At 52.1% G+C, this 576,716-nt stretch overlaps 2 protein-coding genes and 4 pseudogenes across 2 annotated transcripts; 3 read left to right on the top strand and 3 right to left on the bottom strand.

The window, feature by feature from the left end:
- Positions 1-7,343: 7,343 nt before the first annotated feature.
- Positions 7,344-8,220, bottom strand: LOC134154812 (olfactory receptor 5V1-like; annotated as a pseudogene).
- Positions 8,221-45,891: 37,671 nt separating this feature from the next.
- On the top strand, positions 45,892-50,202 carry LOC134154817 (leucine-rich repeat-containing protein 52-like; annotated as a pseudogene).
- Positions 50,203-59,354: 9,152 nt separating this feature from the next.
- On the bottom strand, positions 59,355-60,369 carry LOC134154811 (adenylate cyclase type 10-like). The gene is made up of 3 exons (XM_062601464.1): positions 60,292-60,369; positions 59,802-59,909; positions 59,355-59,537 (listed from the first exon to the last, which is right to left on the bottom strand). The coding sequence occupies exons 1-3, from the start codon at positions 60,367-60,369 to the stop codon at positions 59,355-59,357; spliced, it is 369 nt and encodes a 122-aa protein (XP_062457448.1).
- A 1,583-nt stretch (positions 60,370-61,952) lies between these two features.
- On the top strand, positions 61,953-87,829 carry LOC134154810 (DNA polymerase epsilon catalytic subunit A-like; annotated as a pseudogene).
- Positions 87,830-90,546: 2,717 nt separating this feature from the next.
- Positions 90,547-94,596, bottom strand: LOC134154809 (P2X purinoceptor 2-like). Its single transcript, XM_062601463.1, has 5 exons — positions 94,433-94,596; positions 92,707-92,830; positions 91,435-91,725; positions 90,973-91,038; positions 90,547-90,901 (listed from the first exon to the last, which is right to left on the bottom strand). Exons 1-5 carry the CDS (start codon positions 94,594-94,596, stop codon positions 90,812-90,814), a joined length of 735 nt encoding a protein of 244 aa, XP_062457447.1. The 3' UTR covers positions 90,547-90,811.
- A 7,469-nt stretch (positions 94,597-102,065) lies between these two features.
- LOC134154808 (DNA polymerase epsilon catalytic subunit A-like) lies at positions 102,066-430,960 on the top strand (annotated as a pseudogene).
- The last annotated feature ends 145,756 nt before the right edge of the window (positions 430,961-576,716 follow it).

Genomic DNA, 576,716 nt, shown 5'->3' with positions numbered 1-576,716 from the left:
ACTTCTCCCAGCACTGTCCAGCAGTCACAGTACAGTCGGCCTCGGATGGGTTTTCCTACACACTAGTCTTCCTATCTCTGTGTCAAGGCTCTCTACAAACGGCTTGAGCTCACTTTGAAGCAGAAGCAGCTCAGAAGAACTAGCAGCAGTGCTGCAGTTTGCCTTTACAAGGTCTGCTGTAGCAGAAACAGGGAACAAGAGTTTTAACTATATCAGATTAGAAGCAGCAGCCCCAAAACACATGATATGGAACCAGCTATTAAAGCAAGTCTGAGGCAGAGAGAGGCTCATTTAATTCTGCACTTTGATGTCATGATAATAAAAATGCCCTCAAGCTGTTCTCAGGACCCAGCAAAGGAATTCAGGATCTCTAACAGCCACGGCTAAACAGAAATTACCCACACCCCACAGATGTCACAAAGAGAAGCAAAAGCTTCAGTCCGCCTTCTTACTAGGAACATAGGTCTTACCATGGGTGAGGCCATGAAGCTCCGCAAGAGTCTTTGGAAGGCAAAACGTGGGTCTGCAAACAGTCAGAAGGCCATTCTTGACATCAACGACTTGCTCTCTAGCAGCACTGAAGGTCCCAAGTCGAATAATTCTCACATCCTGCAAACAGAAGAAAATTCTAAGCATGTGACATGGCAAACAGACAGAGGGCTTGTTGGAGCATGGCCACAGTGTTATGTGCCCTGCCTGCTCCTGGTGTGCAAAGGGGCAAGATGGAGCCCTCTGAAAAGTTTGGGAGAAGCCCTGGAGAGCTCCTTTGGGAGAATATTCCAGATGATTTCCTTCCCCTCCTCCTCTCAAAATCACCCCGAAATCATCCCTCTCATCCAGAAGATCCAAGAAGGGAGATAACCGCAGAAAAATACACCAGGCTCTCTCTTTGGTCTTACACTCTGCCAAGGGGCTCTAGAAAAGTTTCAGAAAGCCCCCAACCCTCCCTGCACCTGAAACTGAACTGCACATTTCTCATCTCACATTAGGGACAAGTTAATCCAGGGCACACCTGTCACTGGCAGCATCCTTCATCAGGGGGTTTCCTTTTGGGTTCAAAGGAGGGGCAGAACAATTGCACCCAATGGCACAGAGGTATCTGAGAGGACTGCTGAAACCGTAAGGCCTGGAGGGAAGGAACAGGATGGCAGACCCACCTTGTTCATTACCAGCTGCTCAAGAATGTAGTCTGACACACCTCTCCAGATACGCACAGCCACTGGAAAGCAAGGGAAAGACACATCATGCTCTGGCTTGGCCAGCTCACAGCTGTTCAGCACATGCCTAACCAAAGAGATGACAAAAGCAGGTGAAATCAAATAAATGGCACCCCACCCCAAACATACCCCATCCCTGACAGGGGCTCAGCAGCTGAGGAGGGGACTACCTTCAGGATAGAACCTGTCATCCCTGTGAGGAACGGTTGGGAGAGCTGGGCCTGTTTAACCTGGGAAAGAGAAGACTGGGGGGGTGGGAGGATCTTATCAATGTTTACAAGCACCTGAAAGGAGGGTGTCAAGGGGGCAGGGACAAACTCTTTTCAGTTGTCCTATGGAAAAGGACAAGAGGCAATGGGCAAAAATTGAACCACAGGAAGTTCCGCCTGAACATGAGGAGGAATTGCTTCACTGTGAGAGTGACAGAGCCCTGGACCAGGTTGCCCAGAGAGATTGTGGAGTCTCCTTCTCTGGAGATATTCAAATCCCACCTGGATGCAGCTCTGTCTAATGTGCTCCAGGTGGCCTTGCTGAGCAGGGTGGTTGGACTAGATGATCTCCAGAGCTCCTTTCCAACCTTACTGATTCTATGATCTGACCCCAGCAGCAGTCTGGAGCTGAAAGAGGCAGTAAAACATGGAGATCCTGCCACCTGACATCCACAACGTGTCTTCCAGCACAAAGCCTGCTCTGCTAGTCTGGAGGCACAAGGCAGTCCAGTGAGAAGGGCTAGGGGCACTGGTCAGGCTCCCAGATAACAAGCTGCACTGAGCTGAGGAAAACTCTAAGGATTAATTTCCAGCACATTTCCTGCAGGTTTCCCAGAGCCCAGCAGGGCCTTCACAGAAGGTCTCCTTTCCTTCCAGATGCAGGTCTCAAAGCACCTCCCCCTTCCTAGGGATATTGGCAATGGATTTTCACCCCACAGAAGACAGTGTTGTGCCTATGGGAGGCAGGGGCTCAGGGTATCCCCAGGGGGCTCCTCTGTGGGACCAGTTTTCCCCATACTAGATTCCACACGCACATGCTCTGCACTGTCACTGGAGTAGCTCCAGCTCCTTCCCCCAGCCAGGAGCAGCATCAGGGCCATGACCCAACAGTCCTGGCAGCCATATTGTCCCTGCGCCATGAGGGATCAGCCCTTGGGATTCTTGCTGCACCCACTAGCCCATCCAGCCACCTCCACAGCCCCATGGTTTTCACAGCCATACTCTCTTTTCCCAGTTCATACTCTCAACAGCCACAATGGTGAAAGAGGTCCTGAAAGCCTTACCCCGGGGGGATTACCGGCAACCCCTGAGCATATGGTGTCCCATGGCCAGTGTCCCAGAACTTCATCTTTGTCCTCCTTGCCCTGAGTCAACCCTGCCGCAAGAAGGTGATGAGGAAACACAGCCTCCTTCTCCACCTCCTCCTCCGCCACATGTCACCGCAGCCCTATGCTGCTCTGGGTTCTCCTCACTAGCTCCTGCTCAGGGTCAGCGGCTCCTCACAGCATAGTGCCAAGAGGAACCCCAGTGCCTGGGTTCCCCTGGCCTCACCAGATTATGTGGGGAGAGGCTGATGCTGTACGGGAGAGGGCAGCTGTCTCTGTGACACAGGATATCCCCTGTGACCACAGCCAGTGTCACAGAGGGGGCACGGATTCCCTAGCCCACAGGGCCTCTGGCCAAGGTTGGCCCTGAAATGAGCAGCGGCTGCACAGGGTGGTCAGGCAGCTGCCCTTCCCTAACACTGGCCATGCCGCATGGATAACACCCCCTGGGGTCCCGGCTGGGCTAGGCCTCGGCTAGGTCAGGCTGAGCTAGCACTGTGGCTGTGCTCACCCAGCCGTGGACCCACACGGGAGACCTGGCTGCAAGGAAAGGCAGTGGGCATTCCACAGAACTCACTTCACAGCCACACAGTCGAAGTGGCTGCTACAGCTGGACAAGAAAGTGATGACAAGTGATCACACAAAAATGTCCAGCAATGCCTTGGCAGTGACCAAACCCTTCTTCTGTACACCACTTCAATAAACATCTAGGTATCACGGATTGCTCTGACTGGACTGCTCTTCCACCTTCACCACTTATTGACCCTGTCAAACCTGTCCCACACAGAATTAAACCAGCAGAACTGAAGGAGCACAGGGATCCTGAAGCCCCAGGCATGGCTGACCCTCGCTTAAGGAGGGAGCAGCAGCAGGGACTTGGTGACTGGTGTTCTAGTTAGACTCCCGGGGGCCAAACATCTGGTTTGGTAAGCCAGCACAAACACACACACACACACACACACACACACACACACTCTCACACTCTTCAAGAGCAAGCAGTTTATTAGTAGATACTTACAAACAGACTGACCCGATGGCAATCTCAAGAAGGACCCCTCTAATGCTTGTCCCAATTGTCTACGTGATGAGAGAGAGAATCGGCAGGCACAATCTTTTCAGGCATCCCCAAGGAGGCAACGTGGTCCTCTGCTGTGTAGCAGCCTTTCTCTCCTTCTGAAACATTACAGTATTTATGGTTATTCGCGGTAGGCAGGAATCCTGGCACATGGGGCCAGCAAGTACAGGGAGTCTTAGTCCAAGTCCGCCCAGGTTGCATAACAGGGCTATGATACTGCGCACGCGTGCAGACTTATTTCGGGGGGCCACATTGACTTAGGGGGTCGCTATTTCATTACTCTTCAACTTCTGACCTTCATGCTGACTGCTTCTCACGGCTATTCTGTGGCTCGAAGCCACAGAATCTGTATGTAACCAACTGCTGGTCTTTCTCACACATTTCCAAGATCTTGTTAGTTCCTTATTTGTATTCCGCTTAACACAGCGGTATTGTTCTAGGCACTAAAAAGTTACAACACTAGACCATTCTCACCAAGTATCAGGTAGTACGGATACATGCCACTGCGTGATCCGTTGTGGTATATGTCTATATTCCACCACATGAGCAACGTGCTGTTGTAAAAAGGAGTCCATAGTAGAACGTAATAACGATACCATACAAGGGATACTACAGGAAATACAAAAGAAAATTACAAATAGTAAGCAGCAAAAAAGCAATAATTTCTGTAGCCAAGGCCATCCCCATGTCCACGTCCCAAAAGGATTCCACTCATCACTAGCTTGCAGTTGCTTTGTTAAGTGTTGTAGTTCTTGAATCTTTGCATGAATGGATTGTGAATGATCACTTAAATTCATACAACACATGCCTTTAACATCTTGACAGCCATGACCATGGACTAGCAATAGAAAATCAATGGCAGCACAATTCTGCAATGTAGCTTATCGTACAGAATCAATATAAGTCAGCAAGCCTGCTAAAGCACTACTGGTAGCAAGTAGTGCACCTGCGCAAGGAGGTGCCTTGCTGTCTGGAAATTAAACTAGACCATATCTTGGGTACAGTGGCTGGTATGCTCTGATGCAATCCTCAGTATACTTCAGAGATTTGTGACTGAAACGACATGAGAAGAAATATGACTAACTCATATTCAGACATCTACACTGTAGTCACAGATCCCACTGCTCCAGGAACTATTGGGCAAGGTTCCCATTCCCTTGGGAATGGCATTAGTTGGCATTAGTTTCTCTGTGCAGTGGGAAAGGAGATTACTTTTTAATTGAAGTCCTTTGAAAGCACATTTTCCTGCCAATGAGTTTCTTCATGGCAGATTTTATCTCATTGTTCTTGAGGGTATGAATGGGAGAGGAAGGGTCAGAGCAAATGTTATGACACTGTATGTATGTGTAGGAGTAAGTGTGGAGCTGGAAGGAAGCAGTGGTGCTACTGAGGAGGTTCAGACTGATCTAGTTCCTGTTTCAAGGTAGTCTCAATGAGGCTTTGATATTGTAAAAGTCATGCATGTGGCTGCAGCCAAAAGGTCATTACTGTGAGCTTCAGGACATACAGGAAGCCAGTGGCCCAAGTGGCTAGCTGCCAGCTGTGGAAAGCCGTATGGGCTACTTACTAAGATACAGAGCAAAAAAGTACAAAGGGACATATACTGGTTGCAGTACTTCCTAGGAAGTGAAAGAGGTCAAGTTGAACCAGGCAGACAGTATGAAAGAATTTCTGATACTTTGGGAGGAAGCCACAAAGCATCTCAGACACAGTAACTGTAGAGCAGAATATATCCTGGTAGGAAAAGTTGCAGAGGAAAAAGTACCCAGGCATGCGAAGCTGGGGTTTGTATATCCTGACAACCAAAACCCTGTTGCCAACACCAGTGGCACAGCCAGTTGTTAGCTTGGATAATTTGTCTACTTTCCTCCCATCCTTCCCCCTCATCGGCAGAACTGTACCCAGGCATGCAAAGCTGGGGTTTGTATATCCTGACAACCATGACGACTGCATTGCCCGGCAGACTGGAAAGGTATAGTGGCAGGAAGACTGTGAAGAAGACATGTAGCTGTCAGTGAAGACTAGTCAAGATGTGAAAGATGAACTTGTTCACCTCTGGTTTTCTGTCATCCTGGAAGAGTAGAAAGAAATTTCAGGCTTGAATTTTACTTATTCCTGTTGCAATCAATTTTCACTGAAATGGATCTTATCCTCCCTTTTAGAATAAGGCAGATTATGCCCTTATCTACTATGATTTGTTCCTAACTAACAGTAAAGGGAGCTTACACATTTTGGTCAAATAAATTGTATTCAATGAGTCACATGGTTTTTCACTTCTTTTTGAAGATATTTCTGAGATGGAGGAAAAGGAAAAGAGAGAAACAAGAAAACTTCTGATTTGTTTTAAATGTTTTCAATACAGGAACAATACACAATAAAGCCAGGGATGTAACTATTGTTACCTTGACACAGTAAAAATATACTTCTCATCAAACAACAAACACTCCAGTCAAAATGTGCATGAGAGTCATACACTAAACTAAGACAAGGTGTTTTATTTCCAAAACAGTCAAAATATGTCCACAGGCAAGCATTATTCATAACTAATAAAGAACAGTAGATACTGTTCAGGAACAGGAGAAACACTCTGAAAGTGTTGTCCCACAGGATCATAGAACCATAGAATCATGTAGGTTGGGAAAGGACCTCTAGAGCCCATGTAGTCAAACCCCTAAACAGCCTCTGATTCAAAGCAGGATCAATTCCATAGTTCAGGCTGGTCAGAGCCTTGTTTTGTAGTTTTCAGTATTTCCAGAGAAGATTTCAAAACCTCTTCAAGCAACCTGTTCCAGATCTCTTAAATTAATCTTAAATTAATTTTCATTAAATTAAAAACATCTTTAACTAGGTTTATTGCATCCTAGAAGAAATGTCTAAGAACACAGCAAACAGGGCAAGCCCCTTATTCTGTGTATGTGATCCTATGCAAAGTCCAGAGTTCTGTCTCCCTCTCTTCAGCTGGGTGACTGGAATACAAAGGTGCTCCAAAATGCTGCTTAAGAGGAGGAAATACTGCACTGAGACAAAACATCACTTTGTTTCATGGAACATTTTGTTTATGTAATTGACTCCAAGATATGATTCCTGGTCCCTAGAGAATTTGTTACACCGTGGCTCACATTCACATTGTTCATGGCTGGCCACTTAAAACAAACTGGATACATGGACACTGCACCATTATTTGAGGGACCATTATACCTTGTACCTGCTTCCCTGCAGAATACACCAGTGTTCTGCATAATACACATAAAACACTTTTTTTCTGCATCACTAGCAACCCTCCACATTTCTGATTTCATCTTGTAATGTTAAGTGACAACATTGTACAGAAAAATGTATAGGATAAAGCCACATGAAAATAAAAAGTCTCCAGGATATGGAGATCTGCAGGAGGATTCAGTGTGTGAAACCTAGAACAAACCTAATTAGCAGCTCCTGCTAATCTAAGCACAGGTTTCATCTGGCTTTCCTCCAGAAAGATCCCAATAGCAAAACAGTCGTAATGAAGTAAGGACAGGGGAATAAGAGCATGAAGTGAAAAAACAAGCTTCAGAATTGCACAAAATTTACTTTCTGAATTGCAGAACCAGTGCCTATAGGACATGTTTCTTTTCTATAGCTTCATATGTTAAATTGCATTTGTTTGAAATACATATCTTAGAGGTGGCTATACTAACTGTGAAACCTGAATTTTCCCTAACATTCTGCCCAAAGCTATTTTCACATCTTTTTCTCCTCAGGCTGTACTGTAGATAATTGGATTTAACATGGGGGTTAAAATGCTGCACTGGAAGGATAATACATCATCTAGAATGAGGGATGAGGCTGAGCTGGGTTTTGTGTACTGGAACAGAGCAGTTGTGTACAGCAAAGCCACTATGATGAGATGGGAACTGCAAGTGGAGAAAGCTTTGTGCCTCCCCTTTGCAGACTGTATCTTCAAGATGGAAGAGATGATATAGATGTAGGAGATGAGTGCGAGCAGGAAGTAGCTTGACCCAAAGATCACAGCAGAAGATAGAAGAACCAGTTTGTTGAGGAAGGTCCCACTGCAAGCAGCAGTTGAGGGAGGGGGAAGCTCACAGCCAAAATGCTTGATTTCCATGTACTTGCAGAACTGCATGTTTAACGTAGGCACTGTGTTTATAATGGAGTGTAAGATCCCCATTGCCCATGTGCCCCCCTACCAGCTGGCTACAGAAGACTTTGCTCATAGCCTGTTGTCAGTGCAGCGGCTTGCAAATAGCAACACATCAGTCATATGCCATTGCTGAGAGCATGAAAATTTCACTACCGGCTGAGAGAAGGATGAAGGACATTTGGGTAATACAGCCACTGAAATCAATGATTTTCTGCTTCACTAGAAAATTCACCAGCATCTTAGGAACAATGGTGGTGGCATAACAGATGTCAATGATGGCTAAGTGAAAGAGAAAGAAGTGCATAGGGGAGTGAAGGTGGGAATCAGTACTTATCACAACCATGATCACCATATTTCCAAACAGAGTAATGAAGTAAATAACTAAAAACCCAAGGAACAGGAACCTTTGAAGGTGTGGATCACTTGTAAGTCCCAAGAGAACAAACTCACTTGCAGTTGTTTGGTTTTCCATTCACACTAGGTGACTTGTAAGCTATACAAATTGTTTTGATGGTGAACGTTAACAGCTGATGAATAGAAAACTAACATTAGATTAAATTGATTCCACACATATCTTTAAATTTTAGCAAAAGTTCCTGAAAGTTTTTTTTTAACTTCAATTTTAAGTTGAAGGGTTTTTTTTTAACTTCATTTTTAAGGGCTTTATTTTCGTATTTTGTACAAAAGATAAGCAAAATCAGTCTATTAAATTGAAAGAAAATATCCAGAGCATCTTCAACAAACAAAAAGCCTCACAAAAATTAAAATAATGCATGTTTTTTATTAACCTATATTTCACCGGTATAACAGTGCTGCTCTTTGTTGCTGATGATCAACTGGAGAAAAGTCAGTTAGATAGTTCCTCCCCTGCTGCTCATCTCTTTTCATATTCCTAATTCTAAATTATTATTTTTAATTTTGGAGCCTAAATATTCTTTGACTACCGCTGGGATGTGTGTCTCTTGTGTATGAAAGAGTGAATGTTTTGGGCCAGGAAATAGTGAGCATTTTCCAGGAGACAGAATAACAGGTTATTTTTTAGTTTCTTACATACTCCCTCCCCTCTCCTTTCGTCCTCTCCTCTTCTCTTCCTTCCCCTCTCCTATACTGTCCTGTCCTTCCTGTCTGCTCTGGTTTTCCCAGAACCCTTGCTGCCCTCTGCAGCCTGTTCCATATCCGGGCTATACCACTAGGACTTCATAAAGTCTGTTCAGGCCTAGTAGGTTGGGGAGGGCAGGTCCACGACTGAATGGGCCTATGACTTTTCCATCACTCTGTGGTGAGAGGTACATCTAGGTTTCTTATGTAGGGCAAACCGAGATCCAGGGGCAAGAGGGGGAGATGTGGTATTGGGGGAGTGTTCTTCCATTAACTGCCATGAGGGCCTCCCCACAAATCGTAATTTCTGCTGGCATTCCTGGCCCTCAAGATGCCCCCTGATATTTGGGGATTTGTGTTGCCCTGTGTTGACAGGGAACAGTTCTATTCTAATTTTATCCATCTCATTCTTAGCTAACTGAAAAAAGTGCCTTCTGCAAATGATAATTTGCTGCATTTCTCTGCAAATAGGTAGCCTGAGAAACTGCTGAAGCTTTAGACTTAAGGTGAAATTGATCCCAGCTCGCATGTGGAATGGTTACAATTCCTTGTAATCCAATGTTATTCTATGCCTGCCTTTAAAATAGAACAATAACGTTTATGTGAAGTCAGGCAGTATCCCAAGTAGTTTCTTTGGAGTTATTACTTTTTGTTTTTATGGTAAGTTGTTTTTGTTTTGTAATTGTGGTTTCCCCCTCCTATTAGTAAGCTAGATAGAAGTTTTTCTTTTTACTCCTGTTGTGAAGATTACGACGAATTTCCCTCAGAAAAAAAATATAAAGTAAATTAAAAATACCTTTGGTTTCTACAGTACATCTAGACCTTTCATCCTATGAGAGAGAAACACTAGTGATAAACAAAGAAGTGTTACAAATGAATTTACTTGAGAGTCTCTTTTCGTTCTACCACTAACAATGAGAGATATAACTTCAGAGAGACTGGTGGATGTAGGATAATTAATGTAATAATTCTGTTCCTTGTTTCTTACTGAACACGAAGGCTACTTTTGAAATAGGATTTGCTTTTGAGAACTAGCTGACCTGCTGTGATTTCTCACAGTAAAGGAATCTAATTTGGAAATGTTCTTTTAACCGAGTACACAGCAACCAGTCTGCAAATAACCTTTTTTTCCATGACTTCGAATTATGAAGAATGTTATCTACGTAACTTACCTGCAGATGAAAGTCTAAAATGTATTAGATGCTTCAAAATTTGTTTATAGTTTCCCTTCGTGATGATGAATTTTGTCAGATGGGATAAAACTATTTGGGAGGTAAGAGAGCGCGGAATGCCATCCGTATTATTGTCTTTTTTACCAGTAACCAGTGGTTTACTTAGCTAAAATCAGGCATCTTTCCATAAACATGCATGACAAGAATGGAAGTCTGTACAGTGTAGGCATACACAGGGGTTTTTCTGCAGGTATTAGCATTCAAGATTTTTGAAAATGGCCATAATGGAATAAAGAGTGTGGACATCTTCATCTACTAACAACATCCCAGTTTAGAAGAAAAAAGGCTTCTGTGACACAGCTTAGGATTCAAAATAGCTGTCATAACCTGAAGGAAAAAGGAGTAATAATAGCGCAGACTAAATGAATATGTAATTCAAAAATTACAAAAGTGTAGCTAGGAACAATCAAGTACAGAAATACATGGAAAAGAAGAAGAAATTAAGAAACAGTTCTGATAGAATCTTAAGCTCTGTATAAGACAAAAAATTCACGTCTGTGACAAATATCATCAAAGTAGGCAGGAATATGTTTATTGCATGATTTGAAAGGAAAGATTGAATCGGTTGGAAATGTGTAGTTTAGAAAAGTCTGAGGCAAAACCACAGGGCTTAATAGCAGTTATTATGTACAAAATCCTGTCAAACAGAGGAAATAAATCATGTGCTTCATCACCCATGTGGAAGAATTATAAAATAACAGATTTATTCTGTGAGTGGAGTCCGATGTTAGATGTTACGAAAAACACCCTGACAGTAAAGATAATGAAGTAATTGAGTACTTTTTATAATTACATTGAAAAATTGTCATCAATTTTAAATACTTAAAAAAAACCCTACTAATGTGCACTTTCTCTTAGAAAGTTGAGTAAACAATTATTTCTGTGTTGCATTGGGGGTGCTACAGTAGATGACCTCTTAATGTTTCCTTTAAAGCCTTACTTTTTGTGGTTCTTTTAAGAAAACATATGTCATTAGATCACCTGTCACACTTTCAGGAAAACACTAAGAAGTAAAATAATGTTTCCAAGAGAAAGAAAAGTTAAAAAAAAGAAAGAAAGTGAAGAAAAAGCGTGCCTCCCTCCAACATCCAACATACATAGGTCCCAGGTAATAACACTGTCCCAAGATTGTGTGAGATGAGGGCTGCTCAGCTACAGAAAGAAGATGGAGGACACATTTTCAGCTAATGTGATTGCATCTGTCTCTTCACAGAGTACAAACCCCCAGTATCGGATCGAGACAGGAGAATATTCATGACTGATAGAAAGGTCATAGTCACCCCTAGGAAAATGGCAGAGCAATTTTGTGCTGAGAGACTTGAGAAATGTCACTTAAAATGAAAATATGGGCAATGTCCTACTGTGAGGCCCAGAATGAGAAACACTATAATATTATAACAAATGCAAAGCAGTCAGATTTTTGTGTGTGTGTGTGCATGTGTGGCATGCATGGATTACTAATGGGGCCTGTGCACAGGCACAAAAGACTTTAGGATGGTACTGAGGAATGGATTGTTCCAAGTGATAAGCAGGATAGACGTGGTGAGATAGGGCAAGCCATGGCTTGAGTATGAACTCAAAAGACTCTGCTCTTCTTGGCCAAGAAACAGCAATTCCTGCTTAGAGCAGATCCCAAAGACTGTGTAAATACAAATAATTGAGTAAACGCAAGAATTAATCAGTGTTACCGTAAATGCAGATATCATCATATGAGCAAGTCAGCCTAGGTTCACTTTATTCTCAGTGCAGAAAGGTGAGCAACTGAGGGATCCAATTTTTCTAACCAAATATGGGCATCTGCTTGTAAATAAGATGCATCAGGTTTTTGGTGTTTGCTATGTTAAACAGACCTCCAGAATTTACAAAGAAAACTTACGGTGACTAACCATAGTTAGATTACACCACATGAACCCCTTCCAATGACAGCTGTACATGATCAAGTCTGAAACCAATAGCTTTTAGTCTATTTATATTTCCATGTACTTTGTGTCTTTATAGATGATAGTTCTGAAGAGAGGTTTTTAGTGATACCTATACTCATTTTCAATACATACATCCTGGTGGAGTTTTTAAATGTTGCTGAGCTATAAACCCATCTCTTCCTACAGTTTCCAGTCATCAACTTGCCTACTCTTTTGTCAAATGCCCTTTGGTTGGAACCTTAACTAACCTTTGAATATACTTTAAGGTTTCAGTGGGCATTCTGTCCTACCAAGATCAAGAAAGAATCAGCATCTCTCTTAGAAAGAACCCGCACCTCTCTGGTTATCATTATTGTTCCTCTGTTGCAGTTTTACTTGCTTGCAAAACAATAAATTATCTCCATATGCTATGGAGATGTCCATGACTACCCTGCTGTTGTGCTTACAGTCCCTTTCATCATGCTGTTTCTCAAGCTGTTAAATAATGCAATTTAAAAAGGGAGTTACAGTTTTGTATCTTAAAGCCAGCAGTTTATGTGCCTTGAGTATAACTGGATTTGTGTCTTAAGTAAATCAGACTGCCACTTCTGTATTACAGCATCACGACAATGAGATAAGAAGAACTTGTGGAGAAAGTCTTAGATCTTCCCTCCGCAGAGAGTTTCTTGAGGACAGTAGAGATGATACAGATGTAGGACATCAAGATGAGATAAAATGGAGTGAATATGACCAATGCTGTAGTTGTCACTGGCTGTATTTCATACAGAGATTTGTTAGTGAAAGAAAGCATAATAAGAGGGGAGATAGAACAGAACTGCTAGTTAATCTCGTTGGGTTCCCAGCATGGCAGTGAGAACTAAACTGTATGCATCACAGGAACAACATTATCACTGAACGACAGCTAGAGAAAGAAAAAACTTTTCTTTATGTTCATGTATCTCAGTGGTTGGCCTATTGCCACAGGAAGGTAGAATTTACCAGCAGATGGGAAAAGCAGTAAGCAGAGGTGGTTCTTGTACTCTACGAGGTAGTTCACCAGACTTGTGGGTACAGTGACTCAAATGGTGGAAATACTCACAAGGAACAGAACCTCGAGAAAGAAAAAAACATAATTTGTGCTGAGCTGAGTGAACAGTGATAGGAGGACCATGAGGAGGACAAGATCTCCAGCCCAATGTATCCAGACAGATTTAAGAGGTCTCATTAACAGCTTGTTGTTCTTATGCCTATGGCTTCGGACTAGCCATGAGCTCCAAGAATTACAGAATCACAGAATACCGGAGTTTGGAAGGGGCCTTGAAAGACGAATCTGGTGCAACTCCACCTGCTCAAGCAGAGTCATCTACAGCAGGTTGCCCAGGACCCTGTTCAGACAGCTTTTTTAATATCTACAAAGATAGAAATTCTACCACCTCTCTGGGAAACCTCTTGCAGTGCTCAGTCATCCTCAGAATCACAGAATGGTTGAGGTTGGACGGGACCTCTGGAGATTATCTAGTCCAACCCCTCTGATCAAGCAGGATCACCTGGAGCATGTTAGACAGCATCACATCCAGGAGGATTTTGAATTTCTCTAGAGGAGATTCCACTGTCTCTCTGGGCAACCTGTTCCAGTGCCCTTGGAGGCTGGCCATCCTACCTTTGAGAATTTATTTGAAATTAAGTTGGAACGATGTATTTTTCTGCACATTGGTTACATTAAAAAAAAAAAAACAGCCAAAGTAGAATTATGTCAAACTCAAATTATGTACTATCCACTCTCCCCTTCTTCACTTCTTTGGCCTCTCATAAGTTAGCTATTTGAAATTAGATGAGTTGAATTTGAACTTTTACTCCATTAACTTTATATGTTTGTAACAGCATCCTTATCGTGTAATTTAGCTGCCTATAACTTCTGCCACAAGAGTGGTATATATCTGACCTTACTTCATCCTTCTTGGATGAAGGGCTTGGGGTTCACCTGCTAGAAAGCAGCTTTGCAGAGAAGGACCAGGCAGTTCTGATGGACAATAAGTTGACAGTGAGCCAGCAGTGTGCCCTTGTAGCCAAGAAGGCCAATGGTATCCTGGGTTGCCTTAGGAAGAAGACTGCCAGGAGGTTGAGGGAGATGTTTCTGCCACTCTCCTCAGCCCTGGTGAGGCCACATTTCGAGTACTGTGTCCAGTCCTGGGCTCCCCAATAAAAGAGAGAGATGTGGCATAACTAGAGAGTCTTTGAGCCTGAGGGAACTGGAGTCAACAGGCTCCATCTCTGGAGCCTATCCATCTCTGGATAGGCTTGAGAAGTATCAGGGAAACTGAGATAGTGAGGGCTGTATTTCAGGTCTGAGTCAACAGCCTGTGAGACCCTTGGGGGATTGGAGGAGGAGGGTAGCCCCAGGGTGATGTGTGGGCCAGACTGATACAAACTTGTGTACTTTCATGTGTCAGAGATGGAGGAAGAGTCACAGGGTGTGTTGTGGAGGTATCATCAGGCTACAGCAGCTAAGATGCTTAAGGGACTGGGGCATCTCTCATATGAGGAAAGACTGAGAATTGGGATTATTTGTCCTGGAGAAAGGAAGATTCAGAGGTCAATGTGTGTAGGTTTATGAAGGGAGGGTACAAAGAAGATGGGGCCAGACTTTATAGAGTGGTGCCCAGAGACAGGACGAGAGGCAATGGGCACAAACTGAAACACAGGAAGTTTCACCTAAATATAAGAAAAAAAAACGTCTTTACTGCGAGGGTGATAGAGCACTGGAACAGGTTGCCCGGAGAGGTCATAGAATTTCCAACTTTGGAGATATTCAGAAGCTGACCAGACTGCGTCCTGTGCAACGTGCATCCTATGTGACCCTTCTTGAGTAAGTGTTGGACTAAAAGGTTCCTTCCAACCTCAAACATTCTGTGAAATTGGCAGTGTTGGTTTCCTAGACCGAGTCACTTCCAGAGAGGAATTGAACATCCCGTAGGGAATGTTTTCAGGAAAGTGATGGTAGTTCAGGACTGAGAGGTATTAGGAGAGCTGGAGGAGTATTGGCGAGGTGATGGGGTCTAGGAGGCAGGATTTCTGCAGAGAACTTCCTAGGGCTTAGGAATAAGGGAGAATGTATGACACAAAAGAGTGGGAGTTGGAACACCCATTGAATGGTGCTAGACAGCAGGGCTGGGGTAACTTTTACATTAGAGCTGTCATTGAGAAATACCACATCACCTGGGGGAAGATGTTTTTCATGTCTGAAGATCACCCGCACATTTCTGGAAATGTAGGAGAACGGTGTTGAGGGAAGGGGGAAGTGGAAGCTCAGAGATAATAGGGGTAAGTGTTAAGTATTGCTGGCTGTGATTTATGACATAGAGGCACCACTCAAACAGTGGGGTCTGGTGGGGCAGGGAATATGTCTGGATCCGAAGTGGCTCTGTGTGGAGATGCTGGCTACCATTTAAACGGAGTTAGATTGCTGGGACCTACAGACTAGGCTTGAGAAGTATCAGGGAAACTGAGATAGTGAGGGCTGTATTTCAGGTCTGAGCAACAGCCTGTGAGCCTTGGGGGATTGGAGGAGGAGGGTAGCCCCAGGGTGATGTGTGGGCCAGACTGATATGAACTTGTGTACTTGCATGTGTCAGAGATGGAGGAAGAGTCACAGGGTGTGTTGTGGAGGTATCATCAGGCTGCATCAGGACAGGGCGGTCTGTCCTGTTCACAGCTCCTTGGCTGATTTCTGTCACAGCAAATTGGAGAGCAGGAAGAGATCTCTGTTCAGACAGCTTTGCTGTGCTGCCTCGGCTCCCCCCCAGGAGCCTCGATATGCAGAGGCATTATGTTACTGCAGCCCTTCTGCATGCCCCACATATCACACCAACCAGAGGGAAACCTCAGGCAGGTGAGGGCTGAAAGAATTTCCTTCAGATAGACTAGGGATCCATACCTGATCCCTGTATTTCATGGACATATCAAAGGAACTACTTGAAAAGAAAGTTTGTTACTTCCGTTGTTTTCCTTTCCTGTTCCTCATACCTCTGACTTTCTAGTCTAATCAGCCCCCCATGAGGGCCAGTTACATTTCCTGTAACAACTCGCTCTCAACAGCCCTCAGCAGGCCTCATTAAAACCCCAGGAAAGTTTACTCTTGTGTATTCCCTTCACACTGTTTAACTTTCACTCAAGGTCTTATCTGAGTGAGGAAACTGTAATAAATTTACTGTTATCTCCAACTTGTCATACAGTCAGCAAGTGGCTAGTAGGAAAAATTGTCTTTTAGGAGGAGTTTTGCTAGACTCGGCAACTTTAATGAGCATGTGATGTAGCAGGGTTTCTTTCGTTTCTCATTTTTAAAACTAGTGAAGTTAAATTAATATGTTTCAAATAAACTGATAAATATTATTTTTCCATCTGTACTGACACTGTCAAACAAAAAACAGTAACATTATCTTTGGAGTCAAGCATCTTGTGGATGGTTTCTGGCTATTTCTCTCATTAATTGCCAAGGACTGACGTGTCTCCTGTAAATTCTTCCTTCTCTACATCTCTTCCCACAGTAGAAATAAAACTACATTGTAGCCTGAGGCTTCCTCCACTCCCAGGCAGAGATTGTGGGTGTCAGCCAAGCCGCGTACCAACTGATTCAGATGCACACCAATCCTACACAAGTGCTGTCCCCCTGTACAACGGCTCAAAGGCAAGGGGCTCCACAGTCCTTTACATATTGGTGGGTCCTACATGGCCTGTGACATCTACCTGGCTACCCCATGCACCACACGGAGGTCTGGCTGTCGCTAGCATCGGCACAGCAGTCTGGGGTCGTCTTCTTCTTGGAGAAATGGGGTGGGGTCCCTCACAGCTCTTCCGAGACCTGGGGTCCTTGGCGAGTTCTGTGATGTCTTTTCTGGGGCTCCCTACAAGTTCCTTGACACCTTCTCCTCCTCCGCTGTGGTCCCCTGTGGCACCTCCTGCAACACTGACAGCCGTGTGCAGCACTCAGTACTGGAACGGGACCCTCACCCTGGTCCGCTGCTGAAATCCCCCCTGCGCCATCCACCCTGCAAAACCACTCCCCAGCTGAGGGCCTGCAGATGCCCCCCTTCCCCCAGCCAGCCCCCCAAAGCCCCTGAACCACCCAGAAATCCTGCCCCAAAGCCCCCACATCACACAATCGCAGAAGGGTTGAGTCGGGAAAGGCCCTTTAAAGATTCTCTAGTTCAAGCCCCCTGCTCGAGCAGGGTCACCTAGAGCCCATTGCCCAGGATCTTATCCAGACGGTTTTGGAACATGTCCAAGGATGGAGACTCCACAACCTCTCTGGGCAAGCTGCTCCAGTGCACAGTCACCCTCCCAGTAAAAAAAGGGGGGCTTTTCCCTATGTTCAGACAGAACCTGTTGTGTTTCAGTTTGTGCCCATTGCTCCTGTCACTGAGCACTGCTGAAGAGAGTCTGGGCCCGTGCTCTTTACACCCTCCCTTCAGATATTTCTGCAGCTTGATAGAAGGCCCCATGAGTCTTCTCTTCTCCAGCCTCAACAGGCCCAGTGCTCTCAGGCTTTCCTCAGATGAGAGATGCTCCAGTCCCTTCATCATCTTAGTGGCCCTTTGCTGGACTCACTCCAGTAGCTCCATGTCTCTCTCCTACTGTTGTCCAAAATCTGGGTTCTGTTACTCGGTGTGCAAGCAACCAACAGACACACAGGGTCGAGATATTTGTTTATTTCGTTTCTGCGCAGAGATGGGTGCTAGGTGGTAAATCCACAAAGCTAGCACACCTCCCTCTCTCATTCTTGATTTATACACACCTTTCAGGGAGTACTTTATGCAAATCTTTCTATTGGTTACAGTTTCATTACATCAGGTAATCGCTCTGCGCTTGCGCTTTCACATTCTTGTTAATCAGCACAGGAAGCGAAGAAGAGGCAGTAACATCATTATCATGCCATTTCCATCTCATTATTCATTTAGGGGTGTGTGGTTTAACATGTTAATAAGCCTTAACGAACCTAAGGTCACTTCTGGGTTATTCTGCCGTTTTTGTCTTTCCTACCCTTCACATTCTTCAAAGCGCTGTGGTTTCATCAAGGTTATTTAGCCGGAGTGGTTATCCTTTGCCGTACTGTTTTTCTCTCTCCCTTGTCCTTGAGTCTTGTTAACTATTTGCAAGGTTTTTTTTCTCACAGTATTTCTCTAACAATACTGGGGAGCCCAGAGCTGGATGCAGTACTCCAGGTGTGGCCTCCCCAGGGCTGAGTAGAGGGGAAGAAGCACCTACTTCAGTGCGCTGGCAACGCTCTTCCTAATGCAGCCCAGGCCGCCATTGTCCTTCTCTGGCACAAGGGCACCATGCTGGCTTACAGTCGGTTGGCTCTCCACCAGCACTCCCAGGTCCTTCTCCGCAGAGCTGCTTTCCAGCAGCTTTGTACTGTGCTGCTGCATGGGGTTATTGCTCCCGAGGTGCAGGAGTCGCTACCTCCCTTTCTTGAACTTCACGAGCTTCCTCTCTTGCCATCTCTCCAGCCTGTCGAGGTCCCTCTGAACGGCAGCACAGCCCTCTGCTGTGTCAGCCACTCCTCCCTATTTTGTACTGTCAGCAGACTTGCTGAGGGTGCACTCTGTCCCCTCACCCAGGTCACCGAAGAATAAGCTGAACACTACTGGGCCCAGGATCGATGCCCGGCAGACCCTGCTAGCTAACGGCCTCCAACTAGACCTTGAACCACGCATCATCACAGGCCTCCGAGCTCGGCCATTCACACAGTTTTCAATGCATCTCACTGCCTGCTCGTCCAGCCCCTGTACCTCCACAGACCCCCAAAGGCCTCCAAACCCTGCCCCAAGGTTGTCACCGTATCCACACCTTCCCCCCAGAACCTCTCCCAAAGCTCCAAATGACCCCCAATCCTGTTCTTTTCTTGGAAAAGAAGTCAGGAATGGAGCTGGAACAAGGAACGTGACACTGCTTCCACTAACTGAAAGAAGTGATTGTAAAATCTCCTGCCCTAAAACTCCCGGACAAGGAAGGCCACTGTTCAGTAAGGATTTCCACACCTGCTGATTCTGTGCGAGCAGCACTGCTACCAGTGGCGGTAAGGGGAAAGTGATCGCCTGGAGCATCGGCCTGGCCTCCCCTTTGGGGCTAGAGCAGAAATTCTACGGCTGTGAGAAAGACGCTTAGCAGCAGTCTGAGCAGTAACCGTCTTCAAGACTTTTACCTTTCAACGCACCGTTGCAACCCAGTCTGCTCAATTCCCCCTAAAGCCGCTAATGTCAGGGGAATGAACAGGCAGCAGAGTATCATCCATCCAAGTGGCAGAGTAGGCACCGATCTTAACGAGCAGGGGGTTACTGTGCCCATGTTACAAGAAGCAGATCTTCCTGTGCATGTCTGAATTGAAGGGCAGAGCACAGCTATGCCAAAAAAAGTGGGCGCAGGAGGCTTCTGCGAGATGACTATCTCGTGGCTCCCTTGTCTAACTTCCCTCTTGCAGCAAGCCCAAATGTCACCATAGCTTCAGAAGGGGGGGTCGGCGGAAGCGGTGTTTGTGGCTTGCGTATTCTCATGTACCTTGCTTGTGTTCGTCTTTGTGTTTTTTTTGTTTTGCCTCACGCTTTTGCAGGGCCGTGGCTTTGACTATGCCTCCATCAACAAGCACTGGCTGACAAAGTTATAATGCTACAACGGAGACTCTTAGGCACGACCGAGGAGCTCAGAGATGCAGCCCGCCAGAAGAACATGGCCCAGGAGTGGGGGCTAGCCTTGAGCTATAAGCACAGACGCATATGGCTCGTTCTGTCAGACACGCGGAGGCTTTCTCTGGTGGCAGAGCTTTTAGCTTGGCTTGACACCCTGTAGCGGTAGTATTTTTGTAATTATAAATTGAGTTAATCGTAGGCATTCAGAACATCAGGCAACAACTGCATGCTGCTGTGAAGAACTAGAGGCTACCACCCTCAGGCCTTTGTAAGTTCTCGTGGGTCAAGAGCGGCCAGCAGAGCCCAAGTGCCTCTGGAAAGGTTCTCTGCATGGTGCTGATGAGGAGCCTTCAGCCAAAGGCACGTTGGCAGCATCCTTACCGCACCTGTGAGGAGTAAGGCACAATTTGTGGGCCAGCAAAGGAGAGGGGGAGCAGTGACGGGTAGCCCAGGCAATACGGCCTTGCTATGGCTAGCAGGGCCACATGGACGGTGTGAGGCCTCTCCTGCCTGTTTGGAGCTTTGTTTTGGTCTGTTTGCCTGAAATAAGCAGTAATCCCTGAACAACAATTTTCATGCCCGGGTGACTAACTTGTCACTAACCCGTCTCTGCTCTGCTTCCCTTGGTCTAACTGCGTAATGCACTACCAATACGTTGGGACCCCAGCTTAAAATGACCTGCAGCAGTGCTTTGGAAAAATGCTTAGAAATGATCCTCAACCGGTGACCTGGGCAGTTGGCTTCCTTTGCAGATTAAACCTCTGAGGGCCAGCAACTCAAAGACAAGCAGCTCAACCCGTTTTGTTGATTCCCGTGATGCTGTTTCAAGGAAGAGAGCAAGTACAGAAGGGGTCTGGAAAGGGGAGCAAGCAGGAAAGAAACGAGCAGTGGAAAAGCTCAGCGTCATGACGACTGAAGTTGTTAAAGGCTGAGAAGATTGGGGATCGGAAAGGCGATAATGCACAGGCAGTAGTAAAATACTGTCACTGAACACAGCGTTCCTCCGCAGTCTGGGTCTCTGCATGCACCCTCGCTCTCACGGACGCAGACACAAGGGGAGCTGTGGGGATATGGGCACGCAGGCCCACAAGCAGACTTTGGGCATGTTGCTGGGGCAACAGCTCTGCGCGCTCAGCAGGTGAGTGGGGATGGAGTGTGGGGACGGTTGTTATGAGCTTTCTGCTCTGGGGCAAACAGGGACAGAAGGGAAAGGGAGGAAGGTCTGAGAGAATGCGGAGTGTGAGGTGTTTGTCCCCCCACAATGCTCCTGAGCTAAGGCTACCTCCTCCTCCTCCTCCTTCTCCTCCTCTGGGGGTTTCCACAGCGATGCCTACGCACTGTACCCATGGCACTGGTACCCCACTGGGATGGGAAGTTGCCATTTGGACTCTATTCTCCTTGCTGTAGGCAAGAGGAGTGCAGTGTTCTCTCAGACCAACACCAGATACCTGCAAACCTTGACCCAGGGCCCTCCAAACACTGCCCCAAAGTTCTCGCTGGCCCTCCAGTCCTGCTCAGGAGTCTCCAAAGATCCATGAACAACGGTGGTGTTGTTTTTGCTGTTTGGATCTCTGAAGTGACTTGTGCCTCGGTGCCTGATAGGGCAGTGCTGATTGCATGGCTGCTGTTGGTGGTTGTGAGGTCACTTTGACAGCAGCACCTGACAGAGCAGTTTTGATCATATGCTGCTTTTAGGGGTTGTGAGGTCACCTGTGCCTCAGTGCCTGATCAGACAATGCTATGTCCCAGCTACTTTCTGCGCTTGTGAGGTCCCTTTTGCCTGAGGCCCTATTACCAATGCTATGGCCATTGCTGCTGGTGGTACTTGAGTCTGATAGGCCAGTGCTGTAAGTAGGATTGTGAGGTCACTTGTGTCACAGTGCCTTCGTGTCAAATGCCAGAGCCCTGACTGCTGTTCGTGGTTGGGAGCTTACTTCTTCCTAAGGCCCTGATACATCATTGCCAGGTGCATGGCTGATGTTTGGGATCGTATGGTCACTTTTCATTGCCTTACAGACCTCTGCTCAGACCCTGGCTGCTGGGAGTGATTGTGAGGTCACTTGTACAGTGGTGCCTCCTAGGGCAGTGCTGGTGGTGGTCTTGCTGTTTGGATCTCCAAAGTGACTTGTGCCTCAGTGCACTGAAGGGATTGATTGCACGGACTCCTGATAGGTTCTGATCAGAAGACGTTTATCCCTATCAGAAGGCAAAATATATGTATCGATACAGCAAGCACGAGTTGTGCACGAGACATACACAGCGCAGTGATTGGATATACAGTGACAAGCACGTGCTCCAGCTACTAAAACGATTGGTTATATCCCTTGATACAATTTTCTCACAAGCAGACACCACGGTTATCTGCTTGGCTCATATTCTGCATTCTTGTTCTGTTTCTCACAGCACACCTGCTTCTAGTCTCAGTTGAAGGACAGGTCGCCTAGCTCAGTGTCTAACAAACCCCACAGTGCATGATAGGGCAGCGCTGATCGCATGGCTGCTGTTTGTGGTTGTGAGGTGAACTGTGCCTCTGTGGCAATGGAGGCACATACAGGGCAATGATAGGCCTCATGGCCTCAGGCTGGCACTGTTGGTATGATGGATGTTTTCCTTGGGCGGTCACTTCTGCCTTGGCCCTACTTCCCCGTGTTATTGGCATTCCTGCTGTTAGTATTTTTATGTCACTTGTGCCTCAGTGCTGAATATGCCAGTGGTGGTCATGTTGTTGCTGGCTGCATCTATAAGACACTTGTCCCTCAGTGCCTGATAGTACAGTGCTGGTTATGTGGTTGCTGCTTGTTACTGTGAGGTCACTTGTTCCTCAGTGCCTGATAGGCCACTGTGAGGTGCACAGCTGTTGTTTGTTCTTGTGAGGTCACTTCTGCCTGAGGACCTTGTAGGCCAGACCCTGACATATGGATGCTGTTTGTGGCTGTGAGGTCTCCTGTGCCTCAGTGCCTGATGGGCCAGTGCTGGTCACATGAGCGCTGTTTGTGCTTGTGAGGTCACTTTTGCCACAGTGCCTAATAGGTCAGTGCTAGGCCCATGGCTACTGGTGGTGGGTGTAAAGTCCCTTTTACGCTGGTGACTGATCGGCCAGTGCTAGTCATTTGGTTACTGTTTGTGCTTTGAGGTCACTTCTGCCTCTGTGCCTGGGAGGCCACTGGTGGTCACATGGCTGTTGTTTGTTCTTTTGAGATCACTTCCCGTGCCTCATAGGGCAGTGACTGTCATGTGGCTGCTGTTAGTGGTTGTGAGGTCACTTGTGCCTTTGTGCGTGATGGGCCAGTGCCAGGCACACATCTGGTGTTTGCGCTTCTAAGGTCACTCCTGCCTGATGACCTGATAGCCCCATGGTAGCCCCATGGCTGCTCTTTGTGGTTGCATGGTCACTTGTGCACCAGTACCAGATAGGCCAGTGGCAGGCCCATGGATGTCTTTCATGTTTTTGGATCACTTGTGCACCAGTGACTGATAGGCCAGTGCCAGGCACACAGCTGTAGTTTCTGCCTTTGAGGTCACTTCTGCCTGATGCCCTCATAGGCCAGTGATAGGCCTGTGGCTAGTATTTGTGGTATGAGGTCACTTGTGCAGCAGTGACTGACAGGCCAGTGTTAGGCCCTGGATGCTATTTGTATTTTTTTCCTTAGTGCCCGATACACTAGTGCTAGGTGCAGAGCTGCTGGTTTTGGATGTGATGTTGCTTATGCCTCTACCTGATAGGCTAGTGCTAGGCATGTGGCTGCTCTGTGTGCTGGGCGGTCACCTCTGTCTCAGTGTCTGATAGGCTTGTGTTAGGCTCATGGCTGATGTTTTTGCTTGCGAGGTCGTTTGTGTACCAGTAACTTCTATGAATGTGCTAGGCCGGTGGCTGCTGTTTCTGGGTATGTGTTCTCTTGTGCCTGACAGGGCAGCACTGGACAGCTAGTTGATTTCTGTAGTGGTGAGATCACTTGTGCCTCGATTCTTGATAAGGCCAGTGCTAGGTACTTGGCTGCCATTTTTGGTTGTGAGATCACTTGTGTTCCTTTGCCTGATAGGACAGTGCTGGTGACATAGTTGATGTTTCTGTTTGTGAGGTCAGTTCTACCTGAGGCCCTAATGGCCAGTGCTATGGCCGTGGCTGCTGGTTTTGATTGTGAGGTCACTTGTGCCTCAGTGCCTGACTAGCCAGTGCTGCTCAGGTGGCTGGTGTTTGTGGCTGTGATGTCAGTTGTTCACCAGTGCCGCATGGGCCCGTCGTGGGCCTATGGCTGCTGTTTGTGCTTGTGAGGTCACTTGTGCCTCAGTGCTTAATAGGCCAGTACTAGGCCGACGGCTGCTATTTGTTGCTGTGAGATCATTTCTGCCTGAGGCCATGCTAAGGCACTGCTGGTCTTGTGGCTGATGCTTGTGGCGGTGACGTCACGTCTGCCAGAGGCCCATGGATGTGTTTCTGCTTGTGAGATCTCTTCCTTCTCAGTGCCTGATGGGCATGTGGGTGCTGTTTGTGGTTGTGAGGTCACTTGTGCCCCACTGACTGGTAGCCAGTACTGTGAGGTCACTTGTGCCTTAGTGCGTGATTGGCCAGTGCCGGGCACACAGCTATAGTATGTGGTTCTAAGGTCACTTCTGCCTGAGGACCTGATAAGCCAGTGATGATTGTGTGACTGTTGTTTGTTGTTCTGAGGACACTTGAGCCACAATGCATCATAGGCCAGCACTGGTCACATGGATGATAAGTGTTGATGTGAGGTGCCTTGTGCCTCAGTGCCTGATAGGCCATAAGCAAGCACATGGCTTTTAAGCTGACTTCATAGAATCATAGAATCAGTAAGGTTGGAAGGGACCTCTTGGAGATCATCTAGTCCAACCACCCTGCTCAAGCAGGGTCACCTACAGCATGCTAGGCAGGGTTGCATCCAGGCAGGATTTGAATATCTCCAGAGAAGGAGACTCCACAACCTCTCTGGGCAACCTGATCTAGGGCTCTGTCACTCTCACAGTGAAGAAATTCCTCCTCACGTTCAGGTGGAACTTCCTGTGCTTCAATTTCTGCCCATTGCCTCTTGTCCTTTTGCATAGGACAACCGAAAAGAGTTTGTCCCCATCCCGTTGACACCTTCCCTTCAGGTTCTTGTAGACACTGATAAGCTTCCCCCCTCAGTCTTCTCTTCCCCAGGCTAAACAGGCCCAGCTCTCACAGCCTGTCCTCATAGGGCAGGTGCTCCAGTCCTCTGATCACCCTCGTAGCCCTACACTGGACTCTCTCCAGTAGCTCAATGTCTCTCTTGTAGTGAGGAGCCCAGAACTGGATGCTGTACTCGGGCTGAAGCCTCACCAGGGCTGAGTAGAGGGGCAGGATCACCTCCCTCCACCTGCTGGCAACACTCTTCCTAATGCACCCCAGGAGACCATTGGCCTTCCTGGCCACACGGGCACATTGCCGGCTCATGGTCAACATGTCATCCACCACAACTCCCAGGTCCTTCTCTGCAGGGCTGCTTTCCAGCAGGTCAGCCCCCAGCTTGTACTGGTGCATGTGGTTATTTTTCCCTCGGTGCAGGACTCTGCACTTGCCCTGGTTGCGCGTCAGGAGGTTCCTCTCCGCCCAGCTCTCCAGCCTGTCCAGGTCTCCCTGAATGGCAGCACAGCCCTCAGGTGCATCAGCCACTCCTCCCAGCTTGTTATCATCAGCAAACATGCTGAGAAGGCACTCTGGCCCTTCCTGCAGGTCATTGATGAATAAGTGGAACAGGATGGGAGCCAGTACTGAGCCCTGGGGGACTCCACTAGACACAGGCCTCCAACTGCACTCCGTGCCACTGATGACAACCCCCTGAGCTCTACCTTTCAGCCAGTTCTCAATCCACCTCACAGTCCACTTGTCTAACCCACACTTCCTGAGCTGGCCTAGGAGGATGTTGTGAGAGACAGCGTCGAAAGTCTTGCTGAAGTCAAGGTGCACAACGTCCACTGCTCTCCCCTCATCTACCCAGGCAGTCATTCCCTCATAGAAAGCTATCAAGATTGGTTAAGCAGGAGTTCCTCTTGGTGAATCCATGCTGACTACTCCTGATCCCCTTCTTTTCCTCCATAGGCCTGGAGATGACATCCAGAATGAGCTGTTCCATCACCTTTCCAGGGATGGAGGTGAGGCCAATGATGACTGACCTGGGCTTTCCGAGGGCAAGGTGAAGTAAGGAAAGAGCAGCCCTCCGTGAGCAAATGCTGCTAGCTGCAGTAGTTGTGTGCCAGGCACTACCTTGGCCTGCTTTGGCCTGTGCTGGGGGGAAATGGCTAGAGTGGGCTGAGCAATGCAGAGGAGGTTTCCCTGTTTGGCTGAGGACCAACAGTGCCTTCTTCCTTCTGCCAGACTGGTGAGGGGAACTCCCAAACACCTGTGTTGCTGGATCATCCAGCAGCTAGCAAGGCTGCTGAGGAGGGAGAATCAGTTTCAGCAGATGCCTGCCATGGCTTTCTTTGTCAAAGTGGCAAGCCAGCTCCAAACGGCCTCAGTTGTGGGAGCACTGTGCCCAGAGACCTGTTGGGAAAGGGACACTGAGGCAAGGCACAGGGCCAGGCTAATGCAGCTGGCTGCTGCTGGGCCTTCAGGCAGCAACCTTCCTCCATGCAGAGGCCCTAGCGTGCTCAGGGCCCCCTTGGAGATCTCTGCCCTGCACCGCAGCCTCTGTGCCCAAGTCTTGGATGTATGTAGAGCCCTGGCTCTGGCCACTGAACCCTGATGAGAAATCAGCACCCAAGGCCCTTCTGGCCAGGGGGTTTTGACCTTGCTTCACAACAAAAACGTTGTGTCTTTCCCACAGGCAAGGAAAATGCAGAGCCTCCTCCCAGAAGTCACGGACTGGCTGCAGGATGTTCGCAGGGACATGCACGTGCCTGCTGTTGCTGCGAAACATCCTCAGCTACCTGGAGCAACATTCTCAACTACCTGGAGCAGAAGGGCTCCAACCTGATTGCCCTGCAGCTGGCAGAGAAGCTTCTGCCACAGCTTGATGGCGTAAGGCTCATGGGAGGGCTGTCGCTTTCTGTCATCCTCATCTATATGGGGGCCCTGATGGAGCCACAGAAATTTCCCTCTGCCTAGAGGCAGAGGGACACAAGCCCAAGAAAGACTGTCTTGCTGCTGCTGCCAATCCTCATTCTCCAAGCTGCCTCTGCAGAGGCTTGTCACCAGCTCTGACCTTTGGCCAGAGAGGTGGGAAAGTTGTGCCTGGAGAGCATGAGGCCTTGCAATGGAAAACCCTCTCCTCATGCCCACTTCTGGGAGTTAGTGCTAAGGCCTCCCCTCCTCTCCAACCTCCCTCCCCCCACCCCCCAAAAGACAGCACAGTGTGAGAGCTCTCCATCTTCCTCTTCAAAGACTTGATGGAGATTGTGGTGGGGAAGAACAAAAGGTGGATGAAGCAGCATGTGTGGAGGAGCCTGGTCCCACTCTTCCTCCATATGAGTTAGCAGATCCAGAGAGTGGCCCAGGTATGGAGCAGTGATGTTGGGAAGCAATGTTGACATTCCTTGGGTGGGCATGAGCACCATGGCCAGGAGTGCTCCAAGTGTCCCCTTGAATGCATGTCAGCGTGCGGTCTAACTTCCTGTGTCCCGAAGGACACGGCAGAGCTGCCCCTGCTATCACTGAGGGACAGATGGGGATCTCTGCATCTTCTCATCCAAGCTGCATCTTCCCATTCTGGGCTGGGAAAATCTCCAAGCCTTGCCAAGATGAGGGCACGCAGGGTGTCCTTCCCCAGCTGTGGTGGTATCTTCCGGTCTCCGCTGCTTTGTAGGCCTCTCAGGAAGGCCTGTGTGGTCCCCAGGGTGCAGGATCCAGGCATGGGGTGAGAGACTGAAGAACCTTCTGTTAGCCCATCTGCATGGGCAAGGAGGGGACTGAAACTGGCTCACCAATGAACCTCTTGGCTGCCTCCCGCAACGATGCCTCGGGGTTCTCCAAGTGTGGCCAGCTCTGGTGCAGATACTGCTCTGGTCTGCTCCTGTCCCTCAGCAGCTGGAGACAGCACAGGGCAGCTCTGCCCTGTCCTTCGGGACACAGCCTTGCCCAAGGGGAGGAGACTGCATGGCCAGACTGGAAAGACCAGATGGGAACTCTGCTGCTGGGAGCTTGGTGGGGACTATGAGGAATGACAGGATGTGTTTGCCTAGGGCTCACTGGGCAGCAAATGATGCAGAAGAAGGAGAAGGTGCAGGAGATCTGCCATGGTGAGTGAAAGGACCTGGGAAGTGAGCTCTAGCTCTATGCCCTGCCCCAAGCAAGGAGGAAGACCTTGTATCCCTGCGTGGGGAGGCAAGGCAAGGATATCTGGGGGTCACCTGCAGCATTCCAGACTTGCAGCTTGCAGCTGATCCACTTCTGCCCCCTGCTCACTCTCCACCCTGGGGGGGGGGAGCTAGGTGGGCATGGCCCCATTTGTGGGTGGCTTCCTGGGATCTCTGTAAATATGGGAGCCTGCTATCTGCTCTGTTCCTTTCTCTCTCAGACCTCCAGCTCCTGGAAACTGACATGGAACCCTCAGTGCATTGCCTGGTGATACAGACCACCCTGAACCTAACAACTCCAAGGAAGGCAACTCCATCGAGGTTCAGCTTTGGAGCACTGGGTCCCTGGCTCCAGAGAGCATGGGAGAGGTGTCACCCTCCCACCAGGAGGTGACTCTATTTGAGCAGAGCCATTGATGCAGCTGTGCCAATGCCAGAGTGCTGCACACCACAGACAAGAAGGTGTGCTGGAAGGTCTGGGCCATTGCTGGCATCTCCCCCAGCCACAGGACAGCTTGACAACTCACGCACATCCTGCCCCGTTATTGTGCTACCAGTTCATCACTTTGTTGTGCTTTCTTCAAAGACAGAGCCCTGTTTCTTCATCCCAAGTGAGTGTTATTTCTGTAGGAAGACAAAGGTGAGGGGGAAAACTTCCTGCATGAATCAGGATTGTGGTGGATGTGGCAGGATGTCCTCTCTTTCCAGCATCCCAAGACAATGCAGAGCAGACTGACACACTCTGGTTTTGCTGTAAAGCGCCAGTTGCTCTGCTGGACTGGAAAACACAAGGGAAAAGGAAGAAAAGTTTGAGCCTCTGCTGCCTTCTCCAGTCACCCCACGGCAAGAGCAGCACCTGCTCTCCTCAGGGCCTGCACATCCTGTGGAAAGACAGGGGTGGCGTATGCCATGTGGCTCTCTTTCTATCACCACTCTCTACACTGCGCTCTCCCTGAAGCTGCACGTGTTTTGTCTGGAGCACTCTGCACTGAGCCTGACGGAAACAGGGGCAGAGCACAGTGGGAAGGTCCTGCAGTGAGGCTGGATCCTCTTTTAAAAAAACGTCCCATTATGCCATAGGGCACAAGAGGATCTTTCACCAACTGGCCTCTATCTCGGTGCTGTTGAGGAGACAGGAAGCTGTGAGAGATTCTGCTGTGAAAATTAATGGCTTCTTCTGCCACTTGCTGCACAAGAAAGGGCACAGGGCCTGCCTGCAGCCAGGACATTCTGGGATTTTTGCCTTTTCCTGAGGGCTTCTTTACATTTGCATGACCCCTCTGATGTAGGTGGTGCTCAATGCCTGAACCTCAGCCACTGAGAGGAGACTAAACAAATGGCTCCACAAGTTACAGTCATAAGCAAGACCCAAAGTTTCTTAGAGCATTCAAGGGTGCCACGGAGAGCCACTCTGGACAAAGCCAGGATGGGAGCCACAAGTCCAAGTGCCCCTGCCCAAGGATGGGCAAGAAGTTGCAAATGGCTATTTCATGCCATGAATCCCACTCTTTGCCTGCAGGTTATTGTGCAGCCAGGGGGTCATTCACCCCCTGCTGCTGCCCATTTTCCTCTCCAGTCTCAGAGGGACCACACCTGATAAGCTCATCTTGCCAATACGTACGTACTTCGCAAATAAATGAATATCCTCCAGCTTCCCGTGTTTTTCACAGATCCTCACACACCCTTGTCTATGCCTCTCGTCCCAGTGCAAAGCCGCCTGATATTTCCCCCCAGCCATCAGAGAGCCTATCTGAACTCTCTGGTCCAACCTCTCTCCCGAAGGCTCTCTGCCCCTGGTCCTCTGACTGCCTAAACTGCATGTTTCCTAAATCGATCACAGGATCCTTTCTGGACGCACAGAGCGAAGCTTCCTCTTTGTCCGCCTCTAAGTCTTCGCAGATAGAAGCGCAAGGGAGGCACTTGCTCTCAGTTTGCCCCACGCATGGGAAGCAGCACTCTGCGTGCCCAGAATGCTTCCCAGAGTATACTGCCTCATGCGGGGTGGCTTCTGAACACACAGGCATGCCCAACAACAAACTGCGAGGAGCCTTTGCCTAAGAGTGAGGGAAGTGGCTGCGTGTCTGCCCTCGGCAGGCAGAAGCACTCCTGCTGTGCCCACAGCGCTTGCCTTAGCGCCCTGCTTTCTTTGGAGGCTGGTTGCGTCCAGCAGCACACACAGCGGGAAGGTGCACACGAGCCAGCTCTAAGACTCGGTAGATAGAAGCGCAAGGGAGACACCTGCTCTCGCTTTGTCCCGGGCATGCAAACAAGCACGCTGCGTGCCCACAATACTTCCCGCTCTCTCCTGCCTGCCACGGGGCTGCTTCGGAGCACAATGGCACACCTACAAGCAAGCTGAGATGGGCTTTGCCTAAGAGTCAGGGAACTGGCGAGCGGAACAAGGGATGTGCTGCACATTTTCCCTCGGCAGGCATATTCACTCCTGGTACACTTAGTCTTCTTGCCTTAGCGCCCTACTTTCTTTGGAGGCTGGTTCTGTACAGCAGCACGCACAGCGGGAAGCTGTGTACTGGCCACCTCCAAGTCTCGGCAGATAGAAGCGCAAGTGAGGTACCTGCTCTCGGTTTGTCCCGGGCATGCAAACAAGCACGCTGCGTGCCCACAATACTTCCCGCTCTCTCCTGCCTGCCATGGGGCTGCTTCGGAGCACGGAGGCACGCCTACAAGCAAGCTGAGATGGGCTTTGCCTAAGAGTCAGGGAAGTGGCGAGCGGAACAAGGGATGTGCTGCACATCTTCCCTCGCAAGCAGATTCCCTCCTGGTGCGTTTAGTTGTCTTGCCTTAGCGCCCTGCTTTCTTTGGAGGCTGTTTGCAGACAGCAGCACGCACAGCGGGAAGCTTCCTGCTTGTCCGCCTCTAAGTCTCGGCAGATAGAAGCGCAAGGCAGGCACTTGCTCTCGGTTTGCCCCGCGCATGGGAAGCAGCAGTCTGCGTGCCCAGAATGCTTCCCGCTGCATGCTGCCTCTTGCGGGGTGGCTTCTGAACACACAGGCATGCCCAACAACAAACTGCGAGGAGCCTTTGCCTAAGAGTCAAGGAAGTGGCTGCGTGTCTGCCCTCGGCAGGCAGAAGCACTCCTGCTGTGCCCACAGCGCTTGCCTTAGCGCCCTGCTTTCTTTGGAGGCTGGTTGCGTCCAGCAGCACACACAGCGGGAAGGTGCACACGAGCCAGCTCTAAGACTCGGTAGATAGAAGCGCAAGGGAGACACCTGCTCTCGCTTTGTCCCGGGCATGCAAACAAGCACGCTGCGTGCCCACAATACTTCCCGCTCTCTCCTGCCTGCCACGGGGCTGCTTCGGAGCACAATGGCACACCTACAAGCAAGCTGAGATGGGCTTTGCCTAAGAGTCAGGGAACTGGCGAGCGGAACAAGGGATGTGCTGCACATTTTCCCTCGGCAGGCATATTCACTCCTGGTACACTTAGTCTTCTTGCCTTAGCGCCCTACTTTCTTTGGAGGCTGGTTCTGTACAGCAGCACGCACAGCGGGAAGCTGTGTACTGGCCACCTCCAAGTCTCGGCAGATAGAAGCGCAAGTGAGGTACCTGCTCTCGGTTTGTCCCGGGCATGCAAACAAGCACGCTGCGTGCCCACAATACTTCCCGCTCTCTCCTGCCTGCCATGGGGCTGCTTCGGAGCACGGAGGCACGCCTACAAGCAAGCTGAGATGGGCTTTGCCTAAGAGTCAGGGAAGTGGCGAGCGGAACAAGGGATGTGCTGCACATCTTCCCTCGCAAGCAGATTCCCTCCTGGTGCGTTTAGTTGTCTTGCCTTAGCGCCCTGCTTTCTTTGGAGGCTGTTTGCAGACAGCAGCACGCACAGCGGGAAGCTTCCTGCTTGTCCGCCTCTAAGTCTCGGCAGATAGAAGCGCAAGGCAGGCACTTGCTCTCGGTTTGCCCCGCGCATGGGAAGCAGCAGTCTGCGTGCCCAGAATGCTTCCCGCTGCATGCTGCCTCTTGCGGGGTGGCTTCTGAACACACAGGCATGCCCAACAACAAACTGCGAGGAGCCTTTGCCTAAGAGTCAAGGAAGTGGCTGCGTGTCTGCCCTCGGCAGGCAGAAGCACTCCTGCTGTGCCCAGAGCGCTTGCCTTAGCGCCCTGCTTTCTTTGGAGGCTGGTTGCGTCCAGCAGCACACACAGCGGGAAGCTTCCTGCTTGTCCAACTCCAAGCCTCGGCAGAGAGAAGCGCAAGGGAGACACCTGCTCTCGCTTTGTCCCGGGCATGCAAACAAGCACGCTGCGTGCCCACAATACTTCCCACTCTCTCCTGCCTGCCACGGGGCTGCTTCGAAGCACGGAGGCACACCAAAGGGAGGAGGACAAAGGGAGGAAGGAGGACAAAGGGAGGAAGGAGGACAAAAAGGGAAGAAGGAGGACAAAAAGGGAAGAAGGAGGACAGAGGGAGGGAGGAAGACAGAGGGAGGGAGGAAGACAAAGAGGAAAGAAAACCTCCACATAGTCACTGCCAAGTAACAGTGTCTCACCCTGGAGAGACACGTCCTAGGATTTGTCCAGAGGCTGCAAAACAAGGCCGTTGGAAAAATGCTCCCCGGACAGTGCCACCCAGAAGCCAGAACTGCTCCCTAAGCCTGCGCATTTCAGCTTAAAAACCTCTCCCTCTCAGGGCAAGGAAACGCAGCTGACCCTAAGGAGACAGCGCGCTGCGGCCACGTCAGGCGCCCCGCACGCAGGCCGCCTCTCGCGGCAGAGCTCAGGCCCGAGTCGCACAAACACGAACCCCTTGGCAAGAGGAGCTGCTCGGCTCCCCCCACAACACCACGAGTCCCAGCTCTTCCTCTGCTACATTTTGGCCCGCGAGCTGACTCACAGCTCTGCTCAACGGACGCCGAAGGCTGCCCTCGCTTCTGCCAGCAGACTGCCTCGAGCACCGCTCTGGGCTGGTCGCGCCGTAAGAGGACGACGACAATCAACGTGACAGCGCACGAACAGCTGAGCTGCCACGAGCACGTGCTATCCACAAATGCCCCGAGACTACCATTTCCCACGGGCTTCCAGGAATAACTTCCCGCGTGGCGAAGGCACAAGACGCGCTTGGCCTCACCTCAGCACGGCATCCGTTTGCTGAGGTCACCAGCCACAGCCGCCCTCGGACGCTGCGCGGCAAACGCACGGCTGCAGCAGGCCCAGCTCCGCAGGCAGCATTCACTGCCCTTCTCCACGGCGCCCACGGCCCCTCGGAGGTGGCACCCTCCTCCCACCGGGGCCAAAGGCAGAGGCCCGGACAGGGCAGGAAGCGAGGAGGAACCCTCACCCCACCCCACCCCCTAGAAGAAACCAGCCCCAAAAAACAAACTCATCAAAACAAAGATTTTTTTTTATTTAAGAAAAAAGAGCAACTCGGATGCAGCACACCCAAACCCCACTCTTTTGAGAAGCGCCTTGACCTCAACCAAACTCCCAGAAAACAGGGAGAATCTTCTTTGATTCTCAGGTGCAGTCAGCCGTGCCACAGCAACAGTCCGCACACACATCATACTCCTGCTTCAAAGAGGTCTCTAGCAAAGGACCTACTGCAAGGACTATGCCGCAATGCTTCACTCGCATCCCTGCCTACACACAAACAGCAGCCGCTTCCCTGGACACGCACACAGCAAATCCCCACGCTGCACAGTGCCTCCAATGCTCTGGGCTTTCTGCAGCACAGGCAGGATTTCCAAGCTCCTCCTCACTCTGTCAGCACGTGGAAAACCGTACCTTCCTGGCGGCGTCCTCCTGACCTCACGACATGCAAAGGAGAGCAACGCTTCAACATTTCATCTCTACAGCCAACATTTATTATCTGCCCCACGCGTTCCGCTGCACGCGAGCCAGGACATTGCACACGAACCACGTAGAAATGCTCCGGGCGGATCCCACACACCTTCTGCAGGATTCTCATGAAAATCATGTGTGAGACTTCAGGCTGCGAAAGCAAAGACACAAACCAACGTGTCACCCGCACCGCGCAGGGCTCCCGGGCCGCCCGGAAAAGCAGCCCCGCCGCTACCGCCCCGAGGTGAGGGAGCCGCGCGGCACCGCTCCGGCACGCTCCGCAACACGAGCGGCGGCACCGCACGCTCTGACAGCTGCGGGGCACCGGCCCCCCCCGCCCGCCCGCGCCACGGGGGGCCAAAGCCCGCGCGTCGCCTCAGCGTCCGCCCCGCCCCGCCGCGCCCCGTCTTCAGGCTGGGGAACAGGTCGCCCTTGGCCAGGCTGCGGGCTTCGGAGCCGGCCCGGCCGTGGCCGCGGAGGCAGGTAACGATGTCGGCGGGGCTGCAGCGCCGGAACGTCAGCACCTCCATGGCGGCGCCGCCAACCGCCGCCGCCCTTTGAACCCGGCGCCGGCCCCGCCCCGCCCACTCGTCACTTCCTCCACGCCCGGACCAATCCCCGCGCTCCGCCCCGCCCCCGCAGCCAATCAGTGGCAGCCGTGCGCGGCGGGACCGCCCCCCGGCCCCGGCCCCCTCCACGCGCTGCGAGGTCCCGGCAGCAGGAGGAGCAGCACGCCTGCCCGGCGATCCCGTGCTCTCCAGCGACCTGCTTCTCCAGCCTGGAGAGTGCTCCTGCACGCTCCGGGCACCTGGGGAGGCACGCAGGGAGCCCCAGGGAGCAGCTCCGCGCGGTGGGATTCAACTCGGCACCCTGGCACGCGTCCCACCCCGCTTCTCCTCACCCGTCTCTCCCCCTTCTGTGCTCCTCCTGGAGAACCTCCAGAGGAGTTCCCATCGCTCTTCTTTTCACCCACTCATCTTTTGGCAACAAGTCTCCGGGGAAAGGCTCCCATGACCCTGGCCCAAAGGATCTCCGGTGGCCCCCCGACACCGCACCGTGCCCAGCGGCAGCATTACCTCATCTGGAGAAAGATGATCCATGAAGAGCGTGCCTGGAAGCTCCCGGTCCAGGTCGGGCTTCTCCAGCTCCGTGCACTGCAGAGGGAAATAAATGAATGAGTGAATGAAGCCGACTCGCAGAGGCTCTCTCCGCGGAGATCTCCTCTCCCAGGGAGCTGGGGCAGCACCTACCGACGTCGACAGAGAGGGGCACATTTCCCAGGCTGAGGTGCAGACGGGACAGGGCCTGGGCCAGTTCTGCCGCGGTTAACGCCCCTCCTCCTCCAAAGGGCTCGACACCGGAGCTAAGCTGGACGGCCGCCCGCCCGCCCGCTCTCCAGCCGCTCCTCCTGGCGGCCCAGCTCCTGGCAGCACTGCACATATTCCAGGTAGGACGCGAGGATCTAGAAAGGTCCAGACAGCAGAATGCACAAGACTGGATCTCGCCAGGGTGACTCTCGGGCCTAGAGGGCCACAAACCCCACCGCCACTTTCGCTCTTCTCTTTCACTCGCACGCCTCCCACAGCCACAGCCTGCCCAAGGGTGACAGTCACGACACAAATCCAATGAGAGGAGCAGCCCAGAAGAACAGCAAGCCCCGTCTCCTGGGAGCTCGCAGAGAGAAGCCCCGGGACGGGGACGTCCCCGTCCTGTTTGGCCTCTCCTTGCCAGGGCAGACCCTGCGGCTGCTCTTGCCGGGCCGGGGGAAAGGAGCCGTGTCGGACGCGCGGCCACCTGCTGCGGCTGCTGCGGCACGGAGAAGGCACTCACGTGACTCGCGTCCTCGGACTCCTCGGCCGCGTTGACCCTCATGAGCGCTGCGAGGAGCGAGAGCCTCCGGCCGCTGGAAGTGTTCTCCAGGCTGAAGAGCTGCCGCAGCAAGGAAAGGCAGCGGCTCTGCTGGAACAGCCAGGGCAGCCTCTCCGTCCTGCCACGCAAGAGAAACTGCTGAGCCGCAGCCGCGAGCCGCGCGGGGCCGAGCCCGGCAGGGCCGGGGAGGCGCGGGGCCCACGAGGTGGCTGGGGCGGGCAGGGCTGCAGGGGCGGATGCAGGAGCACTGAGAAGCACCCCGGGGAAAGGTGACTGCTCGCAAGGACGCGACGGCACTACAGCCCGCGCCGCCCAGCAAAGCCGGGCACCGGCAGCAGAAGGGGTGCTGTGCGGCAGGCTGGCACCCGGCTGCGAGCCCTGAGCTCCCTCCTCCTCGCCCCTCGCCTCCGCTTCCCCCCGGGCCCACCGCCTGCTCCCTCCTGCACACTCCCTTTCCCTCTGCAGCCTGTGCTCCCCGCTAACACCCCTCTGCTCTCACCCGCGCCGTCCCCCTCGGGACGACACAGCCCGCCTCCCCCGACAGCAGCCCCCAGCACCCTGCGCAGCGTCGCCCTCGCCAGGACCTGACTCTAGCCCTAAGCCTAGGCAGCTGGCAGCCGAGGGGCTCAGCAGCAGCAAGGAAAGGGCTCTTTCTGCCCTTCTCTTTCCCCTCAGCTCCTTACCCCGCCTCTGCGGGAGGGCAGGAGCCTCTGCTCTTCTGGTGAGAGGCGTGCGCTGACTGCTCCAGAAGGAGCTGAAAGAAGGCGCCAGGCGAGGTGCCCGGGAATTTCCGGCCCAGCAGGCTCAGCGCCTTCCTGAGGGTCGTCTTGGCCAGCTCCACGCGTCCCACGTTGTAGCACACCTGCCCAGGAGAAGGCTTCTTCAGGCGGTGCCCGAGGGCTCCGACTGAGCTCCCACCACATTTCCCGCCCCTGCCCGACGCGAGGCCGAGGGCCTCGACCGGCTGGGGCCGGAGGACGCGGCGGTCGCAGGCAGGGCTGCTCACTGCGGCCGGGCCTCAAAGTGCCAGAGGTGTCCCCCCCCGCCGCCCCCGCCGGCTGCCCCGCGCCAACACGGCATCCCGCTCCTCCCGCCCCGAGAGCCCTCGCGGCCGCCCTGCCGCTTTACCTCCCCTTGCAGGCTCAGGAAGGTGGCTTCTTCAAAGCAGGCCGGCACTGAGGCTTTCTGAGCCGCCGAGCTCCTCAGAGCCTCTGCTTTGCGCAGGCTCGTGAAGGCCTTGGAGCAAGCGCACGGAGAGCGGGTGAGCGGCGCTGCGGAGCCCGCCTCCAGCCCCAGCACTCCCACCCGCCTGCACAGCTCCCCGCGGAGGCCGTGCCCCTGCCCCTGCCGATGCCACCCCAGCGCATGCTGCGGGCACGAGCGCTCCTCCGCACCGCCTCCCTGCTGGGGCGCCTCACGCGAAGGTCCCGCTCCCCTGCCCCGCGGCTCTTGCCCCGGGACAGGCAAGCGGGAGGAAAACCCTAGCTCCGACCCCAGCCCTTCGCCCCCAAGGGCCCACAGAGGCCGGCCCTAGTGCAGGGGCAAAATGGGCTTGACCTGGGCAAGGCCACCGAGAGGCCTCCACGTGCAGCGGCCTCTGGCACGCAGGACAACTCACCAGGTAGTTGTCGGAGACGTGCAAGCAGGCAGCCGCGCTCTCCAGCAGGTAGTAGAGGGCTCTGGCATCGTTGCCCATTGCCGTGTGGTGGTGAGCCAGGGGCACGAGCACCAGCTCCACGACGGCCTTGCACTCGCAGGAGCGCGCGGCCCCGGGCGTCCCTCTGCTCTGGCCGGGCACCGCAGGCACCTGCTCCGCCTGCGCTGGAAACCGCTCTGCCTCCCTACGCCGAGACGAGGGCACGGAGAAAGAAGAGACACGCTAGCACCCCCGCACTGCCCTGGCCGCCCGCACTAACACCGCACTCCAGCGCGGCACACGGCCGCGTGCACGGCTGCCTCGTGCGGCTGCGCTGCGTTTCACAGCCTCCCCAGGCGCGGAGAGCGCTGCCCAGCTATTCTCGCTGCCCCACGCGGCAGCAGCCGCGCTCTCGCCCGGCTCCAAGCAAAGCCTGTGCTACTCCTAACACAGGGCTTTGGGGCACAGCGCCTCTTCTTCCTCTGCAGCAACGTCCGGCCCTGCACCGCGCACCTTCCACCAGCCACCCTGCTCCCAGCAGCTGCTCTGCCCCTGCCCAGCTTGCAGCACTGCTCTCTCACAGCTACACAACCACAACGGCTCCACCCGAGCGCCACCATCACCACGGTGATCCCTCTGGCTTCCGCAAGGATACTCCTCTCCGGGGCCAGCGCAGACCACCTCCCACCCAACAGGCCGGCTCTTCCCCGGGCTACGCTCACAGCCGCCAGGACATGCTGGCAACTCCGCTCACCCCCCTCTGCACACCCTCAGCCCGCAGACTCCCCACAATACTCAAAACCCCCTCTCCTTACCCAGAGGTCTCCTCCGTGCAGCTCTCCTCTTCCTCCGCACCTTTTGCGGCATCTGCAAACAAAGCACAAGTTAACCCCCGCTCACCTCACCAGGGGCAAGAGCTGCACCTTGCAGGCAGGCTGCATCAGTAAGAGCACGGGAGCGGAGGGACGGGGAGGGGAGGAGAGGGGAGGGGGGTCAAGGCACTGGCAGCAGCTCTCTTGCTGGCCCCTTCCCCCAAGACCTGCCCTCGCTGCAGGGCTGCTAGGTTTGGGCAGGTGGAGCAGACCCACGCAGAGACGCCCCTCGGCCTGCGGGGCTGGGAGCTGCGCCCCCGGCTCCCGGAGCTCCAGGCAGAGGCAGGAGGGCGCTCGAGGGAACAGAGGCTCCACGCTGCATCCGCAGCGCGGCTCTGGGTGGGCCGCTGCGCTCGGCGCAGGGCTAAGCTAGTCTTGGGGAAGCGTCCGCCCTGCGCCGGAAGCATCCCGAGGCTTCGGGGAAACGCTTCTGCGGACGGGGCTTCGCACGGAGGAGCACGTCCGCTCGCTGGGCCACCGCGGCGGGCAGGGCCCGAGCCCCGGAGCACAGCACAGAGCATACCTGGAGTGGTGCGGAGTGCGGCCCTCTTCAGCTCCTCCTCTGTCGCCAAGGAGGCCTCCCGGCGGGGCGAGCAGCGCTCACTGGCGGTGCCGTCGCAGCTCTCTCCCTCCTGGCTGCTGCTGCTGCTGCTGACGGCCAAGCGGTGGAAGGGCACAAAGTCCCCCCCGCCGCAGCACCGGCACTTGTGCGCCCGCCTCTCCAGGAAGGCCGAGCACTTGCCGTGCATGGCCACCCTCTGCGCCTTGGGCCACAGCTCGTAGGCAGCCTCCCGCAGCAGCGGGGCGCAGAAGGCCAGGACGCCGCGCCGCAGCCTCGCGGTCTTGCTCTCGCCCGCAGACCCCTTCGGGGCATCTGAAAGGCAACGGGGCTTTGCAGCAGCCGGAGCTGGCGCCGGGCGCACCTCAGGGCTGCCACAGCCCGCACGCGAAGAAGCCGCCGGTGCTGCCGGTAGCAGGAGCAAGCCACGGGCAGCTCCTTCCTCCCACTCGGCGAGACGCGCCCAGCCTCCCACCACGCTCCCGGGGACGCCTTAGCAACACTTACCGCTCGCTTCCTGCAGAGAGCTGGAGGATCCCTTGGTGGCAACGCTGCCGTCCTCTGCCACCTCGTCAGCACTCAGCCACTTCAGGAGGTTGCCTTTCACCAGGACATCCAAGGTCTTGTACATCTTGGTCCTGGTCCACCTGGGAAAGACGTGGAAGAGCAGCTCGGGGGTGAACGTCCGCCCGATGATGGCTGCGCACTTCAACACCATCCGCTCGGAGGGCTTCATGCTGTCCAGCTCAGCCAGCGCAATCCCTGCCGAAAAACAAGGCACAGGTCTCTCTCTCGGCCCCGGCCAAGGCCGAGGCCGCAGAGGCTGCGTTAGCTGCAACGCTCGAGGCGGCAGGCCTTAGCCATGCTTCCCAGGCACCAAAGCCACTGGGCAGGGCACACGTCTCCAAGGTCGCCCTGCTCCTCCGGCAATCACGGGAAGCAAGGAGCGGGAAAAGCAGAAACGCTGCAGGGAACGACCCACCCCCCCCCTTCCTCCGAGGCGTGGGCAGGGCTCCATCACCAGCTTCACTCTGCAAGGACATGGCTAGAGGGCAGGGACGCTCGTTCACACCCTCCCAGGCAGCACCCCTGGAAATGGGAAGCTCCCAGCGGAGCCCCAGAGCTGGCAGGGGAAGCTGCAGCAGCCGGACACGCCGCCTCCCGCTAGACGAGGCCCCGGGAAAGACGGCCGGTGCGGCCAGCAGCCGCCCCGGCGGGGCTCGGCCCCTCACCTTTCAGGGTCGGGGGAAGCACGGTGTTCTGCAGGTCCACGCCAGGTCTCACGGCGCAGACCCTGCGCTCCTTCCCCGCCCCGGCGCGCCAGCACGCGGCCGCTGCTGAAGCCTCCGTCCCAGGAGCTGAGCACAGCAAGAGAGCAGCAGGAAGCGATTAGCCGCGGAGACCGTGCGAGCCCCGACTTCCCGCTCGCAAACGTCGCTGCTCCTCCCCTCCCTCCGTCCTCCACCCTCGAGCAGTCACCCCCCAGCACGTCCGGCAGCTCCTGGACCTGGCGGCAGCACAAATCCAGCCGCGGACAGGGAACACTGCGGCCACGCGGCTCCCGGCACAGCTCCGCAGTAACCCCCCACTCCATGCTCCTTCCCAGCTGCACCGGGGCTTAGCTCAGCGCCAGGGAGTGCCTCTTCTCCTCGACCGCCACTTCCCGCCACAGCGGCACCGCTGCTCCTCTCAAAGCCAACAAAACCCCCAGCCTCTGCTCCGCCCGTCCCAGCGGCCAGCGGCACGGGAACCCACACCCGAGCCAGACCTCGCTCTGCGCTGCTGCAACACGCGACCGTGCCAAAGGCGCGGGGCAACTCCAGGGCAAGAAAGGGCTGTGGGAGAGGCACCACAGCACCGAGGCAGCCAGCCACAAAGGTGCTTACTGAAGAGATTCTCCCACTTGGCCTCAGCTTTCTCCTGCTTCCGCTGCTGCTGGAAGAGGAGCAGGTCGTGCCGACGAAGGTAGCTCAGCAGCTCCTCGCAGTAATACGGGATCCCGTAGCTTCTCTGCATCAGGAACCTGCAAAGGAGCAGATCCAGCAGGGACTGGCGCAGGACAGACGCGCCGGAGGCCAGCGTCTTTGCCACAGCTGCGCCTCCCTTTTCGAGGGGCCGCGACTCCCACGGCATTTGACAGCCAAGCTGCCCTGAAGACGCAGCAGTTGCTGCAACCTGCAGGAAAGCGCTCGCGGACAGTGCCCAAGGCACACGGCAGCAAGCCGCCTCCTCCTTTCCTGTCCCCAGCAGCCTCCGTCCTCACCGGCACCAGTGAGAACCTGGGCCCCTCCAAATCACCCCCCGCGCCTTGCCACACCTCAGCCACCCCAGGGCCCAGCACCACCGCCTCCCTGCCTGGCAGTGCGACGCGGACGGGCCGACACCACCTACGCTCCGTGTCCGCCAGCACAGGCAGCTGCCCGCTCCCGGCTCACAACCGCCAGCCGACGGTCACAGACGCGGCGGTGCTCCGAGCAGCCACCCGCATCCTTTCCTGGGCGTCCGCTCCCTTCCGCCCTCGGCAGAGGCTCCACCCGTCGGAGAGAGCTCAGAGGCCCTGCCCGGCACTTACGTCTCCAGGTCCCGGGGCACGCTGACCACTCCGAGGTCGTGGCAGGCTTTCTGCACGACAGCTGCAGGCTGCAGCTCTTCCAGCTGGACGTAGGTCATTTGCTGCAGCTTCATGATGTCAGCAGCTGCTTTGCAAAGCCTCTCCCTTCCACAGCGCCCGGGAGCAAAGCCCACAACCAGGAAGATCGGGACGTCCCTGAGCACGTGCGACATCGCAGCCCAGGAGGTAGGATCGATGTACTGTGCGTTGTCGATGATGAACAGGGCAACGTCTTCTTCAACGGTCTGAAACAAACAGCTTGTTTGGGCTGGGGGAGTCGGAGCCGTTCTCTAGCACCTTGCGCGGCAGCAGCTTTGGCCGGCCTCTCTCCAGACACGGCGCGCTCCAAAGTCCCTCTCCTCTCCCCCGCTCAGAATCTCCCCGGCTCTTCCCGTCTCCGAGACTTCAAGGTCTCTCACGCAAGCTGGTGCACAAAGACACCGTCCCTCCACCTCCTCCTGCGCACGTGCCCTCCAACTTGGCAGGGGGACGGCAACCAGGGGGCACGGCACGGGCAGTCCAGCCTCTGAAGGGCAAGGGCTCCGGTACGCTGTCCTCTCGACACCTCCCACCGCTCTCCTGCACAGCCCTCAGCCTGCTTTCCTCCTCCGACCCAGGACGCAGAGAACTGCTCACCTTCTGCAGCACTTTCTTGAAGACCGACTCCAACTCCACTGTCCTCTGAGCACCGCTCATCTTGGACACCTGCTCCGACAGTGGGAACTGGCCAGAAAAGCACAGGCACAGAGAAAGAGCGTTTCAGGGCGTTTCAGCACACCTGCCCACCACACAAGTCCAACTGAGCCAAACGCCTCAGCTGCCCTCAGCACCTTACGCCTCTCCCCCACACAGTGCTGCGGGGGGGAGACAGCGTGGACGTCACCCTGAGCCTCGAACAGGGCTCCTCTGCTGGGGGTCTGCGGCAGAGCTGTTGGGGTATGGGAGGGAGGCGTTTGGGGTGGGGAGGGGGAAGAGCTTGTTCCCTCGCCACGGAGCAGACCGCTCACGCAGCAGCAAGCTCAGACGGGGCCCATGAGCTGGTGCTCAAAGCCTCTCCGCGATGCCCATTCGAGGCCACTGCGCAAGACCCCAGGAGCTGCCTGCAGCAGCCTGCCACCGGGACTCACCCCCAACAGGCAGCCCCCCGCTGCGCCCACAAACAGAAGCCTGTGCTGCCCCACTGCTCTCCCCACCAGCCAGCTAAGCCCACTCCCCACCAGAGCGGCTGCAGGGCAGCGCACAAGCGAGTCTTCGCCGGCGCCAGGCATGGCTCCCCCTCTCACCTTAACCAGGAAGGGCACGTTGAGCAGGCAGTAGCTGCTCTCTTCCATGAGCCCTCGGAGCTTTTCCTGCAGGACGAGCTGTCTGGCACTGCAGGATTTACAGGCCTGGAGGCCCATGGCCATGGCCAGCACCATGTGCACGGCTGAGAAGACCTGCCGCTGGTTTAGCTCCGTCAGCTCCACAGCCACTACCCTGCCAGGCAAAAGCAAAAGGCAGTGAGATCCAGAGAGCCGCCCAAACACCATTTGCCCGGCAGGCCACCTGGCTTTCTCTCTTTGCTCTGGAGCGGCACAACGAGCCCTCAGCACGGGCTCTACTTTGCTTTGTGCCCGGCCCCAAAGACGCCTCTCCCGCCCTCGACACCTCGGACAACAGCGCGCTGCTGCCCCTGAGCAGCGTCTCCACGAGGCTTTTCGGGGCTGCTGCAGCGCGAGAGCCGGGCGCGCTGGCAGAGGGGCTCCAGCACCCCACGAACATCAGGGGCTGGCCGGGGGAAGGCACCCACGGGTACCGCTCCGCAACGCTCACCTGTGCCCAGCGGCCTGCCCTAAGCAGGCCAGCTCGCTAAGGAGGTGGCTCTTCCCGGAGCCTATCGCGCCCTCAAACGCCAGGATGTGGCTTTCTTTCCTAGCCACGTAGGCGTTCAGGTGGCTTTCAAAGAGGGCGAGCTCCTTCTCCCGACCTGGGAAGGCAAACCAGAAAGCAAGCTCTTGCAGTGAGCCGAAAGGCAAAGAACCCTCCGCACCCTTCCCTCTCGCCGCCAAGTCGCCTTCCCTCCACCCCATCGACAAGCCCGCCCCCACCCAGCGCTCCTCCCTCCCACTTGGAAGCTCCCTCCGTGCAACCCACAGAGCACGGCAGCAAGCAGCCGCCGCTTCATCCCGATTCCCGGCCCCAGCTGTGGCCCAGCCCCAAATGCCGGCACCAGCCAGGAGCCGAGCTCTGCACCAACCCCTTACGGCCACTGCAGGCAGCGCCGCCCCAGAGCACGAAGCTGCTCCGTTCCCGGCGCAGCGCTAACAGGTACCGAGGGCAAGAAACGGGCTTCCAGGAGACCAAGGCGGTCTCCACCTACCGAGCAACGGGGAATACTCGGACCTCGCCTTCAGGACACCCGTGCCGAGTACCCTAGCAGGGGGAGAGAAACACGAGAGTCAGGCAGGGAGGCAGAAGCTGGAGGACGCAGAGTCGCGCTCCCAGGCTTTGCTCCCGGGGAGCAGTTCGCGGAGGCTGAGCCCTGCAACGGAACCTCTTCCGAAGTTCCCGGGGGACGGCAAAGTCGGCCTTGCAAAGGTCGTCCCGGGAGACCGCCAAAGGCCGGCCAGGGCAGCGGCTGCTCTCTGCCGACCCTGACCGGACCCCGAGTGCGGCCACCAGGCTGCCGGGCCCCAGCCAAGCAACCCTGCTCAACGAGCACACTCACGGCTTCTCCGAGATCCCCAGGTACTGGTAGACGGTGCCAGGATCGACAACCCCTTTCATCTTGGCCTCCGGCAGCTCCCTGAAGTAGGAGCGGGGCAGCCAGGAGGCGGCGTAGGTTGCGGCGTCACACGACACTACCCCGGGGTAGTGCTCCATCAGCCGAGCTGCCAAATTCACCTTCTGGCCCATGACTGCCGCAGACAGAGAGAGCACACGCTCACACGCCTCTGCGAGCGGCCCGCCGCACCCTCCGAGGCCGACGGCTGCGTCGCCTGCAGCTCGGACGAGCCCCGGACCCTCGCGAGCCAACACGGCTCGGAGCCCCTGGCCCTGCCCCGCGGCGGCACCCGCTCCGCCCCGGTCGTTGCCCGCGGGCCGCGGGCCGAGCCCTCGGCCGAGCGCGGCGCGCGCGGGCAGCGGCCTGTTCCCCGCCGCCCCGCCTCTGCCCTCGGCGCACGGCTCTGGTCGGACAGACCCGGCCCAGACGCCCGCTCCTCGCACACCCGCGCCGTACCTGTGTATTCGTGCCTCACGCGATGGCCGACGACTCCGCAGAACACGGTGCCGCTGGTGACCCCGACGGAGACCGCCCTGCCGCGCACGGAGAGCGGCGGGCGGTCAGCAGCGCCCGCGCGCAGCCCCGCCTGCCCGCCCACCGCCACCCCCCTCGCCCCTCGCCCTGCCAGCCCCCCGGCGGCCCAAACCCTGCGGGCGCGCGGAGCTGGCGAGCGTGAGCCCGCAGCAGGAACGGGCTGCGCGGAGCAGCCAGGCGGGGCCCAACCCTTCCCCTCGGGCCCAGCAGCTCCCGGGCCTCGTGCCCTCCTGCTGCCGCCCTCCGGACGGCTCCTGCCGGGGCCCCCGCTGGCCTGGGTGCGCTGGAGGAACCGCCCCGGCCGTGGCCGGCGAAGCCCCGCGGGCAGCTGCCATCGCTCAGGGCTCTGCCTCCATCCTCCTTTCCAAGCTCCTGCCCCACAGGAAGTCATTGCTCAGCCCAGCACAGTCTGTCCCTTCCCACGCTGCAAGAGGGCTCAGAGCACTGTGCTGCATCTCCCCAGGCATGCATGCTCCTCACTGGGCTCCAGCAGGATCTGGACAGCCAGGGGGAGAGGAGGTTTGCACCATCTGCCTAAGTTCAAGTGCTTGCTACCTTGTGAGCACTTGGTTCTGAAATCCTGAGATTCCTCACTTAACTGCCCCCAATGTTGCTTTACACCTGCATCCCCAGGTATTTTAAAGGCCATCAACAGATTGGCTCATTATGCTAAGCCCTGCCTGGCACAGAGCAAACACCTGGGTAAAACCACCTCTGAAAGAGCTTCCTTAGTTTTCTTCTCCCCAAAGGAGATAAAGCAAATACACGCCGTGTAGCATTGTGCAGAGCTCACTTATCCAGTTTATTCAGTGCAGATGACCACGCCTCGGCTTTTGACATTATTTGTGACAGCAACTGCATTTGCTCACACCCGCCCTGCACACACTTGGTGTCCTCATCCAGGGCGCACCTGCCTCGTAGGCCTACAGGCATGCGCTTTCACTCCGACGAAAGCAGCACGGGCTCAGCAAGGCCGGTCATGTCAGTGTCCCCCAAACTAGGTGGCTTTTGCAAGCTGCTGACATCACGGAGGTGTCAGCTGGCAACGAGCGTGACATGGAGACACTCTAGCCACCGCTCTGCACTTGCAGATCCAGAAAGTAGGTGAAACCCGGCTCCGCTTCCAGCCAGGCAGGCTGCCAAGGAGCCAGGTGAGCCACAGAAGCAGAGCGCTTCCCAACAGCCTTGCCGCTGGACATCTCGTCGGCATGGCTGTAATGACGAAACGACTTCCCTAGGTCCCCTCCTTTGCAGCTCCTCCGTGCCTGTCTGTCTGTACTCCCTAAGGGGCCGTGCACTCTGGGAGGTGTTAGATCATGTCTCTTCCAGGTGGACACCAGCCCCTGAGCCTCATGTTTCTTTTGGGGCTGGGGCTGGCATCAGAGACTATCAACTGCCCAAGCAGGTGCAGCTGTCAGTACCTGGAAGTGAACTGCACAGGGCAACAGCTGCAAGAGCTCCCTGTGACCATCCCACTGGATACCAGGCAGCTGATTCTGGCAGCAAACAAGATCTCATACCTGCCTGCAGTGGAACTGAGCTTCCTCGCTGACCTGGTCTATCTGGACTGCCGGGAGAACCTCTTGGGGGATGGTCTGGATTTCGCTTTCGTTGGTGGGGCCAAGCTCGTCTACCTGGACCTCAGCTTCAATAACCTCACACAGGTCACCTTCAGCACCTTCTCACAGCTCATCAGCCTGGTAGTGCTGAAGATGTCAGACAACCCCAACCTTGTGGAGATTGAGAAGGATGCCTTTGCCAACAACACCTGGCTGAGGTATCTGGACGTGAGCCAGACTGGCTTACTATTCCTGGACACCAGCACTGTTCGTGACCTGCCCAACCTGAGGGTTCTGGGGCTCAGTGACAACCTTTGGCACTGCAACTGCTCCTTCTTGGACTTCACTGCGTAGATGACAAAGAGCAACGTTCATTTTCCAGGTGAGGGCTGTGTAAGCAGGACCCCTCTCCTCCCTGCGCCTGCAGATCTGGGCGGAAGAGAGAGGGTATTCTGGTCTCTGTCCCAAAACTTTGGCACATTAAGGACTGGAGAGGTCAGACAGCACAAGCTCCTTTTAGCTCATGGGGCTGTGCCACTGCATGTCAACTGCAAGTCCAATCTTCTAGTTTTACCACTGAACACGGATCAGAGCAGCTCCGTGCACTCCGTCCCACAGAGAATCACACTTGCTCACACCCTCAGGACAGAGAGGGAAGCATCGGGAAGCGTAACCAGTAGCTAGGCTATTGCTACTTCTATAAAGTGCCTGCCCCAGCTGCAGGCGGTATCACTGCGAGCTTGTTATCATTTTTGTCACTGCGAGTCACAAGCACCTTACAGCTGCAGTGCCAAGAGTGAGGAGCCCGAGGAGGCTCTGGGGAGAGCTGCAGAGAAGGCTACTGCTCTGATTTTCCTGCCTTTTCTTCAGCTGCTCGATAGACTGTATCTTTTTGTTGCTGCTGCAGTATCGCTGCGTCCATAACAGTCCGTTAAAAACCCCTCTCTCCATGGAGATGCGTGAAGTACTCTGCTCCTGCCTCTGTTCTGTCCTGCTCTGCTCAGCCTCTCCAGCCCTGAGCTGCCCACCGTTCTGCCAGTGTCCCCTTCACCTCAAATGCCTCCTGCAATGCCTTTTTCCGAAAAAAATATGGCAGCTGTTGTGCTAAAGCAGATCGAAACGACAGTTCCTATAACCTCCAGCTATCACAGTGCTTCTAGCTGGCAAAGCAGGTACATTTGACAGGTTCTCAGGATCAAGCCGTGATCCAAATGCTCTGAACTCGGCAAAAGACTTTTGCTGTTCCCATGGCGGGTTCTGGTTTGGGTACCGGTGAAATGCGATTGACAGGGTGAAACAGAATGCAAGTTAAGACTGTGGTCAGAAAAGTGTCTCTGTATCCTGATGACTGACGGGCTTCATATGTTCCCACTCTTCCGCCAGCATCCCAGAGCAAATTGGCTCGCTTTTGTTTTAAGTTATCCAAAATAATCAATGTACATGCATTGCAGATGAGCGTCCGCTTGAGTTCCTCTGACTTCTGCAGCAGAAAGGCACTTACTCCTGAGTAAGAGCAGTTTATTGACGGCAGGAGCCTTCTTTCCTTACGCCATCTGGCTCACCAAAATCCAGCTCTTTTCCATCTTATTGAGAGAGTCTACAGCTGGACCACAGATATTGAATATTCATGAGGCAAAGTAATCACTGGTTCCCTTTTCCAGAGAAACACTAGTGCCGAGGGTAAAAAATTGTTATGCAGCTATGAAATTTGTATTTGATTTTCCAAATTGAAAAGGAACACATCACTGCACCAATGAAAAAAGCTTGATCCTCAGTAATTCACAATAAAATAATGAAGGAGAGCTGGGGGGAAAAAAAAGAAATTTGAGAAAACCTGTCCATCAAGTAAGAAAAAGGCAGAAAAGAACCATAAGGAAGGGCAAGGGAAGCTGGTGTTAGGACAGAACAGAATTAGGGATGTCTGAGTATCTTAATAGGCGTAGTAAATGCCTGTAAAGGTACTTATTGTCCTCATACAGATTACAGACAGTTATGGAACAGTGTAGAGAAGTCCTACCCCTAGCAGCCGCCAGGTAGTTTGGAGATAACACGTGGAAGCCCTGAACAGGAGAGTAAAGCTCACTGCAGGCGGTTTGGAAGGCTACGAGCAGAAAAGCAAGTGGCAGCAAGGACTGGACGTATTCATGTGGGTCCCTGCACAATCCCGGGAAGGATGGGAAAGAGACCAAGGCACCTACTGAAACCTTTCTGATGAGGCTGGGAGGAGATGGAATAGACTGCGCCAGGGCTGGGAAGAAACGACCCGTCTCCCTGCTTCCACGTGTCAGGGCAGGGGAGAAAGAGCGGAAAGACTCAGCAGCAGCCAGCGGAGGCAGCTCCAGTTTCCTCCTCTGTCAGACTTTGCTGCTATGTCCCAGCCAGGTGCTGCGGGTGAGTCAGCACGAGGTGTTGTATTTCCTGGAACTGGTGTGAGAACTGGGTAAACTTTAATGCTGCAGGTAAGTGTATCCACGCTGGGAACCCCAGATCACGTGCGCCTATCTGCATCCAGGCAGGGAAAAGCAACTCCCTGTTTGTCAGGCCTAGGCGGCCCTAAAACGAGGGTTGTCCCAGGAGCTGACAGCTCTAGCAGAGGGACGGTGGGACAGACGGAACTGAGGGGCAACGCAGAGCACTGAAATCTGCTGCAAGCAGATCCCTGTCCCGGCCTTTAGAGAGCCACTGCAGCTTCACAGACCACTTTGTGCCAGTGTTTTACGCTCAGCAGGAGCTGCGCACGGTCGAGGCGCAGGCGGGAAGTTCCCACAGCTCGACGGCTTGGGGTAAGGGTGAACGAGCCCCGCAGTTACGCTCCTGACAGCGAGCGATAACAGCACCAATGGTCTCTGCAGCTGTATCCACTCGTCAACAGATAACAAAATACAACATAACATAATACAGTATAAGTTGTTGCTCATCCTTCTCCCCTGCTCCCTTTCCCTAAGGACCACCCATCCAGCACTTCCAGCAGCGACTGACACGGTTCTGTCGCAGTAACCGAGTCTGTCACATGGATTTCAAAACCCCCACGGGAAGGAGGTGGCTGTGCTGGAGGCCACACTGTCCTTCTACAAACACCAGGAAGAGACATTGCTTCCTACTACGCCCAGCCTTCACTAGCTCCAGAGGGAAAAGCCAGCATCTGTTTTCTTACAGCCTAGACTACAATACGGCAGAGCACAGTCATTATTTCGGCGGAACTGAATTACTGAGGACTTTCCTCTTTTTCTTTCACACAAGAAGCTCGGTGACCCCTAACTGCAAACAACCCAAGTTTCACAGCTTGACTCTGTGGATGCAGACCTCACTATGCCAGCATAAAACAACCTCTTTCAGCTTAGCCTATGGCATGTCAGAAGATGTTTAAGGTTTTTTAAAAAAAATCACAAGAGCTTTTATATTAAAATGAAGGTGCTCAGTTAGCAGAACTCAACAGTGCAGGTACAGCAGCTTGCCACTGCGGTATAATCCAACCGGCAGTATTTTCCTATCGCGACAATAACACAGAAATCGTTCTGATCATTCTGGCTACCTGGTTTGGCAAGGGACGGACTACGTATTTTCACCCAGGCTCTTCAGGGAAAGGAGTGTGAAGTGCGGAGACATTTTTCAAAGGCTTTACAAAACTCCTCCACTGCTTTTCTAGCAGGACTCCTACCCACTATTGCTCAGGGCACGGACAAGTTAGTCTTGCATCTGCTTTTCCCTCTGCAGGTGCCGAGAACATCACCTGCTACATGCCAGAAGGTCTACGCGGCTTGAAAATGCCCGCAGTGGAGGCACAGCTCCAGCTGGACTGCCTGATCCAACTGCACAAGCAGGACTACATCTTTCTGTGTCTCGTTGGCTTCTGTATATTCTCAGCTGGCACTGTGGCAGCCTGGCTGGCTGGCATCTGTGCAGTGATAGATGAACTCCACACTGCAAAAGGGGAGGAGGATGAAGAGGAAGACACAACCACTTAGAACGGGCCCTAGAGAAGCTTCTGAATGCCTGTCCCGAGACCTGAAACCAGGTCCTTCCTGTCCAATTTTGCAAATTGTGCGTCCCACTCCAGAAGTGATTTTTGTGAACCAAAATAAAACTACAGGAGAACAAAGTCCCTGTGTTACAGTTTTGCTCACTCTGCGGCCTCCACATTTATTCTTCCACCGGGGCGCAGGACATCATTGGCAAAATAGCGAGTGGCCACTAGAACTGTGGACAGTGCCTATCTGCCAACCAGGAGCATTAGCACTCCTCCTGTACCATATGACACCCGCTGAAAAGCAGGATCAGCATGGGGCCTACCACGTCCCACAAACAGGCTTGAGCAATTATGTCCCATGCACAGGAAAGGCCCCAGAACTGTGCTGTAGCCAGGGAGTTTACCTTTACCAAGGTCTTTGGGCCACAAAACCCAGCAGAGCTTGCTGGGACCAGCCCCGAGAGCTCCCTGGTGCCCCAAAGAATCTGAGAATCTTCTGCTGTGCAAAGGCAGGTATATGAGCAAAGAGATTAATAACAGGGTTGTCAAGTCAGGATCTTATATTTACATCTAGGCTCTAAAGCAGGGTGCTCCTGTCACCAGAAGCCCAGGGCTCCAGTTGGTGAGCAGTAGTGGGGGCCAAAGGCTGCTGGAAACCAGGTCACCTGTTTCCAAGCCTTAATGCAAGCACAAGAGTTCAAGTTTAAGCTTTGAGTTTCTGAAAAGCTTCCATGTGCCCCCCCCCCCACCCTTAAACCTGGGCAGCTCAATAAGAAAGAAACAAATTTTCTCCCCAGAGAAACTATAAAGAAGAAGCATCCACATGTCGCAGTTAAATGCAGAGACTGACACTTTGGGGGAAAAATAATCTGGCATTTTTGTAACTGTTGAAAAAAAAGACGCCCCTCGGTTGGATCCAAAAAACGATTTAATGGCCTAAATGAGGATTTTGACCAGTCGCTAAAATTCCAGAGGCGTCTAATTCCTGTAGCAGGTACTTCTCGGATTCTCCTGAGCGCCCCACGAGCCCCTTGCAGGCCAGCGAGGGGCAATGCCAACACCTGCCCTGCGCAGACGAGCACCCAGATCCTTCATGCGCCACAACTGGCATCAGCAGGTAGGTTTGGTCCCGACCCTAAGGACTGCTCGGAGCGGGCCTCAATCATGCTGGATTAGCACGGGCTGAAGCGTTTTGCTCATTTAGGGCTTTCAGGAACCTGGGATCCCACCGGGTCCTGTTTTCTTCCTTTCTTACACCAGCAACGGTGAAAAGATGCCATCTGTCCTCCTGCAGTGGGACCCCACTACACCGCCACTGGTTTAGGAACATTTTGCATGTTTGTCCCCTTACAGACCTAGAAAATCCTCCTGAATTTTAAGGTTTGTATCATATATTGCTGAAGCTGGAATCTTTTAACATAAAACGTATTGTCTACGCATTATCAAAGTATTCTTGGAAATGACTTGTGTTTTGATACCAAAGTGTATATACAGACCAGAATAAAGGGAGGTGCAAAGAAGATCCTGTCATTTGCCTAACACTGCCATTTGCCTAGGGAGGTATCTGCTTGCACGAAAACACACAGCAACTCCACGTACCAGACGCTGGCACCTTCGTCCGACACCAGCTGGATCTGGTGAAATAAAAGGGAAAAGCATGATAAAATTCCATTAAGCATGCTAAACATGCTATCTTATAACCATTACACTGTGACCTGTCTGCAGACTGTGAATCAAAAGTGAAATTACCAAGAAGTGATCTTGCCTCTAATCCATAGGTCCCAAATAGGCAAGAGTGGACGCAGAGGCGCAGTCTAACGGGCGACAGACGGCTTACAGTAGCACCTCCAAAAAAAATACTAACCAGATTTTTATTTCTCTGAAGTGACAGAAAAGGTTACCTGCGAGACTCCCTACCAACACCACCTTGGCTTTTTTTTTTTTTTTTTTTTTTTTTTTTTTTTTTTGTTTAAGAGTCTTTCCTTGGGTAACCCTTCTTAGGCCTCAGTCTATTTCCCAACATAGTTCACCCTCAGTTCTGAGTAAACCCTTCATATTCTGTTCCTTTTAACAAGAAAAGAGGTGCCTCTCCATTCACCACAACAATGTATTTCAAAAGAAAAGACCCTAGCTCTGATTCCAAGCATGTTTCACATCACTTATGGGTAAACAAAGAGGTAAGGGGAGGGATTAAAAAGAATGCGGTGTTGTAATACCTTTTTTGTTTTAAATCAGAAAAGTCCTCTTTATCCTTCACAAAAGTAGGGGAAGGGGACAATACAAACAAAACCAACACAAAAATAAGGAACACCTGTGATCAGAAGCTACAGCAGCATTCCAGAGAAAGGGGTAAAGAGATCATACCGTTTTCCGACGATAGTCGTGGTTTAGCAGTTGCTGCAATTCCTGAATGTCATCAGACAGCTGCCTGAACTCTGCTTGCTCTTCTACAGGAACAGTGCTAAGCAAACGTAAATAAATAAATAACACAACCACACACTGAGATATTGACAGTGTCAGCATTATTAGCAAAATCAATAGATTAGTGAGGCTAGAACAACCACTCTAGAAAGAATTCATCCTTAAGAGCTTAGACGATCAAAATGATGGTTTCAAATTAAAGACCCACCACAGTCTCTGAGCTACAAAATACAGCAAAGCAACCATGCACTCCCAAAGTCTTATTCTTTGCTCACAACAGCTCTTCTGGCCTCTCACCAGACAAGCCCCTCCTCTAACAGGGCACAACCCAACAGAAACTGCTTTATGCTTCCGGGCTTGCTTCCCAAAGAGGCTAAACAGCAAAGTCAAGTGCCAGTGGAGAAGCTGAGTCTGCCCAGACTAAGCTAAACAGGCTTGGAGGAAAGCTCAAAAATATTACTTCGCTTTGAGAACCAAGCTACAAAGCATGGAGGTGCACGTGCTGAGAACGTGTGATGGGGTAAGGAAGAGGTAAGGGAGAGAAGGTGGACAGTTTGAAAGAAAACTCTCCTAGGAAAGCAAGATATGTTTCACTGCCAGGAAACAAAGCTAACTACTGTCTCAACTTACTGCCTCTACACCGTCTGCCCTTCACAGCAAGCTAGTCACACACACACACCAAAGCCCACACCCGTTACTCAAAGCAAGTACTTTTCTTCTAGTCCAAGAGGAACTACCACCTCAGCTGTCACAGACAAGCAGAAGGGAGGTAGAGGGGCCAAACTTCTGAGCACTGGTTGGGCTGTCCACTATCTACACCAGGTGCAGAGAAGCCTGTTGTTCTCGGTCTGCTCTATCAAACCACAAAGCTCAACTAGTAAGTTGCACACCCCACACATGCACTGGGAACAGGAGAGCTAGCCAAGAAGGTTAGTGCAACTCAGCTCCTACTCCTTATACTCACTTCAGCTTCTCCAGCTTCACTGCTGCCTCTTGATTTGCTGTCTCCAGCTGTTGTAGTTTCTCCATAGCTCATTTCTGCAAGTTAATTACGTGGAGATGTTTTTATTCTAGGGGAACACCGTTTACATTGTGGGTTCTCTCTGAGCTCTGCTAATCACGTATTTCACTTGAAACACACCATCTCTAAACCCACAGGAAAACCCCAGCGTGTTTCTAAAACATGCAATTAAGAAGTACAACCTCTATGTTCTCAAACTGAGGTTAACATTCCTTATGTTTTAGCAAGCATCAGGAGTAACACAGCCCCGAATCTTACATAGTTTGCCTGTAAATCCAAGTAGACTCCACGGCGTGATTCTCGAAAATGTATAAAGTTGAGAATGCCACTCAAGAAGCGAGCTGTCCTCTTTGCTTCTGAAATTAGAATTGCAAGTCATCACTGTTTTGGTCTCCATGCATACTGCAATCACTTAGGAAAAGGTGGGCCAAGCATAATTCACAGAGGAGGCAAGGGATCGCAGAAACAGGGCTTGTCTTCCTCTGCCCCCCCAGCAGGAACATCAGTAACGGGCAACACTCTCACAAGCTAGGACAGACCCAGAAGTGAAAGCGTTCTTCACAACAGCCTGTCCTAAGCTGTACAGCGCAGCAGAATCGCCGCAGCTGGGAACCGCAGAGACGGAAGAGCAGCTTTCACCATCTAACCGCTCCCTGCGGAGGTATTTGCCTAAGGACTCCAGAGAGAACTCCACAGAATTCAGGCTACTTTCCACGGCCACATATTCCCACACCATTTCAAGAGTGCCACAGCTTGATGGACAAACTACTAGCAGTCGAGTGCCAAGCGGGCAGGAAAGCAGCCTGCCTGTCAAGTGCCACCACCCCAATCCCCCTACACTCCCACACGGGACAGACAGCATCACAAGCACTTGCTTACTTGGACTTAGAACATCAGCAATCTCAAAGTCATTAACACGGCACACCGGGAGAAAGCGCTCCCTGCAAGGAAGCAAAACATAGATCTATCTGCAGCGACCATTGCAGTTTTTGTGCTATAGACGCTCACTCAAAAGAGATTTTCTCCTCTTACCCCAGAGCCCAGGTGCAGTAAGCACGCAACAACAACAAGTCCTCTCAGGAGACTAACACAGTACGATCGCCTGCACAGATTAGTGTTTAACGCTCCCATCCCTGCAGCAAAGGTATCTCGAATTCGGGGGGCAAGTTCACCTAACAAGGGCTTCAAACCCCTTTTTGGGTATGATGATGAACTTCTGGCCATTCGCGGTACCCGCAGGCGCTCCAGCCCGCCCTTTCACTCCCCCAACCTCTAAATCAAGTCACTAACGCAGCCTCCTAGTCCTCACAGTAAAGGTAACGCATCGATTTAGACAAAAGACAGCTGCCAAGGTTTTTCTTTTCTATCACAACCTTGCTGCCTCTTGCTCGCCTGCAAATTTCATTTTGCTCCAAACCAGAGAGCACAGAGAGCGCTGCAGCCACCACCAGCTCACAGGTGCTCAAAAAAAATAAAAAACAACCCACCCTCATCCCCCCCCCCCATTCCCTCTGAACTGAAGCCTTGGAAGAAGTAACAACCAAACGGATACAAACTTGTGTACTTACATGTGAATAAACAAGTTACAAACAGGGAGAAAGCCTTCAAATATTTGGGGATACACGATGTCAATGTTGACAGGCATCTAAAGAGGAAAGAGAGCAGAGTGAATACGCAGGCACAGCAGACTTCCAGGAAAAGAGGCAGGTTTTCTCCACAACAGAACATCATTCAGACAGACTGAAGACACACCTGATGGTCTCTGCACCCCTGGGGAACACAAGCTACTAAGGCTCCATCTGCGGGACATGCATCTTCTCTCTAGTAAACTCCAAGCATGAAACACCCTCCCCTCCAGAAACACACACATACAGAGGGGGAAGGAAAACAAGAGGGGGAAGGAAAACAAGAGGGGGAAGGAAGGAAAGAAAGCCTCCACATAGTCACTGCCAAGTAACAGAAACTCACCCTGGAGAGACACGTCCTAGGATTTGTCCAGAGGCTGCAAAACAAGGCCGTTGGAAAAATGCTCCCCGGACAGTGCCACCCAGAAGCCAGAACTGCTCCCTAAGCCTGCGCATTTCAGCTTAAAAACCTCTCCCTCTCAGGGCAAGGAAACGCAGCTGACCCTAAGGAGACAGCGCGCTGCGGCCACGTCAGGCGCCCCGCACGCAGGCCGCCTCTCGCGGCGGAGCTCAGGCCCGAGTCGCACAAACACGAACCCCTTGGCAAGAGGAGCTGCTCGGCTCCCCCCACAACACCACGAGTCCCAGCTCTTCCTCTGCTACGTTTTGGCCCGCGAGCTGACTCACAGCTCTGCTCAACGGACGCCGAAGGCTGCCCTCGCTTCTGCCAGCAGACTGCCTCGAGCACCGCTCTGGGCTGGTCACGCCGTAAGAGGACGACGACAATCAACGTGACAGCGCACGAACAGCTGAGCTGCCACGAGCACGTGCTATCCACAAATGCCCCGAGACTACCATTTCCCACGGGCTTCCAGGAATAACCTCCCGTGTGGCGGAGGCACAAGATGCGCTTGGCCTCACCTCAGCACGGCATCCGTTTGCCAAGGCCACCAGCCACAGCTGCCCTCGGACGCTGCACGGTAAACGCACGGCTGCAGCGGGCTGAGCTCCGCAGGCAGCATTCACTGCCCTTCTCCACGGCGCCCACGGCCCCTCGGAGCTGGCACCCTCCTCCCACCGGGGCCAAAGGCAGAGGCCCGGACAGGGCAGGAAGCGAGGAGGAACCCTCACCCCACCCCACCCCCTAGAAGAAACCAGCCCCAAAAAACAAACTCATCAAAACAAAGATTTTTTTTTATTTAAGAAAAAAGAGCAACTCGGATGCAGCACACCCAAACCCCACTCTTTTGAGAAGCGCCTTGACCTCAACCAAGCTCCCAGAAAACAGGGAGAATCTTCTTTGATTCTCAGGTGCAGTCAGCCGTGCCACAGCAACAGTCCGCACACACATCATGCTCCTCCTTCAAACAGGTCTCTAGCAAAGGACCTACTGCAAGGACTATGCCACAATACTGCACTCGCATCCCTGCCTACGCACACAAAGCAGCCGCTTCCCTGGACACGCGCACAGCAAATCCCCATGCTACACAGTGCCTCCAACGCTCTGGGCTTTCTGCAGCACAGGCAGGATTTCCAAGCTCCCCCTCACTCTGTCAGCACGTGGAAAACCGTACCTTCCTGGCAGCATCTTCCTGACCTCACGACATGCAAAGGAGAGCAACGCTTCAACGTTTCATCTCTACAGCCAACATTTATTATCTGCCCCACGCGTTCCGCTGCACGCGAGCCAGGACATTGCACGCGAACCATGTAGAAATGCTCCAGGCGGATCCCGTACACCTTCTGCAGGATTCTCATGAAAATCATGTGCAAGACTTCAGGCTGCAAAAGCAAAGACACAAACCAGCGTGTCACCCGCACCGCGCAGGGCTCCCGGGCCGCCCGGAAAAGCAGCCCCGCCGCTACTGCCCCGAGGCGAGGGAGCCGCGCGGCACCGCTCCGCCGCGCTCTGCAACACGAGCGGCGGCACCGCGCGCTCTGACAGCTGCGGGGCACCGGCCCCCCCCGCCCGCCCGCGCCGCGGGGGGCCAAAGCCCGCGCGTCGCCTCAGCGCCCGTCCCGCCGCACCTTCGGGCCGGGGAACAGGTCGGCCTTGGCCAGGCTGCGGGCTTCGGAGCCGGCCCGGACGCGGCCGTGGAGGCAGGTAACGATGTCGGCGGGGCTGCAGCGCCGGAACGTCAGCACCTCCATGGCGGCGCCGCCAACCGCGGCCGCCAACCGCCGCCGCCCTTTGAACCCGGCGCCGGCCCCGCCCCGCCCACTCGTCACTTCCTCCACGCCCGGACCAATCCCCGCGCTCCGCCCCGCCCCCGCAGCCAATCAGTGGCAGCCGTGCGCGGCGGGACCGCCCCCCGGCCCCGGCCCCGGCCCCCTCCACGCGCAGCGAGGTCCCGGCAGCAGGAGGAGCAGCACGCCTGCCCGGCGATCCCGGGCTCTCCAGCCAGCTGCTTCTCCAGCCTGGAGAGCGCTCCTGCACGCTCCGGGCACTGGGGAGGCACGCAGTGAGCCCCAGGGAGCAGCTCCGCGCGGTGGGATTCAACTCCGCACCCTGGCACGCGTCCCACCCCGCTTCTCCTCACCCGTCTCTCCCCCTTCTGTGCTCCTCCTGGAGAACCTCCAGGGGAGTTCCCATTGCTCTTCTTTTCACCCACTCATCTTTTGGCAACAAGTCTCCGGGGAAAGGCTCCCGTGACCCTGGCCCAAAGGATCTCCGGTGGCCCCCCGACACCGCACCGTGCCCAGCGGCAGCATTACCTCATCTGGAGAAAGAGCGCCGTGAAGAGCGTGCCTGGAAGCTCCCGGTCCAGGTCGGGCTTCTCCAGCTCCGTGCACTGCAGAGGGAAATAAATGAATGAGTGAATGAAGCCGACTCACAGAGGCTCTCTCCGCAGAGATCTCCTCTCCCAGGGAGCTGGGGCAGCACCTACCGACGTCGACAGAGAGGGGCAGATTTCCCAGGCTGAGGTGCAGACAGGACAGGGCCTGGGCCAGTTCTGCCGCAGTTAACGCCCCTCCTCCTCCAAAGGGCTCAACGCCAGAGCTAAGCTGGACGGCCGCCCGCCCGCCCGCTCTCCAGCCGCTCCTCCTGGCGGCCCAGCTCCTGGCAGCACTGCACATATTCCAGGTAGGACGCGAGGATCTAGAAAGGTCCAGACAGCAGAATGCACAAGACTGGATCTCGCCAGGGTGACTCTCGGGCCTAGAGGGCCACAAACCCCACCGCCACTTTCGCTCTTCTCTTTCACTCGCACGCCTCCCACAGCCACAGCCTGCCCAAGGGTGACAGTCACGACACAAATCCAATGAGAGGAGCAGCCCAGAAGAACAGCAAGCCCCGTCTCCTGGGAGCTCGCAGAGAGAAGCCCCGGGACGGGGACATCCCCGTCCTGTTTGGCCTCTCCTTGCCGGGGCAGACCCTGCGGCTGCTCTTGCCGGGCCGGGGGAAAGGAGCCGTGTCGGACGCGCGGCCACCTGCTGCGGCTGCTGCGGCACGGAGAAGGCACTCACGTGACTCGCGTCCTCGGACTCCTCGGCCGCGTTGACCCTCATGAGCGCTGCGAGGAGCGAGAGCCTCCGGCCGCTGGAAGTGTTCTCCAGGCTGAAGAGCTGCCGCAGCAAGGAAAGGCAGTGGCTCTGCTGGAACAGCCAGGGCAGCCTCTCCGTCCTGCCACGCAAGAGAAACTGCTGAGCCGCAGCCGCGAGCCGCGCGGGGCCGAGTCCGGCAGGGCTGGGGAGGCACGGGGTCCATGAGGCGGCTGGGGCGGGCAGGGCTGCAGGGGTGGACGCAGGAGCACCGAGAATAACCCCGGGGAAAGGTGACTGCTCGCAAGGACGCGACGGCACTACAGCCCGCGCCGCCCAGCAAAGCCGGGCACCGGCAGCAGAAGGGGTGCTGTGCGGCAGGCTGGCACCCGGCTGCGAGCCCTGAGCTCCCTCCTCCTCGCCCCTCGCCTCCGCTTCCCCCCGGGCCCACCGCCTGCTCCCTCCTGCACACTCCCTTTCCCTCTGCAGCCTGTGCTCCCCGCTAACACCCCTCTGCTCTCACCCGCGCCGTCCCCCTCGGGACGACACAGCCCGCCTCCCCCGACAGCAGCCCCCAGCGCCCTGCGCAGCGTCGCCCTCGCCAGGACCTGACTCTAGCCCTAAGCCTAGGCAGCTGGCGGCCGAGGGGCTCAGCAGCAGCAAGGAAAGGGCTCTTTCTGCCCTTCTCTTCCCCCTGAGCTCCTTACCCCGCCTCTGCGGGAGGGCAGGAGCCTCTGCTCTTCTGGTGAGAGGCGTGCGCCGACTGCTCCAGCAGGAGCTGAAAGAAGGCGCCAGCCGAGGTGCCCGGGAATTTCCGGCCCAGCAGGCTCAGCGCCTTCCTGAGGGTCGTCTTGGCCAGCTCCACGCGTCCCACGTTGTAGCACACCTGCCCAGGAGAAGGCTTCTTCAGGCGGTGCCCGAGGGCTCCGACTGAGCTCCCACCACATTTCCCGCCCCTGCCCGACGCGAGGCCGAGGGCCTCGACCGGCTGGGGCCGGAGGACGCGGCGGTCGCAGGCAGGGCTGCTCACTGCGGCCGGGCCTCAAAGTGCCAGAGGTGTCCCCCCGCCGCCCCCGCCGGCTGCCCCGCGCCAACACGGCATCCCGCTCCTCCCGCCCCGAGAGCCCTCGCGGCCGCCCTGCCGCTTTACCTCCCCTTGCAGGCTCAGGAAGGTGGCTTCTTCAAAGCAGGCCGGCACCGGGGCTTTCTGAGCCGCCGAGCTCCTCAGGGCCTCTGCTTTGCGCAGGCTCGTGAAGGCCTTGGAGCAAGCGCACGGAGAGCGGGTGAGCGGCGCTGCGGAGCCCGCCTCCAGCCCCAGCACTCCCACCCGCCTGCACAGCTCCCCGCGGAGGCCGTGCCCCTGCCCCTGCCGATGCCACCCCAGCGCACGCCGCGGGCACGAGCGCTCCTCCGCACCGCCTCCCTGCTGGGGCGCCTCGCGCGAAGGTCCCGCTCCCCTGCCCCGCGGCTCTTGCCCCGGGACAGGCAAGCGGGAGGAAAACCCCGGCTCCGACCCCAGCCCTTCGCCCCCAAGGGCCCACAGAGGCCGGTCCTAGTGCAGGGGGGAAATGGGCTTGCCCTGGGCAAGGCCACCGAGAGGCCTCCACGTGCAGCGGCCTCTGGCACGCAGGACAACTCACCAGGTAGTTGTCGGAGATGAGCAAGCAGGCAGCCGCGCTCTCCAGCAGGTAGTAGAGGGCTCTGGCATCGTTGCCCATTGCCGTGTGGTGGTGAGCCAGGGGCACGAGCACCAGCTCCACGACGACCTTGCACTCGCAGGAGCGCGCGGCCCTGGGCGTCCCTCTGCTCTGGCCGGGCACCGCAGGCACCCGTTCCGCCTGCGCTGGAAACCGCTCTGCCTCCCTACGCCGAGACGAGGGCACGGAGAAAGAAGAGACACGCTAGCACCCCCGCACTGCCCTGGCCGCCCGCACTAACACCGCGCTCCAGCGCGGCACACGGCCGCGTGCACGGCTGCCTCGTGCGGCTGCGCTGCGTTTCACAGCCTCCCCAGGCGCGGAGAGCGCTGCCCAGTTATTCTCGCTGCCCCACGCGGCAGCAGCCGCGCTCTCGCCCGGCTCCAAGCAAAGCCTGTGCTACTCCTAACACAGGGCTTTGGGGCACGGCGCCTCTTCTTCCTCTGTGTAATAAATTGTAACTATTTGTTCATTGTTTAGAAGGAGGAATAAGCCGATGGAGGGGGAGGAGGAGGTTTTACAACAATCAGGGTTGAGACATGGTGTCAGACAAATAAATTATGGTAAGCACAAAAGCTTATATGACCCCTTGTGGAACCGGTGTCGGGGCCCTAGCTATCTTGCAGGACTATGAAGAGCTGAAGTAAGCAACAAGCTGCTCAGAGGTTTTGAAGGTAAAAAGATAAAGAAAAGATAAGCAGGCGCCTGTAATTTTCTCACAGAACAGCATCCCAAAAGGGAGTCAACACAACAGATAAACAAACCCCTGTGATCACTCACAAGGAGACAAACCAAAATAAAGAGACAGAAGAAGACCACGGCCTTCCTCTCCACGACCACCAGAGAGCTTCAGACGACCCCCCCAGCAACTCACACATGAGCGGGACGCACCGGGAGATTACAACGCAGACTATAAGGGGGGGACTGTGTGTGAGGGAGGTGCGCGCCGTTGGCGGAGCTGAGACTCCCCGGCCGCCCAGCGCAGTTTTGCTTGTGGCTGCTTACTTAATTAAATAAATTGTTCACATGATTTAACAAACTCTCTGTATGAATTGACCTTCAAGAGAGTAACTTATGACACGCAACTGCCCCTGTGACGGCGCCGCTTCAGGAGCAGCAGCCGCTTCCCGCGCAGCGCCGCCGCCCCAGGACAGGCCGGGCCGCGCCGGGCCGGGCCGGGCCGGGTCGGGCCGCGCCGGGCGCCGCCGCGCAGGCGCGTGCGCAGCACCGGCAGCCGGGGCGGGGGCGGGGCCTGCCCGGGAAGGTGCCGCGAGGGGCGTGGCCAGCGCAGCCGCCCTGCTGCGGGGCAGAGGTCGAGGAAGAGAGCGACCATTGGCTGCGGTGCCGCTCTCTGATTGGTGCTCTCCCTGGGGAGGCGGGGCTGGCAGGCTTCCCGCTCGCGGGAGGTGGGGGCAGCGCGCGGGGCTGCTCCGGCCGCGGCGGGATGGTGCTGCGGGGCGGCGCGGAGCCGGGCGGCGGCGGCGGCAGCGGCGGCGGCTGGGGGGGGCAGTGAGCACTGGGGCCAGGCGGCAGCGGGAGGTGTGTGTGTGGGGGGGGTTGGGTCGCGGCGGGACTGGGCGGCGGCTGGCGGCGCGGCGTCCTGCAGGGACGATGGCTCCTCGCTGTCCTCCCTCAAGCGCCTGGAGCGCTCACAGCGCACGGAGCGGCTGGACACACTGTTCGGCTTCGAGCGGCCCACGGAGCCTGGCGAGCGCACGGGCTGGCTCATCAACATGCACCCAGTAGGACTGGGCCGGGGGGGGGATGTCACCGGCGGGGGGTGTCACCCACAGGCACCCGGTAGGACTAGGGGGGACAATGATGGGGGGGGTCACCGACATGCACCTTGTAGGACGGGGGGCGAATGTCACCGACGAGAGGGGGAGGTGTCACCGACAGGCACCCAGTAGGACCTGGGTGTGAGGGGAGGTGTCACCAATAGACACCCAGTAGGACTGGGGCAGGGGAGGTGTCACCGACAGGCACCCAGTAGGACTGGGGTGGGAGGGGGCAGGGGGGGTCGTGTGTCGTAACAGGCCATGTGCATGTGCAGACGGAGGTGCTGGGCGAGGACCGGCGGCTGGTGAGCGCTGTGGACTACTTCATCCCGGAGGATGGGACCTGCTTCGAGGTGCATCCCGTTCCTCCAGCGCAGCGCTGGTGCCCGGGCTGGGTGTCCTGCCTGCCCCCACCGGTTTGGCTGTTCTGGGCCCCAGGCATCACCCACAAGGCAGCAGCGCTGTCTGCCCTACGCTGGGTCCACCTGGGACCCTTGGGGGCCAATGTGGGTGCTGCAGAGATGCAGGGATGTGTGTGTGGCGCACAAATGCCAGCAACGCGCAGCAAGGGCAGCGCGGTGCCCGTTGCTTCCGTTGGGAACCGTTGGGTTGGTTTCTCTCCTTGGCTGCGGGGTCGCGCAATGTTCACCGGTTTTGATTTCTCCTGGGTGGCCCTGCCCTATAAGCCGTATTTCTACATCGCTACCCAGAAGGCGAGCATGGACTTGGAAGCTGTGCACTGGCAAGTGGGGTCTTGAGTAAACTAGTGGCCGAGGTCCCAGAGACAAGGGCAGGTTTGACTTGAAGGGTCCCCCAGTCAGCTGAGAGGCCTTGTGACCGACCATCTTCTTGGGTTGGTAGGAGAAAAATACAGCTCCAGTGCTCCTGTTGGTGGTTTTGTCAGAGCTGTTAGAGAAGACCTGAGATGGGAAGCAGCTGTATCAGTTTGGTGGCTCCACTAAGGTTTCTTAGAGGGAGGTTGGTTTGTTATGTGATGAATTATCCCTTCAAGGAGCTGTCATATTTTTCCTGTTCTTTTTTTGTCCTAAAATTGATCTCTGGAGCCTATTTCACTTCTTCTAAGCCCAAACAGGGGTAAATTTCCCCTCTCATCTCGTCTTGATCCTGCTCGTGCTGCAAAACTGGGTTTGTTCTGACTGTGCTGTGAACTGACAATCAAAGACAGCCCCAGTGTGAAGGAACAGATTTCCAGACGGCCAGGATTTCAGGACAGCCTCGTGTCCTCCCCTCACAATTGAGGACACTAGTGCCAGAACCTCTTGTGAGCTTGTCTTCTCCTCTGGAGAAGTGTCTGGCTTTGTTGCTCATTCTCCAGTTTCTTTGCAGGGCTGTGAACGAGAAGTGTCATCCTTCCTCTCCAGGAAGTTTCAAGGGAACATTTCAAAGCTGGAAACTGTCCCCAAAGAAGATTTGGATCTGGTCAGTATTCCTCTGCCTGCTGTACTATTGAATAACCCTAATCTTTCTTTGTTTGTTTGTTTCTTTCTTTCGAGCTCAAGTGGAGTAGAAAGGGGCTAAGCAGTAAAGGGAAGCAGTATGCTTACCTTTAATCTTCAAGCACTGTTTGCATGGCATGTCATGAATAGGCTAATTATTGCTTATTGATAGTAATTACTTCTTATAATAATAGTAAATAAAATATATGTTCTGCTCCAGCACATAGTCTTTTTCACAGGATGCTCAAGAAACTTCCTGAGCTAGAAATGGTTGGAGATTAAGAGTGTTGTGGCAGAGGGGGATACTATACATTTACTCTTTCTTGGGTGTGTACTGGTGATTGCGCTTGGAAACAGACAACAAGACAAGATGGCCCTTGGTGTGAACTGGCATAGCTCACATGTTCTTCACTGTCTTACGTGCTTGCTAGCATCTCTTCTCACTCCTAGTCTTTCCATCCAATTACTACCTCTTCTTTGGCCAGTTCTTCCACGTGTGCCAGTATAATTTGCATTTCCAATGCTTTCTTACTGTTAGCAGCCTTCCCCTTTCCCTCATTACTCTTTTCCACCCTTAGCTGGCACTGTCTTGTTGCTTTGTAGCCAAATCACTTGGTGGGTCTTAAGCAGAACTACATTAAGTTATCCTTCCACGTGGTGGATGACTTGGTGAAGGTGCGGAAAGAGATCTCTCCTGCTGTGAGGAAAAACAGAGAGCGAGACCAGGCGAGCGATGTCTATACGTCTATGCTGTCAAGGAAAGAGGTCTCCTTAGGATGGTTGGCCCATGGGCTTATTAGGATTCCCCTAGTCACACAGACTAAAAAGTACAAATGAGAATTCCAATCTTCTCTTTGGTTTCCTACACCTGATGTCTGATTTCAGTTGAACCATTTCAAAGGCAGAGGAATCTAGTGAAGTGAGCACTTCCTGCCCAACTGAGAGGTGTACATTATTTGTCCCAGGTGATTCCTGGGGTGCCCAACTATTCTTAAACTCGTTGTTATGCTTTATAAATCCAATGCCATAAGAAACCTCTCTTATAAAGGCATAGAGGTAATAAGTGTTTTTCGCCTGCGCAATGTTTCCTCACGTGCTGTCAATCCTGATGACTCTCTTTCTCGAAGGGGGTTGTTGCATTAAAGAGAAGCTTTTGTTATTCCGTTCTCTCCTGTTAATGAATTTTGCTGTTTGGTTATCAGTGGGTACCACTGTTGCTACCTTGTCTCCTACAGTCAAGCCCGCTGGGTCTGAGATGTGCATAAACCTACTTACGTAAATTAGTTGTTAATCTGATGAGAACTGCTCGTTAAATCATACTCTAAAGCTGATTTGAGTTTAATGTATTTGGTCATACTCAGGATCCGGTTGTTCTCGCCTTTGACATTGAAACTACCAAACTCCCTTTGAAGTTTCCTGATGCAGAGGCAGACCGGATCATGATGATCTCCTACGTGGTTGATGGGCAGGTAATGGAACAACAGTTATTTTCTTCATGCTTTGGAGCAAAATGCTAGACAGCAAACGAGCATGTCACCTTTGGCGGTCTGGTCCCTGGCTTGCTTTGTTGCTAGTTGCTTGGTCTATATGTAATGGCTGTGGAAATAAAATTGAAGTCTAGTCTGAATGATGCATAAGGATTTCCTCGTTTTGTATGTTGGAGAACCCAGCTAAGGCTACTGGTGCCCCTTTGAGGGGCAGTAGTAATTTGGAGAGTATAGTCCTTAAGTTGTCTCCCTTTTGGCATCCTTAGTTGATTGTAAGCAATTGTTCAGAAGGTGACCTCCAAAGAGTCGTTCCCACTTGACAAAAGCTCTACCTATCAAGCTGTGCAAGGATTATCGCATCGATGGAAGACTATTTCATCCTTTAGGCAGTGTGTTCTGGTTGTTCAGGAACCTGTCCCTGGTGTAGCAGGGATCTAAGTCCTCAGTAACTCTTCCTTTGTCAACTCTCTAGGGCTATCTGATCACAAACAAGGAGATTGTCTGTGAGGATATTGAGGACTTTGAATTTACTCCGAAGCCGGAGTATGAGGGTCCATCCTGTGTCTAATGAACCAGATGAGGTAAGTAGGTTCTACTTGGGAAATCAGGCTGCTTTTTATCTGCCTTGGTCTCTTGTAGGCCAAAGAGAGCTTATCACCCAATAGAGTGTATCTTTGGGGAGCACAGCGGACAGTCACGGTGCTGGTGATGCTTTCATTTCATGGTGTGATGATGAGGCAGATCGGGTTCTAGCTAGGTCAAGAGCAGAGGGGAAGGACTGCATCAATTGTATTATATCCAGTGCCTGCCTGCAGGAGGTGAATTTGCTGAGTGTTTGTGTTTGTGGGGGAGATGTTTTTTGTTTTGGGGTTTTTTTTTTTTTAATCCTCTGTTGCATACTAGGCTCATTTAATGCAGAGGTGGTTTGAACATGTCCAGGAGACCAAACCTACTATCATTGTCACATACGATGGAGACTTCTTTGACTGGTAAGATCAGGAATGAAAACTAACTTGGTTTCTAAAAGGAAATGTTGCCTAGGCCATGAGGTGAGATTGGGTACCAGCCTGTATGTCCTTTGTCTGGAGGTCACATAGCGGCCATATGCGTTCTTATCTACGCAGACTATCCAGCCAGTTTGGGAACCTGTTTACATCCTGATTATGTGCTCTTTATCTGGAGTGCTGGGCTGAGTCTTGGATTGCCAGCCTGCAGAGGACTGTCGAAGAGGGGGAGGTGGAATTCAGAACTTTTTTTTTTCCTGAGCAGAGCTATGTTTATTGGCTTTGAAATACGAACCTCTATAGAGTCCCATCAATTGGTCCAGGGATTGCTGAGCTACTTCTAGATTGTTGTTGATTTGGCAATGTTTGTACACTGATGACCTCAGTAACTGGAGAACAGGCAAAGTGTCAAAAGAGAACTGCAGAACAATAGGGAGACCAGAGCAGCCAAGCCTTTGGGGAGCGAGGGAAACTCGATCATAATGTTCTGCCTCCTGGTATAGGATGTAAGCAAGCAGCTTCCTTCTTGCAGTAGCTCTGCCCTACAGGGAGTTTTCCCTGTGGCCAGCTCTCACGGGTAAGGTCTGGAGCAAAGGAGAATTCACAAGAAAAATTCCTCATTAAGTAGCTTACAAGAAAGCAATTCTGAAACCCTTGGGGTGGGGATGGGATGGAGGAAAGGGACTGCTTTGTTTCTTCTCTTCTGCATTGTCTCTCTCCTCAGGCCTTTTGTGGAAGCAAGAGCAGCAGCTCATGGAATTAATATGTATCAGGAGATTGGATTTCAGAAGGGCAGCCAGGGAGAGTACAAAGCCCCGCAGTGCATCCACATGGATTGTCTGAGGTACCGAATGCTGCGTCTGTACCGTATAATGCATCTTTATCTGTTAAATTTGTATAAAATGCCTACAGTTGATGTATTTGAATGCTGTCCCTTTTCCATCTCTGTGCACTGCTATCATGAGTTACATCTTACTAGGAAAGGACTAGCACCCCCATCTTTGGTTGTGCTGCTTCTATTCGGAACTCCGTTGTGTGCCATTATGTACAGAAGTTACGTCTTGCCCACACTAGCCTGAACGACTAACTCTGTTTATACAGTCTGCTGGTGGCTGTCATTGGGAGTTTGAGAACTGTCCTGGATAGCAGGTAAAAGGACAGGATAAGACCAAACTGTTGTAGTGGGCACAGGGCCATTTTCTAACCCAACAGCCTGCCTCGCACAGAGAGGAAAAGAAAGGGTGCGTGTGTGTGTGTGTGTGTGTGTGTGTGTGTGTGCAGGAGAGGGCTGTCTGTCTTGGCAGTTGTGACTTGAATGTTTTTTCACATTGGACCAGTGTCCAGACTCTGGAAAACAACTGCCTCTCTTTACAGTCCTGCTGATACCTCCTCCTGTGTTTAAACGTTTATCTTTGAAGTCTCTGAAGTATGAGGGTTGAGAAAAATCTGAGCAATAGAAATGATTTGAATAGCAGAATTTGTACGAGTCAGGATTTAAGAGCATGGGTAGATATGCAGACTGTCTAAAGCTGTGCAGCTTCTTATTCCACTGCACTTGGATGTTCTGCTCTCACCTTTCCCTGTTAGAGTAATGCAGATCTTTTTGTACGTAGCAGCCCTTTCTGAAGTGCAGGGCTGTCTCTTCGTCGACTGGCATTTTCATTATTCTGTCTAGGTGGGTGAAGAGAGAGAGTTACCTGCCAGTGGGAAGTTACAACCTGAAAGCAGCAGCGAAAGCAAAACTGGGTTATGATGCAGTGGAGCTGGACCCTGAAGAGATGTGCCGGACAGCTACAGAGGAGCCTCAGGTATTCCCACCCGGTGCTGTATCTCTGGGCATCTGCAGTATTAGTGAACCTTTGAGTTAGAGCTTTGTGAAATCCTTTAAGTTAATGCAGTGTCTTTGAGAAGTTGTCAGTGTATCTTGCTGAATTTCAGAGACCTGAAAGCTTAGGGAAGAATAGAATTTCCTTGATGTGTTTCTGGCATTGGCGTTGCACTGTATATTTGTGTTATTTACACTTCTGCAAAACGGTAGTACTCGGGGCATTGCAACGGAGCAGTACTTTGCTAGTGTCCAGGAGACACCTTAATGAGGTTTCTGCCAAAGCCCTGCCGATCTCTGTAGGCCAAGAGTGGCCTCCTGACCACTCCGGAGTGGCATCTGTGCGGATATGTGGCAGTGAGCTCATCTTCCCCATTTCTGCTAATTCGGAGCTGGCTTATGTAATTCGGGTTAAAGCAGAATGTCGTCTTAAGCCGACTGATAACTCTTTACATGCTGGGATGTTTGTATGCAGAAATATACCTTTTGCATCTTCCTGCTGATTTCAACCTTTCCTTGTTTCCCGTTGTACGTGTTAACTGCTGTATTAAATGTGACTGGGATTGATTTGTCTTTCTCCTCAACAGACTCTGGCCACCTGTTCGGTGTCTGATGCAGTTGCTACCTATTACATGTATATGAAGTATGTGCACCCTTTCATTTTCGCGTTGTGCACCATCCTTCCCATGGAGCCTGATGAGGTGAGTGCATGCCTGAAACAATTTCTTTTCTGGGCAGAGAGCTGCATGCTTCACGCAACAGTGACACATTGGCAATAGAACTAATTTCTACAGTTTGGATAGTTTTTCCCAAGGAAAGGAGGGAAAGTAGTCTCCAAATGCGCTTCCTTTCTGCAGTACAGCAGTCATAGCTGTTTTTCCATAGACCAGTTATGGGTAGCCTAAGTGAAGGAGTTGGTTTTGTTTCCTTACTGTGCTCCTTCTTGCCTTGGGCTTCAATACTGCCTGAATAAACACATCATGTTGGGCACCAAATCAGACATTTAAGTTCAATGATGGGGTGGTAAGGCCAGCCTAATTCCAGCAGCACCCTTTACAGCGCTTCTTTCTAAGTCCAGTTTTTGATGTCTGTCTTTTACAGGTGTTAAGAAAAGGTTCTGGGACACTGTGTGAGGCATTGCTGATGGTTCAGGCCTGTCACGCCAACATCATCTTCCGCAACAAGCAGGAGCAGGAGTTCAGCAAACTTACAGATGATGGCCACGTGCTGGACTCGGAGACGTATGTAGGAGGCCAGGTGGAAGCTCTGGAACCTGGGGTTTTTCGCAGTGACATCCCTTGCCGCTTTAAAAAGGTAAGGACACAATCAAGGTGTTGTGACAGAGGCTTTAAAATGGTAATGCAATGATGCTCTTTCTCTTCTTTCTGGAGAACATGGCAGTAGGGAATAACCCTCCAACTGGAATTACCATCCTCTGTTCTTTTGGGGGATACCCAATAGCAATGCCTGTTATAAAACTGATACCTAATTTATGGCTTGAGTGTATGAACCTGCTTAGAGTTTAGGTGGGAAGGGTTGGAGAAGTTGCTCTTCATGACCTCAGACTGGCTTTTGGGTAAAGACAGTGTTACAGCAAAGAGAGTGGTTCATTGCTTTTGTGTGGGTTTGTTTACTTTGTTTATTGGTTGGTTGAGGGGTTTTTTTTGGTTTTGTGGTTGTTGGCAGAGATGACTCTGTTTTTGTCTCATCAGGATTATATCTTTGTCCTTCTCCCACTCAAGCCAAGCTTCTTTTGGCCTCTTTTACCTGTTTCTGGTTGGTGCTACTGTCTAGATTGTAAGTTTTAGAGGCAACTTCCATCTTTGCTCTGTGATACACCACACCTCAGTGCTGCTTATTTTAGTGGCCTTAATCTCGTGAATGATCTTAAGGGAACGTGCACTGTGAATTTAGAAGGACCTTAAATCTAAATCCTTGGCCCCTTAGAGCCTTAGATGTGTGAGCAGCTGACTGCTAGGTCAGCCCCATAAGTGTTGCACTCTGGAACATGCATGCAATCTTCTCTTCTTGTTAGCTGCCCTATATAGCCTCCTTTGCAGGAGAACTCCAAGGGCCAGGGAGCAGCCACCATCTCTTCTCTGCTTTGTGTTTTGCCTTAGTGCGAGTGGTGTAGACTTTTGTGAGTTGTAGGGTTCTTAGCAGAAAGCCACCGTCCTTCAGTTCTAGAGAGCTCTCAAGTTGGCTGTGGAGGTCAGGCCAGCTAATTGGCCAACATTATCTGCCTGCTCACATCGGAGCTGATCAGTGAACGAAGGGGCATTTCAAGATGCCATTCAGCTGACCTGTTTCAGCCATCTGCCCTTCAGATGAGATGAATTGCTCTCTACCCATACTGAGACATGCTCTGCTAAGTAGTGAGCCTGTTTTCAAAGATCGCCGAAGCTACGCTGGAGCATGGATAATCTTGCAGAAGCTGTCACCCCCTGCCCCCCTTCCCTGGGCAGTGTGCGAGGATGGGTGTCAGGGCTAGAAGAGGTCTCGGTATCATTCCTGTTTCCTTGCAGAATCTTTCTGCCTTTAACTTCCTGGTGCAGCATGTGGAGAAGACGCTCCGGCATGCTGTCGAAGAGGAAGAAGGTTTGCCGTTGGATCAAGTCACCAACTTCCAGGAGGTCTGTTGTCCTGCCTCAGCCTGCAGGGCCAGAGGCATGACTGGGCTTTCCAAGGAGAGCAGAACTGTGAGGGTGGAGTTGCAGCACATTTCTTTAGGCAAGCCTGGGTCCTGTGCACACATATTGGTGTTGTATAACAACTTTCTTCAGCTTTGAGTTCTGCCCCATGTCCATCTGTGCCTTATTTCCCATATTAATAAAGAACTGGCATAGGCTGGAGGCAAGGCTGATTTTTCTCATCCTGAATATGTCTGGTGAGACACCACATGTTAAAGATGCCTGTTTAGACTCATTTTATACTCCATGGAGAGAGACAGGAGAAACTTATCTGTAGACATTTGCAGTGTAGATGAAACCTACCTTGGAGGTCCAAAAGAAAACCTTAAAGATTGGTAGCTAAAGAAGACTCGCCGCTGCCACTCTTCTTAATCCTGTTCCTTTAGTTCTTCATACTCTTCCTGTGTTCCCCAGAATCAGTGGCAGGTGTCTCTGTGCATGTCGGAAGTAAAGGATCAAATATAGTGCGTATGTGACTGCATCATTAATTCCTTCTTGTTTGAATTTTACTTTTTTACATCTCCCCGCAGGCTTGTGATGAAATCAAAGTCAAGCTGAATTCCTTGAAGGATGTTCCTAACGGAATTGAATGCCCCCTTGTCTACCATTTAGATGTAGGGGCCATGTACCCCAACATCATTCTGACCAACAGGTTGCAGGTGGGTAACCTCAGTCCAGTCAGGAAGATGTTTTCTGTTTTGTCTTGCAGATGGTCTAGGAGGTCCCTCCGATTTGATCCCCTTAGCGGCAAACAATAAACTTCCTGCCCTGGACAGGGGGATAAAATAAGGCTCGGTTTGAAATCCAGTCAGGCTGTTACAGTTGTCAGGTGTGCAGAGCCGAAAGGTCTGTCCAAGGTAGAGCAATAGCTTTAGCTGGCTTCTTCCAAAGAATAGTCATTGTTTTTTCTGTAACTTGTGTTCTAAAAAGCTTCTAGAAAGGAGAACTTACTGAACATCACCTCTGTGATGTTCACATTTGTGTTCTTCTAGTACCCAACATCGATTCCTTCTGGCATATGTCACTGGAGACAGTTCTGTTTTCTCTAACATGGGTGTGTCTGACCTGTGTCCAGCCCTCAGCAATGGTGGATGAGGCCACATGTGCTGCCTGTGACTTCAACAAGCCAGGTGCTAATCGTCAGCGCCGGATGACTTGGCAGTGGAGAGAATTCAGTAAGTGTAATTCTGCTGTCTGCTTTGTCAAGTTCCCTGTTGCATTGCAGCATGGATAGAGCTTGCAGCGTGAGCTGAAGACACAGAGACCGCTTCCTGTTCCTCCCCTGGAAAGCTCCTAGTTGCTGTTCCTTTGCAGTGCCTGCAAGCCGCAGCGAGTATCACCGCATCCAGCAACGACTGGAACCTGAGAAGTTTCCTGCTCTGTATCCAGATGGAGCACCCTGGGCGTTCCATGAGCTTTCCCGTGAAGAGCAGGCCAAGTATGAGAAGAAGCAACTGGCAGGTGAAAATAAATGGCATTATCTGGAGCAGGTTTTTGGTGCCTAGACTACAAACACATCATTAATTACTTGTCTCTCAGGTCTGGGGCTACTTAGTTCTTGCTGGCTCAGACTGAATTTGATCTCGGTTTCATGCTGCAACAGTTTTCCCCTAGGATCCCAACCAATTCCTGTACGTTTTTTGAGGAGGAGGCAAGTGCTGTTTTTTGTCTCAGTGTTTCTCTTTTCTCACTGAGAGTCATGTATTTGAGCTGAGACATATGAAAGGTGATATTTTGTTTGGGGTTTTTTGTGTTGTTCTTTAATGAGCACTCATTAAGCATGTCAGTGAAACACATGTGTCGATATCCTTTCACTTTTTGCTCCTAAAGTGGTACTACTCAGCAGAAGCATCTAGGTAGTGGGGGCTCTGAGCAGAGCCTGAATTTGTGGATGAGCCCTCATGGGCAATTTATTTCCCACACACACCTCTGCATCTCTATAGAGAGGTGCTGTTTCTCCCCATATTAGTATCTTCCTCCCCTTGCCTTTGTAGCAGGTCTGCTTCCTTGCTTTCCTAGGTATGATGTTTATTTGCATTGATGGAATTTTTCTCAGACTGGTGCCTTGAAAGCTTCAGATCTGCGGATCTGTGTGGTTTGCCCGATGCCGTTGTGTTCATCCTTCCCATCCATAGTGGGGCACTGATCTCTGAGAAAGCTTTCTCTGTTTATTCCCTTTACTAGATTATTGCCGCAAGGCTTATGAGCAGATCCACGTCACCAAGGTGGAGGAGCGTGTCACCACCATCTGCCAGCGAGAGAACTCTTTCTATGTAGACACTGTACGAGCTTTCAGAGACCGTCGCTGTGAGTTCAAGGGGCAGCATGAGGTGCTGGGCTTGAATTTCTGTTTTATTTGTGCTGCCAAAGCTAGAAGGTCCTCACCTCTCACTGAAAACTTGAACCCTAAAGGATCATTTTGCTCAATCTGTATGGTCAGTAAGAAATATTAGCTTTCCTGACAGCTCTGGTGCAAGTGCAGGTTTTTCCCCTGCTGAATCCTAAACAGCTGCTGCCACAGTGGTTCCTAGCTCTCTGATGCAATCACTTTCAGTGCTAGGAAAGAAAACAGCTTGGTTTTTCTTGGCTTTTACTGGATCTAGAAAATCCTCAGATCAACTATTTTGTGATCTGGTTTGTGTTCACTGTAGGGTACTCTTCAAACAGAAGGATGAGACAAGCAGAGAAACAATTGATCTTAGGCTAAGAAGTGATTGATTCTAGGAGAAAGAAGCAGCATGTTCTAGTTCTCAAATGTTTGGAGTCTTGTGGCAGAGGGAGGAGCCTGAAATGTAGTTGCTAATATGTTGAAAGAAATGACAAGACGCTGGGACTCTGTCTCTGGAAGAGTTTAATAAAGAGCCATTTGCTTTGCAGTTATTGCTAGTTCTGTCGTGAATCACGGAGGTGTCTGGGAGGCCTTTTCTGCTGAAATGGTTCTGCTGTTAGTCTCGATCTAATCTCTTGCTGCAAGCATTTAGTTCTTGCCAGCACAATACGTGGTGTGACAGAATTGATGTAGGATGGCAGTTCTGCTGGGATTAGGTAATTCTAACTATGGGTGTGAGTTACAGTTGATGCTGCAAGACTCTTCCATAATATAGCATAATGCCTGTGCCCAACGCTTCCCCCTCAAATGCAAAAGAAAGAGCAGAAAGAAAGAGGAACTATCTTAATAACTGATATTGTTCTAGGATCACAGTGTCATATTAGGATTGAGGTGGGGGGAATATCTGGCTGTTGGTACTGCCTGTAGTGGAATGTAGGGTTGTCCTGACTCTGCCTCATGCCATCAGGTGTGGAAGAAAAAGCTGTCTGCGGCTGTGGAGACAGGCGATGCCTCTGAAGTGAAGCACTGCAAGAATATGGAAATCCTCTATGACTCCCTGCAGCTGGCACACAAGTGTGTCCTCAATTCTTTCTATGGCTATGTCATGCGTAAAGGGTGAGTCTCACCTGTGGTCATTGCTGGAGTCCTCCAGCAAGGAGCATTGTAAACCAGAGCTGTTCTAGTGAGGCTCTCACTTTCTTAACCTGCTTCCGAAGCATAAGGGGGATGATAGGTGATCCCTGTAACACTTTTTTTTGTTCCTATTAATGACTTCTTATTTATTAGTCCCCTTAGCAGGGACTTTTGCTAAACAAGGCCCTGTAGCATTGACGATGAATGGCAGGGTTTGTCTATAGGTGATTCTTCAGGTTGTGTGAAGTATCACAGGGAAGGAAAAGGAAAATGATCTCCTGAGGGCTGCTGTGATTGTCTTTTTTGCCCTAAGACTTTATTTTCTGTACGACCTGATGCGCTTCCCCGCAGCTGTACTTAAGAGGTAGCACTGCAGCCTTTTGACTGTCCCTCCTCCATTCACAGAGCTTGCTGGTACTCCATGGAAATGGCTGGGATTGTGTGCTTCACTGGAGCAAATATGATCACACAGGCTAGGGAGCTGATTGAGCAGATTGGGTGAGTATGTGCTGAGCTGAGGAAGAAAGGTTCTCCTGTATGTAGTGTGAGCAGATGGGTAAGGGCAGAATTTGACTGGCAGAGAAAAGGAGCAGTGGGATAGATGTGGGATTAATCAGTGGAAGCTCTGGTGTTCTGGAGATTCAGGTTTCTGACATTGCCATGGCTTATTAATGCAACTGGTGTTGTATGACTAGGACTTCCTTTGCAGAAAGGACACTGCCTCTGCCTGACTTGTGGACAGAGAACAGTTCTTTGGCATATTTTCCAATCTCTTCCTGATGGTGACTTTTTTTTCTTCCGTTCTTAGGAGACCTCTAGAACTGGATAGAGATGGGATTTGGTGCGTCCTTCCCAACAGCTTCCCGGAAAACTTTGTCATCGAGTCAACCAATGCAAAGAAGCCGAAGGTGACAATCTGCTACCCAGGTGCCATGCTGAACATCCCCGTGAAGGTGAGTCTGGCATCTGTACCAGCCAGCTGTACAGTCTGGTAAAAACAGTGAAAGGGAAGAAAATGTTTTAGCCTTCTGTAGGCCTGCAAGCCAATCAGGCAGTTCTTGTGAAGGGAGTAGCTCTACTGGCAGTGGAGTATGCATCTTTGTTCTCAGAGTTGGCTTCAGCCCAGAGGACAGCCTGTCTTTTGTCTCTGGTCCCCTGTGTAATGAGCAGGACGTTGGGGCTGACAGCTTTGCTTGCTACACAGCTACTCTCTGCCCTGCACAGCCCATAGTTCAAACTGGCGTTTGAGTGGAAGGAGAGACTCTGATATAGCAGAGAGGGTATAGTGTAAGAGACCAGCGTTGGTGTCTGCTTCTGTACATAGACTGCCAGAAGCAGTAGGAGTCAAGACAACAAGGTCCCATGCTCTGCTTGCTCAGATATTTATGGCTATGAGCCAAAAGAAGTGACTTCAGAGTCTCCTGCACTTTTCTTCAGGTCTCATGTTTGAGTCCTACCTGCTAAATTGTTCTGTAGGTTTCCAAGGAGTTGCTTGGTCACAAGGAATCAGGATACTTTATTCTCTGCTAAGATAGGGTAAGTTATGCTCCCTCAGGGGAGCAGGGATTGATCCTTCCCATCATCGGGAAGGAACAAAGGCCATCAGTGATCCCTTCAGACAGGATGATGTATCTGGGGGCTATCTGCTCGTATAATCAGCCGAGCTGTTGAGTGAGGCTATTCTGTTGGGGCTGTGCCGGCAGGAAGGCTTCACAAATGATGAGTACCAGGAGCTGGCGGACCCAGCCTCTCTCACCTATGTCACATGCTCAGAGAACAGCATCTTCTTTGAAGTGGATGGGCCCTACTTGGCCATGATCCTCTCAGCGTCCAAGGAGGAGGGCAAGAAGCTGAAGAAAAGGTAAGAGTTCAAAGCTTGAAAAATCACCACTTCCCAAGGGAAGGGATTGACGGTCCTTTTCCTTGACTACATTTGAGGCGTGTTAGTCCTTGCCCCATGTTGCCAGTCCTCTGGAGCTGGCAGCATGTTTGGTTTGCTTGTTGCTGCGTACCACCGAGATCATGCTGTCTTTAAACGGCAAGTTCCCTGCATGAGATCAGTCTTTGAATCCAGCTATGCCCTGGCCTTAATTGACACATCTGACAGTAAGTTTCTGAAGATAACAGTGAAGCAGCACTTCTCAAACTTTCTGATTAGTCATGGTCTCCCTGTTTGGTTCTGAGATGCGCAGGCAAACTTTGATTTTTCTTTCTATCTTTTCTCTTTAAATTCACTAATCTCTGTCTGTCCCTCTCTCAAGTTTACAGACCTCTAGTAATACTTTTCCCAGAGGTTTCCACTTTAATCCCCATCTAGGGGAAGGAGTGGATCTTGCCAGTGCCATCATGGTATAGAAAAGCAATTGCACTTGACTTCACTGACTTTCTCATGCAGCCTGCTTAAATACGAGCACGAGCAATCACGAGAGGACTGCCCACAGACCTGGGTCTGGGTTCAGAAAATACTGTCACTGTCCTCCAGCACTCTCTGTTCGTACAAGACTATGTTTGTTTCTGCTTGAATGTCTCTGTTGGATGAACTCCAGCATCCACTGTGAGTGCCTTTGCATGCCAAGGGAGTCTGTCGCAGAAGTCAAGAGGATGTCAAGCACTGAATGAACTCTGCTCATAGGAGTCTTATCTCAGGGGCCCTTGATTTTTTCCTGTGATTCTTGGGATGTCAGCAAGTGCACTTATTTCTTGCTCACTCTCCAAGTGGAAAGAGCAGTAGTGTGGAGCTGGCTGGCAGGTACCGCTGCCAGCTGAGGAAGAAAAGACTGCCTGGAGGAGGGGTGACAAAGCAATGTACGCTTGAGTCTCACCTCTGTTCCACTGAAGCTTCCTGTGATGGTTGTATTGAGCCATACAAATAATTGGCAGGTATGTGAAATCCAAGAAACACGACAGAAAAAAAGAGGGCAGTGTGTTGTCATAGTTGTTTCGATAGCGATGTCCAGTTTCCTCTGAGTCCATTTTGCCAGCGTCCCCTCCTGTTTTCCAAACAAAGCTTGATTCTCCTGTATAAGGCTTTTCCTAGTATTTCACTCCACTTCTCTGCTCCTCTCACCCTGACTCTCACTTCTTGCCCTTTATTTGTGTGCATTTAAGAACATTTTGCCAGTTAGAATTGGCAAGTTGGGGACAGAGGCTGATGTGCTTTTGCAGCTGGAGGTGAAGTAGTTCATGATGTTATTGTCTCTAGCTGTGTAAATATGCCTAGATCATGGTAGTACAGAGCCCCACAGCTTGGATTAATTTACCTGGTGGCTGCCTGGTTTGGCAATACTAGAAGTACTTTGGCAGGAGGGTAGTAAGCAGCATCCTGGGAGATGTGTTCCTTGGCACAGAGCTTGTGCAAAACCTGGTCTATATCCTAGGTATGCAGTCTTCAGTGAAGATGGATCGTTGGCTGAACTGAAAGGGTTTGAGGTGAAGCGATGGGGAGAGCTGCAGCTGGTGAAGATATTCCAGTCTTCTGTATTTGAGGCCTTTCTGAAAGGCACCACACTGGAGGAGGTCTCTGCCTCTGTAGCCAAGGTGGCTGATTACTGGTTGGATGTACTGTAGAGCAAGGTGAGTGTAGGGTTTGCAGGATATGCATCCGCTGCATGTTTGTCTTGCCAGGTTGGGGCCAGAGAAGGTCAAAGCTACCCTAACACTGTAGGGAGGATGGACTTTGTCGAGAATGGTTGGTCCGTTGTGCCTCTGATGGCTGTTTGTATGTAATTTCTGCCTCTTTGATTCTCTAGGGCTGCTCTTTAGGGTCTTTTAGCACCAGACCTGTTGTTACAGCACTTTTGTCAGCTGTTACCGCTTAATTGTGGGTAAGCGTTGTCCTCCAGTCACCTCTTTCACAGAGGTAGCGTGGTGGCCCTCTTGCACCAAGGACTTTCTCTAGAGCCACTCACTGAGACAGAGGATGGCAGAACCATTTGCCTGCAGAATCTTTTCTGAGGAGGCCAGAAGAGATTAGCTTTAAAATAACCAGCAAGAGCAGAGACAATGCCAGAAAACAGAGCCTCAAACCGGGGAGCAGGAGAGATGAAAAGCCGGAGCGACTGCTCTGCTTGGGAGTTTATTGGGAGCACTTCCCCTTTGTATTTTGCATCTGGCACTACAGAGCTGGGCCCACTAAGAGTTTGCCGTACAACATCATTTCAAAGTATTGCATTCACAGCAGGAGTTTTGATGCAGACCTCATGTCCGTGATCTCTATGTTCCATAGGTCGTGTTGGCAACTGGAGCAGAGATTGCTCACAAACTCCTCATAAAGACAGCCATATCAATCGGTTTAAATGTTCCATGTATATAATAGCAATGAGGTTTGATCATTAGGTTCCTGATAGTGTTTTCTTTTCCTTGTTCCTTTTTTCAGGCTGCCAACATGCCTGATTGAGAGCTGTTTGAGCTGATCTCAGAGAACTGTTCCATGTCTCACAAGCTAGAAGACTCCGGGGAGTGTACAGACAAAAGAAAATGAATGAGCTCTTCACTTCTAAAGACAAGAGACAGGTAATAAGAGTGAGAGAAAGGAGCTGGCTGTGCTGATGGGCCTCTCTTGCTGATACTGTGTCCTCAGCACCCAAAACTTCCTGCTGTCGTTTCTCTCAGGTCCTTGCTAACCAGCACCAGGGGGGAACACCGAGCTCCCAGATTGGAGACGTAGAGGATTTGGGGGCTGCTAAGCCCCTTCAGCCGTTGGTTCCAGTTGCAAATAAACGGAAGCGGGTCTGTACGGCAGAGGAAAGCCAGCAGATGTTCCAGTATCTGGAACTGTCGCAGTCCTGGCGAGAGATCCTGGACCCACCTGCTGCCATGGGCACTACTAAGGTAAGTGAAGTAGACTGGGCAGGAGGAATCCAGGAAACATCCTAGGAGTATGATCATCTGCCTAGCTAGCTAGGGAACAGGGCGTAGCAAGCTGTATGTTTATTGAAACCCTCTGCGCTTCTATGACTGAAAACTACAAAGGGAAGTGTTACCGGGAGAGTCCCACTAGCAGAGAAAGTCATGCCAATGGCAACTTCACAGCTATGCCAGTAACATGATCAGGATCTGAAGGTGGAAGGGCTTGGCTTTATGGTGCTTGATCCTCATGTGTAGGAGATGCATGCTAATTTCTGTGGTTCCTGTTCATGTACTCTCTCTCTGATTAGGAAGAACAACTGGTCTGGCTGTGCTACCACAAGAAGAAATGGGAGCTGCAGGCTCGGCAGCACCAGGAGCATCGGAAGAAGCAGCGCCTGGAGGATGGTGGAGTGATGACAGGCAGAGGCATAATCCGTGATACCCTCTCCAAAGGACTGAGCAGCTACGTGTACAGGACGGCACGCGGCATCCTGGACTTGCCCTGGCAGATTGTGCAGATACCAGGCAGCAAGGCAGGCCCACTCTTAACCCCTCACAGAGGCCTGTTCAGTGCCCTGTGCCTCATGTTTGCAATACCTGTAGTCAAACCTTGAACTTCAGGGACAGCTAACCTCAATCCTACTTTAGTTTTACCTCCTTGAAGGTCATGTGGGACTGCATAGCCTCAGGCTCAGAGAAGCTTTGTAAGGAAATGAGGTCCTCAAATGATCGTGCTTGATTGCAAATCTGGGACTTCTATGTAGACCCTGTGTGGGGCAAGCTCAGCTGAGGAGCTGGGCAAGTGTGCCTTGAATCCTAGATTTAGTCAATGCGAGCATGAAGAAGTTGATGGTACAATCCAAGCATTTTCTTAATTTCTTGTTATGCTTGGTTGCCTCTGCTATCTGAGACCCAGCCTCTTGTTGTGACACTTCTCATCTTCCAGAAAAGTCTTGTTTGGTTTAAGGTCACATGCAGCCTTTGACTCTGTGTGTAACCATGAGCTGGAGATGGGACACCTAATGCAGCATGTCCAAAAGCTTTGGCTAAAGTCAGACAATGGCATGAATTTGTTAGCTAATGCTAGCCCAAAGCTAAGAGATGTGTTTGAGCCTTTACCAGGTGTCCTCTTCCCTTCAGAAGCACAATGCAACGTGCTGCCTGCAGATCAGTCAGAGCTGTCTTCATTCATGCTCTGATGTTTCCTCTGGCAGAACAATTTTTTTCACTGTACCTGTAGGACAATAGCAGGACGTGGAGATGCCAGAGCTGAGAGCAATGAATCTTTGGGTCCACTGCTGTCTTTGTGGTCACCAGTTGCTCCTTATTTGGAGAACAAAGTCAGAGGTAGTAGAGCCTTTGAAGATTCCAGAAGTGCTCCATGGCGTGTATGTAAGAGCTAAGAATGGGTTGCATCTCTCCAGCAAAGCTAACTTAAATCACCCTGTCCTGCAGAGTGCTGAGAGCAGCCAGGCAGGCTTGTTGAGGCTGTGGGCAGTGATCGGAAGCGACCTGCACTGTATCAGACTGAGCATCCCAAGAGTGTTCTATGTCAATCAGCGCGTTGCAAAACCAGAGGAGGGAGCTGTCTACAGGAAGGTGGGGGTCATGTTTTTGACCCTGCTGCTTCTACAAGGGAAAACAGCTGGTTGAATTCATGTAAGTTGCTCCAGCCACTGCGGGCAGATACTACGGGCAGTTTGCCTCACAAGACCTCCCTGTCCAGCCCTGCTAATGCACCTTAATGCAGTCCCTTTTGCCTGCTGCTAATCTCAGCCTGACCAGAAAGCAGGTTGACAGTTACTGCAATGTGGACAAAGCATAAATCCCGCTAACTGTCTTAGGAATGACCAGCACCGGCAGCTAGATTGCTTCCTGAGTCAGCATGTTTCTGGAAACATAAGGCTGGCTCAAACTACAACTCCTTGCTGCCCTTTAAGATTCCCCTGTTGTTGGGAGGAGCACGGCCTGAAGCAAGGTGCCCTGCTGAGTGTGTCTGTTTTCCTGGCAGGTGAACTGGATCTTGCCCCGCTCAAAATTGGTTTACAATCTCTATGACTACTCAGTCCCTGAAGACATGTACCAAGAGCACATCAATGAAATCAATGCAGACCTGTCTGCTCCAGACGCTGAGGGAGTGTATGAGACTCAGGTAACCCTTCCAGGTGCTCGTTTTCCTTCCTCATCCTTTAAGGAGTGCTGAGTGGTAGCTGACTGGTCTGTGTACCAATGGCACAGGTAGAGGCATGGGAGCTCAAAATGAAACAAGTTAGTAAGACGCTAAAACGAAAGACCCTCTCGAGTAGCTTTCTCAGAAATGTGCCCAGTTTTATATGAGCAAAGATACTTGTTTGGTTTCCAACCCCTTAGGGGAAAGAGGTTTAGATTTATTTGAAATTAGGAGACTCTGGGAAAAGATGGCACTTGAATGGGAAGAGTGAGTTTCCTCTAAACCAAACCAGAACCATCTTGCTAGCAGTTGAACTGCAAAGGTATGGGAGTTCTTTCGAGTAAAGATGAGGAAAACCCCAGCATGTGGCATGTACATAGGCCAGGGTGCAGTGATAAAACCTCTGTATTCCAGAAAGAAGGATAGGATACCACTTTTTAAAGTTCAGAAAGAGCAAAGAAGAACCTAAACTGTATTCAGTAGTAGACATACGAAAGCAGTGAGACCAAGATTAAATGTACTAGTGCTTCTAATGCTGTAAGTCTGAAATGAAGATGGGCAGCTGGGATGCCTGCTTTTAATGAAGATATTGATTCGTTAAGCAGCTCAAAACTTGGTGGCTTGAGAATTATCTCAGTGTCCCTGTCACTACAGGTGCCGTTACTATTCTGAGCCCTGATCCAGCTGGGTTGCGTGTGCATGGTCAGCAGGCAGCTTGTCAGACACCTCACAGGGCGAGAGGCTGACACTTTTGACACTGAACACCTGGAAATGCGCTCTCTGGCTCAGTTTACTTAGCTGGAGCCAGGTAAGGCACCCTAGGAGAAGGCTTGTCAGTGTACCCAGGACCAAATAGCTTGAAGATACTATTGATGCTGCATGTTTGCTCTGTGTCTCTAGGAAGTATTCGCCACATCTACCTCTACCAGAGCTCCCAGGGCAACAAAGCTCTCTTTGGCCTTTTCATCCCCTCTCAGCACAAAGCTGCAGTGTTTGTGCTGGACACGGTAAGAGTAGGGCTTAAAGGCTTGGGAGGGAACACAAGGGGATCAGGCAGCGGTTTGGAGCTGAGCGGTTTCTTTGCACAGACACAGATGTCTACTGCTGTGCAGCAGGGATTCTCGTATTTTGAAGTGTACCAAGCAGGTCTGTTCCTCAACTGTCACGTGAAGCATTGTGATGTGTAGAGGAAAGAGCTTCCTTGAAATTTGCAGCCTGGAGCCTGTCTCTTTTGAACCCTGTTCCCTCTGATCACGTTTGCATTTGGTACAGGTACGCAGCAACCAGATGCCAAACCTCACCAACATGTACTCATCGGAGCGCAGTGCTGTGCTGGAAAAAGTGGGCGAAGAACTACTGCTTCCAGACAAGCACACCTTTGAAGTGCGTGCTGAGACCGACCTCAAGACAGTCTACAGAGCCATTCAGCGGCTCCTGCAGGGCTGCAAGGTATGAGCTGAGGGCATGAGGAAGGTCCCCACTGAGACCTTGTCAGCGCAGGTACCTGGGAGGAGGAAAACATTGCATGGTAAGCATTGGTCCAGCAGTTCAAACAGCCTCTAAGCGTAGCTCTCTGCACACAGCTAGTGCTCCAAAGTTGAAGGGTAAAAATGGATGTTGCCTGCGGGCTCTGGCTTGCCTGGGGTGAGCTTACATAGCGCAATGCAAGCAGTGAGGCTAGATCATACCCCCAAACCCCAGCTCTCAGTTGTGGAGCTGGTTATTCAGTGGGAGGTGCTTCAAGAGACTCTGAGTACACTGTCTCTACTGTGTGGAGGACCAGGGACCACTACAGGAATGGGGCATGTGAGCACTTATTCACATAGCTGGTTTCCTGCTGAGCAGAGGTGCCGGCTGAAGGGATGTACCAGGGCATGTCCTCTCCTCCTTTGTGTCGGATGAGCGCCAGGGCCCCACACTTCTTGCTGTGCAGTCTAACTGGGACCTGAAACGACTGGCAAGTGGGATTCCCATCATCGAGGAGTTTCCTTTGGTCCCTGTCCGAGTAACAGATGCCGTCAGCTATTCAGTCCTGGACTGGCAGCGCTGTGCAGCCTGCCGCGTGATCCGCCACTGCCTCAACTTGGACACATGCCTATCCCAGGCTTTTGAGGAGGGCAGGTGCCTGAGGTGACCACATTCCCCTAGAGAGGTTACTTTGTTCGTGCTTGGGTGGGAAAGGGAGACTGCGGGAGCCTGAGGCCAAGATGAGGCCAGATGCTTTCACCTTCTGTGCTTTTGCCCTTGTTGGAACAAGCAAATATGATGCTGGCACAGTTCTTCTGTTGATGTGTATACCCCGATGACTGTACCTCTTTCCTTTCCTCAGATATTACCACATCCCCATTGGGAATCTCCCTGATGACATGTCTACCTTTTGTTTCTGACCTGTTTTTCTCCCGCCACCTCCGTCGCCACAACCATTTGCTGTGGCTCTCACCCACGGCCCGCCCAGAGCTGGGGGGTAAAGAGGCTGATGATAACCATTTAGTTATGGAGTTTGACAAGAGAGCCTCAGTGGAGATAAGCAACCCTGGCTGCTACTCCACAGGTAGGATAGCACTGAGTGGGAGCCGAGCTAAGTGCTCTTCCATGAGCTCAGGAGAAGGATGGCTGCAGTGGCAGAAGAGTATCTGAGCAGTTCTGCAGTTTCTGACAGCTTCAGAAGTTGAGCAATGATGATCTGGACAGGATATATGCAATTGGCATCTCCTGGGGATAGAAGGTCCTGTATGCAATAGAAGAAAATGCATGTAGGCATTTAAATACAGATTATTTCCTAGTTTGTGGCCTCTCATAGCAGCATTCAGAAGATCACTTCTGGTGGTCGCTAGGATGAATCTTTCTGTGATGCAAAACAAGCTGACTGATAGTTCTTCTGAGCACCTCTGCTGCAGTTTCCAGAAAAAGCTGGTGGCCCCTGGAGCGGAAGTAGATCCAAGTTTTGTTGGAAGGTGCTATGCTGTTTAGCTGTGCAGTGAATGGGGCCATCCATACATAGCATCACAGCCAGAGAGGGGAGAGGTCTGGCCATGTGCCAAAAGTGTCCTTTAAAGCCTGTAATACAAGGTGTGTGGCAGTCTGGAGAGCAGCACAGTTTCCCATGCTGCTGCAGTACCATATAGGCTTTCACCATTTCTTGATATGAATATCTTGATGTTGCACTCGGTAGATGCAGCAAGACCTGTAAAGAGCTCTTACAACTTGTGGAAAGTCCTGGCAAGTCCCCCTCATACCTGGAGAGGGGATTGTGTCCTTGCAGGTTCTCTGCCCTGCTTGCCCGGTTTCAGGTTGTGTTTGTTCACAGTGTGTCTGGAGCCGGATATTCAGAGCTTGGCTGTAAACACAGTGTTAAAGTCCCATCACATCAATGACATGGAAGAAGGTTCCAGCGTGAGTATCAGTTTTGATATGATCCAGCAGGCATCTCTAGAATACTATGATGTGTAGGCTCCTAAGACAGGCATCTTGACACAAGAGGCAGTTGAAGCGTGGGTATGATTCCTCTGCAGCCCTTAGTTCTGCTAATGACTGCTCTGCAGCCTTCTGTACTGAGTCCATTTGCTGAAGCATGGTTGGATGTGAGAAGTGAACTGCTCTCTTGCTAACATCGCCTGCTCCTCATTGTCTCCCATGGAGAAGGTTATTAGCTAGGGAAAATGCCAACATTGTGTGTGACTGCAGTCTCTTGCCTCCAGCATCCACTCAAAGGAGATCTTTCACTCTCTGACTATTTCCTTCTGCCGCTGCTGGGAATTCCTGCTCTGGATGGATCCAGCAAATTACGAAGGTATCAAGGGAAGAGTGCGTTCTAGCGTCCACTCTGGTAAGAGGTGGGAAGTGCTCAGTCCTGCAGAGACAGGGGTGCAGTGGGTTGAGTTGAGCAGGGAGCTATTGGTTTGGATATAGGGAACTGCTACGACATCACCAACCGAAAGCCTGGGCATGGCTTGTGCTCCATTCCAGCAGGACACTAGCAAGAGTCAAGTATTGGATGAGGACAGTGAGGAAGAGGAGGACAAGGAAGAAGAGGAGGAGGATGGAGAAGCAAATGTGGAGGACTTGCTAGAGAATAGTTGGAACATCGTGCAGTTTCTCCGCCAGGCTGCCTCCTGTCAGAACTGCTTCCTCAGGATTGTGTTGGGTGAGTGCAGTCTGCTGCTCGCCTGGTCCTACTTTGAATGTTACCTCTGGTGATTAGAGCTATCCGCACCCTACTGCTGCCCAAGCCATATCCATAGCATTCCCCACAGCTTCTTGAAGCTCTCTGTGCTACTGAGAAGGTTCTGATGTTGATCCAAAGAACCCCTTACAGTCAAAGATTGCACTGTGCTGGATGTGATACAGAAGGAACCACCTCCATGTCTGTAAATATCATTGTTTGGGTGGTTTCAGCGCCAGTGTGAACTCTCTCAGAGAGGGGAAGAAGGTCACTAGTTCCTGATTAGTCATTTGTGCCCCAGGAGAGTCGACAAGCACAGTCGCGCTTGTGCCACTCTCCCATCGTGGACTGCATCTGGAGCTTTTCTTACGTGTCTCTGCAGCCTACATTGTGGCTGTGTACCACAGCATGAAGGAGGAGCGAGGAGCTGCAGCACAATGCCCCTGGGAGCGCTCCCATCAAGAGGAGGGCCACGAGCCAGGTGTCCCAGGAGGCATTGGGAGAGACGGGAGCCATGCCTGGTGAGTACGGTTAGCCACAGTTAGCCATGGGAGAGCTGTGTGCAGCACTGCTGGGCCAGTCCTGCAGCAGGAAGAGAGCTGCCCACCTTGCTGTCCCCATATGCTTCCGTATGGCTCAAGAGCTCTCTCTGCTCCTCCTCTCCAGGCGTGATCACTTTCTCACAGGATTATGTGACCAACGAGCTCACGCAGAGCTTCTTCACCGTCACTCAGAAGATCCAGAAGAAGATGGCTGGTTCCCATAATGCCACTGAGCCCTCAGACATGTTCTCAGTGCTACCTGGCTCCTACTTGCCACTCAACAACCCAGCTCTAGAGTTCATCAAATACGTCTACAAGGTTAGTGGGGTGAGCTATGCTTTCTTCTTTTTTTTTTTTTCTTCTTCTTTTTTTTTTTTAAGAATCTGTTGCAATTCTACAATCAGTTTGTTTTGCCCAGCTAGCACTCGCATCAGAGTGAGTCCCCGTGAGGACCGTCTTCTCTGCTGGTGGCCTTACCTAACACTTTCTCCTGTAGGTGTTGTCCCTGGATGCCAGTATAACTAACCAAGTAAACAAACTGTGCTTGGACCTGCTGCGCCTCATTGAGGTGGGTGAGTTCTCAGAAGAAGCCCAGTTTCGGGACCCTTGCTGCTCCTACATGCTCCCTGAAGTCATCTGCAGGAAGTACAATTTTTGCAGGGACTTGGACCTGTGCAAGGACCCTGCCCTCTCGCAGGTACAGCCTTCCTTTCCCAGGAAATCCCCTTTGCCCTGGCTGCATGCATTAAGTCCCTCTTGGGGACACCAGAGGCCCTAGCATGGTTGTGCTCTTGGCCTGTCATTCACTCACATGTTGTCCATCTTTCTCTCAGTTCTTTTGCTTTGAAGGTCTGCTTGGTTCCATGACAGCGATAAACCTCCCTTCAAGGTTATTTTCTGCTCATCCCCTTTCCTAGCTGCCTGTGACAGTTTGAGGTGTGCTGGTGCTTTGGCTGATGCTTTATCCCCTCCCGAAATTGGTTATGGCTTCCTGGCACTAGGGGCTCTCAGAATGCTCTTGTTAGGCTGCGAGGGCTGAGGCTGCACCATGCTTTCTCTTGGGAAGAGTCACACTTGTGTTCATCTCCCTTCTCTCTGCCCCTCGGATGGGTCAGTGCTGCCCAGTTGGGTATGCTCCAACTGCCAGGCCCAGTATGACTCGGATTCCATTGAAATGGCACTGGTGGAAGCGCTGCAGAAGAAGCTAATGGCTTACCTGCTGCAGGACTTGATGAGTGCTGGGCGGCCGTGCTGCGGGAGCCTGCCCTTGATGTGGCAGGCTGCAGCAGGAGGGCTGAAGCTGCTCTCTGCTCCTTGAAACCAGAGCAGCCCAACCTTACTTCTCTGACTGATGTGATGCAGTGGAGATATGATGAGGAGAGTTTGGCTCGAGCGCTCTCCACTTCTTCTCAGCACATAGCTGCAGCCTTTTGCTGGCTGGCTGAGGCTTGACCCATTGACCTGATGTCAGTGGTGTCTCCCCAGAGAGCCCTGTCAAAGGACTGAGCTGCTCAGCCTTGTCTGCTATCCCAGCTAAAACTCCTTTGCCTCTAGGTGTGCAAGAAGTGTCATGGTGTGAAGGAGACACCTATGCCTGTGTACTGCGGTTGTGCTGGAGATTTTGCCCTCACCATTTCTTCCCAGGTATGTGTGCATCCTGCCACCAGATCCAGCCTCCTGCCAGCAGCTCCTCTGTAATAGCCAGTGAAAAACCCAGTGATAACTTGTGCCTTTCGGTCCATCTGGCACAAGTTCATCTCTCTGTGCTTTCTGGCTGTTTATTCGTTGCTTTGTGCTCAACCCAGGCAGTCCTGCCTGACCAGCTTGCAGAACTTCTCCTGGCCTGGCCTTCTCCCCCCTGTCCCCTCCAGCTTCCATCTTCCCTGGCTCATGCATGAGGTGTGCTGGGCAGCCCTCCCTCACTGGTATCTTCCCCCTCAGATCTTCATGGAGCACATCAACATCTTCCAGAGCATTGCTTGGCACTAGAGCGTGGCCTGTCTGCTGGAAACTATTGAGTGGCTGCTCCGTACAAACCACCAGCTCCAGCAGTGATGTGATAAACTTGTCCTGCTGTCTTTTTTTGTTGCTGTGTCAGCTCTGGGTACTTGCTCTCACCTCTGCTGAAGAGCATTTGTGCTCTGTGATAGATCTCGGAGAAGCCACATATCCATCTTGCACTGTGTGGGGGCGCTAAGCGGTGTTGGGGCAGTCCTGGTCACAGCCTGGTGCTGTGCTGGGGGAATTAAGAAGGTGCCTAGGGCTGGAACTGCTCTCTATGGGGGAAGAGGGACTGCATTTGCCAGAGCCCTGCAGTAGCCCAGTTTGGGATGGGAGTTTGTGCTGTAGGCAGCACCCTGTGTGCATGAATCTCTGTGGTTTTAATGTGGAGTTTTATACAATTAAATGTGTCACAGACAATGCATCTGGTTCTTTGGGTAGAGGAGCACGTGCTATGGCCCACACACAGCAGGGAGCTGTAGGCACCCTGGAAACGAGCATTCTCTGAGCCATGGGCAGGATTCCTAGAGGGAGGAGAAAGCCAGACTCTTCTTGTTGGGCTGGAAGGGGAGCAAGGGAGCTGTCCCACTTGGGTGCTAAAGCTTCAAGTTGACAGCAGTGAGTCATAGGGTGGGGGGGCTGCTCACTGAAATCCCAGCACAGGTGTGATGAAACCCAGGAGGCCAGTGCTTAGCTGAAGCCTGGCCTCCTGGTCCTTTCCATCTACTCCTGCTTGCAGAAGCCTGAAAAAGCATGAGGGGAGCCAAGATTACTAGATTCCAGTTAATTTTCTGGGCATTTTGAAACCTGTGAAGCTGTGTGTTCAGCTACTTCTGACACTTCCTTTTCTATATGTGTGTGTGTGTGTGTGTGTGTATATACATATATATATATATATAAATTTGTATTCAATGCCCTCCACACATACCTGTATTGAAAATATTTTTCTGAGCTTTGTTTTTTCACTTCTATAGTATACCTGTTTCTATTAGCATTGGGTTTTGGGGCAAGTGGTCCTGTCCTTCGCTATGCCCTCCCTCCATCTAGTACTACTGAAAGGGGGGTTGAGGGGGCTGTACCTATGTGTTTGTTTTCTTGATATTAGAGTTGGAGGAAATGAGCTGGCCTGGAGGGGCAGAGAAACCTGGCCCTAATGCAATCACTGCGTTGTGCAATTGAGTTAAGGTTTGGTCCAGCGGAGCCTCCAGTGGCTTCAACCTGCGCCAGGCAGCTCCTCTCAGCCCTGCATCATTGCTCCTGCTCTCCTCAGGGCAATGAGCTGCTGGAGGTGGGGGCAGGCACTTGCCTTCATCCTGCTGCTCTACAGTGAGAGGCTGGCTCCTTCCCCCAAGCCCTTCCCATAGGTTTGCCTGCTCAGAGTTGCTCTTTGGTCCTAGAGAAGCCAGGTCCTCTTCTTGGAATGAGGACAAGGTAGACTCCTCTTGCAATGGTATTACCTTGTTCCTGTGAGCAATTGCACCCCAAGTCAAAGGGGGAAGATGCTCCCCAGCCCAGCAAGGGGAGCAAGATGAGGTTTTGGTGCACCAGAAGTCCCCTGCCTGTCCCCCTGGCATGTCCTCCATCTGCATCCCCACCCTCCAGCCTGTGGGAGAGCCTTCAAGACATGGCTTGGGGTCTTCCCTTGCCCGGTGTGACAAGACCCCTTTCCCCCAAACTTCTGCCCGGGCTGAGCTATGCTGGGGGAGGATGTGCTGAGCTGAGCTGCTGTAACCTGAGAACCAGAAAATAATCAGGTTATGCCTGGGTGAGTTACTGCCAGGTACCTGCTGTGAATTGCTTTTGGGCATAGGCTCAGAGAGCTGCAGCCTCAGGGCAGGGTTGGTGTTGGCAGAGGTCCATGCACCAGGCTGGCTGGGGTTGGGGGGGACTTGTCCTCCTCCCCTACTGCTGCAGTGCAGGGCAAGCAGGTGCTTGTACTCATGTTCCCTACCACCCGGGCTCCGGGGCAAGAGCATCCGTGCCCTGGCACTGCAGCAGGGTGCAGCTTTTGGGGTGGAGGGTGGAGCGATGCACATGTCCATCTCTCACCCCGCTAGCCATGACGCTGCACTGTCACCCTCCCCCTCCCCCCAGCACATGCTGCAGCAATCAGGCCCCAGGCAGCAAGGCTGGGTGGTTGCAGTTTATTGGGTACTGGCTGCTTGGCTAGTGCAGGACTTGCTCTAGTCCTCAGTACGGCTCCAGGGCCACCACCACTGCTGCAGCTCCATCTGTGGCAGCTTTGCAGGGGCACAGGGGATGAGCAGGGCAGGCCTACTCGAGATGTGCCCACCCCTGCCCCCAGGACCCTGGGTGCCCGCAGCCAGGAGCTGCTCCAGGATGGGGCTGCCAGCACTCCAAGCCAGCCAGAAAATGGTAATGCCCATTCCCGGTGTGCTGAAGCAGAGCCAGTAGTCAGGCACTGCCTTCTGCTCCAGAGCAAAAGCTCCTGAAAGCCCCCACAGGAGCCAGCCAGGGCACCACGGGTCTGCCCTGCCACTGGGGCTTTTCTTGACCCCCAGCCTCTCACAGCAGCTGGCAGCCATGGGGCAGGACCTGCCTGGAGCTGCTTGAAGCATGGCTGAGGGAAGGGAGGGGGCCGTGGCTCTTGGTGGCCAGCAGCAGCAGCCGGCAAGGTGCCCGGTGCATCCTGGCCAGGCACAGGGATCATCGCGTGGGAAAAGCAGGTAGCTCAGAGTCAAGCAGGGCCCGGACGGAGGAAGTGTTATTGCTGCCTGCAACAGTGGCTCCTTCCAGCTGTGGTTGTACGTGGTGGGGGAGGGACAAGCGGTCGGTCCCTGCGGGACAGACTCTCTGGAGGCTGGAGAGCCCTGAGGTGCTGTATGTCGTGGAGCAGCCTCTGAGGCACCTTCCGCCTGCCGCGGGGGTGAGAGATGGCTGGAGGGGCCAGATGCCCTGGCAGCCCCAGCCACATGCTGCTGCCCACCCTGCAGCCGTGCCCAGGCACCCTGCCCTGCCTTGCTGGCAGCGTGGCCACTGCTCTGTCCCAGAGGACCAAACCTCCAGGGCCAGGATCTAGGGTGGTGCCTGCTCAAATTTCCTGCTGCTGTACACCTGGTCCTTGTTCATGCAGCTCAGCAGGATCCAGTCCCAGAGGAAGGAGCCCTGGAAGGTGAGAGAGGGAGGTCAGTGCTGGGAGTGCGCAGCTGGGCCGAGCCCCCGGCACCAATACTCACCATTCCCAGCGAGGTCAGAGCCATGGCCAGGTTGATGACAGTGGGGATCAGGCTAAACTTCCCTGCCTGGCAGAAAGGATGGGATCAGCAATCGCTGCCCAGCCCGGGTTGCCTCCTGCCTGGGCCTGCATTCACTCTGGGTTGGGCACAAGGAATGAGACTGAGCAGAGACCTCCCTCTGCCCAAGCCACAGTGTGGACAACCTACCCAAGCAGCAGCACACACTATGAGGTCTTGCATTTCCTTCCAGCACACTTTGCACACTTTGCCAAAGGTTCTAATTTGAGGCACCTGGGATTCCCCCATTCCTCTGCAAGGCTGAGCAGAAGAGGCCTGGCTGTGTTCATCCCAGCTCTGAGGCATCAGTGGAGAAGAGCTGCTTTTCCAGGACGGTCCTAGCACCATGGCAGCATATTATGCACATATGCACCCCAGTAGCACATGGACCATGCAAAATCCTACCTGGCCCTGCACGATGACATCAATATGGATCCCACAGGCCTTGATCAACACTCGTGTGTGGGTCCCGTTCCATTTGTAATACTTCGCAGACCTCCTGGGGAGACAGGTAGAAGGGCCCAGTGATGGGGACCAGCCACAGCAGGACCAGGGAGGGCAGGAGGAGGATGCAGGACTGCAAGTGCCACTGCCTGGGACAGTGGTCTTGGGATCGGGGCAGTGGAAGGAGTAGTGGGGGTTGCAGTCGGTTTCAGGCAGGCCCAGGTTACAGTTCCAGTTAATGACCACCCCACCCTGCAGCAGAAACCAGCAGGCCTAGCACAGCACCAGCACACCATGGACACAGTGACCCCAGGGCACAGCACTACTGTGCACACAGCTTGGCCATGGGCATGATAAGCCAGCAAGCAAGCAGGGCATTTCCCCCCACTCAGGCGTTAGCACAGCTGTCATCCTCATCACCAGCTGGGAAGAGCCAGGAATGCCACCATACTGGGGCACACAGCCCTGCCAGGGAAGCCAGCAGCACTGCTTGCAAGGCTGCTGCACTCAGGCCTGAGTTGGGAGCATGGCTAGGCATCAGGGAGCATTCCCAGATGCAGAGTGGGGGGCCTCTAGGGTCTGGAGGGTGCTGGGGCTGAGCAGGGGATGCAGAACCTGGAGGGAGGATGGAACAGTGCTGAGTTCCTTCCCTGGATGGGAATTATCTACTCCCAAAAGGGCAGCAGAGGCAGCAGGGCTGGATGGGGCTGGAGACCAAATGCTGGGTGCACTGCCCTCCCCTGGCAATGTCATGGTATTTCCCAAAGTGTATGAATGAGTCCCCACCGCTGGGCGAGCAAACCTGCCAGTCCTGGCAGTGATACAGGCACACCTGCAGTCTATGCTTTGCTGCCAGCTGGCCTCCTGCTCTCCAGCCTCTGCACAGGGGCCTCGTAAGAGAGACCCTGGGCCTGGGAGCCTTGCAGGGCTCTGCATGCGCAAGGTGGGCAGAAAGGACTGCTCAGGGGCTGCAGTGGATGTGCTGTGCTCCGAGCTGTTGAGGCTGGCTAAGCTGCCACTGCCCTCAGCCCATCCCAGCTAGCCCCTGCAGCATACTGGCAGGGCAGCAGGGCCAGGGACCTGCCTCCAGCTGCCTCTGAGTCTCAACAGTGCCAGTGTATGAGTGATGATCCCGTGGAGCCAAGCACTAGAGCAGGTGCTGAAGGAACGCCCTGTGCCCAGCCAGCAAGACCTTGGGCCCTCTGGGAGGACCATCCTCCCAGGACATGACACCTTCTCTGCCAGCTCCCTTAAGTTCTCTCCCGCCTGCTCCATGAAGATGGGGCAGCAAAGGGCAGAGGTGGTGTTGAAGGTGCAGCTTTTCAAGTAACTGCTCTCAGCAGCTTGAATGTTGCCCCTGGGGAGACAAAGCCAGAGCCATGGCATAGAGCAGCACACCAATACGCCTCAATTTTCTTCCTAATATCGTGAAGCACCCAAACGAAACATTAAACCCCAGCTCTGCTCATTGGTATCCATGTCATCACTGATGGTCCCAGCTGATGAACGGTGAAGGGATTTCCTAGGAGAACTACATACCAGACGTGGATGTATGCAGGCACTCAGAAATGCACATGACTGACTAGGGGATGGCCTGCACAGCAGGAGGGTGGAGAGCAGGAAGAGGAGGAACCCTGGGGTAGTTACCTGGCGAGATGCTGGCATTTTCAAAGGGATTCTTGTTCCCAAAGACTTTAACCGCTCCCTTTGCAAGGCCACATGCCCCATATCTACCCACCAGTGTGAGCATTCCTGCTCCTTCTTGCTCAATAATTACCATCCTCATCATCACCACCTTCCTCAGTGGAGGCAGGGGCAAGCAAGAGTGAAGGACAGATGGATGGAGTAAGGGTTGAGAACTCCGTATCACAGAGACAGCAGCTGAGCACCAAAAAAACATCCTGTCCCAGCAGGTTGAGGGAGGTGATTACTGCCCTCTCCTCAGCACTGGTGAGGCCACAGCTGGAGTGCTGTGTGTGGGTGTGGTCTCACCAGTACAAGAAAGACATGGACCTACTGGAGCAAGTCCAGCAATAATGATGAAGGGACTAGAAGCACATCTCATGCAAGGAGAGGCTGAGAGAAATGGGACTGTTAAGTCTGGAGAAGAGAAGGCTCAGGGGCATCTTATCAATGTGTACAAATACCTGATGGGTAAGAGTAAAGAAGATGGAGCCAGGCTCTTCTCAGTGGTGCCCCGTGATCATATGAGAGGCAATGGGCATAAACTGAAATACAGTAATTGTGTCTGAACTTAAGAACAAACATTTTTTTTACAGTGAGGGTGATCAAACACTGCACCAGGTTGCCCAGAGAGGTTAGAGAGTCTCTATCCTCAGAGATACCAAAAACCCGAGTTGGCTTGGCCTAGAGCAACCTGTTTTAGGTGACCCCGCTTTAAGCAGCTGTTGAACTAGGCAATCTCCAGAGGTGCTTCCAACCTCCGTCATTCTGGGAGCAACTTAGGAACAGGGATCCCCTGTGAAAAGCTGGCATCTCCTCCAGCTGCCAAATGGCACTGCTCCTGCACAGCTCCACTCCTGCCTCTCCATCCTTCAGGCTTGTCCACGTATTTCAACCACATCTCCCTGCTGTCAGTGAACACTCATTCCTCTGGTACCTAATTGTTACGGGAAATGGCTGTGCTATCCACCATTGCACTTTCAGGAAGGCATCTGGCTGCACTCCACACACACACTCAGACAACACACATGCAAGTGCAGGGCCAGGGTGGCCCCCTTCTCCCCACTATGCCAAAGACCTGACTACAAAGCACTGCTGCTGCAGCAAGGCTGTCCTGGTCCCAGCAGCAGGGCCTGACCTGCACTCAGCTGCTTAGCATCACCTATATTGCTCTCCACTTTGTTCTATACCCTGTACACACATGGCAGCCTGGGTACCCACTGGTCTACTTGCTCCATCCCTAGGCCCCACATTGATCTCTTCCACATGGACATCCTTGGAGAAGCCGAAGCAGAGGAAGTGGATGTTCCTCTTGATAAGGATGGGGAACTGTGGTGCCATCTTCGCCAGGGACTCACTGTGGAAAGACCTAAGTACTATGGCTTCGGGAGCAAAATGGTCCCTGTTGGCATGGCCTGTGCAAGGCCATCCCTGTGCCATGGCACTGCCTCCCTAGGCCATGGCCTGTTGCTGAAGGGGCCAAACCTCTCAAGAGCACCCTCAGAGGTGTCCCGCCCAGAGCATCCCCTGGTGTCCAACGGGACCTCGAAGATGGGCCAGCCTTTTGGTGCCTGTTCCATCCTAGCAGAGGACTCTCCTCCCCAGTGCCACGACCCATCTTTGGGGCCCGTACCCGACACTCGCTTCCTCTGCTGCACACCAAGCCAGCATTTCAGAGCTCTTCTCGGTGCCGCCAGCACTGGGCACGCAGCGCCCTGTCTTCTGCCCTGTGAGGACAAACACACAACGCTGAACTTCCTGGCAAATGGGATCCTGCCCAGTGCGCAGTGCTGCACAGATCACTTGTCCCTGCACATGCCCAGCTCTCTGTGGCCCAACATGTCCATGTCGCCAGGGGTGCAGTCATGGTCGCAGCTGCATACAGCACTGCAAACTGTTAGCCCCTGCAGGGTCATGGGGGACATGATGAGAACAGGACATGCAGCTGGTAGTCCTATGCTGTGGCTGCAGAGGGGATGGGGCACCCCATGTGCTTCCCCATCTCTGCATAGGTGCCAGCCCTTGCAAGCTGCCTGGGGTAAGCAGCCGTTAAGCGTGCCTGCGGTGGCCCTACTCTAGCATGGCTTTCCTTGGTGTGTCCTCCGGAGTAGACAGTCAACCCTCTTCTCCATTTCCTTGCATGGGAACTGAGCCAGGGGCAGCTGTGCTCACTAGCATTCCCCACGTCTCTGCATCCGCCAGCAAGCTCCGCTCAGTCTCCACACATCTCCCCTCCCGTGATCCCTCACTCAGCAGCCCGCAAACAGTGCCCAAGCCAAGGCAGGCAGGGGGATCCCTGCCACAAACTGGTAGCAGCAGAGGAGAGCTACAGGCACCAACATCACGTGGATGTCAGAGCCTCCCCTGACCTGATCTGAGAGTGCCCTCTCCCGCCCTGAACATCCAAAACCACAGAGGCCTGACGCTACTTGTCAAGGCAGGCAGAGCATGGCGCACCTGCCTGGCTAAGGCCACAGGGCCCTGCCCGGTGCGACGTGCCAAGCTCCCCAAGCTCCGCTGAGCCTGCCGCACAGCACTGCAAAGGTGACCTAACATGCAGTCCCAATGTGTTTGGGACGCAGCCATGGTTGCCTCATCGGGAGCCAAGGACAGTACTGGGCCTGGAGGAGGGAATACAGGAGTCCCCATGCAGGCAGCGGGGACCACCACACACGACAGCTTCCTTTGCTGGGTCCATCTGGATGAAGGAGCAGTTGGGAAGCCCTTGCAGAAAGTCTGCTGCTCATCTACTGCTCCAAGAGGCCACCCAAAGCAAGCAAGACAAGAGAAGAGAAGGGAGAAAGGAGGGTCGGAGCCTCACCTCGGCTGTGTGGGTTGGGGGGGTGTAGAGCGGAGGCGGGGGGGGTGGTGGTTGTGGGCTATGTACACCGCAACATCGCACACCTTGCTTGGTGACTGTGTCACGCCCTTGACTTTAGTGAGGACAGAGCTCTGCGGGCTTGTCTCCCATTCCTGGTAGCCCTTCTGAAGGATGACAGGAAAAGGTGCTATCAGTGATCTCCTCGCCTCTGGGACCCAGAGTGCTGCATCTGTACTACGGGATACGTGGTGGGAACGGTCTGTGTTGCAACTTTTGTATCCATACTACATGATACTTGGTGGGAACGGTCCCTGCTGTAACTTTTGGGAGTCTAGAACACTACCGCTGTGTTAAGCAGAATACGAATAAGTAACTGGAAATCTGTGAGAAAGAACAGCGGTTGGTTACATAGAGATTTGGTGGCTTCCAGCCACAGAATAACTGTGAGAAACAGTCAACCAGAAGGTCTGAAGTTGAAGAGTAATGAAATAGCGAACCCCAAAGTCAATGTGGCCCCCAAAATAAATCTGCACACGCGCGCAGTGTCATAGCCCAGTTATGCAACCGGGGCGGAGTTGGGCTAAACTCCCTGCGGTGCAGAGCAACCTTCAAGCCCCACAACAGACCCTGCAGGCAGCAGGGTACCTGCGCTTCCTGGCAGCACAGCTGCACGACAAAGCTCTCAGGCCACAGCCACAACTCGCACGACACACACAGCAGAGCCAGCAGAGGTTACAAGCATTGCACTTTTATTACATGCAGAGAGAGCTGACAAGCGGCAGCTGCTTCCTGATGCAGCATCAAGCCCGGAGCCTTTGCAAACGCACATTGTTTTGCACAAGGCAGAACAGCCCAAGCATATGGAATGCATGGAAGTGCCTGAGCTTGCCCCAGGGCAGAGAGCGAGAGAGCTGCAGGGCACAGCTGGTGTCTTGGTGCTGCAAGAGCAGGCAATCAGTGGCCTGAAAGGGCTCCGAGGAGCCCTGGGAGTGGGCCGTGCTCAGTGCTGCAGAGGAAGGCGAAAACCCCCCAGGCACTGCTGCCAATCTGTGCTGGGGGAAAATTCCTTCCTGACCCCAAAGCTGGCGATCGGCTGTTCCCTGCGCATGTGAGCAAGGCCTGCGTCCCGGCCAGCCCTGGGACGCTTCTCACGCCCACCGGGGCACACCAGCGCTGCCCAGCTCCTTTCCTCTCTCTCTCAAACTGAAGCCACTTTAGGGGCTCCAGAGCATGGCAAAATTTAAGGAAAAAAAAAAAGAAAAGAAAAAAAAAAAAGGAAGAAAAAAAGAAAGGAAGAAAAAAAAGCAAAAGCCAGACCTGATAGAGCCTGGGGGAAAAACTCTTTCCTGGGCCCTGCAGGAGACCAGCTGGCCGGGTGCTCCAGAGTGTTGCCCGAGACCTATGACACTGATGATGAGCACTTGGAGCATCTTCGCATCGCATGGCCTGCATTTCCTGGGTGCTGCATGTGGCGCCAAAGCAGATAGGCATGGGGATCTTTGGAAGGGTCTCCGGCTCCGAGAATGGATGCCCTTGCTCTTTGCGGGCCATCGAGTTAACTTTCTCCACTGATCTCCAGCTGAAAAGGCCTGGAGCCCTTGCGGAGCTTGAGGGGCGTGTGAGGGGTCTTCTCCCGCTCCCAAGGGCTTGCTCCGGTCTCTGAAAGACCAAAGTTACATCCGGCTTTGAAGCCAAGCCTGCTCGGAGCACAGATTGGATCGGAGGGCCTCCAGCGAGCTCTTCCAACAGAAAACCTTCCACAATCGGATGGTGCACAAGGGCTGAATCAGCTGTGAGCTTTAGCGCGCTGCCTGCCCCTGAGGAAATGCCTAGGCACAGTCTGCGCTTGCACAAGAATGGCTGCTGACAGTGGTGGCAGGGGTCACTTCCATTTCCCACAGGAGGCATGCACAGGCCAGCTGTGCCCAGCAGTGCCACACGAGAACAGCAATAAAAGCAGAAAGCCTGCTTGCCTTGGCCCCTTTGCGTCAGCTCAGCTGAGGCAGCTTAGAAGAGACCTGGAGCTGGCAGATGCTGACCTCCCTCTGCTCTCCTGAGGGTGAAAACACTGTGAAAACCTTGCTGTCACTTGGTATTGCGCTGTGCATCTTTGGAGGAGTGCCAGGCGGAAGAGGAAGAGGATCCACAGTCTTTCTGAGGCTGAGGCAAGCCAAAGAGCCAGTCTTAGAGCCGGTGCTGGAAGGGGTCAAGGGCTGCAGGAGGAAGGGGTTGGTCGTGCCTATTTGTGTTGGGGAAGAGGCAGCCGGCACAGGAGGCAGCGTTAGGCAGTGTTAGGGAGTGAAGCAGCAGACATAGGCACTTTCCAAGCCTGCGAGGCACGGGGCACGGCCACGGCAGGGAGTGCTCTGAGCACCAAAGCAGGGCAGAGAAGGTGCAAAGCAAGAGCTGGCAGTGAGGTCAGAGGAAGGCCACAAAGAGGTCTCCATACCAAAGGGAGGTGCAGCTGCTGAGCGCGTCCATCGTTTGGCGGCCTGAGGTGCAGGCAGCCGTGCCCCCGCAAGTCCTGCGACAACGTCGCGCTGGGTGGCCGTCGAGAGCCCTGCTGCCCTCGTGGCGGTGGGTGCGCCTGCGCCCAAGGACAGCGTGCAGAGAGCCTCGGCCCTGGGCGGCAGCCAGCTGTGAGCCGGCTGCGGAGCCTGGCAGAGCGGCAGGGGCGCGGGCGCCTTCTAGCCCTGCTCGTGCCGCGAGCACTGTGACTGCGCTGCCGGGTCACAGTGCTGCGACATGGGGGCCCCGGGGCCGCGCTGCAGCCTCCCTGCCAGCCGTCTGCCGGCCCGGCGTCGGCGTGGCACAAGGCCCCGGGGCTGCCAGCCCTGCTGCTGCCCCTGTGCCCAGCACCCCAGGGCAGCTGCGCCTCCTGCTGCGGGGCCGTGCCCGGGCCATGGCCCAGGATGCCTGCTGGCCCCTTGCTCTGTGTCAACGCGCCCCACGCTGCCCTAGGCTTGTCCCAGGTCACTGCAGAAAGGGCAAGAGTCTGCTCCCATGCTGCCATTGGGAAGTGGCATCCCTGCGCCATGGCACCGCCTCCCTAGGCCATGGCCTGTTGCTGAAGGGGCCAAACCTTCAAGAGCACCCTCAGAGGTGTCCCGCCCAGAGCATCCCCTGGTGTCCAACGGGACCTCGAAGATGGGCCAGCCTTTTGGTGCCTGTTCCATCCTAGCAGAGGACTCTCCTCCCCAGTGCCACGACCCATCTTTGGGGCCCGTACCCGACACTCGCTTCCTCTGCTGCACACCAAGCCAGCATTTCAGAGCTCTTCTCGGTGCCGCCAGCACTGGGCACGCAGCGCCCTGTCTTCTGCCCTGTGAGGACAAACACACAATGCTGAACTTCCTGGCAAATGGGATCCTGCCCAGTGCGCAGTGCTGCACAGATCACTTGTCCCTGCACATGCCCAGCTCTCTGTGGCCCAACATGTCCATGTCACCAGGGGTGCAGTCATGGTCACAGCTGCATACAGCACTGCAAACTGTTAGCCCCTGCAGGGTCATGGGGGACATGGTGAGAACAGGACATGCACCTGGTAGTCCTACGCTGTGGCTGCAGAGGGGATGGGGCACCCCATGTGCTTCCCCATCTCTGCATAGGTGCCAGCCCTTGCAAGCTGCCTGAGGTAAGCAGCCGTTAAGCGTGCCTGCGGTGGCCCTACTCTAGCATGGCTTTCCTTGGTGTGTCCTCTGGAGTAGACAGTCAACCCTCTTCTCCATTTCCTTGCATGGGAACTGAGCCAGGGGCAGCTGTGCTCACTAGCATTCCCCACGTCTCTGCATCCGCCAGCAAGCTCCGCTCAGTCTCCACACATCTCCCCTCCCGTGATCCCTCACTCAGCAGCCCCCAAACAGTGCCCAGGCCAAAGCAGGCAGGGGGATCCCTGCCACAAACTGGTAGCAGCAGAGGAGAGCTACAGGCACCAACATCACGTCCACGTGCAGCTCCGCACTGTCTGTCCTGGGGTCTCTGCTGGCAGCTCCACACATCTCTGTAACCCGCCATCCTCTCCATTCCTCTTCCCAAGGCCCACCTCACCTCAGGGCAGGCCTCTGAGGTCCCAGGAGCCCTGAGACGCTTTTCATGCCCACCGGGGCACACCAGCGCTGCCCAGTTCATTTCCTCTGGAAAAGGTGCTGCAAGCCGTCAAGGACTTGTACCTACTGAAACCTATGAAGAAAAGGAAAGTTAATAACCAAAAAATAAGCATAAAGTATACACTCAAATGGATCAGGCCTGATGACATTTTGATCAAATTACCCAAAGCCATTTCAATAGCAACACACATTTTTCTTGCTATCAGCAAAACGTACTCTGTGGCATTTTGAAAGGGAGTGAGTTTTCAAAGAGCTAAGATCTTAAGTTTTCTGTGGGTCCAGAAATAAGTTTTTAAAATCTTGAGTTTTACGTGTTAGGAAAAAACACAGAGATTGTCACTGTAGAGATAGAAAAAGTCCAACTGTGAAGCCTCGAAAAAAAAAAAAAAAAAAAAGAAAGAAAAAAAAAAAGATTCCCAGACCACTCTTAGACAAACTTAGAAGCTATCACATCAAGAGTATTACAAAGTTGAAAGAGCTGTTATTTGTAAACCTACAGGTCTTTGAACTAAAGGCATAGCCTATTAGTATGTATTATTAACATAACTGAAAAAAGAAAAACAAAATCACAACAATGATTTTGGACAGTTTCAGAGGCCATTTTTAAACCAGAGTGAATGATTTCTACTCTCCTGTTACATAGGGCTCAATAAAACTATAAAGATTTGACAGGTTAAGAGAATAAACATTGCCATGAAGTGAGCTATCCCCAGCTTAGCTATAAACATTCAATATTTCCTCTGAGAAAGGATAATGTAAATTAAAAATAATACAAAACAAACAGGAATGGAGAATTTTTAAGATTTTTGATAATTTTGATCTTTTAACTTACTTTTTCCAGAGATACTATGTAACTCAATGTACTCATTCTCCAAGTCTTCAAGAATTTGAATTTGTCATAATCACTTATAGAAAACTGAGCTGTTTTCACAAACCAAGGTATACACTGACTCTTCCACGCTATTCATCTTTCTACTCCTGTGGTCAAGTACCTTGCAGTGATTATCGCTTATTTGTTCAAGCGGTGAGGAAATATTAACTATCACAAGTTCTCAGCAGAGACTGGACAATAATTATCAACAGATGGCTGGCAGTACAGTTTGGGGAGAGAGAAAGAAAGTGCCCTTCCTTCCAAAACATCCCCCACTGAGAAGTCCTCAGCAACTCAATGGTCATAGTTTTGGTTAAAATCAGATTTATGTTAACCACCTGTTTTCTCCCCACATTTTTCTTTAATATTTGCTTATTTAATTATGATGAGGAAGCACAAACCCTGTACATCCCATCTATCTTATAATGATGACATTCATATCTGGAAAAAAACAACTTTGGTAATTTACACTCTTATTAAAATAATACTAGTATTGGGTCATTAGAAAGGATCCAGTTCAAGAAGTTCAACTGAATACAAACAAGGAAATTCAAAAAAACAGTGTGCTCCTCCTAGTTTATTTACAAAAGCCGTAGCAACGGCCAACACAGAAGAGGCTTGCTTTAGTAGCAGGGGCTGTGCCCAAGGGGCCGCTGACAGAGCACAGCCTGGGCAAAAGGCAGCGGTGCTTCCTACGTGCTCCCAACACTGCCCGAGCACCACGGAAGGACAACGCAATCCGGGCTGCTCAAGCTGGCAGTGCCGGCTCGCAGCTGGCTGGGGCCCAGAAAGAAACTTCCCAGGAGCCTCCCAATTTCCACACTGCATATGCTTAAAACCCCAAACACACGGTTCGTACAGCCGTGCAGAAAGCGCTTCCTGTGCACTACCTCCACAGTGCAGTTTTCCGACGTCTGAGAGATTTTTTTTAGGGTCCCTGCAGAGCACCTGCCCCTCTTCTCTTCTCTCAGGCAGTGACTCCACAGACTGACCGCAGTGCTGCTTGCTGTTTCACTGCAAGCCAGCCAGCTTCAGCGGCCAGCTCCCTCCCGCGCCCTGAACGGCCGGACGGCACCTCAGCGAGACGGGGCGGGCCAGGCTCGCTGAGCCCATGCCAGGCCTGCTCCGCGCAGCCCGCCAGGGCTTCAGCCCGCCCCGCCAAAGCGCAGCAAGGACGGAGCTCGCACGCTGCGCCTCGGCCCCCGACGGCTCCCCGCAGCCCGTCCGGCCTCCAGGCAGGAAGACTCGCACGGCCCAAGGAGCCCAGCACGCGCCTCAAGGCCGGCCAGGGCTCCTCAGGGGCGCAGCCGGCTCCCAGCTCCCTCGCAGCCGGAGGGCTACCTGGAGAGGCGGCCAAGACGGCGGCGCCGGTCCGCAACTGCCCCCGTGACGGCGCCGCTTCGGGAGCAGCAGCCGCTTCCCGCGCAGCGCCGCCGCCCCACGACAGGCCGCACCGCGCCGGGCCGGGCCGGGTCGGGCCGCGCCGGGCGCCGCCGCGCAGGCGCGTGCGCGGCAGCGGCAGCCGGGGCGGGGGCGGGGCCTGCCCGGGAAGGTGCCGCGAGGGGCGTGGCCAGCGCAGCCGCCCTGCTGCGGGGCAGAGGTCGAGGAAGAGAGCGACCATTGGCTGCGGTGCCGCTCTCTGATTGGTGCTCTCCCTGGGGAGGCGGGGCTGGCAGGCTTCCCGCTCGCGGGAGGTGGGGGCAGCGCGCGGGGCTGCTCCGGCCGCGGCGGGATGGTGCTGCGGGGCGGCGCGGAGCCGGGCGGCGGCGGCGGCTGGGGGGGGCAGTGAGCACTGGGGCCAGGCGGCAACGGGAGGTGTGTGTGTGGGGGGGGGAGTTGGGTCGCGGCGGGGACTGGGCGGCGGCTGGCGGCGCGGCGTCCTGCAGGGACGATGGCTCCTCGCTGTCCTCCCTCAAGCGCCTGGAGCGCTCGCAGCGCACGGAGCGGCTGGACACACTGTTCGGCTTCGAGCGGCCCACGGAGCCTGGCGAGCGCACGGGCTGGCTCATCAACATGCACCCGGTAGGACTGGGCCGGGGGGGGATGTCACCGGCGGGGGGTGTCACCCACAGGCACCTGGTAGGACTAGGGGGGACAACGATGAGGGGGGTCACCGACATGCACCTTGTAGGACGGGGGGCGAATGTCACCGACGAGAGGGGGAGATGTCACCGACAGGCACCCGGTAGGACCTGGGTGTGAGGGGAGGTGTCACCAATAGACACCCAGTAGGACTGGGGCAGGGGAGGTGTCACCGACAGGCACCCGGTAGGACTGGGGTGGGAGGGGGCAGGGGGGGTCGTGTGTCGTAACAGGCCATGTGCATGTGCAGACGGAGGTGCTGGGCGAGGACCGGCGGCTGGTGAGCGCTGTGGACTACTTCATCCCGGAGGATGGGAGCCGCTTCGAGGTACATCCCGTTCCTCCAGCGCAGCGCTGGTGCCCGGGCTGGGCGTCCTGCCTGCCCCCACCGGTTTGGCTGTTCTGGGCCCCAGGCATCACCCACAAGGCAGCAGCGCTGTCTGCCCTACGCTGGGTCCACCTGGGACCCTTGGGGGCCAATGTGGGTGCTGCAGAGATGCAGGGATGTGTATGTGGCGCACAAATGCCAGCAACGCGCAGCAAGGGCAGCGCAGTGCCCGTTGCTTCCGTTGGGAACCGTTGGGTTGGTTTCTCTCCTTGGCTGCGGGGTCGCGCAATGTTCACCGGTTTTGATTTCTCCTGGGTGGCCCTGCCCTATAAGCCGTATTTCTACATCGCTACCCAGAAGGCGAGTATGGACTTGGAAGCTGCGCACTGGCAAGTGGGGTCTTGAGTAAACTAGTGGCCGAGGTCCCAGAGACAAGGGCAGGTTTGACTTGAAGGGTCCCCCAGTAAGCTGAGAGGCCTTGTGACCAACCATCTTCTAGGACACTAGTACCAGAACCTCTTGTGAGCCTGTCTTCTCTGGAAAAGTGTCTGGCTTTGTTGCTCATTCTCCAGTTTCTTTGCAGGGCTGTGAACAAGAAGTGTCATCCTTCCTCTCCAAGAAGTTTCAAGGGAACATTTCAGAGCTAGAAACTGTCCCCAAAGAAGATTTGGATCTGGTCAGTATTCCTCTGCCTGCTGTACTATTGAATAACCCTAATCTTTCTTTGTTTGTTTGTTTCTTTCTTTCTTTTGAGCTCAAGTGGAGTAGAAAGGGGCTAAGCAGTAAAGGGAAGCAGTATGCTTACCTTTAATCTTCAAGCACTGTTTGCATTGCATGTCATGAATAGGCTAATTATTGCTTATTGATAGTAATTGCTTATTATAGTAATAGTAAATAAAATATATGTTCTGCTCCAGCACATAGTCTTTTTCACAGGATGCTCAAGAAACTTCCTGAGCTAGAAATGGTTGGAGATTAAGAGTGTTGTGGCAGAGGGGGATACTATACATTTACTCTTTCTTGGGTGTGTACTGGTGATTGCGCTTGGAAACAGACAACAAGACAAGATGGCCCTTGGTGTGAACTGGCATAGCTCACATGTTCTTTGCTGGCTTACGTGCTTGCTAGCATCTCTTCTCACTCCTAGTCTTTCCATCCAATTACTACCTCTTCTTTGGCCAGTTCTTCCACGTGTGCCAGTATAATTTGCCTTCCCAACGCTTTCTTACTGTTAGAAGTCTTCCCTTTCCCTCATTACTCTTTTCCACCCTTAGCTGGCACTGTCTTGTTGCTTTGTAGCCAAATCACTTGGTGGGTCTTAAGCGGAGCTACATTAAGTTATCCTTCCACACGGTGGATGACTTGGTGAAGATGCGGAAAGAGATCTCTCCTGCTGTGAGGAAAAACAGTGAGCGAGACCAGGCGAGCGATGTCTGTACGTCTATGCTGTCAAGGAAAGAGGTCTCCTTAGGACGGTTGGCCCATGGGCTTATTAGGATTCCCCTAGTAACACAGACTAAAAAGTACAAATGAGAATTCCAATCTTCTCTTTGGTTTCCTACACCTGATGTCTGATTTCAGTTAAACCATTTCAAAGGCAGAGGAATCTAGTGAAGTGAGCACTTCCTGCCCAACTGAGAGGTGTACATTTTTTGTTCCAGGTGATTCCTGGGGTGCCCAACTATTCTTAAACTCGTTGCTATGCTTTATAAATCCAGTGCCATAAGAAACCTTTATTATAAAGGCATAGAGGTAATAAGTGTTTTTTGCCTGCGCAATATTTCCTCACGTGCTGTCAATCCTGATGACTCTCTTTCTCGAAGGGGGTTGTTGCATTAAAGAGAAGCTTTTGTTATTCCGTTCTCTCCTGTTAATGAATTTTGCTGTTTGGTTATCAGTGGGTACCACTGTTGCTACCTTGTCTCCTACAGTCAAGCCCGCTGGGTCTGAGATGTGCATAAACCTACTTACGTAAATTAGTTGTTAATCTGATGAGAACTGCTCGTTAAATCATACTCTAAAGCTGATTTGAGTTTGATGCATGTGGTCATATTCAGGATCCGGTTGTTCTTGCCTTTGACATTGAAACTACCAAACTCCCTTTGAAGTTTCCTGATGCAGAGACAGACTGGATCATGATGATCTCCTACAGGATTGATGGGCAGGTAATGGAACAACAGTTCTTTTCTTCATGCTTTGGAGCAAAATACTAGACAGCAAACGAGCATGTCACCTTTGGCCGTCTCGTCCCTGGCTTGCTTTGTTGCTAGTTGCTTGGTCTATATGTAATGTCTGTGGAAATAAAATTGAAGTCTAGTCTGAATGATGCATAAGGATTTCCTCATTTTGTATGTTGGAGAACCCAGCTAAGGCTACTGGTGCCCCTTTTGAGGGGCAGTAGTAATTTGGAGAGTATAGTCCTTAAGTTGTCTCCCTTTTGGCACCCTTAGTTGATTGTAAGCAATTGTTCAGAAGGTGACCTCCAAAGAGTCGTTCCCACTTCACAAAAGCTCTACCTATCAAGCTGTGCAAGGATTATCGCATCGATGGAAGACTATTTCATCCTTTAGGGATGAAATATCTATTTCATCCTTTAGTTAGGTTGTTCAGGAACGTGTCCCTGGTGTAGCAGGGATCTGAGTCCTCAGTAACTCTTCCTTTGTCAACTTTCTAGGGCTGTCTGATCACAAACAAGGAGATTGTCTCTGAGGATATTGAGGGCTTTGAATTTGCTCCGAAGCCGGAGTGTGAGGGTCCATTCTGTGTCTAATGAACCAGATGAGGTAAGTAGGTTCTACTTGGGAAATAAGGCTGCTTTTTATCTGCCTTGGTCTCTTGTAGGCCAAAGAGAGCTTATCACCCAATAGAGTGTATCTTTGGGGAGCACAGCGTACAGTCACAGTGCTGGTGATGCTTTCATTTCGTGGTGTGATGATGAGGCAGATCGGGCTCTAGCTAGGTCAAGAGCAGAGGGGAAGGACTGCATCAATTGTATTATATCCAGTGCCTGCCTGCAGGAGGTGAATTTGCTGAGTGTTTGTGTTTGTGGGGGAGATGTTTTTTGTTTTGGGTTTTTTTTTTTTTTTAATCCTCTGTTGCATACTAGGCTCATTTAATCCAGAGGTGGTTTGAACATGTCCAGGAGACCAAACCTACTATCATTGTCACATACGATGGAGACTTCTTTGACTGGTAAGATCAGGAATGAAAACTAACCTGGTTTCTAAAAGGAAATGTTGCCTAGGCCATGGGGTGCGTGCGATCGGATACCAGCCTGTATGTCCTTTGTCTGGAGGTCACATAGCGGCCACGTGTGTTCTTATCTACACAGACTATCCAACCAGTTTGGGAACCTGTTTACATCCTGATTATGTGCTCTTTATCTGGAGTGCTGGGCTGAGTCTTGGATCGCCAGCCTGCAGAGGACTGTCGAAGAGGGGGAGGTGGAATTCAGAACTTTTTTTTTTTCCCTGAGCAGAGCTATGTTTATTGGCTTTGAAATATGAACTTCTATAGAGTCTCCTCAGTAGGTCCTGGGATTGCGGAGCTACTTCTAGATTGTTGATTTGGCAATGTTTGTACACTGATGACCTCAGTAACTGGAGAACAGGCAAAGTGTCAAAAGAGAACTGCAGAACAATAGGGAGACCAGAGCAGCCAAGCCTTCGGGGAGTGAGGGAAACTCGATCATAATGTTCTGCCTCCTGGTATAGGATGTAAGCAAGCAGCTTCCTTCATGCAGTAGCTCTGCCCTACAGGGAGTTTTCCCTGTGGCCAGCTCTCACGGGTAAGGTCTGGAGCAAAGGAGACTTCACAAGAAAAATTCCTCATTAAGTAGCTTACAAGAAAGCAATTCTGAAACCCTTGGGATGGGGTTGGGGTGGAGGAGAGGGACTGCTTTGTTTCTTCTCTTCTGCATTGTCTCTCTCCTCAGGCCTTTTGTGGAAGCAAGAGCAGCAGCTCATGGAATTAATATGTATCAGGAGATTGGATTTTAGAAGGGCAGCCAGGGAGAGTACAAAGCCCCGCAGTGCATCCACATGGATTGTCTGAGGTACCGAATGCTGCGTCTGTACCGTATAACTGCATCTTTATCTGTTAATTTGTATAAAATGCCTACAGTTGATGTATTTGAATGCTGTCCCTTTTCCATCTCTGTGCACTGCTATCATGGGTTACATCTTATTAGGAAAGGACTAGCACCCCCATCTTTGGTTGTGCTGCTTCTACTCCGTACTCCGTTGTGTGCCATTAGCTACAGAAGTTACGTCTCACCCACACTAGCCTGAATGACTAACTCTGTTTATACAGTCTGCTGGTGGCTGTCATTGGGAGTTTGAGAACTGTCCTGGATAGCAGGTAAAAGGACAGGATAAGACCAAACTGTTGTAGTGGGCACAGGGCCATTTTCTAACCCAACAGCCTGCCTCGCACAGAGAGGAAAAGAAAGGGTGCGTGTGTGTGTGTGTGTGTGTGTGTGTGTGTGTGCAGGAGAGGGCTGTCTGTCTTGGCAGTTGTGACTTGAATGTTTTTTCACATTGGACCAGTGTCCAGACTCTGGAAAACAACTGCCTCTCTTTACAGTCCTGCTGATACCTCCTCCTGTGTTTAAACGTTTATCTCTGAAGTCTCTGAAGTTTGAGGGTTGAGAAAAATCTGAGCAATAGAAATGATCTGAATGGCAGAATTTGTACGAGTCAGGATTTAAGAGCATGGGTAGATATGCAGACTGTCTAAAGCTGTGCAGCTTCTTATTCCACTGCACTTGGATGTTCTGCTCTCACGTTTCCCTGTTACAGTAATCAAGATCTTTTTTGTACGTAGCAGCCCTTTCTGAAGTGCAGGGCTGTCTCTTCGTAGACTGGCATTTTCATTATTCTGTCTAGGTGGGTGAAGAGAGAGAGTTACCTGCCAGTGGGAAGTCACAACCTGAAAGCAGCAGCGAAAGCAAAACTGGGTTATGATGCAGTGGAGCTGGACCCTGAAGAGATGTGCCGGATGGCTACAGAGGAGCCTCAGGTATTCCCACCCGGTGCTGTATCTCTGGGCATCTGCAGTATTAGTGAACCTTTGAGTTAGAGCTTTGTGAAATCCTTTAAGTTAATGCAGTGTCTTTGAGAAGTTGTCAGTGTATCTTGCTGAATTTCAGACACCTGAAAGAATTTAAGCTTAGGGAAGAATAGAATTTCTTTGATGTGTTTCTGGCATTGGCGTTGCACTGTATATTTGTGTTATTTACACTTCTGCAAAACGGTAGTACTCGGGGCATTGCAACGGAGCAGTACTTTGCTAGTGTCCAGGAGACACCTTAATGAGGTTTCTGCTGAAGCCCTGGAGATCTCTGTAGGCCAAGAGTGGCCTCCTGACCACTCCAGAGTGGCATCTGTGCGGATATGTGGCAGTGAGCTCATCTTCCCCATTTCTGCTAATTCGGAGCTGGCTTATGTAATTCGGGTTAAAGCAGAATGCAGTCTTAAGCCAACTGATAACTCTTTACACGCTGGGATGTTTGTATGCAGAAATATACCTTTTGCATCTTCCTGCTGATTTCAACCTTTCCTTGTTTCCCGTTGTACGTGTTAACTGCTGTATTAAATGTGACTGGGATTGATTTGTCTTTCTCCTCAACAGACTCTGGCCACCTGTTCGGTGTCTGATGCAGTTGCTACCTATTACATGTATATGAAGTATGTGCACCCTTTCATTTTCGCGTTGTGCACCATCCTTCCCATGGAGCCTGATGAGGTGAGCGCATGCCTGAAACAATTTCTTTTCTGGGCAAAGAGCTGCATGCTTCACGCAACAGTGACACATTGGCAATAGAACTGATTTCTACTGTTTGGATAGTTTTTCCCAAGGAAAGGAGGGAAAGTAGTCTCCAAATGCGCTTCCTTTCTGCAGTACAGCAGTCATAGCTGTTTTTCCATAGACCAGTTATGGGTAGCCTAAGTGAAGGAGTTGGTTTTGTTTCCTTACTGTGCTCCTTGCCTTGGGCTTCAATACTACCTGAATAAACGCATCATGTTGGGCACCAAATCAAACATTTAAGTTCAATGATGCAGTGATAAGGCCAGCCTAATTCCAGCAGCACCCTTTACAGCTCTTCTTTCTAAGTCCAGTTTTTGATGTCTGTCTTTTTACAGGTGTTAAGAAAAGTTTCTAGGACACTGTGTGAGGCATTGCTGATGGTTCAGGCCTATCCCGCCAACATCATCTTCCGCAACAAGCAGGAGCAGGAGTTCAACAGACTTACAGATGATGGCCATGTGCTGGACTCGGAGATGTATGTAGGAGGCCACGTGGAAGCTCTGTAATCTGAGTTTTTTCGCAGTGACATCCCTTGCTGCTTTAAAATGGTAAGGACACAATCAAGGTGTTGCAACGGAGGCTTTAAAATGGTAATGCAATCATGCTCTTCTTTCTGGAGAACATGGCAGTAGGGAATAACCCTCCAACTGGAATTACCATCCTCTGTTCTTTTGGGGGTTACCCAATAGCAATACTTATTATAAAGCTTTGATATCTAATTCATGGCTTGAGTGCATGAACCTGCTTAGAGTTTAGGTGGGAAGGGTTGGAGAAGTTGCTCTTCATGACCTCAGGCTGGCTATTGGGTAAAGACAGTGTTACAGCAAGGAGAGTGGTTCATTGTTGTGTGGGTTTGTTTATTGGTTGGTTGAAGGGTTTTTTTTGGGGGGGGGAGGGTTGGTTTTCTTTGAGCCAGTGGTTGTTGGCAGAGATGACTCTGTTTTTGTCTCGTCAGGATTATATCTTTGTCCTTCTCCCACTCAAGCCAAGCTTCTTTTGCCCTCTTCATTTGGCCTCTTTTACCTGTTTCTGATTACTACTACTGTCTGAATTGTAAGTTTTAGAGGCAACTTCTCTCTCTGCTGTGTGATACACCACACCTCAGCGCTGCTTATTTTAGTGGCCTTAATCTCATAAATGATCTTAAGGGAACGTGCACTGTGAATTTAGAAGGATCTTAAATCTAACTCCTTGGCCCCTTAGAGCAGTGAGATGTGTGAGCAGCTGACTACTGGGTCAGCCCCGCCTCATAAGTGTTGCCCTGTGGAACATACATGCAATCATCTCTTCTTGTTAGCTGCCCTATATAGCCTCCTTTGCAGAAGAACTCCAAGGGCCGGGGAGCAGCCACCATCTCTTCTCTGCTTTGTGTTTTGCCCTAGTGCCAGTGGTGTAGACTTTTGTGAGTTGTAGAGTTCTTAGCAGAAAGCCACCGTCCTTCAGTTCTAGAGAGCTCAAGTTGGCTATGGAGGTCAGGCCAGCTAATTGGCCAACATTATCTGCCTGCTCACATCGGAGCTGATCAGTGAATGAAGGGGCATTTCAAGATGCCATTCAGCTGACCTGTTTCAGCCATCTGCCCTTCAGATGAGATGAACTGCTCTCTACCCATACTGAGACGTGCTCTGCTAAGTAGTAAGCCCGTTTTCAAATATCCCCGAAGTTACGCTGGAGCATGGATAATCTTGCAGAAGCTGTCACCCCCTGCCCCCCTTCCCTGGGCGGTGTGCGAGGATGGGTGTCGTGCCTAGAAGAGGTCTCAGTATCATTCCTGTATCCTTGCAGAATCCTGCTGGCTTTGACTTCCTGGTGCAGTATGTGGAGAAGACGCTCCGGCATGCTGTCGAAGAGGAAGCAGGTTTGCCATTGGATCAAGTCACCAACTTCCAGGAGGTCTGTTGTCTTGCCTCAGCCTGCAGGGCCAGAGGCATGACTGGGCTTTCCAGGGAGAGCAGAACTGTGAGGGTGGAGTTGCAGCACGTTTCTTTAGGCAAGCCTGGGTCCTGTGCACATATGTTGGTGTTGTATAACAACTTTCTTCAGCTTTGAGTTCTGCCCCATGTACATCTATGCCTGATTTCTCATATTAATGAAGAACTGGTGTAGGCTGGAGGCAAGGCTGATTTTTCTCGTCCTGAATATGTCTGGTGAGACAGCACATGTTAAAGATGCCTGTTTAGACTCATTTGATACTCCATGGAGAGAGACAGGAAAAACTTACCTGTAGACATTTGCAGTGTAGATGAAACTTACCTTGGAGGTCCAAAAGAAAACCTTAAAGATTGGTGGCTAAAGAAGACTCGCCGCTGCCACTCTTCTTAATCCTATTCGTTTAGTTCTTCATACTCTTCCTGTGTTCCCCAGAATCAGTGGCAGGTGTCTCTGTGCATGTCGGAAGTAAAGGACCAAATATAGTGCATATGTGACTGCATCATTAATTCCTTCTTGTTTGAATTTTACTTCTTTACATCTCCCCACAGGTTTGTGATGAAATCAAAGTCAAGCTGAATTCCTTGAAGGATGTTCCTAACGGAATTGAATGCCCCCTTGTCTACCATTTAGATGTAGGGGCCATGTACCCCAACATCATTCTGACCAACAGGTTGCAGGTGGGTAACCTCAGTCCAGTCAGGAAGGAGTCTTCTGTTTTGTCTTGCGGATGGTCTAGGTAGTCCCTCCGATTTGATCCCCTTAGCGGCAAACAATAAACTTTCTGCCCTGGACAGGGGGATAAAATAAGGCTCGGTTTCAAATCCAGTCGGTCTGTTACAGTTGTCAGGTGTGCAGAGCCGAAAGGTCTGTCCAAGGTAGAGCAATAGCTTTAGCTGGCTTCTTCCAAAGAATAGTCATTGTTCTTTCTGTAACTTGTGTTCTAAAAAGCTTCTAGAAAGGAGAACTTACTGAACATCACCTCTGTGATGTTCACATTTGTGTTCTTCTAGTACCCAACATCGATTCCTTCTGGCATATGTCACTGGAGGCAGTTCTGTTATCTCTAACATGGATGTGCCTGACCTGTGTCCAGCCCTCAGCAATGGTGGATGAGGCCACATGTGCTGCCTGTGACTTCAACAAGCCAGGTGCTAATCGTCAGTGCCGGATGACTTGGCAGTGGAGAGGAGAATTCAGTAAGTGTAATTCTGCTGTCTGCTTTGTCAAGTTCCCCTTTGCATGGCAGCATGGATAGAGCTTGCAGTATGAGCTGAAGACACAGAGACCACTTCCTGTTCCTCCCCTGGAAAGCTCCTAGTTGCTATTCCTTTGCAGTGCCTGCAAGCTGCAGCGAGTATCACCACATCCAGCAATGACTGGAGCCTGAGAAGTTTCGTCCTCTGTATCCAGATGGAGCACCCCGGGCGTTCCACGAGCTTTCCCGTGAAGAGCAGGCCAAGTATGAGAAGAAGCGACTGGCAGGTAAAAATAAATGGCGTTATGTGGAGCAGGTTTTTGCTGCCTAGACTATAAACACATCATTAATTACTTCTCTCTCAGGTCTGGGACTACTTAGTTCATGCTGGCTCAGACTGAATTTGATCTCAGTTTTGTGCTGCAACAGTTTTCCCCTAGGATCCCAACCAATTCCTGTACGTTTTTTGAGGAGGAGGCAAGTGCTGTTTTTTGTCTCAGTGTTTCTCTTTTCTCACTGAGAGTCATGTATTTGAGCTGAGAAACATGAAAGGTGGTTTTTGTTTGGTTTTGTTTTTGTTGTTGTTCTTTAATGAGCGCTAATTAAAGCATGTCAGTGAAACACATGCATCAATATCCTTTCACTTTTTGCTCCTAAAGTGATACTACTCAGCAGAAGCATCTAGGTAGTGGGGGCTCTGAGCAGAGGCTGAATTTGTGGGTGAGCCCTCATGGGCAATTTATTTCCCACACACACCTCTGCATCTCTATAGAGAGGTGCTGTTTCTCCCCATATTAGTATCTTCCTGCCCTTGCCTGTGTAGCAGGTCTGCTTCCTTGCTTTCCTAGGTATGGTGTTTATTTGCATTGATGGAATTTTTCTCAGACTGGTGCCTTGAAAGCTTCAGATCTGTGGATCTGTGTGGTTTGCCCGATGCCGTTGTGTTCATCCTTCCCATCCATAGTGGGGCACTGATCTCTGAGAAAGCTTTATTTATTCCCTTAACTAGATTATTGCCACAAGGCTTATGAGAAGATCCACGTCACCAAAGTGGAGGAGCATGTCACCACCATCTGCCAGCGAGAGAACTCTTTCTATGTAGACAGTGTACGAGCTTTCAGAGACTGTCGCTGTGAGTTCAAGGGGCTGCATAAGGTGCTGGGCTTGAATTTCTGTTTTATTTGTGCTGCCAAAGCTAGAAGGTCCTCACCTCTCACTGAAAACTTGAACCCTAAAGGATCGTTTTGCTCAATCTGTATGGTCAATAAGAAATATTAGCTTTCCTGACAGCTCTGGTGCAAGTGCAAGTTTTTCCCCTGCTGAATCCTAAACAACTGCTACCACAGTGGTTCCTAGCTCTCTGATGTCACAGCTCACTTTCAGTGCTAGGAAAAAAAACAACTAGGGTTTTTTTGGCATTTACTGGATCTAGAAAATCCTCAGCTCAACTATTTTGTGATCTGGTTTGTGTTCACTGTAGGGTACTCTTCAAACAGAAGGATGAGACAAGCAGAGAAACAAACTTGATCTTAGGTTAAGAAATGATTGATTCTAGGAGAAAGAAGCAGCATGTTCTAGTTCTCAAATGTTTGGAGTCTTGTGGCAGAGGGAGGAGACTGAAATGTAATTGCTAATATATTGAAAGAAATGACAAGACGCTGGGACTCTGTCTCTGGAAGAGTTTCATAAAGAGCCATTTGCTTTGCAGTTGTTGCTAGTTCTGTTGTGAATCACGGAGGTTGCTGGGAGGCCTTTTCTGCTGAAATGGTTCTGCTGTTAGTCTCAATATAATCTCTTGCTGCAAGCATTTAGTTCTTGCCAGCACAATACATGGTGTGGCAGAATTGATGTAGGATGGCAGTTCTGCTGGGATTAGGTAATTCTAACTATGGGTGTGAGTTACAGTTGATGCTGCAAGACTCTTCCATAATATAGCATAATGCCTGTGCCCAACGCTTCCCCCTCAAATGCAAAAGAAAGAGCAGAAAGAAAGAGGAACTATCTTAATAACTGATATTGTTCTAGGATCACAGTGTCATATTAGGATTGAGGTGGGGGGAATATCTGGCTGTTGGTACTGCCTGTAGTGGAATGTAGGGTTGTCCTGACTCTGCCTCATGCCATCAGGTGTGGAAGAAAAAGCTGTCTGCGGCTGTGGAGACAGGCGATGCCTCTGAAGTGAAGCACTGCAAGAATATGGAAATCCTCTATGACTCCCTGCAGCTGGCACACAAGTGTGTCCTCAATTCTTTCTATGGCTATGTCATGCGTAAAGGGTGAGTCTCACCTGTGGTCATTGCTGGAGTCCTCCAGCAAGGAGCATTGTAAACCAGAGCTGTTCTAGTGAGGCTCTCACCTTCTTAACCTGCTTCCGAAGCATAAGGGGGATGATAGGTAATCCCTGTAACACTTTTTTTTGTTCCTATTAATGACTTCTTATTTATTAGTCCCCTTAGCAGGGACTTTTGCTAAACAAGGCCCTGTAGCATTGACGATGAATGGCAGGGTTTGTCTATAGGTGATTCTTCAGGTTGTGTGAAGTATCACAGGGAAGGAAAAGGAAAATGATCTCCTGAGGGCTGCTGTGATTGTCTTTTTTGCCCTAAGACTTTATTTTCTGTACGACCTGATGCGCTTCCCCGCAGCTGTACTTAAGAGGTAGCACTGCAGCCTTTTGACTGTCCCTCCTCCATTCACAGAGCTTGCTGGTACTCCATGGAAATGGCTGGGATTGTGTGCTTCACTGGAGCAAATATGATCACACAGGCTAGGGAGCTGATTGAGCAGATTGGGTGAGTATGTGCTGAGCTGAGGAAGAAAGGTTCTCCTGTATGTAGTGTGAGCAGATGGGTAAGGGCAGAATTTGACCGGCAGAAAAGAGGAGCAGTGGGATAGATGTGGGATTAATCAGTGGAAGCTCTGGTGTTCTGGAGATGCAGATTTCTGACATTGCCATGGCTTATTAACGCAACTGCTGTTGTATGACTAGGACTTCCTTTGCAGAAAGGACACTGCCTCTGCCTGACTTGTGGACAGAGAACAGTTCTTCGGCATATTTTCCAATCTCTTCCTGATGGTGACTTTTTTTTCTTCCGTTCTTAGGAGACCTCTAGAACTGGATAGAGATGGGATTTGGTGCGTCCTTCCCAACAGCTTCCCGGAAAACTTTGTCATCAAGTCAACCAATGCAAAGAAGCCAAAGGTGACAATCTGCTACCCAGGTGCCATGCCGAACATCCTTGTAAAGGTGAGTCTGGCATCTGTACCAGCCAGCTGTACAGTCTGGTGAAAACAGTGAAAGGGAAGAAAATGTTTTAGCCTTCTGTAGGCCTGCAAGCCAATCAGGCAGTTCTTGTGAATGGAGTAGCTCTACTGGCAGCGGAGTATGCATCTTTGTTCTTGGAGTTGGCTTCAGCCGAGAGGACAGCCTCTCTTTTGTCTCTGGCCCCCTGTGTAATGAGCAGGATGTTGGGGCTGACAGCTTTGCTTGCTACACAGCTACTCTCTGCCCTGCACAGCTCATAGCTCAAACTGGCGTTTGAGTGGAAGGAGAGAGTCTGATATAGCAGGGAGGGTATAGTGTAAGAGACCAGGGTTGGTGTCTCCTTCTGTGCATAGACTGCCAGAAGCAGTAGGAGTCAAGACAAGAACAAGGTGCCATGCTCTGCTTGCTCAGCCATTTATGGCTATAAGCCGAAAGAAGTGACTTCAGAGTCTCCTGCACTTTTCTTCAAGTCACATGTTTGAGTCCTACCTGCTAAATTGTTCTGTAGCTTTCCAAGGAGTTGTTTGGTCACAACGGATCAAGCTAACTTACCCTATCTTAGCAGAGAATAAAGTATGTTCCCTCAGGAGAGCAGGGATTGATTTTTCCCATCATCCGTAAGAAACAAAGGCCGTCAGTGATCCCTTCAGACAGGATGATGTATCTGGGGGCTGTCTGCTCGTATAATCAGCTGAGCTGTTGAGTGAGGCTATTCTGTTGGGGCTGTGCCGGCAGGAAGGCTTCACAAATGATGAGTACCAGGAGCTGGCGGACCCAGCCTCTCTCACCTATGTCACACGCTCAGAGAACAGCATCTTCTTTGAAGTGGATGGGCGCTATTTGGCCATGATCCTCCCAGCGTCCAAGGAGGAGGGCAAGAAGCTGAAGAAAAGGTAAGAGTTCAAAGCTTGAAACATCACCACTTCCCCAAGGGAAGGGATTGAGGGTCCTCTTCCTTGACTACATTTGAGGCATGTTAGTCCTTGCCCCGTGTTGCCAGTCCTCTGGAGCTGGCAGCATGTTTGGTTTGCTTGTTGCTGCATTCCACCAAGATCATGCTGTCTTTAAACGGCAAGTTCCTTGCATGAGATCAGTCTTTGAATCCAGCTATGCCCTGGCCCTAATTGACATATCTGACAGTAAATTTCTGAAGATAACTGTGAAACAGCACTTCTCAAACTTTCTGATTAGTCATGGTCTGCATGTTTGGTTCTGAGATGCGCAGGCAAACTTTGATTTTTCTTTCTATCTTTTCTCTTTAAATTCACTAATCTGTCTGTCCCTCTCTCAAGTTTACAGACCTCTAGTAATACTTTTCCCAGAGGTTTCCACTTTAATCCCCATCTAGGGGAAGGAATGGATCTTGCCATTGCCGTCATGTTCTAGAAAAGCAATTGCACTTGACTTCACTGACTTTCTCCTGCCACCTCCTTAAATACGAGCACGAGCAATCACGAGAGGACTGCCCACAGACCTGGGTCTGGGTTCAAAATATACTGTCACTGTCCTCTAGCACTCCCTGCTCTTACAAGACTATGTTTGTTTCTGCTTGAATGTCTCTGTTGGATGAACTCCAGCATCCACTGTGAGTGCCTTTGCATGCCAAGGGAGTCTATCGCAGAAGTCAAGAGGATGTCAAGCACTGAATGAACTCTGCTCATGGAGTCTTATCTCCGGGGCCCTTGATTTTTTTCTGTGATTTTAGGGATGTCAGTAAGTGCACTTATTTCTTGCCCACTCTCAAAGTGGAAAGAGCAGTAGTGTGGAGCTGGCTGGCAGGTTCCGCTGCCAGCTGAGGAAGAAAAGACTGCCTGGAGGAGGGGTGACAAAGCAATGTACGCTTGAGTCTCACCTCTGTTCCACTGAAGCTTCCTGTGATGGTTATATTGAGCGATACAAATAATTGGCAGGCATATGAAATCCACGAAACACAATAGAAAAAAAGTGGACAGTGTATTGTCATAGGTGTTTCAATAGCGATGTCCAGTTTCCTCTGAGTCCATTTTGCCAGCATCCCTTCCTATTTTCCAAACAAAGCTTGATTCTCCTCTATAAGGCTTTTCCTAGTATCTCACTCCATTTCTCTACTCCTCTCACCCTTACTCTCACTTCTTGCCCTTTATTTGTGTGCATTTAAGAACATTTTGCCAGTTAGAATTGGCAAGTTGGGGGCAGAGGCTGATGTGCTTTTGCAGCTGGAGGTGAAGTAGTTCATGATGTTACTGTCTCTAGCTGTGTAAATATGCCTAGATCCTGCTAGTCCAGAGCCCCACAGCTTGGATTAACTTACCTGGTGGCTGCCTAGTTTGGCAATACTAGAAGTACTTTGGCAGGAGGGTAGTAAGTAGCATCCTGGGTGATGTGTTCCTTGGCATAGACCAGGTTTTGCACAAGCTCTATATCCTAGGTATGCAGTCTTCAGTGAAGATGGATCGTTGGCTGAACTGAAAGGGTTTGAGGTGAAGCAATGGGGAGAGCTGCAGCTGGTGAAGATATTCCAGTCTTCTGTATTTGAGGCCTTTCTGAAAGGCACCACACTGGAGGAGGTCTCTGCCTCTGTAGCCAAGGTGACTGATTACTGGTTGGATGTACTGCAGAGCAAGGTGAGTGTAGAGTTTGCAGGATATGCATCCCCTGCATGTTTGTCTTCTCAGGCTGGGGCCAAAGAAGAGATGTCAAAGCTGCCCCAACACTGTAGGGAGGATGGACTTTGTCTGAAGAGAATGGTTGGTCCGTTGTGCCTCTGATGGCTGTTTGCCTGTAATTTCTGCCACTTTGATTCTCTAGGGCTGCTCTTTAGGGTCTTTTAGCACCAGACCTGTTATTACAACACTTTTTTCAGCTGTTACCGCTTAACTGTGGGTAAGCGTTGTCCTCCAGTCACCTCTTTCACAGAGGTAGCCTGGTGGTCCTCTTCCACCAAGGACTTTCTCTGGAGCCACTCACTGAGACAGAGGATGGCAGAACCGTTTGCCTGCAGAATGTTTTCTGAGGAGGCCAGAAGAGATTAGCTTTAAAATAACCAGCAAGAGCAGAGACAATGCCAGAAAACAGAGCCTCAAACTGGGGAGCAGGAGAGATGAGAAACCGGAGCGACTGCTCTGCTTGGGAGTTTATTGGGAGCACTTCCCCTTTGTATTTTGCATCTGGCACTACAGAGCTGGGCCCACTAAGAGTTTGCCATACAACATCATTTCAAAGCATTGCATTCACATCAGGAGTTCTGATGCTGACCTCATGTCCATGATCTCTATATTCCATAGGTCATGTTGGCAACTGGAGCAGAGATTGCTCACAAACTCCTCATAAAGACAGCCGTGACAATCAGTTTAAATGTTCCATGTATGTAATAGCAATGAGGTTTGATCATGAGGTTCCTGATAGTGTTTTTTTCTCCTTGCTACTTTTTTCAGGCTGCCAACATGCCTGATGGAGAGCTGATCTCAGAGAACTGTTCCATGTCTCACAGGCTAGAAGACTCCGGGGAGCAGAAATCCACTTGCATCAGCACTTCCAAGCGTCTGGCAGAATTCTTGGGAGCCCAGATGGTGAAGGATGCAGGGTTAAGCTGCCGGTTTATCATTGCTAAGAAAGCAGAAGGGTCTCCAGTCACAGAAAGGTAAACCTGTCTTGAGGGGCCAGGACTTCTGGGACGATGTGAAGGGAATGGCAGGGTGAATTGATGTGGCATGACCAAGTGATTGCTGGTGTACTGGTTTAGACCATAAAAGAGACTGTAATGGTGAGTAATGCTGTGCAATTGCCTGCTGTTTGTTGGCATAGCAGAGGGGTGAGAGGAGAAGCCCAGAGAGGTGTGTGCAGGCTGAGAAGATGGGGTGCTGTGCTGCCAGTGACCTTGCTGCTGGTTGGTGCTTCCCTATCTTCTCCAGGGCCATCCCACTTGCTGTCTTCCAAGCAGAGCCCAGTGTACGGAAGCACTACCTCCGGAAATGGCTGGAGAGCCCCTCACTGCAGGACTTCAGCATGCGGGCGGTGAGTTGAACGCCCCTATGGAGCAGCACAGCCTTTGATTCTCCTGCACTAGGCTGCAGCTCCTCCCTCAGGAGGCACTATGTGGGCAGCAGTTACTTGTTGTCACAAAGTGAAGTGCTGTGGAGAGTGCTGCAAGCAAGGAGAAATGCTGGTCCCTGCATCACCCAGCAGAGCCCAGAGCAGCACCTTTCTACTCCATCTACTTCACTGTCTACTATTGTGCGTCTTGCCCAGATTCTGAACTGGGACTACTATATTGAGAGACTAGGCAGCACCATGCAGAAAATCATCACTCTTGCTGCAGCACTGCAGCAGGTGTGGAGGTGGGAAAGGACAGGAGGGCTGCAGGTCTGTGGTGACGGGAGGAAAGGCAGAGGGCATTGGCTCTGGGGACTGCTTATGTGTGATTTGACAATATTCCTCAGGTAAAGAATCCTGTCACATGGGTCCGGCATCCCGACTGGCTGCACAAGAAAATCCTAGAGAAGAATGATGTGTACAAACAAAAGAAAATTAATGAGCTCTTCACTTCTGAAGGCAAGAGACAGGTAATAAGAGTGAGAGAAAGGAGTTGGCTGTGCTGATGGGCATCTCTTGCTGATAGTGTGGCCTCAGCCCCCAAATCTTCCTGCTGTCATTTCTCTCAGGTCCTAGCTAACCAGCACCAGGGGGGAACACCCAGTTCCCAGACTGGAGACATAGAGGATTTGGGGGCTGCTAAGCCCTTCAGCCATTGGTTCCAGTCGCAAATAAAGGGAAGCAGGTCCCTATGGCAGAGGAAATCCAGCAGGTGTCCCAGTATCTGGAACTGTCCCAGTCCTGGTGAGAGATCCTGGGCCCACCTGCTGCCATGGCCACATTCCCCTAGGGAGGTTACTTTGTTCCTGGTTGGGTGGGAAAGGGAGACTGCAGGAGCCTGAGGCCAAGATTAGGCCAGATGCTGTCACCTTCTGTGCTCTTGCGCTTGTTGGGACAAGCAACTATGATGCTGGCACAGTTCTTCTATTGATGTGTTTACCCCGATGACTGTACCTCTTTCCTTTCCTCAGATATTACCACATCCCCATTGGGAATCTCCCTGATGACATGTCTACCTTTGGTTCTGACCTGTTTTTCTTCCACCACCTCCATCGCCACAACCATTTGGCGTGGCTCTCACCCACGGCCCGCCCAGAGCTGGGGGGTAAAGAGGCTGATGACAACCGTTTAGTTACGGAGTTTGACGAGAGAGCCTCAGTGGAGATAAGCAACCCTGGCTGCTACTCCACAGGTAGGATAGCACTGAGTGGGAGCCGAGCCAAGTGCTCTTCTATGAGCTCAGGAGAAGGATGGCTGCAGTGGCAGAAAAGTATCTGAGCAGTTCTGCAGTTTCTGACAGCTTCAGAAGTTGAGCAATGATCTGGACAGGATATATGCAATTGGCATCTCCTGGGGATAGAGTCCTGTATGCAATAGAAAAATGCATGTAGGCATTTAAGTACAGATTATTTTCTAGTTTGTGGCCTCTCATAGCAGCATTCAGAAGATCACTTCTGGTGGTCCCTAGGATGAATCTTTCTGTGATGCAAAACAAGCTGACTGATAGTTCTTCTGAGCACCTCTGCTGCAGTTTCCAGAAAAAGCTGGTGGCCCCTGGAGGGGAAGTAGATCCAAGTTCTGTTGGAAGGTGCTCTGCTGTTTAACTGTGCAGTGAATGGGGCCGTCCGTACATAGCATCATGGCCGTAGAGGGGAGAGGTCTGGCCATGTGCCAAAAGTGTCCTTTAAGGCCTGTAACACAAGGTGTGTGGCAGTCTGGAGAGCAGCACAGTTTCCCATGCTGCTGCAGTAGCATACAGACTTTCACCATTTCCTGATATGAATATCTTGATGTTGCACTCGGTAGATGCAGCAAGACCTGTAAAGAGCTCTTACAACTTGTGGAAAGTCCTGGCAAGTGGGTGCATTCATCATACCTGGAGAGGGGATTGTGTGCTTGCTGGTTCTCTGCCCTGCTTGCCCGTTGACAGGTTGTGTTTGTTCACAGTGTGTCTGGAGCCGGATATTCAGAGCTTGGCTGTAAACACAGTGTTAAAGTCCCATCACATCAATGACATGGAAGAAGGTTCCAGCGTGAGTATCAGTTTTGATGTGATCCAGCAGGCATCTCTAGAAGACATGGTGACAGGGAACCAAGGTGCCAACATTCCAGCCAGCTATGATGGGAGTGCCCTGTGCTCCAACCCCTTCAGGTATGTCTGTAAGGGTCAGCATGAGATGGAGCATCTGTTTCATCCTGCCTGATGCCCTCAGGGTCCTGCTTCCCAGGCTGTACCTGCGAGAGGGCAGGGTCCTCCTTCCCAGCTGACTGGCTGGCTTTAGCCTCTCCAGATTCTTACTAGCATGTGGTTTGTGGGGTGCCTTGAAGCACAATAGGCAGCTGGCTTGGCAGAGGGAAGGAGGCGAAGCCCAGCTTTGTCTGTTGACATCCTCCCTTTTAGGCTTGAGGATCAGCTCTCCCTAGTGGCTCAGCCAGCATATGTGAGGAGATGCTTTTGAAGAGTTTGCCCTTTCCTGTTTCTCTTTTCATCTCCACAAGGTCATAGAGGCACATAATTGCCCTGTGGCTTATGTGCTGAGAGCTAGTGCATCTCTGCTTTGGCAGAGTTGCCACTTGCTCTAGCATTATCTGAAAACATGTCAGTGTGTGAAAGGAGGAAGGGCTCATGTGCCTGGTGTGATGCTCATCTCTGCTCCGTGGCAGGATTCTGAAGAGCATGGTGGTGAGCTGGGTGAAGGAGATCACACAGTATCCCAACATCTGTGCAGAGAACCAGGTGATTCGTTTTTACCGCTGGCTCTGCTCTCCTTCCTCACTGCTTTATAACCCAGCTTTGCATCGCCCTCTGCACAACGTGATGAAGAAGCTTTTCCTACAGTAAGTGAAAATGGAGCTTGCCATGCCCTGTGCGTGGAGCAGACAGACGTAGCCATGGGTGGGACTCTATTGGCACCCATAGCTGCGTCTTTCTGAGCACCTGTGGCACAACCTCTGGAAAGGCCCAGTAACTTCCAGATGCATAGTTGGTCCAACTTTTGTTGGAGTGCCTGCCATCCTGTGGTTGGAGCTCCCTTAGATGGCGAGACCAACGCATTTGACTACTGGCTGTGCTGGAGCAGCACATCCTTCCTGAATTGTATGTTGTGCTGTGGTTTGCTGTTCCCTGTTTAATGGCAGCTAAATAGCAGCAGTTCCTCCAGCCTGCTGCCTCCAGATCCTGTGTTCTGCTTGACCGTTAGTGGCTGAGTTCAAGCGTCTGGGTTCTTCAGTGGTTTATGCCAACTTCAACCAGATCATCTTGTGCACCAAGAAACGGCAAACTGAGGATGCCATTGGCTACATGGAGTACATCATCAACAGGTGGGGCACACTTGGCTGCCAAAGGGTACGCTCAGCAAGCCAGGCCTGGAGATAATCTTCTGGAGGCTGAGCTAAGACATGGCTCAAGGTGTGGAAGGAGGATGCTGATTCTTGCCTCTTCTTGGTCCTCAGCACTGCATTTCTTGCAAAGTTAGCTTTGGAAGAAAGCGGACAAGGTCACCTGGTTCTTGCGCCATCATGCCCGGAGTAGGGATCTGTCCCTTAACTGTGCTGTATGGGGCAATATTCCAAAAATATCTGTATGATTCAATCTAAAGAGACCTTTAGGAGAATGTGAGCAGTTGCGCTCTACCCAGTCTCTTATACTCTGGTAGCTCTCAGCATCCCAGCTATGATGTGTGGGCTGCTAAGACAGGCGTCTTGACACAAGAGGCAGTTGAAGCGTGGGTATGATTCCTCTGCAGCCCTTAGTTCTGCTAATGACTGCTCTGCAGCCTTTTGTACTGAGTCCATTCGCTGAAGCATGGTTGGATGTGAGAAGTGAACTGCTCTCTTGCTAACATCGCCTGCTCCTCATTGCCTCCCATGGAGAAGGTTATTAGCTAGGGAAGATGCCAACACTGTGTGTGACTGCAGTCTCTTGCCTCCAGCATCCACTCAAAGGAGATCTTCCACTCTCTGACTATTTCCTTCTGCCACTGCTGGGGATTCCTGCTCTGGATGGATCCAGCAAATTACGAAGGTATCAAAGGAAGAGTGCATCCTAGCGTCCACTCTGGGCAGGTAAGAGATGGGAAGTGCTCAGTCCTGCAGAGACAGGGGTGCAGTGGGTTGAGTTGAGCAGGGAGCTATTGGTTTGGATATAGGGAATTGCTATGACATCACCAACCCAAAGCCTGGGCATGGCTTGTGCTCCATTCCAGCAGGACACTAGCAAGAGTCAAGTATTGGATGAGGACAGTGAGGAAGAAGAGGAGAATAAGGAAGAAGAGGAGGAGGATGGAGAAGCAAATGTGGAGGACTTGCTAGAGAATAGTTGGAACATTGTGCAGTTTCTCCCCCAGGCTGCTTCCTGTCAGAACTGCTTCCTCATGATTGTGTCTGGTGAGTGCAGTCTGCTGCTCACCTGGTCCTACTTTGAATGTTACCTCTGGTGAGTAGAGCTATCCCCACCCTGCTGCTGCCCAAGCCATATGCACAGCATTCCCCACAGCTTCTTGAAGCTCTCTGTGCTACTGAGGAGGTTCTGATGTTGATCCAAAGAACCCCTTACAGTCAAAGATTGCACTGTGCTGGATGTGATACAGAAGGAACCACCTCCGTGTCTGTAAATATCATTGTTTGGGTGGTTTCAGCGCCAGTGTGAACTCTCTCAGAGAGGGGAAGAAGGTCACTAGTTCCTGATTAGTCATTTGTGCCCCAGGAGAGTCGACAAGCACAGTCACGCTTGTGCCACTCTCCCATCGTGGACTGCATCTGGAGCTTTTCTTACGTGTCTCTGCAGCCTACATTGTGGCTGTGTACCACAGCATGAAGGAGGAGCTGCGGTGCAATGCCCCTGGGAGCGCTCCCATCAAGAGGAGGGCCACGAGCCAGGTGTCCCAGGAGGCATTGGGAGAGACGGGAGCCATGCCTGGTGAGTACGGTTAGCCACAGTTAGGCATGGGAGAGCTGTGAGCAGCACTGCTGGGCCAGTCCTGCAGCAGGAAGAGAGCTGCCCACCTTGCTGTCCCCGTATGCTTCCATATGGCTCAAGAGCTCTCTCTGCTCCTCCTCTCCAAGCATGATCACTTTCTCACAGGATTACGTTGCCAACGAGCTCACGCAGAGCTTCTTCACCGTCACTCAGAAGATCCAGAAGAAGATGGCTGGTTCCCGTAATGCCACTGAGCCCTCAGACATGTTCTCAGTGCTACCTGGCTCCTACTTGCCACTCAACAACCCAGCTCTAGAGTTCATCAAATACGTCTGCAAGGTTAGTGGGGTGGGCCGTGTTTTTTTTCTTTTTTTCTTTTTTAAAAAAGAATCTGTTGCAATTCTACAATCAGTTTGTTTTGCCCAGCTAGCACTCGCATCAGAGTGAGTCCCCATGAGGACTGTCTTCTCTGCTGGTGGCCTTCCCTAACACTTTCTCCTGTAGGTGTTGTCCCTGGATGCCAGAATAACTAACCAAGTAAACAAACTGTGCTTGGACCTGCTGCGCCTCATTGAGGTGGGTGAGTTCTCAGAAGAAGCCCAGTTTCGGGTCCCTTGCCGCTCCTATGTGCTCCCTGAAGTCACCCGCAGGAACTGCAATTTTTGCAGGGACTTGGACCTGTGCAAGGACCCTGCCCTCTCGCAGGTACAGCCTTCGTTTCCCAGGAAAACCCCTTTGCCCTTGCTGCATGCATGAAGTCCCTCTTGGGGACACCAGAGGCCCTAGCATGGTTGTGCTCTTGGCCTGTCGTGAACTCACATGTTGTCTGTCTTTCTCTCTCTCTCAATCCTTTTGCTTTGAAGGTTCCATGACAGTGATAAACCTCCCTTCAGGGTTATTTTCTGCTCATCCCCTTTCCTAGCTGCCTGTGACAGTTTGAGGTGTGCTGGTGCTTTGGCTGATGCTTTATCCCCTCCCGAAATTGGTTATGGCTTCCTGGCACTCGGGGCTCTCAGAATGCTCTTGTTAGGCTGCGAGGGCTGAGGCTGCACCATGCTTTCTCTTGGGAAGAGTCACACTTGTGTTCATCTCCCTTCTCTCTGCCCCTCGGATGGGTCAGTGCTGCCCAGTTGTGTATGCTCCAACTGCCAGGCCCAGTATGACTCGGATTCCATTGAAATGGCACTGGTGGAAGCGCTGCAGAAGAAGCTAATGGCCTTGCTGCTGCAGGACCTGGTGAGTGCTGGGCTGCTGCGCTGCAGGAGCCTGCCCTTGATGTGGCAGGCTGCAGCAGGAGGGCTGAGGCTGCTCTCTGCTCCTTGGAACCAGAGCAGCCCAACCTTACCTCTGTGACTGATGTGATGCAGTGGGGATATGATGAGGAGAGTTTGGCTCGAGCGCTCTCCACTTCTTCTCAGCACATAGCTGCAGCCTTTTGCTGGCTGGCTGAGGCTTGACCCATTGACCTTGTGTCAGTGGTGTCTCCCCAGAGAGCCCTGTCAAAGGACTGAGCTGCTCAGCCTTGTCTGCTATCCCAGCTAAAACCCCTTTGCCTCTAGGTGTGCAAGAAGTGTCATGGTGTGAAGGAGACACTAATGCCTATGTACTGCAGCTGTGCTGGAGATTTTGCCCTCACCATTTCCTCCCCGGTATGTGTGCATCCTGCCACGACATCTGGCCTCCTGCGAGCAGCTCCCCTGTAATAGCCAGTGAAAAACCCTGTGATAACTTGTGCCTTTCGGTCCATCTGGCACAAGTTCATCTCTCTGTGCTTTCTGGCTGTTTATTCATTGATTTGTGCCCAAGCCAGCCAGTCCTGCCTGAGCAGCTTGCAGAGCTTCTCCTGGCATGCACACCTGTGGATAGCACGGCTGCAGCGTAGCAATGCTGGATCCCAGGGATTTCTACGTCTGCAGGAGATGGGTAATGCTTGGCTGCTGAAGGAAGTGGGTGGCAGAGCTCTGCCTGTGCTTTCTGCCAACCGCGAAGGCCTGCCCTGCACGGGCAAGGTAGCCGTGAGGTGCAAACCTCAGTCCAGGGAGGCTGGCTCTCCTGAGACTGCCCTGCTGGGGCGCTCTGCTTGCCTGTGCAGATCAGCATGGCAAGGGCTGTTTGAGGTGGCTGCCGCGGCTCCCCTGTGGCACTGAGGACCTGACGCTGGCCTCATCCCATCCCTGCCTTTGGGATACTTTCACCTTTCCTGAGCTGTGCAAAGCCCAGATTAGCAGGTTCTGCTGGCAGCCAGAGAGAGCAGGGTGTTGGTGCTTGCCCTGGCACGACTCTCCACACACCACCTCCACCCTCTCCTGTGCCACAAAGCAGCTGTGCTGGAGCCTATGCTCTCCAGAAGCTGCTTGGGACCAGGTAACGGAGGGGCCGTACCTGCAGGCCGCGCGAGATACAGCAGAGACCGTGGGCATGTGTTGCTGTACAGGGCAAGGCAAGTGTGGCAGCTCTCTCTTAGTTGTCTGTCCACTCTGCCTGCCTTTGGTGGCTCTGAGATTACCTCCTTGCCCACATATTGCCCCATACCATGATCTCCTGGAAGTGTGAATGGAAGTGGAGCAGAGGGATAGGAAAGAGGAGGCGCAGCTGGAGCATTGCAATGCCAGATCCCAGGGACTTCCAGAGCTGCAGGAGATGGATGACAGGTGCCTGGTGAACAAAGTAGCCCAGCAGAGCCCTTCCCATCCTGCCTGCTGCCCTCAAATACCTCAAATAGCAGCAGGACCCAGTGATTCCTAGCCCCATGTGCTGGTGCCCACAGATGGTTTAGGGAGCACTTGTTCCACTCCGGTTCCCGGGGGCCGAGTGTCCGCTTTGGCAAGCCAGCACTAACACACACACACACACACACACACACACACACACTCACACATGCACTCTTCAGCAGCAAGCAGTTTATTAGTAAATACTTACAAAGAGACCGACCCGAGGGAAATCTTGAGAAGGACCACTCCAATGCTTGTCCCAATCATCTGCATGATGAAAGAAAGAGAGTTGGCAGGCACAATCCTTTCGGGTGTCCCCGAGGAGGCAACGTAGCCCTCTGTTGTGAAGCAGCCACCCTCTCCTTTGGAAAAATTCTGGTACTTATGGTTATTCATGGTAGGCGGAAGTCCCGGCACGTGGGCCCAGCAAGTGCAGGGAGTTTAGCCCAACTCCGCCCCAGTTGCATAACCGGGCTATGACACTGCGCACGTGTGCAGACTTATTTCGGGGGCCACATTGACTCTGGGGGTCACTATTTCATTACTCTTCAACTTGAGACCTTCATGTTGACTGCTTCTCATGGTTATTCTGTGGCTGGGAGCCACCGAATCTCTATGTAACCAACCGCTGTTCTTTCTCACAGATTTCCAAGACCTTCTTAGTTACTTATTTGTATCCTGCTTAACACAGCGGTAGTTTTCTAGACACACAAAAGTTACAGCACGGACCATTCCCACCAAGTATCACGTAGTACGGATACAAAAGTTGCAACAGGAACCATTCCCACCAAGTATCACCTAGTACGGATGCAGCACTCTGGATCCCAGAGGCGAGGAGATCACTGAGAGCTCCTTTTCCTGTCCTTTCCCTATACATCTGTGTTCATCCTTCAGAAGGGCTACCAGGAATGGGAGACAGCCGGAGAGCTCTGTCCTCACCAAAGTCAAGGGCGTGACACAGTCACCAAGCAAGGTGTGGGATGTTGGGGTGTACAGAGCCCACCACCCCCTCCCCCGCGTCTGCTCCCCCCCCGCCCCCAGCCCCAGCCGAGGTGAGGCTCCGACCCTCCTTTCTCCCTTCTCTTGTCTTGCTTGCTTTGGGTGGCCTCTTGGAGCAGTAGATGAGCAGCAGACTTTCTGCAAGGGCTTCCCAACTGCTCCTTCATCCAGATGGACCCAGCAAAGGAAGCTGTCCTGTGTGGTGGTCCCCGCTGCCTGCATGGGGACTCCTGTGTTCCCTCCTCCAGGCCCAGCACTGTCCTTGGTTCCCGATGAGGCAACCATAGCTCCGTCCCAACCACATTGGGACTGCATGTTAGGTCACCTTTGCAGTGCTGTGCGGCAGGCTCAGCGGAGCTTGGGGAGCTTGGCACGTAGCACCGGGCAGGGCCCTGTGGCCTTAGCCAGGCAGGTGCGCCATGCTCTGCCTGCCCTGACGAGCAGCGTCAGGCCTCTGTGGTTTTGGATGTTCAGGGCGGGAGAGGGCACTCTCAGATCAGGTCAGGGGAAGCTCTGACATTCACCTCCTTGTTTGCCAGGGCTATTATTGCCAGCTGCAGCTATTTGTACCAGAGGGCAGATCAGCTTTGTATTGCCCCGAAGCTTAGGGGAAACAGATTGGACCTTGCCAGACTCTGCAAGTGAGAAGTGGGAAGAAGAACGTGCCTTTGATGCTGGGCTCTGTCGCGGAGGAGAGGCACGCTCTCAGCCTTTCGTCTTTTGAGGCAACTGCATGACTTTGGTGGGGCACTTTCAGATGTGGCAGCTGCCCCAGGCCTGTTGTGTGGCCAGAGTGGAGATGGCCTGGTGCACTGGGGCAGGATCTTAGCTTTTTCAAGGGGTGGCATGAGAGAGAGGATGAGTTTGCAGTGGTTTTGGCAAAGTGCTTTTGAAATTAGCAAGCTGGTCTGTGGAAGAGCTTGGGCTGGCCTCGAGCATTGCCAGTGTGGACATGGCTTGCAGCCGCCACCCGGCATCACCTGGCCAGTGTGTCAGACCTGGCTGATGGCCTCTCTTGGACAGAGAGTCTCGGAGCCTTCCACTATTCCCAGAAGTCTTCTCACAGAGATGTTGAGCCAGATGAATCCCCCTAGGAGGCAACAGTGAGGCCACATCTGGAATGCAGTGCCCTGTGCAGGGACCATGAGAGCTGCCAGTAAGCTGGAGCAAGTGCAGCAGAGCCCATGAAGATGGTCAGGGCTGGAGAACACAACGTAGGAGGAAAGGCTGAAGGAGCTGCGTTTGTCCTGTCTTAGGAAGGGATAATGAAGGGGGATCTAAGACAGTGATCCAGCACCCGGAGGAGGCTATGGAGGCAGACTCTTCTTAGAGGTGCTCAGTGAAGGCATGAGAGGCATCTGGCCTGAGGTGCCCTTGGGGGAATTAGGACTGGTAGAAAGGAAACTATTCTTGTGCCTGAGAGTGGTGCAGCCCTGGGAGAGGCACCAGAGAGGCGGGAGACCTGTGTTCTTGGAGAGGTTCAAAACATAGCTGGACAAGGTCCTGAGCAGCCTGCTTTGCGTGGAGTTAGCGCTGCCTAGAGCAGAGGGGTGGACTAGAGGCCTGCAAACCTCCTGCCCACCTCAGGCTTTCAGCAATCTGTGATTAAAAGCAGCAAGAACCCGTGGAGAAATGACTTTGAAGGCAGAATGCTTCTTGCTGTTGCACTGAAGCAGATCGGAGCTTTCAGGAGGCAGGTGATTTGGGGATAGTGGTGAACCTGGTTTGAGGACACAATGCTGGAGTGTTTCCCTGCCACTGCCATTCTTGACAGTATTTGGCTGTTTCCAAAGAGCAAAGGTTGACTCGAGCCTGTTGGGTACGTGGGACAGCAGCTCTGCCCTGTGTGCTGCCTGCAGAACCAGCTCCAGATTGAGCAAAGTGCTGCCAGGGGGTGCTTTCCACAGCAGTGCAAAGTCACGGCTTGCATGTCCCTGTGTGAATAGGAATGCGTACGTGGTGGTATGAGCACAGGTGTGAACCTGTGTGCACTGTCCCAGTGTGTGTGTGTGTGCCCCTGTGTGCATGCATGTGCAAATGCATGTGTGCACACCTGCATGTAACTCTGCATGAGAATGCATGTGGTCTCATCTCCATGTGCGTACGCTTGTGTGACCCTTTGTCAAAGCATAGCTCTGCCTTCCTACAAACAGCATGATCTCTGCTGGTTGCTTCCTGCGGCGGGAGCACCTTCCGCATCCTTGCGTGGGTGGAGGTCAGCCCTGCGCAGACGATAGAGACCTGCCCTGAGGTGAGGTGGGCCCGGAAAGAGGAATGGAGAGGATGGTGTGTTACAGAGATGCGTGGAGATAACTGGAGCTGCCAGCAGGGACCCCGGGACAGAGTCAGCGCGGAGCTGCACGCACATGGACGTGATGTTGGTGCCTGTCGCTCTCCTCTGCTGCTACCAGTTTGTGGCAGGGATCTGCCTGCATCCCTTGACTTGGGCACTTTTGGGGGCTGCTGAGTGAGGGATCACGGGAGGGGAGATGTGTGGAGACTGAGCGGAGCTTGCTGGCGGATGCAGAGACCTGGGGAATCCTAGTGAGCACAGCTGACCCTGGCTCAGTTCCCATGCAGGGAAATGGAGAAGAGGGTTGACTGTCTACTCCAGAGGACACACCAAGGAAAGCCATGCTAGAGTAGGGCCACCGCAGGCACGCTTAACAGCTGCTGACTCCAGGCAGCTTGGAAGGGCTGGCACCTATGCAGAGATGGGGAAGCACATGGGGTGCCCCGTCCCCTCTGTAGCCACAGTGTAGGACTACCAGGTGCATGTCCTGTTCTCATCATGTCCCCCATGACCCTGCAGGGGCTAGCAGTTTGCAGTGCTGTGTTCAACTGCGACCATGACTGCACCCCTGGCGACATGGACATGTTGGGCCACAGAGAGCTGGGCATGTGCAGGGACAAGTGATCTGTGCAGCACTGCACACTGGGCAGGATCCCATTTGCCAGGAAGTTCAGCGTTGTGTGTTCATCCTCACAGGGCAGAAGGCAGGGTGCTGCGTGCCCAGTGCTGGTGGCACCGAGAAGAGCTGTGAGATGCTGGCTTGGTGTCTAGCAGAGGAAGCAAGTGTCAGGTGCGGGCCGGCAACGCAGTCACAGTGCCTGCGGCACAAGCAGGGCTAGAAGCCGCCCGCGCCCCTGCTGCTCTGCCACTTAGGTTCCCGGTGGCTGGGTGTCCGCTTTGGCAAGTCAGCACTAATGTTGGAGAAATCCTGTGAAAAAACCTTGCAAATAGTTAACAGGACTCAAGGACAAGGCGGAAAGAAAAACAGTACTGCAAAGGATAACGAGCTCTGGCTAAATAACCTTGATGAAACCACAGCGCTTTGAAGAATGTGAGGGGGAGGTAAGACAAAAACGTCAGAGTAACCCAGAATTCACCTTAGGTTCATTAAGGCTTATTAACATATTAAACTAGACACCCCTAAATGAATAATGAGATGGAAATGACAAGATAATGATGTTACAACCTCTTCTTCGCTTCCAATGCTAATTAACAGGAATGTGAAAGCACAAGCGCAGAGCGATTACCTGATGTAATGAAACTGTAACCAATAGAAAGATTTGCATAAAGTATTCCCTGAAAAGTGTGTATAAATCAAGAATAAGAGGGGGAGAAAGTGTGCCAGCGTTGTGGATTTATCACCTAGCACCCATCTCTGCGCAGAAATGAAATAAACAAACATCTTTACACCGTGTGTCTATTGGTTGCTTCCACACCGGGTAACAGAACCCAGATTTGGGACAACACATACAGTGTCTCATCTCCAGGACAGTGCTTTTTGATGTGTCCTGACTTCATGAGGAGACACCCTGGATCCATACCAATTGGAGAATGTTGCTCTCCCTTATTCTGCAAGCTGAAAAAGAAGCAGAAGCAGCAGCAGCAGAAGCTGCAGAAGCAGAAGGAGGAGAAGAAAGCACACTAGAAGCAGAAAGATGGGCGTATTAGGAAAGACTGTCTTTCAGCTGGGACACTCCCCAAACCTCTGCATTTAGCCGTACAAGCCTTGAAGAAAATTAAAGGGAGAGCGGTGGTTCATCAGGGCTTTCTGCATTATAATGAGCCCCATGGGGTTCTGGGATTGAACCAAATGGTCAAGAAGTCAAAGTCAGAAGCCCAGCCCAAAGGTTTGCAGAGCGTGAATGGGTCCCCCTGAAGGCCATTAGCAACAAGGGGGGCTGATGAGAGCAGAACATTGTGATCCCCAATCACAGGCAGGCAGAGGAAATGCGCAGGTGGCTCTGACACCACGTAACCTCTTCCTGTGTTTCATCAAGCAAAATGGCCAGGCACGGACACCCAGCCCCTGGGAAGGGAGTTCCTTTCCATTGCACATTGCTCAAGGCTCTTCATGGGGGCAGTGTGAGGGTGGGGGCGTGCAATGGCGAGTGCAGGGCAAGGACACAACACCTTGCAGGCTGCCCAGTGGGGCGAGGGAACGGCAAGGCCCCGGTGTCTCCTGGTTGGCCCTGGTGGCACACACAACAGCCCTAGCCGAGGGCACCAAGCCCTCAGTTCCGATGGAGGCTTTCAGCCTTGCCAGAGCCTCTGCTGTCTCCAGCACAGGCTGCCCTATGCTGTCCCATGCCTCTTGTGCGTGTGTCCCTGTAGATCGCTAGCCTGCTTTCCCACCTTGCTCTCACCCTGGCATCTCCCTGCCTTCACTGATGTCTCTTCCCTCTTACTGGCTGCTCCTTGAAACACAAAGCCACAGGATGATGACACACTCACTGCCTCAGGGGGACCTCTTACACCAAAGCACCACCCTTCAGGCGACGTTTCTTCATCCTCACAAACTAACTAAGCTGCACTTTGTGGCTCTCCTCTTCTCATGCTGTTTCCCACTGCCAAGGAAAGCTCCTGGGAGCCCCCAAATCAGACATGTTAGTGCTGAGTCAAGGGGCATAGCAACTCCCCTGGTCTGCACGGCCACCCTCCTCCCAGCACAGACCTGTGCATATCTGGCCTTATGCACCTCGGGTGCACACCACAGGCTCCCACAGCACCCTTGTAACACCCAGGCCCTTCTTGCCACACCTCAGCCTGTCAGGTCCCAGCCTGCCCAGACGTACAGCAGTCCTCTTCCCACGACTTGCCCCTTCTGCTTGTAAATCCTCATGAAGGTGCCGCTGGCTGAATCCCCGGGCTTCTCAGGATTCCACCAGACAGAAGCTCCTTGGCGTCAGCTGCTCATGTGTGTGTGCAGATGGCTCACCCACACTTTGTGGTGCCTCTGACAAGATAACAGCGGGCAGAACTAACTGCAGCACAGCACCACTACTAGCAGGAGCTGCTAGTGTAATGGCATTGCTGGCCAAGGTAGGAATTACCATCTCAAAGGCATCTCAAAAACACCAGAAGACGGTTCAAGACAAGCAAAACCTTTCCCTGTGGGGAAAGGGCAAACAGAGACGGGCTGTTTGGAGGCAAGGCTATGTGGATGGCAAGAGGGAAGAACTTAGACTGGGGAAAAGAGCGAGAAAGAGACTAAGAGGTGAAGCAAAGCAGAACCCAGGGCAGATCGTGCTTGTGTCTGATGTACTTCCATGGTCCCACGGAACCTCAGTGTTTTCTCCAACATCAGCAAGAGAAGAGCTGGAGTGGAAGGAATCACAGGCTTGCTGAGGCAAGGCAGGACCTCCGGCGGCCTCTAGCCCAACCTCTGGCTCCCAGCAGGGTCAGCTATGGTGGCAGAGTAGGTTTCCCAGGCCCTTAGGTGCTCTTGAAAGCTCTTCTCCAGGCTGAACAAGCCCCCTTGCCTCACCCAGCAAGCACTTCTGATCCCCAGCCATCTTGGGAGCAGTCCATCGAACTCACTCACCCGTTCCAGGTGTACCCGCTGACCCTTTCAACCTGCGATGAGTTTTAGCAGTTAGCTGTGGTCTGCAGAAAGGCCCCTGGGAGGAGGGAGGCAGTACCCCAGCTCATACTAGGCCTCAGCGACTTGTAGACCAGTTGGACAGGCATCAGTCTGCATGCTGAGGGAGCTGGCTGTTGTCATGGCGATGCTGGAGCGATGCTGAGAGGAAACCCCTGCAAATAGTTAACACGACTCAAGGCCAAGGCGGAGAGAAAAACAGCATTGCAAGGGATAACCAGCTGCAGCGGAATGACCTTGCTGAAACCACAGCACGTCAAAGAATGTGAGAGGTAGGCAACTCAAAAACAGCGGAATAACCCACAAGTGACTGTCGGTTCATGAAGGCTTATTAACATGTTATCCTAGACATCCCTAAATGAATAATGAGATGGAAATGCCATGATAATGATGTCACCGCCTCTTCTCCACTTCGTAAGCTAATTAACAGGAAGGTGAAAGTGCAAGCGCAGAGCGAATAATGAAATTGTAACCGGTAGGAAAATTGGTATGAAGTACTCCCTGAAAAGCGTATATAAAACTGGGGGAGGTTCCTGAGCTCTGGAAGAAAGTAAAAATCACTCCTACCCACAAGCACGGCAAGAAGGAGGATGCAGACCTGGCAGCCTGTCTGCATGTCAGCCTCAGCTTGATCCCTGAGAAGGTGATAGAGAAAATCCTCCCCGGAGCCCTTTCCACACATATTTTCCCCAGAAGGGGACTGGGAATACTCAGCATGGCATAAGAAAGGTAACTCTACAATGAATGGATGGGCTCAGTGCGTAAGGGCAGTAGGGCAGCAGGTGCTGTTTATGGGGCTTTCGTAAGCGGTTGATACACCAGAGAGTTGTGCAGCCATTCAGGAGGACCTCACTTTAATGAATGACTTCTACTCCAAAGTGCATGGGGAGCCCCGGGAACCGCGCAGAGCGGTCACAGCTGGGAAGCTGCTGGACACCCAGGTTGGATGGCCAGCCAGGAGTCACTCCGCGTCCCCTAAAGGCCCTTTTCACAGAACGGGTAAGGTTGGAAGGGACCTCTGGAGATCTTCTAGTCCAAACCCCCTGCTCAAGCAGGGTCACCTACAGCAGGTTAGACAGGGGTGCATCTGGGCGTGCTTTGAATAGCTCCAGAGAAGGAGATTCCACAACCTCTGTGGGCAACACGTTCCAGTGCTCTGTCACTCTCACAGTAGAGAACTCCCTCCTCATATTCAGGCAGAACTGCCTGTGTTTCGGGTTGTGCCCGTTGCCTCACGTCCTGCCGCATGGCACTACCGACAAGAGTCCGGCCCCATCCCCTTGACACTCTCCCTTCAGATCCTTATACACACTGAGGAGAGTTACACACTTGGTCAGACTAGAGCTATTTCTTCATCTCGACCATATGCAGCTGGAGTAGCAACTGGCTGCAAAGCAGCTAGACATCATTGACAAAGGGCAATATGCATGTCCGCCCTGACTGGATTGGTCAGTGGGTAGAGAGCACCCTTTGGGGCTGCTCTCACGTGCTCTGCCAGTTGCCTGAGTCCTCACCAGATCTTCCACAGGTGCTCTTACTACACATGGGCACATCTGAATGCATGCAAAAAGAGCCAGTGTGGGAAAAGGAACATCACAGACAACATTGCTGCTGCTGCCAAGACCCTAATGAGGTTCTAACCTCTTCCTAATGCACCCCAGGATACCTGTGGCTGCCTTGGCCACAGGGGCACGTTGCGGGCTCATAATTAACTTGTTGTCCACCAGCACTCCCAGGTCCTTCTCTGCAGAGCTGCTTTCTAGCAGGTCAGGCCCCAGCTAGTATTGGTGCCTCGCGTTATTCCTCCCTCAGTGCAGCACTCCGCACTTGCCCTTGTCAGACCTCAGGACATTCTTCTCTGCCCCAGTCCCCAGCCTGGCCAGGTCTCTCTGAATGGCAGCACAGCACTCAGCTGTATCAGCCACTCCTCCCAGCTTGGTATCGTCAGCAAACGTGCTGAGGAGATACTCTGTCCCTTCAACCAGGTCATTGATGAATAAGCTGAGCAGGATGGGACCAAGTCCTGAGCCCTGGGGAACTCCACTAGCCACAGGCCTCCAACTAGACTCTGCACAACGGACGACAACCGTCTGAGCTCTGCCGTTCAGCCAGTTCTCAATCCTCAATCAACCTCACAGTCCACCCTGTTTTCCTCCATATGCTTGGAGATGGCATCCAGAATGAGCTGTTCTATCACCTTTTGAGGGATGGAGGTGAGGCTGACTGGCCTGTAGTTACCTGGGACCTCTTTCTTGCCCCTTTTGAAGACTGGAGTGACATTGGCTTTCTTCCAGTCCTCAGGCACCTCTCCTGTTCTCCAGGACCTTTCAAAGATGATGGAGAGTGGTCTGGCAAGAGCATCTGCAGCTCAGTACTCGTGGGTGTATCCCATTAGGACCCATGGGTTTGTGAACATTAAGCTTGCCCAGAAGATCTCTAATCCAATCCTCCTGAAGCAAGGGAAAATCTTCCTTTCTACAGACTTTCTCCCTTGTCTTCAGCCTCTGGGATTCTTGAGGGCTGCCATTAGCAGTGGAGACTGAAGCAAAGAAGGCATTCAGTAATTCTGCCTTCTCTGCAGCCTTCGTCACCAGGGCTTTTGCCCCATTCAGCAGCACGCCCACATTTTCCCCAGCCTTCCTCTTGCTGCTGCGGTATAGGAGGAAGTCCTTCTTGTTGTCCTTAACATCCCTCGCTGGACTTAATTCCAGCTGGGCCTTAGGCTTCCTCGTCACATCTCTACATACTCTGACAGCATTCCTATAATCCTCCCAACTAGCCTCTTCCTGCTTCCACATTCTGTGTACTTTCTTCTTCTGTCTGAATTTGGCCAAGAGCTCTTTGCTTATCCATGCCAGTGTCCTGCCCCATCTGCTGGACTTCTTTCTCCTTGGGATGCCTCACTCGAGCTTGGAGGAAGTGATGCTTGAATACTAGCCAGCTCTCTTGGACCCCGCTTCCGTCTAGGGCCTTAACCCATGAGACTCCACCAATTAGGTCTCTGAAGAGCCTGAAGTCTGCTTTCCTGAAGTCCAGGGTTGCAGTCCTGCTTGTTGCCTTAGTTCTTTCCTGCAGGATCCTCAACTCCACCACCTCATGGTCACTGAAGCCAAGGCTGCCCCCAACCTTCATATCTACAACCAGTCCTTCTTTGTTGCTTAAGACAAGGTCCAGCAAGAAAACCTTCCTCGTAGGCTCCTCCACCACCTGTGTCAAGAAGTTACCATAGATGTACTGCAGGAGCCTCCTGGACTGTTTGTGCCTAGCTGTGCTGTCCTTCCAGCAGATGTCAGGGTGGTTGAAGTCTGCCATGGGAACCAGGGCCTGTGACTGGGAGGCTACTTCCAGCTGTCTGTGGAAGGCCTCATTGACTTCCTCTTCTTGGTCAGGTGACTTGTCTTAGACACCCACAACGGGGTCCCCATGCTAGCCTGCCCTTTGATCTTCACGCATAAGCTCTCGACTGCCTCCTCCTCCACTCCTAGGCAGAACTCGAGGCATTCCAATTGCTCTCTCACATAAAGAGGAACTCACCACCTCGCCTTCCTGGCCTGTCTTTCCTAGAACGCACGTAGCCATCCACGACCGCATTCCAGTCATGTGAGCTATCCCACCATGACTCTGTATTACCAGCTCCATTACATTTCGAGCTTTACAAATCTTTCTAGTTTTCCTATACCTCTGGCGTATTCAGTGTTGTCCAGCATCTGTCGTAGGTGTAGAACTGCTAAGCTCCAAGAAATTCTTCTCCTTAACAAATGATGAGTTCTTGAGTTCAGCGCAACCAGCCGGCACAGCCCAACACTCTTCAAAGCCTCAGGCTGGGAGCAGAGAGGCTGGGGAGCATCTGTGCTGAAAAAGACAAGAGGATTTTGGCACACCAAAGGCAAAAGAAGAATCACAGAATCGTTGAGGTTGGAAGGGACCACTGGAGATCATCTAGTTGAACCAGCCTGCACAAGCAAGGTCACCTACAGCACGTTAGATGGGATTGCATCTGGGCCGGGGGACCCAGCGCATCCCCTCAGGTGCAGGACAGAGGCTCCCAGAGGTGACTAGCCTCAAAAATGGGCAGAACCCCTTCTCAATGGTGCCCAGCCTTGGTCCTGGCTCTGCTCTATCTGCACCCCGTGGTGGGGGGTCACCACTCAACCACTGTCCCAGCCCATGCCATGGGAGATGCTGTCCTGGGCTGTTCCCTGCACAGGGATGGGGAGCTGCTACAGGTTTCACATGGGTTTGTGCTTCCCAAGGAACACCTTTTTTGCTTTAAAAATGCAGTTAGCCAAATTGTAATTAGAGAATACCTTCACCTGCTTTCTTGTTTGGATGCCAGAGGATTAATAGCTGAATTAAAAAACAACTACAAAAAAAATCCACTCCAAATTTTGTCTCTCTTGCCTCTACTAGCTAACTGGGCATTGAAAACTTCTCCATGATTGTTAATCATCAAGGAACAAATCTAGTACCTAAGCTTAAAGGAAATTAAAAGGAAAAAAAAAAAAAAGTCCCGAAAGGGGATATTCTACTTCAAAATGAAGCAACGTTTTTAAAGGTCAGGCAGGAGCTGTGAGCACAGAAGCGGTGCCTGCAGTTACCTTGTGATACACTCCAACATGCAATCCTTTCTGCTACAACTACAAAAAAGGGGTTCATGCCCGCGGAGCCCTTGGCTGAGCAGCTCTGCTCATGTGGACACACCAGCACTGCACAGCACTTGTATAAATCCACAGATCTGCATTTACCCCTCCAGCCTTTGCACTTCCTTGCCCACAGCCCTCTGCAGCCCATTACCCACAACAGGCACACACGAGTGCTGCCTGGTCCACATTTACTGCACAACCAGGCAGGTTGTGGCACCATGCAGAGGGCCATTGACAGGCTGGAGAAAGGGGCAGAGAGGAACCTCATGAAGTTTGGCAATGGGAAATCTCAAGTCCTGCACATGAGAAGAAAAATCCCCAGGCATCAGGACACGTTGGGGACTGACCAGCTGAGGAGCAGCTTTCCAGAGAAGGACCCAGGGATCCGGGTGGGCAAGTTGGCCATGAGCAAGCAACACGTCTGTGTGACAAAGGCGGCCGACAGTGTGGCTGTTGTGAGGAAAAGGAAGTGCAAGGGGTCTTGTATCTGGATGCACATCAACAGAAATGCCAGGAATAAGGAAAGTGCAGAACAGACTCATGGACACCCCTTCTGCCCACTCCTGGTCTAGCACTAGTCTTTACTTCTTCACATCAGGAAACTGTTTCCCCAAAAGAAACTAAACAATCCCTCAATACCTACAGTACTTGCACCAGACCAAGCGAGCACCCCCAGCACTTGGTGCTCAGACCTCAGCTGAGCGGCTGCTTTTCCCAGGCTCTCTGACTCAGGAGAGAGAGTGAAATGCTCCCACAAGGGCAGCCCGAGCAACAAGTACATGGGCAAATTCAGGTGCACAAGGTAGATGAGGCGGTTGCTGCACCCAGGCCCCTCTGCTGTAGTCCTTCAACCTCCTGTCAGCAGCATCACAGATGCCTCCATCCTGATATCCTGACTAGTGATTTCTTCTTCTTAATGCACATGGCATGAAAAGAACAGATCTGGAATTAAAACCTCTCTTTCTTTCCCTTCCACATCCACAGACACTGAAAACAACCTAGACAATCTAGCTGCTGCTAGCAACCCTCTGGTTTCTTCATTGTTTTCTCTGAACGGTTGTTTTGAGTGTGAGTTTTGTTGTTTTCACAGAATGACAAAATAGATGATATTGGCAGGGACCTCTGGAGATCCCCTGGTCTAACCCACCTGACCAAGCAGGGGGGCTTAGAGCAGGTTGTCCAGGACTGGGTCAGGCAGGTTTGGAGTATCTCATCAAGCCAAGACTCCAAAAACTTCTCGAGGAACCTCTTCCAGCGCTTACCTACCCTCAGAGTGAAAAAGTGTTTTTCTGCCCTCAGGTGGAAAGTCATGATTTGCCATTTTGTGCCCATTGCCTCTCTTCCTCTTGCTGGGTGCTAGAGAACCACTCAGAGTCATGGTCTCCATCTTCCTTAAACCCTCCCGTCAGATATTTAGATACCTGGAAAGGATCCCCACCAGCAGTCTGCTTTACAGCAGAAACAGTCCCAGCTTTCTCAGTGTCTCCTCCTATGGGAGATGCTCCAACCCTTCAGTCATCTTTGTGACCCCACAGCACCAACATCTCTGACACTCACAGCAACTATAGACATGACCCAGGGAAATGAGGAGGGCAAACAGGGACAGGTTTGCAGCTGCAGATACAGAACAAACCTCTCCTCAAGGACTGTTAGAAAGAGACAATCCACACAACCACAAGAAATGATCTTACAACCACAAACAGCAGCCATGGGCCTGGCACTGGCCAGACACTACTGCAAAAATGACCTCACTGGCAGGCACTGACCTGTCTGACTCTGCAGCGTAAGGGACCTCACAAGCGCAAACACCAGCCGTGTTACTAGCAGTGACCTATCTGGGCCTCAGGCAGAAGTAACCAAACAGCCTGATAGAGCAGACACGGCCATAGCACTGGCCTGTCAGGGCCTCAGGCAGAAGGGACCCCACTGCCACAAACCATAGCCATGCACCTATAAGAAACCCATGAGGCACTCAGGAAGAGGCGGCCTCACAAGCAGCCGTGGACCTAGCACGAGCCTCTGTGGCACGGAGGTCCAAGTGACCTCACAACCACAAGCAGCAGCCAGGGCCCAGCAGCGACCCGTCCGGCACTGAGGAAGAAGTGACCCCAGAAACACAAAGAGCAGCCATGTGAGCAACGCTGGCCTAACAGACACACTGCGGCAGAAGTGACCTCACAGCTACAAACAGCAGCCAGGGGCCTGCCAGTGACCCCTAACAGGGTCCCTGCTGCACAAGCCACCTCACAACCACGGACAGCAGCCATGCGCCTATCACTGGCCTACGAGGGCCTGAGGCAGAAGGGGCCTCACAAGCACAAAGAGCAGCCATGGGCCTGCCAGGGCCCTGTCAGGCAGAGAGGCTGAACTGACCTCACAGCCACAGAGAGTAATAATGTGTCTCCTTGTTGTCTGTCATTTACAGTTGCAGAAGCGTTTCAAATACGTATCAAAGGAATTTAATTGCAGCTTGCCTATCCCGTTCTCAGGAAGTGGTGACTTCACAGTCTCCATCAAAGCCATCTGCTGGCATATCTGACAGCACGGCAATAGCGACCTCACAAGCAAAAGCAGCAGCTAGGTGCCTACCCCTGGCCTCTCACATACTTAAACAAAAGTGTCCTCACACTCTGCATTGAAGCCATGCTCGTGCTGTGGCCTCTCATGGACAGAGGCACAAAAATCTCAGAAGCACAAACAGCACTAATGTCTGCACTGCGGCTCTGCCAGGTACTCATGCAGAACCAGAACTCAGAACCAGAAACAGCAGCAATGGGTCTGCTGATGGCCTGTCAGATTCTTCAGCAGCAATGATGCCCTAGTTAGATTCCCGGGGGCCAAATGTCCTGTTTGGCAAGCCAGCACAAACTCTCTCTCACACAAACACTCTTCAGCAGCAAGCAGTTTATCAGTAGATACTTACAAACAGACGGACTCGATGGTAGTCTCAAGAAGGACCACTCCAATGCTTGTCCCGATCATCTGCATGATGAGAGAGAGAGTCGACAGGCACAATCTTTTCAGGCATCCCCGAGGAGGCAACGTGGCCCTCTGCTGTGTAGCAGCCTCCCTCTCCTCTGGCAAAATTCCGGTATTTATGATTATTGGTGGTAGGTGGGAGTCCCGGCACATGGGGCCAACAAGTGCAGGGAGTCTAGCCCAACTCTGCCCTGCTTGCATAACTGGGCTATGATACTGCGCACACATGCAGACTTATTTCGGGGGCCACTTTGACTTTGGGGGTCACTATTTCATTACTCTTCAACTGGAGACCTTCATGTTGCCTGCTTCTCATGGTTATTCTGTGGCTTCCTGCCACGGAATCTATATGTAACCAAACGCTGTTCTTTCTCACAGATTTCCAAGACCTTCTTAGTTACTTATTTGTACTCTGCTTAACACAGTGGTACTATTCTAGGCACTAAAAAGTTACAATATTAGACCATTCTCACCAACTATCAGGTAGTATAGATACAAAAGTTACAACACGGACCATTCCCACCAACTATCACCTGGTACAGATACAAAGGACAACAGAATCTGCATCGAAGGAATGTGCTTCCGTGTTGCTGGACTACCAGGCCCTAAGCACAAGGGCAAAAGGAACCATGTGCTTGATGTTGTCTAATCAAGTACTGAAGCAGAAGTCACCTCACAAGTACAAAAAGGAGCACTGTGTCCACTAGTGGCCTAGCAGACACTGAGGCCAAATTTCATTACCAACACAAACATCAGCAATATGCATCAAGCGGGACTGGCAGCTCCTGAGGCCGAAGTGACGTCACAGGCATCCATGGAGCCATAGATCTGCCTGGCCTGTTAGGGACTCAGGCACAATTGCCCTAAACAAGTACAAACAGCAGCAAGGGGCCTGCTCCCCGTTCATGAAGCACTGAGACACAAGGGACCTCACCATCTGCACCAAAGCTAGCGGCATGCTGTTGGCCTACCAGGTTCAGAGGCACAACTCACCTCGCAAGCACAAAGGGCATCAAGGTGCCTGCTGCTGGTCTTTCTGGGACTGAGTCACAAGTGACCTGAAAGGTGCAAACCTTCACGGAGGAGAAGCTCACCTGCGCCACTCTCGTGGCCCTTCACTACACTGTTACCACTCCAAACATAACAGTCCCCTGCAGATGGGTTTCATCTCCTGGCAAGGCTCTCTCCAAGACATGGGACATCTTCACTCTGTCACCCTGGGCACAATCCATAAAAGGGAACAATTGGTTGTGCCTTTCCTTTATTACCATCAAGACTGAGCTGTGAGCCTTTGCCCTGGAGCACTTACACATTGCTCACTGCCTTCCCTTGCCTCCTTCTCCCAAATATACAGAGAATCTATTGCGCTAACACCAAAGGTGGCCAAGGACCTCTGGGCTCACAAGGTGTGTGCAAATGATCAGCACAAGATCAGGCACCAAGCTGGCTCCTTACATGATGCGGCTCTTTTCACTGGGCAGCATCCCGCTGTCTTTAGGCAGAGGAGGTTGCTGCTTTCCACCTCCCTCCCCTCAAGAACCTCCACCTAGGGCGGGGGGAAGGAGTTTAGTTTACTAATACAAAGTTAAATATACAATGTAGAAACATCAGAGAGTCCTAAAGGCCTCCTGAGCCCAAAGTAACCTTACAGTGCATATCCTTTATCAAAGCTATCCTGTTTAACGCCTTAGGAGCATAGTTTGGCTTGCAAAGCTGAAGTTGTTTTATGCAAATAACTCTGTGATTCTCTTCAGTATTATGGTCCCCATCTTTTCAGATACTCGTCTCTTACCTAAGGGAGTCATTTCTGACCTGGCAGTTCAGATGTCCATCTCAGCTGAGCATATTTTGCAATGTGTCACTAGGTTTTTGGAGGCCTGCAGTTTCTGCAATTCTTGCCAGGGTCCCCAGACAGAATGCTTACTAAACTCCCACTTTCAGCTGATCAAATACAAGTAACCTTCCCATCAAAAGCCAAGCCATGTGGCTACTGCTGGTCTGTCAGCTGCTAAGGCAGGAGTGACCTCACACACACATGCCTCAGCCATGACCTTGCTGCTAGCCTGTCCGAGGCTGAGGCAGACACAACTTCCCAAGCAAGAACATAAACCCTGTCCGTCATAGAAACTGCAAGGCCAGAAGCAACCACATGTGGGTCTGGTAGGTGATTGTTAGGACCTCTCTAGCTGAGCAGCTGACAGCTGCTCTGATGAGCCTTTGGCTCATGCCTGAGGTAATTGTTTGCAAGATCACTTCTGCCCAAGGACCTGGTAGGCCACCATGAGGCACAGGGCCAGGATGCTGATAGTGAGGTATTTAGAACTGAGTATCGGGCATACCAGAAACAGTTGCATGGCTCGGATGGTGACTGAGAGATCACTTGCACCTCAGCCTCTAAGAGGCCAGCTGCAAGCACGTGGCTGAGGGGATGGTTATGGTGTAATTTCTGCCTGAGCACCTGACTGGATGGAAGCCAAGACCATGCTAAGGTCGTTTCCATAAGGGAAGGGGAAAGATCATCAGCAGGCCCATTGGCTCGGTAGGCGATTAGGAGGTCAGTTGCATCTGGTCAGCTGATGCAGCTCCTGGTCACCAGGAGACTGGTGGCTGGAGACATTTTTATGAGATTTATTGTTTCTCAGAAGCCCATAGGGCAGTGAGAGGCACACAGCCATGAAGGTGCCGGTGAGGTCACTTCTGTGTCTGCAGGTGACGGACCATGAGCAGGCACATAGGTGGGAAAGTGACTGTGACGTCACTTCTGTGGGTGAAGCTGATAGGCCAGCACTTCCCTCCTGTCTGGGATGAGTGGTTGTGAGGTCACGTCTGCCTGAGTACCTGATAGGCTGCCGTCAGGCACAGGGCTGGGATGTTGGGTTCTGTGGTCATTCCTTTCCGCGGTGTGCACGACTTACTCTGTACAGAGAGTGAGGAGTGGCATGGACAGCCCTGGGCAGGGAGTGTTCGGGGGCCACTGAGCTCTGCGCAAGACTCACAAATATCTTTTTAATGGTGCAGGCATGACTGTAAAAGAAAGGCTACTGGATCTTTTGAGGGCGATTATTTTTTCTTTAAAGGAAAGTGATTTCCAGAACTGGGGCGGACTGCAGCCGCAGGAATACAGACAGCTGGTGCCATTGTAGGTGCCCTGTTCTCCTCTGCCCAGCCTCCATCTGCAGCTCCGAGGGGCTCCCACAGGTCCTCCATGAGAGCTGCCAGGCCCAAGCAGCTACCTCCGACACACTGGGGCCTCCCCAAGTGCCCCTGGGTGCCTGTGCTTAGACACCTGAGCTCTGCCTGGAAAGGTGAAGAATTGTTTTCAACATTTAAAGAAAAGATAGGAGCACCTTCTCCTCAGCTGAAATGGCTGAATAGTTTTAATAAAATGTCAACATTTTCCCATGAAGGAACACTGGAAATTTTCAGGAATGATATTAATCTCAGAAGAAGAAGTACTGCTCTGCCCCTTGCCTTGCATTACCACTGCTCGGGCTATAATGCTGTCGATGTAATCTCACTGATCTTTCACATATTTGCACCTGTCCTCATCAAAGTGGTCATGTGTAAAGTTCCCTTTATATCAGACTATCTGGACTATCTGGAAAACTTTCTGTAACTTTCCCGTTTTCCTCCTCCCCTTGCTCATTATCCATCAGATACCGCTCAGCTCTCCAGTTGCTGCTCTGAGCCTCAGGGAGCCTCAAACTTGCCTTGTCTTTTGAGGAGTCTGATTGTCTCCTTAGTCTACTCCGTAGCAGTGCTTCTGTCTATCCATTTCTACCTACCAGTCAAAAACAGTCCAAGGAAGGTAATTTCTTGTGGAAAGTGGCCCTCACTGGAGGCAGCTTGGACTTAACATACAGTAGAGGAGTGCATTTGACTGTGTATTAAGCTGTATCTTATTTTATTTTTGTTTGCAATTAAGAAAAACCCTCCTATGTCTGCAGCCAACTCTCTAAGGAGGGCAGGTGGGAATTGGTGCATAGGAGCTGCAACATTCAGCTACAGATTCGAATGGAAACAGGCTAGGTTTTAACAGGAGTGATGTAAGTCTCCAGTGGCTGATGAGAGAAATGGCAGGGTTGGGAGGTGAGGAGGAAGGTTGTCTGTAACAGGTCACATATTGAAAATACTGCTTTTTCCTCATGTTCAGGTTTTATTGTGGTAGAGACAGTCTGCCCATTGCCTCTTGTCCTGTCGCATGGCAGCACTGATCCGAGTTCGGCCCCATCCCCTTGACACTCCCCCCCGCACCCTCCCTTAAGGTATTTGTGGCGATTAATAAGATCCCCTCTCAGCCTTCTCTTCTCCTGGCTAACCCCCCCCAAAACTGCCTGCCCCCTGCCCACAGCCCCTACCAGCCCGATTTGCCCCATGGCTGCCGCTGCCTCAGCTGCCTCAGGAGCCCCAGCCCCTGGCTGCCCCTGGGCATGGAGACTCCCCACCAGCTTCCCTATTTCAGACCTACACGGGGAATCCCTGGCTCAGAGGTGGCCCTTCACGGGTCACCTTTGTGTAATTAGCTAATGAGCAGCCCCCCTCACCTCCTAGCCAGCCCCACGGAGGCCTCACTGCAGTGAGCTGTGGCAGAGACTGACCGGGGTGATGTCAGGGCCCTTTGTGACCTCCACTGTCCCCCCCACTGTGACTCCAATGGTCCCTCGTGGTGTCACGTAATGCCCCACAGCATCGCCTCAGTGTGAGGGGAGGGGGACGGCTAGGATCTCCCAGGGAGCTCCCTCAGCCAGCCCACGGTCCTGTGAAGGCCCCCCTTTCACCACTGCTCCTTCGTGTCCCGCCTGAGCCCCAGAGCTGGCATGGCAGGGAGACACCCCAGCCGCCCTGCGGCAGTGTGGGGTGAGGATGAGGACCATCCCCCCAGCCACCCCATGGAGGCCTGGGTCAAGGAGGAGGCCAGACCCCCCAGACGCCCAAAAGAGGCTTGGGTTGATGATATGGAGAGACGCCCTGACGTCTCCATGAGAACTGGGGTCAAGGAGGAGGATGGACCCCCGAGCTGCCCCATGGAGGCCTGTGAGGAGGCTGAGCAGGCAGATGTGGTCCTTATGGCCATCGAGGGCATGAAGGACAGCAGTGCCTACAACACCTCAGCGGCAACACACATGCTCGAGGATATGATGGGATACTGCGCTGCCAAGCCAGAACACGTAAGCCTCCAGCCCACTGGTGATGACCCCCAAGCACGGGGCTCTAGAGCACAATTTATCTGGCAAAGGGGTTTCCTGTGGCAGCAGGCTGGTGCCAACCCGTCTTTCTTCCAGTTGCAGCTGACTGTGGCACATATCTATGAGCACCTGCCAGGCATCAGTAAGGCCGCAGCCCAGGACATGTTGAAGACCTTCCTTCTCCGCCTGACATGCCACTACCCCAGCGAGGTGGTCACTGGCCTGCTGAGCTGCTCCCCGACCTGTGACAGGTACACTTCCCCTGGTGCCAGTCTGAGTGCAGCAGCCGCAGGGCTGCAGCTCTGCTCCCTCCAGGCCTCACAGATCTGCCGGGTGGGCCAGCGCTGGCAAGGGTCAGCAGGATGCCACAATGCTGACCTGACCCTTTCTGGCTTGGACTCACAGTGTTGCCGTGGCCATGTGGGAGGTGATGGTCTCCCAGTCTTTGACAGCGGAGAAGGTGCTGCAGGAGCTGCTCTGTGTGGTGCAGGAGCGGCCCTTCTGCAAACCGGGCACCACCATCAGGGACCTCAGCTGCATCCTTCCTCTGACTGTGAGTTGCCCCACAGGCTTGCTGGCTGAGCAAAGCCTCCCCGTGCATGCAGCTGTGGCACTAGTGAGGGCTGCCATTGGTGTCTTTGCAGGCAACCCGGGCACTGAACATCATCCTCCTGCAGCACACGTGCAAGCAGCAGGTGAAGGCACTCTTCCCCCGCCTCTACCTGGCGCTCTTCTTCCAGCTGTCCTTTACCATCATCTGTGCGCAAGAGGACATCCCTGCCTTCAGCCGCGAGGGCAAACTCATGCCTCACAGGCCTGTCAGGTACCCTGTCCACCCGGTCTGTCCCCCAGTGCCCATGCTGGAGAAGGGGATGACAGATCAGTGCTCTTCTCCCTGTGCAGGGTGGTGGTGCAAGCCATGCAGGCGTTGTTGTGCTGCAGTGGCTATAGGGAGCAGGTCACTGCCATGCAGCAGCGGGGTGGCTGGGACATGATCAGCCAGCCTGAGACTCACCTCACGGGGGTTACCTTGCTGGCCAGGTAAGCCCCTTCCGGTCCTTACTTCCCGTCCCACCACGGGGTCCCACTGCACTTTGCCCATCGGTCTCGGCCACCACGGTGACTCTCCTGCCCATTGCCAGGCAGATGCAGGGCAACCCCCTGGAGGAGCGTGCTGAGGTCTTCCTGAACCTGAGCGTGGCCCTGAGGGGCAAGGACAGGTGCCAGGAGATCCCTTCTATGGCCTTCTTCATCGAGGTAGGCTGTGAGGTGCTGGCATGAGTGGGAAGGGGTGGCTGGTGACAGCAGAACTAGGACTCTGCTGGTGCCTCTGTTAGTCCCCAGCTGTCCCCTGTGTCTCACGCACCCTCTGTGCTGGCCCTCAGCACTCCATGTGCTCTGAAGAAAGGCCAGAGGGCTGCAGATGGAGCCAGGCTGAGGGGATGGGGACATGGGGATGGTGCTGAGGGCACAGGGATGGGGTGGAGGGGTTGTGCACAAGGGGGCAATGATGAGGGGATCCAGCTGGAGCTGGGGCTGCCCCTGGGGCTGGGGCTAGGGCTGGGGCCAAGTGGGAGGTGGCAGTGGGAATGCCGTGCTACGTGCCGGGGTCCTGGTCCTAGCTGTGGCCACTGGTCCCTGTGCCACCCTGGCCCTGTGCCGTTGCAGCTGCTGCAGTGCCCTGATCTGTGCGCGGCAGATGACGAGGTGGCACTGAGCCTCTGCCAGGAGCAGCTGGGCAACGAGCGCAGAGTCATGCGCTGGCTGGCGCTCCGCGGCCTCCTCTTCCTCTCTGAGAGACCCGCCACAGTGAGTGAGCGCTTGCCGCCCGTGCCTCTGTACAGAGCATTTCCACCATCAGTGGTCTGAGGAAAATGCTGCATGTCTTGCTGCAGGCAAGGAAGATGCAGAAGCTGATCCCGGACGTGGTGAAGCAGCTGCAGGACGCTGATGGGGAGACAGATGCCAAAGCGCTGGTGGTGCTAAGTAACGTGCTGCACCACATCACCCCATCACAAAGCAGCCGCTTCGCTGTGCAGCTGACCCATGACCTTCTGTCCCTCTTCTCCAGTGTGAGGATGGCGGCAGGGAGCTGGTAGGGAGCCCTTTCTGGTTACTCTCCATCGCCCCTGCTGACGTTGCCGTGTTTGCCCCAACAGGAGGTCAGAGCGGTGCGGGAGCTGGCCATGCGGCTCTTTGGGGAGCTGCTGAGCCGGGCAGCAGGCAGCGAGAGGCAGCAGATGAAGCAGGTGGCACGCCAGGGACTGCTGCCCCTCTTCCTGCATCTGAGTGACCCACACCCCGGGGTGGCACAGGTACAGGGCACTGTGGCAGGCCGTACGGCCACCCGGGGGACACTCGGGGCGGCAGCTGTGGGGTGTCCCTGGCCTGGCCGTGGTGCCATCACCCATCTCCCCACTCCTCCCAAGGTGGCCCAGGCAGCTCTCGTGGACGCTGCAAAGCTCCTACACTGGAAGCAGCTCCGGAAGCTGGCCGAGAGAGCACAGATCTGGTACATTGGCGAGTACCTGGTAAGGAAGCCCCAGCAGCACCATGCCTGTCCCGGAGGTGCTGGCCCCTGTCCCGCTGTTGCCAGCACCTCTCGTGGGAGCCAGCCCCTGTCCCAGCAGTGCCAGCAGCTGTCCTGCAGGTGCCAGCCCTTGTCCTGGAGGTTGCTTCTCCTGGGACAATTTGCAATCTGACTGCTTGCAAAGCCAGTGCCAATCCCTGTCCCAGCTATGCCAGCAGCATCTTCCCTGGAGGTGCCGGCCCCTACTGAAGCAGGGCTAGCTCCTTTCCCAGAGGTGCCAACCACTGCCCCAAAGGTGTCAGCATCTCTCCTGGCAGTCCTAGCCCCTGTCCTGGCGGTGCCAGCCACTGCCCCTTCTCTGCCAACATCTTTTCCATCAGTGCCAACAGCTGTCCCGGCCGTGCTAGCCCCTGTCTTGGTTGTGCCCTCACCTGTCCTGGGAGGGGGGGTGGACCCAGTGTTGGCAACGCCTGTCCTAGAGAGGGGATAGGTGTCCCACAGAGGGGAGCAGGCTCGGCGGTGCCAGCACCTTTACTGGGGGTCCCTGCAGGTGCGGAATGCCGGGCCGGTAGCCAGCGAGTATGTGAGCTGCAGCTGCCGGTACCTGGAGGATCCCCGGACTCCCCTGCGTGAGCAGGCGGCATACTTCCTCGGTGAGACCCCCTCGGGCACCCAGGACCCTCTCGCCAGCCCCAAGATCCTTCTCCTCAGCCCTCTTCCAAGAGCCTGTGTTCCCCTCCTCAATGCCCGTGACCCTCTCCCCAGCACTCGGTTCCTCTCCCCACGCCTCACCCCTGAATGCCAAGGTCCCTCTCCCCAGCACATGGGACCCACTTCCCAGTCCCTAGGTCCTTTTCCATAACACCTGGGTGCTTCTCCCCAGCCCTCCTGGCCCTCTCCCAAGAGCCCATGTCCCTCTCCTCAGCGTCTGTGACCCTCTCCCCACCACCAGGTCCCTCTCCCAAGACTCTGGATCCCCCTCCCCAGCCCCCACAACCCCCTCCTTAATGCCTGGATCCCTCTCCCCAGCACTTGAGACCCTCTGAACAGTCCTTTGGTCTTTCTCCATAATGCCTGGGCCCATCTGACCAGACCCCAAGTCCCTCTCCCCAGCCCCTAGGTCCTTCTCCCCAGCACTAGATCTCTGCCCCAAAGGCCACGTCCCTCTACCCAGCCCCAGATCCCTCCCTCCTGGCCTGGCTCTCACCTTGTGATGGGCTGTGTGTGCTTAGGGCTTGCTGGGCGGCTCCTGGACTGGCACGGGGAGAACCTGGAGGAGATGTGCAGCTGTACGTAGGGCATGCAGGGCTGGCTGGGGTTGGTGCCTGGAGATGCAGGGAATTTCTGGGGCATTTGAGGGCCAATGCTTTTGGCCAGGCAGAGAGCACCCGTGCCCTGCACAAGGCTGGAGGGCTCTTGCCTACCTTCCTGAAGGGAATTTGGGGAACATTTGGAGTATCACTGAGCACAGGCAGGTTTCCTGGTGCCTGGCTTCCCCTTGGCCCTCCCTCCAGGAAGGGCCTGGGGGCTCTGCTGATACAGGCCATGATCACCACTCTTTCCTCCCACCACAGTACTTCAGCACTTGGAGCATGACAGCAGCCCCACAGTCCGCTTCCTGGCAACGTACACAACCTTTGCCCTCTGAGAGCCCAGGAAAGCATCCCCGTCAGGCTTCACCATCCGAGCCCTGCTCGCTCGCCTGCGGAGAGCCTGGCAGTGGTGGCACCAAGGCTGAAGAACCAGTGTGGGATGAGCTTCCCATAATTCAGCATCCCCGAGTTGCCGGTCTGCCTCCAGTGCAGAGCACATTCAGCAAAGCAGGTAGCTCCAGGCCACGTCTCATTGGACTTGCACAAGCATGAAGACGCCACAACTTGCCTGGGAAGCCCTGTTTCTGCATTTGCTCATGCCCATATTAAAACAAGGCTTTTTCTTGTGTACATTTGGAAAGCTGGGGCAGGTGGGACTGGTGGGGGCTGCAGGTGAGTGTGGGAGGAGGAGTGTGGATGCCATGGAGAGGAGGTGGATGCAGCTGGAGAGCAGGAGGTGATAGAGGGCATGGGAGCATGTGTGCCTTGTCAGGCCCTGTGGCGAATTCAAGGGTAAAGGAAGCAAGCTGGTGCACTCACAGCCACCTCTGGGGCATCTGAGGGTGTACGTGATCTGCCCTGCAGCCCCATTAGGACTCATCCATGTACCTTTCAGTGCACCTCAGGGCCTTCTGTGGGCCCTTGAGTGCACCCCAGGGCTCTCTGTGCGCCTTTCTGCATGTCCTATGCCCCTCCATGCAGCTTTTGGAAAACCCCAGTAGCCTCCATGTGCCTTTCTGTACACCCCTGGCCCTTCTGTGCACACTTCTGTGCAGCTCAGGCCCCTCTGAGTAGCCCTTTGGTGCTCCTCCGTACCCCGAGGACAGATGTACAAACCCTCACAGAGCCTCCCCAAGCCCTGCTCCCTCTGTACAGCTGCCCCTGAGCCACAGGCTCTGCAATCCTGCACGAGTCCCACGTCACCTCCAGCATCTCCCCAGACACCCATGTGCTGCACGCGGCTCTGGATGTCTCCCGCAGCACGACATCAGCCTGATTTTGCCACTCCTCTGGGCTGTGGGTGTCCCCCACAGCTCTTCTGGGATGAGGGTCTTGACAAGGTCAATGCTTCCACAATGCCTCTTCTGGTGTCCCCCACAAGTTGCTCCGTGCCTCCTCCTCTTCCGTTCCCCCAGGGCTCTTCCTTGCATGCCCAGAACCATGTGCAGCATCAGCATCCAGATGTATGCAGCACCCCTTGGGTATGGACCTCCTCCTCCTTCTCAGCAGGGCCTGCTGAGGGCCTGAACATGCCCTTTAGACCCTAAATGCCTCCAAACTTTGCTCCAGCACCCTCACCAACTCCAGAGACTCCCTGAAGCCTATCCCAGAGCCTTAAACACCCCCAAAGCTGCCCCCAAACCCTGCCCCAACAGCAGCAAGCTAGCCCTTCACTATGCTTTATTCTCAATAGACAGATATCACTGGAATGAAGTAGGGCAAAGAGCAGGGACCAGCCCCGCAGCTCCACCCCTTGCTTGTCTCTGACAACGGCATGGCTGGATGCCAACACACCTCCGGTTGACCTCACACTGCTCTAGGATCCTCCTTGTTGCCCAAGCAGGGACAGGAGGTGAGAAGAGGGAAGAGAGGCCTGGGAGCGCTGCAGGATGAGCAAGCAGATTGGACTGATCAGGAAGAGCCTTTACAGGTGGAGGAGCTGGAGGAAAACCCTCCTCGTGCATGACCTGGGTCAGACGTAGCCTCAGGAGACTCTTCACAGACAGAGATGTGCCACCAGAAGGTGCCCCGTTCGCCTGACATCAAGGCCAGAGATGTTGCCACGGAGGCAGCCAGCGACACAGAGAGCACGCCTCTCGACCCAGCAATGCCCGGAGGAGCCAAGCCAGTGGCATCTCCTTTGGCCAATGGCTTTCAGGATGCAGGGGACAGCATGTCCCTTGCCCCATCAGCAAGCACAGGAACAAAGCCAGAGGCCTCCCCTGCAGCTAGAGGTCCTCAGGAAACAGGGGGAAGCCCAGGCTTCCCCTGGGCTCACACCGGTGTGCCCCATCAGTCTGAAGCTTGGGACTCTAAACTGGACTCCATGTCCAGATGTGGTCTCTCCTGTGCCCTCTTACCTTATTCGAGTCTCCAGATCCCACAGGACACTCAAATGCCCAATTACCCCAAATATACCAGTAGTTCATATGCTGAGACTTCCGATCCTCCAAAAAATGAGGAAGAAATGTTCTTAATAGTGGAGTACCCAGGTTCTGCTAACAGTTTGAAACAACCAGACAAGAAAGGCATTTCTGCCCGTTGCCAAGTGGCTAGAGCCGGATGTACCTGGACTCGCTCCAGGGCGAGAGCTTCACGAAACTTCTGATTTATTCTGTCTCAGATAGTGTGGCTAGGACTGATTTTTTAGTGATAGAACATGTATTTGCAAGTTTAACTTGTTCATTAAAGCATTAGAACAAATGCTCAAGCACATCAAAGGAGGAAAAAAAAAAACCCTACGAAAATGACTCTTTCCATTGGCTTCAGTGGCTCTGGGGTGAAGCCTGAGTTTGGTTTGAAAGAGAAAAGAGTAAGGCCGGATGACCTGCGAGTGACTATAATCTGCTTGATGGCTTCTGTGCTTTTCAGGGATATTTCTTCTGATTGCTCCTCAGCCTACAATGCACTCTATTTTTCCCTTTGCTGGGCACTCGAACCAAGACTTCAATCTGGGACCTTAGAAGTCCTGGCTGGCTGAAGACTACAAGATGCCGCTAATGTTTGGCTCTCCCTTTTTTAGCCAGAGAGTCTCTTTGCTCTCTCAGAGCACCCAAACTGAGATGCCTTTCCACTGGGAATCGATACCTGCTCAGCCCAAGGTTTCAGCCCTATGGGACTCAGCCCCAGGCTGAAAAGCTGCACACGGGGCTCTGTAACTCCCCTGAGCACAAGGGACCGGAGTCACATCACAGCAACCATAGAAATGGCCCCAGAAGCCGATCCTGCGACATCTGACCTGAATGAAACCTCCTGTATTTCCCTGTCCATCTTAAATGTTCTTTCTGCTCCTTAGCCCTGCGGAGAAGTCTCAGCTCCTGGACCAGTGCGGAAGGCACCAGTACCTGCCGGTCCTATTGCTACACTCAGATTTTCACTCTGTTGAACTAAACCGAGTCTCCAAGTGACCAGCCCTGTGCTATAACTGCCCAGGTGTCCACACTTTTCTCCAGTGCAGAAAAATGGACTGCAGTCCTGCACCTTTTCAGTTCCAGGCTCTGGACACATGGAGTGGCAGAGCTATGGGAACAGTGGCCACATACCCCCTGAAGCCAGCTGGATGGGCACAGATGGGACCCGGCCCTTCCTGGCATGTGGAACGCCCAGAGGGCAGCACCAACTATCATTTATGTTCCATACATCCAAGGATGGTGGAAGGAGGCTGTTGGAGACTCCCTGGAAGCGCCGTTTACAACTTTCTTACAGACAGCTCCTTTCCATCATTTCAGAGGAGGCTTTTGGCCAGAACACAGAAAAAACGGGAAAGACAGAACTACCCTGCAGTGCCATCTTGAGTGTGAGTGATTCCTTCATTTTCTTCATCAGTTCTTTAAGTTTCTGTCTTGTTCTTTCCTCCTGGGGAGTTCCTATGCAGCTCATGATAAGAAACATGAAGGAGCAGTCATAAAAATGCCGAGAATCTGACACACACACGCTTGGTGCATATGCAGTAACTTTATGAAGGCTCTCCATATGCACAGAAGATTAGCATACAGTTGTCGTATTAGGCAGAAAGCAAGTAAGAATCACTGGAATGCTGCTACATAGTTGTCCTTGTTTTCAAAAGAGATACATTCTGGTTTTGGCCTGGATGCACGGATATAATGTGCACAAGCGGAAGGCCTGTCCTTTGAAACTTAGTTCACGGCCTACCTTGTCTCTCTCTGTTAACATGTTGATCCATGGCCCAGGACACGTCCAAAAAAAGGACGCAAGACATCCAGAGAGAATGCTGACGTGTACGAATCTATCTTTGCTCTTTATCCTAAAGCTCACCAAATCACATCATGGTTGAGCATGGAAGGGACCTCTGGAGATCATCTAGTCCCACCTCCCTGCTCAAGCAGCGTCACCTAGAGCACGTGTTGCCCAGGAACCTGTCCGCATGGCTTTGAATATCTCCAAGGGGACTCCACAACCTCTCTGGGAAACCTGTTCCAGTGCTCACTAACCCACATCGGAAAGAAGTTTCTCCTCATGTTCAGATGGAACTTCTGTGCTGCCGTTTGTGCCCGTTGCCTCTTATCATACCCCTGGGCACCACTAAAGAGAGCCTGGCCCCATCCTCTCTACCACCTCCCTTCAGCTACTTGCACACATTGATAAGATCCCCCACCAGCCTTCTCTTCTCCAGGATGAAGAGTCCCAGCTTGCTCAGCCTTGCCTCACATCAGACATGCTCCAGTCCCTTCAGCATCTCAGAAGGACCTCTGCTGCACTCGCGCCAGTAGCTCCCTGTCTCTCTTGTACTGGGCAGCCCACAACTGCCCATGCTACTCCAGATGTGGCCACAAACAACAGGGCTGTGGTACCTGCAGGCAGCACCCGGCAGGACAGAACAGCAACTCCATTCTGGCATGCAGGATTAACCACAAGGATTTCTCCTCTAAACCAGGCTTCAGGAAATGTGGACGTTGCTGCGAGTTCTTATCCACACACACAACTGAGTGCACCAGCTAACTACACAGTAGTGATCCACAGCTAGAATCGTGAAGAAAGGAACAGTTTCCCATTCCCAGCAGATAGGGAAGTATTCCTCCTGGCACTTGAGGCATATCACATGAAATACTGCGGGCAATTCTGAATTCTCATTTGAAAAAAAAAAAAGAGAGAGAGAGAGAGAGATTAAGAAAGAACAGAAAGAAAGGAACTGAGATTCCAACAAAAAGCTACAAAGGCAGCCTATGAAGATGCTCCTGAAATGAAGTGGCAGTCATTCAAAAGCGCACTAGGAGGATTCAATGTGACATAGCCAAACGAAGACAGAGGATGTAGGATTGTTACGTACAATCAAAGCTGCTCTAGCGACAGAAAGCCAGTTACACTCAGAGGCAATGCTGCCACAAGGACAAACACCCATAAAGACACAATCAGGAAATGCCACTTGGATTTGAAAAGGAAATTCTGCATGTGGCTCTCAGTCAAGGAAATCTCTCACAAGGGAGCTTCAGTCAATTTATAAAATCAGTTCTTGGACACTTCTGCCTATTACAGGTGATTGGACTACAGGACCCAGGAGACTCTATACAAGGGCATGAGAGGTCAAGGAAATACAGGCAAATAGGAACCCACACCTGAGTCACACGGACAGGCACAGGAAGCTAAGCAGTGCCCTTTTAGCCTGTAGCCTAACCCCACTGTCTGAGCACACATCACTCTTTTGTGCATAAGGAACAACAAGATTTAGTATCTGAGGAGCAAATCACAAGAGATTAAAAGCTGGTTGTACCCAGGTGATGGAAGGCACCAGGCAATCTTCTTGCCTATTTCAACCCTAGCCATCATTTCAATAGGATTCAGAGTGGAGAAACAAGTCCCAAAGCAGCTGATTCTTAACCATGTCCATTCACAAAAAACACAAGTAGGCAATTCAGAGAATGCAGCACAAGGTGCCTATACCAACTTCTCACTGCTATGTCACATTTTCTGAGGAATATGTATTCTCTAATCAGGGAGGACCTATCTAGTGCAGTCATACTTATCAGTATGTAGAGTATTAGAATGAGACACGAAAAATAAAGAGTTCTCTCAGATTGCCACACTTGTTCGGAGAAACTATTTCCATGAAATTAGCACTATTATTTGGCTGTGTGAAATATATTACTCGCACAAAAAGAGGAAGATAAATACTTACTTTCTCTGCATCACTGAACACCTCAAGATCTTTCATCATCTTTACATCATGTTCTGGTTTGCACTGTGTCCTCTTGATCAATATTTAAGAACAGATGTTGGAGAATTTGCAATCACACACTGCACTCGGGTTCATTTTTCACTCCTGCTGAATGCAGTGAAAAATCCACTGCTGCAGGAAAAAAAGAGAAATTCTAAAGACCACAGTCAGATATTAGAAAGAAATTATGGCAGATTTTAACAGTACTTCACTTGCACCGCATGACAGCAGTAAATCAGTTACAGCTAACAGCCTTCCCCAGGTCCCTCCTCCTTCTGCAGAACCAATACAAAGTGGCACATGGGAGAGCAAAGACAAGCAAGGGTGAAAAAAGCTTTGAAACACTTCTCTCCTGGCAAAACTGGGGCAGGCAGCTGCCTGAGAGAAAGACAGCTGCAGCTTTTGTGCCCAGACTGCTGTGCATGGCTACTTCTACAGTGTTTCCTAGAAACACCTGTCACCCACTCCAGTCAATTTGGACTTAAGTATGACTAACTCTGGGAAGAAGCACCAGACAAAAGGTACAGCTGCTTTCAGAAATGCCATGCCCTTCAAGGTGCAAAATCAGAGCCCAAACAAAGATATTTCCAAGAGCTGTGGCGGGGGAGTAGCAAAGACCTTGGAAAAGAAAGCTCATACACAGTCAAGGGGGACTTTTCCATATACACTGCATGAGAACGCACTGCAGCAAATGTTACCTCATCCTTCAATTAGCAAAGGTTCCTTCATGTATGGATGTCCTCAGGGGTAGCAGTGAGGTTAAAAGCACTGCTCATGATCTCCTCTGGCTTGCCTTCCTCCAGTGCAGCAGTGACCCCTCTCATCACGGACTAAAAAGACACAGCGAGGAGGAAAGGGCTCACAAGGGAGAGTACCGAGCACAAGAACCTGGACGCACCAGTCAGCTGAAACAAGGCCCATTAAAAAGGCTGCCCAGTCAGAGCCTGGAAACTGTCAGAGTGTTTCAGAGCAAAACATCACAGGCTTCCTCAGCTTGCCACTCAGGTAGCAACAGCAGCCTGGTTCTTTGTTTCACACTCCTAACTTGGAGGGGCATGGTTGTTTCAGGCTGTTCTCATTTCAGCAGTGAACAGGGGAAAGAGAGGAAGCTGACAGAAACCAGGAGGAGTGGCAAGCACAAGAGAGCAGCTCAGGAATGAACACAAGCTCAGCAAGCACCTCTTGTGCCACAGGATGCTGCAGCCCTCACAACACTGAGGATTTTTCAGTAAACCACAGCAGCCATTCCTCCCACCAAGGCACTGAAGACAAGAACCTGGAAGAACTTGAGGCTGGTGAGCTAAAGCCTCAAGCTGACAACACAAGTGGAAACAGATGACAACACTGCAGGCACGCAGTTGCAACAACATGGTGCATGTTGTGCGTTTGACCAGGTGCCAACAGCCATGTTGCAACCAAGCATACTTAAGGCAGGCAAACAGCCCATGGGCTTGTTGGGAGAAAACATCTGGATTTGCAATAGCATCTCCTTCTTGGCTGAGGCTGGCTTCACCAAATAACAAAAAAAAAGGGGGGGGGGTTTCCTTTTTTTCAGGGTGAAGGGTGACTCTGCAAGCTTCAGTAAACCCTTGAATTCCTAGCCTTTACCAAGCTGAGTGCTAGTAAGCAAGGAAAGACTGAGTAGCACACAGTGCAAAAAGCCTTCCTCACACATAGAAGTGCAAGAGGGATATTTTGGACACACAACCAATTCTTCCCTTTCCAAGCTTCCAAGGCCCTTTATAGGGATGACTGCTTTCAAACTGGGCCCCCAGGTACTACTGCTTCCACAGTTAGAGAGAGGCCAGAGAGACACAAAGTTGGATGGATTTCAACAAGCATGAAGAAGCTCTGCAAAGCCTCCCCATATTGCTATTAAACTGAGATTGAGATCCTGACTTCTCACTTCCACGGGTAACTTGCTATTTCGGATGTCATCCTCAGAGATGAAAGTCAACGAGATGTACCCCGTACCTCACAACAAACGTATGCAAAGACAAAATACATGCCACAGTCTTGTACTGTCAGTCAACTAAGCCCATGCACTGTGGGCTTTGAAGGGTTATCCGACATGGAAGATGGAAACAGCGCAGTGCAGACTGCCCAGAATGGCACAGAAACAAAATAAGCAGCAGCAGGCAACCCCTGGGAAAGTGCCCTTTCTTGAAGAGTGCTCCCTCTTCCCCCAGGAAAAAACTACTGGCAGCACAGCATTCTTTACTCAACAACACACAAGGAAGAGTGCAAACAGCTATGGCAGAATATACTCAATCACCATTCCCTAAAAAAGAAGTGATAAGCAACACAAGCTTACCTCTGCACCGACTTGCTTCACTCATTTGCCCTAGTCACGAGTATTTTCTGCTGGTCTGTAACGCCTGGGAGAAGCGGAGAAAGACAGAAATGAGCTGTTTCAGTGTCGTCCACATTCTGTTCTGATGATTCCACCTGTGGGTTACAGAAGGGCTTTTTGCTGTGCTCAGTCTGGCTAAAACCTCCCTTGCACGCATGAACAAGGGAAAACATCACAGCAGCTTCCAGCACTACTCTTTTGGAGCAGCAAGTGTGGGAGGGAAAGAAAAGCTCTGGTCCTTTCCCACTCTCTACCCTCAACGCATTGCCAGGAGCCCTTCTCTTTCTCTGGGCCAGTTTCACTAGCTGGAAAAGGGGGAAACCACCAGCACCTCCTCTGTAAAGTGCCTGGGGATCTGCTGGGGAGGATGACTGCAAAGCTGCATGTTATCCTGCAAGGGAAAACAGGAACACTTCCAACCACACTGGCATCCAAGCACAGTTAGATTGCTCAAACTAAGGACCAGCACGCTGAGTTACAAATGGACATCCTCAAGATGCTCACTTGCATTTTAGAGGCCAGTCAGCAGGGCGACTCTCTCCATTTGGAAAGGACTATCATTAAAACCACGCAGACTCTTAATACCAAGCAAATACACAGACATTGGGGATGACCCTGTACATGCCCCTACTCCCAAAACGAGTACTTTCACTGTCACCGGAGGTATGACTGTTCACTCCACATCAGCCTTTGGGCCTAACACATGCCTCACACTGCAGCCTGAGGTACGCTGGAGCAGCACCATTAGGCTACAGTGAGAGCAAACAAGTACGCCACATCCTCAGGGACAAAAAAAAAAAAAAAAAAAAAAAAGGAGGTCTGCTATCCTTGGGGGTTTTTCAGCATCTGCTTGTTTACACCTGAGAAGTCTGAAACTCTTAGGAATTAAGCAAATTCTTTCCCGTAACCAAAAGAATCAGTAGGGACAGCAGGGACCAAACTTCCCAGCTGGAAGGTGTAAGTACACCAGGTCCCCTAAAACAGCCTTTGAAGCGGAGCCAGTAGCAGCCAGCAAACTAGCAAATTAAATAACTAGAGAATTAATACTTTAGGTTAGTCTACAGGGAAAGGATTAACCCCTCCCTGGCTTTTTTGATTTTTTTTTACACCCACAGAGCTCCTAGAAATAGCCTTAGTTTCACAAAGAACCTCTACCATCATAAAACAAACACACAAACAAACAAACAAAAAAAGTAAAAAGACATACACACACACACAAAACTGTTACAAAGAGATTATTCAAGAGTCTATTCTAAACTGTACATTGATTGAAGCAAAGGGCTCCTGAGGGTGCACAAAGAGTTTATCATCTACCATGACTGCAAACAGCCAGACACTGCAGAGGTCACCTCTATGACAACAGAGTCCCGTCTACACCTAAAAATCCTCACTAGCACACTCAGGCCTCTTTTGCGCTTTTAACGTGCATTCTCCCTTTCATAAAATCCTGATAAAGCCACTTCAGCCAATAAACAGCCAGGTGCACTGCTTTTCTCCCATTTGTCCCTCCTCCCGCCTTTCCAGATGGAGCTTGTTTTATTCCGTACCATTTATTTAGCAGCAGAAGCTAAATTAGCACAAATGCTCTGGCTGGATTAGACTTCTTTGACCAAGACATTTGAACACTTTCAGGTGAAATGCTCTTGCTGCTGCTCATGTGTAGAGGCACACAACCAGCAAACAACGTTGTCCAAGTCACTCTACTGATTTTGGATCCCTCCTGCTGGCACTAGAAATAGCGTATCCTGCCCAGCAGCTCCCAGACGCAGCTCTGAGCACCTGGGGGCTGCGGGGACAGCAGCAGCTCCAGGAAATCCTTGAAAATGCATCTCAGACCCACAACATGGGCAAAGCTTCCTGCACCCAAACCCCACCAAGCCGCCCAGGCCCAGCGGCTCGGGGGCACACCGGCACGTCCAGCTCGCGGGCCGGTTCCCCTCGGTGACGGGGCGCTGTGCCCTGTGCTCGCAGCCCCGCCAGCCCCTGCGGGAGCTCCTGCATGAAAGCAGCCCCGTCGCTAGCACCGCTCCCCCGCCCCAGCGTGAGGGCACCCGCCAGCACTTGAACGCACCCACAGCCCCCACCAAGCCCACGCACACCCGCTCCCCCCTCACACCCCGCCTGCTTCGCTCCCTCGCCTCTTGCGCGTCGCTCTTTCCGTCTCCTTTTCACACGGCGGTCTCTGATTGCCTGACAGAGCCATCAGTCACATCCATCCCCGCCCTCTCCCTCATGCCAGCCAATAGGAGGGCTGCCCTGGGGTGACGCCCTAGGAACGCTGAGCCCTCCTGTCCCCGCCCCCAGCTCCGCTCCCCCCTCTCCCCTCGGGACGGCGCCATCTTGTGGGTGGCGGTGCGTGTCACGGAGCACGGCGGGGCACTGGGGCAGCCCGGCGCCCGGTGCCCAGGCAGTGCGGGGCCCTGAGGCCCGGCCAGGGCTCGTCAGGGGCTGGGCTCTGCCGCAAGGGCCCCGTGGGGCTCCTCGCTGCCCTCTGCCCTAGGGCTGTGCTGGGCATGAGGGGCAGCTCTGGGACCTGTGCTGGTACCAGCCTTGACGCTGTTGTGGGGGCCCTGGTGATGGCTGGGGTGCCAGAGCCCACGGGCAGTGTGCTGCTGCCCCTGGGGCAGGGCAGTGTGCTGTCACCTCTTCTGCCCCAGTCCCCTCCCCACAGCAGCCCTGGGGCTTGGCAGCCTTCCTGCTCCACCTGGCAGGGCTGGACCGTGGCTGGGCAGGGGCTGCTCCATGTGGGGCCGGGCTGTGCCCCGGGGGGTCGCTCCGGAGGGCTGAGGAGCCCCATGGTGGCATGGGGCAGCAATGGGGAGAGCAGCTCAGAGCCTGCCAGTGCCAGGGAGTGGAGCTGTAGGTCTGGCATGGGGCTAGAAGAAATGGCTGTGTCGGGCTGACTTCAGCACTGCTCACCACAGATAAGAAAAATCTTTGGGGTCAGCCAGGACTTTCTTGTTTGGGATGGCGCCCCTCACCTGCTTACAAGCTGCATCCCAAACATGCTGTCTTTTGGGTATAGATGTTTGAGCCCAGTTTGCGGGGGGGAGCAGGGGGGTAGGGGCAGTGGCCACCTGAAGATGGCATTTCTGAGCCCAGAGTGTGCTCTGCCAAGCTGGAGGCACAAGAGGATCCAGGGGGAAGGATCAGAAGTTCTCCCAAACAAGCAGACAACTTGGAGTTATTACAAAGTGGAGGATCCGTTTCCAGCAAAGGCATTTCCAGCAGGCTCTTGAGAGCCCCATGGAGCTGCAGTGCACCTCAGCCTCTGGGATGAAGGATCTCTTTCCTCTCAGAGCCAGATCCCAAAGGGGTCCCCCTTGTCATAAGTTACTCTCTTGAAGGTTAATTCATACAGAGAGTTTGTTAAATCATGTGAACAATTTATTTAATTAAGTAAGCAGCCACAAGCAAAACAGCGCTGGGCGGCCGGGGAGTCTCAGCTCCGCCAACGGCGCGCGCCTCCCTCACACACAGTCCCCCCCTTATAGTCTGCGTTGTAATCTCCCGGTGCGTCCCGCGCATGTGTGAGTTGCTGGGGGGGTCGTCTGAAGCTCTCTGGTGGTCGTGGAGAGGAAGGCCGTGGTCTTCTTCTGTCTCTTTATTTTGGTTTGTCTCCTTGTGAGTGATCACAGGGGTTTGCTTATCTGCTGTGTTGACTCCCTTTTGGGATGCTGTTCTGTGAGAAAATTACAGGCGCCTGCTTATCTTTTCTTTGTCCTTTTACCTTCAAAACCTCTGAGCAGCTTGTTGCTTACTTCAGCTCTTCATAGTCCTGCAAGATAGCTAGGGCCCCGACACCGGTTCCACAAGGGGTCATATAAGCTTTTGTGCTTACCATAATTTATTTGTCTGACACCATGTCTCAACCCTGATTGTTGTAAAACCTCCTCCTCCCCCTCCATCGGCTTATTCCTCCTTCTAAACAATGAACAAATAGTTACCATTTATTACAATCCCTCCTTTTTCTTTTTGGTTACTTATTTTGTTCATTGAATTCCTGGGACGCCTGGCGACTCAACGTTAATGCGTCCACGTACCAGCATTAGGTGTACAGCTTCTAGGCGGCTTTTTACAATTGCCGTTATTTTATTAAAAATACATGGTCCAAAAGTTAATGTTATTATTAACAGTAGTAAAGGCCCTGCTATGGTTGACAACAAGGTGGTGAGCCAAGGTGAATGATTAAACCAGGATTTATACCAGTTCTGTCGAGCCTCATTTTCTCTTTTTCGTTTTTCTAGACCCTCTCGGAGTTTCATCATGGTATCTCTTACCACTCCAGTGTGATCAGCATATACACAACACTCCTCTCGCAGGGCGACACAAAGCTCTCCTTGTTGTAGAAAGACCAAATCTAATCCCCTACGATTTTGTAGTACTACCTCTGAGAGGGATCTAACTGATTTTTCTAACGCCGAAATGGATTGCTTGATCCTGGCCAAATCTTCGTCAACTGCGATATGCAGAGAGGTGAACTCTTGGCTTTGTTTTACTAGCGAGGCAACTCCAGTACCAGCTCCTGCAACCCCTAAAACCATTAATGTGGCCAGGGTTACAGTTGTGACTGGTTCCCTCTTTTCGAGATGGTAATCTGCTACAGTGTGGTGACTGTATATATATTCCTCAGAGTGGTATAGAATCCTTGGTATAATTATTACCTGTACACAAAAATCATGAGACGAATTGAAGAGTTTTAATGATAAGCATGGAGTGACTCCTAATGATGAGCATGCCCAGCTTGTGTTGTTGGCCGGAATTAACCATTGGTGTGACTGGTCGCTATCCTCTATGATGTTACAAAGACTGCCCTTTCCTCTGGGGATGGTACCCACGCACCTACCGCTTCCAGATACCTGGGTTAGTGTTATCCCGATTTCTTGTCCCCAGTAGCATTGTGAGGGGTTACTTTCGTTCGAGTAGATGGGATCGCCTAAATCTCCGATGGCCTCGTAATATGGGGGTCTTATGCTAATACATAACCAGCAGCGTCTGGTTATATTTGGATTTGTTTGATTCAACACTCGATAACTAGCATCTATGACTTTCCATATGCTGTTCCCAGATGTGATTCTATGTTCCCCTGCAATGGTGGGGACTATATCTGTAGGGAATGATCCTATTGCACTATTGGGAGGTGTCGTTGTAGATAGGTCTGGCCCAAGGGTTTTTGTAGGTCGGGCCTCTAGGATTCCCTTTGACAGTACGCTATTTGGTCCGACTGGTTGGGAAATCTTGGCCTCCTCTTTTTTTATCAGTATGAGGCCTCCCCTATCAGGTCCGTGTGAATAGAATCTAACGCCCCACATTTTCCCTAGTAACCAGCTGATATCTTCCGGCTTGGTTACATTTAGATACAGAACCTTGCAAATCTCCTCGTTCCTATAATGTCCTGTGTATCCCAAATTTTGTCCTCGCCATCCTTGGCGGGGATCTGCTCGACGACTACATCCTAGCGGTCCATAGCCCACTTCTAAGAACTTGTCGCGACCTGCCCCAGGATTCCAGTCTGTAGCAATGGTTTCACAGCCCCAATATGCACAATAGTATTCATTTGGATAATTACAATACCCCCTTCCCGGGTTTGAGCTCGGACAGAAGTAAAGTCCTGATCGGTTGAAACACGTTGTTCCTGTAGTTAGGTTACATGGTGTAGTGCGGAAACTAGGGGCACCTGCTGTCGTTACTTGCTGTATAATCTGTTGATCTTCATATCTAATTAAACTCCACCGAAAAGGTCGATGGGGGTGGTGTGGTTGTAGGATACCGCAGCTGACCATGATAATAACACTAATTCCCATGTACCGTAAGAGATAGTCGGGGCCCATTTCTCCTAATGTTATATTTTACCTGGCCTCTTAACCTCCCCACCGTCTGCACTCCTCTGCCTCGCTTGTCAGTTCAGTTGCAGCGAACTACAAGGTATTGGTTCTTCTCGGCAGCAGTAGTGTTCTTCAGGGGAATCTGTTAGAGAGCCTTTGTCTAGGAGTGGGGCCCCTTCTCTCGTTACGGTACATGGACAGGGGAAATAATACTTATCGAGTCCGTTTAAGCGTTAATTTCAAGTCGTTGGAGCCTGGAACCGCCCTCCACTCTTCTCCCAGGATCGGTCCTTTCACACGGCTGGCATGAGTCCACCCTTTTTCTGCAGTCCGAACAGCTGTTTCTGTAGTAAGCAAAACAACGTAGGGGCCTTCCCACCGAGGTGCTAATGAAGTCTCTTTCCATGTTTTGATTAGAACTTTATCTCCGGGCTGTACTCGGTGTATGGCTATATCTAATGGGAGTCGCTGCACCACTAGGCCTCTTTTCTGTAACTCTCTACGTCGGCTCATTAACTGTGTTAGGTAGGGCTGTAATTGAGTATCTTGCGAATTGGGGTGGTCAAGAGGCATCTCTAAATCATATGGCATACCATAAAGAATTTCGAAAGGCGAAAGCCCCACGTCAGTTCGGGGCTGTGTTCGTATGTTTAATAAAGCAAGCGGTAAGCATTTTACCCAGGACGCTTTAGTTTCTAGCATAAGTTTTGTTAACTTGTTGTTTTTTTTAATTTCACCATTCATCCGTTCCACCTTTCCAGAGCTTTGAGGATGCCACGGAGTATGATATTCCCAGCTTACTCCTAAAGCTTTCATAGTTTCTCGGGACACCTTAGATATGAAATGGGGACCTCTATCAGAGTCAATTGTTTCTACAATTCCGTATCGGGGAATTATATTCTCAAGTAATATTTTTACCACGGTCTGAGCTGTAGCCCTTGCCGTAGGGAATGCTTCAACAAAATGTGTGAGATGGTCTACAATCACAAGCACATATTTGTACCGTCCTGTTTTTGGAAGTTCTGTAAAATCTAATTGGATTTTTGCAAAAGGTCGATGAGCCAGTTCTCGACCTCCCAACACCCTTTTTCTAACATGTTGAGCATTCACTTTTCGACAAGTTATACAGTCATTCACAACCCTCTTTGCTATATTGTAAATTCCTACACACATATACTTTGTGGCAAATTGATCTACCAATGCCTGAGTTCCCCAGTGCGTGTTCTCATGAAACTTCCGTAGCACCCCCAAGGCCACCGACTTTGGGAGTACTTCTCGCCCATCCGGCAGTACCCACTTTCCTTTGTCATCTTCTTTTATACCCATTTGTACCATCTTGTTCTTTTCTAGCGGCGTAAAGCAAAACAGTGAGTAAACTGGTCTGTGCAAATAACAGCGTTCACATTCAGGGGCCTCTTCCCCAGCCGCTTCCTCAAGGAAATTACACTGTATTCCTCCGACACTCCATTCCTTCCAACAATCATAACATGGTAACTTCTTTAAATCTTTTCCACAATTTGAACGGTCTTCCCTCATCTTTATAACCTGTAAACTCATCAGGGCCGCTCGTTTAGCTTCCTGATCTGCCAAATTATTTCCTCTAATTTGAGGAGTAAAACCTCGCTGATGTCCTTTCACATTGACTATAGCAATCTCTTTTGGTTCTCTAATAGCCTGCAGGACCTGAGTAATCAGTTCCTGGTGTATCAATCCCTTCCCCTGCGAGTTGACAAGTCCCCTCTCTTCCCAGATTTTACCGAAAGTATTATTACCCCATAAGCATATTTAGAATCTGTGTATATCGTGCCGCTTTTGCCTTTTAACAACTTTAAAGCTCGCAGCATAGCATATAGCTCACAAGCCTGAGCAGACCAGGTTGGACTCAAGGGTCCTGATTCTACCACCTCGAGTGTCTTCCCATTCACCAATGCATACCCTGATTTCCTTTTTCCTTTAACTATTCTCAAAGAGCCATCTATAAATATTCGCTCGCCCTCAGGTAACTCCATCTCTTCCAAGTCAGGTTGCAATTTTGTTTGCTCTTCTATATTTCGGAGGCAATTATGCTCTAAGGGTTTGCTTGGTTCTCCATAGAGGAACTGAGCAGGATTTTGTAAGGAAGTCATTTCTAAGGTTAACTTTGGAGAGGAGATTAAGATTCCTTCATACTTTAATAATCTAGCATCCATGATCCATTTTTCAGCTTTTTGTTGTAGTACCCCTCATATATTATGAGGGGATATTACTTTAATTTCTCCTCCAAATGTAATCTTCTGTGCTTCTTCTACTAATAAGGCGGCTGCCACCACTACCTGCAGACAGCTAGGCCAGCCCCGGCTAACCGGGTCCAGTAATTTGCATAAATAGGCAACTGGCTTTTTACTTCCCACCCATTCTTGGGCAAGTACTCCATAGGCAGTACCCTCAGTGCTGTTTACGAATAAAAAGAATGGCTTTCTTAAATCTGGAAAGCTTAATACTGGGGGATGCATTAGTTCCTCTTTTAATTTTTCTTAAATGCTCTTCATCTTCTTCTGTCCACTTAAGTAATCCATCCTTATTTAATTTATTGTAGAGGAATTTGACCTTTCCGCTATAATCCTCTATCCACTGCCGACAATACCCAGTTAATCCTAACAGTTGCCGTACTTGCCTCTTTGTTGTTGGGGCCTTCAGAGCCAGGATACCACTAATTCTCTCCGGATCCAGTCTCTTAGTCCCCCCACTTAATCGATGGCCCAGATATCTTACCTCCTTCTCTACAAACTGCAACTTTGATTTTGAAACTTTCAACCCTTGCAGGCTAAGAAAATTTAACAACTGGACGCTAGCCTGCCTTACCACTTCTTCATCCTTTCCTGCTATCAACAGGTCATCCACATACTGTACTAATGTCACTCCCGGCACTTTATTATAGTCCTGCAGAATCTATTCCAGGGCCTATCCGAATAAATTTGGGGATTCGGTAAATCCTTGAGGGAGGACAGTCCATCTTAGTTGCTGTTTTCTATGGGTATCCAGGTCCTCCCATTCAAAGGCAAAATAATCCCTACTGCTCTCATCCAAAGGACATGCCCAAAACGCATCCTTCAAATCTGTCACACTATACCATTGATCATCCGGGTGTAACTGATTTAATAGAGTATGTGGATTCGCTACTACTGGAAGCCTAGTCACAGTTCTCTTATTGATTTCCCTCAAATCATGCACCAATCTATATTTGCCATCCTTTTTCCTTACTGGTAATATTGGGGTATTAAAAGGGGACATACAAGGTTCCAATAGCCCCTGTTGTAGTAACCTCCGAATCTCAGGTTTTAATCCCCGCCTGCCCTCTTTGGACAGGGGATATTGCTTAATTCTCATTGGTACACCCGGGTTGGTTATAGTTGCCTTAAAAGGTTTAATATTCAATTTACCCACACTGTCTGGAGCGTACCAAACTTCCGGGTTTATGCTTTGTTCATCCTCTATTCAGAGAGGACACAATTTAATTTGTAGTCTATTATCTATCACTTCTAAACTTATGCCTTTTTCTATTATCAAATCTCTACCTAACAGGTTATACTCAGCTTCGGGTACCAAAAGTAAAGGTCCCACACCTATCTTGGAACCTGATTCGATTAATACTTCTTTTATAACGAGAACCCCAAATGGTTCTCCTTTTGCCACAATTACTTGTACCCTTTCTGCCGAGGCCTTACACCCTAAAGGTAAGGTTTGGACCGTAGATCTTTCAGCCCCTGTGTCTATGAGGAATTCCATTTCCTCACGCTGGGGACCCACTTTTAATTTTATCAAGGGCTCTTTTTTTTTTTTTTTTTTCGGGTCCCCAGCAAATAGAGCCCCTGACACCCCTACTCATCCTTGAACATCTTCTCATCCTCTTTTCTCTGTCGACATTCCCTCTTAATATGACCCTTTCTATTACAATAAAAACAGATCACATTTCTTTGTCCCTGACCATTTCTCCCTTCTTTTCTCTCAAGCTTCCCACGCACCATCCTAGGCCTTCCTCTTTGACCTTCCCGTACTGCTGCCACCATCATTCGTACTTGTTTCTTCTCTTTTTCGTCCTCTCTCCTAACATACACCTTCTGTGCCTCTCTCAGGAGTTCATCTAAACCCTTATCTTGCCAGTCCTCTATTTTCTCTAACTTTTTCCTAATGTCCGTCCAGGATTTGGCCACAAACTGAGTTTTAAGTAAGGCCCCTCCCACAGGAGTCCCTGGATCTAAGCCACTATACAACTGCAAGCTTTTTCGCAGCCTTTCTAACCATTCTGTCGGGGTCTCATCCCGCCTTTGCTGTTCATTAAAAGCCTTATTAATATTCTGTCCCCTTGGGACTGATTCCCTTATCCCCTGAATGATAATGGTTCTTAAGTCTTGCATATGACCGCGATGGATTGGGTCCTGGTTATTCCAATTAGGCGACTGCATCGGCCACTTAACATCTGCTGCCGGACCTTGCTGGTGTTGTTGGTCCCAGGTTCACATGCCAGCTCGCCTAATCATCCCTCTTTCCTCAAATGTGAACAGGATTCCCAGGATGGACTGTAGCTCCTCCCAAGTGTAAATATTTGGTCCTGGAAACTGGTCCACCTGCTCTGCCACTCCCAGTGGGTCTTCTAGTAGGTTTCCCATTTCCTTCTTAAAATCTCTCACGTCCCCAGAATTAATGGGGACGGCTACATATCCCGTCCCCGGTTGGGGTCCTCCCATAGCTATTTCCCGCAGTGGATATAATCCTCCTTCGAGACTTAACCCCTGTGCTCTAGTCTGACTCCTAGTTACTGGTCTCTGGGGACTAGGGTTAGCCTCGCCATCCGACTCCCCCGAGGACGGAAGTTCGGTCGGCCCGGGAAGAGAAGGGGCCGTAGGTATAGGAGGGAGTATATAAGGGGGTGGCGATAATGGGATCTCTAATTCTCGCTTCTTTTTTCCCCCGCCCTCCTTTTTCTTTTAATGGGTATAAAAGGGTTCTCGCCTCTGGATTTATCCAGAGGTGTGCATACTCGCTCTCTTCTAAGCTGAAGGGCTCCTTTGAATTTACGTAACTATTTGGGGCCTGGCATATCCAGTCCTCAGATGAACCAAAAGGGGGCCAGAAAACACTTTCTCCTTTTATAGGTTTGTTGCCCCAGACTTCAATACAATAATGGATCATCTTAACTTTACTTTTTCCCCGCCTAGAAGGGGAATCATCCCAATATTTAATCATCAATCCTAGTGGGCTATCCGGGGGAATGGGAGGTAAGCCTCCACTACAAACTCCCCCACCCATGGGACCAGAAGGCTTACTTTTCTTTTGTCCCATCTTCCGGAGTACCTTCATACACACACACACACCGCTTCCCCCTTTTCGTGGCCCAGTCCCTCGCAGGATGTGGGAACCACACTACCGAGGGGTCCGCACTCGCTTCGTCCTTACTGGACGTCTCTCACGTGTACTCCGGGATACCCAACCCCATCCGAATGGATCACCGGCCTATACTTACTCAATCCTGAGTCTTCATTCGGTCTTCGTGCACAAAGATTACTTGGGGTTGCCGGCTCCTTTTTGCTTGTGGCTAATTTAGGGTTCGTCGGTGAAGGGCTGACGTGTGAGAGTGAAAATCGCTCTCGACAGAGGCCGCCGAACTCGGCGAGGCGCCTCCCCTTCCGAAGAGCTTTTCAGTCCATTGCCTTCATCCGAGTCACGGCACCAAATTTGTCATAAGTTACTCTCTTGAAGGTTAATTCATACGGAGAGTTTGTTAAATCATGTGAACAATTTATTTAATTAAGTAAGCAGCCACAAGCAAAACAGCGCTGGGCGGCCGGGGAGTCTCAGCTCCGCCAACGGCGCGCGCCTCCCTCACACACAGTCCCCCCCTTATAGTCTGTGTTGTAATCTCCCGGTGTGTCCCGCGCATGTGTGAGTTGCTGGGGGGGTCGTCTGAAGCTCTCTGGTGGTCGTGGAGAGGAAGGCCATGGTCTTCTTTTGTCTCTTTATTTTGGTTTGTCTCCTTGTGAGTGATCACAGGGGTTTGCTTATCTGTTGTGTTGACTCCCTTTTGGGATGCTGTTCTGTGAGAAAATTACAGGCACCTGCTTATCTTTTCTTTGTCCTTTTACCTTCAAAACCTCTGAGCAGCTTGTTGCTTACTTCAGCTCTTCATAGTCCTGCAAGATAGCTAGGGCCCCGACACTAGTTCCACAAGGGGTCATATAAGCTTTTGTGCTTACCATAATTTATTTGCCTGACACCATGTCTCAACCCTGATTGTTGTAAAACCTCCTTCTAAACAATGAACAAATAGTTACAATTTATTACAGTGGCTGCAGCGCTCTCTGTGCTCTCTGGTTTGGAGCAAAATGAAATTTGCAGGCGAGCAAGAGGCAGCAAGGTTGTAATAGAAAAGAAAAACCTTGGCAGCTGTCTTTTGTCTAAATCGATGCGTTACCTTTACTGTGAGGGCTAGGAGGCTGCGTTAGTGACTTGATTTAGAGGGTGGGGGAGTGAAAGGGCGGGTTGGAGCGCCTGGGGGTACCGTGAATGGCCAGAAGTTCATCATCATACCCAAAAAGGGGTTTGAAGCCCTTGTTAGGTGAACTTGCCCCCCGAATTCGAGATACCTTTGCTGCAGGGATGGGAGCGTTAAACACTAATCTGTGCAGGCGATCGTACTGTGTTAGTCTCCTGAGAGGACTTGTTGTTGTTGCGTGCTTACTGCACCTGGGCTCTGGGGTAAGAGGAGAAAATCTCTTTTGAGTGAGCGTCTGTAGCACAAAAACTGCAATGGTCACTGCAGATAGATCTATGTTTTGCTTCCTTGCAGGGAGCGCTTTCTCCCGGTGTGCCGTGTTAATGACTTTGAGATTGCTGATGTTCTAAGTCCAAGTAAGCAAGTGCTTGTGATGCTGTCTGTCCTGTGTGGGAGTGTAGGGGGATTGGGGTGGTGGCACTTGACAGGCAGGCTGCTTTCCTGCCCGCTTGGCACTCGACTGCTAGTAGTTTGTCCATCAAGCTGTGGCACTCTTGAAATGGTGTAGGAATACGTGGCCGTGGAAAGTAGCCTGAACTCTGTGGAGTTCTCTCTGGAGTCCTTAGGCAAATACCTCCGCAGGGAGCGGTTAGATGGTGAAAGCTGCTCTTCCGTCTCCGCGGTTCCCAGCTGCGGCGATTCTGCTGCGCCGCAAAGCTTAGGACAGGCTGTTGTGAAGAACGCTTTCACTTCTGGGTCTGTCTTAGCTTGTGAGAGTGTTGCCCGTTACTGATGTTCCTGCTGGGGGGGCAGAGGAAGACAAGCCCTGTTTCTGCGATCCCTTGCCTCCTCTGTGAATTATGCTTGGCCCACCTTTTCCTAAGTGATTGCAATGTGCATGGAGACCAAAACAGTGATGACTTGCAATTCTAATTTCAGAAGCAAAGAGGACAGCTCGCTTCTTGAGTGGCATTCTCAACTTTATACATTTCCGAGAATCACGCCGTGGAGTCTACTTGGATTTACAGGCGAACTATGTAAGATTCGGGGCTGTGTTACTCCTGATGCTTGCTAAAACATAAGTAATGTTAACCTCAGTTTGAGAACATAGAGGTTGTACTTCTTAATTGCATGTTTTAGAAACACGCTGGGGTTTTCCTGTGGGTTTAGAGATGGTGCGTTTCAAATGAAATACGTGATTAGCAGAGCTCAGAGAGAACCCACAATGTAAACGGTGTTCCCCTAGAATAAAAACATCTCCACGTAATTAACTTGCAGAAATGAGCTATGGAGAAACTACAACAGCTGGAGACAGCAAATCAAGAGGCAGCAGTGAAGCTGGAGAAGCTGAAGTGAGTATAAGGAGTAGGAGCTGAGTTGCACTAACCTTCTTGGCTAGCTCTCCTGTTCCCAGTGCATGTGTGGGGTGTGCAACTGGGAACTTACTAGTTGAGCTTTGTGGTTTGATAGAGCAGACCGAGAACAACAGGCTTCTCTGCACCTGATGTAGATAGTGGACAGCCCAACCGGTGCTCAGAAGTTTGGCCCCTCTACCTCCCTTCTGCTTGTCTGTGACAGCTGAGGTGGTAGTTCCTCTTGGACTAGAAGAAAAGTACTTGCTTTGAGTAACGGGTGTGGGCTTTGGTGTGTGTGGGACTAGCTTGCTGTGAAGGGCAGACGGTGTAGAGGCAGTAAGTTGAGACAGTAGTTAGCTTTGTTTCCTGGCAGTGAAACATATCTTGCTTTCCTAGGAGAGTTTTCTTTCAAACTGTCCACCTTCTCTCCCTTACCCCATCACACGTTCTCAGCATGTGCACCTCCATGCTTTGTAGCTTGGTTCTCAAAGCGAAGTAATATTTTTGAGCTTTCCTCCAAGCCTGTTTAGCTTAGTCTGGGCAGACTCAGCTTCTCCACTGGCACTTGACTTTGCTGTTTAGCTTCTTTGGGAAGCAAGCCTGGAAGCATAAAGCAGTTTCTGTTGGGTTGTGCCCTGTTAGAGGAGGGGCTTGTCTGGTGAGAGGCCAGAAGAGCTGTTGTGAGCAAAGAATAAGACTTTGGGAGTGCATGGTTGCTGTGAGAGGAAAACTGTATTTTGTAGCTCAGAGACTGTGGTGGATCTTTAATTTGAAACCATCATTTTGATCGTCTAAGCTCTTAAGGATGAATTCTTTCTGGAGTGGTTGTTCTAGCCTCACTAATCTATCGATTTTGCTAATAATGCTGACACTGTCAATATCTCAGTGTGTGGTTGTGTTATTTATTTATTTACGTTTGCTTAGCACTGTTCAGGTAGAAGAGCAAGCAGAGTTCAGGCAGCTGTCTGATGACATTCAGGAATTGCAGCAACTGCTAAACCACGACTATCGTCGGAAAACGGTATGATCTCTTTACCCCTTTCTCTGGAATGCTGCTGTAGCTTCTGATCACAGGTGTTCCTTATTTTTGTGTTGGTTTTGTTTGTTTTGTCCCCTTCCCCTACTTTTGTGAAGGATAAAGAGGACTTTTCTGATTTAAAACAAAAAAGGTATTACAACACCACATTCTTTTTAATCCCTCCCCTTACCTCTTTGTTTACCCATAAAGGATGTGAAACATGCTTGGAATCAGAGCTAGGGTCTTTTCTTTTGAAATACATTGTTGTGGTGAATGGAGAGGCACCTCTTTTCTTGTTAAAAGTAATATGTATGTTTCGCCATGAAATTTTTGATTTGTCTTGCGATTGAATTTGAAGGGTTTACTCAGAACTGAGGGTGTACTCTGTTGGGAAATAGACTGAGGCCTAAGAAGGGTTACCCAAGGAAAGACTCTTAAAAAAAAAAAAAAAAGCCAAGGTGGTGTTGGTAGGGAAGAGTGCTACTTTCCAGCAAGGGCAGCTTTCTTCTAGGTCTTACAGGTAACCTTTTCTGTCACTTCAGAGAAATGAAAATCTGGTTAGTATTTTTTTTTTTTTTTTGGAGGTGCTACTGTAAGCCGTCTGTCTGCTTTTAATATTAACCATGTTTCACCTTCTTATTACTGGAGACCTGGTGTATTAATGTAGGCCTTCTCAAAGTAAAAACATGACCTCTGGCAAAGAAGATTGGGTGTGTGTAACAAACCACAAGGGCTGATGAGAACAGAGGAAGTAAAATGGCACCAGTATTTGCTGGTAGGGATGGAGCTGGGATGGCAAGTGAGACATGCAAGCATGCCGAAAAGGTTTTGGCGTGTTAGTACAGAGAAGGGTGCTGATAGCACTGCGTAGTACAGAGGTAGCTGTTTTGGCTCTTGGGAGCTATGGGCTGTGTTCTTGTTTTCTGCGCTGCCTGCCCACTCTGATGGAGAGAACCTTCCGAAGTTAGTGCCATCTGTCACCCCTACTCCAAGTCACCTACGGCTGCCTGCCTCCTCGATGCTCCCAGTGGCTTTTCAACAATGTTTTCCTTCCCTATATTTTAAGTTTCTACAGACTGCTATTTTATCTGCTAGTTGTGGCATTCCAAAGAAATTATCAGTGAGATTTAAATAGCAGTGAGGTGTACGACCTTAACTGTGGCTTGCATCTGGGAGATTAGCTTAGTATAAGGTAGCTCTTCCCCTGAAAGAGTCTTAACCCACACTAGGGCAATTGTCTGTTCTGTTGACAGATCTAAGCTGGAAGAGTAAAGGAGGTAGCAGTTGAAAAGATGTTCCTGTTGTAAGTTTGTTGCTTTGTTTCTTTTTTTGTTAGACAGCTTTGCAAGAAGTGATCTCACAAAAAAAGTCAGATATTGCAGAGAGGACCCGAAAATTGGTGAGTGTACCTTGATATAGGCTATAGTTTAAATTCCAGTTCAGCTAATTGATCATCTTTCTGCCTTTAAGATCAGGTTAGTCTTGGAGCTCGGTAACGTGATAGTTCAGGAGATGATTTTTAGCTTTTTAAAAACTGTTTCAGCTTTGCTTTTCCCACAGAAACTTTACTGCAACTAACTGGTGATTTTTTTTTTTTTTTTTTTTAGCCTTTACAGACTTCTCTGGTATACGCGTGAACAAACACACGTCTGTCGCCCGTTAGACTGCGCCTCTGTGTCCACTCTTGCCTATTTGGGGCCTATGGATTAGAGGCAAGATCACTTCTTGGTAATTTTACTTTTGATTCACAGTCTGCAGACAGGTCACAGTGTAATGGTTATAAGATAGCCTGTTTAGCATGCTTAATGGAATTTTATCATGCTTTTCCCTTTTATTTCACCAGATCCAGCTGTTGTCGGACGAAGAAGCCAGCATCTGGCACGTGGAGTTGCTGTGTGTTTTCATGCAAGCAGATACCTCCCTAGGCAAATGGCAGTGTTAGGCAAATGACAGGATCTTCTTTGCACCTCCCTTTATTCTGGTCTGTATATACACTTTGGTATCAAAACACAAGTCATTTCCAAGAATACTTTGATAATGTGTAGGCAATATGTTTTATGTTAAAAGATTCCAGCTTCAGCGATATATGATACAAAACTTAAAATTCAGGAGGATTTTCTAGGTCTGTAAGGGGACAAACATGCAAAATGTTCCTAAACCAGTGGCGGTGTAGTGGGGTCCCACTGCAGGAGGACAGATGGCATCTTTTCACCGTTGCTGGTGTAAGAAAGGAAGAAAACAGGACCCGGTGGGATCCCAGGTTCCTGAAAGCCCTAAATGAGCAAAACGCTTCAGCCCGTGCTAATCCAGCATGATTGAGGCCCGCTCCGAGCAGTCCTTAGGGTCGGGACCAAACCTACCTGCTGATGCCAGTTGTGGCGCATGAAGGATCTGGGTGCTCGTCTGCGCAGGGCAGGTGTTGGCATTGCCCCTCGCTGGCCTGCAAGGGGCTCGTGGGGCGCTCAGGAGAATCCGAGAAGTACCTGCTACAGGAATTAGATGCCTCTGGAATTTTAGCGACTGGTCAAAATCCTCATTTAGGCAATTAAATCGATTTTTGGATCCAACCGAGGGGCGTCTTTTTTTTCAACAGTTACAAAAATGCCAGATTATTTTTCCCCCAAAGTGTCAGTCTCTGCATTTAACTGCGACATGTGGATGCTTCTTCTTTATAGTTTCTCTGGGGAGAAAATTTGTTTCTTTCTTATTGAGCTGCCCAGGTTTAAGGGTGGGGGGGGGCACATGCAAGCTTTTCAGAAACTCAAAGCTTAAACTTAAACTCTTGTGCTTGCATTAAGGCTTGGAAACAGGTGACCTGGTTTCCAGCAGCCTTTGGCCCCCACTACTGCTCACCAACTGGAGCCCTGGGCTTCTGGTGACAGGAGCACCCTGCTTTAGAGCCTAGATGTAAATATAAGATCCTGACTTGACAACCCTGTTATTAATCTCTTGGCTCATATACCTGCCTTTGCACAGCAGAAGATTCTCAGATTCTTTGGGGCACCAGTGAGCTCTCGGGGCTGGTCCCAGCAAGCTCTGCTGGGTTTTGTGGCCCAAAGACCTTGGTAAAGGTAAACTCCCTGGCTACAGCACAGTTCTGGGGCCTTTCCTGTGCATGGGACATAATTGCTCAAGCCTGTTTGTGGGACGTGGTAGGCCCCATGCTGATCCTGCTTTTCAGCGGGTATCATATGGTACAGGAGGAGTGCTAATGCTCCTGGTTGGCAGATAGGCACTGTCCACAGTTCTAGTGGCCACTCGCTATTTTGCCAATGATGTCCTGCGCCCCGGTGGAAGAATAAATGTGGAGGCAGCAGAGTGAGCAAAACTGTAACACAGGGACTTTGTTCTCCTGTAGTTTTATTTTGGTTCACAAAAATCACTTCTGGAGTGGGACGCTCAATTTGCAAAATTGGACAGGAAGGACCTGGTTTCAGGTCTCGGGACAGGCATTCATAAGCTTCTCTAGGGCCTGTTCTAAGTAGTTGTGTCTTCCTCTTCATCCTCCTCCCCTTTTGCAGTGTGGAGTTCATCTATCACTGCACAGATGCCAGCCAGCCAGGCTGCCACAGTGCCAGCTGAGAATATACAGAAGCCAACGAGACACAGAAAGATGTAGTCCTGCTTGTGCAGTTGGATCAGGCAGTCCAGCTGGAGCTGTGCCTCCACTGCGGGCATTTTCAAGCCGCGTAGACCTTCTGGCATGTAGCAGGTGATGTTCTCGGCACCTGCAGAGGGAAAAGCAGAAGCAAGACTAACTTGTCCGTGCCCTGAGCAATATTGGGTAGGAGTCCTGCTAGAAAAGCAGTGGAGGAGTTTCCTAAAGCCTTTGAAAAATGTCTCCGCACTTCACACTCCTTTCCCTGAACAGCCTGGATGAAAATACATAGTCTGTCACTTTCCAAAGCAGGTTGCCAGAATGATCAGAACGATTTCTGTGTTATTGTCGCCATACGAAAATACTGCCGGTTGGATTATACCGCAGTGGCAAGCTTCTGTACCTGCATTGTTGAGTTCTGCTAACTGAGCACCTTCATTTTAATATAAAAGCTCTTGTGATTTTTTTGAAAAAACCTTAAACATCTTCTGACATGCCATAGGCTAAGCTGAAAGAGGTTGTTTTATGCTGGCATAGTGAGGTCTGCATCCACAGAGTCAAGCTGTGAAACTTGGGTTGTTTGCAGTTAGGGGTCACCAAGCTTGTTGTGTGAAAGAAAAAGAGGAAAGTCCTCAGTAATTCAGTTCCGCCAAAATAATGACTGTGCTCTGCAGTATTGTAGTCTAGGCTGTAAGAAAACAGGTGCTGGCTTTTCCCTCTGGAGCTAGTGAAGGCTGGGCGTAGTAGGAAGCAATGTCTCTTCCTGGTGTTTGTAGAAGGCCAGTGTGGCCTCCAACACAGCCGCCTCCTTCCCCTGGGGGTTTTGAAATCAGTGCGACAGACTCAGTTACTGCAACAGAACCGTGTCGGTCACTGCTGGAAGTGCTGGATGGGTGGTCCTTAGGGAAAGGGAGCAGGGGAGAGGGACGAGCAACAACTTATACTATATTTTGTTATGTTGTATTTTGTTATACGTTGACGAGTGGATACAGCTGCAGAGACCGTTGGTGCTGTTATCGCTCGCTGTCAGGAGCATAACTGCGGGGCTTGTTCACCCTTACCCCAAGCCGTCGAGCTGTGGGAACTTCCCGCCTGCGCCTCGACCGTGCGCAGCTCCAGCTGAGCGTAAAACACTGGCACAAAGTGGTCTGTGAAGCTGCAGTGGCTCTCTAAAGGCCGGGACAGGGATCTGCTTGCAGCAGATTTCAGTGCTCTGCGTTGCCCCTCAGTTCCGTCTGTCCCACCATCCCTCTGCTAGAGCTGTCAGCTCCTGGGACAACCCTCGTTTTAGGGCCGCCTAGGCCTGACAAACAGAGAGTTGCTTTTCCCTGCCTGGATGCAGATAGGCGCACGTGATCCGGGGTTCCCAGCGTGGATACACTTACCTGCAGCATTGAAGTTTACCCAGTTCTCACACCAGTTCCAGGAAATACAACACCTCGTGCTGACTCACCCGCAGCACCTGGCTGGGACATAGCAGCAAAGTCTGACAGAGGAGGAAACTGGAGCTGCCTCCGCTGGCTGCTGCTGAGTCTTTCCGCTCTTTCTCCCCTGCCCTGACACGTGGAAGCAGGGAGACGGGTCGTTTCTTCCCAGCCCTGGCGCAGTCTATTCCATCTCCTCCCAGCCTCATCAGAAAGGTTTCAGTAGGTGCCTTGGTCTCTTTCCCATCCTTCCCGGGATTGTGCAGGGACCCACACGAATACGTCCAGTCCTCGCTGCCACTTGCTTTTCTGCTCGTAGCCTTCCAAACCGCCTGCAGTGAGCTTTACTCTCCTGTTCAGGGCTTCCACGTGTTATCTCCAAACTACCTGGCGACTGCTAGGGGTAGGACTTCTCTACACTGTTCCATAACTGTCTGTAATCTGTATGAGGACAATAAGTACCTTTACAGGCATTTACTACGCCTATTAAGATACTCAGACATCCCTAATTCTGTTCTGTCCTGACACCAGCTTCCCTTGCCCTTCCTTATGGTTCTTTTCTACCTTTTTCTTACTTGATGGACAGGTTTTCTCAAATTTCTTTTTTTTTCCCCATCTCTCCTTCATTATTTTATTGTGAATTACTGAGGATCAAGCTTTTTTCATTGGTGCAGTGATGTGTTCTTTTTCAATTTGGAAAATCAAATACAAATTTCATAGCTGCATAACAATTTTTTACCCTCGGCACTAGTGTTTCTCTGGAAAAGGGAACCAGTGATTACTTTGCCTCATGAATATTCAATATCTGTGGTCCAGCTGTAGACTCTCTCAATAAGATGGAAAAGAGCTGGATTTTGGTGAGCCAGATGATGTAAGGAAAGAAGGCTCCTGCCTTCAGTAAACTGCTCTTATTCAGGAGTAAGTGCCTTTCTGCTGCAGAAGTCAGAGGAACTCAAGCGAACGCTCATCTGCAATGCATGTACATTGATTATTTTGGATAACTTAAAACAAAAGTGAGCCAATTTGCTCTGGGATGCTGGAGGAAGAGTGGGAACATATGAAGTCCGTCAGTCATAAGGATACAGAGACACTTTTCTGACCACAGTCTTAACTTGCATTCTGTTTCACCCTGTCAATCGCATTTCACCGGTACCCAAACCAGAACCCCCCATGGGAACAGCAAAAGTCTTTTGATGAGTTCGGAGCATTTGGATCACGGCGTGATCCTGAGAACCTGTCAAATGTACCTGCTTTGCCAGCTAGAAGCACTGTGATAGCTGGAGGTTATAGGAACTGTTGTTTCAATTGCTTTAGCACAACAGCTGCCATATTTTTTACGGAAAAAGGCATTGCAGGAGGCGTTTGAGGTGAAGGGGACACTGGCAGAACGGTGGGCAGCTCAGGGCTGGAGAGGCTGAGCAGAGCAGGACAGAACAGAGGCAGGAGCAGAGTACTGCACGCATCTCCACGGAGAGAGGGGTTTTTAACGGACTGTTATGGATGCAGCGATACTGCAGCAGCAACAAAAAGATACAGTCTATCGAGCAGCTGAAGAAAAGGCAGGAAAATAAGAGCAGTAGCCTTCTCTGCAGCTCTCCCCAGAGCCTCCTCAGGCTCCTCACTCTTGGCACTGCAGCTGTAAGGTGCTTGTGACTCGCAGTGACAAAAGTGATAACAAGCTCGCAGTGATACCGCCTGCAGCTGGGGCAGGCACTTTATAGAAGTAGCAATATCCTAGCTACTGGTTACGCTTCCCGATGTGTAGAGTGAAATCCAGACCATCCCCCAAGAGGTTCTCCCGGCAGTCCAGATAGACCAAGTCAGCGAGGAAGCTCAGTTCCACTGCAGGCAGGTATGAGATCTTGCTTGCTGCCAGAATCAGCTGCCTGGTATCCAGTGGGATGGTCACAGGGAGCTCTTGCAGCTGTTGCCCTGTGCAGTTCACTTCCAGGTACTGACAGCTGCACCTGCTTGGGCAGTTGATAGTCTCTGATGCCAGCCCCAGCCCCAAAGGAAACATGAGGCTCAGGGGCTGGTGTCCACCTGGAAGAGACATGATCTAACACCTCCCAGAATGCACGGCCCCTTAGGGAGTACAGACAGACAGGCACGGAGGAGCTGCAAAGGAGGGGACCTAGGGAAGTCGTTTCGTCATTACAGCCATGCCGACGAGATGTCCAGCGGCAAGTCTGTTGGGAAGCGCTCTGCTTCTGTGGCTCACCTGGCTCCTTGGCAGCCTGCCTGGCTGGAAGCGGAGCCGGGTTTCACCTACTTTCTGGATCTGCAAGTGCAGAGCGGTGGCTAGAGTGTCTCCATGTCACGCTCATTGCCAGCTGACACCTCTGTGATGTCAGCAGCTTGCAAAAGCCACCTAGTTTGGGGACACTGACATGACCGGCCTTGCTGAGCCCGTGCTGCTTTCATCGGAGTGAAAGCGCATGCCTGTAGGCCTACGAGGCAGGTGCGCCCTGGATGAGGACACCAAGTGTGTGCAGGGCGGGTGTGAGCAAATGCAGTTGCTGTCACAAATAATATCAAAAGCCGAGGCATGGTCATTTGTGTAATAAATTGTAACTATTTGTTCATTGTTTAGAAGGAGGAATAAGCTGATGGAGGGGGAGGAGGAGGTTTTACAACAATCAGGGTTGAGACATGGTGTCAGGCAAATAAATTATGGTAAGCACAAAAGCTTATATGACCCCTTGTGGAACCGGTGTCGGGGCCCTAGCTATCTTGCAGGACTATGAAGAGCTGAAGTAAGCAACAAGCTGCTCAGAGGTTTTGAAGGTAAAAGGATAAAGAAAGGATAAGCAGGCGCCTGTAATTTTCTCACAGAACAGCATCCCAAAAGGGAGTCAACACAGCAGATAAGCAAACCCCTGTGATCACTCACAAGGAGACAAACCAAAATAAAGAGACAGAAGAAGACCACAGCCTTCCTCTCCACGACCACCAGAGAGCTTCAGACGACCCCCCCAGCAACTCACACATGAGCGGGACGCACCGGGAGATTACAACGCAGACTATAAGGGGGGGACTGTGTGTGAGGGAGGCGCGCGCCGTTGGCGGAGCTGAGACTCCCCGGCCGCCCAGCGCTGTTTTGCTTGTGGCTGCTTACTTAATTAAATAAATTGTTCACATGATTTAACAAACTCTCCGTATGAATTAACCTTCAAGAGAGTAACTTATGACAAATTTGGTGCCATGACTCGGATGAAGGCAATGGACTGAAAAGCTCTTCGGAAGGGGAGGCGCCCCGCCGAGTTCGCCTCTGTCGAGAGCAATTTTCACTCAAGCCCTTCACCGACGAACCCTAAATTAGCCACAAGCAAAAAGGAGCCGGCAACCCCAAGTAATCTTTGTGCACGAAGACCGAATGAAGACTCCGGATAGCCCACTAGGATTGATGGGATGATTCCCCTTCTAGGCAGGGAAAAAGTAAAATTAAGATGATATATTATTGTATTGAAGTCTGGGGCAACAAACCTATAAAAGGAGAAAGTGTTTTCTGGCCCCTTTTGGTTCATCTGAGGACTGGATATGCCAGGCCCCAAATAGTTACGTAAATTCAAAGGAGCCCTTCAGCTTAGAAGAGAGCGAGTATGCACACCTCTGGATAAATCCAGAGGCGAGAACCCTTTTATACCCATTAAAAGAAAAAGGAGGGCGGGGGAAAAAAGAAGCGAGAATTAGAGATCCCATTATCGCCACCCCCTTATATACTCCCTCCTATACCTACGGCCCCTTCTCTTCCCGGGCCGACCGAACTTCCGTCCTCGGGGGAGTCGGATGGCGAGGCTAACCCTAGTCCCCAGAGACCAGTAACTAGGAGTCAGACTAGAGCACAGGGGTTAAGTCTCGAAGGAGGATTATATCCACTGCGGGAAATAGCTATGGGAGGACCCCAACCGGGGACAGGATATGTAGCCGTCCCCATTAATTCTGGGGACGTGAGAGATTTTAAGAAGGAAATGGGAAACCTACTAGAAGACCCACTGGGAGTGGCAGAGCAGGTGGACCAGTTTCCAGGACCAAATATTTACACTTGGGAGGAGCTACAGTCCATCCTGGGAATCCTGTTCACATTTGAGGAAAGAGGGATGATTAGGCGAGCTGGCATGTGAACCTGGGACCAACAACACCAGCAAGGTCCGGCAGCAGATGTTAAGTGGCCGATGCAGTCGCCTAATTGGAATAACCAGGACCCAATCCATCGCGGTCATATGCAAGACTTAAGAACCATTATCATTCAGGGGATAAGGGAATCAGTCCCAAGGGGACAGAATATTAATAAGGCTTTTAATGAACAGCAAAGGCGGGATGAGACCCCGACAGAATGGTTAGAAAGGCTGCGAAAAAGCTTGCAGTTGTATAGTGGCTTAGATCCAGGGACTCCTGTGGGAGGGGCCTTACTTAAAACTCAGTTTGTGGCCAAATCCTGGACGGACATTAGGAAAAAGTTAGAGAAAATAGAGGACTGGCAAGATAAGGGTTTAGATGAACTCCTGAGAGAGGCACAGAAGGTGTATGTTAGGAGAGAGGACGAAAAAGAGAAGAAACAAGTACGAATGATGGTGGCAGCAGTACGGGAAGGTCAAAGAGGAAGGCCTAGGATGGTGCGTGGGAAGCTTGAGAGAAAAGAAGGGAGAAATGGTCAGGGACAAAGAAATGTGATCTGTTTTTATTGTAATAGAAAGGGTCATATTAAGAGGGAATGTCGACAGAGAAAAGAGGATGAGAAGATGTTCAAGGATGAGTAGGGGTGTCAGGGGCTCTATTTGCTGGGGACCCGAGAAAAAAACGAGCCCTTGATAAAATTAAAAGTGGGTCCCCAGCGTGAGGAAATGGAATTCCTCATAGACACAGGGGCTGAAAGATCTACGGTCCAAACCTTACCTTTAGGGTGTAAGGCCTCGGCAGAAAGGGTACAAGTAATTGTGGCAAAAGGAGAACCATTTGGGGTTCTCGTTATAAAAGAAGTATTAATCAAATCAGGTTCCAAGATAGGTGTGGGACCTTTACTTTTGGTACCCAAAGCTGAGTATAACCTGTTAGGTAGAGATTTGATAATAGAATTAGGCATAAGTTTAGAAGTGATAGATAATAGACTACAAATTAAATTGTGTCCTCTCCGAATAGAGGATGAACAAAGCATAAACCCGGAAGTTTGGTACGCTCCAGACAGTGTGGGCAAATTGAATATTAAACCTTTTAAGGTAACTATAACTAACCCGGGTGTACCAACGAGAATTAAGCAATATCCCCTGTCCGAAGAGGGCAGGTGGGGATTAAAACCTGAAATTCAGAGGTTACTACGACAGGGGCTATTGGAACCTTGTATGTCCCCTTTTAATACCCCAATATTACCAGTAAGGAAAAAGGATGGCAAATATAGATTGGTGCATGATTTGAGGGAAATCAATAAGAGAACTGTGACTAGGTTCCCAGTAGTAGCAAATCCACATACTCTGTTAAATCAGTTACACCCGGATGATCAATGGTACAGTGTGATAGATTTAAAGGATGCGTTTTGGGCATGTCCTTTGGATGAGAGCAGCAGGGATTATTTTGCCTTTGAATGGGAGGACCCGGATACCCATAGAAAACAGAAACTAAGATAGACTGTCCTCCCTCAAGGATTTACTGCATCCCCAAATTTATTCGGACAGGCCCTGGAACAGATTCTGCAGGACTATAATAAAGTGCCGGGAGTGACGTTAGTACAGTATGTGGATGATCTGTTGATAGCAGGAAAGGATGAAGAAGTGGTAAGGCAGGCTAGCGTCCAGTTAGCCTGGAAAGCTCTGGAAAGCTCAAAGCTCTGGAAAGGTAGAACGAATGAACGGTGAAATTAAAAAACAGTTAACAAAACTTATGCTAGAAACTAAGGCGTCCTGGATAAAATGCTTACCGCTTGCTTTATTAAACATACGAACGCAGCCCCGAACTGACGTGGGGCTTTCGCCTTTCGAAATTCTTTATGGTATGCCACATGATTTAGAGATGCCTCTTGACCACCCCAATTCACAAGATGCTCAATTACAGCCCTACCTAACACAGTTAATGAGCCGACGTAGAGAGTTACAGAAAAGAGGCCTAGTGGTGCAGCGACCCCCATTAGATATAACCATACACCGAGTACAGCCCGGAGATAAAGTTCTAATCAAAACATGGAAAGAGACTTCATTAGCACCTCGGTGGGAAGGCCCCTACGTTGTTTTGCTTACTACAGAAACAGCTGTTCGGACTGCAGAAAAAGGGTGGACTCATGCCAGCCGTGTGAAAGGACCGATCCTGGGAGAAGAGTGGAGGGCGGTTCCAGGCTCCGCCGACTTAAAATTAACACTTAAACGGACTCGATAAGTGTTATTTCCCCTGTCCATGTACCGTAAGGAGAGAAGGAGCCCCACTCCTAGACAAAGGCTCTCTAACAGATTCCCCTGAAGAACACTACTGCTGCCGAGAAGAACCAATACCTTGTAGTTCGCTGCAACCGAACTGACAAGCGAGGCAGAGGAGTGCAGACGGTGGGGAGGTTAAGAGGCCAGGTAAAACATAACATTAGGAGAAATGGGCCCCGACTAGCTCTTGCGGTACATGGGAATTAGCGTTATTATCATGGTCAGCTGCGGTATCCTACAACCACACCACCCCCATCGACCTTTTCGGTGGAGTTTAATTAGATATGAAGATCAACAGATTATACAGCAAGTAACGACAGCAGGTGCCCCTAGTTTCCGCACTACACCGTGTAACCTAACTACAGGAACAATGTGTTTCAACCGATCAGGACTTTACTTCTGTCCGAGCTCAAACCCGGGAAGGGGGTATTGTAATTATCCAAATGAATACTATTGTGCGTATTGGGGCTGTGAAACCATTGCTACAGACTGGAATCCTGGGGCAGGTCGCGACAAGTTCTTAGAAGTGGGCTATGGACCGCTAGGATGTAGTCGTCGAGCAGATCCCCGCCAAGGATGGCGAGGACAAAATTTGGGATACACAGGACATTATAGGAACGAGGAGATTTGCAAGGTTCTGTATCTAAATGTAACCAAGCCGGAAGATATCAGCTGGTTACTAGGGAAAATGTGGGGCGTTAGATTCTATTCACACGGACCTGATAGAGGAGGCCTCATACTGATAAAAAAAGAGGAGGCCAAGATTTCCCAACCAGTCGGACCAAATAGCGTACTGTCAAAGGGAATCCTAGAGGCCCGACCTACAAAAACCCTTGGGCCAGACCTATCTACAACACCCTCCAATAGTGCAATAGGATCATTCCCTACAGATGTAGTCCCCACCATTGCAGGGGAACATAGAATCACATCTGGGAACAGCATATGGAAACTCATAGATGCTAGTTATCGAGTGTTGAATCAAACAAATCCAAATATAACCAGACGCTGCTGGTTATGTATTAACATAAGACCCCCATATTACGAGGCCATCGGAGATTTAGGCGATCCCATCTACTCGAACGAAAGTAACCCCTCACAATGCTACTGGGGACAAGAAATCGGGGTAACACTAACCCAGGTATCTGGAAGCGGTAGGTGCGTGGGTACCATCCCCAGAGGAAAGGGCAGTCTTTGTAACATCATAGAGGATAGCGACCAGTCACACCAATGGTTAATTCCGGCCAACAACACGAGGTGGGCATGCTCATCATTAGGAGTCACTCCATGCTTATCATTAAAACTCTTCAATTCGTCTCATGATTTTTGTGTACAGGTAATAATTATACCAAGGATTCTATACCACTCTGAGGAATATATATACAGTCACCACACTGTAGCAGATTACCATCTCGAAAAGAGGGAACCAGTCACAACTGTAACCCTGGCCACATTAATGGTTTTAGGGGTTGCAGGAGCTGGTACTGGAGTTGCCTCGCTAGTAAAACAAAGCCAAGAGTTCACCTCTCTGCGTATCGCAGTTGACGAAGATTTGGCCAGGATCAAGCAATCCATTTTGGCGTTAAAAAAATCAGTTAGATTCCTCTCAGAGGTAGTACTACAAAATTGTAGGGGATTAGATTTGGTCTTTTTACAACAAGGAGGGCTTTGTGTCACCCTGCGAGAGGAATGTTGTGTATATGCTGATCACACTGGAGTGGTAAGAGATACCATGATGAAACTCCGAGAGGGTCTAGAAAAACGAAAAAGAGAAAATGAGGCTCGACAGAACTGGTATAAATCCTGGTTTAATCATTCACCTTGGCTCACCACCTTGTTGTCAACCATAGCAGGGCCTTTACTACTGTTAATAATAACATTAACTTTTGGACCATGTATTTTTAATAAAATAATGGCAATTGTAAAAAGCCGCCTAGAAGCTGTACACCTAATGCTGGTACGTGCTAAGTATGAATCACTTGAATTAGACAATGATGCGGACGCATTAGCGTTGAGTCGCCGGGCGCTCCAGGAATTCAATGAACAAAATAAGTAACCAAAAAGAAAAAGGAGGGATTGTAATAAATGGTAACTATTTGTTCATTGTTTAGAAGGAGGAATAAGCTGATGGAGGGGGAGGAGGAGGTTTTACAACAATCAGGGTTGAGACATGGTGTCAGACAAATAAATTATGGTAAGCACAAAAGCTTATATGACCCCTTGTGGAACCGGTGTCGGGGCCCTAGCTATCTTGCAGGACTATGAAGAGCTGAAGAAAGCAACAAGCTGCTCAGAGGTTTTGAAGGTAAAAGGATAAAGAAAAGATAAGCAGGCGCCTGTAATTTTCTCACAGAACAGCATCCCAAAAGGGAGTCAACACAACAGATAAGTAAACCCCTGTGATCACTCACAAGGAGACAAACCAAAATAAAGAGACAGAAGAAGACCATGGCCTTCCTCTCCACGACCACCAGAGAGCTTCAGACGACCCCCCCAGCAACTCACACATGCGCGGGACGCACCGGGAGATTACAACGCAGACTATAAGACTATAAGGGGGGGACTGTGTGTGAGGGAGGCGCGCGCCGTTGGCGGAGCTGAGACTCCCCGGCCGCCCAGCGCTGTTTTGCTTGTGGCTGCTTACTTAATTAAATAAATTGTTCACATGATTTAACAAACTCTCTGTATGAATTAACCTTCAAGAGAGTAACTTATGACAACCACCACCTTCCCCACAATCCCCGCTCCAGCAGCATCACACTTTGGCATGCTCATACTGCTGTCCAGGCCAAAGGCTTCATCAGTGGCAAGGGTAGGAGGAGAAGCTGCTCTCTGTAGAGAGCCCTCAAAACCTGCACACCTGGACCCAATCCCAGGCTGGCACCCCGCCTCTTGCAGTTGGACTGCTAGGGTATGGCTCTGACGAGTTCCCGCTGGCATCTCTCTGCCATGCATGTCTCCACTCTGTCTGAACCCTGCTAGTACCTCCGCCACCTCCTGTGGAGCAACTCTCTCCAGTTCAGGGCCACCAGACAAGGAAGAGCTACCTTTTCCCTGCTTTAACCCATTCTGCCACCAGTTTCACTGCGTCACTCCAGTTCCCCTGCAACATTTGGTGAACAGGAGCTCGACACACAGCTCACCCACTACTTTCTTGGTCCTGTAGCCTGCATTGCCCCTTTCTCCTCTCCTCGAACCTGGCAACCAGATGTCCTACCTCTGCTCCCCAACCCTTCCTGCAGCCTCTGTCTGTCCCCTGCTGGCAGCCCTGTGCCTTGCCTGCCAGTCCCTTCCCTCGCCTCCAAGCCCTGTCCCTCATCTGCAGCCCCCGTCCCCTGCCTGCAGCCCCCATCCCTTGCCTGCAGCCTCTTTCCTCTGCCTGCTGCCCCACCCGTGGTGCTGTGCTGTGAGTGCCAGCTCCAGACTTCTCCACTTGCGTCCGTGCTGACCATGCCCATCCCTCACCGTGGTCCCCATGGCACAGCAGGGGTTGCGTCCGTGCTGGGCTGGGGCTGTGTGGCAGCTGTGGGGCATCGTTGGTGGTGGGGTGGGGGTGGGGGGTCAGTCCTTATCGCTCCAGTGGTTCCCCGAGCTGTGCCATGCCGTGCCGTGCCATGCCGTGCTGTGCCATGCTGATCACGCCAGCAATGGGTGCCCGGGATTGCCTGTGGGTGCTGTGCAGCTACTCCACCCCACAGGTGATGGTGGTGAGGAACGGGCACCTCGGCACCACGCACCGTGCGCTGCAGCTCCTCGTCCTGCTTTACTTGGTCAGGCGAGTGCGGGGCTGGGAGCTGCTGCCTCCCGGTGGGGCATCGCTGCCGCACGGTTTATCCCTGCTCCGCACACAGCCCTTGCGCAGCCCCACAAGTTGCCAGGGCAGCTTCTCTTGCCTCTGCTGGGAGAGGGGGAAGGCGATTTCAGCTAAAGCCATAGTGCTGCAAGAGGTGGGGGGCGCAGTGTCTCTGTCCTACCCTGATGGTGATCTCCCCGTGCCCTGTCCCATTGCTCCAGTCCCTTCACATCCTGCTCTAAGGGCCACTTTTCTTGTACGCCCCCGACTGGGACCCCTGCAGGGGTGCTGTCCCTGAGCCTTGTCCCATTTTTCCCACATGGCCTGCACACCTGTGGATAGCACGACTGCAGCTTGGCAATGCTGGATCCCAGGGATTTCTACGTCTGCAGGAGATGGGTAATGCTTGGCTGCTGAAGGAAGTGGGTGGCAGAGCTCTGCCTGTGCTTTCTGCCAACCGCAAAGGCCTGCCCTGCACGGGCAAGGTAGCCGTGAGGTGCAAATCCCAGGCCAGGGAGGCTGGCTCTCCTGAGACTGCCCTGCTGGGGCGCTCTGCTTGCCTGTGCAGAGCAGCTTGGCAAGGGCTGTTTGCAGGTGGTTGCCGCGGCTCCTCTGTGGTACTGAGGACCTGACGCTGGCATCATCCCATCCCTGCCTTTGGGATGCTTTCACCTTTCCTGAGCTGTGCAAAGCCCAGATTAGCAGGTACTGCTGGCAGCCAGAGAGAGCAGGGTGTTCGTGCTTGCCCTGGCACGACTCTCCATACACCACCTCCACCCTCTCCTGTGCCACAAAGCAGCTATGCTGGAGCCTATGCTCTCCAGAAGCTGCTTGGGACAAGGTGACGGAGGGGCCATGCCCGCAGGCTGCGGGAGATACCGCAGAGACCGTGGGCATGTGTTGCTGTACAGGGCAAGGCAAGTGTGGCAGCTCTCTCTTAGCTGTCTGTCCACTCTGCCTGCCTTTGGTGGCTCTGAGATTACCTCCTTGCCCACATATTGCCCCATACCATGATCTCCTGGAAGCGTGACTGGAAGTGGAGCAGAGGGATAGGAAAGAGAAGGCGCCGCTGGAGCATTGCAGTGCCAGATCCCAGGGACTTCCAGAGCTGCAGGAGATGGATGACACGTGCCTGGTGAACAAAGTAGCCGAGCAGAGCCCTTCCCATCCTGCCTGCTGCCCTCAAATACCTCAAACAGCAGCAGAGCCTGTGCCTCCTAGCCCCATGTGCTGGTGCCCACAGATGGTGCTAGGGAGCACCTGTTCCACTCCGGTTCCCGGGGGCCAAGTGTCTGCTTTGGCAAGGCAGCACTAACACACACACACACACACACACACACACACACACACGCACACTTCACCAGCAAGCAGTTTATTCATAAATACTTACAAAGAGACCGACCCAATGGAAATCTCGAGAAGGACCACTCCAACGCTTGTCCCAATCATCTACATGATGAGAGAGAGAGAGTTGGCAGGTACAATCCTTTTGGGCGTTCCCGAGGAGGCAACTTGGCCCTCTGTTGTGTAGCAACTTCCCTCTCCTTTGGAAAAATTCCGGTATTTATGGTTATTCGCGGTAGGTGGGAGTCCCGGCACATGGGGCCAGCAAGTGCAGGGAGTTTAGCCCAACTCCGTCCCGGTTGCATAACCGGGCTATGACACTGCGCACGTGTGCAGATTTATTTCGGGGGACACATTGACTTTGGAGTTACTCTTCAACTTCAGACCTTCTTGTTGACTGTTTCTCACAGTTATTCTGTGGCTGGAAGCCACCGGATCTGTTCGCTGTTCTTTCTCGCAGATTTCCAGGACCTTGTTAGTTACTTATTCGTATTCTGCTTAACACAGCGGTAGTGTTCTAGACACCCAAAAGTTACAGCAGGGACCGTTCCCACCAAGTATCATGTAGTATGGATACAAAAGTTGCAACACAGACCGTTCCCGCCAAGTATCCCGTAGTACAGATGCAGCACTCTGGGTCCCAGAGGCGAGGAGATCACTGATACCGCCTTTTCCTGTCATCCTTCAGAAGGCTACCAGGAATGGGAGACAAGCCCGCAGAGCTCTGTCCTCACCAAAGTCAAGGGCGTGACACAGTCACCAAGCAAGGTGTGCGATGTCGGGGTGTACATAGCCCACAACCACCACCCCCGCCTCCGCTCTACACCCCTCCAACCCACACAGCTGAGGTGAGGCTCTGACCTGCCTTTCTCCCTTCTCTTCTCTTGTCTTGCTTGCTTTTGGTGGCCTCTTGGAGTAGTAGATGAGCAGCAGACTTTCTGCAAGGGCTTCCCAACTGCTCCTTCATCCAGATGGACCCAGCAAAGGAAGCTGTCCTGTGTGGTGATCCCCGCTGCCTGCATGGGGACTCCCGTGTTCCCTCCTCCAGGCCCAGCACTGTCCTTGGCTCCCGATGAGGCCACCATAGCTGCGTCCCAGACACATTGGGACTGCATGTTAGGTCACCTTTGCAGTGCTGTGCGGCAGGCTCAGCGGAGCTTGGGGAGCTTGGCACGTAGCACCGGGCAGGGCCCTGTGGCCTTAGCCAGGCAGGTGCGCCATGCTCTGCCTGCCCTGACGAGCAGCGTCAGGCCTCTGTGGTTTTGGATGTTCAGGGCGGGAGAGGGCACTCTCAGATCAGGTCAGGGGAGGCTCTGACATTCACCTCCTTGTTTGCCAGGGCTATTATTGCCAGCTGCAGCTTTTTGTAGCAGAGGGCAGATCAGCTTTGTATTGCCCCAAAGCTTGCAGGAAACAGATTGAACCTTGCCAGACTCTGCAAGTGAGAAGCGGGAAGAAGAACGTGCCTTTGATGCTGGGCTCCGTGGCGGAGGAGAGGCACTCTCTCAGCTTTTCATCTTTCGAGGCAACCGCATGACTTTGGTGGGGCACTTTCAGATGTGGCAGCTGCCCCAGGCCTGTTGCGTGGCCAGAGTGGAGATGGCCTGGTGCACTGGGGCAGGATCTTAGCTTTTTCAAGGGGTGCCATGAGAGAGAGAGGATGAGTTTGCAGTGATTTTGGCCAAGTGCTTTTGAAATTACCAAGCTGGTCTGTGGAAGAGCTTGGGCTGGCCTCGAGCATTGCCAGTGTGGACATGGCTTGCAGCCGCCACCCAGCATCACCTGGCCAGTGTGTCAGACCTGCTTGATGGCCTCTCTCACACAGAGAGTCTCGCAGCATTCCACTATCCCCAGAAATCTTCTCACAGAGATGTTGAGCCAGATGAATCCCCTCTCGGTGGCAACAGTGAGGCCACATCTGGAATGCAGTGCCCTGTGCAGGGACCATGAGAGCTGCCAGTAAGCTGGAGCAAGTGCAGCAGAGCCCATGAAGGTGGTCAGGGCTGGAGAACACAACCTAGGAGGAAAGGCTGAAGGAGCTGCGTTTGTTCTGTCTCGGGAAAGGATAATGAAGGGGGATCTAAGACAGTGATCCAGCACCCGGAGGAGGCTATGGAGGCAGACTCTTCTTAGAGGTGCTCAGTGAAGGCACGAGAGGCAGCTGGCCTGAGGTGCCCCTGGGGCAATTAGGACTGGTAGAAAGGAAACTGTTCTTGTGCCTGAGAGTGGTGCAGCCCTGGGAGAGGCAGCAGAGAGGCGGGAGCCCTGTGTCCTTGGAGAGGTTCAAAACATAGCTGGACAAGGTCCTGAGCAGGCTGCTTTATGTGGAGTTAGCCCTGCCTAGAGCAGAGGGGTGGACTAGAGGCCTGCAAACCTCCTGCCCACCTCATGCTTTCAGCAGTCTGTGATCAAAAGCAGCAAGAACCCGTGGAGAAATGACTTTGAAGGCAGAATGCTTCTTGCTGTTGCACTGAAGCAGATCGGAGCTTTCAGGAGGCAGGTGATTTGGGGATAGTGGTGACCCTGGTGTGAGGACTCAGCGCTGGAGTTTTTCCCTGCCACTGCCATTCTCGACAGGATTTGGTCGTTTCCAAAGAGCAAAGGTTGGCTCAAGCCTGTTGGGTACGTGGGACAGCAGCTCTGCCCTGTGTGCTGCCTGCAGAACCAGCTCCAGATTCAGCCAAGTGCTGCCAGGGGGTGCTTTCCACAGCAGTGCAAAGTCACGGCTTGCATGTCCCTGTGTGAATAGGCATGTGTACGTGGTGGTACGAGCACAGGTGTGAACCTGTGTGCACTGTCCCAGTGTGTGTGTGCCCCCTGTGTGCGTGCATGTGCAAATGCATGTGTGCACAGCTACACGTGACTCTCCATGAGAATGCATGTGGTCTCATCTCCATGTGCGTACGCTTGCGTGTCCCTGTGTCAAAGCATAGCTCTGCCTTCCTACAAATAGCATCATCTCTGCTGGTTGATTCGTAGGGCGGGAGCAGCTTCCGCATCCTTGCGTGGGTGGAGGTCAGCCCTGCCCAGATGATAGAGCCCTGCCCTGAGGTGAGGTGGGCCTTGGGAAGAGGAATGGAGAGGATGGCGGGTTACAGAGATGTGTGGAGCTGCCAGCAGAGACCCCAGGACAGAGTCAGCGCGGAGCTGCACGTACATGGACGTGATGTTGGTGCCTGTCACTCTCCTCTGCTGCTACCAGTTTGTGGCAGGGATCCCCCTGCCTGCCTTGGCTTGGGCACTGTTTGGGGGCTGCTGAGTGAGGGATCACGGGAGGGGAGATGTGTGGAGACTGAGCGGAGCTTGCTGGCGGATGCAGAGACGTGGGGAATCCTAGTGAGCACAGCTGCCCCTGGCTCAGTTCCCATGCAAGGAAATGGAGAAGAGGGTTGACTGTCTACTCCGGAGGACACACCAAGGAAAGCCATGCTAGAGTAGGGCCACCGCAGGCACGCTTAATGGCTGCTTACCCCAGGCAGCTTGCAAGGGCTGGCACCTATGCAGAGATGGGGAAGCACATGGGGTGCCCCGTCCCCTCTGCAGCCACAGCGTAGGACTACGAGGTGCATGTCCTGTTCTCACCATGTCCCCCATGACCCTGCAGGGGCTAACAGTTTGCAGTGCTGTATGCAGCTGCGACCATGACTGCACCCCTGGCGACATGGACATGTTGGGCCACAGAGAGCTGGGCATGTGCAGGGACAAGTGATCTGTGCAGCACTGCACACTGGGCAGGACCCCATTTACCAGGAAGTTCAGCGTTGTGTGTTCGTGCTCACAGGGCAGAAGACAGGGTGCTGCATGCCCAATGCTGGCGGCACCGAGAAGAGCTCTGAAATGCTGGCTTGGTGTCCAGCAGAAGAAGTGAGTGTCAGGTACTGTAGAGAATTTGCTGGACGAGCATGGACATCAAACCATGCAAGTGTGCAACCCTGACTTGTTATGTGGAGTAACCTTGGAGACACCTTGAAGGACAAGTAATGAGGGAGTAAGTATGAATGCTATGTAAAATCAGGATGAAGAGATTAGCGAGACGGAACAGCGAATATGTGGACAGCCAATAGCAGAGGGCTTTGCGGCACGTGAACTATAGTAGTAAGCTAATTAGATACAGCCAGCAGGGTGCTTGAGCGCGCGGACAGCTATGACAGTATATAAGCAGTTGCTGAAATAACGGATCATATTGCTAGCTCATATTGGGTCGTCTTATGATTCCACAAGCCCGCCTCCAACAAGTGGCGCCCGAACAGGGTCCCCGAAGAGATACGTGAACCTGCTTTCCATGAGAGCTGGACGAAAGGCCGTGTGCGCACTAAAGAGGAGTCCGTGCAGCTGCCCTCCGAGTGTCCGTAAGACCGCTGATCCTTGCCATAGAGATGGAACGAGAAGCGGCGATACAATTATTGACGGAATTCCTCGCTAAGCGAGAGGCTCCTGTCTCTACTAAGAAGTTACTTGCCCTCTGTCAGTGGACTAGGGAGCATGGACATTTAAGCGACCCCACCTTGGTATTTAGTGTTGACGAATGGCGGGTTGGTTGGCAGCACCCTATGGGACAAGACTCTGGATGGTAGCAAAATTGCGAAGGAATTGGGTGCAACCTGGTGGGAAGCGATTAATGCCCTGCAGAAATATCAGGCAGAAAGAAAGGGTCGCATGTGCCGCATCGGCAATGCTGGGGGATCGCCCCTCGGAAACCTCCTCCGCAGTTACTCCCTCACGGCTTTTTGTGAGTCCGTCCTCCGCAGGAGGAATGGAGGTTCCTGTGGCTGTGAGCACAGCAGAGATTAGGACAAAGTCAGCTCAGAGACAGGCAGAGCAGGAAGGGTGGACTTCCCATTTGGACGAAGGCCAAGGGGGCCCCTGTTGCCGTCCCTCTGCACCACCTCTGCCAGAGAACGAGAATAGTGATAATGAAGGGGAAACAGCTGGGTCACAGAGTGCGCATGCGGAAACTGAGGAGAAGGACCGCTTCTTTGATCCTCCTCCTCCGCCGCGGTCGCGCCTCTCGGGGCCTCGACCTTCAGACCATCTGTTGGAGGAAGTTACTCGGCGCATGAGCAATTTGCAAGCCGGAGAAGTGGATGATGTGCTTGTTATCTCCTCTGGCGGAGTGCAATTACAGCCCTTGAATACACAACATCGGTGGTCGGGGTGATCCGCGATGCCCTTTTGGAGGGTGAGTGGCAGGCCGCCGCTGCCTGTCCTCCCTCCGCCTTCCCTGTGACTATTACGAATGCAGGTGGTCAGGCCACTGCTAGGTACCACCCTTTCGAGTGGAAGTTGATGCAACAAATTCTCAATACAGTTGCTACCTATGGATTACACGGAGAGACGTCATGACAAATGATTACGTATTTGTTTGCATCAAATGTCATGACACCGGATGACTGTGTTTCGGTGGCAAAACTGGTGTTGACCCCGGTGCAGTTTCTCCTGTGGGAACGATATTGGGAGGAGGGCTGTCGCAAGGTGGTCAACATGCCGAGGCCACAAACTGATCCCCTGCGAGATGTCACCTTGGACATGCTGATGGGCAAAGGAATTTACGCTGCCGCTGCTCAACAACTGCAGTTTCCGGCGGATTTCCACAACGCCTCTGCCGAAGCAGCTGAAAACGCGCTGTGGAGGGTGCCGATGGAAAAGAGGCCACCTAGTTGGGCTACATTGCGTCAAGGAGTCCAGGAGCCCTTTGACTCCTTTGTCAATAAGCTCATGGCGTCTATTGAGGCGCCTCACGAGATCGGAGAGGGGGTCAAGGATCAGCTGTTGCGTGCTTTTGCCTTTGAGAATGCGAATACGAAAACGAAAATGTTGCTAAGCACCTTGCCTAGGAGTGCCACGCTCTCTGAGATGCTGGAGAGAGTAGCTAATTCTGGCCTCCAGCAGCAAGCTGCGTCTGTGTCTGAGGCGGTCGCCCCTGCTGTTAAACAGCAAAGCAAATCGCTTGTGGGAGCAGTGGCACAGCAGACACGGGCGCTTGCCGCCGCCTTACAGGGCCCGACCCAGCAGAAGAGGCCTCGTAGCTTTGGGGCTTGCTTCCGCTGTGGGAAACCGGGCCACACCCGGAAACAGTGCAGGGAGGCACAAGTGTGGTGTGAGGACTGTCAAAGCGACACTCACGCCTCTGCTGCGTGTCGGCGGCTGGGAAACGGCTTGCGGAGCGCGAAGAGGGGTCGCACGCAGACAACCATAACCCCTCCTCCGGCTCCGGTGGTTGGGGGACTCCAGCCACTGCTGGGAGCTTGGGGTGCGACCTGGGAACAGCAGTAGAAATCACTCTGATTGATGCCATGCCACAGAAAATTCCAACAGGGTGGCACCAACCACCTGATTGAGTGGGGGGCCTTTTGTTAGGCCGCTCCTCAGCCGGTTTGAAGGGCATCATTGTATGCCCTGGGGTTCTTGATGCTGATTATACGCGTCAAGTTTGGATAGTAGCATATACTCTAACTCCTCCCATTTTTATACCAAAGGGAAGTAAAATTGCCCAGATAGTCCCATTTCCACAGTTATTAGCAGAATTGACCAATCCTGCTCAACTTTGAGAGTTGCCCCAGTGGGGGAATGCTGGGTTTGGAAGCACCAACCCGCTGGCTTGTCTAACTCTTAATATGAACCGTAGACCGACGGTCTCGGTGCAGGTGAATTATGCCGGTGAGCAACGGCACTTTCGCCTGCTGTTGTACACAGGAGCTGATGTTACGATCATGTCGGCCACGGTTTGGCCCAGACTCTGGCCGGTTCGTCCGTCTCCGGATGCAATTGCGGGTGTGGGGGGATCAGCTCAAGCCATGGTGACTTTGCAGCCTGCGGAGCTAGTCCTTGAGCAACGCAGGGCCTGGGTACTCCTTACTATCCTGCCACTACCTGAAGGGGTCAATGGGTTGGTGGGACGGGAGTGCCTCACACAATGGGGAGTTGTTTTAGCAACCCCTGACTCGTTTTTTTCTCAGCGGCCGCTGTGAAGCTGTCGACACCCCTGAAGCTCACTTGGCTCACTAATGAACCAGTGTGGGTGGAGTAGTGGCCGCTGACACAGGAACGGTTGCAACGGGCCATGAATTAGTTGCTGAACAGTTACGCGTCGGGCATATTCAACCTTCAACAAGTCCTTGGAACACACCTATATTTGTTATTCCGAAAAAATCAGGGAAGTGGTGCTTGTTACATGACCTAAGAAAGGTAAACGAGCAAATATTACCAATGGGGGCGCTGCAGCCAGGGCTGCCAACACCTACGATGATTCCACGTGAATGGCACGTTCTGATTGTAGACCTTAAGGATTGTTTTTTCACAATTCCACTTCACCTGGATGATACACCTCGATTTGCCTTTTCGCTTCCAGCGCTCAATAAGGCCGCCCCGAGTCAGAGATTTGAATGGGTCGTGCTCCCTCAAGGGATGCGTATCAGCCCCACCACGTGTCAGTTATTCGTAGCGGCCGCCTTGCAGCCCATCCGTCAAGCATGGCCGCAAGCAATCATTTATCATTATGTGGATGACATTTTAGTAGCCCAGGCTGCTCCCTTTTCACACGATCAAAGCAAATATTTGCATGATACATTACTGGCCAGAGGATTACAGGTTGCTCCAGAAAAGATACAGGTTACCAGTCCATGGAAATATTTGGGATGGCACATCAGTGACACTATGGTCAGACCACAAAAGGTTACATTGATGACCGCCGTCCACACCCTACGGGATGCACAGAAACTTATGGGAGATTTACAATGGGTCAGGGCCATAGCAGGCGTTCGAAACGAGGAGCTGGAGCCTCTTCGCCCCCTATTAAAGGGTTTGGATCCAGCTACTCCTGTCCGTTTGTCTACGGCACAACAGGCTTGTTTACAGCGCTTAACGGATTTAGTTACATCACGACGGGCATCTCGTTGGTTTGAAGATGAGCCGTATAGGCTTGTTGTATTGTTATCTGCGACCTCAGTGTGTGCAGTCATCATGCAGTGGCAAAAGAAAAAAGGGGAGATGTGATAGCGGTTTTGGAATGGATATTTCTCCCTCTCCAACCAAAGCGTAGTATTGTTACGCGCCTAGAGCAAGTAGGGGAAGTGATTAGAAAAGGATGGGATAGGCTGGTGGCCATCACTGGCCAGGAGCCCGATGCAATTCACATACCAATGGCACAAGCAGATTTGGAATGGGTGCTGTGCCACTCCACGGCGCTGCAACTGTCACTCCTAGGCTGGCCAGGATTACTGTCTACCCATGTGCCTAATGGGAAGGACAGCGGATTTCTGCAGTCACAAACATGGGCGGGCAAGCTGCTCTATTTGGAGCGGCCGCTTCAAAATGCCGTTACTGCCTTCACAGATGCAGGAAAAGCTAGCAAAAAAGTTGCCGTTGTGTGGCAGGACAAGGGGCGTTGGCAGCATCAGGTCCTCCCGGCAGTGGCGGGAGACAGTTTGCAGACATTGGAGTTAGCAGCAGTTTGCTGGACAGTGACTCACTGGATGCATGTACCACTGAATGTGGTTACGGATTCATTGTACGTAGCTGGTGTTGTTCAGCAGATTGAAGATGCTGTGCTCAAGCAGGTACATAACACTAGGTTGCTTGCCCTATTTATGCAGTTGCAACAAGCCTTACGGCAAAGATCGCAACCATATTGTAATATTCATGTACGGAGTCATCAGACGAAGGAAGGATTAGAGTTAGGTAATCACCTGGCAGATCGATTGGTTAGCGTGGCTGCTCAACCCCTAAATCAGTTTGAGGCGGCGCGGGCCTCACACAATCAGTTTCATCAGAATGCCAAAGGCCTTAGTAGGCAATTCTCTCTCACGATTATGGAGGCACAAGGCATTGTGCGTACCTGCCCACAATGTAGCCATCATGGACCGGGGTTAGGGGTAGGAGTCAATCCGAGAGGTTTGAAAGCACTGGAGCTTTGGCAAATGGATATTACCCATATTGTTAGCTTTGGGAGGTTAAAATATGTGCATGTTACAGTAGACACGTTCTCAAGATTCATTTGGGCCACAGCACAGCCCGGAGAAAAAACCTTACATGTCCGTAAACACCTGACACAGTGCATGGCGACCATGGGGGTTCCACAACATATAAAGACTGATAATGGTCCTGCCTATACCAGTAATAGCATGCGTCAATTTATGATGCACTGGGGAATTAGGCATACGACAGGGCTACCAAATTCACCAACAGGCCAAGCCATCATTGAACGGGCTAATAGAACCTTGAAAACCTATCTGCAAAAGTATTCTGACATAACAGATGCTAAAGAGAGGTTGGATAAGACCTTGTTTGTGTTGAATCACTTGTGCGTTTTTGGGGATTCTGAGGTCCCTCCTGTGGTGGTTCACAATCAACATGTACAACAAGCGGTGACACCACGGGTGCCCAAGGTGTTGTATCGAAATCCATGAACTGGAGTTTGGGAAGGACCTGCAGAGGTTGTGTATGTTGGAAGAGGTTACGCGTGTGTTTCTACCCCCTCAGGTCCACTCTGGGTGCCCAGCAAATGGACTAAGGCATCCACCACTGAAGGAAATCAAGTGGACATCTCCAACCAAGATGGGCTGGGTCAATTCGTTGATACTCTGGCTCATCTGCTTGGAGGCCCAGACGTTGCATGTTGAGGCACTAACAAGCATTGATGTGAGACAGAATCTATGGGTTACTTGGGCTAATCGTACCTGACAGTCTGCCTTTTGCCTTTCCATGGCGTCTGCTACAGACCCCTTTAGAACGTGTCTGGTAGGAGTTCCCACTTTTAGGATCGAGTATTTTGGGACATCTAGCATTCACAATTGTAGTCAATCCCCTAACGTCAGCCATTGTGCAGCACAATTGATAAAAGGGTTGAACGTGACATTGCCATGGGACCCTCAAGAGCTTGACCTTTTGGGTGCCATGCGCATTGGTAACACGTCGCTAAATTGGACACAGACATGCATATTTTTTGGAGGCCCCGGCACGCAGGGTCTCGTGCAATATTGACCTTCAAATTGGACTGGTTGGACAAATGTCACTCCCTCAGATAGAGGGTATGATTACCACAATGCAGATGACTTCTGTGGTACTAACGATACTGGCAGCCCCCGGGGCCTAGGTGCCTACGGCGCTGAATTCAAACACCCCGTTCCTCTTTGGAACAATGGGACGGCCAAGGCTTTGCCACCAGACACGTTCTTAATCTGTGGGAATCGCGCTTGGCAAGGCGTTCCTGCAAACATCATGGGTGGGCCATGCTACCTGGGTCAGCTAACCTTGTTAGCTCCAGACACGCGGTGGTGGAAAAATGTTACGCACACGACACGCAAGAAATGAAGTGTAACCGGGGATTCACCAGACTGTAACGATAATTTGACTCTAACGTCACCAACAGAGCGGGTTTTCCTATCCTTATTTGTGCCAGGAGGCGCTGCTGCTTTAGCTTTAAACCAAATTGGTAAGCTCGCTTGCTGGGCAGAGAAACAGGCAAATGTTACTACAGATGTACTCCAACAACTGTTGGAAGATCAGCAAAGCTTACGCCATGCAATATTACAGAATCGTGCAGCAATTGATTTTTCATTATTGGCACAAAGACATGGATGTGAGGACTTTGAGGGAATGTGTTGCTTGAACCTGTCAGATCACAGTGAATCTATCCGCAAGAAGATTCGGTGGCTACAAGTACAAGTACATACGAAGAAAATACAACAAGAGCATAGACTTTTGGACGGATGGCTGCAGGGTTTGTTTGGCCCTTTGCCTCGATGGCTGTTAGGTTTGATCCAAGAACTATTGCGGATAGCAGTTGTGCTGTGCTTACTGGGTGTATTCCTCTGTATTGCTTTTAGTTGTGTTAAGCGGATGTTCTCCAGGCCTCTTAAACAAGTTTGGGTTGCTCAAAAGAAAAACAAGGGAATTCTAGAGAATTGGCTGGACGAGCATGGACATCAGAACATGCAAATGTGCAACCCTGACTTGTTATGTGGAGTAACCTTGGAGACACCTTGAAGGACAAGTAATGAGGGAGTAAGTATGAATGCTATGTAAAAAAAGGATGAAGAGATTAGCGAGACGGGACAGCGAATATGTGGACAGCCAATAGCAGAGGGCTTTGCGGCGCGTGAACTATAGTAGTAAGCTAATTAGATACAGCCAGCAGGGTGCTTGAGCACGCGGACAGCTATGACAGTATATAAGCAGGCTAAGTTGCTGAAATAAACGGATCATATTGCTAGCTCATATTGGGTCGTCTTATGATTCCACAAGCCCGCCTCCAACAGGGTACGGGCCCCAAAGATGGGTCGTGGCACTGGGGAGGAGAGTCCTCTGCTAGGATGGAACAGGCACCAAAAAGCTGGCCCATCTTCGAGGTCCCGTTGGACACCAGGGGATGCTCTGGGCGGGACACCACTGAGGGTGCTCTTGAGAGGTTTGGCCCCTTCAGCAACAGGCCATGGCCTACGGAGGGGGTGTCATGGCACAGGGATGCCACTTCCCAATGGCAGCATGGGAGCGGACTCTTGCCCTTTCTGCAGTGACCTGGGACAAGCCTGGGGCAGCGTGGGGCACATTAACACAGAGCAAGGGGCCCGCAGGCATCCTGGGCCATGGCCCGGGCACGGCCCCGCAGCAGGAGGCGCAGCTGCCCTGGGGTGCTGGGCACAGGGGCTGCAGCAGGGCCGGCAGCCCCGGGGCCTTGTGCCACGCCGACGCCGGGCCGGCAGACGGCTGGCAGGGAGGCTGCAGCGCGGCCCCGGGGCCCCCATGTCGCAGCACTGTGACCCGGCAACGCAGTCACAGTGCTCGCGGCACGAGCAGGGCTAGAAGGCGCCCGCGCCCCTGCCGCTCTGCCAGGCTTAGCAGCCGGCTCGCAGCTGGCTGCCGCCCAGGGCCGAGGCTCTCTGCACGCTGTCCTTGGGCGCAGGCGCACCCACCGCCACGAGGGCAGCAGGGCTCTCGACGGCCACCCAGCGCGACGTTGTCGCAGGACATGCGGGGGCACGGCTGCCTGCACCTCAGGCCGCCAAACGATGGACGTGCTCAGCAGCTGCACCTCCCTTTGGTATGGAGAGCTCTTTGTGGCCTTCCTCTGACCTCACTGCCAGCTCTTGCTTTGCACCTTCTCTGCCCTGCTTTGGTGCTCAGAGCACTCCCTGCCGTGGCCGTGCCCCGTGCCTCGCAGGCTTGGAAAGTGCCTGTGTCTGCTGCTTCACTCCCTAACACTGCCTAACGCTGCCTCCTGTGCCGGCTGCCTCTTCCCCAACACAAATAGGCACGACCAACCCCTTCCTCCTGCAGCCCTTGACCCCTTCCAGCACCGGCTCTAAGACTGGCTCTTTGGCTTGCCTCAGCCTCAGAAAGACTGTGGATCCACTTCCTCTTCCGCCTGGCACTCCTCCAAAGATGCACAGCGCAATACCAAGTGACAGCAAGGTTTTCACAGTGTTTTCACTCTCAGGAAAGCAGAGGGAGGTCAGCATCTGCCAGCTCCAGGTCTCTTCTAAGCTGCCTCAGCTGAGCTGATGCAAAGGGGCCAAGGCAAGCAGGCTTTCTGCTTTTGTTGCTGTACTCGTGTGGCGCTGCTGGGCACAGCTGGCCTGTGCATGCCTCCTGTGGGAAATGGAAGTGACCCCTGCCACCACTGTCAGCAGCCATTCTTGTGCGAGCGCAGACTGTGCCCAGGCATTTGCTCACGGGCAGGCAGCGCGCTGAAGCTCACAGCTGATTCAGCCCTTGTGCACCATCCGATCGTGGAAGGTTTTCTGTTGGAAGAGCTCACTGGAGGCCCTCCGATCCAATCTGTGCTCCGAGCAGGCTCGGATTCAAAGCCGGATGTAACTTTGGTCTTTCAGAGACCGGAGCAAGCCCTTGGGAGCGGGAGAAGACCCCTCACACGCACCTCAAGCTCCGCAAAGGCTCCAGGCCTTTTCAGCTGGAGATCAGTGGAGAAAGTTAACTCGATGGCCCGCAAAGAGCAAGGGCATCCATTCTCGGAGCCGGAGACCCTTCCAAAGATCCCCATGCCTATCTGCTTTGGCGCCACATGCAGCACCCAGGAAATGCAGGCCATGCGACGCGAAGATGCTCCAAGTGCTCATCATCAGTGTCATAGGTCTCAGGCAACACTCTGGAGCACCCGGCCAGCTGGTCTCCTGCAGGGCCCAGGAAAGAGTTTTTTCCCCCAGGCTCTATCAGGTCTGGCTTTTGATTTTTAATTTCCATCTTTTTCCTTCTTTCTCTCTCTCTCTCTCTCTCTCTCTTTTTTTTCCTTAAATTTTGCCATGCTCTGGAGCCCCTAAAGTGGCTTCAGTTTGAGAGAGAGAGGAAAGGAGCTGGGCAGCGCTGGTGTGCCCCGGTGGGCGTGAGAAGCGTCCCAGGGCTGGCCGGGAGGCAGGCCTTGCTCACATGAGCAGGGAACAGCCGATCGCCAGCTTTGGGGTCAGGAAGGAATTTTCCCCCAGCACAGATTGGCAGCAGTGCCTGGGGGTTTTTCGCCTTCCTCTGCAGCACTGAGCACGGCCCACTCCCAGGGCTCCTCGGAGCCCTTTCAGGCCACTGATTGCCTGCTCTTGCAGCACCAAGACACCAGCTGTGCCCTGCAGCTCTCTCGCTCTCTGCCCTGGGGCAAGCTCAGGCACTTCCATGCATTCCATATGCTTGGGCTGTTCTGCCTTGTGCAAAACAATGTGCGTTTGCAAAGGCTCCGGGCTTGATGCTGCATCAGGAAGCAGCTGCCGCTTGTCAGCTCTCTCTGCATGTAATAAAAGTGCAATGCTTGTAACCTCTGCTGGCTCTGCTGTGTGTGTCGTGTGAGTTGTGGCTGTGGCCTGAGAGCTTTGTCGTGCAGCTGTGCTGCCAGGAAGCGCAGGTACCCTGCTGCCTGCAGGGTCTGTTGTGGGGCTTGCAGGGTTGCTCTGCACCGCAAGGAGTTTAGCCCAACTCCGCCCCGGTTGCATAACTGGGCTATGACACTGCGCGCATGTGCAGATTTATTTTGGGGGCCACATTGACTTTGGGGTTCGCTATTTCATTACTCTTCAACTTCAGACCTTCTTGTTGACTGTTTCTCACAGTTATTCTGTGGCTGGAAGCCACCAAATCTCTATGTAACCAACCGCTGCTCTTTCTCACAGATTTCCAGTTACTTATTCGTATTCTGTTTAACACAGCGGTAGTGTTCTAGACACCCAAAAGTTACAGCAGGGACCGTTCCCACCAAGTATCATGTAGTATGGATACAAAGGTTGCAACACAGACCGTTCCCACCACGTATGCCGTAGTACGGATGCAGCACTTTGGGTCCCAGAGGCGAGGAGATCACTGATAGCGCCTTTTCCTGTCATCCTTCAGAAGGGCTACCAGGAATGGGAGACAAGCCCGCAGAGCTCTGTCCTCACCAAAGTCAAGGGCGTGACACAGTCACCAAGCAAGGTGTGCGATGTTGCGGTGTACATAGCCCACAACCACCAGCCCCCCCCGCCTCCGCTCTACACCCCCCCAACCCACACAGCCGAGGTGAGGCTCTGACCTGCCTTTCTCCCTTCTCTTCTCTTGTCTTGCTTGCTTTCGGTGGCCTCTTGGAGCAGTAGATGAGCAGCAGACTTTCTGCAAGGGCTTCCCAACTGCTCCTTCATCCAGATGGACCCAGCAAAGGAAGCTGTCCTGTGTGGTGGTCCCCGCTGCCTGCATGGGGACTCCCGTGTTCCCTCCTCCAGGCCCAGCACTGTCCTTGGCTCCCGATGAGGCCACCATAGCTGCGTCCCAGACACATTGGGACTGCATGTTAGGTCACCTTTGCAGTGCTGTGCGGCAGGCTCAGCGGAGCTTGGGGAGCTTGGCACGTAGCACCGGGCAGGGCCCTGTGGCCTTAGCCAGGCAGGTGTGCCATGCTCTGCCTGCCCTGAATAGCAGCGTCAGGCCTCTGTGGTTTTGGATGTTCAGGGCGGGAGAGGGCACTCTCAGATCAGGTCAGGGGAGGCTCTGACATTCACGTGATGTTGGTGCCTGTAGCTCTCCTCTGCCGCTACCAGTTTGTGGCAGGGATCCCCCTGCCTGCCTTGGCCTGGGCACTGTTTGGGGGCTGCTGAGTGAGGGATCACGGGAGGGGAGATGTGTGGAGACTGAGCGGAGCTTGCTGGCGGATGCAGAGACGTGGGTAATCCTAGTGAGCACAGCTGCCCCTGGCTCAGTTCCCATGCAAGGAAATGGAGAAGAGGGTTGACTGTCTACTCCGGAGGACACACCAAGGAAAGCCATGCTAGAGTAGGGCCACTGCAGGCACGCTTAATGGCTGCTTACCCCAGGCAGCTTGCAAGGGCTGGCACCTATGCAGAGATGGGGAAGCACATGGGGTGCCCCGTCCCCTCTGCAGCCACAGCGTAGGACTACCAGCTGCATGTCCTGTTCTCACCATGTCCCCCATGACCCTGCAGGGGCTAACAGTTTGCAGTGCTGTATGCAGCTGCGACCATGACTGCACCCCTGGCGACATGAACATGTTGGGCCACAGAGAGCTGGGCATGTGCAGGGACAAGTGATCTGTGCAGCACTGCGCACTGGGCAGGATCCCATTTGCCAGGAAGTTCAGCGTTGTGTGTTCGTCCTCACAGGGCAGAAGACAGGGCGCTGCGTGCCCAGTGCTGGCGGCACCGAGAAGAGCTCTGAAATGCTGGCTTGGTGTGCAGCAGAGGAAGCGAGTGTCGGGTACGGGCCCCAAAGATGGGTCGTGGCACTGGGGAGGAGAGTCCTCTGCTAGGATGGAACAGGCACCAAAAGGCTGGCCCATCTTCGAGGTCCTGTCGGACACCAGGGGATGCTCTGGGCGGGACACCTCTGAGGGTGCTCTTGAGAGGTTTGGCCCCTTCAGCAACAGGCCATGGCCTAGGGAGGTGGTGCCATGGCACAGGGATGGCCTTGCACAGGCCATGCCAACAGGGACCATTTTGCTCCCGAAGCCATAGTACTTAGGTCTCTCCACAGTGAGTCCCTGGCGAAGATGGCACCACAGTTCCCCATCCTTATCAAGAGGAACATCCACTTCCCCCGCTTCGGCTTCTCCAAGGATGTCCATGTGGAAGAGATCAATGTGGGGCCTAGGGATGGAGCAAGTAGACCAGTGGGTACCCAGGCTGCCATGTGTGTACAGGGTATAGAACAAAGTGGAGAGCAATATAGGTGATGCTAAGCAGCTGAGTGCAGGTCAGGCCCTGCTGCTGGGACCAGGACAGCCTTGCTGCAGCAGCAGTGCTTTGTAGTCAGGTCTTTGGCATAGTGGGGAGAAGGGGGCCACCCTGGCCCTGCACTTGCATGTGTGTTGTCTGAGTGTGTGTGTGGAGTGCAGCCAGATGCCTTCCTGAAAGTGCAATGGTGGATAGCACAGCCATTTCCCGTAACAATTAGGTACCAGAGGAATGAGTGTTCACTGACAGCAGGAAGATGTGGTTGAAATACGTGGACAAGCCTGAAGGATGGAGAGGCAGGAGTGGAGCTGTGCAGGAGCAGTGCCATTTGGCAGCTGGAGGAGATGCCGGCTTTTCACAGGGGATCCCTGTTCCTAGGTTGCTCCCAGAATGACGGAGGCTGGAAGCACCTCTGGAGATTGCCTAGTTCAACAGCTGCTTAAAGTGGGGTCACCTACAACAGGTTGCTCAAGGCCAAGCCAACTCGGGTTTTTGGTATCTCCAAGGAGAGAGACTCTCTAACCTCTCTGGGCAACCTGGTGCAGTGTTTGATCACCCTCACTGTAAAAAAAATGTTTGTTCTTAAGTTCAGACACAATTACTGTATTTCAGTTTATGCCCATTGCCTCTCATATGATCACGGGGCACCACTGAGAAGAGCCTGGCTCCATCTTCTTTACTCTTACCCATCAGGTATTTGTACACATTGATAAGATGCCCCTGAGCCTTCTCTTCTCCAGACTTAACAGTCCCATTTCTCTCAGCCTCTCCTTGCATGAGAGATGCTTCTAGTCCCTTCATCATCATTGCTGGACTTGCTCCAGTAGGTCCATGTCTTTCTTGTACTGGTGAGACCACACCCACACACAGCACTCCAGCTGTGGCCTCACCAGTGCTGAGGAGAGGGCAGTAATCACCTCCCTCAACCTGCTGGGACAGGATGTTTTTTTGGTGCTCAGCTGCTGTCTCTGTGATACGGAGTTCTCAACCCTTACTCCATCCATCTATCCTTCACTCTTGCTTGCCCCTGCCTCCACTGAGGAAGGTGGTGATGATGAGGATGGTAATTATTGAGCAAGAAGGAGCAGGAATGCTCACACTGGTGGGTAGATATGGGGCATTTGGCCTTGCAAAGGGAGCGGTTAAAGTCTTTGGGAACAAGAATCCCTTTGATAATGCCAGCATCTCACCAGGTAACTACCTCAGGGTTCCTCCTCTTCCTGCTCTCCACCCTCCTGCTGCGCAGGCCATCCCTTAGTCAGTCATGTGCATTTCTGAGTGCCTGCATACATCCACGTCTGGTATGTAGTTCTCCTAGGAAATCCCTTCACCGTTCATCAGCTGGGACCATCAGTGATGACATGGATACCAATGAGCAGAGCTGGGGTTTAATGTTTCGTTTGGGTGCTTCACGATATTAGGAAGAAAACTGAGGCGTATTGGTGTGCTGCTCTATGCCATGGCTCTGGCTTTGTCTCCCCAGGGGCAACATTCAAGCTGCTGAGAGCAGTTACTTGAAAAGCTGCACCTTCAACACCACCTCTGCCCTTTACTGCCCCATCTTCAAGCGGAGCTTCATCGTGGAGCAGGCGGGAGAGAACTTAAGGGAGCTGGCAGAGAAGGTGTCATGTCCTGGGAGGATGGTCCTCCCAGAGGGCCCAAGGTCTTGCTGGCTGGGCACAGGGCGTTCCCTCAGCACCTGCTCTAGTGCTTGGCTCCACGGGATCATCACTCACACACTGACACTGTTGAGACTCAGAGGCAGCTGGAGGCAGGTCCCTGGCCCTGCTGCCCTGCCAGTATGCTGCAGGGGCTAGCTGGGATGGGCTGAGGGCAGTGGCAGCTTAGCCAGCCTCAACAGCTCGGAGCACAGCACATTCACTGCAGCCCCTGAGCAGTCCTTTCTGCCCACCTTGCGCATGCAGAGCCCTGCAAGGCTCCCAGGCCCAGGGTCTCTCTTACAAGGCCCCTGTGCAGAGGCTGGAGAGCAGGAGGCCAGCTGGCAGCAAAGCATAGATTGCAGGTGTGCCTGTATCACTGCCAGGACTGGCAGGTTTGCTCGCCCAGTGGTGGGGACACATTCACACACTTTGGGAAATACCATGACATTGCCAGGGGAGGGCAGTGCACCCAGCATTTGGTCTCCAGCCCCATCCGGCCCTGCTGCCTCTGCTGCCCTTTTGGGAGTAGATAATTCCCATCCAGGGAAGGAACTCAGCACTGTTCCATCCTCCCTCCAGGTTCTGCATCCCCTGCTCAGCCCCAGCACCCTCCAGACCCTAGAGCCCCCCCACTCTGCATCTCGGAATGCTCCCTGATGCCTAGCCATGCTCCCAACTCAGCTGGAAAGCCCACTGCTGGGGCAGAGCTCCCCTGGGTAAGCAGCCTTGCAAGCAGTGCTGCTGGCTTCCCTGGCAGGGCCGTGTGCCCCAGTATGGTGGCATTCCCAGCCTTTCCCAGCAGGTGATGAGGATGAAAGCTGTGCTAACGCCTGAGTGGGGGGAAATGCCGTGCCATGCTTGCTGGCTTATCATGCCCATGGCCAAGCTGTGTGCACAGTAGTGCTGTGCCCCGGGGTCAGCATGTCATGTAAATGAGTGCTCACATGCCCCATTCCTGTAGTGGTCCCTGGTCCTCCACACAGTAGAGACAGTGTACTCAGAGTCTCTTGAAGCACCTCCCACTGAATAACCAGCTCCACAACTGAGAGCTGGGGTTTGGGGGTATGATCTAGCCTCACTGCTTGCATTGCGCTATGTAAGCTCACCCCAGGCAAGCCAGAGCCCGCAGGCAACATCCATTTTTACCCTTCAACTTTGGAGCACTAGCTGTGTGCAGAGAGCTATGCTTAGAGGCTGTTTGAACTGCTGGACCAATGCCTTCCATGCAATGTTTTCCTCCTCCCAGGTACCTGCGCTGACAAGGTCTCAGTGGGGACCTTCCTCATGCCCTCAGCTCATACCTTGCAGCCCTGCAGGAGCCGCTGAATGGCTCTGTAGACTGTCTTGAGGTCGGTCTCAGCACGCACTTCAAAGGTGTGCTTGTCTGGAAGCAGTAGTTCTTCGCCCACTTTTTCCAGCACAGACTGCACTTCGATGAGTACATGTTGGTGAGGTTTCGCATCTGGTTGCTGCGTACCTGTACCAAATGCAAACGTGATCAGAGAGAACAGGGTTCAATAGAGACAGGCTCCAGGCTGCAAATTTCAAGGAAGCTCTTTCCTCTACACATCACAATGCTTCATGTGACAGTTGAGGAACAGACCTGCTTGGTACACTTCAAAATACGAGAATCCCTGCTGCACAGCAGTAGACATCTGTGTCTGTGCAAAGAAACCGCTCAGCTCCAAACCGCTGCCTGATCCCCTTGCGTTCCCTCCCAAGCCTTTAAGCCCTACTCTTACCGTGTCCAGCACAAACACTGCAGCTTTGCGCTGAGAGGGGATGAAAAGACCAAAGAGCGCTTTGTTGCCCTGGGAGCTCTGGTAGAGGTAGATGTGGCGAATACTTCCTAGAGACATAGAGCAAACATGCAGCATCAATAGTATCTTCAAGCTATTTGGTCCTGGGTACACTGACAAGCCTTCTCCTAGGATGCCTTACCTGGCTCCAGCTAAGTAAACTGAGCCAGAGAGCGCATTTCCAGGTGTTCAATGTCAAAAGTGTCAGCCTCTCGCCCTGTGAGGTGTCTGACAAGCTGCCTGCTGACCATGCACACGCAACCCAGCTGGATCAGGGCTCGGAATAGTAACGGCACCTGTAGTGACAGGGACACTCAGATAATCCTCAAGCCACCAAGTTTTGAGCTGCTTAACGAATCAATATCTTCATTAAAAGCAGGCATCCCAGCTGCCCATCTTCATTTCAGACTTACAGCATTAGAAGCGCTAGTACATTTAATCTTGGTCTCACTGCTTTCGTATGTCTACTACTGAATACAGTTTAGGTTCTTCTTTGCTCTTTCTGAACTTTAAAAAGTGGTATCGTATCCTTCTTCCTGGAATAAAGAGGTTTTATCACTGCACCCTGGCCTATGTACATGCCACATGCTGGGGTTTTCCTCATCTTTACTCAAAAGAACTCCCATACCTTTGCAGTGCAACTGCTAGCAAGACGGTTCTGGTTTGGTTTAGAGGAAACTCACTCTTCCCATTCAAGTGCCATCTTTTCCCAGAGTCTCCTAATTTCAAATAAATCTAAACCTCTTTCCCCTAAGGGGTTGGAAACCAAACAAGTATCTTTGCTCATATAAAACTGGGCACATTTCTGAGAAAGCTACTCGAGAGGGTCTTTCGTTTTAGCGTCTTACTAACATGTTTCATTTTGAGCTCCCATGCCTCTACCTGTGCCATTGGTACACAGACCAGTCAGCTACCACTCAGCACTCCTTAAAGGATGAGGAAGGAAAACGAGCACCTGGAAGGGTTACCTGAGTCTCATACACTCCCTCAGTGTCTGGAGCAGACAGGTCTGCATTGATTTCATTGATGTGCTCTTGGTACATGTCTTCAGGGACTGAGTAGTCGTAGAGATTGTAAACCAAGTTTGAGCGGGGCAAGATCCAGTTCACCTGCCAGGAAAACAGACACACTCAGCAGGGCACCTTGCTTCAGGCCATGCTCCTCCCAACAGCAGGGGAATCTTAAAGGGCAGCAAGGAGTTGTAGTTTGAGCCAGCCTTATGTTTCCAGAAACATGCTGACTCAGGAAGCAATCCAGCTGCCGGTGCTGGTCATTCCTAAGGCAGTTAGCGGGATTTATGCTTTGTCCACATTGCAGTAACTGTCAACCTGCCTTCTGGTCAGGCTGAGATTAGCAGCAGGCAAAAGGGACTGCATTAAGGTGCATTAGCAGGGCTAGACAGGGAGGTCTTGTGAGGCAAACTGCCTGTAATATCTGCCCGCAGTGGCTGGAGCAACTTACATGTATTCAACCAGCTGTCTTCCCTTGTAGAAGCAGCAGGGTCAAAAACATGACCCCCACCTTCCTGTAGACAGCTCCCTCCTCTGGTTTTGCAACGCGCTGATTGACATAGAACACTCTTGGGATGCTCAGTCTGATACAGTGCAGGTCGCTTCCGATCACTGCCCACAGCCTCAACAAGCCAGCCTGGCTGCTCTCAGCAATCTGCAGGACAGAGTGATTTCAGTTAGCTTTGCTGGAGAGATGCAACCCATTCTTAGCTCTTACATACACACCATGGAGCACTTCTGGGATCTTCAAAGGCTCTACTACCTATGTCTTCGTTCTCCAAATAAGGAGCAACTGGTGACCACAAAGACAGCAGTGGACCCAAAGATTCATTGCTCTCAGCTCTGGCATCTCCACATCCTGCTATTGTCCTACAGGTACAGTGAAAAAAATCATCCTGCCAGAGGAAACGTCAGAACATGAATGAAGACAGCTCTGACTGATCTGCAGGATCAGTCATTGTGCTTCTGAAGGGAAGAGGACACCTGGTAAAGGCTCAAACACATCTCTTAGCTTTGGGCTAGCATTAGCTAACAAATTCATGCCATTGTCTGACTTTAGCCAAAGCATTTGGACATGCTGGATTAGGTGTCCCATCTCCAGCTCATGGTTACACACAGAGTCAAAGGCTGCACGTGACCTTAAACCAAACAAGACTTTTCTGGAAGATGAGAAGTGTCACAACAAGAGGCTGGGTCTCAGATAGCAGAGGCAACCAAGCATAACAAGAAATTAAGAAAATGCTTGGATTGTACCATCAACTTCTTCATGCTCGCATTGACTAAATCTAGGATTCAAGGCACACTTGCCCAGCTCCTCAGCTGAGCTTGCCCCACACAGGCTCTACACAGAAGTCCCAGATTTGCAATCAAGCACAATCACTTGAGGACCTCACTTCCTTATAAAGCTTCTCTGAGCCTGAGGCTATGCAGTCCCACATGACCTTCAAGGAGGTAAAACTAAAGTAGGATTGAGGTTAGCTGTCCCTGAAGTTCAAGGTTTGACTACAAGTATTGCAAACATGAGGCACAGGGCACTGAACTGGCCTCTGTGAGGGGTTAAGAGTGGGCCTGCCTTGCTGCCTGGTACCTGCACAATCTGCCAGGGCAAGTCCAGGATGCCGCGTGCCGTCCTGTACACGTAGCTGCTCAGTCCTTTGGAGAGGGTATCACGGATTATGCCTCCGCCTGTCATCACTCCACCATCCTCCAGGCGCCGCTTCTTCCAACAGTCCTGGCGCCGCCGAGCCTGCAGCTCCCATTTCTTCTTGTGGTAGCACTGCCAGACCAGTTGTTCTTCCTAATCAGAGAGAGAGTGCATGAACAGGAACCATAGAAATTAGCACGCATCTCGTACACATGAGGATCAAGCACCATAAAGCCAAGCCCTTCCACCTTCAGACCCTGATCATGTTACTGGCATAGCTGTGAAGTTGCCATTGGCCTGACTTTCTCTGCTAGTGGGACTCTCCCGGTAACACTTCCCTTTGTAGTTTTCAGTCACAGAAGCACAGAGAGGGCACTCACCTTAGTAGTGCCCATGGCAGCAGGTGGGCCCAGGATCTCTCGCCAGGACTGCAACAGTTCCAGATACTGGGACATCTGCTGGCTTTCCTCTGCCGTACGGACCCGCTTCCGTTTATTTGCAACTGGAACCAATGGCTGAAGGGGCTTAGCAGCCCCCAAATCCTCTACGTCTCCAATCTGGTAGCTCGGTGTTCCCCCCTGGTGCTGGTTAGCAAGGACCTGAGAGAAATGACAGCAGGAAGTTTTGGGTGCTGAGGACACAGTATCAGCAAGAGAGGCCCATCAGCACAGCCAGCTACTTTCTCTCACTCTTATTACCTGTCTCTTGCCTTCAGAAGTGAAGAGCTCATTCATTTTCTTTTGTCTGTGCACTCCCCGGAGTCTTCTAGCTTGTGAGACATGGAACAGTTCTCTGAGATCACCTCAAACAGCTCTCAATCAGGCATGTTGGCAGCCTGAAAAAAGGAACAAGGGGAAAAAAATCACTATCAGGAACCTAATGATCAAACCTCATTGCTATTAATACATGGAACATTTAAACCGATTGATATGGCTGTCTTTATGAGGAGTTTGTGAGCAATCTCTGCTCCAGTTGCCAACACGACCTATGGAACATAGAGATCACGGGCATGAGGTCTGCATCAAAACTCCTGCTGTGAATGCAATACTTTGAAATGATGTTGTACGGCAAACTCTTAGTGGGCCCAGCTCTGTAGTGCCAGATGCAAAATACAAAGGGGAAGTGCTCCCAATAAACTCCCAAGCAGAGCAGTCGCTCCGGCTTTTCATCTCTCCTGCTCCCCGGTTTGAGGCTCTCTTTTCTGGCATTGTCTCTGCTCTTGCTGGTTATTTTAAAGCTAATCTCTTCTGGCCTCCTCAGAAAAGATTCTGCAGGCAAATGGTTCTGCCATCCTCTGTCTCAGTGAGTGGCTCTAGAGAAAGTCCTTGGTGCAAGAGGGCCACCACGCTACCTCTGTGAAAGAGGTGACTTGCGGACAACGCTTACCCACAATTAAGCGGTAACAGCTGACAAAAGTGCTGTAACAACAGGTCTGGTGCTAAAAGACCCTAAAGAGCAGCCCTAGAGAATCAAAGAGGCAGAAATTACATACAAACAGCCATCAGAGGCACAACGGACCAACCATTCTCGACAAAGTCCATCCTCCCTACAGTGTTAGGGTAGCTTTGACCTTCTCTGGCCCCAACCTGGCAAGACAAACATGCAGCGGATGCATATCCTGCAAACCCTACACTCACCTTGCTCTACAGTACATCCAACCAGTAATCAGCCACCTTGGCTACAGAGGCAGAGACCTCCTCCAGTGTGGTGCCTTTCAGAAAGGCCTCAAATACAGAAGACTGGAATATCTTCACCAGCTGCAGCTCTCCCCATTGCTTCACCTCAAACCCTTTCAGTTCAGCCAAGAATCCATCTTCATTGAAGACTGCATACCTAGGATATAGACCAGGTTTTGCACAAGCTCTGTGCCAAGGAACACATCTCCCAGGATGCTGCTTACTACCCTCCTGCCAAAGTACTTCTAGTATTGCCAAACCAGGCAGCCACCAGGTAAATTAATCCAAGCTGTGGGGCTCTGTACTACCATGATCTAGGCATATTTACACAGCTAGAGACAATAACATCATGAACTACTTCACCTCCAGCTGCAAAAGCACATCAGCCTCTGCCCCCAACTTGCCAATTCTAACTGGCAAAATGTTCTTAAATGCACGCAAATAAAGGGCAAGAAGTGAGAGTCAGGGTGAGAGGAGTAGAGAAGTGGAGTGAAATACTAGGAAAAGCCTTATACAGGAGAATGAAGCTTTGTTTGGAAAACAGGAGGGGACGCTGGCAAAATGGACTCAAAGGAAACCGGACATCGCTATCGAAACAACTATGACAACACACTGCCCTCTTTTCTTCTGTCGTTTTCTTGGATTTCACATGCCTGCCAATTATTTGTATGGCTCAATACAACCATCACAGGAAGCTTCAGTGGAACAGTGTGAGACTCAAGCGTACATACTTTGTCACCCCTCCTCCAGGCAGTCTTTTCTTCCTCAGCTGGCAGCGGAACCTGCCAGCCAGCTCCACACTACTGCTCTTTCCACTTGGAGAGTGAGCAAGAAATAAGTGCGCTTGCTGACATCTCAAGAATCACAGGAAAAAATCAAGGGCCCCTGAGATAAGACTCCTATGAGCAGAGTTCATTCAGTACTTGACATCCTCTTGACTTCTGCGATAGACTCCCTTGGCATGCAAAGGCACTCACAGTGGATGCTGGAGTTCATCCAACAGAGACATTCAAGCAGAAAAAAACATAGTCTTGTACGAACAGAGAGTGCTGGAGGACAGTGACAGTATTTTCTGAACCCAGACCCAGGTCTGTGGGCAGTCCTCTCGTGATTGCTTGTGCTCGTATTTAAGCAGGCTGCATGAGAAAGTCAGTGAAGTCAAGTGCAATTGCTTTTCTATGCCATGATGGCACTGGCAAGATCCACTCCTTCCCCTAGATGGGGATTAAAGTGGAAACCTCTGGGAAAAGTATTACTAGAGGTCTGTAAACTTGAGAGAGGGACAGACAGAGATTAGTGAATTTAAAGAGAAAAGATAGAAAGAAAAATCAAAGTTTGCCTCTGCATCTCAGAACCAAACAGGGAGACCATGACTAATCAGAAAATTTGAGAAGTGCTGTTTTACTGTTATCTTCACAAATTTACTGTCAGATGTGTCAATTAAGGCCAGGGCATAGCTGGATTCAAAGACTGATCTCATGCAGGGAACTTGCCGTTTAAAGACAGCATGATCTCGGTGGTACGCAGCAACAAGCAAACCAAACATGCTGCCAGCTCCAGAGGACTGGCAACATGGGGCAAGGACTAACACGCCTCAAATGTAGTCAAGGAAAAGGACCGTCAATCCCTTCCCTTGGGAAGTGGTGATTTTTCAAGCTTTGAACTCTTACCTTTTCTTCAGCTTCTTGCCCTCCTCCTTGGACGCTGAGAGGATCATGGCCAAGTAGGGCCCATCCACTTCAAAGAAGATGCTGTTCTCTGAGCGTGTGACATAGGTGAGAGAGGCTGGGTCCGCCAGCTCCTGGTACTCATCATTTGTGAAGCCTTCCTGCCGGCACAGCCCCAACAGAATAGCCTCACTCAATAGCTCGGCTGATTATACGAGCAGATAGCCCCCAGATACATCATCCTGTCTGAAGGGATCACTGATGGCCTTTGTTCCTTCCCGATGATGGGAAAGATCAATCCCTGCTCTCCTGAGGGAGCATAACTTACCCTATCTTAGCAGAGAATAAAGTATCCTGATTCCTTGTGACCAAGCAACTCCTTGGAAACCTACAGAACAATTTAGCAGGTAAGACTCAAACATGAGACCTGAAGAAAAGTGCAGGAGACTCTAAAGTCACTTCTTTTGGCTCATAGCTATAAATGTCTGAGCAAGCAGAGCACGGGACCTTGTTGTCTTGACTCCTACTGCTTCTGGCAGTCTATGTACAGAAGCAGACACCAGCCCTGGTCTTTTACATTATACCCTCTCTGCTATATCAGAGTCTCTCCTTCCACTCAAACGCCAGTTTGAGCTATGGGCTGTGCAGGGCAGAGAGTAGCTGTGTAGCAAGCAAAGCTGTCAGCCCCAACGTCCTGCTCATTACACAGGGGACCAGAGACAAAAGACAGGCTGTCCTCTGGGCTGAAGCCAACTCCGAGAACAAAGATGCATACTCCACTGCCAGTAGAGCTACTCCCTTCACAAGAACTGCCTGATTGGCTTGCAGGCCTACAGAAGGCTAAAACATTTTCTTCCCTTTCACTGTTTTTACCAGACTGTACAGCTGGCTGGTACAGATGCCAGACTCACCTTCACGGGGATGTTCAGCATGGCACCTGGGTAGCAGATTGTCACCTTCGGCTTCTTTGCATTGGTTGACTCGATGACAAAGTTTTCCGGGAAGCTGTTGGGAAGCACACACCAAATCCCATCTCTATCCAGTTCTAGAGGTCTCCTAAGAACGGAAGAAAAAAAAATCACCATCAGGAAGAGATTGGAAAATATGCCAAAGAACTGTTCTCTGTCCACAAGTCAGGCAGAGGCAGTGTCCTTTCTGCAAAGGAAGTCCTAGTCATACAACTCCAGTTGCATTAATAAGCCATGGCAATGTCAGAAACCTGAATCTCCAGAACACCAGAGCTTTTACTAATTAATCCCACATCTATCCCACTGCCCCTCTTCTCTGCCGGTCAAATTCTGCCCTTACCCATCTGCTCACACTACATACAGGAGAACCTTTCTTCCTCAGCTCAGCACATACTCACCCAATCTGCTCAATCAGCTCCCTAGCCTGTGTGATCATATTTGCTCCAGTGAAGCACACAATCCCAGCCATTTCCATGGAGTACCAGCAAGCTCTGTGAATGGAGGAGGGACAGTCAAAAGGCTGCAGTGCTACCTCTTAAGTACAGCTGCGGGGAAGCGCATCAGGTCGTACAGAAAATAAAGTCTCAGGGCAAAAAAGACAATCACAGCAGCCCTCAGGAGATCATTTTCCTTTCCTTCCCTGTGATACTTCAGGAAACCGCACACCCTGAAGAGTCACCTATAGACAAACCCTGCCATCCATTGCCAATGCTACAGGGCCTTGTTTAGCAAAAGTCCCTGCTAAGGGGACTAATAAATAAGAAGTCATTAATAGGAACAAAAAAAAAAGTGTTACAGGGATCACCTAGCATCCCCCTTGTGCTTTGGAAGCACGTTAACAAGGTGAGAGCCTCACTAGAACAGCTCTGGTTTACAACGCTCCTTGCTGGAGGACTCCAGCAACGACCACAGGTGAGACTCACCCTTTACGCATGACATAGCCATAGAAAGAATTGAGGACACACTTGTGTGCCAGCTGCAGGGAGTCATAGAGGATTTCCATATTCTTGTAGCGCTTCACTTCAGAGGCATCGCCTGTCTCCACAGCCGCAGACAGCTTTTTCTTCCACACCTGATGGCAAGAGGCAGAGTCAGGACAACCCTACATTCCACTACAGGCAGTACCAATAGCCAGATATTCCCCCCACCACAATCCTAATATGACACTGTGATCCTAGAACAATATCAGTTATTAAGATAATTCCTCTTTCTTTCTGCTCTTTCTTTTGCATTTGAGGGGGAAGCGTTGGGCACAGGCATTATGCTATATTATGGAAGAGTCTTGCAGCATCAACTGTAACTCACACCCATAGTTAGAATTACCTAATCCCAGCAGAACTGCCATCCTACATCAATTCTGTCACACCACGTATTGTGCTGGCAAGAACTAAATGCTTGCAGCAAGAGATTAGATCGAGACTAACAGCAGAACCATTTCAGCAGAAAAGGCCTCCCAGACACCTCCGTGATTCACGACAGAACTAGCAATAACTGCAAAGCAAATAGCTCTTTATTAAACTCTTCCAGAGACAGAGTCCCAGCGTCTTGTCATTTCTTTCAACATATTAGCAATTACATTTCAGTCTCCTCCCTCTGCCACAAGACTCCAAACATTTGAGAACTAGAACATGCTGCTTCTTTCTCCTAGAATCAATCACTTCTTAGCCTAAGATCAATTGTTTCTCTGCTTGTCTCATCTTTCTGTTTGAAAAGTACCCTACACTGAACACAAACCAGATCACAACATAGTTGAGCTGAGGATTTTCTAGATCCAGTAAAAACCAAGAAAAACCCAAACGATCCTTTAGGGTTCAAGTTTTCAGTGAGAGGTGAGGACCTTCTAGCTTTGGCAGCCCAAATAAAACAGAAATTCAAGCCCAGCACCTCATGCAGCCCCTTGAACTCACAGCGACAGTCTCTGAAAGCTCGTACAGTGTCTACATAGAAAGAGTTCTCTCGCTGGCAGATGGTGGTGACAGGCTCCTCCACCTTGGTGACGTGGATCTGCTCATAAGCCTTGCGGCAATAATCTAGTAAAGGGAATAAACAGAGAAAGCTTTCTCAGAGATCAGTGCCCCACTATGAATGGGAAGGATGAACACAATGGCATCGGGCAAACCACACAGATCCGCAGATCTGAAGCTTTCAAGGCACCAGTCTGAGAAAAATTCCATCAATGCAAATAAACATCATACCTAGGAAAGCAAGGAAGCAGACCTGCTACACAGGCAAGGGGAGGAAGATACTAATGTGGGGAGAAACAGCACCTCTCTAGAGAGATGCAGAGGTGTGTGTGGGAAATAAATTGCCCATGAGGGCTCATCCACAAATTCAGGCTCTGCTCAGAGCCCCCACTAGCTAGATGCTTCCGCTGAGTAGTATCACTTTAGGAGCACTTAATGAGCACTCATTAAAGAACAACAACAACAACAAAAAACAAATAAAAATATCACCTTCCATGTTTCTCAGCTCAAATACATGACTCTCAGTGAGAAAAGAGAAACACTGAGACAAAAAACAGCACTTGCCTCCTCCTCAAAAAACGTACAGGAATTGGTTGGGATCCTAGGGGAAAACTGTTGCAGCATGAAACTGAGATCAAATTCAGTCTGAGTCAGCATGAACTAAGTAGCCCCAGACCTGAGAGACAAGTAATTAATGATGTGTTTGTAGTCTAGGCACCAAAAACCTGCTCCAGATAATGCCATTTATTTTCACCTGCCAGTTGCTTCTTCTCATACTTGGCCTGCTCTTCACGGGAAAGCTCGTGGAACGCCCGGGGTGCTCCATCTGAATACAGAGGAGGAAACTTCTCAGGCTCCAGTCATTGCTGGATGCTGTGATACTCGCTGCGGCTTGCAGGCACTGCAAAGGAACAGCAACTAGGAGCTTTCCAGGGGAGGAACAGGAAGTGGTCTCTGTGTCTTCAGCTCACGCTGCAAGCTCTATCCATGCTGCAATGCAACAGGGAACTTGACAAAGCAGACAGCAGAATTACACTTACTGAATTCTCCTCTCCACTGCCAAGTCATCCGGCGCTGACGATTAGCACCTGGCTTGTTGAAGTCACAGGCAGCACCCATGGCCTCATCCACCATTGCTGAGGGCTGGACACAGGTCAGACACACCCATGTTAGAGAAAACAGAACTGTCTCCAGTGACATATGCCAGAAGGAATCGATGTTGGGTACTAGAAGAACACAAATGTGAACATCACAGAGGTGATGTTCAGTAAGTTTTCCTTTCTAGAAGCTTTTCAGAACACAAGGTACAGCAAAAACAATGACTATTCTTTGGAAGAAGCCAGCTAAAGCTATTGCTCTACCTTGGACAGACCTTTCGGCTCTGTACACCTGCCAACTGTAACAGCCTGACTGGATTTCAAACCGAGCCTTATTTTATTCCCCTGTCCAGGGCAGAAAGTTTATTGTTTGCCGTTAAGGGGATCAAATCGGAGGGACCTCCTAGACAATCTGTAAGACAAAACAGAAAACACCTTCCTGACTGGACTGAGGTTACCCACCTGCAACCTGTTGGTCAGAATGATGTTGGGGTACATGGCCCCTACATCTAAATGGTAGATAAGGGGGCATTCAATTCCGTTAAGAACATCCTTCAAGGAATTCAGCTTGACTTTGATTTCATCACAAGCCTGTGGGGAGATGTAAAAAAGTAAAATTCAAACAAGAAGGAATTAATGATGCAGTCACATACGCACTATATTTGGTCCTTTACTTCCGACATGCACAGAGACACCTGCCACTGATTCTGGGGAACACAGGAAGAGTATGAAGAACTAAAGGAACAGGATTAAGAAGAGTGGCAGCGGCGAGTCTTCTTTAGCCACCAATCTTTAAGGTTTTCTTTTGGACCTCCAAGGTAAGTTTCATCTACACTGCAAATGTCTACAGATAAGTTTCTCCTGTCTCTCTCCATGGAGTATCAAATGAGTCTAAACAGGCATCTTTAACATGTGGTGTCTCACCAGACATATTCAGGATGAGAAAAATCAGCCTTGCCTCCAGCCTATGCCAGTTCTTTATTAATATGGGAAATAAGGCACAGATGGACATGGGGCAGAACTCAAAGCTGAAGAAAGTTGTTATACAGCACCAATATGTGTGCACAGGACCCAGGCTTGCCTAAAGAAATGTGCTGCAACTCCACCCTCACAGTTCTGCTCTCCTTGGAAAGCCCAGTCATGCCTCTGACCCTGCAGGCTGAGGCAGGACAACAGACCTCCTGGAAGTTGGTGACTTGATCCAATGGCAAACCTTCTTCCTCTTCGACAGCATGCCGGAGCGTCTTCTCCACATGCTGCACTAGGAAGTTAAAGGCAGCAGGATTCTGCAAGGATACAGGAATGATACCGAGACCTCTTCTAGCCCTGACACCCATCCTCGCACACTGCCCAGGGAAGGGGGGCAGGGGGTGACAGCTTCTGCAAGATTATCCATGCTCCAGCGTAGCTTCGGCGATCTTTGAAAACAGGCTCACTACTTAGCAGAGCATGTCTCAGTATGGGTAGAGAGCAGTTCATCTCATCTGAAGGGCAGATGGCTGAAACAGGTCAGCTGAATGGCATCTTGAAATGCCCCTTCGTTCACTGATCAGCTCCGATGTGAGCAGGCAAATAATGTTGGCCAATTAGCTGGCCTGACCTCCACAGCCAACTTGAGCTCTCTAGAACTGAAGGACGGTGGCTTTCTGCTAAGAACCCTACAACTCACAAAAGCCTACACCACTCGCACTAAGGCAAAACACAAAGCAGAGAAGAGATGGTGGCTGCTCCCCGGCCCTTGGAGTTCTCCTGCAAAGGAGACTATATAGGGCAGCTAACAAGACGAGAAGATTACATGCATGTTCCAGAGTGCAACACTTATGGGGCTGACCTAGCAGTCAGCTGCTCTAACATCTAAGGCTCTAAGGGGCCAAGGATTTAGATTTAAGGTCCTTCTAAATTCACAGTGCACATTCCCTTAAGATCATTCACGAGATTAAGGCCACTAAAATAAGCAGCACTGAGGTGTGGTGTATCACACAGCAAAGATGGAAGTTGCCTCTAAAACTTACAATCTAGACAGTAGCACCAACCAGAAACAGGTAAAAGAGGCCAAAAGAAGCTTGGCTTGAGTGGGAGAAGGACAAAGATATAATCCTGACGAGACAAAAACAGAGTCATCTCTGCCAACAACCACTCGCTCAAAGAAAACTAAAAAACAAAAAAAAAAGAAAAAAAAGAAAAAAAACCTCAACCAACCAATAAACAAAGTAAACAAACCCACACAAAAGCAATGAACCACTCTCCTTGCTGTAACACTGTCTTTACCCAATAGCCAGTCTGAGGTCATGAAGAGCAACTTCTCCAACCCTTCCCACCTAAACTCTAAGCAGGTTCACACACTCAAGCCATAAATTAGGTATCAAAGTTTTATAACAGGTATTGCTATTGGGTATCCCCCAAAAGAACAGAGGATGGCAATTCTAGTTGGAGGGTTATTCCCTACTGCCATGTTCTCCAGAAAGAAGAGAAAGAGCATCATTGCATTACCATTTTAAAGCCTCTGTCACAACACCTTGATTGTGTCCTTACCTTTTTAAAGCGGCAAGGGATGTCACTGCGAAAAACCCCAGGTTCCAGAGCTTCCACCTGGCCTCCTACATACGTCTCCGAGTCCAGCACGTGGCCATCATCTGTAAGTTTGTTGAACTCCTGCTCCTGCTTGTTGCGGAAGATGATGTTGGCGTGACAGGCCTGAACCATCAGCAATGCCTCACACACTGTCCCAGAACCTTTTCTTAATACCTGTAAAAGACAGACATCAAAAACTGGACTTAGAAAGAAGCGCTGTAAAGGGTGCTGCTGGAATTAGGCTGGCCTTACCACCCCATCATTGAACTTAAATGTTTGATTTGGTGCCCAACATGATGTGTTTATTCAGGCAGTATTGAAGCCCAAGGCAAGAAGGAGCACAGTAAGGAAACAAAACCAACTCCTTCACTTAGGCTACCCATAACTGGTCTATGGAAAAACAGCTATGACTGCTGTACTGCAGAAAGGAAGCGCATTTGGAGACTACTTTCCCTCCTTTCCTTGTGTAAAACTATCCAAACAGTAGAAATTAGTTCTATTGCCAATGTGTCACTGTTGCGTGAAGCATGCAGCTCTCTGCCCAGAAAAGAAATTGTTTCAGGCATGCACTCACCTCATCAGGCTCCATAGGAAGGATGGTGCACAACGCAAAAATGAAAGGGTGCACATACTTCATATACATGTAATAGGTAGCAACTGCATCAGACACCGAACAGGTGGCCAGAGTCTGTTGAGGAGAAAGACAAATCAATCCCAGTCACATTTAATACAGCAGTTAACACGTACAACGGGAAAGAAGGAAAGGTTGAAATCAGCAGGAAGATGCAAAATGTATATTTCTGCATACAAACATCCCAGCATGTAAAGAGTTATCAGCTGGCTTAAGGCGACATTCTGCTTTAACCCAAATTACATAAGCCAGCTCCAAATTAGCAGAAATGGGGAAGATGAGCTCACTGCCACATATCCGCACAGATGCCACTCTGGAGTGGTCAGGAGGCCACTCTTGGCCTACAGAGATCTCCAGGACTTCGGCAGAAACCTCATTAAGGTGTCTCCTGGACACTAGCAAAGTACTGCTCCGTTGCAATGTCCCGAGTACTACCGTTTTGCAGAAGTGTAAATAACACAAATATACAGTGCAACGCCAATGCCAGAAACACATCAAGGAAATTCTATTCTTCCCTAAGCTTAAGTTCTTTCGGGTGTCTGAAATTCAGCAAGATACACTGACAACTTCTCAAAGACACTGCATTAACTTAAAGGATTTCACAAAGCTCTAACTCAAAGGTTCACTGATACTGCAGATGCCCAGAGATACAGCACCGGGTGGGAACACCTGAGGCTCCTCCGTAGCCATCCGGCACATCTCTTCAGGGTCCAGCTCCACTGCATCATAACCCAGTTTTGCTTTCGCTGCTGCTTTCAGGTTGTGACTTCCCACTGGCAGGTAACTCTCTCTCTTCACCCACCTAGACAGAATAATGAAAATGCCAGTCGACGAAGAGACAGCCCTGCACTTCAGAAAGGGCTGCTACGTACAAAAAGATCTGCATTACTCTAACAGGGAAAGGTGAGAGCAGAACATCCAAGTGCAGTGGAATAAGAAGCTGCACAGCTTTAGACAGTCTGCATATCTACCCATGCTCTTAAATCCTGACTCGTACAAATTCTGCTATTCAAATCATTTCTATTGCTCAGATTTTTCTCAACCCTCTTACTTCAGAGACTTCAAAGATAAACGTTTTAACACAGGAGGAGGTATCAGCAGGACTGCAAAGAGAGGCAGTTGTTTTCCAGAGTCTGGACACTGGTCCAATGTGAAAAAACATTCAAGTCACAACTGCCAAGACAGACAGCCCTCTCCTGTACACACACACACGCACACACACACACGCACGCACTCTTTCTTTTCCTCTCTGTGCTAGGCAGGCTGTTGGGTTAGAATATGGCCCTGTGCCCACTACAATGGTTTGGTCTTATCCTGTCCTTTTACCTGCTATCCAGGACAGTTCTCAAATCCCCAGTGACAGCCATCAGCTGACTGTATAAACAGAGTTAGTCGTTCAGGCTAGTGTGGGCAAGACGTAACTTCTGTACATAATGGCACACAACGGAGTACCGAGTAGAAGCAGCACAACCAAAGATGGGGGTGCTAGTCCTTTCCTAGTAAGATGTAACTCATGATAGCAGTGCACAGAGATGGAAAAGGGACAGTATTCAAATACATCAACTGTAGGCATTTTATACAAATTTAACAGATAAAGATGCAGTTATACGGTATAGACGCAGCATTCGGTACCTCAGACAATCCATGTGGATGCACTGCGGGGCTTTGTACTCTCCCTGGCTGCCCTTCTGAAATCCAATCTCCTGATACATATTAATTCCATGAGCTGCTGCTCTTGCTTCCACAAAAGGCCTGAGGAGAGAGACAATGCAGAAGAGAAGAAACAAAGCAGTCCCTTTCCTCCACCCCATCCCCATCCCAAGGGTTTCAGAATTGCTTTCTTGTAAGCTACTTAATGAGGAATTTTTCTTGTGAATTCTCCTTTGCTCCAGACCTTACCCGTGAGAGCTGGCCACAGTGAAAACTCCCTGTAGGGCAGAGCTACTGCAAGAAGGAAGCTGCTTGCTCACATCCTATACCAGGAGGCAGAACATTATGATCGAGTTTCCCTCGCTCCCCAAAGGCTTGGCTGCTCTGGTCTCCCTATTGTTCTGCAGTTCTCTTTTGACACTTTGCCTGTTCTCCAGTTACTGAGGTCATCAGTGTACAAACATTGCCAAATCAACAACAATCTAGAAGTAGCTCCGCAATCCCAGGACCAACTGAGGAGACTCTATAGAAGTTCATATTTCAAAGCCAATAAACATAGCTCTGCTCAGGAAAAAAAAAAAAAAAGTTCTGAATTCCACCTCCCCCTCTTCGACAGTCCTCTGCAGACTGGCGATCCAAGACTCAGCCCAGCACTTCAGATAAAGAGCACATAATCAGGATGTAAACAGGTTCCCAAACTGGCTGGATAGTCTGCGTAGATAAGAACGCATGTGGCCGCTATGTGACCTCCAGACAAAGGACATACAGGCTGGTACCCAATCTCACCTCATGGCCTAGACAACATTTCCTTTTAGAAACCAGGTTAGCTTTCATTCCTGATCTTACCAGTCAAAGAAGTCTCCATCGTATGTGACAATGATAGTAGGTTTGGTCTCCTGGACATGTTCAAACCGCCTCTGCATTAAATGAGCCTAGTATGCAACAGAGGATTAAAAAAAAAAAAAAAAAAAACCCAAAACAAAAAACATTTATCCCACAAACACAAACACTCAGCAAATTCACCTCCTGCAGGCAGGCACTGGATATAATACAATTGATGCAGTCCTTCCCCTTTCCCCTTGACAAAGGAAGAGTTACTGAGGACTCAGATCCCTGTTACACCAGGGACAGGTTCCTGAACAACCAGAACACACTGCCTAAAGGATGAAATAGTCTTCCATCGATGCGATAATCCTTGCACAGCTTGATAGCTAGAGCTTTTGTCAAGCGGGAACGGCTCTTTGGAGGTCACCTTCTGAACAATTGCTTACAATCAACTAAGGATGCCAAAAGGGAGACAACTTAAGAACTATACTCTCCAAATTACTACTGCCCCTCAAAGGGGCACCAGTAGCCTTAGCTGGGTTCTCCAACATACAAAACGAGGAAATCATTCAGACTAGACTTCAATTTTATTTCCACAGCCATTACATATAGACCAAGCAACTAGCAACAAAGCAAGCCAGGGACGAGACGGCCAAAGGTGACATGCTCATTTGCTGTCTAGCATTTTGCTCCAAAGCATGAAGAAAAGAACTGTTGTTCCATTACCTGCCCATCAACCACATAGGAGATCATCGTGATCTGGTCTGCCTCTGCATCAGGAAACTTCAAAGGGAGTTTGGTAGTTTCAATGTCAAAGGCGAGAACAACCGGATCCTGAATATGACCACATGCATCAAACTCAAATCAGCTTTAGAATATGATTTAACGAGCAGTTCTCATTAGATTAACAACTAATTTACGTAAGTAGGTTTATGCACATCTCAGACCCAGCAGGCTTGACTGTAGGAGACAAGGTAGCAACAGTGGTACCCACTGATAACCAAACAGCAAAATTCATTAACAGGAGAGAATGGAATAACAAAAGCTTCTCTTTAATGCAACAACCCCCTTCGAGAAAGAGAGTCATCAGGATTGACAGCACGTGAGGAAACACTGCGCAGGCAAAAAACACTTATTACCTCTATGCCTTTATAATAAAGGTTTCTTATGGCATTGGGTTTATAAAGCATAACAACGAGTTTAAGAATAGTTGGGCACCCCAGGAATCACCTGGAACAAATAATGTACACCTCTCAGTTGGGCAGGAAGTGCTCACTTCACTAGATTCCTCTTCCTTTGAAATGGTTCAACTGAAATCAGACATCAGGTGTAGGAAACCAAAGAGAAGATTGGAATTCTCATTTGTACTTTTTAGTCTGTGTGACTAGGGGAATCCTAATAAGCCTCTTCCTCTTCCTTTGAAATGGTTCAACTGAAATCAGACATCAGGTGTAGGAAACCAAAGAGAAGATTGGAATTCTCATTTGTACTTTTTAGTCTGTGTGACTAGGGGAATCCTAATAAGCCCATGGGCCAACCATCCTAAGGAGACCTCTTTCCTTGACAGCATAGACGTACAGACATCGCTCGCCTGGTCTCGCTCTCTGTTTTTCCTCACAGCAGGAGAGATCTCTTTCCGCACCTTCACCAAGTCCTCCACCACGTGGAAGGATAACTTAATGTAGTTCTGCTTAAGATCCACCAAGTGAGTTGGCTACAAAGCAGCAAGACAGTGCCAGCTAAGGGTGGAAAAGAGTAATGAGGGAAAGGGAAAGACTGCTAACAGTAAGAAAGCGTTGGGAAGGCAAATTATACTGGCACACATGGAAGAACTGGCCAAAGAAGAGGTAGTAATTGGATGGAAAGACTAGGAGTGAGAAGAGATGCTAGCAAGCACGTAAGACAGCGAAGAACATGTGAGCTATGCCAGTTCACACCAAGGGCCATCTTGTCTTGTTGTCTGTTTCCAAGCGCAATCACCAGTACACACCCAAGAAAGAGTAAATGTATAGTATCCCCCTCTGCCACAACACTCTTAATCTCCAGCCATTTCTAGCTCAGGAAGTTTCTTGAGCATCCTGTGAAAAAGACTATGTGCTGGAGCAGAACATATATTTTATTTACTATTACTATAATAAGCAATTACTATCAATAAGCAATAATTAGCCTATTCATGACATGCCATGCAAACAGTGCTTGAAGATTAAAGGTAAGCATACTGCTTCCCTTTACTGCTTAGCCCCTTTCTACTCCACTTGAGCTCAAAAGAAAGAAAGAAAGAAAGAAAGATTAGGGTTATTCAACAGTACAGCAGGCAGAGGAATACTGACCAGATCCAAATCTTCTTTGGGGACAGTTTCCAGCTTTGAAATGTTCCCTTGAAACTTCTTGGAGAGGAAGGATGACACTTCTCATTCACAGCCCTGCAAAGAAACTGGAGAACAAGCAACAAAGCCAGACACTTCTCCAGAGGAGAAGACAAGCTCACAAGAGGTTCTGGCACTAGTGTCCTCAGTTGTGAGGGGAGGACACGAGGCTGTCCTGAAATCCTGGCCACCTGGAAATCTGTTCCTTCACACTGGGGCTCTCTTTGATCGTCAATTCACAGCACCGTCAGAACAAACCCAGTTTTGCGGCACGAGCAGGATCAAGACGAGATGAGAGGGGAAATTTACCCCTGTTTGGTCTTAGAGGAAGTGAAATAGGCTCCAGAGATCAATTTTAGGACAAAAAAAGAACAGGAAAAATATGACAGCTCCTTGAAGGGATAATTCATCACATAACAAACCAACCTCCCTCTAAAAAACCTTAGTGGAGCCACCATACTGATACAGCTGCTTCCCATCTCAGGTCTTCTCTAACAGCTCTGACAAAACCACCAACAGAAGCACTGTAGCTGTATTTTTCTCCTACCAACTCAAGAAGATGGTCGGTCACAAGGCCTCTCAGCTTACTGGGGGACCCTTCAAGTCAAACCTGCCCTTGTCTCTGGGACCTCGGCCACTAGTTTACTCAAGACCCCACTTGCCAGTGCACAGCTTCCAAGTCCATGCTCGCCTTCTGGGTAGCGATGTAGAAATACGGCTTATAGGGCAGGGCCACCCAGGAGAAATCAAAACCGGTGAACATTGCGCGACCCCGCAGCCAAGGAGAGAAACCAACCCAACGGTTCCCAACGGAAGCAACGGGCACCGCGCTGCCCTTGCTGCGCGTTGCTGGCATTTGTGCGCCACATACACATCCCTGCATCTCTGCAGCACCCACATTGGCCCCCAAGGGTCCCAGGTGGACCCAGCGTAGGGCAGACAGCGCTGCTGCCTTGTGGGTGATGCCTGGGGCCCAGAACAGCCAAACCGGTGGGGGCAGGCAGGACGCCCAGCCCGGGCACCAGCGCTGCGCTGGAGGAACGGGATGCACCTCGAAGCAGGTCCCATCCTCCAGGATAAAGTAGTCCACAGCGCTCACCAGCCGCCGGTCCTCGCCCAGCACCTCCGTCTGCACATGCACATGGCCTGTTACGACACACGACCCCCCCTGCCCCCTCCCACCCCAGTCCTACTGGGTGCCTGTCAGTGACACCTCCCCTGCCCCAGTCCTACTGGGTGTCTATTGGTGACACCTCCCCTCACACCCAGGTCCTACTGGGTGCCTGTCGGTGACATCTCCCCCTCTTGTCGGTGACATTCGCCCCCCGTCCTACAAGGTGCATGTCGGTGACCCCCCCCATCGTTGTCCCCCCTAGTCCTACCAGGTGCCTGTGGGTGACACCCCCCGCCGGTGACATCCCCCCCGGCCCAGTCCTACCGGGTGCATGTTAATGAGCCAGCCCGTGCGCTCGCCAGGCTCCGTGGGCCGCTCGAAGCCGAACAGTGTGTCCAGCCGCTCCGTGCGCTGCGAGCGCTCCAGGCGCTTGAGGGAGGACAGCGAGGAATAATCGTCCCTGCAGGACGCCGCGCCGCCAGCCGCCGCCCAGTCCCCGCCGCGACCCAACTCCCCCCCCCACACACACACCTCCCGCTGCCGCCTGGCCCCAGTGCTCACTGCCCCCCCCAGCCGCCGCCGCCGCCGCCCGGCTCCGCGCCGCCCCGCAGCACCATCCCGCCCCGCGCGCTGCCCCCACCTCCCGCGAGCGGGAAGCCTGCCAGCCCCGCCTCCCCAGGGAGAGCACCAATCAGAGAGCGGCACCGCAGCCAATGGTCGCTCTCTTCCTCGACCTCTGCCCCGCAGCAGGGCGGCTGCGCTGGCCACGCCCCTCGCGGCACCTTCCCGGGCAGGCCCCGCCCCCGCCCCGGCTGCCCCTGCCGTGTACGCGCCTGCGCGGCGGCGCCCGGCGCGGCCCGACCCGGCCCGGCGCGGCCCGGCCTGTCGTGGGGCGGCGGCGCTGCGCGGGAAGCGGCTGCTGCTCCCGAAGCGGCGCCGTCACGGGGGCAGTTGCGGACCGGCGCCGCCGTCTTGGCCGCCTCTCCAGGTAGCCCTCCGGCTGCGAGGGAGCTGGGAGCCGGCTGCGCCCCTGAGGAGCCCTGGCCGGCCTTGAGGCGCGTGCCGGGCTCCTTGGGCCGTGCGAGTCTTCCTGCCTGGAGGCCGGACGGGCTGCGGGGAGCCGTCGGGGGCCGAGGCGCAGCGTGCGAGCTCCGTCCTTGCTGCGCTTTGGCGGGGTGGGCTGAAGCCCTGGCGAGCTGCGCGGAGCAGGCCTGGCATGGGCTCGGCGAGCCTGGCCCGCCCCGTCTCGCTGAGGTGCCGTCCGGCCGTTCAGGGCGCGGGAGGGAGCTGGCCGCTGAAGCTGGCTGGCTTGCAGTGAAACAGCAAGCAGCACTGCGGTCAGTCTGTGGAGTCACTGCCTGAGAGAAGAGAAGAGGGGCAGGTGCTCTGCAGGGACCCTAAAAAAAATCTCTCAGACGTCGGAAAACTGCACTGTGGAGGTAGTGCACAGGAAGCGCTTTCTGCACGGCTGTACGAACCGTGTGTTTGGGGTTTTAAGCATATGCAGTGTGGAAATTGGGAGGCTCCTGGGAAGTTTCTTTCTGGGCCCCAGCCAGCTGTGAGCCGGCACTGCCAGCTTGAGCAGCCCGGATTGCGTTGTCCTTCCGTGGTGCTCGGGCGGTGTTGGGAGCACGTAGGAAGCACCGCTGCCTCTTCTGTGTTGGCCGTTGCTAAGGCTTTTGTAAATAAACTAGGAGGAGCACACTGTTTTTTTGAATTTCCTTGTTTGTATTCAGTTGAACTTCTTGAACTGGATCCTTTCTAATGACCCAATACTAGTATTATTTTAATAAGAGTGTAAATTACCAAAGTTGTTTTTTTTTCCAGATATGAATGTCATCATTATAAGATAGATGGGATGTGCAGGGTTTGTGCTTCCTCATTATAGTTAAATAAGCAAATATTAAAGAAAAATGTGGGGAGAAAACAGGTAGTTAACATAAATCTGATTTTAACCAAAACTGTGACCATTGAGTTGCTGAGGACTTCTCAGTGGGGGATGTTTTGGAAGGAAGGGCACTTTCTTTCTCTCTCCCCAAACTGTACTGCCAGCCATCTGTTGATAATTATTGTCCAGTCTCTGCTGAGAACTTGTGATAGTTAATATTTCCTCACCGCTTGAACAAATAAGCGATAATAACTGCAAGGTACTTGACCACAGGAGTAGAAAGATGAATAGCGTGGAAGAGTCAATGTATACCTTGGTTTGTGAAAACAGCTCAGTTTTCTATTAGTGATTATGACAAATTCAAATTCTTGAGGACTTGGAGAATGAGTACATTGAGTTACATAGTATCTCTGGAAAACATAAGTTAAAAGATCAAAATTAGCAAAAATCTTAAAAATTCTCCATTCCTGTTTGTTTCGTATTATTTTTAGTTTACTTTATCCTTTCTCAGAGGAAATATTGAATGTTTATAGCTAAGCTGGGGATAGCTCACTTCATTGCAATGTTTATTCTCTTAACCTGTCAAATCTTTATAGTTTTATTGAGCCCTATGTAACAGGAGAGCAGAAATCATTAACTCTGGTTTAAAAATGGCCTCTGAAACTGTCCAAAATCATTGTTGTGATTTTGTTTTTCTTTTTTCAGTTATGTTAATAATACATACTAATAGGCTATGCCTTTAGTTCAAAGACCTGTAGGTTTACAAATAACAGCTCTTTCAACTTTGTAATACTCTTGATATGATAGCTTCTAAGTTTGTCTAAGAGTGGTCTGGGAATCTTTTTTTTTTTTTTTTTTTTTTTTGAGGCTTCACAGTTGGACTTTTTCTATCTCTACAGTGACAATCCCTGTGAACCTCATTGCTCAGTTTTTTCCCAACACGTAAAACTCAAGATTTTAAAAACTTATTTCTGGACCCACAGAAAACTTAGATCTTAGCTCTTTGAAAACCCACTCCCTTTCAAAATGCCACAGAGTACGTTTTGCTGATAGCAAGAAAAATGTGTGTTGCTATTGAAATGGCTTTGGGTAATTTGATCAAAATGTCATCAGGCCTGATCCATTTGAGTGTATACTTTATGCTTATTTTTTGGTTATTAACTTTCCTTTTCTTCATAGGTTTCAGTAGGTACAAGTCCTTGACGGCTTGCAGCACCTTTTCCAGAGGAAATGAACTGGGCAGCGCTGGTGTGCCCCGGTGGGCATGAGAAGCGTCTCAGGGCTCCTGGGACCTCAGAGGCCTGCCCTGAGGTGAGGTGGGCCTTGGGAAGAGGAATGGAGAGGATGGCGGGTTACAGAGATGTGTGGAGCTGCCAGCAGAGACCCCAGGACAGAGTCAGCGCGGAGCTGCACGTACATGGACGTGATGTTGGTGCCTGTCACTCTCCTCTGCTGCTACCAGTTTGTGGCAGGGATCTGCCTGCATCCCTTGGCTTGGGCACTTTTGAGGGCTGCTGAGTGAGGGATCACGGGAGGGGAGATGTGTGGAGACTGAGCGGAGCTTGCTGGCGGATGCAGAGACGTGGGGAATGCTAGTGAGCACAGCTGCCCCTGGCTCAGTTCCCATGCCAGGAAATGGAGAAGAGGGTTGACTGTCTACTCTGGAGGACACACCAAGGAAAGCCATGCTAGCGTAGGGCCACTGCAGGCACGCTTAACGGCTGCTTACCCCAGGCAGCTTGCAAGGGCTGGCACCCATGCAGAGATGGGGAAGCACATGGGGTGCCCCGTCCCCTCTGCAGCCACAGCGTAGGACTACCAGGTGCATGTCCTGTTCTCACCATGTCCCCCATGACCCTGCAGGGGCTAACAGTTTGTAGTACTGTATGCAGCTGCAACCATGACTGCACCCCTGGCGACATGGACATGTTGGGCCACAGAGAGCTGGGCATGTGCAGGGACAAGTGATCTGTGCAGCACTGCGCACTGGGCAGGATCCCATTTGCCAGGAAGTTCAGCGTTGTGTGTTCGTCCTCACAGGGCAGAAGACAGGGCGCTGCGTGCCCAGTGCTGACGGCACCAAGAAGAGCTCTGAAATGCTGGCTTGGTGTGCAGCAGAGGAAGCGAGTGTCGGGTACGGGCCCCAAAGATGGGTCGTGGCACTGGGGAGGAGAGTCCTCTGCTAGGATGGAACAGGCACCAAAAGGCTGGCCCATCTTCGAGGTCCTGTTGGACACCAGGGGATGCTCTGGGTAGGACACCTCTGAGGGTGCTCTTGAGAGGTTTGGCCCCTTCAGCAACAGGCCATGGCCTACGGAGGGGGTGTCATGGCACAGGGATGCCACTTCCCAATGGCAGCATGGGAGCGGACTCTTGCCCTTTCTGCAGTGACCTGGGACAAGCCTGGGGCAGCGTGGGGCACGTTGACACAGAGCAAGGGGCCCGCAGGCGTCCTGGGCCATGGCCCGGGCACGGCCCCGCAGCAGGAGGCGCAGCTGCCCTGGGGTGCTGGGCACAGGGGCTGCAGCAGGGCCGGCAGCCCCGGGGCCTTGTGCCACGCCGACGCCGGGCCGGCAGACGGCTGGCAGGGAGGCTGCAGCGCGGCCCCGGGGCCCCCATGTCGCAGCACTGTGACCCGGCAACGCAGTCACAATGCTCGCGGCACGAGCAGGGCTATAAGGCGCCCGCGCCCCTGCCGCTCTGCCAGGCTCCGCAGCCGGCTCGCAGCTGGCTGCCGCCCAGGGCCGAGGCTCTCTGCACGCTGTCCTTGGGCGCAGGCGCACCCACCGCCACGAGGGCAGCAGGGCTCTCGACGGCCACCCAGCGCGACGTTGTCGCAGGACATGCGGGGGCACGGCTGCCTGCACCTCAGGCCGCCAGACGATGGACGTGCTCAGCAGCTGCACCTCCCTTTGGTATGGAGAGCTCTTTGTGGCCTTCCTCTGACCTCACTGCCAGCTCTTGCTTTGCACCTTCTCTGCCCTGCTTTGGTGCTCAGAGCACTCCCTGCCGTGGCCGTGCCCCGTGCCTCGCAGGCTTGGAAAGTGCCTATGTCTGCTGCTTCACTCCCTAACACTGCCTAACGCTGCCTCCTGTGCCGGCTGCCTCTTCCCCAACACAAATAGGCATGACCAACCCCTTCCTCCTGCAGCCCTTGACCCCTTCCAGCACCGGCTCTAAGACTGGCTCTTTGGCTTGCCTCAGCCTCAGAAAGACTGTGGATCCTCTTCCTCTTCCGCCTGGCACTCCTCCAAAGACGCACAGAGCAATACCAAGTGACAGCAAGGTTTTCACAGTGTTTTCACCCTCAGGAGAGCAGAGGGAGGTCAGCATCTGCCAGCTCCAGGTCTCTTCTAAGCTGCCTCAGCTGAGCTGACGCAAAGGGGCCAAGGCAAGCAGGCTTTCTGCTTTTATTGCTGTACTCGTGTGGCGCTGCTGGGCACAGCTGGCCTGTGCATGCCTCCTGTGGGAAATGGAAGTGACCCCTGCCACCACTGTCAGCAGCCATTCTTGTGCGAGCGCAGACTGTGCCCAGGCATTTGCTCAGGGGCAGGCAGCACGCTGAAGCTCACAGCTGATTCAGCCCTTGCACCATCCGATCGTGGAAGGTTTTCTGTTGGAAGAGCTCGCTGGAGGCCCTGCGATCCAATCTGTGCTCCGAGCAGGCTCGGATTCAAAGCCGGATGTAACTTTGGTCTTTCAGAGACCGGAGCAAGCCCTTGGGAGCGGGAGAAGACCCCTCACACGCACCTCAAGCTCCGCAAGGGCTCCAGGCCTTTTCAGCTGGAGATCAGTGGAGAAAGTTAACTCGATGGCCCGCAAAGAGCAAGGGCATCCATTCTTGGAGCCGGAGACCCTTCCAAAGATCCCCATGCCTGTCTGCTTTGGCGCCACATGCAGCACCCAGGAAATGCAGGCCATGCGATGCGAAGATGCTCCAAGTGCTCATCATCAGTGTCATAGGTCTCAGGAAACACTCTGGAGCACCCAGCCAGCTGGTCTCCTGCAGCACCCAGGAAAGAGTTTTTTCCCCCAGGCTCTATCAGGTCTGGTTTTTGCTTTTCTTTCTTCCTTTCTTTTTTTTTTCTTTTTTTTTTTCTTAAATTTTGCCATGCTCTGGAGCCCCTAAAGTGGCTTCAGTTTGAGAGAGAGAGGAAAGGAGCTGGGCAGCGCTGGTGTGCCCCGGTGGGCGTGAGAAGCGTCCCAGGGCTGGCCGGGAGGCAGGCCTTGCTCACATGCGCAGGGAACAGCCGATCGCCAGCATTGGGGTCAGGAAGGAATTTTCCCCCAGCACAGATTGGCAGCAGTGCCTGGGGGTTTTTCGCCTTCCTCTGCAGCACTGAGCACAGCCCACTCCCAGGGCTCCTCGGAGCCCTTTCAGGCCACTGATTGCCTGCTCTTGCAGCACCAAGACACCAGCTGTGCCAAACAGCTCTCTCGCTCTCTGCCCTGGGGCAAGCTCAGGCACTTCCATGCATTCCATATGCTTGGGCTGTTCTGCCTTGTGCAAAACAATGTGCGTTTGCAAAGGCTCCGGGCTTGATGCTGCATCAGGAAGCAGCTGCCGCTTGTCAGCTCTCTCTGCATGTAATAAAAGTGCAATGCTTGTAACCTCTGCTGGCTCTGCTGTGTGTGTCGTGTGAGTCGTGGCTGTGGCCTGAGAGCTTTGTCGTGCAGCTGTGCTGCCAGGAAGCGCAGGTACCCTGCTGCCTGCAGGGTCTGTTGTGGGGCTTGCAGGGTTGCTCTGCACCGCAAGGAGTTTAGCCCAACTCCGCCCCGGTTGCATAACTGGGCTATGACACTGCGCGCGTGTGCAGATTTATTTTGGGGGCCACATTGACTTTGGGGTTCGCTATTTCATTACTCTTCAACTTCAGACCTTCTGGTTGACTGTTTCTCACAGTTATTCTGTGGCTGGAAGCCACCAAATCTCTATGTAACCAACCGCTGTTCTTTCTCACAGATTTCCAGTTACTTATTCGTATTCTGCTTAACACAGCGGTAGTGTTCTAGACTCCCAAAAGTTACAGCAGGGACCGTTCCCACCAAGTATCATGTAGTATGGATACAAAAGTTGCAACACAGACCGTTCCCACCACGTATCCCGTAGTACGGATGCAGCACTTTGGGTCCCAGAGGCGAGGAGATCACTGATAGCGCCTTTTCCTGTCATCCTTCAGAAGGGCTACCAGGAATGGGAGACAAGCCCGCAGAGCTCTGTCCTCACTAAAGTCAAGGGCGTGACACAGTCACCAAGCAAGGTGTGCGATGTCGGGGTGTACATAGCCCACAACCACCCCACTGCCTCCGCTCTCCCCACACACACACACAGCCGAGATGAGGCTCCGACCCGCCTTTCTCCCTTCTCTGCTCTTGTCTTGCTTGCTTTGGGTGGCCTCTTGGAGCAGTAGATGAGCAGCAGACTTTCTGCAAGGGCTTCCCAACTGCTCCTTCATCCAGATGGACCCAGCAAAGGAAGCTATCCTGTGTGGTGGTCCCCGCTGCCTGCATGGGGACTCCCGTGTTCCCTCCTCCAGGCCCAGCACTGTCCTTGGCTCCCGATGAGGCCACCATAGCTGCGTCCCAGACACATTGGGACTGCATGTTAGGTCACCTTTGCAGTGCTGTGCGGCAGGCTCAGCGGAGCTTGGGGAGCTTGGCACATAGCACCGGGCAGGGCCCTGTGGCCTTAGCCAGGCAGGTGCGCCATGCTCTGCCTGCCCTGACGAGCAGCGTCAGGCCTCTGTGGTTTTGGATGTTCAGGGCGGGAGAGGGCACTCTCAGATCAGGTCAGGGGAGGCTCTGACATTCACCTCCTTGTTTGCCAGGGCTATTATTGCCAGCTGCAGCTTTTTGTAGCAGAGGGCAGATCAGCTTTGTATTGCCCCAAAGCTTGCAGGAAACAGATTGAACCTTGCCAGACTCTGCAAGTGAGAAGCGGGAAGAAGAACGTGCCTTTGATGCTGGGCTCCGTGGCGGAGGAGAGGCACTCTCTCAGCTTTTCGTCTTTCGAGGCAACCGCATGACTTTGGTGGGGCACTTTCAAATGTGGCAGCTGCCCCAGGCCTGTTGCGTGGCCAGAGTGGAGATGGCCTGGTGCACTGGGGCAGGATCTTAGCTTTTTCAAGGGGTGCCATGAGAGAGAGGATGAGTTTGCAGTGGTTTTGGCCAAGTGCTTTTGAAATTACCAAGCTGGTCTGTGGAAGAGCTTGGGCTGGCCTCGAGCATTGCCAGTGTGGACATGGCTTGCAGCCACCACCCAGCATCACCTGGCCAGTGTGTCAGACCTGCTTGATGGCCTCTCTCGCACAGAGAGTCTCGGAGCCTTCCACTGTCCCCAGCAGTCTTCTCACAGAGATGTTGAGCCAAATGAATCCCCCCTAGGTGGCAACAGTGAGGCCACATCTGGAATGCAGTGCCCTGTGCAGGGACCATGAGAGCTGCCAGTAAGCTGGAGCAAGTGCAGCAGAGCCCATGAAGATGGTCAGGGCTGGAGAACACAACCTAGGAGGAAAGGCTGAAGGAGCTGCGTTTGTTCTGTCTCGGGAAAGGATAATGAAGGGGGATCTAAGACAGTGATCCAGCACCCGGAGGAGGCTATGGAGGCAGACTCTTCTTAGAGGTGCTCAGTGAAGGCACGAGAGGCAGCTGGCCTGAGGTGCCCCTGGGGCAATTAGGACTGGTAGAAAGGAAACTATTCTTGTGCCTGAGAGTGGTGCAGCCCTGGGAGAGGCAGCAGAGAGGCGGGAGCCCTGTGTCCTTGGAGAGGTTCAAAACATAGCTGGACAAGGTCCTGAGCAGCCTGCTTTACGTGGAGATAGCCCTGCCTAGAGCAGAGGGGTGGACTAGAGGCCTGCAAACCTCCTGCCCACCTCAGGCTTTCAGCAATCTGTGATTAAAAGCAGCAAGAACCCATGGAGAAATGACTTTGAAGGCAGAATGCTTCTTGCTGTTGCACTGAAGCAGATCGGAGCTTTCAGGAGGCAGGTGATTTGGGGATAGTGGTGACCCTGGTGTGAGGACTCAGCGCTGGAGTTTTTCCCTGCCACTGCCATTCTCGACAGGATTTGGCTGTTTCCAAAGAGCAAAGGTTGGCTCAAGCCTGTTGGGTACGTGGGACAGCAGCTCTGCCCTTTGTGCTGCCTGCAGAACCAGCTCCAGATTCAGCAAAGTGCTGCCAGGGGGTGCTTTCCACAGCAGTGCAAAGTCACGGCTTGCATGTCCCTGTGTGAATAGGCATGTGTACGTGGTGGTACGAGCACAGGTGTGAACCTGTGTGTACTGTCCCAGTGTGTGTGTGCCCCCTGTGTGCGTGCGTGTGCAAATGCATGTGTGCACAGCTGCACGTGACTCTCCATGAGAATGCATGTGGTCTCATCTCCATGTGCATACACTTGCGTGTCCCTGTGTCAAAGCATAGCTCTGCCTTCCTACAAATAGCGTCATCTCTGCTGGTTGCTTCGTAGGGCGGCAGCACCTTCCGCATCCTTGCGTGGGTGGAGGTCAGCCCTGCCCAGACGATAGAGCCCTGCCCTGAGGTGAGGTGGGCCTTGGGAAGAGGAATGGAGAGGATGGCGGGTTACAGAGATGTGTGGAGCTGCCAGCAGAGACCCCAGGACAGTCAGTGCGGAGCTGCACATGGACGTGATGTTGGTGCCGGTAGCTCTCCTCTGCCGCTACCAGTTTGTGGCAGGGATCCGCCTGCCTGCCTTGGCTTGGGCACTGTTTGGGGGCTGCTGAGTGAGGGATCACGGGAGGGGAGATGTGTGGAGACTGAGTGGAGCTTGCTGGCGGATGCAGAGACGTGGGGAATCCTAGTGAGCACAGCTGCCCCTGGCTCAGTTCCCATGCCAGGAAATGGAGAAGAGGGTTGACTGTCTACTCTGGAGGACACACCAAGGAAAGCCATGCTAGAGTAGGGCCACCGCAGGCACGCTTAACGGCTGCTTACCCCAGGCAGCTTGCAAGGGCTGGCACCCATGCAGAGATGGGGAAGCACATGGGGTGCCCCGTCCCCTCTGCAGCCACAGCGTAGGACTACCAGGTGCATGTCCTGTTCTCATCATGTCCCCCATGACCCTGCAGGGGCTAGCAGTTTGCAGTGCTGTGTTCAACTGCGACCATGACTGCACCCCTGGCGACATGGACATGTTGGGCCACAGAGAGCTGGGCATGTGCAGGGACAAGTGATCTGTGCAGCACTGCACACTGGGCAGGATCCCATTTGCCAGGAAGTTCAGCATTGTGTGTTCGTCCTCACAGGGCAGAAGACAGGGCGCTGCGTGCCCAGTGCTGGCGGCACCGAGAAGAGCTCTGAAATGCTGGCTTGGTGTGCAGCAGAGGAAGCGAGTGTCGGGCACGGGCACCAAAGACGGGTCAGATGCCTTCCTGAAAGTGCAATGGTGGATAGCACAGCCATTTCCCGTAACAATTAGGTACCAGAGGAATGAGTATTCACTGACAGCAGGAAGATGTGGTTGAAATACGTGGACAAGCCTGAAGGATGGAGAGGCAGGAGTGGAGCTGTGCAGGAGCAGTGCCATTTGGCAGCTGGAGGAGATGCCGGCTTTTCACAGGGGATCCCTGTTCCTAAGTTGCTCCCAGAATGACGGAGGCTGGAAGCACCTCTGGAGATTGCCTTGTTCAACAGCTGCTTAAAGTGGGGTCACCTACAACAGGTTGCTCAAGGCCAAGCCAACTCGGGTTTTTGGTATCTCCAAGGAGAGAGACTCTCTAACCTCTCTGGGCAACCTGGTGCAGTGTTTGATCACCCTCACTGTAAAAAAAATGTTTGTTCTTAAGTTCAGACACAATTACTGTATTTCAGTTTATGCCCATTGCCTCTCATATGATCACGGGGCACCACTGAGAAGAGCCTGGCTCCATCTTCTTTACTCTTACCCATCAGGTATTTGTACACATTGATAAGATGCCCCTGAGCCTTCTCTTCTCCAGACTTAACAGTCCCATTTCTCTCAGCCTCTCCTTGCATGAGAGATGCTTCTAGCCCCTTCATCATTATTGCTGGACTTGCTCCAGTAGGTCCATGTCTTTCTTGTACTGGTGAGACCACACCCACACACAGCACTCCAGTGCTGAGGAGAGGGCAGTAATCACCACCCTCAACCTGCTGGGACAGGACGTTTTTTTGGTGCTCAGCTGCTGTCTCTGTGATACGGCGTTCTCAACCCTTACTCCATCCATCTATCCTTCACTCTTGCTTGCCCCTGCCTCCACTGAGGAAGGTGGTGATGATGAGGATGGTAATTATTGAGCAAGAAGGAGCAGGAATGCTCACACTGGTGGGTAGATATGGGGCATGTGGCCTTGCAAAGGGAGCGGTTAAAGTCTTTGGGAACAAGAATCCCTTTGAAAATGCCAGCATCTCGCCAGGTAACTACCCCAGGGTTCCTCCTCTTCCTGCTCTCCACCCTCCTGCTGTGTAGGCCATCCCCTAGTCAGTCATGTGCATTTCTGAGTGCCTGCATACATCCACGTCTGGTATGTAGTTCTCCTAGGAAATCCCTTCACCGTTCATCAGCTGGGACCGTCAGTGATGGCATGGATACCAATGAGCAGAGCTGGGGTTTAATGTTTCGTTTGGGTGCTTCACGATATTAGGAAGAAAACTGAGGCGTATTGGTGTGCTGCTCTATGCCATGGCTCTGGCTTTGTCTCCCCAGGGGCAACATTCAAGCTGCTGAGAGCAGTTACTTGAAAAGCTGCACCTTCAACACCACCTCTGCCCTTTACTGCCCCATCTTCAAGCGGAGCTTCATCGTGGAGCAGGCGGGAGAGAACTTAAGGGAGCTGGCAGAGAAGGTGTCATGTCCTGGGAGGATGGTCCTCCCAGAGGGCCCAAGGTCTTGCTGGCTGGGCACAGGGCATTCCCTCAGCACCTGCTCTAGTGCTTGGCTCCACGGGATCATCACTCACTGACACTGTTGAGACTCAGAGGCAGCTGGAGGCAGGTCCCTGGCCCTGCTGCCCTGCCAGTATGCTGCAGGGGCTAGCTGGGATGGGCTGAGGGCAGTGGCAGCTTAGCCAGCCTCAACAGCTCGGAGCACAGCACATCCACTGCAGCCCCTGAGCAGTCCTTTCTGCCCACCTTGTGCATGCAGAGCCCTGCAAGGCTCCCAGGCCCAGGGTCTCTCTTACAAGGCCCCTGTGCAGAGGCTGGAGAGCAGGAGGCCAGCTGGCAGCAAAGCATAGACTGCAGGTGTGCCTGTATCACTGCCAGGACTGGCAGGTTTGCTCGCCCAGTGGTGGGGACACATTCACACACTTTGGGAAATACCATGACATTGCCAGGGGAGGGCAGTGCACCCAGCATTTGGTCTCCAGCCCCATCCGGCCCTGCTGCCTCTGCTGCCCTTTTGGGAGTAGATAATTCCCATCCAGGGAAGGAACTCAGCACTGTTCCATCCTCCCTCCAGGTTCTGCATCCCCTGCTCAGCCCCAGCACCCTCCAGACCCTAGAGCCCCCCCACTCTGCATCTCGGAATGCTCCCTGATGCCTAGCCATGCTCCCAACTCAGCTGGAAAGCCCACTGCTGGGGCAGAGCTCCGCTGGGTAAGCAGCCTTGCAAGCAGTGCTGCTGGCTTCCCTGGCAGGGCCGTGTGCCCCAGTATGGTGGCATTCCCAGCCTTTCCCAGCAGGTGATGAGGATGAAAGCTGTGCTAACGCCTGAGTGGGGGGAAATGCCGTGCCATGCTTGCTGGCTTATCATGCCCATGGCCAAGCTGTGTGCACAGTAGTGCTGTGCCCCGGGGTCAGCATGTCATGTAAATGAGTGCTCACATGCCCCATTCCCGTAGTGGTCCCTGGTCCTCCACACAGTAGAGACAGTGTACTCAGAGTCTCTTGAAGCACCTCCCACTGAATAACCAGCTCCACAACTGAGAGCTGGGGTTTGGGGGTATGATCTAGCCTCACTGCTTGCATTGCGCTATGTAAGCTCACCCAGGCAAGCCAGAGCCCGCAGGCAACATCCATTTTTACCCTTCAACTTTGGAGCACTAGCTGTGTGCATAGAGCTATGCTTAGAGGCTGTTTGAACTGCTGGACCAATGCCTTCCATGCAATGTTTTCCTCCTCCCAGGTACCTGCGCTGACAAGGTCTCAGTGGGGACCTTCCTCATGCCCTCAGCTCATACCTTGCAGCCCTGCAGGAGCCGCTGAATGGCTCTGTAGACTGTCTTGAGGTCGGTCTCAGCACGCACTTCAAAGGTGTGCTTGTCTGGAAGCAGTAGTTCTTCGCCCACTTTTTCCAGCACAGACTGCACTTCGATGAGTACATGTTGGTGAGGTTTCGCATCTGGTTGCTGCGTACCTGTACCAAATGCAAACGTGATCAGAGAGAACAGGGTTCAAAAGAGACAGGCTGCAGGCTGCAAATTTCAAGGAAGCTCTTTCCTCTACACATCACAATGCTTCATGTGACAGTTGAGGAACAGACCTGCTTGGTACACTTCAAAATACGAGAATCCCTGCTGCACAGCAGTAGACATCTGTGTCTGTGCAAAGAAACCGCTCAGCTCCAAACCGCTGCCTGATCCCCTTGCGTTCCCTCCCAAGCCTTTAAGCCCTACTCTTACCGTGTCCAGCACAAACACTGCAGCTTTGCGCTGAGAGGGGATGAAAAGACCAAAGAGCGCTTTGTTGCCCTGGGAGCTCTGGTAGAGGTAGACGTGGCGAATACTTCCTAGAGACACAGAGCAAACATGCAGCATCAATAGTATCTTCAAGCTATTTTGTCCTGGGTACACTGACAAGCCTTCTCCTAGCTGGAGCCAGGTAAGGCACCCTAAGTAAACTGAGCCAGAGAGCACATTTCCAGGTGTTCAATGTCAAAAGTGTCAGCCTCTCGCCCTGTGAGGTGTCTGACAAGCTGCCTGCTGACCATGCACACGCAACCCAGCTGGATCAGGGCTCGGAATAGTAACGGCACCTGTAGTGACAGGGACACTGAGATAATCCTCAAGCCACCAAGTTTTGAGCTGCTTAACGAATCAATATCTTCATTAAAAGCAGGCATCCCAGCTGCCCATCTTCATTTCAGACTTACAGCATTAGAAGCGCTAGTACATTTAATCTTGGTCTCACTGCTTTCGTATGTCTACTACTGAATACAGTTTAGGTTCTTCTTTGCTCTTTCTGAACTTTAAAAAGTGGTATCGTATCCTTCTTCCTGGAATAAAGAGGTTTTATCACTGCACCCTGGCCTATGTACATGCCACATGCTGGGGTTTTCCTCATCTTTACTCAAAAGAACTCCCATACCTTTGCAGTTCAACTGCTAGCAAGACGGTTCTGGTTTGGTTTAGAGGAAACTCACTCTTTCCGTTCAAGTGCCATCTTTTCCCAGAGTCTCCTAATTTCAAATAAATCTAAACCTCTTTCCCCTAAGGGGTTGGAAACCAAACAAGTATCTGCTCATATAAAACTGGGCACATTTCTGAGAAAGCTACTCGAGAGGGTCTTTCGTTTTAGCGTCTTACTAACTTGTTTCATTTTGAGCTCCCATGCCTCTACCTGTGCCATTGGTACACAGACCAGTCAGCTACCACTCAGCACTCCTTAAAGGATGAAGAAGGAAAACGAGCACCTGGAAGGGTTACCTGAGTCTCATACACTCCCTCAGTGTCTGGAGCAGACAGGTCTGCATTGATTTCATTGATGTGCTCTTGGTACATGTCTGTTGCCGTCGCAACAATACCCAGAGTTAGGGTGAGGTCAGGAGCCCGCAACCCCGCCCGCCCCTGGGCCACACCACACTGACTCCCTAGGGAGGATGCGGCAAATGGCGTTTATTGCGTCGTTACAATTCTTTATATACGCGCTCGCACTGTCTTTTCCTGTCTTAGCCCTGCCTCGTCGGGACGTCACATCCCGTGATCTTCCGCAGCGCCCCGTGTCGCCTACCACACATGTCTTCAGGGACTGAGTAGTCGTAGAGATTGTAAACCAAGTTTGAGTGGGGCAAGATCCAGTTCACCTGCCAGGAAAACAGACACACTCAGCAGGGCACCTTGCTTCAGGCCATGCTCCTCCCAACAACAGGGGAATCTTAAAGGGCAGCAAGGAGTTGTAGTTTGAGCCAGCCTTATGTTTCCAGAAACATGCTGACTCAGGAAGCAATCTAGCTGCCAGTGCTGGTCATTCCTAAGGCAGTTAGCGGGATTTATGCTTTGTCCACATTGCAGTAACTGTCAACCTGCTTTCTGGTCAGGCTGAGATTAGCAGCAGGCAAAAGGGACTGCATTAAGGTGCATTAGCAGGGCTGGACAGGGAGGTCTTGTGAGGCAAACTGCCCGTAGCATCTGCCCGCAGTGGCTGGAGCAACTTACATGAATTCAACCAGCTGTTTTCCCTTGTAGAAGCAGCAGGGTCAAAAACATGACCCCCACCTTCCTGTAGACAGCTCCCTCCTCTGGTTTTGCAACGCGCTGATTGACATAGAACACTCTTGGGATGCTCAGTCTGATACAGTGCAGGTCGCTTCCGATCACTGCCCACAGCCTCAACAAGCCAGCCTGGCTGCTCTCAGCACTCTGCAGGACAGGGTGATTTAAGTTAGCTTTGCTGGAGAGATGCAACCCATTCTTAGCTCTTACATACACGCCATGGAGCACTTCTGGGATCTTCAAAGGCTCTACTACCTGTGTCTTCGTTCTCCAAATAAGGAGCAACTGGTGACCACAAAGACAGCAGTGGACCCAAAGATTCATTGCTCTCAGCTCTGGCATCTCCACATCCTGCTATTGTCCTACCGGTACAGTGAAAAAAATCATCTTGCCAGAGGAAACGTCAGAACATGAATGAAGACAGCTCTGACTGATCTGCAGGCAGCACGTTGCATTGTGCTTCTGAAGGGAAGAGGACACCTGGTAAAGGCTCAAACACATCTCTTAGCTTTGGGCTAGCATTAGCTAACAAATTCATGCCATTGTCTGACTTTAGCCAAAGCATTTGGACATGCTGGATTAGGTGTCCCATCTCCAGCTCATGGTTACACAGAGTCAAAGGCTGCACGTGACCTTAAACCAAACAAGACTTTTCTGGAAGATGAGAAGTGTCACAACAAGAGGCTGGGTCTCAGATAGCAGAGGCAACCAAGCATAACAAGAAATTAAGAAAATGCTTGGATTGTACCATCAACTTCTTCATGCTCGCATTGACTAAATCTAGGATTCAAGGCACACTTGCCCAGCTCCTCAGCTGAGCTTGCCCCACACAGGCTCTACACAGAAGTCCCAGATTTGCAATCAAGCACAATCACTTGAGGACCTCACTTCCTTATAAAGCTTCTCTGAGCCTGAGGCTATGCAGTCCCACATGACCTTCAAGGAGGTAAAACTAAAGTAGGATTGAGGTTAGCTGTCCCTGAAGTTCAAGGTTTGACTACAGGTATTGCAAACATGAGGCACAGGGCACTGAACAGGCCTCTGTGAGGGGTTAAGAGTGGGCCTGCCTTGCTGCCTGGTACCTGCACAATCTGCCAGGGCAAGTCCAGGATGCCGCGTGCCGTCCTGTACACGTAGCTGCTCAGTCCTTTGGAGAGGGTATCACGGATTATGCCTCCGCCTATCATCACTCCACCATCCTCCAGGCGCCGCTTCTTCCAACAGTCCTGGCGCCGCCGAGCCTGCAGCTCCCATTTCTTCTTGTGGTAGCACTGCCAGACCAGTTGTTCTTCCTAATCAGAGAGAGAGTACATGAACAGGAACCACAGAAATTAGCACGCATCTCCTACACATGAGGATCAAGCACCATAAAGCCAAGCCCTTCCACCTTCAGATCCTGATCATGTTACTGGCATAGCTGTGAAGTTGCCATTGGCATGACTTTCTCTGCTAGTGGGACTCTCCCGGTAACATTTCCCTTTGTAGTTTTCAGTCATAGAAGCGCAGAGGGTTTCAATAAACATACAGCTTGCTACGCCCTGTTCCCTAGCTAGCTAGGCAGATGAACATACTCCTAGGATGTTTCCTGGATTCCTCCTGCCCAGTCTACTTCACTTACCTTAGTAGTGCCCATGGCAGCAGGTGGGTCCAGGATCTCTCGCCAGGACTGCAACAGTTCCAGATACTGGAACATCTGCTGGCTTTCCTCTGCCGTACGGACCCGCTTCCGTTTATTTGCAACTGGAACCAACGGCTGAAGGGGCTTAGCAGCCCCCAAATCCTCTACGTCTCCAATCTGGGAGCTCGGTGTTCCCCCCTGGTGCTGGTTAGCAAGGACCTGAGAGAAACGACAGCAGGAAGTTTTGGGTGCTGAGAACACAGTATCAGCAAGAGAGGCCCATCAGCACAGCCAGCTCCTTTCTCTCACTCTTATTACCTGTCTCTTGCCTTCAGAAGTGAAGAGCTCATTCATTTTCTTTTGTCTGTGCACTCCCCGGAGTCTTCTAGCTTGCGAGACATGGAACAGATCTCTGAGATCAGCTCAAACAGCTCTCAGTCAGGCATGTTGGCAGCCTGAAAAAAGGAACAAGGGGAAAAAAATCACTATCAGGAACCTAATGATCAAACCTCATTGCTATTATATACATGGAACATTTAAACCGATTGATATGGCTGTCTTTATGAGGAGTTTGTGAGCAATCTCTGCTCCAGTTGCCAACATGACCTATGGAACATAGAGATCATGGACATGAGGTCTGCATCAAAACTCCTGCTGTGAATGCAATACTTTGAAATGATGTTGTACGGCAAACTCTTAGTGGGCCCAGCTCTGTAGTGCCAGATGCAAAATACAAAGGGGAAGTGCTCCCAATAAACTCCCAAGCAGAGCAGTCGCTCCGGCTTTTCATCTCTCCTGCTCCCCGGTTTGAGGCTCTGTTTTCTGGCATTGTCTCTGCTCTTGCTGGTTATTTTAAAGCTAATCTCTTCTGGCCTCCTCAGAAAAGATTCTGCAGGCAAATGGTTCTGCCATCCTCTGTCTCAGTGAGTGGCTCTAGAGAAAGTCCTTGGTGCAAGAGGGCCACCATGCTACCTCTGTGAAAGAGGTGACTTGCGGACAACGCTTACCCACAATTAAGCGGTAATAGCTGACAAAAGTGCTGTAACAACAGGTCTGGTGCTAAAAGACCCTAAAGAGCAGCCCTAGAGAATCAAAGAGGCAGAAATTACATACAAACAGCCATCAGAGGCACAACGGACCAACCATTCTCGACAAAGTCCATCCTCCCTACAGTGTTAGGGTAGCTTTGACCTTCTCTGGCCCCAACCTGGCAAGACAAACATGCAGCAGATGCATATCCTGCAAACCCTACACTCACCTTGCTCTACAGTACATCCAACCAGTAATCAGCCACCTTGGCTACAGAGGCAGAGACCTCCTCCAGTGTGGTGCCTTTCAGAAAGGCCTCAAATACAGAAGACTGGAATATCTTCACCAACTGCAGCTCTCCCCATTGCTTCACCTCAAACCCTTTCAGTTCAGCCAAGGATCCATCTTCATTGAAGACTGCATACCTAGGATATAGACCAGGTTTTGCACAAGCTCTGTGCCAAGGAACTCATCTCCCAGGATGCTGCTTACTACCCTCCTGCCAAAGTACTTCTAGTATTGCCAAACCAGGCAGCCACCAGGTAAATTAATCCAAGCTGTGGGGCTCTGTACTACCATGATCTAGGCATATTTACACAGCTAGAGACAATAACATCATGAACTACTTCACCTCCAGCTGCAAAAGCACATCAGCCTCTGTCCCCAACTTGCCAATTCTAACTGGCAAAATGTTCTTAAATGCACGCAAATAAAGGGCAAGAAGTGAGAGTCAGGGTGAGAGGAGTAGAGAAGTGGAGTGAAATACTAGGAAAAGCCTTATACAGGAGAATGAAGCTTTGTTTGGAAAACAGGAGGGGACGCTGGCAAAATGGACTCAGAGGAAACTGGACATCGCTATCGAAACAACTATGACAACACACTGCCCTCTTTTTTTCTGTCGTGTTTCTTGGATTTCACATGCCTGCCAATTATTTGTATGGCTCAATACAACCATCACAGGAAGCTTCAGTGGAACAGAGGTGAGACTCAAGCGTACATTGCTTTGTCACCCCTCCTCCAGGCAGTCTTTTCTTCCTCAGCTGGCAGCGGTACCTGCCAGCCAGCTCCACACTACTGCTCTTTCCACTTGGAGAGTGAGCAAGAAATAAGTGCGCTTGCTGACATCTCAAGAATCACAGGAAAAAATCAAGGGCCCCTGAGATAAGACTCCTATGAGCAGAGTTCATTCAGTACTTGACATCCTCTTGACTTCTGCGATAGACTCCCTTGGCATGCAAAGGCACTCACAGTGGATGCTGGAGTTCATCCAACAGAGACATTCAAGCAGAAACAAACATAGTCTTGTACGAACAGAGAGTGCTGGAGGACAGTGACAGTATTTTCTGAACCCAGACCCAGGTCTGTGGGCAGTCCTCTCGTGATTGCTCGTGCTCGTATTTAAGCAGGCTGCATGAGAAAGTCAGTGAAGTCAAGTGCAATTGCTTTTCTATACCATGATGGCACTGGCAAGATCCACTCCTTCCCCTAGATGGGGATTAAAGTGGAAACCTCTGGGAAAAGTATTACTAGAGGTCTGTAAACTTGAGAGAGGGACAGACAGAGATTAGTGAATTTAAAGAGAAAAGATAGAAAGAAAAATCAAAGTTTGCCTGCGCATCTCAGAACCAAACAGGGAGACCATGACTAATCAGAAAGTTTGAGAAGTGCTGTTTTACTGTTATCTTCAGAAATTTACTGTCAGATGTGTCAATTAAGGCCAGGGCATAGCTGGATTCAAAGACTGATCTCATGCAAGGAACTTGCCGTTTAAAGACAGCATGATCTCGGTGGTATGCAGCAACAAGCAAACCAAACATGCTGCCAGCTCCAGAGGACTGGCAACACGGGGCAAGGACTAACACGCCTCAAATGTAGTCAAGGAAAAGGACCCTCAATCCCCTCCCTTGGGAAGTGGTGATTTTTCAAGCTTTGAACTCTTACCTTTTCTTCAGCTTCTTGCCCTCCTCCTTGGATGCTGAGAGGATCACGGCCAAGTAGGGCCAAATAGGGCCGAGTTTGAGCTATGGGCTGTGCAGGGCAGAGTATAGCTCTGTAGCAAGCAAAGCTGTCAGCCCCAACGTCCTGCTCATTACACAGGGGACCAGAGACAAAAGACAGGCTGTCCTCTGGGCTGAAGCCAACTCCGAGAACAAAGATGCATACTCCACTGCCAGTAGAGCTACTCCCTTCACAAGAATTGCCTGATTGGCTTGCAGGCCTACAGAAGGCTAAAACATTTTCTTCCCTTTCACTGTTTTTACCAGACTGTACAGCTGGCTGGTACAGATGCCAGACTCACCTTAATCCCACATCTATCCCACTGCTCCTCTTCTCTGCCAGTCAAATTCTGCCCTTACCCATCTGCTCACACTACATACAGGAGAACCTTTCTTCCTCAGCTCAGCACATACTCACCCAATCTGCTCAATCAGCTCCCTAGCCTGTGTGATCATATTTGCTCCAGTGAAGCACACAATCCCAGCCATTTCCATGGAATACCAGCAAGCTCTGTGAATGGAGGAGGGACAGTCAAAAGGCTGCAGTGCTACCTCTTAAGTACAGCTGCGGGGAAGCGCATCAGGTCGTACAGAAAATAAAGTCTCAGGGCAAAAAAGACAATCACAGCAGCCCTCAGGAGATCATTTTCCTTTTCCTTCCCTGTGATACTTCAGGAAACCGCACACCCTGAAGAATCACCTATAGACAAACCCTGCCATCCATTGCCAATGCTACAGGGCCTTGTTTAGCAAAAGTCCCTGCTAAGGGGACTAATAAATAAGAAGTCATTAGTAGGAACAAAAAAAAAGTGTTACAGGGATCACCTAGCATCCCCCTTGTGCTTTGGAAGCACGTTAACAAGGTGAGAGCCTCACTAGAACAGCTCTGGTTTACAACGCTCCTTGCTGGAGGACTCCAGCAACGACCACAGGTGAGACTCACCCTTTACGCATGACATAGCCATAGAAAGAATTGAGGACACACTTGTGTGCCAGCTGCAGGGAGTCATAGAGGATTTCCATATTCTTGCAGTGCTTCACTTCAGAGGCATCGCCTGTCTCCACAGCCGCAGACAGCTTTTTCTTCCACACCTGATGGCAAGAGGCAGAGTCAGGACAACCCTACATTCCACTACAGGCAGTACCAATAGCCAGATATTCCCCCCACCACAATCCTAATATGACACTGTGATCCTAGAACAATATCAGTTATTAAGATAATTCCTCTTTCTTTCTGCTCTTTCTTTTGCATTTGAGGGGGAAGCGTTGGGCACAGGCATTATGCTATATTATGGAAGAGTCTTGCAGCATCAACTGTAACTCACACCCATAGTTAGAATTACCTAATCCCAGCAGAACTGCCATCCTACATCAATTCTGTCACACCACGTATTGTGCTGGCAAGAACTAAATGCTTGCAGCAAGAGATTAGATCGAGACTAACAGCAGAACCATTTCAGCAGAAAAGGCCTCCCAGACACCTCCGTGATTCACGACAGAACTAGCAATAACTGCAAAGCAAATAGCTCTTTATTAAACTCTTCCAGAGACAGAGTCCCAGCGTCTTGTCATTTCTTTCAACATATTAGCAACTACATTTCAGGCTCCTCCCTCTGCCACAAGACTCCAAACATTTGAGAACTAGAACATGCTGCTTCTTTCTCCTAGAAGCAATCACTTCTTAGCCTAAGATCAACTGTTTCTCTGCTTGTCTCATCTTTCTCTTTGAAAAGTACCCTACACTGAACACAAACCAGATCACAAAATAGTTGAGCTGAGGATTTTCTAGATCCAGTAAAAGCCAAGAAAAACCCAGCTGTTTTCTTTCCTAGAACTGAAAGTGATTGCATCAGAGAGCTAGGAACCACTGTGGCAGCAGCTGTTTAGGATTCAGCAGGGGAAAAACCTTCACTTGCACCAGAGCTGTCAGGAAAGCTAATATTTCTTATTGACCATACAGATTGAGCAAAACGATCCTTTAGGGTTCAAGTTTTCAGTGAGAGGTGAGGACCTTCTAGCTTTGGCAGCCCAAATAAAACAGAAATTCAAGCCCAGCACCTCATGCAGCCCCTTGAACTCACAGCGACAGTCTCTGAAAGCTCGTACAGTGTCTACATAGAAAGAGTTCTCTTGCTGGCAGATGGTGGTGACAGGCTCCTCCACCTTGGTGACGTGGATCTGCTCATAAGCCTTGCGGCAATAATCTAGTAAAGGGAATAAACAGAGAAAGCTTTCTCAGAGATCAGTGTCCCACTATGAATGGGAAGGATGAACACAATGGCATCGGGCAAACCACACAGATCCACAGATCTGAAGCTTTCAAGGCACCAGTCTGAGAAAAATTCCATCAATGCAAATAAACATCATACCTAGGAAAGCAAGGAAGCAGACCTGCTACACAGGCAAGGGGAGGAAGATACTAATGTGGGGAGAAACAGCACCTCTCTAGAGAGATACAGAGGTGTGTGTGGGAAATAAATTGCCCATGAGGGCTCATCCACAAATTCAGGCTCTGCTCAGAGCTCGCACTAGCTAGATGCTTCTGCTGAGTAGTATCACTTTAGGAGCAAAAAGTGAAAGGATATCGAAACGTGTTTCACTGGCATGCTTAATGAGCGCTCATTAAAGAACAACAACAAAAAACCCCAAACAAAATATCACCTTCCATGTGTCTCAGCTCAAATACATGACTCTCAGTGAGAAAAGAGAAACACTGAGACAAAAAACAGCACTTGCCTCCTCCTCAAAAAACGTACAGGAATTGGTTGGGATCCTAGGGGAAAACTGTTGCAGCATGAAACTGAGATCAAATTCAGTCTGAGTCAGCATGAACTAAGTAGCCCCAGACCTGAGAGACAAGTAATTAATGATGTGTTTGTAGTCTAGGCACCAAAAACCTGCTCCAGATAATGCCATTTATTTTCACCTGCCAGTTGCTTCTTCTCATACTTGGCCTGCTCTTCACGGGAAAGCTCGTGGAACGCCCGGGGTGCTCCATCTGGATACAGAGGAGGAAACTTCTCAGGCTCCAGTCATTGCTGGATGCGGTGATACTCGCTGCGGCTTGCAGGCACTGCAAAGGAACAGCAACTAGGAGCTTTCCAGGGGAGGAACAGGAAGTGGTCTCTGTGTCTTCAGCTCACGCTGCAAGCTCTATCCATGCTGCAATGCAACAGGGAACTTGACAAAGCAGACAGCAGAATTACACTTACTGAATTCTCCTCTCCACTGCCAAGTCATCCGGCGCTGACGATTAGCACCTGGCTTGTTGAAGTCACAGGCAGCACCCATGGCCTCATCCACCATTGCTGAGGGCTGGACACAGGTCAGACACACCCATGTTAGAGAAAACAGAACCATCTCCAGTGACATATGCCAGAAGGAATCGATGTTGGGTACTAGAAGAACACAAATGTGAACATCACAGAGGTGATGTTCAGTAAGTTTTCCTTTCTAGAAGCTTTTCAGAACACAAGGTACAGCAAAAACAATGACTATTCTTTGGAAGAAGCCAGCTAAAGCTATTGCTCTACCTTGGACAGACCTTTCGGCTCTGTACACCTGCCAACTGTAACAGCCTGACTGGATTTCAAACCGAGCCTTATTTTATCCCCCTGTCCAGGGCAGGAAGTTTATTGTTTGCCTCTAAGGGGATCAAATTTGAGGGACCTCTTAGACCATCTGCAAGACAAAACAGAAAACACCTTCCTGACTGGGCTGAGGTTACCCACCTGCAACCTGTTGGTCAGAATGATGTTGGGGTACATGGCCCCTACATCTAAATGGTAGATAAGGGGGCATTCAATTCCGTTAGGAATATCCTTCAGGGAATTCAGCTTGACTTTGATTTCATCACAAGCCTGCGGGGAGATGTAAAAAAGTAAAATTCAAACAAGAAGGAATTAATGATGCAGTCACATACGCACTATATTTGGTCCTTTACTTCCGACATGCACAGAGACACCTGCCACTGATTCTGGGGAACAGAGGACGAGTATGAAAAACTAAAGGAACAGGATTAAGAAGAGTGGCAGTGGCGAGTCTTCTTTAGCCACCAATCTTTAAGGTTTTCTTTTGGACCTCCAAGGTAGGTTTCATCTACACTGCAAATGTCTACAGATAAGTTTCTCCTGTCTCTCTCCATGGAGTATAAAATGAGTCTAAACAGGCATCTTTAACATGTGGTGTCTCACCAGACATATTCAGGATGAGAAAAATCAGCCTTGCCTCCAGCCTATGCCAGTTCTTTATTAATATGGGAAATAAGGCACAGATGGACATGGGGCAGAACTCAAAGCTGAAGAAAGTTGTTATACAACACCAGGCTTGGACCTAAAGGACCCAGGCTTGCCTAAAGAAATGTGCTGCAACTCCACCCTCACAGTTCTGCTCTCCTTGGAAAGCCCAGTCATGCCTCTGGCCCTGCAGGCTGAGGCAGGACAACAGACCTCCTGGAAGTTGGTGACTTGATCCAATGGCAAACCTTCTTCCTCTTCGACAGCATGCCGGAGCGTCTTCTCCACATACTGCACCAGGAAGTTAAAGGCAGAAGGATTCTGCAAGGATACAGGAATGATACCGAGACCTCTTCTAGCCCTGACACCCATCCTCACACACTGCCCAGGGAAGGCGGTCAGGGGGTGACAGCTTCTGCAAGATTATCCATGCTCCAACGTAGCTTCGGCGATCTTTGAAAACAGGTTCACTACTTAGCAGAGCATGTCTCAGTATGGGTAGAGAGCAGTTCATCTCATCTGAAGGGCAGATGGCTGAAACAGGTCAGCTGAATGGCATTTTGAAATGCCCCTTCGTTCACTGATCAGCTCCAATGTCAGCAGGCAGATAATGTTGGCCAATTAGTTGGCCTGACCTCCACAGGCAGCTTGAGCTCTCTAGAACTGAAGGACGGTGGCTTTCTGCTAAGAACCCTAAAACTCACAAAAGCCTACACCACTCGCACTAGGGCAAAACACAAAGCAGAGAAGAGATGGTGGCTGCTCCCCGGCCCTTGGAGTTCTCCTGCAAAGGAGGCTATATAGGGCAGCTAACAAGAAGAGAAGATTGCATGCATGTTCCAGAGTGCAACACTTATGGGGCTGACCTAGCAGTCAGCTGCTCACACATCTAAGGCTCTAAGGGGCCAAGGATTTAGATTTAAGGTCCTTCTAAATTCACAGTGCACGTTCCCTTAAGATCATTCACGAGATTAAGGCCACTAAAATAAGCAGCACTGAGGTATGGTGTATCACACAGCAAAGATGGAAGTTGCCTCTAAAACTTACAATCTAGACAGTAGCACCAACCAGAAACAGGTAAAAGAGGCCAAAAGAAGCTTGGCTTGAGTGGGAGAAGGACAAAGATATAATCCTGATGAGACAAAAACAGAGTCATCTCTGCCAACAACCACTGGCTGAAAGAAAATTAAAACCCCCCCCAAAAAAGAAAAACCCTACAACCAACCAATAAAAAAGTAAACAAACCCACTCAACAGCAATGAACCACTCTCCTTGCTGTAACACTGTCTTTACCCAATAGCCAGTCTGAGGTCATGAAGAGCAACTTCTCCAACCCTTCCCACCTAAACTCTAAGCAGGTTCATGCACTCAAGCCATAAATTAGGTATCAGTTTTATAACAGGTATTGCTATTGGGTATCCCCCAAAAGAACAGAGGATGGCAATTCTAGTTGGAGGGTTATTCCCTACTGCCATGTTCTCCAGAAAGAAGAGAAAGAGCATCATTGCATTACCATTTTAAAGCCTCTGTCACAACACCTTGATTGTGTCCTTACCTTTTTAAAGCGACAAGGGATGTCACTGCGAAAAACCCCAGGTTCCAGAGCTTCCACCTGGCCTCCTACATGCGTCTCCGAGTCCAGCACGTGGCCATCATCTGTAAGTTTGTTGAACTCCTGCTCCTGCTTGTTGCGGAAGATGATGTTGGCGTGACAGGCCTGAACCATCAGCGATGCCTCACACACTGTCCCAGAACCTTTTCTTAACACCTGTAAAAGACAGACATCAAAAACTGGACTTAGAAAGAAGCGCTGTAAAGGGTGCTGCTGGAATTAGGCTGGCCTTATCACCACATCATTGAACTTAAATGTCTGATTTGGTGCCCAACATGATGTGTTTATTCAGGCAGTATTGAAGCCCAAGGCAAGAAGGAGCACAGTAAGGAAACAAAACCAACTCCTTCACTTAGGCTACCCATAACTGGTCTATGGAAAAACAGCTATGACTGCTGTACTGCAGAAAGGAAGCGCATTTGGAGACTACTTTCCCTCCTTTCCTTGTGTAAAACTATCCAAACTGTAGAAATTAGTTCTATTGCCAATGTGTCACTGTTGCGTGAAGCATGCAGCTCTCTGCCCAGAAAAGAAATTGTTTCAGGCATGCACTCACCTCATCAGGCTCCATGGGAAGGATGGTGCACAACGCGAAAATGAAAGGGTGCACATACTTCATATACATGTAATAGGTAGCAACTGCATCAGACACCGAACAGGTGGCCAGAGTCTGTTGAGGAGAAAGACAAATCAATCCCAGTCACATTTAATACAGCAGTTAACACGTACAACGGGAAAGAAGGAAAGGTTGAAATCAGCAGGAAGATGCAAAAGGTATATTTCTGCATACAAACATCCCAGCATGTAAAGAGTTATCAGTCGGCTTAAGACGACATTCTGCTTTAACCCGAATTACATAAGCCAGCTCCGAATTAGCAGAAATGGGGAAGATGAGCTCACTGCCACATATCCGCACAGATGCCACTCCGGAGTGGTCAGGAGGCCACTCTTGGCCTACAGAGATCTCCAGGGCTTTGGCAGAAACCTCATTAAGGTGTCTCCTGGACACTAGCAAAGTACTGCTCCGTTGCAATGCCCCGAGTACTACCGTTTTGCAGAAGTGTAAATAACACAAATATACAGTGCAACGCCAATGCCAGAAACACATCAAGGAAATTCTATTCTTCCCTAAGCTTAAGTTCTTTCGGGTGTCTGAAATTCAGCAAGATACACTGACAACTTCTCAAAGACACTGCATTAACTTAAAGGATTTCACAAAGCTCTAACTCAAAGGTTCACTGATACTGCAGATGCCCAGAGATACAGCACCGGGTGGGAACACCTGAGGCTCCTCCGTAGCCATCCGGCACATCTCTTCAGGGTCCAGCTCCACTGCATCATAACCCAGTTTTGCTTTCGCTGCTGCTTTCAGGTTGTGACTTCCCACTGGCAGGTAACTCTCTCTCTTCACCCACCTAGACAGAATAATGAAAATGCCAGTCGACGAAGAGACAGCCCTGCACTTCAGAAAGGGCTGCTACGTACAAAAAGATCTGCATTACTCTAACAGGGAAAGGTGAGAGCAGAACATCCAAGTGCAGTGGAATAAGAAGCTGCACAGCTTTAGACAGTCTGCATATCTACCCATGCTCTTAAATCCTGACTCGTACAAATTCTGCTATTCAAATCATTTCTATTGCTCAGATTTTTCTCAACCCTCATACTTCAGAGACTTCAAAGATAAACGTTTTAACACAGGAGGAGGTATCAGCAGGACTGCAAAGAGAGGCAGTTGTTTTCCAGAGTCTGGACACTGGTCCAATGTGAAAAAACATTCAAGTCACAACTGCCAAGACAGACAGCCCTCTCCTGTACACACACACACACACACACACACACACATGCACCCTTTCTTTTCCTCTCTGTGCTAGGCAGGCTGTTGGGTTAGAATATGGCCCTGTGCCCACTACAATGGTTTGGTCTTATCCTGTCCTTTTACCTGCTATCCAGGACAGTTCTCAAACTCCCAATGACAGCCACCAGCAGACTGTATAAACAGAGTTAGTCGTTCAGGCTAGTGTGGGCAAGACGTAACTTCTGTACATAATGGCACACAACGGAGTTCCGAATAGAAGCAGCACAACCAAAGATGGGGGTGCTAGTCCTTTCCTAGTAAGATGTAACTCATAATAGCAGTGCACAGAGATGGAAAAGGGACAGTATTCAAATACATCAACTGTAGGCATTTTATACAAATTTAACAGATAAAGATGCAGTTATACGGTACAGACGCAGTATTCGGTACCTCAGACAATCCATGTGGATGCACTGCAGTGCTTTGTACTCTCCCTGGCTGCCCTTCTGAAATCCAATCTCCTGATACATATTAATTCCATGAGCTGCTGCTCTTGCTTCCACAAAAGGCCTGAGGAGAGAGACAATGCAGAAGAGAAGAAACAAAGCGGTCCCTTTCCTCCACCCCATCCCCACCCCAAGGGTTTCAGGATTGCTTTCTTGTAAGCTACTTAATGAGGAATTTTTCTTGTGAATTCTCCTTTGCTCCAGACCTTACCGTGAGAGCTGGCCACAGTGAAAACTCCCTGTAGGGCAGAACTACTGCAAGAAGGAAGCTGCTTGCTCACATCCTATACCAGGAGGCAGAACATTATGATCGAGTTTCCCTCGCTCCCCGAAGGCTTGGCTGCTCTGGTCTCTGGTCTCACTGACGGTCCCAGCTGATGAACGGTGAAGGGATTTCCTAGGAGAACTACATACCAGACGTGGATGTATGCAGGCACTCAGAAATGCACATGACTGACTAAGGGATGGCCTGCGCAGCAGGAGGGTGGAGAGCAGGAAGAGGAGGAACCCTGAGGTAGTTACCTGGTGAGATGCTGGCATTATCAAAGGGATTCTTGTTCCCAAAGACTTTAACCGCTCCCTTTGCAAGGCCAAATGCCCCATATCTATTGTTGAGGGAGGTGATTACTGCCCTCTCCTCAGCACTGGTGAGGCCACAGCTGGAGTGCTGTGTGTGGGTGTGGTCTCACCAGTACAAGAAAGACATGGACCTACTGGAGCAAGTCCAGCAATGATGATGAAGGGACTAGAAGCATCTCTCATGCAAGGAGAGGCTGAGAGAAATGGGACTGTTAAGTCTGGAGAAGAGAAGGCTCAGGGGCATCTTATCAATGTGTACAAATACCTGATGGGTAAGAGTAAAGAAGATGGAGCCAGGCTCTTCTCAGTGGTGCCCCGTGATCATATGAGAGGCAATGGGCATAAACTGAAATACAGTAATTGTGTCTGAACTTAAGAACAAACATTTTTTTTACAGTGAGGGTGATCAAACACTGCACCAGGTTGCCCAGAGAGGTTAGAGAGTCTCTCTCCTTGGAGATACCAAAAACCCGAGTTGGCTTGGCCTTGAGCAACCTGTTGTAGGTGACCCCACTTTAAGCAGCTGTTGAACTAGGCAATCTCCAGAGGTGCTTCCAGCCTCCGTCATTCTGGGAGCAACCTAGGAACAGGGATCCCCTGTGAAAAGCCGGCATCTCCTCCAGCTGCCAAATGGCACTGCTCCTGCACAGCTCCACTCCTGCCTCTCCATCCTTCAGGCTTGTCCACGTATTTCAACCACATCTTCCTGCTGTCAGTGAACACTCATTCCTCTGGTACCTAATTGTTACGGGAAATGGCTGTGCTATCCACCATTGCACTTTCAGGAAGGCATCTGGCTGCACTCCACACACACACTCAGACAACACACATGCAAGTGCAGGGCCAGGGTGGCCCCCTTCTCCCCACTATGCCAAAGACCTGACTACAAAGCACTGCTGCTGCAGCAAGGCTGTCCTGGTCCCAGCAGCAGGGCCTGACCTGCACTCAGCTGCTTAGCATCACCTATATTGCTCTCCACTTTGTTCTATACCCTGTACACACATGGCAGCCTGGGTACCCACTGGTCTACTTGCTCCATCCCTAGGCCCCACATTGATCTCTTCCACATGGACATCCTTGGAGAAGCCGAAGCGGGGGAAGTGGATGTTCCTCTTGATAAGGATGGGGAACTGTGGTGCCATCTTCGCCAGGGACTCACTGTGGAGAGACCTAAGTACTATGGCTTCGGGAGCAAAATGGTCCCTGTTGGCATGGCCTGTGCAAGGCCATCCCTGTGCCATGGCACCGCCTCCGTAGGCCATGGCCTGTTGCTGAAGGGGCCAAACCTCTCAAGAGCACCCTCAGAGGTGTCCCGCCCAGAGCATCCCCTGGTGTCCGACAGGACTTCGAAGATGGGCCAGCCTTTTGGTGCCTGTTCCATCCTAGCAGAGGACTCTCCTCCCCAGTGCCACGACCCATCTTTGGGGCCCGTACCCGACACTCGCTTCCTCTGCTGCACACCAAGCCAGCATTTCAGAGCTCTTCTCGGTGCCGCCAGCACTGGGCACGCAGCGCCCTGTCTTCTGCCCTGTGAGGACGAACACACAACGCTGAACTTCCTGGCAAATGGGATCCTGCCCAGTGTGCAGTGCTGCACAGATCACTTGTCCCTGCACATGCCCAGCTCTCTGTGGCCCAACATGTCCATGTCGCCAGGGGTGCAGTCATGGTCGCAGCTGCATACAGCACTGCAAACTGTTAGCCCCTGCAGGGTCATGGGGGACATGGTGAGAACAGGACATGCACCTCGTAGTCCTACGCTGTGGCTGCAGAGGGGACGGGGCACCCCATGTGCTTCCCCATCTCTGCATAGGTGCCAGCCCTTGCAAGCTGCCTGGGGTAAGCAGCCATTAAGCGTGCCTGCGGTGGCCCTACTCTAGCATGGCTTTCCTTGGTGTGTCCTCCGGAGTAGACAGTCAACCCTCTTCTCCATTTCCTTGCATGGGAACTGAGCCAGGGGCAGCTGTGCTCACTAGGATTCCCCACGTCTCTGCATCCGCCAGCAAGCTCCGCTCAATCTCCACTCATCTCCCCTCCCGTGATCCCTCACTCAGCAGCCCCCAAACAGTGCCCAGGCCAAGGCAGGCAGGGGGATCCCTGCCACAAACTGGGAGCGGCAGAGGAGAGCTACAGGCACCAACATCACGTGAATGTCAGAGCCTCCCCTGACCTGATCTGAGAGTGCCCTCTCCCGCCCTGAACATCCAAAACCACAGAGGCCTGACGCTGCTATTCAGGGCAGGCAGAGCATGGTGCACCTGCCTGGCTAAGGCCACAGGGCCCTGCCCGGTGCTACGTGCCAAGCTCCCCAAGCTCCGCTGAGCCTGCCGCACAGCACTGCAAAGGTGACCTAACATCCAGTCCCAATGTGTCTGGGACGCAGCTATGGTGGCCTCATCGGGAGCCAAGGACAGTGCTGGGCCTGGAGGAGGGAACACGGGAGTCCCCATGCAGGCAGCGGGGACCACCACACAGGACAGCTTCCTTTGCTGGGTCCATCTGGATGAAGGAGCAGTTGGGAAGCCCTTGCAGAAAGTCTGCTGCTCATCTACTGCTCCAAGAGGCCACCCAAAGCAAGCAAGACAAGAGAAGAGAAGGGAGAAAGGCAGGTCAGAGCCTCACCTCGGCTGTGTGGGTTGGAGGGGTGTAGAGCGGAGGCGGGGGGGGCTGGTGGTTGTGGGCTATGTACACCGCAACATCGCACACCTTGCTTGGTGACTGTGTCACGCCCTTGACTTTGGTGAGGACAGAGCTCTGCGGGCTTGTCTCCCATTCCTGGTAGCCCTTCTGAAGGATGACAGGAAAAGGCGCTATCAGTGATCTCCTCGCCTCTGGGACCCAAAGTGCTGCATCCGTACTACGGGATACGTGGTGGGAACGGTCTGTGTTGCAACTTTTGTATCCATACTACATGATACTTGGTGGGAACGGTCCCTGCTGTAACTTTTGGGTGTCTAGAACACTACCGCTGTGTTAAACAGAATACGAATAAGTAACTGGAAATCTGTGAGAAAGAGCAGCGGTTGGTTACATAGAGATTTGGTGGCTTCCAGCCACAGAATAACTGTGAGAAACAGTCAACCAGAAGGTCTGAAGTTGAAGAGTAATGAAATAGCGAACCCCAAAGTCAATGTGGCCCCCAAAATAAATCTGCACATGCGCGCAGTGTCATAGCCCGGTTATGCAACCGGGGCGGAGTTGGGCTAAACTCCCTGCGGTGCAGAGCAACCCTGCAAGCCCCACAACAGACCCTGCAGGCAGCAGGGTACCTGCGCTTCCTGACAGCACAGCTGCACAACAAAGCTCTCAGGCCACAGCCACGACTCACACGACACACACAGCAGAGCCAGCAGAGGTTACAAGCATTGCACTTTTATTACATGCAGAGAGAGCTGACAAGCGGCAGCTGCTTCCTGATGCAGCATCAAGCCCGGAGCCTTTGCAAACGCACATTGTTTTGCACAAGGCAGAACAGCCCAAGCATATGGAATGCATGGAAGTGCCTGAGCTTGCCCCAGGGCAGAGAGCGAGAGAGCTGTTTGGCACAGCTGGTGTCTTGGTGCTGCAAGAGCAGGCAATCAGTGGCCTGAAAGGGCTCCGAGGAGCCCTGGGAGTGGGCTGTGCTCAGTGCTGCAGAGGAAGGCGAAAAACCCCCAGGCACTGCTGCCAATCTGTGCTGGGGGAAAATTCCTTCCTGACCCCAATGCTGGCGATCGGCTGTTCCCTGCGCATGTGAGCAAGGCCTGCCTCCCGGCCAGCCCTGGGACGCTTCTCACGCCCACCGGGGCACACCAGTGCTGCCCAGCTCCTTTCCTCTCTCTCTCAAACTGAAGCCACTTTAGGGGCTCCAGAGCATGGCAAAATTTAAGAAAAAAAAAAAAGAAAAGAAAAAAAAGAAAGAAAAAAAGAAAGGAAGAAAGAAAAGCAAAAACCAGACCTGATAGAGCCTGGGGGAAAAAACTCTTTCCTGGGTGCTGCAGGAGACCAGCTGGCTGGGTGCTCCAGAGTGTTTCCTGAGACCTATGACACTGATGATGAGCACTTGGAGCATCTTCGCATCGCATGGCCTGCATTTCCTGGGTGCTGCATGTGGCGCCAAAGCAGACAGGCATGGGGATCTTTGGAAGGGTCTCCGGCTCCGAGAATGGATGCCCTTGCTCTTTGCGGGCCATCGAGTTAACTTTCTCCACTGATCTCCAGCTGAAAAGGCCTGGAGCCCTTGCGGAGCTTGAGGTGCGTGTGAGGGGTCTTCTCCCGCTCCCAAGGGCTTGCTCCGGTCTCTGAAAGACCAAAGTTACATCCGGCTTTGAATCCGAGCCTGCTCGGAGCACAGATTGGATCGCAGGGCCTCCAGCGAGCTCTTCCAACAGAAAACCTTCCACGATCGGATGGTGCACAAGGGCTGAATCAGCTGTGAGCTTCAGCGCGCTGCCTGCCCCTGAGCAAATGCCTGGGCACAGTCTGCGCTCGCACAAGAATGGCTGCTGACAGTGGTGGCAGGGGTCACTTCCATTTCCCACAGGAGGCATGCACAGGCCAGCTGTGCCCAGCAGCGCCACACGAGTACAGCAATAAAAGCAGAAAGCCTGCTTGCCTTGGCCCCTTTGCGTCAGCTCAGCTGAGGCAGCTTAGAAGAGACCTGGAGCTGGCAGATGCTGACCTCCCTCTGCTCTCCTGAGGGTGAAAACACTGTGAAAACCTTGCTGTCACTTGGTATTGCTCTGTGCGTCTTTGGAGGAGTGCCAGGCGGAAGAGGAAGAGGATCCACAGTCTTTCTGAGGCTGAGGCAAGCCAAAGAGCCAGTCTTAGAGCCAGTGCTGGAAGGGGTCAAGGGCTGCAGGAGGAAGGGGTTGGTCATGCCTATTTGTGTTGGGGAAGAGGCAGCCGGCACAGGAGGCAGCGTTAGGCAGTGTTAGGGAGTGAAGCAGCAGACATAGGCACTTTCCAAGCCTGCGAGGCACGGGGCACGGCCACTGCAGGGAGTGCTCTGAGCACCAAAGCAGGGCAGAGAAGGTGCAAAGCAAGAGCTGGCAGTGAGGTCAGAGGAAGGCCACAAAGAGGTCTCCATACCAAAGGGAGGTGCAGCTGCTGAGCACGTCCATCGTTTGGCGGCCTGCGGTGCAGGCAGCCGTGCCCCCGCAAGTCCTGCGACAACGTCGCGCTGGGTGGTCGTCGAGAGCCCTGCTGCCCTCGTGGCGGTGGGTGCGCCTGCGCCCAAGGACAGCCTGCAGAGAGCCTCGGCCCTGGGCGGCAGCCAGCTGCGAGCCGGCTGCGGAGCCTGGCAGAGCGGCAGGGGCGCGGGCGCCTTATAGCCCTGCTCGTGCCGCGAGCATTGTGACTGCGTTGCCGGGTCACAGTGCTGCGACATGGGGGCCCCGGGGCCGCGCTGCAGCCTCCCTGCCAGCCGTCTGCCGGCCCGGCGTCGGTGTGGCATAAGGCCCCGGGGCTGCCGGCCCTGCTGCAGCCCCTGTGCCCAGCACCCCAGGGCACGCAGCGCCCTGTCTTCTGCCCTGTGAGGATGAACACACAACGCTGAACTTCCTGGCAAAACACACAACGCTGAACTTCCTGGCAAATGGGATCCTGCCCAGTGTGCAGTGCTGCACAGATCACTTGTCCCTGCACATGCCCAGCTCCCGTGGCCCAACATGTCCATGTCGCCAGGGGTGCAGTCATGGTCGCAGCTGCATACAGCACTGCAAACTGCTAGCCCCTGCAGGGTCATGGGGGACATGATGAGAACAGGACATGCACCTGGTAGTCCTACGCTGTGGCTGCAGAGGGGACGGGGCACCCCATGTGCTTCCCCATCTCTGCATAGGGGAGCGGGGACTGTCATAAGTTACTCTCTTGAAGGTTAATTCATACAGAGAGTTTGTTAAATCATGTGAACAATTTATTTAATTAAGTAAGCAGCCACAAGCAAAACAGCGCTGGGCGGCCGGGGAGTCTCAGCTCCGCCAACGCGCACGCCTCCTTCACATACAGTCCCCTTTTTATAATCTGCGTTGTAATCTCCTGGTGCGTCCCGCTCATGTGTGAGTTGCTGGGGGGTTCGTCTGAAGCTCTCTGGTGGTTTTGGAGAGGTAGCCCGCGGTCTTCTTCTGTCTCTTTATTTTGGTTTGTCTCCTTGTGAGTGATCACAGGGGTTTGCTTATCTGTTGTGTTGACTCCCTTTCAGGATGTTGTTCTGTGAGAAAATTACAGGCGCCTGCTTATCTTTTCTTTATCCTTTTACCTTCAAAACCTCTGAGCAGCTTGTTGCTTTCTTCAGCTCTTCATAGTCCTGCAAGATAGCTAGGGCCCCGACACCGGTTCCACAAGGGGTCATATAAGCTTTTGTGCTTACCATAATTTATTTGTCTGACACCATGTCTCAACCCTGATTGTTGTAAAACCTCCTCCTCCCCCTCCATCGGCTTATTCCTCCTTCTAAACAATGAACAAATAGTTACCATTTATTACAATCCCTCCTTTTTCTTTTTGGTTACTTATTTTGTTCATTGAATTCCTGGAGCGCCCGGCGACTCAACGCTAATGCGTCCGCATCATTGTCTAATTCAAGTGATTCATACTTAGCACGTACCAGCATTAGGTGTACAGCTTCTAGGCGGCTTTTTACAATTGCCATTATTTTATTAAAAATACATAGTCCAAAAGTTAATGTTATTATTAACAGTAGTAAAGGCCCTGCTATGGTTGACAACAAGGTGGTGAGCCAAGGTGAATGATTAAACCAGGATTCATACCAGTTCTGTCGAGCCTCATTTTCTCTTTTTCGTTTTTCTAGACCCTCTCGGAGTTTCATCATGGTATCTCTTACCACTCCAGTGTGATCAGCATATACACAACATTCCTCTCGCAGGGTGGCACAAAGCCCTCCTTGTTGTAAAAAGACCAAATCTAATCCCCTACGATTTTGTAGTACTACCTCTGAGAGGGATCTAACTGATTTTTCTAACGCCGAAATGGATTGCTCGATCCTGGCCAAATCTTCGTCAACTGCGATACGCAGAGAGGTGAACTCTTGGCTTTGTTTTACTAGCGAGGCAACTCCAGTACCAGCTCCTGCAACCCCTAAAACCATTAATGTGGCCAGGGTTACAGTTGTGACTGGTTCCCTCTTTTCGAGATGGTAATCTGCTACAGTGTGGTGACTGTATATATATTCCTCAGAGTGGTATAGAATCCTTGGTATAATTATTACCTGTACACAAAAATCATGAGACGAATTGAAGAGTTTTAATGATAAGCATGGAGTGACTCCTAATGATGAGCATGCCCACCTCGTGTTGTTGGCCGGAATTAACCATTGGTGTGACTGGTCGCTATCCTCTATGATGTTACAAAGACTGCCCTTTCCTCTGGGGACGGTACCCACGCACCTACCGCTTCCAGATACCTGGGTTAGTGTTACCCCGATTTCTTGTCCCCAGTGGCATTGTGAGGGGTTACTTTCATTTGAATAGACGGGATCGCCTAAATCTCCGATGGCCTCATAATATGGGGGTCTTATGCTAATACATAACCAGCAGCGTCTGGTTATATTTGGATTTGTTTGATTCAACACTCGATAACTAGCATCTATGAGTTTCCATATGCTGTTCCCAGATGTGATTCTATGTTCCCCTGCAATGGTGGGGACTACATCTGTAGGGAATGACTCTATTGCACTATTGGGAGGTGTTGTAGATAGGTCTGGCCCAAGGGTTTTTGTAGGTTGGGCTTCTAGGATTCCCTTTGACAGTACACTATTTGGTCCGACTGGTTGGGAAATCTTGGCCTCCTCTTTTTTTATCAGTATGAGGCCTCCCCTATCAGGTCCGTGTGAATAGAATCTAACGCCCCACATTTTCCCTAGTAACCAGCTGATATCTTCCGGCTTGGTTACATTTAGATACAGAACCTTGCAAATCTCCTCGTTCCTATAATGTCCTGTGTATCCCAAATTTTGTCCTCGCCATCCTTGGCGGGGATCTGCTCGACGACTACATCCTAGCGGTCCATAGCCCACTTCTAAGAACTTGTCGCGACCTGCCCCAGGATTCCAGTCTGTAGCAATGGTTTCACAGCCCCAATATGCACAATAGTATTCATTTGGATAATTACAATACCCCCTTCCTGGGTTTGAGCTCGGACAGAAGTAAAGTCCTGATCGGTTGAAACACATTGTTCCTGTAGTTAGGTTACACGGTGTAGTGCGGAAACTAGGGGCACCTGCTGTCGTTACTTGCTGTATAATCTGTTGATCTTCATATCTAATTAAACTCCACCGAAAAGGTCGATGGGGGTGGTGTGGTTGTAGGATACCGCAGCTGACCATGATAATAACGCTAATTCCCATGTACCGCAAGAGCTAGTCGGGGCCCATTTCTCCTAATGTTATGTTTTACCTGGCCTCTTAACCTCCCCACCGTCTGCACTCCTCTGCCTCGCTTGTCAGTTCGGTTGCAGCGAACTACAAGGTATTGGTTCTTCTCGGCAGCAGTAGTGTTCTTCAGGGGAATCTGTTAGAGAGCCTTTGTCTAGGAGTGGGGCCCCTTCTCTCGTTACGGTACATGGACAGGGGAAATAATACTTATCGAGTCCGTTTAAGCGTTAATTTTAAGTCAGCGGAGCCTGGAACCGCCCTCCACTCTTCTCCCAGGATCGGTCCTTTCACACGGCTGGCATGAGTCCACCCTTTTTCTGCAGTCCGAACAGCTGTTTCTGTAGTAAGCAAAACAACGTAGGGGCCTTCCCACCGAGGTGCTAATGAAGTCTCTTTCCATGTTTTGATTAGAACTTTATCTCCGGGCTGTACTCGGTGTATGGCTATATCTAATGGGAGTCGCTGCACCACTAGGCCTCTTTTCTGTAACTCTCTACGTCGGCTCATTAACTGTGTTAGGTAGGGCTGTAATTGAGTATCTTGCGAATTGGGGTGGTCAAGAGGCATCTCTAAATCATATGGCATACCATAAAGCATTTCGAAAGGCGAAAGCCCCACGTCAGTTCGGGGCTGCGTTCGTATGTTTAATAAAGCAAGCGGTAAGCATTTTACCCAGGACGCCTTAGTTTCTAGCATAAGTTTTGTTAACTGTTTTTTAATTTCACCATTAATTCGTTCCACCTTTCCAGAGCTTTGAGGATGCCACGGAGTATGATATTCCCAGCTTACTCCTAAAGCTTTCATAGTTTCTCGGGACACCTTAGATATAAAATGGGGACCTCTATCAGAGTCAATTGTTTCTACAATTCCGTATCTGGGAATTATATTCTCAAGCAATATTTTTACCACAGTCTGAGCTGTAGCCCTTGCCATAGGGAATGCTTCAACAAAATGTGTGAGATGGTCTACATCACAAGCACATATTTGTACCGTCCTGTTTTTGGAAGTTCTGTAAAATCTAATTGAATTTTTGCAAAAGGTCGATGAGCCAGTTCTCGACCTCCCAACACTCTTTTTCTGACATGTTGAGCATTCACCTTTCGACAAGTTATGCAGTCATTCACAACCCTCTTTGCTATATTGTAAATTCCTACACACATATACTTTATAGCAAATTGATCTATCAATGCTTGAGTTCCCCAGTGTGTGTTCTCATGAAACCTCCGTAGCACTCCCAAGGCTACCGACTTTGGGAGTACTTCTCGCCCATCCGGCAGTACCCACTTTCCCTTATCAGCTTCTTTTATACCCATTTGTACCATCTTGTTCTTTTCTAGCGGCGTAAAGCAAAATAAGTGAGTAAACTGGTCTGTGCAAATAACAGCGTTCATATTCAGGGGCCTCATCCCCAGCCGCTTCCTCGAGGAAATTACACTGTATTCCTCCGACACTCCTTTCCTTCCAACAATCATAACATGGTAACTCCTTTAAATCCTTTCCACAATTTGGACGGTCTTCCCTTATCTTTATAACCTGTAAACTCATCAGGGCCGCTCGTTTAGCTTCCTGATCTGCCAAATTATTTCCTCTAATTTGAGGAGTAAAACCTCGCTGATGTCCTTTCACATGGACTATAGCAATCTCTTTTGGTTCTCTAATAGCCTGCAGGACCTGAGTAATCAGTTCCTGGTGTATCAATACCTTCCCCTGCGAGTTGACAAGTCCCCTCTCTTCCCAGATTTTACCGAAAGTATTATTACCCCATAAGCATATTTAGAATCTGTGTATATCGTGCCGCTTTTGCCTTTTAACAACTTTAAAGCTCGCAGCATAGCATATAGCTCACAAGCCTGAGCAGACCAGGTTGGACTCAAGGGTCCTGATTCTACCACCTCGAGTGTCTTCCCATTCACCAATGCATACCCTGATTTCCTTTTTCCTTTAACTATTCTCAAAGAGCCATCTATAAATATTCGCTCGCCCTCAGGTAACTCCATCTCTTCCAAGTCAGGTTGCAATTTTGTTTGCTCTTCTATATTTCGGAGGCAATTATGCTCTAAGGGTTTGCTTGGTTCTCCATAAAGGAACTGAGCAGGATTTTGTAAGGAAGTCATTTCTAAGGTTAACTTTGGAGAGGAGATTAGGATTCCTTCATACTTTAATAATCTAGCATCCGTGATCCATTTTTCAGCTTTTTGTTGTAGTACCCCTCATATATTATGAGGGGATATTACTTTAATTTCTCCTCCAAATGTAATCTTCTGCGCTTCTTCTACTAATAAGGTGGCTGCCACCACTACCTGCAGACAGCTAGGCCAGCCCCGGCTAACCGGGTCCAGTAATATGGATAAATAGGCAACTGGCTTTTTACTTCCCACCCATTCTTGGGCAAGTACTCCATAGACAGTACCCTCAGTGCTGTTTACGAATAAAAAGAATGGCTTTCTTAAATCTGGAAAGCTTAATACTGGGGGATGCATTAGTTCCTCTTTTAATTTTTCTAAATGCTCTTCATCTTCTTCTGTCCACTTAAGTAATCCATCCTTATTTAATTTATTGTAGAGGAATTTGACCTTTCCGCTATAATCCTCTATCCACTGCCGACAATACCCAGTTAATCCTAACAGTTGCCGTACTTGCCTCTTTGTCATTGGGGCCTTCAGAGCCAGGATACCACTAATTCTCTCCGGATCCAGTCTCTTAGTCCCCCCACTTAATCAATGGCCCAGATATCTTACCTCCTTCTCTACAAACTGCAACTTTGATTTTGAAACATTCAACCCTTGCAGGCTAAGAAAATTTAACAACTGGACGCTAGCCTGCCTTACCACTTCTTCATCCTTTGCTGCTATCAACAGGTCATCCACATACTGTACTAATGTCACTCCCGGCACTTTATTATAGTCCTGCAGAATCTGTTCCAGGGCCTGTCCGAATAAATTTGGGGATTCGGTAAATCCTTGAGGGAGGACAGTCCATCTTAGTTGCTGTTTTCTATGGGTATCCGGGTCCTCCCATTCAAAGGCAAAATAATCCCTACTGCTCTCATCCAAAGGACATGCCCAAAACGCATCCTTCAAATCTATCACACTATACCATTGATCATCCGGGTGTAACTGATTTAATAGAGTATGTGGATTCGCTACTACTGGGAACCTAGTCACAGTTCTCTTATTGATTTCCCTCAAATCATGCACCAATCTATATTTGCCATCCTTTTTCCTTACTGGTAATATTGGGGTATTAAAAAGGGACATACAAGGTTCCAATAGCCCCCGTTGTAGTAACCTCCGAATCTCAGGTTTTAATCCCCGCCTGCCCTCTTCGGACAGGGGATATTGCTTAATTCTCGTTGGTACATCCGGGTTGGTTATAGTTACCTTAAAAGGTTTAATATTCAATTTACCCACACTGTCTGGAGTGTACCAAACTTACGGGTTTATGCTTTGTTCATCCTCTATTCGGAGAGGACACAATTTAATTTGTAGCCTATTATCTATCACTTCTAAACTTATGCCTAATTCTATTATCAAATCTCTACCTAACAGGTTATACTCAGCTTCGGGTACAAAAAGTAAAGGTCCAACACCTATCTTGGAACCTGGTTCGATTAATACTTCTTTTATAACGGGGACCCCAAATGGTTCTCCTTTTACCCCAATTATTTGTACCCTTTCTGCCGAGGCCTTACACCCTAAAGGTAAGGTTTGGACCGTAGATCTTTCAGCCCCTGTGTCTATGAGGAATTCCATTTCCTCACGCTGGGGACCCACTTTTAATTTTATCAAGGGCTCGTTTTTTTCTCGGGTCCCCAGCAAATAGAGCCCCTGACACCCCTACTCATCCTTGAACATCTTCTCATCCCCTTTTCTCTGTCAACATTCCCTCTTAATATGACCCTTTCTATTACAATAAAAACAGATCACATTTCTTTGTCCCTGACCATCTTTCCCTTCTTCTCTTTCAAGCTTCCCACGCACCATCCTAGGCCTTCCTCTTTGACCTTCCCGTACTGCTGCCACCATCATTCGTACTTGTTTCTTCTCTTTTTCATCCTCTCTTCTAACATACGCCTTCTGTGCCCCTCTCAGGAGTTCATCTAAGCCCTTATCTTGCCAGTCCTCTATTTTCTCTAACTTTTTCCTAATGTCCGTCCAGGATTTGGCCACAAACTGAGTTTTAAGTAAGGCCCCTCCCACAGGAGTCCCTGGATCTAAGCCACTATACAACTGCAAGCTTTTTCGCAGCCTTTCTAACCATTCTGTCGGGGTCTCATCCCGCCCTTGCTGTTCATTAAAAGCCTTATTAATATTCTGTCCCCTCGGGACTGATTACCTTATCCCCTGAATGATAATGGTTCTTAAGCCTTGCATATGACTGCGATGGATTGGGTCCTGGTTATTCCAATTAGGCAACTGCATCGGCCACTTAACATCTGCTGCCGGACCTTGCTGGTGTTGTTGGTCCCAGATTCGCATGCCAGCTTGCCTAATCATCCCTCTTTCCTCAGATGTGAACAGGATTCCCAGGATGGACTGTAGCTCCTCCCAAGTGTAAATATTTGGTCCTAGAAACTGGTCCACCCGCTCTGCCACTCCCAGTGGGTCCTCTAGTAGGTTTCCCATTTCCTTCTTAAAATCTCTCACGTCCCCGGAATTAATGGGGACGGTTACATATCCCGTCCCCGGTTGGGGTCCTCCCATAGCTATTTCCCGCAGTGGATATAGTCCTCCTTCGAGACTTAACCCCTGTGCTCTGGTCTGACTCCTAGTCACTGACTCCCCACACCCTGGGGACTAGGGTTAGCCTCGCCATCCGACTCCCCCGAGGACAGAAGTTCAGTCGGCCCGGGAAGAGAAGGGGCCGTAGGTATAGGAGGAAGCATATAAGGGGGTGGCGATACTGGGATCTCTAATTCTCGCTTCTTTTTTCCCCCGCCCTCCTTTTTCTTTTAATGGGTATAAAAGGGTTCTCGCCTCTGGATTTATCCAGAGGTGTGCATACTCGCTCTCTTCTAAGCTGAAGAGCTCCTTTGAATTTACGTAACTATTTGGGGCCTGGCATATCCAGTCCTCAAATGAACCAAAAGGGGCCCAGAAAACACTTTCTCCTTTTATAGGTTTGTTGCCCCAGACTTCAATACAATAATGGATCATCTTAACTTTTACTTTTTCCCTGCCTAGAAGGGGAATCATCCCAATATTTAATCATCAATCCTAGTGGGCTATCCGGGGGAATGGGAGGTAAGCCTCCGCTACGAACTCCCCCACCCATGGGACCAGGATGCTTACTTTTCTTTTGTCCCATCTTCCGGAGTACCTTCATACACACACACACACCGCTTCCCCCTTTTCGTGGCCCAGTCCCTCGCGGGATATGGGAACCGCACTACCGAGGGGTCCGCACTCGCTTCGTCCTTACTGGACGTCTCTCGCGTGCACTCCGGGATACCCAACCCCAACCGAATGGATCACCGGCCTATACTTACTCAATCCTGAGTCCTCATTCGGTCTTCGTGCACAAAGATTACTTGGGGTTGCCGGCTCCTTTTTGCTTGTGGCTAATTTAGGGTTCGTCGGTGAAGGGCTTGAGTGAAAATCGCTCTCGACAGAGGCCGCCGAACTCGGCGAGGCGCCTCCCCTTCCGAAGAGCTTTTCAGTCCATTGCCTTCATCCGAGTCACGGCACCATATTTGTCATAAGTTACTCTCTTGGAGGTTAATTCATACGGAGAGTTCGTTAAATCATGTCAGTAATTTATTTAGTTAAGTAAGCAGCCACAAGCAAAACAGCGCTGGGTGGCCGGGGAGTCTTAGCTCCGCCAACGGCGCGCGCCTCCTTCACATACAGTCCCCTTTTTATAGTCTGCTAGTTTTGGGACGCGTTGTAATCTCCTGGTGCGTTTTGCGCATGTGTGAGTTGCTGGGGGGTTCGTCTGAAGCTCTCTGGTGGTCGTGGAGAGGTAGGCCGCGGTCTTCTTCTGTCTCTTCATTTTGGCTTGTCTCCTTGTGAGTGATCACAGGTGTTTGCTTATCTGTTGTGTTGACTCCCTTTCGGGATGCTGTCCTGTGAGTGATTACAGGCGCCTGCTTATCTTTTCTTCTTTATCCTTTTGCTTTCAAAGGAATTCCTTCTTGGTGACCTTTGAGCAACTTGTTGCTTACTTCAGCTCTTCATAGTCCTGCAAGATAGCTAGGGCCCCGACACTGGTTCCACAAGGGGTCATATAAGCTTTTGTGCATACCATAATTTATTTGTCTGACACCATGTCTCAACCCTGATTGTTGTAAAACCTCCTCCTCCCCCTCCATCGTCTTATTCCTCCTTTTAAACAATGAACAAATAGTTACAATTTATTACATCCCATGGCACTATGCATGCTTAAGGCTCAGCATGGGCGGGGCCAAGACCCTCCGGCAGTACTGCACATGCGCGAGTCTCTGCGAGGGCGGGGGAGGCGCGGCTCTCGCTTACTACGCATGCGCATGGGGCCGCGCGGGCGGGGTGGAGCGCGGCTCCCGCGCACTGCGCACGCGTCACTCTCGGAGCCGGCGGGGCGCATGCGTAGACCGCGAGAAACCGCAGAGCCACGCTGGGGGGGGGGGAGTGGCAACTCCTGGAGGCTGCGCGTGTGCAATCGCGTGGAGGGGGCGTGCTGCAAATGCACACTGCCGCCCGAAGCAGCCGCGCATGCGCAGTATGCTCCTGGCCCCCTGAGGGACCGGCGTTTTGAGGGGGGGGTGTTAACAGCCCTATCCTCCCAATGGTGACACAGGCACCGGGACCCATTTGGTCTGCAGTGTTTATTGCCATGGGCCCAGTTTGCCCAGCTCAGTGGGGGGGAGGGGGCTGGTGACGTCGCTGGGGGGGTCACTCCAGGAGGCAGAGGTGAGAGGTCGAAGGTCACTTCCGGGGGGGGGAGGGAGATGGGGGGAGGCTCGAGGGGGTATTGAGGGGTTCGGGGGGGAATATCGGGGTCTTCAGAGGGCTCTGGGATTTGGGGAGATATTGGGGGCTTCGGGGGGGCTGGGAGGGACATTAGAGGCTTTGGGGCCGTCTGGGGAGGGTTTGGGGGGAAATAAGGGGCCTCGGGGGGGGCTGGGGGGATATTAGGGTCTTCAAGGGGGGCCTGGGGAGGGCTTAGGGGGATTCTTGGAGGTTTGGGGGGATACTGGGGGCTTCAAAGGGGTCTGGGAGGGCATTGGGGGGCTATTGGGGTCTTCGGGTGGGGTTGGGAGGGATTTGGGGGGATATTGGGGTCTTCAGGGGGTCTAGAAGGGATGTTAAGACCTTGTGAGTGGGGTCTGGGTAGGGTTTGGGGGTATTAGGGGCTTCGGGGGAAATTTGGGGGGATATTAGGGGCTTCAGGGGGGTCTAGGAGGGATATTAGGAGCTTGGGGGGGTCTGGGGAGGGCTTGGGGGATATTAGGGGCTTCAGGGGAAATTTGGGGATATTAGCGGCTTCGGGGGGGTCTAGGAGGGATATTAGGAGCTTGGGGGGCCCTGCGGAGGGTTTGGGGGATATTAGGAGCTTCGGGGGAAATGTGGGGTGATATTAGGAGCTGGGGGGGAGGGGGTCCGGCAGGAGAGAAGAGGCTTTTGGGGCGAATCGGCGGCGTTTTTGGGGGGCGGGCAGGGGGGGAACACGCAGCCTCAGCAGCCCCCCGGCGAGACCTCGCTGCCCCACGACTGGCTCCGTCCAAGGCACCGCTCGAGAGCGAAGCCATGCGCGACCGCGACAGCCGCGTCATGCAGGACGACGCCACTGCGAAAGGGGAGGGAAGGGCGGGGTGAGGCCACGCCCACCCCTGGCGTGGCCACGCCCACCACATGGCCACGCCCCCCCATGGCCACACCCTCCCCCTCCAAAAAATATAACAGAGCTCCTGCAGGGAGAAGGCTGGCTGCTGCTGCTGCTGGCCACACCCCCTACCTGCTGGCCACCCCCCCCCAACATGCATGTGCTCCTGCTTCGGGCACTGGTCACGCCCCCCTGCCACTGAGCCACGCCCCTCTCTGGCCTGGATTGGCTGGTTGGCCACGCCCCCTCCTCCGAGCTTGGCTCTGCCCCCATTGGACCTGCCCAGCGCTGGCCACGCCCCCTCCCTGCGTCTACCCTAGTAACGCCCCCCCCCCCAATCAGCCAGCAGCAACCCGATTGGCCATCTCCTGTGCTGGCAATGTCCCCTATTATCCACGCTTTACCCCCTGCTTAGCCATGCCCCCCACCCACGGCCACGCCCCCATTTGTCCAAGCGCCTCTGTTGGCCACGCCCCCCTCCTCCCCCAGCCACGCCCCTTGTCTATTATCTCCCCCTGCTGGCCACGCCCCCTCGCTGCTGACCACGCCCCCCCCAGAGGCAACCTGGTGGTGTGTGTGGGGGGGAGAACACACATGCCGCAGGGTTGGATGGGGGGGGGTGGGGAGGGAGGAACCGGGTGCACACGCGTGTGCAAGGGTGGGGGAGAGGAGGAACATGCATGACTGTGGCGGCCGGGGGTACAGCACACGTGACCTCCCCACCCCATCGCACACGCGTGTGGGCCCGGTACCTGCGGCTCTGCCCCCTCTTTGATCTGGCTCTGCCCCCTTCTGTGATGCAGCTCCACCCCCTCTTTAATACAGCTCTGCCCCCATGATGCAGCTCCGCCCCTTCTTTGATATGGCTCCACCCCCTCTGTGATGGAGCTCCGCCCCCTCTGTGATGTGGGTCCGCCCTCCTTTATGATGCAGCTCTGCCCCCCCACCGCAAATTGGCTCCGCCCCCCGTGACCTGTGCTCTATTCCAGCCCCTGCTGCGGCTCCGCCCCTTCTATGACATTGGCCCCGCCCCTTCTATGACGCGGCTCTGCCCTCCCGTGACATGCTCTCCTCCCTCCCCTGCTGCGGCTCCGCCCCCTCTATGACCCTGCCACCGCGTGAAGCAGCCCCGCCCCTTCTATGATGTGGCCCCGTCCCCCTCTGCGACGTGGCCCCACCTTCCCTCACGCTGTCCCCGCCCCCGGGCTTGAGGCCCACCCCCCCCGCACACCACCTCGCGTCCTCGTGGGGGGAGCCGTTGCCCACCACCAGCAGCACGGGGCACATGCAAGGGTGGGGGGGGTCAGGGGTCACGCCGGGGGTGGGGTCACGAGGTGCCCTAAGGGTTTTTTGGGGGGGAGGGGTCACGTGGGGTCAGGGGCAGGTCACCGTGTGGAGGGGGGGTCAAGGGTCACTGTGACGATCACAAGGAGCTCAAGGAGGGGAGGTCACAAGGGTCACCGGAGGGGGTCAGAAGGGCTGAGGGCCCGTTTTTTTTGGGGGGAGGGGGCAATTGCATGGGGTCAGAGGTCACCCCGGTGGGGGGGGTCATCAGGGGGTCACTGCCAGGGGTCAGGGGTCACTCACTTGAGAAGCCATCACTGCTGCGCTCCAGGCCCAGGTCCCGGTGGCTGGGGGGCGGGGGAGAGTCACTCCAGCCCCACTGAGCCCCCCACGTTGGCCCATTTTCCCCCCCCAAGTAGCTCCCATTGACCCCTCGTTGGCCCAGTTGACTCCCCACTGGCCCAGTTGCCCTGCAGTCAGCCCAGTTGCCCCCCAGTAGCCTCCACTGACCTTCTATTAGCCCTGTTGCCCCACCAACACCCTGGTTGCCCCCCCAAGTTGGCCCATTTGCCCCCCCCCAAGTAGCTCCCATTGACCCCTCATTGGCCCAGTTGACTCCTCACTGGCCAGTTGCTCTGCAGTCAGCCCAGTTGCCCCCCAGTAGCCTCCACTGACCTTCTGTTAGCCCTCTTGCCCCCCATTGACCCCCCCATTGACCCCTCACTGGCCCAGTTCACCCACAGTCTCCCCAGTTGCCCCCCAGTAGCCTCCACTGACCTTCTGTTAGCCCTCTTGCCCCACCAACACCCCTGTTGCCCCCTCATTGGCCCATTTGCCCCCCCAAGTATCTCCCGTTGACCCCTTGTTGGTCCAGTTGACCCCTCCCCCCACCGGCCCAGTTCCTCCCCCACTGGCCCCACCTGTTGTACATGGACCAGTAGAGGAGGGTGTTGGGGGCCGTCGCCAGGGACCGGCGCTGCTGCTGCACCAGGGCCGAGTTGGCCGCGAGCTCCTCCTGCGGGGACGGCACCCCGGGGCACCTCAAAATCCCCCTCCCCAATTAACCCCGAAACCCCCTAAATCCCTAAAAAACCCTCCGTACCCCAAAACACCCCCAAGTACCCCCAAAAACAACCTAATGCCCCCCCCCAGCAGGACGCAGGTGGGCCGCCAGGTCCTTCTGCAGCAACGTCACCTTTCAGACCCCCCAAATACTGCTCACCCCATGCCACCCCCCCCAAAAAAATCCCCCCCAAAAAAATCAAAATATCCCCCCAAACTCCCAAATATTCTCCAAAACACCTCCCATAGGGCACCCATAGGGCCAAGGGACCCTACTGGGGACCCATGGGACACCACAGGGACACGGTGACCCACAGGGACGTGGGGACCCACAGGAGACCCACGGGCACCCACAGGGCACCCATAGGGCCAAGGGACCCTACCGGGGACCCATGGGATACCACAGGGACACGGGGATCTACAGGGTCCCCGTAGGCCACAAGGACCCATCGGGACACCGGGACCCACAGGAGACCCATAGGGACAAGGGGACCCACTGGACACCCATAGGAGAACCCAAGGGACACCGGGACCCATAGGGACAAGGGGACCCACCAGACACCCATGGGAGACCCCAAGGGACATTGGGACCCAGAGGGACAAGGGACCCACTGGAGATTCTGAGGACCTTTTTGGTGACCCCACAGGAGACCCCTAGGCCCATGGGGCCCCACGGGGAACCCATCGGGACATGTAGACCCATAGGGCACCCACAGGGACCCACTGGGGACACGGAGACCAGAGGGATAAAGGGATCCGTAAAACACCCGTGGGGCCCAAGGACCCTTAGGAGACCCATAAGGATGTTTGGACCTAGAGGAGCCCTATAAGGACGTCTGGACCTAGAGGAGCCCCATAAGGATGTTTCGACCTAGAGGAGACCCATAGGGACCCATGGGCGATTCATGGGCACACGGAGACCCCCTAGGACACCCACGGGGACCTGGACGAGACCCAGAGGGACATGGTGACCCACAGGAGCCCCACAGGGCCGATAATACCCACGGAAGACCCACAGCAGAGGACAAGCTCCTACAGAGGCCCCATAGAGGACGGAGACCGCCCCCACCCCATAACACCCAGGCCTGGGGGCACAGGGAGACCCCTTCGGCCCCTCCCCCTACCTCCGCCAGGCTCCACCCCCCCCGCCACCCCATAGGCCCCACCCCTCTCACCTTGTGGGCGGCCCAGTCCATCCAGCCCTTGGCATGGGGGTCGATGTTGATGAGCACCAGCCCCTCCACGGCCTCGGGTTGCGTCAGCTGGAGGTGGGGGGGGGGCAAAGCAGGGGATGTGTCATGGGTGGGGGGCAGGGTGGCCTGACCCCCCCCTCCCCACAGGGACCCACCGCTCACCCCGAATTTCGCCAGGACGAAGGCGCCAGCTCCCACCCCGATGCCGATGATGCTGTGGATGCTGCGGGGACGCAGGAGAGGTCAGGTCGGCCCTGACCCCACCACCTGCCACTTCACCTGGCCCCCTCCATGGGGCACACCCACCCCTCCAGACCCCATAGGGCCCCCCTGCCCCCTATAGGGCCCCCCCCAACTCACTTGAAGTGCTCAAGGATGCAGGGGATGGTTTTGGCCAGTTGCTCCAGAGAGGGGTACTGGTACCTGGGGGCGGGCAGTCACGGTGGGTGCCAGGGTCAAGGAGGGCCACGAGAGGGTCAATGGGGCCAACAGGGGGGTCAACCGGGCCAAGGAGGGCCATGAGGGGGTCACTGGGGCCAATGGGGGGGTCAACGGTGCCAAGGAGGGCCACGAGGGGGTCAATGAGGCCAACAGGAGGGTCAACAGGGCCAAGGAGGGCCACAAGGGGGTCAATGGGGCCATCGAGGGGGGTCAACGGGGTCAAGGAGGGCCCTCTTTAGATAGGGGCCCAGGTGTCCAGGGTGTGTGTGGAGGGGCCCAGGCGTTCGGGAGGGGCCCAGGCGTCCGGGGAGGGGGGGCACTCATGCGTGTGCCCCACGTCGGGCCAGCCAAGCAGCGCTGGGTGCCCGAGCCAGCGGTTCCTGACCGCGACGGCGCCGACGGCCCTGAACAGCGTCTCCAGCCGCGCCCGGACCTGCCCGACGCTCGTTAACCCCCCGCTTAATTAACACCCCCCGCTTAATTACACCCCCCACCCGCTCCCATCCCTCATCACACCCTTAATTAACCCTCCTGTTCCCTATTAACCCCTTTATTAACCCCTTAATACCCCTTTATTAACACTATTAGCCCTTAATTAACCCTTCATTAAGCCTATTAGCCCTTCATTAACCCTTAATAATCCTATTAGCCCTCAATTAACCCTTCATTAAGCCTATTAACCTTTCATTAACCCCTTATTAATCCTACTAGCCCCACATTAGCCCCTTATTAATCGTAATATCCCTGTGTTAGCCAATTAGCCCTTGATTAACCCTTAATAACCCTCAATTAACCCTTTATCAACCCTTAAATCACCCTATTAACCCCTTATTAACCCTTATTAACCCTTTATTAAGGCTATTAACCCTTTATGACTCCTTAATTAACCCTTAAATCACCCTATTAACCCTTTATTAAGCCTATTAACCCTTAATGACTCCTTAATTAGCCTTTAAATCACCCTATTAACCCTTTATTAAGCCTATTAACACTTAATGATCCTTTAATTAGCCCTTAAATCACCCTATTAACCCTTTATTAAGCCCATTAACCCTTAATCACCCCTTAATTAGCCCTTAAATCACCCTATTCACCCCTCATAAACCCTTTATTAACCCTATTAACCCTTAATTGCCCCTTAATTAACCCTTAAATCACCCTATTCACCCTTCATTAATCCTTTATTAACCCCATTAACCCTTAATTAGCTCTTTAACCCTTAAATCACCCTACTAACCTGCTATTAACTCTTTATTAACCCTTTATTAAGCCTATTAACCCTTAATTACCCCTTAATTAACCCTTAAATATCAACCCATTAACCCCTTATTAATCTATTAACCCTTCATTACCCCTTAATTAACCCTTAAATCACTCCATTAACCCTTTTTTAACCCTATTAATCCCTTATCAGCCCCTTATTAACCTCCTTAACCCTTAATTAGCCCCTTATTAGCCCTTAATTAACCCCCATTAACCCTTTATTAACACGATTAACCCCAATTAATCCCATTAACCCTTCACTAAGCCTTTATTAGACCCAAATAGCCCTTTATTAACCCCTTATTAGCCATTAATTAACCCCATTAACCATTTATTAGCCCTTTAACAGCCCTAATTAACCTCTTAAGTAGCCCCCTCAAACTAACCTTTCATTAAACCCCCAATTAACCCTTTATTAACCCTTTATCAGCCCCCTAATTAACCCTTTAATTACTCCCGATCCCCCTTATTTAGCCCCAATTAATTGTTTATTAACCCCTATTAACTCTCTCATAAACCCTTTATTACCCACAATTAACCTTTTAATAACCCTTAATTAACACCCTAATTAGCCCTTAATCAACCCCCAATTAATCCTCTATCAACCCCGAATTAACCCCAATTAACCCCTTATCGAGCCCCGATTTACCCTTTATTAACCCCTAATTAACCTTTAATCAACCCCCAATTAATCCCTAATTAATCCCTAATTCACCACAATGAATACCCAACTAATCCCTTATTAACCTCCAATTAACCCTTAATCAAACCCCAATTAACCCCTAATCGACCCCCAATTAACCCCTAATTAACTGCAATGAACCCCCAATGAACCCTATATTAACCCAATCAAAAACCAATTAACCGCTAAACGACCCCCAATTAACCCCTAATTACCCCCAATTAAACCCGTATTAACCCCCAATTAACCCCTAATTAACTCTTAATCAAACCCCAATTAACCCCTAACCGACCCCCAATTAACCCTTTATTAACCTCCAATTAACCCCCAATTAACACCTTGTTAACCCCCAATTAAACCCTAATTAACCCCTAGTTAACCCTTAACCAACCCGTAATTAAACCATAATTAACCCTTAATTAGCTCTTAATTAACCCGTAATTAACCCGTAATTAACTCTTAATTAACCCTTAATTAACCCTCAATTAATCCTCAATTAACCCTTAACCCCCCTTGCCCCCTCGCTCTGAGGGGTCCCTGGACTCCTGGGCCCCGTCGGGGTCAGGGGCGGGGGTGGGGGAGAGGCCATTCACCTTTGCGGGGGCGTCGCCAGCTTCCTGCAGCTTTGCCATGTCCTGGGGGGGCGGGGTCAGAGGTCGTGACCTCCTACCCCCCCACCCCCAACCCCATCCCCAACCTGCTCTCCCACAATGCCCTGCGACTGGGTGGAGGAGAGCGGGGCGAAGGGGCCCAGGCGTCCGGGGAGGGGTCCAGGTGTTCTGGGGGGTGCAGGAGTCTGGGAGGGGCCCAGGAGTCCGGGGGGGGGGGCAGGAGTCCGTAGGGGGCCCAGGAGTCTGGCAGGGTCCCAGGAGTCCGGGGAGGGGCCCAGGAGTCCAGGAGGGGAGCAGGAGTCTGGGGAGGGGCCCAGGTGTCCCAGAGGGGCCCAGGTATCCGGGAGCGGCCCAGGCATTCGGGTGGGGCCCATGAAATTCGGGTGGGGCCCAGAAGTCTGGGAGGGGCCCTGGCGTCCGGGAGGGGCCCAGGTATCCGCGGAGGGGGCCCAGGTGTCTGGGAGGGTCCCAGGCGTCCCAGAGGGGCCCAGGTATCTAGGAGGGGCCCAGGCGTCCAGGTGGGGCCCAGGAGTCCAGGAGGGGCCCAGACATCTGGGAGGGGAGCAGGAGTCTGCGAGGGGCCTAGGCGTCTGGGAGAGGCCCAGGTATACAGGAGGGGCCCAGGTGCCCGGGTGGGGGGCAGGTGTCCGGGAGGGCCCAGGAGTCCCAGAAGGGCCCAGACATCTTGCGGGGGGGGGCAAGTGTCTCAGAGGGGCCCAGGAGTCCAGGAGGGGCCCAGGTTTCCGGGGAGGTGGTGGTGGGGGGCAGGAGTCCCAAGAGGCCCAGGAGTCCGGGAGGGGCCCAGGAGTCCCAAGGGGCCCAGGCATCCAAGAGGGGGCCAGGTGTCTGGGAGGGGCCCAGGTCTCCCAGAGGGGCCCAGGTGTCCGGGTGGGGCAGGAGTCCAGGAGGGGCCCAGGCGTCCCAGATGGGCCCAGGACTCTTGCATTGGGGGGGGGGGAATGGCTAAGGGTCCCAGAGGGGCCCAGGAGTCCTGGAGGGGCCCAGGTGTCCGGGGAGGTGGGGGGGGCAGGAGTCCCAAGGGGCCCAGAAGTCCGGGAGGGGCCCAGGCATCAGGGTGGGGAGCAGGAGTCTAGGGAGGGGCCCAGGTGCCCCAGGGGGGCCCAGGTGTCTAGGAGGGGGCAAAAGTCCGGGAGGGGCCCAGGTGTCTGGGAGAACTTTCATCCCGACTCTCCTGGATTCAGTCCTCCCCTTCCTGATCACGCTGGCCTCCTACGTGTCCATCATAATTGCCATCCTGAGGATCCCCTCCAGCATGGGCAGGCAGAAGGCCTTCTCCACCTTCTCCTCATGCCTCACTGTCGTCACTGTTTTCTACGGCTCCCTCATCATTGTCCACATGCTGCCCAGAACCCCCAAAGTCAGACAGCTCAACTAGGTGTTTTCTTCTTCCTACACAGTCCTCACGCCCCTGGTCAATTCCCCTCATCTACAATCTGCAGAGTAAGGAGCTCAGGGAGGCCCTGAGGAAAGGACTCAGGAAAGATTTGGGTGGCACCTAGAACTCATGCCAGTTGACATGGGCACAAACAACTTCCGACTGGTACAAAGCAAAGCGCTGCCTACTGCAGGACCTCTTTGGAAGCGTGTGGTCTAGAGACTGCCTGTGGAGTGGCCATGGCAGGAAAGGGAAAGCTCTGTGGAAAGAAATGATCTTATTTTAGAAAAAGAAAGGTAAAAGGGTCATGTGATAACTTTCTTTTGATAATAAAGAGCATGGTGTTCCTACACGTATCAACTACTGAGAAGTTTTCTTTCTCAGAGAATCTGGAAGGAATAAACTTGGGATGGCATACAAATTCTTTCCATTGGCATGCCCTGGGGGTAGGGGGAAGAGGGGATCCATCCTGCTTTTGGTCCCTGAGATGGGAGACATCTCCCTAAGCATTGCACATCCCTGGCGTATAAGATAACATGTGAGCAGGCAGGGAATGTCCCAATTCTCCACGCTTGTATGAAAAATGTGTCTTTTCTATCTGAGGGCTGAGGTGGGTTAAATGTAATATGTGATGCGATAATGTGACGTGATAGAATGTGACGCGACAGAATGTGACGCCATAGAATATGAAGCCAGAGAATGTTTCTGATGCGATAGAATGTGATGCCATAGATTGTGAAGTGATAGAATTTTTTGTCATGTGATAGATTGTGACGCGATAGATAGTGACGACATAGAATGTTTGTGATGCGATAGAATGTGAGGAGATAGAATGTGACACGATATAATCTTTGTGACGCGATAGAATGTATGTGACGCGATACAATATGACGCAATAGATTGAGACACAATCGAATATTTGTGATGCGATACAATGTGACGCGATAGAATGTTTGTGATGCGATAGAACATGACGCGATAGAATGAGACATAATCGAATTTTTGTGACGCGATAGAATGTTTGTGACGCCATAGAATGTGACGCCATAGAATGTGATGCATTAGAATGTTTTTACCGCGATAGAATGTGACGCGATAGAGTGTTTGTGACATGATAGAACGTGAAATTATAGAATGTGACGCGATACAGTGTGACATCATAGCATGTTTGTGACGCGATAGAATGTGACGCGATAGAATGTTTGTGCCGCGATTGAATATTTGTGACGCGATAGAATGTGATGTGATAGAATGTTTGTGACGCGATAGAATGTGATGTGATAGAATGTTTGTGACGCGATAGAATGTTTGTGATGTACAGAATGTGATGAGATAGAATGTGATGTGATAGAATATTTGTGACGCCATAGAATGTGACGCTGTAGAACGTGACGCGACAGAATGTTTGTGACGTGATAGAATGTGACGCAATACAATGTTTGTGATACGACAGAATGTGATGCGATACAATGTGAAACGATAAAATATTTGTGACGCGATAGAATGTGACGCAATAGAATGTTTGTGATGTGATAGAATGTGACGCGAAGGAATGTGATGCGATAGAATTTTTGTGAAGCCATAGAACGTGACCCGATAGAATGTTGGTGATGCAATAGATTGTGACGCGATAGATTATGACGCGATAGAATCTTTTTGACGCGATAGAAAGTGAGGCAATAGAATTTAACGCGATAGAATGCTTGTGACACCATAGAATGTGAAGCGATAGAATATGATGCGATAGAATGTTTGTGACGCGATAGAATATGATGCAATAGAATGTTTGTGTGGCGATAGAATGTGAAGCGATAGAATGTTTGTGACGCGATAGAATGTTTGTGACGCGATAGAATGTGATGCGATAAAATGTGACGCAATAGAATTTCTGTGACCCGATAGAATGCGACGGGACAGAATATTTGTGACGCGACAGACTGTGACGCGATAGAATGTGACGCAATAGAATGTGACGCCATAGAATGTTTGTGACGCGATAAAATGTGATGCGATAGAATGTGACGCGATAAAATGTGACGCCATAGAATGTTTGTGATGCGAGAGAATGTGACGAGATGGAATGTGACGTCATAGAATGTTTCTGATGCCATAGAATGGGATGAGATAGAATGTTTGTGATGCGACAGAATGTTTGTGATGCAACAGAATTTGACGCCATAGAATGTAACGCGATAGAATGTTTGTGATGCAATAGATTAAGATGCGATAGAATGTGATGCGATAAAATTTTTGTGACGCGATGGAATGTTTGTGACACAATAGAATGTTTTTGACGCAATAGAATGTGACGCGATAGAATGTGACGCAGTAGAACGTTTGTGACGCCACAGAATGTTTTTGACGCCATAGAACGTGACGGCATAGAATGTGACGCGATAGAATGTGACGAGATAGAATGTTTGTGACGTGATAGAATGTGACGCGATACAATGTTTGTGATGTGATACAATGTGACACGATAAAATTTTTGTCACGCCATGATGTGATGCAAAAGAATGTTTGTTACGCGATAGAATGTGACACGATAGAATGTGACGCAATAGAATGTGACGCGATAGAATGTTTGTGATGCGAAACAATGTGATCCGATTGAATTTTTGTGATATGACAGAATGTGACGTGATAGAATGTGATGTGATACAATTTTTGTGACGTGATAGAATGTTACGCCATACAATCTGACGAGATAGAATGTTTGTGTCACGATAGAGTATAAGGCGATAGAATATTTGTGACGCCATAGCATGTTACGTGATAGAATGTGATGTGATAGAACGTAACGCGATAGAATGTTTGCCACGCGATAGAATATAACGAGATGGAATGTGATGCGATAGAATGTGACCTGATAGAATGTTTGTGATGCAATAGACTGTAACGCAACAGAATGTGATGCGATAGAATATTTGTGATGCAATAGGATGTGACGCAAAAGAATGTGACACAATAGAATGTTTGTGACGCCATAGAATGTTTGTGATGTGATAGAATGTGACACGATAGAATGTTTGTGACGCGATAGGATGTTTTTGATGCAATAGAACGTGACGGCATAGAATGTGACGCGATAGAATGTGACACGATAGAATGTTTGTGATGTGATAGAATGAGAGGCGATACAATGTTTGTGATGCGATACAATGTGACGCGATAAAATGTTTGTCACGCCATAATGTGACGCAAAAGAATGTTTGTGACAAGATAAAATGTTTGTGATGCAATAAAATGTGACGCAAGAGAATGTGAGACGATAAAATGAGACGCGATAGAATGTTTGTGACGCGATACAATGTGACACTATTGAATGTTACGCTATTGAATGTTTGTGACGTTATAGAATGTGGCACAACATAATGTGAAGCGATAGAATGTTTGTGACGCGATAGAATGTGACACTATAGAATGTTACGCTATTGAATGTTTGTAATGTGATAAAAATGTGGCACAATATAATGTGACGTGATAGAATGTTTGTGATGCGATAGAATGTGACGCGATTGAATGTTTTTGACGCCACAGAATGTGACGCGATAGAATGTTTGTGACGGTATACAATATGATGCGCTATAATATTTGTGATGCGATAGAATGTGACGTGATATAATGTCTGTGATGCAATAGAATTTTATGTGACAAAATATGACGCAGAAGAATGTGACGCGATAGAATGTTTGTGATGCGAAACAATGTGATGCGATTGAATTTTTGTGATGTGACAGAATGTGACGTGATAGAATGTGATGTGATACAATGTTTGTGACATGATAGAATGTTACGCCATACAATGTGACGAGATAGAATGTTTGTGTCGCAATAGAATATGTGCGATAGAATGTTTGTGATGCCATAGCATGTTACGTGATAGAATGTGATGTGATAGAACGTAACGCGATAGAATGTTTGCCACGCGATAGAATATGACGAGATGGAATGTGATGCGATAGAATGTGACCTGATAGAATGTTTGTGATGCAATAGACTGTAACGCAACAGAATGTGGCGCGATAGAATGTGACACGATAGAATGTTTGCGACGCGATAGAATGTGACGCGATAGAATGTGATGCCATAGGATGTTTGTGATGCGATGGAATGTTTGTGGTGCAATAGACAGCGATGCGATAGAAAGCGACGCGATAGAATGTCTGTGACTCTATAGAATGTGTCGCATAGAATGTGACACGACAGAATGTTTGTGATGCGACGGACTGTGACGCGACAGACTGTTACACCATAGAATGTCTGTGACGCGATAGAATGTGACGCGATTGAATGTTAGTGAAGCGATAGAATCTTTGTGATGCAATAGAAAGAGACGCAATAGAACGTGACGCGATAGAATGTTTGTGACGCGCTAGAATGTGTGATGCCACAGAAAGTGACGGGATATAATGTTTGTGACGTGATAGAATGTGACGCGATAGAATGTGACGATATAGAATTTTTGTGACATGATAGAATGTTTGTGATGCAATAGAATGTGAAGCGATACAATGTGACACGATAAAATGTTTGTGACGCCATAGAATGTGATGCGAGAGAATGTGACGCTATAGAATATTTGTGAAACTACAGAATGTGACGCGAAGTAATGTGAAGCGAAAGAATGCTTGTGATGCGATAGAATGTTTGTGAAGCGATAAAATATGATGCCATAGAATGTGATGCAATAGAATATTTGTGAACGCGATAGAATGTGACACGATAGAATGTTCTTGATGCAAGAGAATCTGATGCCATAGAATGTTTGTGAAGTGATAGAATATGAGGCGATAGAATGTGATGCGATAGAATGTTTGTGAGGCCATAGAATGTGACGCGAGAGAATGTGACGCGATAGAATGTGACGCGATACAATGTTTGTGACGCGATACAATCTGACGCGATAGAATGTTTCTGATGCAATAGAATGTGACGCTATAGAATGTTACGCGAGAGAAAGTGACGCGATAGAATGTTTGTGACGCAATAGAATGTTTGTGATGCGTTAGAATGTGACGGGATAGAATGTTTGTGACGTGAAAGACGGTGACGCGATAGAATGTGACGCGATAGAATGTTTGTGACGTGATACAATGTGACGCGATAGAATTTTTCTGATGCAATAGAATGTGACACGAGAGAATGTGACGCGATAGAATGTTTGTGACGCGATAGAATGTGGCGCGATAGAATGTTTATGGCACCATAGAACGTGACGCGATGTAATCTGACACGATGGAATGTTTGTGACACGATAGAGTGTTTATGATGCAATAGGATGTGAAGCGACGCGATAGAATGTTTGTGATGCGTTAGAATGTGACGGGATAGAATGTTTGTGATGCGAAAGAATGTTTGTGATGCAATAGAATGTTTGTGACATGATAGAATGTGACGCAATACAATGTGACACGATAGAACGTTTGTGACGCGATAGATTGTTTGTGCTGGGATAGAATGAGACGCGATAGAATGTGACGTAATAGATTGTTTGTGACGCAATAGAATGTGACGTGAGAGAATGTGACGGGATAGAATGTTTGTGACGTGAAAGACTGTGATGCGATAGAATGTGACGCAATAGAATGTTTGTGACGCGATAGAAAGTGACACGGCTGAGTGTTTGTGATGCCATAGCATGTGACGCGATAGAATGCGACATGATAGAACGCGACGCCATAGAATGCTTGTGACGCGATAGAATCTGACACGAGAGAATGTGATGCGACAGAATGTGACGCAATAGAATGTTTGTGACGCGATAGAATGTTTGTGATGCAATAGAATGAGACGCGATAGAACGTGAAGCGATAGAATGTTTGTGTGGCGATAGAATGTGACGCGATTGAATGTGACGCGATAGAATGTGACTCGATAGAATGTTAGTGATGAAATAGAGTTTGATACAATAGAATGTGAAGCGAAAGAATGTTTGTGACGCGATTGAATGTGATACGATAGAATGTTTGTGATGCATGAAATGCGACACGATAGAACGTGATGCGATAGAACGTGAAGCGATAGAATGTTTGCCACGCGATAGAATGTGACGAGATGGAATGTATTGCGATAGAATGTGACGTAATAGAATGTTTGTGACAGGGTAGAATGTGCAGCGATAGATTGGTTGTGATGAAATAGACTGTAACGCGACAGAATGTGATGCAATAGAATATTTGTGATGCAATAGGATGTGATGCGAAAGAATGTGACACAATAGAATGTGACGCCATAGAACGTTAAGCGATAGAATGTTTGTGACGCAATAGAATGTTTGTGATGTGATAGAATGTGACACGATAGAATGTTTGTGACGCGATAGAATGTTTGTGATGCGATAGAATGTGACCCCATAGAATGTGACGGGATAGAAAGTTTGTGACGCGATGGAATGTGATGCGATAGAATGTTCGTGACGCAATAGAATGTGACGCGACAGAATGTTTGTGAGGCAATAGATTGTGACGCGATAGGATGTTTGTGACTTGATACAATGTGATGCGATAGAATGTTTGTGATGCAATAGAATGTGACACGAGAGAATGTGATGCGATAGAATGTTTTGTGACACGATAGAATGTTTGTGACACGATAGAATGTGACGCGATAGAATGTTTGTTATGCGATAGAATGTGACGGCATTGAATTACACGATAGAATGTTTTTGCCACGATAGAATGTGACGCGATAGAATGTTTGTGAAGGCATATAAGGTGACGCGATAGAATGTGACACCATAGAATGTTTGTGACGCGACAGAATGTGACGTGATTGATTGTGACGCGATAGAATTTGAATGCGATAGAATGTTTGTGACGCAAGAAACGTGATGCCATAGAATGTTTGTGATGCGATAGAATGTGACGCCATTGAATGTTCGTGACGTGATAGAGTGAACGCGATACAATGTTTGTGATGTGACAGAATGATTGTGATGCGATAGAATATGATGCCATGGAATGTTTGTGATGCCTTAGAATGTGATACGATAGAATATGACGTAATAGAATGTTTGTGAAGCGACAGAATGTGACGGTATAGAATGTGACGCGATAGAATGTTTGTCACGCGATAGAATGTTTGTGATGCGACTGATTGTGACGCCATAGAATGTTTCTGATGCGATAGAATGTGACGCGATACGATGTTTGTGACGCGATTGAATGTTTGTGATGCGATAGAATGTTTGTGATGCGATAGAATGTTTGTGACGTGATACAATGTGACGTGATAGAATGTTTGTGACATGATACAAATGGATGCGGGAGAATGTGACGCAATGGAATGTTTGTGACGCCATAGAATGTGACGCAATAGAATGTTTGTGATGCGATAGAATGTTCGTGACGCGATAGAATATTTGTGACGTGATACAATGTGACGTTATAGAATGTTTGTGACGTGATACAATGTGACGAGAGAATGTGACGTGATGGAATGTTTGTGACGACATAGAATGTGACGCCATAAAATTTGATGCGATAGAGTGTTTGTGACAACATAGAATGTGAAGAGATAGAATGTTTGCGACGCCATAGAATGTAACGCAATAGAATGCTTGTGATGTTATAGAATGTGACGCCACAGAATGTCACGCGAGAGAATGTTTTTGACGTGATAGAATCTGACGCCACAGATTGTGACGCGATACAATGTTTTTGACGTGATATCATGTCTGTGACGCGATAGAATGTTTGTGATGCGATAAATATGACATAATAGAATGTGACGCAATAGAATGTTTGTGACGCGATAGAATGTTTGTGATGCGATAGAATGTGACGCAATAGACTGTGATGCGATAGAATGTTTGTGACGCGATGGAATGTTTGTGACGCCATAGAATGTGATGCCATACAATTTGACGCGATAGAATGTTTGTGAAAACATAGAATGTGACGCGATAGAATGTGACGATACGATAGGATGTTACGCAATAGAATGTTCGTGACGCAATAGAATATTTATGACACGATAGAATGTGACGAGATAGAATGTTTGTGATGCGACAGAATGTGACACAAAAGAATGCTTGTTATGTGATAGAATTTGATGCCATAGAATATTTGTGACGCCATAGAATGTGACGCGATAGAATGTTTGTGACAGCATAGAATGTGACGCAATAGATTGTTTGTGATGCGATAGAGTGTGACGCCATAGAATGTTACGCGATAGAATGTTTTTGACCTGATATAATGTTTGTGACGCGATAGAATGTTTGTGATGCAATAAATGTGACGCTATAGAATGTTTGTGATGCGATAGAATGTGACGGGATAGAGTGTTTGTGACGCGATAGAATGTGACGCGATGGAATGTTGGTGACGTGATAGAATGTGACGCGAAAGAATGTGATGTGATACAATGTTTGTGAAGCGATAGAATGTGATGCAATAGAGTGTTTGTGATGCAATAGAATGCGATACGATAGCATGTTATGCAATAGAATGTTTGTGACGCGATAGAATGTGACGCAATAGAATGTGATGCAATAAAATGTGATACGATAGGATGTTACGCAATAGAATGTGTGACTCAATAGAATGTGACACCATAGAATGTGACACGATAGAATGTTTGTGAAGCGATAGAATGTGATGATATAGAATGTTTGTGACGGCAAAGAATGTGACGCGATAGAATGTTTCTGAAGCGATAGAATGTGATGCGATAGAATGTTTGTGACGGCATAGAATGTGATGCGATAGCATGTTTGTGACGTGATAGAATGTGACGTGATAGAATGTGACGCGATAGAATCTTTGTGACGCGACAGAATGTGACACGATAGAATGTTTGCGATGCATAGATTGTGACACAATAGAATGTTTGTGATGCGATAGAATGTGACACGATGGAAAGTGACGCAATGGAATGTTTCTGACGCCATAGAACGCAATGGGATACAATGTGATACAATCTTTGTGACGTGCTGGATTGTAACGCTATAGAAAGTTTGTGACACGAGAGATTGTTATGCGACAGAATTTTTGTGACGCGATAGAATGTGACGCAATAGAATGTGACGCGATACAATATTTGTGATGTAATAGAATGTTTGTGACGCGACAGAATGTGACGCCATAGAATGTGACGCGATAGTTCTTTGTGATGCGATAGAAATGTGACGCGATAGAATATTTGTGACGCGATAGAATGTGAGGCCATAGAATTTGACGTGATAGAATATTTGTGATGCATAAATTGTAACGCGACAGAATGTTTGTGATGCGACATAATATGACGCAATAGAATGTTTGTGGTGCAATAGAATGTGACGGAATAGAATGTGATGCGATATAATGTTTGTGATGCGATAGAATGTGACACCATAGAATGTGACGCAATAGAATGTGACACGATAGAATCTTCATGATGCGATGGAATGTGACGCGATAGAATGTGACGCAAAAGAATGTGACGCGATAAAATGTTTGTGATGCGATAGAATGTGACGCGATAGAATGTGATGCGATAGAATGTTTGTGACGGCATAGAATGTGAGGCAATAGAATGTTTGTGACGCCATAGAACTCAAAGGGATAGAGTGTGACGCGCTAAAATTTTTGTGACACAATAGAATTTGAAGCGATAGAATGTTCGTAATGCAACAGAATGTGACGCAATAGAGTGTGACGTAATAGAATGTGAAACGACAGAATGTTTGTGATGCATGGATTGTGACACGATGGAATGTTTGTGATGGCATACAATGTGACGCGATAGAATGTGACGCGATAGAATGTTTGTGACATAATAGAATGTGATGCGATAGAATGTGACACGATATAATGTGACGCGATACAATCTTTGTGACGTGATAGAATGTGACGTTATAGAATATTCGTGATGCGGTAGAATGTTTGTGACGCGATAGAATGTCACGTAATAGAATGCTTGTGATGTGATAGAAAGTGACGTCAAAGAATGTGACGCGATAGAATGTTTTTAGCGCGATAGAATGTGACGTGATAGAATGTTTGTGAGGCAATAGATTGTGACGCGACAGAATGTTTGTGACGCGATAGAATGTGACACGATAGAATGTAATGCAATAGAATGTGACGTGATAGAATGTTTGTGATGCATAGATTGTGATGCGATAGCATGTTTTTGACGCGATAGAATGTGATGCCAGAGAATGTGACGGGATAGAATGTTCGTGACGCGATAGAACGTGACGGGATAAAATATCTGTGAGGCAATACATTGTGACGCAACAGAATGTTTATGACGCGATAGAATGCGACACGTTAGAATGGAGTGCAATAGAATGTGACGTGATAGAATGCTTGTGATGCGATAGAATGTGATGCCAGAGAATGTGACGCGATAGAATGTTTGTGACATGTTAGAATGTGACGTGATAGAATGTTTGTGACGCCATAGAATGTAACGCCATAGAATGTGACGCAATAGAACATTTATTGACGTGATAGAATGTTTGTGACGCGATAGAATTTTTGTGACGCGATAGAATGTGACGCGATAGAATGTTTCTGATGGCATAGAACGTGACGTGATAGAATGTGACGCGACAGAATATTTATTGACGTGACAGAATGTTTGTGATGCGATAAAATGTGATGCGAAAGAATGTGACGTAATAGAATGTTTGTGATGCGAGAGAATGTGACGCAATAGAATGTGAAGCGGTAGAGTGTTTGTGACGCCATAGAATGTGACGCGATAGAATGTTTGTGACGGCACAGAATGTGACGCGATTCAATGTTTGTGATGCATAGATTGTGACGCGATGGAATGTTTGTGACGCAATAGAATGTGACGCAATAGAATGCTTGTGATGCGTTAGAATGTGACGCCAGAGAATGTGACGCGATAGAATGTTTTTGACGTGTTAGAATGTGACATGATAGAATGTTTGTGACGCGATAGAATATTTGTGATGCGATAGAATGTGATGGGATAGAATGTCTGTGATGCATAGATTGTGAGGCAATGGAATGTTTGTGACGCGATAGAATGTGACGCAATAGAATGTAACGCAATAGAACGTGACGTGATAGAATGTGACGCGATAGAATGTTTGTGAAGCGATAGAATGTGATACGATAGAATGTGATGTAATGCAATGTTTGTGATGTGACAGAATATGACGCGATAGAATATGACGCGATAGAATGTGACGTGATAGAATGTTTGCGAAGCCATAAAATGTGACGCGATGGAATGTTTGTGACAGCATAGATTGTGACGCGATGGAATGTTTGTGACGCGATAGAATGTGACGCCAGAGAATGTGACGCGATAGAATGTTTTTGACGTGATAGAATGTTTGTGACGCGATAGAATGTGATGTAATAGAATGTTTGTGCTACGATAGAATGTGACGCGATAGAATGTTTGTGACGCGATAGAATGTGATGCAATAGAATGTTTGTGACGGCATAGAATGTGACGCGATAGAATGTGACGCGATAGAATATTTATTGACGTGATAGAATGTTTGTGATGCGATAGAATGTGATGCGATAGAATGTTCGTGACGCGAGAGTATGTGACGCGATAAAATGTTTGTGAGGCAACAGATTGTGTCACGACAGAATGGTTGTGGAGCGATAGAATGTGACACGATAGAATGTAACGCGATAGAATGTGATGCGATAGAATGTGAGGAGAGAATGTTTGTGACGCGATAGAATGTGACACGATAGAATGTGACGTAATAGAATGTTTGTTATGCGATAGAATGTAACGTGATTGAATGTTTGTGGCGCGATAGAATGTGATGCGATAGAATGTGACGCGATATAATGTTTGTGACGCGATAGAATGTTTGTGATGCGATAGAATGTTTGTGACGCCATAGAATGTTTGTGACGCCATAGAATGCTTGTGACGCGATAGAAAATGACACGATAGAATGTGACGCGATAGAATGTGACGTGGTATAATGTGACGCGATGGAATGTGACGTAATGAAACGTTTGTGATGTTATAGAATGTGACACGATAGAATGTTTGTGATGGCATTGAATGTTACACGACAAAATATGACGCGATAGAATGTTTGTGACGCGATAGAATGAGACGCAATAGAATGCTTGTGATGCAATAGAATGTGACGCCATAGAATGTGATGCAATAGAATATTTATTGACGTGACAGAATGTTTGTGATGCGATAGAATGTTTGTGATTAGATAGAATGTGACGGGATAGAATGTTAGTGACGCGATAGAATGGGACATGATAAAATGTTTGTGAGGCAATAGATTATGACACGACAGAATGTTTGTGACGCGATAGAATGTGACACGATAGAATGTAATGCAATAGAATGTAACTGGATAGAATGTTTGTGACGGCATAGAACGTGACGCGATAGAATGTTTGTGACGCGATAGAATGTGACGCAATAGAATGCTTGTGATGCGATAGAATGTGACGCGAGAGAATGTGACGCGATAGAATATTTTTGACGTGTTAGAATGTGACGCGGTGAAATGCATGTGACGCGATAGAATGTGACGAGATAGAATGTGACGCGATAGAGTATTTATTGACGTGATAGAATATTTGTGATGCGATAGAATGTTTGTGAGGCAATAGATTGTTACGTGACAGAATGTTTGTGACGCGATAGAATGTGACGCGATAGAATGTTTGTGACACGATAGAATGTGACGCCATAGAATGTGACGCGATAGAATATTTATTGATGTGGTAGAATGTTTGTGATGCGATAGAATGTTCGTGACGCAATAGAATGTGATGCGATAAAATGTTTGTGAGGCAATAGATTGTGACGCAATAGAATGTAACGCACTAGAATGTGACGCGATAGAATGTGACGCGATAGAATATTTATTGACGCGATAGAATGTGACGTAATAGAATGTTTGTGATGCGATAGAATGTGAAGCAATAGAATGTGACGCAATAGAATGTAAAGCAACAGAATGTGACGCGATAGAATGTGACGCGATAGAATGTGGTGCGATAGAAGGTGACGTAATAGAATGCTTGTGATGCAATAGAATGTGACGCCATAGAATGTGATGCAATAGAATATTTATTGACGCGACAGAATGTTTGTGACGTAATAGAATGTTACACAATATAATGTAAGGTAATAGAATGTGACGCGATAGAATGTGACACCATAGAATGTTTGTGACGCCATAGAAATTGACGCCATAGAATGTTTGTGACGCAATAGAAGGTGACGCGATAGAATGTTTGTGATGGCATAGAATGTGACGTGATAGAATGTGACGCGATAGAGTGTTTGACGGCATAGAATGTGACAAGATAGAATGTTTGTGACGCGATAGAATGTGACGTAATAGAATGTTTGTGATGCGAAAGAATGTGAAGCGATACAATGTGATGCGATAGAATGTTTTTGACGCGATAGAATGTGAAGCGATAGAATGTGACGTAAAAGAATGTGATGCAATAGAATGTGACTCAATAGAATGTGACGCGATAGAATATTTATTGACGTGATAGAATGTTTGTGATTCGATAGAATGTGACGCGATAGAATGTTTCTGGCGCGATAGAATGTGACACGATAGAATGTAACGCAATAGAATGTGACGCGATAGAATGTGAGGCAATAGAATGTGAGGCGATAGAATATTTATTGACGTGATAGAATGTTTGTGACGCGATAGAATGTTTTTTGATGCGATAGAATGTGACGGGATAGAATGTTTGTGGCGCGATAGAATGTGACACGATAGAATGTAACGCAATAGAATGTGACGTTATACAATGTGATGTAATGGAATGTTTGTGATGGTATAGAATGTGACGTGATAGAATGTATGTGACGCGATAGAATGTGATGCCATAAAATGTTTGCGAGGCAATTGATTGTAACGCGACAGAATGTTCGTGATGCGATAGAATGTGACACGACAGAATGTAATGCAATAGAATGTGACGCGATAGAATGTTTGTGATGCATAGATTGTGACGGGATAGAATGTTTGTAATGCGATGGAATGTAACACGATAGAATGTAACGCAATAGAACGTGACGCGATAGAATGTGACGCGATAGAAGGTGAAGTAATAGAATGTTTGTGATGCGAAAGAATGTGACTCGATAGAATGTGACGCGATAGAATGTTTGTGACGCGATAGAATGTGATGCAAGAGAATGTGACACGACAGAATATTTATTGACGTGATAGAATGTTTGTGACGCGATAGAATGTTTGTGATGAGATAGAATGTGACGCGATAAAAAGTTTGTGAGGCAATAGATTGTGACGCGACAGAATGGTTGTGACGCGACAGAATGTGAAACGATAGAATGTTTGTGACGCGATAGAATGTGAAGCAGTAGAATGTGACGCGATAGAATATTTATTTACGCGATAGAATGTTTGTGATGCGATAGAATGTGACGGGATAGAATGTTTGTGGTATGATAGAATGTGAAACGAAAGAATGTAACGCAACAGAATGTGACGCGATACAATATGACGTAATGGAATGTTTGTGATGGCATAGAATGTGACGCGATACAATGTGACGCGATAGAGTGTTTGTGACGACATAGAATGTGACGCGATAGAATGTACGTGACGCGATAGAATGTGATGCCATAAAATATTTGCGAGGCGATTGTAACGCGCAGAATATTTGTGACGTGATAGAATGTGACACGATAGAATGTAATGCAATAGAATGTGAGCAATAGAATGTGACGCAATAGAATGTTTGTGATGCGATAGAATGTGACGCGACAGAGTGTGACGGGATAGAATGTTCATGATGCGATAGAATGTGACGTGATAGAATGTGAGGTAATGGAATGTTTGTGATGCGAAAGAATGTGACTCAATAGAATGTGACGCGATAGAATGTTTGTGACGCGATAGAATGTAATGCAATAGAATGTGACGCAATAGAATATTTATTGATGTCATAGATTGTTTGTGACACGATAGAATGTTTGTGATGAGATAGAATGTGACGCGATAAAATGTTTCTGAGGCAATAGATTGCGACGCGACAGAATGGTTGTGACGCGATAGAATGTGACACGATAGAATGTAACGCAATAGAATGTGACGCGATACAATGTGACATAATGGAATGTTTGTGATGCGATATAATGTGACGCGATAGAATGTGACGCGATAGAATGTTTGTGACGCGATAGAATGTGATGCAAGAGAATGTGACGCGACAGAATATTTATTGACGTGATAGAATGTTTGTGACGCGATAGAATGTTTGTGATGAGATAGAATGTGACGCGATAAAAAGTTTGTGAGGCAATAGATTGTGACGCGACAGAATGGTTGTGACGCGACAGAATGTGAAACGATAGAATGTTTGTGACGCGATAGAATGTGAAGCAGTAGAATGTGACGCGATAGAATATTTATTTACGCGATAGAATGTTTGTGATGCGATAGAATGTGACGGGATAGAATGTTTGTGGTATGATAGAATGTGAAACGAAAGAATGTAACGCAACAGAATGTGACGCGATACAATATGACGTAATGGAATGTTTGTGATGGCATAGAATGTGACGCGATACAATGTGACGCGATAGAGTGTTTGTGACGACATAGAATGTGACGCGATAGAATGTACGTGACGCGATAGAATGTGATGCCATAAAATATTTGCGAGGCGATTGTAACGCGCAGAATATTTGTGACGTGATAGAATGTGACACGATAGAATGTAATGCAATAGAATGTGAGCAATAGAATGTGACGCAATAGAATGTTTGTGATGCGATAGAATGTGACGCGACAGAGTGTGACGGGATAGAATGTTCATGATGCGATAGAATGTGACGCGATAGAATGTGAGGTAATGGAATGTTTGTGATGCGAAAGAATGTGACTCAATAGAATGTGACGCGATAGAATGTTTGTGACGCGATAGAATGTAATGCAATAGAATGTGACGCAATAGAATATTTATTGATGTCATAGATTGTTTGTGACACGATAGAATGTTTGTGATGAGATAGAATGTGACGCGATAAAATGTTTCTGAGGCAATAGATTGCGACGCGACAGAATGGTTGTGACGCGATAGAATGTGACACGATAGAATGTAACGCAATAGAATGTGACGCGATACAATGTGACATAATGGAATGTTTGTGATGCGATATAATGTGACGCGATAGAATGTGACGCGATAGAATGTTTGTGACGCAATAGAACGTGACGCGATAGAATATTTATTGACGTGATAGAATGTTTGTGATGCCATAGAATGTTTGAGATGCGATAGAATGTGACGGAATAGAATGTTTGTGATGCGATAGAATGTGACGCGAAAAAATGTTTGTGAGGCAATAGATTGTGACGCGACAGAATGGTTGTGACGCAATAGAATGTGACACGATAGAATGTAATGCAACAGAATGGTACGTGGTAGAATGTTTGTGACGCATCGATATTGATGTGATAGAATGTTTGTGATGCGATAGAATGTGACTCGATAGAATGTAATGCAATGGAATGTGACGCGATAGAATGTGATGCGCTGGAATGTGACGTAATAGAATGTTTGTGACGCGATAGAATGTGATGCGATAGAATGTGACGTAATAGAACGTTTGTGATGCGATAGAATGTGACGCGATAGAATATTTGTGACGCCATATGATGTGACGCCATAGAATGTTTGTGACGCGATAGAATGTGACACGATAGAATGTAGTGCAATAGAAAGTGACGCGATAGAATGTTTATGACGGCATAGAATGTGAAGCGATAGAATGTTTGTGACGCGATAGAATGTTTGTGACGCGATAGAATGTGACACGATAGAATGTAACTCAATAGAATGTGACGCGATAGAATGTGAGGAGATAGAATGTTTGTGACGCGATAGAATGTGACGCCATAGAACGTGACGCGATAGAATATTTATTGACGTGATAGAATGTTTGTGACGCCATAGAATGTTTGAGATGCGATAGAATGTGACGGAATACAATGTTTGTGACGCGATAGAATGTGACGCGAAAAAATGTTTGTGAGGCAATAGATTGTGACGCTACAGAATGGTTGTGACGCAATAGAATGTGACACGATAGAATGTAATGCAATAGAATGGTACGCGGTAGAATGTTTGTGATGCATAGATATTGATGTTATAGAATGTTTGTGATGAGATAGAATGTGACTCGATAGAATGTAACGCAATAGAATGTGACGCGATAGAATGTGACACGATAGAATGTTCGTGACGCGATACAATGTGACGTAATAGAATATTTGTGATGCGATAGAATGTGACGCGATAGAATGTTTGTGACGCCATAAGATGTGACGCCATAGAATGTTTGTGATGCGATAGAATGTGACGCGATAGAATGTTTTTGATGCATAGATTGTGACGCGATAAAATGTTTGTGACGCGATAGAATGTGACACGATTTAATGTAACGCAATAGAATGTGATGCGATAGAATGTGACGCGATAGAATGTTTGTGACGCGATAGAATGTAATGCAATAGAATGTTACGCGATAGAATGTTTGTGATGCATAGATATTGATGTGATAGAATGTTTGTGATGTGATAGAATGTGACTCAATTGAATGTAACGCAATAGAACGTAACGCGATAGAATGTGACGCAATAGAATGTTTGTGACGCGATAGAATGTGATGTGATAGAATGTGATGTGCTAGAATGTTTGTGACGCGATAGAATGTGACGCGATAGAATGTTTGTGACGCCGTAGAATGTGACGCGATAGAATGTTTGTGACGGCATAGAATGTGACGCTATGGAATGTTTGTGATTTACAGATTGTGACGTGATAGAGTGTTTGTGACGCGATAGAATGTTACGCAATAGAATGCTTGTGATGCGATAGAATGTGACGCCAGAGAATGTGACACGATAGAATTTTTATGACGTGTTAGAATGTGACGGGATAGAATGTTTGCGACGGGATAGAATGTGATGCCATAGAACGTGACGCGATAGAATGTTTGTGACGCGACAGAATGTGATGCGATAGAATGTGACGGAATAGAATATTCGTGACGCGATAGAATGTTTCTGATTAGATAGAATGGGAGGCGATAAAATGTTTGTGAGGCAATAGATTGTGACGCGACAGAATGGTTGTGACGTAATAGAATGTGACGCGATAGAATGTAATGCAATAGAATGTTACGCGATGGAATGTTTGTGATGCATAGATATTGATGTGATAGAATGTTTGTGATGCGATAGAATGTGACTCGATAGAATGTAACGCAATAGAATGTGACACGATAGAATGTGACGCGATAGAATGTTTGTGACGCGATAGAATGTGATGCGATGGAATGTGACGTAATAGAATGTCTGTGATGCGATAGAATGTGACGCGATAGAATGTGATGTAATAGAATGTTTGTGACGCGATAGAATGTGATGCGATAGAATGTGATGTAATAGAATGTTTGTGATGCGATAGAAAGTGACGCGATAGAATGTTTGTGACGCCATAGAATGTTACCCCATAGAATCTTTGTGACGGGATAGAATGTGACGCGATAAAATGTTTGTGAGGCAATAGATTGTGACGGTACAGAATGGTTGTGACGCAATAGAATGTGACGCGATAGAATGTGACACGATAGAATGTTTGTGACGCGATAGAATGTGATGCGATAGAATGTGACGTAATAGAATGTTTGTGACGCGATAGAATGTGATGCGATAGAATGTGACGCATAGAATTTTTGTGACATCATAGAATGTTACACCATAGAATGTTTGTGAAGCGATAGAATGTGACACGATAGAATGTAATGCAATAGAATGTAATGGGATAGAATGTTTTTGATGGCATACATTGTGACGCAATAAAATGTTTGTGACGCAATAGAATGTGACACAATAGAATGTAAAGCAATAGAAAGTGATGCGATAGAATGCGACGTGATAGAATGTTTGTGACGCCATAGACTGTGATGCAATAGAATGTTTGTGACACGATAGAATGTGACACAATAGAATGTAACGCAATAGAACGTGACGCGATAGAATGTTACGCGATACAATGTTTGTGACGCGATAGAATGTGATGCGATAGAATGTGACGTAATACAATGTTTGTGATGCGATAGAATGTGATGCGATAGAATGTTTGTGACGCCGTAGAATGTGACGCGATAGAATGTTTGCGACGGCATAGAATGTGACGCGATGGAATGTTTGTGATTTAAAGATTGTGACGTGATAGAATGTTTGTGACGGGATCGAAATTTACGCAATAGAATGCTTGTGATGCGATAGAATGTGACGCCAGGGAATGTGACAAGATAGAATTTTTTTGACGTGTGAGAATGTGACGGGATAGAATGTTTGCGACGGGATAGAATGTGATGCCATAGAACGTGACGCGATAGAATGTTTGTGACGAGACAGAATGTGATGTGATAGAATGTGACGGAATAGAACGTTCGTGACGCGATAGAATGTGACGCGATAAAATGTTTGTGAGGCAATAGATTGTGACGCGACAGAATGGTTGTGACGCAATAGAATGTGACGCGATAGAATGTAATGCAATAGAATGCTACGCGATAGAATGTTTGTGAGGCATAGATATTGATGTGATAGAATGTTTGTGATGCGATAGAATGTGACACGATAGAATGTTTGTGACGCGATAGAATGTGATGCGATGGAATGTGACGTAATAGAATGTTTGTGACGCGACAGAATGTGATGCGATAGAATGTGACGGAATATAATGTCTGTGATGCAATAGAATGTGACGTGATAGAATGTTTGTGACGCGACAGGATGTGAGGCGATAGAATGTGACGCGACAGAATGGTTGTGATGCCATAGAAAGTGACGCGATAGAATGTTTGTGATGGCATAGAATGTGACGCGATAGAATGTTTGTGACGCGATAGAATGTGATGGAATAGATTGTGACGCGACAGAATGTTTGTGACGCGATAGAATGTGACATGATAGAAAATAATGCAATAGAAAGTGACGCGATAGAATGTTTGTGACGGCATAGAATGTGAGGAGATAGAATGTTTGTGACGCGATAGAATGTGACGCGATAGAATGTGACACGATAGAATGTTTGTGACGCAATAGAATGTGATGCCTTGGAATGTGACGTAATAGAATGTTTGTGACGCGATATAATGTGACGCGACGAAATGCTTGTGAGGCAATAGATTGTGACGCGACAGAATGGTTGTGACGCGATAGAATGCGACACGATGGATTGTAATGCAATAGAATGTAACGGGATAGAATATTTGTGATGCCATAGACTGTGATGCGATAGAATGTTTGTGACACGATAGAATGTGACACAATAGAATGTAACGCAATAGAACGTGACGCGATATAATGTGACGCGATAGAATGTGATGTGATAGAATGTCACGTGTTAGAATGTTTGTGATGCGATAGAATGTGACGCGATAGAATGTTTGTGACGCCGTAGAATGTGACGCGATAGAATGAGACACTATAGAATGTAACGCAATAGAATGTTTGTGACGCGATAGAATGTTACGCAATAGAATGCTTGTGATGCGATAGAATGTGACGCCAGAGAATGTGACACGATAGAATTTTTATGACGTGTTAGAATGTGACGGGATAGAATGTTTGCGACGGGATAGAATGTGATGCCATAGAACGTGACGCGATAGAATGTTTGTGACGCGAAAGAATGTGATGCGATAGAATGTGACGGAATAGAATGTTCGTGACGCCATAGAATGTTTGTGATGAGATAGAATGTGACACGATAGAATGTAATGCAATAGAATGGTACGAGGTAGAATGTTTGTGATGCATAGATATTGATGTGATAGAATGTTTGTGATGCGATAGAATGTGACTCGATAGAATGTAACGCAATAGAACGTGACGCGATAGAATGTGACGCGATAGAATTTTTGTGACGCCATAGAATGTTACCCCATAGAATATTTTTGACGCGATAGAATGTGACGCGATAAAATGTTTCTGAGGCAATAGATTGTGACGCTACAGAATGGTTGTGATGCAATAGAATGTGACGCGAGAGAATGTGACACGATAGAATGTTTGTGACGCGATAGAATGTGTTGCGATAGAATGTGACGTAATAGAATGTTTGTGACGCGATAGAATGTGATGTGATAGAATGTTACGTGTTAGAATGTTTGTGATGCGATAGAATGTGACGCGATAGAATGTTTGTGACGCCGTAGAATGTGATTCGATAGAATGTTTGTGACGGCATAGAATGTGACGCGATGGAATGTTTGTGATTCACAGATTGTGACGTGATAGAATGTTTGTGACACGATACAATGTGACGCGATGGAATGTTTGTGAGGCAATAGATTGTGACACTATAGAATGGTTGTGCCGCAATAGAATGTGACACGATAGAATGTAATGCAATAGAATGTTACGCGATAGAATGTTTGTGATGCATAGATATTGATGTGATAGAATGTTTGTGATGTGATAGAATGTGACTCGATAGAATGTAACGCAATAGAACGTGACGCGATAGAATGTGAGGCGATAGAATGTTTGTGACGCGATAGAATGTGATGTGATAGAATGTGACGTGTTAGAATGTTTGTGATGCGATAGAATGTGATGCGATACAATGTGATGTAATAGAATGTTTGTGATGCGATAGAATCTGACGCGATAGAGTGTTTGTGACGCTATAGAATGACACGATAGAATGTAACGCAATAGAATGTGACGCGATAGAATGTGACACGATAGAATGTTTGTGATGCTATAGAATGTGACGCGATAGAATGCTTTTGACGTGTTAGAATGTGACTTGATAGAATGTTCGTGACGCGAGAGAATGTGACGAGATAAAATGCTTGTGAGGCAATAGATTGTGACGGGACAGAATGTTTCTGACGCGATAGAATGTGACGCGATAGAATGTGATGCGATAGTATGTTTGTGATGGCATAGCAGGTGACGTGATAGTTTGTAACGCGATAGAATGTTTGTGACGCGATAAAATGTGACACGATAGAATGTAATGCAATAGAATGTGACGCGATAGAATGTGATGCGATAGAATGTGACGTAATAGAATCTTTGTGATGCGATAGAATGTGACACGATAGAATGTTTCTGATGCGATAGAATGTGTCGCCATGGAATGTGACACGATAGAATGTTTTTGACGTGTTAGAATGTGATGTGATAGAACGTTCGTGACGCGATAGAATGTGACACGATAAAATGTTTGTGAGGCAATAGACTGTGACGCGATAGAATGTTTCTGACACGACAGAATGTGACATGATAGAATGTAACGCAATAGAATGTGACGCGAAAGAGTGTGAGGCGATAGAATTTTTGTGACGCGATAGAATGTGACGTAATAGAATGTTTTTGATAAGAAAGAATGTGAAGCAATAGAATGTGACGCGATATAATGATTCTGACACCAGGGAATGTGACGAGATTGAATCTTTGTGACTCGATAGAATGTTACGCGATAGATTGTTTCTGACGTAATAGAATGTGAGGCAATAGAATGTTACGCGATAGAATTTTTGTGACGCGATAAAATGTGAGGCAATAGAATGTTTGTGACGGCATAGATTGTGACGCGATAGAATGCTTGTGACACGATAAAATGTTACGCCATAGAATGTGACGCTATGGAATATTTATTGACGTGATAGAATGTTTGTGACGCCATAGAATGTGACACAATAGAATATAACGGAATAGAACGTGACGCGATAGAATGTGACGCGATGGAATGTTTGTGATGCATAGATTGTGACGCGATAGAATGTTTGTGGTGCGATGGAATGTGACACGATAGAATGCTTGCGATGCAATGAAGGTGACGCTATAGAATGTGACACCATAGAATGTTTTTGACATGTTATAATGTGACGTGATAGAATGTTTGTGACGCGATAGAATGTGACGCGATAGAATGTAATGCAATAGTATGTAACGGGACAGAATGTTTGTGACGGCATAGAATGTGACGCGATAGAATGCTTCTGTTGCATAGATTGTGACCCAATAAAATGTTTGTGTCGTGATAGAATGTGACACAATAGAATGTAACGCAATAGAACGTGACGCGATAGAATGTGATGCGATAGAATGTTTGTGACGCGATAGAATGTGATGCGATAGAATGTGACGTAATAGAATGTTTGTGATCCGACAGAACGTGACGTGATAGAATGTGACGCGATAGAATGTTTGTGACGCCATAGAATGTGAAGCGATAGAATGTTTCTGATGGCATAGAATGTGACGCGAAAGAGTGTTTGTGATGCATAGATTGTGATGTGATAGAATGTTTGTGATGCATAGATTGTGATGCAATAAAATGTTTGTGACGCCATAGAATGCTTGTGATGGGATAGAATGTGACGCCATAGAATGTGACGCGATGGAACATTTATTGATGTGATAGAATGTTTGTGATGCGATAGAGTGTTTGTGACGGCATAGAATGTGATGGGATAGAATGTTCGTGACGCGATAGAATGGGACACAATAGAATGTAATGCAATCGAATGTGACGCGATAGAATGTGACGCGATAGAATGTGACCTAATAGAATGTTTGTGACGGCATAGAATGTGACGCGATGGAATATTTGTCACGCGATAGAATGTGACGCGATAGAGTGTTTGTGACGGCATACATTGTGACGCGATAGAATGTTTTTGACGCGATAGAAAGTGATGCAATAGAATGCTTTTGATGCGATAAAAGGTGACGCTAGACAATTTGACGCGATAGAATGTTTTTGACGTGTTAGAATGTGACGTGACAGAATGTTCATGACGCGATAGAATCTGATGCCATAAAATGTTTGTCAGGCAATAGATTGTGACGCGACAGAATGTTTGTGACGCGATAGAATGTGACACGATAGAATGTAATGCAATAGAAAGTGACACGATAGAATGTTTGTGACGGCATAGAATGTGACGCGATAGAATGTTTTTGACGTGTTAGAATGTGACGGGATAGAATGTTTGTGACGCAATAGAATGTGACGCCATAGAATGTGACACGATAGAATATCTATTGACGTGGTAGAATGTTTGTGACGCGACAGAATGTTTGTGATGCGATAGAATGTGACGGGATAGAATGTTTGTGACGCGATACAATGTGACGCGATAGAATGTTTGTGATGGCATAGAATGTGACGTGATAGAGTGTTTGTGACGGCATAGAATGTGACTCGATAGAATATTTGTGATGCATAGATTGTGACGCGATAGAATGTTTTTGACGCGATAGAATGTGACGCAATAGAATACTTGTGACGTGACAGAATGTTTGTGACGCATTAGAATTTGACGTGATAGAATGTGATGCGATAGAATATTTATTTTCTGATAGAATGTTTGTGACTCGACAGAATGTTTGTGATGCGGGAGAATGTGACGGGATAGAATGTTCGTGACGCGATAGAATGTGACGTGATAAAATGTTTGTGAGGCAATAGATTGTGATGCGATAGAAAGTTTGTGACGCTATAAAATGACACGATAGAATGTAACGCAATAGATGGTGACACGATAGAATGTAACGCAATAAAATGTGACGCGATAGAATGTTTGTGACGTGATAGAATGTGATGCGATAGAATGTTTGTGATGGCATAGAATGTGACGTGATAGAATGTGACGCGATATAATGATTGTGATGCCAGGAAATGTGACGAGATTGAATCTTTGTGACGAGATAGAATGCGACACGATAGAATGTAACGCAATAGAATGTTACGCGATAGAATGTTTTGACACAATAGAATGCTTGTGATGCGATAGAATGTGACGCCAGAGAATGTGACACCATAGAATGTTTTTGACGTGTTAGAATGTGATGTGATAGAATGTTTGTGACGCGATAAAATGTGACACGATAAAATGTTTGTGAGGCAATAGACTGTGACGCGACAGAATGTTTGTGACGCTATAGAATGTGACACGATAGAATGTTTGTGATGAGATAGAATGTGACGGGATAGAATGTTTGTGACGTGATAGAATGGGACACGATTAAATGTTTGTGAGGCAATAGATTGTGACGCGACAGAATGGTTGTGACGCAATACAATGTGACACGATAGAATCTAATGCAATAGAATGGTACGCGGTAGAATGTTTGTGATGCATAGATATTGATGTGATGGAATGTTTGTGATGCGATAGAATGTGACTCGATAGAATGTAATGCAATAGAATGTGACGCGATAGAATGTGACACAATAGAGTGTAACGCAATAGAATGTGACGCGATACAATGTGACGCGATAGAATGTGACCCAATAGAATGTTTGTGACGGCATAGAATGTGACGCGATACAATGTGACGCGACAGAATGTTTGTGACGCCATAGAATGTGACGCGATTGAACGTTTGTGACGCGATAGAATGTGACGCGATAGAGTGTTTGTGATGGCATAGAATGTAACACGATAGAATATTTGTGATGCGATAGAATGTGACGCAATAGAATGGTTGTGATGCGATAGAATGTGATGCCAGAGAATGTGACGCGATAGGATGTTAGTGACGCGATGGAATCTGACGACATAAAATGTTTGTGAGGCAATAGATTGTGACGCGACAGAATGTTTGTGACGCAATAGAATGTGACGCGATAGAATGTAATGCAATAGAATGTGACAGGATAGAATGTTTGTGACGGCATAGAATGTGACGCGATAGAATGTTTGTGATGAGATAGAATGTGAAGCGATAGAATGTTCGTAACGCGATAGAATGTGACACGATAGAATATAATGTAATAGAATGTGACGCGATAGAATGTGATGCGATAGAATGTGACGTAATAAAATGTTTGTGATGCTATAGAATGTGACGTGATAGAATGTGACGCGATAGAATGTTAGTGACGGCATAGAATGTGACGCGATAGAATGTTTTTGACGTGTTAGAATGTGACATGATAGAATGTTTTTGACGCGATAGAATGTGACGCCATAGAATGTGACGCGATAGAATATCTATTGATGTGATAGAATGTTTGTGACGCGACAGAATGTTTGTGATGTGATAGAATGTGACGTGATAAAATGTTTGTGAGGCAATAGATTGTGACGCGACAGAATGGTTGTGATGCATATATTGTGACGCGATAGAACATTTGTGACGATATAGAATGACACGATAGAATGTAACGCAATAAAATGTGACGCGATAAAATGTGACGCGATAGAATGTGATGCGATAGAATGTTCGTGATGGCATAGAATGTGACGTGATAGAATGTGACGCAATAGAATGTTTGTGATGCGATAGAATGTTACGCGATAGAATGTTCGTGACGCAATAGAATGCTTGTGATGCGATAGAATGTGACTCCAGAGAATGTGACGCGATAGAATGTGACGGTATAGAATGTTACGGTATAGAATGTGACGCGATAGAATATTTGTGATGCATAGATTGTAACGCGATAGAATGTTTCTGACGCGATAGATTGTGAAGCGATAGAATGTAACGCAATAGAATGTGACGCGATAGAATGTTTGTGACGTGATAGAATGTGATGCGATAGAATGTTTGTGATGGCATAGAATGTGACGTGATAGAATGTGACGCGATATAATGATTGTGATGCCAGGGAATGTGACGAGATTGAATCTTTGTGACGAGATAGAATGCGACACGATAGAATGTAACGCAATAGAATGTTACGCGATAGAATGTTCTTGACGCAATAGAATGCTTGTGATGCGATAGAATGTGACGCCAGAGAATGTGACACCATAGAATGTTTTTGACGTGTTAGAATGTGATGTGATAGAATGTTTGTGACGCGATAAAATGTGACACGATAAAATGTTTGTGAGGCAATAGATTGTGACGCGACAGAATGTTTGTGACGCAATAGAATGTGACACGATAGAATGTAATGCAATAGAATGTGACAGGATAGAATGTTTGTGACGGCATAGAATGTGACGCGATAGAATGTTTGTGATGAGATAGAATGTGAAGCGATAGAATGTTCGTAACGCGATAGAATGTGACACGATAGAATATAATGTAATAGAATGTGACGCGATAGAATGTGATGCGATAGAATGTGACGTAATAGAATGTTTGTGATGCTATAGAATGTGACGTGATAGAATGTGACGCGATAGAATGTTAGTGACGGCATAGAATGTGACGCAATAGAATGTTTTTGACGTGTTAGAATGTGACATGATAGAATGTTTTTGACGCGATAGAATGTGACGCCATAGAATGTGACGCGATAGAATATCTATTGACGTGATAGAATGTTTGTGAAGCGACAGAATGTTTGTGATGCGATAGAATGTGACGGGATAGAATGTTTGTGACGCGATAGAATGTGACACGATAGAATGTTTGTGATGCATAGATTGTGATGCGATAGAATGTTTGTGATGCGATAGAATGTGACGGGATAGAATGTTCGTGACGCGATAGAATGTGACGTGATAAAATGTTTGTGAGGCAATAGATTGTGACGCGACAGAATGGTTGTGATGCATAGATTGTGACGCGATAGAACGTTTGTGACGCTATAGAATGACACGATAGAATGTAACGCAATAAAATGTGACGCGATAGAATGTGACGCGATAGAGTGTTTGTGACGCTATAGAATGACACGATAGAATGTAACACGATAGAATGTAACGCAATAGAATGTGACGCGATAGAATGTGATGCGATAGAATGTGACGTAATAGAATGTTAGTGATGCGATAGAATGTTTGTGACGGCATAGAATGTGAGGCGATAGAATGTTTTTGACGTGTTAGAATGTGACGTGATAGAATGTTTGTGACGCGATAGAATATTTTTGACGTGATAGTATTTTTGTGACGCGACAGAATGTTTGTGATGCGATAGAATGCCACTGGATAGAATGTTCGTGACGCGAGAGAATGTGACGCGACAAAATGTTTCTGAGGCAATAAAAATGGACGGGACAGAATGTTTGTTACACGATAGAATATCACACAATAGAATGTAACGCAATAGAATGTGACGCGATAGAATGTGACGCGATAGAATGTTTGTGATGGCATAGTATGTGACGTGATAGTTTATGACACGATAGAGTGTTTGTGACGGCATAGAACGTGACGAGGTAGAATGTTTGTGACGCAATAGAATGCGACGCAATAGAATGCTTGTGATGCGATAGAATGTGACGCCAGTGAATGTGACGCGATAGTATATTTATTGACGTAATAGAATGATTGAGACGCGATAGAATGTTTGTGATGCGATAGAATGTGACGGGATAGAATGGTTGTGAGGCAATAGACTGTGACGTGACAGAATGGTTGTGACGCGACAGATTGTGACGCGATAGAATGCTTTTGACGCGATAGAATGTGACACGATAGAATGTAACGCAATAGAATGTGACGCGATAGACTGTGAGGCGATAGAATGTTTGTGAGGCGATAGAATGTGACTCGATAGAATGTTACGTAATAGAATGTTTGTGATGCGAAGAAATGTGAAGCGATAGAATATGACGCGATATAATGATTTTGACGCCAGGGAATGTGACGAGATTGAATCTTTGTGACTCGATAGAATGTTACACGATAGAATGTGTCGCGATAGAATGTTTCTGACACAATAGAATGTGAGGCAATAGAATGTGACGCAATAGAATGTTTGTGACGCGATAAAATGTGAGGCAATAGAATGTTTGTGACGGTATAGAATGTGACGCAGTAGAATGCTTGAGATGCGATAGAATGTGACGCAAGAGAATGTGACACAATAGAATGTTTTTGACATGTTAGAATGTGACGTGATAGACTGTTTGTGACGCGATAAAATGTGACGCCATAGAATGTGACGCGATAGAATATTTATTGACGTAATAGAATGTTTGTGACGCGATAGAATATTTGTGACGCGATAGAGTGTGACAAGATAGAATGTTCGTGACACGATAGAATGTGACGCGATAAAATGTTTGTGAGGCAATAGATTGTGACGCGACAGAATGGTTGTGACGCGATAGAATGTGACACAATAGAATGTAACGAAATAGAACGTGACGCGGTAGAATGTTTGTGACGCCATCGAATGTGATGCGATAGAATGTTTGTGATGCATAGATTGTGACGCGATAGAATGTTTGTGATGCGATAGAATGTGACGGGATAGAATGTTCGTGACGCGATAGAATGTGACGTGATAAAATGTTTGTGAGGCAATAGATTGTGACGCGACAGAATGGTTGTGATGCATAGATTGTGACGCGATAGAACGTTTGTGACGCTATAGAATGACACGATAGAATGTGACGCGATAGAATTTGACGCGATAGAATGTGACGCGATAGAGTGTTTGTGACACTATAGAATGACACGATAGAATGTAACACGATAGAATGTAACGCAATAGAATGTGACGCGATAGAATGTGATGCGATAGAATGTGACGTAATAGAATGTTCGTGATGCGATAGAATGTGACGCGACAGATTGTGACGCGATAGAATGCTTTTGACGCGATAGAAGGTGACACGATAGAATGTAACGCAATAGAATGTGACGCGATAGAATATTTGTGACGGCATAGAATGTGACGAGATAGAATGTTTGAGAGGCAATAGATTATGACGCAATAGAATGCTTTTGACGCGATAGAATGTGACACGATAGAATGTAACGCAATAGAATGTGACGCGATAGAGTGTGAGGCGATAGAATGTTTGTGAGGCGATAGAATGTGACTCGATAGAATGTTACGTAATAGAATGTTTGTGATGCGAAGGAATGTGAAGCGATAGAATGTGACGCGATATAAAGATTTTGACGCCAGGGAATGTGACGTTTTTGAATCTTTGTAACTCGATAGAATGTTACACGATAGAATGTGTCGCGATAGAATGTTTCTGATGCAATAGAATGTGAGGCAATAGAATGTGACGCAATAGAATGTTTGTGACGCGATAAAATGTGAGGCAACAGAATGTTTGTGACGGTATAGAATGTGACGCAGTAGAATGCTTGAGATGCGATAGAATGTGACGCAAGAGAATGTGACACCATAGAATGTTTTTGACATGTTAGAATGTGACGTGATAGACTGTTTGTGACGCGATAAAATGTGACGCCATAGAATGTGACGCGATAGAATATTTATTGACGTAATAGAATGTTTGTGACGCGATAGAATATTTGTGACGCGATAGAGTGTGACAAGATAGAATGTTCGTGACGCGATAGAATGTGACGCGATAAAATGTTTGTGAGGTAATAGATTGTGACGCGACAGAATGGTTGTGACGCGATAGAATGTGACACAATAGAATGTAACGAAATAGAACGTGACGCGGTAGAATGTTTGTGACGCCATCGAATGTGATGCGATAGAATGTTTGTGATGCATAGATTGTGACGCGATAGAATGTTTGTTTCGCGATACAATGTGACACGATAGAATGTAACGCAGTAGAATGTGACGCCATCGAATGTGAGGAGATAGAATGTTTGTGACGCGACAGAATGTGATGCGGTAGAATGTGATGTGATAGAATGTTTGTGATGCGATAGAATGTGACGTGATAGAATGTGACGCGATAGAATATTTATTGACGTGATAGAATGTTTGTGACGCGACAGAATGTTTGTGACGCAATAGAATGTGACACGATAGAATGTAATGCAATAGAATGTGACAGGATAGAATGTTTGTGACGGCATAGAATGTGACGCGATAGAATGTTTGTGATGAGATAGAATGTGAAGCGATAGAATATAATGTAATAGAATGTGACGTGATAGAATGTGATGCGATAGAATGTGACGTAATAGAATGTTTGTGATGCTATAGAATGTGACGTGATAGAATGTGACGCGATAGAATGTTAGTGACGGCAAAGAATGTGACGCGATAGAATGTTTTTGACGTGTTAGAATGTGACATGATAGAATGTTTTTGACGCGATAGAATGTGACGCCATAGAATGTGACGCGATAGAATATCTATTGACGTGATAGAATGTTTGTGACGCGACAGAATGTTTGTGATGCGATAGAATGTGACGGGATAGAATGTTTGTGACGCGATAGAATGTGACGCGATAGAATGTGACGCGATAGAATGTTTGTGATGGCATAGAATGTGAGGCGATAGAATGTTTTTGACGTGTTAGAATGTGACGTGATAGAATGTTTGTGATGCGATGGAATATTTTTGACGTGATAGTATTTTTGTGACGCGACAGAATGTTTGTGATGCGATAGAATGCCACTGGATAGAATGTTCGTGACGCGAGAGAATGTGACGCGACAAAATGTTTCTGAGGCAATAAAAATGGACGGGACAGAATGTTTGTTACACGATAGAATGTCACACAATAGAATGTAACGCAATAGAATGTGACGCAATAGAACGTGACGCGGTAGAATGTTTGTGACGCAATAGAATGCGACGCAATAGAATGCTTGTGATGCGATAGAATGTGACGGGATAGAATGGTTGTGACGCGATAGAATGTGACGCGATAAAATGTTTGTGAGGCAATAGACTGTGACGTGACAGAATGGTTGTGACGCGACAGATTGTGACGCGATAGAATGTTTGTGACGCGATAGAATGTTACACGATACAATGTAACGCAATAGAATGTGACGCGATAGAATATTTGTGACGGCATAGAATGTGACGAGATAGAATGTTTGAGAGGCAATAGATTATGATGCAATAGAATGCTTTTGACATGATAGAATGTCACACGATAGAATGTAACGCAATAGAATGTGACGCGATAGAGTGTGAGGCGATAGAATGTTTGTGAGGCGATAGAATGTGACTCGATAGAATGTTACGTAATAGAATGTTTGTGATGCGAAGGAATGTGAAGCGATAGAATGTGACGCGATATAATGATTTTGACGCCAGGGAATGTGACGAGATTGAATCTTTGTGACTCGATAGAATGTTACACGATAGAATCTGTTGCGATAGAATGTTTCTGACGCAATAGAATGTGAGGCAATAGAATGTGACGCAAGAGAATGTGACACCATAGAATGTTTTTGACATGTTAGAATGTGACGTGATAGACTGTTTGTGACGCGATAAAATGTGACGCCATAGAATGTGACGCGATAGTATATTTATTGACGTAATAGAATGTTTGTGACACGATAGAATATTTGTGACGCGATAGAGTGTGACGGGATAGAATGTTCGTGACGCGATAGAATGTGACGCGATAAAATGTTTGTGAGGCAATAGATTGTGACGCGACAGAATGGTTGTGATGCTATAGAATGTGACACAATAGAATGTAACGAAATAGAATGTGACGCGGTAGAATGTTTGTGACAGCATCGAATGTGACGCGATAGAATGTTTGTGATGCATAGATTGTGACGCGATAGAACGTTTGTTTCGCGATAGAATGTGACACGATAGAATGTAACGCAGTAGAATGTGACGCCATCGAATGTGAGGAGATAGAATGTTTGTGACGCGACAGAATGTGATGCGGTAGAATGTGATGTGATAGAATGTTTGTGATGCGATAGAATGTGACGTGATAGAATGTGACGCGATAGAATATTTATTGACGTGATAGAATGTTTGTGACGCGATAGAATGTTTGTGACGCGATAGAATGTGACGGGATAGAATGTTCGTGACGCGGTAGAATGTGACGCGATAAAATATTTGTGAGGCAATAGATTGTGACGCGACAGAATGGTTCCGACACGATAGAATGTGACACAATAGAATGTAACGCAATAGAACGTGACGCGATAGAATGTTTGTGACGGCATAGATTGTGACGCAATAGAATGCTTGTGACGCGATAGAATGTGACACAGTAGAATGTAACGCAATGGAACGGGACGCGATAGAATGTGACAGATAGAATGTTTGTGATGCGATAGAATGTGATGCGATAGAATGTGACGTAATAGAATCTTTGTGATGCGATAGGATGTGACGCGATAGAATGTGACGCGATAGAATATTTCTGACGCCATAGAATGTGACGCGATAGAATGTTTGTGATGCATACATTGTGACGCGATAGAATGTTTCTGACGCGACAGATTGTTTGTGACACGATAGAATGTGACGGGATAGAGAGTTCATGGCATGTGACACGATAAAATGTTTGTGAGGCAATAGATTGTGACGCGACAGAATGATTGTGACGCGATAGAATGTGACACAATATAATGTAATGCAATAGAATGTGAAGCGATAGAATGTTTGTGATGCATAGATTGTGATGCGATAGAACGTTAGTGACGCGATAGAATGTGACACGATAGAATGTAACGCAATAGAATGTGACGCGATAGAATGTGAGGAGATAGAATGTTTGTGATGTGATAGAATGTAATGTGATAGAATGTGATGCGATAGAGTGTTTGTGATGGCATAGAACGTGGCGTAATAGAATGTTTGTGACACGATAGAATGTGACGCAATAGAATGCTTGTGATGCGATAGAATGTGACGCGATGGAATGTTTGTGACGCAATAGAATGTGACGCAATAGAATGCTTGTGATGCGATAGAATGTGACGCCATATAATGTGATGCGATAGAATATTTCTTGACGTGATAGAATGTTTGAGATGCGATAGAATGTTTGTGATGAGATAGAATGTGACGGGATAGAATGTTCGTGACGCGATAGAATGGAACGCAATAGAATGTGACGCGATAGAATGTTTTTGACGTGTTAGAATGTGATGTGATAGAATGTTCGTGACGCGATAGAATGGGACACGATAAAATGTTTATGAGGCAATAGATTGTGAGGCAATAGAATGCTTTTGACGCGATAGAATGTGACGCAATAGAATGTTTGCGATGGCATAGAATGTGACGTGATAGAATGTGACGAGATAGAGTGTTTGTGACGGAATAGAATGTGACACGATATAATGTTTGTGACGCGATAGAATGAAACGCAATAAAATGCTTGTGATGCGATAGAATGTGACGCCAGAGAATGTGATGCGATAAAATGTTTTTGAAGTGTTAGAATGTGACGTGATAGAATGTTTGTTACGCGACAGAATGTGACGCCATAGAATGTGACGCGATAGAATATTTATTGACGTGATAGAATGTTTGTGATGCGATAGAATGTTTGTGATGAGATAGAATGTGATGCATAGAAAGTTTGTGACGTGATAGAATGTGACGCGATAGAATGTGACGCGATAGAATGTTTGTGACGCGATAGAATGTTTTTTATGCGATAGAATTGTCGCAATAGAATGTCTGTGATGCGATGGAATGTGACGCGACAGAATTTTACGCAATAGAATGTTACGCGATAGAATGTTCGTGACGCGATAGAATGTGACGGCATAGAATGTTTCTGACGCAATAGAATGTGACACGATAGAATGTTTGTGTAGTGATAGAATGTGACGCGATGGAAGGGGACGCGATAGAATGTTTGTGATGCTATAAAATGTGATGCGATAGAATGTGAGGCAATGGAATGTGACGTGATAGAATGTTTGTGACGAAATAGATTGTGACGCGATAGAATGTTTCTGACACGATAGATTGTGATGCAATAGAATGTCTGTGATGCGATAGAATGTGACTTGATAGAATGTTTGTGACGCTATAGAATGTGACGCGATAGAATGTTTGTGATGTGAAAGAATGTGATGCGATAGACTGTGACGTAACAGAATGTTTGTGAAGCGATAGAATGTGACGCCATAGAATGTGACGCGATAGAATGTTTGTGATGCCATAGAATCTGACACGATAGAATGTTGGTGACGCGATAAAATGTGACGCGGTAGAACGTTTATGATGGCATAGAATGTGACGTGATAGAATGTGACGCGATAGAGTGCTTGTGATGGCATAGAATGTGACACGATAGAATGTTTGTGATGCATAGATTATGACGTGAGAGAATGTTTGTGACGCGATAGAATGTGATGCAATAGAATGCTTGTAGTGCGATAGAATGTGACACCAGAGAATGTGACACGACAGAATGTAAGGCAATAGAATGTGACGCGATAGAATGTTTGTGACGCCATAGAATGTGACGCTATAGAATCTTTGTGACGCGATAGAATATTACACGATAGAATGTTTGTGATGTCATAGAACGTAACGTGATAGTATGTGACGCAATAGAATGATTGTGACGCCAGGGAATGTGACGTGATTGAATCTTTGTGAGTCGATAGAGTGTGACGCGATAAAATGTGTCGCGATAGAATGTCTGTGACGCGATAGAATGTTACGCAATAGAATGTTCGTGACGCGATAGAATGTGACGCGATAGAATGTTTCTGACGCAATAGAATGTGAGGCGATAGAATATTTGTGACGCGATAGAATGTGACACAATAGAATTCTTGTGATGCGATAGAATGTGACGCCAGAGAATGTGACGCGATAGAATGCGATGTGATAGAATGTTTGTGACGCGATAGAATGTGACGCGATAAAATGTTTGTGACGTGATAGAATGTGACGCCATAGAATGTGACGCGATAGAATATTTATTGACGTGATAGAATGTTTGTGACGCGATAGAATGTTTGTGATGCGATAGAAAGTGACGGGATAGAATGTTCGTGACGCGACAGAATGTGATGCGACAGAATGTGACGTAATAGAATGTTTGTGAAGCGATAGAATGTGACGGGATAGAACGTGACGCAATACAATATTTGTGATGCCATAGAATCTGACGCGATAGAATGTTTGTGACGCGATAGAACGTGACGCGATAGAGTGTTTGCGCCGCCATAGAATGTGACACGATAGAATGTTTGTGATGCTTAGAATGTGACGCAATCGAATGTTTGTGATGCGATAGAATGTGACGCAATAGAATGCTTGTGACGGGATAGAATGTGACGCAATAGAATGCTTGTGATGCGATAGAATGTGACGCCAGTGAGTGTGAAGGGATAGAATGTTTTTGAAGTTTTAGAATGCGACGTCATGGAATGTTTGTGACGCGATAGAATGTAACGCCATAGAATGTGACGCGATAGAATATTTATAGACGTAATAGAATGATTGTGACGCAGTAGAATGTTTGTGATGCGATAGAATGTGACGCGATAAAATGTTTGTGAGGCAATAGATTGTGACGTGACAGAATGGTTGTGACGCAACAGATTGTGACGCGATAGAATGTTTGTGACGTGATAGAATATGACGCCACAGAATGTGACGCGATAGAATATTTATTGACGTGATAGAATGTTTGTGACGAAATAGAATGTTTGTGATGCGATAGAATGTGACGGGATAGAATGTTCGTGACGCGAGAGAATGTGACACAATAAAATATTTGTGAGGCAATAGATTGTGACGCGACAGAATGGTTGTGACGCGATAGAATGTGACACTATAGAATGTAATGAAATAGAACGTAACGGGATAGAATGTTTGTGATGGCATAGAATGTGACGCGATAGAATGTTTGTGATGCATAGATTGTGACGCAATAAAATCTTTGTGATGCGATAGAATGTGACACAATAGAATGTAACGCAATAGAACGTTACGCGATAGAATGTGACGCGATAGAATGTTTGTGACGCGATAGGATGTGATGCGATAGAATCTGATGTAATAGAATGTTTGTGATGCGACAGAATGTGACGCGATATAATCTTTGTGACGTCATAGAATGTGACGCGATAGAATGTTTGTGACATCATAGAATGTGACGCGATAGAATGTTTGTGATGCATAGATTCTGATGCAATAAAATGTTTGTGACGTCATACAATGTGACGCGATAAAATATTTGTTAGGCAATAGATTGTGACGCGACACAATGTTTGTGACGTGATAGAATCTGACACAATAGAATGTAATGCAATAGAATGTGACGCGATAGAATGTGATGTAATAGAATGTGATGCGATAGAATGTGACACAATAGAATGTAATGCAATAGAATGTGACGAGATAGAATGTTTGTGACGGCATAGAATGTGACGCGATAGAATGTGATGTAATAGAATGTTTGTGATGCGATAGAATGTGACACAATAGAATGTGATGCGATAGAATATATATTGAGGTAATAGAATGTTTGTGACGGATAGAATGTTTGTGACGCGATAATGTGACGCGATAGAATGTTCGTGATGCATAGATTGTGACGCGATAGAATGTTTGTGACGCGATAGAATGTGACGCAATAGAATGATTGTGATGCGATAGAATGTGACGCCAGAGAATGTGACACGATAGAATGTTTTTGACGTGTTACAATGTGACGTGATAGAATGTTTGTGACGCGATAGAATGTGACGCCATAGAATGTGACATGATAGAATGTGAGGAGATAGAATGTTTGTGATGCGATAGAATGTGACGCGAGAAAATGTTTGTGATGGCATAGAAAGTGACGTGACAGATTGTGACGCGATAGAGTGTTTGTGACGGCATAGAACGTGACGCGATAGAACGTTTGTGACGTGATAGAATGTGACGCAAGAGAATGCTTTTGATGCGATAGAATGTGACGCCAGAGAATGTTACGCGATAGAATGTTTTTGACGTTTTAGAATGTAACGTGATAGAAAGTTTGTGATGGCATAGGATATGACGCGATAGAATGTGACGCAATAGAATTCTTGTGATGCGATGGAATGTGACGCGACGGAATGTTTGTGACGCAATAGAATGTGACACAATAGAATGCTTGTGATGAGATAGAATGTGATGCCATAGAATGTGACGCGATAGAATATTTATTGACGTGATAGAATGTTTGAGATGCAATAGAATGTTTGTGATGAGATAGAATGTGACGGGATAGAATGTTCGTGACGCGATAGAATGGGACACGATAAAATGTTTGTGAGGCAATAGATTGTGAGGCAATAGAATGCTTTTGACGCGATAGAATGTGACGCGATAGAATGTTTGCGATGGCATAGAATGTGACGTGATAGAATGTGACGAGATAGAGTGTTTGTGACGGAATAGAATGTGACACGATATAATATTTGTGACGCGATAGAATGAGACGCAATAAAATGCTTGTGATGCGATAGAATGTGACGCCAGAGAATGTGATGCGATAAACTGTTTTTGAAGTGTTAGAATGTGACGTGATAGAATGTTTGTGACGCGACAGAATGTGACGGCATAGAATGTGACGCGATAGAATATTTAATGACGTGATAGAATGTTTGTGAGGCGATAGAATGTTTGTGATGAGATAGAATGTGACTGCATAGAAAGTTCGTGACGCGATAGAATGTGACGCGATAAAATGTTTCTGACGCAATAGAATGTGACACAATAGAATGTTTGTGATGCATAGATTGTGACGCGATAGAATGTTTGTGGAGTGATAGAATGTGACGCGATGGAAGGGGACGCGATAGAATGTTTGTGATGCTATAAAATGTGATGCGATAGAATGTGAGGCAATGGAATGTGACGCGATAGAATGTTTGTGACGAAATAGATTGTGACGCGATAGAATGTTTCTGACACGATAGATTGTGATGCAATAGAATGTCTGTGATGCGATAGAATGTGATTTGATAGAATGTTTGTGACGCTATAGAATGTGACGCGATAAAATGTTTGTGATGCGAAAGAATGTGATGCGATAGAATGTGACGTAACAGAATGTTTGTGAAGCGATAGAATGTGACGCCATAGAATGTGACGCGATAGAATGTTTGTGATGCCATAGAATCTGACGCGATAGAATGTTTGTGACGCGATAAAATGTGACACGGTAGAACGTTTATGATGGCATAGAATGTGACGTGATAGAATGTGACACGATAGAGTGCTTGTGATGGCATAGAATGTGACACGATAGAATGTTTGTGATGCATAGATTGTGACATGAGAGAATGTTTGTGACGCGATAGAATGTGACGCAATAGAATGCATGTAGTGCGATAGAATGTTACGCCAGAGAATGTGACACGATAGAATGTAAGGCAATAGAATGTGATGCGATAGAATGTTTGTGACGCCATAGAATATGACGCTATAGAATCTTTGTGACGCGATAGAATGTTACACGATAGAATGTTTGTGATGGCATAGAATGTGACGTGATAGGATGTGACGCAATAGAATGATTGTGACGCCAGGGAATGTGACGCGATTGAATCTTTGTGAGTCGATAGAGTGTGACGCTTTAGAATGTGTCGCGATAGAATGTCTGTGACGCGATAGAATGTTACGCAATAGAATGTTCGTGACGCGATAGAATGTGACGCGATAGAATGTTTCTGACGCAATAGAATGTGAGGCGATAGAATATTTGTGACGCGATAGAATGTGACACAATAGAATGCTTGTGATGCGATAGAATGTGACGCCAGAGAATGTGACGCGATAGAATATTTATTGACGTGATAGAATGTTTGTGACGCGATAGAATGTTTGTGATGCGATAGAATGTGACGGGATAGAATGTTCGTGACGCGACAGAATGTGATGCGACAGAATGTGACGTAATAGAATGTTTGTGAAGCGATAGACTGTGACGGGATAGAACGTGACGCAATAGTATGTTTGTGATGCCATAGAATCTGACGCGATAGAATGTTTGTGACGCGACAGAATGTGACGCGATAGAGTGTTTGCGACACCATAGAATGTGACACGATAGAATGTTTGTGATGCTTAGAATGTGACGCGATCGAATGTTTGTGATGCGATAGAATGTGACGCAATAGAATGCTTGTGATGCGATAGAATGTGACGCCAGTGAGTGTGACGGGATAGAATGTTTTTGAAGTGTTAGAATGCGACGTCATGGAATGTTTGTGACGCGATAGAATGTAACACCATAGAATGTGACGCGATAGAATATTTATAGACGTAATAGAATGATTGTGACGCGATAGAATGTTTGTGATGCGATAGAATGTGACGCGATAAAATGTTTGTGAGGCAATAGATTGTGACGTGACAGAATGCTTGTGACGCGACAGATTGTGACGCGATAGAATGTTTGAGACGCGATAGAATGTTACACGATAGAATGTAATGCAATAGAATGTGACGCGATAGAATGTGACGTGAAAGAATGTGACGCGATAGAATGTTTGTGATGCGATAGAATGTTACGCGATAGAATGTTCGTGACACAATAGAATGGTTGTGGCGCGATAGAATGTGACGCCAGAGAATGTGACACGATGGAATGTTTGTGACGGCATAGAATGTGACGAGATAGAATGTTTGAGAGGCAATAGATTGTGACGCAATAGAATGCTTTTGACGTGATAGAATGTGACACGATAGAATGTGACGCAATAGAATGTGACGCGATAGAGTGTGAGGCGATAGAATGTTTGTGAGGCGATAGAATGTTACGCGATAGAATGTTACGTAATAGAATGTTTGTGATGCGAAAGAATGTGAAGCGATAGAATGTGACGCGATATAATGATTTTGACGCCAGGGAATGTGACGAGATTGAATCTTTGTGACTCGATAGAATGTTACGCGATAGAATGTGTCGCGATAGAATGTCTGTGACGCGATAGAATGTTACGCGATAGAATGTTTCTGACGCAATAGAATGTGAGGCAATAGAATGTGAATCGATAGAATGTTTGTGTAGCGATAAAATGTGAGGCAATAGAATGTTTTTGACGGCATAGAAAGTGACGCAATAGAATGCTTGAGATGCGACACCATAGAATGTTTTTGACATGTTAGAATGTGACGTGATAGAATGTGACGCGATAAAATGTGACGCCATAGAATGTGACGCGATAGAATATTTATTGATGTAATAGAATGTTTGTGACGCGATAGAATGTTTGTGACGCGATAGAATGTGACGGGATAAAATGTTTGTGAGGCAATAGAATGTGACAAGGTAGAATGTTTGTGACGCCATCGAATGTGACGCGATAGAATGTTTGTGATGCATAGATTGTGACGCGATAGAACGTTTGTGACGCGAGAGAAAGTGACACGATAGAATGTAACGCAGTAGAATGTGACGCCATAGAATGTGAGGAGAAAGAATGTTTGTGACGCGACAGAATGTGATGCGATAGAATGTGATGTGATAGAATGTTTGTGATGAGATAGAATGTGACGCGATAGAATGTGACGCGATAGAATATTTATTGACGTAATAGAATGTTTGTGACGTGATAGAATGTGACAGGATAGAATGTTCGTGACGTGGTAGAATGTGACACGATAAAATGTTTGTGAGGCAATATATTGTGACGTGACAGAATGGTTCTGACGCGATAGAATGTAACACAATAGAATGTAACGCAATAGAACGTGACGCGATAGAATGTTTGTGACGGCATAGATTGTGACGCAATAGAATGTTTGTGATGCATAGATTGTGACGCAATAAAATGTTTGTGACGCGATAGAATGTGACACAGTAGAATGTAACGCAATGGAACGGGACGCGATAGAATGTGACAGATAGAATGTTTGTGACGCGATAGAACGTGATGCGATAGAATGTGACGTAATAGAATGTTTGTGATGCGATAGGATGTGACGCAATAGAATGTGACGCCATAGAATGTGACGCGATAGAATGTTTGTGACGCCATAGAATATGATGCGATAGAATGTTTGTGACGCGACAGATTGTTTGTGACACGATAGAATGTGACGGATAGAGAGTTCGTGGCGTGATAGAATGTGACACGATAAAATGTTTGTGAGGCAATAGATTGTGACGCGACAGAATGTTTGTGACGCGATACAATGTGACACAATATAATGTAATGCAATAGAATGCGACGCGATAGAATGTTTGTGATGGCATAGAATGTGAAGCGATAGAATGTTTGTGATGCATAGATTGTGACGCGATAGAACGTTAGTGACGCGATAGAATGTGACGCAATAGAATGCTTGTGATGTGATAGAATGTGACGCTAGAGAATGTCGCGCGATAGAATTTTTTTGATGTGTTAGAATGTGACGTAATAGAATGTTTGTGACGTGATAGAATGTTTGTGATGAGACAGAATGTGACGGCATAGAATGTTCGTGACGTAATAGAATGTGACGCGATAAAAGGTTTGTGAGGCAATAGATTGTGACGCGACAGAATGTTTGTGACGGCATAGAATGTGACGCGATAGAATGTAATGCAATAGAATGTTTTTGACGCGATAGAATGTGACGCGATAGAATGTGACGGGATAAAATGTTTGTGAGGCAATAGATTGTGAGGCAACAGAATGCTTTTGATGCGATAGAATGTGACGCGATAGAACGTTTGTGATGGCATAGAATGTGACGTGATAGAATGTTACGAGATAGTGTTTTTGACGGAATATAATGTGACGTGATAGAATGTGACGAGATAGAGTGTCTGTGACGGAATAGAATGTGACACGATATAATGTTTGTTACGCGATAGAACTTGACGCAATAGAATGCTTGTGACACGATAGAATGTGACGCCATAGAATGTGACGCGATAGAATATTTATTGACGTGATAGAATGTGACGCAATAAAATGTTTGTGAGGCAATAGATTGTGACGCGACAGAATGGTTGTGACGCGATAGAATGTGACGCGATAGAATGTGACGTAATAGAATGTTTGTGACGCGATAGAATGTTTTTTATGCGATAGAATGTGTCGCGATAGAATATCTGTGACGCGATGGCATGTGACGCGACAGAATTTTACGCGATAGAATGTTACGCGATAGAATGTTCGTGACGCGATAGAATGTGACGGCATAGAATGTTTCTGACGCAATAGAATGTGACACGATAGAATGTTTGTGATGCATAGATTGTGACGTGATAGAAAGTTTGTGGAGTGATAGAATGTGACGCGATGGACTGTGACGTGATAGAATGTTTGTGATGCTATAAAATGTGATGCAATAGAATGTGAGGCAATGGAATGTGACGCGATAGAATGTTTGTGACGCAATAGATTGTGACGCGATAGAATGTTTCTGACACGATAGATTGTGATGCAATAGAATGTCTGTGATGCGATAGAATGTGACTTGATAGAATGTTTGTGACTCTATAGAATGTGACGCGATAGAATGTTTGTGATGCGAAAGAATGTGATGCGATAGAATGTGACGCGATAGAATGTTTGTGATGCGATAAAATGTGACGCGATAGAACGTTTATGATGGCATAGAATGTGACGTGATAGAATGTGAGGCGATAGAGTGCTTTTTACGGCATAGAATGTGACACGATAGAATGTTTTTGATGCATAGATTGTGACGTGAGAGAATATTTGTGACGCGATAGAATGTGACGCAATAGAATGCTTGTGATGCGATAGAATGTGACGCCAGAGAATGTGACACGATAGAATGTAAGGCAATAGAATGTGACGCGATAGAATGTTTGTGACGCGATAGAATGTTACACGATAGAATGTGACGTAATAGAATGTTTGTGATGCCATAGAATATGACGCTATAGAATCTTTGTGACGCGATAGAATGTTACACGATAGAATGTTTGTGATGGCATAGAATGTGACGTGATAGAATGTGACGCAATAGAATGATTGTGACACCAGGGAATGTGACGCGATTGAATCTTTGTGACTCGATAGTGTGTGACGTGATAGAATGTGTCACGATAGAATGTCTGTGACGCGATAGAATGTTACGCAATAGAATGTTCGTGACGCGACAGAATGTGACGCGATAGAATGTTTGTGACGCGATAGAATGTGAGGCGATAGAATGTGATGAGATAGAATGTTTGTGACGTGATAGAATGTTTGTGACGCGATAGAATGTGATGAGATAGAAAGTTTGTGACGCCATAGAATGTGACGTGACAGAATGTTTGTGACGCCAGAGAATGTTATGCGATAGAATCTATGTGAGTCGATATAATGTGACGCGATAGAATGTTTGTGACGATAGAATGTGACGCGATAGAATGTTTGTGACTTGATAGAATGTGACGCGATAGTATTTTTCTGACATGATGGAATGTGACGTGATAGAGTGTTTGTTATGCATAGATTGTGACACGATAGAATGCTTGTGACACGATAGAATGTGACGCGATAGATGTGATGCGACAGAATGTTTGTGACACGATAGAATATATGTGACACGATATAAGATGTCGTGATAGAACAGGTCGATTCCGTGATAGAATAGGTCGCTATATAGTATATGTGACTCAATAGAATCCATTCTACCTCAACTATATTCCATCTTCTTGCCTGGTACAGCCTCAAGGACCAGCTAGGGTTGCAGAAGATGGTTGGATGGGGTGAGCCGTCATGCTTTGTCCAGCTTTAAGAGGAGATGGAGAAGCCTGGGTGAGGCAAGCAGTTCCTGTTGCTCAGGGCTAGCAAAAGAGATTCAAGCAACACCTGGGTCTCCCTCTTCCACACCCTCCCCTTCCCTGGCCACTGAGGGAACAGCAAAACCCACTCCAGCTGTTCTCTGGCTCCACCTGAAGCTCTGCTCCCCGCCCATCACCTGCTTGTAGGGAGATGACACTGTCATCCTCCCTCCTAGATCTTTTACTCTTGGAGGATCAGGCTTCCCTCCCCAGCCCTCCTTCCTATTGCAAAGCTTTTACCAGTCCTCCAGAGCCTAGGATGGGAGTAGGCTTGGGGGCCACATTCCCCACGCATCTCAATTCCTTTATCTCCCTGTGCTATGGGACCTCGGGAGTTACATCCTACCTGATGGTGTTTGCCACCAGGGAACATTCCTGAATCCTCTTCAGCTTTCTCACCAAGAGCCTCAGGTCCTCTTCTGCAAAGACGATCTCTCACCAGTCAGGCCTGTGCTTACCTTTTGCATAGGGCTACTGGGGTTATTCTACCCCAGGTTCAAGACTCCTTTCCTTGCCTGAATTTCAGGAGGCTCCTGCCAGCCCAAATCTGCAGTGCACTGAGGTTCCTCTGAATAGCAACCAGCCCTCTAGAGTACTGAGCAGCAGATGACAGAGACCAGAGCTCTCAAGTCACTGATGGATGGCAACTGAACAAACCTTCCCAGGACAGACCCACAGAGGATCAAGCAGTTCATTGATCACAAGGGCACAAAATTATCTGGGGTCTCCTGGAGATATTGCAGGGGGGTTGCGGGATGGTGTAGATTTTGGTCTGGCATGTTTTATGGGGATTATGGGAGTGTAGAAAGCTTATGCTGGGATGTTCAAACAGAGAGCCAAAAGCAGGGAAAGGAGGAGGTCCAGGGGAATCAAGAAGAGCAAAAATGGGAAAATGGAGGAGAGGGTAAAAGAAAGAGAGCAGTTCCATGTCGACAAGCTGCTGGTCAGTATGCTTGTCTGGCTGACATTAGGGTTTGACGAATGTGAGAGCATCTGCTTCATGAAGATTATCTGGTCTCAGACCATTTCAGTGCAAAAGGGATAGTAAGTAAAGAGAGAGCACTTAAAAAACCCACATAGACATAAACATGATAGACAAGGAGTAACAGAGATGATGCCGAGACCAACATTCCCCAGTCATTAATGGATGTGCCATGACGAAAGTACAAGCATAGCTTTGGAGAGGGCTAACCTAGACTTTGTAATAGATAAGAAGTGGGAAACAAGACACTAAGACTTTGGATATTCAAGAGGTGCTTGGGGGGCTGTGCAAAACTGACTAAGGAATGTCTAGGGAAGAGGATCAGGGTGGAAAAAGGATCTGAGGTAACATCTTTTCTCAACTGACTTGCTGACCACTGGCAGAAAAAGGAGCCAGTCTGATTCACTGGGCTTATTTCTATGTCTCCCTCAGAAGAAGATGAATCATCTTCCAGATTCTCCCGCTGTCTCTCTGATGATGACAAAGTGAGCCTCGACCACAATCTGAGATGTCCAGTTTATAGCATGATGTGACACTCACCTCCTCCTCTGGAGGATCACTGTACTGTGATGGCAGCACACTGGAGAGTATCCAAAACACCTTCCAGATGCCTGGATGCACCTGAAGAGTCCTTAGGCATCCATCAGATGATGTACAATAAAATCCTCCAGAATGTCTTTAATCTCAGTGTACAACTACTGCTTGATAAGTTTGTTGTTGTTTGAAACAGTTCTATTATCTGCCTGGCTTGCAGTTCCATCACTTTAATTCCTTTTAGCTCTTGGCTCTTAAATGTGTAACGCATCCTTTTGCAGGGGCGAGGGGAGGCACACAGAGGCTGAAAAGGTCTTAATAGGTCATGAAGTTAGATCTATGGATATTAAGGCCCCTATCAGGTATGATCAGTGCAAAGAAATGCAATACGGAGTTGATGTTCTCAGCATATTTGTCATGGTCAGGTGGGATGCCCATGGCCTGCTCAATTACACACATAACCTACATAGCATCTGACCTAACTCCTCACACTTCCCTAAGAAAGAAAGAGGAAGAACCAACATTTCTAGGACATGAATCACCCTGCTTTCAGAGAAATGATTAAAAATTACTAGGGAGAAACATTCATTCAGCTCCAGCTCCATACACCCAGTGGGCGTATTGGGAGCCTCCCAAGATAGCCATTGCAGACTGAGGAGGGCAGTTACTGCCTATGGGTGTATGAGAGTCATTCTGGGATGCTGGGATTGTGCAAGACTTACTATAGAGTGTTTGGGGAAGGATCAAAGGTAGGAAAGGGGCAGTATTAAAGTTGTTTGAGGAGCAACAAATATGAGAAAATAGAGGGAAAAGGACAGAAAAGGAAGGGATGTCATGTAAACAGACTGCTGGTCAGTACAATGGTCTGGTCATGCCCTGCTCCTTATCCCCCCAGTCTCTCCTGTCTTCTTAATAAACTCAGTTTTATGGGGTGAGGGGGCTCTCTACTCCGTACTCGTGTGTGTGAGGAGGTGTTGGGGCCAGACACCGGAGGGGGAACTACACATCCTAGGGGCCCACATGCCCGGGATGCCAGCATCTGGAGAGACTGGAGTGTGTGCGTTTGCGTGGGCATGTCAGTGCATGTAACTGCCAGTGCACATCAAGCCAGACTAGCTAGCAAGTAGGAAAAGAGGTTTGGGAGCAGGTTACCAGAGAGGCCTTAAGTCTGGGCTGGATACTGGAGAGCCCAGAGGGTCTGTGAGTTTGCTGCTGGAGGGACAAGGTGGTCCAAACCGGCTACTGGAGAAACTGTAGATCCTGGGGGTCTGCTACTGAAAGGGCCACAGGTCTGGAACAGGAAGGGAAGTTGCCCTTTATGTGACAGAGCTGTGGGAATGCATGGAGCTCTGCCTTGGGATGCATGATGAGAGTTGCTGGGTCAGGATTTAGGGGGCAGACCCACATGGGCGATGTGGTGGGTGTGATAGGTGCCGCAGAGGCAAGCATGGAACTCAGGATGGTGCAGCGCATAGAAGAGGGCTTTGCTCTGGGACACTCCCCAAGAGTTTAGGAGCCCCAGGTGCACCATGGCCAGAGCCACCACGCTGTGGGGTTGCTGCAGCCTAGTGGCACATCCTCGCATGACCCCATGACTGTTGAACAAATCTAGTCAGCAAAGGGGAAGTGACACCACAGACTCACAGGGTAGTCACCTAGATGCCATGGATTTCTCCACTGAATGACCTGTTCATGTACGTACTGTTGTCATCAACTGCACACTGATGTCTGTTGAACACACGTACTGTAGTCAACTGATCACCGGATTATCTCTTCCTGTGCCTGTTGTTATTGACTGCGGCCATACAGCTGTAGCATAAGGGTGGTCTGGTGTTGTTTGACTGAGTAACGAATTAAGCCCGAAAAGGATAAAGGAGTAAGCCATGTACCGCTGCGTGGACTCAGACTCGTTGCCAGCTAGCCTGCTGACCTGACAACCCGTCCATCAGTGGGGACAACCCTGAGGCCAGCTGTCAGGGAGGACATGAATCATTCCAGCACAGCTTGAGCATGATGAGAACATGGGGAAAACTGTTACTGGAGCGTAACATCTGTCATATGTATAGAACCACTTATCTCTGATAAACTCCTGTACTTGACACACAATTACTCTCAAGCTCAGTGTGACTAATCCTGGAACCTGAAAGACTCCCGAATGCCCCTCCATTGGTGCGTCACAGCCATGTGCCTCCTGCTGGCCTAGTAGGTACTGAGGTTGAAGTGACCTCACAAGCACAAACAGCAGCCATGGGCCTGGCTCTGACCTACCAGAGCCACAGGCACAAGTGACCTCACCGCCTGCATCAAAGCCATGTGACTGCTCCCAGTCCATCAGGGACCGAGGCAGAAGTGGCTTTACGAGCGTTAACCGCATCAGTATGTCTGTGCTGGCCAGTGAGGGGCTGAGGCAGAAAGGACCCCACAAGAACAAACAGCAGCAAGGTGCCAGCTCCTGGTCTAGCACGTCTTGAGACACAATGATCTCAGCATCATCACCAAAGCCACGTGCATGCGGCTGCTCTCTCAGGTTCTCAGGCACAACATCCTCACCAAGACAGCCAGCAGTGATGTGCCTGATGCTGGCCTACCAGGTATGGATTGAAAAGGGGCCTCACATTAAGCCCTGAAGCCGTGTCCTTGCAGCTGCCCTATCAGCTACTGAGTCACCATTGACCTAACAAAATGTCAGCAGCAGCAGTGTGCCTGCTACTGGCCTATCCCACACCGAGGCACCACTGAGCTCACACTAAGCCTCGAAGTCATGTGCCTGCTGTTGGCCAATCATGGACTGAGGCAGAAGCACCTCACAATCTGCACAAACAGCAGGTAGGTGCCTCCTCCCGGCCCATGAGGTGCTGAGGCAGAAGTCACCTCACAGTCAGCACCAAAGCCAGGTGCCAGCAGCTCACCTATCAGGTACTGAGGATAAAGGGACCACACAAGCACCCATCCTCCCCATGTGCCTGCTGCTGACCTATCAGGTACTCAGGCAGGAAGGACCTCAAAGTCCACACTGAAGCTATTGATCAGTTTCTTGCTTATTTGGAGAACACAAAGAGGTGAAATCACAGGAACCTGCACCAACCAAGAGCCTGCTGATGGTCGATCAACCCCAGAGAACAAAGTGACCTCACAAGCAGAATCCAAGGAACTTCTGCTGACCTGTTGTTAACATAGTCCCAAGTGACTTTACAGGCACACATATCATACATGTGCCTTTAACTGACCTATCAGGCACACCAGAGGAAAAAAGTCACTCTCATCATCCAAGCCATGTTCAGCCTGGCAGCTTTCATGGCCTGCCACCTTCTGCTGGTGTATGAAGTACTCCAGGAAGTCAGACATGCTAGAATGGCCAGATGCGACTGTATGTCTTAAACTCTTTATTTGTACTTCAGAGATAACAGTGGGACATCTGTGCTCCCACGTCTCCTGGGAACCGACTGCTTACAGCTGTGTGTCTTGGGTGGCATGTCTCTCACCACTTCTCCCCAGGTGTGGAAGGTGAGTAGCCCACTGATTGCTCTCATGTGAGACAAGTGAGGCTTTCCCCCACCTGCAGCCATATGGCTGTTGCTGTCTCTCTTCAGAGAGAGCAGGAGAGGGGGAACAGAGAAGCTCCCACAAGCTGTCAGTAACAAACTCTCTCCAGACACAAGAACCATGGGACAGGTCTATGCAGCAGGAGGGGACTAGCAGTTTCCCAGGGTTTGTTCTCAAGACAGGAAAAATCAACAGTAACTTAAAGACAATAGGTCATCCGTCAGAAACAGCCATGAGACTGCCTGTCTGCACAGCTCTTTGGATTACTACGTCAAAGCCACAGGCAGGACAGTTCCCAGAGCCATTCCCTTCAGGATGCAGGACACTCGCCACTTGCACACTCCCCAGGCACTGCTCTGCTCCTGCCTTCCCCTGGCTCCTCAGCCCAGACACACACGGAAGCTCTTGTGGTGACACCAGAAGGTGGCCAAAGCACTCTGGGCTCACAAGGCATGTGGAAAAACCTAAGCACAAGACCAGGGCCACAGCTGGCTCCTTGGGCAATGCTGCTGCTTTCAGAGGGAAGGAGGCTGCTCCCTGCAGGCACAGCAGGCTGCTGCCTCATCCCTGGACCCCATCATGCCATGAACAGATGAGGGGCATGTGTGAACACCGGGACAACGGTTAGGGGATTTGTTTTGTAACGCCGAAGTTACAGACTCAACTCAGAAATGCTTGGAGGTCCTGCAGGTCTCCTGAGCACAAAGCAACCTCTGTCCCTTTCCTTTCATTAGCTGGACAGGGAGGCTGTGTGAAGGGAGAAAGGGTGCAGAGGCTCTGAAACGAGGCTCCAGCAAGGAGACCACCCCAGACTGGAGCTCTGCTGAATGCCAGCTGCCCTGGGGGCACAGGCTCTGGAGCAAGAGACTTGACTCTGTACCTGGGTTCACGGGGCACTGGCTGATGCCTTGGTGCCACGTGCTGCCTGGCACTGGGCACATCTTCATCCCTTGCAGGGTGAGAAGCCCAAGCACTGTGAGACTTCCTCAGCTCACACACAGGAGGCTTTCAGGCACTTAGACACGGGCCTTCAAGACATGCTGCACTTCATGAGAAGAGTCTTTAATTCATCTTAATGGCCATTTTATAGCCCCATAGGAAAGAGGGGGCACAACAGCATTCGCTGAGCAGGCCAATAGTAATAGCATTTCTGATGTGAGGAAGCGGAAGTAGAGCAGAGGTACCAGGAGGTGAACTCACACCCTGTCACCCATGGAAGCCAGGTGCATTGAGGGGAGCCTTCGCATCCATATGTAGCCTCACCTCACTCACTTGCAGCTGCTTGCAGAGGGTCATGATCTTGGCAAACATGTTGACAGCTACAGGGATGCACCCTGGCATCCTCCCTCCATCCATGCGGGCACTAGAACTGAACCTGGAGCCTACATGAGTGGAGGAACATAGAAAGAAAGAATTGGAGGGTTATCATCAGTTCTGCTGACCTAACATAGTCACAGCTGCCCAGGGCAAAAGTCTCCCCTCTGTACTTAACCGAACAATCATCAGAGCACAGACAGCCGGGCCCTTGCAGAGACTCAGCTCCTGGTTTGGGCAAAACTAAGACCTTTTTTTGGATGCTTGGTCTTGTCTGAGCTTTCCAGTTCCCAAAAGGCACTGACACATAGGAGGAAGTCCAGCACAAGGACACCAAAACGGTCAGGGGCTGAAGCATGGGGCAGATGAGGAGAGGCTGGAAGAGCTGGGTATGTTCAGCCCAGGCAAGAGAAGGCCCAGAGAGATTGTGACTCTCCACCCTTGGAGATATTCAGAACTTGACGGGACAGGACTGGAGCATCCTCACCCTCTGGGCCATGCCTTGATCAGGCTGCTGGACCCCCACCTCCACAGGTCCTCACTGCAGGCTCAATGCATTTGCTATTTTGAGACTGCATTCCCAAGGGACCAGTGGCTTTGGAGCTGCCACCCTGAGTGCTGACCAAAGACAGGCACCTCAAAGGCACCCATCACCCCAAGAGGCCTGACTTCCTCTGAGGTGGCACCCCGCTATCTGTAAGGGTCTGGGCAGGCACAAAGAGGAGAAATGGCTCTGACTCATTTGAGTAACTCCCCACCTCTCTGAAGGACTCGAATGGCTTAGTGCCTGCAATGGGAAGATGGAATGAGTGTCCAGATTCAACAGAAAGTCATTAAGGTATCAGCAAACAGTGACCATCTCTGGGTCATATGGGGATGCTCCAAGGAGGGAACACGGTCACCAACAATCCCCACACCACATCCCCAGAAAGGACACCGTGATGGCACACTGGTCCCTGGGAGTGCAGTCAGGTCCTCACCTTACAGTGCTCCCTTCTCCCAGCCTGGCAGGGCTCCCATAGCACTGCTCCCTCCAGACACCTCCTCCTGCACACAGCACCAACACACTGGGGTCTCCATCCCCACCACAGGGTACCCACCACACTGTGACACACTGCCTCCCGACATGCCTCACAGAAGGTGTGGGAGAGCCAAGCTTGTTTTTACCCATTTTTGGTGCAAGACACTGTCCTCTAAACCGTCACGAGGGGGCAGGCTGGAGGAAGGACCATTTCTCTTTCCTCTCTTACAAAGTATTTGACCATCAGGGCTCCCCTCATGGGCACCCTGACTTCTCAGCATTGCAGGAAGACTATCCCCTCAGGCCTCAGCAGGGACGAGACCGAAAACAAGAGTGGTTACACTGCAAAAGCTCTGGGATTCTCCCCTCAAAAAAGGAGGGGCAACTCTAAAAGTACTCAGGTAGAAAACACCAACGGTCAAGGGCTTCAAGCACACAAGGTCCTCAGTGCCTGCCCAAAAGATGGCAGCCTCCTTGGACGACGGCTGTGCTCACCACCACTCCCTTGGCTCCAGCTACTTGCAGCAATGCATCTAGAGCTAAGTGGGGCTCCTCACACCCATCCAAGGCTCAGGAGAAAACACAGCGCCTTGCCCATGTCAGCAGTGGCAGCACCTAACAACACTACACCTAGCACACTCCTGCCTGCATGTGGGCTGCTCTCTTGTGTCCCTGCTGCAGCACAGACAGCAGAATGATGGGAGAATTCAGAGACTGCAGCTGGGAGGAGGAGAGGTGCAGTCCTCGCAGGGCACTCTTGCTTGGCTCGCCTACTCAAAGGGACTCCTTGCCTAGGGAGATCTGGCACAGCAAGGGAGCAGCACCTTCCAATTCATCTCCTAGGAACATACTTACCCGCATACAAAGACCCTATCTCTGCAAAGCTCTCACTCCTCCAAGGAGCTTCCAGCACACTAACACCCAGCCAGCAATGAGCAACACACATGGCCCTCTCCTCCCTGAGCAAACTCTGCTGCAAGGGAAAGCTCTCATGAAGAAAAGCAAGCGAGCAGAAAGGGAAAAAGCAGCCTTGGTTCACACTTCAGAGCAAGCAGAAACACTCCCTGCCCTTTAGACAGCATCCTGCCTGCACATCCTGGCAAGAGCTGAGGAAACTCAAGGCCTGAACCTCATCGCAGAGAAGACAGCAGGCTGCCACCATCCCTGCCTCACACCACCTGGGCAGCCTGGGCCCTGCAAGCCAAGCCACCTCCTCACCACACAGTGATCCTCACCCCCTCAGCCTATGGCAGTCCTCACAAAGAGCACTGCTCTCTCCAGACACCTCCTCCTGTGATGAGCACCAGGACACCGGGGTATCATCTGTCCCCACCACAAGGTACCCCACCACTCATACACACCACATGCCCGCTCCTCACCTCACAGAGGGCTGCCAGCCCAACTGCAGCTATACATCAGGGACACAGAGCACACAACCAGCCATGTCAGCAGCTAGGGGACCCTCAGGATACAACCCTCAGAGATCTCATCCAGATCTTGGAGAAAAAGCTCAGAAGCCCCATGGGGTTTTCATGGGGCAGGATTTTCTGCAGCACACAGACACAGGATAAAAGACATTCCCAGTGTCACTGCTCACTCCTGCTCTTAATTCTTTTAACAGCACAAATATTCTGGCTGGACTCCCTCAGAGACTGGTGCAGGGGTGCAAGTCTGTCCTGAGGAAGAAGCCCCAAGTCAGACTCCAGGTCTGTGTTTACAGTGGTGAGGCTGACGCTGGCCCATCAGGGACTCAGGAAGAGATCACAGTCACCACCACAGCCACGTGCCTGACACAGGAGCTGGGGAAAGGCCTGCAAGTGATTCTGGGGAGCATTTCCTGACAGGAACATCGCACGGGAGCAGTGACTACGGGGCTGAAGGCAGCAGGGCCTCACAGCCCAGGCAGAGGGAGAAGCCGCCCCACAGCGCAGGCACCTGGCTCCTTCCACAGGGCTGAGCCACAGGCTGCGCTCCGATTGGCTGGTAGAGCCGTCAGTCAGGCCCAGCCCTGCCCCCTGCCCTTGCAGCCCCAGGACACTGCCATGGCAACGCTACGCCCCACCCCCCCATGTGACCCCCGTGGCAGCCCCGCCCCTTCCCGCCCCTCCCCTCCCCTCCCCTCCCCTCCAGCCGTGGGATCGCGCCATCTTGTGGGCGGCAGCGCGGGGCGCGGTGGGGCCTCAGGGCAGCCCGGCGCTGGGTGCCCGGGCAGTGTGGGGCCCTGGGGCCCGGCCGCTGCCCTGCAGGGCTGGGCTCTGCTGCAGGGGCCCCACGGGGCTCCTTGCTGCCCTGCGCCCGGGGGCCGTGCCAGGCGTGGGGGGCAGCCCTGGGGCCTGTGCTGGTTCCAGCCCTGGTGCCAGCGTGGGGGCCCTGGTCATGGCCAGGGTGCTGGAGGCCACGGGCAGCGTGCTGCTGCCCCCAGGGCAGGGCAGGGCCGTGTCCTCTCGCCCCTTCTGCCCCGGCCCCCTCCCCACAGCAGCCCTGGGGCTTGACAGCGCTTGTGCTGGGCCCATCAGGGCTGGGCCATGGCCAGGCAGGGGCTGCTCTGTGTGGGGCTGGGCTGGGCCCCGGGGGGGGTCACTCCACAGAGCTGAGGAGCACAGGAGCCTTGGGGCTCAGGGCAGCCCCATTCCCAGGACCCAGCAGTCCTGGCTGCCACATTCTGCCCTGAACCAGGCAGCACCCTCAGGCAGGGCTCTTGTGGCAGCCCCCACACTGCGCAGTCACCCCACAGATCAGGGCCCACAGCCATTTTTGCAGTTAACAGTTTCTGTGCAACATGTCAGGAAGGAGCCCCTGCCGCCCTTACCCTTGGTGCAGAGCATAGGAGACTTGGGAATAAACAGCTGGAGTCCAAGCTGATAGTGTCAGTGCAGGAGGTCTCCGTCTGCCTTGCTCCCTTGCCCTCAGCTCACCTCTCGATGCAGGGAGGAAGGATGCTCTTCCTGTCTGGTAACCCAAAACTCCCCTCCAACATGACCCTGCTCCTCTGCCTGTTAGCGAGCAGTCCCAACATGCTCCCGCTGCTTCCTGTACCTGCTGCTTGCCATGAAGCAGCTCTGAAGGGCAGCAGTGGGGAGGGTGAGAGCAGTGCCCAGCAGCGCCTGGGCCTTGCAGGGAAGTGAGGACATCACCATGTCACCAGGGAGACCTTCTTGTGATGTGTCACATCCCACTGTGACCTCAGCTATTGTCATCTGGAGCTCAGTAGGTCATTCCCATGGAGACGGCACAGCGAGGGAGAGCACACAGAGATTTCCCCTCACTTCCTGGAAAGTAGTCACCTCTCCTCACCCCAGTTAAGTTCCAAATATTTCTAATAAACCCTTCAGGAACATCTCCAGATGGTTCCAAAGGCTGTGAAATATTTAAAATGAGGCACTAGAGAGGTCATGTCTGTGCCCCTGCACCGACAGGTCTCTGCACTGGGCAGACCTCTGCAGGAAGCTGGGGCTTTGGGGTTGATTTGGAGGTTGACATCCTTCAAAGACAGGATCAGAGTCATATGGCATCCACATGACAGCACAAAGTGTGACCAGGCACTGAGATGCTTTTAGTGAGCTTCATAACTGCTTTCCCCTGTGGGTTGCTTTGGTGAGCTTCAAAACTGATAGCTACTGTGGGTCACTCTCTTTGTAGAAGTAGGATGTAGAACAGTACAGGACAGGATGTAGTCTTCCTCCCTGAAGCACCAAAACAGATTTTTTAAAAACTGCTCAGCAAGCTTTCTTGGTCTGCAGTGCTTGAGATGGAGATGATACGCCACAAAAGAGCAAACGTGCCCTTAATACACACCATCCAGAGGACTTTGCCTGGGATGCTGGTCCTTGCCAGTCTCCAAGGCCATGGGGCAGACCAGGTAGTAAATATGAAGAAGTGTTCCCCCTTTTTCATGAATTTTGCCCAGCTTTCCTTCTGGCTGAGCCTGGGGAAAGCAGTTCTCATCTCTGGAACTCTGTTGGTCCTTAGGCTTTTCCACATCACCTTGGGGCAGTGCTTCTCCCCGGGTACAGCCCCTGACACCCTGCATAACCCCAGCACCCTGCCTATCTTGGGAGACTGTACAGCCCTGGCTCCCTGAATCCCCCACATTTTTGACCCTGGGCTTCTGAGGACATGCCCATGCAGTGCAGTGCTGCTTTCCAGGCTGTGGTGCAGAGCCTGTAAGGCAGTGCTGTGCCTCTGGACCTGCCTTTTGGCTCATTGAGGTGTTTGTGCAGTGACCAGCTCCCAGCTCTGCAGCTGCTGGAGTTTGAGAATGTCCCTGCACCCAGCCTTCCTGATTGTCCTAGTTTTGCACTGTCCTTGGGCGACTCCTGCAGAAGGGAAGCTCCATCCCCCTTGAATACTGTCAGAGATGGGGCTTTCCAAGTCACTGCAAAAGGAAGGACTCCTTTACTTCCTTGGGTTGCTTGTTCAGCCCTTGGCACTGCCTAGCTGATGCTGTGAGCCCCAGCCCTGCACCCTTAGCTCTTTACCTTGTCTATTGTATGTCTGCTCAAAGACTCCTCTAGGCACCTGGGGCATGGGAAGTGTTGCTTTAGAGAGCTCACTTGAAGATGTTTCACGTTGTGTAGCTGAAGGCCTGGTGGAGGCTAGTGTAGGACATGGCCATGCCCCTCTATCCTCTCCTGCTGCTGCTGTGAGGGTCCAGGAAGGTGTGTGGGGAGAGCAGTGGGTTTTGTGTGGGTGGGGTGGGTTTCCCTCCACGTGCCTGAGTTCTGCAGGAGTGGCTCAGAGTAACCAGGAAAAATCTCTTTTCTCTAGGGCCTCACATCAAGGCTTTTCCAGATGTTTGTACAGAAACACAGCCTGGTCCTAGAGGCCCAAGAGCAGCACAGCCCACATGGCCTGGGTCCTGTAGGAGCTGTGTTACTCTCTCTTCTTTTTCCACATGCTCCAATTAAATTGACGTTTTCTATCATCACCTTTACAGCACCCTAGCTGGACATTTTAAGTTTCCCTTTTTTCCATTTTTCCTCCTCTTACTCTTGATTCATAAAGATACTGAGCTGCTGATTTGCCCTTCAGGGAGTTTAAGGCTTATTCCATCTTCCGTAATCTGTCCATTTAGCCAAGTCTTTAATTCTGTTTCTATCTACAGTTTCCTATCCGTCCTCTAGCGAGGCTGTCTCTTGTGGAAAGTGAACCTCATTGAAGGCAACTTAGTATAGTGTTGAGGAGTGTAATTATTTTAATGAAACTATGTCATATTTTGTTTTTATCTTTTTATCCTCTGTTTATGATTTTTGAAAAAAAAAAGTCCTTGTCCATTTGCAGCTAGTTTTCTAGGTAAAGCAGGAGGGAATTGGAACCTATGAGCTGTAACACTCAGTTGCAGACTTGGGTGGAATAAGGTTAGCTTTTACCAAGAGTGATGTCAGTCCCAGGTGGCTGAGGAGAGCACTGGCTGTGTTGGGGACATGGGGAGGAAGATTGTCCTCCCAGGGTCTGACCTCCAGGACACTGCTTTTCCTAGATGTCCTGACTTCCCTAGGAGACACTCTGGATGGATCTCAACAGGAGACTGTTGCTGTCACTTCTTCTGAAAGCTATAAAATTATAATCTTAAAATAAACCTTTTAAGTAGGAATTCTTGTATATTATCGAAGTCTCCATCTTTCAGCTGCACTCTTGACACCTCTCCAATTAGACTACAGGACCTGAGGAAAATTATAGGGAGATGCTTTATCAGGGCATTATGCATCTTAATGAGCCCCACAGTACATGTGGTGCTGAGTTGATGGAACTCAGCTCCTGAGAGGAGACTGAAGAAAGTATTCCAGCAGTAGAAGTCAGAAGCAAAGCCCAAGTTTTATCAAGTGTTATTGGGTCCCACTGAGCACCATTATCCACAAAGACTCCCCAGGGGCTAATTAGAGCAGAAAATTGTACTCACGGATTATAGGCAGGCAAAGGAAATGTGCAGACAGCTCTGATTGCCAACCCTTGATATGTTTTATCAATCAAAATGCCCGAGCACAGACACCGGACACTGAATCCCTAGGAAGGGAGATCCTTTCCCTCTCACGTTGCCCATGCCTGTTTCTGGGGCAGCGTGCAGGTGGGGGTGTGCAGTACCAAGTGCAGGACAACCACATGACTCCTCCCAGGCTCCCTGAGGTGCCAGGAGACAACGAGGCCCCAGTGTCTCCTGGTGGGGCTCAGTGTCAGAGAGAACAACCATAGCCAAGGAGACACAGACGTCAGTTCTGTCAGGGCCCTTCAGCCTTGCCAGGGCCCTTGGCCATTTCCAACTCAGGCTGTTCTGTGCTGTCTCCTACCTGTTCCTGTGTCCCTGGAGACTGTAGACACACAGTCTGCTTCCCCACCTTGCTCTCACTCCGGGTTCTCCCTTGCTGATGTTTTTCTGTCCTCGCTGGCTGTTCCTTGAAACACAGAGCCATGGGCTGATCACAGACTGTTTCTGGTGACCTTTTGCACCACAGCACTACCCTTAGAGTGGTATTTCTTCAGCCTACTGTCCAGTCTGGACTTTCCAGGCTGTAGTGTATGGCTCTGTGTAGTGTAGTGTATTCCCCTTCCATGCTGCTTCCACTACCAAGACCAGCTCCTGAAAACCCCAAATGGGTCACACTCGAGGTGAGTTGAGGAGGATAATAACTCCCCTTGTCTGGGTGGCCATGCTCGTCCTAATGCAGCCCCGTAGGCTTTTGGTCTTATTCTGAGGGAGGGAGCATGCACCAATGTCTCCTAGGGCATCCCTCGTAACACTCAGGCCTTCTCCTGGATGAAACCACTCCTCAGCTGGTCAGGTCCCAAACTATCCTGATGCACAGGGTTTTTGGTTTTTCCTAGGTGCAGCACTTGCCACTTCTCTTTGTAAGACTTGATGAGGTTTCTGCTGGCTGAATCCTTCCGTTCCTAACGCCCCCCCCCCCAGACTGAGGCTGTCCTGTGGCACTGTTAATATGTGTATGTCAATGGCTCCCCCTGACCTATGGTGCCTCCAACAAGACAACAAGATATGCAATGCATTCAGGTGCTTGGACATCCTCTCAGCAGGGAGGTTTTCTGCTTCTCTTCAGCCTGTTTCTCTCTGGCTTCAACCTATAGCTGTTATGTCTCTTTATCCTGCCACACACTGTTATGCAGAACCTATCTTTATCTTCCTGATGACCTCCTCATAAAGGGAGATCCTTGTTCTGGGGAGCCCAAAATTGGATGCAATATTGCACATTCTGTCTAAAAAGTTCCAAGGAGAAGGAAATAATCACTTCCCTTGACCTCCTGGCCATGCTCCTATTCATACAGCCCAGGCTGCTGTTGGCCTTCTCTGCTGCCTGGGCACACACCTGTCTCATACTTTGCCTTCTGTCTGCCCAAATCCGCAGGTCCTTTTCTGCAGAGCTACTCCATGGACACTCAGTCCCCAGCCTGTATCTCTGCAGGATTTTCTTCTGTCCCAAGTGCAGGGCCATGGCCCTTGTCCTTGCTGGATTTCATGAGATTCCTGACCTGGCTTTCCTCCTGCCAATCTAGGGCCCTCTCAGTGGCAGCCCTCAAGCCTAAGACTGCTCCCCACTCAGGTTGGGATCATCTACAAGCGTGCTGAAAGTTACCCTCTCCAGGTCATTCATGAAGGTTTAAAACAGGACAGGTTCCAGGAAGGAGCCTGTGTTACTCCATTACTCTTGAACTCTTCAGGAAGAGTACCGTCCTTTCACGAGTATCTTCTGAGCCTCATCATCCAATTATGTGGCCATTTGGTTGTCTACCCATTCAGACCATGAAATCCTATTTGGTGTGCTAGTCTGCTGTGGGAGAAAGTGTCAGAAGCCTTCCTAAGCTCGAGTTAACTCACGTTCACTGCTCTCTGATGGTTCACCAATACAGTTTGTTCAACATAGAAGGCCATGCAGTTGGGGAGGCATGATTTACCCTTGGTAAACCTATATGGAATGTTCTCAGTCACCTTCTTCTCCTTTATGGGCCCAGAACTGTGATCAGAGAAGACTCACTCCATGACACTCGCCTGATCAAAGTGAGTCTGAACAGCCTATACTTCCCCAGTTTGTCCCTGTGACCTTTGTGGAAGATAGATGCCACTTTGCCTTTCTCCAGACATTGGGGCTTCCTCGAGTCTCCACACCTTTCCAAGATGATAGAAAGTGGCCTTGCAAGATAGCAGCCAGCTCTCTCAGCATTCTCAGCTGCAGCCCATCCAATGCCATAGACTTGTGTTCTTGCAAATAATTCCTGACTCACCTATCAAGCATTCCTGACCCTTCAGAGGTGCCTCCCATGGGACCCCTCTACCAGCCCCCCTAGTAGGCCCAAGTCTGCTCTCCTGACCGCCAGAGTCTGGAGTCTGCTTCTCCTCTTTACAAGCCTGACACTGAATATCACATCCCTGATCAGTTCTTCCCCATTGACAGGTTACAAGGTAAGGAAAATGGCACCTTTGTTGGTATATCTGGCTTAGCTGTGGTAGGAGGTGGTCCTCCACACCCTCCAGAATCCCCCTGGATAGTTTGAATCCTGCTGCACTGCTTTCCCAATGAGAGTCAGGGAGATTAAAGTCCCCCCATGAGAATCAGGCTCTGTGATCCATAGGCTTCCTCAGAGTGCTTCAGAATGTAGCACTTCTGTCACAGGTTGTGCATCTCTACTTCCTGCTGTTTGCGTGCCAGGCTTTGTGCATTTGTGTATATTTGGGATGTGGAACCTCAGCTGTGGCACCAGGGCTGAGCACAGACTTGTTGCTGTGAAATGTGGTCCCAGAGCCAAGGACACCGTGTATGCAAAGGCCCCGCTTCAGAGCAGAGACATGCTGGTGAAGATGGCAGCTGAGGATGTAATGCTGACATGAGGCTTCCGCTAAGAGAGTAAACGCTACAGTACCCAAGGCCAGAGAGAGACAGAACTGGGCCATGCAGTTGTGGCAGAAGAGGTGTTTTGTACCCAAGGTGACTCTGCAGTATCTTGGGGTCTGTGACAGAAGTGACCAGATCTCCAGGAAGGAGAAGGTGCCACTGAGAAAGTCACTGGGTCTGAACAGCCTGCAATGCAGTCACACTGTGGCTGTATCATTAGCACAGTCCCTGTTCATGTCTGTGGGAATCAGAAAAAGTTTGGAGACAGGAGAACAACTGGGCTTTGAGAGTGTAGGCAAATATGTGGGAACTTGGTGTGATATGCTGTCCATCTTTGCAGCATGCTTGGCTGTAAATGGGATAGACTTTGTGTGAAGACAGTGATGGGAACCCACTCTCTGGGGATACGCAGGAAATCCAAGATGCCCTGGAGTGTTTGACAGCAACCACTCCAGAAAGGCATGGAGTTCCTGGAGGTCCTGTGCTGGACCTGCTGGAAACGTGGTGGTTGTGCTGCACACCCCATGCATCTGGCATGGCCCTGAAGGCCTCTTGTCATTGCATTAAATCAAGTGTGAGCACTGAATCACAGGAGCTGTTTGCAATGTTGGGATCTGTATGTGTCCTGGCTTTGGAGTGAGTGGAGCTCTTGCAGTTGTCGGTAGCAAGTGTCATTGCAGATGGCCAAGGAGATTCTCCACTTGGCCCCCAGCTCGTGCTCTGGAAGGATTTGTGTCTCATAGTTACTCTGTCAGAGCAGGCAGACAGACACCGGCACATGTCCTGGATAACCTCTGTCTGTTCCAGTGCCACCAGGTGTTTGTGCGTGAACAACTTTCTCCCACCCTATTTCACCTTTGATTCCAATGGGAGCTTTGAGAAGGAGCTCCCATGCAGACACTCATTTTGTTTACCCCCAAATGTGAGCAAGGGGAATCCCACATCCTATGAGTTTGTGGGTGCACAGGAAGGAACTGAATGCCACTGCACCCTTGGGGCTTCTCAGTGGGCATTAGATGTATTGATGAACTCCTCTAAACAGGTCCCTGAAGCACAGGTAAATGAACTCCTTTCTTCTCCCTGTGTCTAGGTGTCCTGTCTTCCTATGAGATGGGAGCAGGGCCTTCTAGAGTGGGACGTTTCCACCTCTCTTAGATAACCATCCTCTGATGAGACTAACTGCAAGGCTGGACTCAGTCTCTCTCCACTCTTTCAGGAAGGACCGTTGCTGATTATTTTAGTCTTCTTCAGTGGACTTCATGTGAGCCTGCTGCCTTTCAGGAGCTGTCAATCCTGGAGTTCTGAGTGTGCACAGGGGACAGAGACAGTCATGCTTTCAGCTGGGACTCTGCCTCTGAGCTGCACTTGGCTCCTGTAACCATGGTAGCCCTTGGCAATCTGTCACGTGCTGCAGAGAGACAGCTCTGTCCAGGAGCAGCTCCTCTTAAAAGAGCAGCAAGGCTCAGAGCCAGGTTCTTTCCCTCTCTCTTTAACTGAGAAGTTAAAGACAATTGGGAGTGGGAGGATGACTGAGAGCTCCCTGCAGGGATAAACCTTCACAGATCCCGACACAGTAAGTCTCTGGCTGCAGGGCAATGCTGCTGTGGTTCCTGGTAGGTTCTTCTGCAGCTGGCACCTTCCATAGCTGAAAGGGTCTCTCAGGGTGGCTCTCCCAGCTCCTCCTGTTTGTAGCAGGTGGTGCTTTAGAGCAGGGATTCATTGCTATGTGGTCAGAGGGACAGGGCATCACAGAATGCTGCAGGGGAGTAAAGCCAGGGAATGCACCCATGTCTGCCCAGCGCTGTAGTTCAGAGCAGTGTCCCTGTGCCCCGTGGTGCTGTGTGCCTGGGGCAGTGACTGTGCTGCCTGTGAGGGTAACAGAGGTTACCTTAAAGACTGGGGACTCTCCTGAGTCTGTGCTTTCATTTTCCTGTTTGCAGAGTGCTCACAGGGAAGAAATAGGGCAGAGAGAAACAGCTCCCAGGAGGAAAAGCTCCGAGCAGTGAAGATATGCTCAGTGAAGGACAGGAAACTAGAACAAAAAATGCTCTGGGGGGGGGGGGGGAGGGGTAATTTGGAGACCTCCCTGTCATCCTCTTCAATTCAATCTCTAAGCAAGCACTGCTGGGTCTCCTCTCCCACCTAGTAGACGTCCGCCCTCACAGCCAGGGGGTCTAGGGCATGACAGTCCTCTTCGCAGCCTGAGCTCCAGCCGAGGAGAGAGGCATCTCTTATTGCAACATGCCCATTTCCCACTGTGTGGCAAAAGGGCTGAGAGCCACTGTCCTGCGATGTTGCCACCTGGGAGGTGGTGTGCACAGCTGGGTGAGGGGAAGTCTTTCCTGAGTGCCCGTCTCTCCCTTACTCTTTGCTTTTTCCTGTGGCAGGAGTGATAGAGCAACTACTCCTTGTTTCCTCACCTCTCTGTACTGGTCTGGTTTTGCTCTCCTGCTCTCTGGGGCTAAGGAGGGGGTTCAGCTGCAGCTGAGGCAACAACATCACACTCCCACTACGCTGCCTGGAGAAACATTGCAGTTAGTACAGTGATGGGAGGGCAGGGTCCTTCTCAGTTGGAAAGACATGCTTAAGAAGGACTGGGTCAACCCCTGCCTTCACTGCACTGTTTCCCTCCCTTGGCAGGGTGGGAGCTGGTGTGATTGATCCAGATACAGACACCCAGTTCAAGAGGGTAAAGCCTGGAGAGATGAACCCCTCAGAAGGACATTCTCTTTCAGGCACAGCTGCCATGAGTGCTAAGTTTTTCTCTCGTAAGGATAAAAAGAGAATATTCCCCCTGGGTCGCCAGAACAAATCCCCTTTCCTCAGCTCAGGGCATCTATTCCCAGGTATCTCCACCAAATACACGGGGAAGTCTGACACCTCCATTTACAAATCTCAGTGGCTGATTCTTCTGGAGCTCATGGTCAGAGGCCCCTGCGTTGCTGGGCACCCTCAGCACAAGCTGTGGGCCAGGAAAGGAGCTGAACAAGGTAAAAGAGAGAGGTAATGTGGGGATGCTTTGAAGAATGGAGAGGGTTTTGTTCAGAAAAGCCTGTTCTAACTTGTCAATGCCTTTTCCTCCTTGGACAGTGCCCTGAACCGAGACAGAGCAAATGTCCAACAGCAGCTCCCTCAGTGAGTTCCTCCTCCTGGCATTTGCAGACACACAGGACCTGCAGCTCTTGCACTTCTCGCTCTTCCTGGGCATCTACCTGGCTGCCCTCCTGGGCAACGGATTCATCATCACAGCTGTAGCCTGTGACCACCCCCTCCACACCCCCATGTACTTCTTCCTGCTGAACCTCTCCCTCCTCGACCTTGGCACCATCTCCACCACTGTCCCCAAATCCATGGCGATTTCCCTGTGGGACACCAGGGCCATTTCCTACTCAGGATGTGTTGCACAAATGTTTCTATTTCTCTTCTTGTTAGGAGAGAGTATTGTCTTCTCACAGTCATGGCTTATGAGCGCTACATTGCCATCTGCACACCCCTACACTATAGCACACTCATGGACAGCAGAGCCTGTGTCAAAATGGCAGCAGCTGCCTGGGCCAGTGATTTTCTCCATGCTCTCCTGTACACTGCCAACACATTTTCCATACCCCTCTGCCAAGGCAACACAGTGGACCAGTTCTTCTGTGAGATTCCCCAGATCCTCAAGCTCTCCTGCTCTGACTCCTACCTCAGGGAAGTTGGGCTTCTTGTGGTTAGTGCTTTTTTATTCTTTGGGTGTTTCATTTTCATTGTGGTGTCCTATGTGCAGATCTTCACCGCTGTGCTGAGGATCCCCTCTGAGCAGGGCCGGCATAAAGCCTTTTCCATGTGCCTCCCTCATCTGACCATGGTCTCCCTATTTGTCAGCACAGCATTTTTTGCCTACCTGAAGCCCCCCTCCCTCTCCTTCCCAGCTCTGGATCTGGTGGTGGCTGTCCTGTACTCAGTGGTTCCTCCAGCAGTGAAGCCCCTCATCTACAACATGAGGAACAAGGAGCTCAAGGATGCCCTGAGGAAACTGATCCAGTGGGTCCAATGTCAGCACCAATAACCATCTCATGTGCATCCACTCAATGGTCACATGGCATTTGGCATCAAGGATCTGTGAGATTCATTTTTTTTCCTTACTTTTTGCTGATACTTTCTTGTGAAAAGAAAGAAAAATGTTTTGATTTATGCCACTTCTCTCTCATTGGAATATGACTCACAGAGTACGCTGAAGTAGCGAGCTAGGCTTCCCCCTTCATCATCAGAGATGGGAGAATTTTGGAGCCTGCTAGTGTGAGCTCCCTCGGATGCCCCCCAGTGCAGTGAGGAGATTTTTCCCTTTGCAGTGTCTCTTTCAGCACTGACACCAAGGGAGCTTGGGGGACAGAGTCAGGCTCAGGTGAGTACAGACAAGGTGAGATCCTGAGTCCCCTGCCCTTTTGGAAAGCTCAGCTCCCCTGGCCGCTGTCAGGGTGTGATCTCACACCCACCTCCTGTGAGGGAGGATCCAGCAGATGGCTGGTCCCTTCCCTGTATAGAGCTCCAGCACTCACAGCAGAGCAGGAGTGGAGAGGAGGAGAGTTTAGATGCAGCCTGTTGGAACAGACCTTCTGCTCCTCGGGACCATCTCTACACTGCTGCAGCAGGCATTTACTTGCTGTGGTCTTCACTTGAGGCCTGCACATTTCCTGGACCTGCATCCACCATCAGCAGCAGCACCTTCTCTTCTCAGGCCTGCTCTTCTCATTTCTAGACTGCCCTGCTGTGCTCTCATGTATGTATATGGCCTAAGTGCTCTTTGTAACATGGTGCTTCCTTGTGCATTTCTGTGAGCTCAGGCAGGACCAGGCACTGGACACCCTTATGCCAGACTTGGCCTCCACAATAACATTTCCATATTAAAACATTTCCATAATAAAAGCGGATCTCCTCTTTGACCTGTTCAAATTCTGCCTTTCTTCAGAAGTTAGAGTCAAAAATAAGCCCAAGGGATTGCACAACAAAAGGGCCTGCTCTTCTGCTTGCCAACTCTATAGCCTCCAGGGGATGTGCTCAGATTCCCTGGCTGATCTGCTACAGACTGCAGGTCGGGTTCAGGGTTCACCTCTCAGTGACCATTGGAGATGGGGGATGGTCTCCAAATTGCCTGCCCAGGGCTGTCCCACAGGTGGCAGTTCTGATGAGAGATGGCCATCCTTCTAGAGGGGAATCTGAGCCCCAGGAGAGCTCAGGGGATCTCCAGGGAGAGTGTTTGCTTGGGGGTGGGCAGTGAGTGGAGCCTCACAAAACGAGGGATGCTCCATGGTGGAGTGACCAGAAAGTAAGGCACTAAATCCAGATATGCATGGGGAAATGAGGACTCTGCAATCCCCGGAGAGGCAGGGAGGACCAAGGAGGCCTTGGGAACAGTCACTGGAGAGCGATTCCTGCACCCTCAGTGAAACACCACAGGCTGGAGCTAGTGCCCACCCAAACACATCTCCTGACACTGCAGATGCCCTGGGGTCACTCTGAGCACAATCCATGAGCACAGACACACGCCAGTAATCGGCGGTGGTGATCCCTATCTGGCCAAATCTGCTTCCTGACCTGACCAGCATTACCAGAACTGAGGCAGGAGTCACTATGTGACCCCAAGGCCCCACAGCCTGCTTGCACTGCAGAGCAGCACTGCCAGCTTGGGTCTTGTCAGGAGCACAGAGCAGGGGTGTGGGAATGGCCAGGCCAGCATGGACATGCTGACCTGGGGAAAGGCTCTCTGGAGAGCAGGGATGTCATAGGAGAAGATCAAGGCAGCACTCAGAAATAGGAAATGAGAACAAGAACCAGGTTTCTCTGTGCACCTGCACAGGTGGCTGTGTCCCCAGGGCAGCAGGAGCTGCCGAGGGGCTGCAGGGCCAGCACTCTCATGCTGTGCTTGGTGGCAAGGTGGGGGGCATGGAGGGGCTGCAGGCAGACAGGAAGGAGGATCTGCTGGGCACCAGAACAGGGGAGACAGAGAGAGACCAGGCCTCACTGCAGGACCTCATCCTCCTTGGTGTGGAGCTGCTGTGATATGCCTGAGATATGCTGTGGACATGGCTGTACCTGGCCCTGCTCCTCTCACCTCTTGATCTGACACTGTCTTCCTTCTGCTGACCTAAATCCTCATCTGTACCTCGGAACTGTCCCCTGACTACAGCCAGGAAAGCCTTGGCCAGAAAAGCTGTGACCCAAGCTTGATCCCACTCTGTCATGGCTGGCAGAGGGAGGAGAGCACCCAGGGCAGAGCAGAATGAGCTCGACTGGGAGATGGTCATGGGGAAGATCCAAAGGTCCCTGGCTCAGCCCTGGGCGTGGCAAACTCCCTCATGCACCCTGAGAGGCTTTGGTTGCCTCTTTCACCCTCCCTGTGCTCCTCTCCCATCAGCGAAGGCCAAGTCCAGCATCGCCTGGGGACTCTCTTCCCTATGGGGAGGAAAGAGAGGGCCTTCTGCAGCCCCACGCTGTCCTTTCCACCCCTGGCCTTTGCATTTGTACGTGCCTGGGTCTGCCTACTTGCCTTCAACACAGTCACAGCTGCCCTGTAGCCCAAGAAAATCCTGGCACTCCTGCCCTCCAGCTGGCACCCACCCCACACCTGGAGCCTGGCCAGCCACAAACGCATCTCCCATCCAGTGCCCCAGCCATGCAGCCAAGGGCAGGAGTCTTCGCCCCAGTTTCCCTGCTCCTCCTCTGCTCTTGGCACTGCTGCTGCTGTGCCCATGTCAAACTCTCCTGCCACCAGAATGCCCCAGGGCCTGAGGCAGCTCAATCTCCCTCCAGGGCCGCACTGGAGACATTCAGGAGCAAGCTGAGGTGGGACTGGCACCACCAGGGTGGGTCAGGAGACAGCAGCTCCCCTCCCTCATACTGGAGCTGAGGCTGGGGCTGGGCACAGCATTTCCCTGGGGAGCTCCTGTAGAAACCACTGCAAGGGATGCTCCACCTCTGTCCTGGAAGCAGCTCCAGCACTGTGGATGCTGGCGTGGAAGGGAACAGAGAGGGTCAAGGGGGCCAGGCTGCCTGGGGGAACATCATGACCTTGTCTGTGCATTAAAGGAAGGGGTGCGGAAAGCCGGAACTCAGCTGGAGCTGACACCAGAGACCTCTGCTGTGCTGGGGCTCTCCAGGGCTGCCTGAGCAGACCTCAGGCTGTGCTGGGCAGGGCGCTCGTGCCAGGCTCCAGCTGCCATGGGTCTGGCCGAATGCCTGGACATGGAAAGGGCTGGAGTATTACTAAATGACTCTTAAATGATCTCTCAGTCTGGGGGAGTCTGAGCACCCAGTCCCTGACCAGCCCGGGCTGTGCCCCATGTGGTAGTCAGCAGACAGCTGTGCTCCAGGATGTGCTGGGACCTGGTGCAAAAGAGAGGCCATGCAAGGCTGGGATTTTCCCCTCTGACAGGACACAGAGACGTGTGAGGGGCTGCTCTGGGACGATGGCCCTCGTGTAGCTTCCCAATGTGTCTGTGCTATACAAGGAACACCCTGGGCTCTCCTCTCCTGCACCCTCCAAGTCCTGGTGCCTTTCTCAGGACACCTGCATTTGCCCTGCAAGCACACAGCTGTGTGCTCCAATGCTGCTGTTCAGACATAGTAGCTGAATGGCAGCATTTTCCTTCTCCCAGGGCCGTGTGTGCTTGTGCCAGGCTCAGGTATTTAGTGTGCATCTCCCAGGAAAAGGTACCAGGCTGGGGAGGCTGCTAGAGATGGTGAGGATCGAAAACAGTGGATTTAGTGGTATCTCCTACATTGAAACTTCCCCTTTCCAACCATCTACTTAGAGCTACTTTCACAGGGGCTGGCGTGTCCAAGTAACAGTGACTTTTGTTTCTTCAGATTTCCTTCTGCATCAGAGGCTGGATGAGGCAGTCTCCTTCAGTCTCAAGTCAGAAGGGTTTTCTTCCAAATACACTTTGCAGGTGAGGAAGTCCCAAGGGGCAAGCGTGACTAAAAAGGCAGGAGAAGGCAGACAGCTGAGCCTGTCACAGCCTGATCATCTCCTCCTGTGGTAACCAACACCAGTGACATCAGAGACCCTGACAAGCCTCCCAGCTTGGAATCAGGCACAGAGCACAAAGGGGAATTGTAGAGAATTGGCTGGACAAGCATGGATATCAGGCCGTGCAAATGAGCAACCCTGACTTGCTGATACGGAGTAACCTTGGAGACACCTTGAAGGACAAGTAATGAGGGAATAAGAATGAATGCTATATAAAAACAGGATGAAGGGGTTGGCGAGACGGGACAGTGAATATGTGGATAGCCAATAGCACAGAGCTTTGTGGCGTGAACTATAGTAGTAAGCCAATTAGATATAGCCAGCAGGATGCTTGAGTGTGTGAACAGCATACGATGGTATATAAGCAGGTTAAGTTGCTGAAATAAACGGATCATATTGCTAGCTCATATTGAGTCGTCTTATGATTCCGCAAGCCCGCCTCCGACAGGGAAGCAGTTGCCTGGCCGCTGGCAGAGCAGCAGCTCACCAGACCAAATACAGCCAATTTGCCACCACTACTCATGATTGTAAAGCATCAGAGCTGAAGGATGTGCAGGCGTTCTGCAGGTAGCAGCCCCATGAAGGGTTGATAGAGTGGCTGTTAAAACTGTGGGATGATGGGGCAGAGGCAGCTTATTCTGCTAGAGAGGAGCTCGGAAGGATGGGGTCTCCGCCCCAGGGTCCTACCCTCTGCAACACCCTCCACATCCTGCAACTGCAAAACCGAGGTAGTCTCTTTCTCTCAGTGTCCAAAAAGTTCCAGAAAGGCCAACTAAATCCCTGCTTGCAACTAAATCCCGGCTTGATGAGCCCATTCAGGGGACTCCATGCTGGACCCATGACAGTGGGCACCTGGCACAAGTCCCCTGCCCAGCACAGCCTGGGAGGTGGCTCAGGCCTCTCTGGAGAGCCCCAGCCCTGCAGGGAACAGCCCTTCTGGCCTGTTGTCTTCAGAGCCAGAAGCGTCCTCCCAAGCCATTCCACAGCCCTGTTGCTGCTGCTCAGCTGCTCAGGCTAAAGTGACCTCACAGCTGCTCTGCTGATGCTGTTCCTGCTGCTGGCCTATCCGATACTCGGGCAGCAGTGACCTCACGGTCTGCACTGAGGCCATGAACCTGCTTCTGGCCTGTCAGCAGCAGAGGTAGAGGGGACTTTACATGAAACCAACAGCAACCAAGGGCCTCCTGTTGGCGCATCAGCTGCAGAGCAGGAAGTGACCTCACAATCAGCATCAGAGCCATGTCCCTGCCTTTGACCTGTCAAGTACTCAGGCAGCAATGACCTCACAAAGAACATACAAGCCATGTGCCTGTTTCTGGCCTATCACCACCAGAGACTGAGGTGACATCACTAGAAGATACAAGAGCTTCCTGCTGGCCTATCAGGTACTGAGGCAGCAGTAACCTCACAATCAGAATGGAAGCCATGTGCCCACTGGTGGCCTATCAGCACTCAGGCAGAAGTGACCTCACAAGCACAAACTTCTGTCTTCTCTCTGCTTCTGGTGTATCAAGTACTGATGGAAAAACGATCTCAAAATCAGTGTCAAAGCCATAAGCCTGTTCCTGGCCTCTGAGCAGCAAATACAGAGGAAACAGAAAGTATTTCCATGAACCAAGAGTCTGCTGTAGCCCACCAGCTTCAGAGAGAAGTGACCTCACAACATGGATCTGAGCCATGTGCCTGCTGCTGGCCTATCAGGTGCTTGGGTGGTGGTGACCTCACAAGTACAAACTCCAGCCATGTCCCTGGTGCTGGCCTGTCATGGTCTCACACACAGGTCACCATGTCATTCACTCCCACGAACCCGAGGAATGGTGATCTCCAGGATTTGCTTGCTCCTGCAGTGGCTTCCCAGGAGCTGGGAGAGGGCTTAGGAGGGACCTGGCCCCAGGCACGTGTCAGCACCTTCACCTCACGAGAGGCGGGACCTGTCCCTCCTCCCCTCAGTCCTTGGAGCAGCCAGCTCCTCTCCAGCAGGGTGACAGGAGCCTGAGCTCTCCTTGCCCACCAGGAAGGCATGCTCCCATAAGCACAGCCAGCTGTTTGTCCCCAAGCACCAGGCCTAGGAAGCGTGTGCAGGGGTGTTAGCACAGCCCCAGGTAGTGCAGTGCCGTGAGGATCCTGCCAGGCCTGCTCTTCCAGCACTTCCTCAAAAAGCATGCTTGGGAGGAACAGAAAGGGCCAGGTCCCATCTGTGCCCTTCCAGCTGGGTGAAGGGAACACCTTGAGTGCTTATGGGAGTCCATCAGGAGCATGCCCTCAGGTGCTGCTGCTCATGGAAGAAATGGCCTTTCTGGAGAGGTGGTAAATGCACCCATAGCTAGAGATGTTTACTGGTGGGACCCCTGGCCTGAGTCTCCCTGTTTTGATTCATTTCTACTTTCTTCCTGCACCTCTCCCACAGAAATTTGTCTTACTCTGTGAGGTGAGTCAGGAGCCCCTGGCACGAGCAGAGGAGCCTGTATCCAGCCCTGTGGCTCAGGGCTTGGGATCCTTGGCACCTCGGGCGGGCCACTGCCACTTGGCTTTTCCAGACCGGTGCTGTGAGCTCTCACGCACATACTTACTCTTTCAAGGGCTCCACAGATCATCATAATTCTTCACAGTTTTGTTTATTATGCAAGGGAAAAGATAGAAGGTATTGTTGACTGAGGTGTGACCCTAGCAAGTATCACTGAAGAGGAGAGAGGGCATCAAGTAGTTTACAGCCACCGTCAGGACATTCAGTCCCAATCTTTTCTCTTTCAGACTAAACTCAGGCTTCATCCCACAGCCACTGAAGACAATAGAAAGAGTTTTTTTGGGTTTTTTTTGTTTGTTTTTTTTTCCCACATCAATGTTCTGGAGTATCAGTCATAGTGCTTCAATCTTAGTTTTAGTTAGATTTGCACAGATATATCACTGAATCATAATTCTGGCATGCTATCAGAGGTCAAATAAATCAGAAGTCCCCCTGGCACTCTCCCCTGTGAGCAAGTCTGGGCACATTTGGCTTGGGCCACTTGGCCCATGGCAAAAATACTTCTCTCCTCTCCTCTCCTCTCCTCTCCTCTCCTCTCCTCTCCTCTCCTCTCCTCTCCTCTCCTCTCCTCTCCTCTCCTCTCTTCTCCTCTCCTCCCCTCCCCTCCCCTCCCCTCCCCTCCCCTCCCCTCCCCTCCCCTCCCCTCTTCACTTTTCTATTTTCTTTTCTTTTTTCTTTTCTTTTTGGTCCTTTATTTATCATACCTCTCTCTCCAAGATGGGCAGTCTGCTAATTCAGCACTTTCTTTATTTTGCTTCTCTTTAGTTGACGCTGCCAGAGTGGTTCGTCTGTCCCACTGCACTCACCCTGCTGTCTGCACTCTTGCTAGTACAGCCCAGAGTAACGGTGGCCATCTTTGCTACAGGAGCACCCTGTTGACCTCTCGCCAATTTGATGTCCACCAAGACCTGCAGGTCATTGCCTAGATCCTCTTTCTTGTCCTTCTTGAAGATGGATGTAATGTCTTGTGGGGAGGTGGGGAGGGCCAGGGGCCAGGCAGCAGCTGCAGGGCTGTGTCAGCTCCTGCTGCACTGCTGGTCCCTGCGGTGTGGGGAGAGGGGACGGGAGATGGGACAATGCAAGGGCGGTAGCAGGTCAGCAGGACAGGGGCAAGGGGCAGTGGAGGCTGCAGTGAGGGGTTGTGGTCAGTGTTTTCGCAGCACAGCAGCTGTGGTGTTCATCTCACACGCAAAAATAGTGCCCTCTTTCTCTGGGGCTCACGTCACCTCCCATCAGGACAGGGACATAGGAGGAGGATTCTCTGCCTGTCCTGGTGCTCAGGGCAAGATTCCCAAGTCTGGCACAGTCTTGCTGAGGGACGTCTTGGTCCTCAGCCTCTGCCTGGCACAGCTGGAGCAGGGATAAGAGCTCATGGGGACGGGCAGGGAGAGCTCTCCTGGGAGGTTCTCTTTTGCAGTGGAGTGCTGAGGAGCATCATGGCTCCCATCTGTACCCCATCCCTGCACCCCACACAGTGCCATGGCCCTACTGTGTAGGCACCGCACAAGGTTCGGTGCATTCAGGGTTGGGAGAGCATCTCCCTGTCATGGGTCCCATAACAGCCCTCCGTGACTCATCCACCCACAGCCCTCCTGCTTTAGCCGCCTCCCCAGCATCGAGCCCCTGCGCAGCCCAGGCCTTCTCCCACACTGGAGATCATACATAGCCATCCTCTAGGGTCTGCCAGGGTCCGGGCTAGGAGAGGGGCCAGGATGGGCTGACTGTTCCCCTAAACACAGGCAGCAAGCCCAGGAGGAAGGAGCTGGCCACACGTCAGAATGCACCCAGAAACCAGGGATGCGTAAGGAGCACTAGAAATGGCCGGTGTGAGAGGCCGGTCTGTGACAAATGCCTGGGGGCACCATGCCATGGTCGCTCCATGCAACCAAGAGCACAGACCGACCTCCTCTCCTCTGCACCAGGCATGTCTTGGTTCCCCTCCATGAGACCTGGCTCTACATCACAACACCCCTAGCCTGTGTCCTCACCCTGCCAGCTCACACAGCTGAGCTGACATTGGCACTTTTCCTCTCTCAGGCCCTTTCCAGCCCAGCCCAGCCTCTCCCCGTCTCTCCCCATCTCCCCTACCCTCTCCACAGCCCACTCAGCAAAGTAGCCCAGGATGGTGGTGGCCCCACAGCTGTGCCTGCCACAGGGGGCTGCAGAGCTCTGGGCACTCACTCCACAGCCCCAGCCCCACAGCAGGCACTGCAGCTCCATGGGGAAGGAGATGTGTCAGCTCCATCAGCCTCCAAGCTGAGACTGGCCCCCGTGACACAAGGAGGCAGAGCACAGTGACACTCTGTGTCCCTTGTTCTGGTGACCAGGAGATTCCTGGGATGTTGGATGGGCATCATTGCACCTGACAATTCCCACCAAAGTGTCTGTGGCTCTGGAGGATGCTCTCAGCAAGTACAGGGCATTTCAAATGCCTCAGGCTCTGTCCCAGATCGCCTGAACGTGAAAGGCAATTTCTTCACTGTGAGAGTGATGGAGCACTGGAACAGGTTGCCCAGAGAGGTTGTGGAGTCTCCTTCTCTGGAGATATTCAAGGCCTGCCTGGATGCAACCCTATCTAACATGCTCTAGGTGACCCTGCTGAGCAGGGAGGTTGGACTAGATGATCTCCAGAGGTCCCTTCCAACCTTACTGATTCTAGCCCATGGTTTTTGATTGAAGATGGTATGAAAAACTCCCCAAGTTCCCTCTTCTGTGCTTGCTCAGTGCCCACTGCCTCTTCTGGGATTGTAGAGCTCTCACTAGCCTGGACATTCATCGGTTTTGCCCTCTACCTTTGGGTAACTCCACTTGACTTTGTGAAGCTCCCTTCACCTCAAGGCACATGGTGCCCTTGGAGGTGCCCTGTGCTCTCCTGGGGGCTCCAAACTCCCTTTGAGAAGGACAGGCATCAGTCTCCAGCCCTGTCATATGGGAGATGCTGCTTGACCATTCACCACCTGCAGGAGCACTGGGCATCCACAAGTCAGAATTGAATCCAGCCCTCATTCCCTAACACATCACCGATGTGCTCATTGGCTTGAGCCCAAGCAGTACCTGGAGAAACAAGTCTTTCAGCGTGAAAGTCCTTGAGACATTCTTGGCTCCAGTGTTAAAAGAAGAGCCCAATCTTCAAGCACTGCACTGCACTGCCTTTTATTAGAGAGAGGCCAGCTGTGACACAGGGACAGACACATTCACAGGAGGCCTCTGGGTCAGACAGACTGAGGTCATGCCTTTGGAGAAGTGGGATAAATTCAGACACTCCTATACAAACATGTCTATCACAGGGAGAATGCCCAGAGCACAACAGTTGTCTGAGACAAATGAGAAACCACTTGTGAGGGGGCATGGGCAGCTTATTGCTGCTGACCTAGGATGCGCAGAAGGTCTGTTCCAACAGGCTGCATCTAAACTCTCCTCCTCTCCACTCCTGCTCTGCTGTGAGTGCTGGAGCTCTATACAGGGAAGGGACCAGCCATCTGCTGGATCCTCCCTCACAGGAGGTGGGTGTGAGATCACACCCTGACAGCGGCCAGGGGAGCTGAGCTTTCCAAAAGGGCAGGGGACTCAGGATCTCACCTTGTCTGTACTCACCTGAGCCTGACTCTGTCCCCCAAGCTCCCTTGGTGTCAGTGCTGAAAGAGACACTGCAAAGGGAAAAATCTCCTCACTGCACTGGGGGGCATCCGAGGGAGCTCACACTAGCAGGCTCCAAAATTCTCCCATCTCTGATGATGAAGGGGGAAGCCTAGCTCGCTACTTCAGCGTACTCTGTGAGTCATATTCCAATGAGAGAGAAGTGGCATAAATCAAAACATTTTTCTTTCTTTTCACAAGAAAGTATCAGCAAAAAGTAAGGAAAAAAAATGAATCTCACAGATCCTTGATGCCAAATGCCATGTGACCATTGAGTGGATGCACATGAGATGGTTATTGGTGCTGACATTGGACCCACTGGATCAGTTTCCTCAGGGCATCCTTGAGCTCCTTGTTCCTCATGTTGTAGATGAGGGGCTTCACTGCTGGAGGAACCACTGAGTACAGGACAGCCACCACCAGATCCAGAGCTGGGAAGGAGAGGGAGGGGGGCTTCAGGTAGGCAAAAAATGCTGTGCTGACAAATAGGGAGACCATGGTCAGATGAGGGAGGCACATGGAAAAGGCTTTATGCCGGCCCTGCTCAGAGGGGATCCTCAGCACAGCGGTGAAGATCTGCACATAGGACACCACAATGAAAATGAAACACCCAAAGAATAAAAAAGCACTAACCACAAGAAGCCCAACTTCCCTGAGGTAGGAGTCAGAGCAGGAGAGCTTGAGGATCTGGGGAATCTCACAGAAGAACTGGTCCACTGTGTTGCCTTGGCAGAGGGGTATGGAAAATGTGTTGGCAGTGTACAGGAGAGCATGGAGAAAATCACTGGCCCAGGCAGCTGCTGCCATTTTGACACAGGCTCTGCTGTCCATGAGTGTGCTATAGTGTAGGGGTGTGCAGATGGCAATGTAGCGCTCATAAGCCATGACTGTGAGAAGACAATACTCTCTCCTAACAAGAAGAGAAATAGAAACATTTGTGCAACACATCCTGAGTAGGAAATGGCCCTGGTGTCCCACAGGGAAATCGCCATGGATTTGGGGACAGTGGTGGAGATGGTGCCAAGGTCGAGGAGGGAGAGGTTCAGCAGGAAGAAGTACATGGGGGTGTGGAGGGGGTGGTCACAGGCTACAGCTGTGATGATGAATCCGTTGCCCAGGAGGGCAGCCAGGTAGATGCCCAGGAAGAGCGAGAAGTGCAAGAGCTGCAGGTCCTGTGTGTCTGCAAATGCCAGGAGGAGGAACTCACTGAGGGAGCTGCTGTTGGACATTTGCTCTGTCTCGGTTCAGGGCACTGTCCAAGGAGGAAAAGGCATTGACAAGTTAGAACAGGCTTTTCTGAACAAAACCCTCTCCATTCTTCAAAGCATCCCCACATTACCTCTCTCTTTTACCTTGTTCAGCTCCTTTCCTGGCCCACAGCTTGTGCTGAGGGTGCCCAGCAACGCAGGGGCCTCTGACCATGAGCTCCAGAAGAATCAGCCACTGAGATTTGTAAATGGAGGTGTCAGACTTCCCCGTGTATTTGGTGGAGATACCTGGGAATAGATGCCCTGAGCTGAGGAAAGGGGATTTGTTCTGGCGACCCAGGGGGAATATTCTCTTTTTATCCTTACGAGAGAAAAACTTAGCACTCATGGCAGCTGTGCCTGAAAGAGAATATCCTTCTGAGGGGTTCATCTCTCCAGGCTTTACCCTCTTGAACTGGGTGTCTGTATCTGGATCAATCACACCAGCTCCCACCCTGCCAAGGGAGGGAAACAGTGCAGTGAAGGCAGGGGTTGACCCAGTCCTTCTTAAGCATGTCTTTCCAACTGAGAAGGACCCTGCCCTCCCATCACTGTACTAACTGCAATGTTTCTCCAGGCAGCGTAGTGGGAGTGTGATGTTGTTGCCTCAGCTGCAGCTGAACCCCCTCCTTAGCCCCAGAGAGCAGGAGAGCAAAACCAGACCAGTACAGAGAGGTGAGGAAACAAGGAGTAGTTGCTCTATCACTCCTGCCACAGGAAAAAGCAAAGAGTAAGGGAGAGACGGGCACTCAGGAAAGACTTCCCCTCACCCAGCTGTGCACACCACCTCCCAGGTGGCAACATCGCAGGACAGTGGCTCTCAGCCCTTTTGCCACACAGTGGGAAATGGGCATGTTGCAATAAGAGATGCCTCTCTCCTCGGCTGGAGCTCAGGCTGCGAAGAGGACTGTCATGCCCTAGACCCCCTGGCTGTGAGGGCGGACGTCTACTAGGTGGGAGAGGAGACCCAGCAGTGCTTGCTTAGAGATTGAATTGAAGAGGATGACAGGGAGGTCTCCAAATTACCCCTCCCCCCCCCCCCCAGAGCATTTTTTGTTCTAGTTTCCTGTCCTTCACTGAGCATATCTTCACTGCTCGGAGCTTTTCCTCCTGGGAGCTGTTTCTCTCTGCCCTATTTCTTCCCTGTGAGCACTCTGCAAACAGGAAAATGAAAGCACAGACTCAGGAGAGTCCCCAGTCTTTAAGGTAACCTCTGTTACCCTCACAGGCAGCACAGTCACTGCCCCAGGCACACAGCACCACGGGGCACAGGGACACTGCTCTGAACTACAGCGCTGGGCAGACATGGGTGCATTCCCTGGCTTTACTCCCCTGCAGCATTCTGTGATGCCCTGTCCCTCTGACCACATAGCAATGAATCCCTGCTCTAAAGCACCACCTGCTACAAACAGGAGGAGCTGGGAGAGCCACCCTGAGAGACCCTTTCAGCTATGGAAGGTGCCAGCTGCAGAAGAACCTACCAGGAACCACAGCAGCATTGCCCTGCAGCCAGAGACTTACTGTGTCGGGATCTGTGAAGGTTTATCCCTGCAGGGAGCTCTCAGTCATCCTCCCACTCCCAATTGTCTTTAACTTCTCAGTTAAAGAGAGAGGGAAAGAACCTGGCTCTGAGCCTTGCTGCTCTTTTAAGAGGAGCTGCTCCTGGACAGAGCTGTCTCTCTGCAGCACGTGACAGATTGCCAAGGGCTACCATGGTTACAGGAGCCAAGTGCAGCTCAGAGGCAGAGTCCCAGCTGAAAGCATGACTGTCTCTGTCCCCTGTGCAAACTCAGAACTCCAGGATTGACAGCTCCTGAAAGGCAGCAGGCTCACATGAAGTCCACTGAAGAAGACTAAAATAATCAGCAACGGTCCTTCCTGAAAGAGTGGAGAGAGACTGAGTCCAGCCTTGCAGTTAGTCTCATCAGAGGATGGTTATCTAAGAGAGGTGGAAACGTCCCACTCTAGAAGGCCCTGCTCCCATCTCATAGGAAGACAGGACACCTAGACACAGGGAGAAGAAAGGAGTTCATTTACCTGTGCTTCAGGGACCTGTTTAGTGGAGTTCATCAATACATCTAATGCCCACTGAGAAGCCCCAAGGGTGCAGTGGCATTCAGTTCCTTCCTGTGCACCCACAAACTCATAGGATGTGGGATTCCCCTTGCCCACATTTGGGGGTAAACAAAATGAGTGTCTGCATGGGAGCTCCTTCTCAAAGCTCCCATTGGAATCAAAGGTGAAATAGGGTGGGAGAAAGTTGTTCACGCACAAACACCTGGTGGCACTGGAACAGACAGAGGTCATCCAGGACATGTGCCGGTGTCTGTCTGCCTGCTCTGACAGAGTAACTATGAGACACAAATCCTTCCAGAGCACGAGCTGGGGGCCAAGTGGAGAATCTCCTTGGCCATCTGCAATGACACTTGCTACCGACAACTGCAAGAGCTCCACTCACTCCAAAGCCAGGACACATACAGATCCCAACATTGCAAACAGCTCCTGTGATTCAGTGCTCACACTTGATTTAATGCAATGACAAGAGGCCTTCAGGGCCATGCCAGATGCATGGGGTGTGCAGCACAACCACCACGTTTCCAGCAGGTCCAGCACAGGACCTCCAGGAACTCCATGCCTTTCTGGAGTGGTTGCTGTCAAACACTCCAGGGCATCTTGGATTTCCTGCGTATCCCCAGAGAGTGGGTTCCCATCACTGTCTTCACACAAAGTCTATCCCATTTACAGCCAAGCATGCTGCAAAGATGGACAGCATATCACACCAAGTTCCCACATATTTGCCTACACTCTCAAAGCCCAGTTGTTCTCCTGTCTCCAAACTTTTTCTGATTCCCACAGACATGAACAGGGACTGTGCTAATGATACAGCCACAGTGTGACTGCATTGCAGGCTGTTCAGACCCAGTGACTTTCTCAGTGGCACCTTCTCCTTCCTGGAGATCTGGTCACTTCTGTCACAGACCCCAAGATACTGCAGAGTCACCTTGGGTACAAAACACCTCTTCTGCCACAACTGCATGGCCCAGTTCTGTCTCTCTCTGGCCTTGGGTACTGTAGCGTTTACTCTCTTAGCGGAAGCCTCATGTCAGCATTACATCCTCAGCTGCCATCTTCACCAGCATGTCTCTGCTCTGAAGCGGGGCCTTTGCATACACGGTGTCCTTGGCTCTGGGACCACATTTCACAGCAACAAGTCTGTGCTCAGCCCTGGTGCCACAGCTGAGGTTCCACATCCCAAATATACACAAATGCACAAAGCCTGGCACGCAAACAGCAGGAAGTAGAGATGCACAACCTGTGACAGAAGTGCTACATTCTGAAGCACTCTGAGGAAGCCTATGGATCACAGAGCCTGATTCTCATGGGGGGACTTTAATCTCCCTGACTCTCATTGGGAAAGCAGTGCAGCAGGATTCAAACTATCCAGGGGGATTCTGGAGGGTGTGGAGGACCACCTCCTACCACAGCTAAGCCAGATATACCAACAAAGGTGCCATTTTCCTTACCTTGTAACCTGTCAATGGGGAAGAACTGATCAGGGATGTGATATTCAGTGTCAGGCTTGTAAAGAGGAGAAGCAGACTCCAGACTCTGGCGGTCAGGAGAGCAGACTTGGGCCTACTAGGGGGGCTGGTAGAGGGGTCCCATGGGAGGCACCTCTGAAGGGTCAGGAATGCTTGATAGGTGAGTCAGGAATTATTTGCAAGAACACAAGTCTATGGCATTGGATGGGCTGCAGCTGAGAATGCTGAGAGAGCTGGCTGCTATCTTGCAAGGCCACTTTCTATCATCTTGGAAAGGTGTGGAGACTCGAGGAAGCCCCAATGTCTGGAGAAAGGCAAAGTGGCATCTATCTTCCACAAAGGTCACAGGGACAAACTGGGGAAGTATAGGCTGTTCAGACTCACTTTGATCAGGCGAGTGTCATGGAGTGAGTCTTCTCTGATCACAGTTCTGGGCCCATAAAGGAGAAGAAGGTGACTGAGAACATTCCATATAGGTTTACCAAGGGTAAATCATGCCTCCCCAACTGCATGGCCTTCTATGTTGAACAAACTGTATTGGTGAACCATCAGAGAGCAGTGAACGTGAGTTAACTCGAGCTTAGGAAGGCTTCTGACACTTTCTCCCACAGCAGACTAGCACACCAAATAGGATTTCATGGTCTGAATGGGTAGACAACCAAATGGCCACATAATTGGATGATGAGGCTCAGAAGATACTCGTGAAAGGACGGTACTCTTCCTGAAGAGTTCAAGAGTAATGGAGTAACACAGGCTCCTTCCTGGAACCTGTCCTGTTTTAAACCTTCATGAATGACCCGGAGAGGGTAACTTTCAGCACGCTTGTAGATGACCCCAACCTGAGTGGGGAGCAGTCTTAGGCTTGAGGGCTGCCACTGAGAGGGCCCTAGATTGGCAGGAGGAAAGCCAGGTCAGGAATCTCATGAAATCCAGCAAGGACAAGGGCCATGGCCCTGCACTTGGGACAGAAGAAAATCCTGCAGAGATACAGGCTGGGGACTGAGTGTCCATGGAGTAGCTCTGCAGAAAAGGACCTGCGGATTTGGGCAGACAGAAGGCAAAGTATGAGACAGGTGTGTGCCCAGGCAGCAGAGAAGGCCAACAGCAGCCTGGGCTGTATGAATAGGAGCATGGCCAGGAGGTCAAGGGATGTGATTATTTCCTTCTCCTTGGAACCTTCTAGACAGAATGTGCAATATTGCATCCAATTTTGGGCCCCCCAGAACAACGACCTCCCTGTACAAGGAGGTCATCAAGAAGGTAAAGATAGGTTCTGCATAACAGTGTGTGGCAGGATAAAGAGAGACAACGGCTGTAAGTTGAAGCCAGACAGAAACAGGCTGAAGAGAAGCAGAAAACCTCTCTGCTGAGAGGATGTTCAAGCACCTGAATGCATTGCCCATCTTGTTATCTTGCTGGAGGCACCATAGGTCTAGGGGAGCCATCAACAGACACATATTAACAGTGCCACAGGACAGCCTCAGTCTGGGGGGAACTTGAGAAATGGAAGGATTCAGCCAGCAGAAACCTCATCAAGTCTTACAAAGAGAAGCGGCAAGTGCTGTGCATAGGAAAGAAAAACCCTGTGTATCAGGATAGTTTGGGACCTGACCAGCTGAGGAGTGGTTTCATCCAGGAGAAGGCCTGAGTGTTACGAGGGATGCCCTAGGAGCCATTGGTGCATGCTCCCTCCCTCAGAATAAGGCCAAAAGCCTACGGGGCTGCATTAGGACAAGCATGGCCACCCAGACAAGGGGAGTTATTATCCTCCTCAACTCAGCACGAGTGTGACCCATTTGGGGTTTTCAGAAGCAGTTCTTGGTAGTGGGAAGCAGCATGGAAGGGGAAAGAGCTACAAAACTATAGCTTGAGAAGTCCAGACTGGACAGTAGGCTGAAGAAATATCACTCCAAGGGTAGTGCTGTGGTGCAAAAGGTCACCAGAAGTCTGTGATCAGCCGATGGTTGTGCATTTCCAAGAACAGCCAGTGAGGACAGAGAGATATCAGTAAGGGAGGGGAGAATCTGGAGAGAAATCAAAGTGGAGAAGCAGGTTGGGAGTCTACAGTCTCCAGGGACACAGGAGTGGGACAGCACAGAATGGCCTGAGTTGGAAATGGCCAAGGGCCCTGGCAAGGCTGAAGGGCCCTGACAGAACTGACGTCTGTGTCTCCTTGGCTATGGCTGTTCTCTCTGACACTGAGCCCCACCAGGAGACACCGGGGCCTCATTGCCTCCTGGCAGCCCAGGGAGCCCAGGAGGAATCATGTGATTGTCCTGCACTTGGTACTGCACACCCCCACCTGCACGCTGCCCCAGAAACAGGCATGGGCAATGGGAAAGGGAAAGGATCTCCCTTCCTAGCGATTTGGTGTCCGGTGACTGTGCTTGGGCATTTTGCTTGATAAAACACATCAAGGGTTGGCAATCAGAGCTGTCTGCACATTTCCTTTGCCTGCCTATAATCCGTGAGTACAATTTTCTGCTATAATCAGCCCCCAGGGAGTCTTTCTGAATAACAGTCTTCAGTGGGACCCAATAACACTTGATAAAACTTGGGCTTTGCTTCTGACTTCTACTGCTGGAATATTTCTTCAGGTTCCTCTCAGGAGCTGAGTTCCATCAACTCAGCACCACATGTACTGTGGGGCTCATTAAAATGAAAAAAGCCCTGACGAACCATGCCCCTCACTGTAATTTTCTTCAGATCCTGTAGTCTAATTGGAGAGGTGTCAAGAGTGTAGCTGAAAGATGGAGACTTCAATAATACACAAGAATTCCTAGTTTTGAGGGTTTCTTTTAGGATTATTATTTTGGAGCTTTCAGAAGAAGTGACAGCAACAGTCTCCTGTTGAGATCCATCCAGAGTGTCTCCTAGGGAAGTCAGGACATCTAGGAAAAGCAGTGTCCTGGAGGTCAGACCCTGGGAGGACAATCTTCCTCCCCATGACCCCAACATAGCCAGTGCTCTCCTCAGCCACCTGGGACTGACATCACTCTTGGTAAAAGCTAACCTTATTCCACTCAAGTCTGCAACTGAGTGTTACAGCTCATAGGTCCCAATTCCCTCCTGCTTTACCTAGAGAACTAGCTGCAAATCATCAAGCAAGGACTTTTTTTTTATTGCAAAAACATAAAAAGAAAATAAAAAGACAGAAACAAAATATGATAGAGTTTCATTAAAATAATTACAGTTCTCAACACTATACTAAGTTACCTTCAATGAGGTTCACTTTCCAAAGGAGATAGCCTCTCTAGAAATCTTTCAGACAAATAGGAAACTGTAGATAGAAACAGAATTAAAGACTTGGCTAAATGGACAGATTTTGGAAGATGGAATAAGCCTTAAACTCCCTGAAGGGCAAATCAGCAGCTCTGTATCTTTATGAATCAAGGGTAAGAGGAGGAGGAAAACTGGAAAAGGGGGAAACTTAAAATGTCCAGCTAGGGTGCTGTAAAGGTGATGATAGAAAACGTCAATTTAATTGGAGCATGTGGAAAAAGAAGAGAGAGTAACACAGCTCCTACAGGTCCCAGGCCATGTGGGCTGTGCTGCTTTTGGGTCTCTAGGACCAGGCTGTGTTTCTGCACAAACGTCTGGAAAAGCCTTGATGTGAGGCCCTAGAGAAAAGAGATTTTTCCTGGTTACTCTGAGCCACTCCTGCAGAACTCAAGGCACATGGAGGGAAACCCCTCGCACCCACACAAAACCCATTGCTCTCCCCACACACCTTCCTGGACCCTCACAGCAGCAGCAGGAGAGGATAGAGGGGCATGGCCATGTCCTACACTAGCCTCCACCAGGCCTTCAGCTACACAACATGAAACATCTTCAAGTGAGCTCTCTAAAGCAACACTTCCCATGCCCCAGGTGCCTAGAGGAGTCTTTGAGCAGACATACAATAGACAAGGTAAAGAGCTAAGGGTGCAGGGCTGGGGCTCACAGCATCAGCTAGGCAGTGCCAAGGGCTGAACAAGCAACCCAAAGAAGTAAAGGAGTCCTTCCTTTTGCAGTGACTTGGAAAGCCCCATCTCTGACAGTATTCAAGGGGGATGGAGCCTCCCTTCCGCAGGAGTCACACCAGGCAGTGCAAAACTAGGACAATCAGGATGGCTGGGTGTAGGGACATTCTCAAACTCCAGCAGCTGCAGAGCTGGGAGCTGGTCACTGCACAAACACCTCAATGAGCCAAAAGGCAGGTCTGGAGGCACAGCACTGCCTTTCGGGCTCTGCACCACAGCCTGGAAAGCAGCACTGCACTGCATGGGCATGTCCTCAGAAGCCCAGGGTCAAAAATGTGGGGGATTCAGGGAGCCAGGGCTGTACAGTCTCCCAAGATAGGCAGGGTGCTGGGGTTATGCAGGGTGTCAGGGGCTGTACCCGGGGAGAAGCACTGCCCCAAGGTGACATGGAAAAGCCCAAGGACCAACAGAGTTCCAGAGATGAGAACTGCTTTCCCCAGGCTCAGCCAGACGGAAAGCTGGACAAAATTCATGGAAAAGGGGGAACACTTCTTCATATTTACTACCTGGTCTGCCCCATGGCCTTGGAGACTGGCAAGGACCAAAATCCCAGGCAAAGTCCTCTGGATGGTGTGTATTAAGGGCACATTTGCTCTTTTGTGGCATCTCATCTCCATCTCAAGCACTGCAGACCAGGAAATCTTGCTGAGAATTTTTTTTTAATCTGTTTTGGTGCTTCAGGGAGGAAGACTACATCCTGTCCTATGCTGTTCTGCATCCTACTTCTACAAAGAGAGTGACCCACAGTAGCTATCAGTTTTGAAGCTCACCAAAGCAACCCACAGGGGAAAGCAGTTATGAAGCTCACTAAAAGCATCTCAGTGCCTGGTCACACTTTGTGCTGTCATGTGGATGTCATATGACTCTGATCCTGTCTTTGAAAGATGTCAACCTCCAAATCAACCGCAAAGCCCTAGCTTCCTGCAGAGGTCTGCCCAGTGCAGAGACCTGTCGGTGCAGGGGCACAGACATGACCTCTCTAGTGCCTCATTTTAAATATTTCACAGCCCTTGGAACCATCTGGAGATGTTCCTGAAGAGTTTATTAGAAATATTTGGAACTTAACTGGGGTGAGGAGAGGTGACTACTTTCCAGGAAGTGAGGGGAAATCTCTGTGTGCTCTCCCTCGCTGTGCCGTCTCCATGGAAATGACCTACTGAGCTCCAGATGACAATAGCTGAGGTCACAGTGGGATGTGACACATCACAAGAAGGTCTCCCTGGTGACATGGTGATGTCCTCACTTCCCTGCAAGGCCCAGGCGCTGCTGGGCACTGCTCTCACCCTCCCCACTGCTGCCCTTCAGAGCTGCCTTCAGAGCACCAGGGACAGGAGGCAGCAGGCACATGTTGGGACTGTTCGCTAACGGGCAGAGGAGCAGGGACATGTTGGAGGGGAGTTTTGGGTGACCAGACAGGAAGAACATCCTTCCTCCCTGCATCGAGAGGTGAGCTGAGGGCAAGGGAGCAAGGCAGACGGAGACCTCCTGCACTGACACTATCAGCTTGGACTCCAGCTGTTTATTCCCAAGTCTCCTATGCTCTGCACCAAGGGTAAGGGCGGCAGGGGCTCCTTCCTGACATGTTGCACAGAAACTGTTAACTGCAAAAATGGCTGTGGGCCCTGATCTGTGGGGTGACTGCGCAGTGTGGGGGCTGCCACAAGAGCCCTGCCTGAGGGTGCTGCCTGGTTCAGGGCAGAATGTGGCAGCCAGGACTGCTGGGTCCTGGGAATGGGGCTGCCCTGAGCCCCAAGGCTCCTGTGCTCCTCAGCTCTGTGGAGTGACCCCCCCCGGGGCCCAGCCCAGCCCCACACAGAGCAGCCCCTGCCTGGCCATGGCCCAGCCCTGATGGGCCCAGCACAAGCGCTGTCAAGCCCCAGGGCTGCTGTGGGGAGGGGGCCGGGGCAGAAGGGGCGAGAGGACACAGCCCTGCCCTGCCCTGGGGGCAGCAGCATGCTGCCCGTGGCCTCCAGCACCCTGGCCATGACCAGGGCCCCCACGCTGGCACCAAGGCTGGCACCAGCACAGGCCCCAGGGCTGCCCCCCATGCCCGGCACGGCCCCCGGGCGCAGGGCAGCAAGGAGCCCCGTGGGGCCCCTGCAGCAGAGCCCAGCCCTGCGGGGCAGCGGCCAGGCCCCAGGGCCCCACACTGCCCGGGCACCCGGCACCGGCCTCCCTGAGGCCCCACCGTACCCCGTGCTGCCGCCCACAAGATGGCGAACTCCCACGGCTGGAGGGGAGGGGAGGGGAGGGGAGGGGCGGGAAGGGGCGGGGCTGCCACGGGGGTCACATGGGGGGGTGGGGCATAGCGTTGCCATGGCAGTGTCCTGGGGCTGCAAGGGCAGGGGGCAGGGCTGGGCCTGACTGACGGCTCTACCAGCCAATCGGAGCGCAGCCTATGGCTCAGCCCTGTGGAAGGAGCCAGGTGCCTGCGCTGTGGGGCGGCTTCTCCCTCTGCCTGGGCTGTGAGGCCCTGCTGCCTTCACCCTGTGGTTGCTGCTCCCGTGCGATGTTCCTGTCAGGAAATGCTCCCCAGAATCACTTGCAGGCCTTTCCCCAGCTCCTGTGTCAGGCACGTGGCTGTGGTGGTGACTGTGATCTCTTCCTGAGTCCCTGATGGGCCAGCGTCAGCCTCACCGCTGTAAACACAGACCTGGAGTCTGACTTGGGGCTTCTTCCTCAGGACAGACTTGCACCCCTGCACCAGTCTCTGAGGGAGTCCAGGTAGAATTTTTATGCTGCTAAATGGATTAAGAGAAGGTGCGAGCAGTGACATTGGTAATGTCTGATTTTCAGTGTCTGTGTGCTGCAGAAAACTCTGCCCCATCAAAACATGAGGGGGCTGCTGAGCTTTTTCTCCAAGATGTGGATGATATCTCTGAGGGTTGATGTGTCCTGAGGGTCCCCTAGCTGCAGCCATGGCTGGTTGTGTGCACTGTGTATCCCTGATGTATAGCTGCATGTTGGGTGGCAACCCTCTGTGAGGTGAGGAGCGGGCATGTGGTGTGTCAGAGTGGTGGGGTACCTTGTGGTGGGCACAGATGATACCCCAGTGTCCCGGTGCTCATCACAGGAGGAGGTGTCTGGAGAGAGCAGTGCTCTTTGTGAGGAGTGCCTTAGGCTGAGGGGATGAGGATCACTGTGTGGTGAGGAGGTGGCTTGGCTTGCAGCAGCCAGGTACCTTGATGGTGTGAGGCAGGGATGCTGGGAGCCTGCTGCCTTCTCTGCGATGAGGTTCAGGCCTTGTGTTTCTTCAGCTCTTGCCAGGATGTGCAGGCAGGATGCTGCCTAAAGGGCAGGGAGTGTTTCTGCTTGCTCTGAAGTGTGAACCAAGGCTGCTTTTTCCCTTTCTGCTTGCTTGCTTTTCTTCATGAGAGCTTTCCCTTGCAGCAGAGTTTGCTGAGGGAGGAAAGGGCCATGTGTGTTGCTCATTGCTGGCTGGGCGTTAGTGTGCTGGAAGCTCCTTGGAGGAGTGAAAGCTTTGCAGAGAGAGGGTAAGTATGTTCCTAGGAGATGAATTGGAAGGTGCTGCTCCCTTGCTGTGCCAGATCTCCCTAGGCAAGGAGTCCCTTTGAGTAGGCGAGCCAAGCAAGAGTGCCCTGCGAGGACTGCACCTCTCCTCCTCCCAGCTGCAGTCTCTGAATTCTCCCATCATCCTGCTGTCTGTGCTGCAGCAGGGACACAAGAGAGCAGCCCACATGCAGGCAGCAATGTACTAGGTGTGGTGTTGTTAGGTGCTGCCACTGCTGACATGGGCAAGGCGCTGTGTTTTCTCCTGAGCCTTGGATGGGTGTGAGGAGCCCCACTTAGCTCTAGATGCATTGCTGCAAGTTGCTGGAGCCAAGGGAGTGGTGGTGAGCACAGCTGTCGTCCAAGGAAGCTGCCATCTTTTGGGCAGGCGTTGAGGACCTTGTGTGCTTGAAGCCCTTGACACTTGGTGTTTTCTACCTGAGCACTTTTAGAGTTGCCCCCCCTTTTTTGAGGAAGAGTCCTAGAGCTTTTGCAGTGTGACCACTCTTGTTTTTGATCTCATCCCTGCTGAGGCCTGAGGGGATAGTCTCCCTGCAGTGCTGAGAAGTCAGGGTGCCCATGAGGGGAGCCCTGATGGTCAAATACTTTGTAAGAGAGGAAAGAGAAATGGTCCTTCCTCCAGCCTACCCCCTCGTGACGGTTTAGAGGACAGTGTCTTGCACCAAAAATGGGTAAAAACAAGCTTGGCTCTCCCACACCTTCTGTGAGGCATGTCGGGAGGCAGTGTGTCACAGTGTGGTGGGTACCCTGTGGTGGGGATGGAGACCCCAGTGTGTTGGTGCTGTGTGCAGGAGGAGGTGTCTGGAGGGAGCAGTGCTATGGGAGCCCTGCCAGGCTGGGAGAAGGGAGCACTGTAAGGTAAGGACTTGAGTTCACTCCCAGGGCTCAGTGTGCCATCACAGTGTCCTTCTTGGGGATGTGATGTGGGGATTGTTGCTGACCGTGTTCCCTCCTTGGAGCATCCCCGTATGACCCAGAGATGGTCACTGTTTGCTGATACCTTAATGACTTTCTGTTGAATCTGGACACTCATTCCATCTTCCCATTGCAGGCACTAAGCCATTCGAGTCCTTCAGAGAGATGAGGAGTTACTCAAATGAGTCAGAGCCATTTCTCCTCTTTGTGCCTGCCCAGACCCTTACAGATAGTGGTGTGCCACCTCAGAGGAAGTCAGGCCTCTTGGGGTGATGGGTGGCTTTGAGATGCCTGTCTTTGGTCAGCACTCAAGGTGGCAGCTCCAAAGCCACTGGTCCCTTGGGAATGCAGTCCTAAAGTAGCAAATGTATTGAGCCTGCAATGGTGGAGGACCTGTGGAGGTGGGGGTCCAGCAGCCTGATCAAGGCATGGCCCAGAGGGTGAGGATGCTCCAGTCCTTGTCCCGTCAAGTTCTGAATATCTCCCAGGATGGAGTCACAATCTCTCTGGGCCTTCTCTTGCCTGGGCTGAACATACCCAGCTCTTCCAGCCTCTCCTCATCTGCCCCATGCTTCAGCCCCTGACCGTTTTGGTGTCCTTGTGCTGGACTTTCTCCTGTGTGTCAGTGCCTTTTGGGAACTGGGAAGCTCAGACAAGACCAAGCATCCAAAAAAAGGTCTTAGTTTTGCCCAAACCAGGAGACCAGTGTCTCCAAGGGTCCGACTGTCTGTGCTCTGATGATTGTTCAGTTCAATACAGAGGGGAGACATTTGCCCCGGGCTGCTGTGACTATGTAAGGCCAGCAGAACTGATAATAACCCTCCAATTCTTTCTTTCTATGTTCCTCCACTCATGTAGGCTCCAAGTGCAGTTCTAGTGCCCGCACAGATGGAGGGAGGATGCCAGGGTATGTTGCTGTAGCTGTCAACATGTTTGCCAAGATCATGACCCTCTGCAAGCAGCTGCAAGTGAGTGAGGTGAGGCTACATATGGATGTGAAGGCTCCCCTCAATGCACCTGGCTGCCATGGGTTACAGGTATGAGTTCACCTCCTGGTACCTCTGCTCTCCTTCTGCTTCCTCATGCCACAAAAACTGTTACTACTGGCCTGCTCAGCAGGTGCTGTTGTGCCCCCTCCTTTCCTTTGGGGCCTATAAAATGGCCATTAAGATGAATTAAAGACTCTTCTCATGAAGTGCAGCATGTCTTGAAGGCCCGTGTCTAAGTGCCTGAAAGCCTCCTGTGTGTGAGCTGAGGAAGTCTCACAGTGCTTGGGCTTCTCACCCTGCAAGGGATGAAGATGTGCCCAGTGCCAGGCAGCACGTGGCACCAAGGCATCAGCCAGTGCCCCGTGAACCCAGGTACAGAGTCAAGTCTCTTGCTCCAGAGCCTGTGCCCCCAGGGCAGCTGGCATTCAGCAGAGCTCCAGTCTGGGGTGGTCTCCTTGCTTGGGTCTCAGTTCAAAGACTCTGCATCCTTTCTCCCTTCACAGAGCCTCCCTGCCCAACTGCTGAAAGGAAAGGGACAGAGGTTGCTTTGTGCTCAGGAGACCTGCAGGACCTCCAAGCGTTTCTGAATTGTGTCTGTAACTTCAGCATTACAAAACAAATCCCCTAACCATTGTCCCCAGGTGGAGGTTCATGGCATAGTGGGGTCCAGGGATGAAGCAGCAGTCTGCTGTGCCCACAGGGAGCAGCATCCTTCCCTCTGAAAGCAGCAGCATTACCCAAGGAGCCAGCTGTGGCCCCGGTCTTGTGCTCAGGTTTTTCCACATGCCTTGTGAGCCCAGAGTGCCTTGGCCACTTTCTGGTGTCACCACAAGAGCTTCTGTGTGTGTCTGGGCTGAGCAGCCAAGGGAAGGCAGTGAGCAGAGCAGTGCCTGGGGAGTGTGCAAGTGGCGAGTGTCCTGTATCCTGAAGGGAAAGACTCTGGGGATTTGTTGTGCCTGTGGCTTTGATGTGGTGATCCAGAGAGCTGTGCAGACAGGCAGACTCATGGCTGTTTCTGATGGATGACCAGTTGTCTCTAAGTTCCTGTTGTTTTTTCCTGCCTTGAGGACACACCCTGGGAAACTGCTAGTCCCCTGCTGCTGCATAGAACTGTCCCATGGCTCTTGTGTCTGGAGAGAGTCTGTTACTGGCAGCTTGTGGGAGCTTCTCTGTCCCCCCTCTCCTGCTCTCTCTGAAGAGAGGGAGAGGAAGCAACAGCCATATGGTTGCAGGTTGGGGAAAGCCTCACTTGTCTCCCGTGAGAGCAACCACTGAGCTGCTCACCTTCCGCACTGGGGAGAAGTGGTGAGAGTCATGAAACCCAAGACACATGATTGTAAGCAGTGGTTCCCAGGAGAGCTGGGAGCACAGATGTCCCACTGTTATCTCTGAAGTACAAATAAAGAGTTTAATACATGCAGTCACATTTGGCCATTCCAGCGTGTCTGAGTTCCCTGAGTACCTCATATGCCAGCAGAAGGTGGCAGGCCATGAAAACAGCCAGGCCGATCATGGCTTGGATGCTCAGAGTGACTTTTTTTCCCCTAGTGTGCCTGATAGGTCAGTTAAAGGCACATGTATGATACGTGTGCCTGTAAAGTCACTCGGGACTATGTGACTGACAGGTCAGTAGAAGGCACGTTCCTTGGATGCTGCTTGTGAGGTCACTTTGTTCTCTGGGGTTGATTGACCATCAGCAGGCTCTTGGTTGGTGCAGGTTCCTGTGCTGTCACCTCTGTGTATTCTCCAAATAAACAAGAAACTGATTAATAGCTTCAGTGTGGACTTTGAGGTCCTTTCTGCCTGAGTACCTGATAGGCCAGCAGCAGGCTCATGGGGAGGATGGGTGCTTGTGAGGTCCCTTTATCCTCAGTACCTGATAGGCAAGCTGCAGGCACCTGGCTTGGGTGCTGACTGTGAGGTGACTTCTGCCTCAGCACCTCATAGGCCAGGGAGAGGCACCCACCTGCTGTTTGTGCAGATTGGGAGGTGCTTCTGCCTCAGTCCGTGATAGGCCAGCAGTAGGCACATGGCTTCGAGGCTGAGTGTAAAGTCAATGTAGCCTTGGTATGCACATTGCTGCTGCTGCCACTTGCGAGGTCAATGGTGAGTCAGTAGCTGATAGGACAACTGCAGGGACATAGTTTCAGGGCTTAATGTGAGGCCCCTTTACAATCCATACCTGGTAGAGCAGTGTCGTGGAGATTACTGCTGGGTTGTCTTGGTTACTGCCCTTTTCCTACGTTTGATCCTTCCCTAAACACTCCATAGTAAGTCTTGCACCATCCCAGCATTCCAAAATGACTCTCATACACCCATAGGCAGTAACTCCCATCCTCAGTCTGCAAGGCCATCCTGGGAGGCTCTCCCATTGGGTGTATGTGAGTCTTACACACGGATATGTTGGATCTGCTCTGAACGAATGTTTCTCCTCAGTAATTTGTAATCATTTCTCTGAAAACACGGTGATTCATGTCCTAGAAATGCTGATTCTTCCTCTTTCTTTCTTAGGGAAGTATGAGGAGTTAGGTCAGATTAAAATGCTATGTGGGTTATGTGTGTAATCCCACCTGACCACGATAAATGTCCTGAGGACATCAACTCCATAGTGCATTTCCTTGCACTGATCATAACTGATAGGGGCCATAGCATCCATAGATCTAACTTACTAAGACCTTTTCAACCTCTGTGTGCCTCCGCTCCCCCCTGCAAAAGGATGTGTCAGACGTTCAAGAGCCAAGATCTAAAACAAATTAAAGTGATGGATGTGCAAGCCAGGCAGACAATAGCACTATTTAACAGTTTAAACGACAACAAACATATTGAGCAGCAATTGTGCACTGAAGTTAAAGGCATGCTGGAGGATTTTATTGAACACCATCTGAAGGATGCTTAGGGACTCTTTGGGTGCATCCAGGTATCTGGAAGGCGTTTTGGATGCTCTCCAGTGTGCTACCATCACAGTACAGTGATCCTCCAGAGCAGGATGTGAGTGTCACGTCATGCCAAACTGAGTATCTCAGATTGTGGTCTAGGCTCACTTTGTCATCATTAGAGAGACAGCGGAAGAATCTGGAAGATGATCTGTCTTCTTCTGAGGGAGACACAGAAATAAGCCCAGTGAATCAGTCTGGCTCCTTTTTCTGCCAGTGGTCAGCAAGTCAGTTTTGAAAAGATGTTACCTCAGATCCTTGTTCTACCCTGATTCCCTTCCCTAGACATTCCTTAGTCAGTTTTGCACATTCCTTCAAGCACTTCTCAAATATCCAAAGCCTTCATGTCTTCTTTCCCACTTCTTATCTATTATGAAGTCTAGGTTGGCCCTCTCCAAAGCTATGCTTGTACTTTCTTCATGGCCCATCAGTTAATGACTGGGGAATGTTGGTCTCAGCATCATCTCTGTTACTCCTTGTCTATCGTGTTTGTGTCTATGTGGTTTTCCTAAATGCTTTCTCTTTACTTATTATCCCTTTTGCACTGGAAAGGTCTGAGACCAGATAGTCTTCATGAAGCAGATGCTCTCACATTATGCATACCCTTACGTCAGCCAGACAAGCGTACTGACCAGCAGCTTGTTGACATGGAACTGCTCCCTTTCTTTGCCCCTCCCTTCCATTTCACCATTCTTCCTCTTCTTGATTCCCCTGGATCTCCTCTTTTCCCCACTTTTGGCCTTCTTCCTGGACATCCCAGCATAAGCTTTCTACACTCCCCTAATCCTCATACAACATGCCAGACCAAATTCTACGCAGTGTGACAGCCTCTCTCCAATATCCCCGGAAGAGTCTCCCCTTTCCCAGGAGACCCCGGATAATTTTGTGCCCTTGTGATCAGTTAATGGATCGGGGCTTGATCCTCTGCAGGTCCATCGTGGGAAGGTTTACTCAGTGCCCATCCATCAGTGACCTGAGAGCTCTGGTCTCTGTCATCTGCTGCTCAGTACTCTAGAGGGCTGGTTGCTATTCATAGGAACCTCAACGCACTGCAGATTTGGGCTGGCAGGAGCCTCCTGAAATTCAGACAAGGAAAGGAGAGAGTCTTGAACCTGGGGTGGGATAACCCCAGTAGCCCTGTGCAAAAGGTGAGCACATGCCTGACTGATGAGAGATCAGCTTTTCAGAAGAGGACTTGTGACTCTTGGTGAGAAAGCTGAAGAGGATTCAGGAGTGTTTCTTGGTGGCAAATACCATCAAGTAGGATGAGACTCCCAAGGTCCCATAGCACAGGGAGATAAAGGAGTTGAGATGCATGGGGAATGTGGTCCCCAGGCCCACCCCTGTCCTAGGCTCTGGAGGACTGGTAAAAGCTTTGCAATAGGAATGAGGGCTGGGGAGAGAAGCCTGATGCTCCAAGAGAATAGGAGTAGGGAGGAAGGATGATAGTGCCATCTCCCTACAAGAAGGTGATGGGTGAGGAGCAGAGCTGCAGCTGGAGTCAGAGAAGAACAGCTGGAGTGGGTTTTGCTGTTCCCCCAGTGGACAGGGACAGTGTGGAAGAGGGAGGCCCAGGTGTTGCTTGAATCTCTTTTGCTAACCCTCAGCAACAGGAACTGCCTGCCTCACTCAGGCTTTTCCATTTCCTCTTGCTGCTGGAGAAGGCATGACTGCTCACCCCATCCAACCACTTGTTGTAACCCTAGCTGGTCCTTGAGGTTGTGCCAAGCCAAAGGAGGGAATACAGTTGAGGTGGGTTTAACCCACCTAAGCCCCCAAACAGAAACGGCACATTTTTCCTTAGAAGTCCAGAGAGATGTAATATTCACTGCCGGCTGACATGCCAGCTTCTACCCTAGAAATGTGCAATGCTGAGGGAGATGTCTTCCAGCTCAGGGTCCAAAAGCAGAATGGATCCCCCCCAGGCATTCGCTTGGAAGGAATTTGTATGTCATCCCAAATTTATTCCTTCCAGATTCTCTGAGAAAGAAAACTTCTCAACAGTTGATTCGTGTAGGACCACCATGCTCTTTATTATCAAAAGAAAGTTAACACATGACCTTTTTACCTTTCTTTTTCTAAAATAAGAGCATTTCTTTCCACAGAGCTTTCCCTTTCCTCCCATTAGCACTCCACAGGCAATCTCAAGGCCGCACACTTCTAAAGAGATCTTGCAGTACACAGTACTTGGCTTTGTAGAAGTTAGAAGTTGTTTGTGCCCATGTCAACTGGCATGAGCCCTGGGTACCACCCAAATCTTTCCTGAGTGCTTTCCTCAGGGCCTTCCTGAGCTCCTTGCTCTGCAGACTGTAGGTGAGGAGATTGACCAGGGTGGTGAGGATGATGTAGAAGAAGGAGAACACCTTGTTGAGCTGTCTGAGTCTGGGGGTTCTGGGCAGCATGTGGACAATGATGAGGGAGCCATAGAAAACAGTGACGACAGTGAGGTTCGAGGAGCAGGTGGAGAAGGCCTTCTGCGTGCCCATGCTGGAGGAGATCCTCAGGATGGCAATTATGATGGACACGTAGGAGGCCAGCGTGATCAGGAAGGGGAAGACTGAATCCAGGAGAGTCAGGATGAAACTTACTATTTTAACTACACTGGTGTCACTGCAGGCGAGCTCCAGGAAAGGAGTAAAACCAGAGAAGTTGTCAGTTGCAGCAGGGCCACAGAACTTTAACCTTGATAAGAAGACAGTGGCTATAATAGAAAACACCAAATTCCTGGCCTGGACCCAGCTGCCATCAGGAGACAAACCTTCCAGGTTATGAGGCTTGCATAGAGCAGGGGCTGGCATATGGCCCAGTACCGATCACAGGACATGGATTCCAGCAGGAAACACTCACTAGCTGCAAAACCAATGAGAAAATAGAGCTGAGTCATATACCCTGAGCAGAGATAGTCCTGTCCCCAGTCTGGAAGTTGGCCAACAGCTGGGGCAGGATGGTGGAGCTGCAGCAGGTTGATTGCCTGATTGCCAAAGGACAGCTTGCCCAAGAAGAATTACATGGATGCTGGTCCATTACATGCAGATGCTGGTCTGCCACCACCAGCACAACAACGAGGCTGTTCCCAACCACGGTCACCAAGCAGATAGTTAGCAAGAGCAGAAAGGTGATATCTGGAGTGAGGGGGATGTTCCCCATTCCCAGCAGGAGGAACTCACTTGATGATGTGCAGTTATTCCCTTTCTCTTTCTTCATACGATGTTGTATGTGTACAACATCGGCAAGGGTGACTATGAACTACTTGACGCCTTCTGTGCTCTTCAGCCATGTTTCCTAGGGCCACACCTCAGTCTACCATGTCTCTATTCTTTCCCTCGCATAATAGAGCAGAACTGTGAAGAAAGAACTGAGTCTAAGGAAATGCCAGGCCAAAAATCTGGGCATCTGAGGGAAAGAGTAAGTATGTGCGTGAGAGCTCACAGCACAAGTCTGGAAAAGCCAAGTGGCGGTGACCCTGCTGAGGTGCCAAAGATCCCAAGCCCTGAGCCACAGGGCTGGATTCGGCCTCCTTTACTTGTGGTCTGGACTCCTGACATATTGTACAGAGTAAAATGAATTTCTGTGGGAGAAGTGGAGAAAGAAAGTAGAAATGAATCAAAAGAGGGAGATTCGGGTCAGGAGTTTCAGCACTAAACATCTCTAACTATAGGTACATTTGCCACTTCTCTGGAAAGGCCATTTCTTCCATGACCATCAGCACCTGAGGGCATGCTCCTGATGGACTCTCATAAGCACTCAGGGTGTTACGTGCAGCCAGCTGGAGGGGCACAGATGGGACCTAGCCCTTCCTGTTCCTCCCAAGCATGTTGTTTGAGGAAGTGCTGGAAGAACAGGCCTGACGGGATCCTCATGGCACTGCACTGCCTGGGGCTGTGAGAACAGCCCTGCACACACTTCCTGGACTAGGCACTTGGAGACAAGCAACCAACAGTGCTTATGGGAGTCCATCAGGAGCATGCCCTCAGGATGGGCAAAGAGACGTCAGGCTCAGGAGCCTCAGCAGCTCGCCACTCCAAGGACAGAGGAGAGGGGACAGAGGTTCCAGGCTATGGCCTGCAACTACCGCCTCCACACCCCTATGTACTCTTTCCTCCTCAACCTCTCCCTCCTCGACCTTGTCAGTGTCTCCACCACTATCCCCAAATCCATCGCCAATTCCCTGTGGGACATCAAGGCCATTTCTTACTGGGGATCTGCTGCACAAGTCTTTCTACTTGTCTTCTTGTTAGGAGGAGAGTATTGTCTTCTTACAGTCATGGCCTACGATCGCTATGTTGCCATCTGCAGACCACTGTGCTTTGGGACCCTCATGAGCAGCAGAGCTTGTGTCAAAATGGCAGCAGCTGCCTGGGTCACTGCTCTTCTCTATTCTGTGCTGCAAACTGCCAACACATTTTCAATACCATTGTGCCAAGGCAACAGATGGACCAGTTCTTCTGCAAGATTCCCCACATCCTCAAGCTCTCCTGCTCACACTCCTACCTCAGGGAAGCTGGGCTTATTGTGGTTAGTGCCTGTTTGTTTTTTGGGTTTGTTTTTTGGATCCCCTCTGAGCAGGGCTGGCACAAAGCCTTTTCCATGTGCCTCCCGCACCTGGCTGTGATCTCCCTATTTGTCAGCACTGCATTTTTTGCTTACATGAAGCCCCCCTCCATCTCCTCCCCAGCTCCGGCTCTGGTGGTGGCTGTTCTGAACTCAGTGATGCCTCCAGCAGTGAACTCCCTCATCTACAGCATGAGGAACAAGGAGCTCAAGGATGCACTGAGGAAACTGGTTCAATGGCTCCAATGGCAGCACCAATAACCATTCCATATGCATCCTCTCATCAGTCCCATGTCATCTGGCATCAAGGACCTGTGTGATTCATTTTTTTTCCTTACTTCTCACTGATACTTTCTTGTGAAAAGAAAGAAAAAAGTTTTTATTTGTGACATTTCTCTCTCATTTGAATATAACTCACAGACTGTGTTGAAGCAGGGAGCCGGGCTTCCCCCTTCACCATCAGAGATGGGAGAACCTCAGAGCCTACTCGTCTGAACTCCCTTGGATGCCTGCAGTGCAATGAGGAGATTCTCCTCTTCCAGGGTCTCTTTTGGCGCTGAGCCCAAGGGAGCTCAGGGGCACAGAGTCAGGTGCAGATGAGTACAGACAGGGTGAGACCATGGGTCCCATGTCCATTAGGAGAGCTCTGCTCCCCTGGCCACAGTCAGGGTGTGATCTTACAGCCCACTTCTGCAAGGGTGCAAGCAGCTGTCACCATCAGCTGGTCCCTTGCCTCTCAAGCTCTCCAACACTACAAGTGGAGGGGGACTAGGTTGGATGGGAGTCAGGCAGCAGCTTGTGAGAACAGATCCTGAGCTTGACAGTATCATCACACCACTGCCACAGCAGGACTGTCCTTGCTGCAGCTTTGAGTGGGGGCTACAGCTTTACTGGAGTCATATCCCTTCCCATCAGCGGGAATTTCCCTTTTTGGAGTTGTTCTCCTCATTCCTATGCTGGACTTCTCTGCTCCATTCTGTTACTATGGCACAGAAGTTCTCATAATGTGGTGGGGTTGGGTTGTGTTTCTAAGTTCATGTGTTCTGGAAGTACAGGCAGGATGAGGCAATGGGCACCCTTATGCCAGACCTGACCTCCATAATAATAATAATTTCCATAATAAAAGAGGATATCCCATATGATGTGCCTGAAGTCTGGCCTTCCTTCACAAGCTGCAGTCAAAAATACCCCCAAGGGCTTGCAGAACCAAGGATTTGGTGTTCTGCTTGTGAACTCCATGGGATCTGGGAGAGAAAACTCAGTGTCTCTGGGTGATCTGTTGGGGACTGAGGGCTGCACTCAGAGCTCATTACTTGGTGACCAGTGCCAGTGGAGATGGGGAATGGGCTCTGAATTGCCTGCCCAGGTCTATCGCACAGATGGCAGTGCTGATGAAAGATAGATACTCACCCTTCTGGAGGGGAATCTGAGTCCCAGGAGAGCTCAGAGGATCTCCAGGGACAACATGTGCCTGGGGGTGGGCACTGAGCGGAGCCTCACAAAGTGAGGGACAGTCCATGGTGGAGAAACGGAAGGTTAAGCATTAACTCCCGGTACATACGGCCAAAGGAGGACTCTGCAATCCCCGAAGAGGCAGTAGAGACTCAGGAGACCCCGGGAAGGGTCTCTGAGGGTGATTCCTGCACCTTCAGTGAAACAACACAGGCTGGAGCTGGTGCCCACCCAAACACATCTCCTGCCATTGCAGACACCTTGGGGCCATTCTGAGCACTGTGTAAGAGCACACACAGCAGCCAATAATATCAGCAGCGGTGATCCCTGTCCAGCTAGGTCTGCTTCCTGCCCCGACCAGCATGGCCCATGGCCCCACAGAAGGGCTGCTCCACGTGGGAAGCAGAGAGGGGAGCCAAGGGTTCTGGTAAGGTAGACATGGCAGTGACCCACTGATGGGAGGGGGCCATCCTGAAGTGCCCAGACAAGAGGAGCAGAGCAAGTAATGAGGGTCAAGCACAATCTGGCGATGGCCAGACAAGACTGGAGGCCTCCAACCAGCTCTATGTTGCCCAGGATCTTAGACTGGAGACCTCCAGAGGTCTCTTCCCACCAGAACTACTCTGCAATTCCATGAATTCTTGCTCCTCACCCTCTGCTCCAGCACAGCTGCCAGGGAAAGGTAAGTCCAACTGGGAGAGCCTCAGGGGAAAGAGCCAAAGATCCCTGGCTCACCCTTAGGTGTTGGAAAACTCCTTCTTGCATCTCGAGAAGTTCCATCTGCCTCTTCCACCCTGCCCCGTGCTCCCCTTCCACTGGCCAAAGCAGAGTTCAGCATCTCCTGGGGACTCTCTTCCCCATAGGGAGGAGAGAGAGGACCTTCACCAGCCCCACACTGCCTTTTCCACCCTCAGCCTTTGCAGCTGTGCGTGCCTGGGTCTGCCCACTTCCCTTCAGCATGATCAGGGCTGCACTGAAGCCCATGAAAATTCTGATGCTCCTAACCTCAAGCAAAGATCCACCCCACACCTGGAGCCTGGCCAGCCACAAAGTCGTCAGCCATCCAATGTCCCAGCTGTGCAACCAAGGGCAGGAGTCTTCACCTCAACTGCCTTGTTCATCCTCTGCTCTGGGCACCACTGCTGCTGTGCTAGATTGCCCAAGGCAGCTCCAACTCCCTCGAGGGCTGTGCTGGAGACATTCGGGAGCAGGCTTAGGTGCGGCTGGCACTTTGAGGGTGGGTTGAGAGAAGGCAGATCTCCTCTATCATGATGGGACTGTGGGGCTGGGCAGAACGTTTCCCTGGGGAGCTCCTCAAGGAACCGCTGTGGGAGATCCTCCACTTCCATCCTGGCAGCAGCACCAGAGCTACGGCTGCTTGGGTGGAAGTGCACACAGAGTAGAAGGGGCACGGGCTGCCTGGGGGAACATCGCAACCTTGTCCATGCAAGCAAGGAAGGGGTGAGGAATGCCAGAGTTCAGCTGGAGCTGGCACCAGGGACCTCGGATGCGGAAAGGGCTGGAGTATTATTAAATGACTCTTAAACAATCCCTCAGACTCTAGGGGTGGAGGCGGTCTGACCACTCAGCCCTTGCACATTCTGGGCTGTGCCCCATGTGGTGGTGAGAAAACAGCTGTACTCCAGGATTTGCTGGGATCTGGTGCAAAAGAGAGGCCATGCAAGACTGGGATTTTCCCCTCTGCCGGGATACACAGACCTGTGTGGGGCTGGTCTGGGATGATGGCCCCTCATGCAGCTTCCCCAGTGTGTCCATGCAACACAGCGAACACCCTAGGCTCTTCTCTCCTGCACCCTCCATGTTCTGGTGCCTTTCCCTTGAGACCTTCATTTACCCCACAAGCACACAGCTCTGTGCTCCCACACTGCGCGTTCACACACAGTAACTGAATGGCAGCATGTTCCCTCTTCCAGGGCCAGGTGTTCTTGTGCCAGGCTCAGGTACTTGGTGTGTGTCTCCCAGGGAAAGGTACCAGGCGGGGGAGGCTGCTACAGATGGTGAGGATCCAAAACAACGGATTCTGGAGCTGGAGGGATTATCTGCACCTGAGGAGTGCCTCAGCGAGGCCAAGAGTTATAAATACCATCCAAGGCCACCTCCTCCGCCAGCTTAGAGGTGCTGCTGGGTCAAAATGGAGCCACTCTAGGTTTCTAGGCAAGATTTATCTTCTGCAAAGACTGTGATGTTTCCAACACGAAAAGCATTACTGCCCCAAACTCTAGTCCCAGCGAATGTTTCCCAGGAGGACTCAGAAGAGAATTTCACCTTCCAAGCATGTTGAAAATATGAAAATGCCCTCCAGCATCGAAGAGCTACTGGTACTTCCTATGTCAAGACCATTGGTGCTACTCAGAGCTACATTCACAGGGGCTGACGTGTCCAAGCAGCAGAGACTTTGGTTTCTTCAGATTTCCTTCTGTACCAGAGTCTAGATGAGGCAATCATCTCCTTCAATTTCAAGTCAGATTTTTCTTTTCTTTTCCAAATACAGCTTCCAGGTTGGGAAGCCCCAAACGACAAGCCTGACTTGAAAGGTGGGAGAAGTCGGAAAACTGAGCCTGTAATAGCCTGATCATCTCCTCCTCTGGTCACCAGCATCTGTGACATCAGAGACCCCAATGAGCCTCCCAGCTTGGAATCAGGCACAGAGCATGAAGGGGAGGCAACTGCCTGGCCAGTGGCAGAGCAGCTGCTCACCTGACCAAATACAGCCAATTTGCAAGGGGCCACCACTACTCATGATTGTAAAGCATCAGAGCTGCAGGATGTACAGGGGTTCTGCAGGCAGCAGCCCCATGGAGGGTTGTTAGAGTGGTTTTTAAGACTGTGGAATGATGGGGCAGAGGCTGCTTATTCTGCTGGAGAGGAGCTCGGTAGGATGGGGTCTCCGCTCCAGGATCCCACCCTCAGCAACACCCTCCACATCCTGCAACTGCAAAACTGAGGTAGTCTCTTCCTTTCAGGGTCCAAAAAGTCCCAGAGAAGCCAGCCAAATCCCTGCTTGCAGGAACACAGGGATAAGCCCATCCAGTGGACTCCAGGCACCCTGTTGGATCCAAGGCAGCAGAAGCCCGGCACAAGCCCCCTGCCCAGTGTACCCTGGGGGGCGGCTCAGGCCTCTCTGGAGAGCCCCAGCCCTGCAGGGAACAGCCCTTCTGGCCTGTTGTCTTCAGAGCCAGAAGCATCCTCCCAAGCAATTTCACAGCCCTGTTGCTGCTGCTCAGCTGCTCAGGCTAAAGTGACCTCACAGCCGCTCTGCTGATGCTGTTCCTGCTGCTGGCCTATCCGATACTCGGGCAGCAGTGACCTCACGGTCTGCACTGAGGCCATGAACCTGCTTCTGGCCTGTCAGCAGCAGAGGTAGAGGGGACTTTACATGAACCAAAAGCATCGGAGAGCCTGCTGATGACATATAACCTATAGAGAAGGAAGTGACCTCACAGTCAGCATCAGAGCCCTGTCCCTGCCTTTGACCTGTCAAGTACTCAGGCAGCAATGACCTCACAAAGAACATACAAGCCATGTGCCTGTTTCTGGCCTATCACCACCAGAGACTGAGGTGACATCACTAGAAGATACAAGAGCTTCCTGCTGGCCTATCAGGTACTGAGGCAGCAGTAACCTCACAATCAGAATGGAAGCCATGTGCCCACTGGTGGCCTATCAGCACTCAGGCAGAAGTGACCTCACAAGCACAAACTTCTGTCTTCTCTCTGCTTCTGGTGTATCAAGTGCTGATGGAAAAATGATCTCAAAAACAGTATCAAAGCCATAAGCCTGTTCCTGGCCTCTGAGTAGCAGATACAGAGGAAACAGAAAGAATTTTCATGAACCAAGAGTCTGCTGTAGCCCACCAGCTTCAGAGAGAAGTGACTTCACAATATGGATCTAAGCCATGTGCCTGCTGCTGGCCTATCAGGTGCTTGGGTAGTGGTGACCTCACAAGCACAAACCCCAGCCATGTCCCTGGTGCTGGCCTGTCATGGTCTCACACACAGGTCACCATGTCATTCACTCCCACAAACCCGGGGAATGGTGTTCTCCAGGATTTCCTTGCTCCTGCAGTGGCTTTCCAGGATCTGGGAAAGGGCGTAGGAAGTAGCAGGGACCTGGCAAAATGCATGTCAGCACCATCACCTCATGAGCTATGGGACCTGTCCCTCCTCCCCTCAGTCCTTGGAGCTGCCAGCTCCTCTCCAGCAGGGTGACAAGAACCTGAGCTCTCCTTACCCATCAGGAAGGCATGCTCCCATAAGCACTGTTGGTTGCTTGTCTCCAAGTGCCTAGTCCAGGAAGTGTGTGCAGGGCTGTTGTCACAGCCCCAGGCAGTGCAGTGCCATGAGGATCCCGTCAGGCCTGTTCTTCCAGCACTTCCTCAAACAACATGCTTGGGAGGAACAGGAAGGGCTAGGTCCCATCTGTGCCCCTCCAGCTGGCTGCACGTAACACCCTGAGTGCTTATGAGAGTCCATCAGGAGCATGCCCTCAGGTGCTGATGGTCATGGAAGAAATGGCCTTTCCAGAGAAGTGGCAAATGTACCTATAGTTAGAGATGTTTAGTGCTGAAACTCCTGACCCGAATCTCCCTCTTTTGGTTCATTTCTACTTTCTTTCTCCACTTCTCCCACAGAAATTCATTTTACTCTGTGCAATATGTCAGGAGTCCACATCACAAGTAAAGGAGGCCGAATCCAGCCCTGTGGCTCAGGGCTTGGGATCTTTGGCACCTCAGCAGGGTCACCGCCACTTGGCTTTTCCAGACTTGTGCTGTGAGCTCTCACGCACATACTTACTCTTTCCCTCAGATGCCCAGATTTTTGGCCTGGCATTTCCTTAGACTCAGTTCTTTCTTCACAGTTCTGCTCTATTATGCGAGGGAAAGAATAGAGACATGGTAGACTGAGGTGTGGCCCTAGGAAACATGGCTGAAGAGCACAGAAGGCGTCAAGTAGTTCATAGTCACCCTTGCCGATGTTGTACACATACAACATCGTATGGAGAAAGAGAAAGGGAATAACTGCACATCATCAAGTGAGTTCCTCCTGCTGGGAATGGGGAACATCCCCCTCACTCCAGATATCACCCTTCTGCTCTTGCTAACTATCTGCTTGGTGACCGTGGTTGGGAACAGCCTCGTTGTTGTGCTGGTGGTGGCAGACCAGCATCTGCATGTAATGGACCAGCATCCATGTAATTCTTCTTGGGCAAGCTGTCCTTTGGCAATCAGGCAATCAACCTGCTGCAGCTCCACCATCCTGCCCCAGCTGTTGGCCAACTTCCAGACTGGGGACAGGACTATCTCTGCTCAGGGTATATGACTCAGCTCTATTTTCTCATTGGTTTTGCAGCTAGTGAGTGTTTCCTGCTGGAATCCATGTCCTGTGATCGGTACTGGGCCATATGCCAGCCCCTGCTCTATGCAAGCCTCATAACCTGGAAGGTTTGTCTCCTGATGGCAGCTGGGTCCAGGCCAGGAATTTGGTGTTTTCTATTATAGCCACTGTCTTCTTATCAAGGTTAAAGTTCTGTGGCCCTGCTGCAACTGACAACTTCTCTGGTTTTACTCCTTTCCTGGAGCTCGCCTGCAGTGACACCAGTGTAGTTAAAATAGTAAGTTTCATCCTGACTCTCCTGGATTCAGTCTTCCCCTTCCTGATCACGCTGGCCTCCTACGTGTCCATCATAATTGCCATCCTGAGGATCTCCTCCAGCATGGGCACGCAGAAGGCCTTCTCCACCTGCTCCTCGAACCTCACTGTCGTCACTGTTTTCTATGGCTCCCTCATCATTGTCCACATGCTGCCCAGAACCCCCAGACTCAGACAGCTCAACAAGGTGTTCTCCTTCTTCCTACCCTGTACTCACCACCCTGGTCAATCTCCTCACCTACAGTCTGCAGAGCAAGGAGCTCAGGAAGGCCCTGAGGAAAGCACTCAGGAAAGATTTGGGTGGTACCTAGAGGTCATGCCAGTTGAAATGGTCACAGACAACTTCCAACTTGTACAAAGCAAAGCGCTGCCTACTGCAGGACCTCTTTGGAAGTGTGCGGCCTTGAGATTGCCTGTGAAGTGCTAATGGGAGGAAAGGGAAAGCTCTGTGGAAAGAAATGCTCTTATTTTAGAAAAAGAAAGGTAAAAAGGTCATGTGTTAACTTTCTTTTGATAATAAAGAGCATGGTGGTCCTACACGAATCAACTGTTGAGAAGTTTTCTTTCTCAGAGAATCTGGAAGGAATAAATTTGGGATGACATACAAATTCCTTCCAAGCGAATGCCTGGGGGGGATCCATTCTGCTTTTGGACCCTGAGCTGGAAGACATCTCCCTCAGCATTGCATATCTCTAGATTATAAGCTAACATGTGAGCAGGCAGGGAATGTTCCACTTCTCTGGAATTCAATGGAAAAATGAGCCCTTTCTGCTTGGAGGCTTAGGTTGGTTAAATGCGATATGTGATGCGACAGAATGGATGTGATAGAATGTGAAGCGATAGAATGTTTGTGACACAATAGAATGTGAGGCGATAGAATGTGACGTAATAGAATGTGCCGTGATAGAATGTGACTTGATAGAACGTTTGTAATGCGATAGAATGTGACACAATAGCATGTTGCGCGATAGAATGTTTGTGAAGCGATAGAATTTGAGATGATAGAATGTGACGCGATAGAATGTTTGTGATGATAGAGAATGTGACACGGTAGAATGTTTGTGATGCAATAAAATGTTAAATGATAGAATGTGACGCGATAGCATGTGAAGCGATAGAATGTTTGTGATGCGATAGAACGTTTGTGACATAATAGAATGTGATGCGGTAGACTGTGACGCGATAGAATTTGTGTGATGCAATAGAATGTGACGCTATAGAATGTTTGTGATGCGACAGAATGTGATGTGATAGAATGTTTACACATGACAGAATGTGACGCGATAAAATGTTTTTGAAGTGATAGAATATGACACGATAGAATGTGATGTGATCGAATGTGACGCGATAGAATGTGACACGATAGAATATGAAGTGATAGAATGCTTGTGACACGATAGAATGTGATGCGATAGAATATGAAGTGATAGAATGTTTGTGATGCGATAGAATGTGACGCGATAGAATGTTTGTGACACGATAGAATGTGACTTGATAGAATGTTTGTGATGCGACAGAATGTGACACAATAGAATGTTTCTGACACGATGAATATTTGTGACTCGATAAAATGTGACGCGATACAATGCTTGTGACACCATAGAATGTGACGCAATAAAATGTGATGCGATAGAATGGCTGTGACGCGATAGAATCTTTGGGACGCGATAGAATGTGATGCGATAGAATTTAACACGATAGAATGTGAAGCGATAGAATGTTTGTGATGCAATAGAATGTTACGCGATAGAATGTTTGTGACGTGATAGAATGTTTGTGACTCGATAAAATGTGACGCGATACAATGTTTGTGACACCATAGAATGTGATGCAATAGAATGTAATGCGATAGAAAGACTGTGAAGCGATAAAAAATTTGTGACTCGATAGGATGTGACGTGATAGAATAGCTGTGAAGTGATATAATGTTTGTGACACGATAGAATATTTGTGACGCGATAGAATGTGACGCGATGTAATATTTGTGACATGATAGAATGTGACATGGTACAATGTTTGTGATGGCATAGAATATGACGCAGTAGAATGTGATGCAATAGAATGTGTGTGACGCCGTAGAATGTGACGTGATAGTGTTTGTTACGCTATAGAATGTGACGCCATAGAATGTTTGTGACGCCATAGAATGTGACGCGATAGAATGTCATGTGATAGAATGTTTCTGATGCGATAGAATGTTATACGATAGAATGTTTGTGACGCGATAGAATGTGAAGCGATAGAATGTTTGTGATGCGATAGAATGTGACGCGATAGAATGTGATGGGATAGAATGTTTCTGATGCGATAGAATGTTTGCGACGCGATAGAATGTGACACAATAGAATGTTTCTGATGCTATGGAATGTGATGCGATAGAATGTTTTTGACGTGATAGAATGTGGCGCAATAGAATGTTTCTGACACGATAGAATGTTTGTGACGCGATAGAATGTGACGCAATAGAATGTGATGCGATAGAAAGGCTGTGAAGCGATAGAATATTTGTGACTCGATAGAATGTGACGCAATAGAATGTGATGCGATAGAAAGGCTGTGGAGCGATAGAATGTTTGTGAAGTGACAGAATGTGACGTGATAGAATGTGATGCGATAGAATGTTTGTGATGCGATAGAATGTGACGTGACAGAATGTGATGCGATAGGATGGCTGTGACGCGATAGAGTGTGACATGAGAGAATGTGGCTCCAGTGAGCTTGCTCCCATTTGGTGCTTCCCTATCTTCTCCAGGGCCATCCCACTTGCCGTCTTCCAAGCAGAGCCCAGTGTACGGAAGCACTACCTCCGGAAATGACTGAAGAGCCCCTCACTGCAGGACTTCAGCATGCGGGCGGTGAGTTGAACGCCCCTATGGAGCAGCACAGCCTTTGATTCTCCAGCACTAGGCTGCAGCTCCTCCCTCAGGAGGCACTATGTTGGCAGCAGTTACTTGTTGTCACAAAGTGAAGTGCTGTGGAGAGTGCTGCAAGCAAGGAGAAATGCTGGTCCCTGCATCACCCAGCAGAGCCCAGAGCAGCACCTTTCTCCTCCATCTCCTTCACTGTCTACTATTGTGTGTCTTGCCCAGATTCTGGACTGGGACTACTGTATTGAGAGACTAGGCAGCACCATCCAGAAAATAATCACTCTTGCTGCAGCACTGCAGCAGGTATGGATGTGGGAAAGGACAGGAGGGCTGCAGGTCCGTGGTGATGGGAGGAAAGGCAGAGGGCATTGGCTTTGGGGACTGCTTATGTGTGATTTGACAACATTCCTCAGGTAAAGAACCTTGTCCCATGGGACTGGCATCCCGACTGGCTGCACAAGAAACTCCTAGAGAAGAATGATGTGTACAAACAAAAGAAAATTAATGAGCTCTTCGCTTCTGAAAGCAAGAGACAGGTAATAAGAGTGAGAGAAAGGAGTTGGCTGTACTGATGGCCATCTCTTGCTGATACTGTGGCCTCAGCACCCAAAACATCCTGCTGTCATTTCTCTCAAGTCCTTGCTAACCAGCACTGGGGGGGAACACCCAGCTCCCAGACTGGAGACATAGAGGATTTGAACCAACCCTTCAGCCGCTGGTTCCAGTTGCAAATAAATGGAAGCGGGTCCCTACGGCAGAGGAAAGCCAGCAGAGGTCCCAGTATCTGGAACTGTGCCAGTCCTGGCGAGAGATCCTGGGCCCACCTGCTGCCATGGGCACTACTAAGGTAAGTGAAGTAGACTGGGCAGGAGGAATGCAGGAAACATCCTAGGAGTATGATCAGCTGCCTAGCTAGCTAGGGAACAGGGCGTAGCAAGCTGCATGTTTACTGAAACCCTCTGCGCTTCTATGACTGAAAACTACAAAGGGAAATGTTACCGGGAGAGTCCCACTAGCAGAGAAAGTCAGGCCAATGGCAACTTCACAGCTATGCCAGTAACATGATCAGGATCTGAAGGTGGAAGGGCTTGGCTTTATAGTGCTTGATCCTCATGTATAGGAGATGCATGCTAATTTCTATGGTTCCTGTTCATGTACTCTCTCTCTGATTAGGAAGAACAACTGGTCTGGCTGTGCTACCACAATAAGAAATGGGAGCTGCAGGCTCGGCAGTGCCAGGAGCATCGGAAGAAGTGGCGCCTGGAGGATGGTGGAGTGATGACAGGCAGAGGCATAATCCGTGATACCCTCTCCAAAGGACTGAGCAGCTACGTGTACAGGACGGCACGCAGCATCCTGGACTTGCTCTGGCAGATTGTGCAGGTACCAGGCAGCAAGGCAGGCCCACTCTTAACCCCTCACAGAGGCCAGTTCAGTGCCCTGTGCCTCATGTTTGCAATACCTGTAGTCGAACCTTGAACTTCAGGGACAGCTAACCTCAATCCTACTTTAGTTTTACCTCCTTGACTGCATAGCCTCAGGCTCAGAGAAGCTTTATAAGGAAATGAGGTTCTCAAATGATTGTGCTTGATTGCAAATCTGGGACTTCTGTGTAGACCCTGTGTGGGGTAAGCTCAGCTGAGGAGCTGGGCAACTGTGCCTTGAATCCCAGATTTAGTCAATGCGAGCATGAAGAAGTTGGTGCTACAATCCAAGCATTTTCTTAATTTCTTGTTATGCTTGGTTGCCTCTGCTATCTGAGACCCAGCCTCTTGTTGTGACACTTCTCATCTTCCAGAAAAGTCTTGTTTGGTTTAAGGTCACGTGCAGCCTTTGACTCTGTGTGTAACCATGAACTGGAGATGGGACACCTAATCCAGCATGTCCAAATGCTTTGGCTAAAGTCAGACAATGGCATGAATTTGTTAGCTAATGCTAGCCCAAAGCTAAGAGATGTGTTTGAACCTTTACCAGGTGTCCTCTTCCCTTCAGAAGCACAACGCAACATGCTGCCTGCAGATCAGTCAGAGCTGTCTTCATTCATGCTCTGACGCTTCCTCTGACAGGACGATTTTTTTCACCGTACCTGTAGGACAATAGGAGGATGTGGAGCTGCCAGAGCTGAGAACAATGAATCTTTGGGTCTACTACTGTCTTTGTGGTCACCAATTGCTCCTTATTTGGAGAACAAAGACATAGGTAGTAGAGCCTTTGAAGATCCCAGAAGTGCTCCATGGCCCGTATGTAAGAGCTAAGAATGGGTTGCATCTCTCCAGCAAAGCTAACTTAAATCACCCTGTCCTGCAGATTGCTGAGAGCAGCCAGCCTGGCTTGTTGAGGCTGTGGGCAGTGATCAGAAGTGACCTGCACTGTATCAAGCTGAGCATCCCAAGAGTGTTCTATGTCAATCAGCGTGTTGCAAAACCAGAGGAGGGAGCTGTCTACAGGAAGGTGGGGGTCATGTTTTTGACCCTGCTGCTTCTACAAGGGAAAACAGCTGATTGAATTCATATAAGTTGCTCTAGCCACTGCGGGCAGACATTATGGGCAGTTTGCCTCACAAGACCTCCCTGTCCAGCCCTGCTAATGCACCTTAATGCAGTCCCTTTTGCCTGCTGCTAATCTCAGCCTGACCAGAAAGCAGGTTGACAGTTACTGCAATGTGGACAAAGCATAAATCCCGCTAACTGCCTTAGGAATGACCAGCACCGGCAGGTGGATTGCTTCCTGAGTCAGCATGTTTCTGGAAACATAAGGCTGGCTCAAAGTACAGCTCCTCGCTGCCCTTTAAGATTCCCCTGCTGTTGGGATGAGCACAGCCTGAAGTAAGGTGCCCTGCTAAGTGTATCTGTTTTCCTGGCAGGTGAACTGGATCTTGCCCCGCTCAAACTTGGTTTACAATCTCTATGACTACTCAGTCCCTGAAGACATGTACCAAGAGCACATCAATGAAATCAATGCAGCCCCATCTGCTCCAGACGTTGAGGGAGTGTATGAGACTCAGGTAACCCTTCCAGGTGCTCGTTTTCCTTCCTCATCCTTTAAGGAGTGCTGAGTGGTAGCTGACTGGTCTGTGTACCAATGGCACAGGTAGAGGCACGGGAGCTCAAAATGAAACAAGTTAGTAAGACGCTAAAATGAAAGACCCTCTCGAGTAGCTTTCTCAGAAATATGCCCAGTTTTATATGAGCAAAGATACTTGTTTGGTTTACAACCCCTTAGGAGAAAGAGGTTTAGATTTATTTGAAATTAGGAGACTCTAGGAAAAGATGGCACTTGAACAGGAAGAGTGAGTTTCCTCTAAACCAAACCAGAACCATCTTGCTAGCAGTTGAACTGCAAAGGTATGGGAGTTCTTTAGAGTAAAGATGGGGAAAACCCCAGCATGTGGCATGTGCATAGGCCAGGGTGCAGTGATAAAACCTCTGTATTCCAGAAAGAAGGATAGGATAGCACTTTTTAAAGCTCAGAAACAGCAAAGAAGAACCTAAACTGTATTCAGTAGTAGACGTATGAAAGCAATGAGACCAAGATTAAATGTACTAGTGCTTCTAAAGCTGTAAGTCTGAAATGAAGATGGGCAGCTGGGATGCCTGCTTTTAATGAAGATGTTGATTCATTAAGCAGCTCAAAGCTTGGTGTCTTGAGGATTATCTGAGTGTCCCTGTCACTACAGGTGCCGTTACTATTCCGAGCCCTGATCCAGCTGGGTTGCGTGTGCATGGTCAGCAGGCAGCTTGTCAGACACCTCACAGGGCGAGAGGCTGACACTTTTGACATTGAACACCTGGAAATGCGCTCGCTGGCTCAGTTTACTTAGCTGGAGCCAGGTAAAGGCACCCTAGGAGAAGGTTTGTCAGTGTACCCAGGACCAAATAGCTTGAAGATACTACTGATGCTGCATGTTTGCTCTGTGTCTCTAGGAATTATTCGCCACATCTACCTCTACCAGAGCTCCCAGGGCAGCAAAGCGCTCTTTGGCCTTTTCATCCCCTCTCAGCACAAAGCTGCAGTGTTTGTGTTGGACACGATAAGAGTAGGGCTTAAAGGCTTGGGAGGGAACGCAAGGGGATCAGGCAGCAGTTTGGAGCTGAGCAGTTTCTTTGCACAGACACAGAGCTCTACTGCTGTGCAGCAGGGATTCTCGGATTTTGAAGTGTACCAAGCAGGTCTGTTCCTCAACTATCACGTGAAGCATTGTGAAGTGTAGAGGAAAGAGCTTCCTTGAAATTTGCAGCCTGCAGCCTGTCTCTTTTGAACCCTGTTGCCTCTGATCAGGTTTGCATTTGGTACAGGTACGCAGCAAGCAGATGCCAAACCTCACCATCATGTATTCATCAGAGTGCAGTGCTGTGCTGGAAAAAGTGGGCGAAGAACTACTGCCTCCAGACAAGCACGCCTTTGAAGTGCGTGCTGAGACCAACCTCAAGACAGTCTACAGAGCCACTCAGCGGCTCCTGCAGGGCTGCAAGGTATGAGCTGAAGGCATGAGGAAGGTCCCCACTGAGACCTTGTCAGTGCAGGTACCTGGGAGGAGGAAAACACTGCATGGAAGGCTTTGGTCCAACAGTTCAAACAGCCTCTAAGCATAGCTCTCTGCACACAGCTAGTGCTCCAAAGTTCAAGGGTAAAAATGGATGTTGCCTGAGGGCTCTGGCTTGCCTGGGGTGAGCTTACATAGCACAATGCAAGCAGCGAGGCTAGATCATACCCCCAAACCCCAGCTCTCAACTGTGGAGCTGGTTATTCAGTGGGAGGTGCTTCAGGAGACTCCGAGTACACTGTCTCTACTATGTAGAGGACCAGGGACCACTACAGGAATGGGGCATGTGAGCACTCATTCACACAGCTGGTTTCCTGCTGAGCAGAGGTGCCGGCTGAAGGGATGTACCAGGGCATGTCCTCTCCTCCTTTGTGTCGGATGAGCACCGGGGCCCCACACTTCTTGCTGTGCAGTCTAACTGGAACCTGAAATGACTGGCAAGTGGGATTCCCATCATCGAGGAGTTCCCTTTGGTCCCTGTCCAAGTAACAGATGCCATCAGCTATTCAGTCCTGGACTGGCAGCGTCGTGCAGCCCGCCACATGATCCACCACTAGCTCAACTTGGACACATGCCTATCCCAGGCTTTTGAGGTGGGCAGGTGCGTGTGGTGGCCACAGTCCCCTAGAGAGGTTACTTTGTTCGTGCTTGGGTGGGAAAGGGAGACTGCAGGAGCCTGAGGCCAAGATGAGGCCAGAAGCTGTCACCTTCTGTGCTTTTGCCCGTGTTGGGACAAGCAAATATGATGCTGGCACAGTTCTTCTGTTGATGTGTTTACCCCGATGACTGTACCTCTTTCCTTTCCTCAGATATTACCACATCCCCATTGGGAATCTCCCTGATGACATGTCTACCTCTTGGTTCTGACCTGTTTTTCTCCCGCCCCCTCCGTCGCCACAACCATTTGGTGTGGCTCTCACCGACAGCCCACCCAGAGCTGGGGGGTAAAGAGGCTGATGACAACCGTTTAGTTATGGAGTTTGACGAGAGAGCCTCAGTGGAGATAAACAACCCTGGCTGCTACTCCACAGGTAGGATAGCACTGAGTGGGGGCAGAGCCAAGTGCTCTTTCATGAGCTCGGGAGAAGGATGGATGCAGTGGCAGAAGAGTATCTGAGCAGTTCTGCAGTTGCTGACAGCTTCAGAAGTTGAGCAATGATGATCTGGACAGGATATACGCAGTTTGCATCTCCTGGGGATAGAAGGTCCTGTATGCAATAGAAAAAATGCGTGTAGGCATTTAAATACAGATTATTTTCTAGTTTGTGGCCTCTCATAGCAGCATTCAGAAGATCACTTCTGGTGGTCCCTAGGATGAATCTTTCTGTGATGCAAAACAAGCTGACTGATAGTTCTTCTGAGCACCTCTGCTGCAGTTTCCAGAAAAAGCTGGTGGCCCCTGGAGGGGAAGTAGATCCAAGTTTTGTTGGAAGGTGCTCTACTGTTTAGCTGTGCAGTGAATGGGGCCATGCATACATAGCATCACATCCACAGAGGGAAGAGGTCTGGCCATGTGCCAAAAGTGTCCTTTAAAGCCTGTAATACAAGGTGTGTGGCAGTCTGGAGAGCAGCACAGTTTCCCATGCTGCTGCAGTACTATATAGGCTTTCACCATTTCCTGATATGAATATCTTGATGTTGCACTTGGTGGATGCAGCAACACCTGTAAAGAGCTCTTACAGCTTGTGGAAAGTCCTGGCAAGTGGGTGCATTCATCATACCTGGAGAGGGGATTGTGTGCTTGCTGTTTCTCTGCCCTGCTTGCCCGTTGACAGGTTGTGTTTGTTCACAGTGTGTCTGGAGCTGGATATTCAGAGCTTGGCTGTAAACACAGTGTTGCAGTCCCATCACATCAATGACATGGAAGAAGTTTCCAGCGTGAGTATCAGTTTTGATGTGATCCAGCAGGCATCTCTAGAAGACATGGTGACAGCGAACCAAGGTGCCAACATTCCAGCCAGCTATGATGAGAGTGCCCTGTGCTCCAACCCTTTCAGGTATGTCTGTAAGGGTCAGCATGAGATGGAGCATCTATTCCATCCTTCCTGATGCGCTCAGGGTCCTGCCTCTCCTTCCCAGCTGACTGGCTGGCTTTAGCCTCTCCAGATTCTTACTAGCATGTGGTTTGTGGGGTGCCTTGAAGCACAACAGGCAGCTGGCTTGGCAGAGGGAAGGAGGCGAAGCCCAGCTTTGTCTGTTGACATCCTCCCTTTTAGGCTTGCGGATCAGCTCTATCTAGTGGCTCAGCCAGCATATGTGAGGAGCTGCTTTTGAAGAGTTTGCCCTTTCCTGTTTCTCTTCTCTTCACCTCCACAAGGTCACGGAGGCACATATTTGCCCTGTGGCTTATGTGCTGAGAGCTAATGCATCTGGCTTTGGCAGAGTTCTCACTTGCTCTAGCGTTATCTGAAAACATGTCAGTGTGTGAAAGGAGGAAGGGCTCATGTGCCTGGTGTGATGCTCATCTCTGCTCCGTGGCAGGATTCTGAAGAGCATGGTGGTTGTAATAAATTGTAACTATTTGTTCATTGTTTAGAAGGAGGTTTTACAACAATCAGGGTTGAGACATGGTGTCAGACAAATAAATTATGGTAAGCACAAAAGCTTATATGACCCCTTGTGGAACCAGTGTCGGGGCCCTAGCTATCTTACAGGACTATGAAGAGCTGAAGTAAGCAACAAGCTGCTCAGAGGTTTTGAAGGTAAAAGGACAAAGAAAAGATAAGCAGGCGCCTGTAACTTTCTCACAGAACAGCATCCCAAAAAGGGAGTCAACACACCAGATAAGCAAACCCCTGTGATCACTCACAAGGAGACAAACCAAAATAAAGAGACAGAAGAAGACCACGGCCTTCCTCTCCACGACCACCAGAGAGCTTCAGACGACCCCCCCCCCAGCAACTCACACATGCGCGGGACGCACCGGGAGATTACAACGCAGACTATAAGGGGGGGACTGTGTGTGAGGGAGGCGCGCGCCGTTGGCGGAGCTGAGACTCCCCGGCCGCCCAGCGCTGTTTTGCTTGTGGCTGCTTACTTAATTAAATAAATTGTTCACATGATTTAACAAACTCTCTGTATGAATTAACCTTCAAGAGAGTAACTTATGACAAATTTGGTGCCGTGACTCGGATGAAGGCAATGGACTGAAAAGCTCTTCGGAAGGGGAGGCGCCCCGCCGAGTTCGGCGGCCTCTGCCGAGAGTGATTTTCACTCAAGCCCTTCACCGACGAACCCTAAATTAGCCACAAGCAAAAGAAGCCGGCAACCCCAAGTAATCTTTGTGCACGAAGACCGAATGAAGACTCAGGATTGAGTAAGTATAGGCCGGTGATCCATTCGGTTGGGGTTGGGTATCCCGGAGTACACGTGAGAGACGTCCAGTAAGGACGAAGCGAGTGCGGACCCCTCGGTAGTGCGTTTCCCATATCCCGCGAGGGACTGGGCCACGAAAAGGGGGAAGCGGTGTGTGTGTGTGTGTGAAGGTACTCCGGAAGATGGGACAGAAGAAAAGTAAGCCTTCTGGTCCCATGGGTGGGGGAGTTTGTAGTGGAGGCTTACCTCCCATTCCGCTGGATAGCCCACTAGGATTGATGATTAAATATTGGAATGATTCCCCTTCTAGGCGGGGAAAAAGTAAAGTTAAGATGATATATTATTGTATTGAAGTCTGGGGCAACAAACCTATAAAAGGAGAAAGTGTTTTCTGGCCCCCTTTTGGTTCATTTGAGGACTGGATATGCCAGGCCCTAAATAGTTACGTAAATTCAAAGGAGCCCTTCAGCTTAGAAGAGAGCGAGTATGCACACCTCTGGATAAATCCGGAGGCGAGAACCCTTTTATACCCATTAAAAGAAAAAGGAGGGCGGGGGAAAAAGAAGCGAGAATTAGAGATCCCATTATCGCCACCCCCTTATATACTCCCTCCTATACCTACGGCCCCTTCTCTTCCCAGGCCGACTGAACTTCCGTCCTCAGGGGAGTCGGATGGCGAGGCTAACCCTAGTCCCCAGAGACCAGTAAATAGGAGTCAGACTAGAGCACAGGGGTTAAGTCTCGAAGGAGGATTATATCCACTGCGGGAAATAGCTATGGAAGGACCCCAACCAGGGACGGGATATGTAGCCATCCCCATTAATTCTGGGGACGTGAGAGATTTTAAGAAGGAAATGGGAAACCTACTAGAAGACCCACTGGGAGTGGCAGAGCAGGTGGACCAGTTTCTAGGACCAAATATTTACACTTGGGAGGAGCTACAGTCCATCCTGGGAATCCTGTTCACAGTTGAGGAAAGAGGGATGATTAGGCGAGCTGGCATGCGAATCTGGGACCAACAACACCAGCAAGGTCCGGCAGCAGATGTTAAGTGGCCGATGCAGTCGCCTAATTGGAATAACCAGGACCCAATCCATCGCGGTCATATGCAAGACTTAAGAACCATTATCATTTAGGGGATAAGGGAATCAGTCCCAAGGGGACAGAATATTAATAAGGCTTTTAATGAACAGCAAAGGCGGGATGAGACCCCGACAGAATGGTTAGAAAAGCTGCGAAAAAGCTTGCAGTTGTATAGTGGCTTAGATCCAGGGACTCCTGTGGGAGGGGCCTTACTTAAAACTCAGTTTGTGGCCAAATCCTGGACGGACATTAGGAAAAAGTTAGAGAAAATAGAGGACTGGCAAGATAAGGGTTTAGATGAACTCCTGAGAGAGGCACAGAAGGTATATGTTAGGAGAGAGGACGAAAAAGAGAAGAAACAAGTACGAATGAATGGTGAAATTAAAAAACAGTTAACAAAACTTATGCTAGAAACTAAGGTGTCCTGGGTAAAATGCTTACCGCTTGCTTTATTAAACATACGAACGCAGCCCCGAACTGATGTGGGGCTTTCGCCTTTCAAAATGCTTTATGGTATGCCATATGATTTAGAGATGCCTCTTGACCACCCCAATTTGCAAGATGCTCAATTACAGCCCTACCAAACACAGTTAATGAGCCGACGTAGAGAGTTACAGAAAAGAGGCCTAGTGGTGCAGCGACCCCCATTAGATATAGCCATACACCGAGTACAGCCCGGAGATAAAGTCCTAATCAAAACATAGAAAGAGACTTCATTAGCACCTCGGTGGGAAGGCCCCTACGTTGTTTTGCTTACTACAGAAACAGCTGTTCGGACTGCAGAAAAAGGGTGGACTCATGCCAGCCGTGTGAAAGGACCGATCCTGGGAGAAGAGTGGAGGGCGGTTGCAGGCTCTGCCGACTTAAAATTAACGCTTAAACGGACTCGATAAGTGTTATTTCCCCTGTCCATGTACCGTAACGAGAGAAGGAGCCCCACTCCTAGACAAAGGCTCTCTAACAGATTCCCCTGAAGAACACTACTGCTGCCGAGAAGAACCAATACCTTGTAGTTCGCTGCAACAGAACTGACAAGCGAGGCAGAGGAGTGCAGACGGTGGGGAGGTTAAGAGGCCAGATAAAACATAACATTAGGAGAAATGGGCCCCGACTATCTCTTGCGGTACACGGGAATTAGCGTTATTATCATGGTCAGCTGTGGTATTCTACAACCACACCACCCCCATCGACCTTTTCGGTGGAGTTTAATTAGATATGAAGATCAACAGATTATACAGCAAGTAACGACAGCAGGTGCCCCTAGTTTCCACACTACACCGTGTAACCTAACTACAGGAACAATGTGTTTCAACCGATCAGGACTTTACTTCTGTCCGAGCTCAAACCCAGGAAGGGGGTATTGTAATTATCCAAATGAATACTATTGTGCATATTGGGGCTGTGAAACCATTGCTACAGACTGGAATCCTGGGGCAGGTCGCGACAAGTTCTTAGAAGTGGGCTATGGACCGCTAGGATGTAGTCGTCGAGCAGATCCCCGCCAAGGATGGCGAGGACAAAATTTGGGATACACAGGACATTATAGGAACGAGGAGATTTGCAAGGTTCTGTATCTAAATGTAACCAAGCCGGAAGATATCAGCTGGTTACTAGGGAAAATGTGGGGCGTTAGATTCTATTCACACGGACCTGATAGGGGAGGCCTCATACTGATAAAAAAAGAGGAGGCCAAGATTTCCCAACCAGTCGGACCAAATAGCGTACTGTCAAAGGGAATCCTAGAGGCCCAACCTACAAAAACCCTTGGGCCAGACCTATCTACAACACCTCCCAACAGCGCAATAGAATCATTCCCTACAGATATAGTCCCCACCATTGCAGGGGAACATAGAATCACATCTGGGAACAGCATATGGAAAGTCATAGATGCTAGTTATCGAGTGTTGAATCAAACAAATCCAAATATAACCAGACGCTGCTGGTTATGTATTAACATAAGACCCCCATATTATGAGGCCATCGGAGATTTAGGCGATCCCGTCTATTCAAATGAAAGTAACCCCTCACAATGCCACTGGGGACAAGAAATCGGGGTAACACTAACCCAGGTATCTGGAAGCGGTAGGTGCGTGGGTACCGTCCCCAGAGGAAAGGGCAGTCTTTGTAACATCATAGAGGATAGCGACCAGTCACACCAATGGTTAATTCCGGCCAACAACACGAGGTGGGCATGCTCATCATTAGGAGTCACTCCATGCTTATCATTAAAACTCTTCAATTCGTCTCATGATTTTTGTGTACAGGTAATAATTATACCAAGGATTCTATACCACTCTGAGGAATATATTTACAGTCACCACACTGTAGCAGATTACCATCTCGAAAAGAGGGAACCAGTCACAACTGTAACCCTGGCCACATTAATGGTTTTAGGGGTTGCAGGAGCTGGTACCGGAGTTGCCTCGCTAGTAAAACAAAGCCAAGAGTTCACCTCTCTGCGTATCGCAGTTGACGAAGATTTGGCCAGGATCGAGCAATCCATTTCGGCGTTAGAAAAATCAGTTAGATCCCTCTCAGAGGTAGTACTACAAAATCGTAGGGGATTAGATTTGGTCTTTTTACAACAAGGAGGGCTTTGTGCCACCCTGCGAGAGGAGTGTTGTGTATATGCTGATCACACTGGAGTGGTAAGAGATACCATGATGAAACTCCAAGAGGGTCTAGAAAAACGAAAAAGAGAAAATGAGGCTCGACAGAACTGGTATGAATCCTGGTTTAATCATTCACCTTGGCTCACCACCTTGTTGTCAACCATAGCAGGGCCTTTACTACTGTTAATAATAACATTAACTTTCAGACCATGTATTTTTAATAAAATAATGGCAATTGTAAAAAGCTGCCTAGAAGCTGTACACCTAATGCTGGTACGTGCTAAGTATGAATCACTTGAATTAGACGATGATGCGGACGCATTAGCATTGAGTCGCCGGGCGCTCCAGGAATTCAATGAACAAAATAAGTAACCAAAAAGAAAAAGGAGGGATTGTAATAAATTGTAACTATTTGTTCATTGTTTAGAAGGAGGTTTTACAACAATCAGGGTTGAGACATGGTGTCAGACAAATAAATTATGGTAAGCACAAAAGCTTATATGACCCCTTGTGGAACCAGTGTCGGGGCCCTAGCTATCTTACAGGACTATGAAGAGCTGAAGTAAGCAACAAGCTGCTCAGAGGTTTTGAAGGTAAAAGGACAAAGAAAAGATAAGCAGGCGCCTGTAACTTTCTCACAGAACAGCATCCCAAAAAGGGAGTCAACACACCAGATAAGCAAACCCCTGTGATCACTCACAAGGAGACAAACCAAAATAAAGAGACAGAAGAAGACCACGGCCTTCCTCTCCACGACCACCAGAGAGCTTCAGACGACCCCCCCCCCAGCAACTCACACATGCGCGGGACGCACCGGGAGATTACAACGCAGACTATAAGGGGGGACTGTGTGTGAGGGAGGCGCGCGCCGTTGGCGGAGCTGAGACTCCCCGGCCGCCCAGCGCTGTTTTGCTTGTGGCTGCTTACTTAATTAAATAAATTGTTCACATGATTTAACAAACTCTCTGTATGAATTAACCTTCGAGAGAGTAACTTATGACAGTGGTGAGCTGGGTGAAGGAGATCACACAGTATCCCAACATCTGTGCAGCCAACCAGGTGATTCGCTTTTACCGCTGGCTCCGCTCTCCTTCCTCACTGCTTTATGACCGAGCTTTGCATCGCCCTCTGCACAACATGATGAAGAAGCTTTTCCTACAGTAAGTGAAAATGGAGCTTGCCATGCCCTGTGCGTGGAGCAGACAGATGTAGCCATGGGTGGGACTCTACTGGCACCCATAGCTGGGTCTTTTTGAGCCCCTGTGGCACAACCTCTGGAAAGGCCCAGTAACTTCCGGATGCATAGCTGGTCCAACTTTTGTTGGAGTGCCTGCCATACTGTGGTTGGAGCTCCCTTAGATGGCAAGACCAACGCATTTGACTTCTGGTTGTGCTGGAGCAGTATATCATTGTATGTTGTGTTGTGGTTTGCTGTTCCCTGTTTAATGGCAGCTAAACAGCAGCAGTTCCTCCAGCCTACTGCCTCCAGCTCCTGTGTTCTGCTTGTAGGTTAGTGGCCGAGTTCAAGCATCTTGGCTCTTCAGTGGTTTATGCCAACTGCAACCAGATCATCTTGTGCACCAAGAAACAGCAAATTGAGGATGCCATCAGCTACATGGAGTGTATCATCAACAGGTGGGGCACACTTGGCTGCCAAAGGATACGCTCAGCAAGCCAGGCCTGGAGAAAATCTTCTGGAGGCTGAGCTAAGACATGGCTCAAGGTGTGGAAGGAGGATGCTGATTGTTTGCCTCTTCTTGGTCCTCAGCACTGCATTTCTTGCAAAGTTAGCTCTGGAAGAAAGGGGACAAGGTCACCTGGTTCTCTCACCATCATGCCCAGAGTAGGGATCTGTCCCTTAACTGTGCTGTATGGGGCAATATTCCAAAAATATCGGTACAATTCAATCTAAAGAGACCTTTAGGAGAATGTGAGCAGTTGCGCTCTGCCCAGTCTCTTATACTCTGGCAGCTCTCAGCATCCCAGCTATGATGTGTAGGCTCCTAAGAGAGGCATCTTGACACAAGAGGCAGTTGAAGCTTGGGTATGATTCCTCTGCAGCCCTTAGTTCTGCTAATGACTGCTCTGCAGCCTTTTGTACTGAGTCCATTTGCTGAAGCATGGTTGGATGTGAGAAGTGAACTGCTCTCTTGCTAACATCACCTGCTCCTCATTGCCTCCCATGGAGAAGGTTATTAGCTAGGGAAGATGCCAACATTGTGTGTGACTGCAGTCTCTTCCCTCCAGCATCCACTCAAAGGAGATCTTTCTGACTATTTCCTTCTGCCGCTGCTGGGAATTCCTGATCTGGATGGATCCAGCAAATTACGGAGGTATCAAGGGAAGAGTGCATTCTAGCATCCACTCTGGGGAGGTAAGAGATGGGAAGTGCTCAGTCCTGCAGAGACAGGGGTGCAGTGGGTTGAGTTGAGCAGGGAGCTATTGGTTTGGATATAGGGAATTGCTATGATATCACCAACCGAAAGCCTGGGCATGGCTTGTGCTCCATTCCAGCAGGACACTAGCAAGAGTTAAGTGTTGGATGAGGACAGTGAGGAAGAAGAGGAGAATAAGGAAGAAGAGGAGGAGGATGGAGAAGCAAATGTGGAGGACTTGCTAGAGAATAGTTGGAACATTGTGCAGTTTCTCCCCCAGGCTGCTTCCTGTCAGAACTGCTTCCTCATGATTGTGTCTGGTGAGTGCAGTCTGCTGCTCACCTGGTCCTACTTTGAATGTTACCTCTGGTGAGTAGAGCTATCCCCACCCTGCTGCTGCCCAAGCCATATGCACAGCATTCCCCACAGCTTCTTGAAGCTCTGTGTGCTACTGAGAAGGTTCTGATGTTGATCCAAAGAACCCCTTAGAGTCAAAGACTGCACTGTGCTAGATGTGGTACAGAAGGGACCACCTCCATGTCTGTAAATATCATTGTTTGGGTGGTTTCAGCACCAGTGTGAACTCTCAGAGAGGGGAAAAATGTCATTAGTTCCTGATTAGTCATTGGTGCCCCAGGAGGGTCAACAAGCACAGTAGCACTTGTGCCACTCTCCCATCGTGGACTGCATCTGGAGCTTTTCTTATGTGTCTCTGCAGCCTACATTGTGGCTGTGTACCACAGCATGAAGGAGGAGCTGCAGCACAATGCCCCTGGGAGCGCTCCCATCAAGAGGAGAGCCACGAGCCAGGTGTCCTGGGAGGCATTGGGAGAGACAGGAGCCATGCCTGGTGAGTACGGTTAGCCACAGTTAGCCATGGGAGAGCTGTGAGCAGCACTGCTGAGCCAGTCCTGCAGCAGGAAGAGAGCTGCCCACCTTGCTGCCCCCACATGCTTCCATATGGCTCAAGAGCTCTCTCTGCTCCTCCTCTCCAGGCATGATCACTTTCTCACAGGATTACGTGGCCAACGAGCTCACGCAGAGCTTCTTCACCGTCACTCAGAAGATCCAGAAGAAGATGGCCGGTTTCCGTAATGCCACTGAGCCCTCAGACATGTTCCCAGTGCTACCTGGCTCCTACTTGCCACTCAACAACCCAGCTCTAGAGTTCATCAAATATGTCTACAAGGTTAGTGGGGTGGGCCGTGTTTTGGGGTTTTTTTTATTTGTTTTTTGTTTTTTTGTAAATAATCTGTTAGAATTCTACAATCAATTTGTAGATGGGGGAGATGCGAGAGTCCCCGTGAGGACCATCTTCTCTGCTGGTGGCCTTACCTAACACTTTCTCCTGTAGGTGTTGTCCCTGGATGCCAGTATAACTAACCAAGTAAACAAATTGTGCTTGAACCTGCTGCACCTCATTGAGGTGGGTGAGTTCTCAGAAGAAGCCCAGTTTCAGGACCCTTGCCACTCCTACGTGCTCCCTGAAGTCATCTGCAGGAAGTGGAATTTTCGCAGGGACTTGGATATGTGCAAGGACCCTGTCCTCTCGCAGGTACAACCTTCCTTTCCCAGGAAATCCCTTTTGCCCTGGCTGCATGCATGAAGTCCCTTTTGGGGACACCAGAAGCCCTAGCATGGTTGTGCTCTCAGCCTGTCATTCACTCACATGTTGTCTGTCTTTCTCTCTCTCTCTCAATCCTTTTGCTTTGAAGGTCTGCTTGGTTCCATGACAATGGTAAACCTCCCTTCAGGGTTATTTTCTGCTCATCCCCTTTCCTAGCTGCCTGTTACAGTTTGAGGTGTCCTGGTGCTTTGGCTGATGCTTTATCCCCTCACGAAATTGGTTATGGCTTCCTGGCACTTGGGGCTCTCAGAATGCTCTTGTTAGGCTGCGAGGGCTGAGGCTGCACCATGCTTTCTCTTGGGAAGAGTCACACTTGTGTTCATCTTCCTTCTCTCTGCCCCTCGGATGGGTCAGTGCTGCCCAGTTGTGTATGCTCCAACTGCCAGGCCCAGTATGACTCGGATTCCATTGAAATGGCACTGGTGGAAGCGCTGCAGAAGAAGCTAATGTCCTTCCTGCTGCAGGACCTGGTGAGTGCTGGGCTGCCGCGCTGCAGGAGCCTGCCCTTGATGTGGCAGGCTGCAGCAGGAGGGCTGAGGCTGCTCTCTGCTCCTTGGAACCAGAGCAACCCAACTTTACCTCTGTGACTGATGTGATGCAGTGGGGATATGATGAGGAGAGTTTGGCTCGAGCACTCTCCACTTCTTCTCAGCACATAGCTGCAGCCTTTTGCTGGCTGGCTGAGGCTTGACCCATTGACCTTGTATCCGTGGTGTGTCCCCAGAGAGCCCTGTCAAAGGACTGAGCTGCTCAGCCTTGTCTGCTATCCCAGCTAAAACCCCTTTGCCTCTAGATGTGCAAGAAGTGTCATGGTGTGAAGGAGACACCTATGCCTGTGTACTGCAATTGTGCTGGATATTTTGCCCTCACCATTTCTTCCCAGGTATGTGTGCATCCTGCCACCAGGTCCAGCCTCCTGGCAGCAGCTCCTCTGTAACAGCCAGTGAAAAACCCAGTGATAACTTGTCTCTTTCGGCCCATCTGGCACAAGTTCATCTCTGTGTGCTTTCTGGACGTTTAGTCATTGCTTTGTGCCCAAGCCAGCCAGTCCTGCCTGAGCAGCTTGCAGAGCTTCTCTTGGCCTGCACACCTGTGGATAGCATGGCTGCAGGGTGGCAATGCTGGATCCCAGGGATTTCTACGTCTGCGTGAGATGGGTAATGCTTGGCTGCTGAAGGAAGTGGGTGGCAGAGCTCTGCCTGTGCTTTCTGCCAACCGTGAAGGCCTGCCCTGTGTGGGCAAGGTAGCCGTGAGGTGCAAACCTCAGGCCAGGGAGGCTGGCTCTCCTGAGACTGCCCTGCTGGGGTGCTCTGCTTGCCTGTGCAGAGCAGCATGGCAAGGGCTGTTTGCAGGTGGCTGCCGCGGCTCCAATGTGTCACTGAGGACCTGACGCTGTCCTCATCCCATCCCTGCCTTTGGGATGCTTTCAGCTTTCCTGAGCTGTGCAAAGCCCAGATTACCAGGTTCTGCTGGCACTCACAGAGAGCAGGGTGTTGGTGCTTGCCCTGGCATGACTCCCCGCCCACCACCTCCACCCTCTCCTGTGCCACAAAGCAGCTGTGCTGGAGCCTATGCTCTCCAGAAGCTGCATGGGACAAGGTGACGGAGGGGCCATGCCCGCAAGCCGGGGGAGATACAGCAGAGATGCTGGGCATGTGTTGCTGTACAGGGCAAGGCAAGTGTGGCAGCTCTCTCTTAACTGTCCATCCACTCTGCCTGCCTTTGGTGGCTCTGAGATTACCTCTTTGCCCACACATTGCTCCACACCATGATCTCCTGGAAGCATGATTGGAAGTGGAGCAGAAGGATAGGAAAGAGGAGGCCCAGCTGGAGCACTGCAGTGGCAGATCCCAGGGACTTCCAGAGCTGCAGGAGATGGATGACACGTGCCTGGTGAACAAAGTAGCCGAGCAGAGCCCTTCCCATCCTGCCTGCTGCCCTCAAATACCTCAAATGGCAACAGAGCCCTGTGTCTCCTAGCCCCATGTGCTGGTGCCCACAGATGGTGCTAGGGAGCACTTGTTCCACTCAGGTTCCCGGGGGCCAAGTGCTGGCTTGCCAAAGCGGACACAAACAAACACACACACACTCACACTCTTCAGCAGCAAGCAGTTTATTTGTAAGTATTTACAAAGAGACTGACCTGACGGAAATCTCAAGAAGGAACACTCCAATGCTTGTCCCGATCATCTGCATGATGAGAGAGAGACAGTCAACAGGCACAATCCTTTTGGGCGTCCCTGAGGAGGCAACGTGGCCCTCTGTTGTGTAGCAGCCTCCCTCTCCTTTGGAAAAGTTCCGGTGTTTATGGTTATTCGAGGTAGGCGGGAGTCCCGGCACATGGGCCCGGCAAGTGCAGGGAGTTTAGTCCAACTCCGCCCCAGTTGCTTAACCGGGCTATGATACTGCGCATATGTGCAGATTTATTTTGGGGGCCACATTGACTTTGGGGTTCGCTATTTCATTACTCTTCAACTTCAGACCTTCTTGCTGACTGTTTCTCACAGTTATTCTGTGGCTGGAAGCCACCGAATCTGTTCGCTGTTCTTTCTCACAGATTTCCAGGACCTTGTTAGTTACTTATTCGTATTCTGCTTAACACTGCAGTGTTGTTCTAGACACCCAAATTTCCCAACAGACCATTCCCACCAAGTATCACATAGTACGGTTACAAAAGTTACAGCACGGGCCATTCCCACCAAGTATCACCTAGTACGGATACAAAAGTTGCAACACAGACCATTCCCACCAAGTATCACTTAGTACGGATACGAAAGATGCAACACAGACCGTTCCCGCCAAGTATCACGTAGTACGGATACAGCACTCTGGGTCTGAGAGGCAAGGAGATCACTGATAGCTCCTTTTCCTGTCCTTTCCTTGTACATCTATGTTCATCCTTCAGAAGGGCTACCAGGAATGGGAGACAAGCCCGCAGAGCTCTGTCAGCACCAAAGTCAAGGGTGTGACACAGTCACCAAGCAAGCTGTGGGATGTTGGGGTGTACTTAGCCCACTACCCCCCCGCCTCCGCTCCACACCCACCCCTGGCCGAGTTGAGGCTCCGACCTTCCTTTCTCCCTTCTCTTCTCTTGTCTTGCTTGCTTTGGGTGGCCTGTTGCAGCAGTAGATGAACAGCAGACTTTCTGCAAGGGCTTCCCAACTGCTCCTTCACCCAGATGGACCCAGCAAAGGAAGCTATCCTGTGTGGTGGTCCACGCTGCCTGCATGGGGACTGCTGTGTTCCCTCCTCCAGGCCCAGCACTGTCCTTGGCTCCCGCTGAGGCAACCACAGCTGCATCCCAGCCACATTGGGACTGCATGTTAGGTCACCTTTGCAGTGCTGTGCGACAGGCTCAGCGGAGCTTGGGGAGCTTGGCACGTAGCACCGGGCAGGGCCCTGTGGCCTTAGCCAGGCAGGTGCGCCATGCTCTGCCTGCCCTGACAAGCAGCATCAGGCCTCTGTGGTTTTGGATGTTCAGGGCAGGAGAGGGCACTTTCAGATCAGGTCAGGGGAAGCTCTGACATTCACCTCCTTGTTTGCCAGGGCTATTATTGCCAGCTGAAGCTATTTGTAGCAGAGGGCAGATCAGCTTTGTATTGCCCCAAAGCTTGCAGGAAACAGATTGAACCTTGCCAGACTCTGCAAGTGAGAAGCGGGAAGAAGAACGTGCCTTTGATGCTGGGCTCTGTTGCGGAGGAGAGGCACTCTCTCAGCTTTTCGTCTTTCGAGGCAACCGCATGACTTTGGTGGGGCACTTTCAGATGTGGCAGCTGCCCCAGGCCTGTTGTGTTGCCAGAGTGGAGATGGCCTGGTGCACTGGGGCAGGATCTTAGCTTTTTCAAGGGGTGCCATGGGAGAGAGGATGAGTTTGCAGTGGTTTTGGCCAAGTGCTTTTGAAATTACCAAGCTGGTCTGTGGAAGAGCTTGGGCTGGCCTCAAGCATTGCCAGTGTGGACAAGGCTTGCAGCCGCCACCCAGCATCACCTGGCCAGTGTGTCAGACCTGCTTGATGGCCTCTCTCGGACAGAGAGTCTCGGAGCCTTCCACTACCCCCAAAAGTCTTGTCACAGAGATGTTGAGCCAGATGAATCCCCCCTAGGTGGCAACAGTGAGGCCACATCTGGAATGCAGTGCCCTGTGCAGGGACCATGAGAGCTGCCAGTAAGCTGGAGCAAGTGCAGCAGAGCCCATGAAGATGGTCAGGGCTGGAGAATACAACGTAGGAGGAAAGGCTGAAGGAGCTGCGTTTGTTCTCTCGGGAAAGGATAATGAAGGGGGATCTAAGACAGTGATCCAGCACCCGGAGCAGGATATGGAGGCAGACTCTTCTTAGAGGTGCTCAGTGAAGGCACAAGAGGCATCTGGCATGAGGTGCCCCTGGGGGAATTAGAACTGGTAGAAGGGAAACTATTCTTGTGCCTGAGAGTGGTGCAGCCCTGGGAGAGGCAGCAGAGAGGTGGGAGCCCTGTGTCCTTGGAGAGGTTCAAAACATAGCTGGACAAGGTCCTGAGCAGCCTGCTTTGCGTGGAGTTAGCCCTGCCTAGAGCAGAGGGGTGGACTAGAGGCCTGCAAACCTCCTGCCCACCTCAGGCTTTCAGCGATCTGTAATTAAAAGCAGCAAGAAGCCATGGAGAAATGACTTTGAAGGCAAAATGCTTCTTGCTGTTGCACTGCAGCAGATCGGAGCTTTCATGGGGCAAGTGATTTGGGGACAACGGTGACCCTGGTGTGAGGACACAGTGCTGGAGTGTGTCCCTGCCACTGCCATTCTCGACAGTATTTGTTTCCAAAGAGCAAAGGTTGACTCAAGCCTGATGGGTACATGGTACAGCAGCTCTGCCCTGTGTGCTGCCTGCAGAACCAGCTCCAGATTCAGCAAAGTGCTGCCAGGGGGTGCTTTCCACAGCAGTGCAAAGTCACGGCTTGCGTGTCCCTGTGTGAATAGGCATGCATAGGTGGTGGTATGAGCACAGGGGTGAACCTATGTTCACTGTCCCAGTGTGTGTGTGTGTGTGTGTGTGTGTGTGTGCCCCTGTGCGCGTGCATGTGCAAATGCATGTGTGCACAGCTGCACGTGACTCTACATGAGAATGCATGTGGTCTCATCTCCATGTGCATACGCTTGTGTGTGCCTGTGTCAAAGCATAGCTCTGCCTTCCTACAAATAGCATCATCTCAGCTGGTTGCTTCGTAGGTTGGGAGCACCTTCCGCATCCTTGCGTGGGTGGAGTTCAGCCCTGCCCTGATAATAGAGCCCTGCCCTGAGGTGAGGTGGGCCTGGGAAGAGGAATGGAGAGGATGGTGGGTTACAGAGATGCATGGAGCTGCCAGCAGGGACCCCAGGACAGTCAGTGTGGAGCTGCACGTGGACGTGATGTTGGTGCCTGTAGCTCTCCTCTGCCGCTACCACTTTGTGGCAGGAATCTGCATGCCTCCCTTGGCTTGGGCACTGTTTGGGGGCTGCTGAGTGAGGGATCACGGGAGGGGAGATGTGTGGAGACTGAGTGGAGCTTGCTGGCGGATGCAGAGACCTGGGGAATCCCTGTGAGCACAGCTACCCCTGGCTCAGTTCCCATGCAAGGAAATGGAGACGAGGGTTGACTGTCTACTCCGGAGGACACACCAAGGAAAGCCATGCTAGAGTAGGGCCACCGCAGGCACACTTAACAGCTGCTTACCCCAGGCAGCTTGCAAGGGCTGGCACCTGTGCAGAGATGGGGAAGCACATGGGGTACCCTGTCCCCTCTGCAGCCACAGCATAGGACTACCAGGTGCATGTCCTGTTCTCATCATGTCCCCCTTGACCCTGCAGGGGCTAACAGTTTGCAGTGCTGTATGCAACTGCGACCATGACTGCACCCCTGGCGACATGGACATGTTGGGCCACGGGGAGCTGGGCATGTGCAGGGACAAGTGATCTGTGCAGCACGGCACACTGGGCAGGATCCCATTTGCCAGGAAGTTCAGCATTGTGTGTTCATCCTCACAGGGCAGAAGACAGTGCGCTGCGTACCCAGTGCTGGCGGCACCGAGAAGAGCTGTGAGATGCTGGCTTGGTGTCCAGTGGAGGAAGCGAGTGTCGAGTGTGGGCCCCAAGGATGGGTTGTGACCCTGGGGAGGATATTCCTCGGCTAGGATGGAACAGGCACCAAAAGGCTGGCCCGTCTTCGAGGTCCTGTTGGACACCAGGGGATGCTCTGGTCGGGACACCTCTGGGGGTGCTCTTGAGAGGTTTGGCCCCTTCAGCAATAGGCCATGGCCTAGGGAGGGGGTGCCATGGCACAGGGATGCCACTTTCCAATGGCAGCATGGGAGCGAACTCTTGCCCTTTCTGCAGTGACCTGGGGCAAGCCTGGGGCAGCGTGGGGCATGTGGAAACAGAGCAAGGGGCAGGCAGCCATCCTGGGCCATGGCCCAGGCATGGCCGTGCAGCGGGAGGCACAGGTGCCCTGGGGTGCTGGGCACAGGGGCTGCAGCAGGGCTGGCAGCCCCGGGGCCTTATGCCATGCCGACGCCGGGCCGGCAGACGGCTGGCAGGGAGACTGCAGCGCGGCCCCGGGGCCCCCATGTTGCAGCACTATGACTCGGCAACACAGTCACAGTGCTCGCGGCACGAGCAGGGCTATAGGGCGCCCGCGCCCCTGCCGCTCTGCCAGGCTCCGCAGCCGGCTCGCAGCTGGCTGCCGCCCAGGGCCGAGGCTCTCTGCAGGCTGTCCTTGGGCGCAGGCGCACCCACCGCCACGAAGGCAGCAGGGCTCTCGACAGCCACCCAGCGCGATGTTGTCGCAAGACGTGCGGGGGCATGGCTGCCTGCACCTCAGGCTGCCAAACGATGGACGCGTTCAGCAGCTGCACCTCCCTTTGGTATGGAGACCTCTTTGTGGCCTTCCTCTGACCTTACTCCCAGCTCTTGCTTTGCACCTTCTCTGCCCTGCTTTGGTGCTCAGAGCACTCCCTGCCGTGGCCGTGCCCCGTGCCTCGCAGGCTTGGAAAGTGCCTGTGTCTGCTGCTTCACTCCCTAACACTGCCTAACGCTGCCTCCTGTGCTGGCTGCCTCTTCCCCAACACAAATAGGCACGACCAACCCCTTCCTCCTGCAGCCCTTGACCCCTTCCAGCACCGGCTCTAAGACTGGCTCTTTGGCTTGCCTGAGCCTCAGAAAGACTGTGGATCCTCTTCCTCTTCCGCCTGACACTCCTCCAAAGACGCACAGAGCAATACCAAGTGACAGCAAGGTTTTCACAGTGTTTTCACACTCAGGAAAGCAGAGGGAGGTCAGCACCTGCCAGCTCCAGGTCTCTTCTAAGCTGCCTCAGCTGAGCTGACGCAAAGGGGCCAAGGCAAGCAGGCTTTCTGCCTTTATTGTTGTACTCGTGTGGCGCTGCTGGGCACAGCTGGCCTGTGCATGCCTCCTGTGGGAAATGGAAGTGACCCCTGCCACCACTGTCAGCAGCCATTCTTGTGCGAGCGCAGACTGTGCCCAGGAATTTGCTCACAGGCAGGCAGCAGGCTGAAGCTCACAGCTGATTCAGCCCTCGTGTACCGTCTGATCGTGGAAGGTTTTCACTGGAAGAGCTTGCTGGAGGCCCTCCGATCCAATCTGTGCTCTGGGTAGGCTTGGATTCAAAGCCGGATGTAACTTTGGTCTTTCAGAGACTGGAGCAAGCCCTTGGGAGTGGGAGAAGACCCCTCACATGCACCTCGAGCTCCCCAAGGGCTCCAGGCCTTTTCAGCTGGAGATCAGTGGAGAAAGTTAACTCGATGGCCCACAAAGAGCAAGGGCATCCATTCTTGGAGCTGGAGACCATTCCAAAGCTCCACATGCCTATCTGCTTTGGTGCCACATGCAGCACCCAGGAAATGCAGGCCATGCGATGCGAAGATGCTCCAAGTGGTCATCGTCAGTGTCATACGTCTCGGGTAACACTCTGGAGCACCTGGCCAGGTGGTCTCCCGCAGGGCCCAGGAAAGAGTTTTTTTCCCCAGGCTCTATCAGGTCTGTGTGGGGGGATTGAGGTTTTTTTTGATTTTGCCATGCTCTGGAGCCCCTAAAGTGGCTTCAGTTTGAGAGAGAGAGGAAAGGAGCTGGGCAGCGCTAGTGCCCCCCGGTGGGCGTGAGAAGCATCCCAGGGCTGGCCGGGAGGCAGGCCTTGCTCACATGCGCAGGGAACAGCCGATCGCCAGCTTTGGGGTCAGGAAGGAATTTTCCCCCAGCACAGATTGGCAGCAGTGCCTGGGGGTTTTTCGCCTTCCTCTGCAGCACTGAGCATGGCCCACTCCCAGGGCTCCTCGGAGTGGAGTGCCTGCTCTTGCAGCACCAAGACACCAGCTGTGCCCTGCAGCTCTCTCGCTCTCTGCCCTGGGGCAAGCTCAGGCACTTCCATGCATTCCATATGCTTGGGCTGTTCTGCCTTGTGCAAAACAATGTGCGTTTGCAAAGGCTCCAGGCTTGATGCTGCATCAGGAAGCAGCTGCCACTTGTCAGCTCTCTCTGCATGTAATAAAAGTGCAATGTTTGTAGCCTCTGCTGGCTCTGCTGTGTGTGTCATGTGAGTCGTGGCTGTGGCCTGAGTGCTTTGTCGTGCAGCTGTGCTGTCAGGAAGCGCAGGTACCCTGCTGCCTGCAGGGCCTGTTGTGGGGCTTGCAGGGTTGCTCTGTACCACAGTGCTACCGCAAAGCATGCTCAGTTGCTGTCTCGTGAGCATTGAGTCAAGCCACTGGAACTGAGAAATGGATCCCTTGGGTGCCTTGCGGTCCACAGGTGTTTCTCTCCAGTAGACCACGTCTGTTCCTCTTGCTGTGGCCCAGGGCTATGTCTCGCCATCCCTGCCACTCATCGCCAGCACAGGAAGGCCAGGACTGGCCCCACAGCGCGTTCGGGCACACAATTGCCTGCAATGACTGTGAGCAACACACTCCACCCAGAGCCCTGCAGGAAACGCTAGCACCCCCTACCTTGCCTGGCAGAGTGTGCTCCCAAGACTCTTTCCCCACAGGCACGCATGTGACACAAGGCTCTTCCCAGAGCCCAGACCCTCCGCAGGGGGCTTCCCACCTTGCAGCCCCAGTGCCTGCCATACTGCCACACACCCTCTGGCTCCAGCAGCGCTCTCTGTCCCACTCTTGGAAGCCAAGCCAAGCCAAGGCTGCCAGGGAAGGTGACAGTGGGCTAAGCAGAGGCTGCAGGCAGGACAACACCTCTGTCACCACCACCTTCCCCACAATCCCCCCTCCAGCAGCATCACTCTTTGGCATGCTCAGACTGCTGTCCAGCCCAAAGGCTTCATCAGTGGCAAGGGTAGGAGGAGAAGCTGCTCCCTGCGGAGAGCCCTCAAACCTGCACACCTACACCCAGTCCCAGGCTGGCACCCCACATCTTGCAGTCGGCCTGCTAGGGTATGGCTCTGACAAGTTCCCGATGGCATCTCTCTGCCATGCATGTCTCTACTCTGTCTGAACCCTGCTGGTACCTCCACCACCTCCTGTGGAGCAACTCTCTCCAGTTCAGGGCCAAAAGACAAGGAAGAACTGCCTTTTACCTGCTTTAACCCAGTCTTCCGCCAGTTTCACTGTGCCACTCCAGTTCCCCCGCAACATTTGCTGAACGGGAGCTCGACACACAGCTAACCCACTACTTTCTTGGCCCTGTAGCCTGCATCGCCCCTTTCTCCTCCCCTCCAACCTGTAAACCAGCCGTCCTACCTCTGCTCCCCAACGCTTCCTGCAGCCCCTGTCTGTGCCCTGCTGGCAGCCCTGTGCCTTACCTGCCAGTCCCTTCCCTCGCCTCCAACCCCTGTCCCTCATCTGCAGCCCCCATGCCCTGCCTGCAGCCCCAATCCCTTGCCTGCAGCCTCTTTCCTCTCCCTCTGCCCCACCCGTGGTGCTGTGCTGCGAGTGCCAGCTCCAGGCTCCTCCACTCGTGTCCATGCCAGTCCCTCGCTGTGGTCCCCATGGCACAGCAGGGGTTGTGTCTGTGCCGGGTCGGGGCTGTGTGGCGGCTGTGGGGTGTCATTGGGGGTGGGCAGGTGGGGTCAGTGCTTCCTGCTCCAGTGGTTCCCTGAGCCATGCCGTGCCATGCCAATCCCGGCAGCAATGGGTGCCCGGCATTGCCTGTGGGCGCTATACAGCTACTCCAGCCCACAGATGATGGTGGTGAGGAACTGGCGCCTCGGCACCGTGCACCGTGCGCTACAGCTCCTCGTCCTGCTTGACTTGGTCAGGCGAGTGTGGGGCTGGGACCTGCTGCCTCCCGGTGTGGGCATCGCTGCGACGCGGTTTATCTGCGCTCCCCACACAGCCTCTGCGCAGCCCCACAAGTTGCCAGGGCAGCTTCTCTTGCCTCTGCCGGGAGAGGGGGGGAGGTGACTTCAGCTAAAGCCATAGTGCTCCAAGAGGGGGGTGCAGTGTCTCTGTCCTGCCCTGAGGGTGATCTCCCCATGCCCTGTCCCATTGCTCCAGTCCCTTCACACCCTGCTCTTAGGGCCACTTTTCTTGTACGCCTCTGACTGGGACCCCTGCAGGGGTGCTGTCCCTAAGCCTTGTCCCATTTTTCCCATGTGGCCTGCACACCTGTGGATAGCACGACTGCAGGGTGGCAATGCTGGATCCCAGGGATTTCTACGTCTGCATGAGATGGGTAATGCTTGGCTGCTGAAAGAAGTGGGTGGCAGAGCTCTGCCTGTGCTTTCTGCCAACCGTGAAGGCCTGCCCTGCGTGGGCAAGGTAGCCGTGAGGTGCAAACCTCAGGCCAGGGAGGCTGGCTCTCCTGAGACTGCCCTGCTGGGGCGCTCTGCTTGCCTGTGCAGAGCAGCTTGGCAAGGGCTGTTTGCAGGTGGCTGCCGCGGCTCCAATGTGTCACTGAGGACCTGACGCTGTCCTCATCCCATCCCTGCCTTTGGGATGCTTTCAGCTTTCCTGAGCTGTGCAAAGCCCAGATTAGCAGGTTCTGCTGGCACTCACAGAGAGCAGGGTGTTGGTGCTTGCCCTGGCATGACTCCCCGCCCACCACCTCCACCCTCTCCCATGCCACAAAGCAGATGTGCTGGAGCCTATGCTCTCCAGAAGCTGCATGGGACAAGGTGACGGAGGGGCCATGCCCGCAGGCTGTGGGAGATACCGCAGAGACCATGACCGTGGGCATGTGTTGCTGTACAGGGCAAGGCGAGTGTGGCAGCTCTCTCTTAACTGTCCATCCACTCTGCCTGCCTTTGGTGGCTCTGAGATTACCTCTTTGCCCACATATTGCCCCACACCATGATCTCCTGGGAGCATGATTGGAAGTGGAGCAGAGGGATAGGAAAGAGGAGGCCCAGCCGGAGCACTGCAGTGGCAGATCCCAGGGACTTCCAGAGCTGCAGGAGATGGATGACACGTGCCTGGTGAACAAAGTAGCCGAGCAGAGCCCTTCCCATCCTGCCTGCTGCCCTCAAATACCTCAAATGGCAGCAGAGCCCTGTGTCTCCCAGCCCCATGTGCTGGTGCCCACAGATGGTGCTAGGGAGCACTTGTTCCACTTAGGTTCCTGGGGGCCAAGTGTCCGCTTTTGCAAATCAGCACTAATGTTGGAGAAATACTGTGAGAAAAACCTTGCAAATAGTTAACAAGACTCAAGGGCAAGGTGGAGAGAAAAGCAGTACTGCAAAGGATAACCAGCTCCGGCTGAAGAACCTGGGTGAAAGCACAGCACCTTGAAGAATGTGAGGGGTAGGTAAGACAAAAACAGCAGAATAACCCAGAAGTGACCTTAGATTCAATAAGGCTTATTAACATATTAAACTTCACACTCCTAAATCAATAATGAGATGGAAATGACATGATAATGATGTTACCGCCTCTTCTTCGCTTCCTATGCTAATTAACAGGAATGTGAAAGCGTAAGCAGAGAGCGATTACCTGAGGTAATGAAATTGTAACCAATAGAAAGATTTGTATAAAGTACTCCCTGAAAAGTGTGTATAAATCAAGAACAAGAGGGGGAGAAGGTGTGCTAGCTTTGTGGATTTGCCACCTAGCACCCATCTCCATGCAGAAATGAAATAAACAAATATCTCGACCCTTCTTTCTAATATCCTGAGCTGACTGACCACTGAAGAGCACATTAAACAGTCTTTGATTCGTTTCCTCTTTTGGATCCAGCTCTGTCCATTTTCTGGCTGCTTCGCATAATCTTTCATAAAAGGCTGAGGGATTTTCTTCTTTGGTTTCGGAACCCCGTTCCAAACCCCGTATAAAATTAGCTGTTGATACTGCCTCAAGAGCGCCCTACTCCCACTCGGAATGGAAGGATAACCATTTTCCCTTCCCGAAAAGGAAACCTTAATGGCAGCCCCAATGAGGATATCTCCGGGAGACTGGGAGATCAACAGTGTTAGGACCAGCACAAGGCATACACTTTACTAGTGCTAAAATATAATCAGTCAGGGTTTATTGAAGGCTCTCTCTTCTGCCCTGTGTCATCTTCCAAGAAAGAGAAGAAAGAGCATCCTGAACAGCCCTAAATGAAACCCAAGTGTTTCCCAAAGCATCTCCTGGCTGTGTCTTCACTGGCCTCTTGATGTGCTGGGAACCTCCTGGCGCCTCCCCTGCTCTTGGGGAATGTGCTTTTCTGCTACCAGGAACTGACCCAGGAAACCCAGAGGGAAAAGGGAAAATCCCCCTCCCCACACCAGACGGGAGTGTGCAGGGTTGTTTGATTCAGCACTGCCTACAAGAACACAGGACATGTAGTTCAGATTTCTGCCTGCTGCTCAGTCCTGATGTTCAAAAAAAAAAAAAACCCCACAGTCCAGAAGCACCTACAATGGCTGGATTTGTTTTATTCAAAGTTCAAAAATACCAACTGCCAACAACAGCATGGCAATGAGGTGGCCAAGAAGTTACAGTGACGCACTGCTAATCTATTCTGCACTGTGCTCAATCAACATCCTCATCAAAGATGCTCCAGTTCCTGACTCCAGCCCAGCCCAGAAGGAGTCTTTGGGGGCAGTGGGTGGTCTGCAGTCACTGTCCCCACAGGCAAGCATTTTCAAGGTCGTTCTCAAAGCTGCCCAAGCAATCACCTGCTTCTCCCCACTCCTCTCACTTGAGCTCAGTCACAACAAAAGCCGAACATCTCTGGAGGGTACATCCCTTGGGAGCTGGCTCTGGGACAGCAGATCTGCTGGTGCCTGGGACATGTATTTTGCTATGGGACATCCTTTCTGGACCATATGGGACGGCCAGAGAAGCTGAAGAGCAGCACGGAGGACGCATGTGTGTCTTGCTGAAGCTGAGCTGAGCTGAGCTGTGCCATCCCCCTCCCTGATAGAAAGGACAGAAGAGGGACCAGCATGCATCCACACTGAGTGGTCACGTCTGTACATCTCCCTCCTGAATGGGGAGAAGGGAGGGTGCAGTGCCGGGGGGCAGCCAAAGAGGGCAGCTGAATCCCTGCTCCCGTGACTGTGTGGGAACATGAGAGTGCTTCAGAGCTCTGCCTGCTGTGCAGAAAGCTCTGCCAGAGACCCCTGTGGCAGCATTAGACCTTTATCTGCCCGGAGCACAACCTCAGCGGAGTGGGCAGCACCCTTCCTCCAGTCTGTGCTCGATCCTTGGCCTGACTTGTTGGTCGGAGAGAAGCTGAGACTGGAGACCTGGGGGGCGGGGGGATGCAGACATTTGTGCTGTGAGCTGGCACAGAGAACAAAAAGTTCAGGAGATGTAGAAAAACCCAGTAAATTTGTAGAGCAAAACTGAGTAGCAGTCTCTGATCTGGGGCTCCTGTGAAGCCAAGGTTTTACAGTCAGGTTTCACCCTGCCTGCTACAACCCAGGGGAGTCACTGCGATTCTGCTGTGCCTTGGGCCCTTTCAGCAGGAAGGAGCTGATGCAGAGGAACATTCGTTAGGGGTCCCAGGCAGATCTCTCTGTGCTCTTTCTCTTCCACAACACAGCCTGCTTTTTCTTTTCTTTTTACACCTCTGATTCCAAGCACCAGCTCCAAGAAATCTTTGGGGAATTAATCACAGCCAGGGATTCTGCATTTTTAACCATTTGCCCTTCCAGAAATGAAACCTTAATGGCAGCCTAAAGAGGACACCTCAGGTAGGCTGGGTCCAAAGAGATCCATCCCTTCATGGCCTCCAGCACCTCACCTCAAGTCTTCAGCAGCTCCCACTGGTGGGAGAACAAGCGTCTCTCCTGGTTTAAACAATGTCATACTTTATAAGAAACACCCAAGCAGAAACCTGAGCCCTTTGAAGGGACATCCCTAACAAGGAGAGGTGCCTGAGGAAATCCACATCGTGATACAGACCTCTGGAAAACATCCTCACAGGCTGATAACTGGAACCGCCCAACCAGTGGTCTAGGTGCCTTCAGGGTGTCCCCACACTGCTAAGGGCATTGCAGCATCAGCTGTGGCCCCTTGAAAAAACACAGTATGCAGTTATACCAAGATACACAGGCTTGGAGTGATCGGGTTCAGCTACTGTCAACAGAGGCTCTTTTTTCTGCAGAATCCAATGACATGCATGTACCCGAGAAAGAGTCATCACTAAGACTGGAGCTGCTCCAGCCTCTAGGCTGAGGCAAAAATATGAGATATCACCATTAGAACACAGGGTGTCCTAATGCACTAGCAGTGGACTGAAGCTATTCTTCAAGTACATATTTTCCACAGCAATGTGTCAGCCTCCTGCCTTCCTCTGCCTGAATTTGTTCTGTCCTCTTCCCTTTTACAGGCAGTGTTGGTGACAGGCCTAACTGGTTCCCTGAGAGAATAAAAGCAAGCTTCAGCACTGCGTATTTGTTGGTATGGAATTGCAGGGTATGAACCCTGCAGCTGCAACGTTTTCTAGGTTTCACGAGTAACAGCGGGAACTCCCAGCTCACTGCCAAGGAAGGCACTCCCAGCTCAGCACCCTAAGCCCAGCTCACAGAGGCAGGCTCTCTTGTGCTCCTGCTCTCTTGCTCAGGGACATTGGGGGCCCTGGCTGCAGAGAGGCGCAGCTGCCACTGGAACTGTACCAGCTGCACTCCCCAGCCCAGCAGTCACTGCGTGCTCTGGCTTCCCTAACACAGGCATCATCTCACCTTCCTCCTCTCACAGCTCTTCCAGGGAACACTTGAATGCATCCAGGTTCCAGGACTGCTCTCTGGAGACTTTTGCATCCCCTCACAGCACCAAAGGCATGCAGCTAAGTGCGGGAAGCCCAGAAATAATCGTTACATCTACAAGCTGGTCCTCTAGCCTTGGCCAACAGAAAAACGCCCTTTAGGTCTCAGAGGCTCCCCTGAAGATGTATGTGAGCATCAAGGGAGCTTTCACTGCCATCTTCCTCCTACAAGCAGCACCATTGCTGCACTCACAGAATCTTCCAAAATGTGCACACTACCTTTCCGTCAAGAGCAGGCTGCTCTACTAGACTCAGGAGAGAACTAGAATTCACACGGTGCTTTCCGAGGTTCGATTTGATGAGACCAAAGCGACACACCTGGGCTTCAGAATTAAAAGCACCAAACACACCAAGAGTCTTGCACAGGGTCTCCTTCTCCTGTCTCACTGCACATGAGGGTCCCCTTGCAGTTACACAGACTGCAACAACATCTGCCACAGTAAATCACAAACAGCAATAATCGCCACATACCAGAGATGAAAGGCCTCTCCAAAAAGCCACCGCTGACTGATCTTCCTATCTCCTAAGGAAGGAGCCCAGAGACACACAAGCAGTTAGAGGTATTACATCAGGTGACAAGGGACAGCAATTACCTGGCATCCCTCTTCCTTCCATATGCTTGGCTCCTCTATCGGAGTCAAGCAGTCTGTGACTGCCTCCTTCCCAAAACATCTTCCAAGATGTGTACAACATCTTCCAAGAAACTGGTGCAGACAGCAAAACCAGACAGGCTGGATGATGAGAAACTTGCATGTGCTCTTCCTGTTCACATGCCACTTTTTGGCATTTGGGGGGAGGGCAACTGTAAGAGGACATTGAAGGATTCACATCACAGAGGACAGGAAAAAGGGGCAGTCATTTCAGCTGGGGACAAAATCCTTCTGAGAAGCAAGTCCCATCACGCCAGGGAGTTTATCAGAAATTTCCGCTGTACTATTTTCCTCACAGCTTCTGAAAATCCCGCAGAATATCCAGCTGCTTTATCTGGGAAGCTTCTCTCCGAGGATCTTTAGAGAAAGTAGTAACTTACATTTCAAAGAATACAACACAAAAACAGAAAGGCTTCTTTGCACATGGAAATCCATAGAGACCATTAACCCGCAGGATCCCTCCCAGGCTTTGAATTCGGGAGCCACCTGAGAGGCAGGGTCACAAGTGTCTACAGGCACATCTACAATCAAATACAAATGAGAAGGTACCAGTGTGATTTTTCCGATATGATACAAACTGCAGGGAAGGCGAGTGGATCATGTCACTCCACAGGATGTACATGTGGGTCTAGATTCTCAAAGTTGCAGAGCAGGGCAGGTGCCCTTTCAACTGGAACCGGCACCTCCCCAAATCCTGCATTGATGCAGGATTTTACATCCCCCAAAGATCACCTGCACCAACAGCCTGGCCCTTGGTGCAATGTCCCTGACAAGGAAGTCTCTAATGGGACACCAAAGAAGTCACAGCTGGAGAGGCAGCATTTTGCCCCAGCACACAAAACAGACCCTTTACACTTGTCTTGTACAAGAGCCCACTGGACAGGCAAAGCTTGAGTCCTAACTACCCCTGACTTTTCCTCTGGGCTTCATACCAAAGATGTTTGCTGAGTAACCTGGATTCATCTGGAGGGCAGACAACTATTACAAGAGAAAAGCCGATTCGTGCCACTATTGAACAGCCACACCTCACCTGTGGGATTCAGACCTCTCTCCAAAACCTCAGCTAGCTGAGAATCTGCAGAAGCCTCCCTCCAGCCATATCTGCAACTGGAGAAGAGATTTCTTTCACTTATGTATTCAGATATATGGCTTTGGAGTCACAAAAGTGATCACCAGAGTGCAAAGAGAAATTGCATAACATCACAAGCTGCTTCATTCAGGGAAAAAAAAGTATTAACTACTTGCCTGTAGCGTTCTGCAGAGAGGTCAAGACCTCGTCCAGACGAAAGGCTGCGAAAGCTTCACCTACAGGCACATCTGCAATCAGAGAGGAGATTTGTTTTGCTTCTCTGTCATGACAGACGTCTTTTGAGCTACCATCCAGATTACAGCACGGAAAAAGATGTTTGTTTAAAAAATCCTGTCCCTGGTAGCAAATAAAAACTGACTCCTTACCCCTGGGGTCCTGCAGACGCTCCCAAACCTCGTCCAGCTGAGCAGCCAGATGTGCAGCATCCGAAGGTACATCTGTAAGCCCTGAGGCACTACCAGAGGCTGCTGAAGGGCTGCAGCAGAGCCAGCGACGGCCGTACCCGTCTATGGCACAGCTCGGGGCAGCAGCAGGTTTGCAGGCAAAGCCAGTGCTGGGCTTGGCCACGCTTTCCTCTTCCAGCCTCTTCAGGCTATCTCCTGCCCCACCAGCTCCCCAAAAGGCCCCGTGGGCCCCATGTCCCCTCGTGCCCCGCACCTCCACACTACCTTCCCACCGCCTGCCTGCTGCAGGGTCCTGTATTGGCTCCGGTACCAGCACCAGCACCAGCACCAGTGGTGCTGCCAGCCAGGTCAGTGGTGCTGCTGTCTCTGTGCTGTCTGTCCACCCTACCTGGGCCCAGTGCTCCCTGCGGTGCAGCCTGGGCATCCCGGGCACACAAAGACCCTTTCAAAGGTGAGAGAGTGCAGCCTTGCAAGGACATAGGTCAAAATGTTCAGCTCCCACAGACTCAATCTGTGAGGGCCCCACGCTCTTCTGTGGGCAGAGCTCTGGAAAGGAATCCCTCCCTTGACCCTTGCACGCTGCCTGTAGTTCATCTCCCCCACAACCCCCCTCCACTAAGCATAGGAGTTGGAGCGGGGGGATGTTGTTCTTGAAGACCAAGGCAAAGAAGGCACCGAGGACCTCACCTTTACCAGCCTCTGCTCTCTCTCTCCTACTGCTCATGCAGTGACAGAAGATTTTCTTATTGCCCTTGACACCCCTTGCAAGGCTCAGCTCCAGAGGAGCTTTCTCTTTCCTAAGGCCATGCCCATGTGCTTGGGCAACGCTTCTAAACTCTTTCTCTGTAGCCTTGTCCCTTCTCCCTGCTTCTGTCTCCCACGTGCTGCCTTTTTGCCTTCTAACTGCATCAGGAATTTGCTGTTTAGCAGCAGTGGTCTCCTGCTGTGCCTGTTCTCCTGAGCACGGGGCTGCACTCTTCTGGCACTTGGAGGCAGCTGCTTTTAAAGGCTTGCCAGCTTCCCTGCTCTCCTTCCCCCTTCAAAGCTGCCTCCCATGACATGCCCCCTACCAGCTGCCTCAAGGAGGTGAAGTCTGCTCTCTCAAAGGCTGCATCTGTCCATTTGATACTGTCCTTCCCCACTGCCCTCAGCATCTTGAACCTCCAGGACTGCATGGAGACTACAGGCAACAGTACCTGCCCACCAGCATCCTGGGCTGCATTAGGAGGGCAGTCACCTCCAGGTGATTCTTCTCCTCTCCTCAGACCCAGGTGAGGCCACACCTGGACTACTGTGTGCAGTTCTGCCCTCCCCACTACAAGAGAGACATGGCCATACTGCAGCAAGTCCAGCAAAGGGCCATGGAGATGATTACGGGACTGCAGCATCATATGCGGAGAGGCTGAGAGAGCTGGGAGTGGTCAGCATGGAGAAAAAAAGTCTTGCGGGGAATCTGATCAATGTGTTTCAATAGCCGACGGGTGGGAGAACAGCAGATGGAGGCCGACTCTTCACCCTGGGGCCAAGTGACAGGACAAGAGGCAATCAGCAGAAACTGGCATCTAGGAAATTCTCTTGAAACACAAGGGACAGGTTTTTAACTCAGAGGGGGTGGTCAAAAACTGCCTAGGTCACCCAGAGAGGCTGTGGGGTCTCCGCTGTTGGAGATATTGAAAACCTGGCTGAACGCGCCCCCAAGCAACCTGCTCTAGCTGACCCCCACCCTCTGCCGTTCCGTGGTTCCATGACCCTGAGGTTGTTGATGTTCAAATCTCGGAACAAGCCTGAGTTCTCCCAGGCAGAGAGGACGCCACGCAGCAAGCTAGAAAGCTTCCTGGTCTTCAGAAGTATACAGACAGTGTATTAAGAGAGAGCAAACAGGTAAATCTTCCTTTAAAAAGCAGAATCACCTAGAACTCACTGAGATCAAAGGGCAGGTCCTTGCCACATCCCTTTGCTCTGCATGAAGCATGTCTGCTTGCCCTTAGATTGCTCTCGGTAGTTCTGCGTATCCCGCTCCACTTTCATGCCTCAGCTATACGTTACCTGACACTCCCCCCACCCCCTGCCCCTGCCCCCTGCACAGGCAGCTCTGTCTGGCGAATGCTTCCCTTCCTCCTTCAGAAATGCTGAGCAATTCCACAGATTCATCCCTTATTTCTGCCTCTCCTCATGTTACCTCTGATGACTTCTCTGAATTCCAGATCAGTTGGGGCCTTATTTACACGGTTTGAGGTACCAAGCCACAGGTCGAATCTTCCCCTAACTGCAGCCTGTTCCCTTCACAGCCACACGCACATACACACAGGGCCCTCCAGCCTGACAGCACCGTGCGGAGAGCGCACCTGAACCCTTGGAGGAGCCGAGACGCACCTGCGTTCCCCACGCGCACTGCCCCCAGCAGAGAAGCCCATGGAGGTGGGTGCCATCCGCTCTCACTGAGCAGCCCACAACTGACGGGACACGCGGAGCGACGGGGCTTGCTCTTATCGTGCTGAGAGAGGCCATCACACTGCCGCCTGCTGCCAAAGCCCCCACCCTGCCCACTGTGAAGACACTGTCAGCTTGGGGAAGCTGCAGGGTCAGGAGAGGCCCCCGTCCTCTCCTCCAGCTCATCACCTCTCCACCCTGCCTTGAAAAGAGCAGGGTCCAGAGCTGCCAGGGACAGGGCGTGTTGCTGAATTCTGCTGCCTTTGGCTGGATGGCAGCGCTGAAGGGCCCTCTCTCTGCCCAAAGAAATAACATTGCTCCCTGACAGAGAACTCACGTGTCTGGGCCTGAACCTTCAACCAGACAGCTCAGGAAGCACCCTGAAATCTGTGGAAAAGCGCAAAGATCCAGGAAGGCTTGCCAAAGGTGTCCAAGCCCTGGCACCATGTCCTTTCCCAAAGGAACACTGGTCCTGTGGTCAGGGCATCCTCTCTGTGCAGCTCAGGGCACCCTTGTGATGGCACCTCTGAGCTTCTGGGACTGCTCTGCTCTCAGTGCAGCTCCCCAGGGGCAGAGTCCTGCCCAGCTTAGCTCACCCCCAGGCTGCTGATGAGCGTCTGTGAAAGACCCAGCAGGCGTGCCGCTCACGCATGCCACTCTCATGGGGGTTGGGATGATTTGGGGCTAGCAGTAGCCCAAGGTGCTCAATTCCAAAGGTGCCTTCTGTCTTTCCCATACTCCCACTGGGCTCACTGAGCTGACAGCGAGGCTGTGCATCTATGGCCAGTGCTCTGTGGGCACCAAGGGGCTGCAGGGGTCTCTGGAAACACTCAGGCACCTCGCTGCCTCTTCCTCAGTGCCCACCGGCAGCTCTGAGCTGCACCTGGCAATGTCCCGCAGGCTAGGCTAGGCAAGGAAGGGGTGATGGAGAGTGGGCTTTGGGGAAGTGCTGAGTCCCAAGCAGCACAGGAATGCTTTTGAAGAGGAGAAGCAGAAAGGGCTGCGCTGAGGCTGGGTACCCAAGAATGGCAAGGTTGCCCGTCGTCCCTGTAATAAATTGTAACTATTTGTTCATTGTTTAGAAGGAGGAATAAGCCGATGGAGGGGGGGGAGGAGGTTTTACAACAATCAGGGTTGAGACATGGTGTCAGACAAATAAATTATGGTAAGCACAAAAGCTTATATGACCCCTTGTGGAACCGGTGTCGGGGCCCTAGCTATCTTGCAGGACTATGAAGAGCTGAAGTAAGCAACAAGCTGCTCAGAGGTTTTGAAGGTAAAAGGATAAAGAAAAGATAAGCAGGCGCCTGTAATTTTCTCACAGAACAGCATCCCAAAAGGGAGTCAACACAACAGATAAGCAAACCCCTGTGATCACTCACAAGGAGACAAACCAAAATAAAGAGACAGAAGACCACGGCCTTCCTCTCCACGACCACCAGAGAGCTTCAGACGACCCCCCCCCAGCAACTCACAATGCGCAAAACGCACCAGGAGATTACAACGCAGATTATAAAAAGGGGACTGTATGTGAAGGAGATGCGCACCATTGGCGGAGCTGAGACTCCCTGGCCGCCCAGCGCTGTTTTGCTTGTGGCTGCTTACTTAATTAAATAAATTGTTCACATGATTTAACAAACTCTCTGTATGAATTAACCTTCAAGGGAGTAACTTATGACAGTCCCCAGGCACAGTATGTTGGTTCCCGAGGCATCTGGCTGCTCCCAGTTCATCAAGGAAGAGTTGCTCTGAGGCATGACTGAATGCACGTGCCCACAGCCTCCCGTGTTCGGCTGATGAAAGTGGTATTGGTGCAAACGGGGCCTCTCCTCTCTCTGAGCAAGGAGGCAGAGAGCTTCTGCACATCCTAGGCAGTTCCTGAGCCTGAACATTTTTCAATGCATTTCCTTGCTCTCTTCCTTTGTTGGCAGGAGCTTGACCCACAACACCTCCCCTTTTGAGGGCACCCAGGCCTTCCAGGTTATTAGCCCACCAGTGCCCACATTCTTTTGTCTCAGCCCCAAAGGTGCCTCCTCTGGGTTTCAGTGCCAGTGGTTCTTCTGCACCCCCGCCTGCACCCTAGTCCAGCCCCGACATCACCCTCACAGTCTTCCTGACAAAGGGAATGATCTTGGCCTCTCTTTCTTCAGCAGAGCACAGTGTCAGCAGTTGAGGCACCTGCCATGGATGGCAGCTCCTCATCCTCAGCTCTCCCCAGCCCTCTGCAGCACACCACACCAACACCAGCAGCTCCAGACGCTACGTGTCCCATCTGTCTGGACACCTTAGACGACATTGCCTACGTGAAACCCTGCTTCCATAAGTTCTGCTTTGGTTGTGTGCTCCGCTGGTCAAAAACAAAGGCCGAATGCCCCCTCCGCAAGCAGGTTTTCCAGTCTATTCTGCACACAGTGCTGGCAGAAGATGACTACCAGGAGTATGTCGTGAGGCCTCCCAAAGACAGCTCTGGTGCCAGGCGGCCGCGACAGAGAGCTCCTCGGCACCCTGCCACCAGGAGGCACCGTCGCCCTGCAGCTCACCCGCAGCAGCGATCCCCTGCTCCTCAGATGCCATCCTCTGCCCAGGACAGCAGCAGCCTGGAGGGGCCTCCAAGCCACAGCAGGCAGAGGCAGAGAGCCGGAGGGCTGCGGGAGCCGAGCCAGGGTCTGTCCCCGCACAGGCAGGCCAGTGCTGAGAGCAGACCTCAGAGACATGTGCCAGCGACAGAGGAGGAGATGCTGAACTTCCGCCGCACTCTGTACCGCACAGGGATGCGCGTGTAAAGGGTTCCCCATGGCGGCCACCCCCAAGACATCTCCGCAGAGTTCTTCTCCCGCAATCCGGACAGCATTCAGAGGTTGCTGCCCTGGCTCCAGCGTGAACTGAGAGTCCTCTTTGGAGTCCACCAGTCACTGATCACCATCACGGAGCTCATCGTCCTGACAAACCTCAGGAGGTATGACCTGGACAGTCAGGCCTTTGCTGACGACTTAGAGCTGCTGCTGCTGAGTCGCACCAGGCATTTCGTCCACGAGCTCATCAGCTTTGCTCAGTGCTCATGCACCATGCAGACCTACGACCAGCAGGCCATATATGATTGCCACTCTCACAGCCAGCACGAAGGAGGCCCCTCAGCGTCATTAAGCCCAGCAGCTGCTGCGGGTACAGCCACGACTCCAGGGCCAGCCCAGAGTCCATCCCCAACTGGCAGCCCTGGCTATATTACGCTTCCTGTCACCTTATATGTCAGCCCCTGTGACATTGCCACAGCCACACAATCTCCCCAACATCTACAGACAAACTCTGACAACAGGGCAGCTCAAGCAGGAGGAGAAGCCCAGAGACAGTTGCCGGCTCCTGCCAGCCCCCAGGACAGTGACTCCTCATCAGACAGCTGTGTCCTTGTGGGATATTGGAAGCCCTCGGCAGAGAGAAGCCCTGAATGCATTGTGCTCTCCTCAGACTTGGAGCACTCACCCCCAGCAGAGGAAGGTGACGCGGGGCAGAAAGAGCAGCCACTCCACACATCCAGCTCCAGCCACAGCAAAGCCAGGGCGGGCAGCTCGCTAGTCTCTGCCATGCCAAACCAAACTAGCTGGAGCCACCCCAGCTGCTGCCCTGCTGCCTCCAGGGAGGAGAGAGAGCTCCAGCAGGGGCACATGGAGGACATGGCTGCTTGCGCTGTGCAGGGCTGCAGCCACGTCCCCTTTGCTGATGGCAGGGACAGGCAGCGCTCACCTGGGAGGCCCTGGCTGCCCACCAAGAGGAAGGCAAGCAGCTCTGAGGCCTGTGCCCAGCCCAGCAAGAGGCACGCATGGCCTCGGCAGTAGGAGGGAGAGTGGGACTGCCCAACAGATGGTCAGGAAGCAGACATGAGAGCAGTCCAAGAAGCCTGGGTGATGAAGACTACAAAAGAACACCAAAGCAAGTGGAAAAGGGTCTGGAGTGCTGCACTCTGAGGGCTGTCTTCAGCACGATGAGCTCTGATAGTCAGTTGCTGAGTAGTGTCATCCTTGGTGGAGGGGGGACTGCAATGCTAGGGGCAAAGACTCTTCAAGGTCCTTCTCAATGAGCTGAAGAAGGGCATGAAGGGCTCCTGGGGAAAGCTTGGAGCACAAGCTGGGCTAGGCACTGGCAGGTGCAGAGCCCGCACACATGACCACGTCTGTCTGTCCCCACAGCTGTTAGTCGAGGAGCTGGCTGTCTAAAAGTACCTTTGGCAGGACACTGCAGCACCAGGTTTATAGAAAGACCAGTGCAATGCAGCTGGGTGCCATGACAAATGCTGAGCAGAGGGAAGGTATCAGAACATCCCCAAGCTGGGGATTCAGGGAGACCCTGAGGAGGCCCCAGTGAGAAAGCTCTCTCGTTGTCTGTGCCCTTTACGCTAGTCTAAGACATGAACGACAACACCACTCCAGGTAGAGCATCTGGGCCCTGCAACATGGGCTCTCTTACTACAGGATTTGTGTTTTCAATAGACACAGACCACTACTGTGCTGGCCAGGAGCCCCAGACGGACTCGTGAGGATCGATGGCAGAGAGCAGTAAAAGGCTGTTCCAAGAGAGCAGCTGAGCACTGACAGAACAGGTCCTGTCTGGAAGCAAAGTCCCACAGCTGTGCGATGTGCCCAACACCTCCCTCCTCCACACAGGAGCTGACTTCTAAGAGGTTCCTCAGCATGTCTCACTTGCCTCTTGTCACCCTCTGCTCTCCCTCAACAGGCGAAGGAATGACACCTTGACTCCTGTTCTTCCCTGCTTTGTCTGGTGTTCCTGCTGCTGCCTTGTTTGTAGGAGATTGTAGGAGCCATTGGAAGCTGGACAGAGGCAGGTAAGTGCGGTGGGAGAATTATGTCCACTGAGCTGCTTCAGGTAGGAATGGTTTGGATTGGGGTTTGGGTTTAGATTGCCTCCATGTTTCTGCTCCTTTCAGTCTCACTCCACCTGCCCATGGGATTTTATCTCCTTGTGTGTTTTAATTCTTCCCCTTTGTGCTGTTGCTGTGCAGTGCAAGCCACGGTGTTGGAGTGGGAGCTACCTTCCAGGTAAGAAGCTGGCACTGGCTCTCTTCAGCAGTGCTCTTGCTTTTGGTCATTTCAACTCCCTTAAGCCATGTGGCATGGCAGCTGCTGGAGAGCTGCAAGAGCTCAGGACACAAGAAGATTGCCTTCAATTGCCTCGCTCTTCTCTGCTTGGAGGCAGAGCTAGCCCCACCAGGACACAGTTTCCAGCTTGACAACCTCACTTTGAAGCTTCTTTTAAACAGGAGCAAGATCATCTCCAGGAGGTGCGTCACCTCAGCATGTCCAGCAGCTCCTGTGAACTGGGCTGCAGCCCTGGTGAGTATGGCTTTGGCTGTGGGAGTTGGCAGGGCTGAGCAATGCAGGCTCTGGCACTCTCTCCCCAGGGCCCCTGCAATGAGGTGAGGAAATGCATGGCATCTCTGTTGTCTCCTCCCAGGGCCACCCTGCAGATCTGCAAGAGCAGATCATGCTGCCTGACCCCTGCTCATCTTTCTGACAAGCACTTCCTCACCCCCATGCTCCCGGTGTCACCTCAGCACAAGGCTGGGGGGGCAGCTTCCAGCATGAGGCCTTGTGCTGTTATGATGGAGAGCAGGCAGGTTGCTGAGAGCAGTGGGCAGGAGAGAGGCTGGTGCCAGATCAGGTGCAGACAGGAGCGTGGGCAGCTGGGCTGTAGGAGGGGTGGCCTGGGGAAAGCAGAGTGAGCTGCTGGGGGATGAGCGCTTCGCGATGGCGTGCCTGGCTTCAGGTCGCGGGTGGACAATTCCAACTGTTTGCTTTCCTGTCTCCTGCCCAGCACCATCTTTCCATGCCATTTGCGTGGCTCCTCAGGGCTTCTGTCTCCCTTCTATGACTCACACGTGCTTTGCGCTGGGGGACGATGAAGCGTGTCCCATGTGAGCGAACGCTGACCTGTCCGGTTCTTCTCCCAGCCTGCATTGCATCACCCACCTCGCGCACGGTGAAGTCCAAGGTGCTCTTGAGGTGCGTGAACAAAAGGCCATGGGCTGATAGGATGCAGCTGGAGAGAACCTGCAGAATGAGTCCATATTTCCCACTGCCAGCGACATTCCTGCGCATTCCACACCACAAGTTTCATGGGCAGGTACTTTGCAGAGCCCTAACCTTCCCACACAAGGATTTGGGCATGACTACGTTGGGAAGGGGTACACCCATTTGTGATGTTGCACAGCTTTGGGGACCAGGCACTCTCCCCACATCGTCATGCAGTGCCCCACAGCCTGGCTCAGAGGAGCTCATCTCTTTGCCTTTAGGGTGGTGGAAACAGACGGCACTAGGAGACCAGGCCCAAGATGCTGTGGCTGAACTACTTGCTGGAATATTGTTCCCATTTACCATAGAAGGGAATAAGGGAGTGGCAGTATGTACCTTTACCGTCTCAGTAGGGTACTGGATTCTTGGTCTTCAGGGCCATCAGAGTTCAAAAGAGTAAGTGGTATGCAGAAAAGAGAGGGGGGCAGATGACAGCCTCTGTTTCCAGTCTGATGCGTGTACCACTGTTGGCTCGACCCAATTTACCTCTGAAAGTGGCCAGCTTACTGGTGGAAGTGCCAGCAGAATCAAACAACTTAGCTCCCTAGCTTTGGTGAATGAATTTAATTGAAGTTCCATTTCCAAAGGGGACGTGAGAAGCGTAAAACTCTCAGCCCCTTTGTACACCACTTGTGCTTGCAGGATGGGCAGCCTCACCTCAGTCTGACAGGCAGCGGGGTAAACTCTCCAGGGGGTCTGTCTCCCAGCAAGTTTTGGAGCCTCTGGAGAGCCCTGTGGATCTCAAGGTAGTCAAGGCCTAGTGCACCTTGTGTCTTCAGCTGTGGGCTTGTGGAGTAGGGGAACGACACTTTGACACCTGCTGCTTCTCTCCAGTGATGGTAAATGGAGCTCAAAGAGAGTCATCCACAGGCAGACATCTGCGTCGCAAGGGTCTAAGGCTGCACAGGATGAATGCAGCACTCGCTGGGGGGTGATGTTAGCTTTCCCAGGGAGATTTGTGCCCTTTTTCTCTTCTGCTCTCCCACCAGAAACGATGCCAAAGAGAAACCTTCAAGTGGCAGCCTCTGAGATTTTTCCTCCCTACAAACTGACCCCAGCCAAGAGCCTCACTGAGCCCAGCTCCATGTTTGTGCCTGCCGCATAACTCTTTGCGGCAAGTGGGGAAATGCAACCACCACAAGCATCTACAAAATGACAGCAGGATGCCACTTCCATTTCCAGGGCCTACATAAAGAGATCAGCCCAGGGAGCAATTGCACTGGAAAGGATGTCTGACACCAACAGAGCAACTCAGCACTGCAACAGCCATCAACCTCGTACCAGACCTCTGTTGTGCCTGCTAGTCTACAAACACATCGTCTCTGCCCCACACAGCTGCCTCGTCTGCCACATGCAACCAAGAGCCAGCAAGAAGATAGGTCTGCAGGACACTGGCCACTCACACTCCCCAGGCACTGCTCTGCTCACTGCCTTCCCATCCCTCCAAAACACAGGCACACATGGAAGCTCTTGTGCTAACATCACAAGGTGGCCAAGGCACTCTAGGCTCACAGGGCATGTGCAAATGATCAGCACAAGATCAGGCACAGGGCTGGCTCATTGGGCAATGCTGCTGTTTTCAGAGGGGAGGATTCTGCTTTCTTCAGGCAGAGCAGGCTGCTACTTTCCACCCCCACAATCTCAGGAACCTCCACCTACTCAGGGCAGGGATGGGGTTTTCCTTTAATAATACAAAGCTACAGATAAAATGTAGAAACATTTGAGAGTCCTTAAGGCCTCCTGAGATTGAGGCCTCCTGAGACCAAAGTAACCTCGCTTCCTTTCCTTTAGTTACTTGGACAAGAAGTCCCTGTGAAGGGAAAAAGTGTGCAGAGGCTTTGAAATGAGGCCCAAGCAAGCAGACAGCCCCAGCCTGGCGGTCTGCTGAAATGCCACCTGTCTGGCTGCACGGGCTTTGCAGCAGCACTCTGAGCTCCACAGCTGCATTCACAACCTGACCCTGGGCACATCTTCACCCCTCACAGAGACAGGAACCCAACAACTGTGAGACATCCTCAATTTCAAGCTACAGAGGCTTTGGGACACTCAGACAAATATGTGGCACCACAGCCTTCTTGGAAAAGGAGGGAACACAGTAGCATTTGCAGAGCAAGCTGGCACTAACAGCATTTGTGCGATGCAGAAGTTGCAGTACAGCGGACATGAACCTACACCCCAAGTTACCCATGGAAGCCAGGCGCACTTACAGAAGCCTTCACATCCACTCGTAGCAGCCTCACCTCATTCAGCACCTCACCTCTTGCAGCTGCTTTCACAGACAGATCACAATGGTGGCAAAGATGTTGACAGGTACAGGCACACACCCTGGCATCCTGCCTCCATCCTCAGCAGTTCTAGGACTACACCAGCAACGTATGGGACTGGAGTAACCTAGAAAGAAAGTGAAAATCAGAGTGTTACTGTCAGCTCTGCTGGCCTTCCACAGTCGCAACAGTCGGCAGCAAATATCTCCCCTCTACGCTGAGCTGTATTTGTGAGAGCACAGCCTGTGGGGCCATTTCTGACAGCTTCTACTCCTCTTTTTGGCACAGGTGAGACCATGTCTGTATATTGGGTCCCCTCTGGACACCCCAGTTCTGCAAAGGCACGAACACACAGCAGGGTGTCCAGGGGGCACCAAGACAGTCAAGGCCTGGAGCATGGGGCATACAGGTAGAGGCTGAGAGAGCTGGGATTCTTAAGCCTAGACAAGACAAGGCCAAAGGGGATACACATGCTGTGCACAGCTGGCTTATGGAGGGCACAGACAAGACAGAGATGGATTTTTTTGGAGGTGCACACTGAGAGCATGAGAGGCCACAGGGACAAATTGGACAATGGCAAATTCCTCTTACATATTAAGAACCCTTCTTTTCCAGGAGGGTGGCCAAACTGTGGCACAGGGATCCAGGCACATCCCCACATCTCCATCCAGGCAGATAATCAAAACTCTACTGAGAAAGGCCCAAATAGACCTGCTCCACTGGGACCTGCCTTCAGCAGGCCGTTAGATCCTTATCTCCAGATGTCTCCTCATTGCAGGCTCAAGGCATCTGCTATTCTGAGACTCCTTCCAAAGGCACCAGTGGCTTTGCAGATGCTGCCTCCACCACTGACCAAGGACAGAAAGCCTTGAAGGAGTGAGAAGATTGCTTTCTCCAGGGGAAACGGTAATATCTCAAAGACTCAGGAAAGCAGAAGACCTTCAAAAACTGCAAGCCTGAACCTCAGCTGACAGAAATCACCAAACTGTAAGCATCTCTGGCTCACACCAGGATGCTCTAAGGTCAGAGCACGGTCACCAAGAGTCCTCACCCACGTTTCCCAGAAGGACACAGTGATCGCAGGCTGGGCTCTAGGAGCGCAGCACTGCTCTGTCCAGACACCTCCTCCCATGCTGAGCACCAAACCACTGGGGCCACCACACAGCTCCAACACAGCCCCTTGACAGTCAGCTCCCAAGAACATACCTGCCTGCCTCCAACAACCATCTTGCCAGAAGGCCTTCACTCCTTCAAAGAGCTTACAGCATTCCCTTGCCCACTACCCAACAAGCATCTCCTGCCCACTCCTCCTCTCTCAGCAAACACTGCTGCAGATAAAAGATCTCATTAGGAAAAGCAAACAAGAGGCAAGGAAGGAAAAAGCAAGTTTTGTTTGCATCTCAGAACAAGGAGAAACACTCGGTGCCCTTTAGGCAGCATCCTACCTGCACATACTGGCAAGAGCTTAGCAAGCGCAAGGCCTGGACCTCAGCGCACTGAAGGTAGCAGTCTGCCAGCATCTCTGGCCCATGACACCACGGCAGCCTCGGTCCTTTGAGCAAACACCTCCTTACTTCACAGGGCTCCCCAGCTCCCCAACCTGGCAGCACTTCCCCTGCACTGTACTGCTCTCTCCAGCTACCTTCCTCCATGCTGAGCACCGAGACACTGCAGCTACCACCCAGCCCCACCACAGGCCATGCCTGCACAGGGATGCAAACTGCATTCATCGCCCCTCGCCTCTAAAAAGGGTTGTCAGCCAACATCCACAATTGCATCAGCGACACACACAGCACTACACAACATATGACAGCTGGCAGGGCACCCCTATGTGCCCCACAACACACAAAGCCCAATTCTACATCCTTCAACTCCCTTCTACTCCTCCAAGGCCTTGCAACAGGCACTACCTCTCAGCATCCACTCACAGCCCAGGGCCTGCTCACTTCCCACCTCCAGAAAGCACAGAGCAAGGGGCTCTCACAAGGGAAGAGCAGGCCAGCTCTTGCCTCTTGCTTGTGTCTCAGCTTCCATAAAAATGAAATCTCTTTGAAAATTTGGCCCATAACTTTGGGGGGATGACATGCCTTCGTTTTCCTCCAACACCCTTTACATTCCTTCTCCAGTGACTGCATACTCGGACAGAAACTCAGAGAGCTCTAATGTGTTACACTTCCAAGTGTGTCATAAAAGCAGGTGGACACCTGAAAGAAAGGCACAGCATTTAAATCTTCCAAGAACATCTCACAACTGTTTCCATAGGGGGAATTTCTAAAGCACACCCTGGGAATCAGAGATTACTAATATCATTGTGCACATCAGCACTAGATTCATTTAGCACCCTCAAAACTCTACTTGGACTCTAGCTGAGTAGGAGTAGGCTGCAAGACTCTACTCAGCAAGAAGTACAAAGTCAAACACCATGTCCACGTTCACCAGAGAACATCATCCGCATTTTAAATGTAGCAAGACTAACGCAGGAGTGCAACAGAATTTGTGTCAGATGATATGGACCATCTACTTCTGCTTGACTGAGCAGCTGCACTTCCATGTTGCAGTAGAGCTCTGCAGCGGTCAATCCCTCCTCTGGGCACACGGAACAAACCCAGGAGTCACCTCACCACCATCCAGGCTGTGTGTCTTCTCCTGACCTGTCGGCTGCTCACAGAGAGGGGACCTCACAAGTGCAAACCCCCATCACATGCCTGCTGCTGCTATGGCCTTCAGGGACAGAAATTTCCTCAAAGTAACTTCCCCAGCCATGAACCACTGCTGCCCTAGGAGGGACTCGGACAAAAGAGACCTCACACTCAACACCCAGGCCTAACTGCCTGCTGCCGGTCTATCAGGGACTCAGAGAGATGGGACCTTGCAGTCACCTGCACAACCACGTCGCTGTCTTTGCCCAAGAAGCCCCCAAGGCAGGAATTACCTCACTAGAACTTCCTCAGCCAGGAGACAAATCCTGGCTGATCCGCTGCTCAGGCAGAAACCATCTCAAAAACACACAGCCCATCGCGGACCTGCTGATGGCCGTGGTCACAGCCCCAACAGCCTCTTCAGGAGACCATGCAGGAAAGCAGCCCTCTGACCAGCACCACCGCCCCCACCCCAGCATGAGGGCACCCGCTGGTATTTGAACGCACCTGCAGCCCCCACCAGCCCCACTCGCACCCGCTCTCACTCCCGCTCCCTTCTCGCCTGCTTCGCTCCCTTGTCCCTCTTGCACCTCTCTCTTCTCTTGGCCTTTTCCCACTCTGGACTACGATTGGCTGACACAGCCATCATTCCAATCCATCTCCGCCCTCCTCCTCAGGACAGCCAATAGGAGGGCCACACTCAGGCGATGCCATGGCAACGCTGCGCCCTCCTGCCCTGGCAGCCAGCTCCGCCCCCTCCCCCGCGGGACGGCGCCATCTTGTGGGCGGCAGCACGGAGTGCGGCGGGGCCTCGGGGCAGCCCGGCGCGGGTGCCCGGGCAGTGCAGGGCTCTGGTGCCGGCCACTCTGCCGCAGGGGCCCTGCGGGGCTCCTTGCTGCCCTGCACCCTGAGGGCTGTGCTGGGCTTGGAGGGCAGCCCTGGGGCCTGTGCTGGTGCCAGCCCTGGTGCTGGCACTGGGGCCCTGGAATGGCTGGGGCACTGGAGCCTGCGGGCAACATGCTGCTGCTCCCAGGGCAGGGCAGTGTCCTCTCGGCCCTCCTGCCCCGGCCCCTTCCCCAGGGTAGCCCCAGAGCTTGGCAGCCCTCCCGCTGTGCCTGGCAGGGCTGGGCCACGGCCCAGCAGGGGCTGCTCTGTGTGGGTGTGGGCTGTGCCCCGAGGGGTCGCTCCAGACAGCTGAGGAGCCCCATGGGGGCACAGGGCAGCGAGGGGGGGGACCAGCTCTGGGCCTGCTGGTGCCAGGGAGTGGAGGTGTGGGTTCAGGAGGGGGCTGGGGGAGATGGCTCTTTTGGGCTTACTGTAGCACTGCATCCCATAGCTCAGAGAAAAATCCTTGGGTCAGTTAGGACTTGAGCAGTGGGGACCGTGCCTCCACCCGTTTCCAAGGTGCTCTCCCAAATAGGCTTTCTTTTGCATGCAGATGCTTTGACTGCAGTCTGCACAATGACATGGGCTATGACCATCTCAAGATGGCTTCTCTGAGCCCAAAACATGCTGTGCCAACTTGTACCAAGCACGAAAGGAACAGAGGTCCTCTCAAACAGGCAGGGGACCCAGGGTCATTACAAGGTGGTTTCCTTACGGTATATGGACATTTCCAGCAGGCTCTTGAGAGCCCCATGAGAGCAGCAGGCTGCCCCAGCCTCTGGGATGCGGAACCTCATTCTTCTCAGAGCCAGATTGCAAAGGGGGACACGATCTGCAGAAAACCTGCCATGGATTCCCAGGCCCCCCACAGACCCCAAAAGGCAATGGAGCTGGCCCCACAGAAGCCTCGGGGCTCAGCGCATCTCCCACCCCATGACCCAGGAGTCCTGGCTGTCCACTAAGACAAATGGGACCCTCAGAGATGACTCTTGTGGCAGCCCCCAGACCTGTCCAGCTACCCCCACAGCCCTGGATTCACAGCAGTTTTTGCAGTTACCAATCTTTGTGCAACATCTCGGGAAGAAGTACCCAAAGCCCTTACCCTCAGTGGAGAGCTGCAGGAGCCTTGGGAACAAGGAACTGTGGTCTGGGGTGATGGTGTCCGTCCAGCAGTCCTCCATCTCGCCTCTTTGCCCTCAGCTCACCTCTGCAGCCCAGGAGGAGGGATGTTCCTCCCTTCACCCAACACTCCTTTTCATCGTGCTCCTGTTCCTCTGCATGTCAGCGACGGATCCCAGCACAGCCCCCATTAACTCCTGTCCCCAGTCTTGCCATGGAGCCACTACACGGGCAGTGGCAGGGAGGGCGTGAGCAGTGCCCAGCAGTGCCTAGGTCTCACAGGGAAGCCCCAACCCAGGACACCATGGAGACCTCCCTGTGATGCAGCACATCCCGCTGTGACCTCTGCTTGTGTCATCTGGGGGCACAGCAGGTCAGTACCATGGAGATGGCACCGCCAGGGAGAGAGAGTAGAGAGATTTCCTCTCCCCTCCTGGAAAGCAGGCATCTCCCTTCCCCCAGTTATTTTCCCAAACTTTCTGATAAATCCTTCAAGAATGTCTCCAGGTGGTGCCAAAGTCAGGGAAACATCTGAAGTGGGGACCTGGAGAGGTCACTGCTGTGCTCCTGCACTCCCTGGCTGCTGCACTAGGCAACAGGATTCTGTGCAGGAATCTGGGGTTTGGGGGTTGGATTGGGGTTTGACATTTTTATGGGATCAGTCTGGTGGGATGAAAAAGCACAAAGGGTGGCCACAGGCTGAGATGCTCTGATGAGCCTCAAAACTGGTTGCTGCTATGGATCGCTCTTCTATTCGAAATAGGGTGTAGGAGAATAAGGGGCAGGATGTAACCTTCCTCCTTTAGGCACCAAAGCAGGCTCTTTGATTTGAAAAACCTTCAGCAAGGTTTCTTGGTCTGTGGTGCTTAAGATAGAGATGGTATGCCAGAAAAGAGCAAACACACATCATCTAGAGGGCTTTGCCTAGGAGCCTCGTCCCTGCCAGACTCAAAAGCCATGGGCCACGCCACGTAGCCAATTGGAGGAAGTTTTCCCATTTCCCATGAACTTAGTCCACCTTTCCTTCTGTGTGAGCCTGAGAAAAGCCAGGTCTCATCTCTGGGCTTCAGATGGTCCTTGGGCTTTTCAGTGTCACCTTGGGGCTCTGCTTCTCCCCTGGGTACGCTCCTCAGCCCCCTGCCCTTCCCCACACCAGCACCCTCCAGGGATCTGTGTAGCCCAGGCACCCTGGATCCAAACTGGCACCCTTGCCTTCCCACGGTCTGTACAGCTCTGGCACCCTGGATCTCCCACATTTGAGGATTCGAGGCTTCTCAGGACATCCCTCATACTGCAGTGCTGCTCTCTGGGCTCTGGTGCAGAGCCTACGAGGCAGTCCAATGCCTCAGGGCCTGCATTCAGAAGTTTGTAAGGGCACCTCCCAGCTCTGCAGCTGCTAAAGCTTGCGAGCGTCCCTACAGCCAACCTTCCTGCTCTTCCTGGTCTCTGCAGAGTCCTGGGGCAAGTCTTGCAGGAGGGAGACTCCACCGCCCTTAAAAACTGTCCGAGATGTGCCTTTCCAAGTCCCTACAGGAGTTAGTTTGCTTAGTCAGCCTCTAGTCATCTGTGACGCAGGGAGCCCAACTCTACCTGCTGGCATCTCTGCCCTTTCTCTCCCTTGTCTCCTGTGTGCCTACCCAGTCTTCTCCATGCACCAGAGGCATGGGAAATGTTGCCTGAGAGAACTCACCTGAAGGTATGACATGTTCTGGAGCTGAGGGCCTGATGGAGGCAAGTCTGGGATGACTGTTCCCCCGTCTCCTCTCCTACCCCAGCCCGAGGGTTAAGAAAGTCCTCTGGAGAGAGCGGTTGGTTTGGTATGGCTGGGATGGGTTTCCCTCGACATCGCTGGGTCCTGCCTGTGTTGCTCTGAGTGCCCAGAAAATTTCTCTTCTCTGGGGGCTTGCATCAATGTTCTCCAGACTTTTGTACAGAAAGATAGCTTGCTCCGAGATCCCCAAAATCCCTCCCCACGCACACACCCCCGCAGGACGGCACAATCTTGTGGAGATTTGTTTTGCTTCTCTGTCATGACAGACGTCTTTTGAGCTTGAGCTTTGTCCAGATTACAGCAGGGAAAAAAATGTTTGTTTAAAAAAATCTGTCCCTGGCAGCAAATACTAACTAACTCCTTACCCTTGCACCTCCACCATTCAGTAGAGCAGCAGCTCATGCCTCTCTGCTTTCTCCACCAGTTTCATCACCCACCCAGAGCGTTTCAGCTTTCCATTAGGAGTGAACATCAAGTAGTAGAAGTGGCAAAGAAAGCGGCTTCTCTCTTCTTTTCACTCTTCACCTGCTGCCTTAGGTTTCACTAGTGAGGGAGCTCTCACAGCTCAGGGCTTCTCTACCTCTCAGGCTGCCGTGCTGCGACAAGAATTTCTGCTCTAAAGCAGGGTTCAGGAAATGTGGAGGTTGCTGCGAGTTCTTATGCAGGCACAAAGCTGAGTGTATCAGCTAGTTACAGATTAATAATCTACAAGTAGAATCATGAAGAAAGGAATAGTTTCCCAGCAGATACAGAAGTATTCCTGCCAATCACACAGAAGCACACTAGGAGAATTCAGTTTGACATAGCCAAACTAAGACAGAGGAAACAGGATTGTTCCGTACAGGAGAAGTTGCTCTATGGAGAGAGAACCAGTTACCCTCACAAGCAATGCTGCCACAAGGAGCAATACCCGTAAAGTTGCCATCAGGAAATGCCACTTGGATTTGAAAAGACTTCAAATTCCTGAAAAGGAAATTCTGCATGTGGCTCTCAATCAAGGAAATATCTCACAAGGGAACTTAAGTCTATCTATAAAATCGATTCTGCGATAGATTTGCCTGGAGCAGGTGACTGAACTCCAGGACCCAGGAGATTCTTAGGGAGGGAATGAGATGTCAAGGAAAAACAGGCAAATAGGGACCCAAACCTGAGCCAGGGACAGGGACAGGGACAGGCACAGGAAGCTAAGCAGTGCCCTTTTAGCCTCTAGGCTAAACCCACTGCCCAAGCACACAGCATTCTTCTGTGCCTGAGGAATAAGACGACTTAGTAACTGAAGAGCAAACCACAACAAATTAAAAGCTGCTTGTTTCTATGCGATGGAAGGCATCAGGCAGTCTTCTTGCTTCTTTCAATCCCAGCCATCATTTGGATAAGTTTTAGAGTGGAAAAAAAAAAGGAGCATGAAGTGTATATGCCAACTTCTCACTGTTCCTTCAGTTTTTCTGAGGAAGAAGATAGGTCCTCCCTGATTAGAGGATACCTCTAGTATGGCCTTACTTATCAATTTGTAAGTTATAATGAGACAGGGATAATAAAAGTTCTCTCGGACTGTGACACTCTGAGAGCGTGTGAGAGACTGTGTCACTCTGAGAAATTGAGACAGGTACATAAAACCATAGAAAAGAGGAAAAAAAGGAAGGAAATGGTCCCTTTGACAGATCATTAAGAACAAGCATTTGAGAACTTGCAGTTACATGCTGCACTTGGATTCCATTTTCCCTCCTGCTGAGTGCAGTGAAAGAAAAGCAAAGAATTTGAAAAGAAAACTCACATACACAGTCAAGAGGTATGAGAACATGACTACACGGCAGCAGACATCACCTCATCCTTGAACTAGCAAAGGTTCCTCAGTCTGTGAATATCCTCAGGGGTGGCAGTGAGGTCGAAAGCACTACTCCTGATCTCCTCTGGCTTGCCTTCCTCCGATGCAGCGGTGAGCTCTCTCACAGTGGCCTGAAAAAACACAGTGAAAGCGCAAAGGGCTCACTGAGCACACGAACCTGGATGGAGCAGTCGCCTGAAAAAAGGCCCACCAAAAAGCCGGTCAAGTTAGACCTTGGAAACTGTCACAGTGTTTCAGAGCAGAGGATCACAGGCTTCCTCAGCTTGCTGCTCAGGTAGCAACAGCAGCCAGGTTCTTTGTTTCACACTCCTCGCTTGGAAGGGCACAGTTGTTTCAGGCTGTTCTCACTTCAGCAGTAACAGGGGAAAGAGAGGAAGCTGACAGAAAACAGGAGGACTAGCACAGGAGGACTAGCACAGGAGGACTAGCACTAGCACTGAAAACAGGAGGGCTACACAAGAAAGCAGCTCAAGCAGCTCAGGAATGAACAGGAGAACAGCAAAGGCCTCTTGTGCCACATGACGCTGTAGCCCTCCCAACACTGAGGTTTCAGACAACCACAGCCGGCATTCTCCGGACTAAGGCACCAAAGACAGGAGTCTGGAAGAACTGGAGGCAGGTGAGCTCCAAAGGGAGCTGAGCTGACAACCAAAGGGGAACAGACAACAACACTGGAGTCAGGCAATAAAGACACCACGGTGTGCATTACACTGGCTGCAACACGGCTGTTGGCATCCAAGTGTGCTTAAGGAAGGCAAACAACCCCTGGGCCTGTTAGGATAAAATACCTGGATCTGCAATAGGGCTGGGTTCACAAAAAACAACAACAAAAAAAAAATAAAGAAAGAAAAAATATTCCTTTTTCCTCAGGCTGTAGCATGACTCTGCAGGCCCTTGTTTTCCTAGCCCTCTGAAAGCCAAGTGCTAGCAAGCAAGGACAGACCGTCTGACTAGCAGACAGTGCAAAGAGTCTTCCTCATGCATAAAACAGCGAGAAGGATACTTTTGCACACAAAAGCACCCAACCAACCAGCACATTCCTCCCTTTCCAAACTCCCAAGGTCCTTCTTTGGGATGGCTGCTTTCAAACTACCCCACTGTGTACTACTGTTTCTGTGCTCAGAATGGCACGGAAACAAAATAAGTGACAGCAGGCAACCTCTGGGAAAGTGTCATTTCCTGAAGAACGCTCTCCTCTCCCCTGGGGAAAAAATAAGGTAGCAGAGCATTCTTTACAACATACAAAGAGTGCAATGGCTGAATACACTCAACCATCATTCCCTAAAAATGAAATGATAAGGAACACTAGCTTACCTCTGCACTGGCTTGCTTCACTGGTTTGCCCTTGTCACAAGCATTTTCTGCTGGTCTGTAATGCCTGAGAGAAGCAGAGAAAGACAGCAACGAGTTGTTTCAATGCCATCACCTCCAGTGCTGATGAATCTACCTCAGGGTTAGGAGGTGCCCTTTTTGCAGTGCTCAGTCTGGCTACATCCTCCATTGCACAAATGGACAAGGGAAAACATCACATAGCTTCCAGCACTATTCTTTCTGAGCAGCAAGAGAAAAAAAGAGAAAAGAGAAAGAAGAGCTCACATGCTTTCCCACTGTCTTCTCTCAACGCGTGGCAGGAGCCTTTCTCTTTTGCGGTGTCACTTTCACTCATTGGAAAAGGGGGAAGCCACGAGCACCTCCTCTGTAAAGCCCTTGGTGATCTACTGGGGAGGAAGACTGCAAGCTGCATGTTATCCTGCCAGGGAAAACAGGAACATTTCCAAGCATGCTTGCCTCCAAGCACAGTTAGCTCACTCCAAGTAAAGACCAGCACACCGAGTTACAACTGGACGTCTCCAAAATGCTCACTTGCATTTTAGAGGCCAGTCAGCAGAGTGACTATCTCCACCTGGAAAGGAGTACCATTAAACCACATAGACTCTGAACACCAAGCACATACACAGACATTCCCTGTATACATCTCTACTGCCCCCCAAAGGAGTACTTTCACTGTCACCAGAGATGGGACTGTTCACTCTGGCTCAGCCTTTGCGCCTAACACCTGGCTCCTGCTGAGGCCTGTCGTAGGCTGCGGGCAGCACCATTAGGCTACAGCGAGAGCAAACACATACACCACACCCTCGCGGACAAAAAGAATGAGGTCTGCCATCCTTGCAGGTTTTTCAGTAACTCTTTGTTTATACCTGCCAAGTCTGGAACTCTTTGGAATTAAGTCAATCCTTCCCCAGTAAACAAAAGGACCAATAGAGATGGTATGGACCAAACTTCCCAGCTCAAAGGTACTGGAAGGAAAATGCTCTCCACGCAAGGGTGTGTTCAAGTCCTTCTCCTTGGTCTAGCAAGGACAGTGCCCGTTTGCGGCCATCCTGTTGCTTTCTTCCTTAGCAACTGCAGGAAGAGAGGAAGCTTTCAACAAAGCTCTAGAGTGCTACATATAGTTACCTCAGGGCTCAGGCCCCGCTCTTTTCACAGCCCTCTTTTCTCCCCACTCCTGGACATGACACCTTGTGACTGTTCCTAATTGAAAGCTGAAGAAAGAAGTCACATTTTCACAGGTTGATCGAGAAAACTGAATACTGCACTGCCCCCGCACACTACGACAGCAGCTCCTGCCTATCTGCTTTCACCAAGTTTCCCCCACACACACCCAGGGTGTTTCAGCTTTCCAGGAGGGGAGAACATCCCGGGGCAGAAGCAGCACAGGAAGCAGCTGCTCTGTTCCTCTCCCTCCTGCCCTGCTGCCTGCGCAGTCACTAGTGCTGCAGCTCTCACAGCTCAGGGCTTCTCGGCACCCGCCAGGCCGCAGCACGGGCTGAAAACCCCCACTGTGTCCCCGGGATGCTCACGGGCAGCAGCTGCCCCCAGCACAGCGCAGAGGTTTCTCTCCCATCCCTCCCCTCCTCTCCCCTCCCCTCCCGCAGACTCGCCCAGGCCCCGGGGCAGAGCGGGGCCCTGCGGCAGCAGCGCCCGGCAGCAGCATCTCCCCACGCACCAGCACCAGCAGCCAGGGAAACACAGGCCCCGCCCCCACAGCCGGAAGTGACGCCCCCTGCACCACAGACCCTCCCACCCCTCACTCCTCCAATTGGCTCCCGTTGGACGTGACCTCGCAGGGCGGGACCCCAGGGAGGGGCGGGAGGGAGGCAGCAGTGCGCATGCGCTGTTCAGGGGCCGGGTAGGAGGGGGGCAGGGGAGCCGAGGGGAGGGACCAAGAGGGGCGTGGCAAAGAGTTAGGGGCGTGGCTGGTCAGGGCAGAGCATGCGCAGTGGCCCAGAGGAGGGCGGTGAGGGGCGGGGCGGGTGCGGGGCTGGCCGGGCCCTGCGGGCGGGGAGGGCGCGAGAGGCGGCTGCTGCCGCGGGGCAGCGTCTCCCGGCCCGGGGCTGCCCGGAGCCTTTAGCCGCAGCGCTGGGAGCTACCGCACCGGGGCTGAGGGCTGCGGGCTGGGCAGAGCGAGCGGCCGTGCGCGTGGCGGCAGTCGGAGCCACCGCGGCCCAGCTATGTGGCAGCAGCGAATGGGGAAGGCCCGGCCTGGCCTGGGCCACCTCCGGCCCCTGGGAGTCCCCGGCTCTTGCATCCTTTCTCCTTGTGGCCCCATGGCTCGGTGCCGGATGCTGTGGTGCCGGTTCCTCAGCACCATCCCAGCTGTGAGGAGAGGGTGCAGGTACAGCGGTGCTTGGTGTGTCTCCAGGCTGGAGGCAGGAGGCAGCCAGCGCCCCGGTGCCCCTGCTGACAGCCCCGCTTTTCCCCGGGACAGGTCCCCAGCTCCTCTCTGAGCCCAGCCCGGCTGTGGGCACCGTGAGGAGCAGGATGTGCGGAGGCTCCTGATGGCCGTGGCCAGAGCCAGGCTCTCAGGTATCGCGGCAAAGCAGCTATGGAAGAGCTGTGCCCTTCTGGAGGGCACTCACAGCCCCTCGGGACACCTCCCCAAAGACAGTCGAGGGTCTGAAGGTGACATTTCCTCAGGAGAGCAATGACCTCAGCAGCAGGCATGGGAGCACCTCCTGGCAGCGAGGCAGTGTTGAGGGGCATCTGCGTGTTGGCAGGTGCTCAGGGGCAGTGGGGACAGATCCTGCTGTGGCCAGCAAAGGTGCTGCTGGTGCTGTGCATGTCGGGGGAGGAACTTTGTGAGCTTCCTTCAGACCTGCTGGTCTCTCCATCAGCTTTGGAGTCTCAGGCTCTTGTCCAGGCTTGGCAGCTCCTCTCCCTTCCCCCCACCCCAGCAGCTGGGACCTGAAAGCAGAGATGTGGGGAAGCTCCTTGCCTTTGGTGTCATCCCTGCCTGGAGCTACCTGCTGAGAAGCCCCTGGGAAGTGTCCTGGGGTTGAGCAGGAGCTGTGAGGAGCCCTGCCCCATGCAGACCCCTCTCCGTGGGGGAATGACCCTGCCCTGCGTGGGCCACTCCTTCACCCCAGAGCTTCCCCAGCCCGTGTTCAGCCTATTTGTAGTTATCCCTGTGTTGTCCCCAAACTGCGTTCTATTACCCAGTGTGCAAGCACCCAACAGACACACAGGGTCCAGAAAATTGTTTCTTTCATTTCTGCACAGAGATGGGTGCCAGGAGGTAGATCCACAAAGCTAGCACACCTTCTCTGCTTCTGACTCTTCCTCCCTTCTTTTCCTTGAGTCTTGTTTGCTATTTGCAGGGTTTTTTTCACAGCATTGCTCAAACAAGTGTAGCAGCGTATCTTTGGCAGGAGACTTGCCAAGTGCTGAGCTGATGGTGATTCAGCTGGGCAAGCTGGTGGGGGAGCAACCTAGAGGAGACACTGACTGCAAGAAGAGTGAGGAAGCAATGTCCTGGGATGGCAAGCAAAGGTGCCAGGTGGTGTGGGAAAAAACAAGCCCATCACGACAGCAGCAGGAATGCAGGGAGCTGTGGCGTGGGCTACACAACGAGCCACTGGAGAGGGCTGAGGATTAGCAGGCGGAGCGAGGGGTAGCCTTGGAGTGGCTGTGTGCTCTGGAGTGCCTGAAGAAGGGCAGCCTTTGCAAGGGGCATGGAGTGCAGGGGTGGAGAGAGGCAACTTGGTGGTGCTGCCCAGCTGTCAGCTGCCAGGCAGGTTCCAAAGCTGAAAGCAGAGGCTTGGAGGCAAGGCCATGGGGATGGGTGTGCCCATGGGGACTGCCAAGGCGTTGTGCTGGGGGTGCCCCCAGCGATCCCTGGGGCTTGGTGAGGGGTGTTTCCATGGTGAGCAGCAGGTCTTGGTGGTGGTGGTGGCATGGTGCCTCCAACGCCCTGCTGATGGGGCTGTCTCCATGGGGACTGTGTCCCTGCTGTGAACAGAGCCCCCAGGGTCCTCCCTCTGAGGAGAGCCGCTCCCTGAGGAGGCAGCAGCTGCCCTTGGGGCCAGAGCAGCAGGACCCCAGCAGAGGATCCTGCAGAGGGATGAGGAGCAGCAGCAAACGTCTGCTGCCAGGCTGCACACGCACTGTCAGGCACGCCGGAGCGCAGGTGCGAGGTGAGCCATGGGGCTGGAGGCAGGGGCAGGCAGCAGGCATGGGAGCTGCCCGGAGAGCAGGCAGCTGGTTTGGCAAAGGAGCTGGGGTGAAAGAGGCAGGCAGGAGCTGCTGCGGCCAGGGGGGAATTTCTTGCCGGTCCTCGGGACTTTCCCTGGGACAAATCACAGCAACCTGCATGCTCCAAGGCCCCCATGGAGCCCATGAGCTCTGTGCTGAGGGGCAGAGAGCAGCTCTGGGCCCAGCTCAGCCAGGCCGCGTGCAGCCAGAGCTTCCCTTGCACACGGCCCTCAGGTTTCCTGCTCTTCACCAGCCACTCGGACCAAGTCAACCGCATCCACCCTGTGAGTCCATCTACCCACAGGTGGCCAGCGGCAGCTGCACGCAGCAGTGCAGCACAGCCAGAGCCCAGCTTGCTCCCACCAAAGGCACAGGCTGCCTCGGCTGCCCAACGCACAGGGCTCACGGGCTTCTGCACGTGTCCTCGCAAAGGTGCAGAGATGACCATGATGATGGCTTTGAAAGTCTCTGCCTGACTCCCCGGAGCTGCCGAGGAGCAGGTGGGAAGTGCTGGCAAGGAGCAGGAGATCTCTGTCTGCCTGCAGGCTGACTGCATGCTCTGCCTGGCAGCCTGCAAGGACATGCCTGGGGGTGCCCAAGGCAGCTGCCATTTCCCGTCTCTTGCCCCACACTGACAAAGCCTCTGCCCAGACAGCCTGGCTAGCAGAAGAAGCAGATCACCTGCAAGACCTCTGCCTTGCTCTCTCCTGCTCGTACAAGGGCTCAGCTCCAGCCGAAGCTGCCTCCTGCAAGGCTTGGCCCTCTCTCAAGTGCTTCTTACAGCCCTGTGTCCCTGGCATCATGTACAACCAGAGGCACCAAACTCCACAAGCCTTCAGAATTGTTTAGCTTTGTACGTCATTTCCACTTGGCAGATTTTGGAAGGACATGACTTCTTTGGGGTGTCTGACATAGCATTTTCGTACACCACCTGCTTTGCCATCCCACTGCTGTTCGTGCTGGCATCTCGTTATTTATTTTATTTCCCTCACATACACACCTCACTTTGACTTTCTCAATCTTAGCATGCTGCTGGAGCAAAGGAAAGGAGCTGGGGTGTGTGGTGGTGGTAGGCAGGGAATACAGAGGGTGTTGAAAAAGTGCAGAAAGCAGGTGTGTAAAAGTAGGGGACTCTGCTGAAAGAGTGAGATTTTTCTGCTGTCTTGCTATGGGCAAAAGCAGGAAATGAAGAGAAAAGAAACTTTTGATTTGCATAGCAGCTCTATGGAAAGAAGTGGGGACAGGATGCAATGGGGCCACATTGGGGCCCCTCGCCAGCAGGCAGTGGGGCAGGGGCTCATTGTAAAGGAGTTTTGGGTGCCAAAACAGGAAGAGCATCCCTCCTCCTCAGCTACAGAGGTGAGCCAAGGACAAGCAGCAAGTGAGATGGAGGACCGCTGGACCAATACCATCAGCCCAGGCAACAGTTCCTTGTTCCCAATGCTCCTGCAGCTTCCTGGGAGCTTTCAGGGGCTCCTGTTTGAGGAGGCACACAGAAACTCTGAACTGAAAAACCTGCTGTGGATCCCGGGCAAAATCCTGCCTGAGAAGCTTGTGTGGCTCGGGAGACCATGTGGCAGCCAGGATGCCTGGGTGCTGGGGCTGGGGCTGCCCTGATGCCCAAGGCCCCTCTGGAGATGAAGGAATTTATCAGAAATGTTTGGGAAATAACTGGGGGAAGGGAGGGGATGGCTTTCCAGGTCGTGGGAGGAAATCTCTCTGCTCCCTAGCTGGGCCATCTCCATGGCGACGGCATAGTGAGCCCCCAGATGACACGAGCTGAGGTCACAGCAGGATGTGCTGCATCACAGGGAGGTCTCCATGGTGCCGTGGGTGGGGGCCCTCACTTCCCTGCGAGGCCCAGGCGCTGCTGGGCACTGCTCACGCAGTCCCCACCACTGTCCTTCGTAGTGGCTCCGTGGCAATGACGGGGGACAGGAGGCAGCAGGACTGCACTAGGAGCCCTTGTATTCATGTGGAGGAGCAGCAGCATGTCGGAAAGGAGTATTGGGTGATGAGATGGGAAGAGCGTCCCTCGTCCTGGGCTTGAGAGGTGAGCTGAGGGCAAGGGACAAGCGAGATCGAGGACTGCTGCAGGGACACCATCAGCCAGGAATGCACTTGCTTGTTTCCAGTGCTTCTGTAGCTCTCCAGTGAGGATTGACACCGTTCGTATCCTTTTATGATTCTAACTTGGCAGAGCAGATTTGGGGCTCTGAGATGCCATCTTGAGATGGCCACAGCCTCTGTCCTCCTGCAAAACAGGCTCCAACCTCTGCACCCAAAAGGCAGCCTGTTTGGGAGAGTACTTTGTGCACAGGTGGAAGCGACACTGTCACCCTGTAAGACCTGGCTACCCCAAGGACTTTTCTCTATGGGGTGCACTGATGGGGTGAGCCCAACATGGCCATCCCCTCCAGCCCCCTCCTGACCCAAAACCTCCACTCCCTGGTACCAGCAGGCCCAGAGCTGTTCTCCACCTCGCTGCCCTGTGCCCCCATGGGGCTCCTCAGCTCTCTGGAGCGACCCGTCGGGGCACAGCCCGGCCCCACACAGAGCAGCCCCTGCTTGGCCGTGGCCCAGCCCTGCCAGGTGCAGCGGGAGGGCTGCCAAGCCCTGGGGCTACCCTGGGGAAGGGGCTGGGGCAGGAGGGCCGAGAGGACACTGCCCTGCCCTGCCCTGGCGGCAGCAGCACGTCGCCCGCAGGCTCCGGCACCCCGGCCATTCCCAGGGCCCCAGCGCCAGCACACGGGCTGGCACCAGCACAGGCCCCAGGGCTGCCCTCCAAGCCCAGCACGGCCCCAGGGCGCAGGGCCCCGCCACACCCTGCGCTGCCACCCACAAGATGGCACCGGCCCGTGGTGGGAGAGGAGGGGGCAGAGCTGGCTGCCAGGGCAGGAGGGCGCAGTGTTGCCATGGCATCGCCTGAGTGCGGCCCTCCTATTGGCTGTCCTGAGGAGGAGGGCGGGGATGGATTGGAATGACGGCTGTGTCAGCCAATCGTAGTCCAGAGTGGGAAAAGGCCAAGAGAAGAGAGGTGCGAGAAGGGAGGGAGCGAAGCAGGCGAGAAGGGAGCGGGAGTGAGAGCGGGTGCGAGTGGGGCTGGTGGGGGCTGCGGGTGCGTTCAAATGCCGGCGGGTGCCCTCTCGCTGCAGCAGGGGCAGCGGTGCTGGCGAGGGGGCTGCTTTCCTGCAGGGGCTCCCGAAGAGGCTGTTGGGGCTGTGAGCAGGGGACCCAGCGCCCTGTCACCGAGGGGAACTGACCTGCGAGCCAGGCGTGCCGGCCTGCGCCGACCAGCTGGGCCCAGGCGGCTTGGTGGGGTTTGGGTGCAGGAAACTTTGAACCTTTTGTGAGTCTGAAATGCATTTTCAAGGGTTTCCCTGATTTGCTGCTGGCCCCGCAGCCCCCAGGTGCTGCTCAGAGCTATGTTTGGGATCTGCTGGGCAAAGTGTGAGCAGGTTGCCGCTCTCCTTGCGACGTGTCGTCACCAAGTCGTTGTGCTTGCTCCGTATGTCTTGGTTTGCTCCAGGACCTGTGACCCTGGGAGCAGCCTGAAGGGTGTTTGCAGAAGAGCTCTGTTAAGCGTGAGGTGTTTTGCTTTTCAGGGGCCTTGGAAGTTGACGAAAGGCCATTTTCACACTCGCTGTTGTTATTCCCATAATCCTAGATGAGGATGAAGAATTGCTGAATTCTGGCTCTGCTGGTTTCAGCAATTGAAATGTCCTGGACGGAGTCCGTTGCCATGTCTCAAATTGTCAGCACATAAAATAGGAGAGTGCTTGTCGTGCTTGATGTGTAGAGGATTTGCTGTGCTTGTTCAGCAATGGGGAAGGAAGTAGACCTTGAGCTGTGGGAAGGCTTCTCCCTCTGACTGGGACATGAGGCCCTGCTCTCTTGCTACATATAGAGACTACCTAGGTGAAAGCTAATGTATTTTTGGGGGGTTGCAACTGCTACGTAATGGGTGCTTTGCTGCACTGTGAGCATTGTGAAGCCAGGAAGTGAATCAGGGAGGCCATTTGGGAGGTGGCTCAGCCGTGGGAAAGGGCAGGGGGAGCTGCAGGCAGCAGCAGGGTGGGCAGTGAGGTCCCTAGTGTTTAAAAGGGCTGTATGAGAAAATGCCCTGTGTCCCATCAAGTGTTTGTAGGTAGCTGGTGGGGCTGGAGGAGGCCCATGGCTCAGCTGTTGATGGTGAGGTCAGTTCTGCGCGAGTCCCTGATAGGCCGGCTGGAGGGAGAAGGCGTGGCTGTTGCTTGTGATGTCACTTCCCGCGGAGCAGTGGATAGGGCAGCAGCAGGTCCGCACTGGGATGTGTTTTTGAGATGGTTTCTGCCTGAGCAGCGGATCAGCCAGGATTTGTCTGCTGGCAGGGGAAGTTCTAGTGAGGTAATTCCTGCCTTGGGGGCTTTTTGGCCAGTGACAAGAGACCTGGTTGTGCAGGTGACTGTGAGGTCCCGTCTTTCTGAGTCCCTGATAGACCGGCAGCAGGCAGTTAGTCGTGGGCGTTGAGAGTGAGGTCTCTTTTGTCCGAGTACCTGCTAGGACAGCAGTGGCTTATGGCTGGGGAAGTTATTTTTGAGGCAGCTAGTGTCTCTGAAGCCCGTAGGCCATCAGCAGGCATGTGTTGGGGGTTTGCCCTTGTGAGCAGCTGACAGGTCAGGAGAAGCCTCATGGCCTGGATGGTGGTGGTGAGGTGACTCCTGGGTTTGTTGCGTGTGCCCAGAGGAGAGATTGACCCCTGCAGAGCTCTACAGCAGCAGAGAAAGGCAACAAATTAATCAAGCAGAAGTAGATGTCCCCCATCATCTAACACAAATTCTAGTCTACTCTGTCATCCTGCGTTAGTACTGCTACGTTTCAAATGTGGATGATGTTCTCTGGTGAACATGGACATGGAGCTTGACTTTGTTGAGTTCCTAAGTAGAAGCTTGCAGCCTACTCCTGGTCATCATGGGAGTCCAACTAGATCTTTTAAACTACTGAATAAATCTAGTGCTGGTGTACGCAGTGGTGCTAATAATCTCTTCTTCCCAAAGTGTGTGTTAGCCATGGGCGTTGAGTGTGAGGTCTCTTTTGTCTGAGTACCTGCTCAGGCAGCAGTGGTTCATGGCGGGGGAAGTTATTTTGAGGAAATGTGTATCTCTGAAGCCCGTAGCAGCTGTAGGCGTGTGTTGGGGTTCTGCCCTTGTGAGGTCACTTCTCTGAGCAGGTGGTAGATCAGGAGAAGACACGCAGCCTGGATGGTGGTGGTGAGGTGACTTCTGGGTTTGTTGTGTGTGCCCAGAGGAGGGACTGACCGCTGCAGAGCTCTACAGCAATATGTAAATGTAACTATTCAGTCAAGCAGATGTTCCACATCATCTGACACAAATTCTGTTCCAGTCTGTCATCCTGTGTCAGTACTACTACATGAAAAATGTGGGTGTTGTTCTCTGGTGAATATGGACATGGAGTTTGACTTTGCACTTGTTGCTAAGTAGAAGCTTGCAGGCTGCTCCCGGTCAGCTAGGGAGTCCAGACAGAGTTTTGAGGCTGCTAAATCAATCTGATGCTGGTGTAAGCAGGGGTGTTAGTAATCTCTTCTCCCCATTGTCTGTGTGTGCTTTAGAAATTCCCCCTGCAGAAACAGCAAGGAGCTTATGAGATGTTCCTGCAAGGTCTAAATGCTGTGTCTGTCTTTCAGGTGTCCACCTGCTTTTATGACACATTTGGAACTGTAATACATTAGAGGTTGGTGATTTTCTGTCTAAGTGTGCAGCCAGTGGAGAATGGGTGCCAAGTCTGTTGGAGGAGACAGAAGGAATGTCACCCCCAAACAGGTACCGGCCACATTTTGAAAGAGATGTTCTTTTCAGTGAAGTTGAGGCAGAAATGAGTGGCAAGAGGTGGCCTGATCAGGGCTTGTGAGAGCACTCGTCTGCTTCCTGGAGAAGGGAAGTGACCAGGTGTAGGACTGTGAGTGGATGCTGAGAGGCAGTGATTGTTGCAAAGCCTTGGAGGACTAGAAGGGAACTGCAGAGTTGGAGAGCTGGGCTTTCTGTGTTGTGGGGCACTTGGGGTGCCCTCTGTGTTGCTGATGCAGAGGTGCACGTTTGCTGGCCCCCGCCTGTGAGGCAAGCAGTGGTGTGGGCAGGGTGCCACAGTGCAGAGGTGCCGTGTGGTGGGTCCAGGTGGTGGTCCCAGTGTTTTGGTGCTCATCATGGGAGGAGATAGCTGGAGAGGGCGGTGCTGTGCATGAGGAATGCTGCCAGAGTGTGGAGCTGGGGAGCACTGCAAGGTGAGGGTGTGACTATGCTGGCTGGGCCTAGGCTGCCCTGGTGTCATGGGCCAGAGTTGCTGGCAGCCTGCTGCCTTTGATGCACTGAGGTTCAGGCCTTGGGGATGCTAAGCGATTTCCAGCACCTGCAGCATGGATTTTTCCTGAAGGCCAGGGAGTGTTTCTCCTTGCTCCCGGATGCGAACCAAGCCTGCATTTTCCCTCCTTTCCTCTCATTTCCTCTTGCTCATAAGAGCTTTGGTCTGCAGCAGTGTGTGCTGAGAGGAGCGGACGTTGTGGGAGATGCGCTTTTTGGCTGGGCCTTAGCCTGCTGGAATCCCTTTGAAGGAGCGAAGGCCTTGCGATGTGGTGGTCTTTGGAGAAAGGCAGGTGAGTTCTTGGGAGCTGACTGTCAAGGGGCAGAATCCTTCCTGTACCATATTTCTTTGGAGGAGTGCCTTTGGATGGGAGCAGCAAGGCAAAAGTGCCCTGCAAGGGATGTGCAGCCCAGGTCTCTCTTCCTTCCAGGTGCAGTCTCTGCAATTTACCCCACCATCCCGCTGTAGTGTGAGCTTTCTGTGCTGCAGCGGGGAAATAAGAAAGCAGCCACGTGTAGCCATCTGTGTGCTAAGTGTGGTGTGGTTAGGTGCTGACCCTGCTGACCCTGGCAAGGGACTGGATTTTGCCTGTGCTTTGGGTGGTGGTGGTGAGGAGCCCCACTTAGCTCTAGTTGCATTGCTCGGAGTAGCTGGAGTCAAGGCAGTGGTGGTGAGCACATACATCTGACTGCTAGCCTCCCAGCTGTTTGGCGTGCATTATGTCCCCTCTGTTCTTGAAGCCTTTTACTGCTGGCTACGTTGTGGGAAGGCCTAAGCTCAGGAGCTGTGTCATGTCAGGTACTGCTCTGGAGATGGCTCAGCACCACGCTTTGTCCTCTGGCATCACTCCCTGGATTCTCTGAGGATGATCGATGGCAAATGGCAGGTCATCAAGGCCAGGGCCCAGGTCTGTGTGCTCCCTAACTGAGTTTCAGTGCCAACCTCAGCTGTCGAGTGTTGTGGAGTGGCCTGTGAATGGGACAGTCAAGTCCTTCTGCTCCTGTCAGGCATGGTGGGTCATGCTTCCTGGTGTACTTAAGACATGGAGCACCATCTTTGACCCTTTCTTGCCCAAAGCATCCCTCTGGCAGCAGGCGATGCCCAAGAAGCTTTGCATTTATTTCAGAGATTCGCAAAGCTGCCATGAGCTCCAGCAGTCTCTGAGGCCACTGCATTTCCCATGGTGCTGAAGCCTGCCCCCAGCCAGTCATCTCTGGGTACCTTGTGGGCTGTCAGAGGCAGCTCTCATCTGCATGTGGAGAATGAGCCTGTGGATCTGTCCTTCTTTTTTGTTCAAGTGAAGCTGCCTTTTGCCATTTCAGAAGAAAGTGTTTGTCCTGCCTCCGAGCTGTCGGGAAGAGAAGGCGTGAGGATGGGCTTCCCTTTGAAGGCTCTAGGGGCCTGTCAGTAGGGAGGCCCCTTTGGGTTAGTGCCTTGAGGGCATGTGAGGCAAAAGTGAGCAGCAAGAGCTGGCCTGATCAGCAGCTGTGAGAGCGCTTGCTCTCTGCTTCCTGGAGATGGGAAGTGACCATGTCAGGGCTGTGAGTGGATGTTCAGAGGAAGCACTGTTTCCAAGGCCTTGGAGGCCTAGAAGGGACTGGAAGGCCTGGAGAGTTGGGCTTTCTGTGTTGTGGGGCCCTTGGGGGTGTCCTGTGTGCTGCCATGTGTGGTGCTGTGCCCTGTGCACCACTGATGCACAGGCACATGTTGGCTCAGTGTTGTGCTGCTCAGCATGGGAGGAGGTGTGTTGAGAGAGCAGTGCTCTGCTCCCAGAGGCCAGCCTGCCATCCCAGTGTCCTTGTGGGAGGCCCTGGGTGAGCACTGGTGCTGACTGTGCTCCCTGCTTGGAGCATCCTGGTGTGAGCGAGGGATGCTTGCAGTTAGTTGTTTTCTATCAGCTGAGGTCCAGGCTTGCAGTTTCTGAAGGTCTTGATGCTTCCTGAGTCTTCTGGGTTTTACGGACTCTGCTGGAGAATGTGGTCTGCTCATTCCTTCAAGCCTTTCTGTGGAATCTGGACCCTCCTTGCATCTTCCCATCTCAGACCATACTGCATCCTAATCGATTCTGTCTTTCTTTCTTTCTAGGTTGCTCCAGTTGTGTAGGTTCCCCGTGCAATCCTCGAGCCACTGAGGATGGAGGCAGGATGCCAGGGTGTGTCCCTGTAGCTGTCAGCATCTTTGCCACCATTGTGAGCCCTCTGTGAAAGCGGCTGCAAGTGAATGAGATGAGGCTATGCGTGGATGTGAAGGCTTCCATGAATGCGCCCATCTTCCATGGGTGACCTGGGGCGTGTGGGTTCACCTCCTGGTACCTCTGCTGAGCTGCACGTCCCACATCATACAGATGCAGTTACTGCCAGCACACTCAGGAAATGAGATTGTGCCCCTTGCTTTTCCTAGAAGGTTGTGGTGCCCTGTAGGATGAGTGAAAGACCCTTATAATGAAAGCCAGCATCTGTCGAGTGCCTTTGTGTGAGTGCCCGAAATCCTTGGTAGCTTGAACGGAGGTCTCAGAGCTGTTGGGCTCCTGGCTCTGCGAGGGCTGAAGATGTGCCCAGGGCCAGACTGCTCGTGGCACTCAACCCTCAGTGCAGTGTGAACCCAGCTGTGGAGCCGGGACTCCTGCTGCAGAGGCCGCGCAGCCAGGAGAGCTGGCATTTCAGCAGCCCTCCAGCCTGGGGCTGTCTCCTTGCTAGGGCCTCATTTCAAAACCTCTGCATCTTTGCAGAGTTCCCTTCATACTTAGGTGGAGATTCTTGAGCAGATTGGGGATGGAAAGCAGCAGCCTGCTCTGCCCAAAGAGAGCAGGATCCTGCCCAGTGTAAAGAACCGCATCATGCCAGGAGCCAGCTCTGTGCCTGATCATTTGCACGTGCCTTGTGAGCCTGGAGTGCCTTGGCCACCTTTGGTGTTAGTGCAAGAGGTTCCCTGCGTGCCTGGGTTTTGGAGTCAAGGGAAGGCAGTGAGGAGAGCAGTGCCTGGGGCGTGTGCAAGTGGGGAGTGCCCTGCATGCCTGTCTTCTTGCTGGCACTTGGTTGCATGTAATAGACGAGGCAGCTGCGTGGGGCAGAGACGGTGGCACAGCTGGCACAGCAGAGGTCTGGTGTTCTGTGGAGGGCTGTTGCAGTGCTGAGTTGCTCTGTCAGTGTCAGACAGCCTTTCCAGTGCAGCTGCTGCCTGGGCTGATCTCTCAACATTGGCCCTAGAAATGGAAGTGGCATCCTGCTGTCAATTTGTAGGTGCTTGTATCCGTACTACGTGAGACTTGATGGGAATGGTCTGTGTTGTAACTTTTTAGTGCCTAGAACAATACCGCTCTGTTAAGCGGCACACAAATACGTAACTAACAAGGTCTTGGAAATCTGCGAGGAAGAACAGCAGTTGGTTACATATGGATTGTGCGGCTTCGAGCCACAGAATAACCATGAGAAGCAGTTAACATGAAGGTCAGAAGTTGAAGAGTAATGAAGTAGCGACCCCCAAAGTCAAGTGTAGCGCCCGAAATAAGTCTGCACACGCGTGCAATATGATAGCCCGGTTATGCGACTGGGGGGGAGTTGGGCTAGACTCCCTGCATTTGATGGCCCCATGTGCCAGGACTCCAGCCTACCACAAATAATCATGAATACCTGATTTTTTCCGAAGGAGAGACAGGCTGCTACATAACAGAGGACCACTTTGCCTCCTCGGAGACGCCCGCAAAGATTGTGCCTGCCGACTCTCTCTCTCGCCATGCAGACGATCGGGACAAGCATTGGAGTGGTCCTTGTCGAGATTACCATCGGGTGGGTCTGTTTGTAAATATCTCCTAATAAACAGCTTGCTACTGAAGAGTGTTTGTGTATGTGTGTGTCTGTGTGTGTGTGTGTGTGTGTTTGCACTGGCTTGCCATACGAGATGTTTGCCCATGGGAATCTAACTAGAACATAAATTGATGATGAGAATGAGATTCCTGGTGTTTGCAGCATAGTGAGATTCGTGAAGCGAACAATTGTACAGACGCTGAGCCGCCTGCATTGGTGGGACTCGGTCAGTGGGGTGCACAGCTTTACTGAGGTCGCACCACCTGCAGTGGTGGACTCCGTCAGGGGGTGCACAGCTGCACCGAGGTCTCGCCACCTGCATTGGCGGGACGAGATCAGTGGGGTGAAAAGATGTGCCGATGCGAGCCACCTGCATTGGTGGGACTCGATCAGTGGGTTGCATAGCTCTACCAAGTCCTCGCTACCTACATTGGTGGGCCTCGGTCAGTGGTGTGCACAGCTGTACCGAGGCTGCACCACCTGCATTGGTGGGACTCGATCAGTGTGGTGCACAGCTGTACTTAGGCCGCACGACCTTCTTTGGTGGGACTCGGTCAGTGGGGGACAGAGCTATACTGAGGCCGAACCACCTGCATTAGTGGGACTCGGTCAGTGGTTTCCACAGCTGTACTGAGGCCGAGCCATCTGTATTAGTTGGAATTGGTCAGTGCGGTACACAGCTGTATTGAGGCCGCACAACCTGCATTGGTGGGACTCCATCAGTGGGGTGTACAGCTGTACCAAGCCCGAGCCACCTCCATTGGTTGGACTCGGTCTGTGGGGTGCACAGCTCCACTGAAGCCGAATCACGTGCATTAGTGGGAATCGGTCAGTGGGGTGCAAAGCTGCACCGAGGCCTCGCCACCTGCATTGGTGGGACTCGGTAAGTGGGGTACACTCCTGTACTCAGGCTTAGCCACCTGCATTAGTGGGACTCGATCAGTGGGTTGCACAGTTGTACGGAGGCTGCACCACCAGCATTGGTGGGACTTGATCAGTGAGCTGCACAGCTGTACCGAGGCCTAGCGACCTGCATTGGTGGGACTCGGTCAGTGGGGTGCACAACTGTACTGAGGCTGAGCCACCAGCATTGTTGGGACTCGGTCAGTGGGTTGCACAGCTGTACTGAGGCTGCAAGACCTCCTTTTGTGTGACTCAGTCAGTGTGGTGCAGAGCTGTACCGAGGCCTTGCCATCTGCATTGGTGGCACTCAGTCAGTAGGGTGCACAGCTGTACCGAGGTGAGCCACCTGCATTGGTGGGACTCGTTCAGTGGGGTACACAGCTGTAACGAGTCTGCTCCACCTGCATTGGTGGGACTTGTGCAGTGGGATGTACAAACGCACTGAGGCCCGGTTACCTGCATTGGTGGGACTCAGTCAGTGGGTTGCACCGTTGTACCGAGGCTGCACTAACTGCGTTGGTGAGACTAGGTCAGTGGTGTGCACAGCTGTACCGAGGTGAGCCACGTGCATCGGTGGGACTCTTTCAGTGGTGTGCACAGCTGTACCGAGCCCGAGCCACCTGCATTGGTGGGACTCGGTCAGTGGGGTGCACAGCTGTACCGAGGCGAGCCACCTGCATTGGTGGTACTCGGTCAGTAGGTTGCACCGTTGTACATAGTCTGCACCACGTGCCTTGGTGGGACTCGGTCATTGGAGTGCACAGCTGTACTCAGGCCAAGCCACCTGCATTGGTGGTACTCAGTCAGTGGGGTGCACAGCTGCACCGAGGCCGAGCCAGCTGCATTGGTGGGACTCGGTGAGTGGTGTGCAAAGCTGTACTGAGGGCTCGCAACCTCCATTGGTGGTACTCGGTCAGTGGGGTGCACAGCTGTACTGAGGCCAAACCACCTACATTGGTGGGACTCGGTCAGTGGTGTGCACAGCTGTACCGAGGCCTCGCTACCTGCATTTCTGGGACTAGGTCAGTGGGGTGCACAGCTGCACCGAGGCCCACCCACGTGCATTAGTGTCACTCTGTCAGTGGGGTGCACAGCTGTACCGAGGCTGCGTGAGCTATATTGGTGGGACTCGGTCAGTGGTGTGCACAGCTGTACCGAGGCCGCACCAGCTGCATTGGTGGACTCGGTCAGTGGGGTGCACAGCTGTACTGAGGCCGAGCCACCTGCATTAGTGGGACTCGGTCAGTGCGGTACACAGCTGTACTGAGGCCGCAAGAACTGCTTTGGTGTGACTCGGTCAGTGGGGTGCAGTGCTGTAGCGAGGCCGAGCCACCTGCATTAGTGGGACTCGGTCAGTGGTGTGTACAGCTGTACTGAGGCTGAGCCACCAGCATTGTTGGGACTCGGTCAGTGGGTTGCACAACTGTACTGAGGCCGCAAGACCTCCTTTTGTGTGACTCAGTCAGTGTGGTGCAGAGCTGTACCGAGGCCTTGCCATCTGCATTGGTGGCACTCAGTCAGTAGGGTGCACAGCTGTACCGAGGTGAGCCACCTGCATTGGTGGGACTCGTTCAGTGGGGTACACAGCTGTAACGAGTCTGCTCCACCTGCATTGGTGGGACTTGTGCAGTGGGATGTACAAACGCACTGAGGCCCGGCTACCTGCATTGGTGGGACTCGGTCAGTGGGTTGCACCGTTGTACTGAGTCTGCACCACCTGCATTGGTGGGACTCGGTCAGTGTGGTGCACTGCTGTACCGAGGCTTCACCACCTGCATTGGTGGGACTCGGTCAGTGGGGTACACAGCTGTACTGAGGCCGAGCCACCAGCATTGGTGGGACTCAGTCAGTGCGGTACACAACTGTACGGAGGCCGCAAGACCTGCTTTGGTGTGTTTTGGTCAGTGGGGTGCACAGCTATAATGAGGCTGCGCCACCTGCATTGGTGGGACTCGGTTAGTAGGGTGCACAGCTGTACCGAGGCGAGCCACCTGCATTGGTGGGACTCGGTCAGTGGGTTGCATAGCTCTACCGAGTCCTCGCTACCTACATTGGTGGGACTCGGTCAGTGCAGTACACAGCTGTACTGAGGCCGCAAGACCTGCTTTGGTGTGACTCAGTAAGTGGGGTGCACAGCTGTACCGAGGTGAGCCATCTCCATTCGTGGGACTCGGTCAGAGGGGTTCACCGTTGTACCGAGTCTGCACCACCTGCGTTGGTGGGAATCGGTCAGTATGGTGCACAGCTGTACCGAGGCTGTGCCTCCTGCATTGGTGGGACCCGGTCAGTGGGGTTACAGCTGTACCGAGGCTGCACCTCCTGCATTGGTGGGACCCAGTCAGTGGGGTGACAGCTGTACCGAGGCCTTACCAGCTGCATTGTTGGGACTCGGTCAGTGGGGTGCGCACAGCTTCACCGAGGTGTTGCCATGTGCATTGGTGGGACTTGGTCAGTGGGGTGCAGAGCGCTAATTAAACTGCACCACCTGCATTCTTGGGACTCGGACAGTGGGGTGCACAGCTGTACTGAGGCCGAGCCATGTACATTGGTGGGACTCAGTAAGTGTGGTGCAGAGCTGTACTGAGGTCGAGCCACCTGCATTGGTGGGACTCGGTGAGTTGAGTGCACAGCTGTACTGAGGCCGAGGCACCAGCATTGGTGGGACTCGGTCAGCGGGGTACACAGATGTACTGAGGCCTTGCCCCCTGCGTTGGTGGGACTCGGTCAGTGCGGTGCACACCTCTACTGAGGCCGAGCCACCTGCATTAGTGGGACTCGGTCAGTGCGGTACACAACTGTACTGAGGCCGCAAGACCTGCTTTGGTGTGTTTTGGTCAGTGGGGTGCAGTGCTGTACCGAGGCCGAGTCACCTGCACTGATGGGACTCGGTCAGTGGTGTGCACAGCTGTACCAAGGCCGAGTCACCTGCATTTGTGGGACTCGGTCAATGGGGTGCACAGCTGTACCGAGGTGAGCCACCTGCATTGGTGGGAATCGGTCAGTGGGGTGCACAACTGTACTTAGGCCGAGCCACCTGCATTGGTGGGACTCGGTCAGTGGGTTGCATACCTCTACCGAGTCCTCGCTACCTACATTGGTGGGACTCGGTCAGTGGGTTGCATAGCTCTACCGAGTCCTCGCTACCTACATTGGTGGGACTCGGTAAGTGGTGTGCACAGCTGTACCGAGGCCGAGCGGCCTGCATTCGTGGAAGTCGGTCAGTGCAGTACACAGCTGTACTGAGGCCGCAAGACCTGCTTTGGTGCGACTCGGTAAGTGGGGTGCACAGCTGTACCGAGGCTGCACCACGTGCATTGGTGGGACTCGGTGAGTGCGGTGCAGAGCTGTACTGAGTACTTGCCACCTGCATTGGTGGGACTCGGTCAGTGGGGTGCACAGCTGTACTGAGGCCGAGCCACCAGCATTGGTGGGACTCAGTAAGTGTGGTGCAGAGCTGTACTGAGGTGGAGCCACCTGCATTGGTGGGACTCGGTGAGTTGAGTGCACAGCTGTACCGAGGCTACACCACTTGCATTGGTGGTACTCGGTCAGTGGGGTGCACAGCTGTACCGAGGCTGCGCCACCTGCATTGGTGGGACACGGTCAGTGGGGTGCACAGTTGTACTTAGTCTGAGCCACCTGCTTTGGTGGGACTCGGTCAGTGGGATGGACAACTGCACTGAGACCGCGCTACCTGCATTGGTGGGACTTGGTCAGTGAGGTGCACAGCTGTACGGAGGCCGAGCCACAAGCATTTGTGGGACTCAGTCAGTAGATTCCGCAGCTGTACTGAGGCCGAGCCACCTGCATTAGTGGGACTCGGTCAGTGGGGTGCACCGTTGTACCGAGGCCTTGCCACGTGCATTGGTGGGACTCAGTCCGTGGGGTGCACAGCTGTACCGAGGTGAGCCACGTGCATTGGTGGGACTCGGTCAATGGGGTACACAGCTGTACTTAGGCCGAGCCACCTGCATTGGTGGGACTCGGTCAGTGGGGTGCACAGGTGTACCACGGCTGCGCCACATACATTGGTCGGACTCGGTCAGTTGGTTGAACAGATGTTCGGAGGCTGCGCCACCTGCATTGGTGGGACTTGGTCAGTGGGGTGCACAGCTGTACCAAGACTGCACCACCTGCATTGGTGGGACTCGGTGAGTCGGGTGCACAGCTGCACCGAGGCCTCGCCACCTGAATTGGTGGGACTTGGTCAGTGGGGTGCACAGCTGTACCGAGCCCTCGCAACCTGCATTAGTGGGACTCGGTCAGTGGGGTGCACAGCTGTACTGAGGCTGCGCCACCTGCATTGGTGGGACTCGGTCAGTGGGGTGCACAGCTGTACTGAGGCCTAGGCACTGGCATTGGTGGGACTCGGTCAGTGGGATCCACAGAGAAATACTGTTAGAGAAAAACTGTGAGAAAAGCCTTGCAAATAGGTAACAAGACTCTAGGACAAGAGAGGTAGAAAAGCCGTACTGCAAAGTACAACCAGCTCCGGCCAAATTAACCTTCATAAAACCGCAGTGCTTCTAAGAATGCGATGGCTAGGTAAGACAAAAACAGCAGAGTAACCCAGAAGTGACCTTAGGTTCATTAAGGCTTATTAACATATTAAACTTCACAACCCTAAATGAATAATGAGATTTAAATGACATGATAATGATGTTACCGCCTCTTCTTCACTTCCTATGCTAATTAACAAGAGCGTTAAAACGCAAGTGCAGAGCAATTACCTGATGTAATGAAACTGTAACCAATAGAAAGATTTGTATAAAATACTCCCTGAAAAGTGTGTATAAATGAAGGATGAGAGGGGGAGAAGGTGTGCTAGCTTTGTGGATTTACCACCTCGCACCCATCTCTGCGCAGAAATGAAATAAACAAATATCTTGACCCTGTGTGTCTATTGGTTGCTTACACGCTGGGTAACAGAACCCAGATTTTGGACAACAGCAGGACAAACACTTTCTTCTGAAATGGCAAAAGGCAGTGAGAGCTACATGGGGCTCCTCACCACCACCACCCAAAGCACAGGAAAAAATCCAGTGCCTTGCCAGGGTCAGCACCTAACCACACCACACTTAGCACACTGATGGCTACACGTGGCTGCTTTCTTATTTCCCCGCTGCAGCACAGAAAGCTCACACTACAGCACAATGGTGGGGTAACTTGCAGAGACTGCACCTGGAAGGAAGAGAGACCTGGGCTGCGCATCCCTTGCAGGGCACTTTTGCCTTGCTGCTCCCATTCAAAGGCACTCCTCCAAACAGATCTCCTACAGGAAGGACTCAGACCCTTGACAGTCAGCTCCCAAGAACTCACCTGCCTTTCTCCAAAGACCACCACACCACAAGGCCTTCACTCCTTCAAAGGGATTCCAGCAGGCTAAGGCCCAGCCAGAAAAGCGCATCTCCCACAAAGTCTTTCCCTCTCAGCAAACACTGCTGCAGACCAAAGCTCTTATGAGCAAGAGGAAATGAGAGGAAAGGAGGGAAAACGCAGGCTTGGTTCGCATCCCGGAGCAAGGAGAAACACTCCCTGGCCTTCAGGAAAAATCCATGCTGCAGGTGCTGGCAAGCGCTTGGCATCCCCAAGGCCTGAACCTCAGTGCATCAAAGGCAGCAGGCTGCCAGCAACTCTGGCCCATGACACCAGGGCAGCCTAGGCCCAGCCAGCATATTCACACCCTCACCTTGCAGTGCTCCCCAGCTCCCCACTCTGGCACCACTGCCCACACACAGCACCGCCCTCTCCAGCTATCTCTTCCCATGATGAGCACCAAAACACTGGGACCACCACCTGGCTCCCCAACAGGGAACCCCTGCAGTGCAACACCCTGCCCACACCGCTGCTCGCCTGACAGACGGGGGCCAGTAAACGTGCACCTCTGCATCAGCAACGCACAGGGCACCACAAGTGCCCCACAACACAGCCCAGCTCTCCAACTCTGCAGTTCCCTTCTAGTCCTCCAAGGCTTTGCAACACGCACTGCCTCTCAGCATCCACTCACAGTCCTACACATGGTTACTTCCCTTCTCCAGGAAGCAGACGAGTGCTCTCACAAGCCCTGATCAGGCCACCTCTTGCCATTCGTTTGTGCCTCAACTTCCCTGAACAAGAAATGTCTTTCAAAATGTGGCCACTACCTGTTTGGGGGTGACATTCCTTCTGTCTCCTCCAACAGACTTTGCACCCATTCTCCACTGGCTGCATACTCGGACAAAAATCATCAATTTCCAAGGTGTTACAGATCCAAATGTGTCATAAAAGCATGTGGACACCTGAAAGACAGGCACAGCATTTAGACCTTGCAGGAACATCTCACAAGCTCCCTCCTGTTTCCACAGGGGGAATTTCCAAAGCACACACACATGCTGGCAATCAGAGATAACTAACGCTGCTTACACTAGCATCAGATTGATTTAGCAGTTTAAAAAGCCCAGCTGGACTCCCTAGCTGTCTGGCAGCAGGCCGCAAGCTTCTACTTCGCAACAAGGGGGAAAAACAAACTCCATGTCCATATTCACTGGAGAACATCATCCACATTTTAAATGTAGTAGTACTAACTCAGGATCATGGAGTGAAATAGAATTTGTGTCAGACGATGGGGAACATCTTCTTGATTAATTAGTAGACTTTCTCTACTGCTGTAGAGCTCTGCAGGGGTCAATCCCTCCTCTGGGCACACGCAACAAACCCAGGAGTCACCTCACCACCACCATCCAGGCCATGAGGCTTCTCCTGACCTGTCAGCTGCTCACAGAGAGGGGACCTCACAAGTACAAACCCCCAACACACGCCTGCTGATGGCCTATTGGCTTCAGAGACACTAGTTGCCTCAACATAACTTCCCCAGCCATGAGCCACTGCTGCCCTAGCAGGTACTTGGAAAGGAGACCTCACACTCAACGCCCACGACTAACTGCCTGCTGCCGGTCTATCAGGGACTCAGAAAGACGGGACCTCACAGTCACCTGCACAGCCACGTCTCTGTCACTGGCCGAGAAGCCCCCAAGGCAGGAATTACCTCACTAGAACTTCCCCAGCCAGCAGACAAATCCTGGCTGATCCGCTGCTCAGGCAGAAACCATCTCAAAAACACATCCCAGTGCGGACCTGCTGCTGCCCTATCCACTGCTCCGTGGGAAGTGACATCACAAGCAACAGCCACGCCTTCTCCCTCCAGCCGGCCTATCAGGGACTCGCGCAGAACTGACCTCACCATCAACAGCTGAGCCATGGGCCTCCTCCAGCCCCACCAGCTACCTACAAACACTTGATGGGACACAGGGCATTTTCTCATACAGCCCTTTTAAACACTAGGGACCTCACTGCCCACCCTGCTGCTGCCTGCAGCTCCCCCTGCCCTTTCCCACGGCTGAGCCACCTCCCAAATGGCCTCCCTGATTCACTTCCTGGCTTCACAATGCTCACAGTGCAGCAAAGCACCCATTACGTAGCAGTTGCAACCCCCCAAAAATACATTAGCTTTCACCTAGGTAGTCTCTATATGTAGCAAGAGAGCAGGGCCTCATGTCCCAGTCAGAGGGAGAAGCCTTCCCACAGCTCAAGATCTACTTCCTTCCCAAATGCTGAACAAGCACAGCAAATCCTCTACACATCAAGCACTCTCCTATTTTACACGCTGACAATTTGAGACATGGCAACGGACTCCGTCCAGGACATTTCAATTGCTGAAACCAGCAGAGCCAGAATTCAGCAGCTCTTCCTCCTCATCTAGGATTATGGGAATAACAACGGTGAGTGTGAAAATGGCCTTTCGTCAACTTCCAAGGCCCCTGAAAAGCAAAACACCTCACGCTTAACAGAGCTCTTCTGCAAACACCCTTCAGGCTGATCCCAGGGTCACAGGTCCTGGAGCACACCAAGAACTATGGAGCAAGCACAACGACTTGAGCACGACACCTTGCGAGGACACCAGCAACCTGCTCTCAATTCTGACCAGCAGATCCCAAACATAGCTCTGAGCAGCACCTGGGGGCTGCAGGGGCAGCAGCAGTTGAGGGGAAAATTCAAAAATGCATCTCAGACCCACAACACACGCAAAGCTTCCTGCACCCAAACCCCACCAAGCCGCCCGGGCCCAGCTGCTCGGCGCAGGCCAGCACGCCTGGCTCGCAGGTCAGTTCCCCTCGGTGACAGGGCGCTGGGTCCCCTGCTCACAGCCCCAACAGCCCCTTCGGGAGCCCCTGCAGGGAAGCAGCCCCCTCGCCAGCACCGCTGCCCCTGCTGCAGCGAGAGGGCACCCGCCGGCATTTGAACGCACCCGCAGCCCCCACCAGCCCCACTCGCACCCGCTCTCACTCCCGCTCCCTTCTCGCCTGCTTCGCTCCCTCCCTTCTCGCAACTCTCTCTTCTCTTGGCCTTTTCCCACTCTGGACTACGATTGGCTGACACAGCCGTCATTCCAATCCATCCCCGCCCTCCTCCTCAGGACAGCCAATAGGAGGGCCGCACTCAGGTGATGTCATGGCAACGCTGCGCCCTCCTGCCCTGGCAGCCAGCTCTGCCCCCTCCTCTCCCACCGCGTGACGGCGCCATCTTGTGGGCAGCAGCGCAGGGCACGGTGGAGCCTCGGGACAGCCCAGTGCCGGGTGCCCGGGCAGTGCGGGGCCCCAGGCCCGGCTGCTCTGCCGTAGGGGCCCTGTGGGGCTTCTTGCTGCCCTGCACCCTGGGGGCCGTGCTGGGCTTGGAGGGCAGCCCTGGGGCCTGTGCTGGTGCCAGCCCTGGTGCCGGCGCTGGGGCCCTGGGAATGGCCGGGGCGCCGGAGCCTGCGGGCGACGTGCTGCTGCCGCCAGGGCAGGGCAGTGTCCTCTCGGCCCTCCTGCCCCAGCCCCTTCCCCAGGGTAGCCCCAGGGTTTGGCAGCCCTCCCGCTGCGCCTGGCAGGGCTGGGCCATGGCCCAGAAGGGGCTGCTCTGTGTGGGGCCGGGCTGTGCCCCGAGGGGTCGCTCCAGAGGGCTGAGGAGCCCCATGGGGGCACAGGGCAGTGAGAGGAGGGACCAGCTCTGGGCCTGCTGGTGCCAGGGAGTGGAGGTGTGGGGTCGTGAAGGGACTGGGGGAGATGGCTCTTTTGGGCTTACTGCAGCACTGCACCCCATAGCTCAGAGAAAAATCCTTGGGTCAGTCAGGACTTGGCAGTGGGCACCGTGCCTCCACCTGTTTCCAAGGTGCTCTCCCAAATAGGCTTTCTTTTGCATGCAGATGTTTTGAGTCCAACCTGCGCAAGGACACAGGCTATGACCATCTCGAGATGGCTTCTCTGAGCCCAAAACATGCTGTACCAACTTGTACCAAGCATGAAAGGAACAGAGGTCCTCTCAAACAGGCAGGGGACCTGGGGTCATTACAAGGTGGTTTCCTTATTGTACATGGACATTTCAGCAGGTTCTTGAGAGCCCCATGAGAGCAGCAGGCTGCCCCAGCCTCTGGGATGCAGGACCCCAACTCTTCTCAGAGCCAGATCGCAAAGGGGGACACGATCTGTGGAAAACCTGCCATGCATTCCCATGCCCCCCACAGACCCCAAAAGGCAATGGAGCTGGCCCCACAGAAGCCTTGAGGCTCAGCGCATCTCCTGCCCCATGACCCAGGAGTCCTGGCTGTCCACTAAGACAGATGGGACCCCCAGAGATGACTCTTGTGGCAGCACTCAGTCCTGTCCAGCCACCGCCACAGCCCTGGATTCACAGCAGTTTTTGCAGTTACCAATCTTTGTGCAACATCTCGGGAAGAAGTACCCGAAGCCCTTACCCTCAGTGGAGAGCTGCAGGAGCCTTGGGAACAAGGAACTGTGGTCTCGGCTGATGGTGTCCATCCAGCAGTCCTCCATCTCGCCTCTTTGCCCTCGGCTCACCTCTGCAGCCCAGGAGGAGGGATGTTCTTCCCTTCACCCAACACTCCTTTTCATCGTGCTCCTGTTCCTCTGCATGTCAGCGACGGATCCCAGCACAGCCCCCATTAACTCCTGTCTCCAGTCTTCCCATGGAGCCACTACAAAGGCAGCAGCAGTGAGGGCGTGAGCAGTGCCCAGCAGTGCCTAGGTCTCGGAGGGAAGTGAGGGCCCTCACCCAGGACACCATGGAGACCTCTCTGTGATGCAGCACATCCCGCTGTGACCTCAGCTTGTGTCATCTTGGGGCACAGCAGGTCAGTGCCATGGAGATGGCACCGCCAGGGAGAGAGCAGAGAGATTTCCTCTCCCCTCCTGGAAAGCAGGCATCTCCCTTCCCCCAGTTATTTTCCCAAACGTTCTGATAAATCCTTCAAGAATGTCTCCAAGTGGTGTCAAAGTCAGGGAAACATCTGAAGTGGGGACCTGGAGAGGTCACTGCTGTGCTCCTGCACTCCTTGGCTGCTGCACGAGGCAATAGGATTCTGTGCAGGAATCTGGGGTTTGGGGGTTGGATTGGGGTTTGGCATTTTTACAGGATCAAAGTCCGGTGGGATGAAAAAGCACAAAGGGTGGCCACAGGCTGAGATGCTTACGTGAGCCTCCAAACTGTGGATCACTCTTTTATTTGAAGTAGGGTATAGGAGAATAAGGGACAGGACGTAACCTTCCTCCTTTAGGCACCAAAGCAGGCTCTTTGATTTGAGAAGCCTTCAGCAAGGTTTCTCGGTCTGCGGTGCTTAAGATAGAGATGATATGCCAGAAAAGAGCAAACACACATCATCCAGAGAGCTCTACCCAGGACCCTCGTCCCTGCCAGACTCCAAAGCCATTGGTCAGGCCACGTAGCCAATTGGAGGAAGTTTTCCCATTTCCCATGAACTTAGGCCACCTTTCCTTCTGTGTGAGCCTGAGAAAAGCCAGGTCTCAACTCTGGGCTTCAGATGGTCCTTGGGCTTTTCAGTGTCACTTTGGGGCTCTGCTTCTCCCCTGGGTACGCTCCTCAGCCCCCTGCCCTTCCCCACACCAGCACCCTGGCTCCTCCAGGGATCTGTGCAGCCCAGGCACCCTGGATCCACACTGGCACCCTTGCCCTCCCACGATCTGTACAGCTCTGGCACCCTGGATCTCCCACATTTGAGGATTCAAGGCTTCTCAGGACATCCCTCATACTGCAGTGCTGCTCTCTGGGCTCTGGTGCAGAGCCTACGAGGCACTGCAATACCCCTCACCAAGCCCCGGGGATCACTGGGGGCACCCCCAGCACAACGCCTTGGCAGTCCCCATGGGCACACCCATCCCCATGGCCTAGCCTCCAAGCCTCTGCTTTCAGCTTTGGAGCCTGCCTGGCAGCTGAGAGCTGGGCAGCACCACCAACTTGCCTCTCTCCACCCCTGCACTCCATGCCCCTTGCACAGGCTGCCCTTCTTCAGGCACTCCAGAGCACACAGCCACTCCAAGGCTACTCCTCGCTCTGCCTGCTAATCCTCAGCCCTCTCCAGTGGCTCGTTGTGTAGCCCACGCCACAGCTCCCTGCATTCCTGCTGCTGTCGTGATGGGCTTGTTTTTCCCCACACCACCTGGCACCTTTGCTTGCCATCCCAGGCCATTGCTTCCTCACTCTTCTTGCAGTCAGTGTCTCCTCCAGGTTGCTCCCCCACCAGCGTGCCCAGCTGAATCACCATCAGCTCAGCACTTGGCAAGTCTCCTGCCAAAGAAACGCTGCCACCCTTGTTTGAGCAATGCTGTGAAAAAAACCCTGCAAATAGTAAACAAGACTCAAGGAAAAGAAGGGAAGAAGAGTAAGAAGCAGAGAAGGTGTGCTAGCTTTGTGGATCTACCTCCTGGCACCCATCTCTGTGCAGAAATGAAAGAAACAATTTTCTGGACCCTGTGTGTCTGTTGGGTGCTTGCACACTGGGTAATAGAATGCAGTTTGGGGAAAACACAGGGATAACTACAAATAGGCTGAACACGGGCTGGAGAAGCTCTAGGATGAAGGAGTGGCCCACGCAGGGCAGGGTCATTCCCCCACGGAGAGGGGTCTGCATGGGGCAGGGCTCCTCACAGCTCCTGCTCACCCCCAGGACACTTCCCAGGGGCTTCTCAGCAGGTAGCTCCAGGCAGGGATGACACCAAAGGCAAGGAGCTTTCCCAAATCTCTGCTTTCAAGTCCCAGCTGCTGGGGTGGGGGGAAGGGAGAGGAGCTGCCAAGCCTGGACAAGAGCCCGAGACTGCAAAGCTGATGGAGAGACCAGCAGGTCTGAAGGAAGCTCACAAAGTTCCTTCCCCGACATGCACAGCACCAGCAGCACCTTTGCTGGCCCCAGCAGGATCTGTCCTCGCTACCCCGAGCACCTGCCAACATGCAGATGCCCCTCAACACTGCCTCGCTGCCAGGAGGTGTATGTGGGGCAGAGCTGAGCACACAGGGCTGTGATGGGCCTGTGGGTCATTGCTCTCCTGAGGAAATGTCACCTTCAGACCCTCGACTGTCTCTGGGAAGGTGTCCTGAGGGGCTGTGAGTGCCCTCCAGAAGGGCACAGCTCTTCCACAGCCGCTTTGCCACGATACCCAAGATCCTGGCTCTGGCCACGGCCCTCAGGAGCCTCCGCACATCCTGCTCCTCACGGTGCCCACAGCTGGGCTGGGCTCAGAGAGGAGCTGGGGACCTGCCCCGGGGAAAAGCGGGGCTGTCAGCAGGGCCACCGGGGTGCTGGCTGCCTCCTGCCTCCAGCCTGGAGACACCACAAGCACCGCTGTACCTGCACCCTCTCCTCACAGCTGGGATGGTGCTGAGGAACCGGCACCACAGCATCCGGCACCGAGCCATGGGGCCACAAGGAGAAAGGACGCAAGAGCCGGGGACTCCCGGGGGCCGGAGGTGGCCCAGGCCAGGCCGGGCCTTCCCCAGCCGCTGCTGCCACACAGCCGGGCCGCGGCGGCTCCAACTGCCACCACGCGCACGGCCGCTCACTCTGCCCAGCCAGCGGCCCTCGGCCCCAGCGCGGTAGCTCCCGGCGCTGCGGCTAAAGGCTCCGGGTGGCCCCGGGCCGGGAGACGCTGCCCCGCGGCAGCAGCCGCCTCTCGCCCCCTCCCCGCCCGCAGGGCCCGGCCAGCCCCGCACCCGCCCCCGCCCCGCCCCTCACCGCCCTCCTCTGGGCCACTGCGCATGCTCTGCCCTGATCAGCCACGCCCCCAACTCTTTGCCACGCCCCTCTTGGTCCCTCCCCTCGGCTCCCCTGCCCCCCTCCCACCCGGCCCCTGAACAGCGCACGCGCACTGCTGCCTCCCTCCCACCCCTCCCTGGGGTCCCGCCCTGCGAGGTCACGTCCAACGGGAGCCAATTGGAGGAGTGAGGGGTGGGAGGGTCTGTGGTGCAGGGGGTGTCACTTCCGGCTGTGGGGGCGGGGCCTGTGTGTCCCTGGCTGCTGGTGCTGGTGCGTGGGGAGACGCTGCTGCCGGGCGCTGCTGCCGCAGGGCCCCGCTCTGCCCCGGGGCCTGGGCGAGTCTGCGGGAGGGGAGGGGAGGGGAGAGGAGGGGAGGGGAGGGATGGGAGAGAAACCTCTGCGCTGTGCTGGGGGCAGCTGCTGCCCGTGAGCATCCCGGGGACACAGTGGGGGGTTTCAGCCCGTGCTGCGGCCTGGTGGGTGCCGAGAAGCCCTGAGCTGTGAGAGCTGCAGCACTAGTGACCGTGCAGGCAGCAGGGCAGGAGGGAAAGGAACAGAGCAGCTGCTTCCTGTGCTGCTTCTGCCCTGGGATGTTCTCCCCTCCTGGAAAGCTGAAACACCCTGGGTGTGTGTGGGGGAAACTTGGTGAAAGCAGATAGGCAGGAGCTGCTGTCGTAGTGTGCGGGGGCAGTGCAGTATTCAGTTTTCTCGATCAACCTGTGAAAATGTGACTTCTTTCTTCAGCTTTCAATTAGGAACAGTCGCAAGGTGTCATGTCCAGGAGTGGGGAGAAAAGAGGGCTGTGAAAAGAGCGGGGCCTGAGCCCTGAGGTAACTATATGTAGCACTCTAGAGCTTTGTTGAAAGCTTCCTCTCTTCCTGCAGTTGCTAAGGAAGAAAGCAACAGGATGGCCGTAAACGGGCACTGTCCTTGCTAGACCAAGGAGAAGGACTTGAGCACACCCTTGCGTGGAGAGCATTTTCCTTCCAGTACCTTTGAGCTGGGAAGTTTGGTCCATACCATCCCTATTGGTCCTTTTGGTTACTGGGGAAGGATTGACTTAATTCCAAAGAGTTCCAGACTTGGCAGGTATAAACAAAGAGTTACTGAAAAACCTGCAAGGATGGCAGACCTCATTCTTTTTGTCCGCGAGGGTGTGGTGTATGTGTTTGCTCTCGCTGTAGCCTAATGGTGCTGCCTGCAGCCTACGACAGGCCTCAGCAGGAGCCAGGTGTTAGGCGCAAAGGCTGAGCCAGAGTGAACAGTCCCATCTCTGGTGACAGTGAAAGTACTCCTTTGGGGGGCAGTAGAGATGTATACAGGGAATGTCTGTGTATGTGCTTGGTGTTCAGAGTCTATGTGGTTTAATGGTACTCCTTTCCAGGTGGAGATAGTCAGTCTGCTGACTGGCCTCTAAAATGCAAGTGAGCATTTTGGAGACGTCCAGTTGTAACTCGGTGTGCTGGTCTTTACTTGGAGTGAGCTAACTGTGCTTGGAGGCAAGCATGCTTGGAAATGTTCCTGTTTTCCCTGGCAGGATAACATGCAGCTTGCAGTCTTCCTCCCCAGTAGATCACCAAGGGCTTTACAGAGGAGGTGCTGGTGGCTTCCCCCTTTTCCAATGAGTGAAAGTGACACAGCAAAAGAGAAGGGCTCCTGCCACGCGTTGAGAGAAGACAGTGGGAAAGCATGTGAGCTCTTCTTTCTCTTTTCTCTTTTTTTCTCTTGCTGCTCAGAAAGAATAGTGCTGGAAGCTGATGTGATGTTTTCCCTTGTCCATTTGTGCAATGGAGGATGTAGCCAGACTGAGCACTGCAAAAAGGGCACCTCCTAACCCTGAGGTGGATTCATCAGCACTGGAGGTGATGGCATTGAAACAACTCGTTGCTGTCTTTCTCTGCTTCTCTCAGGCATTACAGACCAGCAGAAAATGCTTGTGACCAGGGCAAAGCAGTGAAGCAAGCCAGTGCAGAGGTAAGCTAGTGTTCCTTATCATTTCATTTTTAGGGAATGATGGTTGAGTGTATTCAGCCATTGCACTCTTTGTATGTTGTAAAGAATGCTCTGCTGCCTTATTTTTTCCCCAGGGGAGAGGAGAGCGTTCTTCAGGAAATGACACTTTCCCAGAGGTTGCCTGCTGTCACTTATTTTGTTTCTGTGCCATTCTGAGCACAGAAACAGTAGTACACAGTGGGGTAGTTTGAAAGCAGCCATCCCAAAGAAGGACCTTGGGAGTTTGGAAAGGGAGGAATGTGCTGGTTGGTTGGGTGCTTTTGTGTGCAAAAGTATCCTTCTCGCTGTTTTATGCATGAGGAAGACTCTTTGCACTGTCTGCTAGTCAGACGGTCTGTCCTTGCTTGCTAGCACTTGGCTTTCAGAGGGCTAGGAAAACAAGGGCCTGCAGAGTCATGCTACAGCCTGAGGAAAAAGGGATATTTTTTCTTTATTTATTTTTGTTGTTGTTTTTTGTGAACCCAGCCCTATTGCAGATCCAAGTATTTTATCCTAACAGGCCCAGGGGTTTTTTGCCTTCCTTAAGCACACTTGGATGCCAACAGCCGTGTTGCAGCCAGTGTAATGCACACCGTGGTGTCTTTATTGCCTGACTCCAGTGTTGTTGTCTGTTCCCCTTTGGTTGTCAGCTCAGCTCCCTTTGGAGCTCACCTGCCTCCAGTTCTTCCAGACTCCTGTCTTTGGTGCCTTGGTCTGGAGAACGCCTGCTGTGGTTGTCTGAAACCTCAGTGTTGGGAGGGCTACAGCGTCATGTGGCAAAAGAGGCCTTTGCTGTTCTCGTGTTCATTCCTGAGCTGCTTTCTTGTGTAGCCCTCCTGTTTTCAGTGCTAGTGCTAGTCCTCCTGTGCTAGTCCTCCTGTTTTCTGTCAGCTTCCTCTCTTTCCCCTGTTACTGCTGAAGTGAGAACAGCCTGAAACAACTGTGCCCTTCCAAGCGAGGAGTGTGAAACAAAGAACCCGGCTGCTGTTGCTACCTGAGCAGCAAGCTGAGGAAGCCTGTGATCCTCCGCTCTGAAACACTGTGACAGTTTCCAAGGTCTAACTTGACCGGCTTTTTGGTGGGCCTTTTTTCAGGCGACTGCTCCATCCCGGTTCGTGCGCTCAGTGAGCCCTTTGCGCTTTCACTGTGTTTTTTCAGGCCACTGTGAGAGAGCTCACTGCTGCATCGGAGGAAGGCAAGCCAGAGGAGATCAGGAGTAGTGCTTTCGACCTCACTGCCACCCCTGAGGATATCCATAGACTAAGGAACCTTTGCTAGTTCAAGGATGAGGTAATGTCTGCTGCCGTGTAGTCATGTTCTCATACCTCTTGACTGTGTATGTGAGTTTTCTTTTCAAATTCTTTGCTTTTCTTTCACTGCACTCAGCAGGAGGGAAAATGGAATCTAAATGCAGCATGTAATTGCAAGTTCTCAAATGCTTGTTCTTAATGATGTCTCCAAAGGGACCATTTCCTTCTTTTTTTTTTTCCTCTTTTCTATGGTTTTATGCACCTGTCTCAATTTCTCAGAGTGACACAGTCTCTCACACTCTCTCAGAGTGTCACAGTGCGAGAGAACTTTTATTATCCCTGTCTCATTATAACTTACAAATTGATAAGTAAGGCCATACTAGAGGTATCCTCTAATCAGGGAGGACCTATCTTCTTCCTCAGAAAAACTGAAGGAACAGTGAGAAGTTGGCATATACACTTCATGCTCCTTTTTTTTTCCACTCTAAAACTTACCCAAGTGATGACCGCTTTCTTTGCCACTTCTACTACTTGATGTTCCCTCCTAATGGAAAGCTGAAACACTCTGGGTGGGTGGTGAAACTGGTGGGGAAAGCAGAGAGGCATGAGCTGCTGCTCTACTGAATGGTGGAGGTGCAGGGGTAAGGAGTCAGTTTGTATTTGCTGCCAGGGAAAAGATTTTTTTAAACAAACATTTTTTTTTCCCTGCTGTAATCTGGACGGTAGCTCAAAAGATGTCTGTCACGACAGAGAAGCAAAACAAATCTCCACAAGACTGTGCCGTCCTGCGGGTGTGTGTGTGGGGGGGGGAGGGATTTGGGGGCTCTTGGAGCAAGCTATCTTTCTGTACAAAAGTCTGGAAAACATTGATGCAAGCCCCCAGAGAAGAGAAATTTTCTAGGCACTCAGAGCAACACAGGCAGGACCCAGCGATGTCGAGGGAAACCCATCCCAGCCATACCAAACCAACCACTCTCTCCAGAGGACTTTCTTAACCCTCGGGCTGGGAGTAGGAGAGGAGATGGGGGAACAGTCATCCCAGACTTGCTTCCATCAGGCCCTCAGCTCCACAACGTGTCGTAGGTTCAGCTGAGTTCTCTCAGGCAACACTTCCCATGCCTCTCGTGCATGGAGAAGACTGGCTAGGCACACAGGAGACAAGGGAGAGAAAGGGCAGAGATGCCAGCAGGTAGAGTTGGGCTCCCTGCGTCACAGATGACTAGAGGCTGACTAAGCAAACTAACTCCTGTAGGGACTTGGAAAGGCACATCTCGGACAGTATTTAAGGGGGGTGGAGTCTCCCTCCTGCAAGACTTGCCCCAGCACTCTGCAGAGACTAGAAAGAGCAGGAAGGTTGGCTGTAGGGACGCTCGCAAGCTTTAGCAGCTGCAGAGCTGGGAGGTGCCCTTACAAACTTCTGAATGCAGGCCCTGAGGCATTGCAGTGCCTCGTAGGCTCTGCACCAGAGCCCAGAGAGCAGCACTGCAGTATGAGGGATGTCCTGAGAAGCCTTGAATCCTCAAACGTGGGAGATCCAGGGTGCCAGAGCTGTACAGATCGTGGGAGAGCAAGGGTGCCAGTGTGGATCCAGGGTGCCTGGGCTGCACAGATCCCTGGAGGAGCCAGGGTGCTGGTGTGGAAAAGGGCAGGGGGCTGAGGAGCGTACCCAGGGGAGAAGCAGAGCCCCAAAGTGACACTGAAAAGCCCAAGGACCATCTGAAGCCCAGAGTTGAGACCTGGCTTTTCTCAGGCTCACACAGAAGGAAAGATGGGCTAAGTTCATGGGAAATGGGAAAACTTCCTCCAGTTGGCTACGTGGCCTGACCAATGGCTTTGGAGTCTGGCAGGGACGAGGGTCCTGGGTAGAGCTCTCTGGATGATGTGTGTTTGCTCTTTTCTGGCATATCATCTCTATCTTAAGCACCACAGACCGAGAAACCTTGCTGAAGGCTTCTCAAATCAAAGAGCCTGCTTTGGTGCCTAAAGGAGGAAGGTTACGTCCTGTCCCTTATTCTCCTATACCCTACTTCAAATAAAAGAGAGATCCACAGCAGCCACCAGTTTTGAGGCTCATCTAAGCATCTCAGCCTGTGGCCACCCTTTGTGCTTTTTCATCCCACCGGACTTTGATCCTGTAAAAATGCCAAACCCCAATCCAACCCCCAAACCCCAGATTCCTGCACAGAATCCTGTTGCCTCGTGCAGCAGCCAGGGAGTGCAGGAGCACAGCAGTGACCTCTCCAGGTCCCCACTTCAGATGTTTCCCTGACTTTGACACCACTTGGAGACATTCTTGAAGGATTTATCAGAAAGTTTGGGAAAATAACTGGGGGAAGGGAGATGCCTGCTTTCCAGGAGGGGAGAGGAAATCTCTCTGCTCTCTCCCTGGCGGTGCCATCTCCATGGCACTGACCTGCTGTGCCCCCAGATGACACAAGCAGAGGTCACAGCGGGATGTGCTGCATCACAGGGAGGTCTCCATGGTGTCCTGGGTGAGGGCCCTCACTTCCCTCCCAGACCTAGGCACTGCTGGGCACTGCTCACGCCCTCCCTGCCGCTGCCCTTGTAGTGGCTCCATGGCAAGACTGGAGACAGGAGTTAATGGGGGCTGTGCTGGGATCCGTCGCTGACATGCAGAGGAACAGGAGCACGATGAAAAGGAGTGTTGGGTGAAGGGAAGAACATCCCTCCTCCTGGGCTGCAGAGGTGAGCCGAGGGCAAAGAGGCGAGATGGAGGACTGCTGGATGGACACCATCAGCCGAGACCACAGTTCCTTGTTCCCAAGGCTCCTGCAGCTCTCCACTGAGGGTAAGGGCTTCGGGTACTTCTTCCCGAGATGTTGCACAAAGATTGGTAACTGCAAAAACTGCTGTGAATCCAGGGCTGTGGGGGTGGCTGGACAAGACTGGGTGCTGCCACAAGAGTCATCTCTGGGGGTCCCATCTGTCTTAGTGGACAGCCAGAACTCCTGGGTCATGGGGCAGGAGATGCGCTGAGCCTCAAGGCTTCTGTGGGGCCAGCTCCATTGCCTTTTGGGGTCTGTGGGGGGCATGGGAATGCATGGCAGGTTCTCCACGGATCGTGTCCCCCTTTGCGATCTGGCTCTGAGAAGAGTTGGGGTCCTGCATCCCAGAGGCTGGGGCAGCCTGCTGCTCTCATGGGGCTCTCAAGAACCTGCTGAAATGTCCATGTACAATAAGGAAACCACCTTGTAATGACCCCAGGTCCCCTGCCTGTTTGAGAGGACCTCTGTTCCTTTCATGCTTGGTACAAGTTGGTACAGCATGTTTTGGGCTCAGAGAAGCCATCTCGAGATGGTCATAGCCTGTGTCCTTGCGCAGGTTGGACTCAAAACATCTGCATGCAAAAGAAAGCCTATTTGGGAGAGCACCTTGGAAACAGGTGGAGGCACGGTCCCCACTGCCAAGTCCTGACTGACCCAAGGATTTTTCTCTGAGCTATGGGGTGCAGTGCTGCAGTAAGCCCAAAAGAGCCATCTCCCCCAGTCGCTTCACGACCCCACACCCCCACTTCCTAGCACCAGCAGGCTCAGAGCTGGTCCCCCCCCCTCACTGCCCTGTGCCCCCATGGGGCTCCTCAGCCCTCTGGAGCGACCCCTCGGGGCACAGCCCGGCCCCACACAGAGCAGCCTCTGCTGGGCCGTGGCCCAGCCCTTCCAGGCACAGCGGGAGGGCTGCAAAGCCCTGGGGCTCCCCTGGGGAAGGGGCTGGGGCAGGAGGGCCTAGAGGACACTGCCCTGCCCTGGCGGCAGCAGCACGTTGCCCACAGGCTCCGGCACCCCGGCCATTCCCAGGGCCCCAGCGCCCGCACCAGGGCTGGCACCAGCACAGGCCCCCGGGCCGCCCTCCAAGCCCAGCACGGCCCCCAGGGCGCAGGGCAGCAAGAAGCCCCACGGGGCCCTGCAGCAGAGCGGCCGTCCCAGGGGCCCTGCACTGCCCGGGCACCCGGCGCCGGGCTGCCCCCAGGCCCCGCCGCGATCCGCGCTGCCGCCCACAAGATGGCGCCGTCACGTGGGGGGAGGTGGCAGAGCTGGCTGCCAGGGCAGGAGGGCGCAGCATTGCCATGGCATCGCCTGAGTGCGGCCCTCCTATTGGCTGTCCTGAGGAGGAGGGTGGGGATGGATTTGAATGATGTCTGTCTCAGCCAATCGTAGTTCAGAGTGGGAAAAGGCCAAGGGAAGAGAGAGGTGCGAGAAGGGAGGGAGCGAAGCAGGTTAGAAGGGAGCGGGAGTGAGATCGGGTGCGAGTGGGGCTGGTGGGGGCTGCGGGTGCGTTCAAATGCCGGCGGGTGCCTTCTCGCTGCAGCAGGGGCAGCGGTGCTGGCGAGGGGGCTGCTTTCCTGCAGGAGCTCCCGAAGAGGCTGTTGGGGCTGTGACCACAGCCATCAGCAGGTCTGCGGCAGGGCTGTGTGTTTTTGAGATCATTTCTGCCTGAGCAGCTGATCAGCCAGGATTTGTCTCGTGGCTGAGGAAGTTCTAGTGAGGTAATTTTTGCCTCAGAGTCTTCTTGGCCAAATAAAGACAGAGACCTGGTTGTGCAGGTGACTGTGAGGTCCTGTCTTTCTTAGTCCCTGATAGACCAGCAGCAGGCAGTTAGGCCTGGGCGTTGAGTGTGAGGTCTCTTGTCCATGTCCCTGCAAGGGCAGCAGTGGTTCGTCATTTTGTAGATGCTTGTGGTGGTTGCATTTCCCCACTTGCAGCAAAGAGTTACGCGACAGGCACAAACATGGAGCTGGGCTCATTGAGGCTCTTGGCTGGGCTCAGTTTGTAGGAAGGAAAAATCTCAGAGGCTGCCACTTGAAGGTTTCTCTTTGGCATCATTCCTGGTGGGAGAGCAGAAGAGAAAAAGGGCACAAATCTCCCTGGGAAAGCTAACATCACCCCCCAGCGAGTGCTGCATTCATCCTGTGCAGCCTTAGACCCTTGTGATGCAGATGTCTGCCTGTGGATGACTCTCTTTGTGCTCCATTTACCATCATTGCAGAGAAGCAGCAGCTGCCAAAGTGTTGTTCCACTACTCCACAAGCCCACAGCTGAAGACACAAGGTGTACTAGGCCTTGTCCGCCTTGAGATCCACAGGGCTCTCTAGAGGCTCCAAAACTTGCTGGGAGACAGACCCCCTGGAGAGTTTACCCCGCTGCCTGTCAGACTGAGGTGAGGCTGCCCATCCTGCAAGCACAAGTGGTGTGCCAAGGAGCTGAGAGTTTTACGCTTCTCAGGTCCCCTTTGGAAATGGAACGTCAATTAAATTCATTCACCAAAGCTAGAGAGCTAAGTTGTTTGATTCTGCTGGCACTTCCACCAGTAAGCTGGCCACTTTCAGAGGTAAATTGGGTCGAGCCAACAGTGGTACATGCATCAAACTGGAAACGGAGGCTGTCATCTGCCCCCCTCTCTTTTCTGCATACCACTTACTCTTTTGAACTCTGATGGCCCTGAAGACCAAGAATCCATTACCCTACTGAGACACTAAAGGTACATACTGCCACTCCCCTATTCCCTTCTATGGTAAATGGGAACAATATTCCAGCAAGTAGTTCAGCCACAGCGTCTTGGGCCTGGTCTCCTAGTGCCGTCTGTTTCCACCACCCTAAAGGCAAAGAGATGAGCTCCTCTGAGCCAGGCTGTGGGGCACTGCATGACGATGTGGGGAGAGTGCCTGGTCCCCAAAGCTGTGCAACATCACAAATGGATGTACCCCCTCCCAACGTAGTCATGCCCAAATCCTTGTGTGGGAAGGTTAGGGCTCTGCAAAGTACCTGCCCATGAAACTTGTGGTGTGGAATGTGCAGGAATGTCGCTGGCAGTGGGAAATATGGACTCATTCTGCAGGGTCTCTCCAGCCGCATCCTATCAGCCCATGGCCTTTTGTTCACGCACCTCAAGAGCACCTTGGACTTCACCGTGAGCAAGGTGGGTGATGCAATGCAGGCTGGGAGAAGAACCGGACAGGTCAGCGTTCGCTCACATGGGACACACTTCATCGTCCCCAGCGTAAAGCACATGTGAGTCATAGAAGGGAGACAGAAGCGCTGAGGAGCCACGCAGATGGCATGGAAAGATGGTGCTGGGCAGGAGACAGGAAAGCAAACAGTTGGAATTGTCCACCCGTGACCTGAAGCCAGGCACGCCATCATGAAGCCCTCATCCCCCAGCATCACTCTGCTTTCCCCAGGCCACCCCTCCTATAGCCCAGCTGCCAATGCTCCTGTCTGCACCTGATCTGGCACCAGCCTCCCTCCTGCCCACTGCTCTCAGCAACCTGCCTGCTCTCCATCATAACAGCACAAGGGCTCATGCTGGAAGCTTCCCCCCAGCCTTGTGCTGAGGTGACACCGGGAGCATGGGGGTGGGGAAGTGCCTGTGAGAAAGATGAGCAGGGGTCAGGCAGCGTGATATGCTCTTGCAGATCCGCAGGGTGGCCCTGGGAGGAGACATCAGAGACGCCATGCATTTCCTCACCTCATTGCAGGGGCCCTGGGGAGAGAGTGCCAAAGCCTGCATTGCTCAGCCCTGCCAACTCCCACAGCCAAAGCCACCAGGGCTGCAGCCCAATTCGCAGGAGCCATTAGACGTGCTGAGGTGACGCACCTCCCGGAGGTGATCTTGCTGCTGCTTAAAAGAAGCTTCCAAATGGGGTTGTCAAGTTGTCATGTCCTGGTGCTGCTAGCTCTGCCTCCAAGCAGAGGAGAGCGAGGCAACTGAAGGCAATCTTCTTGTGTCCTGAGCTCTTGCAGCTCTCCAGCAGCTCCCATGCTACATGGCTTAAGGGAGTTGAAATGAACAAGAGCAAGAGCACTGCTGAAGAGAGCCAGTGCCAGCTTCTTACCTGGAAGGTAGCTCCCGCTCCAACACCGTGGCTTGCACTGCACAGCAACAGCACAAAGGGGAAGAATTAAAACACACAAGGAGATAAAATCCCATGGGCAGGTGGGGTGAGAGTGAAAGGAGCAAAACGTGGAGGCAATCTAAACCCAAACCCCAATCCAAACCATTCCTACCCGAAGCAGCTCAGTGCACATAATTCTCCCACCGCACTTACCTGCCTCTGTCCAGCTTCCAATGGGTGTGCAGAGCTCCTACAAACAAGGCACCAGCAGGAACACCAGACAAAGCAGGGAAGGACAGGAGTCAGGGTGTTGTTCCTTTGCCTGCTGAGGGAGAGCAGAGGGTGACAGGAGGCAAGTGAGTCACGCTGAGGAACCTCTTAGAAGTCAGCTCCGGTATGGAGGAGGGAGATGTTGGGGACATCGCACAGCTGTGGGACTTTGCTTCCAGACAGGACCTGCTCTGTCAGTGCTCGGCTGCTCTCTTGGCACAGCCTTTTACTGCTCTCTGCCATCGATCCTCACGTGTCCGTCTGGGGCTCCTGGACAGCACAGCAGTGGTCTGTGTCTATTGAAAACACAAATCCTGCAGTAGGAGAGCCCATGTTGCAGGGCCCAGATGCTGTATCTGGAGTGGTGTTGGCGTTCATCTCTTAGACTAGTGTAAAGGGCACAGACAACAAGAAAACTGTCTCACTGGGACTCCTCAGGGTCTCCCTGAATCCCCAGCATGGGGATGTTCTGACACCTTGCCTCTGCTCAGCATTTGTCATGGCACCCAGCTGCATTGTGCTGGTCTTTCTATAAACCTGGTGCTGCAGTGTCCTGCCAAAGGTATTTTTAGACAGCCAGCTCCTCGACTAACAGCTGTGGGGACAGACAGACGTGGTCATGTGTGCGGGCTCTGCACCTGCCAGTGCCTAGCCCAGCTCGTGCTCCAAGGTTTCCCCAGGAGCCCTTCATGCCCTTCTTCAGCTCATTGAGAAGGACCTTAACGAGTCTTTGCCCCTAGCATTGCAGTTCCCCCTCCACCAAGGATGACACTACTCACCAACTGACTATCAGAGCTCGTCGTGCTGAAGACAGCCCTCAGAGTGCAGCACTCCAGCCCCTTTTCCACTTGCTTTGGTGTTCTTTTGTAGTCCTCATCTCCCCAGGCTTCTTGAACTGCTCTCATCTCTGCTTGCTGACCGTCTGCTGGGCAGTCCCACTGTCCCTCCTACTGCCGAGGCCATGCGTGCCTCTTGCTGGGCTGGGCACAGGCCTCAGAGCTGCTTGCCTTCCTCTTGGTGGGCAGCCGGGTCCTCCCGGGTGAGCGCTGCCTGTCCCTGCCATCAGCAAAGGGGACGTGGCTGCAGCCCTGCACAGCGCAAGCAGCCATGTCCTCCATGTGCCCCTGCTGGAGCTCTCTCTCCTCCCTGGAGGCAGCAGGGTAGCAGCTGGGGTGGCTCCAGCTAGTTTGGTTTGGCATGGCAGAGACTAGCGAGCTGCCCGCCCTGGCTTTGCTGTGGCTGCAGCTGGGTGTGTGGAGTGGCTGCTCTTTCTGCCCCGTGTCACCTTCCCCTGCTGGGGCTGAGTGCTCCGAATCTGAGGAGAGCACAATGCATTCAGGGCTTCTCTCTGCCGAGGGCTTCCAATATCCCACAAGGACACAGCTGTCTGACGAGGAGTCACTGTCCTGGGGGTTGGCAGGAGCCGGCAACTGTCTCTGGGCTTCTCCTCCTGCTTGAGCTGCCCTGTTGTCAGAGTTTGTTTGTAGATCTTGGTGAGATTGTGTGGCTGTGGCAATGTCACGAGGGCCTGCATACGAGGTGACAGGAAGCGTTGTATAGCCAGGGCTGCCAGCTGGGGATGGACTCTGGGCTGGCCCTGGAGTCGTGGCTGTACCCGCAGCAGCTGCCGGGCTTAATGATGCTGAGGGGCCTCCTTCGTGCTGGCTGTGAGAGTGGCAATCATATATGGCCTGCTGGTCGTAGGTCTCCATGCTGCATGAGCACTGGGCAAAGCTGGTGAGCTCGTGGACAAAATGCCTGGTGCGACTCAGCAGCAGCAGCTCTAAGTCGTCAGCAAAGGCCTGACTGTCCAGGTCATACCTCCTGAGGTTTGTCAGGACGATGAGCTCCGTGATGGTGATCAGTGACTGGTGGACTCCAAAGAGGACTCTCAGTTCGCGCTGGAGCCAGGGCAGCAACCTCTGAATGCTGTCCGGGTTGCGGGAGAAGAACTCTGCGGAGATGTCTTGGGGGTGGCCGCCATGGGGAACCCTTTGCACGCGCATCCCTGTGCGGTACAGAGTGCGGCGGAAGTTCAGCATCTCCTCCTCTGTCGCTGGCACATGTCTCTGAGGTCTGCTCTCAGCACTGGCCTGCCTGTGCAGAGACAGCCTCTGGCTTGGCTCCTGCAGCCCCCCAGCTCTCTGCCTCTGCCTGCTGTGGCTTGGAGGCCCCTCCAGGCTGCTGCCGTCCTGGGCAGAGGATGCATCTGAGGAGCAGGGGACTGCTGCTGCGGGTGAGCTGCAGGGCGATGGTGCCTCCTGGTGGCAGGGCGCCAAGGAGCTCTCTGTCACGGCCGCCTGGCACCAGAGCTATCTTTGGGAGGCCTCACGACATACTCCTGGTAGTCATCTTCTGCCAGCACTGTGTGCAGAATAGACTGGAAAACCTGCTTGCAGAGGGGGCATTCGGCCTTTGTTTTCGACCAGCGGAGCACACAACCAAAGCAGAACTTGTGGAAGCAGGGTTTCACGTAGGCAACGTCGTCTAAGCTGTCCAGACAGATGGGACATGTAGCATCTGGAGCTGCTGGTGTTGGTGTGGTGTGCTGCAGAGGGCTGGGGAGAGCTGAGGATGAGGAACTACCATCCATGGCAGGTGCCTCAACTGCTGCTGCTGTGCTCTGCTGAAGAAAGAGAGGCCAAGATCATTCCCTTTGTCAGGAAGACTGTGAGGGTGATGTGGGGGCTGGACTATGGTGCAGGCGGGGGTGCAGAAGAACCATTGGCACACACTGAAACTCAGAGGAGGCACCTTTGGGGCTGAGACAAAAGAATGTGGGCGCTGGTGGGCTAATAACCTGGAAGGCCTGGGTGCCCTCAAAAAGGGAGGTGTTGTGGGTCAAGCTCCTGCCGACTAAGGAAGAGAGCAAGGAAAGGCATTGCAAAATGTTCAGGCTCAGGAACTGCCTAGGATGTGCAGAAGCTCTCTGCCTCCGTCCTCAGAAAGAGGAGAGGCCCGTTTGCACCAATACCACTTTCATCAGCCGAACACGGGAGGCTGTGGGCACGTGCATTCAGTCATGCCTCAGAGCAACTCTTCCTTGATGAACTGGGAGCAGCCAGGTACCTGGGGAACCAACATATTGTGCCTGGGGACGACGGGCGGCCTTGCCATTCTTGGGTACCCAGCCACAGCGCAGCCCTTTCTGCTTCTCCTCTTCAAAAGCATTGCTGTGCTGCTTGGGACTCAGCACTTCCCCAAAGCCCACTCTCCATCACCCCTTCCTTGCCTAGCCTAGCCTGCGGGACATTGCCAGGTGCAGCGCAGAGCTGCCGGTGGACACTGAGGAAGAGGCAGCGAGGTGCCTGAGTGTTTCCAGAGACCCCTGCAGCCTCTTGGTGCCCACAGAGCACTGGCCATAGATGCACAGCCTCGCTGTCAGCTCAGTGAGCCCAGTGGGAGTATGGGAAAGACAGAAGGCACCTTTGGAATTGAGCACCCTGGGCTGCTGCTAGCCCCAAAACATCCCAGCCCCCGTGAGAGTGGCATGCGTGAGCGGAGCTCCTGCTGTGCCTTGCACACAGGCTCATCAGCAGCCTGGGGGTGAGCTAGGCTGGGCAGGACTCTGCCCCTGGGGAGCTGCACTGAGAGCAGAGCAGCCCCAGAAGCTCAGAGGTGCCATCACAAGGGTGCCCTGAGCTGCACAGAGAGGACGCCCTGACCACAGGACCAGTGTTCCTTTGGGAAAGGACATGGTGCCAGGGCTTGGACACCTTTGGCAAGCCTTCCTGGATCTTTGCGCTTTTCCACAGATTTCAGGGTGCTTCCTGAGCTGTCTGGTTGAAGGTTCAGGCCCAGACACGTGAGTTCTCTGTCAGGGAGCAATGTTATTTCTTTGGGCAGAGAGAGGGCCCCTCAGCGCTGCCATCCAGCCAAAGGCAGCAGAATTCAGCAACACCCCCTGTCCCTGGCAGCTCTGGACCCTGCTCTTTTCAAGGCAGGGTGGAGAGGCGATGAGCTGGAGGAGAGGACGGGGGCCTCTCCTGACCCTGCAGCTTCCCCAAGCTGACAGTGTCTTCACAGTGGGCAGGGCGGGGGCTTTGGCAGCAGGCGGCAGTGTGATGGCCTCTCTCAGCACAATAAGAGCAAGCCCCGTCGCTCCGCGTGTCCCGTCAGTTGTGGGCTGCTCAGTGAGAGCAGATGGCACCCACCTCCATGGGCTTCTCTGCTGGGGGCAGTGCGCGTGGGGAATGCAGATGCGTCTCGGCTCCTCCAAGGGTTCAGGTGCGCTCTCTGCGCGGTGCTGTCAGGCTGGAGGGCCCTGTGTGTATGTGCGTGTGGCTGTGAAGGGAACAGGCTGCAGTTAGGGGAAAATCCGACCTGTGGCTTGGTACCTCAAACCGTGTAAGTAAGGCCGCAACCGATCCGGAATTCAGAGAAGTCGTCAGAGGTAACATGAGGAGGGGCAGAAATACGGGATGAATCTGTGGAATTGCCCAGCATTTCTGAAGGAGGAAGGGAAGCATTCGTCAGACAGAGCTGCCTGTGGAGGGGGCAGGGGTGGGGTTGGGGTGTCAGGTAATGTATAGCTGAGGCGTGAAAGTGGGGCGGGATACGCAGAACTACCGAGAACAATCTAAGGGCAAGCAGACATGCTTCCTGCAGAGCAGAGGGAGGTGGCAACGACCTGCCCTTGATCTCAGTGAGTTCTGGGTGATTCTGCTTTTTAAAGGAAGATTTACCTGTTGGCTCTCTCTTAATACACTGCCTGCATACCTCTGAAGACCAGGAAGCTTTCTAGCTTGCTGCGTGGCATCCTCTCTGCCTGGGAGAACTCAGGCTTGTTCCGAGATTTGAACATCAACAACCTCAGGGTCATGGAACCACGGAACGGCAGAGGGTGGGGGTCAGCTAGAGCAGGTTGCTTGGGGTCGCATTCAGTCAGGTGTTCAATATCTCCACCAATAGAGACCCCACAGCCTCTCTGGGTGACCTGGGCAGTGTTTGACTACCCCCTCTGAGTGAAAAACCTGTCCCTTGTGTTTCAAGAGAATTTCCTAGATGCCAGTTTTTGCCCATTGCCTCTTGTCCTGTCACTGGGCCCCAGGGAGAAGAGTCGGCCTCCATCCGCTGTTCTTCCAATGTGTTGAAACACATTGATCAGATTCCCCCCGAGACTTCTTTTCTCCACGCTGACCACTCCCAGCCTCTCTGCATGTGATGCTGCAGTCCTGTAATCATCTTCATGACCCTTTGCTGGACTTGCTGCAGTATGGCCATGTCTCTCCTGTACTGGGGAGGGCAGAACTGCACACAGTAGTCCAGGTGTGGCCTCACTGGGTCTGAGGAGAGGAGAAGAATCATGTGGAGGTGACTGCCCTCCTAATGCAGCCCAGGATGCTGGTGGGCAGGTGCTGGTGCCTGTTGTCGCCATGCAGTCCTGGAGGTTCAAGATGCTGAGGGCAATGGGGAAGGACAGTATCAAATGTAGAGATGTGGCCTTTGAGAGAGCAGACTTCACCTCCTTGAGGCAGCTGGTGGGGGGCATGTCATGGGAGGCAGCTCTGAAGGGGGAAGGAGAGCAGGGAAGCTGGCAAGCCTTTAAAAGCAGCTGCCTCCAAGTGCCAGAAGAGTGCAGCCCTGTGCTCAGGAGAACGGGCACAGCAGGAGACCACTGCTGTAAACAGCGAATTCCTGATGCAGTTAGAAGGCAAAAAGGCAGCACGTGGGGGATAGGAGCAGGGAGAAGGGAGAAGGCTACAGAGGAAGAGTTTAGAAGTGTTGCCCAGGCACATGGGCATGGCCTTAGGAAAGAGAAAGCTCCCTAGCAGGAGAGATAGAGAGCAGAGGCAGGTAAAGTGCCTTCTTTGCCTTGGTCTTCAACAACAACATCTCCCCCACCCCCAGCTCCTATGCTTAGTGGAGGGGGGTTGTGGGGGAGATGAACTACAGGCAGCGTGCAAGGTTCGAGGGAGGGATTCCTTGCCAGAGCTCTGCCCATAGAAGTGCGTGGGCCCCTCACAGATTGCATCTGTGGGAGCTGAACGTTTTAGCCTAGGTCCTTGCAAGGCTGCACTCTCTCACCTTTGAAAGGGTCTCTGTGTGCCCGTGATGCCCAGGCTGCTGCGCAGGGAGCGCTGGGCCCAGGTAGGGTGGACAGACAGCACAGAGACAGCAGCACCGCTGGCCTGGCTGGCAGCACCACTGGTGCTGGTGCCAGGGCTGGTGCTGGAGCCAATATAGGCCCCTGCAGTGAGCAGGTGGTGGGAAGGTAGTGTGGAGGTGCAGGGCAGGAGGGGACATGGGGCCCACGGGGCCTTTTGGGGAGCTGGTGCGGCAGGAGACAGCCTGAAGAGGCTGGCAGAGGAAAGCTTGGCCAAGCCCAGCACTGGCTTTGCCTGCAAACCTGCTGCTGCCCCGAGCTGTGCCATAGATGGGAACGGCTGTCGCTGGCTCTGCTGCAGCCCTCCAGCAGCCTCTGGCAGTGCCTCGGTACTTACAGATGTGCCTGTGGATGCTGCACATGTGGCTGCTCAGCTGGATGAGGTTTGGGAGCCTCTGCAGGACCCCAGGGGTAAGGAGTCAGGTTTTATTTGCTGCCAGGGACAAGATTTTTTTAAACAATTTTTTCCGTGCTGTAATCTGGATGGTAGCTCAGAAGACGTCTGCCATGACAGAGAAGCAAAACCAATCTCCTCTCTGATTGCAGATGTGCCTGTAGGTGAAGCTTTCCCAGCCTTTCGTCTGGACGAGGTTTTGGCCTCTCTGCAGAACGCTACAGGCAAGCAGTTATTACTTTTTTCCCTGAAGGAAGCAGCTTGTGATGTTATGGGATCACTTTTGTGACTCCAAAGCCATCTATCTGAATACGTAAGTGAAGGAAATCTCTTCTCCAGTTGCAGATATGTCTGGAGGGAGGCTTCTGCAGATTCTCAGCTAGCTGAGGTTTTGGAGAGAGGTCTGAATTGCACAGGTGAGGTGTGGCTATTCAATACTGGCACAAATCGTCTTTTCTCTTGTAATATTTGTCTGCCCTCCAGATGAATCCAGGCTACCCAGCAAACATCTTTGGTATGAAGCCCAGATTCATACCAATTGTACAACGGGCTCTTGTACAAGGCAAGTGTAAAGGGTCTGTTTTGTGTGCTGGGTCAAAATGCTGCCTCTCCAGCTGTGGCTTCTTTGATGTCCCATTAGAGACCTCCTTGTCAGGGACATTGCACCAAGGGCCAGGCTGTTGGTATAGCTGATCTTTGAGGGATGTAAAATCCTGCATCAATGCAGGATTTGGGGAGGTGCCGGTTCCAGTTGAAAGGGCGCCTGCCCCACTCTGCAGCTTTGAGAATCTAGACCCACATGTACATCCTGTGGAGTGACATGATCCACTCGCCTTCCCTGCAGTTTGTATCATATTGCAAAAAAAACACTGGTACCTTCTCATTTGTATTTGGTTGTAGATGTGCCTGTAGACACTTGTGACCCTGCCTCTCAGGTGGCTCCTGAATTCAAAGCCTGGGAGGGATCCTGTGGGTTAATGGTCTCCATGGATTTCCATGCACAAAGAAACCTTTCTGTTTTCGTGTTGTATTCTTTGAAATGTAACTTACTACTTTCTCTGAAGTTCCTCAGAGAGAAGCTTCCTAGATAAAGCATCTGAATATTCTGTGGGATTTTCAGAAGCTGTGAGGAAAATAGTGCAGGGGGAATTTCTGTTAAGCTCCCTGGCATGATGGGACTTGCTTCTCAGAAGGATTTTGTCCCCAGCTGAAATGCCTGCCCCTTTTTTCCTGTCCTCTGTGATGTGAATCCTTGGGGGGCAGGTTTAGCTCAGTTGTTTAGAGTGTGGTGCTGCTAATGCCAAGGTCGCGGGTTCAATCCCTGTATGGGCTGTGCTGAGGGTTGGAATAGATGACCTCCAGAGGTTCCTTCCAACTTTACCATTCTATAATTCAGTGTCCTCTTACATTGCCCCCACCAAAATGCCAAAAATTGGCATGTGAGCAGGAAGAGCACATGCAAGTTTCTCATCATCCAGCCTGTCTGGTTTTGCTGTCTGCACCAGTTTCTTGGAAGATGTTGTGCCCTTACCTTTTTCTCCGCACATGAAACATTGTTTGGGCTAGTGGGCTAGCTGGACCACCAAGGACAGAAGTTTTGGTCTTCAAGCCCTTTGGGAAGTATTGCCTCCTGAAGATACTGTGTTCCTGATGAGGTCCCAGTTAGGTCTGCTCACAGTTCCTTGCTCTCTAAAGACTTCCCTTGCTTTCACCTTTCCTTTCTTTCTTTCTAAAGGGACAGATAATGAGACTGTGGAAGAGGAGATGTTTTGGAAAGGAGGCAGTCACAGACTGCTTGTCTCCGATAGAGGAGCCAAGCCTATGGAAGGAAGAGGGATGCCAGGTAATTGCTGTCCCTTGTCAGCTGGTGTAATACCTCTAACTGCTTGTGTGCCTCTGGGCTCCTTCCTTAGGAGATAGGAAGATTGGCCAGCAGTGGCTTTTTGGAGCGGCCTTTCATCTCTGGTATGTGGCGATTATTGCTGTTTGTGATTTACTGGGGCAGATGTTGTTGCAGTCTGTGTAACTGCAAGGGGACCCTCATGTGCAGTGAGACAGGAGAAGGAGACCCTGTGCAAGACTCCTGTTGTGTTTGGTGCTTTTAATTCTGAAGCCCGGGTGTGTCGCTTTGGTCTCATCAAATCGAACCTTGGAAAGCACCGTGTGAATTCTAGTTCTCTCCTGAGTCTAGTAGAGCAGCCTGCTCTTGACGGAAAGGTAGTGTGCACATTTTGGAAGATTCTGTGAGTGCAGCAATGGTGCTGCTTGTAGGAGGAATATAGTGGTGAAAGCCCACGATACGTGTCTCTCTTGATCCTCACATACATTTTCAGGGGAGCCTCTGAGACCTAAAGGGCATTTTTCTGTTGGCCAAGGCTAGAGGACCAGCTTGTAGGTGTAACGATTATTTCTGGGCTTCCCGCACTTAGCTGCATGCCTTTGGTGCTGTGAGGGGATGCAAAAGTCCCCAGAGAGCAGTGCTGGAACCTGGATGCATTCAAGTGTTCCCTGGAAGAGCTGTGAGAGGAGGAAGGTGAGGTGATGCCTGTGTGTTAGGGAAGCCAGAGCACACAGTGACTGCTGGGCTGGGAAGTGCAGCTGGTACTGTTCCAGCTGCAGCTGTGCCTCTCTGCAGCAAGGGCCCCCAGTGTCCCTGAGCAAGAGAGCAGGAGCACAAGAGAGCCTGCCTCTGTGAGCTGGGCTTAGGGTGCTGAGCTGGGAGTGCCTTCCTTGGCAGGGAGCTGGGAGTTCCCGCTGTTCCTCGTGGAACCTAGAAAACGTTGCAGCTGCAGGGTTTTCTCTCAGGCAGAGATGTTAACTCCTCAGCTTGCCTGGGAAATCTGGAGGCACCATTAGGTGAGGAGTAATGCAGAGTCTGCCACTCTAGTGTGCAGAATGGTAGTATTTCTCCTCCAGGTGGGGTAAGAAGAAGAAAGTGGAGGCTTCAGCTCATAAAGATCTACACAAACGCATTGTAATAGCTTCTGAAGTCATCTCCGGTGTGGTAGTGGCGAGGGTAGTCTTGGTGGTAGTAGTCCCTTTGCTGCTGAAGAAGAGAGAAGGGTAAACTGCGTTATTTTCCCCATGTATTGGTGGATGGCTGCTCTTAGCAATTCAGAGCTCTAATGCTGTGGAATGCAAAGTGAGCTGTCAGCAGTCCTGTTGAGATTTCTGCTCTCAAGTTTTTTAATTGGCCTCGTGATTCATACCAACAAATACGCTGTGCTGAAGCTTGCTTTTATTCTGTCAGGGAACCAGTTAGGCCTGTCACCAACACTGCCTGTAAAAGGGAAGAAGGCAGAGCAAATTCAGGCCGAGGAAAGCAGGAGGCTGACATTGCCATGGAAAATGAGGACTTGAAGAGTAGCCTTAGTCCACTGCTAGTGAATTAGGACACCCTGTGTTGTAATGGTGATATTTCAGATTTTTCGCTTCACCCTAGAGGCTGGAGCAGATCCGATCCTAGTGATGACTCTTTCTCAGGTACATGCATGTCATTGGATTCTGCAGAAAAAGAGCCTCTGTTGACAGTAGCTGAACCCAGTCACTCCAAGCCTGTGTATCTTTGTATAAATGCATACTGTGTTTTTTCAGGGGGCCATAGCTGATGTTGCAATGCCCTTAGCAGCCTGGAGACACCCTGAAGGCACCTGGACCACTGATTGGGTGGTTCCAGTTATCAGCCTGTGAGGATGTTTTCCAGAGGTCTGTATCACGATGTTGTTTTCCACAGGCACCTCTCCTTGTTAGGGATGTCCCTTCAAAGGGCTCAGGTTTCTGCTAGGGTGTTTCTTATAAAGCATTACATTGTTTAAACCAGGAGAGACACTTGTTCCCAAGCCAGTGGCAGCTGCTGAAGACTTGAGGTGAAGTGCTGGAGGCCATGAAAGGATGGATCTCTTTGGACCCAGCCTCCCTGAGGTGTCCTCTGTAGGGCTGCCATTAAGGTTTCCTTTTTGGAAGGGCAAATGGTTAAAAATGCAGAATCCCTGGCTGTGATTTATTCCCCAAAGATTTCTTGGAGCTGGTGCTTGAAATGAGAGGTGTAAAAGGGAAAGAAAAAGCAGGCTGTGTTGTGGAAGAGAAAGAGCACAGAGAGATCTGCCTGGGACCCCTAATGAATGTTCCTCTGCATCAGCTCCTTCCTGCTGAAAGGGCCCAAGGCACAGCAGAATCGCAGTGACTCCCCTGGGATGTAGCAGGAAGGGTGAAACCTGACTGTAAAACCTTGGCTTCACACGAGCCCCAGATCAGAGACTGCTACTCAGTTTTGCTCTACAAATTCACTGGGTTTTTCTACATCTCCTGAACTTTTTGTTCTCTGTGCCAGCTCACGGCACAAATGTCTGCATCCCCCCCCCCTCCCAGTTTCCTTACCCAAATGTTCTCATCCATCAGGCTACCAGGGCCAGCCCAACTGCAGCACCTTGCAGCTCCTGTCTCTGCACAGGGGAAGAAGTTCTGCTGCTGCAGCAACCCTGCTGTCCCAGCAGGAGCTCGGCTACATCTGTGACACAGGACATCCTGCTCCGTCTCCAGTCTCAGCTTCTCTCCGGCCAAAAAGTCAGGCCAAGGATTGAGCATAGACTGGAGGAAGAGCACTGCCCACTCAGCTGAGCTTGTGCTCCAGGCAGATAAAGGTCTAACACTGCCACAGGGGTCTCTGGCAGAGCTGTCTGCACAGCAGGCAGAGCTCTGAAGCGCTCCCACATTCCCACACAGTCACAGGAGCAGGGACTCAACTGGCCTCTTTGGCTGCCCCACGGCACTGCACCCTCCCTTCTCCCCATTCAGGAGGGAGATGTACAGACATGACCACTCAAAATGGATACATGCTGGTCCTTGTCTGTCCTTTGTATCAGGGAGGGGGATGGCACAGCTCAGCTCAGCTCAGCTTCAACAAGACACACATGCATCCTCCGTGCTGCTCTTCAGCTTCTCTGGCCATCCCATATGGTCCAGAAAGGATGTCCCATAGCAGCATGCATGTCCCAGGCATCAGCAGGTCTGCCGACCCAGGGATGTACCCTCCAGAGATGTTTGGCTTTTGTTGTGACTGAGCTCAAGTGAGAGGAGTGGGGAGAAGCAGGTGATTGCTTGGGCAGCTTTGAGAATGACCTTGAAAATGCTTGCCTGTGGGGACAGTGACTGCAGACCACCCACTGCCCCCAAAGACTCCTTCCGGGCTGGTCTTGAGTCAGGAACAGGAGCATCTTTGATGAGGATGTTGATTGAGCCCATGTGCATGGTGCAGAACAGATTAGCAGTGCATCACTGTAACCCCCCTGGCCACCTCACTGCCATGCTGTTGTTGGCAGTTGGTATTTTTCAACTTTGAATAAAACAAATCCAGCCATTGTAGGTACTTCTGGACTTGTGAGGATTTTTTTCTTTTTTGAACATTGGGACTGAGCAGCAGGGAGAAGTCTGAACTACATGTCCTGTGCTCTTGTAGGCAGTGCTGAATTGAACAACCCTGCACACTCTCATCTGTTGTGAGGAGGGGAATTTTCCCTTTTCCCTCTGGGTTTCCCAGGTCAGTTCCTGGTAGCAGAAAAGAGCATTTCCCGTGAGCAGGGGAGGCACAAGAAGGTTCCCAGCACATCAAGAGGCCAGTGAAGACACAGCCAGGAGATGCTTTGGGAAACTCTTGGGTTTCATTTGTGGCTGCTCAGGATGCTCGCTCTTCTCTTTCTTGGAAGATGACACAGGGCATAAGAGAGAGCCTTCAATAAACCCTGACTGATTATATTTTAGCCCTAGTAAAGTGTATGGCTTGTGCTGGGTGCTGGTCCTAACACTGTTGATCCCCCAGCCTCCCGGAGGTGTCCTCATCAGGGCTGCCATTAAGGTTTCCCTTTCAGAAGGGAAAATGGTTATCCTTCCAAGTCCTTTGGACTGCTCAGCTGGATCAGGACATAGCTGGGGCAGGGAGGGGCAGGAGATGTTGTGAAGGATCCCTGTACAGCTGTGCGCAAGTACAGAAATTCAGCCCCGAATTCACTCCAGGGTGTTGTAATCAGAATAGAAATGGTGATGTGCTCAGCAATCTGCTGCCTGCTCTAGGAGAAGGCCATACCTTTTAACAGTGAGTATGCGCCAAGAACAAGGCTTAACTACGTAACACCTGCTGATAGACTTTGGAAAGGACGTGCCAGTAAAGAAGCAGAGTAAGGCGCACCTTAAGTGCTTTTTGTAACCCAGCCTCCAGGAGGCAGGCAATATTGCTGAGTAAAAAAGAATTTCAATAACCTTTCCTCACATTTCCCCCAAGCCTGTTTTTTTCCTACATCGCTTTCAGCCTTCCTACTCAGCTGTTAGATCCTCCCGAGCAGAGTTCCTTGACAAACCAGACAGCCCCTATTCACAAGTGCAGGGAGCCTTTTCACCCACAAGTGCGTTGCTCGAGTCTGGCGAGCTGGGAGGTTTGTGCAGGGCCTGCTCCTGCACTGAAGTGAATGTGTCAGCACAAGGCAGGAGAGACGTCCGGAGGCCGGGAAAACAGTCTTCCACTCACAGATCCCACCAGTGGGAGAGCCAAGAGAAGTCTGAGGGGCCTGGGTGGGAAAGAGAGAAAATGAACATGATGGGAATAGGAACATGTGAGCCAGAGGTCCTGCTGGGACATGAGGCTGCAAAACTGCTGGGCAGGGGATGAAAACTGTTGAAGGGCAGAGGTACTGTGTGAGCAGGAAGTGGGTTATAGTGTCAAAATTACCTGTTCTCGTTTGTGCATTCACAGGCACCAGTAATGAGCAGCTGGAGTCAGATTTTTAAGTTTTTTTAATTTTTATTGCTAGCAATAAGCTGCCTCTTGGCTGGCAGCACAAGAAGGGGCCGCAAGCAGCTTTTTGTTACAACTTTTAAGCAATAGTTAATTGTTACATGTTCAATACTTTAATTTACACAACCAGCCAGATCGATCCACAATTTTTACTTCTACCCATCCTCTTGCTGTGTTACAGTACAAGAGAGTTCCGTGACAGCCTCATATGGTCCATCTTCTTCATGAGCTGATTTTGCACCTCTTCTGCTGGTACCTTGGAACAACTTTTGTACTACTGGCTGAATTAACCTGGCTTCTTTGCAGATCTTCAACTTTGTACAAGAACAGGCCTAAGGCAAAGTCAGATAAGATGTTCTGCTTGCAGGGTACATGAGTTTCTATGTTCTTTTTTCTGCTAAACTAGAGGACAGTGGAAATTCCCTTAACATTCCCTCCTTTCATTTCATGCATACCACCTTTCAATATTACGCTGGTCTACACCGATATCTCCTTACACATGGAGAGGCATATTTGACCCATGCATGAGACAAGAGAAAAGCACCGTTCCTACTGCCAGGATTAATGTTAAAATTATTAAAATACATCTGGTCCACACTCCCAGACCTGGCAGCCATGACCACAACCATGACCAGTTCTGTTGCTAGGAAATTAAGCAGTTACTGCTCTTTGGCTACTCGATGGAAGGTACGCTCAGGTCATTGGATGATGTTTGCATAATACTTGTTTTTATTTGTTTCCATAAAAAACACAGACAGTGTATGCCAACACACACACTCCCCTCTGTGTGGCCACTAGGTAATCTAAAGCCCAGCGATTCTAGAGGACTAATGGAGAGAAAGACTTCGCTTCTACTTTTAGATTTTTTGAGGCAATTAAGAGCAGCATTTTGAATGATTTCAAGGGTGGCAGAGATGACACCCACACTTGGGAACAGTGCACGCATTAACTGATTTCATTTTTTAGGTCTTCTCACTGTGTTAAAATAGTACAGTTCCCTGCTAGGATGGTCTTGCTTTTGTGCCCAGGAGGCAGGAGGTAACATCAGTCTCAGTGGTACTTTTACATTTTGATAGTCCCCATTTGCCTGAGTATATCATTTGGAATGGATTTTCACCTATGCACCAGTTGCTATACTTCTAAATGCACACTGTCCAGCTGCTATTACCTACCAGGTGTGACCGCAAGGCGGGCAAGCGTGGGTCAGAATCCAGCAGAGAGAGACGCTCAAAGTCTCTGTTCCTGTGAGGAACGGCTGTGAGAGCTGGGCCTCTTTAGCCTGGGGAAGAGAAGCCTGAGGGGGGATGTTATCAATGTCTTCAGTATTGAAGGGAGGGTGTCAAGGGGACAGGGACAAACTCTTTTCAGTTGTCCCATGTGATAAGGGCAGAATCTTTTTCCTTCTCTGGAGATATTCAAAGCCTGCCTGGATGCAACCCTCTCTAACGTGCTCTAGGTGACCCTGCTGGAGAAGGGGGGTTGGACTAGATGATCTCCAGAGGTCCCTTCCAACCCTTCCTATTCTGTGGTTCTATGATTTTTATGATTTCTGTGTCCCCCAGGTCAACTTTGAGCAAGACACAAGTTTGTGCCGAGCTCTCTTCAGTCACAACTGGCCAGCATCTGCCTGCCAGCAGAGAGAAAGAACACTACAGCCTGCTCAAGGTGACATTCAGGGATGACAACAGTTTAAATACCTGGCTGTAGTAGCAATACCTACTGTTGAACAGAAGCATATCTTTCTCCAGTTTTAGGAGAGCACTCACCATGTGGGAGACCTTGTTCTGCCCTTATCAAACACTCGGGGGGTAAGAAGTAGTTTGACCAGACGGGAAGAGCCATCTTCTCTTCATACTCAGGAATGAATGGAGAGAGCTTGGATTTGCTAAAGCAGCCGCAGCCAGGGAACACGGCTGGCCACAACACAGGCGCAAGAAAAAGAAATCTATCTCTGCTTAGATACCTCTGTCTCCAACAGCAATGCACACCTTATGCTCTGGCTTTAAAATGTAGGTTTAACCAAGGGCCTGGGAAAAAGGAATAAGGACACCGGGGTCAATAAACAGTAACAACAGGGTCTGACCTGTAAGCTCTTCGAAATAGCTCTCCATGCAAGGGTGTGTTCACATCCTTCTCCTTGCTCTAGCAAGGACAGAGCCCATTTATGGCCATCTTTTTCCTTTCCTCCTTAGCAAAAGGAGGGCAAGAGGAAGATACCAAAACAGCACTAGAGCTCTACATGTACGTACCTCAGGGCTCAGGCCGTGCTTTTTTTCACAGCCATCTTCTTCCCTCATTACTGCAGAGGACAGACTGCTAACGTTTGTAACTTAAAGCTGAAAATAAATCAAATTTTCACAGCTTGATCGAGAAAACTGAATACTGCACTGCCCCAGCACACTACAACAGCAGCTCCTGCCTATCTGCTTTCACCAACAGTCTCCCCACACACGCCCAGGGCGTTTCAGCTTTCCATGAGGGGAGAACATCCCGGGGCAGAAGCAGCACAGGAAGCAGCTGCTCTGTTCCTCTCCCTCCTCCCCTGATGCCTGTGCAGTCACTAGTGCTGCAGCTGTCACAGCTCAGGGCTTCTCGGCACCCGCCAGGCCGCAGCGCGGGCTGAAAACCCCCGCTGTGTCCCAGGGATGCTCGCGGGCAGCAGCTGCCCCCAGCGCAGCACAGAGGTTTCTCTCCCCTCCCTCCCCTCCCCTCCCGCAGACTTGCCCAGGCCCCGGGGCAGAGTGGGGCCCTGCAGCAGCAGCGCCCGGCAGCAGCGTTTCCCCACGCACCAGCACGAGCAGCCAGGGAAACACAGGCCCCGCCCCCACAGCCGGAAGTGACGCCCCCTGCACCCCAGACCCTCCCACCCCTCACTCCTCCAATAGCTCCCGTTGGACATGACCTCGTGGGGCGGGACCCCAGGGAGGGGCGGGAGGGAGGCAGCAGTGCGCGTGCGCTGTTCAGGGGCCGGGTGGGGAGGGAGAGGCAGGCAGGGGAGCCGAGGGGAGGGACCAAGAGGGGCGTGGTAAAGAGGGAGGGGCGTGGCCGGTCAGGGCAGAGCATGCGCAGTGGCCCAGAGGAGGGCGGTGAGGGGTGGGGCTGGCCAGGCCCTGTGGGCAGGTAGGGGGTGAGAGGCGGCTGCTGCCGCGGGGCAGCGTCTCCCGGCCCGGGGCCGCCCGGAGCCTTTAGCCGCAGCGGCGGGAGCTGCCGTGCCGGGGCCGAGGGCCGCAGGCAGGGCAGAGCGAGCGGCCGTGTGCGTGGGGCAGCCAGAGCTGCCGCGGCCCGGCCGTGTGGCTGCAGCGGTGGGGAAGGCCCGACCAGGCCTGGGCCGCCTCCGGCCCCCGGGAGTCCCCGGCTCTTGCACCCTTTCTCCTAACAGCCCCGTGGCTCGGTGCCAGCTGTGGTGCCAGTTTCTCAGCACCATCCCAGCTGTGAGGAGAGGCCGTGGCTGCAGCAGTGCTTGTGGTGTCTCTAGGCTGGAGGCAGGAGGCAGCTAGCGCCCCGGTACCCCTGCTGACAGCCCCGCTTTCCCTGGGGCAGGTCCCCAGCCCCTCTCTTAGCCCAGCTGGGCTGTGGGCTGCAGCTGGTAAGGGTGAATCAGCTGGGCAAGCTGGAGAGGAGAGCCTTCTAGCACCAGCAACTTGGAGGAGAGGGTATCTGTAAGATAAGTGAGTATGGAAGAGATGGCCTCGGATGGCAAGCAAAGGTGCCGGATGGTGCCGGGAGGATTAGCAGGCAGAGCAACGGGTGTCCTTGGAGTGGCTGTGTGCTCTGGAGTGCCTGAAGAAGGGTATCCTGTGCAAGGGGCATGGAGTGCAGGGGTGGAGAGAGGCAACTTGGTGGTGCTGCCCAGCTCTCAGCTGCCAGGCAGGCTCGAAAGCTGAAAGCAGAGGCTTGGAGGCAAGGCCATGGGGATGGGTGTGCCCATGGGGACTGCCAAGGCGTTGTGCTGGGGGTGCCCCCAGCAATCCCCGAGGCTTGGTGAGGGGTGTTGCAACAGTGAGCAGCAGGGCTTTGTGATGGTGGTGGCATGGTGCCTCCAAGGCCCTGCTGATGGGGCTGTCTCCATGGGGACTGTGTCCCTGCTGTGAACAGAGCCCCCGGGGTCCTCCCTCTGAGGAGAGCCGCTCCCTGAGGAGGCAGCAGCTGCCCTTGGGGCCAGAGCAGCAGGACCCCAGCAGAGGATCATGCAGAGGGACGAGGAGCGGCAGCAAACGTCTGCTGCCAGGCTGCACACGCACTGCCAGGCACGCCGGAGCGCAGGGGCGAGGTGAGCCATGGGGCTGGAGGCAGGGGCAGGCAGCAGGCATGGGAGCTGCCCGGAGAGCAGGCAGCTGGTTTGGCAAAGGAGCTGGGGTGAAAGAGGCAGGCAGGAGCTGCTGCGGACAGGTGGGAATTTCTTGCCGGTCCTCGGGATTTTCCCTGGGACAAAGCACAGCAACCTGCATGCTCCAAGGCCCCCACAGAGCCTGTGAGCTCTGCGCTGAGGGGCAGAGAGCAGCTCTGGGCCCAGCTCAGCCAGGCCGCGTGCAGCCAGAGCTTGCCTTGCACACAGCCCTCAGGTTTCCTCATCTTCACCAGCCACAGACCAAGGCAACCACCTCCACCCTGTGAGTCCTTCTGCCCACAGGTGGCCAGTAGCAGCTGCACGCAGCAGTGCAGTGCAGCTGGATCCCAGCTTGCTCCCACCAAAGGCACAGGCTGCCTCAGCTGCCAAATGCACAGGGCTCACGTGCTTCTGGAATGGTGCAGAGCTGAGCCATGACGGTGGCTTTGTAAGCCTCTGCCTGACTTCCTGGAGCTGCCGAGGAGCAAGTGGGAAGTGCTGGCAAGGAGCAGGAGGTGTCTGCCTGCCGGACGCTGACTGCATGCTCTGCCTGGCAGCCTGCAAGGACATACCTGGGGGTGCCCAAGGCAGCTGCCATTTCCCATCTCTTGCCCCACACTGACAAAGCCTCTGCCCAGACAGCCTGGCTAGCAGGAGAAGCAGAGCACCCGCAAGACCCCTGCCTTGCTCTCTCCTGCTCCTGCCAGGGCTCAGCTCCAGCCGAGGCTGCCTCCTGCAAGGCTTGGCCCTCTCCCAAGTGCTTCTTACAGCCCTGTGTCCCTGGCATCATGTACAGCCAGAGGCACCAAATTCCACAAGCCTTCAGAAATGTTTAGCTTTGTATGTCATTTCCACTTGGCAGATTTTGGAAGGACATGACTTCTTTGGGGTGTCTGACATGGCATTTTCGTACACCACCTGCTTTGCAATCCCACTGCTGTTTGTGCTGGCATCTCGTTATTTATTTTATTTCCCTCACATACACACCCCACTTAGGCTTTCTCAATCTTAGCATGCTGCTGCAGCAAAGGAAAGGAGCTGGGGTGAGTGGTGGCGGTAGGCAGGGAATACAGAGGGTGTTGAAAAAGTGCAGAAAGCAGGTGTGTAAAAGTAGGGAACTCTGCTGAAAGAGTGAGATTTTTCTGCTGTCTTGCTATGGGCAAAAGCAGGAAATGGACAGCAAGAAGAGTAAAGAAACTTCTGTCTTCCACAGCATCTCTATGGAAAGAAGTGGGGACAGGATGCAATGGGGCCACATTGGGGCCCCTCGCCAGCAGGCAGTGGGGCAGGGGCTCATTGTAAAGGAGTTTTGGGTGCCAAAACAGGAAGAGCATCCCTCCTCCTCAGCTACAGAGGTGAGCCAAGGACAAGCAGCAAGTGAGATGGAGGACTGCTGGACCAATACCATCAGCCCAGGCGACAGTTCCTTGTTCCCAACGCTCCTGCAGCTCCCTGGGAGCCTTCAGGGGCTCCTGTTTGAGGAGGCACACAGAAACCCTTAAGTGAAAAAAATTGCTGTAGATCCCGGGCAAAATCCTGCCTGAGAAGCTTGTGTGGCTCGGGAGACCGTGTGGCAGCCAGGACTCCCGGGTCCTGGGGCTGGGGCTGCCCTGATGCCCAAGGCCCCTCTGGAGATGAAGGAATTTATCAGAAATGTTTGGGAAATAACTGGGGGAAGGGAGGGGATGGCTTTCCAGGACATGGGAGGAAATCTCTCTGCTCCCTGGCTGGGCCATCTCCATGGCAATGGCATCATAAGCCCCCACATGGCACGAGCTGAGGTCACAGCGGGACGTGCTGCATCACAGGGAGGTCTCCCTGGTGCCGTGGGTGGGGGCCCTCACTGCCCTGCGAGGCCCAGGCGCTGCTGGGCACTGCTCACACTGTCCCCACCACTGTCCTTCGTGGTGGCTCTGTGGCAATGATGGGGGACAGGAGGCAATGGGGCTGCACTGGGAGCCCTTGTCGACATGCGGAGGAGCAGCATCATGTTGGAAAGGAGTATTGGGTGATGAGATGGGAAGAACATCCCTTGTCCTGGGCTTGAGAGGTAAGCTGAGGGCAAAGGGACAAGCGAGATGGAGGACTGCTGCAGGGACACCATCAGCCAGGAATGCACTTGCTTGTTTCCAGTCCTTCTGTAGCTCTCCAGTGAGGATTGACACCGTTCGTATCCTTTTATGACTGTAACTTGGCAGAGCAGATTTGGGGCTCTGAGATGCCATCTTGAGATGGCCACAGCCTCTGTCCTCCTACAAAACAGGCTCCAACCTCTGCACCCAAAAGGCAGCCTGTTTGGGAGAGCACTTTGTGCACAGGTGGAAGCGACACTGTCACCCTGTAAGACCTGCCTACCCCAAGGACTTTTCTCTATGGGGTGCACTGATGGGGTGAGCCCAACATGGCCATCTCCTCCAGCCCCCTCCTGACCCAAAACCTCCACTCCCTGGTACGAGCAGGCCCAGAGCTGTTCTCCACCTCGCTGCCCTGTGCCCCCATGGGGCTCCTCAGCCCTCTGGAGCAACCCGTCGGGGCACAGCCCAGACCCACACAGAGCAGCCTTTGCTTGGCCGTGTCCCAGCCCTGCCAGGCGCAGCAGGAGGGCTGCCAAGCCCTGGGGCTACCCTGGGGAAGGGGCTGGGGCACAAGGGCCGAGAGGACACTGCCCTGCCCTGGTGGCAGCAGCACGTCGCCTGCAGGCTCCGGCACCCTGGCCATTCCCAGGGCTTCATCGCTGGCACCAGGGCTGGCACCAGCACAGGCCGTAGGGCCGCCCTCCAAGCCCAGCAGGGCCCCCAGGGCGCAGGGCAGCAAGGAGCCCCACGGGGCCCCTGTGGCAGAGCGGCCGCCCCCGGGGCCCTGCACTACCCAGCGCCGGGCTGCCCTGAGGCCCCGCCGCACCCTGCGCTGCCACCCACAAGATGGCGCCGGCCCGTGGTGGGAGGGGAGGGGGCAGAGCTGGCTGCCAGGGCAGGAGTGCGCAGTGTTGCCATGGCATCGCCTGAGTGCGGCCCTCCTATTGGCTGTCCTGAGGAGGAGGGCGGGGATAGATTGGAATGACAGCTGTGTCAGCCAATCGTAGTCCAGAGTGGGAAAAGGCCAAGAGAAGAGAGTGTTGCGAGAAGGGAGGGAGCGAAGCAGGCGAGAAGGGAGCGGGAGTGAGAGCGGGTGCGAGTGGGGCTGGTGGGGGCTGCGCGTGCGTTCAAATGCCGGCGCGTGCCCTCTCACTGCAGCAGGGGCAGCGGTGCTGGCGAGGGGGCTGCTTCCCTGCAGGGGCTCCCGAAGGGGCTGTTGGGGCTGTGAGCAGGGGACCCAGCACCCAGTCACCGAGGGGAACTGACCTGCGAGCCAGGCGTGCCGGCCTGCGCCGAGCAGCTGGGCCTGGGCGGCTTGGTGGGGTTTGGGTGCAGGAAGCTTTGAACCTTTTGTGGGTCTGAGATGTATTTTCAAGGGTTTCCGTTAGTTGCTGCTGCCCCCGCAGCCCGCAGGTGCTGCTCAGAGCTGTGTTTGGGATCTGCTGGGCAAAGTGTGAGCAGGTTGCCGCTCTCCTTGCGACATGTCGTCACCAAGTCGTTGTGCTTGCTCCATATGTCTTGGTTTGCTCCAGGACCTGTGACCCTGGGAGCAGCCTGAAGGGTGTTTGCAGAAGAGCTCTGTTAAGTGTGAGGTGTTTTGCTTTTCAGGGGCCTTGGAAGTTGACGAAAGGCCATTTTCACACTTGCTGTTGTTATTCCCATAATCCTAGATCAGGATGAAGAATTGCTGAATTCTGGCTCTGCTGGTTTCAGCAATTGAAATGTCCTGGACGGAGTCCGTTGCCATGTCTCAAATTGTCAGCACGTAAAATAGGAGAGTGCTTGTCATGCTTGATGTGTAAAGGATTGGCTGTGCTTGTTCAGCAATGGGGAAGGAAGTAGACTGTGAGCTGTGGGAAGGCTTCTCCCTCTGACTGGGACATGAGGCCCTGCTCTCTTGCTACCTAGAGACTACCTAGGTGAAAGCTAATGTATTTTTGGGGGGTTGCAACTGCTACGTAATGGGTGCTTTGCTGCACTGTGAGCATTGTGAAGCCAGGAAGTGAATCAGGGAGGCCATTTGGGAGGCGGCTCAGCCGTGGGAAAGGGCAGGGGGAGCTGCAGGCAGCAGCAGGGTGGGCAGTGAGGTCCCTAGTGTTTAAAAGGGCTGTATGAGAAAATGCCCTGTGTCCCATCAAGTGTTTGTAGGTAGCTGGTGGGGCTGGAGGAGGCCCATGGCTCAGCTGTTGATGGTGAGATCAGTTCTGTGTGAGTCCCTGATAGGCCGGCTGGAGGGAGAAGGCGTGGCTGTTGCTTGTGATGTCACTTCCCACGGAGCAGTGGATAGGGCAGCAGCAGGTCCGCACTGGGATGTGTTTTTGAGATGGTTTCTGCCTGAGCAGCGGATCAGCCAGGATTTGTCTGCTGGCTGGGGAAGTTCTAGTGAGGTAATTCCTGCCTTGGGGGCTTTTTGGCCAGTGACAGAGACCTGGTTGGTCAGGTGACTGCAAGGTCCCGTCTGAGTCCCTGATAGACCGGCAGCAGGCAGTTAGGCCTGGGCGTTGAGTGTGAGGTCTCTTTTGTCCGAGTCCCTGCTCGGGCAGTAGTGGTTCATGGCTGGGGAAGTTATATTGAGACAACTAGTGTCTCTGAAGCCCGTAGGCCATCAGCAGGCATGTGTTGGGGGTTTGCCCTTGTGAGCAGCTGACAGGTCAGGAGAAGCCACATGGCCTGGATGGTGGTGGGGAGCTGACTCCTCGGTTTGTTGTGTGTGCCCAGAGGAGGGATTGATTGCTGCAGAACTCTACAGCAGTAGAGAAAGTCAACTAATTAATCAAGAAGATGTTCCCCATCGTCTGACACAAATTCTATTCCACTCCATGATCCTGATTTAGTACTACTACATTTAAAATGTGGGTGATGTTCTCTAGTGAATATGGACATGGAGTTTGTTTTTCCCCTTTGTTGCTAACTAGAAGCTTGCAGCCTGCTGCCAGACAGCTAGGGAGTCCAGCTGGGCTTTTTAAACTGCTAAATCAATCTAATGCTAGTGTAAGCAGCGTTAGTTATATCTGATTGCCAGCATGTGTGTGTGCTTTGGAAATTCCCCCTGTGGAAACAGGAGGGAGCTTGTGAGATGTTCCTGCAAGGTCTAAATGCTGTGCCTGTCTTTCAGGTGTCCACATGCTTTTATGACACATTTGGATCTGTAACGCCTTAGAAATTGATGATTTTTGTCCGAGTATGCAGCCAGTGGAGAATGGGTGCAAAGTCTGTTGGAGGAGACAGAAGGAATGTCACCCCCAAACAGGTAGTGGCCACATTTTGAAAGAGATTTCTTGTTCTGGGAAGTTGAGGCACAAACGAATGGCAAGAGGTGGCCTGATCAGGGCTTGTGAGAGCACTCGTCTGCTTCCTGGAGAAGGGAAGTAACCATGTGTAGGACTGTGAGTGGATGCTGAGAGGCAGTGCGTGTTACAAAGCCTTGGAGGACTAGAAGGGAACTGCAGAGTTGGAGAGCTGGGCTGTGTTGTGGGGCACTTCTGTGGCACTGTGCGTTGCTGATGAAGAGGTGCACGTTTGCTGGTCCCCGTCTGTCAGGCAGCAGTGGTGTGTGCAGGGTGTTGCACAGCAGGGGTTCCCTGTTGGGGAGCTAGGTGGTGGTCCCAGTATTTTGGTGCTCAGCATGGGAGGAGATAGCTGGAGAGGGCGGTGCTGTGCATGAGGAATGCTGCCAGAGTGGGGAGCTGGGGAGCACTGCAAGGTGAGGGTGTGACTACGCTGTCTGGGCCTAGGCTGCCCTGGTGTCATGGGCCAGAGTTGCTGGCAGCCTGCTGCCTTTGATGCACTGAGGTTCAGGCCTTGGGGTTGCCAAGCGCTTGCCAGCACCTGCAGCATGGATTTTTCCTGAAGGCCAGGGAGTGTTTCTCCTTGCTCCCGGATGCGAACCAAGCCTGCGTTTTCCCTCCTTTCCTCTCATTTCCTCTTGCTCATAAGAGCTTTGGTCTGCAGCAGTGTTTGCTGAGAGGGAAAGACTTTGTGGGAGATGCGCTTTTCTGTCTGGGCCTTAGCCTGTTGGAATCCCTTTGAAGGAGTGAAGGCCTTGTGGTGTGGTGGTCTTTGGAGAAAGGCAGGTGAGTTCTTGGGAGCTGACTGTCAAGGGTCTGAGTCCTTCCTGTAGGAGATCTGTTTGGAGGAGTGCCTTTGAATGGGAGCAGCAAGGCAAAAGTGCCCTGCAAGGGATGTGCAGCCCAGGTCTCTCTTCCTTCCAGGTGCAGTCTCTGTAATTTACCCCACCATCGTGCTGTAGTGTGAGCTTTCTGTGCTGCAGTGGGGAAATAAGAAAGCAGCCACGTGTAGCCATCAGTGTGCTAAGTGTGGTGCGGTTAGGTGCTGACCCTGGCAAGGGACTGGATTTTTCCTGTGCTTTGGGTGGTGGTGGTGAGGAGCCCCATGTAGCTCTCACTGCCTTTTGCCATTTCAGAAGAAAGTGTTTGTCCTGCTGTTGTCCAAAATATGGGTTCTGTTACCCAGCGTGCAAGCAACCAATAGACACACAGGGTCAAGATATTTGTTTATTTCATTTCTGCGCAGAGATGGGTGAGAGGTGGTAAATCCACAAAGCTAGCACACCTTCTCCCCCTCTCATCCTTCATTTATACACACTTTTCAGGGAGTATTTTATACAAATCTTTCTATTGGTTACAGTTTCATTACATCAGGTAATTGTTCTGCATTTGCATTTTAACGCTCTTGTTAATTAGCATAGGAAGTGAAGAAGAGGCGGTAACATCATTATCATGTCATTTCCATCTCATTATTCATTTAGGGTTGTGAAGTTTAATATGTTAATAAGCCTTAATGAACCTAAGGTCACTTCTGGGTTACTCTGCTGTTTTTGTCTTACCTACCCATCTCATTCTTAGAAGTACTGCGGTTTTATTAAGGCTAATTTGGCCGGAGCTGGTTAACTTTGCAGTATGGCTTTTCTACCTCTCTTGTCCTAGAGTCTTGTTACCTATTTGCAATGCTTTTCTCACAGAATTTCTCTAACAGTATTTCTCTGTGGCACCCTACTGACTGAGTCCCACCGATACAGGTGGCGAGCCCTCGGTACAGCTGTGCACACCACTGACCGAGTACCACCAATGCATGTGGCACAGGCTCAGTTACGGCTGTGCACCCCACTGACCGAGTCCCACGAATGCAGGTGGGAAGGCCTCGGTGCAGCTGTGCATGCAACTGACGGAGTACCACCAATGCAGGTGGCACGGCCTTGGTACAGCTGTGCACCCACTGACCAAGTCTCACCAATGCAGGTGGCACGTCCTTGGTACAGCTGTGCACCCACTGACTAAGTCTCACCAATGCAGGTGGCGCAGCCTCATTACAGCTGTGCACCCCACTGACCGAGTCCCACCAATGCAGGTAGCTAAGACACAGTACAGCTGTGAACCCCACTGACTGAGTCTCAGCAATGCAGGTAGCATGGCCTCAGTGCAGTTGCCCATCCCAATGACCGAGTCCCAACAAAGCAGGTGGTGCAGACTCGGTACAGGTGTGCACCCCACCGACCGAGTCCCACCACTGCAGGTAGCTCAGACTAAGTACAACTGTGCACCCGACTCACCGAGTCCCACCAATGCAGGTAGCGCGGCCTGGGTGCAGTTGCCCATCCCACTGACCGAGTCCAAAAAATGCAGGTTGGTTGGCCTCGGTACAGCTGTGCACCCCACTGACTGAGTCCCACCAAAGCAGGTGGCTCGGCCTTGGTACAGCTGTGCACACCACTGACCGAGTCCCACCAATGCAGGTTGCTCGGCCTCGGTACAGCTGTCACCCCACTGACTGAGTCCAACAAATGCAGGTGTCTTGGCACTGATACTACTGTGCACCCCACTGACCGAGTCTCACCAATGCAGGTGGCCCGGCCTCGGTGCAGCTGTGCACCCGACTGACCGAGTCCCACCAATGCAGGTGGCACGGCCTTGGTACAGCTGTCACCCCACTGACCGAGTCCCACCAATGCAGGTGGCGAGTCGTCATTACAGCTGTGCACCCCACTGACCGAGTCCCACCAATGCAGGTGGCTCAGCCTTGGAACAGCTGTCACCCCACTGACCGACTCCCACCAATGCAGGTAGTGCTGACTCGGTGCAGCTGTGCACCCCACTGACCAAGTTCCACCAATGCAGGTGGCGCAGACTCATTACAGCTGTGCACCCCACTGACCAAGTCCCACAAATGCACAACACACACGCTCAGTACAGCTGTGCACCCCACTGACCAAGTCCCACCAATGCAGTTGGTGAGGCCTCAGTAGAGGTATGCACCCTACTGACCGAGTCCCACCAATGCAGGTGGCGAGGCCTCGGTACAGCTGTCACCCCACTGACCAAGTCCCACCAATGCAGGTGGCAAGGCCTTGTTGCAGCTGTGCACCCGACTCACAAAGTCTCACCAATGCAGATGGCGAGGCCTCAGTACAGCTGTGCACCCCACTGATGGAGTCCAAACAATGCAGGTGGCGGAGCCTCATTACAGCTGTGCACCCCAATGACAGAGTCACACCAATGCCGGTGGCAAGGCCTCGGTGCAGCTGTGCACCCCACTGACCGAGTCTCACCAATGCAGGTGGCAAGATCTCCGTACAGCTGTGCACCCCACTGACCGAGTCCCACCAATGCAGGTGGCTCGGCCTTGGTACAGCTGTGCACCCCACTGACCGAGTCCCACCAATGCAGGTAGCTCGGCCTTGGTACAGCTGTCACCCCACTTACCGAGTCCCACCAATGCAGGTAGTGCTGACTTATTAGAGCTGTGCACCCCACTGACGAACTCCCACCAATGCACAACACGCACGCTCAGTACAGCTGTGCACCCTACTGACCGAGTCCCACCCATGCAGGTGGCGAGGCTTTGGTGCAGCTGTGCACCCCACTTATCGAGTCCCACCAATGCAGGTGGCGAGGCCTCGGTACAGCTATCACCCCACTGACCAAGTCCAACGAATGCAGTTAGCTCGGCCTCCGTACAGCTGTCACCCCACTGATCGAGTCCCACCAATGCAGGTCACGCAGCCTCATTACAGCTGTGCACCCCACTGACCGAGTCCCACCAATGCAGATGGCGAGGCCCGAGAGCAGCTGTGCAGCCCACTGACTGAGTCCAACCAATGCAGGTGGCGGAGCCTCATTACAGCTGTGCACCCCAATGACAGAGTCAAACCAATGCAAGTGGCAAGGCCTCAGTACAGCTGTGAACCCCACTGACCGAGTCCCACCAATGCAGGTGGCTCGGCCTCGGTACAGTTGTGCACCCCACTGACCGAGTCCCCCCAATGCAGGGTGGGAGGCCTCAGTACAGCTGTCACCCCACTGACCGAGTCCCACCAGTGCAGGTGGTAGCTTACATACAGCTGTGCACCCCACTGACCAAGTCCCACCAATGCACATCGCGCACGCTATGTACAGCTGTGCACCCCACTGACCAAGTCTCACCAATGCAGGTGGCAAGGCCTCAGTACAGCTGTGCACCCCACTGACCGAGTCCCAACTATGCAGGGGGCTCGGCCTCAGTGCAGCTGTGCACCCCACTGACTGAGTCCCACCAATGCACGTCACGCACGCTCAGTACAGCTGTGCACCCCACTGACCGAGTCCCACCAATGCAGGTGGCTCGGCCTTGGTACAGCTATCACCCCACTGACCGAGTCCAACCAATGCAGGTAGCTCAGACTAAGTACAGCTGTGCACCCCACTGACCGAGTCTCACCAATGCAGGTAGCGCGGACTCAGTGCAGTTGTCCATCCCACTGACCGAGTCCCACCTATGCAGGGGGCTCGGCCCCAGTAGAGCTGTGCACCCCACTGACCGAGTCCCACCAATGCAGGTAGCTCAGACTAAGTACAACTCTGCACCCCACTGACCGAGTCTAACCAATGCAGGTAGCGGAGCCTCATTACAGCTGTGCACCCCACTGACCAAGTCTCACCAATGCAGGTTGCTCGGCCTCGGTATAGCTGTCACCCCGCTGATCGAATCGCACCTATGCAGGGGGCATGGCCTTGGTACAGCTGTGCACACCACTGACCAAGTCCCACCAATGCAAGTAGCTCGGCATTGATACTGCTGTGCACCCCACTGACCGAGTCCCACCAATGCAGGTGGGAAGGCCTCGGTGCAGCTGTGCACGCAACTGACGGAGTACCACCAATGCAGGTGGCACGGCCTTGGTACAGCTGTGCGCCCACTGACCAAGTCTCACCAATGCAGGTGGCACGTCCTTGGTACAGCTGTGCACCCACTGACTAAGTCTCACCAATGCAGGTGGCGCAGACTCATTACAGCTGTGCACCCCACTGACCAAATCCCACCAATGCAGGTGGCAAGGCCTCAGTACAGGTGTGCACCCCACTGACCAAGTCCCACCAATGCACATCGCGCACACTCACTACAACAGTGCACCCCACTGACCAAGTCCCACCAATGCAGGTGGCAAGGTGTCAGTACAGCTGTGCAACCTACTGACCGAGTCCCACCCATGCAGGTGGCAAGGCCTAAGTACAGCTGTGCACCCCACTGACCGAGTCCCACCTATGCAGGTAGCGAGGCTTCGGTGCAGCTGTGCACCCCACTGACCGAGTCCCACCAATGCAGGTGGGAAGATCTCGGTGCAGCTGTGCACCCCACAGACAGGGTCCCACCAATGCAGGTGGCAAGATCTCCATACCGCTGTGCACTCCACTGACCGAGTCCCACCAATTCTGGTGGCGTAGACTCAGTACAACTGTTCACCCCACTGACCGAGTCCCACCAATGCAGGTAGCTCAGACTCAGTACAGCTTTGCACCCCACAGACCGAGTCCCACCTATTCTGGTGGCGTAGACTCAGTACAACTGTTCACCCCACTGACCGAGTCCCACCACTGCAGGCGGCTCAGCCTCGGTACAGCTGTGCAGCCCACTGACTGTGTCCCACCAGTGCAGGTGGTAGCTTACATACAGCTGTGCACCCCACTGACCGAATCCCACCAATGCAGGTAGTACAGACTCGGTGCAGCTGTGCACCCCACTGACCGAGTCTCAACAATGCAGGTAGCGCAACCTCATTACAGCTCTGCACCCCACTGACTAAGTCCCACCAATGCACATCGCGCACGCTCAGTACAGCTGTGCACCCCACTGACCAATTCTCACCAATGCAGGTGGCAAGGCCTCAGTACAGCTGTGCACCCCACTGACTGAGTCCCACCAATGCACGTCACGCACGCTCAGTACAGCTGTGCACCCCCCTGACCGAGTCCCACCAATGCAGGTGGCTCGGCCTTGGTACAGCTATCACCCCACTGACCGAGTCCAACCAATGCAGGTAGCTCAGACTAAGTACAGCTGTGCACCCCACTGACCGAGTCTCACCAATGCAGGTAGCGCGGACTCAGTGCAGTTGTCCATCCCACTGACCGAGTCCCACCTATGCAGGGGGCTCGGCCCCAGTAGAGCTGTGCACCCCACTGACCGAGTCCCACCAATGCAGGTAGCTCAGACTAAGTACAACTCTGCACCCCACTGACCGAGTCTAACCAATGCAGGTAGCGGAGCCTCATTACAGCTGTGCACCCCACTGACCGAGTCCCACCAATGCAGGTAGCGTAGACTCAGTGCAGTAGTCCATCCCACTAACCAAGTCCGAACAATGCAGGTCGTGCAGCCTCGGTATAGGTGGGCACCCCACTAACCAAGTCTCACCAATGCAGGTTGCTCGGCCTCGGTATAGCTGTCACCCCACTGACCGAATCGCACCTATGCAGGGGGCATGGCCTTGGTACAGCTGTGCACACCACTCAACAAGTCCCACCAATGCAAGTGGCTCGGCATTGATACTGCTGTGCACCCCACTGACCGAGTCCCACCAATGCAGGTGGGAAGGCCTCGGTGCAGCTGTGCACGCAACTGACGGAGTACCACCAATGCAGGTGGCACGGCCTTGGTACAGCTGTGCGCCCACTGACCAAGTCTCACCAATGCAGGTGGCACGTTCTTGGTACAGCTGTGCACCCCACTGACTAAGTCTCACCAATGCAGGTGGCGCAGACTCATTACAGCTGTGCACCCCACTGACCAAATCCCACCAATGCAGGTGGCAAGGCCTCAGTACAGCTGTGCACCCCACTGACAAAGTCCCACCAATGCAGGTGGCGATGCCTCGGTGCAGCTGTGCACCCACTGAACAAGTCTCACGAATGCAGGTGGTGCAGCCTCATTACAGCTGTGCACCCCACTGACCAAGTCCCACCAATGCACATCGTGCACACTCACTACAACATTGCACCCCACTGACCAAGTCCCACCAATGCAGGTGGCAAGGTGTCAGTACAGCTGTGCAACCTACTGACCGAGTCCCACCCATGCAGGTGGCAAGGCCTAAATACAGCTGTGCACCCCACTGACCGAGTCCCACCTATGCAGGTAGCGAGGCTTCGGTGCAGCTGTGCACCCCACTGACCGAGTCCCACCAATGCAGGTGGGAAGATCTCGGTGCAGCTGTGCACCCCACAGACAGGGTCCCACCAATGCAGGTGGCAAGATCTCCATACCGCTGTGCACTCCACTGACCGAGTCCCACCAATTCTGGTGGCGTAGACTCAGTACAACTGTTCACCCCACTGACCGAGTACCACCAATGCAGGTAGCTCAGACTCAGTACAGCTTTGCACCCCACTGACCGAGTCCCACCAATTCTGGTGGCGTAGACTCAGTACAACTGTTCACCCCACAGACCGAGTCCCACCAATGCAGGCGGCTCAGCCTCGGTACAGCTGTGCACCCCACTGACCGAGTCCCACCAATGCACGTGGCAAGATCTCCGAATAGATGTGCACCCCACTGACCGAGTCCCACCAATGCAGGTGGCGAGTCCTCATTACAGCTGTGCACCCTACTGACCGAGTCCCACCAATGCAGGTAGCGCGGCATCAGTGCAGTTGTCCATCCCACTGACCGAGTCCGAACAATGCAGGTGGTTCAGCCTCAGTGCAGCTGTGCACCCCACTGACTGAGTCCCCCAAATGCAGGGTGGGAGGCCTCAGCACAGCTGTCACCCCACTGACCGTGTCCTACAAATGCAGGTGAAAGCTTACATACAGCTGTGCACCCCACTGACCGAGTCCCACCAATGTAGGTAGTGCTGACTCGGTGCAGCTGTGCACCACACTGACCGAGTCCCACCAGTGCAGGTGGCGCAGCGTCATTACAGTTGTGCACCCCACTTACCAAGTCCCACCAATGCACATCACGCACGCTCAGTACAGCTGTGCACCCCACTTACCAAGTCTCACCAATACAGGTGGCAAGGCCTCAGTACAGCTGTGCACCCCACTGACCAAGTTCTACCAATGCAGGTCGCGAGGCCTCGGTAGAGCTATCACCCGACTGACCGAGTCCAACAAATGCAGGTGGCTTGCCTTTGTACAGCTGTGCACCCCACTCACCGAGCCCTACCAATGCAGGTGGGAAAGCCTCGGTGCAGCTGTTCATCCCACTGACCGAGTCCCACGAATGCAGGTGGCTCGGCCCCTGTACAGCTGTCACCCCACTGACCGAGTCCCACCAATGCAGGTCGCGCAGCCTCATTACAGCTGTACACCCCACTGACCGAGTCCCACCAATGCAGGTGGCGAGGCCTCCGTACAGCTGTGCACCCCACTGACCAAGTCCCACCAATGCAGGTGGCGAGGCCTCGTTGCATCTGTGCACGCCACTCACCAAGTCTCACCAATGCAGATGGCGAGGCCTCAGTACAGCTGTGCACCCCACTGACCGAGTCCAACCAATGCAGGTGGCGGAGCCTCATTACAGCTGTGCACCCCAATGACAGAGTAACACCAATGCACGTAGCAAGGCATCGGTGCAGCTATGCACCCCATTGACCGACTACTACCAATGCAGGTTGCGTGGCCTCAGTAGAGCTATCACCTCGCTGACCGAGTCCAACAAATGCAGGTGCCTTGCCTTCGTACAGCTGTGCACCCCACTGACCGAGTCCGACCAATGCAAGTGGCTCGGCATTGATACTGCTTTGCACCGCACTGACCGAGTCCAACCAAGTCAGGTGGCAAGGCCTCGGTGCAGCTGTGCACCCCACAGACCGAGTCCCACCAATGCAGATGGCGAGTCCTCATTACAGCTGTGCACCCCCCGACCGAGTCCCACCAGTGCAGGTGGTGCAAACTCGCTATAGCTGTGCACCCCACTGACCGAGTCCCACCAATGCAGGTAGTGCTGACTCGGTGCAGCTGTACACCCCACTGACCGAGTCCCACCAATGCAGGTGGCGAGTCTTTGGTGCAGCTCTGCACCCCACTGACCGAGTCCCACCAATGCTGGTGGCGAGTCCTCATTACAGCTGTGCACCCCCCGACCGAGTCCCACCAGTGCAGGTGGTGCAAACTCGCTATAGCTGTGCACCCCACTGACCGAGTCCCACCAATGCAGGTAGTGCTGACTCGGTGCAGCTGTGCACCCCACTGACCGAGTCCAACCAATGCAGGTGGCAATGCCTCGGTGCAGCTGTGCACCTGACTGACCGAGTCCCACCAATGCAGGTGGCGAGGCATCAGTACAGCTGTGCACCCCACTGACCGAGTCCCACCAATGCACGTGGAACTGCCTTGGTACAGCTGTGCACCCCACTGACCGAGTCCCACCAATGCAGCTGGCAAGATCTCCGTACAGCTGTGCACCTCACTGACCGAGTCCCAGCAATGCAGGTGGTTCGCCTCGGTATAGCTGTGCACCCCACTGACCGAGTCCTACCAATGCGGGTGGCTCGGCATTGGTACAGCTGTGACCCCACTGACCGAGTCCCACCAATGCAGGTAGTGCTGACTCGGTGCAGCTGTGCACCACACTGACCGAGTCCCACCAGTGCAGGTGGCGCAGCCTCATTACAGCTGTCACCCCACTGACCAAGTCCCACCAATGCAGGTGGCAAGGCCTTGTTGCAGCTGTGCACCCGACTCACAAAGTCTCACCAATGCAGATGGCGAGGCCTCAGTACAGCTGTGCACCCCACTGACCGAGTCCAACCAATGCAGGAGGCGGAGCCTCATTACAGCTGTGCACCCCAATGACAGAGTCACACCAATGCCGGTGGCAAGGCCTCGGTGCAGCTGTGCACCCCACTGACCGAGTCTCACCAATGCAGGTGGCAAGATCTCCGTACAGCTGTGCACCCCACTGACCGAGTCCCACCAATGCAGGTGGCTCGGCCTTGGTACAGCTGTGCACCCCACTGACCGAGTCCCACCAATGCAGGTAGCTCGGCCTTGGTACAGCTGTCACCCCACTTACCGAGTCCCACCAATGCAGGTGGTAGCTTACATACAGCTGTGCACCCCACTGACCAAGTCCCACCAATGCACATCGCGCACGCTCTGTACAGCTGTGCACCCCACTGACCAAGTCTCACCAATGCAGGTGGCAAGGCCTCAGTACAGCTGTGCACCCCACTGACCGAGTCCCAACTATGCAGGGGGCTCGGCCTCAGTGCAGCTGTGCACCCCACTGACTGAGTCCCACCAATGCACGTCACGCACGCTCAGTACAGCTGTGCACCCCACTGACCGAGTCCACCAATGCAGGTGGCTCGGCCTTGGTACAGCTATCACCCCACTGACCGAGTCCAACCAATGCAGGTAGCTCAGACTAAGTACAGCTGTGCACCCCACTGACCGAGTCTCACCAATGCAGGTAGCGCGGACTCAGTGCAGTTGTCCATCCCACTGACCGAGTCCCACCTATGCAGGGGGCTCGGCCCCAGTAGAGCTGTGCACCCCACTGACCGAGTCCCACCAATGCAGGTAGCTCAGACTAAGTACAACTCTGCACCCCACTGACCGAGTCTAACCAATGCAGGTAGCGGAGCCTCATTACAGCTGTGCACCCCACTGACCAAGTCTCACCAATGCAGGTTGCTCGGCCTCGGTATAGCTGTCACCCCGCTGATCGAATCGCACCTATGCAGGGGGCATGGCCTTGGTACAGCTGTGCACACCACTGACCAAGTCCCACCAATGCAAGTAGCTCGGCATTGATACTGCTGTGCACCCCACTGACCGAGTCCCACCAATGCAGGTGGGAAGGCCTCGGTGCAGCTGTGCACGCAACTGACGGAGTACCACCAATGCAGGTGGCACGGCCTTGGTACAGCTGTGCGCCCACTGACCAAGTCTCACCAATGCAGGTGGCACGTCCTTGGTACAGCTGTGCACCCACTGACTAAGTCTCACCAATGCAGGTGGCGCAGACTCATTACAGCTGTGCACCCCACTGACCAAATCCCACCAATGCAGGTGGCAAGGCCTCAGTACAGGTGTGCACCCCACTGACCAAGTCCCACCAATGCACATCGCGCACACTCACTACAACATTGCACCCCACTGACCAAGTCCCACCAATGCAGGTGGCAAGGTGTCAGTACAGCTGTGCAACCTACTGACCGAGTCCCACCCATGCAGGTGGCAAGGCCTAAGTACAGCTGTGCACCCCACTGACCGAGTCCCACCTATGCAGGTAGCGAGGCTTCGGTGCAGCTGTGCACCCCACTGACCGAGTCCCACCAATGCAGGTGGGAAGATCTCGGTGCAGCTGTGCACCCCACAGACAGGGTCCCACCAATGCAGGTGGCAAGATCTCCATACCGCTGTGCACTCCACTGACCGAGTCCCACCAATTCTGGTGGCGTAGACTCAGTACAACTGTTCACCCCACTGACCAAGTACCACCAATGCAGGTAGCTCAGACTCAGTACAGCTTTGCACCCCACAGACCGAGTCCCACCTATTCTGGTGGCGTAGACTCAGTACAACTGTTCACCCCACTGACCGAGTCCCACCACTGCAGGCGGCTCAGCCTCGGTACAGCTGTGCAGCCCACTGACTGTGTCCCACCAGTGCAGGTGGTAGCTTACATACAGCTGTGCACCCCACTGACCGAATCCCACCAATGCAGGTAGTACAGACTCGGTGCAGCTGTGCACCCCACTGACCGAGTCTCAACAATGCAGGTAGCGCAACCTCATTACAGCTCTGCACCCCACTGACTAAGTCCCACCAATGCACATCGCGCACGCTCAGTACAGCTGTGCACCCCACTGACCAATTCTCACCAATGCAGGTGGCAAGGCCTCAGTACAGCTGTGCACCCCACTGACTGAGTCCCACCAATGCACGTCACGCACGCTCAGTACAGCTGTGCACCCCCCTGACCGAGTCCCACCAATGCAGGTGGCTCGGCCTTGGTACAGCTATCACCCCACTGACCGAGTCCAACCAATGCAGGTAGCTCAGACTAAGTACAGCTGTGCACCCCACTGACCGAGTCTCACCAATGCAGGTAGCGCGGACTCAGTGCAGTTGTCCATCCCACTGACCGAGTCCCACCTATGCAGGGGGCTCGGCCCCAGTAGAGCTGTGCACCCCACTGACCGAGTCCCACCAATGCAGGTAGCTCAGACTAAGTACAACTCTGCACCCCACTGACCGAGTCTAACCAATGCAGGTAGCGGAGCCTCATTACAGCTGTGCACCCCACTGACCGAGTCCCACCAATGCAGGTAGCGTAGACTCAGTGCAGTAGTCCATCCCACTAACCAAGTCCGAACAATGCAGGTCGTGCAGCCTCGGTATAGGTGGGCACCCCACTGACCAAGTCTCACCAATGCAGGTTGCTCGGCCTCGGTATAGCTGTCACCCCACTGACCGAATCGCACCTATGCAGGGGGCATGGCCTTGGTACAGCTGTGCACACCACTCAACAAGTCCCACCAATGCAAGTGGCTCGGCATTGATACTGCTGTGCACCCCACTGACCGAGTCCCACCAATGCAGGTGGGAAGGCCTCGGTGCAGCTGTGCACGCAACTGACGGAGTACCACCAATGCAGGTGGCACGGCCTTGGTACAGCTGTGCGCCCACTGACCAAGTCTCACCAATGCAGGTGGCACGTCCTTGGTACAGCTGTGCACCCCACTGACTAAGTCTCACCAATGCAGGTGGCGCAGACTCATTACAGCTGTGCACCCCACTGACCAAATCCCACCAATGCAGGTGGCAAGGCCTCAGTACAGCTGTGCACCCCACTGACAAAGTCCCACCAATGCAGGTGGCGATGCCTCGGTGCAGCTGTGCACCCACTGAACAAGTCTCACGAATGCAGGTGGTGCAGCCTCATTACAGCTGTGCACCCCACTGACCAAGTCCCACCAATGCACATCGCGCACACTCACTACAACATTGCACCCCACTGACCAAGTCCCACCAATGCAGGTGGCAAGGTGTCAGTACAGCTGTGCAACCTACTGACCGAGTCCCACCCATGCAGGTGGCAAGGCCTAAATACAGCTGTGCACCCCACTGACCGAGTCCCACCTATGCAGGTAGCGAGGCTTCGGTGCAGCTGTGCACCCCACTGACCGAGTCCCACCAATGCAGGTGGGAAGATCTCGGTGCAGCTGTGCACCCCACAGACAGGGTCCCACCAATGCAGGTGGCAAGATCTCCATACCGCTGTGCACTCCACTGACCGAGTCCCACCAATTCTGGTGGCGTAGACTCAGTACAACTGTTCACCCCACTGACCGAGTACCACCAATGCAGGTAGCTCAGACTCAGTACAGCTTTGCACCCCACTGACCGAGTCCCACCAATTCTGGTGGCGTAGACTCAGTACAACTGTTCACCCCACTGACCGAGTCCCACCAATGCAGGCGGCTCAGCCTCGGTACAGCTGTGCACCCCACTGACCGAGTCCCACCAATGCACGTGGCAAGATCTCCGAATAGATGTGCACCCCACTGACCGAGTCCCACCAATGCAGGTGGCGAGTCCTCATTACAGCTGTGCACCCTACTGACCGAGTCCCACCAATGCAGGTAGCGCGGCATCAGTGCAGTTGTCCATCCCACTGACCGAGTCCGAACAATGCAGGTGGTTCAGCCTCAGTGCAGCTGTGCACCCCACTGACTGAGTCCCCCAAATGCAGGGTGGGAGGCCTCGGTATAGCTGTCACCCCACTGACCGAATCGCACCTATGCAGGGGGCATGGCCTTGGTACAGCTGTGCACACCACTCAACAAGTCCCACCAATGCAAGTGGCTCGGCATTGATACTGCTGTGCACCCCACTGACCGAGTCCCACCAATGCAGGTGGGAAGGCCTCGGTGCAGCTGTGCACGCAACTGACGGAGTACCACCAATGCAGGTGGCACGGCCTTGGTACAGCTGTGCGCCCACTGACCAAGTCTCACCAATGCAGGTGGCACGTCCTTGGTACAGCTGTGCACCCCACTGACTAAGTCTCACCAATGCAGGTGGCGCAGACTCATTACAGCTGTGCACCCCACTGACCAAATCCCACCAATGCAGGTGGCAAGGCCTCAGTACAGCTGTGCACCCCACTGACAAAGTCCCACCAATGCAGGTGGCGATGCCTCGGTGCAGCTGTGCACCCACTGAACAAGTCTCACGAATGCAGGTGGTGCAGCCTCATTACAGCTGTGCACCCCACTGACCAAGTCCCACCAATGCACATCGCGCACACTCACTACAACATTGCACCCCACTGACCAAGTCCCACCAATGCAGGTGGCAAGGTGTCAGTACAGCTGTGCAACCTACTGACCGAGTCCCACCCATGCAGGTGGCAAGGCCTAAATACAGCTGTGCACCCCACTGACCGAGTCCCACCTATGCAGGTAGCGAGGCTTCGGTGCAGCTGTGCACCCCACTGACCGAGTCCCACCAATGCAGGTGGGAAGATCTCGGTGCAGCTGTGCACCCCACAGACAGGGTCCCACCAATGCAGGTGGCAAGATCTCCATACCGCTGTGCACTCCACTGACCGAGTCCCACCAATTCTGGTGGCGTAGACTCAGTACAACTGTTCACCCCACTGACCGAGTACCACCAATGCAGGTAGCTCAGACTCAGTACAGCTTTGCACCCCACTGACCGAGTCCCACCAATTCTGGTGGCGTAGACTCAGTACAACTGTTCACCCCACTGACCGAGTCCCACCAATGCAGGCGGCTCAGCCTCGGTACAGCTGTGCACCCCACTGACCGAGTCCCACCAATGCACGTGGCAAGATCTCCGAATAGATGTGCACCCCACTGACCGAGTCCCACCAATGCAGGTGGCGAGTCCTCATTACAGCTGTGCACCCTACTGACCGAGTCCCACCAATGCAGGTAGCGCGGCATCAGTGCAGTTGTCCATCCCACTGACCGAGTCCGAACAATGCAGGTGGTTCAGCCTCAGTGCAGCTGTGCACCCCACTGACTGAGTCCCCCAAATGCAGGGTGGGAGGCCTCAGCACAGCTGTCACCCCACTGACCGTGTCCTACAAATGCAGGTGAAAGCTTACATACAGCTGTGCACCCCACTGACCGAGTCCCACCAGTGCAGGTGGCGCAGCCTCATTACAGTTGTGCACCCCACTTACCAAGTCCCACCAATGCACATCACGCACGCTCAGTACAGCTGTGCACCCCACTTACCAAGTCTCACCAATACAGGTGGCAAGGCCTCAGTACAGCTGTGCACCCCACTGACCAAGTTCTACCAATGCAGGTCGCGAGGCCTCGGTAGAGCTATCACCCGACTGACCGAGTCCAACAAATGCAGGTGGCTTGCCTTTGTACAGCTGTGCACCCCACTCACCGAGCCCTACCAATGCAGGTGGGAAAGCCTCGGTGCAGCTGTTCACCCCACTGACCGAGTCCCACGAATGCAGGTGGCTCGGCCCCTGTACAGCTGTCACCCCACTGACCGAGTCCCACCAATGCAGGTCGCGCAGCCTCATTACAGCTGTACACCCCACTGACCGAGTCCCACCAATGCAGGTGGCGAGGCCTCCGTACAGCTGTGCACCCCACTGACCAAGTCCCACCAATGCAGGTGGCGAGGCCTCGTTGCATCTGTGCACGCCACTCACCAAGTCTCACCAATGCAGATGGCGAGGCCTCAGTACAGCTGTGCACCCCACTGACCGAGTCCAACCAATGCAGGTGGCGGAGCCTCATTACAGCTGTGCACCCCAATGACAGAGTAACACCAATGCACGTAGCAAGGCATCGGTGCAGCTATGCACCCCATTGACCGACTCCTACCAAATCAGGTTGCGTGGCCTCAGTAGAGCTATCACCTCGCTGACCGAGTCCAACAAATGCAGGTGCCTTGCCTTCGTACAGCTGTGCACCCCACTGACCGAGTCCGACCAATGCAAGTGGCTCGGCATTGATACTGCTTTGCACCGCACTGACCGAGTCCAACCAAGTCAGGTGGCAAGGCCTCGGTGCAGCTGTGCACCCCACAGACCGAGTCCCACCAATGCAGATGGCGAGTCCTCATTACAGCTGTGCACCCCCCGACCGAGTCCCACCAGTGCAGGTGGTGCAAACTCGCTATAGCTGTGCACCCCACTGACCGAGTCCCACCAATGCAGGTAGTGCTGACTCGGTGCAGCTGTGCACCCCACTGACCGAGTCCAACCAATGCAGGTGGCAATGCCTCGGTGCAGCTGTGCACCTGACTGACCGAGTCCCACCAATGCAGGTGGCGAGGCATCAGTACAGCTGTGCACCCCACTGACCGAGTCCCACCAATGCACGTGGAACTGCCTTGGTACAGCTGTGCACCCCACTGACCGAGTCCCACCAATGCAGCTGGCAAGATCTCCGTACAGCTGTGCACCTCACTGACCGAGTCCCAGCAATGCAGGTGGTTCGCCTCGGTATAGCTGTGCACCCCACTGACCGAGTCCTACCAATGCGGGTGGCTCGGCATTGGTACAGCTGTGACCCCACTGACCGAGTCCCACCAATGCAGGTAGTGCTGACTCGGTGCAGCTGTGCACCACACTGACCGAGTCCCACCAGTGCAGGTGGCGCAGCCTCATTACAGCTGTGCACACCACTGACCAAGTCCCACCAATGCAGGTGGCAAGGCCTTGTTGCAGCTGTGCACCCGACTCACAAAGTCTCACCAATGCAGATGGCGAGGCCTCAGTACAGCTGTGCACCCCACTGACCGAGTCCAACCAATGCAGGAGGCGGAGCCTCATTACAGCTGTGCACCCCAATGACAGAGTCACACCAATGCCGGTGGCAAGGCCTCGGTGCAGCTGTGCACCCCACTGACCGAGTCTCACCAATGCAGGTGGCAAGATCTCCGTACAGCTGTGCACCCCACTGACCGAGTCCCACCAATGCAGGTGGCTCGGCCTTGGTACAGCTGTGCACCCCACTGACCGAGTCCCACCAATGCAGGTAGCTCGGCCTTGGTACAGCTGTCACCCCACTTACCGAGTCCCACCAATGCAGGTAGTGCTGACTTATTAGAGCTGTGCACCCCACTGACGAACTCCCACCAATGCACAACACGCACGCTCAGTACAGCTGTGCACCCTACTGACCAAGTCCCACCCATGCAGGTGGCGAGGCTTTGGTGCAGCTGTGCACCCCACTGATCGAGTCCCACCAATGCAGGTGGCGAGGCCTCGGTACAGCTATCACCCCACTGACCAAGTCCAACGAATGCAGTTAGCTCGGCCTCCGTACAGCTGTCACCCCACTGATCGAGTCCCACCAATGCAGGTCACGCAGCCTCATTACAGCTGTGCACCCCACTGACCGAGTCCCACCAATGCAGATGGCGAGGCCCGAGAGCAGCTGTGCAGCCCACTGACTGAGTCCCACCAATGCAGGTGGCGGAGCCTCATTACAGCTGTGCACCCCAATGACAGAGTCAAACCAATGCAAGTGGCAAGGCCTCAGTACAGCTGTGAACCCCACTGACCGAGTCCCACCAATGCAGGTGGCTCGGCCTCGGTACAGTTGTGCACCCCACTGACCGAGTCCCCCCAATGCAGGGTGGGAGGCCTCAGTACAGCTGTCACCCCACTGACCGAGTCCCACCAGTGCAGGTGGTAGCTTACATACAGCTGTGCACCCCACTGACCGAATCCCACCAATGCAGGTAGTACAGACTCGGTGCAGCTGCGCACCCCACTGACCGAGTCTCAACAATGCAGGTGGCGCAACCTCATTACAGCTCTGCACCCCACTGACCAAGTCCCACCAATGCACATCGCGCACGCTATGTACAGCTGTGCACCCCACTGACCAAGTCTCACCAATGCAGGTGGCAAGGCCTCAGTACAGCTGTGCACCCCACTGACCGAGTCCCAACTATGCAGGGGGCTCGGCCTCAGTGCAGCTGTGCACCCCACTGACTGAGTCCCACCAATGCACGTCACGCACGCTCAGTACAGCTGTGCACCCCACTGACCGAGTCCCACCAATGCAGGTGGCTCGGCCTTGGTACAGCTATCACCCCACTGACCGAGTCCAACCAATGCAGGTAGCTCAGACTAAGTACAGCTGTGCACCCCACTGACCGAGTCTCACCAATGCAGGTAGTGCGGACTCAGTGCAGTTGTCCATCCCACTGACCGAGTCCCACCTATGCAGGGGGCTCGGCCCCAGTACAGCTGTGCACCCCACTGACCGAGTCCCACCAATGCAGGTAGCTCAGACTAAGTACAACTCTGCACCCCACTGACCGAGTCTAACCAATGCAGGTAGCGGAGCCTCATTACAGCTGTGCACCCCACTGACCAAGTCTCACCAATGCAGGTTGCTCGGCCTCGGTATAGCTGTCACCCCGCTGATCGAATCGCACCTATGCAGGGGGCATGGCCTTGGTACAGCTGTGCACACCACTGACCAAGTCCCACCAATGCAAGTAGCTCGGCATTGATACTGCTGTGCACCCCACTGACCGAGTCCCACCAATGCAGGTGGGAAGGCCTCGGTGCAGCTCTGCACGCAACTGACGGAGTACCACCAATGCAGGTGGCACGGCCTTGGTACAGCTGTGCGCCCACTGACCAAGTCTCACCAATGCAGGTGGCACGTCCTTGGTACAGCTGTGCACCCACTGACTAAGTCTCACCAATGCAGGTGGCGCAGACTCATTACAGCTGTGCACCCCACTGACCAAATCCCACCAATGCAGGTGGCAAGGCCTCAGTACAGGTGTGCACCCCACTGACCAAGTCCCACCAATGCAGGTGGCGATGCCTCGGTGCAGCTGTGCACCCACTGAACAAGTCTCACCAATGCAGGTGGAGCAGCCTCATTACAGCTGTGCACCCCACTGACCAAGTCCCACCAATGCAGGTGGCAAGGTGTCAGTACAGCTGTGCAACCTACTGACCGAGTCCCACCCATGCAGGTGGCAAGGCCTAAATACAGCTGTGCACCCCACTGACCGAGTCCCACCTATGCAGGTAGCGAGGCTTTGGTGCAGCTGTGCAACCCACTGACCGAGTCCCACCAATGCAGGTGGGAAGATCTCGGTGCAGCTGTGCACCCCACAGACAGGGTCCCACCAATGCAGGTGGCAAGATCTCCATACCGCTGTGCACTCCACTGACCGAGTCCCACCAATTCTGGTGGCGTAGACTCAGTACAACTGTTCACCCCACTGACCGAGTACCACCAATGCAGGTAGCTCAGACTCAGTACAGCTTTGCACCCCACTGACCGAGTCCCACCAATTCTGGTGGCGTAGACTCAGTACAACTGTTCACCCCACTGACCGAGTCCCACCAATGCAGGCGGCTCAGCCTCGGTACAGCTGTGCACCCCACTGACCGAGTCCCACCAATGCACGTGGCAAGATCTCCGAATAGATGTGCACCCCACTGACCGAGTCCCACCAATGCAGGTGGCGAGTCCTCATTACAGCTGTGCACCCTACTGACCGAGTCCCACCAATGCAGGTAGCGCGGCATCAGTGCAGTTGTCCATCCCACTGACCGAGTCCGAACAATGCAGGTTGTTCAGCCTCAGTGCAGCTGTGCACCCCACTGACTGAGTCCCCCAAATGCAGGGTGGGAGGCCTCAGCACAGCTGTCACCCAACTGACCGTGTCCTACCAATGCAGGTGAAAGCTTACATACAGCTGTGCACCCCACTGACCGAGTCCCACCAATGTAGGTAGTGCAGACTCGGTGCAGCTGTGCACCACACTGACCGAGTCCCACCAGTGCAGGTGGCGCAGCGTCATTACAGTTGTGCACCCCACTTACCAAGTCCCACCAATGCACATCACTCACACTCAGTACAGCTGTGCACCCCACTTACCAAGTCTCACCAATACAGGTGGCAAGGCCTCAGTACAGCTGTGCACCCCACTGACCAAGTTCTACCAATGCAGGTCGCGAGGCCTCGGTAGAGCTATCACCCGACTGACCGAGTCCAACAAATGCAGGTGGCTTGCCTTTGTACAGCTGTGCACCCCACTCACCGAGCCCTACCAATGCAGGTGGGAAGGCCTCGGTGCAGCTGTTCACCCCACTGACCGAGTCCCACGAATGCAGCAGGCTCGGCCCCTGTACAGCTGTCACCCCACTGACCGAGTCCCACCAATGCAGGTCGCGCAGCCTCATTACAGCTGTACACCCCACTGACCGAGTCCCACCAATGCAGGTGGCGAGGCCTACGTACAGCAGTGCACCCCACTGACCAAGTCCCACCAATGCAGGTGGCGAGGCCTCGTTGCATCTGTGCACGCCACTCACCAAGTCTCACCAATGCAGATGGCGAGGCCTCAGTACAGCTGTGCACCCCACTGACCGAGTCCAACCAATGCAGGTGGCGGAGCCTCATTACAGCTGTGCACCCCAATGACAGAGTAACACCAATGCACGTAGCAAGGCATCGGTGCAGCTATGCACCCCATTGACCGACTCCTACCAAATCAGGTTGCGTGGCCTCAGTAGAGCTATCACCTCGCTGACCGAGTCCAACAAATGCAGGTGCCTTGCCTTCGTACAGCTGTGCACCCCACTGACCGAGTCCGACCAAGGCAAGTGGCTCGGCATTGATACTGCTTTGCACCGCACTGACCGAGTCCAACCAAGTCAGGTGGCAAGGCCTCGGTGCAGCTGTGCACCCCACAGACCGAGTCCCACCAATGCAGATGGCGAGTCCTCATTACAGCTGTGCACCCCCCGACCGAGTCCCACCAGTGCAGGTGGTGCAAACTCGCTATAGCTGTGCACCCCACTGACCGAGTCCCACCAATGCAGGTAGTGCTGACTCGGTGCAGCTGTACACCCCACTGACCGAGTCCCACCAATGCAGGTGGCGAGTCTTTGGTGCAGCTCTGCACCCCACTGACCGAGTCCCACCAATGCTGGTGGTGAGTCCTCATTACAGCTGTGCACCCCCCGACCGAGTCCCACCAGTGCAGGTGGTGCAAACTCGCTATAGCTGTGCACCCCACTGACCGAGTCCCACCAATGCAGGTGGCAATGCCTCGGTGCAGCTGTGCACCTGACTGACCGAGTCCCACCAATGCAGGTGGCGAGGCATCAGTACAGCTGTGCACCTGACTGACCGAGTCCCACCAATGCACGTGGAACTGCCTTGGTACAGCTGTGCACCCCACTAACCGAGTCCCACCAATGCAGCTGGCAAGATCTCCGTACAGCTGTGCACCTCACTGACCGAGTCCCAGCAATGCAGGTGGTTCGCCTCGGTATAGCTGTGCACCCCACTGACCGAGTCCTACCAATGCGGGTGGCTCGGCATTGGTACAGCTGTCACCCCACTGACCGAGTCCCACCAATGCAGGTAGTGCTGACTCGGTGCAGCTGTGCACCACACTGACCGAGTCCCACCAGTGCAGGTGGCGCAGCCTCATTACAGCTGTGCACACCACTGACCAAGTCCCACCAATGCAGGTGGCAAGGCCTTGTTGCAGCTGTGCACCCGACTCACAAAGTCTCACCAATGCAGATGGCGAGGCCTCAGTACAGCTGTGCACCCCACTGATGGAGTCCAAACAATGCAGGTGGCGGAGCCTCATTACAGCTGTGCACCCCAATGACAGAGTCACACCAATGCCGGTGGCAAGGCCTCGGTGCAGCTGTGCACCCCACTGACCGAGTCTCACCAATGCAGGTGGCAAGATCTCCGTACAGCTGTGCACCCCACTGACCGAGTCCCACCAATGCAGGTGGCTCGGCCTTGGTACAGCTGTGCACCCCACTGACCGAGTCCCACCAATGCAGGTAGCTCGGCCTTGGTACAGCTGTCACCCCACTTACCGAGTCCCACCAATGCAGGTAGTGCTGACTTATTAGAGCTGTGCACCCCACTGACGAACTCCCACCAATGCACAACACGCACGCTCAGTACAGCTGTGCACCCTACTGACCGAGTCCCACCCATGCAGGTGGCGAGGCTTTGGTGCAGCTGTGCACCCCACTGATCGAGTCCCACCAATGCAGGTGGCGAGGCCTCGGTACAGCTATCACCCCACTGACCAAGTCCAACGAATGCAGTTAGCTCGGCCTCCGTACAGCTGTCACCCCACTGATCGAGTCCCACCAATGCAGGTCACGCAGCCTCATTACAGCTGTGCACCCCACTGACCGAGTCCCACCAATGCAGATGGCGAGGCCCGAGAGCAGCTGTGCAGCCCACTGACTGAGTCCAACCAATGCAGGTGGCGGAGCCTCATTACAGCTGTGCACACCACTGACCAAGTCCCACCAATGCAGGTGGCAAGGCCTTGTTGCAGCTGTGCACCCGACTCACAAAGTCTCACCAATGCAGATGGCGAGGCCTCAGTACAGCTGTGCACCCCACTGATGGAGTCCAAACAATGCAGGTGGCGGAGCCTCATTACAGCTGTGCACCCCAATGACAGAGTCACACCAATGCCGGTGGCAAGGCCTCGGTGCAGCTGTGCACCCCACTGACCGAGTCTCACCAATGCAGGTGGCAAGATCTCCGTACAGCTGTGCACCCCACTGACCGAGTCCCACCAATGCAGGTGGCTCGGCCTTGGTACAGCTGTGCACCCCACTGACCGAGTCCCACCAATGCAGGTAGCTCGGCCTTGGTACAGCTGTCACCCCACTTACCGAGTCCCACCAATGCAGGTAGTGCTGACTTATTAGAGCTGTGCACCCCACTGACGAACTCCCACCAATGCACAACACGCACGCTCAGTACAGCTGTGCACCCTACTGACCGAGTCCCACCCATGCAGGTGGCGAGGCTTTGGTGCAGCTGTGCACCCCACTGATCGAGTCCCACCAATGCAGGTGGCGAGGCCTCGGTACAGCTATCACCCCACTGACCAAGTCCAACGAATGCAGTTAGCTCGGCCTCCGTACAGCTGTCACCCCACTGATCGAGTCCCACCAATGCAGGTCACGCAGCCTCATTACAGCTGTGCACCCCACTGACCGAGTCCCACCAATGCAGATGGCGAGGCCCGAGAGCAGCTGTGCAGCCGACTGACTGAGTCCAACCAATGCAGGTGGCGGAGCCTCATTACAGCTGTGCACCCCAATGACAGAGTCAAACCAATGCAAGTGGCAAGGCCTCAGTACAGCTGTGAACCCCACTGACCGAGTCCCACCAATGCAGGTGGCTCGGCCTCGGTACAGTTGTGCACCCCACTGACCGAGTCCCCCCAATGCAGGGTGGGAGGCCTCAGTACAGCTGTCACCCCACTGACCGAGTCCCACCAGTGCAGGTGGTAGCTTACATACAGCTGTGCACCCCACTGACCGAATCCCACCAATGCAGGTAGTACAGACTCGGTGCAGCTGCGCACCCCACTGACCGAGTCTCAACAATGCAGGTGGCGCAACCTCATTACAGCTCTGCACCCCACTGACCAAGTCCCACCAATGCACATCGCGCACGCTCTGTACAGCTGTGCACCCCACTGACCAAGTCTCACCAATGCAGGTGGCAAGGCCTCAGTACAGCTGTGCACCCCACTGACCGAGTCCCAACTATGCAGGGGGCTCGGCCTCAGTGCAGCTGTGCACCCCACTGACTGAGTCCCACCAATGCACGTCACGCACGCTCAGTACAGCTGTGCACCCCACTGACCGAGTCCACCAATGCAGGTGGCTCGGCCTTGGTACAGCTATCACCCCACTGACCGAGTCCAACCAATGCAGGTAGCTCAGACTAAGTACAGCTGTGCACCCCACTGACCGAGTCTCACCAATGCAGGTAGCGCGGACTCAGTGCAGTTGTCCATCCCACTGACCAAGTCCCACCAATGCAGGTGGCGAGGCCTCGTTGCATCTGTGCACGCGACTCACCAAGTCTCACCAATGCAGATGGCGAGGCCTCAGTACAGCTGTGCACCCCACTGACCGAGTCCAACCAATGCAGGTGGCGGAGCCTCATTACAGCTGTGCACCCCAATGACAGAGTAACACCAATGCACGTAGCAAGGCATCGGTGCAGCTATGCACCCCATTGACCGACTACTACCAATGCAGGTTGCGTGGCCTCAGTAGAGCTATCACCTCGCTGACCGAGTCCAACAAATGCAGGTGCCTTGCCTTCGTACAGCTGTGCACCCCACTGACCGAGTCCGACCAATGCAAGTGGCTCGGCATTGATACTGCTTTGCACCGCACTGACCGAGTCCAACCAAGTCAGGTGGCAAGGCCTCGGTGCAGCTGTGCACCCCACAGACCGAGTCCCACCAATGCAGATGGCGAGTCCTCATTACAGCTGTGCACCCCCCGACCGAGTCCCACCAGTGCAGGTGGTGCAAACTCGGTATAGCTGTGCACCCCACTGACCGAGTCCCACCAATGCAGGTAGTGCTGACTCGGTGCAGCTGTACACCCCACTGACCGAGTCCCACCAATGCAGGTGGCGAGTCTTTGGTGCAGCTCTGCACCCCACTGACCGAGTCCCACCAATGCTGGTGGCGAGTCCTCATTACAGCTGTGCACCCCCCGACCGAGTCCCACCAGTGCAGGTGGTGCAAACTCGCTATAGCTGTGCACCCCACTGACCGAGTCCCACCAATGCAGGTAGTGCTGATTCGGTGCAGCTGTGCACCCCACTGACCGAGTCCTACCAATGCGGGTGGCTCGGCATTGGTACAGCTGTCACCCCACTGACCGAGTCCCACCAATGCAGGTAGTGCTGACTCGGTGCAGCTGTGCACCACACTGACCGAGTCCCACCAGTGCAGGTGGCGCAGCCTCATTACAGCTGTGCACACCACTGACCAAGTCCCACCAATGCAGGTGGCAAGGCCTTGTTGCAGCTGTGCACCCGACTCACAAAGTCTCACCAATGCAGATGGCGAGGCCTCAGTACAGCTGTGCACCCCACTGATGGAGTCCAAACAATGCAGGTGGCGGAGCCTCATTACAGCTGTGCACCCCAATGACAGAGTCACACCAATGCCGGTGGCAAGGCCTCGGTGCAGCTGTGCACCCCACTGACCGAGTCTCACCAATGCAGGTGGCAAGATCTTCGTACAGCTGTGCACCCCACTGACCGAGTCCCACCAATGCAGGTGGCTCGGCCTTGGTACAGCTGTGCACCCCACTGACCGAGTCCCACCAATGCAGGTAGCTCGGCCTTGGTACAGCTGTCACCCCACTTACCGAGTCCCACCAATGCAGGTAGTGCTGACTTATTAGAGCTGTGCACCCCACTGACAAACTCCCACCAATGCACAACACGCACGCTCAGTACAGCTGTGCACCCTACTGACCGAGTCCCACCCATGCAGGTGGCGAGGCTTTGGTGCAGCTGTGCAACCCACTGATCGAGTCCCACCAATGCAGGTGGCGAGGCCTCGGTACAGCTATCACCCCACTGACCAAGTCCAACGAATGCAGTTAGCTCGGCCTCCGTACAGCTGTCACCCCACTGATCGAGTCCCACCAATGCAGGTCACGCAGCCTCATTACAGCTGTGCACCCCACTGACCGAGTCCCACCAATGCAGATGGCGAGGCCCGAGAGCAGCTGTGCAGCCCACTGACTGAGTCCAACCAATGCAGGTGGCGGAGCCTCATTACAGCTGTGCACCCCAATGACAGAGTCAAACCAATGCAAGTGGCAAGGCCTCAGTACAGCTGTGAACCCCACTGACCGAGTCCCACCAATGCAGGTGGCTCGGCCTCGGTACAGTTGTGCACCCCACTGACCGAGTCCCCCCAATGCAGGGTGGGAGGCCTCAGTACAGCTGTCACCCCACTGACCGAGTCCCACCAGTGCAGGTGGTAGCTTACATACAGCTGTGCACCCCACTGACCGAATCCCACCAATGCAGGTAGTACAGACTCAGTGCAGCTGCGCACCCCACTGACCGAGTCTCAACAATGCAGGTGGCGCAACCTCATTACAGCTCTGCACCCCACTGACCAAGTCCCACCAATGCACATCGCGCACGCTCTGTACAGCTGTGCACCCCACTGACCAAGTCTCACCAATGCAGGTGGCAAGGCCTCAGTACAGCTGTGCACCCCACTGACCGAGTCCCAACTATGCAGGGGGCTCGGCCTCAGTGCAGCTGTGCACCCCACTGACTGAGTCCCACCAATGCACGTCACGCACGCTCAGTATAGCTGTGCACCCCACTGACCGAGTCCACCAATGCAGGTGGCTCGGCCTTGGTACAGCTATCACCCCACTGACCGAGTCCAACCAATGCAGGTAGCTCAGACTAAGTACAGCTGTGCACCCCACTGACCGAGTCTCACCAATGCAGGTAGTGCGGACTCAGTGCAGTTGTCCATCCCACTGACCGAGTCCCACCTATGCAGGGGGCTCGGCCCCAGTACAGCTGTGCACCCCACTGACCGAGTCCCGCCAATGCAGGTAGCTCAGACTAAGTACAACTCTGCACCCCACTGACCGAGTCTAACCAATGCAGGTAGCGGAGCCTCATTACAGCTGTGCACCCCACTGACCAAGTCTCACCAATGCAGATGGCGAGTCCTCATTACAGCTGTGCACCCCCCGACCGAGTCCCACCAGTGCAGGTGGTGCAAACTCGCTATAGCTGTGCACCCCACTGACCGAGTCCCACCAATGCAGGTAGTGCTGACTCGGTGCAGCTGTACACCCCACTGACCGAGTCCCACCAATGCAGGTGGCGAGTCTTTGGTGCAGCTCTGCACCCCACTGACCGAGTCCCACCAATGCTGGTGGCGAGTCCTCATTACAGCTGTGCACCCCCCGACCGAGTCCCACCAGTGCAGGTGGTGCAAACTCGCTATAGCTGTGCACCCCACTGACCGAGTCCCACCAATGCAGGTAGTGCTGATTCGGTGCAGCTGTGCACCCCACTGACCGAGTCCTACCAATGCGGGTGGCTCGGCATTGGTACAGCTGTCACCCCACTGACCGAGTCCCACCAATGCAGGTAGTGCTGACTCGGTGCAGCTGTGCACCACACTGACCGAGTCCCACCAGTGCAGGTGGCGCAGCCTCATTACAGCTGTGCACACCACTGACCAAGTCCCACCAATGCAGGTGGCAAGGCCTTGTTGCAGCTGTGCACCCGACTCACAAAGTCTCACCAATGCAGATGGCGAGGCCTCAGTACAGCTGTGCACCCCACTGATGGAGTCCAAACAATGCAGGTGGCGGAGCCTCATTACAGCTGTGCACCCCAATGACAGAGTCACACCAATGCCGGTGGCAAGGCCTCGGTGCAGCTGTGCACCCCACTGACCGAGTCTCACCAATGCAGGTGGCAAGATCTTCGTACAGCTGTGCACCCCACTGACCGAGTCCCACCAATGCAGGTGGCTCGGCCTTGGTACAGCTGTGCACCCCACTGACCGAGTCCCACCAATGCAGGTAGCTCGGCCTTGGTACAGCTGTCACCCCACTTACCGAGTCCCACCAATGCAGGTAGTGCTGACTTATTAGAGCTGTGCACCCCACTGACAAACTCCCACCAATGCACAACACGCACGCTCAGTACAGCTGTGCACCCTACTGACCGAGTCCCACCCATGCAGGTGGCGAGGCTTTGGTGCAGCTGTGCAACCCACTGATCGAGTCCCACCAATGCAGGTGGCGAGGCCTCGGTACAGCTATCACCCCACTGACCAAGTCCAACGAATGCAGTTAGCTCGGCCTCCGTACAGCTGTCACCCCACTGATCGAGTCCCACCAATGCAGGTCACGCAGCCTCATTACAGCTGTGCACCCCACTGACCGAGTCCCACCAATGCAGATGGCGAGGCCCGAGAGCAGCTGTGCAGCCCACTGACTGAGTCCCACCAATGCAGGTGGCGGAGCCTCATTACAGCTGTGCACCCCAATGACAGAGTCAAACCAATGCAAGTGGCAAGGCCTCAGTACAGCTGTGAACCCCACTGACCGAGTCCCACCAATGCAGGTGGCTCGGCCTCGGTACAGTTGTGCACCCCACTGACCGAGTCCCCCCAATGCAGGGTGGGAGGCCTCAGTACAGCTGTCACCCCACTGACCGAGTCCCACCAGTGCAGGTGGTAGCTTACATACAGCTGTGCACCCCACTGACCGAATCCCACCAATGCAGGTAGTACAGACTCAGTGCAGCTGCGCACCCCACTGACCGAGTCTCAACAATGCAGGTGGCGCAACCTCATTACAGCTCTGCACCCCACTGACCAAGTCCCACCAATGCACATCGCGCACGCTCTGTACAGCTGTGCACCCCACTGACCAAGTCTCACCAATGCAGGTGGCAAGGCCTCAGTACAGCTGTGCACCCCACTGACCGAGTCCCAACTATGCAGGGGGCTCGGCCTCAGTGCAGCTGTGCACCCCACTGACTGAGTCCCACCAATGCACGTCACGCACGCTCAGTATAGCTGTGCACCCCACTGACCGAGTCCACCAATGCAGGTGGCTCGGCCTTGGTACAGCTATCACCCCACTGACCGAGTCCAACCAATGCAGGTAGCTCAGACTAAGTACAGCTGTGCACCCCACTGACCGAGTCTCACCAATGCAGGTAGCGCGGACTCAGTGCAGTTGTCCATCCCACTGACCGAGTCCCACCTATGCAGGGGGCTCGGCCCCAGTACAGCTGTGCACCCCACTGACCGAGTCCCACCAATGCAGGTAGCTCAGACTAAGTACAACTCTGCACCCCACTGACCGAGTCTAACCAATGCAGGTAGCGGAGCCTCATTACAGCTGTGCACCCCACTGACCAAGTCTCACCAATGCAGGTTGCTCGGCCTCGGTATAGCTGTCACCCCGCTGATCGAATCGCACCTATGCAGGGGGCATGGCCTTGGTACAGCTGTGCACACCACTGACCAAGTCCCACCAATGCAAGTAGCTCGGCATTGATACTGCTGTGCACCCCACTGACCGAGTCCCACCAATGCAGGTGGGAAGGCCTCGGTGCAGCTGTGCACGCAACTGACGGAGTACCACCAATGCAGGTGGCACGGCCTTGGTACAGCTGTGCGCCCACTGACCAAGTCTCACCAATGCAGGTGGCACGTCCTTGGTACAGCTGTGCACCCACTGACTAAGTCTCACCAATGCAGGTGGCGCAGACTCATTACAGCTGTGCACCCCACTGACCAAATCCCACCAATGCAGGTGGCAAGGCCTCAGTACAGGTGTGCACCCCACTGACCAAGTCCCACCAATGCAGGTGGCGATGCCTCGGTGCAGCTGTGCACCCACTGAACAAGTCTCACCAATGCAGGTGGAGCAGCCTCATTACAGCTGTGCACCCCACTGACCAAGTCCCACCAATGCAGGTGGCAAGGTGTCAGTACAGCTGTGCAACCTACTGACCGAGTCCCACCCATGCAGGTGGCAAGGCCTAAATACAGCTGTGCACCCCACTGACCGAGTCCCACCTATGCAGGTAGCGAGGCTTCGGTGCAGCTGTGCAACCCACTGACCGAGTCCCACCAATGCAGGTGGGAAGATCTCGGTGCAGCTGTGCACCCCACAGACAGGGTCCCACCAATGCAGGTGGCAAGATCTCCATACCGCTGTGCACTCCACTGACCGAGTCCCACCAATTCTGGTGGCGTAGACTCAGTACAACTGTTCACCCCACTGACCGAGTACCACCAATGCAGGTAGCTCAGACTCAGTACAGCTTTGCACCCCACTGACCGAGTCCCACCAATTCTGGTGGCGTAGACTCAGTACAACTGTTCACCCCACTGACCGAGTCCCACCAATGCAGGCGGCTCAGCCTCGGTACAGCTGTGCACCCCACTGACCGAGTCCCACCAATGCACGTGGCAAGATCTCCGAATAGATGTGCACCCCACTGACCGAGTCCCACCAATGCAGGTGGCGAGTCCTCATTACAGCTGTGCACCCTACTGACCGAGTCCCACCAATGCAGGTAGCGCGGCATCAGTGCAGTTGTCCATCCCACTGACCGAGTCCGAACAATGCAGGTTGTTCAGCCTCAGTGCAGCTGTGCACCCCACTGACTGAGTCCCCCAAATGCAGGGTGGGAGGCCTCAGCACAGCTGTCACCCCACTGACCGTGTCCTACCAATGCAGGTGAAAGCTTACATACAGCTGTGCACCCCACTGACCGAGTCCCACCAATGTAGGTAGTGCAGACTCGGTGCAGCTGTGCACCACACTGACCGAGTCCCACCAGTGCAGGTGGCGCAGCGTCATTACAGTTGTGCACCCCACTTACCAAGTCCCACCAATGCACATCACGCACGCTCAGTACAGCTGTGCACCCCACTTACCAAGTCTCACCAATACAGGTGGCAAGGCCTCAGTACAGCTGTGCACCCCACTGACCAAGTTCTACCAATGCAGGTCGCGAGGCCTCGGTAGAGCTATCACCCGACTGACCGAGTCCAACAAATGCAGGTGGCTTGCCTTTGTACAGCTGTGAACCCCACTCACCGAGCCCTACCAATGCAGGTGGGAAGGCCTCGGTGCAGCTGTTCACCCCACTGACCGAGTCCCACGAATGCAGCTGGCTCGGCCCCTGTACAGCAGTCACCCCACTGACCGAGTCCCACCAATGCAGGTCGCACAGCCTCATTACAGCTGTACACCCCACTGACCGAGTCCCACCAATGCAGGTGGCGAGGCCTCCGTACAGCTGTGCACCCCACTGACCAAGTCCCACCAATGCAGGTGGCGAGGCCTCGTTGCATCTGTGCACGCCACTCACCAAGTCTCACCAATGCAGATGGCGAGGCCTCAGTACAGCTGTGCACCCCACTGACCGAGTCCAGCCAATGCAGGTGGCGGAGCCTCATTACAGCTGTGCACCCCAATGACAGAGTAACACCAATGCACGTAGCAAGGCATCGGTGCAGCTGTGCACCCCATTGACCGACTCCTACCAATGCAGGTTGCGTGGCCTCAGTAGAGCTATCACCTCGCTGACCGAGTCCAACAAATGCAGGTGCCTTGCCTTCGTACAGCTGTGCACCCCACTGACCGAGTCCGACCAATGCAAGTGGCTCGGCATTGATACTGCTTTGCACCGCACTGACCGAGTCCAACCAAGTCAGGTGGCAAGGCCTCGGTGCAGCTGTGCACCCCACAGACCGAGTCCCACCAATGCAGATGGCGAGTCCTCATTACAGCTGTGCACCCCCCGACCGAGTCCCACCAGTGCAGGTGGTGCAAACTCGCTATAGCTGTGCACCCCACTGACCGAGTCCCACCAATGCAGGTAGTGCTGACTCGGTGCAGCTGTACACCCCACTGACCGAGTCCCACCAATGCAGGTGGCGAGTCTTTGGTGCAGCTCTGCACCCCACTGACCGAGTCCCACCAATGCTGGTGGCGAGTCCTCATTACAGCTGTGCACCCCCCGACCGAGTCCCACCAGTGCAGGTGGTGCAAACTCGCTATAGCTGTGCACCCCACTGACCGAGTCCCACCAATGCAGGTAGTGCTGATTCGGTGCAGCTGTGCACCCCACTGACCGAGTCCAACCAATGCAGGTGGCAATGCCTCGGTGCAGCTGTGCACCTGACTGACCGAGTCCCACCAATGCAGGTGGCGAGGCATCAGTACAGCTGTGCACCCCACTGACCGAGTCCCACCAATGCACGTGGAACTGCCTTGGTACAGCTGTGCACCCCACTGACCGAGTCCCACCAATGCAGCTGGCAAGATCTCCGTACAGCTGTGCACCCCACTGACCGAGTCCCACCAATGCGGGTGGCTCGGCATTGGAACAGCTGTCACCCCACTGACCGAGTCCCACCAATGCAGGTAGTGCTGACTCGGTGCAGCTGTGCACCACACTGACCGAGTCCCACCAGTGCAGGTGGCGCAGCCTCATTACAGCTGTGCACCCCACTTACCAAGTCCCACCAATGCACAACACACACGCTCAGTACAGCTGTGCACCCCACTGACCAAGTCCCACCAATGCAGTTGGTGAGGCCTCAGTAGAGGTATGCACCCCACTGACCGAGTCCCACCAATGCAGGTGGCGAGGCCTCGGTACAGCTGTCACCCCACTGACCAAGTCCCACCAATGCAGGTGGCAAGGCCTTGTTGCAGCTGTGCACCCGACTCACAAAGTCTCACCAATGCAGATGGCGAGGCCTCAGTACAGCTGTGCACCCCACTGATGGAGTCCAACCAATGCAGGTGGCGGAGCCTCATTACAGCTGTGAACCCCAATGACAGAGTCAAACCAATGCAAGTGGCAAGGCCTCAGTACAGCTGTGAACCCCACTGACCGAGTCCCACCAATGCAGTTGGCTCGGCCTCGGTACAGTTGTGCACCCCACTGACCGAGTCCCCCCAATGCAGGGTGGGAGGCCTCAGTACAGCTGTCACCCCACTGACCGAGTCCCACCAGTGCAGGTGGTAGCTTACATACAGCTGTGCACCCCACTGACCGAATCCCACCAATGCAGGTAGTACAGACTCGGTGCAGCTGCGCACCCCACTGACCGAGTCTCAACAATGCAGGTGGCGCAACCTCATTACAGCTCTGCACCCCACTGACCAAGACCCATCAATGCACATCGCGCACGCTCAGTACAGCTGTGCACCCCACTGACCAAGTCTCACCAATGCAGGTGGCAAGGCCTCAGTACAGCTGTGCACCCCACTGACCGAGTCCCAACTATGCATGGGGCTCGGCCTCAGTGCAGCTGTGCACCCCACTGACCGCATCCCACAAATGCAGATGGCTCTGTCTTGGTACAGCTATCATCCCACTGACCTAGTCCAACCAATGCAGGTAGCTCAGACTAAGTACAGCTGTGCACCCCACTGACCGAGTCTCACCAATGCAGGTAGCGCGGACTCAGTGCAGTTGTCCATCCCACTGACCGAGTCCCACCTATGCAGGGGGCTCAGCCCCAGTACAGCTATCACCCCACTGACCGAGTCTAACCAATGCAGGTAGCGGAGCCTCATTACAGCTGTGCACCCCACTGACCGAGTCCCACCAATGCAGGTAGCGTAGACTCAGTGCAGTTTTCCATCCCACTAACCAAGTCCGAACAATGCAGGTGGTGCAGCCTCGGTATAGATGGGCACCCCACTGACCAAATCTCACCAATGCAGGTTGCTCGGCCTCGGTATAGCTGTCACCCCGCTGACCGAATCGCACCTATGCAGGGGGCATGGCCTTGGTACAGCTGTGCACACCACTCACCAAGTCCCACCAATGCAAGTGGCTCGGCATTGATACTGCTGTGCACCCCACTGACCGAGTCCCACCAATGCAGGTGGGAAGGCCTCGGTGCAGCTGTGCACGCAACTGACAGAGTACCACCAATGCAGGTGGCACGGCCTTGGTACAGCTGTGCGCCCACTGACCAAGTCTCACCAATGCAGGTGGCACGTCCTTGGTACAGCTGTGCACCCACTGACTAAGTCTCACCAATGCAGGTGGCGCAGACTCATTACAGCTGTGCACCCCACTGACCAAATCCCACCAATGCAGGTGGCAAGGCCTCAGTACAGCTGTGCACCCCACTGACCAAGTCCCACCAATGCAGGTGGCGATGCCTCGGTGCAGCTGTGCACCCACTGAACAAGTCTCACCAATGCAGGTGGCACGTCCTTGGTACAGCTGTGCACCCACTGACTAAGTCTCACCAATGCAGGTGGCGCAGACTCATTACAGCTGTGCACCCCACTGACCAAGTCCCACCAATGCAGGTGGCGCAGCCTCATTACAGCTGTGCACCCCACTGACCAAGTCCCACCAATGCACATCGCGCACACTCACTACAACTGTGCAACCCACTGACCAAGTCCCACCAATGCAGGTGGCAAGGTGTCAGTACAGCTGTGCAACCTACTGACCGAGTCCCACCCATGCAGGTGGCAAGGCCTAAGTACAGCTGTGCACCCCACTGACCGAGTCCCACCTATGCAGGTAGCGAGGCTTCGGTGCAGCTGTGCACCCCACTGACCGAGTCCCACCAATGCAGGTGGGAAGATCTCGGTGCAGCTGTGCACCCCACAGACAGGGTCCCACCAATGCAGGTGGCAAGATCTCCATACCGCTGTGCACTCCACTGACCGAGTCCCACCAATTCTGGTGGCGTAGACTCAGTACAACTGTTCACCCCACTGACCGAGTACCACCAATGCAGGTAGCTCAGACTCAGTACAGCTTTGCACCCCACTGACCGAGTCCCACCAATTCTGGTGGCGTAGACTCAGTACAACAGTTCACCCCACTGACCGAGTCCCACCAATGCAGGCAGCTCAGCCTCGGTACAGCTGTGCACCCCACTGACCGAGTCCCAACAATGCACGTGGCAAGATCTCCGAATAGATGTGCACCCTACTGACCGAGTCCCACCAATGCAGGTGGCGAGTCCTCATTACAGCTGTGCACCCTACTGACCGAGTCCAACCAATGCAGGTAGCGCGGCATCAGTGCAGTTGTCCATCCCACTGACCGAGTCCGAACAATGCAGGTGGTTCAGCCTCAGTGCAGCTGTGCACCCCACTGACTGAGTCCCCCAAATGAAGGGTGGGATGCCTAAGTACAGCTGTCACACCACTGACCGTGTCCTACCAATGCAGGTAGTGCAGACTCGGTGCAGCTGTGCACCACACTGACCGAGTCCCACCAGTGCAGGTGGCGCACCCTCATTACAGCTGTGCACCCCACTTACCAAGTCCCACCAATGCACATCACTCACACTCAGTACAGCTGTGCACCCCTGTTACCAAGTCTCACCAATACAGGTGGCAAGGCCTCAGTACAGCTGTGCACCCCACTGACCAAGTTCTACCAATGCAGGTCGCGAGGCCTCGGTAGAGCTATCACCCGAGTCCAACAAATGCAGGTGGCTTGCCTTTGTACAGCTGTGAACCCCACTCACCGAGCCCTACCAATGCAGGTGGGAAGGCCTCGGTGCAGCTGTTCACCCCACTGACCGAGTCCCACGAATGCAGCTGGCTCGGCCCCTGTACAGCAGTCACCCCACTGACCGAGTCCCACCAATGCAGGTCGCGCAGCCTCATTACAGCTGTACACCCCACTGACCGAGTCCCACCAATGCAGGTGGCGAGGCCTCCGTACAGCTGTGCACCCCACTGACCAAGTCCCACCAATGCAGGTGGTGAGGCCTCGTTGCATCTGTGCACCCCACTGACCGAGTCCAACCAATGCAGGTGGCGGAGCCTCATTACAGCTGTGCACCCCAATGACAGAGTAACACCAATGCACGTAGCAAGGCCTCGGTGCAGCTGTGCAACCCATTGACCGACTCCTACCAATGCAGGTTGCGTGGCCTCAGTAGAGCTATCACCTCGCTGACCGAGTCCAACAAATGCAGGTGCCTTGCCTTGGTACAGCTGTGCACCCCACTGACCAAGTCCGACCAATGCAAGTGGCTCGGCATTGATACTGCTTTGCACCGCACTGACCGAGTCCAACCAAGTCAGGTGGCAAGGCCTCGGTGCAGCTGTGCACCCCACAGACCGAGTCCCACCTATGCAGATGGCGAGTCCTTATTAGAGCTGTGCACCCCCCGACCGAGTCCCACCAGTGCAGGTGGTGCAAACTCGGTATAGCTGTGCACCACACTGACCGAGTCCCACCAATGCAGGTAGTGCTGACTCGGTGCAGCTGTGCACCCCACTGACCGAGTCCCACCAATGCAGGTGGCGAGGCTTCGGTGCAGCTCTGCACCCCACTGACCGAGTCCAACCAATGCAGGTGGCAATGCCTCGGTGCAGCTGTGCACCCCACTGACCAAGTCCAAACAGTGCAGGTGGCGAGGCATCAGTGCAGCTGTGCACCCCACTGACCAAGTCCCACCAATGCACGTGGAACTGCCTTGGTACAGCTGTGCACCCCACTGACCGAGTCCCACCAATGCAGCTGGCAAGATCTCCGTACAGCTGTGCACCCCACTGACCGAGACCCAGCAATGCATGTGGTTCGCCTCGGTATAGCTGTGCACCCCACTGACCGAGTCCCACCAATGCAGGTGGCTCGGCATTGGTACAGCTGTCACCCCACTGACCGAGTCCCACCAATGCAGGTAGTGCTGACTCGGTGCAGCTGTGCACCCCACTGACGAAGTCCCACCAATGCACAACACGCACGCTCAGTACAGCTGTGCACCCCACTGACCAAGTCTCACCAATGCAGGTCGCGCAGCCTCATTACAGCTCTGCACCCCACTAACCAAGTCCCACCAATGCACATCGCGCACGCTCAGTACAGCTGTGCACCCTACTGACCAAGTCCAACCAATTCAGGTGGCGAGGCCTCGGTACAGCTGTCACCCCACTGAATAAGTCCCACGAATGCACCTGGCTCGGACTCCGTACACCTGTCACCCCACTGACCGAGTCCCACCAATGCAGGTGGTGAGGCCTCAGTAGCGGTATGCACCCCCCTGACCGAGTCCCAGCAATGCAGGTCGCGCAGCCTCATTACAGCTGTGCACCCTACTGACCAAGTCTCACCAATGCAGATGGCGAGGCCTCAAAGCAGCTGTGCACCCCACTGACCGAGTCCCACCAATGCATGTCACACACGCTCAGTACAACTGTGCACCCCACTGACGAGTCCAACCAATGCAGGTGGCGATGCCTCATTACAGCTGTGCACCCCAATGACAGAGTCAAACCAATGCAGGTGGCAAGGCTTCAGTACAGCTGTGCACCCCACTGACCGAGTCCAACAAATTCAGGTGGCTTGCCTTTGTACAGCTGTGAACCCCACTCACCGAGCCCTACCAATGCAGGTGGGAAGGCCTCGGTGCAGCTGTTCACCCCACTGACCGAGTCCCACGAATGCAGCTGGCTCGGCCCCTGTACAGCTGTCACCCCACTGACCGAGTCCCACCAATGCAGGTTGCGCAGCCTCTTTACAGCTGTACACCCCACTGACCGAGTCCCACCAATGCAGGTGGCGAGGCCTCCGTACAGCTGTGCACTCCACTCACCAAGTCTCACCAATGCAGATGGCGAGGCCTCAGTACAGCTGTGCACCCCACTGACCGAGTCCAACCAATGCAGGTGGCGGAGCCTCATTACAGCTATGCACCCCAATGACAGAGTAACACCAATGCACGTAGCAAGGCCTCGGTGCAGCTGCGCAACCCATTGACCAACTCCTACCAATGCAGGTTGCGAGGCCTCGGTAGAGCTATCACCCCGCTGACAGAGTCCAACAAATGCAGGTGCCTTGCCTTGGTACAGCTGTGCACCCCACTGACCGAGTCCCACCAATGCAAGTGGCTCGGCATTGATACTGCTGTGCTCCCCACTGACCGAGTCCAACCAAGTCAGGTGGCAAGGCCTCGGTGCAGCTGTGCACCCCACAGACCGAGTCCCACCAATCCAGGTGGCGAGGCATCAGTGCAGCTGTGCACCCCACTGACCGAGTCCCACCAATGCAGGTGGCGAGGCTTCGATGCAGCTCTGCACCCCACTGAGCGAGTCCAACCAATACAGGTGGCAATGCCTCGGTGCAGCTGTGCACCCGACTGACCGAGTCCCACCAATGCAGGTGGCGAGGCATCAGTACAGCTGTGCACCCCACTGACCAAGTCCCACCAATGCACGTGGAACTGCCTTGGTACAGCTGTGCACCCCACTGACCGAGTCCCACCAATGCAGGTAGTGCTGACTCGGTGCAGCTGTGCACCCCACTGACGAAGTCCCACCAATGCACAACACGCACGCTCAGTACAGCTGTGCACCCCACTGACCAAGTCTCACCAATGCAGGTGGCGCACCCTCATTACAGCTCTGCACCCCACTAACCAAGTCCCACCAATGCACATCGCGCACGCTCAGTACAGCTGTGCACTCTACTGACCGAGTCCCACCAATGCAGGTGGCGAGTCTTCGGTGCAGCTGTGCACCCCACTGATCGAGTCCCACCAATTCAGGTGGCGAGGCCTCGGTACAGCTGTCACCCCACTGACCAAGTCCCACGAATGCACCTGGCTCGGACTCCGTATACCTGTCACCCCACTGACCGAGTCCCACCAATGCAGGTGGTGAGGCCTCAGTAGCGGTATGCACCCCACTGACCGAGTCCCAGCAATGCAGGTCGCGCAGCCTCATTACAGCTGTGCACCCCACTGACCAAGTCTCACCAATGCAGATGGCGAGGCCTCAAAGCAGCTGTGCACCCCACTGACCGAGTCCCACCAATGCACGTCACGCACGCTCAGTACATCTGTGCACCCCACTGACCGAGTCCCACCAATGCAGGTGGCGAGGCCTCATTACAGCTGTGCACCCCACTGACAGAGTCAAACCAATGCAGGTGGCAAGGCCTCAGTACAGCTGTGCACCCCACTGACCGAGTCCAACAAATTCAGGTGGCTTGCTTTGGTACAGCTGTGTACCCCACTCAACGAGTCCCACCAATGCAAGTGTCTCAGCATCGATACTGCTGTGCACCCCACTGACCAAGATCCACTTATGCAGGGGGCTCGGCCTCAGTACAGCTGTGCACCCCACTGACTGAGTCCCATCAATGCAGGTGGCTCAGCCTTGGTCCAGCTGTACACCCCACTGACCGAGTCACACCAAAGCATGTCTTGCGGCCTCAGTACAGCTGTGTACCGCACTGACCGAGTCCCACCAATGCAGGTGGCTCGGCCTTGGTATAGCTGTGCACCCCACTGACCGAGTCACACCAAAGCAGGTCTTGCGGCCTCAGTACAGCTGTGTACCGCACTGACCGAGTCCCACCAATGCAGGTGGCTCGGCCTTGGTACAGCTGTGCACCCCACTGACCGAGTCACACCAAAGCATGTCTTGCGGCCTCAGTACAGCTGTGTACCGCACTGACCGAGTCCCACCAATGCAGGTGGCTCGGCCTTGGTACAGCTGTGCACCCCACTGACCGAGTCACACCAAAGCAGGTCTTGCGGCCTCAGTACAGCTGTGTACCGCACTGACCGAGTCCCACCAATGCAGGTGGCTCGTCCTTGGTACAGCTGTGCACCCCACTGACCGAGTCACACCAAAGCAGGTCTTGCGGCCTCAGTACAGCTGTGTACCGCACTGACCGAGTGCCACCAATGCAGGTGGCTCGGCCTTGGTACAGCTGCGCACCCCACTGACCGAGTCCCACCAATGCAGGTGGCTCGGACTTGGTACAGCTGTGCAACACACTGACCAGTCCAAACAATCCTGGTGGCTAGGCGTCAGTACAGCTGTGTACCCCACTGACCGAGTCCCAGCAATGCTGATGGTGCAGCCTCGGTACAACGGTGCACCCCACTGATCGAGTCCCACCAATGCAGGTGGCTCGGCTCGGTACAGCTGTGCACACCACTGACCGAGTCCCAACAATGCTGGTGGCTCGGCCTCAGTACAGCTGTGCACCCCACTGACCGAGTCCCACCAATGCAGGTGGCTCAGCCTCGGTACAGCTGTGCACCCCACTGACCGAGTCCCAACAATGCTGATGTTGCAGCCTCAGTACAGCTGTGCACACCACTGACCGAGTCCCACCAATGCAGGTGGCTCGGCCTCGGTACAGCTGTGCACACCGCTGACCGAGTCCCAGCAATGTAGGTAGCGAGGTGTCGGTAGAGCAATGCACCCCACTGACCGAGTCCCAACAATGCTGGGGGCTCGGCCTCAGTACAGCTGTGCACCCCACTGACAAAGTCACACCAAAGCAGGTCTTGCGGCCTCAGTACAGCTGTGTACCGCACTGACTGAGTCGCACTAATGCAGGTGGCTCAGCCTCAGTACAGCTGTGCACCCCACTGACCGAGTCCCACCAGTGCAGGTGGTGCAAACTCGGTATAGCTGTGCACCCCACAGACCGAGTGCCACCAATGCTAGTGGTGCAGCCTCGGTTCAACGGTGCACCCCACTGACCGAGTCCCACCAATGGGGGTGGCTCAGCCTCGGTAGAGCTATGCAACCCACTGACCCAGTCCCACAAATGCAGGTGGGTCGCCTCGGTACAGCTGTGCAACCGACTGACCGAGTCCCACCAATGCACGTCACGCACGCTCAGTACATCTGTGCACCCCACTGACCGAGTCCCACCAATGCAGGTGGCGAGGCCTCATTACAGCTGTGTACCGCACTGACCGAGTCCCACCAATGCAGGTGGCTCGGCCGTGGTACAGCTGTGCACACCACTGACCGAGTCCAACCAATGCACGTGGCAAGGCCTCGATGCAGCTGTGTACGCCACTGACCACATCCCACCAATGCAGGTGGCTCGGCCTTGATGCAGCTGGTCCCCCCACTGACCGAGTCCCACCAAAGCAGATGGCGAGGCCTTGGTGCAGCTGTGCACACCACTTACCGAGTCCCACCAATGCACGTTGCAAATAGTCAGTACACCTGTGCACCCCACTGACCGAGTCCCACCAATGCACATCCCTCGGCCTCGGTACAGCTGTGCACCCCACTCTCCGAGTCCCACCAATGCAGGTGGCACAGCCTCAGTATAGCTGTATACCCCACTCACCAACTCCCACCAATGCAGGTGGCTCAGCGTCCGTACAATTGTTCGCTTCACGAATCTCACTATTCTGCAAACCCCAGGAATCCCATTCTCCTCAACAATTTATGTTCTAGTTAGATTCCCGGGGGCTAACATCTCGTGTGGCAAGCCAGTGCAAACACACACACACACACACACACACACATACACAAACACTCTTCAGTAGCAAGCAGTTTATTAGGAGATACTTACAAACAGGCCGACACAATGGTAATCTCGACAAGGACCACTCCAATGCTTGTCCCGATCGTCTGCATGGTGAGAGAGAGAGTCGGCAGGCACAATCTTTGCGGGCGTCCCCGAGGAGGCAAAGTGGTCCTCTGTTGTGTAGCAGCCTCTCTCTCCTTCGGAAAAAAACAGGTATTTATGATTATTTGCGGTATACAGGAGTCCTGGCACATGGGGCCATCAAATGCAGGGAGTCTAGCCCAACTCCGCCCCAGTCGCATAACCGGGCTATCATACTGCACGCATTTGCAGACTTATTTCGGGGGCCACACTTGACTTTGGGGGTCGCTACTTCATTACTCTTCAACTTCTGACCTTCATGTTAACTGCTTCTCATGGTTATTCTGTGGCTGGAAGCCACACAATCCATATGTAACCAACTGCTGTTCTTCCTCGCAGATTTCCAAGACCTTGTTAGTTATGTATTTGTATGCCACTTAACACAGCGGTATTGTTCTAGGCACTAAAAAGTTACAACACAGACCATTCCCACCAAGTCTCACGTAGTACGGATACAAGCACCTACAAATTGACAGCAGGATGCCACTTCCATTTCTAGGGCCAACGTTGAGAGATCAGCCCAGGCAGCAGCTGCACTGGAAAGGCTGTCTGACACTGACAGAGCAACTCAGCACTGCAACAGCCCTCCACAGAATGCCAGACCTCTGCTGTGCCAGCTGTGCCACCGTCTCTGCCCCACGCAGCTGCCTCGTCTATTACATGCAACCAAGTGCCAGCAAGAAGACAGGCATGCAGGGCACTCCCCACTTGCACACGCCCCAGGCACTGCTCTCCTCACTGCCTTCCCTTGACTCCAAAACCCAGGCACGCAGGGAACCTCTTGCACTAACACCAAAGGTGGCCAAGGCACTCCAGGCTCACAAGGCACGTGCAAATGATCAGGCACAGAGCTGGCTCCTGGCATGATGCGGTTCTTTACACTGGGCACTTTACACTCTCTTTGGGCAGAGCAGGCTGCTGCTTTCCATCCCCAATCTGCTCAAGAATCTCCACCTAAGTATGGAGGGAACTCTGCAAAGATGCAGAGGTTTTGAAATGAGGCCCTAGCAAGGAGACAGCCCCAGGCTGGAGGGCTGCTGAAATGCCAGCTCTCCTGGCTGCACGGCCTCTGCAACAGGAGTCCCGGCTCCACAGTTGGGTTCACACAGCACTGAGGGTTGAGTGCCATGAGCAGCCTGGCCCTGGGCACATCTTCAGCCCTCGCAGAGCCAGGAGCCCAACAGCTCTGAGACCTCCGTTCAAGCTACCAAGGATTTCGGGCACTCACACAAAGGCACTCGACAGATGCTGGCTTTCATTATAAGGGTCTTTCACTCATCCTACAGGGCACCACAACCTTCTAGGAAAAGCAAGGGGCACAATCTCATTTCCTGAGTGTGCTGGCAGTAACAGCATCTGTATGATGTGGGACGTGCAGCTCAGCAGAGGTACCAGGAGATGAACCCACACGCCCCAGGTCACCCATGGAAGATGGGCGCATTCATGGAAGCCTTCACATCCACGCATAGCCTCATCTCATTCACTTGCAGCCGCTTTCACAGAGGGCTCACAATGGTGGCAAAGATGCTGACAGCTACAGGGACACACCCTGGCATCCTGCCTCCATCCTCAGTGGCTCGAGGATTGCACGGGGAACCTACACAACTGGAGCAACCTAGAAAGAAAGAAAGACAGAATCGATTAGGATGCAGTACGTTCTGAGATGGGAAGATGCAAGGAGGGTCCAGATTCCACAGAAAGCCTTGAAGGAATGAGCAGACCACTTTCTCCAGCAGAGTCCGTAAAACCCAGAAGACTCAGGAAGCATCAAGACCTTCAGAAACTGCAAGCCTGGACCTCAGCTGACAGAAAACAACTAACTGCAAGCGTCCCTCGCTCACACCAGGATGCTCCAAGCAGGGAGCACAGTCAGCACCAGTGCTCACCCAGGGCTCCCACAAGGACACTGGGATGGCAGGCTGGCCTCTGGGAGCAGAGCACTGCTCTCTCCACACACCTACTCCCATGCTGAGCAGCACAACACTGAGCCAACATGTGCCTGTGCATCAGTGGTGCACAGGGCACAGCACCACACATGGCAGCACACAGGACACCCCCAAGGGCCCCACAACACAGAAAGCCCAACTCTCCAGCCCTTCCAGTCTCTTCTAGGCCTCCAACGCCTTGGAAACAGTGCTTCCTCGGAACATCCACTCACAGCCCTGACATGGTCACTTCCCATCTCCAGGAAGCAGAGAGCAAGCGCTCTCACAGCTGCTGATCAGGCCAGCTCTTGCTGCTCACTTTTGCCTCACATGCCCGCAAGGCACTCACCCAAAGGGGCCTCCCTACTAACAGGCCCCTAGAGCCTTCAAAGGGAAGCCCATCCTCACGCCTTCTCTTCCCGACAGCTGGGAGGCAGGACAAACACTTTCTTCTGAAATGGCAAAAGGTAGCTTCACTTGAACAAAAAAGAAGGACAGATCCACAGGCTCATTCTCCACATGCAGATGAGAGCTGCATCTGACAGCCCACAAGGTACCCAGAGATGACTGGCTGGGGGCAGGCTTCAGCACCACGGGAAATGCAGTGGCCTCAGAGACTGCTGGAGCTCATGGCAGCTTTGTGAATCTCTGAAATAAATGCAAGGCTTCTTGGGCATCGCCTGCTGCCAGAGGGATGCTTTGGGCAAGAAAGGGTCAAAGATGGTGCTCCATGTCTTAAGTACACCAGGAAGCATGACCCACCATGCCTGACAGGAGCAGAAGGACTTGACTGTCCCATTCACAAGCCACTCCACAACACTCGACAGCTGAGGTTGGCACTGAAACTCAGTTAGGGAGCACACAGACCTGGGCCCTGGCCTTGATGACCTGCCATTTGCCATCGATCATCCTCAGAGAATCCAGGGAGTGATGCCAGAGGACAAAGCATGGTCCTGAGCCATCTCCAGAGCAGTACCTGACATGACACAGCTCCTGAGCTTAGGCCTTCCCACAACGTAGCCAGCAGTAAAAGGCTTCAAGAACAGAGGGGACATAATGCATGCCAAACAGCTGGGAGGCTAGCAGTCAGATGTATGTGCTCACCACCACTGCCTTGACTCCAGCTACTCCGAGCAATGCAGCTAGAGCTAAGTGGGGCTCCTCACCACCACCACCCAAAGCACAGGAAAAATCCAGTCCCTTGCCAGGGTCAGCAGGGTCAGCACCTAACCACACCACACTTAGCACACTGATGGCTACACGTGGCTGCTTTCTTATTTCCCCGCTGCAGCACAGAAAGGTCACACTACAGCACGATGGTGGGGTAAATTGCAGAGACTGCACCTGGAAGGAAGAGAGACCTGGGCTGCACATCCCTTGCAGGGCACTTTTGCCTTGCTGCTCCCATTCAAAGGCACTCCTCCAAAGAAATGTGGTACAGGAAGGACTCAGCCCCTTGACAGTCAGCTCCCAAGAACTCACCTGCCTTTCTCCAAAGACCACCACACCACAAGGCCTTCACTCCTTCAAAGGGATTCCAGCAGGCTAAGGCCCAGCCAGAAAAGCGCATCTCCCACAACATCCGCTCCTCTCAGCACACACTGCTGCAGACCAAAGCTCTTATGAGCAAGAGGAAATGAGAGGAAAGGAGGGAAAATGCAGGCTTGGTTCGCATCCGGGAGCAAGGAGAAACACTCCCTGGCCTTCAGGAAAAATCCATGCTGCAGGTGCTGGCAAGCGCTTGGCAACCCCAAGGCCTGAACCTCAGTGCATCAAAGGCAGCAGGCTGCCAGCAACTCTGGCCCATGACACCAGGGCAGCCTAGGCCCAGCCAGCATAGTCACACCCTCACCTTGCAGTGCTCCCCAGCTCCACACTCTGGCACCACTGCCCACACACAGCACCGCCCTCACCAGCTATCTCCTCCCATGATGAGCACCAAAACACTGGGACCACCAACCGGACCCACCACCCGGCACCCCTGCACTGTGGCACCCTGCCCACACCACTGCTCGCCTGACAGACGGGGGCCAGCAAACGTGCACCTCAGCATCAGCAACACAGAGGGCACCACAAGTGCCCCACAACACAGAAAGCCCAGCTCTCCAACTCTGCAGTTCCCTTCTAGTCCTCCAAGGCTTTGCAACAATCACTGCCTCTCAGCATCCACTCAGTCCTATACACAGTTACTTCCCTTCTCCAGGAAGCAGAGGAGTGCTCTCACAAGCCCTGATCGGGCCACTTCTTGCCACTCATTTGTGCCTCAACTTCACTGAAAAGAACATCTCTTTCAAAATGTGGCCGGTACCTGTTTGGGGGTGACATTCCTTCTGTCTCCTCCAACAGACTTGGCACCCATTCTCCACTGGCTGCACACTTGGACAGAAAATCACCAACCTCTAATGTATTACAGTTCCAAATGTGTCATAAAAGCAGGTGGACACCTGAAAGACAGACACAGCATTTAGACCTTGCAGGAACATCTCATAAGCTCCTTGCTGTTTCCACAGGGGGAATTTCTAAAGCACACACAGACAATGGGGAGAAGAGATTACTAGCACCACTGCTTACACTAGCATCAGATTGATTTAGCAGCCTCAAAACTCTGTCTGGACTCCCTAGCTGACCGGGAGCAGCCTGCAAGCTTCTACTTAGCAACAAGTGCAAAGTCAAACTCCATGTCCATATTCACCAGAGAACAACACCCACATTTTTCATTTAGTAGTACTGACACAGGATGACAGACTGGAACAGAATTTGTGTCAGACGATGGGGAACATCTGCTTGACTGAATAGTTACATTTACATATTGCTGTAGAGCTCTGCAGCGGTCAGTCCCTCCTCTGGGCACACACAACAAACCCAGAAGTCACCTCACCATCACCATCCAGGCTGCGTGTCTTCTCCTGATCTACCACCTGCTCAGAGAAGTGACCTCACAAGGGCAAACCCCCAACACACGCCTACAGCTGCTACGGACTGCAGAGATACACATTTCCTCAAAATAACTTCCCCCGCCATGAACCACTGCTGCCTGAGCAGGTACTCAGACAAAAGAGACCTCACACTCAACGCCCATGCCTAACACACACTTTGGGAAGAAGAGATTATTAGCACCACTGCGTACACCAGCACTAGATTTATTCAGTAGTTTAAAAGATCTAGTTGGACTCCCATGATGACCAGGAGTAGGCTGCAAGCTTCTACTTAGGAACTCAACAAAGTCAAGCTCCATGTCCATGTTCACCAGAGAACATCATCCACATTTGAAACGTAGCAGTACTAACGCAGGATGACAGAGTAGACTAGAATTTGTGTTAGATGATGGGGGACATCTACTTCTGCTTGATTAATTTGTTGCCTTTCTCTGCTGCTGTAGAGCTCTGCAGGGGTCAATCTCTCCTCTGGGCACACGCAACAAACCCAGGAGTCACCTCACCACCACCATCCAGGCCATGTGGCTTCTCCTGACCTGTCAGCTGCTCACAAGGGCAAACCCCCAACACATGCCTGCTGATGGCCTACGGGCTTCAGAGTCACTACTTGCCTCAAAAATAACTTCCCCAGCCATAAGCCACTGCTGTCCTAGCAGGTACTCGGACAAAAGAGACCTCACTCTCAACGCCCATGCCTAACTGCCTGCTGCCGGTCTATCAGGGACTCAGACAGATGGGACCTCGCAGTCACCTGCACAACCAGGTCTCTGTCACTGGCCAAAAAGCCCCCAAGGCAGGAATTACCTCACTAGAACTTCCCCAGCCAGCAGACAAATCCTGGCTGATCCGCTGCTCAGGCAGAAACCATCTCAAAAATGCACCCCAGTGCGGACCTGCTGCTGCCCTATCCACTGCTCCGTGGGAAGTGACATCACAAGCAACAGCCACGCCTTCTCCCTCAGCCGGCCTATCAGGGACTCGCGCAGAACTGACCTCACCATCAACAGCTGAGCCATGGGCCTCCTCCAGCCCCACCAGCTACCTACAAACACTTGATGGGACACAGGGCATTTTCTCATACAGCCCTTTTAAACACTAGGGACCTCACTGCCCACCCTGCTGCTGCCTGCAGCTTCCCCTGCCCTTTCCCACGGCTGAGCCACCTCCTGATTCACTTCCTGGCTTCACAATGCTCACAGTGCAGCAAAGCACTCATTACGTAGCAGTTGCAACCCCCCAAAAATACATTAGCTTTAGCCTAGACAGTCTATGTATGTAGCAAGAGAACAGGGCCTCATTTCCCAGTCAGAGGGAGAAGCCTTCCCACAGCTCACAGTCTACTTCCTTCCCCATTGCTGAACAAGCACAGCAAATCCTCTCCACAACGAGCACAACAAGCATTCTCCTATTTTACGCACTGACAATTTGAGACATGGCAACAGACTCCGTCCAGGACATTTCAATTGCTGAAACCAGCAGAGCCAGAATTCAGCAATTCTTCATCCTCATCTAGGATTATGGGAATAACAACGGCGAGTGTGAAAATGGCCTTTTGTCAACTTCCAAGGCCCCTGAAAAGCAAAACACTTCACACTTAACAGAGCTCTTCTGCAAACACCCTTCAGGCTGATCCCAGGGTCACAGGTCCTGGAGCACACCAAGAACTATGGAGCAGGCACAACGACTTGGGCGTGACACCTTGCGAGGACACCAGCAACCTGCTCACACTTTGCCCAGCAGATCCCAAACACAGCTCAGAGCAGCACCTGGGGGCTGCGGGGATAGCAGCAAATCAGGGAAACCCTTGAAAATGCATCTCAGACCCACAAAAGGTTCAAAGCTTCCTGCACCCAAACCCCACCAAGCCGCCCAGGCCCAGCTGCTCGGCGCAGGCCGGCACGCCTGGCTCGCAGGTCAGTTCCCCTCGGTGACAGGGCGCTGGGTCCCCTGCTCACAGCCCCAACAGCCCCTTCGGGAGCCCCTGCAGGGAAGCAGCCCCATCGCCAGCACCGCTGCCCCTGCTGCAGCGAGAGGGCACCCGCCGGCATTTGAACGCACCCGCAGCCCCCACCAGCCCCACTCGCACCCGCTCTCACTCCCGCTCCCTTCTCGCCTGCTTCGCTCCCTCCCTTCTCGCAACTCCCTCTTCTCTTGGACTTTTCCCACTCTGAACTACGATTGGCTGACACAGCCGTCATTCCAATCCATACCCGCCCTCCTCCTCAGGACAGCCAATAGGAGGGCCGCACTCAGGCAATGCCATGGCAACGCTGTGCCCTCCTGCCCTGGCAGCCAGCTCTGCCCCCTCCCCTCCCACCGCGTGACGGCGGCATCTTGTGGGCGGCAGCGCAGGGCACGGTGGGGCCTCGGGGCAGCCCAGCGCCGGGTACCCGGGCAGTGCGGGGCCCCGGGCACGGCCGCTCTGCCGCAGGGGCCCCACGAGGCTCCTCACTGCCCTGTGCCCTGGGGGCCGTGCTGGGCTTGGAGGGCAGCCCTGGGGCCTGTGCTGGTGCCAGCCCTGGTGCCGGTGGTGGGACCCGGGGAATGGCCGGGGCACCGGAGCCTGTGGGTGACGTGCTGCTGCCGCCAGGGCAGGGCAGTGTCCTCTCGGCCCTCCTGCCCCGGCCCCTTCCCCAGGGTAGCCCCAGGGCTTGGCAGCCCTCCCGCTGCACCTGGCAGGGCTGGGCCACGGCCCAGCAGGGGCTGCTCTGTGTGGGGCCGGGCTGTGCCCCAAGGGGTCACTCCAGAGGGCTGAGGAGCCCCATGGGGGCACAAGGCAGCGAGGTGGAGACCAGCTCTGGGCCTGCTGGTGCCAGGGAGTGGAGGTGTGGGGTCAGGATGGGGCGGGGGAGATGGCCATGTTGGGCTCACCCCAGCAGTGCACCCCACAGAGAAAAGTCCTTGGGGTAGGCAGGTCTTACAGGCTGATAGTGGTGCCTCCACCTGTTCACAAAGTGCTTGCCCAAACAGGCTGTCTTTTGGGTGCAGAGGTTGGAGCCCGTTTTGTAGGAGGACAGAGGCTGTGGCCATCTCAAGATGGTATCTCAGAGCCCCAAATCTGCTCTGCCAAGTTAGAATCATAAAAGGATACGAACGGTGTCAATCCTCACCGGAGAGCTACAGAAGTACTGGAAACAAGCAAGTGCATTCCTGGCTGATGGTGTCCCTGCAGCAGTCCTCCATCTCGCTTCTCCCTTTGCCCTCAGCTTACCTCTCAAGCCCAGGACGAGGGACGCTCTTCCCATCTCATCACCCAATACTCCTTTCCAACATGCTGCTGCTCCTCCACATGTCGACAAGGGCTCCTAGTGCAGTCCTGTTGCCTCCTGTCCCCCGTCATTGCCACGGAGCCACTACGAAGGACAGTGGTGGGGACTGCGTGAGCAGTGCCCAGCAGCGCCTGGGCCTCGCAGGGCAGTGAGGGCCCCCACCCACGGCACCATGGAGACCTCCCTGTGATGCAGCACATCCTGCTGTGACCTCAGCTCGTGTCATCTGGGTGCTCACTATGCCGTCGCCATGGAGATGGCCCAGCTAGGGAGCAGAGGGATTTCCTCCCACGACCTGGAAAGCCATCCCCTCCCTTCCCCCAGTTATTTCCCAAACATTTCTGATAAATTCCTTCATCTCCAGAGGGGCCTTGGGCATCAGGGCAGCCCCAGCCCCAGCACCCAGGAGTCCTGGCTGCCACATGGTCTCCCGAGCCACACAAGCTTCTCAGGCAGGATTTTGCCCAGGATCCACAGCAGGTTTTTCAGTTCAAAGTTTCTGTGTGCCTCCTCAAACAGGAGCCCCTGAAAGCTCCCAGGGAGCTGCAGGAGCATTGGGAACAAGCAACTGTTGCCTGGGCTGATGGTATTGGTCCAGCAGTCCTCCCTCTCACTTGCTGCTTGTCCTTGCCTCACCTCTGTAGCTGAGGAGGAGGGATGCTCTTCCTGTTTTGGCACCCAAAACTCCTTTACAATGAGCCCCTGCCCCACTGCCTGCTGGCGAGGGGCCCCAATGTGGCCCCATTGCATCCTGTCCCCACTTCTTTCATTAGAGCTGCTATGCAAATCAAAAGCTTCTTTTCTCTTCATTTCCTGCTTTTGCCCATAGCAAGACAGCAGAAAAATCTCACTCTTTCAGCAGAGTCCCCTACTTTTACACACCTGCTTTCTGCACTTTTTCAACACCCTCTGTATTCCCTGCCTACCACCACCACACACCCCAGCTCCTTTCCTTTGCTCCAGCAGCATGCTAAGATTGAGAAAGTCAAAGTGAGGTGTGTATGTGAGGGAAATAAAATAAATAACGAGATGCCAGCACGAACAGTAGTGGGATGGCAAAGCAGGTGGTGTACGAAAATGCCATGTCAGACACCCCAAAGAAGTCACGTCCTTCCAAAATCTGTCAAGTGGAAATGACGTACAAAGCTAAACAATTCTGAAGGCTTGTGGAGTTTGGTGCCTCTGGTTGTACATGATGCCAGGGACACAGGGCTGTAAGAAGCACTTGAGAGAGGGCCAAGCCCTGCAGGAGGCAGCCTCGGCTGGAGCTGAGCCCTGGCAGGAGCAGGAGAGAGCAAGGCAGGGGTCTTGAGGGTGCTCTGCTTCTCCTCCTAGCCAGGCTGTCTGGACAGAGGTTTTGTCAGTGTGGGGCAAGAGATGGGAAATGGCAGCTGCCTTGGGCACCCCCAGGTAAGTCCTTGCAGGCTGCCAGGCAGAGCATGCAGTCAGCCTGCAGGCAGACAGAGACCTCCTGCTCCTTGCCAGCACTTCCCACCTGCTCCTCGGCAGCTCTAGGGAGTCAGGCAGAGGCTTTCAAAGCCATCATCATGGTCATCTCTGCACCTTTGCGAGGACACGTGCAGAAGCCTGTGAGCCCTGTGCGTTGGGCAGCCGAGGCAGCCTGTGCCTTTGGTGGGAGCAAGCTGGGATCCAGCTGCACTGCACTGCTGCGTGCAGCTGCCGCTGGCCACCTGTGGGCAGATGGACTCACAGGGTGGATGCGGTTGACTTGGTCCGAGTGGCTGGTGAAGAGCAGGAAACCTGAGGGCCGTGTGCAAGGGAAGCTCTGGCTGCACGCGGCCTGGCTGAGCTGGGCCCAGAGATGCTCTCTGCCCCTCAGAACAGAGCTCACGGGCTCCATGGGGGCCTTGGAGCATGCAGGTTGCTGTGCTTTGTCCCAGGGAAAGTCCCGAGGACCTGCAAGAAATTCCCCCCTGGCCGTAGCAGCTCCTGCCTGCCTCTTTCACCCCAGCTCCTTTGCCAAACCAGCTGCCTGCTCTCCGGGCAGCTCCCATGCCTGCTGCCTGCCCCTGCCTCCAGCCCCATGGCTCACCTCGCCCCTGCGCTCCGGTGTGCCTGGCAGTGCATGTGCAGCCTGGCAGCAGACGTTTGCTGCTGCTCCTCATCCCTCTGCAGGATCCTCTGCTGGGGTCCTGCTGCTCTGGCCCCAAGGGCAGCTGCTGCCTCCTCAGGGAGCGGCTCTCCTCAGAGGGAGGACCCTGGGGGCTCTGTTCACAGCAGGGACACAGTCCCCATGGAGACAGCCCCATCAGCAGGGCCTTGGAGGCACCATGCCACCACCACCACCAAGGCCTGCTGCTCACCATGGCAACACCCCTCATCAAGCCCCGGGGATTGCTGGGGTCACCCCCAGCACAACGCCTTGGCAGTCCCCATGGGCACACCCATTCCCATGGCCTTGCCTCCAAGCCTCTGCTTTCAGCTTTGGAGCCTGCCTGGCAGCTGAGAGCTGGGCAGCACCACCAAGTTGCCTCTCTCCACCCCTGCACTCCATGCCCCTTGCACAGGCTGCCCTTCTTCAGGCACTCCAGAGCACACAGCCACTCCAAGGCTACCCCTCGCTCTGCCTGCTAATCCTCAGCCCTCTCCAGTGGCTCGTTGTGTAGCCCACGCCACAGCTCCCTGCATTCCTGCTGCTGTCGTGATGGGCTTGTTTTTTCCCACACCACCTGGCACCTTTGCTTGCCATCCCAGGACATTGCTTTCTCACTCTTCTTGCTGTCAGTGTCTCCTCTAGGTTGCTCCCCCACCAGCTTACCCAGCTGAATCACCATCAGCTCAGCACTTGGCAAGTCTCCTGCCAAAGACACACTGCTACACTTGTTTGAGTAATGCTGTGAAAAAAACCCTGCAAATAGCAAACAAGACTCAAGGAAAAGAAGGGAAGAAGAGTAAGAAGCAGAGAAGGTGTGCTAGCTTTGTGGATCTACCACCTGGCACCCATCTCTGTGCAGAAATGAATGAAACAATTTTCTGGACCGTGTGTGTCTGTTGGGTGCTTGCACACTGGGTAATAGAACGCAGTTTGGGGACAACACAGGGATAACTACAAATAGGCTGAACACGGGCTGGGGAAGCTCTAGGGTGAAGGAGTGGCCCACGCAGGGCAGGGTCATTCCCCCACGGAGAGGGGTCTGCATGGGGCAGGGCTCCTCACAGCTCCTGCTCACCCCCAGGACACTTCCCAGGGGCTTCTCAAAAGGTAGCTGCAGGCAGGGATGACACCAAAGGCAAGGAGCTTCCCCACATCTCTGCTTTCAGGTCCCAGCTGCTGGGGTGGGAGGAAGGGAGAGGAGCTGCCAAGCCTGGACAAGAGCCCGAGACTGCAAAGCTGATGGAGAGACCAGCAGGTCTGAAGGAAGCTCACAAAGTTCCTTCCCCGACATGCACAGCACCAGCAGCACCTTTGCTGGCCTCAGCAGGATCTGTCCCCACTGCCCCTGAGCACCTGCCAACACGCAGATGCCCCTCAACACTGCCTCGCTGCCAGGAGGTGTCTGTGGGGCAGAGCTGAGCACACAGGACTGTGATGGGCCTGTGGGTCATTGCTCTCCTGAGGAAATGTCACCTTCAGACCCTCGACTGTCTCTGGGGAGGTGTCCCGAGGGGCTGTGAGTGCCCTCCAGAAGGGCACAGCTCTTCCACAGCCGCTTTGCCGCGATACCTGAGAGCCTGGCTCTGGCCACGGCCATCAGGAGCCTCCGCACATCCTGCTCCTCACGGTGCCCACAGCCGGGCTGGGCTCAGAGAGGAGCTGGGGACCTGTCCCGGGGAAAAGCGGGGCTGTCAGCAGGGGCACCGGGGCGCTGGCTGCCTCCTGCCTCCAGCCTGGAGACACGCCAAGCACCGCTGTACCTGCACCCTCTCCTCACAGCTGGGATGGTGCTGAGGAACCGGCACCACAGCATCCGGCACCGAGCCATGGGGCCACAAGGAGAAGGGACGCAAGAGCCGGGGACTCCCGGGGGCCGGAGGTGGCCCAGGCGAGGCCGGGCCTTCCCCACTGCTGCCACTGTTCGCTGCTGCCACACAGTCGGGCCACAGGGGCTCCGGCTCCCGCCACGCGCATGGCCGCTCGCTCTGCCCAGCCCGCGGCCCTCGGCCCCAGCGCGGTAGCTCCCACCACTGTGGCTAAAGGCTCTGGGCAGCCCCGTGCCGGGAGACGCTGCCCCGCGGCAGCAGCCGCCTCTCGCCCCCTCCCCGCCCGCAGGGCCCAGCCAGCCCCGCACCCGCTCCCACCCCGCCCCTCACCGCCCTCCTCTGGGCCACTGCGCATGCTCTGCCCTGACCGGCCACGCCCCCAACTCTTTGCCACGCCCCTCTTGGTCCCTCCCCTCGGCTCCCCTGCCCCCCTCCCACCCGGCCCCTGAACAGCGCACGTGCACTGCTGCCTCCCTCCCGCCCCTCCCTGGGGTCCCGCCCCATGAGGTCACGTCCAACGGGAGCCAATTGGAGGAGTGAGGGGTGGGAGGGTCTGTGGTGCAGGGGGCGTCACTTCCGGCTGTGGGGGCGGGGCCTGTGTTTCCCTGGCTGCTGGTGCTGTTGCGTGGGGAAACGCTGCTGCCGGGCGCTGCTGCCGCAGGGCCCCGCTCTGCCCCGGGGTCTGGGCGAGTCTGCGGGAGGGGAGGAGAGGGGAGGGATGGGAGAGAAACCTCTGCGCTGCGCTGGGGGCAGCTGCTGCCCGTGAGCATCCCGGGGACACAGTGGGGGTTTTCAGCCCACGCTGCAGCCTGGCGGGTGTTGAGAAGCTCTGAGCTGTGAGAGCTGCAGCACTAGTGACTGCGCAGGCAGCAGGGCAGGAGGGAGAGGAACAGAGCAGCTGCTTCCTGTGCTACTTCTGCCCCAGGATGTTCTCCCCTCCTGGAATGCTGAAACACCCTGGGTGTGTGTGGGGGGAAACTTGGTGAAAGCAGATAGGCAGGAGCTGCTGTCATAGTGTGCGGGGGCAGTGCAGTATTCAGTTTTCTCGATCAACCTGTGAAAATGTGACTTCTTTCTTCAGCTTTCAATTAGGAACAGTCGCAAGGTGTCATGTCCAGGAGTGGGGAGAGAGGGCTGTGAAAAGAGAAGAGCCTGAGCCCTGAGGTAACTATATGTAGCACTCTAGAGCTTTGTTGAAAGCTTCCTCTCTTCCTGCAGTTGCTAAGGAAGAAAGCAACAGGATGGCCGCAAACGGGCACTGTCCTTGCTAGACCAAGGAGAAGGACTTGAACACACCCTTGCGTGGAGAGCATTTTCCTTCCAGTACCTTCGAGCTGGGAAGTTTGGTCCATACCATCCCTATTGGTCCTTTTGGTTACTGGGGAAGGATTGACTTAATTCCAAAGAGTTCCAGACTTGGCAGGTATAAACAAAGAGTTACTGAAAAACCTGCAAGGATAGCAGACCTCATTCTTTTTGTCCGCGAGGGTGTGGTGTAGGTGTTTGCTCTCGCTGTAGCCTAATGGTGCTGCCTGCAGCCTACGACAGGCCTCAGCAGGAGCCAGGTGTTAGGCGCAAAGGCTGAGCCAGAGTGAACAGTCCCATCTCTGGTGACAGTGAAAGTACTCCTTTGGGGGGCAGTAGAGGTGTATACAGGGAATGTCTGTGTATGAGCTTGGTGTTCAGAGTCTATGTGGTTTAATGGTACTCCTTTCCAGGTGGAGATAGTCACTCTGCTGACTGGCCTCTAAAATGCAAGTGAGCATTTTGGAGACGTCCAGTTGTAACTCGGTGTGCTGGTCTTTACTTGGAGTGAGCTAACTGTGCTTGGAGGCAAGTATGCTTGGAAATGTTCCTGTTTTCCCTGGCAGGATAACATGCAGCTTGCAGTCTTCCTCCCCAGTAGATCACCAAGGGCTTTACAGAGGAGGTGCTGGTGGCTTCCCCCTTTTCCAATGAGAGAAAGTGACACAGCAAAAGAGAAGGGCTCCTGCCATGCGTTGAGAGAAGACAGTGGGAAAGCACGTGAGCTCTTCTTTCTCTTTTCTCTTTTTTTCTCTTGCTGCTCAGAAAGAATAGTGCTGGAAGCTGATGTGATGTTTTCCCTTGTCCATTTGTGCAATGGAGGTTGTAGCCAGACTGAGCACTGCAAAAAGGGCACCTCCTAACCCTGAGGTGGATTCATCAGCACTGGAGGTGATGGCATTGAAACAACTCGTTGCTGTCTTTCTCTGCTTCTCTCAGGCATTACAGACCAGCAGAAAATGCTTGTGACAAGGGCAAAGCAGTGAAGCAAGCCAGTGCAGAGGTAAGCTAGTGTTCCTTATCATTTCATTTTTAGGGAATGATGGTTGAGTGTATTCAGCCATTGCACTCTTTGTATGTTGTAAAGAATGCTCTGCTGCCTTATTTTTCCCCAGGGGAGAGGAGAGCATCCTTCTGCAAATGACACTTTCCCAGAGGTTGCCTGCTGTCACTTATTTTGTTTCTGTGCCATTCTGAGCACAGAAACAGTAGTACACAGTGGGGTAGTTTGAAAGCAACCATCCCAAAGAAGGACCTTGGGAGTTTGGAAAGCGAGGAATGTGCTGGTTGGTTGGGTGCTTTTGTGTGCAAAAGTATCCTTCTCTCTGTTTTATGCATGAGGAAGACTCTTTGCACTGTCTGCTAGTCAGACGGTTTGTCCTTGCTTGCTAGCACTTGGCTTTCAGAGGGCTAGGAAAACAAGGGCCTGCAGAGTCATGCTACAGCCTGAGGAAAAAGGGATATTTTTTCTTTATTTTTTTTTTGTTGTTGTTTTTTGTGAACCCAGCCCTATTGCAGATCCAGGTATTTTATCCTAACAGGCCCAGGGGTTGTTTGCCTTCCTTAAGCACACTTGGATGCCAACAGCCGTGTTGCAGCCAGTCTAATGCACACCGTGGTGTCTTTATTGCCTGACTCCAGTGTTGTTGTCTGTTCCCCTTTGGTTGTCAGCTCAGCTCCCTTTGGAGCTCACCTGCCTCCAGTTCTTCCAGACTCCTGTCTTTGGTGCCTTGGTCTGGAGAACGCCTGCTGTGGTTGTCTGAAACCTCAGTGTTGGGAGGGCTACAGCCTCATGTGGCACAAGAGGCCTTTGCTGTTCTCGTGTTCATTCCTGAGCTGCTTTCTTGTGTAGCCCTCCTGTTTTCAGTGCTAGTGCTAGTCCTGTGCTAGTCCTCCTGTTTTCTGTCAGCTTCCTCTCTTTCCCCTGTTACTGCTGAAGTGAGAACAGCCTGAAACAACTGTGCCCTTCCAAGCGAGGAGTGTGAAACAAAGAACCCAGCTGCTGTTGCTACCTGAGCAGCAAGCTGAGGAAGCCTGTGATCCTCTGCTCTGAAACACTGTGACAGTTTCCAAGGTCTAACTTGACCGGCTTTTTGGTGGGCCTTTTTTCAGGCAACTGCTCCATCCCGGTTCGTGCGCTCAGTGAGCCCTTTGCGCTTTCACTGTGTTTTTTCAGGCCACTGTGAGAGAGCTCACTGCTGCATCGGAGGAAGGCAAGCCAGAGGAGATCAGGAGTAGTGCTTTCGACCTCACTGCCACCCCTGAGGATATCCATAGACTAAGGAACCTTTGCTAGTTCAAGGATGAGGTAATGTCTGCTGCCGTGTAGTCATGTTCTCATACCTCTTGACTGTGTATGTGAAGTTTCTTTTCAAATTCTTTGCTTTTCTTTCACTGCACTCAGCAGGAGGGAAAATGGAATCTAAGTGCAGCATGTAATTGCAAGTTCTCAAATGCTTGTTCTTAATGATGTCTCCAAAGGGACCATTTCCTTCTTTTTTTTCCTCTTTTCTATGGTTTTATGTACCTGTCTCAATTTCTCAGAGTGACACAGTCTCTCACACGCTCTCAGAGTGTCACAGTCCGAGAGAACTTTTATTATCCCTGTCTCATTATAACTTACAAATTGATAAGTATGGCCATACTAGAGGTATCCTCTAATCAGGGAGGACCTATCTTCTTCCTCAGAAAAACTGAAGGAACAGTGAGAAGTTGGCATATACACTTCATGCTCCTTTTTTTTTCCACTCTAAAACTTACCCAAGCGATGGCTGGGGTTGAAAGAGGCAAGAAGACTGCCTGATGCCTTCCATCGCATAGGCACAAGCAGCTTTTAATTTGTTGTGGTTTGCTCCTCAGTTACTAAGTTGTCTTATTCCTTATACACAGAGGAACACTGTGTGCTTGGGCAGTGGGGTTAGCCTAGAGGCTAAAGGGGCACTGCTTAGCTTCCTGTGCCTGTCGCTGTGACTCAGGTTTGGGTCCCTATTTGTTGCCGTCGCAACAATACCCAGAGTTAGGGTGAGGTCAGGAGCCCACAACCCCGCCCGCCCCTGGGCCACACCACACTGACTCCCTAGGGAGGATGCAGCAAATGGCGTATATTGCGTCGTTACAATTCTTTATATACGCGCTCGCACTGTCTTTTCCTGTCTTAGCCCTGCCTCGTCAGGACGTCACATCCCGTGATCTTCCGCAGCGCCCCGTGTCGCCTACCACAAGTCCCTCTCTCCATGCTACAATACAGTCGTTGTTTCTTGAATCATCAGGAGACGTTGATACCCAGAGTGAGGACGCCGTAACTCATTAATTGTACGCCGCAAGCTGCATACACATGCGGCAAGGCCAGGGATGCCAGTGCTGTAAGCGGGCTGCAGCCTTGTAATTCTCAAGCCAGTGTGAAAGCCCTAAAGCAAAGCTAAGCGTGCATAGCAACTCCCAATCCTTGTGAACTCGGCATCATTCTCTTTCCCGCGACGCTGCTCTCATGATATCAGCCGGTCACAAGAACGTATTTCCTCCTTACGGAACCTGCAAAAGACACTTGAGAACTAAGGTGAGTATTATTGATGGACATCAGGACGTATCCACCGCGCTGGTACCCAGCGTATTGCCTCTCCCTTGCGGATCGCTGCGTATCCTCTTCCTCCTGTTATAAAGGTCCAACCATCCTCTCAGACCCCTGACTCAGGATCTCGAACCCTGACTGGAGGGCCGTCTTCCACCGCTGCTTTGGCCCAATGTTTGTCGACCGGAGCATTTCGATTTTCCCCGCGCACAAAATGATTCAGGCCAAATACTGCGCGAGCTAAAAGGTTGGCCTGGAGGGGTAAGGGGACACGCTTCCCACCTATGCCCAATCCGTCCCCCTCCCCAAGCGCCCGTAAGCGTTGCTTCAGAACTTGATGGGTACGTTCGACTATGGCCTGACCTTGGCTGTTATATGGAATTCCCTGTTTTAATTGGATGCCCCATTTGTTGGCCCACTCCCGGGAACTATGAGCAACAAATGCGGCTCCATTGTCTGTTTTGATGACCTCAGGAAGTCCCAAGACAGCGATTGTTGTTTCCCAATGAGATTGTGCGGCTTTGGCGGTTGCTTTACGGTGACAGGTAGCCACAAGGTACGTGCTGGCCGTATCAATGGTGACGGCAAGCCACGCTTGCGGTTGAAAGGGCGCATACCAGGTAAAGTCAGTTTGCCAGATCTGGTTAGGCTCTAGACCTCAAGGGTTAACTCCTGCCCCCCACAAAGGGCTATGTTGACAGTATGGGCAGGTGGCTACCACTGCTCTTGCGTCTGAGATGGAAATGTTGCACGATTTGGCTAGTCCACGTGCACCTATGTGAAAGTGGTCATGGAGCGCGCGCGCGTCCTGAAGGGTGTACACCCGCGTCGCGGCTTGGTCTGCCACTGCGTTACCCCTTTGGTAGTATCCAGGGACATTGGAATGGCTCTTTACATGTAATATGGACACAGTACTTCTGCGATCCTGTAGATGGTTCTCAAGCATACAGGCAATATCCGTGCCCGCCCAGCCGGGCATGGCCATGGAGGCCAGGAGCTTAAAGAAAACATAGAATCTGTGACAATGTTTACATGGCCCTCATACGGTAAGTCGAGAGCCAGGCACACGGCTTTTGCCTCCAAAAATTGTACTGATTGAGCGGTATCTTGGGCAGAAACAGACTGCCATTCACCCTTGTCTTGCCATACTACTACCGCTCAGCCCGTTTGTGACGAGGCATCTGTAAAGACTGTCAGGCCTGGTTGAGGTCGCGTCAGTACTCGGACTGACGCGGATGGGTGAATAATGCGCAAGTGAGTCCAACCTTGGAGCGTTGGCCCACATCGTATCTTCCCAGGGTATCCTTCTAAAGCTAGCACTATTTTTTTTTTTTTTTTTTTTTTTGGTTGCATAATTGCTCCTCCCAGCACTGGGTTTTATACAGGAGCCAGAGAGTGGAGGGTTCGGTACCGAACATACGCAGAGCGGCCGTCCGCATCTTTGTTATCATGGCCGCTAGCACACTAGAGTGGGGCACAAATGCACTATGCATTTGTGAGGAAAAGTTACTCCGGACGGCACATTCTGGGCATGCTCCAAGACATGCTTTATGGTTGCCCCTATCGACGCTCCTTTTGGCGCCGTGAGCAGTGCGCTCTTAGTCTGCTCATTGCCCTGCTGATGAATACACTCCAGCATAATTGCGTTCTTGGCCTCCCCCGGCAAGGTTGCTGCCGATTCTAGGGAGGCCTGCAAACGGTTGCAAAAATCGGCAAAATTTTCCGTTAATCCTTGCTTCACCTGTGTCCATGGTTTGGGGGGTTTCACATAACGCTGCAGATCATTGAACGCTTCACGGGCTGCCCGCGCTGTGGCGTTCAATTCTGCAGTCCGTAGACCGGCCGCTTGCTGTTGGGCGGTTAGCCCTGCATCAGACCCTTTCAAGCGCCCCAAAGTGGAGTGCCTGAGGGGGCTCTGCGGATCTTGCGTCGCCTGTATCAACGTTTGATGTAGCCTACTCTCCCACTGCTCTTTCCACAGGACATTCTCAGTCGGTGTTAAAATCATCTGCGCTAATTGGCGACAGTCCGCCGGGGTGGCCGGACCTGCACCCAACAGGTTATCAAGCATTGCCTGTGTGAGCGGGTGATTCAGGCTGTGTTCTGCCTTTGTTTTAATCAATTGTGTAATCACTTTAGCATCCCAAGGCCGCCACTCCATCCCCGCTGCGGTTATAGTCACAGGGAACATCTGTACTGCTGCTCCCGGGCGGACGGCCAAACCAGATAGCAACACATCTTTAGCAACAAGGTCCCAATTGGGCAGCTGGATTGTGTCACTGCTTCGCTTCCCACCCCCTTGCTTCACTATACGTTTCTGCCTCCCAACTTCTTCCTCCAATCGTTGCAGCACCTCGAGCACCTTGCGCAAGTCTGAGCTAAGTTCTGAGTGGCCTTGACTGTCTGGGTTGTCTTGACTACCACCTCTCCCCACGTCCTGTTGTTCTTTCCATTCTCCTTCAGCCCCCGCCCTCGTTGTGCCCACATCTTGTCGCTCAGACGAGTGCGCAGCCGCTGATGGACCGCGCATACGCTGCAACTGCTCCGTTAATTTCTGCATGTCTGCATCAGCTTCTGTCCTGCTCCTCTCTCCCCCCGGGGCTCCCTCGGCTCCCCAATTAGATTTAATCAAGCATCCCGGCAACCAGTCGTCGGCAGGCACCACCGGACGCCTGTCGATGGGGGCCGATGGACGCGAGGCGTCTGCCTCACTCTCAGGCTCTTCCCGGACAGGAGGCAATCCTCCCTCGCCCGGAGTGTAATGGGCGGCTCGCAACTCCTCCCAAGGATAACCAGGAGGTGTAGGATTACGCGTTTGCGGCGCTGCAGCCGACAAGGGCTGCACCGGCAGAACTTGCGGCTCCAATGGGGACAAATGGTCCTCATCGGCATTGTCAGCCGCTTGCGTCACCGATTTGGATACCCCCGGCGAGTTCGAGGGGTCCCCCGTTTGGGTGCCCCGCGGCTGCGAGTCATACAGCAAGCCCCGTGCTGCCTGCCAAGCCTCCTGCTCCTCCCGCGCTCGGCGAAGCAGGGTAAGCACGACACCCCAAGCCTTAAGATCTTTTCCCGAGTGGCCGGACATAGTCCGCTCTGCTAACACCTCGGAGCACCGAGGCCAATTTGATGAGATAAGAATGTCAGCAGGACGCTGCACAGCACCCTCCTGGATTAGGCGTTCAACACACGCCGAAATTGCGCTCGACTTCACAGAAGTTCCCCATTCCTTCGCGCACATTTGAATTACCTTAATCACCGCTTCCATCGTCTGTCTGGCGCCACCCCCGTCGCCCCGGCGACCACCCTCACCCTATCACGTCGGGGTCTCCACTTTGTTGCCGTCGCAACAATACCCAGAGTTAGGGTGAGGTCAGGAGCCCGCAACCCCGCCCGCCCCTGGGCCACACCACACTGACTCCCTAGGGAGGATGCAGCAAATGGCGTTTATTGCGTCGTTACAATTCTTTATATACGCGCTCGCACTGTCTTTTCCTGTCTTAGCCCTGCCTCGTCAGGACGTCACATCCCGTGATCTTCCGCAGCGCCCCGTGTCGCCTACCACACCTATTTGCCTGTTTTTCCTTGACATCTCATCCCCTCCCAAAGAATCTCCTGGGTCCTGGAGTTCAGTCACCTGCTCCAGGCAAATCTATCACAGAATCGATTTTATAGATAGACTTAAGTTCCCTTGTGAGATATTTCCTTGATTGAGAGCCACATGCAGAATTTCCTTTTCAGGAATTTGAAGTCTTTTCAAATCCAAGTGGCATTTCCTGATGGCAACTTTATGGGTATTGCTCCTTGTGGCAGCATTGCTTGTGAGGGTAACTGATTCTCTCTCCATAGAGCAACTTCTCCTGTACGGAACAATCCTGTTTCCTCTGTCTTAGTTTGGCTATGTCAAACTGAATTCTCCGAGTGTACTTCCGTGTGATTGGCACTTCACTTCTGGGGCATTTGCATAGCCTGCCTTTGTTGCTTTTTGTTGCAGTCTCAGTTCCTTTTTCTCCAAGGAAACCAGAATTACTCACAGTACGTCATATGCTATCCCTCAAGTGCCATTAGGAATACTTCTGTATCTGCTGGGAAACTATTCCTTTCTTCATGATTCTACTTGTAGATTATTAATCTGTAACTAGCTGATACACTCAGCTTTGTGCCTGCATAAGAACTCGCAGCAACCTCCACATTTCCTGAATCCTGCTTTAGAGCAGAAATTCTTGTCGCAGCACGGCAGCCTGAGAGGTGCAGAGAAGCCCTGAGCTGTGAGAGCTCCATCACTAGTGAAACCTAAGGCAGCAGGTGAAGAGTGAAAAGAAGAGAGAAGCCACTTTCTTTGCCACTTCTACTGCTTGATGTTCCCTCCTAATGGAAAGCTGAAACACTCTGGGTGGGTGGTGAAACTGGTGGGGAAAGTAGAGAGGCATGAGCTGCTGCTCTACTGAATGGTGGAGGTGCAGGGGTAAGGAGTCAGTTTGTATTTGCTGCCAGGGATAAGATTTTTTTAAACAAACATTTTTTTTTCCCTGCTGTAATCTGGACAGTAGCTCAAAAGATGTCTGTCATGACAGAGAAGCAAAACAAATCTCCACAAGATTGTGCCGTCCTGTGGGTGTGTGTGTGGGGGGAGGGATTTGGGGGCTCTTGGAGCAAGCTATCTTTCTGTACAAAAGTCTGGAAAACATTGATGCAAGCCCCCAGAGAAGAGAAATTTTCTGGGCACTCAGAGCAACACAGGCAGGACCCTGCAATGTCGAGGGGAACCCATCCCAGCCATACCAAACCAACCACTCTCTCCAGAGGACTTTTCTAACCCTCGGGCTGGGAGTAGGAGAGGAGATGGGGGAACAGTCATCCCAGACTTGCTTCCATCAGGCCCTCAGCTCCACAACGTGTCATAGCTTCAGGTGAGTTCTCTCAGGCAACACTTCCCGTGCCTCTGGTGCATGGAGAAGACTGAGTAGGCACACAGGAGACAAGGGAGAGAAAGGGCAGAGATGCCAGCAGGTAGAGTTGGGCTCCCTGCATCACAGATGACTAGAGGCTGACTAAGCAAACTAACTCCTGTAGGGACTTGGAAAGGCACATCTCGGACAGTATTTAAGGGGGGTGGAGTCTCCCTCCTGCAAGACTTGCCCCAGCACTCTGCAGAGTGCTGGAAGAGCAGGAAGGTTGGCTGTAGGGACGCTCGCAAGCTTTAGCAGCTGCAGAGCGGGGAGGTGCCCTTACAAACTTCTGAATGCAGGCCCTGAGGCATTGCAGTGCCTCGTAGGCTCTGCACCAGAGCCCAGAGAGCAGCACTGCAGTATGAGGGATGTCCTGAGAAGCCTTGAATCCTCAAATGTGGGAGATCCAGGGTGCCAGAGCTGTACAGATCGTGGGAGAGCAAGGGTGCCAGTGTGGATCCAGGGTGCCTGGGCTGCACAGATCCCTGGAGGAGCCAGGGTGCTGGTGTGGGGAAGGGCAGGGGGCTGAGGAGCGTACCCAGGGGAGAAGCAGAGCCCCAAAGTGACACTGAAAAGCCCAAGGACCATTTGAAGCCCAGAGTTGAGACCTGGCTTTCCTCAGGCTCACACAGAAGGAAAGGTGGCCTAAGTTCATGGGAAATGGGAAAACTTCCTCCAATTGGCTACGTGGCCTGACCAATGGCTTTGTAATCTGGCAGGGACGAGTCTCCTAGGCAAAGCCCTCTAGATGTTGTGTGTTTGCTCTTTTCTGGCATATCATCTCTATCTTAAGCACCGCAGACCGAGAAACCTTGCTGAAGGCTTCTCAAATCAAAGAGCCTGCTTTGGTGCCTAAAGGAGGAAGGTTACGTCCTGTCCCTTATTCTCCTATACCCTACTTCAAATAAAAGAGTGATCCACAGTTTGGAGGCTCACCTAAGCATCTCAGCCTGTGGCCACCCTTTGTGCTTTTTCATCCCACCGGACTTTGATCCTGTAAAAATGTCAAACCCCAATCCAACCCCCAAACCCCAGATTCCTGCACAGAATCCTGTTGCCTAGTGCAGCAGCCAGGGAGTGCAGGAGCACAGCAGTGACCTCTCCAGGTCCCCACTTCAGATGTTTCCCTGACTTTGACACCACTTGGAGACATTCTTGAAGGATTTATCAGAAAGTTTGGGAAAATAACTGGGGGAAGGGAGATGCCTGCTTTCCAGGAGGGGAGAGGAAATCTCTCTGCTCTCTCCCTGGTGGTGCCATCTCCATGGCACTGACCTGCTGTGCCCCCAGATGACACAAGCTGAGGTCACAGCGGGATGTGCTGCATCACAGGGAGGTCTCCATGGTGTCCTGGGTGAGGGCCCTCACTTCCCTCCGAGACCTAGGCACTGCTGGGCACTGCTCAAGCCCTCACTGCCGCTGCCTTTGTAGTGGCTCCATGGCAAGACTGGAGACAGGAGTTAATGGGGGCTGTGCTGGGATCCGTCGCTGACATGCAGAGGAACAGGAGCACGATGAAAAGGAGTGTTGGGTGAAGGGAAGAACATCCCTCCTCCTGGGCTGCAGAGGTGAGCCGAGGGCAAAGAGGCGAGATGGAGGACTGCTGGATGGACACCATCAGCCGAGACCACAGTTCCTTGTTCCCAAGGCTCCTGCAGCTCTCCACTGAGGGTAAGGGCTTCGGGTACTTCTTCCCGAGATGTTGCACAAAGATTGGTAACTGCAAAAACTGCTGTGAATCCAGGGCTGTGGGGGTGGCTGGACAAGACTGGGTGCTGCCACAAGAGTCATCTCTGGGGGTCCTATCTGTCTTAGTGGACAGCCAGGACTCCTGGGTCATGGGGCAGGAGATGCGCTGAGCCTCAAGGCTTCTGTGGGGCCAGCTCCATTGCCTTTTGGGGTCTGTGGGGGGCATGGGAATGCATGGCAGGTTCTCCACGGATCGTGTCCCCCTTTGCGATCTGGCTCTGAGAAGAATTGGGGTCCTGCATCCCAGAGGCTGGGGCAGCCTGCTGCTCTCATGGGGCTCTCAAGAACCTGCTGAAATGTCCATGTACAATAAGGAAACCACCTTGTAATGACCCCAGGTCCCCTGCTGTTTGAGAGGACCTCTGTTTCTTTCATGCTTGGTACAAGTTGGTACAGCATGTTTTGGGCTCAGAGAAGCCATCTCGAGATGGTCATAGCCTGTGTCCTTGCGCAGGTTGGACTCAAAACATCTGCATGCAAAAGAAAGCCTATTTGGGAGAGCACCTTGGAAACAGGTGGAGGCACGGTCCCCACTGCCAAGTCCTGACTGACCCAAGGATTTTTCTCTGAGCTATGGGGTGCAGTGCTGCAGTAAGCCCAAAAGAGCCATCTCCCCCAGTCCCTTCACGACCCCACACCTCCACTTCCTAGCACCAGCAGGCTCAGTGCTGGTCCCCCCCCTCACTGCCCTGTGCCCCCATGGGGCTCCTCAGCCCTCTGGAGCGACCCCTCGGGGCACAGCCCGGCCCCACACAGAGCAGCCTCTGCTGTGCCGTGGCCCAGCCCTGCCAGGCACAGCGGGAGGGCTGCAAAGCCCTGGGGCTACCCTCGGGAAGGGGCTGGGGCAGGAGGGCCTAGAGGACACTGCCCTGCCCTGGCGGCAGCAGCACGTTGCCCACAGGCTCCGGCACCCCGGCCATTCCCAGGGCCCCAGCGCCCGCACCAGGGCTGGCACCAGCACAGGCCCCAGGGCTGCCCTCCAAGCCCAGCATGGCCCCCAGGGCGCAGGGCAGCAAGAAGCCCCACGGGGCCGCTATGGCAGAGCGGCCGCCCCCGGGGCCTGCACTGCCCGGGCACCCGGCGCCGGGCTGCCCCCAGGCCCCGCCGCACCCTGCGCTGCCGCCCACAAGATGGCACCGTCCCGCGATGGGAGAGGAGGGGGCAGAGCTGGCTGCCAGGGCAGGAGGGCGCAGCGTTGCCATGACATCACCTGAGTGCGGCCCTCCTATTGGCTGTCCTGAGGAGGAGGGCGGGGATGGATTGGAATGACGGCTGTGTCAGCCAATCGTAGTCCAGAGTGGGAAAAGGCCAAGAGAAGAGAGAGTTGCGAGAAGGGAGGGAGCGAAGCAGGCGCGAAGGGAGCGGGAGTGAGAGCGGGTGCGAGTGGGGCTGGTGGGGGCTGCGGGTGCGTTCAAATGCCGGCGGGTGCCCTCTCGCTGCAGCAGGGGCAACGGTGCTGGCGAGGGGGCTGCTTTCCTACAGGAGCTCCCGAAGAGGCTGTTTGGGCTGTGACCACGGCCATCAGCAGGTCTGCGGCAGGGCTGTGTGTTTTTGAGATCATTTCTGCCTGAGCAGCTGATCAGCCAGGATTTGTCTCGTGGCTGAGGAAGTTCTAGTGAGGTAATTTTTGCCTCAGAGTCTTCTTGGCCAAAGAAAGACAGAGACCTGGTTGTGCAGGTGACTGTGAGGTCCCGTCTTTCTGAGTCCCTAATAGACCGGCAGCAGGCAGTTAGGCCTGGGCGTTGAGTGTGAGGTCTCTTGTCCATGTCCCTGCAAGGGCAGCAGTGGTTCGTGGCAGGGGAAGTTACTTTGAGGAAATTTCTGTCCCTGAAGGCCATAGCAGCAGCAGGCATGTGTTGGGCGTTTGCACTTGTGAGGTCCCCTCTCTGTGAGCAGCTGACAGGTCAGGAGAAGCAACATGGCTTGGATGGTGGTGGTGAGGTGACTCCTGGTTTTGTGCCCAGGGTAGGAGTTGACCCCTGCAGAGCTCTGCAGCAATATGGAACTGCAGCTACTCAGTCAAGAAGAAGTACATGCTCCATACCATCTGTCACAAATTCTGTTCCACTCCATCATCCTGCGTTAGTCCTGCTACGTTTAAAATGCAGATGATGTTCTCTGGTGAACGTGGACATGCAGTTTGACTTTGTACTTCTTGCTGAGTAGAGTCTTGCAGCCTATTCCTGGTCAGCTAGAGTCCAAGTAGAGTTTTGAAGCTGCTAAATGAATCTAGTGCTGATGTGCACAATGATATTAGTAATCTCTGATTCCCAGGGTGTGTGTGTTTTAGAAATTCCCCCTGTTGAAACAGTAGGGAGGCTGTGAGATTTTCCTGCAAGGTCTGAATGCTGTGCCTGTCTTTTAGGTGTCCACCTGCTTTTATGACGCATTTGGAAGTGTAACACGTTAGAGGTCTCTGAGTTTCTGTCCGAGTATGCAGTCACTGGAGAAGGAGTGCAAAGGGTGTTGGAGGGAAATGAAGGAATGTCATCCCCCCAAAGTTATGGGCCCCATTTTCAAAGAGATTTCATTTTCATGGAAGCTGAGACACAAGCAAGAGGCAAGAGCTGGCCTGCTCCTCCCTTGTGAGAGCCCCTTGCTCTGTGCTTTCTGGAGGTGGGAAGTGAGCAGGCCCTGGGCTGTGAGTGGATGCTGAGAGGTAGTGCCTGTTGCAAGGCCTTGGAGGAGCAGAAGGGAGTTGAAGGCTGTAGAGTTGGGCTTTGTGTGTTGTGGGGCACATAGGGGTGCCCTGCCAGCTGTCATATGTGGTGCAGTGCTGTGTGTGTCACTGATACAATTGTGGATGTTGGCTGACAACCCTTTTTAGAGGCGAGGGGCGATGAATGCGGTTTGCATCCCTGTGCAGGCATGGCCTGTGGTGGGGCTGGGTGGTAGCTGCAATGTCTCGGTGGTCAACATGGAGGAAGGTAGCTGGAGAGAGCAGTACAGTGCAGGGAAAGTGCTGCCAGGTTGGGGAGCTGAGGAGCCCTGTGAAGTAAGGAGGTGTTTGCTCAAAGGACCGAGGCTGCTGTGGTGTCATGGGCCAGAGATGCTGGCAGACTGCTGCCTTCAGTGCACTGAGGTCCAGGCCTTGAGCTTGCTAAGCTCTTGCCAGGATGTGCAGGTAGGATGCTGCCTAATGGATCCGGAGTGTTTCTCCTTGTTCTGAGATGCAAACAAAGCCTGCTTTTTCCTTCCTTGCCTCTTGTTTGCTTTTCCTGATGAAATCTTTTATCTGCAGCAGTGTTTGCTGAGAGAGGAGGAGCAGGCAGGGGATGCTGGTTGGGAAGTGGGCAAGGGAATGCTGTAAGCTCTTTGAAGGAGTGAAGGCCTTCTGGCAAGATGGTTGTTGGAGGCAGGCAGGTATGTTCTTGGGAGCTGACTGTCAAGGGGCTGTGTTGGAGCTGTGTGGTGGCCCCAGTGGTTTGGTGCTCAGCCATGGGAGGAGGTGTCTGGACAGAGCAGTGTTGTGCTCCTAGAGCCCAGCCTGCGATCACTGTGTCCTTCTGGGAAACGTGGGTGAGGACTCTTGGTGACCGTGCTCTGACCTTAGAGCATCCTGGTGTGAGCCAGAGATGCTTACAGTTTGGTGATTTCTGTCAGCTGAGGTTCAGGCTTGCAGTTTTTGAAGGTCTTGTGCTTTCCTGAGTCTTTGAGATTTTACCGTTTCCCCTGGAGAAAGCAATCTTCTCACTCCTTCAAGGCTTTCTGTCCTTGGTCAGTGGTGGAGGCAGCATCTGCAAAGCCACTGGTGCCTTTGGAAGGAGTCTGAGAACAGCAGATGCCTTGAGCCTGCAATGGGGAGACATCTGGAGATAGGGATCTAACAGCCTGCTGAAGGCAGGTCCCAGTGGAGCAGGTCTATTTGGGCCTTTCTCAGTAGAGTTTTGATTATCTGCCTGGATGGAGATGTGGGGACGTGCCTGGATCCCTGTGCCACAGTTTGGCCACCCTCCTGGAGAACAAGGGTTCTTAATATGTAAGAAGAATTTGCCATTGTCCAATTTGTCCCTGTGGCCTCTCATGCTCTCAGTGTGCACCTCCAAAAAAAATCCATCTCTGTCTTGTCTGTGCCCTATATAAGCCAGCTGTGCACAGCATGCGTGTCCCTCTTGGCTTTGTCTTGTCTAGGCTTAAGAATCCCAGCTCTCTCAGCCTCTACCTGTATGCCATGCTCCAGGCCTTGACTGTCTTGGTGTCCCTGTGCTGGACCCCTTGCTGTGTGTTTGTGCCTTTGCAGAACTGGGGTGTCCAGAGGGGACCCGATCTACAGACATGGTCTCAGCTGTGCCAAAAAGAGGAGTAGAAGCTTTCTGTGGCCCCACAGGCTGTACTCTCACAAATACAGCTCAGCGCAGAGGGGAGACATTTGCCACCGACTGTTGCGACTGTGGAAGGCCAGCAGAGCTGACAGTAACACGCTGATTTTCTCTTTCTTTCTAGGTTACTCCAGTCCTGTATGTTGCTGGTGTAGTCCTAGAACTGCTGAGGATGGAGGCAGGATGCCAGGGTATGTGCCTGTACCTGTCAACATCTTTGCCACCATTGTGATCTGTCTGTGAAAGCAGCTGCAAGAGGTGAGGTGCTGAATGAGGTGAGGCTACTTCGAGTGGATGTGAAGGCTTCTGTAAGTGCGCCTGGCTTCCATGGGTGACTTGGGGTGTAGGTTCACGTCCACTGTGCTGCAACTTCTGCATCGCACAAATGCTGTTAGTGCCAACTTGCTCTGCAAATGCTACTGTGTTCCCTCCTTTTCCAAGAAGGCTGTGGTGCCACATATTTGTCTGAGTGTCCCAAAGCCTCTGTAGCTTGAAATTGAGGATGTCTCACAGTTGTTGGGTTCCTGTCTCTGTGAGGGGTGAAGATGTGCCCAGGGTCAGGTTGTGAATGCAGCTGTGGAGCTCAGAGTGCTGCTGCAAAGCCTGTGCAGCCAGACAGGTGGCATTTCAGCAGACCGCCAGGCTGGGGCTGTCTGCTTGCTTGGGCCTCATTTCAAAGCCTCTGCACACTTTTTCCCTTCACAGGGACTTCTTGTCCAAGTAACTAAAGGAAAGGAAGCGAGGTTACTTTGGTCTCAGGAGGCCTCAATCTCAGGAGGCCTTAAGGACTCTCAAATGTTTCTACATTATATCTGTAGCGTTGTATTATTAAAGAAAAACCCCATCCCTGCCCTGAGTAGGTGGAGGTTCCTGAGATTGTGGGGGTGGAAAGTAGCAGCCTGCTCTGCCTGAAGAAAGTAGAATCCTCCCCTCTGAAAACAGCAGCATTGCCCAATGAGCCAGCCCTGTGCTTGATCTTGTGCTGATCATTTGCACATGCCCTGTGAGCCTAGAGTGCCTTGGCCACCTTGTGATGTTAGCACAAGAGCTTCCCTGTGTGCCTGTGTTTTGGAGGGACGGGAAGGCAGTGAGCAGAGCTGCCTTCTGGGGAGTGTGAGTGGCCAGTGTCCTGCAGACCCATCTTCTTGCTGGCTCTTGGTTGCATGTAGCAGACGAGGCAGCTGTGTGGGGCAGAGACAGTGTGTTTGTAGACTAGCTGGCACAGCAGAGGTCTGGTTTGAGGTTGATGGCTGTTGCAGTGCTGAGTTGCTCTGTCAGTGTCAGACAGCCTTTCCAGTGCAGCTGCTCCCTGGGCTGATCAACCCTTTGCACGCACATCCCGGTGCGGTACAGAGTGCGGCGGAAGTTCAGCATCTCCTCCTCTGTCGCTGGCACATGTCTCTGAGGTCTGCTCTCAGCACTGGCCTGCCTGTGCAGAGACAGCCTCTGGCTTGGCTCCTGCAGCCCCCCAGCTCTCTGCCTCTGCCTGCTGTGGCTTGGAGGCCCCTCCAGGCTGCTGCCGTCCTGGGCAGAGGATGGCATCTGAGGAGCAGGGGACTGCTGCTGTGGGTGAGCTGCAGGGCGATGGTGCCTCCTGGTGGCAGGGCGCCAAGGAGCTCTCTGTCACGGCCGCCTGGCACCAGAGCTATCTTTGGGAGGCCTCACGACATACTCCTGGTAGTCATCTTCTGCCAGCACTGTGTGCAGAATAGACTGGAAAACCTGCTTGCAGAGGGGGCATTCGGCCTTTGTTTTCGACCAGCGGAGCACACAACCAAAGCAGAACTTGTGGAAGCAGGGTTTCACGTAGGCAACGTCGTCTAAGCTGTCCAGACAGATGGGACATGTAGCATCTGGAGCTGCTGGTGTTGGTGTGGTGTGCTGCAGAGGGCTGGGGAGAGCTGAGGATGAGGAACTACCATCCATGGCAGGTGCCTCAACTGCTGCTGCTGTGCTCTGCTGAAGAAAGAGAGGCCAAGATCATTCCCTTTGTCAGGAAGACTGTGAGGGTGATGTGGGGGCTGGACTATGGTGCAGGCGGGGGTGCAGAAGAACCATTGGCACACACTGAAACTCAGAGGAGGCACCTTTGGGGCTGAGACAAAAGAATGTGGGCGCTGGTGGGCTAATAACCTGGAAGGCCTGGGTGCCCTCAAAAAGGGAGGTGTTGTGGGTCAAGCTCCTGCCAACTAAGGAAGAGAGCAAGGAAAGGCATTGCAAAATGTTCAGGCTCAGGAACTGCCTAGGATGTGCAGAAGCTCTCTGCCTCCGTCCTCAGAAAGAGGAGAGGCCCGTTTGCACCAATACCACTTTCATCAGCCGAACACGGGAGGCTGTGGGCACGTGCATTCAGTCATGCCTCAGAGCAACTCTTCCTTGATGAACTGGGAGCAGCCAGGTACCTGGGGAACCAACATATTGTGCCTGGGGACGACGGGCGGCCTTGCCATTCTTGGGTACCCAGCCACAGCGCAGCCCTTTCTGCTTCTCCTCTTCAAAAGCATTGCTGTGCTGCTTGGGACTCAGCACTTCCCCAAAGCCCACTCTCCATCACCCCTTCCTTGCCTAGCCTAGCCTGCGGGACATTGCCAGGTGCAGCGCAGAGCTGCCGGTGGACACTGAGGAAGAGGCAGCGAGGTGCCTGAGTGTTTCCAGAGACCCCTGCAGCCTCTTGGTGCCCACAGAGCACTGGCCATAGATGCACAGCCTCGCTGTCAGCTCAGTGAGCCCAGTGGGAGTATGGGAAAGACAGAAGGCACCTTTGGAATTGAGCACCCTGGGCTGCTGCTAGCCCCAAAACATCCCAGCCCCCGTGAGAGTGGCATGCGTGAGCGGAGCTCCTGCTGTGCCTTGCACACAGGCTCATCAGCAGCCTGGGGGTGAGCTAGGCTGGGCAGGACTCTGCCCCTGGGGAGCTGCACTGAGAGCAGAGCAGCCCCAGAAGCTCAGAGGTGCCATCACAAGGGTGCCCTGAGCTGCACAGAGAGGACGCCCTGACCACAGGACCAGTGTTCCTTTGGGAAAGGACATGGTGCCAGGGCTTGGACACCTTTGGCAAGCCTTCCTGGATCTTTGCGCTTTTCCACAGATTTCAGGGTGCTTCCTGAGCTGTCTGGTTGAAGGTTCAGGCCCAGACACGTGAGTTCTCTGTCAGGGAGCAATGTTATTTCTTTGGGCAGAGAGAGGGCCCCTCAGCGCTGCCATCCAGCCAAAGGCAGCAGAATTCAGCAACACCCCCTGTCCCTGGCAGCTCTGGACCCTGCTCTTTTCAAGGCAGGGTGGAGAGGCGATGAGCTGGAGGAGAGGACGGGGGCCTCTCCTGACCCTGCAGCTTCCCCAAGCTGACAGTGTCTTCACAGTGGGCAGGGCGGGGGCTTTGGCAGCAGGCGGCAGTGTGATGGCCTCTCTCAGCACAATAAGAGCAAGCCCCGTCGCTCCGTGTGTCCCGTCAGTTGTGGGCTGCTCAGTGAGAGCAGATGGCACCCACCTCCATGGGCTTCTCTGCTGGGGGCAGTGCGCGTGGGGAATGCAGATGCGTCTCGGCTCCTCCAAGGGTTCAGGTGCGCTCTCTGCGCGGTGCTGTCAGGCTGGAGGGCCCTGTGTGTATGTGCGTGTGGCTGTGAAGGGAACAGGCTGCAGTTAGGGGAAAATCCGACCTGTGGCTTGGTACCTCAAACCGTGTAAGTAAGGCCGCAACCGATCCGGAATTCAGAGAAGTCGTCAGAGGTAACATGAGGAGGGGCAGAAATACGGGATGAATCTGTGGAATTGCCCAGCATTTCTGAAGGAGGAAGGGAAGCATTCGTCAGACAGAGCTGCCTGTGGAGGGGGCAGGGGTGGGGTTGGGGTGTCAGGTAATGTATAGCTGAGGCGTGAAAGTGGGGCGGGATACGCAGAACTACCGAGAACAATCTAAGGGCAAGCAGACATGCTTCCTGCAGAGCAGAGGGAGGTGGCAACGACCTGCCCTTGATCTCAGTGAGTTCTGGGTGATTCTGCTTTTTAAAGGAAGATTTACCTGTTGGCTCTCTCTTAATACACTGCCTGCATACCTCTGAAGACCAGGAAGCTTTCTAGCTTGCTGCGTGGCGTCCTCTCTGCCTGGGAGAACTCAGGCTTGTTCCGAGATTTGAACATCAACAACCTCAGGGTCATGGAACCACGGAACGGCAGAGGGTGGGGGTCAGCTAGAGCAGGTTGCTTGGGGTCGCATTCAGTCAGGTGTTCAATATCTCCACCAACAGAGACCCCACAGCCTCTCTGGGTGACCTGGGCAGTGTTTGACTACCCCCTCTGAGTGAAAAACCTGTCCCTTGTGTTTCAAGAGAATTTCCTAGATGCCAGTTTGTGCCCATTGCCTCTTGTCCTGTCACTGGGCCCCAGGGAGAAGAGTCGGCCTCCATCCGCTGTTCTTCCAATGTGTTGAAACACATTGATCAGATTCCCCCCGAGACTTCTTTTCTCCACGCTGACCACTCCCAGCCTCTCTGCATGTGATGCTGCAGTCCTGTAATCATCTTCATGACCCTTT

This window comes from Rhea pennata, unplaced genomic scaffold (genome assembly GCF_028389875.1).
Source record: "Rhea pennata isolate bPtePen1 unplaced genomic scaffold, bPtePen1.pri scaffold_45, whole genome shotgun sequence".
In the NCBI taxonomy this organism is placed as follows: domain Eukaryota; kingdom Metazoa; phylum Chordata; class Aves; order Rheiformes; family Rheidae; genus Rhea; species Rhea pennata.
Note: the sequence above shows the minus strand (reverse complement) of the source record. Positions and strands in the feature narration are given on the sequence as shown.

Bases quoted from the DNA above. Each gene is read 5' to 3' on its own strand.
- LOC134154811 (XM_062601464.1), bottom strand. From the start codon at position 60,369: ATGGGCAACGATGCCAGAGCCCTCTACTACCTGCTGGAGAGCGCGGCT. The intron at 59,910-60,291 runs GTGAGTTGTCCT...GCTTGCTCCAAG, and splicing joins TCATCTCCGACAACTACCTG to GCCTTCACGAGCCTGCGCAA. The intron at 59,538-59,801 runs GTAAAGCGGCAG...TCTCCTGGGCAG, and splicing joins TCCTGAGCCTGCAAGGGGAG to GTGTGCTACAACGTGGGACG.
- LOC134154809 (XM_062601463.1), bottom strand. From the start codon at position 94,596: ATGGCACAGGGATGGCCTTGCACAGGCCATGCCAACAGGGACCATTTT. The intron at 91,726-92,706 runs GTGTCATGTCCT...TTTCTGCTGCAG, and splicing joins TAAGGGAGCTGGCAGAGAAG to GGTGGGGTGGTCATTAACTG. The intron at 90,902-90,972 runs GTGAGTATTGGT...CTCACCTTCCAG, and splicing joins CTCTGACCTCGCTGGGAATG to GGCTCCTTCCTCTGGGACTG.